Source organism: Drosophila mauritiana, chromosome 2L (assembly GCF_004382145.1).
Source record: "Drosophila mauritiana strain mau12 chromosome 2L, ASM438214v1, whole genome shotgun sequence".
NCBI lineage: Eukaryota > Metazoa > Arthropoda > Insecta > Diptera > Drosophilidae > Drosophila > Drosophila mauritiana.
Window position 1 is genome coordinate 9,389,663 of NC_046667.1, and position 548,829 is coordinate 9,938,491.

General features: G+C 43.4%; 75 protein-coding genes, 2 long non-coding RNA genes and 1 other non-coding gene across 118 annotated transcripts in view; 40 read left to right on the forward strand and 38 right to left on the reverse strand.

Annotated features, from left to right (window-relative positions):
* Nucleotides 1-2,660: 2,660 nt before the first annotated feature.
* Nucleotides 2,661-4,653, reverse strand: LOC117139382 (venom carboxylesterase-6). The gene is made up of 4 exons (XM_033301644.1): nt 3,753-4,653; nt 3,483-3,696; nt 2,971-3,424; nt 2,661-2,914 (listed from the first exon to the last, which is right to left on the reverse strand). The coding sequence occupies exons 1-4, from the start codon at nt 4,638-4,640 to the stop codon at nt 2,728-2,730; spliced, it is 1,743 nt and encodes a 580-aa protein (XP_033157535.1). The 5' UTR covers nt 4,641-4,653; the 3' UTR covers nt 2,661-2,727.
* A 7,509-nt stretch (nt 4,654-12,162) lies between these two features.
* Nucleotides 12,163-16,391, forward strand: LOC117150638 (transcription factor glial cells missing 2). Its single transcript, XM_033317611.1, has 4 exons — nt 12,163-12,516; nt 14,289-15,033; nt 15,096-15,186; nt 15,246-16,391. The coding sequence occupies exons 1-4, from the start codon at nt 12,506-12,508 to the stop codon at nt 16,214-16,216; spliced, it is 1,818 nt and encodes a 605-aa protein (XP_033173502.1). The 5' UTR covers nt 12,163-12,505; the 3' UTR covers nt 16,217-16,391.
* A 652-nt stretch (nt 16,392-17,043) lies between these two features.
* Nucleotides 17,044-19,630, forward strand: LOC117139116 (thioredoxin-2). Its single transcript, XM_033301263.1, has 3 exons — nt 17,044-17,183; nt 18,897-19,043; nt 19,101-19,630. Exons 1-3 carry the CDS (start codon nt 17,160-17,162, stop codon nt 19,248-19,250), a joined length of 321 nt encoding a protein of 106 aa, XP_033157154.1. The 5' UTR covers nt 17,044-17,159; the 3' UTR covers nt 19,251-19,630.
* Nucleotides 19,631-20,388: 758 nt separating this feature from the next.
* LOC117139104 (galactosylgalactosylxylosylprotein 3-beta-glucuronosyltransferase S) lies at nt 20,389-26,748 on the forward strand. 2 transcript variants are annotated; one of them, XM_033301241.1, is made up of 5 exons: nt 20,389-21,423; nt 24,769-25,041; nt 25,103-25,365; nt 25,583-25,934; nt 25,992-26,748. In XM_033301241.1, exons 1-5 carry the CDS (start codon nt 20,889-20,891, stop codon nt 26,051-26,053), a joined length of 1,485 nt encoding a protein of 494 aa, XP_033157132.1. In that variant the 5' UTR covers nt 20,389-20,888; the 3' UTR covers nt 26,054-26,748. The 2 variants fall into 2 exon arrangements, with proteins under 2 accessions (XP_033157132.1, XP_033157141.1); XM_033301250.1 differs by having other exon boundaries at nt 20,391-21,192.
* Nucleotides 26,749-28,158: 1,410 nt separating this feature from the next.
* Nucleotides 28,159-29,857, reverse strand: LOC117150862. 2 transcript variants are annotated; one of them, XM_033317959.1, is made up of 4 exons: nt 29,603-29,823; nt 29,187-29,306; nt 28,771-28,890; nt 28,159-28,695 (listed from the first exon to the last, which is right to left on the reverse strand). In XM_033317959.1, exons 1-4 carry the CDS (start codon nt 29,771-29,773, stop codon nt 28,576-28,578), a joined length of 531 nt encoding a protein of 176 aa, XP_033173850.1. In that variant the 5' UTR covers nt 29,774-29,823; the 3' UTR covers nt 28,159-28,575. The 2 variants fall into 2 exon arrangements, with proteins under 2 accessions (XP_033173850.1, XP_033173851.1); XM_033317960.1 differs by lacking the exons at nt 28,771-28,890; nt 29,187-29,306 and having other exon boundaries at nt 29,603-29,857.
* Nucleotides 29,858-46,314: 16,457 nt separating this feature from the next.
* LOC117147033 lies at nt 46,315-60,570 on the forward strand. Its single transcript, XM_033313731.1, has 19 exons — nt 46,315-46,402; nt 46,467-47,200; nt 47,282-47,441; nt 47,499-47,742; nt 47,814-50,355; nt 50,419-50,762; nt 50,823-51,033; nt 51,097-51,455; nt 51,514-53,476; nt 53,546-53,704; nt 53,760-55,306; nt 55,370-55,994; nt 56,051-58,319; nt 58,381-58,550; nt 58,604-58,690; nt 58,752-59,311; nt 59,368-59,568; nt 59,634-60,324; nt 60,392-60,570. The coding sequence occupies exons 1-19, from the start codon at nt 46,330-46,332 to the stop codon at nt 60,452-60,454; spliced, it is 13,002 nt and encodes a 4,333-aa protein (XP_033169622.1). The 5' UTR covers nt 46,315-46,329; the 3' UTR covers nt 60,455-60,570.
* Nucleotides 60,571-61,140: 570 nt separating this feature from the next.
* LOC117148397 (keratin, type I cytoskeletal 14) lies at nt 61,141-61,929 on the forward strand. The gene is made up of 2 exons (XM_033315766.1): nt 61,141-61,188; nt 61,252-61,929. Exons 1-2 carry the CDS (start codon nt 61,177-61,179, stop codon nt 61,756-61,758), a joined length of 519 nt encoding a protein of 172 aa, XP_033171657.1. The 5' UTR covers nt 61,141-61,176; the 3' UTR covers nt 61,759-61,929.
* Nucleotides 61,930-88,546: 26,617 nt separating this feature from the next.
* On the reverse strand, nt 88,547-102,496 carry LOC117150851 (cAMP-dependent protein kinase catalytic subunit 1). Its single transcript, XM_033317928.1, has 2 exons — nt 100,729-102,496; nt 88,547-89,694 (listed from the first exon to the last, which is right to left on the reverse strand). The coding sequence occupies exon 1, from the start codon at nt 102,110-102,112 to the stop codon at nt 101,051-101,053; it is 1,062 nt and encodes a 353-aa protein (XP_033173819.1). The 5' UTR covers nt 102,113-102,496; the 3' UTR covers nt 88,547-89,694; nt 100,729-101,050.
* A 1,897-nt stretch (nt 102,497-104,393) lies between these two features.
* On the forward strand, nt 104,394-105,034 carry LOC117148111 (NHP2-like protein 1 homolog). Its single transcript, XM_033315367.1, has 2 exons — nt 104,394-104,530; nt 104,593-105,034. Exons 1-2 carry the CDS (start codon nt 104,528-104,530, stop codon nt 104,971-104,973), a joined length of 384 nt encoding a protein of 127 aa, XP_033171258.1. The 5' UTR covers nt 104,394-104,527; the 3' UTR covers nt 104,974-105,034.
* A 362-nt stretch (nt 105,035-105,396) lies between these two features.
* Nucleotides 105,397-112,969, forward strand: LOC117148032 (protein pelota). The gene is made up of 5 exons (XM_033315248.1): nt 105,397-105,704; nt 105,764-106,485; nt 106,541-106,733; nt 111,251-111,357; nt 112,751-112,969. Exons 1-5 carry the CDS (start codon nt 105,664-105,666, stop codon nt 112,870-112,872), a joined length of 1,185 nt encoding a protein of 394 aa, XP_033171139.1. The 5' UTR covers nt 105,397-105,663; the 3' UTR covers nt 112,873-112,969.
* On the reverse strand, nt 107,541-110,586 carry LOC117148183. 3 transcript variants are annotated; one of them, XM_033315493.1, is made up of 3 exons: nt 110,382-110,586; nt 107,842-108,179; nt 107,541-107,761 (listed from the first exon to the last, which is right to left on the reverse strand). In XM_033315493.1, the coding sequence occupies exons 2-3, from the start codon at nt 108,111-108,113 to the stop codon at nt 107,671-107,673; spliced, it is 363 nt and encodes a 120-aa protein (XP_033171384.1). In that variant the 5' UTR covers nt 108,114-108,179; nt 110,382-110,586; the 3' UTR covers nt 107,541-107,670. The 3 variants fall into 3 exon arrangements, with proteins under 3 accessions (XP_033171384.1, XP_033171541.1, XP_033171461.1); XM_033315650.1 differs by having other exon boundaries at nt 107,541-107,758; nt 110,382-110,585; XM_033315570.1 differs by lacking the exon at nt 110,382-110,586 and adding an exon at nt 108,697-110,309.
* A 603-nt stretch (nt 112,970-113,572) lies between the features above and the next one.
* LOC117147944 (pescadillo homolog) lies at nt 113,573-115,882 on the reverse strand. The gene is made up of 4 exons (XM_033315125.1): nt 115,733-115,882; nt 115,396-115,629; nt 114,240-115,338; nt 113,573-114,177 (listed from the first exon to the last, which is right to left on the reverse strand). Exons 1-4 carry the CDS (start codon nt 115,748-115,750, stop codon nt 113,645-113,647), a joined length of 1,884 nt encoding a protein of 627 aa, XP_033171016.1. The 5' UTR covers nt 115,751-115,882; the 3' UTR covers nt 113,573-113,644.
* Nucleotides 115,883-120,507: 4,625 nt separating this feature from the next.
* Nucleotides 120,508-150,814, reverse strand: LOC117136274 (sodium/potassium/calcium exchanger Nckx30C). Of its 9 annotated transcripts, none has more exons than XM_033297133.1 (9): nt 150,773-150,814; nt 146,870-148,724; nt 137,351-137,928; nt 131,446-131,674; nt 127,204-127,397; nt 124,626-124,700; nt 122,889-123,143; nt 122,474-122,610; nt 120,508-122,370 (listed from the first exon to the last, which is right to left on the reverse strand). In XM_033297133.1, exons 2-9 carry the CDS (start codon nt 147,780-147,782, stop codon nt 122,130-122,132), a joined length of 2,622 nt encoding a protein of 873 aa, XP_033153024.1. In that variant the 5' UTR covers nt 147,783-148,724; nt 150,773-150,814; the 3' UTR covers nt 120,508-122,129. The 9 variants fall into 9 exon arrangements, with proteins under 9 accessions (XP_033153024.1, XP_033153049.1, XP_033153015.1 ...); XM_033297158.1 differs by having other exon boundaries at nt 131,554-131,674; nt 137,312-137,928; XM_033297124.1 differs by having other exon boundaries at nt 127,204-127,385; nt 137,312-137,928.
* LOC117136328 lies at nt 134,134-135,341 on the forward strand. Its single transcript, XM_033297186.1, has one exon. It carries the CDS (start codon nt 134,427-134,429, stop codon nt 135,054-135,056), a length of 630 nt encoding a protein of 209 aa, XP_033153077.1. The 5' UTR covers nt 134,134-134,426; the 3' UTR covers nt 135,057-135,341.
* On the forward strand, nt 141,212-141,872 carry LOC117136335. The gene has a single exon (XM_033297199.1). It carries the CDS (start codon nt 141,251-141,253, stop codon nt 141,581-141,583), a length of 333 nt encoding a protein of 110 aa, XP_033153090.1. The 5' UTR covers nt 141,212-141,250; the 3' UTR covers nt 141,584-141,872.
* Nucleotides 150,815-152,138: 1,324 nt separating the features above from the next.
* Nucleotides 152,139-154,364, reverse strand: LOC117150666 (cytochrome P450 4e3). Its single transcript, XM_033317663.1, has 6 exons — nt 154,142-154,364; nt 153,837-153,946; nt 153,427-153,776; nt 152,995-153,364; nt 152,766-152,937; nt 152,139-152,708 (listed from the first exon to the last, which is right to left on the reverse strand). The coding sequence occupies exons 1-6, from the start codon at nt 154,299-154,301 to the stop codon at nt 152,290-152,292; spliced, it is 1,581 nt and encodes a 526-aa protein (XP_033173554.1). The 5' UTR covers nt 154,302-154,364; the 3' UTR covers nt 152,139-152,289.
* Nucleotides 154,365-162,669: 8,305 nt separating this feature from the next.
* LOC117139972 (gastrula zinc finger protein xFG20-1) lies at nt 162,670-166,467 on the forward strand. Of its 2 annotated transcripts, none has more exons than XM_033302677.1 (4): nt 162,670-163,071; nt 163,929-164,305; nt 164,379-165,757; nt 165,823-166,467. In XM_033302677.1, the coding sequence occupies exons 1-4, from the start codon at nt 163,068-163,070 to the stop codon at nt 166,397-166,399; spliced, it is 2,337 nt and encodes a 778-aa protein (XP_033158568.1). In that variant the 5' UTR covers nt 162,670-163,067; the 3' UTR covers nt 166,400-166,467. The 2 variants fall into 2 exon arrangements, with proteins under 2 accessions (XP_033158568.1, XP_033158576.1); XM_033302685.1 differs by having other exon boundaries at nt 163,932-164,305.
* Nucleotides 166,468-166,680: 213 nt separating this feature from the next.
* LOC117139987 (transcription initiation factor TFIID subunit 11) lies at nt 166,681-167,503 on the reverse strand. Its single transcript, XM_033302697.1, has 2 exons — nt 167,164-167,503; nt 166,681-167,102 (listed from the first exon to the last, which is right to left on the reverse strand). Exons 1-2 carry the CDS (start codon nt 167,430-167,432, stop codon nt 166,781-166,783), a joined length of 591 nt encoding a protein of 196 aa, XP_033158588.1. The 5' UTR covers nt 167,433-167,503; the 3' UTR covers nt 166,681-166,780.
* A 258-nt stretch (nt 167,504-167,761) lies between these two features.
* On the forward strand, nt 167,762-169,623 carry LOC117151073 (methionine aminopeptidase 2). The gene is made up of 3 exons (XM_033318317.1): nt 167,762-167,997; nt 168,099-168,911; nt 169,034-169,623. Exons 1-3 carry the CDS (start codon nt 167,892-167,894, stop codon nt 169,459-169,461), a joined length of 1,347 nt encoding a protein of 448 aa, XP_033174208.1. The 5' UTR covers nt 167,762-167,891; the 3' UTR covers nt 169,462-169,623.
* LOC117151079 (pickpocket protein 28) lies at nt 169,621-175,234 on the reverse strand. Its single transcript, XM_033318324.1, is given in 8 exon segments — nt 169,621-169,832; nt 169,889-169,998; nt 170,052-170,378; nt 170,430-170,623; nt 170,682-170,832; nt 170,881-171,237; nt 174,644-174,850; nt 175,103-175,234. Coding segments are annotated over 8 exon segments (1,677 nt in total). The 5' UTR covers nt 175,222-175,234.
* Nucleotides 171,336-172,905, forward strand: LOC117151078 (zinc carboxypeptidase). The gene is made up of 2 exons (XM_033318322.1): nt 171,336-172,028; nt 172,086-172,905. Exons 1-2 carry the CDS (start codon nt 171,342-171,344, stop codon nt 172,671-172,673), a joined length of 1,275 nt encoding a protein of 424 aa, XP_033174213.1. The 5' UTR covers nt 171,336-171,341; the 3' UTR covers nt 172,674-172,905.
* On the forward strand, nt 173,312-174,665 carry LOC117151074 (zinc carboxypeptidase A 1). Its single transcript, XM_033318318.1, has one exon. It carries the CDS (start codon nt 173,329-173,331, stop codon nt 174,619-174,621), a length of 1,293 nt encoding a protein of 430 aa, XP_033174209.1. The 5' UTR covers nt 173,312-173,328; the 3' UTR covers nt 174,622-174,665.
* A 133-nt stretch (nt 175,235-175,367) lies between the features above and the next one.
* On the reverse strand, nt 175,368-177,512 carry LOC117151072 (sodium channel protein Nach). 2 transcript variants are annotated; one of them, XM_033318314.1, is made up of 6 exons: nt 176,826-177,508; nt 176,460-176,762; nt 175,938-176,401; nt 175,715-175,883; nt 175,555-175,652; nt 175,368-175,490 (listed from the first exon to the last, which is right to left on the reverse strand). In XM_033318314.1, the coding sequence occupies exons 1-6, from the start codon at nt 177,272-177,274 to the stop codon at nt 175,378-175,380; spliced, it is 1,596 nt and encodes a 531-aa protein (XP_033174205.1). In that variant the 5' UTR covers nt 177,275-177,508; the 3' UTR covers nt 175,368-175,377. The 2 variants fall into 2 exon arrangements, with proteins under 2 accessions (XP_033174205.1, XP_033174207.1); XM_033318316.1 differs by lacking the exons at nt 175,368-175,490; nt 175,555-175,652; nt 175,715-175,883 and having other exon boundaries at nt 176,241-176,401; nt 176,482-176,762; nt 176,826-177,512.
* LOC117151080 (pickpocket protein 11) lies at nt 177,340-186,493 on the reverse strand. The gene is made up of 5 exons (XM_033318325.1): nt 186,253-186,493; nt 178,067-179,206; nt 177,885-178,017; nt 177,600-177,703; nt 177,340-177,524 (listed from the first exon to the last, which is right to left on the reverse strand). The coding sequence occupies exons 1-5, from the start codon at nt 186,260-186,262 to the stop codon at nt 177,340-177,342; spliced, it is 1,572 nt and encodes a 523-aa protein (XP_033174216.1). The 5' UTR covers nt 186,263-186,493.
* A 399-nt stretch (nt 186,494-186,892) lies between these two features.
* Nucleotides 186,893-192,603, forward strand: LOC117151075 (inositol-trisphosphate 3-kinase homolog). Its single transcript, XM_033318319.1, has 4 exons — nt 186,893-187,165; nt 190,782-190,898; nt 191,244-191,353; nt 191,452-192,603. Exons 1-4 carry the CDS (start codon nt 186,893-186,895, stop codon nt 192,269-192,271), a joined length of 1,320 nt encoding a protein of 439 aa, XP_033174210.1. The 3' UTR covers nt 192,272-192,603.
* LOC117151081 lies at nt 192,380-194,504 on the reverse strand. 3 transcript variants are annotated; one of them, XR_004460805.1, is made up of 5 exons: nt 194,394-194,504; nt 193,767-194,251; nt 193,471-193,694; nt 192,905-193,414; nt 192,380-192,470 (listed from the first exon to the last, which is right to left on the reverse strand). It is a non-coding gene; the product is annotated as an uncharacterized LOC117151081 (long non-coding RNA). The 3 variants fall into 3 exon arrangements; XR_004460806.1 differs by having other exon boundaries at nt 193,471-193,713; XR_004460807.1 differs by having other exon boundaries at nt 193,767-194,248; nt 194,394-194,496.
* A 108-nt stretch (nt 194,505-194,612) lies between these two features.
* On the forward strand, nt 194,613-195,677 carry LOC117151077 (alpha-ketoglutarate-dependent dioxygenase alkB homolog 4). Its single transcript, XM_033318321.1, has 2 exons — nt 194,613-195,402; nt 195,462-195,677. The coding sequence occupies exons 1-2, from the start codon at nt 194,678-194,680 to the stop codon at nt 195,649-195,651; spliced, it is 915 nt and encodes a 304-aa protein (XP_033174212.1). The 5' UTR covers nt 194,613-194,677; the 3' UTR covers nt 195,652-195,677.
* Nucleotides 195,665-196,800, reverse strand: LOC117151076 (zinc finger protein 236). The gene is made up of 2 exons (XM_033318320.1): nt 196,582-196,800; nt 195,665-196,528 (listed from the first exon to the last, which is right to left on the reverse strand). Exons 1-2 carry the CDS (start codon nt 196,705-196,707, stop codon nt 195,689-195,691), a joined length of 966 nt encoding a protein of 321 aa, XP_033174211.1. The 5' UTR covers nt 196,708-196,800; the 3' UTR covers nt 195,665-195,688.
* A 294-nt stretch (nt 196,801-197,094) lies between these two features.
* LOC117145456 (acetylcholine receptor subunit alpha-type acr-16) lies at nt 197,095-273,562 on the reverse strand. 3 transcript variants are annotated; one of them, XM_033311143.1, is made up of 13 exons: nt 272,883-273,562; nt 228,719-228,858; nt 228,410-228,454; nt 219,130-219,239; nt 212,652-212,832; nt 211,345-211,420; nt 210,783-210,977; nt 209,925-210,011; nt 205,895-205,981; nt 201,800-201,909; nt 201,517-201,731; nt 201,280-201,453; nt 197,095-200,828 (listed from the first exon to the last, which is right to left on the reverse strand). In XM_033311143.1, exons 1-13 carry the CDS (start codon nt 272,947-272,949, stop codon nt 200,744-200,746), a joined length of 1,572 nt encoding a protein of 523 aa, XP_033167034.1. In that variant the 5' UTR covers nt 272,950-273,562; the 3' UTR covers nt 197,095-200,743. The 3 variants fall into 3 exon arrangements, with proteins under 3 accessions (XP_033167034.1, XP_033167026.1, XP_033167019.1); XM_033311135.1 differs by lacking the exon at nt 209,925-210,011; XM_033311128.1 differs by lacking the exon at nt 205,895-205,981.
* A 17,557-nt stretch (nt 273,563-291,119) lies between these two features.
* On the forward strand, nt 291,120-293,152 carry LOC117150218 (FK506-binding protein 59). Its single transcript, XM_033317017.1, has 8 exons — nt 291,120-291,369; nt 291,438-291,580; nt 291,697-291,817; nt 291,877-292,015; nt 292,073-292,430; nt 292,485-292,595; nt 292,664-292,801; nt 292,909-293,152. The coding sequence occupies exons 1-8, from the start codon at nt 291,174-291,176 to the stop codon at nt 293,020-293,022; spliced, it is 1,320 nt and encodes a 439-aa protein (XP_033172908.1). The 5' UTR covers nt 291,120-291,173; the 3' UTR covers nt 293,023-293,152.
* Nucleotides 293,092-293,846, reverse strand: LOC117150247 (putative RNA polymerase II subunit B1 CTD phosphatase RPAP2 homolog). Its single transcript, XM_033317048.1, has 4 exons — nt 293,747-293,846; nt 293,577-293,688; nt 293,421-293,518; nt 293,092-293,354 (listed from the first exon to the last, which is right to left on the reverse strand). Exons 1-4 carry the CDS (start codon nt 293,773-293,775, stop codon nt 293,162-293,164), a joined length of 432 nt encoding a protein of 143 aa, XP_033172939.1. The 5' UTR covers nt 293,776-293,846; the 3' UTR covers nt 293,092-293,161.
* A 39-nt stretch (nt 293,847-293,885) lies between these two features.
* On the forward strand, nt 293,886-294,380 carry LOC117150256 (cysteine-rich PDZ-binding protein). Its single transcript, XM_033317060.1, has 2 exons — nt 293,886-294,104; nt 294,163-294,380. The coding sequence occupies exons 1-2, from the start codon at nt 293,941-293,943 to the stop codon at nt 294,290-294,292; spliced, it is 294 nt and encodes a 97-aa protein (XP_033172951.1). The 5' UTR covers nt 293,886-293,940; the 3' UTR covers nt 294,293-294,380.
* On the reverse strand, nt 294,284-296,468 carry LOC117150208 (twinkle protein, mitochondrial). The gene is made up of 3 exons (XM_033317007.1): nt 296,152-296,468; nt 295,656-296,093; nt 294,284-295,489 (listed from the first exon to the last, which is right to left on the reverse strand). The coding sequence occupies exons 1-3, from the start codon at nt 296,441-296,443 to the stop codon at nt 294,378-294,380; spliced, it is 1,842 nt and encodes a 613-aa protein (XP_033172898.1). The 5' UTR covers nt 296,444-296,468; the 3' UTR covers nt 294,284-294,377.
* Nucleotides 296,469-296,843: 375 nt separating this feature from the next.
* LOC117150263 lies at nt 296,844-298,164 on the reverse strand. The gene is made up of 5 exons (XR_004460758.1): nt 298,079-298,164; nt 297,644-297,824; nt 297,399-297,466; nt 297,124-297,196; nt 296,844-296,929 (listed from the first exon to the last, which is right to left on the reverse strand). It is a non-coding gene; the product is annotated as an uncharacterized LOC117150263 (long non-coding RNA).
* Nucleotides 297,894-298,006, reverse strand: LOC117135363. Its single transcript, XR_004459017.1, has one exon. It is a non-coding gene; the product is annotated as a small nucleolar RNA Z5 (small nucleolar RNA).
* Nucleotides 298,165-298,401: 237 nt separating the features above from the next.
* Nucleotides 298,402-299,232, forward strand: LOC117150238 (rRNA-processing protein FCF1 homolog). Its single transcript, XM_033317036.1, has 2 exons — nt 298,402-298,511; nt 298,570-299,232. The coding sequence occupies exons 1-2, from the start codon at nt 298,509-298,511 to the stop codon at nt 299,167-299,169; spliced, it is 603 nt and encodes a 200-aa protein (XP_033172927.1). The 5' UTR covers nt 298,402-298,508; the 3' UTR covers nt 299,170-299,232.
* A 154-nt stretch (nt 299,233-299,386) lies between these two features.
* On the reverse strand, nt 299,387-300,678 carry LOC117150228 (40S ribosomal protein S2). Its single transcript, XM_033317027.1, has 2 exons — nt 300,586-300,678; nt 299,387-300,255 (listed from the first exon to the last, which is right to left on the reverse strand). Exon 2 carries the CDS (start codon nt 300,252-300,254, stop codon nt 299,451-299,453), a length of 804 nt encoding a protein of 267 aa, XP_033172918.1. The 5' UTR covers nt 300,255; nt 300,586-300,678; the 3' UTR covers nt 299,387-299,450.
* A 428-nt stretch (nt 300,679-301,106) lies between these two features.
* Nucleotides 301,107-307,705, reverse strand: LOC117137198 (mucin-3A). The gene is made up of 4 exons (XM_033298544.1): nt 307,637-307,705; nt 307,293-307,508; nt 307,026-307,175; nt 301,107-306,848 (listed from the first exon to the last, which is right to left on the reverse strand). Exons 1-4 carry the CDS (start codon nt 307,703-307,705, stop codon nt 301,188-301,190), a joined length of 6,096 nt encoding a protein of 2,031 aa, XP_033154435.1. The 3' UTR covers nt 301,107-301,187.
* Nucleotides 307,706-307,823: 118 nt separating this feature from the next.
* LOC117135301 lies at nt 307,824-312,143 on the reverse strand. 2 transcript variants are annotated; one of them, XM_033295478.1, is made up of 9 exons: nt 312,051-312,143; nt 311,505-311,990; nt 310,480-310,875; nt 310,324-310,420; nt 309,598-309,751; nt 309,293-309,512; nt 308,747-309,223; nt 308,473-308,685; nt 307,824-308,410 (listed from the first exon to the last, which is right to left on the reverse strand). In XM_033295478.1, exons 3-9 carry the CDS (start codon nt 310,615-310,617, stop codon nt 308,186-308,188), a joined length of 1,524 nt encoding a protein of 507 aa, XP_033151369.1. In that variant the 5' UTR covers nt 310,618-310,875; nt 311,505-311,990; nt 312,051-312,143; the 3' UTR covers nt 307,824-308,185. The 2 variants fall into 2 exon arrangements, with proteins under 2 accessions (XP_033151369.1, XP_033151370.1); XM_033295479.1 differs by lacking the exon at nt 309,598-309,751 and having other exon boundaries at nt 309,293-309,543.
* A 7-nt stretch (nt 312,144-312,150) lies between these two features.
* LOC117135299 (SWI/SNF-related matrix-associated actin-dependent regulator of chromatin subfamily A containing DEAD/H box 1 homolog) lies at nt 312,151-317,023 on the reverse strand. 2 transcript variants are annotated; one of them, XM_033295475.1, is made up of 9 exons: nt 316,770-317,023; nt 316,557-316,717; nt 315,649-316,220; nt 315,259-315,591; nt 314,931-315,198; nt 314,727-314,873; nt 314,363-314,665; nt 312,864-314,304; nt 312,151-312,225 (listed from the first exon to the last, which is right to left on the reverse strand). In XM_033295475.1, the coding sequence occupies exons 1-8, from the start codon at nt 316,900-316,902 to the stop codon at nt 313,678-313,680; spliced, it is 2,544 nt and encodes an 847-aa protein (XP_033151366.1). In that variant the 5' UTR covers nt 316,903-317,023; the 3' UTR covers nt 312,151-312,225; nt 312,864-313,677. The 2 variants fall into 2 exon arrangements, with proteins under 2 accessions (XP_033151366.1, XP_033151367.1); XM_033295476.1 differs by having other exon boundaries at nt 312,197-312,287.
* A 317-nt stretch (nt 317,024-317,340) lies between these two features.
* LOC117135300 (probable splicing factor, arginine/serine-rich 7) lies at nt 317,341-319,353 on the forward strand. The gene has a single exon (XM_033295477.1). It carries the CDS (start codon nt 317,467-317,469, stop codon nt 319,003-319,005), a length of 1,539 nt encoding a protein of 512 aa, XP_033151368.1. The 5' UTR covers nt 317,341-317,466; the 3' UTR covers nt 319,006-319,353.
* Nucleotides 319,354-319,659: 306 nt separating this feature from the next.
* Nucleotides 319,660-321,642, forward strand: LOC117145663 (3-ketoacyl-CoA thiolase, mitochondrial). The gene is made up of 4 exons (XM_033311399.1): nt 319,660-319,773; nt 320,036-320,202; nt 320,466-321,394; nt 321,455-321,642. Exons 1-4 carry the CDS (start codon nt 319,755-319,757, stop codon nt 321,534-321,536), a joined length of 1,197 nt encoding a protein of 398 aa, XP_033167290.1. The 5' UTR covers nt 319,660-319,754; the 3' UTR covers nt 321,537-321,642.
* Nucleotides 321,629-322,599, reverse strand: LOC117145672 (translocon-associated protein subunit gamma). The gene is made up of 2 exons (XM_033311408.1): nt 322,349-322,599; nt 321,629-322,282 (listed from the first exon to the last, which is right to left on the reverse strand). Exons 1-2 carry the CDS (start codon nt 322,494-322,496, stop codon nt 321,858-321,860), a joined length of 573 nt encoding a protein of 190 aa, XP_033167299.1. The 5' UTR covers nt 322,497-322,599; the 3' UTR covers nt 321,629-321,857.
* A 424-nt stretch (nt 322,600-323,023) lies between these two features.
* On the forward strand, nt 323,024-324,302 carry LOC117148603 (enoyl-CoA delta isomerase 1, mitochondrial). Its single transcript, XM_033316087.1, has 4 exons — nt 323,024-323,111; nt 323,277-323,510; nt 323,569-323,715; nt 323,775-324,302. The coding sequence occupies exons 2-4, from the start codon at nt 323,283-323,285 to the stop codon at nt 324,243-324,245; spliced, it is 846 nt and encodes a 281-aa protein (XP_033171978.1). The 5' UTR covers nt 323,024-323,111; nt 323,277-323,282; the 3' UTR covers nt 324,246-324,302.
* Nucleotides 324,303-324,491: 189 nt separating this feature from the next.
* On the forward strand, nt 324,492-325,721 carry LOC117148613 (enoyl-CoA delta isomerase 1, mitochondrial). Its single transcript, XM_033316098.1, has 4 exons — nt 324,492-324,598; nt 324,693-324,971; nt 325,024-325,170; nt 325,230-325,721. The coding sequence occupies exons 2-4, from the start codon at nt 324,744-324,746 to the stop codon at nt 325,695-325,697; spliced, it is 843 nt and encodes a 280-aa protein (XP_033171989.1). The 5' UTR covers nt 324,492-324,598; nt 324,693-324,743; the 3' UTR covers nt 325,698-325,721.
* Nucleotides 325,722-326,013: 292 nt separating this feature from the next.
* LOC117148673 (enoyl-CoA delta isomerase 1, mitochondrial) lies at nt 326,014-327,227 on the forward strand. Its single transcript, XM_033316203.1, has 3 exons — nt 326,014-326,365; nt 326,430-326,576; nt 326,632-327,227. Exons 1-3 carry the CDS (start codon nt 326,111-326,113, stop codon nt 327,091-327,093), a joined length of 864 nt encoding a protein of 287 aa, XP_033172094.1. The 5' UTR covers nt 326,014-326,110; the 3' UTR covers nt 327,094-327,227.
* On the reverse strand, nt 327,138-329,560 carry LOC117148663 (dynein regulatory complex subunit 3). Of its 2 annotated transcripts, none has more exons than XM_033316188.1 (6): nt 328,983-329,560; nt 328,654-328,927; nt 328,344-328,522; nt 327,728-328,280; nt 327,333-327,667; nt 327,138-327,277 (listed from the first exon to the last, which is right to left on the reverse strand). In XM_033316188.1, the coding sequence occupies exons 1-6, from the start codon at nt 329,228-329,230 to the stop codon at nt 327,160-327,162; spliced, it is 1,707 nt and encodes a 568-aa protein (XP_033172079.1). In that variant the 5' UTR covers nt 329,231-329,560; the 3' UTR covers nt 327,138-327,159. The 2 variants fall into 2 exon arrangements, with proteins under 2 accessions (XP_033172079.1, XP_033172071.1); XM_033316180.1 differs by having other exon boundaries at nt 328,654-328,937; nt 328,990-329,558.
* On the forward strand, nt 329,510-334,752 carry LOC117148654 (cyclin-dependent kinase F-4). The gene is made up of 8 exons (XM_033316167.1): nt 329,510-329,885; nt 330,995-331,195; nt 331,263-331,430; nt 331,490-331,828; nt 331,894-332,912; nt 333,259-333,546; nt 334,203-334,312; nt 334,499-334,752. The coding sequence occupies exons 2-8, from the start codon at nt 331,040-331,042 to the stop codon at nt 334,522-334,524; spliced, it is 2,106 nt and encodes a 701-aa protein (XP_033172058.1). The 5' UTR covers nt 329,510-329,885; nt 330,995-331,039; the 3' UTR covers nt 334,525-334,752.
* A 206-nt stretch (nt 334,753-334,958) lies between these two features.
* On the forward strand, nt 334,959-335,540 carry LOC117150448 (pupal cuticle protein Edg-84A). Its single transcript, XM_033317334.1, has 2 exons — nt 334,959-335,050; nt 335,107-335,540. The coding sequence occupies exons 1-2, from the start codon at nt 335,039-335,041 to the stop codon at nt 335,404-335,406; spliced, it is 312 nt and encodes a 103-aa protein (XP_033173225.1). The 5' UTR covers nt 334,959-335,038; the 3' UTR covers nt 335,407-335,540.
* Nucleotides 335,541-337,243: 1,703 nt separating this feature from the next.
* Nucleotides 337,244-337,975, reverse strand: LOC117147902 (larval cuticle protein A2B). Its single transcript, XM_033315012.1, has 2 exons — nt 337,907-337,975; nt 337,244-337,841 (listed from the first exon to the last, which is right to left on the reverse strand). Exons 1-2 carry the CDS (start codon nt 337,913-337,915, stop codon nt 337,410-337,412), a joined length of 441 nt encoding a protein of 146 aa, XP_033170903.1. The 5' UTR covers nt 337,916-337,975; the 3' UTR covers nt 337,244-337,409.
* A 1,602-nt stretch (nt 337,976-339,577) lies between these two features.
* LOC117135270 (UPF0430 protein CG31712) lies at nt 339,578-342,908 on the reverse strand. The gene is made up of 4 exons (XM_033295432.1): nt 342,429-342,908; nt 342,009-342,281; nt 340,280-340,363; nt 339,578-340,216 (listed from the first exon to the last, which is right to left on the reverse strand). Exons 1-4 carry the CDS (start codon nt 342,774-342,776, stop codon nt 340,049-340,051), a joined length of 873 nt encoding a protein of 290 aa, XP_033151323.1. The 5' UTR covers nt 342,777-342,908; the 3' UTR covers nt 339,578-340,048.
* Nucleotides 342,909-342,939: 31 nt separating this feature from the next.
* On the reverse strand, nt 342,940-343,559 carry LOC117135271 (bis(5'-nucleosyl)-tetraphosphatase [asymmetrical]). Its single transcript, XM_033295433.1, has 2 exons — nt 343,340-343,559; nt 342,940-343,281 (listed from the first exon to the last, which is right to left on the reverse strand). Exons 1-2 carry the CDS (start codon nt 343,507-343,509, stop codon nt 343,023-343,025), a joined length of 429 nt encoding a protein of 142 aa, XP_033151324.1. The 5' UTR covers nt 343,510-343,559; the 3' UTR covers nt 342,940-343,022.
* A 74-nt stretch (nt 343,560-343,633) lies between these two features.
* On the forward strand, nt 343,634-345,620 carry LOC117135269. Its single transcript, XM_033295430.1, has 2 exons — nt 343,634-345,333; nt 345,393-345,620. The coding sequence occupies exons 1-2, from the start codon at nt 343,729-343,731 to the stop codon at nt 345,426-345,428; spliced, it is 1,641 nt and encodes a 546-aa protein (XP_033151321.1). The 5' UTR covers nt 343,634-343,728; the 3' UTR covers nt 345,429-345,620.
* LOC117135268 (ATP-binding cassette sub-family G member 4) lies at nt 345,540-352,028 on the reverse strand. The gene is made up of 10 exons (XM_033295429.1): nt 351,937-352,028; nt 349,018-349,404; nt 347,645-347,815; nt 347,444-347,580; nt 347,238-347,383; nt 346,935-347,173; nt 346,465-346,875; nt 346,304-346,404; nt 345,883-346,244; nt 345,540-345,822 (listed from the first exon to the last, which is right to left on the reverse strand). Exons 2-10 carry the CDS (start codon nt 349,376-349,378, stop codon nt 345,681-345,683), a joined length of 2,070 nt encoding a protein of 689 aa, XP_033151320.1. The 5' UTR covers nt 349,379-349,404; nt 351,937-352,028; the 3' UTR covers nt 345,540-345,680.
* A 4,707-nt stretch (nt 352,029-356,735) lies between these two features.
* LOC117150382 (methyltransferase-like protein 17, mitochondrial) lies at nt 356,736-358,828 on the reverse strand. Its single transcript, XM_033317245.1, has 3 exons — nt 357,758-358,828; nt 357,410-357,699; nt 356,736-357,350 (listed from the first exon to the last, which is right to left on the reverse strand). The coding sequence occupies exons 1-3, from the start codon at nt 358,739-358,741 to the stop codon at nt 357,233-357,235; spliced, it is 1,392 nt and encodes a 463-aa protein (XP_033173136.1). The 5' UTR covers nt 358,742-358,828; the 3' UTR covers nt 356,736-357,232.
* Nucleotides 358,829-359,062: 234 nt separating this feature from the next.
* LOC117150531 (zinc finger CCCH-type with G patch domain-containing protein) lies at nt 359,063-360,883 on the forward strand. The gene is made up of 3 exons (XM_033317496.1): nt 359,063-359,171; nt 359,233-360,150; nt 360,210-360,883. Exons 1-3 carry the CDS (start codon nt 359,151-359,153, stop codon nt 360,810-360,812), a joined length of 1,542 nt encoding a protein of 513 aa, XP_033173387.1. The 5' UTR covers nt 359,063-359,150; the 3' UTR covers nt 360,813-360,883.
* On the reverse strand, nt 360,870-361,694 carry LOC117150609 (DNA-binding protein RFXANK). Its single transcript, XM_033317613.1, has one exon. It carries the CDS (start codon nt 361,659-361,661, stop codon nt 360,957-360,959), a length of 705 nt encoding a protein of 234 aa, XP_033173504.1. The 5' UTR covers nt 361,662-361,694; the 3' UTR covers nt 360,870-360,956.
* Nucleotides 361,695-361,961: 267 nt separating this feature from the next.
* Nucleotides 361,962-364,832, forward strand: LOC117150390. Of its 2 annotated transcripts, none has more exons than XM_033317291.1 (5): nt 361,962-361,997; nt 362,071-362,568; nt 362,628-363,553; nt 363,608-363,779; nt 364,216-364,832. In XM_033317291.1, exons 2-5 carry the CDS (start codon nt 362,257-362,259, stop codon nt 364,384-364,386), a joined length of 1,581 nt encoding a protein of 526 aa, XP_033173182.1. In that variant the 5' UTR covers nt 361,962-361,997; nt 362,071-362,256; the 3' UTR covers nt 364,387-364,832. The 2 variants fall into 2 exon arrangements, with proteins under 2 accessions (XP_033173182.1, XP_033173264.1); XM_033317373.1 differs by having other exon boundaries at nt 361,963-361,997; nt 362,097-362,568.
* Nucleotides 364,833-365,099: 267 nt separating this feature from the next.
* On the reverse strand, nt 365,100-368,403 carry LOC117150180 (transmembrane protein 184C). 3 transcript variants are annotated; one of them, XM_033317171.1, is made up of 6 exons: nt 367,749-368,403; nt 367,391-367,668; nt 367,127-367,333; nt 366,974-367,070; nt 366,377-366,707; nt 365,100-366,262 (listed from the first exon to the last, which is right to left on the reverse strand). In XM_033317171.1, exons 1-6 carry the CDS (start codon nt 368,046-368,048, stop codon nt 366,003-366,005), a joined length of 1,473 nt encoding a protein of 490 aa, XP_033173062.1. In that variant the 5' UTR covers nt 368,049-368,403; the 3' UTR covers nt 365,100-366,002. The 3 variants fall into 3 exon arrangements, with proteins under 3 accessions (XP_033173062.1, XP_033172978.1, XP_033172905.1); XM_033317087.1 differs by having other exon boundaries at nt 365,100-366,265; XM_033317014.1 differs by having other exon boundaries at nt 365,100-366,707.
* A 628-nt stretch (nt 368,404-369,031) lies between these two features.
* Nucleotides 369,032-372,025, reverse strand: LOC117139184. Its single transcript, XM_033301355.1, has 4 exons — nt 370,540-372,025; nt 370,128-370,420; nt 369,680-370,067; nt 369,032-369,623 (listed from the first exon to the last, which is right to left on the reverse strand). Exons 1-4 carry the CDS (start codon nt 371,663-371,665, stop codon nt 369,301-369,303), a joined length of 2,130 nt encoding a protein of 709 aa, XP_033157246.1. The 5' UTR covers nt 371,666-372,025; the 3' UTR covers nt 369,032-369,300.
* Nucleotides 372,026-372,067: 42 nt separating this feature from the next.
* LOC117139194 (60S ribosomal protein L13) lies at nt 372,068-373,277 on the forward strand. The gene is made up of 4 exons (XM_033301368.1): nt 372,068-372,144; nt 372,403-372,663; nt 372,723-373,031; nt 373,101-373,277. Exons 2-4 carry the CDS (start codon nt 372,421-372,423, stop codon nt 373,203-373,205), a joined length of 657 nt encoding a protein of 218 aa, XP_033157259.1. The 5' UTR covers nt 372,068-372,144; nt 372,403-372,420; the 3' UTR covers nt 373,206-373,277.
* A 9,014-nt stretch (nt 373,278-382,291) lies between these two features.
* Nucleotides 382,292-393,429, forward strand: LOC117150201 (neurogenic protein big brain). The gene is made up of 5 exons (XM_033316994.1): nt 382,292-382,810; nt 384,787-384,953; nt 385,590-385,716; nt 390,147-390,354; nt 391,166-393,429. The coding sequence occupies exons 1-5, from the start codon at nt 382,614-382,616 to the stop codon at nt 392,555-392,557; spliced, it is 2,091 nt and encodes a 696-aa protein (XP_033172885.1). The 5' UTR covers nt 382,292-382,613; the 3' UTR covers nt 392,558-393,429.
* A 358-nt stretch (nt 393,430-393,787) lies between these two features.
* On the reverse strand, nt 393,788-399,896 carry LOC117137201. Its single transcript, XM_033298557.1, is given in 2 exon segments — nt 393,788-394,253; nt 399,850-399,896. A coding segment is annotated over 1 exon segment (465 nt). The 5' UTR covers nt 394,253; nt 399,850-399,896.
* On the reverse strand, nt 394,473-400,312 carry LOC117150152 (putative ATP-dependent RNA helicase SoYb). 2 transcript variants are annotated; one of them, XM_033316982.1, is made up of 4 exons: nt 400,263-400,312; nt 399,850-399,929; nt 396,815-399,126; nt 394,473-396,748 (listed from the first exon to the last, which is right to left on the reverse strand). In XM_033316982.1, the coding sequence occupies exons 2-4, from the start codon at nt 399,881-399,883 to the stop codon at nt 394,655-394,657; spliced, it is 4,440 nt and encodes a 1,479-aa protein (XP_033172873.1). In that variant the 5' UTR covers nt 399,884-399,929; nt 400,263-400,312; the 3' UTR covers nt 394,473-394,654. The 2 variants fall into 2 exon arrangements, with proteins under 2 accessions (XP_033172873.1, XP_033172860.1); XM_033316969.1 differs by lacking the exon at nt 400,263-400,312 and adding an exon at nt 399,993-400,037.
* Nucleotides 400,313-401,640: 1,328 nt separating this feature from the next.
* LOC117141760 (putative oxidoreductase GLYR1 homolog) lies at nt 401,641-405,962 on the forward strand. 2 transcript variants are annotated; one of them, XM_033305388.1, is made up of 9 exons: nt 401,641-401,720; nt 402,120-402,156; nt 403,023-403,105; nt 403,166-404,015; nt 404,073-404,183; nt 404,484-404,754; nt 404,828-404,917; nt 404,986-405,075; nt 405,141-405,962. In XM_033305388.1, the coding sequence occupies exons 1-9, from the start codon at nt 401,641-401,643 to the stop codon at nt 405,338-405,340; spliced, it is 1,812 nt and encodes a 603-aa protein (XP_033161279.1). In that variant the 3' UTR covers nt 405,341-405,962. The 2 variants fall into 2 exon arrangements, with proteins under 2 accessions (XP_033161279.1, XP_033161287.1); XM_033305396.1 differs by having other exon boundaries at nt 404,831-404,917; nt 405,141-405,340.
* A 988-nt stretch (nt 405,963-406,950) lies between these two features.
* LOC117143913 (translocation protein SEC62) lies at nt 406,951-410,716 on the forward strand. 2 transcript variants are annotated; one of them, XM_033308837.1, is made up of 4 exons: nt 406,951-407,096; nt 408,295-409,116; nt 409,171-409,472; nt 410,010-410,716. In XM_033308837.1, the coding sequence occupies exons 1-4, from the start codon at nt 407,061-407,063 to the stop codon at nt 410,101-410,103; spliced, it is 1,254 nt and encodes a 417-aa protein (XP_033164728.1). In that variant the 5' UTR covers nt 406,951-407,060; the 3' UTR covers nt 410,104-410,716. The 2 variants fall into 2 exon arrangements, with proteins under 2 accessions (XP_033164728.1, XP_033164721.1); XM_033308830.1 differs by lacking the exon at nt 406,951-407,096 and adding an exon at nt 407,929-408,119.
* Nucleotides 410,717-410,718: 2 nt separating this feature from the next.
* Nucleotides 410,719-415,013, reverse strand: LOC117143884. 6 transcript variants are annotated; one of them, XM_033308804.1, is made up of 3 exons: nt 414,740-415,013; nt 411,243-414,148; nt 410,719-411,191 (listed from the first exon to the last, which is right to left on the reverse strand). In XM_033308804.1, the coding sequence occupies exons 1-3, from the start codon at nt 414,854-414,856 to the stop codon at nt 410,873-410,875; spliced, it is 3,342 nt and encodes a 1,113-aa protein (XP_033164695.1). In that variant the 5' UTR covers nt 414,857-415,013; the 3' UTR covers nt 410,719-410,872. The 6 variants fall into 6 exon arrangements, with proteins under 6 accessions (XP_033164695.1, XP_033164687.1, XP_033164677.1 ...); XM_033308796.1 differs by having other exon boundaries at nt 411,243-413,343; nt 413,401-415,013; XM_033308786.1 differs by having other exon boundaries at nt 410,719-411,182; nt 411,243-415,013.
* Nucleotides 415,014-424,114: 9,101 nt separating this feature from the next.
* On the forward strand, nt 424,115-427,246 carry LOC117150723. The gene has a single exon (XM_033317743.1). The coding sequence runs from the start codon at nt 424,224-424,226 to the stop codon at nt 426,381-426,383; it is 2,160 nt and encodes a 719-aa protein (XP_033173634.1). The 5' UTR covers nt 424,115-424,223; the 3' UTR covers nt 426,384-427,246.
* A 2,902-nt stretch (nt 427,247-430,148) lies between these two features.
* On the forward strand, nt 430,149-436,235 carry LOC117150284 (protein obstructor-E). Its single transcript, XM_033317102.1, has 6 exons — nt 430,149-430,202; nt 430,348-430,412; nt 434,147-434,402; nt 434,490-434,608; nt 435,517-435,913; nt 435,978-436,235. The coding sequence occupies exons 2-6, from the start codon at nt 430,352-430,354 to the stop codon at nt 436,144-436,146; spliced, it is 1,002 nt and encodes a 333-aa protein (XP_033172993.1). The 5' UTR covers nt 430,149-430,202; nt 430,348-430,351; the 3' UTR covers nt 436,147-436,235.
* Nucleotides 436,236-446,507: 10,272 nt separating this feature from the next.
* Nucleotides 446,508-447,790, forward strand: LOC117148685. The gene is made up of 2 exons (XM_033316228.1): nt 446,508-447,534; nt 447,594-447,790. Exons 1-2 carry the CDS (start codon nt 446,508-446,510, stop codon nt 447,788-447,790), a joined length of 1,224 nt encoding a protein of 407 aa, XP_033172119.1.
* Nucleotides 447,791-451,033: 3,243 nt separating this feature from the next.
* On the forward strand, nt 451,034-452,739 carry LOC117140352 (cuticle protein 19.8). Its single transcript, XM_033303208.1, has 2 exons — nt 451,034-451,164; nt 451,670-452,739. Exons 1-2 carry the CDS (start codon nt 451,153-451,155, stop codon nt 452,687-452,689), a joined length of 1,032 nt encoding a protein of 343 aa, XP_033159099.1. The 5' UTR covers nt 451,034-451,152; the 3' UTR covers nt 452,690-452,739.
* Nucleotides 452,740-453,766: 1,027 nt separating this feature from the next.
* On the forward strand, nt 453,767-456,329 carry LOC117143269 (importin subunit alpha). The gene is made up of 5 exons (XM_033307851.1): nt 453,767-454,004; nt 454,421-454,548; nt 454,619-454,932; nt 454,992-455,562; nt 455,622-456,329. Exons 2-5 carry the CDS (start codon nt 454,486-454,488, stop codon nt 456,240-456,242), a joined length of 1,569 nt encoding a protein of 522 aa, XP_033163742.1. The 5' UTR covers nt 453,767-454,004; nt 454,421-454,485; the 3' UTR covers nt 456,243-456,329.
* A 1,199-nt stretch (nt 456,330-457,528) lies between these two features.
* Nucleotides 457,529-460,860, forward strand: LOC117150690 (serine protease inhibitor 42Dd). Of its 3 annotated transcripts, none has more exons than XM_033317701.1 (4): nt 457,529-457,735; nt 459,495-460,386; nt 460,451-460,598; nt 460,672-460,796. In XM_033317701.1, the coding sequence occupies exons 2-4, from the start codon at nt 459,517-459,519 to the stop codon at nt 460,794-460,796; spliced, it is 1,143 nt and encodes a 380-aa protein (XP_033173592.1). In that variant the 5' UTR covers nt 457,529-457,735; nt 459,495-459,516. The 3 variants fall into 3 exon arrangements, with proteins under 3 accessions (XP_033173592.1, XP_033173591.1, XP_033173593.1); XM_033317700.1 differs by having other exon boundaries at nt 457,530-457,735; nt 459,510-460,386; nt 460,672-460,860; XM_033317702.1 differs by lacking the exon at nt 457,529-457,735 and having other exon boundaries at nt 459,485-460,386.
* Nucleotides 460,861-461,151: 291 nt separating this feature from the next.
* The window catches only part of LOC117147518, a 101,049-nt gene continuing 13,371 nt past the window's right edge, over nt 461,152-548,829 (reverse strand). Inside the window, exons 2-20 of the mRNA XM_033314437.1 lie at nt 533,084-533,993; nt 524,268-524,375; nt 524,035-524,126; nt 522,539-522,768; nt 494,460-494,687; nt 493,588-493,727; nt 482,963-483,068; nt 478,084-478,782; nt 477,200-477,316; nt 472,805-473,151; nt 472,117-472,266; nt 471,253-471,435; nt 471,048-471,186; nt 470,100-470,309; nt 465,516-466,555; nt 465,115-465,247; nt 463,149-463,338; nt 462,584-463,081; nt 461,152-462,284 (exon numbers count right to left, since the gene is read on the reverse strand). Of these exons, the coding sequence (XP_033170328.1) occupies nt 461,767-462,284; nt 462,584-463,081; nt 463,149-463,338; nt 465,115-465,247; nt 465,516-466,555; nt 470,100-470,309; nt 471,048-471,186; nt 471,253-471,435; nt 472,117-472,266; nt 472,805-473,151; nt 477,200-477,316; nt 478,084-478,782; nt 482,963-483,068; nt 493,588-493,727; nt 494,460-494,687; nt 522,539-522,768; nt 524,035-524,126; nt 524,268-524,375; nt 533,084-533,793 (5,838 nt within the window). The 5' untranslated portion in view covers nt 533,794-533,993 and the 3' untranslated portion in view covers nt 461,152-461,766. The remainder of the gene's footprint in view (nt 462,285-462,583; nt 463,082-463,148; nt 463,339-465,114; nt 465,248-465,515; nt 466,556-470,099; nt 470,310-471,047; nt 471,187-471,252; nt 471,436-472,116; nt 472,267-472,804; nt 473,152-477,199; nt 477,317-478,083; nt 478,783-482,962; nt 483,069-493,587; nt 493,728-494,459; nt 494,688-522,538; nt 522,769-524,034; nt 524,127-524,267; nt 524,376-533,083; nt 533,994-548,829) is intronic.
* On the reverse strand, nt 487,970-489,154 carry LOC117147585 (heat shock protein 22). Its single transcript, XM_033314534.1, has one exon. The coding sequence runs from the start codon at nt 488,979-488,981 to the stop codon at nt 488,328-488,330; it is 654 nt and encodes a 217-aa protein (XP_033170425.1). The 5' UTR covers nt 488,982-489,154; the 3' UTR covers nt 487,970-488,327.
* LOC117147559 lies at nt 490,793-522,175 on the forward strand. 2 transcript variants are annotated; one of them, XM_033314505.1, is made up of 13 exons: nt 490,793-490,813; nt 497,861-497,968; nt 500,298-500,707; nt 501,428-501,600; nt 502,779-502,844; nt 503,909-504,049; nt 504,324-504,453; nt 507,459-507,595; nt 511,246-511,390; nt 514,412-514,671; nt 517,232-517,372; nt 518,373-518,511; nt 521,508-522,113. In XM_033314505.1, exons 2-13 carry the CDS (start codon nt 497,905-497,907, stop codon nt 522,111-522,113), a joined length of 2,412 nt encoding a protein of 803 aa, XP_033170396.1. In that variant the 5' UTR covers nt 490,793-490,813; nt 497,861-497,904. The 2 variants fall into 2 exon arrangements, with proteins under 2 accessions (XP_033170396.1, XP_033170403.1); XM_033314512.1 differs by lacking the exon at nt 490,793-490,813 and having other exon boundaries at nt 497,905-497,968; nt 521,508-522,175.
* On the reverse strand, nt 518,705-519,206 carry LOC117147593. Its single transcript, XM_033314546.1, has one exon. The coding sequence runs from the start codon at nt 519,198-519,200 to the stop codon at nt 518,808-518,810; it is 393 nt and encodes a 130-aa protein (XP_033170437.1). The 5' UTR covers nt 519,201-519,206; the 3' UTR covers nt 518,705-518,807.
* On the forward strand, nt 536,070-546,503 carry LOC117147527 (cGMP-dependent protein kinase 1). 6 transcript variants are annotated; one of them, XM_033314451.1, is made up of 11 exons: nt 536,070-536,337; nt 537,945-538,396; nt 541,469-541,540; nt 541,836-542,780; nt 543,754-543,911; nt 544,014-544,297; nt 544,379-544,548; nt 544,615-544,853; nt 544,916-545,236; nt 545,306-545,537; nt 545,741-546,503. In XM_033314451.1, exons 2-11 carry the CDS (start codon nt 538,292-538,294, stop codon nt 546,254-546,256), a joined length of 3,042 nt encoding a protein of 1,013 aa, XP_033170342.1. In that variant the 5' UTR covers nt 536,070-536,337; nt 537,945-538,291; the 3' UTR covers nt 546,257-546,503. The 6 variants fall into 6 exon arrangements, with proteins under 6 accessions (XP_033170342.1, XP_033170351.1, XP_033170359.1 ...); XM_033314460.1 differs by having other exon boundaries at nt 538,035-538,396; XM_033314468.1 differs by having other exon boundaries at nt 538,177-538,396.

Consider the following 548,829-nt stretch of genomic DNA (forward strand, 5'->3'; position numbering starts at 1 on the left):
CCGCGATGACAACAGATATACTCGCAGATATTTGACATCCGAAAGATGCGATGCTGATGGGGGAGACTAACTGACTGACAGATCATCGGTACTAGCCCTCAGCATGGGATCCTGAAATGGCAGACGCAGCTTGCGATCGGCACGCGACTTTTCCAAGCTGCCACTTCAAATGGTTTCCAATAAGCAGCGCCGCAGGAGCAAGGCTGTTATTAAAAAAAAAAAACCCCGCCAGGATACTCCAATCTAGCCCACCTCCAGTTGCTAATGGCTTTCTCGCCAGCTTATCAGCATATTTTCATCAGCGACTGATGGATCGCCCACACGCCGCACGCAATTGTCTGTTAAATGTTTTTCACTCGTCATATTTTCCATTTTCCATTTCCCTACGGCTATGTTAATAATTCGAGGGAAAGTCGGTGAATGCGATAGTGACTGCCATGGCCCATAAACTCGGATAATTCCAGCACACGCCACATGACCCGAGTCTTCTTATCAGAAGCTCCTGGTGGTAATTACCCATGTGGGTGATTTCAAGTGGTGAGTGTTTTCGGGCACATGCCAATGCAGATTTTGGTAGTAAGTCGTCGGTTGTTTCTAATTTATAAATAAGTTAAACATATTGATAGTTACTAGCCCACTTCTACCTTCTCCACTTTCCATGGATCTCCCCACAGCCACTGGACCATGAAAATATGTCAATGCCTCCATCTCCAACTCCATCGGCTGAACTTAACCCAATAAATGCCTGGCATAGTTTTCGGTCCAGCACAGGCTGCCAAGTGAGTCATAAATTGTGGAGTGCAAGGCACATTATCCATTGCTGGATAAAAAACCAAACTAAAAGAGTGGAGGGCCAAGGAGTCAGTTGCACCTAGGTGGACACTTTCCGGCTGCAATAGTTGTAGTTGCAGTTGTGGCTGTTGCAGTTGCAACTTCAGCTGCTGCTGATGCTGTCGTTGTTGTTGTTATTTATGAGTTTTGTGATGTTTGTGCAAATTTTTCTATGTAAGAGAGGACAGCGCTGGAGCCTTGCGACCGAATCGCCTTTGTTTTGGCCAACTCGCGCCGTTTCGAACTGTGTCTCTGGCTTATCGCGCGTCAATTGCCAGACAACTTCATTGCCAACTTTGGCCGCAGCTCGGCGAGATTCCTGCGCACTGATGTTGACAGCAGGAGTTCCAAGCACGCGTCTTGGGCATTTTCTTGGGCATTGGGATGTGGCGAATAACCACAAGGAAGGTGTTAGCTCTTGCGGTTCCATGGGAGTCCGCCGCTTTGCCTGGCAATCTAATTACATTTTGTGGGCAAGCAAGCAAGCGCAGCGCAAAACCCAACTGCTCTCTGAGCGATTTCCATCAGTCAATAAAACCTGGCCGCCAAACACCAGGCCAACAATTCCTCGCGAGGATGGTGGAGTCGCAGCAGGAAACGCAGACACCTCATGGGACCTGGAACCATCTGATATGATTTGGACCCTGCGGGGCTTTGGGATTGCCAATGCAGCGCTCTCACAACTTTATTTGCGCTTTGGCAGTTCGCGGAAATCGAAATCTTCGGCGACGCTTGGCCTCTTGTCCAAAATATTTCGCTGGAAATTGGAATGCCATAGTCCATCGGAAACCCACTACGCCTCGAACTTTCCTCCTCTTTTATTCTTTCTTTTTTTTTTCCACTTTTGGTTTTTGCTTGCATCTAACAAATTATGGCACACAGACAGCATATGCTCCCATTGCCGATCTCGATTGCTGATCTCTTTCTGGCTCCGCTGACAAGCGAAACAATTAAAACTAAAGTGGAAACGATCAAAATGAGCAACCCCGACATGCATTGATCTATAGCCGGCGATACCGCACCGCATTCGGTTGCCTTGCAATTTGCATAAATTAATATATTACCATTTTCCAACTGGTGGCACCCCCGCAGGACCTTTTCGGGTGGAGTGACTCATGATGGACTTTTCAATTGCCAATTGGAAGGATGAGTGGATAGATGGATGGATGGTTGGATAGATAGATGGATGGTTGGGTGGTTGGATCGGGAGCGTCATGTGTTGGCCACTATGCTAATGAGCGGAGGGCAGGACACGAGCCACTCGAATTGGACGACTCCGGCTTTTGACATTGTCATGCTCTGGAGCGTAACCAAACTCCGATAAGAGCAATAAAAACGAAAATACATTGGTGAGCGACCCACTAACAGCAAAGTGGATGAGGCTACAACATCACAGATGTGCGGTGGCAGCAAGTCAGGCTACTGCGGCGGTGGTCTGCACTGGGAAAAATAAAGGAGCTAAATGTCATATATCATATGTTAATTTACCCATCTCTTTAAGGTATAATCATATAATCATTTATAGTTTTCCATGTTTATAAGGCTGCATATATGATGCATATGGATATGATCAACTATTTTCTGCCTGCAATTTCTCTCAGTGTCGAAGCATAGCACGCGATTGCCGACAACCCATAATGCACGACACGTAGAGCTGTTATCGGGTGCCGACTGTCGTATAATATATGCACCCACACAGCGATGACACGAAGACCCAAAACAAATTTCAGGAGGGGAAGACCATCAAATTGGAGAGTTGAAAATATGCCAATTGGCGTGTCACTTGGCAACTGTGCAACAGCAAAATAAAAAAAAACAAAGTTAAGCAATTTAAATAAATATGTATGCCTAGTGGCCTGTATTTGATAAGTACAGTTGTGCTCAAAGCATCGTCCTTTAAACCTCCTTCGTCTGACGTCGCCAGTTGAGGGGAAATAGTCGTTTCCAGATCTCGTAGTTCTCGGCGTTCAGATTCTCCTCCAGAGTTATGTGCTTTCCAATGTCAAGATAGTAGCGCTTTTTGAAGCTGAAAGGTCGCCAGCGTATATCCCTCAGCGCCAAATCGGTGGGTTTATTGGGATCGCTAAAAAAAGAATACCTATTAAGTTGATTATTTAACAACAAATATTTCGGTATTACCCCTTGTAAGCGAAGGCTGAGAACATGCGGACCATAATATCCACCATGCGAAATTCATCATCATCTTCCGTAAACATGCGACTTATCGAGGGTTCCACAAACAGATACATCAGATCATCGTGGTGGACGACACCATAGGGTGCATCTTCTGGGTAATAGATGTGACTCCTTGCACCCTGATACGAGAATCGATAGTAGTAGACCTTCGTAGACCTGGCAGCCAGATGGACAAAGCGATGGATTCCGAAACCGGTCAAGGCATCCGAGTAGAGATTAGATAAAGCCTCCAGCGAACGATTCGCATCGATGAGTTTCTCCGGGAAGTAGTGGTTCCTCAGCTCCTGACTTATGTTACATGATCGGGAATCACTAGTGTTGTACATGAAGAACACGGGAGCCAAGGATTCAAAGTTCTCATTAAGAGCACTCAGCAGAGTTGGACTTTGGAGGATGGCTAGGGATATTTATGAGTTATTACTTTTATTTGAAGCCTATAAGTTTATTACACTTACATAAAGCTGGGCCCACAAATTCATCCTTTGTCATTCCCGTGATGATGGGTACCTTCATGAAATCATCGTTTTGGTAACTTCTTATAGGTTCCTCAACCAGGAAGCGTTCCTGTCCAAAGTCTGGCTCAATAACAGGCTTCCACAATATCAAGGGATTGTTTCTGTCAAACTCAAACATTTTCGGCAAGGTGTTTGCGAATTCCAGGTAGTGTTTCTATAAATTAAATATGTTTACAAATGGTTAGGATAACTCCTTTCTCCTTTTCTAACCCCTTTAAGACAATCCATCATTTCGGTAACGTTCTCCGTGTGGCAGTGGAGCAAGGTGGCCTGCTTGGTGGCCACATCCATTTGGTGATCCGGTAGTGACCACTGACCTGTTACGGCTCCGCTCATTACGATGGCTTTATGAAAGAGACCCCTTGACATGGGTGAAACCATGTGCAGAGTTACTGCCATCGCTCCAGCTCCGTAACCCAAAAGGGTGATAGAGCTAGGATCTCCTCCGAAGCGAGAGATGTGCAGCTTGACCCATCGAAGGAGCTGCACCTGGTCCTTGAGTCCCATATTGCCCGGTGCTTCCCTTGTTCCTGTGGCCAGAAATCCTAGCGATCCCAGGCGATAATTGAAGGTGACCAGCACCAGCCGACGATTCATGAAGTACTGAGGACCGGCGAAGTTCTTACTCTGACCGGAAAGAGAGTAAAAGCCACCAGGATGGATGAACACGATCACGGGTCTTCTAACATTCGGTTGCGACTCGCTGGGCAGCTCCTTGGTGTATATATTAACGCGGAGGCAATCCTCGCTCACATCTCCACTAACAAGTCCCAGCTGTGGGCACTTGGGACCATCGAAAGTGGCATCCAGTGTATCAAACCACTGCTCCACAGGTTCTGGTGGCTGGAAACGAAGCCGATCCACTGGTGGTTTTGCATAGGGAATTCCACGAAAGGCATAGAAATTGCGACCTGATTGAGAGGGAAGAATAGTTCCACGAATCTTGCCCAAAGCTGTGGTGATGACCAGATCCGACAGCTCCTTGTTGCTTCCAATGGGATCATCCTCATCCGGTATAGCCTTGCTGAGATCTTCATCCACGTTTTGGCCAGAAGCAAGACCGCAAAGGAGCAGAACGAATCCGCAAAGACGCCACATTCTGGCAAGCTCCACGCGACACTGTGGAGGCTGGAGCATCAGATCCAGGCTTTTATAGCCGACGTTCTGACTGGGATTATGTCACATAAAGTGCAGAAATTGATGCGATTCCACTGCGCCACTGACATTGGGCGTCGGTTGTTCGCGATCTCTTCCCATATCCAATCGCCAACTGGGTTTGTGGCTAGCGGCAATCCATAAATTACCCACCGCCGACCACTTCCCACACACACCCATCTCAGCATAATCCCGACGGCCCACGCCAGTATCTCCTGGATCGGTTATTGGCCCGCTCCAATTTTCCCACGTGAACTTGTTTGCGTGCTTGCGGCTTATTAGATTAGGTGTGCGCCGGAACACCCTGCTAACCCCGACTTAACCTCGGCGACCTATCCCAAAAAAATTAGAGCCGAAAAGCGATCCTTAAATGCCCGCTAATGGCGTTTAATGGTGAGCACAAAAGGTGCGCAAGTCATAAACTTTGGCGAGGGCACATCCCTCGGCAGGAAAAGAAACCCCTGAGATATCGCCGAGAGCCCGAAACTGATGAACTGTGTGAAGAGATCCATTGTGCCCGTCTTCCTTTCGATCCGCTCGCTTCCTTTCTTCCGATCCTTCACTCTTCTTTCTGTACTGTGTGTTTTCTAGACCGGACAAAGGCGTGCTAATTGGATTTATATTGGTCTCTTGAAGGGAAAGGGAACTGGTAGCTGCTTCTGGCCAAGGGTATCTGCCCCGGGGCAGTGTGAAAATGCTTTGTTTTCCACTCTTTGACGAAGTAATCCAATAAATATGCTACGATCTTCAATGGGAACCGAATACTGCAGAGGGAAGTTATTACAATTTGATTAAAGGAAACTTTTAAGGGTTTCTATCTCAGCTCATCAGGGTTTACGATATTTAACAATAAATATCTATAAGTATGGTATCTCAAAAGGTACTTTTAAACAAGATAGATATAAAAGAACAGTGTACTTCAATTTTATATATATTTTTTAGATATTCTCTTCTATATTGGGTATAATGGTATAATGAGAGAGATTTCTTAAAATTTAATTATCACATATAAGTGCATCTCACTTTGTGCTTAACTTAAATTCTTTTTCTGTTGACTATATATTTTAATAAAATATTATTTTGACCGCAGGGGCTCAACACTCTCATAGACCACAAGTTACTCAGGTTGGAAACTGAAAATTGATTGCTCTACCAATTTGCAGCTGAAGAAGATTCCCTCTGGCTCTGCTCACGTAGAGGTGACATCTCCTCGGCTCCTTGGGTGTTGTTTGGTGATTCTGTGGTCGTCGTCATCGTGCCTCGCATTACCTGGTAATTGTAACGTCAGCCAAGGCACGGGCCCGGCAGGTGGCAGCCAAGACAGACGCCTCCGACGGCCTGACGCTAATGACACCAAACACCGACGACGATGACGTCTTGCCATGCGCCACAGGATGCGTCTGGCCATGGACCAGGTTCGGGGGCTTCCTCGGGCGGAGATGTGTGAGATGTGGCGTTTCGAGGTGTGAAGTGTGCAATTGCCCACGGGCCTTGCATCTCCTGCGGAGTTCTTCAGACGACCCGTGGTGATTTTGTGGGATTTTCCTTATAAAAATGTTAGAATCTTAATTTCCACTCTGATTTAATTACCAGACATTTAGCGAAGTGAGTTGTGTGTGGGCTTTAGTTTATGGTACCTGGAAAACTAGAGAAAACTAGAGAGCCGAGATAGCAATCAATATGGAAAACTGCGATGGCAATCAGCCAGGAATTCGATAGATGATATTGGCAAGCATGACTGTCAAAAGGTATAATTTATTAGCCCGAAATTAGCATCGAATTCTGTTTTGGGAGTGGTTCAATTCATCGGCCCAACCCTCACCTCCCCTCCGGAAAATGTCCTTTGACTAATGAAACGTTTGCCATGGTTGCAGTTGCATTTTTCGAGTGTCCTGCTGACGAGGTCGTTCTGGGCCAAATGATTCGAGTTATTTATGGGCCACAAAATCGCGGTGGTTGCTGCTCCCTTCATTGTTTTGTTGTTTTGGTTGTTTACCTACCGTTTTTGGGCCTAGAAATTCAACATAAAAATTTCCAAATATTTCGCCATGCATTTTGGGTGTCCCATTCGACTATTATTATTATTTGCCTGGTGTGTCCGCTGCTAATTTGAATGCGATAATACGCCCGCGATTCTGTTGTTAATTAGTGGGATTTGTTTAGGTGGTTTTTATGATTCCGATGGAGCCTCCGCTTCAGGCACGCGACAAAGTTGAAATGGCAAATGCGGGAAGGGAAAAGGAATAAAGTGCATCAAATCGTGTGTTAGTAATGGTTTGGCCAAAGAAACAAAAAAAATGTATAATGGTGTACATGGTAAACATACATATATGCGATTTTATTACTTGAAAAAGTTGTAGGGTATAATGAGAAGAATGTAGATACTTTTCTTTTTTTATTGTAGGTTTAGTTCTCATTTAATTTAAATATGCTACAAATCTCATATCTAGGCAAGCTAATATACACATATTTACATATATTATTAGGCAAAATAGACATTTATTAGGCATGATAAAATGTAATATTTAATTTGAAATATTTTTGGTGTTTTTCCCAGTATCTTGTTTGCTCACCTATAACAATATCCCCGAACAATGCAATTTAAATAACCATTAGGCAGCACTGCCTGCCAAAACAGCTGCCCCGACTGATGAGCTGATTGACTGGCTGACTGACTGACTGACTGGCGGTCCGATATCAATCACTCCCCTGAATGCCGAATCCCAAAATCCGCATATGCAAAAAGAGGCGCATGGAAATAATCGGCGCGACATAAACAGCAATCGAGGGAAACGGTAAAAACTGTCAAAGGCAATTGTCAGTGGCTTTGTTTGGACTTTAGGGGCAAATGCCAGCCGCTAGAATGATCGATCATCACGGGGAGGGATCAATGCATCAATCTCGTCGAGTGGGCCGGCTTGGATGGCCAAATGATCGTGGGAGTTTCTCGTTTTGTTGTATCTTCTAGTTTGCACCTTTCGAGGCTCGCGCTGAACTCCAAAACAGAATGCTGAGCACGTGCTGGCGTCGGAGACCCAGTGCCCGCAAGGCATTTAAATCTCCAAGTGTCGTCTAGTCGGAGCAACTGAAGCGGCAGAGGAAAACGGGGAAAATGATGAAGTAAAGGAGCGAAGGACCAGCATAACTCGGGGCCACAAGAAGTGCAGCTGTTGGACTGGCGGCTTGCCGCAGTCTTAGCCACTTCCTCTTCGTGGTCTGCTTGAAAAGTGCCGAGTGTGGAGTGGGGCCAACTGAAGTTAACCCGTGCCATCGCCATCGCCATCTCCATACTCATCCTCATTCCGATTTCCATTCTCATTCCATCTACGTGCCCTGCATCCACACGCCCATAATTTCCGAAACCAAATTAATTGTTGTTATTATTTACTTTGGTTCGTTCTGGGCCGCTTCGTTCTGTTAGCCGTACCACCTGTTATCCAGTTACACTAATTGAATATCAATATTCTGATTCCGCCGACTGAACGCAGCACTTTTCATTTCTATAATCCCCCATTGATGGCCTGATAAGTTAGGCTCAATCTGAAGCTCAATCGCAAGCTCAAGTCCATGTCATAATCATAATCGTAATCATAATCGTAATGAACTTAAACGGTTATGCGCACCGTTCACTTTGTGGCGTCTCCGATCTCCGATCCTCAATCCCGTCCAGCTGCTCTTGAGGCAGGTCAAGTCGTGCGTGCCGCTGTCGTCTGGTTTTTGGGTCTGGGATCGGGAATCTGGGATCTAGACGGGATGGGTTGGCATTCGTTTGGGATGACTTGATTACAGCCACATGCGGGATGTTGGTCAGAGATTTTTCACATCGCAATTGTAGGCCATCTGCTGCTTCCACGTTCTAGGTTGCTGAACGAAAGCGAAATCAGCAATCCAGTTAAGCTGGCTTGGTCATCTAGCCAGAAGCATCACCACCCAGTTAGTCTGGGCTTATCTTATCGCGTTATCAGAGACACAGAAGCACTGGCTTTTAATTAATGCGCTTTAGATAAGAAGTTTGGTCAAGACTAAAGGAAGGGCAAAAAGCCGGTCATTCGAGTATGTATCTGATAAATTTCGTTGGAAAAGGAGCCTATTGACAAAGATAGTATGTTTACTATTTTAAAATAATAATTTCAAAAATCTAATGTATCGCTTAAACTAGGCTTAAATTGCAAACAGCGTGAATTTTACTATTGCGATTGTTTTATTCAATTTCAAGATTTCCTTCTACATTTTATAAGGATTAATTTATAAATCAACAATATCAACATACACTTTTGGAACAGAAGAACCGCCAAGAGGCCCGAGGCATCTAACTGCAAATGGAAACACCCCAATTGTGTATCCACGAATTCCATCTTCGATTCCCCATTATGAGGGTCGAGTTCCTTGACATACCACTACGGTACTGTATGGGCAGTCCCCAAATCAAGCTGCTCATGAGCAAAGCACATTAAGCCCGGAATGGGATCCCGCCCCAAGCTCATTATGCAAACAATAAGTTGGAGGGAGTCGGTGGACGACGATGTCGGGAGCCAAGTGCGCCGGGTTGATTACGCCGCGAATGTGCCGAATTTTCAACAGTCCATTTAGCTGATTAAAGTGTAGGACAGCGCAACTGCGGCAGCGATGCGATTTCGGGTAATTTGGGTGATGAGGAAATGGCAGGGTCTTTAAGCACCTCCGGTGCGAAAATTACAGTTCGCGATCTGCGTAATATTGCCACCTTACCTGCCATATATTGGACCACTATCTGTACTCGCTACTTTTGATATCTTGTTCTGTTTTTTTTTTTTGCCCGAACCATGGGTTTTTGTGGCTTTTTGATTGTTCTGTTAGGCGAAAGAAGTCATAAAATTAAATTTATGGGTCATAATTTTACGATCAAAAGTAATTCGCCCGGGAAGATGGCCTGTCTTGGGGCCATCGAAGCAATCCACCCTTGTAATTGGGTTCTAATCGAGCTCATTTATGAGACCACGACTCCTCCAAGAGGGCCATTAGCATTGGCCTAACACGTCGAGGGCTCCACAGACATTTGTCAAAATTTCCGAGAAACTTTAAAAATCAATTCCTCTTGTTCACGTTATTGTTGTTGTTGTGCTGGTTTTTGTGGGTGATTTGAGTGGATATCAATCAGTCAATAGGCAAAACATTAATCCGATGAGCTTTGCTCTAGGCTCTGGGTCTCTGACTTCGTCTATTAGCGGACCGCCCAGCGTGACGGCCAATTAATTGCGTAAATGGAAAAATTGCCTTCGGTCTTTGTCTTTGCTGGGTGCCACAAAGTCACACTTCACTGTGGTCCGAGATTCGGCTACAGTCGAAGAAACAATTTGGTGGAATGTGTCAACAATCAAGTATCTGTGCAGTCCGCCATAGGGGTCATCAATATCTACGGATGGCTAGAAGATTTTTCTTAATTAGGATAGCCTCACCAAAGCTTTTCCCAGAGCTGTTTTCTATAAAACATATTTCAGAAAGTATAGAAAAAAATGTTAACATATACTTTTATAAGTGACCCCAACTTCAATCATTTCTCTTGGTGCAGTACAGCAATTAATTATGAATATTTTTGGGTCGAAAGCTTGAAAATCCATTACACCAGTTTTTATTTATTTTAACAGATCGATGATTAATTTGATGCGCCAAAAACGAAATTATGGAAATATTTTGGAACACAATGGCGTGGATGCCCCAATGACAGGCCCTTCTTGGAACAGCTGGAGCTTGGCGCTCTCGGAGCACGCGCTCATTAGAGATCGCTCCGATCCCAGCGTGACTCTGGATCTATGACTTCGAGGTGGGACCACACCGGGTGTCTGTGTGCCTACATTAAACTATCCATGCTTATAAAGTAATGTTAAGCAATTAATTGCGAAAACCCCAAGCAGCTGCAAGACAGAAAACCGAACGATAAGCCGGATCGAGATAGATACTGGGGTAAACTGTTTAGCTAGTTGTGAAGTTGTGCATTTTCTACCACTTTCTGGTTGGTTCGTAAATGGTAAATGTATTTGTCACCCGTATCATTTGCTGTGGAGCGTTAAAGCGACAACAGCAGCAGCGGCGGCAGCAGCAGCAGCAGCCATTTCCAGGCCATCCGCGTAGTTACGCGTCTCCAGGCCCAATCCCGTATATATCTGGCCAGAGTACAGAGAGGGCCCAATCCCCTCCTGCCCCTTTTTAATTACGGGTCACAGTGGATGAGCAGGGGCAGCAACAGTTGCCACTGGTCGGTCGCTGCCACTTTTGTTACCATTTACATTTCCTGTCAACGGCATTTTCAATTTTCACTTTAACGCCTATTTGCTCCTCCATTTCTTTTCCTCTCCCTGTTAAATTGCTCTTCTTGGTCTGTTAATTGTGAGTGTGTGCTACCAAGTGGACGCATAAATTGTATTTTATTTTTTGTGCCCTGTAACTTTGGCCCAAATGGCGATGCGGGCTGATCAGGTGAAAACAAAAGACGCAGCAAGCATTAGGCCCAGCCATGCCCCCGCCTCCCCAAAAAGTTCACCCTCTGGCTGATCTGGCCCTGATATTGTTGCCACTTGTGTATTCTCATGTTGTGGCTTTAAGAAAAATAATTTATTTGGCCAATAAGCAGAGGAAAGTTGGTGTTTTTGGGGGAAGAACATACTTAGTTATCATCAGAAATGTTTGAATGTTTTAGTAAATGCTTACTAATGAAAGCAAATTCAAAACTATATTTATTTCATAGTTTATATTGATTCCCATTTCAAAAGTATTGCAGTTCCTTTCTAAGGCGACCCATGAAACAGTACAAATATTTAAACATACAAGTGACTAAAAATAAAAAGCAAGCATGCTCAGTTATCGGAATGTTAAATGTACAATACGTATTAAGCATAGATCGGCATTACCGAGTCCATTAATCATCCCCCTAATCTGGCGAACATTCCAAACGATAAACCCCTGAATATCTATGCTCTGCCAAAGGTTTCCACTGCTTTTTGTTGGCATATCCTTAAACAGAACAATGGGGACTGATAAGCGGCATAATAAGTAATTAAATTTCTGTGATGCTTATCGAGTATGTGGCCCCCGACACAGAAATTCCTCCATCTCCATCGCCGGAACTTCAAAATCTCTCTCTCGAAAGAGAGAAAGCCTATGTGTGCGTGTTTATCCGACCAATCGGAGGCGAGAACTGACGACTGGAACTGGAAGCAACTGAGACTGCCTGGAAGGCAATGTATCTGACGGATACGTTTTACCACTCTGCCAGCTGCGTGGAGTTTTTTGGCAAATTATGCGGGTGGCTCGTCGCTGTATCGTCGCTTTCCCCGCTTTCCCGCTCCTCCGCCCACTTTTGGGTATTTTGTTGGTTTTTGTAGGTGGAGCCAGAGCCATAATACCATTCCTTTGTTGACAAAACTTGGCACTACTACTCGCTCGCTGAAGTTTGTTTTTGTCTGCTGCTGCCGCTGCTGCTCTTTTGTTTTTCGTATCTGCCAGATACGCGCGCACATCCCGCCCTGCAGGTTGTATTCGAGGTCCAGCGAAAAGGTCGTCATTCTCACGGTTGTTTCCCATCGTCGGCGTCGCGTGCGCAATTCAGTTCAATCCAATCCGTTCCGAGGAGCTTCAACTAGCGACGGCTATCCGCGAGATACAAGTGCCCAGTGGATACAAGTGTCGCCTAATTGGATTACAATGCTCAAGTGTTGCCTGTTCGCAGGGCTTTCGAATCGCGGAAAACTCATTTGAGAGCGTTTGAAGTTTTATTTGATATTTTTAATTATACCACCTAATACTTGGATTAAAGAAGCTGCTTCAATTGGAATATGGTTGTTATGTAAGTTGTAATAGTCCCTTTTTTTTTGAGATTTTTAAATGTAAATTAGAAATTTGATTGCCATTTATTGACTATAAACCAAAAAATAAAATGTTTTTTTGAACATACAATACTTTTAACAGGACAAAAATCAAATACTTTGTAATAAGTTTGTTTAAATTCTAAGAGGCATATTGAAAAAGAAGTTAAAACTAGCACAAATTTAGGAAGAATATAAGTCTCGAACCTTTTACCAAATATAATGGTAATTATTGAAATATGTTTCAAATAGCTTTCACTAAGTTTCAAAAATGTCCTGCTTGGAACATAAAGGAATATGGATTAAAAATTAAATAGCTTACATTACTCAAATCAAAGAGCTACCGAAGAATTAAAAAGCCCTCAGTACAAATGTTTCAAATTATTGCTAATCTGAACTGTGCCGACACGCGTTAAACCCAAGCATCTGCGTAAGTGTTGAGCTTCCAAACACCTCAGATCAATCTGGGATGAAGAATGGACCACAAATCAAACGCTAAAGAGGCAGCGGGGGAGGTCAGGGAAAATGTAAATGATTTCAAACGCTTTATTATCACGCTGAGCGCGTTCCACAGCTTAGTTAATGGCACTCCGCTCCAGTCCAATCCGCTCCAAAGAGCCGCGGGGTGTGCCTCGTATTTTGGATGTTGGATTTCGGAAGGGGGATCTCGAATCTCGAGAAACCGGCGGACCACACGCAGTCGTAGGCGGAGCGGCGCTCGAGTGAAAGGGTCAAAGAGCCGATGATGATGAGATGCCCCCGGCCCCTTCGATTTATAGAGACATATTTTCTAGGTGACAAACTTATTATGAGCCCTGGACAGAGGAGGCCCAAAAAAACAGATCTCGAACGAAGTGAGACGCTATCAGCATCAGATAAGCCCAACTAACGAGCGCCCCGAAGTGTCGAGCAGTCAATTTACGGACCCAAAACAAAGCGAGCCACTAACCACGAACAGGTTCAATCGGGGGAACCCAAAGACCACCAGGCGATCCGTAGCACAGGTATTTGGTGTGTGGCTCTTGGTGCTAGAGGCCGTGCAACCTGCTGACTTCCAAGTACACATAAAAACACTCAGGTGACCGAGGCGGATCGATCCATCGGCTCGAAGTCGATGGAAGACAAATTTATTGCTAATTGCAGAGCGAGTCTCTAATAACTCCCACACATGGAGAATCTCGGCTGAGGCCCTCCATCGAGTCTACCGATTCCCAGCTGACTCACGATCGGAGTGTCGGTTTAATATGCATCTCCGCCTCCTCAACTGGCGCTCGAATTACGATTCTGGCCAGCTTGGATTACCTGCTGCACAACATTTGGGGCTAACGGTACCAGCCCTCTAAACTGGGCCTAAATAACCATGCGTTTCATGACGCCCATAAACCTGGCAAACGTTTCATTTGATTGGCTTGGTTTGGGTTGGGACGGCCCCCTACGAAACAGTTTAGGGCGCAATTAAGATAGGATTTCAATTCCTTAAGCGATGCTTAGGCTTTAGCGATAAAGTCGCAGTTAAATGGATCACTTAACGTTTTTACTCGATGTAAAGAGTTTTAATGTAAATAAATGCAATTTAAAAGTTAATGCTGTGACTCACAGTTTTACCTTAACTTAGATTCCAAAAGGGCAGTGGTGTTTTCATTGTGTGGCTACTATAACTAATATAAAAATCTTAAATATAATATATAATATATAATATATAATATTAATATAATATAATATAACTATGAATTTAAAATGGAATCCTCTACAGAAATGGCTACAGCTTCAAGACGCAGCAACTTCTCACACAGCAACCCGATCATCCTCAGCTTTCCCAGTTCGCACAGCCCCAAAGTCAGGGTCCGCATCCGGTGCATCCGGGTCCAAGTCCTGGTCAGCAGCAGGCGGGTGGCTCCATGACCATGCCGTCGTCGTCGGCGGGCAAGGGAAAACGGGAGTGGGACATCAACGATGCCATTGTGCCACATGTGCCGGACCAGGAGTTCGACGAGTTCAACGAGTGGAGCGACGGGCATGTGAGGCACATCTATTCCCTGCACAACGAGGAGGCCAAGAAGCACATTTCCGGCTGGGCCATGCGCAACACGAACAACCACAACGTGAACATTCTGAAGAAGAGCTGCCTGGGCGTCCTGGTCTGCTCCCAGCACTGCACCCTGCCCAACGGATCCAAGATCAACCTGCGCCCAGCCATTTGCGACAAAGCCCGGCGGAAGCAGGAGGGCAAGGCGTGTCCCAACAAAAGTTGTCGAGGCGGCAGACTAGAGATTAAACCGTGCCGCGGTCACTGCGGCTATCCGGTCACCCACTTCTGGCGGCACTCCGGCAATGCCATCTTTTTTCAGGCCAAGGGAGTGCATGATCACCTGCGTCCGGATCCGAAGAACTCCAGTGTTTCCAAGAGGGCATTTGGGCGTGTGCCGCTGGGTGGAAAGTCCGGCAATGGATCAGTCGCCAAGAAGTCGGTCATTGCGGGTCTGGTCAAGCAGGCGAAGGTGAGCTTAGATAGACATTCATTCACCCGGGATGTACTTTACCTATACTTCTCTGACAACAGCAACAACACAGTCTGATCAGCAAGGTCCTTAAGCGTCCTGCTGTCAGCAATCCTCTGGCTCACACCGCATTGGATATATATCAGTACAATGGTAGGTCTATAAAACAAGAATATTTTAAGATTCCTTTTACAATTTGTATCCTCCATCAGCATGTGGCAAGTGCGCCGCTTATAGCCACTGCACTTGCAGCTACTTGGATGATAGCAACACGACGAGGAGCCACCAGTTGTCACAATCCTCGAATTACGGCACCAACTCTTGGCCGCTAAGTGGATCCGAGTCATCGGCGCCCTGCGAGACGGCAGCCAATGTGTTCACGGTCAACCACCAGCACATCACCTACAACTATCCCATCTACCACGCAACTCCAGCGGCGGCCACCGCGGCACCCAGTAAATCTCCCAGTTTGCCGTACACCTGCAGCATTTCGGAACTGGCCGCATACCAGCAATCCTCCAGCGGAAACAGCTTCGCGATGGGTGTTCCCGTGCACGGACACACCCAATGCCAAGCAGTAGCCTATGATTCCAGCCCGCAACTGGCCACTCCGGAGCCGGAGTTCATCAACTACTCGCAAATCAAGCATTTGGGTGGTGGCGTCGGTCAGGAGGAGATCAGCTGCAAGGCCGAACCGGGACCCACCATAAAGTACAATGCCACCGTGGAGACGCAGCCGTATGTGGAGGACAACTACGATTACTACTATAGTCCCAAGGCGGAGTACGAAATGCAACAGCACCACCACCAGCAGCAGAACCACCAACAGTTTGGTGGGAATCAGACAGCGGGACATCACTACTACGAGAGCAGTAGTGGCTATAATGGGGTCAGCTATTTCGATACCGGAACTACTACGGCACCAGGGAATACTGCAACCGGAAATGGCCTGGAAGCCGGATACGGCGGCTACTACGATCACTACACCAGCTATGAGCAACAAATGGCGGTAGCAGGTGGATTTGCCACTGCCGCAGGATCCACTGCGCCGGCAGTGGTCGCGCCACCTGGCCACCCACCGCCTCCACCACCACCGCCCACGCTGACCTACCACCATCACCACCACCACCACTTGCACCACCCAGCAGCAGCTACAGGCCTGGCCCCATCGGTCACCCATTGAAAAGTACTTAACCAATCCGGACACCGGAGGATTACTCATAGTCGATAGCTAAGCATAGTAACATAGTGTTTAGAATAGCGGTGAAATCTTAATTTCCATCTGTACGTGTAGTGTTAAACGGTTTACCAATTGTTTTTCTCGGCAAATAAATTATGAAAAGTGTTGATTTGTAAAAGTAAATGCATTTAATTTAACTGCGAAAATAGAACTTCTTTTTGTGACCAATTCAAATATATCAAATTTTCAGCGGTCACGATGGTGCGGTTCTTAAAATCAGAGATAGATGTCGCGCTGTGTAAAAATTTTGGTACCACCAATGTAAAATACTCACTAACGATAACCGTAGTACTTTTAGGGCGCATTTAATGATCTGTAGTTTAAAATCGATAGATAATAATATATATTTTAATGCGAATGATGATCTATAATTGGCAGAAACATTTAAAGAAAAACTCATTGGATGTCAATAATCAAAATATTTACGGTTTACTTGACTAACTGCTTTTAAAAGCCTCCTACCGGTTTGAAACTGAACTACTGCACAGTTGCTTTACGATAAACTCACAATAACATTACCAGACTAAAGTGAAGAGTACTACAAGCTTAAACCAGATATAACAGACTTTGTTTGTAGGCCCTTACCGTCGCTATCTTCAGCAAGAAAATTTAACATTTTAAGTAATGGCATAGTGGCCAGCAAAACCTATCGCATAGATGTGCCAATCGATCTATCGATTCCAAATTCACCTTCACCAAACGCGACATACACATATGTAAAAGAGAGTAGCATCAGAAGCGTGAGCGTGAGAAAAAATCTATAAAAGCAACTGCGACGCGCTCATTTTGGTAAAAAATTTAGCTGTGCTGCAAGGAGCTGCCCGAGTGGTAATTAAGTAACTTTTCTACATTTCTACCGGTTCCGTCTCCACATCTCCCAACCAACATGGTGTACCAGGTGAAAGATAAGGTGAGTCACTTCAACCGGATCTATGGACCCACCACATCCGTCATCTATTGGGTAACTCGATAGCGCTACCCTTTGACCCCTCAGTTCCAGTTACACGCGTTTTTTTTTTTCGCTCCGGACTTTGAAAATATGGCATTGGAAGCGGCATTCCAATTACCCACTCACTTTGAATGATTGGATTCGGTACGCTTTTCGCCATACGCTCGCCCGAGAATAGAAGGAACTCACGTTCGGTCTAGACGAGCGAGAAAGCGGATAGCAGACGAGAAAGTTCGAATAGCAGCACAGCGAAATGATAATGATATCATCCAACCCGTGGACCGCAAAACGAGTCTCAACGGAAACCGAATTTTGAAATTGAAATATTCCGGGCTGAGCTAATCCGGACATAGTGCCAAGATATACGTACTATAGAATCCACATATGTACGGATGTGTGTGCGACTGGCATGAGTTTGCAATTCATTATCGTGGTCGAGGCCTGGTTTTTTTGGTTAGAAATATTCGAATAGTTGCTAAAGCACAGGGTGTGCTCTCCACACAAAAGTTGCGCGCCATGTGAGTAGATCCAAAGCCAAGAAAATGACGCCAGTGCGCGGGGTGAAGAACCGGTTCCATTTCATGAATAAAAAGTTACGTCAGGAAATATGGGGAAGTAAATACGTAAAAGCATTCCTTCTTATTTAATTTCACAGTATTAGTTTATTTATATATGTATATAGTTTGATATATACAGCAAACCACACCACAATGAGCTCAAAAATCAAAAAGTGCTTAAGGAATCCACAAAAACATCATCGCATTTCTGCATACTGAATAAGACAATATTACAAATTAATTTAACTACTGATTTTAGTTGTTTATGTTTACTCAGATATTGTTTTGTAAAATGAGTCAGCCATACATGTTTTGAGTCACCTTCAAGTTGAATAGTCGCCAATAGTCATCGAGTACCATCACCATCTCCAGATTAATCATCCCATGTCGTATGTGTCTGCAATGGAAATGATCTCAGCCTGATTAAAATCTGTAATAGGGAAGATCAAGTGATTTTGTGAAAACAAGAATAGCGTGTATAAAGTTAAATTTCTTAGGCATACACTTATGCAAATTCCTCCAAACCGGTTGCCCATTCCATTTGAAATCGTCAATTTCATTAGAGCTCTGTGCTTGCATGTGTTCTGCGATTGGCATCGCCAGCAATTAATTAAAGGTCATTGGGAAAACGTGTCACGGGCAGAGAAATGGGTGGACGAAAGGGGCTGGAACTACCCACGACCGCCACACCTTTCGGCATACATATAATTTGGAAATTCTTTAAATATTGATTTGCTGCCCAGTGGGTGCAATACAGAAACTGAAACGGAATTGACCCGATTTCACAAGTTTATGAAGCACTCATACATATTTAACCCGTCAATCGGCGATTATTGGGGCTGATTACAGCTTGGCAACTTTGGGGATGTCTGACAACGTTGTGTTAGCAGAGAACAGCCTTATCGCGCGAGATAATAGTGGGGCCTCCCCAACAACATGTATATTTACAATAGCACCGGATCAATGATCCACAATCCGAAATCATAAAGTTTGAAAACATGACCACCACCTGCTAAAGGGAAAAATATTGAAACATGTCTCTGGAGTAGGAAATTATTAGCGCTAATGTATAATGATATTACTCAGAGATAGTACTAATTTACATTTTCATTTGCAGGCCGATCTCGATGGACAGCTGACCAAGGCATCCGGCAAGCTGGTGGTGCTGGACTTCTTCGCCACTTGGTGCGGACCCTGCAAGATGATCTCGCCCAAACTGGCTGAGCTCTCCACGCAGTACGCCGACAACGTCGTCGTCCTGAAGGTAAATCCTTTGTTAAACACATTATGGAAATCCTTACTGAATGCGGTTCTCCTACAGGTCGATGTGGACGAGTGCGAAGACATTGCAATGGAATACAACATCTCCAGCATGCCCACCTTCGTGTTCCTCAAGAACGGCGTCAAGGTCGAAGAGTTCGCCGGAGCCAACGCCAAGCGCCTGGAGGATGTCATCAAGGCCAACATCTAAGTGGGCAGCGCATAGACGTCTGGCCGTCCCCCTGATCCACCTATGAGTTCTCTTCATAACATTTAGTTAATTAATTAATTCCATAAGTGCAGGGTTTTGCTCCATTCCGTCTGCTCCGCCTTGTCCAGAATCCCTTAGAGCTGCAGTGCAGTTCGCAAGGTGAAGGTCAGCAGTGGCAGCAGCTGGAACAGCAACAAACGTGAGAAACTAAGTGGCTTTTAATCGTAAAATTTGCTTTGTTAACAAAATCAATAAATCACACAAAGATTGTTCATTTTTGTATGAAAAACAACATTAAAAAACGCAATTGTAGCCAGTTGTCCAAGAGAATACGCTAAACAATAAATGTATTACACACTCGCCGTTTGTAACCGATCAAATTGTTTCGCAAAATTCTGAAGGGTGAGGTGGGATCTAGGAATTGCAAATAAAGTTGTGAAATGGAAGCCAAGTCAAATATCAGTAGTCAACAAGCAGACAAACCTTGTTACGGTTAAGTAATAACGATTAAAACCAGGTAACTGCCGATTAGATAAGATACGGCAACAAATTTGTATACTCCAAAGGCATATGAGGTGCGTAATCAAAATGGCCATTTCAGAATTAAAATCCACCAGACTAATACTAATTTTAAAATTTTCCCTTCGAGAAGGCCCTTTTTATCTGTCATAGATAATATTCAAATATATTTGAAGATATGTATATTGACAACGAAATTCAAAAACAAATTTTATATTTCCTTGAATCCGTGATTGAACTAAAGAATGTCACTAGGCATTTTAAGAAAATTAAATAAATAAATGAGAACTCATTTGAAAATGAAAATAAGGTAGAGTACATTTCTTGCGATTAATAATATTAAAAGATTTAAATTTGTCCAAATTATGTTTGACAGCATATCGAAAATATGCATTGCCAAGTTGATTCTTGTCATAAATTTAAAGAACGAAAATAAATAGGAAACAAAATAAAAACAAAGTGTTTAATTAAGAAACTATTTTGATAAATTTAAACATTTGAAAAAAAAAGCCGTTAGGATGCACAATCGATACTTGGTCTAGTGAGGACACAAACCGAATGCAACCCTGCGCCAGCTGTGTTGGTGGTGGGAGCGAAAATTGCCCGATTTTTCAGTAGTGTTTTTTTTTCAGTAGTGTCAGACTCTCGGTGACAACAACACATCGTGAAGCCGCAGCGCTGTGGAAAACAATAAAATAGAGCGTGAGAGTGAGAGAGAGACGCGCGCGGGTGTCGGTCAGAAATAAGCAATATTTTCTGTGATTTTTGAGTGTGACGTCCTGTTTCGAGTGCTTCCGCTTCGTAATTCGCGGCAGTGCTGCGGCCAAAAGTTCGCCATTTGATGGTTTTTTATAGCAACCAGCGCGCACGGAAATAAATCGGAGCACGGCGAGCACCCAAAGTGCAGAGATGTCGGGGCAATTTGCATAATTTTCGGGTGGTCGCAGCTAGAAAGTTGTATAATAAGATTGCGAAATCCAGGAGGTACGCCCGGCTCACCACAAATGGACGGGGAATGCCGGGGCAGCTCCACCGCGTCCACCAACACCACAACCAGCGCCACCACCACCACCCCAGCTGAAAGCGCCTACACCATCGAATCCCAAAATATTTCAAAAAATGTCTAGTGCCCACTACCAGGCACTCGAGCCGCAGACTTCCGACGAGGATAACGAGGACATCGAGCGGCGGCACCACCAGAGCCATTCACGCAGCTGCACCACCAACACCACCGCCACCCATCCACCACATCCCATGGTCAGGAAGGGGGGCGTGGCCAGGAGGCGCTGCCTACTGCCCCTGCTGGGCGGGGCACTGTTCCTCGTCGCCTTCTGCTACCTCACCCTCAGCGGGGACACTCGCCTCGCCTTGGGACTGGGCGGTGGCTCCGAGGACTCGGAGGACGGATCTCACCATGGATTAGGTAAGCAGCGGATCCCAGTAATGGAATCCCGCCCGCCAGACTGGCTCTTGAGATATACTCGACCTGACAAGCACGAGGGGGATGACCGGAATCCAGGTGAAGAGGAGTTCCCGGGGAATCTTAGTCATAGAATGCAAGAAATCGAAGAATATGAATGGAATTTCAAGATAGAAGAGCAAACGACCAAGCAAATGCAAATCCGAAAAAGGCATCGTTTCAATCCCAGAATCCGTGAGTCACGCTGCTACTCTAAAGTTCCATCCCATAGGAGGGGGCAATGCAGTTGGCGCTCTTTCACGACTGCCGGCCGAAAGTGAATTGGCCGCTCTGCCAGCACTTTCACTTTTCATTTTGGCCCACTGCCAATCAAAGCCTAGTTCACCCTACGTTTTGTGGGGCACTTTAGTGCGCGCCCTACGTTTGTTTGAATTAGAACACAAATTGTACCTTAGGTACAAAACAAGTGGGTACTAAACTTAAAAATGTCTTTACTTATGCTATTTTTTTTAAAGATAAGAAGATACTGTTTCGAATAAGACCTAGGAACATCTGAGCAGTAAAAACGTTTTGCCAACTAAAAAAAAACTATAAGTTCCAAAAAAAGATTATTTATTATTTATATTAGTCACATGAAATCGAAGCATTATACATACATACATAAGTCGCTGTGACAGCACCACTTCACTTCTGAGAGTTATTGGATGCGGTAATTATCGCGTGAAACGCGTCGGCTCGTCGCTGTTCCCGTTGCGACTTTGGGTACTGGTTAGTCAGGTTGCTTTTTTATTATTTAACCGTAATTGGATCTATTTGGTAACTATTGTCTTCGCCTAACGCGATGTACATACATATATATATATATATGGAAGTAGTCACCCACCCGAACATGCAGCGGCAATTACATCGATTCGCCTGTTGGCCGTTTTTTATTGCAATGAGCGAAAGCCGGAACAAGGTCAAATTTTCTAGTTTACTTGGCATTTTCATTGAATGGCCCATAAAAGGGTTAATCTGTTTTGACCAATCTAAACCTACTGATTTACTCTATTCAGACAAACCTTTTCGATTTTTGGTAACAGATTGGTTTTAGTTATTTATTCACGGTTTATTGGCTAATAAAGTTCCCGAAATACAGCTGGACTTGCAGAACGAAAATATGGCAATCTAGATTCAAGGCTAACATGCAATAAGGTTACCATTCAAGTTTACGATCAATGATCAGGCCGAACGAAAAAACAAAAAAACAATCATGAATCTATCTTCATCTACGAACATGTGATCTGCAGTTAATTTAGTCAAGAAAATCCAAATCAAGTGCGCGATTTGAGTGGCACCAATTGTCTAATTACACATTTCCCCACAATTTCCTAGATTCTAGATTGCGCATAGAAAAAAGCTTTTAGCAGTTTTTTGCCTCTCATTTCATGAGTATAATTCACACATCGCCAGAATCTTATCAACATCTTGTATAGCTAGGGGAACAGGGGGTCTGTAGGTCTGGCAATCGCTTTTGTTGTACCATATTATGGCGAACCTGAAAAAAATGAATATATTTATAATTCGTCTAGCTCCCGTGCAATACAAATTCAGCTCATCTGTTTCGAGTCGATTTCAGTATCTTTTCAATTGCGCGTGTCGAGTGCTATGTGTCACCCCCCTCTTTTCTACCAGGTATTGTTGCTCGAATTGCACATTTGAATGTGCACCTTTAAGCATGCTACCGTAGCAAATTGCCATCGAATAGTCTACACAAATATTTACAATCTGCGAATTGCAGCCATATATCCAGAGTAATTTGAAATGCATGGCGTGAAAGGCAATTCAGCAGAATCTAAAACACATGTCCAATAAATATTTTAGTTCAATTATATTGGCTTGTGGCCTGCAATCTGCAAGGGAAGATAAGTGTATCGTCAGGTAAATAAAATGAGCTTCTTTCTTTTTAAAATTACTTTGGCTTGCAACCTGAGATTGACAATCAAAAGTTGCTCTACATATAGCTACATTCATAAAATAAGTTCATGGGATACAAAAGTCGCTTCATAGATAAGACGCAACGAAATATTTGTTGTATGTATGTACACATATTGGGGTAGATAGTATTGTGACTAATTATTTAATTAGTTGATTATATACCTGATAAAAACTTATACCGGCGGTGGCACACGATGCACCTTCTACTCAAGTTTTGAATTTATTCTAAGAATGTATTTTTAAAACGTCAACCATAGTTACATCTTTCTTTGTTATCATATTATAGATACCGCTCTATTACTTATATAACCTGAACTACTTCTCGTATCTTTTCGAGAACCCTTCTTAAATATCAATCAAGGGAAAGTAATATTGTCGATATGTGGTATTAACAGCCAATCGAATGTAACAGGGTGGGATTGCGAATGTAGAATTGCTGAACTTGTCATTTCTTTATTCTGCACTTTATTCGCCAGGTTTTACCAGGTTTTTGTTTCCTTGTTTTGAGTGTACAGCGAAAGAGTGAATGAATGATAAGGGCGGGCCGTAAAACAATTTGTGACTCACACTAGCTAGCCGTAGATCAGGTGTCTGGGGAATTCTCAATTGACTGTAATCAGGCTGCGGTCGCGGTTCTCCATCATCTACATAGATATAGCAACAATCAATCGTAGGCACGTATGTGAGGTTGTGATTATGGCCAAATTGGTGTCGCACCCCATCAAAAAGTACCTGTGCTATCTGATGTACTGGGGCAGCTAGCCCCGCCACTATCGTTTTTTATATCAACGAGTCTTAATAGTGTTTGTCATCTGGAATACCCGAAAACCATTAGGTTTTCGATTGGGGATGGTTGAACCCGCCGCCTTTGTGTGGAGCATTTCGATTGAAGGGGCTTGGTTTATATTTGCTTTGTCAATACTAAATAACTTATTAGGGAATACATTCGCCAGCCCCTTTATATTACCAATGCGGCTTTTGGGGTCCTGTCTGGTATTCCGGTTATCAGTCATATAAATCGGTAATGGGTATTCGTTCCCCCCAAAAGTTGCTCCAATTGCGTGCTTTTCACTTTCCGTTCTGGATAAATGATAAGGTGCTCTAATAGCATTCGAACACGCAATCGATCCGAACACTATATAGCTTGATAGGAGGCGAAAGATTTCTAGCACGTATTAACCCATTAGGTAATTACCTCCATTATTTTCGATCGTATGATCTTTGAAATGTGTGCATAAAACAAACATTTGTAGGCTCTTAAGCTATTTGGTTTGTTTAAATAGTTAAACAAACAATTTCAGGCCGGCTACAGCAAACTTTTCGTTGCGAAGCTCTTAAGAAAATCTGATTAACACATTTTACGAAATTAAGACACACCGCACAGATTATTTTTCATCACTTTTAAGCGTCAGATTGTGATCTCTCCACTACGTCACGTAGTTATGGCTGGCTGCTTCAACTGGCGGCCAGAGGTCAATGAGTTGGGCTATTTTAGTAATTGAGAATTGTGATTAATTCATCAAATCCACGGCACCAGGCGGTGGGATTTCATAAGTAATTGACCCACTGTAACCGCATTACGCTTGCTTTGCTCACCCACAGATAGTATGAATTTCCGGCCATTGAACGAAACCGTTCACATTTGCAGCGAGAGTTACGAGGATCGCCGGCAGTTCATGCAGGATAAGCCCCAATCTGACTACGGCCAGTTGCCCGTGATATACTTTGTTACTCCAACGTATCCGCGGCGCGAGCAGATCCCAGAACTAACCCGTCTGGCGCACACGCTGCTCCATGTTCCGCGATTGCACTGGCTGGTGGCCGATGATCAGGAGAAATGCAATGACTTTATGGACACGCTGCTCTATCGATTTGGTAAATATGATTAATATTATTAAGAAATTCAATTTGAGTAATTAACCATTGTTATTTACAGGTATGCCCTTTACCCACATGGTCAGCCCGATGCCGAGCAAATTCCGGAATGAAAAGCCAGCGCCGCGAGGTGTGGCAAATCGGAGGGCAGCCTTGCAGTGGATACGGCAGCATAATCTCACCAACGGAATACTTTACTTCGGAGACGACGACAACACCTACGATCTGCGTTTGTTCTCTGAAATCCGGAAAACGCAACGGGTTTCCATGTTTCCTGTAGGTCTTATTGCTGATTATGGCGTCAGCGGGCCAGTTGTACGCAAAGTAAGATTATTAATTACCCACTACCCACTGATACTAACAATGGGGTCAAAACTGAATTGATTATAAAATTTTAACTAAAATGTGTTACAAATTGATATGGTCCGATTTATAGCGTGCCATCAAACAGATTATTCAGTTTTTATTTATTTTCTTTTCATTAGGTATTTCAGTTTTTGCTTTTTTGAAAACTACTAATCTAATCTTTTGGATTTTTTAGGGCAAGGTTGTAGCATTTCTGGACTCCTGGGTTGCCGGTCGACGCTGGCCCGTTGACATGGCCGGCTTTGCAGTGAATTTGGAGTACATGGCGCAGTATCCCTATGTAAATATGCCGTACAAGCCCGGCTACGAAGAGGATCTCTTTCTGCGCAGCATTGGCCTACAAATGAATCTGATAGAGCCGCGCGGCAATAACTGCACCGAAATTCTGGTCTGGCACACACAGACGAAGTCAAAGAAGCTCGGAATGGTTCGCTTAGAAAGCAAATACCTGGACGATCGCTCTAATTTGGGCGCGCTGCTTCATAATCTTAAACTGATGGGCGTGACCAGTACAACGGAAAGTGAAGGTGCGTTAAAATTGAATCAATCTTAAACAATTGCTATAACATTTTACATTTTTATAGGACGCAATGCACTGATCAGCAAAAATGGCAGGGAAAAGCCACACTCCAAAATTCTTAGCTGAGTCCCATGATCCAACATACGAAGAAGAGCCCGAATAATACTCATAGACTTATAGAGCTAAATGTATAGTTATTCTGAAACAAAACTAATCTCGAATCCACTGCTCGCTGTATTTCCATGGAAATTTCCTGTTCCATTTATCAGTCGTTTTCGTACTGCACAATTATATTTTTTTTTTTACAAATTATTGCGTGGGTGCTGCCTCTCTGTTCTAGATTCTCATAATGAAAAGTTAATAAATTATGCATGTATTGTTAATTAGTTGTAGATAAGTTTGTTCGTGATAACAAGATAGGAAACACAGGGACGGCCACAAAGATAGGACTTATTTAAATATATCGTAATCACTGACAGTAGGTTGTAAAAGCAGCTAGGAATGTTTATTACTTGCTTATTGTACGTTCTAATTTGCTGAGCAAAACGAAGGCTTCGGTCTGTATGGTCTTTCGACCAAGCCCTTAGGGATCATTTTATCGTTGTTAATCACCTCATCGACTTGCAACACATATCATTAAGCTTGGTATAAATTATTTAGGCTTATGAAAAGTTATCGAATTCCCACAAGAGCAATGGTCATTAAGTAAGAAGGACTTGTGTCGTTTTTAATGTAAACTTTATGTATACTCTGTAAATCAGTCAATAAGATAGTGAGTCATAATGTAAAAGAATTAAACGCTAGTTTTATGAAGCTTTCCCGAATGGAATGAATTATTTTTCGATTATTTAATAAGGAAGTTAGGTAAGTATTCTGAAAATTGATTGACAGCGATGGCTCAGCAACATTCGTTTCCATCTGGTTAAAAGAAGTGTCATGGAAATGGTATGACAGAGAAAAAGCAAACAATACTTTTCAATTAACTTTACATTCCCTCGTCGTTTGCATCGAGCCCATCCCAAGTTCATTCCTCATCCTAAGACATGTTTTTACTTTGCAGTAGTTCACTTTGAATCTCCCATAGCATTCCGTGCTTGCTGCAAAAGTCGAACAGTCAAGGAAAAGTAGAAACTTATATAGTGCATGAATGGGAATGGATGATAGGACACAGCTTATACCCTTCCATGCCCTACAATATTATCAGAATTTGCTAAATGTTGTAAAGTTGCCCCAATGATGTTTGGAACATTTATATATAATAAAGACGAGATTTTAACATCTTTTTAATATATTTGTATTAAAATGCAGTGGTCCGACATTTAACTTTCTTCAGGCACTGGCTCTCGAATACAGAGGAGCACATCCAGATTAAAGAACACTGAAAACTGGGATCTGGTTACCGGGTACCTGAGTCATTGCAGCTGGGAATGGCATGAACGTGTTGCATATGCATCTTCCTCAATGCGAAGTTATGAGCCAAAGTTTCGTTTCAGGACGAGAAAAAGGAGTTGTGTGCTACGTGTGAATGGGTCTCCGCCGGAGCAGAGTTCCTCGCAATTGGGGGCAAATAAATAGTCGGGCCGGGTAACTTTTGTGCGCTTCACCGGAAATTTGTTTGGCAGGAAAATTGCTTTAAAGTGTCACAGGGCGGTTGGCAGCCATTAATACTCGAGTGGCACTCCTGGGGCTTTCTGCACTTTGCACTGGGCCATCGTGGAGGTGGCAAATCGAAAACAACTTAGCAACGGGATGGGATGGGTTGCGGCCTGTGGCCTGTGTCGCCTCCTGTCCGTTATGACCAGGACCTGGCCCAAACGGCGATGGCCCGCATTAAGCCATTAAAGCTAATTAAACCCAGCCGCCCTGGGGCCCAGGCTAACGCCATCAGTCCTCCCATTTAATGCCCGTTCCCATTCCAAGTCGGGCATGCCTCGGCTTTATTAAACGCAGCCAGTCGCTTCAGTTGCCATCGCCGTAATGAGTGCGGCTGCCAGCAGACAACTTGATGAGGTTGCGATTGATGTTGCAAATGAAGTCGTTCCATCCATGAGCAGCCAAGGGGGCAGCGGGGATCGGGATCTGGATGTCGTGGCTTGTTACACTTTGTGCACCACTTTCCTCTACACTTGCAAAAAACTTGATGAAGAGGAGTGCGTACGTGACATAGTCATTACTATATTTTAATTTTAAAGTTCCCTCTACATTTTATACAAAGAAAAATGAACTGCAATTTTTACATTTATTACAAGATTTGTTTGTGGATTTTATATACTTAAAAATTAGTAGTACAAAATATTTCTAGAAAATACATCACAAGTTATAATTTGGTACTTTATATTCGTTAGCTGAAAACTTGCACAGTTTCTTCCACTGCATGAGCGCTGATTTTGCGCCACTTAAACTTTAAACTCAAACCACAAGCCAGGCAAGCGGACATCAGAAAGACAGAGGACGGGGTACGGTACGGATTGGATGCAACTTGAATGCCACTTAGTGTCGTCATGGTGCGGGCTGCAATAGAAAAACGAGGTGGGCGGTAATAGGAGGTCCAAAGTGTTTCCGCCAGAGAGCCGATCCGGCGAATATCGACCGGCGCAAACTTTGATTTCAGCTGTCCCACTTCTATTAACACAAAGCGGACCCTATATCTATCTCCCGAATCGGAAATGATATCCTAAATAGGCTGCCGGGCTGGCCTGCCACGGAGGGATCTGCCGCGAATCCATCCTCGGCGGATGCTGGTTGCTTGGCTCGTTCGGATGTGTCATCTGGCGGGCAGAAGCAGTGGATTGATTGGATATACCCCAAAGTCGTGACCAGAGCGTAGAGCTCATCCTACGTACCATACGGCTCATCTGAGGATATAGTCCTTCCCCACTCGACGTTACGGGCTCGTCCTGGATTGGTTTTGCATCCAATCGGGCAGCAACCTTCTTGCGCCGCCTGTGGGTTCTCTTTTTATCCTGTTGATCATAAAATTTGGATCGATTTTTAATGTTCTTTAAATTTGGCATTGCTAAACAGTTCTTTATGTGATTCCGACACTTCAAAATTTATTTATAAAATGAGTTGTAGGCCCATAGGCATGTGACACAAGGAACTTAGGGTTAACAAGCTACTACGTTGAAATTCGAACTCAGCTTACTGCTACTCATCAGCCACAATAAAATGATACCAATTATACGTGTAGATATTCGATTTTGGGTTGATTGGATATACCCCAAAGTCGTGACCAGAGCGTAGAGCTCATCCTACGTACCATACGGCTCATCTGAGGATATAGTCCTTCCCCACTCGACGTTACGGGCTCGTCCTGGATTGGTTTTGCATCCAATCGGGCAGCAACCTTCTTGCGCCGCCTGTGGGTTCTCTTTTTATCCTGTTGATCATAAAATTTGGATCGATTTTTAGTTTTCTTTAAATTTGGCATTGCTAAACAGTTCTTTATGTGATTCCGACACTTCAAAATTTATTTATAAAATGAGTTGTAGGCCCATAGGCATGTGACACAAGGAACTTAGGGTTAACAAGCTACTACGTTGAAATTCGAACTCAGCTTACTGCTACTCATCAGCCACAATAAAATGATACCAATTATACGTGTAGATATTCGATTTTGGGTTGATTGGATATACCCCAAAGTCGTGACCAGAGCGTAGAGCTCATCCTACGTACCATACGGCTCATCTGAGGATATAGTCCTTCCCCACTCGACGTTACGGGCTCGTCCTGGATTGGTTTTGCATCCAATCGGGCAGCAACCTTCTTGCGCCGCCTGTGGGTTCTCTTTTTATCCTGTTGATCATAAAATTTGGATCGATTTTTAACGTTCTTTAAATTTGGCATTGCTAAACAGTTCTTTATGTGATTCCGACACTTCAAAATTTATTTATAAAATGAGTTGTTGGCCCATAGGCATGTGACACAAGGAACTTAAGGTTAACAAGCTACTACGTTGAAATTCGAACTCAGCTTACTGCTACTCATCAGCCACAATAAAATGATACCAATTATACGTGTAGATATTCGATTTGGGGTTCAACTTAAATTTATGGTTTGTCCTTGCCGACTGATGATTTAGTAAATGCAAACCAATTACCGCTATTTTCGAACCATTAGCAACCGAATGTCAATTACCACGGCAACCACGCCCCCTGCTTGACCGCCCCTTGCCCACCCCTTCCCCCCCCTGACAACCTGACACCCCCTGCCGTTTTGGCCCAGCCTGGCACATGGCTAACAAGTTAATTTCACAATGTTTGCGGCTTGAGTGCGAACAAACAAATTGCGTGGCATTTCCGGCACCCAGGGGGCATCGCTTCGAGTGGCGACAGCAAAGAGGCCAACAAATCAATTGGCCAAAGGGGGGTGCGGTGGTGGTGGCCTAAACAACCGCCAATCAAAGCACACCGACACACGCACAACTCGCATTCAAAAGTGACTATTGATTGAGCACCAACAACAACAGCAGCAGCAAGAACGAGAACCGAAATGTGTAAATTATTATTACTAATACGACATGTGGTGAGCGGTCAATGCAGTTAATGCAGAACGCGCCAACGAGGGAAGTTTCTATCGAAAGGAAAGGGTTGTATGGAATATGCGATAAAGCTAGCTGTTAAGTAAAGATCACTTTTCTTTGAATGTCCATAAATGTTGGCTGCTTCTTGATATGAGATCTCATACGAACTGATATGAGATGTTTTTCCCTTTTGAGCAAACTATACAACTGCCCTCGTTTGCCACCCGATACCCAATTAAATGTACGCCCCCACCCACCGAAAACTCACCCGGTGTTGACCAAATGTGCTTACATTTGCATAGTGCCAGTGTGTGGGTGAGTTCGGCGACTGGGGCTCTCCCAGCGTTAATGCAATAATAAATTTTATTTATACCAACATGCATGTAGCATGCAGACACGCACACTACTGCCTGCGCTTGTATATGGCTCACACAAAAACTAATTACACGCCACAATGATTACATTTTACAGCGCCATTGAGCTTTTGTTGAGCAAGTATGGCCGCAACAACAATAGCAACAATTGCAGCATCCGGAAGTGTTAAACAACAAACACTCTCACCCACACACACACACACACGAGCGCACTCACGCCGAAAAATGTTGAGCTTGCGAAAGGAGTTTCGCTCGTGGCCATTCTGAAATGTGGTAATAAAAAGTTTTCCCTCAATGAATGACACCTTGGGGCATTGCATCCCCAAAAATTATGCCAAAACTATGGAATAAACTAATGAAAGATGAGCAATATGGGATATATACACACTACTGGCGCTTCTATGCGTGGAGATCTTTCAACTGCAGTTCAGCAATTCCGTATTAAGTGTAACAGTTGGACTAGAAAGCAGTTGAAGAGTACTTTATCTTTTTAAGCTGAGCACATATGGAAAATATCACCGAAATAAATATCTTTTGTTCATTTTTGTATTAGTAGGGTATCTGCACAGCTGATATTCTCACAACTCACATATCTGCTGGAATCCAATTTGCCCTCGTTATGTTCGAGTACCGGATATGCATAGCAAACCGCAGAAAGTGGTGCGTTCCGCATTCTGTAGTCTGCTTTTCAGCGCACTTCTGCGGGATGCGAGTCAACAGGCAGAAAGTGCAGGAGCGTTCGTTCAACATGCGTTCCCGTGCATATTTTAATTACCACAACAATATCATCAGCGCAGCAGACAGACCATTGAAAACGTTGGCCGGATGTGCCCTAACTTGCACAGGGTATATCTGACTGAAAACCGCAAATAGCGCGATATAATTGGCCAGGTAACCGCCAGTCTGTGGACAATTATTATTGTGCTCTTATTCGCTTTTGCTCCATTGCCCTGAAATGAGATTATATTGCGCTACAAACATGTGGCAGTCACTCACGAGGTTTAATTTTAATTATAGCTGCAGGGGCAGTGAACAAACCAAACCGGAAATGCGCCCAACAGAAACCGATCCCTTCGCATTGAACTCTTTTTCAGGTGAAAGAGGGTCAGCGGGTGTTGAGCAGACAGAGTGTCTGCACTTTTATTATATTGAAATTCATTGAGGCATCGGAACGGTGATGAAAGCGACCCGAACACTGCGAATAATATTTGTTCTTCAGCGAGGACATATTTTATTCAAAACTGAATGGAACGCCATATTTACTTACTCTGCTTGCCTGTAAATAATTGCGAACAGAACCATGTTTTTTTTATTATGTAGATATTGCAAGTTAAATATAGGAAATCCGCTTCATTCCTTACCAATGTGTTTGCTTTCCCATCAGCTTTGGGCAACCTTTATCCCATTTTTGGTAGAGTGGACACCCATCAATGGCCAGAGTGGCAAGAAATTGCCGCTTCTGAGTAATGTGCGAAAATTTTATTTTAAAATTAAAATAAAATGGTTGCCTTCGCCCGCCGCCCGCCACTCGAGCCCATCTCCGGCAGCAATTAAAAGCGACCCCGGACCCACTCGTGGACTCCAAATGCATTTGCATTGGTAATGCTAACGTCGTTTCGAGACCCGGACTCTGGACGAGACCGGATTCGGTGCCGGAACCGTAGTCCCAGCCGGGCATTGGCATTGCGTTGCCAATTTAATTTCCATGGATGAGAGGGAGCGATGGATGGCAATGAAATATGGGGAAGACAAATTATTGGTTTTTCTTTGAGTGCGCTTAAAATGAGGCAAACTGTTTAATTAAAATGGAGTGGAACGATGCGGACGACTGGTCAGCTGCTAATTGCGGTCAACTGAAATGCGAAGTGTGCGGCGATCAAATTTCGATGCACACGTCGGTATCATTTAAGATTAATACCTAAACTGAGTCAATTATTCATTATCCGGGCGAGATAAATGTTTTAAATTAATTACATAAAATATGTTCGCTGGCGCATGGCACATGCCACTTGTTTACTCGTTTATTATGCAACACTTTCATCGCATTACACAAACAATCCCCACTTAATGCAGTTTAACATATCGCCCGCCCAGATTATGCATTAATGAAAATGCCAGCCGCAAATTGTTGAACGCTTTGGCGCCCCGAACCGGACATTAAATATTTGCAAAAAAATGTAAACGGTCTGTGAATGGGAAAAACTGTGGGCCAGTTTCCGATGGAGCCAAGAACTTTTTAATTTCCGTTTCAATTGCCTGGCAGAGACATGTTGTTGTTACCCGTAACAAAACATCAATTTTCGAAAGGAAAACAGGAAATAAAATAGGTCCTACCACAGCAGAGCCAACCAAATAAGCAAACACCCACCCACCCACTCGATGAGATATTCTACATGCGTGTGACAATCGAATCCGAAAAGTAGGCAAGAAAACATTTTGCCTGTGGAGAGTGACCGACCATTTGGATTAGAGGATATTAGCAGGCAACGCGTCGGATTTCGGTCTTTTCTGGCCATATCGCCACCATCGAATCGAGAACTGCACCATGTCCAGCGAGGGCTGAATGGTATCCAATAAATCTCGCTCGTATAACAATGGCTGTGATCCTGCGATGTGCGGCGTTTGCGGCATCCCGGCATGCAAGTGCCACTTTTTGCAGCATTTCCCATTGTTCGCCGCCCCTGCAGGGAAATGCCACTCCACATTCACTTTTATGATTATTTTTCATTATCAAAGCAAGCTCGGTTAATGCAACAACAACGTTCCCGGTCTCGTGCCACATGTGGACGAGGGAGTCCACTTGCCTCCTCCATAAAATAGACAACAAATTGTTGAGCTTGTTTGGTGTTTGGTTCGCTCTGCTGGGAATTTCAGTGCAAGTTTGGTTGGCAAAATTAATAAAAGGAAAATATTTAAGCATAGTCTATGAACGGTTGCGAGCGTGGTTGGTTTTATACTGCCACATGTACACACAGCCATGACATTGTCTGCGCTGCGATAACGTGTCGTATACGCAATGCTCGCCCACAAACATGCAACACATGAGCCGGGCAATTGTTGGGGCGAGGTACAATGGGGATTTGTTTTAATTAGTCGAGGGATTAAGTGCGGCAAATTGAAAAGAGTTGTCTTTATGGCGACGGTAATTGCTTGATCAAATATTCGTGACTATGCACTTGATGGATATGCAAATGCCAAATAATTTATAACTTGATTAGTAGGCCCAGTGAATGTTATGTGGATAAGGATCTCATGTTGCCTTAAGTACGCCGACCTAAGTTGAAGTCTCCAGTCCTAATCATACATTGAAAAAAATGAGAAGGTACATCTTATATCTTTTTGTATCCCAGCTCACTTTAAAATAAAAGGCTGGTATCTGTATTAGGTGAGAAGTGGCATTTATTATATATTTAGGTAATTGGAAATAGTTAGTTTCAGGGATTTTTTTTCTCTCTGTACTTGGAGTGGGTGCGTCCAATGCGGAGGCATTCTCGACTGATAGTTTATATTTATGACCCACGTATCGGACATAAATGGCTCATAACTGTCCCAAGGCAAGTGTGTTCGCCTTGTAGCAATTGTCTCCGATGGTTCCGGCTGCAATAAGGAATAACAATTTCATCCGGAGCTGGGGCCAATTGAGCTGGAATGCGAGAAATTGGCCTGCTGGCACAATTTAGCACTCCTCGTGCGAGATTATTGAACCTGGGCACATGTCACGCTCATCAGGACAAATATTTAAATAAGCTCGCATCTGTTGCCCCGGGCTAGAAATTGAATTTACACACTTCTGCAACATTGTAACTACTAAGGGTTTCCTCGGTAATTTTGCCAGCGGCTTTCTGGTAAACTTGTGCTTACCCTCAAAAATACAAGCTAGTTGAAAGTTTGTTTTTTTCGACAACATTATTTTGCTCGTACTGATACTGCATGATTATTATTATCACTACTAAACCAAGAATATTTAATATCCGTTGCTTCCTTCCTCTATTTATCATAGGGTAGTAGTATATTGACAACTGACTTTTTAAAGGACATAATTTTAATAGCTCCTCAGTCCTTTGCCCATAATTAGCGACCCTTCAACTTTATGGGCTTTTAATTGAAATGCCAAAATGGAAACAGCGACAAGGAGCAATACCTATACATATATATATATATTCAGCTACACATTCATTAAAAAACTTTCGGCGCAAGAGCAACACGTTCCGAGTTGCAAAAGTTTTGCGATTGTCAAAAACTATAAGAAAAGGCAAGCCAACCGCAAAAAAGAAAGCCGCACAAAAAGTTCCGGGGTCGTGGCTGTGACTCCGGCCCGGAAACTGCCTCTGCATTCATGTAGAAATAAACAGACTGGGCCAAAATAGAGTAAAATCAAAATAAGCCAAAGCAGCTGAATTAAACTGAAACTGGTTTGTGTAAAACTTTGACATTTGCTGCCAAAAGAGGGGCGCGAAGGGGCGGAGATTGCAAATTAAAACAATGTCTGCAGTGGAGATCCGGAGATCCGGCAGCAATTTGCAATGTCCGCGCTGATTAAACTCCGGCGCGGAGTGGGGGAGTTCGAGCGGGAAAATCCGCATGGTGGGTGTGGCTATCTACTTTTTGCTGCAATTCTTCGCGTTTGCCATCGCCGCCTGTCCAGTAAATCTTTCATCTGTCGAGGGGCTTCTCCGGCTCTTCGCTGGTCCACAGATGGCTGGCCAATTTGTACTCGCATCCACACACTTGTCATGCTATTTATGAGTTTATTATTTTTTGCGCTGCTCCATTATTTAGCCACCCCACATCCTTCTGGCCTGGTCCTGAGCCAAATCCTTTCGCTGGGCGCTTAAAACTTTCTTTCATTGCAAGTGCTGCAATTTTTCACAACTTTTTGAACAACATTTTTTTCACATTCCTCCGACTCCTGGTCCCCAGACTTCCCCTCGTGCGTTTATGGCCACGTTATTTATTCAGTGGCTTTATGTTTACTCCCTTCGAAAGGGTATTTTAGCTTTGAATACTTATTTTTAATGTTATCCAATTGCTATACATTTCGTGTGAAATTTATTAAAAGTCTGTAAAAACAGAGATTCTTTGGCTTAGTAATCAAGCTGTCAAGCACAGAATCATAAAGCGGTCTAATAAATAAGCAAACAAAATAACTATAACTGTCTTAATATGTCTAGTAATAAGCCTTTCACCGCAATATGAAAATACCAAATTTTGTATAAAAGTAAAATATTTATTTCAATTTTCTCTCACATTTGGATGACAGAGCATTTTCTGGCTTATGCTTTAAAAACCACTTTTTAATTTGTTCTTCTCCAGAGTTATTTTTTGTTGAAATCTCCTTTTTCACAGTTGCTTAAATTGTTTGTAATTTTTTGTCAGTGGCAGTTGTTTCTGGATGTTTCATTTTCATTATGACAGCAAACGACGAAGAACTGCCTTGCAGTTTTCCGAGTTTTCTTTTTGCTGGCGTTGTGTTATGTTGGCTAGATAAATAGTTTTTCGCCCCTTCGCAGCGGGTGGCTTTTAATTATGGTCGAGCTGCAACCGCAAAATGGAAAATTCCAAAAATTACGAGGAAATTGTTCCGAAATTAGTTGACTTTCATTGCAATTGGTCAGATACAGCATTTACCGACTTGGGTATTTACTTGTCCATGTCTTTCCCATATGGAAAGATAAAATCTCTGAACGTAATGCATATTTAATGCTATACTGTTCGATGTCTTTCTGTTTTTGCCGGGTCAAAGTTAAAACTTTCAGTAATAGCACAACAAATGTTGTTATTTATCATTCATGCCACATGCTGCATGCAATCGAAACACCGAAAAGCGCACCGACTACCAAAGAAAATCTTTAAATGAATTCAAGTTTACAAACTCTTCGGGCCATTTCAAGCTCTTCGAGATATTCGAGTTGGGGCTAAGTTTTCCCAACTTCACAAGACGCCCAAAGACACTGGCGAGATTTGCTCTCAAAGTATTTACCACTCATATGCAGAAAAGTGCAACAGACAGCAGCAAAATGGCGGAGCACTTATTTTATTGACACGCATGCAAAAATACCCAGGAGATACAGTTGCACATATAGTATAGTAGATATAGCTAGAAACGATTCCGACACCTGCAAAGCCCTCATTTCCCCAGTTGATAACTTCACAAGTTTTCTCTTTTACTTCGACTCGGTTGATTTGCATACCCGTGGTTTCCCGGGAAAGAAGGCAAAATAAACGATAAATGGTTCAAAAGGTTCCTCCCAGTACACACGAGCATTTGATTGGGATTGTTACGCAATTGGACAACTCCCCGCCTTTGTGTCCTGGGATAACAATTTTGCATTAATTTTGTTTGTGATTTCCGAGCTTTCGCCCTTCGTATCGCTGCGCCACCGAATTGTTCATAATATTTTTCATATTTCATTGGAAAATTAAATTCCTGGCATATTTTTTGGCCCAGCAAGCAGGCCATGGACCGCAACAGATGGAGCAGGCGGATCAGCTTGGATACCGAGCCCCAAAAATCGGACCCAACTAGACAACAACAGCTGCCAGGGGTCTGCTTTCGTTTGCCCCCTTATAAAAAAACACCAATGCCATTGAAGGCATTCACTTCCGATTTTAGCACGACAAGCGTTTGTGTTATTGAACAATCGCCGGTGAAATCACAAATAGCAAACCACACACAAGCCAAGTATTCTTAGACTTTCAAACATATTTTTTGCATATTACATTTTTTGCTTGCTAGCACTACACCTTATAGTTGTATTTTCTCAGATCTTATAGAGTATATTAACTTTTCCGTCTGCTGGTCATCGGATTTGCCCAGCTCTTGGCCCATATGTTATCCACTTTGAAAATATTACCATTCAGACCATGGAGCTGATAGCTTCGATCTCCCTAACAGCAATCCATAACCTTTCGCCTGACTCCTTATCACACATCTCCCATACGCCACTTATCAGAGCTGTCTCTGCGCCGCGCTTGTGTTATCTCTGCTCCTCCTGCAATCAATCAGCCACAATCGCATGAAGGGCAACTGGGACTCCGGTCCTCCGGTACTCCGTTCCTCCGGTTCTTCGCTTGTTTGGATTGGCCTCTCTTTATGGTTCGGCTGTTGATTTTACTACAAAATAAATACGCACTGCACAGCGTGAGGCATTCGGGGTGGCAGGGACCAGAGTCGATGGAATAAATAATATAAAGTCCAAACCGATAAGCAAAACATCAGTGGAAGCGGCATACAATTGACAGTATGAAATCGAAATCACATCAAAACAAAAAAGGGGGGGATATGGCAGAGTATTAACATGCCCAATAGCTTCTCCCGTTTTGGGCCAGGGCATTCACGGGGCACAGAGTGCCACGGCGAAATCCTTTGAAATATGGCATGACCAAAGGCATTTATGTGGGCGACAAGCCAGCGGGAAGCTTTTCGGCCAGTCCGGTTCCGATAACATGAGCTGACAGCCATTAGGATGGACTGCAGCGGTGACTTCGATTGTGTTGGCATGCGTCTGATATGCGCGCGACGATTTCATTCATGACCCGGCTTCAGCCTCGACTCCTGACTTCCCGATATTCCCGTTCCCAGTCCCATTCATTCACCACGCACTTTGAAACCCGAGGAGATGTTCCAGCGCGAAAAAAGACATGGTCTCTTATCTGCCAAAAGTGGGCCTGACATCAAGCACTCGAAAAAAGATTGGACTACAAATACGATTTTCTAGAATATTATATAGAAATAACATATTTTATTGTAAATTTTAAGTATTCAATTGACACTTTTATTTCTTTATCTTTAAAAGGGAATCAATTTTTTAGCTTTAATCAAACTTTTTTCTCAGTGCATCGCGGGGTTACAGGGCGAGTGCCCCAGTGTCTGTGCCGATAGTCGGCTCAGCCGAGAGCCTGCGAACGAACGAGCGGAAAACGAGTGGCGGCATCAGCATCAGAATCAGCATCAGCCAGAATCCATCGCCTCATTCGTGTTTGCCGCTTCGTGGGCAACGGACGCTTCCTCAGAACTCAAGTGGAGTGACGAGCTGTAAAACGGAACCGGAAACGAAAGCGAGAGAGAGAGAGAACCAGCCTGTTGACGGTTTGGCGGCGCGTTCGAACCGGAAGTAAGGATAAATTTACCGTTTGCTGCCTTCGGTGGCACTTGTACGCCATCCTGTTGCGCCGTCGCACTTAATTCCTTAGTCTCTGCGTTTGTGTGCGTGGGTTAGCTGGCCTGTGCAAGTTTGTGCCTAACGTACCGGAAATGAGCATGCAGCTCATTAATGTGTGCTCTTTTTTTACAATAAAGTGCAGTGAAATGCTGCAAATTCGAATGAGGAAAATGCCATTGCGGTGCAGAACCCAAATGTAGCGGAAAATGTGTAGAAGGAACGTGGAAAGTTTCCGAAAATAACCTCAAACTGTGAAAACCCGTGCGCCACATGTCGTTGAAATCGCTAGTTAACATCGCATACGTGTGGATTTGAAATCGGAATCAGTCTCGTTCCCAGATAAGTTGGGTCAAGAGTTCAATACAAAACAAGAGGGAATAGTCGCAGTTTAATCAATGTCGGGTCTTATAAATAAAGTGTGTGAAGTGATAAGCAACTGTCGAGGAAGAGCAGAGAAAGATCTCTCAGTTTCAGACTGTCATATTTACTCTTCTTGTGAAATGTTTTGCAGTGAAACTATGAATTGACATATTAAATATATATAAATGAGTAAATAAGCTATTATATTGATTTTAATAATATCAGATGAACTGATGAACACCGTAACTGGAGTACTTTTAATCATTCATTGTGTTTCATTTAAAAATGACATATGAGTGAATAATCTGATCAATAAAAAAATACAAAAACGTGCAAATACTTTGAACTGATTACTGTCAACTGATAAGGGATTCCAGAATGAAATCAGCTACTACTTTGAAAAAAATAGATCCGTTTCCGCAGCTAAGTAAAATAAAGATGAACTTTAAACTTAAAAAAAAACTCTATAAAAGCTTGGATTTTGGAGAAGATTTAAGCCCCTGAAAATGGAATGCTTACGACATATTTTATCCATAAAAAGAGCGAAAACAATATTCTTTTATATAACATTATATTGTTTATTCCTTTATACCGTATATAAATTAAAAAGTTTTATATACGTTCTTTATTGTTGTAGGAAGAACTGAATGATTATCCAAATAGCTGACTTTATATACTTCAATTTTTTCACGAATTATCTTTACATTTATTTATGATTAGTTAGATTGACACATTGCTTACTCAACGCATATCCTTTAGTCTACTTCATGTTGTAAAAGGAGACTGAAAAAAATTTTAACCCTTAACACCAGACAAAAGGAGCTCCGTAACTCTTGGCGCATTTATTGTTTTCCGCACAACATGGCGTATGCTCGTTGCTTTCACACTGAATCCCACACATGAAACATGCAGCACTTGCAGGTGACAGATTCAGATTGCGCAGGTGAAAGGATTATGGCTTTCCCAAAGCACTCAAATGTCACCATGCATGTCAGCAACTCACAAAGCGCATTAGCGGGGGCCCACTGTGCGGCTTTCCTTTAATTTCCTCAAGCGATCTGTCCACTTGTTGGTCAGACCACTTGGCCCGAAGTCAGCCCAAAAATGTCGCTGCAGCAGTTGACATCAATCCGACTTGGCAAGATTTGGAAAGGTTTGCAGGGCGGCAACTCCTGCATATGTCTCGACCTTAAACATGACAAAGCACCGGGATTAGTTGAGGTGAAGATGGATACGAAAGTAAACCAGTGGAAAGGAGGAGAGACTGCTAAAATGAAGTGCAAGAACTAGCTAGATATATGTGCGTAAATGTACTTATTTAAGGCTTCATTATGATCCACGTAAATTTCATCTATTCGGTTTATAGCCTCTCGCCAGACACTAGGCTTATTCACCCAAATAGCTCAAATGGTCGACAGCCTCAAGAGCAACACGTGCATTTAGCTTTCAATTAGAAACCCTATAAGCAGACCGGCCGGGAAACCGTTAAAAAGGACCTTAAACAGATGGCTAGTTTCCTCTTTGGTTTCCCTTCTTGCGCCACTTTGCCATAATTTTTTTTAATTACAAAGCCATAAAAATTAAACGAACCAAAAGTGCGGCCACGACTAGACCAACTAAGAACTAAGTAGCCCAACGACAGGAGCCACGATAGCAACAGGAAGGGATAAAAAGGCAGCTGGAGCAAGTGGAGGAACGGCAACGATTTAAGCCACATAAAACCAACAAACGGACAAACTGGCAGTGGGAGTGGGAGTCCTCCTGCTGAGGAGCACTATTTACAGCCAACTGCTTGGTAACACCTTCAGTGGGGAATGGCACTGAAACGCCTGCAGTTGACTACAAGTCAGCCAAACAAACGGCATGGGGATATTTTTTGTTCAACGTTTAAACCAAATTTGCATAATAGTTCTTCTTTCCGTTCACTGCAAATGTGCGAAAGAGCAACTGGCATCAAAATCTAAGTGAGCATTGCCAAATTATGCAAATGTTTGCCAAACTGAAAGCGAGCGACACTTGCTTTAAGAGCTGCAGCAGCCGTACAACGGTGCGTATGCGTATTGATTGTAGCAGTTGGCACGGATAAAATGAAAAACGGAATGGAAAGAAGGTGTGGTTTAAAGCCATAAACAAGTCCCTCCCATTCTAGATTTCCAGTGCACAGATTGGCAATACTGTTCCAAATTTGAGGGTTCTTTAAAATTTTAGAAGTTCTTAAATTTTTATTTAATTCTTGACTTTATAATTTTTCGTAACCTAAATCAAGAATAGTTTTTGTATTTGGTTTAAATTTCTTACGATGCCCTTTGATGATTCAGTTCTTCTCAATAAACTTTGTATATATATTTTCTAATTTCGGACATTTTCACCTCTCCATTATCCTTTTACAAGTGCCCACCTAAAGCAATTTACCGAGGACACATAGTATGAGTTTGTTCGCAGAGTTTTCCTCGATGCAATCCCAGGCCATTTCCTATTCGTTATACTCCTTTTTTACCCGCCTGCCATGGCGATTCTCAGTTTGCAGCTGAAAATCACGCCTCTGGCAATTTTAATCTCGTTTATTAGCCATTTTTCAAGTGATACACATAATTTTCAATTTTCCAATTTCTCACCCAGCACACGAACAATTTCCACCTGCCTTTCTCTGGCCCTTTTTCGTCCATTTCCACCACCTGTCCGCCCTTCTTACACCTATTGTCTTTATCGAACATGAAAAAATGCATTGCATATTGTATGCACGTTGGGATAGGCGAGCGATGAGTGGAGCAGTTGCAGGGGGTGGGGGAGGGCATAGCGCAAACACGACGCCCATTTGGAGGCCATTAGGGCCACGATGGTCCAGGCGGCTGGGTGCAAAAACAAAGGGGAACAACAATAACAAGGAGACCATGCCGAGCGGAGCGTGATGGCGCTAAAATGGCAGCCAGGTGGCGAGAAGGCAACAGAATCCAACGGGCTTTATTGTTCAGGCCCTCGACTATATGCTACCTGGTATCTCCAAAGCAAGTCTACTTTAAGGCCTTGAAGTATTAGTTAGTTAAGGCCATATTGTTAGTTAGATTTCTCATATCCTACTTTTCTCTCTCAAGTAGGTTCATTCATTTGATAAGAAAGCTATAATATGCTCAGAGGATACCCTGTTACATTTGCTACCCCAAATACCTTATACTTTTGAGGGGTATTAATGGCGTTTGTGAAAAAACTAATATAAGTCAGATCGCAGCGGCCTCAATGCCCTGCGCTCCCATCATTTTTTGCCTTTTAGTGGAAGTTGCAAATGGAGGAATGTGAGGCGGGAACAAACTGCCGCGTCTTTATGCAATGACTGCATGCTTCCGTTGTCATCGTTTCCTGTTCCTTTTGTCGCTTTTGTTGCCGCTGCTTCCGGTGGCGCTGCTGCATGCCACGCACTCAAAATTTTCGAATAAGCGCCATGGTCATGAAGGAGATCTGCTTCTCCTGCTCTTCTTTTCTGCTCGCAAATTTTTTCGCAGCCAGCTCCAATTTAGTTTGCAACTCCTCAGAGTTGGTGTTTCCTTCGCTGCATGGGTAACTTTCTTTTCGTACTTTGTTATTAGATTTGCATGCCAGCAGCGACGACGACGATGAGAATTTCCGCCTTACAATTCATGCGGAACATATGGATGCGAGTGCGTACACATATGTGCCACGCACGACCCCCCCCATCCAAACCCTTTTTCGAAGGTGTTCCTTTGCCACCCCGCTCCGGAAAATTGCTGCAGCAAACGTAATTGCATTTACTTTGGAATTTATGTTTGTGAAAATTTCCTTGCATTTTATTCCCCTTTGTTGAATTTAGTGCCACATTGGATCACAGGGCATGATGCCACCAGACAGACTCAGAAAACAAGGCATAATCAAAATCAACTTTGGAGTTGCTGTACTGTTTCCGGGATCGGTTGGTAATCAAAAAATTCGTATAAATTCTTTTATAAATACGCATGTTGCTCCATTTGTCACATGATTTGCTACAAAGCACAAACATTTGGTTGCTTGTTGTTTTAGAGTCAAGCAATTCATTTCGTTTATTTGTAAAGAATTTTTCTTTGTCAATTTTGTTTAACTAGTTCTTAAATTTCGATCTCTATGTACATATGTATGTGAAAGGCTTATGCATACCTCTACTACTTCAAATCGTCATTTCAGGTGTTCTTTTAACTCGCTAACAATCTGCTAAAGTTCTCCATGCGCCCTTTGGCCCCAGAGCCTTCGCAGTTCACTTTCTGCCAGTTTCTCGGCTGCAACTTCACCTTCACTTGAAAATTGCATTTTTACCAAAATGTTTGCCTGGGAAATGTTCTATGAGAGTTGCCCGGGGAGGTGTGAGTGTGTGAGGGGGAAATATGAAAACAAATGGCTCCTGAGTTTCTCTGGCTTTGGCCAAGTAATCGTAAGTTTTGTTTGCTTGGGGATCGGGCCACAGAGGTGGGGGAGCTTGAATTTATGTGCTCTTTGCCTTGTTATTGCACTTTTTTGGGCGTTTGATTTCGGGGTCGTGTCGGGTGTGTATACAAGCTCAAAGGCTTAGGCCAAAAGTGCAGCAAAAATCATCAAAGAGCACGCCGCAGAAATCCCATTTCCATTATTATTATTCTTGCAAATCGTTGTCAAATTATATATGTGCTGGTTAGCAAGCCACGATAGTTCTACTCCTATTCCGAATCTGGATTCACGTCCTCGTTCGTCCGAGCAGTCGCGGAAGTTAAGCCGCTTATCGCTTATCAGCTTTGTCTGCTTTGCGGATAAAAACGGCAGCAGTATTAGAGGCGTGCACTGAGAAAAAAACACTAATACAACAACATAATATTTTAATTTTTGCTCAAGGCAACCATTTTTAATTTGAATATGAAACAGATATTTTAAAATTGTAGTTTTCAAAAGCAAAAGGAAAATATTTTTATATTTCTGACGGAACAAAAACAACTATTTAAACAATTTTCCAGCCGGTTGAGATATTTGGACTTCCATTTGGACCAAATCAAAAAAGTTGCTATTTGTGTAGCACAGGAGTAGTCGAATGACCTGCAGGGTGGGGTGCAGATTTTAAGGGTCATGGGGTCATCGCTGAAAGGGAGATAATAATACTGAAGTGGGCGGGCTTGTGGGAGGAACCACTGACTCGCTGCAGTGCATTCAAGCTGGCATTGTTTTTTTTTTTTGGGTTTTTGTGGGGCGCTGACTCGCTAATCTCAATGCATCGTGCGTGGGAAATCTAAATTGATAAGCTGCAGCGCTGCTAAACCAATTTTGGTTGACGAAATTTGGTTTAAGCCCATAACTTCGTAGATTATGAGTTTTTTTTTAATTCATTTTCGCTAAGCTGCTTGTGTGTAATAGGAACCAGCTAACTCCAGCTTATGAATTTTAATTTCAAACTTAAATATTAAGCTGTGCTTTGTACTTTAAAATCCCTGATGAGCAGCCATATATCAATATGTTAACGGAAGTGATAGAACCTAGAACGAAAGGAGCCTGCTGAGAAAAGTAGCGATAAAACATAGTGGAAACTTCAATTTGGCCCGATTGGCGTCAGCAGCGTGATTTGCAATCATTATTTACCCGGGCAGCCACCAGCAAACGCAATTCAATCTGTGACAGCCGCACACAAGGATTCCGACAGTTATCCTGCGAGCGGGTGGACTGGGTGCTGCGCAGCAAGGGAGTCCTCGATGGAAATGAACGAATTGATGTACACGCCACGCTGGCCAAATCCGGAGCAGCATAAGTTGCAGCAGGAGTCGAAGTGCAAAAAAGTGTTAAGTGCTCTCACTGTTTCTTGCAGCAATCATTGTCAGCAAGCAGCCAGAACCGCAATCAGACCGCAGGAAGCGTAGGAGGATGGCCTTGTGGGACAGAGGTGTTCACATGGACGTATTTCGGAAAATTTTTAAATTCTGTTTCACACGTACAGGTTTTGGCATTTAATTAAATTGAAGAAGCATTTATATAAGGCTTTAAGTTTGTCCTTTTTTGAAGTTAAAGATAAGGGTGCTAGCCAAGTAAAATTCAATTGGTTTAAAGCATCTGAAAAGATCCCGAATATTCTTTGAGCCTTAAGCTCGGATTTTCGTCTGGTTAATCTTTTGAACTCTTTTACGTTATAGTTAATGCATATATATAATTCTGTTGACTTTCACCAACATCTTTTTTAAGTCAGCATTATGCCAGCACTGTTTGAAAGGATGCAGGATTTATATGCAGCTGTAAGGTTCAATACAGCAGAGTGCACGGAGGAAAACAAAAAAGGATTTACACTCTTCTCTTCTGATTTCTTTTTTGTTTTTTTTTTTTTTTTTGTGAGCTGCAGCTTTAAAATCAAATGCAAATGCAAACAACAGTTGGCATCAATCGAAGCTGTCGGGAACGCCTCGCAGGATTCCGCCTGGTGCCCCCACTTTATTGCTGGAATTAATGATGGCAGAGGGTTGGTGGATACTCCTTGGGTCTTGGTTTTGTGTGTTTTATGTGGAATCAAGTGGAAATTCAATTGATTTGCTTTGGCTTTGCATTCGGCTCCACAGGGGGCTGTGGCCAGGGGGCGTGGCGTGTTATAATAATGGACGGATGGCTCTGGACGGGATGTGTGCGGCTTCAAAGGAAATCGCACCCATTCCCAAGCAAAACGCACTTGAGTGAGAAATCATTTTGCGAATATTACAGAACTACACGGGCTGCTCATTTTGCCATTTCTGGAGTTCCTGCTGGTGTCAGCATGTCAAATACGAGCACTCCGAAGTTAACTCGGCTGTTTCTCCCCTTTGTCCAATCAGTTGCAAAATTTATTCAATTAAAGGCCCCGAGTAGTCGGTGCAGTCAGCTGGCAGTGATGATTCTTAATGAAGTCGCAGCTGAACAGGATTATCTACAACTTGCATGTCACATTCTTCTCTTGCAGGTTTCCACATGTAACCGGGTCCAATCTCATACGAAGAATCCTCGATAGCCAAGGAGAAGCCCATAATGGGTGGACTGAAGCCACAGGCGGCTATTTGGCTGCTTCTGCTTATCGCACACACTCAGGCAGTGAGAGAAAGTAATTATTTTCCAATTGTTTTTTATACCAAAGATTTATTCACACATTAACACCTTACTTATAGATCCACTCAAAGATCCGCGGATTTGCGGACGGCCTCAATGTGATTCGAAAAGTACTAAGTTCAATTATGGCGAACAACTCTACAAATATCAATACACGGTTGCTGTGCGCACCGAGTTCGCCGGATCCGGCGACAACAGTTCTGACCTCTTGCTGAAGTCCGACTTGGAAATTTTCTTCCCAAAGCCCTGCGAGGGCTACTTGAGGATCAACGATGCCAAGCTGTACGATACGTTGGACGAGCTCAATAACGACGAGAGCGATTCCTCCGAGAAGACCAAGGAGTACGACTACTATGACAATCTGGCTAACGAAGAATCTGAGTCGCAAAACTATGATAATATGCATCCTAAGAGCTCTGATTTCAATGTGGATCTTACCAAGAATCTTCTCCGATTTGCTTTCCACGACGGCCTCATCAGCGAGGTGTGTCCGCAGGAGCAGGAGACACCATGGGTGCTCAACATCAAGAAGGGCATCCTTTCGGCCTTCCAGAATACCATGATGCGTTTCGACGTCGATGCTAATACAACTGAAACCGATGTCTCCGGTCAATGTCAGGTGCAGTATGCACTGGAAGACACTGACAGTTCCTATGTCTTGATACGCAAGACCAAGGACATCAACTCCTGCCGACAGCGATATGCCACCCACTCCGTTCTCCAGACTACGCCTTACACATTCCGCGACGACAAGACCATTTGGCCAATCCTTAAATCCCAAAGTTACTGCAATGTAAGTACAATTTGTAAAACAATCAATGTACTCTTATTGTCTCAAACCTAATTATATAAATTTCTATACAATTTGATCTAGCTCACCATTGATAACAACGTTTATAAAGAAGTCAAATGTCTGGAGACACATCTTCTGGTGCCCTTCTCCAATGCCAGCTCAGGTGCCCTGACCACCAGTACCAGTCGGCTGAGGCTCGACGGGGTGGAGTCTTACAGCGCTGGAGAGTTCTTAGAACAAAGTAAATAATTCCTTATTAATTATATAATGCAATGTATAAACGATGGTTAATCCACAGATCCCGAGCTAGTCGATAGACGTGCCACTCTGGTATTTGATCATACACCTGCTGTAAAGCCTTCGCATGATGAAATTAAGGCTGCCAGGGAACTTTTGGTGGAGATGTGTAGAGTTGGCTTTCCCAATATCCAGCGTGAGTTCATCGATGTCTTCACCAACTTTCTGCAGACCTCCAAGAGCCTCGACTACAAGACACTATCCGTGCTGCTCCAGCGGTCTGCTAGTACCTGCGAACAGGGCAGGTAAGTAAGCTTAATTCAGAGGAACTAGTTAATATATACTTTAAATAATATTTCTAAATCGTCTACTGCAGAAATCACCTGTTGGAATCGCTTCCCTTCATTGGTAGCACCGCCTCATATAAAGTGATGCGGGATCAGATTATCAACGAAAAACTGACCAAGCAAATGGCTCACGACTGGATGACCGCATTATCCTTCATCACACGGCCCGACGAAGAGACCCTGGAAACATTCCATTCGATCCTTGAATACGCCAAGAATAGACTGGATGCGGAATACACCCTGGGAGCCACTGCAGTGGTGCACAGCTTTTGCAAACACCACGAAGCTTGCGAGGAGAACCTTCGAGTTCAGCAGATTATCAATCTTCTGGAGACCGAGTTTCTAAACTTGTATAACCTGTTTAAGGGAGAGCGTCGCACCCGTGAGCGTATGGTGATCTTGCTGAAGGGATTAGGTAACATTGGAGTGGTGTCATCTGCATTCGCCGAACAGCTACAGTGGATTATTCGTGAGGACGAAGCCCCTGTGGATATTCGCCTACACGGTATCTTGGCTTTCCGAAGGGTTGACTGTGCTCGACACCGAAGCTACTTCCTGGATAACTACGGCAACTATACTTTGAATTCGGAACTGCGTATATACAGCTACTTGCAGGCCATGAGGTGTCCCGACTACATATCAGTTGGGGTCATAAAATCGATCCTAGAACATGAGGAAATCAACCAGGTGGGCTCCTTCGTGTGGTCCCATCTGACCAACCTGGCGAAATCAAATTCACCAGTTCGCATCGAGGCTCAGGGTTTGCTGCTTAATGATGAGCTCTCTGAACGCTTTAAAATGGACATCCGCAAGTTCTCGAGGAACTACGAACACAGTTTATTCTTCGACGAGTACAATTTTGGAACAACCACGGATGCGAATATTATCTTTGGAACCGATTCCTACTTGCCACGCATTGCTAGTGTTAACTTTACTGCCGATCTCTTCGGCCAGTCAGTTAACTTCTTTGAGTTCACGGCCCGCGCTGAAGGATTGGAGGAGTTGGCGGCTAACGCTTTTGGTCCCAAAGGACCTTTGAGCGGTCAGTTGCTGCGCAAGAAGCTCTCCTTCCTCAATCGCTGGCTGGGCAATGAAAGCGCCGAGGAAGACGATACCCTCGAAAATCTGCTGAGTCTGGATAATCTGCGACTGAAGAGGAAGGCTCAGCAACAAGCTCGTGCATCTGAGGAGGAAGAGGACGAAGATTACGACTTTGAGGAGTCCTTGGAAGGTAATAAGCGACAAAAGCGAGATGTCAGTACCACACGTAAGCAGGAGATCGATCGCAACGTTGACAGTCTTGGTTATAAGCTGAAGTACGACTACAATAATCCACGGGCACAGTTTGGATTACGGGTCTTTGGCAACGATCTGCGCTACTTCAACGTAGAGTCTTTGGTGGAGGTGATGGCCCTGGCTGCCAAATTCAATCCCTTCCAGCAGGCAAAGAATATACTTTCCGGCAAGGAGTTTACGTATACGAAGTCCCGGGTATTTCTGGATGCCTCATATACAGTGCCCCTGGCAGTCGGACTTCCATTGGCGATTCATGCCTTTGGAGCTTCCTCCATAGACCTTCGAGTTAGTGGCAACCTGGATGAAATGGATCCGCCCACCGATTGGCACTTTGATGTCGAAGGTCAGTTTAAGCCCTCGGTGTCCGTGGATGTGATCACCACTATGCAGACGGACATGTTCTGGGAACAATCCGGCATCAAGGTGAAGAGCAACCTCTACTCTAACTCCGAGCTGGTGGCCAAGCTTAAGGTGCGTGGCCGCAATCTGGTCTCGTTCTCGTTTGATCTTCCCCGGGATAAAAACGAGATTTTCAGTGTGCGGTCCGAGTTGTTGGTACAGAAGCGGGAGGAGCAACTGCCCCAGGAGGGCATTGCCAAGCGAAGTGCCAATTCCACATGCACCTGGCCAGTTCTCGATCAGGCCATCGGATTGCAGATGTGCTCCCACTACAGTGTTCCAGATCTGAGCAATGCCACCGAAATTTACCCAAGCCTTTTGCTGGCAGGACCACTTAACTTTAGCTTGATTCTGAAGAAGTCTGATCTAAGTGCTAAGAAGTACGTGTTCGAGTACAAGTGGGATCAGCAGGAAGAGGACAACAACTTTTCGCTGGTGTTTACCACTCCGGGCTCAAAGGTTCCCCGGGTTCTGGTTGCAAATGTGACCAAGGTGCCCGATGCCTTCAATGCATCCGTGGCTTTTGTGAATGGACCTAATCGTGTCTCCGCTGGTTGCAGCTATGATGGAAACCCGGATTTCAGACGCTTGGATATCTACTTAGATACGAATGGAAATCGATCGTTGGACCTTGGAATGGAACTGCGAAGGCACCAGGACTTCACTGCCTGGATTTACAATCCTCGTATGCTGCTGGCCATTAATGGTGTCAACATTACTGGTCTGGCTGGCACCGTAAAAGTAAACGAGAAGAATGGTATCAAGCAACATGATGTGGATCTCTCATTTGAGACCAAAAAGCTGCAGGCTGTGATCAAGGGTAACGTCGTCCAAACCGAGATAACCACCTCAACCAACATGACCATTAAATACAGGGTTAGTATCTGCTTAATTAATTAATTAATCAATTAATTAACGTAATTTTTTGTTCTAATCTAGTTCCAAGCAAATAAGATTGAGGAGATTAACTTTGCCGGAAAGCTGGTTAATAATGGAGATAAGAGCAAGACGGAGTATCGCGGTAACATGAAGCTCCAGACCTCGGCATATCCCAAGCTAAACTTCGCATCGGAATCAACGTGGCTTAGTCTTCAAGGCCACACCGAAGGAATGATCAATTACAATAATGCGCCGGATTATGTTAATCCCAACTACACTAGTTTGGTTCGTTTGGTCTTTGCTCGCTCCCAAGCTGACGACACCTTCTTGGATGAAATGCAAACGCGAGCCAGTCTAGAACTGAAGCTTCCAAGGTCAAAGATTGACTACCGCATTTTAGTTAGGTAAGTATATTTTTAAATCTTATTTTTAAAGTTTTTTAAATGTGTTATCGTTACTTGAAGGCACAAAGAACACATGAAAAACGGAACCGAGCACAATGTCATCGTTGGTCTTAAGTACGCTCCTGAGAAGGAGATCACTGGACTGTTTTCCGTCCATTTGCCAAGACGGAACCTATTTGCCATTGATGCCTACATGAACGTAACCGTACCGGAGTTCAATTCGTGCACAGCCAGTCTTAAAGTGAACGAGAAAGCCACCAAGGATTATATCGTAAGAATGAAATCAATATTTTTAATGTGGGTACTAAGTTTATGTAATTTAAAATCTCTTTAGATCTTTATTAACGGTTCATGGTTTACTGGACACTCAGTCGCAGTCAAGGCAAACTACAAGGATCGCAGCTCGCGGGTTCAGGCTCTTCACCACCTTAAAATGATTGTGGAAAGTCCATCCTTCAATATAACCTCCCTCAACATTATCTATCGCCGAAAACAGTTGTTGATCTTTTATGATATTCAAGCCAAATATGACCAAGATCCATATGGCCTTACAATACAATATGCTTCCAATGACCATAATCGCAATACCAATGCGGAGGTGCGACTAAAGGTCAAGGAACGTGACTACTGGATTAATGCTAAATTGTTGTCAGAGCAGCCTAAACTCCTGCAGCTGGAAATTCACATGGATAAGTAAGTCTAAGTCACATTTTTAAAGCCAGGATCTTTAATACATGTCTTACACCCTTAGAATACGTGATGTACATATTCAAGTTGGCCTGCTAAATGTGGACAAGCGCAAGGAGCTTTCTCTAGAGCTGAAGTGGGATGCTAATCGCGATCCTAGCCAGAGACTGGGCCTACTTGCCGAATACAATAATCCTGGAACAAAGCACTACGATGGAAATCTGATGATCACCTATCCGGAGCGCACCATTAACTTTGGCTTTAACTCCTTTACCGGAGGACCCAAATACTTCGGAAAGCTCCACGCCTCCTGGAGCATCAACGAGGTGATCGAGTTCGAGTACGAAGCGGGTATTCTGCCTGGCCATACACTCCATAACTGGGTAAAAGCCGAGCTGCGGACGCCTTTCAAAGGCTGGCGAGTCAACAGCCTTGATGCTGGCATTTATAGTCTGCAAAACCTGATCCTAGTCAACTCTACGCTCTTCTGGGCAGGTGATCAGAAGCTGCAGGTGGGCTACAAGAGCGACTACGACGTCAACGATCAACTTATGAGTTTTGATGTTCGCTTCGGCATCAATAGCACCATCCGGGATATTCCCACGATCAATGTGAAGGTAAAGCATTGGATGGATGTTAAGAAGGTGGACACAGAGCTCTATCTTGGATACAGTGGACAGAATGATACATTTAACACCTACAGCATGGACTCCAGTTGGGAGATTGAGAAAAACCAACGATACAATAATTATTCTGGTTTAGTGCATCTGGTAAGTCCATTCAAGGGCTACGAGAAAGGTGGTCTGGTGGCACACTTCTCACTGAGCGATCAACGTGTGGTCAGTGGAGCAGCTTCCCTAAACTTCGATCTTCGGGAGTTCACTTTGACAATGAACGGCTATGTCAAAAAGTTTACGGACAACATGCTAACCGTTAACATCACCACTCCGTTGGAGAAATTCCGCACCATCAACGCCCGCTTTGGACTAAACGAAAAGAAACGTCATGCCGTGGCGGAGGTCAGGGCTCCCACGGCAGCTCTTGGAGTGGAGGTCCTGGCGGATGTTAAGAATCTCCTGAACTTCGACGTCAAGCTGAGTGTGGCCACGCCGATTGAAAGTTTCCAACAGGCGGCAATATTTGCACTGTTTAATCCGGAGCATGTTGACATGCGCGGGCTGTGGAACAATGTCACCCTGGGATTCACTGGCGTATGGCACATGCAGAATATAACCGATTTTGAGTACTCCTACCACGTATTCACCCCACTGGCTGGCTTCGAAGAGAACGGTTTCATTGTTCAGCTACTGAAGAGGAAGGAGTTTGTCTTTCAGTTGCACGGCAAGATGTCCAACTATAAGCTGGGTGTGAAAATCAATGGAAAACCGAAGTCTGACTTGGTAAATCAACTGGGCAGCAATAAAATGGAATTGGAGATGCTCTACGACGCGGACTTCAAACCACTTAATGCTGAGATGGATTACAAGCCAGATGCCGATGAGGAGTATTTCTCCTACTTCACGGACTTCCAGGTGGACACTCTTGTGTGGCCAACTATTGTGGGTAATGTGGATATTCAGGAGATCATAGATTTCTATCTGGTTGTAGGCCATGTGGAACTGCCACAGGGCAAGGTGGAGTTCAAGGATCGCCTCCACTACCCTGACTACATAAATGTCCACAATCTTTTGACCGTGACTACACCATTTGCGGTGGCCAAGAATATAAAGTCAATTGTGGAGTATCACGTTGACTTACACTTCAACGCGTTCTATGAGCGCGTCAAATTTGTAGTCAACGATGACAAGGACAACACACAAGAGCTGGGCTTTGTGTTTAATTACACCGCACTGCAGGATAATGTTAAGCCCAAGGCTCATGACGTACAGATCACGCTCCTCACACCCTACGAAATGCTTCACGAAATCTACGTTCACGGACACCTCGAACTGGATGAGAATGCCTATAAGGGCAACATCAGTGCGGTTACGGCCCACACACATCTTTCAATGGCTGCCTCCATAGAGGTTAGTACTCGTGTCTAAAACGAAGCTAATTTATTAACAATTATATTAAACAACAATCTCTGTACTCAGAACGAGGACAGCTTCTTGGAAACTTCCGTGGGCATCCTGTTGGAGACGGACGCCATTCCCCACTATGGATGCCAGGTGTACTTTAAGAAAGACTTCTCAGCCGTGGATAAAGCCATTGATATTCGATTCGAGGTCACCGACAATGGAACACTCAACCAGGTAATACGAAAAGTAATAGTATATTACAGCCTACTTATCCTATTTTCTTTATTAGCTTCACATTGCCACGGATTGGCACACTGACCCGTCTTATATTGTTAACGCCAATGGAAGGATTAAAACCACCATGCTGCCACTTCAGATGGCGTCCACTTCTGTTCTGGTCATCAAGGGTCAGAATCCCCAGCTCAATTTCGATCTTAACTTATTGAGCCAGAATGGCCAGAGCATTGGCTACGGAGCGCGTGCCAACAAGAAAAAAGATGTCTTCAACATTGAGGTGTGGACTCCAATGAAAAACTTCCGAAACATTTCCATGCACGGTACTGCGATTAGAAGCCCCAGCGATCCCGGCCGATATGATGTCTCAGGGTTCTTGTACAGAAATATGGCAACATATGGAGTCACAGGAGCCGTCCGCATGACCGATAGTCTGCCAATCGATGTCGTTTTGAGGGTACAGCCCAAAGCTGGAGGTCGAGATGGTGTGATTGAACTTAACATCCATGAGGCGGGACCGAAGAAGATTCGCTTTTCTTTTAGCGCCATTGAGGATGGCAAAATGTGCCAGATGTCAGGAGGTTACAGTGTCAGCGAGACCAACGGAGCTATGGATTTCTCAGTTCTAGTGGAGAGCACGGAGCCAGAAATCGCACGCATTAATTTCTACGGCAATCTTAGTCCCAACTCCGAGGGTTCCCTTGTGGGAGACTTGAACTTGGAGACCCCATGGAAGGAGCTCGGAATCGATACGGTGCACTTGCACTCGGACGTCGGTTTTGTGAATGAAAGAGGCCACATAGTGGGCGAGTATAAGATCGGTCAGTATATAGGCCGAGGTAGCTGCCTGTGGTCTTGGATTCTAGCCGAGGATATGCAGCTGGTACTGGAAAACTACCTGGAGAGACCAAATGCTAAGCCAAGAATTGTCCACGCTAGTGCCAAGTACCAGAACCCGGGACAAACATACGCCCAGTTGCAGGCGGGTGGACGACTGAGCGTCGATTCCAAATGGAATCTCGACGTAAATGGTAGTGCAGAATATAAGTCAGTTGATGATTTCAAGTTCAGAGTTATCACCGCGTTGCCTTTGCCTGTTGGAGATCGCCACCAGCTGAGTGCCAGCTATCAGGGCAACGTGATCAGCAAGCAGTTCAACAATCCTGATTTCGTCCTTGAGACCAGCTACGAGAGTGTGGAAGCACAAAATAAGCTTTTGTCACGAATTTCTTATAAAAATGACACCAATAACCAAAAGGGCTTGGGCCATGTCGAGTGGGGAAAGATTCAGAACTTGTCTGTAGTGGAGGGTGACTTTGAGTTGCTCCACAAGCTGGGAGCCCAAAAAGAGTTCTCTGCAAGGATAATCACGCCCAAATTTAAGAATGAACACACATTTGCCCTTACGGGAAGTTATGACTTGGAAAAGTCGGGTCACCACAACGTGGTGGGCGCCTTGGACTATCCTGCCAGTCGTCGCATTACCGATCTGGATGTGTCCTTTAGTTCGCTAAGCAACATGCATGGAATCTTCAACAGCACACTGCCAACCTTCCTCAATGTCAGTTGGCTAAAGACAGACTTTAACTTTACCACCAACAAGTGAGTTAGCGAACAATGGACTGTACTCTTAATTCATTTTATAAATTTTATTTCACCTTGCAGTGGAAAGAGCTACCGCTACTGTCGTTGCTTCTGGCCCCAGGATACTGCCTACTTCAAGTTGAACAGCAACTATGATAGCGACAGCAACAACTTTAACCACAACCTCAATGGCAATGTGGAAATAGAAGTTCCATTGGCAACACGGCATCGAGCGGATATGGTGTATGGCTTGCAAAAGCGGCGCAATCAGGATGCAGGAAATGTCAAGGTCGTCTACAATGAGAAGCAAGTGCTCGATGGCAAGTACAAGCGGGTGGAACAGGCGAAGGCCCCAATATATAAGGAGACAACGGACATCTCGCTGGAGAACGAAGTGAAACCGCTGGGAATTCACTTTGTCAGCACCAGGGATGCCAGCGACCCCGCCGGAACCCAGGACGTTAAGCACATCGAGGTCTACGAGCTAAGGAACACGCAGAACTTCAATCTCACCGGTGAGTTGCACTCAAGGGCCACTCTCAAGGCGCAGGACTTCAAGGTGGTGGCCATTCATCCGAATCGTGCCGTAGTGCTTAGCACTAAGTACGAGGACGTCAGCCCCGAAGTTGTCAGGCATCACTCAAAGTTGGAGTTGTCGGAAACAGCATGGATTGGATACAACTTAGAGCTGGGTAATTTCAGCAAGGTAAGCGAAACGATCGATCATATTTGAATGATAACCTAATAGGAATTTTCCCGTAGGTTGGCAATGAGTCCCAGAGCTTTGCCCTGGAAATTTTCTATCCGAAGCGCAATCTCTCCTCTTCAGGACAGTACTACATGACGGACACAAACTTTAATTCCGACCTGTCTTTCCAATGGCTGGGCGGCAACTACGACCAACAGCCCAAGACTATACACAGCAATCTGCAATGGAAAGCGGAACCCCTGCATCGTGGAGATCGGGAACATCGCACCATCGCGCTGACGGTGGCACATCCCCTCCTGGAGAAGGACATAAACTGCAAGGCGACGTACTACCGTGGGCTGCGTGATCTGTTAAGGACACACTTGACCATCGACTACTCGGAATATCCTGACCAACTTATTGAGCTGGGTGCTCAGCTGACGGATAGATACAGTGAACTGGGCCACACCAACTACACCTTTCACGTGTACGGCAAACATATTGCTTCCGAACTGGATGTCCAGTTAAATGGAACTTTGGCGGCCAGGAACTCTTACTATAAGACGGAGTCTACAGCCCACTACAAGCGTGACATCTTCCCGGCGAGATACGGTAAATTCCTGGCTCTGCTCGATGTGAATAAGCGGGAACTGGAATACGAACGTCAGTCGCCATTCCACGCAGTGCGACTACACCTGCTGCCAACCATTCGGTATCCGATTTACGGGTTGAATGCCACAATTTGGGACACTCCTGATACAAACCACTCAGGTTACATATACATTGACATGTTGGAGCGCTATGCTCGCATGGATTTCAACTTGACGGAGGATGCCAGCCAGAATCTTCAAATGGTGGGTTACATTCCGGACACACGCAGTGCATTCCTGGACATTTGGCGCAACTACGAGGAGATACGTGTGATCGATGTCAGTTCGTATCTAAAGATGAATCACTCACGTCTAATCACTGGCCGCTTCCACTGGCGTCCATCAATCCGGCAGGAAGTTCGCGAAAAAATTCAAGCCGTGGGCAAATCGGTGTACAGCTCATTCTCGGAAGGTATTGATTTTTGGATTAAGTCTATCTATACGGAAACCACCGAATCCATGGGCGTGGTGTGGAACACAGCCAAGGAGTACAATAAGGATTTCATCGACGATATTGGCCAGCTGAGCGTTTTGGAGGAGGATCTCGCTGATCTGCGATTGTTTGTAAATCAGTCGTACGAGGCAAATGATTTCTATATCAAGAACGTAGTCAATTTCACGCTAACTATCCTGGATGAACTCGCCATCAGAGATCACATCGAGTCACTGCCCAAGATCTTCTCTGAACTGTGGCAGGCAATGGGGGATTCTGGAAAGGCTTTACGGAACAGCATTGTGTGGCTAATCGATACCATTAAAAGCACGTACAACAATCTTCTGGATGCGGTGTCCCGATTCTTCCATGGCGAGAGTCTCGTCTATATATCCGCTCTGCTAGAGAAGGGCATCGCAAAGTACGACAGTTTTATTAAAGATCTGCACATCAAGTTTATAAAATACATTGAAAATCTTTGGCACAAGACTTGGACATTGGCGGAGAACCACTGGAAGGCAGTCCTAAAGCTATTCGAGCCTCATCTTTTCAAGATGATTAGCTTTATAGAGACTACAGCCTGGAACCTCAGCAAGGAGGTGTTTGATTTCATATACAAGCGCACCAATGAGTTGGCGGAGTCTCCGTACTTCAACAAGGTCTCCAGTTTTACGGCTGATGCAGAGCGACTTTACCGGGACTTCAAGGCTAACGATGCCATCACCAACATTAAGAAGTATTCAACGCTAGCCTGGAATTTTGTCAAGGAGAAGTACTTCAAACTGGTACCTTTCGGCGCTGAGTTGAACGAGGTCCTTACTGAAATCTGGCAGGAAATCAAAGAACTTGAGAAAATTGATCAGGTGCAGATAATGGTGCAGAAGTACTATGAAGTCATGGCCAAGGTCGATTGGGTGGCAGACGAACTGCAACTGGAACACCGCCTGCACCAGGTCTACGGTCTGGTGAGGAATAAGTTCCGTAACTACGCCATGAATGCCTTAGAAACAGCCGACATGTATAGGGAGGCCAAGACCAAGTTCGTCTTTGATCCGGAAGTGGGCATTATTGACCTTGAACAGAAGCTACCCATGTCCTGGCATGCTTTCAACGAGACGCCCAAGTTCGAGGAGATTCCCGAGTACCAGGTGCTCGCCAAGGCGCAGAGCTTCTTTAGTGAAACCAACTCATCGATCGTCATGAAGCTTTATAACATGCGCACCCATCTGGATCCCAAGACCTGGCTGCCACCGTACTACTGTGAGTTTATTGAGTTTATACTTATTTTTATATTTACTTTAATTATTACTTTATTTCGTAGCTCGCGCCTTGCTGATTGACTCGCGTCACTACATGACCTTCGATCAGCGTTATGTGGGTCTGAATCTTAACTTTGACGAATTAGGAACTGGACGTTCCACTTCCCAATGCAGCTATCTGCTAGCCCACGATTTCTTCAAACGAAACTTCACCTTGCTTTTGGAACCAGCGGTAGGTATATAGGGAATATGCCTTGCTTACTTAATTAAATATATTTCTTTCAGAGCAAATCACTGGCTGGCCAAGGACTAACACGCAAGTTGAGCTTTATTGCGAATGGTCAACTGATTGAAATCGACCTCGAAACAGATGTAAGTCAACTATAAAACAGGTGTTTTACAGTAGATATTAATCTATTGAACTTATACCCAGCACATAAGCATTAATGGCAATCCTCAACCCATCCTACCTCTTAAACTCGGAGATGTGAACATCCATCGTGATCTGGACGTACTCTCCATCACCTCAGATACCGAGTTTAGTCTGCACTGCAATGTTCAGTTTGATATCTGTTGGTTCGAGGTGAGTGGATGGTACTTTGGCAGGACAGCGGGATTACTGGGAACCCTGAACAACGAACCCTACGACGAGTACACCATGTCCAGTGGCGTGATCTCCAATGGGACGCAGCGGTTCACGGATTCGTGGAGCCTGAAGCAGTGCAGGCAGAACAAGCTGGCTCCGACCCAAGAGGTCAGCAAGGAGGTCAGTGATGCCTGTAGCAGCTTTTTCCGCACCGGTATACTGGCCACCTGTAGTGCAGTCCTCGATCCAACTCCTTTCTACGAAATGTGTATGGATTTGGGCATGAAGTCGCCGCCAATTCGAAAGGGACACCCGGCGGTGAAAGGAGCCTGTGCAGCAGCTTTGGCTTACATTGAGGCCTGTACGGCTCTAAAGGTACCCATGCGGGTGCCTTCTCAGTGTGTATTGTAAGTTGGTTAAGCTTCTAATAACCAAATTTGAGTATTAATCATTGCTTGTTTAGCTGTCAGCTCTCGAATGGCTCATACGTGCCAGAGGGTACTTTCATGGAGCTCTCAGGACCTGAGATTCCAAGGAGCAGCGATGTCGTCTTCATCGTTGAAGCTAAGGAATGCAATGCCAATCTCAAAACGTCCAAGAACATCATGACAGTGGTGAGCAGCATAGAAGAGCAGCTCCAGGCCGCTAAGCTAACGAACAATCGGTGAGTGTTTTCCAAAATGTCTTTCTTTCACCTGCATGACCTTATGCCAATCCTTAAAACCATAGGTACGCTGTGATGGCCTTCGGAGGAGTTTCTCCATATGACAAAGCCAGGAGTGTCATATACGAACACAACGAATTCACTTCCAAGCCGGAACAGCTGGCGGACTACTTTGGCCACATCAACACCGGAAATGGCAGCAGCAACGATATCCTAATGGCCATTTCTGCGGCTGCCAAGCTGAACTTCCGGCCGGGCGTATCGAAGACCTTCATCCTGCTCTCGTGCAGTAAATGTGCGGCCAGGGATATGCGCTTCGACTACACATCCATCCTGCAATATTTACTGGAGGAGGGCGTAAACCTCCACATCCTGGCCGACACGGAGTTCGACTTTGAGCGAAGCAAAAAGCTGCGTCACTTCTTTGGCTTGGACAGCAGGCTGGTCTACTCAAAGCGGTTCCCCGAAGGTGATGCGGAGACCCGCAACACGACCCACATCCCGAAGAGCAATCTGGGAATCTGTACAACGCTAGCGGTGGAGACACAGGGATCTGTGTTCAGTGCCCGCAAGCTGCAGCCGGAGAGAAAGTATCCGATCAAGCGATTCGCTACGATTTTCGCCAAGCGGGTCGCCCTCAGTGCCACGCCCATCCAGAGCCAGACCTGCGAGTGCTCCGCCCACAACACGGGTGTCTCCTACATGGCCTGCTCGCCACAGGCTCTGCCAGAGGAGAAGTACGATCTGGACGACTATGTAAGTAGCTATTTGACTTCATACTTCATCATTTCATTCTTTATATATTCTATATCTACATTTGCAGGACTCCTTCAATAACTGGGACTGGGGAGACGAGCCGGAGAGCGAGACAAATGTAACGTCGTAGTTTATAGTCCGCCACAATTAGTTAGCTAGTTCAGTTATGTCCCTGCAGAATATAAGGTTTTTCTAATGCATAACCGACAGGCATATTTTGTAAAAATAAATCAAACCATATATAAATGCATTTGGTGTCATAATTTCCAGGCCATAGTTGGCCAAAGTTAACAAGTGACACGCCCGACCAGTTTTCTGCTTCCTATTCATTGTCTGCGCCAATCGCGGCCGCTGATTAAAAGTTGCCCGACCGCCTGCAGCAGCAGCAACAAACGATTGCATGCGGCATGCTGCATGTTGCAAGTTGGTGGCAGCCACTTGCGGTGGACCAATTGGATGACTATCACTTTTGCAGCTGGTGCTGCCACGGCCACGGTTGACGGAAACGGCAGGCAGAACTCAAGTACGTGTAACAACCTTAACCCTAAAGCGAGGCGAGCCAAGGCGATCCGAGATGGAATGGACCATGTCCGCTCACTCGAACCACTTGATACCCAGTTGAACCCAATTTGTTGATATAACGTTTCCCTGGAAAAGCGCACAATGGAAATTATGCGAGCCGAGTGGTAATGCAATACTTTCTATTTCAATGCTATGGTTACATCAACCGGCCGTCCTAGGCCCAATTGCGAATCTTTCACTTTTGGGCAAGCTATAAAAACCAGCGGACAGATTGCAGCCATTCGCATTGCTGCACAGAGATCCGGCCAGGTAGCCACGGACATAGACAAAATGTGGAGATTCGTAAGTGCGGCCATGGGAATAGGGAATCATCGCATCCCATTTCAACGCTGGATTGTCTTCCAGCTTCTGATTTGTAGTATTCAGCTGATTTGCGCCTCGGAGCACAGTGGCGAAGGATATGGCGATGGTTACGGATACGGGGGAAGCGGAGGCGGCGGCAGCGGATCAGGAGGCAGCGGCGGAGGAGGCGATGGCCACTTCCACCACCACACACCCACCACGTACTCGGAGATCTCGAAGCACGTGCCGGTGCATGTGATCGAAAAGGTGCCACTGCCCATTCCCCATCCGGTCGCCGTTCAGGTGCCCAACGTAATTCGGCTGCAGATTCCGGAACCCTACGCCGTCCACGTGCCCGTCCAGCAGGAGATCCACGTGCCGGTGTACAAAATAGTACCCGAAATAACCGAAAAGAAGATCCCCTACACCGTGGAGAAGCCATACCCCGTCGAGGTGGAGAAACCCTATCCCGTCGAGGTGATCAAGCAGATCAAGATTCCGGTGCCTAAGCCCTATCCTGTTCCTTTTACCATCTACAAGCACGTCCTGCAAAAGGAGCACGGCTGGTGATGAAGACAGTCGTGGTTGGTTAGGTGTGTAAGTTTTGGAATGCCAGCTCTAAATCGAAGAGTATTATTTTACAAAGCTAATGAGTAAAAATAGTGTTTAAGATAAAGTACTGCGTTTTCAGAATATACTGAAAATAAAAGACGTTACTGAACTAATTGAAGTCTATAAACAAACGAAAAAATATAATTTTGTTCCATAAATTTTCGGCATATGCTTTTATCCATAGGTTTTAATCTTAGCTGGGTTCTTTCCGAAGCTTAAAAGTTCTTGATAAGAATGTGAAAGTAGAGCAATGTCACTTTACATGTAGACTCCAAACTTTCGAAATTTGTTATCGAAAATTAGAAAGCTTATGCTAACTTTTCCATTCAAAGCTACAAATCTCAGAATCTCGAGCAAAGCTTTTTTTGAGCAGTCCTTTTTTATGATGGCGGCAAAGTGCGTATACACACGCTGACAACTGACATATATACCTCGCAGGTTCGTTAAACTTTTCCGAATTGATTGACGCTGTGTGGGAAAGTGTGGGGCAGGTTTCCCTCAAACCGATGACGTGCGCACGCTCCACACCCCAAGCTCATCGCACACCCAACCGACCAACCACCCACAAACCAACGCCTTCTCATCCGGTAAGGTGTTGCCTGGTTTTATATCCCGTATGTCCTTGAAGGGGACGTGCGGCAACTTTTCCGCGATTGTCAATGATTTTCATTTGTTGCACGCCGCTAGTAAAGTCATTCCCATTCCCGTAATGCCTGTCATTCCGTAGGGCAGTCAGTCAGTCAGTTAGTCAATCAAGCGCAGCTGCCGCAAATTATTTATGCACAACTTGTAGCTCCACACGCACACGACTGGTGAGCTAAATGTATCCAAAGGATGTGCCTCATATGTATGTCTATGTATGTGTAGTGTACAATGTGTTTGCCTACGTGTCGGGAACTTTAATTTCATTTACATCCACAAACAGAAAGACACACATGCTGAAATAGTTCATCCATTTGCTCTTCAAATCTTATCTTTTCTCCATTTTTAGACAACTTGAAAAGCTTCGTTTAACAGAAATTGCTCGAATACATTATTCTACGCAAGAGCAGCAAAACTTTTTCGTAATTAAATTCTGACACACCCAGGAAACCATTGTTCATTACAATTTTCCAACAGGTCAGGTCCGGTTCAGGTTCAGGTGGTGATGGAATTTAATTAATTATGAAAATATTCCAAATGATTCATTCATCCGGCGGAATAAACATAGCTTTAATCACCACCAAACGACCGAAATTCAATTGTTGAGTTATGCTCTTTGTGTCCACCGTGCGATGCCATTTGCATCATTCATCAACTCATTTGGAAAATTTGGTAATTGCACATTCTGATTAAACGATAATTGAGTGATTCAGTGTGTTTGCTGTCGTGGTTTCGAATGGCCATTTGGCCAGGACCAAATGTGCGTATCGCAGATCAGCAGCCTGGGGGGTTGGCCTAATTACCATTTGTCTACTTTGACGGGCTCAATCGACGCCATTTAGGGGGAATTTTTATTTTTCAAAGGAAATACAATTGTGGCAATAGATTTTTTTTGCTATTTACAATATGACTTATGAAAGATATATATATTTGGATTGCTACAAGAGCTTAATCAACCATTTTGTTGCCACAAAAACAGGTGTAAGTGCATTGTGCCCCAAATAAATTGTCTTTGAGTAGTTACTGCGCCACAACCTTTGAACAACTTTTACATTACATGGGTTCATTTGAGGATGGGTTCACCTCCCACCAAGGTATCCACTTGCCTAGGCCATATGTGGCAATTGAATCTAGCTGGCCTAAGCCCCCAGCATATTATGCGAAAGCCAAGCGCCTGAATTCCGACATCCCAGTCTATCCAATCGATTGGCGCATAAAATGCAAATTAAATTGTCGGAACATTTGGTATTACAGCAGCCAAAGCTCTCAGCCAATGAGCTTAGCCAAAGTCTGGCAAACAAATTTACAATGCTAAGCTCATGTGAAGGCTGGCGAAGTGAGGTGATCTGGGGGGTGGCATACGTACAGATGGGCTGGCAAAAGGGGAAACTTTTGGATTCGTGGAATTAATTTAAGTTAATTGATTTTTCTGCCAGAAGCTGTACACGTGCAAGAGTTTTCCGCACTCAGAAGGACATAGAGACAGACAGCCAGGCAATCGATGAGGAAAAGGAAACTGCGAGGTGGCAAAAGGACGAGAGCGGAAATTGACAACAGCCTCGAGTGCTGAGTTGTAAGGGAAATACATTTCCATGGCCCATTCACATTATCGCCCTCCATTCCATTGAGACATCATATGTGTCCTCGTGCTTGACAGGCAGACGTGGCCCTCGATGGACTTTTAGGAGCAGCTCAGCTACATTTCCCATTTTCCAGCTGCCACATCTGAGATAAAAATAGCTGGAACATTAATAACGCCGAATTAATCAATTGCCCAACGATTCGAGTTGCCTTCATATTGTTATTTTTAAGCATTTCAAAGGCTGCATTCGCAGAAAAACAGAGTCGACTGCTTTCCCTGGAACCGACAGCTTTTCCTGTCTAATGAGCTGTGAAGTGGTGTGAATGCATCAGGGCCTTTGAAGGATGTGGTCCTAGATGAAACTGTGGGAAGTTCCTTTGGCAAAATTATTGACTAGCGGGTAAACACGTCAGTTTTGGCACACTCTTCGTTCTCAATTCTCGGTAATGAGCGTATGATATTATTAGCTTTTCCCGATTTCCTCAAGCAAATCTGTATGTCTTTAAGGGAAATTCACACGATCTGGTAGCTAAAAGTAGCCTTTATTGTTAGCACTTTACGTGCAGAGTCAAGAATACGCATTAAAAAGTGTATAAAAATATGAATCAATGGCGAATTACAAAGCCAAAAGCCAAAGTCAATTCCTCTTCCCTTTTTAATGATAAATCTCCTGCAGAAAGTGAAATTAAATGGCAAAGTGGGGCCGCACTAAAGTCATAAAAGTCGCGTGGACCAAATTAGGAGGAATTCTCTGCTGCTTGTGATGGAGGCAAAAGTAAGGAATGCTCCCCACTGCCCCTAATCCTGCCCCTCTCCTCGCACATTCTGTGCACAACAATTTTAAATGACTTTGAGGAGGCGACCCAGGACACACTTACATACAGCCAGATACACACACACGGACGCACGGGAGCGGCAGCCGAAAGTAACAGATAAGATTAGACACCCAAGCCAGTGACAACAGGCGTCGTCAAGATGGCGCTCCACGCCCACATTGCGTATGCGCGCTCTTCTACACTGTGAGAAAATATTTATCTCGCGCCAGACACAGTCTAAGTAGCTCCACCTGATTTAACAGATTTTGAATTTAATCCCGAAGGACCATCAATATTTATTATCAATTTTCGAGTGGTTTTATTAAGTTGTTAACGGGTATCGTATAGTCGAGCACTTTATTATAGAGTTTCTACTTGACACATTTGTTTACAGTTGCAATACAATCCAAATGCCATTTTTTTATACCCAAGTATAATTTACTGTTAAATGCATTTATTTCTCTCAGTGTCAGCCGTAAGCGAGTCAAGGCTAAGCTCCGAAATCGCTCGCAACGAAACGAACTTCAGCCATCGGAGGCAGCAATGTTTTTTCCTTATTTTCCTGCCAGCGCCATTTCCTTTTGCCTGATTTTTCCTTGCTCCTTTGAGTTCTTATTTTTCTTTTTTTGTAGCACTTTTTGTTTTGTTTCGGATGCTGCGCGTGGCAGGGAAAACAGCTGGCTGGCTCGTAATGATTACGAGACTTTTATGGCAGAGCGAACGCGGCACACAAAGCCCAAAAAGGGTCCCCAAGATGGCGAAGGAAGCAACCTTCTGTACCTGGAACCCAATCCAACCAATCCACCCACTCCGCCCACTCCACTCCATCATTCGCACATCGTTGGCCAAAGTTCGGAAGCGTTTATTGGAAGGCACCCGCAACGTCCCATACCATTTCTCGCAGATGGAATAAGTTAAGCGATTATGAGCACCGCCTAGAAGTAGGCAACTGTTTTCATCCGGCCGGGAAAAAAGTAAGGGTGGAATGTCTTAAAATAAATATGGGCCATTAAATGTAATGTGCCAAATGTAAAGTAAAACATTTAAGATTCAGTCGAAAATACTCAATTCCAGTCGAAACAAATCGCCTGCGGTTCAGGTGTTCGAAATTTAATGGGGTGAAGGTTTGCGAGTCCTTCGTCCTCATTGTGTTTCGTGCTAGATTTATGGCTACAACCCGTGCTCATGGTGTCGCAAAAGGTTTGCTTTCGCATACCATTGTATTTCACATTTTGTGTCCCTTAAATCTGGCGCCACCTTGATGTCCTGTCTATTACCCAAATTGTGTCCTATACATACTTAGATCCCCCCATTTTGGGTTGCGTGCAAAAATAGCCCAAAATAAAAACATGAATGAGAAAATATTTGTGCAGAAAGGCATAAATCACAAGAACGCAAACACGAGCACATTTCATACACCCCCTATATTGTTTGTGTGCTGGGTATATGGTATACAGTACTTGATGGCTTTGCATTTGCCAAACTATTTAAATATTATTCCAAATGAAGGGCACAGCAGAAGCTCGGCTTCATATCCGTTTCTCCATTTGCAAGCCAACCGCATCCCAAGGTCCTTCAGTTCGAAGTGCGTTATTATCATTCTGATATTTGCATAGGGCTTACCAACATTATCGTGCCCTGTATATGTATGAATATATATATATAGACATCGGCGCCTTTGGTGTGATGAGAAAGCATTAAAATCCAACCTTGTGAATGCCAGACACGTATTCCCATTTCCCCGACCACAGGAGATATATAGGCAACTCATAATGACAGATATCTGTGCTGGGGCTTTAAATTCGTTTATTTAAGGTTTGAAATGCTTGTGTGGCTTTTGCTTCTAAGGTGCAGACCCTTTTGCTCAAAGTTTCCTTCAATTTAACGTTTGAGCGGGTTTTCATTAGTTGGGATTAGCTGATCAATGTTCCGTATCCTGGATAACACTGCTCTATTTTTGGGCATATTTATGCCGTAACAAAAAGGGTAGTCAACCTTTTTTTTACAAATAATATCTATTGCCTATACATTTGGATTATGCCCAAAAAATAGATAAGAATTTTTAGATATACTAGAATGTAGTTTCAAGGGTATCATAATTTTATATAAAGAAAAATGTAGGGACCACAAAGGCCCGCAATTTGGAAGTAACTTTCATGTCTTTGAGATCTCAGATCCCAGAGCGTGGCTAATCAAACCTGAGAATAGGAGGAGGGATATCCTTTGAGGCGGGCTTGCTCTTTAAAGTATCCTCGTGAGCGGCGTCCTTGGCCAGAGTTGCCAGCTACTTTTCGGAGGCACTTCACCTTCGCATCGGCCCACGCCTTCACTTTTCACTTTCGCCGCTCTTTCTGCTTTCTCCGCTGCGGTGCCAACTATCAGTGGTGAGTGAAAATCGCTGATGCGTGGCGCGGAAAATGGACGGAGATGGAAGGCGAGGGCTGGGGGTAGGGAAAATGGGAGGGAGCCCCAAGCGAGCGAGGGAAAATAAATTTCTGCACTGAAATAGCAGCTAAAAGGTTGTGTTCGTGACCTTTGCCAGGCGTTTTATGGTTGTCTCCAGCGTTCAGTGCCTGCGATTGCTTTGCCTTGCTGATTTGGCAGCCTCGCACTTCCATACAAAGGATCCATGAGGGGCACGGACTCCTGCTAGTTAGAGCTCCCTGCGAAACGTGCCGCAGCTTAGACACCCGCTTGCCACGCACATTTCCTTTGTCAGCTCAGTTTCATCGAGCAGGTACAGTGGAGCTTCCTTGGAACCAGTCACATGAGCATAAATATTTTTAAAATCCGAAGGTGACTAGGATACTGAAACTATAACATATATAGTTGCAAATTTTATCAAATTACTTTTCTGAAATTGGTTTCTGTTTCATATTCTTTCATATTTTCGTGAGAAAAATCAATATTGTCGAAGTAACGAGTGAAATTCTACTGTACTCGTACATGCATGTAGAATTTTCTTGCCATTTCCACGCTGACTTGCCTCTGGCGGCTGCAGCTTCAACATTGCGTATACGCAACGCTAAAGCAAATATAAAGTGACAAATTCGCCCAGGTTGTCAGAAACAGCTTTTAGTACCCTGCACCTTTTGACCTTTCTTTAAAATCCAAAACAGAAAATTGCGAGACTAAAAAAAGGAAAAATCATAATATTAGAACACGAACCTTTAAAATAACAATTATAAGGATGTATGTAAGTAATGACAGGACAGATACGTGGAATTTAATCACTAATCCTTTTTTATCTCGAAGCAAATACATGCAAACACCAATTTAATTTGACCTATAGCCTTTATTTCGTAATACCCAACAATTTACAATTTCGGGAACGGAATTTTTCATTTGTCCTTTGTACATTTTATTTATTTTTGTGTGTCCTGCAATCGACTCAATAATTCATAGTCCTGTTCAAAGTTCCCTTCTGTTGGGTGACAAACTTTTTGCGACACAAAATTGGTTTTGTTTAAATTTATTGCCAGTTCAGGGTCCAGCGAGGACCACCGAAATCCTTGGCCCGCACACACACCCGAACAGTCATCGAAACCTGAAATTGCATTTCCTAATTGATGTCGAGCTCCGAGTGCCGAAAGGGCGACGCATGTTCACCAGCTCATCGTTGGCTCATGGTTGATGGCTGATTGATTCGGGCTCAATTGAGTCCGGACAAAACGAGAAATGCCCGGAGCATGGCCATGTGGCCCTGTATATCCCCGTCTCCAGCCCATCAGATTCTTCGCATTGTTCTATTAGCTGCTGGTGTCACCTAGGACTTAGCCACACATGATTGGCCCAGAAGTGAGGCGCCTCTTGGGCCATTAATGGCTTTTCTCCACCTCTTGCCACTGCTCCATCTCGGCAGCGGCTCCCGATGTCCTCTGTGCTCTGCTGCCCTCCAGTTTGTAGGCTCCTCTCCCTCTTTTTACGGCCTTCACGCGACGGGATCCTGGTTATGACTGGCTCCCGTCCTGGTAATTGATATTAGGACAAAACGAGCCTAATGGGATGCCACAAACAAACAAATTTACCAAGTGGATTTATTTTTAGCCAGCAAAACTTTCTGTGCCTTTAGTGTGGCAATAAGTTTTTATGATCTCGTGAAATTACAAAATATGAAAGCGAACGAAGAAGCTCTTGCTTAAGCAAAAGTAAGACTAAAGTCTGGCAAAAAAAATAAATGAACGAAATGGAGAGTGGCTTAGTTAGGTTTGGCATATGCCATAATTTAGAAAAGATACTTTGAGTCTGATTATCAGCCCATCGCATAAATATCCGTAGACCCATAGATTGCACGAAATCTTTGCGTAAATCAATCGCAGGGATCTTGGGAATGGAACTTTGCCTGGCAAGAACCCTAAAAAACCGAAGTAACCGTCATAACTTACAGAAATCAATTTGGTGGAAAACAAAACTCGGCCCAAATAAATCACACAGTCGCTGTAGAAAAATGCTTACATAAAAGGAAAAACTTAAAGCTTGCCAAAAGGAAAGTGGAGGCAGCGCCTAAAAGGAAACGGAAAAAGTTGCGAATAAATGGAATTATATCCTTGGCAATGGCTGCAGTCGAGCAGAAATGATCAACTGCTGCAGGCAGGACGACGAGGGCTCAAGGTAAGTCAAATGAGGATAGGGATGCGGGATGGGGCTAGGTCTGAAGGCAACTGACGTTGCAAGTTGCACTCCCAAAAATATAATATTACCAAAATAAATTACTATTCAAGTTGTTTGTGCTTTAACTACAATACATACCAGATATATATTATATATAGATATATAGATATATATTCTTTTTAAAATATTATTTATTATTATATCATAACCGATTTCAAAACTATATACACATATTTACTAATAGGAACTAGTTTCAATGACGTGTAATGCATTTTTCTGAGTGCATCGAAAACGGATATGCCAGTGAACCATGCGAACGCATGCCAGTCAGGATTGGAGCCTCCGGACTTGAAAAGCTGTCAGGAGAGCAAGGAGGCTGACTGGCTGGCTGGCTGGATGGCTCCATGACGATGCATCATTGGTAGCTGCGGTCTGTGCAGCCCTTAAGCCTTTTTAGTGACTGCTGGTCCGAGCCGATAAAACGCTTCGGTTCCTCCCCCCCATTCACTGGCCCATTGAAGGGTTAAAGTTGGGGCAAATTATGCGGGGCTGGGTTCAAGTCCCGATGGACACACGCTAATGAAGCAGACCCAGGGCAGCAGCAGTCCAGCCGCAGGCCAACCCCTAATCCTTGACACGTGTTGGCCAACAAACACAGACGGCTAAAAGGAACAGAGAAAAATCGGGTAGGAGCGCGGGGAAAAGTGCGAGCCACAAACAGACTGCGAGCCATTTCAAATGCGTTCCCACAATTATGGAAATGTTATAAATAAGCATTGAAGTACAAGAGGCGGCGATCAAATGCCCTTAAAAATTCACAAATCCATGTGATTAATGCAGGCAGAGATTGCATCGTTAATAGTACTCTTGAAAAGCAATCAATGAGTTGGTGAGTAAATGAATAAAGAAGAGCTATCATAGCTAGACAAATGTATAGGAGAAAGCACTTTTATTATAGTGCAATCGATTTAATTAAAAAGTAAATAAAACACAACAACTTAAGTTAAGTGTTAAGTGCGGATCCAAAAACCATTTTATACGAATTTCTTGTTGTGAAAAGCAAACTTCTTGTGCTTACCAAATAACAAGGATAAACTAAAGCTAAATATATAACAGAATAAAATCAATCCTTGAAAGTGTATAGAAAAGGACATGCTAAAGGGACCATAGTCGTCCCGTCATCATGAGGTTTTGAGAAATCACCTCGAACCCCGGGTTTGTAGAGGAAGGAAAATTTGGTCAGCAGACGCGACGCAAAAGGAAAACAGAGACAGGGAAGAAATGCCACAAAAATGTGGTGCAAACGCAGGGTCCATAAGGTTGGGGACAACTTTTTTGGCCCTCATACAACAAATAAAACAATGTTGGATGGAAAACCGCCAAAGGGAATGGTCTCGAATGACAAATGAAAGACAGCTAAGTCTTGGATGAGCAAAGAAACGAATATTGCGAAGGATCTCTGTGAGTTATGCAAATGTATGTACCCATTTCCTGTTCTGTATTAATTAATTGAATTTCCAATTCAATTTAAAGCAATGCCAGGACCAACTGGTATAATCTTATCTGCCGTGGAACGCTCTCCACTCAATTTGCCGAATCATTTGCAAACGGCCAATTGGTCAGCCAAGATGGCCATCCCGCTCACTGACCCTGTGCTGCCAACTGGCCATATATCTTGGCCATGATTGCTTTTCAATACGTTTGTGCGAATATTCCAAGGCTGCGAATATGGACAGCGAATAGTTTGAATGTTTGGCATTTGCCAAAAATCGTTTTTTTCCGCTTGTCCGTTGTCTGTGGAGGGGAATTCAAGGACAATTATGGCCTTGGCCCCTAAGCACACCCGCATCTACCATCCTGCTTCGATTCAAACCTTCGCCTCCATTTGTGGTTCCTTTTTTTCTGCTGAGCATGGTCATGACGTTTTATCAAAAAACGCTCAAATGCGTCGCAGCCCGAAAGCAGGCAACGTTTGTCAATGGTTTGGGGGAATTTGTTCGGTGCCAAAAATAAAAAGCAAATGAATGACGCATATTACGTGAAACGCGCGCTATAAATGGCCAAAATGAGGCTGCAGTCCCTAAAAAGCTGAGGGGGCGTGGCATAAACAAGCCAGCTCGTTTTCTGCGGAAATGCAGCTGCCATAGGAACAAAGATGGCCAACGGAATGGGAGGAGGACCAGTGAAATGCGCAGCTAATTGCGTACTCAAAGGATGCGAAAAAAACAGGGGAGGGTATTCCATTAGTACTTGGTAAGCGCGAGAGAAACCCAAAAATAAACCAAAAGTCCGATGGAGTGCGAATCTATTTTAGGTATTAGTTTAAAGTTTAATGTAGAATAAAGCTAGCTTTATCAAAACTAAATGTAAATATTTTGAATGTTTATTATTTTTGGAGGAAATAGTTGTGTTTATGTACCCAAAAATTTGTGTAACTCAGTAGAAAAGAATGTTTTGATGTAATGAAGCATTATGTAAATATTTATAATCAATATAAGTAGAAATTATTTCTTTTAATATATAGTCATAAATATTTTAAATTCCGCGGTACTTTAATCCACTTAAATCGTATGGCCATTTTGTTTAAGGGTTAACTCAACAAAAGGACGTGGACCGATGCACATAATCCGATTTCGACTCCATCGGCAGGATTTCCATTTTCTCTTCTGTTGAAAAAGCGGCGAAAGAGCGACTTTCGGTGCTGAAATGAAATTAATAAACTCATTCGCAAGAGGGAAAATTGTCTGCGGCAAAGTTGGCCCATTAAGCGTTGCAACAAGCCATCAGCCAGTCACTGGAGCACGAACATTTTGGGGCCAGCCAAAGGGAACAAGTTTTTACTTTCGGCTGACCTGCCCACCACCGACTGCACTCTTCCCTCTTCGCTGACCCTTAACCAGCAGCTGCATCAGAAACAGCAGCAGCATCAACAGCAGCAGCAGCAGCATCAACAATGCTGCCAACTATGTTGACGACGACGTCAACAGAAACTTTCAGCATGGCTGAATTTTTGCAGCTTCGGCTTTTTGTGTTGTTGAGCCCGCTTGTTGCATGTTGCAATGTGTCAGCAGCACGCCCCCTTAAACCCTTGTAAACCCACCCCCTCCCCTGAGTGCGTTTGACAAACGCCGCCGCCATTGACGTCATTGGAGTTAACCCTTGGCCAGGCCGAGGTATTTAGATGCTCAGGTGAAGGGCGTGGGCGTCCACACGGGAGGAGGGGGCGTACCCGGCAGCACCCAGCTCAGAAAAAGCTGCAGAAATGCTTTTGTGGCTTAACCAGCCGCCTCCGAGTGCGGTAATCGAAGCGTGCCACGAAAAAAGAGACGGAAACACAAGCGCTTTAAGCCGTAGTCACTACATCATGCCCCATATTCAGTCAGTACGCATTCATATTGATTCATAAAAAAGCTTTGTTAGCTGTATATAAAGTAACACAATTAAGATGAACAATATGTAAAGGCGAATGGAAAATATAGTCTGATATTATCAGCAAATATCTGAAGAACTCAATAAATGCACAAATAACAAATAAATCGGTTTCAACCAGAACCATACGTGTAAAGAGGTCTCTGTTCAGTTTCTTTCGCTTTTCAATGTTCCATTAACACGCCTGCCACCGACCGATAGAAATTACAAAGTGGCCATTCAGATACACAGATACGATGCGTCGGCACATGTGCTAGCTGTGCACTCGATTATGTCATCGCATCACAGGCAGCAACAGCTGTGAGCGTCAGATACATTTGCATCTTATGGCCTGGTCAGGCAATTATCGGAGAAATTAGTCGCCGCCAGCGTAAACGCATTGTGAGGAGAGCAGCTGAATTGTCCACTAACCGACGGATTTGGCCTCCATTTGCATCTAATGTGGAGGGGTAGCATTTAAATCCTCCGGTGCACTTAGTGCCAGGGTCCCAAAAACGAAACGAATTGGGCCGCAAAAATTAATTTCCCCATCGGATGGCCGGCAGGGTGGGGACAAGGGACAAGAAGTCATTTGCGTCAACCATCCATCCTGGCAGCTGACAGCAAATTCAATTTGTAAATTTTCATCTCATTGTTGCTCTTCGCCAGCCGAGAAATGGATGGTTGGCCAAAATGGTTGCAGCTGTTGGCCACATCACAGCATCAAAGGCAGCACCATAGAAGATACATGCAAAGTGCCCCAGCCGGCGCAACAACTCGGTTTCAGTTTAACGAAATCCAATTCAAATTAGTCCGTTAATTGAACTTTCTTTGCGGGGGTAGAATGTATTTTTTAAAATACAATACAGTTCTATGTGGTGAGCGGCGATTCCGGATCAGCTTGGTTTATCTCACATACTGATGTGTATGAAAAAAATATATATTGCTTGCGTTTTTTGTTCGCACATTTCGTTTAATGAATTGACCTTGTAACAAATATTCGCAAATTGCAATAACAACAACACCAACAACGGCTGCATTAAACAACAACAAAGCCAAAAGTTGCACAAAAAATAACAGCATGGCATGGCTACGTGTAGATACAAATGTATCTACACCATGCAGCTGTATTTGTGTCTTTGCGAATATCTAGCTGTCTTGTGCACGAAAAAAATACAAATATCATAATTTAAAAATCTTCTAAAATGTATTAGAATATAAAAAGCAATAAAAACTATTCTCCAGATGAAGATGTTTTATGCATAATTTTCAAAGTAGTTAATTATTTATTTATACAAGTATCCAACATTAGTATAACTTTATTTTTTTTTCTGTGTACCTTGTGTACTCGACAGGCGCTAGTTTTAATGCTTACATAAAGTGGCGTGCACAAAAATACAAGTATATATACATATATACCTGCCTACCGAACAGAACCTGAACGGAGTCAAGACCGAAACAAACTCCTAGGCGATTTCGGGGGGAGGATGATGATGATGGCGTGCCCAAGTCGGGGACTCCAGTTCAGACAACAGACAGTCTTATATATGTATCTTATTGCGAACCGAGTTTGATTGTTTGATTGAAAGCCACGACAGTTTGAGAACTGCCTGCTCCAGCGGCAGATTCATCGTGGGGGCAATTTCGCGAATAATGTGGTTCAAGGTGCTGCCGAATGGGAGCAGAAATCAGAATCAGAATCAAACAAAACGAAACGAAATCTAATAATAATTGCCATTGGATCGATTGGGGCAAATTAAAGTTATTATGGCGAAATTTCCATTTTCATTCGGTTGGTAACCAGACAATGCAATAAAAAAAAACCAAAGTAAAACACATCAATTCAAACTGAATTGAACTCTCGACAGTCATTCACCCTCCCGGCGTATGGGTAATTTGTCTCAATTAATTGAGTATACGCAATGGTTTGCATTTATATGTGCAACAGTTATGAAGAGCAGCAAACAAAACAAAAAGAACAAATAAATAGTCAGTGAAAGGAGGAAAATGCAGATGGGAAGCCCTTCTGAAAACGCTGTAACCCAGCACGACATCGCCGCTTTTCATATCGAATTTTCCCCCACGGCTGACCTTTGCGCTCTTTCACTTTCTTTTTGCAAACATCTCTTAAAGTGCAGTTCCGATGGGACCACAATCCGAGCTGCGCGATGCATCTTTACGACTTGTTCGGCAGCCAGAAATTCGTTATTAAGTGGCCGACACTTGAGTGCCATTTCGGCCACTAGTTATTACAGTGGGCACCCGCTGGCAGGAACCGTGCCAATCACGAACAGATAAGCTGCCTTGATTGGAGTGCAGCTAATCGGAAGGTGGCTCGATTAGAGATATCTGTGAAAGACGGAAGCCTTGTGACTAAAAGTAAGGGGTATGCTAGAAGTGACAGCTTATCGGGAATTTCAAAATATTTTTAGATCCAACTGACAGTTGTGTTCTGCGCTCACCTTTCAGTTATTACCCGGCCATTGTTAGCTGTCATTTGGCCAAAGTAATTTCCATTAGCAATTCACACTTCCAATTTGGAATGACAACAAGCGAGTGTACTCAACTCTTTACGCACATGGAATGGCGGGGGTTTCGAGAGGGCTCGGGGGAAACCCCCATTCATAAAGCATTTCCCCCGCAATTTAAATTTGATTTTCTGTACAAATTCATTTGACGCTCAATTTGATGTACGTACGATTAAGTTTTATTATTTCTACTTTTATGTGGCGCAGTAACAACCGAACTAGCTGCCGTTCCCTAATTACGAGCAATTTGTATTCACTTAGCATATGGGCACAATGGGCACGCAGATTAGATTGTTTATAGAGTGGGACGGAATCAGAGCTGGAATCGTTCTGTGGGTGGGCATCTCAACGCAAACATTCTTGTCATCCGCAGGGATGTTTGACTACATGCCCATTGTGCGTGCCAGCGCACAGCAGCAGCAACAGAAACAACTCAAACCCGAACAATAAAAAAAAAATATGTGATATATATCTATAGATATGGTGGTCGCTCATACAGTCGTACACGTCTCCCAAGCCAACGTGAGCGTCATATTAATTTATGAGCACCAAAAATATGCCAAAAACCCAGACAAAAAAGTTGAGTAAGTGCAAAAAAAGATCAAAAAAGCAAAGAAATTAAATAAAAATAATATTGAGTGAGGCAACAACAACAACGAGTCGTCATCGTAAATTTGTGCACAAAGCCAGTCTAAATGTATCTGGCGAATGCGAGAACGCGTAGCTGTAAGTCTGAGCTCAACGCCACGTCGCCATTTTTGGCAAGTTGCAAGTTACGCATTTCCAGTGTTGAAATATTCGAATCGGTTTTTGTGTCACTGCCCACAGAATTCAGCATTCGAAATATCAAAACTTCAGACACTCTCGATTTGGGTGATTCCAAATGGCAGCGAGAAGAAGTTGGCGAACTCAAGTGGGCGTTTTATCGGAATGTGGCAACAACTTTCAGAAAATGCAGCGCACTTTGGCTTTCAATTCGGCCAAATTAGGTTGGCGATACAATCGCTTTCCAAATAATGTCCGGGGATTAATGAAACTAGAGCAAGCTATCTAGACACTTTTAGATAAACACACACAGCCGGCCAAGTAATATACAAATAAGTACAGAGTTCTCGAGGCAAAATTTACCAAAATAAAGCAAAGGAAATCAGGGAGAGTCTCATTCAGTGTTAGACAATTAAGTGCTGAAAAAGTTTTTAGTAAGTCTTATTCACATCTCATAAAAAAAATTCAAAAATAAAGTTTTTAAGTGTTTTTAATCATTTTGATCAAAAATTCAAATAACATAAACAGTAATGATTTTGACATTGTTTTCGCAAATAAACTAAATTATTTATTTTATTTTTATGTGCTGGACATTGAAAATAATAAGTATAAGTCACTTTTGAAATGCGAACATTTTTCATGCTTCTTTGATGATATTCCAAATCGAGGCTGCCCAGTGTTGTTTTCCTTTCGCCTTTTTTAAGCAATTCTAAGCAGTAGACGGCGCTACATTTAATCTAATCTTGAGCAAACAAATGGCATCATACACCGGCACACAGACGAGCATATATGTAGATATGTATATTATATATTCGGCCCAAGATATGATTGTTTGTTGTGGGCGTCGCTGAATAGTTTGGCTACTCGGATTTCGAGCTGCGGGCGTTGAAAGTATTAAACTTGCTTTGCGGCTGCTGGTGACTGATTGAATTTTAATTGAGAATAATCACAAATTGATGGTATCTGCCGATAAAGACATATGGGTTTAATTACGGCCATGGAACCTTTGACATTCGGCGTAGTTGGTAATCGAATCCCATGTTTGCTTGCTTGCTGTGTAAATACGAAGAAGATGTAATAAATTCAGCCGTAGTTGGCCCTGAATGTAATTTCACCGCCCACCGGATTTGTTTTGAGCCGGTTAAGCCGTGACTGTGGCTCTGGTCCTTCAGTCATTTTACCACATTTCAATTTCCGTTTTTTGTTTTACGGCTGAAAGCATCAATTTTCGTTTTATTGATTTCGATTTTTACTGTCAACAACAACGGCAGTGGGGCAGCCAACGAAAGTGGAATTGGAAATGCAAATGGCAGCCGAATTACAGCAACAACAGCAACAACAGCAACAGCACTCAAACAAAAAGCACTCACCACTCACACACACTCGAATGGAAAACTTTTTGTTAAACAAAAAGAAATTTACGAATAAACCCAATTAACGCCTTGGGGTTTTCGGTTTTGAACCGAACTATGATGTGTGGTTCTGGTCCATGCTGAAAAACAATTTTCCTCTGGGTTTTCCCAGCAAACCGAATGCTTCACCTCATTTCCTTGCCGCTTTTCTTACGGTTTAGTTACATTTGCATTTTCGTTTCATTTGCTGCGCATTTTCACCAGTACACCCAGTAACGGAAATGCTTGTCTCCCGACCTTCCTATGGCTTGTGTTTTTCTTTTTTTGCAGCCCATTCATTCGGCGAGCGACCTTCCCCAACCGCCCCCTGAAAACCGCCACCCACATAAGCAGGCACCCTGTCGCGCTTGATATTCCGCCCCTTGGGGGTGGGAGTGATACTTTTGGGGCAGATTAGCGCAGCTGCCAAGCGCCAGCAGCAACGCCTACCGTTGTTGCTGCCCCACGGTGGGGTGATATGCAAATTTCGGATGTGCTTATTATCCGGCTATGGCCATTATATTGCTCTGAAGCTGATAAATTGCAGTCAAACGGAGAGGAGAGGAGAACCATTCTGCCTGCCGGAAAAATCAAAAGAAATCGGAGAATTTTCGGGTCCTCAAGCGGATAATTCGGTGCATCTCGGATCAATAAGGTGGATCCATGGCTGCCTCCTATTTTTCGGAGGCCATTTATTGTTCGATTTTATGGCTGAGCTTATAATTTTTTTTGCTAGCTCTGTTGGAGCGCACTCAGCGAACGCCATGTTGCGGCCCATAAAATGCGGTAGCAATAAATAATTGCAACATTATTATTTATGCGAGGCATATGCCGGAGAAAAAATGTGAGCAGCGGGGGAAAACATCAAAAACCGCAAAATGAGTTCCGAAACCATACATGTAGCAGGCATTTCATTAATACTTTTTAACGAACTAAATTATTTCAAAATTTTTTCATCAAATGAAGAGAAGATTAATTATATAATATTTATTGTGAAAACATAAATAATACAATACAATTTGAAGTTGCATGCGGAAAGGTAATATTTTTTAAAAGGAAATACACTTTAAACATATTTTCTTTCTTTTGAACCTTTTAACATCTTATCAACTTCTTTGTTTTGGCGTTCAGTTTGCGCAATTGTATTATGTTTCAAGGATATAGGACCCGCAATCGAACACAAAAGGGATAACAACGGTCGACTGGTCAAGGATTCAAAGGTGTGTCCTTTGGCGGATAGCTGACTGACAGTAACTGGCAAAAAGGCGTCAATGGTGGGGCCATATTACGCATACGCCCCGTGTTGCCAGGCGAAGCATATTGAAACGCCATTTTCGCATTTTACAGTGCAATCGCTTTAGAATAATTGACTTAATTAAGTATGCGCCAATGGTGGCACTCTCCATTCCTAGCGGATTCCCGCTCATTGATTTATCGTCCCCTCGACTGCCACGCCCCCTCGCCGCCCACGCACATTCGGAATGCCATTATTCATCCGGACACCTCCACGCCCACCTGTGCGTGAATCGAATAAAACTGCAGGCGGTCAAAGTTCAGCTTTCGCTTCATTTGTTAGCCAAGTTCTCGGCACGGAAAATTGAAGCAGCTGCGGATGTGGATGTGGATGCAGAATCCGAAGTCGAAATCGAAGACCACCGAAGCGGAAAGCAAGCCTCCCAGAAGGTTACAAAAAAGCGCAGGCCAAGGCAGCTTAAATCAACTCGGCCAACGAACCACCCACTCATCCATTCCGTTCTGGAGGCTTTTCAAGCCTGAATAGTAATCGAGTGGGCCACCCTTTGCCACCGAATTTCTCGAAGGGATCGCCTCAGTTAGCCCGGTTAGCTGGCAGGATAACAGCTTTCGAGTTTGGCTATGTGTAATTAGCAAACTTTACACAGTTTGATTCCGAACACGGTGGAAAGTTATTAAAATTCGCCCATAATGTAGGCAAAGTTCGAGCATATTGATTAAGGACTATGAATGAATGGGTTTAATCTGAAAACTAATTTCCAAAGGGCTTTAGTACGGGCAGAGGTAAAGTCTATCTAATTAATAAGCCTTGACAGGCACTAGTTTAAAATTAACAATTTATGTAAGGGAAAGTGCATAAAGTTTTAAAGTACTGCATAAATGAGGTAAGTAAAACTTTCTTGACAGAACATATATTACTAAAATGTAAACTTATAAATTGCTCAATTTGTCATTAGCTAATTATGCTTAGTTTAACTTATTTAACTTATACATTAAATGTCTTTGGTAACTATATATAACACAGTATATAAATAGAAAATTCACAAAAATAAATATGTATTGAGAAATCCGTTTTTATACATGTTTATAATCGGCCGATTATTAGCCTAGCCGAGCTGAAAGAGAAATCGTAAACAAACTGAATTTCAGCCATACATTTGCCACTAGAATGTCTGATTAGCAGGCTCTCCATATATCAATAGATGCTGGTGTATTTATAATTTCGTCTATTTCGGTGTGCTTCTTTTTTTGCCCGATTATTTATTTCATTTAAGTTCTACGCATATTTTGATGCCATTGACGCGTTTGGAGTGGCATGTTATTATTGTTATTATTATTATTATTATTGTTGTTGTGTTCAGCTTCCTTTTGCTGAACACAACAAAAGGTCTCTTTGCTGTCTCTGCTGTTGACGCTGTCAATATTAGTGGCTCTCATGCGGTTCAATGGGTTTAGGTCCTCTGACGTATGCAAATGCAATCGAAGGACGCTGATTGGATGGGTATGGTTTAGTAGTGAGAAAACTATTCCATCTATTTAGAAATTTAAAGCCACGCGCCACCATGGCCAATCAATCAAAAGTCGATTGTGTTCAGCTTCATCGGTCGGCTAATTAACGGACATTCGGAACATGTTTCCCCCGGCAATCGGTGGAACGCCATGAGCTCATCCGCCGAACGCCCGAAGTGAAGACGCATTCCGAGGTAACACAAATCCAAGTTGCTCAATTAAATCGAAGCAGCGCGCAAAGCCGAGCAAATCAAATTAGGGGCCAAACACGTTTACTGCTTTTTTTTTTTCTTTCTCCGCTCCGCAATTTCATGGAGCGATCTCGATGCCCGCGGCAATTATGGCGACATCCAACGGGGCGGGGTGTTAGTTCGCTGGCTGCGTACTCACTGAGAAAAAAAAAACACTCATACGCCGTGTGTGCCGGGCTTTTATCTCAATTTGCGAAATACGCAGATACAATTAGATATCCGGAGAATGTGTGGGCCTATCGCCGCACTCAGTCGCGTGTTAACATCGCTTCTAATTAAGCACGCTATCGCAGTTCAACGAAAATCTTAAGTTGTTTAGGGTACTCCATATCTGTTGTTTGATTTTCACGAGGTTAATAGACCCCACATCAATTTTATAAACTCCAAGTTCTCGATTCCCACAGGTTGACCACAGTTCACCCTGCTGACTTGATTGACCTTTTGATTGGACCAAAGCAATAGCAAATTATCCGCCTCGCCTGTCATATTCTATCATTAAAATCGATCCAAGAGCCGTCCCAAATCGTTTGGATTCCTCGGCTGTTGGCCCGACGGAGGGTAAACAATTGTAAATTGCTCTACGACATTTGTCTGCTTTCGCTTAGCTTGTTGCTATTGCTTTCGGCCACATTCCTTAATTACTCGATCATTGCCTACCTGGTAATTTTCCCCCTCGCTACCCAACTGCGAAAATAATTATTTGCATTTACATTAACGTTGAGCATGATTCAGCACTCTGCCCAGAGCCCACAAAACTCTGATGGATAAGACCTGTTAACTAAATTCGGAACGGACGAATGGATTGAAATTTTACAATTGATTGATGGATGGTCATGGTTATTTTAGACCGGAGAACTTTCAGATTACAACCGCAGTCACTTAATAAAAATAATTGAAACAAAGTGAAATCAAATTGAAATATCAAAGTGTATGAAAACATGTTCATCACTCACCGCAAAATGTCATTAGCAGAAAATACTATAATACCTTCTCATTCGCTAATATGTAAATGAATTAAAATTTGTTTTATTATTTAATGGCACTCAAAAGGAATGAAATATCTGTGTGGCATAACAACCAAAAGCCAATGCCACAAATGCCGTAACACTTAATATAGCCCACACGAGTTCACAAGTTTCCCACTTGGCCCCTCGATTTTTGACTGACATGCCACCCCCGCGCTGAAATCGGGGCAAAATAAACACACGTGTGAGCATGAATTGAATGGCTGGCCAAGAGATGCGCTGCAGATACAGATACAGATACATATACAGATACAGATACATAACGACACAACGGCACGGATACACACAAGCGGTTGAGATGTTTCCCACAGATACAGATAGATGAAGGAAAATCAACGCGAAATTGACGTAATTGTCACAAATTTTGACTGCTGTTTTGGTGTGAGAGGGAATATGGGAGAATTTGAGAGGCCAAGGGAAGGACTGTTATGACAGTAGAAACACCCCACATGAGCTGCAAATATTATTGTGGGTCTCACAAATCTTGGTCATTTTTTGGAAGGCATCTCTTTCCGAGTCGTACTCCTTTTCTTTTTTTTTTGGCTAACGCAGGCGCAGTGCGAGCAAAATATTTCGGCTAAGTGATTGAATATCCAACCGACAGACTGGCAACAAGTTTTGCCCATCAATTAAAAGCCATTCGCCAGACAAAAACAAACTTGACAAACCAGACAAAAGTTTACACAATAATTATCAAATCTCTATGACACAAACTCTGAAAATATAGTTTTATGTGCTCTCTAATCAGTATTTAGTCGAACTTTAAAGTACAACTCAAATAACTTAGCACCTTATATAGAATGGATAGAAAACTTTGAAGCCCCCATCCATTATTAGGTAAAACCAGCTAATGCGAACTTGCACTTAGAAAATTGCTATTATTAAATACATGAATTGCTAACAACAATGTAAGTTAATTCAATTCGATCAAAGCGTAACCTGATCAAATGAAATTATATCAACGGTCGAATTGAAATGAAATGTATGTATAATTTAAAATAAATTATCACACTAATTTCCACGCGTGAGAATACTTGAAAGCATTTTTTGCCTTCATTACCAGGCGCCCCGCTGACATGCTGGGTATACAATAGTTTGTACTCCATTGTCCATTGTTTGTTTGGCCCCTCGCCATCTAATTTGTTAATAACGTTTGGTCAATAAAATTTCAGTTTATGGAACTGATAATACAATTATGTGGAACTGGTAAAATAAACGATTTCAAGTGTATGTGTGTATATATATAAACATTGGGTATATGAGTCCCTGATCTTATTCGATTGCTTCAAATGTAGTTTTTTATATTCGGTAAATGTGGGATTAAATTTTAAAATTTATTTCTTTGTCCTTAACATTTTCTGGCCTCTTCATCTATATGCGCCATACCATTTTTTTAAATAAACAAAAATGTTAAGGAGAAATATTCTAGACAAAATATGCGGTTCATTTTATATTTTTCTGAGATATACGCCAAGTATTTTAAGCTGATTTTCTTGACTTTTATTTAGCATTTTATGAGTAATTTTATGTGTGTGTATACGTATACATATGCTGTACGTGTATGTCTGTATTCATTTGCTGGCTATTACTCACCGGGAATTAGCAGGGAACATCTATAATGATCGAAAGATACTCGATTCTATATCTAGATCCATGCACGCCGGGAGCAACTTTCGCATTAACTGAGAGCTCACTTGGTATGAATTTGCATATAATTAAATTACTCATTTGTACATACTTATCAGCTGGTCGACGGAGCTTTTGTTCATTTCTCGTGCTCCAGATCACTCCGCTTGTCCCGTCAACGTTTCATCCAATTACCAGTAAATTCACTGAAATAATTGCACATATTCGAATGCGAGGGGTCTCCAGTCTGGACCGCTGCATTCGAATGGCTCGTAAAAGTTGCGGCCACAAAAAGGTTTACGAACATCGAATGCATTCGCTGGAAAGTGGGTGGTTGGGGGGCATGGATTTTCGGGTGGGGTGGGCGGTGGGTGGTTCTGTCACTTTGTGTGTGCAGCCAGTCGGAAAATGAATTCAAAACTCGAGCTGACTCAGCTGCATCCAAATCGTGGGCCCAGACCGGCATTCAGAAACGAATGAGAACAGGAGAATCCGCTGGTGTTTATCAATATCCAATGCTAACAATGCCAATGTTAATAAATAATTAGAATTGCTCACCTGGTGCACGGGTACACTAAAAATTCGGAAATGTGGTTACACATACAATTCAATTAGCTAATGAAGAACATTTTCGAAACGGAAACAATTTATATTGGAATGAAGAAAAACATTCCAAACAAATATTTTGTTTTATTGTTTATTATTTAAGTACTATAAAAAAACAACAAAAAACACCAAATAAATTGGTGTCTTTAATATAAGTTTTTTAATGGATTGTTCGCCATAATGGTATACTCTATTGTTTTTGAGTCCCAAATTGGACCGAAATTTTTTGGAAATAGTACGAGGGCAATCAAGGTTTTTTTTTTAAGTGCACCGCCTGCGTTCTGTCTGATGATGCAACACAGCAATTGCAGTGGAGCCAAAGTGAATTGTAACAATTATCCACTGCGAACGGGCAGCAATTTCGACGGGTTCCACTCCGATCACTTTGGAGGGAGTTGCTCACATACAACATGGTTAATTTGAGAGGAACATTTCCAGAGGGGCATCGACGTAGTGAACTGGTAACGTAACAGGCCACAGATAAATCAATCTTTGCACACAGCCTGGCCACCCTCCTGTCACTTGGCAAAGTTGTCCCACTGGTGGTGGTGGTGGCTCACTTTAAAAGTTGGCTATACTCCGACTAGACTGATGAATAGACTTTTAATTAACGCGTGCCAGTGTCCAACCTCTGTCACCATTTCTACTCTATTTCCCCGAGTGTTCTGCCCACGGAATTTGTTTACACAGCTGCCAGCATTTTGCGGTAATATATATACATATATATCTGGTCCCTTATGCCCGATCGCCATCGGAATGCTGTGCTCGATTTATGGCAATTTTAAGGGTGCCCATCCGAAATATAGTTTCGTGATTAATATAGAATTTAAGTCTGAAAAATGCACAGATAAATTATTCGCAGCATTTCATATGTGCGCGCCGAAAACATTCGTGTGAATATTTTAAATAAATTATTTTGGCATATATGTACATTTTATGCAAGCATAGTCGAATTATATCCGTGGTTTTCCACAACACTAATAAACGTCAAGAAGTAGATTGGATTCCTTTGGTTCAAAGACCTAAGTGTCCTCCTTGTCTCGTTTACGTACGCATTTGCAACTTATTTTCCAATTACCAAATCCAATTGCTTGCCACCTTTTCGCTGGGCCAGCACAATTGGCAACAAAGACAAAAACAGGTTAGCCCAATCCGGAGCAGGCCACATGAATACATATATGTACATATATGTATATACCTAGATTTCCTTAACCACAAATGGTCGAAGAAATTGTTGGGGAGTAAACCCAATTGACCATTCCTTTCTTTTCTCGTTGGCTTTTTGGCAAGGCAAGTCAGAAAACCCATATCCCAATATAATTGAGAAGGTGAAAGGTAATATACATGTAGTGAAACCCATTCAAAAGCACTTTGTGCTCATGCATTATTTAATAATAAAAACAGAAATAAACGATATAGATATAATTATACGCTAGCGATACTATTAATTCGATGTCAAAGGTTACGTTAATGATATTCGTATTTAGCTGAAATCGATACTAAAGCTTTTTAAAGTCGGTAGATGGGTTAGTACTAAGCAATGCTTATAAAGAGTAACATATATAACCTAACTATAATTACACCATTATTCTAATTAAATTATTTAGTAAAATAAATTTAAGCGGGAAATTCCACGAATATCTTAAGCAAAAGCACTAAGCAAATAATTTTCTACGGAAATACTGGTTATTTCTGTATTATTAAACGCTATTCTCATGACACCATTATATAACTGAATTTATCAAGACCTGCCATGCCACACACCTGTCTTCAACTCTTGCATCAAATTTAAGCCGAATTTCCGCCAACTATTCATCGCATTTTCCGGACCAGTTTCAGAGTCAGATTCCCATTCCCATGGACGTTGGGAGCCCGTCTATTTATAGGGAAAATTCCTCTTTGATGTCTCGCACACAAAGCCCGTTCCGCTGTTCAGTTGGCCATGTCGGGAATTATTATTTTCCGTCGCTGGCCGCACACACAAATCATAAAAGCTGCTTAGCTGTCCCTTCGTGCATGTCCTGGCCAACTTAAGGACAAACTTGGCGAAAGGAGCAACCGCCGCAGAAGGAGCCATGGAGTCCAAGAGGCTAATGGGAGTGTGGCCGAAAAAGTGTTGCTATAAATAACCTGAGACATGCGGAACGACCGTCCACTTCTCGACTCCCTTCGCCCTCATATGGAATATGCATACAAGGAGTGTTTGGGTTACGTGGCATGTACACACGCCAACTTTTGTCTGCAGCCCAAAATCGAGGAAACAAAATCAAAGCAGTATTTTCCTTATTTCTTTTTTTCATGTATTTTCCCTTCGCTTTTGCCCTAAAATGTGTAATATAGTAGGAGCATATAAGCCGACGGCAAGTGTGTCATAGGTGTGTGTATGTGCTGGAAAATCGGAAGCAAACGGAAATACGAAACAAACCAAAAAATGATGCAGAACTTTTTGACAGTCCCGCAGTCCTTTCTTATTTGCCGTTTCCTTTGTTGTTCCTGTCGCTTGAAAGTTTCTGTTTTTGGTCTAAAACTTTCCCGATACGGAACAAGCAGAGCAACTTAAATTGATACGGATGAAAATTGCATGTGTGCATATATGGAAATTCAAAATACTACTGAAAACAATAATAATAACTTATCAAATGTGATAAGAAAAAGGTAATGTAAAATCTTGTATAAAATCTAGAAAATCTAGATATTGGTTCTATAATGCAGCATACATACTTGTAATACAAATATCCTTCAACAGCATCTGAACTTCAAGGACACTGCTGCGACAAGACCCCTGGCAATTGAGGCGAAAAATATTAAGAAGGAATGTGCAACGCAGATGTTTTCCTTTTAGAATTCGCTCTTCAATTCCACATGGCACACATGCTCGTCTCAAAAGAAGCTAACAAAGAGTGGTTAGAACTACCAATCTCCAGATTCCGTTCCCTTTCTGCCCCATCGAGTTGGTCCATCGAACAGCTTGAATAAGAACGCCCACGCTTTGTGTATATATTTTTTAAGGATTTCAAATTCATTTTATTGGTTTTTTTGTTTGTTTCTTTTCCTTTGTGTTTTGTTGTTTCTCATCTCCTCTCCTCTTTAAACCATCGATTTACTTATAATTCTTTTAATTTTTCGCAAATTTGTTTTTTATTGTATGCTTGTTTGTTGTTGTGTTTGTTTGGTTGTTTTTGTATGTTTTATTTTTTTTCAAGACTCTTCATCTTATTTGTTGGTTTTTAAATATATATATATATATATATATTTGTATATATATGCACTTGCTATATAAACTTAAATGTACAAACTAAATTAAATAACTTGAATTTTGCTTTCTCATTTTCTTGCGTTCTGGTTCTTGTCACACACATAATATTCATATATATGTACGTTTATTTAGTTAATATGTACCTCGCACGCACTCACATGAAACAACAACGAAAGGATTTCCTCTCTACTGGCTAACCTAACCGAACAAACTTTTTGACTCAGGAAAAGGGTTTTAGAGTACAAAAAAATAGACAGACGATAAAAGAAGTACAAATTAGTGCATAATGTATCTTTAATACAATAACATAAAGCATTCAAATCGTTAGTCAGATAGTAAAGCTCAGGTTGGGCTCCTCAGATACTCAGATACTGTATCTGCACATTCAAAGAGCTGGGCTAACAGCTATCGTAAAAAGTTAACTAACACAGGAGAAAAATTGCACAAAATTATAGATCGCCTTCTTGCCCTCTTACTGCACATATGTTTCGAATATATATATTTAGTTTTATATATCCACATTAAATTTGTATGCTCAGACTACCGTAGATTATTTTCAGAATATGCTTATGTGTGTGTGTGTGGTCCGTGTGTTTTTGTGGGTGTGGGGTGTGTGTGTGACTGTGGCTGACTGACAAAGGACACACAAATCAAAGGATCGGCGACGGGTTTCCACACAAACTGGTCGGAAACACATAAACATGTGTATGTTTCATATAAAGGGGAGACATTTTGGTTGTGATGTGAACATTTCGTGGCTACAAACATCGTCTTCTTAGTCGATTGATTTCGGTTTTTGCTTTGTTTACTTTTATTTACCATTAAATTTAGATGCTTAATTAATGCCTATTTATGACTTTTGTCTCGCAACTAGTTGAACAAATGATCATAGAAAACATAAAAAGTATCTATAAATTAAATTTATTTGTTATTTGTTACGATCCCGAGTTGCTCACGCTTTTTATATCTCTCTCTCTCTTCTCACAACAACATAATTTAAAAGTCTTCACTTTTAGAAATAAATAATAACAGGGCGGGGAATACGGAGAAGTGCCATTAAAATTGAAAGATAGTTTCGGAATCGATTTCGATGGATCCTAACGGCCAGTTAAAATGATTTCCACTCCACTCTCCGCATATAACGAAACAATAAATAACTCCGATCGATATTTACTTGAATATAACTGCTATAGTTGCCTTTTTCTATTCATTTTCCTCTTTGCTCCAAATAATTATACCTAGCACATGATATTCGCTTTCTGCTGTTCTGCTCCTGGTAAGTATAATGCTTCAATCTTTGTGTATATATAGACATGACTCCGTCGACATATTCGGCATCCGCTTCTCTTTAGTTTCATTAATGCTAAGTTTTATACGTTTTTTACACACAAATTTCAGTTGATTTTTTTGTTTGTTTTCTTTTCTTATGTTGCTTAAATGTAAACATTTAGATTTGTTTTTTTTTTTACTTTATATATTTCTTGCTGCGTTTCAAATGTTTCTCGTTACTTTTACTTTTACCTTTACTTGCTTTAGTGTTTTATACTTTTGAGTTTTGAGTAGTTGGTGTGGGTACCTTGCGAGTAGTGAGTGGATGGACAACTATTTATGAGTGAGTGCGCATACTTTTGGGTGCCACTGTTGAAATGGGTTATGGGCATAATGCTCTGATTCAGCTTTTAGTTGTGGTTCTGTTTCTTTTCTTGTTTTTTGATCCGGGGCGGGCGGTTGGGTTGGTTTATTGTTGCACGTCGTCGCTGATTGTACAACATTTATATACGCGAATATATATAAATATCTAGAGACATGTCTACGGTAAAGACGCCAAATTGTCGGGGCTACTTGTTGTGAAGCTCGCTTAGCGGGAAGGCGGGGGGCAGAAGAGCTTACAGTGGACTGATTTCACACACTGCTCACCTGGATGACCAGTGTCCTCATTTGGCGGCGACTTTTGCTTGTTTTTTTTTTCTTTTTTCTGAGGGCCTCAACTCGTTTCTGCTCTTCTCCCGTACTCAATCTCAATTACAACGTTAATTTATAGCAATATTTGCCTGCCTTCTTTGTTTGTTTGCTGATGCCGCTTGGTTTTTTTTTGTCAAGCACACTGAGTGCGCCATAATTTTTGTGTTACATTTAACCTTTTTGTATTTAATTTAAAAATTATTAAAGCGTTTTATACTCTCAACTTGATGTTTCTGCAGCTGACTGAGTGACCGACCTGAATCGTACGATCGATCGAAATGAAATGAAATTCTTTAGCCCTGGTTTAGATGACAATTCTCCTGGATTTCCTCTTATGATTTTCCTCTAATGTTTTCAGTGTCTTCCATTCACTTTCGCTTTGCACTTGCTTCTGTTGCTGGTTCTTTATCGGTTCCTCTTGTATTCTTTAGTTAAGACTAAGCTACGTTTACAACTAAATATCTGTAGTCTCGTGGTTAAATACGCTATATGTTATGAATGAATATTAATGTGTAAGTCATTATTTTATCGGTTTCTATATTCTGTTGCGGTATCCGGATTTCAAATCGTCTTCCAAGTCCTTCCACTCTTCTTCACACATTAGATGAAAAGCTTGTTCCGGCTGTGTCTTCGAACTGTTCCACATGAACACGGAGGGAAATGCTGAAAGATATTGAAGATCGGAAAAAAAGAGTTAGTTGTGTCTGCAAACTCAATCAAGCGTGCATTTGCATAATTCGCAATTTATTCAACTCGTATCGATCGGCTTTGACTTCTTCCGATCCGGTCCCATAGCCACCCAACCTTGACTTCAGCCCCGACTGTACTTCCTACTCGGGTTTCTTAACCTCTGCCGCATATCAAACTTTGATAATCAAAGTGAGCTAAAGCTCAACCCGATAACTCATTCAGCACACAAAACCACCAAAAGCGAATCGATTCTATTAATATGTTGAATTTGGCCAATGGCTATTTCTCGTTTCTCCATTAGCTCAGGGCATTCAGCTAGGTCAAGGTCGTTTCTATGAGTTCACTATGAGAGGGAACCACTGAACTAGAGTCAGAGAACATACCCATATGGGTGAAAGCACTTGTTTATTGTTTGTCATATTAAATAGTGTGCAAAATAAGAACATTTTCGCTAGTTCAAGCGGCTTAAAGTTTGTAATTCTACAATTTGCTTAATAGCTACTAAAAATACAGCTTAACCTTCTTATTTCATTATAAAAATGTGTTTAATGTTCTGAGGACAGCACTTGCATTCCTGACAGCTGAACGATAACTGCGCTATTGGCACTTGAACTGAACAGTTTATAAAGGACCACTCCCACAGGGAAAGTGATAAAACTCTCGCGGGCTGGAGAAATTTTCCCATGTCCCCGAGCATATTGGCATGTTAAAAGTTTTATAGATTTTTCGCCTTATCAGCCCGGCACATGCTTGGCTGCTCCCACCACCTACCTACCACCCACCCACACACCACCCCCCTTCATGGGCGTCCCATGACGTAAGCGAGCCACAGCAGCGTGCTATATTAAATCTCTTACACGAAACTCACACTCGCACACTCGAAATGTGTGGAACAAAAAAAAAAAGAAATAACAAGATAAAAAACATTTGCAGGCGGCGTTTTATCGCTGAAACAAAAAGCGTCACTGAATCGCTGCCGCTGCACCCACGCAAATGTAGCCCAAATACACATACATTAAGATACAGATACACACGTTCTGGTATCCGAAACCGGAGAGGTGCAGTGTGCTCAGGTATCGTATGCGAGTATGAGTTACTGGAGTTTGGCATTGAATTTACAAGAGATCTTTTGTCCGCCATTGTCTCGAATTACATAAGGTCGAAACCGAAATATTGTGGCCAACAAGCGATTGCAAGGGGAGGAGGCATTACGTGTACCAGCAAGTAACAAAACTATTGGAAGCAGACAGAAGAAACTTTCACCCATTCGGCGATCGACGCTGGCCTTGAGGTAAACGAAAAAACAAAAATTGCTGCCAGCCTTAAATGCAGAAAAAAGTAAACCCATTTAATTTTGATATCAAAACGCCAAAGGCTTGAAAAGTACCCGAAAGATGAGCCACTGAAATATTCATATAATCTCTTTGTTGCATAAAACATTCAAAGTTGCCTCGAACAAATCTGAAAACTCATTTGGTGAAACAAGTTCTACAAGAGCTTCAAACTTGTCTAAGAACTCGGTTAAATGGGTTTGAGCAGAGAAAAACTAGAAGGGGCAACCGAATGGTGGCAGGTGGAATCTTGGCAACACATTTGACCTACACGCAATGACAAAAATGTTGCCAAAAAGAACAATCAAAATATGTCTCGGCATGTATTTATTTCTAACAGACGGCGGAAAAAAAGGATACTTAAATCATATGAAAAATAAATTAATTTATATAAGATTTAATTTCTCTCTTGATACAGCCCCCTCTTCGCTGTTTGGCGCAAAAAGACGAAAAACATTTCAATAAATCAGCTAAAAACCAAGACAACCCGAGTGGACAAGCCGAAAATATCTTTAGATATATTCATATGCATATATAATCTATAAATGAACATATTTCACCGCGTTATATATCTACTCAAATATTACGAATATAATGTTCAACCCAGCTGCCGATTCCGTCGCTTCAATGTCTTGGCCTAACAAACTCCTGTGAAATACCGACATATACTCCCCAGACTTTTTATCATCTTTCCATTGTTATAAAGGTTATTTACATATGCCGAAGCTTATAAATATTGCAAGCCACCCACATGCAAATGGCGTATAAATAAATACACACCATTCACGATTTTTCACTTTATTTATAGTTAGCTCATTCATTTGCCACGGCCACTCGACCAACTCAACTCGATATTTCACTCACTCCCTTCGAGAAATCCACATTCCCCATTTGGTTAGTTGGCCAAGGAGTCAGTTGCCAGTTGCCGAGTTTCCCTAGTCGGTAATTACGCATTTTAAAATTCAGTCTGTGTTCGTAGTCATCAAATATTTAAAGGCAGGCAGGCAAGGGAACCAACACAGTCTTTCAGTCCGGGCAGCAACAAAAAAATTGAATATGTCGTTGTCCCAGTCCACTTTTCCTGCTTCCCTGATTCCCAGTTCGTCGTCGTTTGGCCTTTTCTAAAATGCACAAAACACTAAACACTCTGGGAAAAAGGTAGAGGCAACCGGGTACAAAGTCAAAAACTATGTTAGTAATCTTCAGTTGTCTTCCAAGCAAGTCGTCAACTACTTAACTCGGCATTAAAATATCACAAATTTGTGAGACAACCAAAGAGCCCCGTCGTACAAGTTCTCATGTAAGATAAGACAAGAAGGGATGGAGTTAATGAAAGTGGATTCCAAGGACTGTGAGGTATGGAATACTTCAGCTGAGGAGGGAATTTGTCAAGATTTCAAATTGAGAAAGTGATCGCAAGGATTGAAATACGAATTTTCCACATAGAATTTCATTAACTGCCGATCTGAAAGAATCCCACGACATAACTTAGATTAAAACAAGTCAAATAAGAGCACATTAAACGGATACCCATCAGTCAATTTCTTCTTGGTTAAATTCTCCGCAATATAAATTTCTTTTGAATACTTTCCCATACACTTGAGTAACCTCCGGCAGTTTCCTTTTGGACTTCGTCACGCTGGTCATTCAGCGGAGTGTTTTTCTTGCATTGACTTTGGGGTCAAGGAACGCCAAAAAAAAAGAAAAGGCTATGCAATTTGCAATTCACATTCGGCTCTTTTGTTGTTGTTCCCAATTCATTTCTGCTCAGTCTCACATCCAGACAGACAATCGCTTTGAACCCTCAACTTTGTTTAATAACAAAACAAATGCAAGACAAATGCAAAAGGCAAACAAAAAATTGGCCAATGAAAGAGCAAAGAATCGGAATGCGAGTGGGGATCGGCATGCCAATTATCGAGGCGCCCTCCCATCGATAAATATATATGTATATATATATATATTTCTGCCGCTGCTCGTAAATCAAAGTGTGGAAAAGTTTTGGGGCAGTGGAAAAGAAAAAATTCAAAAAAAATTGATAGAGGCTCTCGCGCCGTATCTAATGTCAATAAACTTCTTGGCTTTGAAATCAAATCAATTTTCATGCCAAACGAAAGCGGGCAGCCATCTTAATGGAGCAGGGAAAGCGGAAAAGCGGGTATGAGGTGCCACCAATGAAGGGAAAATCGATGCCGACCCTCAAGACAAATCAATTAAAAGAAAATTTCACGTATATTATTCTGTGTTAAATTTCACAATTTCACGTTTTCATCGAACCAATGGAAAATGTCAACGAAACGAACTGAAGTGCACAGAAATGAACAGGAAACGGAAACATGAGAAAGGGGGAGGGGATTCAGTGAACCAGGGACTCGATTGGAGACTACGAGGCTGGTGGGCCGCCAACACAGAAGCGCAAATTAAAAGCAAATTTCAATTTTTGCAATGACATTGTCACTGTTTTTGCTGCCGCCACTCTCGCTTTTTGTTGTAACAGAATTAACTACGAAAGTAATTAAAAACCAGGGGCAGGGCAGGGCAGGGCAAGATGGGCACGATGGCCAAGAGCTGGGCTGGGATGGGCAGATGGGATTGCCGGGGCCGTGCCGGGTCCGGGTCAACTGGTGCCCGCAGGGAAAGCGGCGGAGAGACAGGAGCCTTCCACGGATGAGAGGTGGCCATAAAAAGACTCAACTTGTCTTGCGCGCGCATGATGGCAATTAACATTACACACCAACGCAACTACAAACGTAAGGCGATCCAATAGTTTTAAGCGCAGATACTAAATACATATGAAACACCAACATATATAGATTAATCAATTTATATCGAATTATGAATCAAATATGCTGATTTATCGTTTTTAAATTTGTTAATTTCCAAGTACTTTTCCATCATACAAAAACAAGTCATCTTGGCTAATCAATTAAAATGACTAGGCCCTAAATGCGAACTCCGATTACGTTCAAATCGACCCTCGCCCATCGCTCACCCACTCACAGGCTGAAGAAGCCACTGAGGATAATGGACGAGGGTGGGCAGGGGGTGCTTACACGCAACAGCGCCGCCGGCGACATGGCACACAATTTGTGCGCTGCAATAAAATAAAATTAAAATTTTGAAACAACTAAGGCAGCAGCAACATTGAAACATTCATTCAAAGTGGCGATGCGGGGGGCAGGCAACAGAGAGTGGGTCGCAAGAATTCAGTGGGAAGCTGTTTGTATATATCTATCCATATATATATATATATATGTGTGTGCAGTGCACTGGGCGTATGAGCGATGAGCTAAACCATCGCCTTCCATCGACATCATTTTATGTTTTTTTCCTATCCTTTGGCTTGCTCTCGCATTATATGGTAATCTCTCTTTGCTGCGTTCATTTCACTCGTAATTATGATAAGACAGTAATTACATTTATCTGTTGCTAGCAGCATTCGACACCAGCAGCTGAGGACACAGCCAACACTTGGCGGCTTTAATCGCGACCACATTGCGTATGCGTAATATATGCAAACGTGTTGCGTATACGTCATGTTGTGCCAGCGTTTGTCCAAGGTGAGTGCATAGAATTAGTTAAATTATCAGCGGATGGCCTTCGAGTGCTAACTGCTGCGACTAACGCAGCATGAAATTGCCGCAGAGAGTTGAGAGAATATATAGCATTTAGCATAGGTCAAGGACATCTTGGCAATTGTTTAGAAGTGATTAGAAAAGGCTTGACAAGTGGCCTGATCGTACGCAAGTGACGTCAGCAGCCTGAAAAGCCTTTCCATGCGGAATAACCCAATTAAATTGAGCACATCGGAAAATGAAGAATATATTAAAGAAGCCAAGAACTGCGTAGGAAACCTTTATTATCGAGGCAGGGGGCAAAGTGTTTTGTCACCCAAGAGATTGATGATTCAATTAAGGCAAAAAGTGAAAAGAAAGGCAAAAGAAAGAAGGATGAAGTGCAGACCTTCTGCCCCCACCCCACCGTTTTGTTCAGTGTGTTTCTTATGTTTGAGGCAAAAGAAGAAAAAAAAGGCGTACAATAATTAATCAATAATTACGCTTTGCGTGAGCGAAGGGAGAACCAGAGACCTGGGTGGCAAATAAAACAATATTCATTTATTTGCGGCTGCCTAGAGCACCTGGCCCCACCTCCGCCGCCTCCTCCACCGCTCCACGCCCCCTCGAGAGCCGCCCTCTTTCAATGTCAGGCCAGCAAAAGTAACAACAACAACAATTATTATTGATTACATGTCAGTTGTATTGAGTTTGCGGGAAAGAGGCAGTAGTCCCTGCCTACCAACCACGTGTCCCCGCCGTCTATCTAATTGTATTCCTCTGCCTGTTTTTTATCAAATTCAATTAGACGCACGACTATAACTGTAATTGTGTGTTAGCCGTCAGATAGAAAATGTATATACACTTACGTATAAAAAGGGGTACAGATGTGGAGTCAATAAAGCGCGTTTGTTATTTTGTTGTCTTTGTTATCAGGACACATGAAAAATGGAAATGCACCGATGGCAATGGTGATGAGGATGATGTAACTGACAAAGAATTGGAACAAAACTCGTTTCCATGCTCAATCGAGGGTGCATATTCTTAACCCATTTTCACAGAAAACCAAACAAAACAAATTAAAAAGCAGTAAGCGAAAAAAAATAGGGCGAGAAACTTCTGGGGAAAAGTTGAAAAACTATGAGTCGTGTAGCCGCATAAATATGAATCTAATAACTGTCTTTGTTTGCTCTATCTCGTCTTGGCTCTTATCGCTTAGCATTCGCCAGCTGTGGTTAGGCTTTAGCCTGCGGCCAAGTTTTGTTTTAGTTTTCTAGCCCATTGTCAGCAGCAACAACCTCACTCTCGTATGACAACTGGCGTCAATAGGTTTTCTTTATTTTTATTTTTGTTTTTTTTTTTTTCTTAACGATTCCATGCTGATAAGCCCTCAAGGGGGCAGCACTCGTCGATGTCGGTTTGTTGTGCCGCCCATTTTAAAGTGTGTTATCATCGAAAGGCGCGGGGCACTACACACGTACAGACGTACATATCCCTAGATTAAATTGAATCAATGAATTTTAATTCGCAGAAATTCGATAGCAAACAAAAGGGAAGCATGTTTGATGCAATGTACATGGGCATATAAACTAGTTAACCTGCACTTTATTCGTTGATTTCGTTGTCGCGTCTGAAATTTTTGCATGAAGTCATTCCTCGCCGTCGAATGCATGTGTACATAACACCTGCCCATAAATAACGGGCGGTAAACAACGGGGAACGGAATAAAAACGAAAACTAAAACGGAAAATTTCAATTTTCATTGTGCAGCGTTTTTCCATGTTCAATTCTATTTTATTTGCCCATAAATACGGAATGAAAATTGCTGGTTACTGTGCGGGGCAGTCAGGCAGTTAGATAGATAGATAGATAGAATGGGGGTTGCTGGAAAAGTCAGCGTTTATCTCACAGATACACACCGCATAAGAACGTGAAATTGCATACACTTCGACCATTAGATGCGCTATGATCAAGTGGAAAGTTGTGATAAGGGAAACCAGTTTCGTACAGTATTATATGCACTTGAGCAAAGGCTTTAATGCACATTTTGTGTATTATCATACAAAGTATACTAATCTGCAACGCTGGAACTAATAAGTTAACGCCTATCGCAAACGTAAGGAAACGATGTTTCAAATTAGATAAAGCAACAAGTAAAAAACACAATACGCTATGGTATTTATTTATATAGTTTTGATTAGTTTGTCTTAGAGGAAACTGTTCCCATTTGATTCAAATGCACATCTAGAATAAAACAACTAGTGAGCAAATAAACAAACGATCGGTATAAGATACCAATAAAAGAAAATGAAAACAACTGCTTGGGCGGGAAAGATAATGGCGGGCAGCTAGTAAGATCGCCTGATCCCGATCGAGAACATATACTTTATGGGGTCGCGCGCGAACAAAATGCCCTCGCATTCCACTAGAACGCGTTCTAGGGAAAGAGTAGCGAAAATAAACAGCGACTACAATTTTGAAAGCAACAACACGACAACGAAAATAATTGCACAAATGAAACTGAGGGTAAAAAAAAGAGACGCGAAAAAGCAAAAAATTAAAACGAGCACAACATGGCGAGCAAAACGAAGCTGCCGCCGACGTGTGCGTTATTTAAATGATTTTGCCAGTTTGCCTCGCTGTGGCTGTCTCAATTTAAATGTTTTTTATAGCCTGCATTCGGCGACTGCCACTCCTAACATTTTCAGAGGGGCAGACTCAAAAGGGGTTCCAAGGGGGGGCGGCTAAAAGACTGAGACCCGTTTGCCAAACTGAGACGGAAAATCCAATCCAATCCAAACCAAACCGAACCCAACCAAAAACGAAATGAAACGAAGCGAAAAAGTTAACAAAATCAACAAACACAATTAAGGCAAAGGCAGAAATCGTTTAATTTATTCTTCATGCGTATGAAAACGAAAATACAATTTCGCTCTTTTATTTTTCATGAGCTCCTTTTGCATATTGCTCATACGACGCGTTGACTGAGTCAGATTTTTTTGGAGCTTACACGGAAAAAAAATACTAGAGAACATGGAAATCTTTGACATCATGATTTATCATAAAGCGTCATATTCACTATTTATATTATGAATAATTTTTATTTAATTACTTAAAAAATTTTGTAAATTTTTGCCAGTGAACTACATTTACTTCGCTGTCTCTTCTCTCGTTTAAATACGAAAATGGAATTGGTCACCAGGGGGAACCAGAACCATTTACCTTATTGAATTCTCGGAAAATTCCGGCTTTTCCCCCTCGACGGCGACTTAATTGTTTTCACTTCTCCACGACCATTGTCTTGGTATCTCTGTGTTTTTCTTACCATCGCCATCGCCATTTACTTGGCCGCAGTTGCAGCGCGTGCGTGCTGGCTAAAAAGCTCGATTTGAGGGCACTGTTACAAGGCTGCCCGGCCTAGTCGTTATGTCTCTGACTGTCTGAGATCTACCGCCCCCGTTGTGCCACGCCCCCGACCAAACCACCACCCCCCTCTGTTAGCCCGAAATTGGCCAGACAACGTCTCAGATTCACAAGCGCGTTGGCAGTTGCATTCTGTGTTGTTCGGCTGACTGCTAAACTTGGCTTGGTCTAGGTGTTTATTGGAGCACGACGAATGCGTGTTGAATCCATGTTGCTTGATATCTGAGTGCTTGTGCCGCGACTTCTGAGAACAAGTTTGCTCAGCGACATCCAGCTGGGAGCTGAACTTTGGCTCTTAGCTTGCTCCAAATCAGCAGAGTGCCAGAAACAAGGGAACTACTAACAGTACAATCAAGTTATTCGACTATGAGACTTTCTAGCAAAAAGAGCTTACCTATTTAATCACTTATATACCAAACAAATGTATAATTATTTAATTTAAATAGCATAAAAATACACTGAAACAGCATTGACTTTAACTCGTTGCCATAGGCCAGCGAAAAAGTTTAATTGGCTTATCAGGGTAAATCGAATACTAGGGCGTGCCTCCCAATCACCCCACTCCCACCCAGCTGGTTTCTTCGCGTGATAGCGCTTCCTTCGCCGCCTTTGCATTGATAAGCAATCAGTGAAGCCGTCGGGTTAATGTAAATAAGTAAACCTAATGCCCGACACTTAGTACCCATGACTACGGGTCTAATTGACTTGGCCCAAAACAAATGATTGATGGCCTTCTCAGGCAGCAGGCGACCGAAACAACCAAATGTTTATACATACATTTATACACATAATTGGTGCCAATAAAACTGTAGACAACACATGTCGCATGGAAATGCTTGTGTTCGTACATCAGGGAATCGAAGGAGAAACCAAAAAGAGCGATATTCGGATGGACAACTCTTTTGGGGCTAGGCCAAAGGTCGAGCAAGGTCACGGCCAACGATTACCGCACAACATTGGCGTGAATATTTCGGATTTTTCCCTTTGATCTGCTGCCCCGAAATAGTTGATGCAGTCAAGCTTTTCCCCAGAATTAACCACTCTTGATTGCGTTTCTGTTTTTAGTTTTTCGCATTTCCACAATTTCTAAACTTTATGCGGCATTCGCACGCAGCTCTGGCTTTTGTTTTGCTCATAATGTTTGGACATAAAACTTATTATAATTTATTAATTACCAGCAGCGTTTGGCTTTGATAAAAGAAACACAATTTCGGTAATGGCCAACGGGCACGCAATCTAGGTTGGGAGCTCTTTGTAGCTCGGCAAAGAAACGAGAAATAATTCATAAAATAGAAGATATACTTCTTTTACTTTACTGCCTTTTGGCTTTGACATTATTCATGGCTTTCTCTACCCTTTTTGTTGGCCTTTCAAATGGGTCAAGTGTGAATGACTGTATTTCTGTGTGGAAATTGTGGGAGTCCCAGGAAGTTAAAATGAAAAAGCATTTTGCTATTTAATTAAAGATGATGTATCACAGAAAGATTCGGAATATAAGTTAAATGGCTTTTTACTCTACTTCTGCTGAAGTGTAACTGAATACATTTCAGTTTCAGTTGAATTCGAATAATTATAGCTAGAAAGTTTCAAGATTTACAACCACCCACCACCAACTTTTGTGTAAATTTACTTTAAGCACCGAGAATTCCTTTGAACGTAATTGGCTTGCATTGTTACTATCAGCTGTCTAGTTTGTCTGTTGAGGAGATTAGACCCGTCTGAACTACGCCTGGCTGCTACAGTTAACGTTTACGACCGCATTCTGACGCTTATTGCAATTAATGATTCGATGTTTACGGGTATTACTGCCCCGGGGGTCTGGCTGCGAATAAGTGAGTGAGTAAGTGGTCATGCTCGAATATCTTTTTGGGAAAACATCACGTAGGTTTTGGGAGCCACAGGGGGGAAACATCCGCGTATCGCAACAAGCCAAGTCACCGACGGAAACTAATTAAAAGAATTCCGTGTACGGGGCAACTGTCGCGGGCAGAACAATTGACGGACGAGCTGAAATGCCTTTTGTCTCATAATCAACTCTCCGGCACTCACTCAACTCGCTCTCCCTAAAACAAGCAAAAACATTCCGCTGAAAGCAATCAATCAATCAAGCCACTCAAGTCCATCAATCTCCAGCTAAAGTCAAAACAAAAACAAACCTGCAATACCCTTGCCCTGAATACCCTTCGCTATCGCCAGCGAATCTCGTTGCCGAAGAAAGTAGGGAATACAGTCAATAGATTAATATCCCGTCCGGCAAATATGGTGAGAATTAGAAATAGCCTTCTGTGTGAATTTGCAGATTGATATATGGCATAATAAATTAGGAACTCGCCTTTCCCCGTATATCTCTGTAAGTCAATAGTAATTTCTCTTCATAAACCATTCCAAAGGTAGGCAGTAGAACAATTTTAATGTTGTCTTTCTAAATAAAGTAATAGTAATAGCCTAATGTTTATATTGTGGTTATTTACTGAAATCTCAAGTCTTGTTATCAGAAAGATTAAGCGTGAATAAGAATGTTGTTATTAGTAATAATTAAAGTGAATGAATTATGAAGTAAACAAATTTTGAAACCAAGACCTACGAATAGGAATGTCGAAATGTATTTGTTATTCTTTGCTGAGTAAACCAACTGAGTTTTCTAGGCTTGACTAACTTTTTTTAAGCCCTCAACATTTTTAAATTAGTTATATACTTACGCTGATGTAAATTGTTGTGTGTGGTGAGAAATCCAATGTTGGCAATAGTGTGGATGTGGAGTAGATGCGGATAGATAGGCAGACGAAGACGTGGCTGGGGGGCGTAGTTTTGGTGTTTTGTGGGGGGGTTGTTACAGTTGCTGTAGTTGTAAGTAGTAGACATATAGACAAGACGACGACAACGACGATGAGGACGTGGTCCGCGATGCCACGGCGGTGGCAACAGCAGGAGCAGTTGCAGATACAATCGCAGTAGCGGATACAATTGCAGTTGCAGACGCCTGCAGAACGAGGGGATTGGGCTGACTGGCGAAGAGCTCCTCTAGAATTCAGCAAACTCCTTGGCACACTTCTCGGTGCTGGAGATCCGCAGCGCCTCCTCCTCGTAGTCATCGAAATTGCTCGTGTCGCCGGGACCCTTACACCGCGGAATGAACGGCGCCTCGATTTTCTTTTGGAAGATCGCAATCCAGTCGGTGGAGGCGAACCACTTCTGGTTCTTAATATCATTGACGCCCGCCTTCAGATTGCCGTAGCGCTTGGTCAGATCCACCTGCAGCAGGTTGCGCAGTAGGTCCTTCAGATCGGAGCCAAAGTGCGATGGGAAGCGCACCTTGCCGGAGACGATCTTCTCGTAGATCTGGATCGGCTGATCCGCAAAGAACGGCGGATAGCCAGCGGCCATTTCGTAGACGAGTACGCCCAACGCCCACCAGTCGACGGCCTTGTTATAGCCCTTGGACAGAATGATCTCCGGGGCCAGGTATTCGGGCGTGCCGCACAGCGTCCAGGTGCGGCCCTTGACCCGCTTGGCAAAACCGAAGTCCGTCACCTTGAGGTAGCCCTGCGAGTCAATCAGCAGATTCTCCGGCTTCAGATCGCGGTAGATGAGGTCCAAGTAGTGCAGGTACTCGAAGGCCAGCACGATTTGCGCCGCGTAGAAGCGCGAGTGCGGCTCCGAGAAGCGGCCCACCTTGCGCAGGTGGGAGAACATCTCGCCACCGGGAACATACTCCAGCACCATGTAGAGGTTGGAGTTGTCCTTGAAGTGGTAGCGCAGCGAGACGAGGAAGGGGAACTGAATGGCCTGCAGGATTCGCTTCTCGTTCAGCGTGTGCTCCACCTGCTTCAGCTTGACCACCTTCTGCTTGTCGAGGATCTTCATGGCGTAATAGTCTTTCGTGGGCTTGTGCTGGACGATCATGACACGGCCAAAGGAGCCGGTGCCCAGGGTCTTGATTCGTTCGAAGTCATCGAGGGCGGCGGTGTTGGTCGGATTGCGTCGCCACTTGTCCTCGAACTCCTCCTTGGCCTGCTCGAGGAACTCCTTCACCGTCTCGGCGGCATCGACCTTCTTGTTTGACGTGGTGGCGTTATTGCCCATCTTGGAGATGGTGCCCGTTAGCGATGATAAACGGAACGTTGCGCTGGCCGACACTTGGGCCTGATCGTCGCCGGACGTGCTAGGTCCTCCTCCCCCTCCTCCTGTTCCTCCGCTGGCTCCTCCTGAATCCGCCCCTGAACCGGGCGTGGTCGTGGCGGCAGGGGGCGTGCTCTTGTGGGCGGCGGCTGCTGACGAAGGGCCGCTGCTGCTGCTGCTAGCCTGGTCCGCTGGAGGTCCCGCTGCCGCTCCCGCTCCTCCCGCTGCCGCTCCGCCCTCCTCCTCGCAACTGGACTGCGCCTGTAGCTTGCCCTCGCCGGATGTGGAACTATGATGGGACTTTTTCTTTTTGAGGAACTGCAAAATGGACTTAGCTATTTTGCCGAGTTACGGGTCAACGGTGCGGATGAAATAGTTGCTCCTTATGGGCCAAAGAGAGCTTCTCACTGGAGCTCTCTCACTCTCTTATTCGCTGAATATCCTTTTGAATTGGTGTTTAGGTTGCGTTTTAAAGGCGCTTGGTTTAGACGCGTTTAAATTCTGGTTTTAGCACGTATTGGTTTCTCTAATTTTTGAGGTCTTAAACTAGTTTTACACTTTAGGCTTAGACTAACATTTGGTTTCACACTTTAGGTTGCTTATGATCGCGATTTACTCTAATTTGAGAAGCTGCAAAGAGAAACGGGAGAGAAAACGGCACAAATTAGCGGGATTTTCGGTAAGGGGCTAAAAATAAGAGTCCAGTTTTCCGAGTTCTTTATGCACACATATGCCAGTATTTTAAGTATCTTATGTATTTTCGCTCTTTCGAATTTTTCACTTCATATTGTTTTTGTTCTCAGCGCTTTGCTGGCACTTTTATGGAGCTTAAAAAAGCTGGTTATAATCACTGAATAAATAAGCTTAACAAAATCGCACACAAACTCGAAATTCAGAAAATAATAAAAAGAAGAGAGCAGAGGAATGGCAAAGAGAGCGAGAGGAGGCGACTTTCGATCGTGTCAAGTGTCAAACAGCTGATGCCGTAGTGCCAGCTCACTCCCACTCACGCACTGTTACGCAGTGCTGCTTCCTCTTCCTCGCGCATTCCCTCTCATTTTCGCCTATTTTAATTATTAAATACTTTTTTGGCACCGTTTTGCTTTGGCTTCTGTTTTTTTATTTCCTTTGCCTTTGCTTCTTTGCGTTCACTGGTGTGCGTGTGTGTATGTGTGCGAGTTAATGTGCATATGTATGCGCTTCTGGTTTTACTTCTGCGATCTCTCTTCAGCGCTCTCTTTGCAGGCACTTTTCCACATTTCGCACACTTTAAATTAGTTAAATTGGCCTTTATTGCTCGGTGTGCTAAATTTTCGCCATTCGATTTGGGCATAAAAAAACCCGTGGTTTAAACAAACACAATCGCACACGCATACACACTCAGCGCTCACCTCTCACACACAAACACACACGCATACACCCGCACACAGATTGAATAATCGATTTTTACATTCATTTCCTTTTTCTGAGTTTGTTTGACTTTGCTTTTCAATTTTCGCTGCGCGAATTTACCTTTTTGCAATTAACGACTACGATGCCAGCGATTTGTAAACACTTTCAGAAATATTGCCTCGACTTTCCGATCGATTTGATGCACTGTAGCTGTGGATTGATGGCTTAGATTAAAAATACCCGCATAGCCGCCGAACCGAGTTTTCCCGTCCAAATCGTTCAAAGTTTTTATTTCGACTGACGCGACTCGCGGATGCGCCCCCGGACGCAGGTGTGAGTGGGCCAGCCATAGGCAGCTCGCTCTGCGTGAGCCGCGCGGCGCAATCATGAGTAATCCCTATTGCGCGGGTGCTATTCTAAGTGATCCAAAATAGCTAGCGGTTTCCCAAAAATCTTATAAATAATTATAATAATAGATAATTATTAAACTGTAAAGACTATGGATTTAGACCCAATTGTTTTATTGCTATGTTTAAAGAGTGCTAAGCTGCATGAAAGATTAATATTAAATAAAATAGAGCACTTGTTTGATAAAATGTTGTATTATGCAGTAAGTTTAGATTTTGGTTGTTTATTATAAGACATTTATTTATAATGCTAATGAAAATCTACGAAACATATTTAAATGAACTACTTATTATTTAAGTATGAAATTGTTATTGGGAATTCCCTTAAATTATTAGAAGTATATTTAATCTAGGGCTGCAGAGAACACATAATTTCCGTTACGATTAATATCGCCTAGATGGAAGTATGACCAGTCTTCTTTGGTATTTCCGAACCACCAGCGAACGGTTCTCTAACGCTAACGCACGTGTTTGAAATCGATTTCAATTATTCTGCAATTGCCCTCAGTGAAGCAACAAGCGGAGAGGTTGCATTTTGAAGCACGTTTTTCCAGTAAAAGTATACAATATACAAGCCAATATGGTGAGTGCATCCACGGCAGCATCGAGAAATGTAAATTTCAACAAGTATCCCAATCTTTGCAGACTGAGGAAGTGAATCCCAAGGCATTCCCGCTGGCCGATGCCCAGCTCACCGCCAAGATCATGAACTTGCTGCAACAGGCATTGAACTACAATCAACTGCGCAAGGGAGCCAACGAGGCCACCAAGACCCTCAATCGCGGACTGGCCGATATTGTGGTGCTGGCCGGTGATGCGGAGCCCATCGAGATTCTGCTCCATTTGCCGCTCCTGTGCGAGGACAAGAACGTGCCCTACGTCTTCGTTCGTTCCAAGCAGGCCTTGGGTCGTGCGTGCGGAGTTTCCCGTCCAATCGTCGCCTGCTCGGTGACCACCAACGAGGGCAGCCAGCTCAAGTCGCAGATCACCTCCATCCAGCAGGAGATCGAGCGACTGCTAGTCTAGTAACCCTTTAGATTTAAGTGAACAGTCGTACAAAATGGTAATTTCAAATTGAAATTTTGAATAAACATGTGTATTTTTTAATGCTAATTGGATTTTATTATATATTTGTTTGCAACGCACATGGTTGGCTTGGAGTGACCACCGGATACAAATACCAAAAAAAAATACCAGAAATTACTATGCCAAAGGGGTCAGCTGGTTTAGCCGGTAGTGCTGGCAAATAAATAAGCTAGTTTGATACAAGCTTATTTCATATAATAAAATACGTAAAATTTAAAATTCACAATTATATTCTACAATATTTATTTATAACTATAAGTTATCTATTCTTAGTTAATGAATTTTTGGATGATAAATCTGAATGGTAGCTTATGCAAGCTACTTTAAGAAAGCCAATCTTGGCGGCAAAATAGCCAGTCGCACAACACCGTTCGCCCCTGGTGAATGTCACTTGTCCGCCGATTCCACTGACCACCACCATCGCCACACCATCCTGCCGATTCGATCAGCGGTGTGAACTTAGCAACTGCGTGAACTCAATGACAACGATGCACCGCCGCCTTTGTGAACCGAGGGAATTACTGGAATCTGGGTGCAAGTGACAAGCGGCTAGTGGAATCAAAGCACTTGGCATAGAGGCAGTGCCTGCCAACGAATCGAAAACCAAATCCTGACCAGCAAAGAGACGGGATGAAGCTGCTGGGCAAATACGTGGACAAGGGCATGCAGGGGTGAGTGAATTCCATCGGAGTTTTAAAATATCTTTGTTATGCCTCGAAAATTCTTTTAGAAATGTGACCCTGATGCCGGAGGAGTCCGAGGACATGTGGCACGCCTACAATTTGATTGCGAAAGGCGACAGCGTGCGCAGCACCACCATTCGCAAGGTGCAGAATGAAACGGCCACTGGCTCCTCCACCAGCAGCCGGGTGCGCACCACACTAACCATCGCAGTGGAGAGCATAGATTTTGATACGCAGGCTTGTGTGCTCCGCCTGAAGGGCAGGAACATCGAGGAGAACCAGTATGTCAAGATGGGCGCCTATCACACCCTCGACCTGGAGCTCAATCGCAAGTTCGAGCTGCGTAAGCCGGAATGGGACACCATTGCCCTGGAGCGCATCGAAATGGCCTGCGATCCCACACAGTCTGCGGATGTGGCCGCCGTTGTGATGCAGGAGGGATTAGCACACGTCTGCCTAATCACCGCCAGTATGACCCTGGTGCGAAGCAAGATTGAGGTCTCCATACCGCGCAAACGCAAGGGCAGTGTCCAGCAACACGAGAAGGGACTGGCCAAGTTCTACGAGCAGGTTATGCAGAGCATCCTGCGGCACGTCAACTTCGATGTGGTCAAGTGTGTGTTGATTGCCTCGCCGGGATTCGTGCGCGATCAGTTCTACGACTACATGTTCCAGCAGGCGGTCAAGATGGATTACAAGCTGCTGCTGGACAACAAGAGCAAGTTCATGCTGGTGCACGCCTCCTCGGGATTTAAGCACTCCTTAAGAGGTAAGCCGTTTACCCTTATGATGAGATATGTTCTAAGTCCAATTCTTGCCTTCAGAGATTCTCCAGGATCCCGCCGTGCTAGCCAAGATGTCTGACACCAAGGCAGCTGGCGAGGTCAAGGCCCTGGAGCAATTCTACATGATGCTGCAATGCGAGCCCGCCAAGGCCTTCTATGGCAAGAAACACGTCCTGCAAGCCTCCGAGTCTCAGGCCATCGAAACGCTGCTCATCTCGGACAACCTCTTTAGGTGAGTTCCACTTGGTTGCGCTTATATATATATCTATGTATATTGAAGTAAATCCCAGCTGGGCGCACATTAAGCCCAATCAAGCGGGGAGATCAAGAGCACGATCGCGAGTATATGTAGAAACCTTCAACTTGGCAAAATTGAGTGAGAGTGCGATGGCAATTGGTGTGCTTGTGTCGCCATATGGAACGCATGTGCATATGTCACCATATTGCTCTGGGTGCCGGAAAAATACAGATATTGGGACAATTCAGAAAATCTGAAGAAGAGCAATCAATTTAATTACTGTATCGATTGTGCTTTAATTAATTTGCTATGCTTGCGACTGTGGTTTTTAATTTAATTCTGTTTGTGTATAGAATTTATGTGTAGAATTCAGCTGAGAATGCGGCTGTTATTCTTTATTAAGAATGTAGGATATTGAAGATATCTTCAGATTTTACTAAGAGAGCATATCCAATAGCAATAAGGTCTAGATTTCCTCGATCTGCCACTTTGGACTTCCATAACCACTAGAAGATCGCGAATTCTTCCGCTGCGAATACAGATCTTCTGCGATCGCACGCGTTTAGCCATTTAAAGAAAGCACGTTCGAGCATTAATTTGTTGGCCCCATGACGACGTGCTCATGATCAAGGTTGCCCCAATGTCTCCTCACCATTTTTGGCTGCCAGCCTGTTTAATTCTGTTTTGTTCTATTCACTACTCTTCTCCGCGATTTGTTTACACTTTAATGGGCCGATGAAATTCCATTCGAATGTGTTTTTGTATGCTAACTGCGTGGCTGGCAATTAAACGAAAATTAAGTGTTATAGCTTTTTCTTTACTTAACATTTAATGTACTTAATGATCTAGGCAAAAGGTGTTTTATTTTAGCACTTTTAGTCAGTCCGCTTAGGTTGCTTCCCTATAGGTATTCTTCCTCCTTCTTCTAATCTCAGAAATTGTTTAAATCGCAGCTCGCCGCTATCGTTGTCGTCGTCGTTGTTGCTCCGGACTGGGCTTTATCTCGACATTTTTGATTGCTGCTGATAGTTTTGCCATTGTGCAAATAGAAACAAGAAATGTTGTTATGAAATGCTTTGTTTAAGTTTTCCATTTACCTTACCGCTTTCGCTGCTGTTCATTGCACTGATTCTTCCTCAATTTCTGCTGGTATACGGGATCCTCTACGAAATCTTCTCTGCTTCTCATCGTCAAGCGCTTGAAACAATCGTCCAGCGTTTCCCTCAGTGGCAGCAGGCGATGTGGTGATGGCGGGGAACTGGGCATCTTTCTGTAGTCCAGCTTCTTGAGGGACTCGCACGTGGTCGAATCCGACCACTGGTGGATGGGATGGCCCAGCTCGGAGATGGTGTAGTCGGGCTGTCTGGTGAGCATCTTGGATCCGCCTGATTTGCCTCGATTTAATTCGACGGTGTTAAGTGGCCGGCACTTAAATAGGAACTGGAGTGGAAAGATATGTGCGTTAAGTACAGTCAAGTGGAGTTGAGGTTTGGACAGATAATCCCACGATTCGAGTTTCATTGCTTTTGTTTTATGATCATCAAATCGATAAATATATAAAAAACTAATATCAGTATTCAACCAATCGACATATATTTGACAGGAATGTGATCAAGTTTCTTAAAATGTACTACACTTATAAATAATTCGAATTAAAGTCACGTAAATGTATTTATTTTGTATTTTTATCAAAATATGTAAATATTTATTTAAGTCACATACAATGAAATCATGCAGTTAAAATTTTGTGACTACTATAAGCTGGAATTTTGCCGGCTACAACAAAAGTATTATCAGCAAATGATTGTGGAAAATATGTAGAGCATTTTTATAAATGTTTGTGATAAGCCAAGATAACTTTATAGTTAACAATATTGTTAAGAAGGTTATACTGTTTAGCTTTCTCCTTGTGTTTTTCGATCAGCTCCGCTAACTGAGACTTTGTTTCGTCCCTCACCCATTTAATCCGTATCCGTAAATATATTCGTATCTGCTCATGGACGAATTCCAAGCTGAATTTGCGTGCTCTGTTTCGGGTCTTATTTTATAGAGCTGTTTTCGCCAGACGAGTTTCGATTAGCAAATGACGGGGCCTGAACTAAACTGTGATGTAAATAAGCTGGGTACAGAATAAGCTTTATAACCATGTGGAAATGATTCCCTCAGTGAGCCAATTCTTGTGCTAATTATTAGAACCCGCTGTGGGCGAAAGAATATTGCGATTGAGGGAGCAGGAACGGCAGCGGGAGATCAGCAATAAACAAGAAAATAAAGAATTTTAATTTATTTAATCACTCCGTTTATGGATCACTTGGCTGGCAACTTTTTGAAGCGGACACTCGCTTCCACAACGCCGCTCCCCCTTTGGATTTTCTGGAAATAGATTCCACACCACATGATCCACTTCCAGCTAACTTATCAAGTTCTTTTGCTGCTCGAATGCACTTAGCATTTTCTTACCCCCTCCCCCCAACGATTCTCCCTGCCATCTTGTAGATTTTCTATTTTTTTCGTACGTATATTATTCATGTGTCCAACCAGTTTTTCTAGTCCCTCTTTGTTTTGCTTTGCAACATGTCTTGTGCATCAAAAACGTGCCCCCTTTAAGCGATTATTGTTGGTTTTTTTGTCGCAGCTGGCCACGCTTGTAAATATTGTCTCGAAAGGCAATTGTTTATATATTTCGTATTTGCATTGTGAAATATCGAAAAACCGAATGAAAGAGAGAGAGGAAAAGTTTAAGGCTGTTTCCATTAAAACTGAAGTGAAAGGGCTTGTCTGACTGAGCGATATTGATACCCTAAACGGGTATCCATGAATCACTTTAAATGAATCTTTGCTTTAAGGGTGATCGGGTTGGGTTTTGTTTGGTCAACTAATGGGGTAAGCAATGAATTGGCTGTTTTGGAATGATCGAAGCCATAAAGGCTTTGAAAACAAGGTGTTGCCTTTGAGGTTGGTCTCAAATGATCTCACAAAATTGGGCAATGAGGGCTAACCTTGCCTTTAATTGTATTGCACTTCTTCAAAATATTTAGTGCAGTACAATGTTTGTAGATTGTACGTTGAGTTGTCAAGTTCAGATAGTGCCGTCTTTGCTCGCACAGTTAATTACACATTTCTACTGATATCTGGGGCTGCCCATGGCCGCACTTTCCCCGCCACCATCTTTCTTTCCTATTTCTCCTTAAAAACGCTCTCTCTCTTTCTGGCTGACAATTCACGGCTGTGCCCAACCTCGCGCACGCTAATTCCATTATAACAATTGATTCCATTGTGCAATCGTTGTCACGCAGCAGCAGCAGCAGCAATTGCAGCTACATCAGCAACATGAGTAGCGGCCAAAATTGCAGGTACATCAGCAGCAGGCAGAAAGCAGCAGCATCTACAGCACAATGGCTCGCAGTTCATCGCGGATTGCGGTTAACGGATGAGCGAAAAAGTATCTGAACACAGGTAGCAGATACGTTTGTATCTGCATTGCCTTCTGCCGAGTCAGCGGGGATAAAACGTTGAACTAAACTGTCAGCGGGATTTGTTGAGAGTCTATTTGAGATTTCATCTGCACTGGGCAGCATTTTTGTTGATATATGTAGATATAAAACCTTTTTGCAACTTTCACTCTGCGAGGGGAAAACACACCTTTGTATCTTTTTATGCGTTGTGTTTTGTGCACTTTTCTTGCTTGCTGTTTCGATGGCGCTGTTTGTATTTTTTTTAGCGGGGTCTTAGCACCAATTTTTCTTTTCGCGTGGCAATCTTCTCCGGTTCGTTTCGGTTTTCGGTTTTCCGTCCCTCGAATCGCTCGATGTTCCCCGCAAGAAAGCCGCTTTGCAACTAATTCTTCGCTGCCAAGACAGCCGCTCTCTTCTCAGCCACACGTGTTGTGGATCGCATTCGGAATAAAGTCCACACTCCACATATGCCGATCCGTTCGCTCGCAATCTCTCCAAACAAACTGAAAGCGGTTTGTTGTCGTCAATAAAAATGATAATTGAAATTTCATTTTTTGTGTGGTTTTCATTCGAATTTCTGCTGCTTCTTATTCTAACTTTTTTTTTACCTGCACAAATAAATGCTGATTCTTATGGGGTTTTTGAACTGCACTTACTTTTTATGGCAGTCGCACTTTCATTGCTCGTCTAGTGACTTCATGCTCTCTGAGAATCTTAAGTGCAAATTATGGGATCCAAGTATAATGTGTGTGATGACCCCCTTTGGTGGGTTGAGCGACGAGGTGAACCCACTATTTCCAGTTAAACTTGACACCTTATTCAATGCGGATTATGCCCATCACGTGCCATGATCCAGCACTTTGCTATGCGCCATTTAAACGGGCCGTGGAATGCGAAAGTGCAATAGATACGGGCACCTACATCCGTAAATGGGTGAAAAATGGGCATGTTAATGACTGGAATCGATTGTCATGCGAGTTGGATATGATGTTAGAGGTTTCTGTTCTATAAATGATACTACAAAGATTTAAACATCAACATTTGTTCATTTTGCAGATGCCAAGACGTTGGTCTGAGGAAGGAATATGTTAATCTGGTCGAATCCGTTCGCGATGCTGGGGGAGAAGTCAAAATCTTTTCGAGCATGCACATCTCAGGAGAACGTAAGTATCAAACAAGAAACCACAACTTTTAATTGCAAAGGGAAGGATTGTAAGAGAAAGATAATATCTAGTGAGTCACTGTGTAGTACAAAGTGCAACTTCTTTACTACATTAATTAAATTCACTTATATGCAAGGCAATCACATGCCAAACTTAAATAGAACATCTAAGCAAATTTAACCTTGTGTTGATTTGAAACAACTCAAGAACTTCTGGTACATAAAAATGAATCTCTCAGTGACTCATGGAGCGAGAAGGAACTTCCCTTTCAGGCCGAGAATAGATCATCTCCAGCTGAATCTTCTCTTTGCATCACACTTGTTCCACCTTTGGCCATTTCTATGCTCAATTGGGATGGAATATTTATGTGCAGGCTGCCTTCCCCCGTCTAATGACCTCGTTAAAGATGCTATTTTTAAGTTCCCGCTATGCAATATTGAATACATGCGCGTGCATATATGAATATCTTGGAGGGGTCTCCCACATTACAAAGTCCGCTGCGAGATAAGCAAAAAACAGCACTATTGAATGGCTGCCAACTAGTTTTCGCTAGCTCATTCGGAAGGGAACTTTCGTTTTCATTTTCCTATGCAATTAAGTATTAATTAAAATTACACCTCACATATTGGCCATACTTTCGGGGTGTAAAGTGCTTAAATGCTTTAAATAGCCATTTGCAGGTGACTCACGAAATGGGATTCCTTCCACGAGTTTATTTTTTCAATTGTCTGAGGCCTGCGACTTGGCAAGAGTTTCGTTTTCGACTCGAAAATGGGTCGTTGGGGTTCCGAAATAGATCCCCCATGCCCTGAAGATTTTGCAACAAATGAGTTGTAACGATCCCTTTCGTATTTTTTCTTTTTATTCGCTAAGTACTGCCCATTCTTATCTCGTTGCAAGTATTTATTTCGCAATTCTACTCAGCCGAGCAGTTTAATCTGCTTTAAATTATATAAGCATATAAACATTGAGGCTACTTGTGTAAACAGAACCAAATTTAACAGATAAAGGGGCCTGGTACTTGAGAACACGAATTATATATTCTCTGGTACATAACCTGCATTAATCCCGCGCTAATTGGACAAACCCATGAATATGTAATGCTTACTCTGGCCGTGTTGAATGTGAAGTTCACTGGGGTGAGTCATGGCCTAGAATAACCGGTGGGCCTTGAGGTTGGACAGTAGGAACGCCCACAACCTGGGGAAAAAGTGAAAAACTTGCATTGGCTGCTGCAGTTCTGAGGCTCTGAGATTTCTTGCATCGAGTATTGATGCCTATGGTCTTTGTAGTTTACTTGATATTCAGGTTTTCAGCATGCAGATAGCAGTAATTAGCTGCAACCACTTATAAAGGTAACTCCATTGAATAACCCCAATCTTTTTGTCCTCAGAACTTGCTCAACTAACTGGAATTGCAGCCCTCCTGCGCTTCCCGATGCCCGAACTGGAGGACAGCGACGACGATGATGATGAGGATGGAGCGGCGGGCGGGGCAGATAGCGATAGCGACTAGGATCATAAATAGGAATAGCTTCATGGAATCTTGGCATTTGATAACGGAAATTTTTGACTTAGGAACTTAACTAGCGATCGATATACAAGTAGACTAATAGGAACCACGACAGACTTGGACGTCAGGGCATATACAATATACAAACATAGTGCTAATTCAATACGATATACACACAAATATCTGCTTAAGTTCACCCGTGGCTGGGCCTACAAACTAAACATTTGCTATTCATTGTGTTCAATTAAATGCCCACAATATTTTTAGGTTTCAACTATTGCTTCATTTAAGTCCCAAACAAAATTTGAATTGCGATATATATACTGCAAACTAAAGGCCTTTTCAGCGCACTTAAATTCATTGTTCATTCATATGTAAAATGGAAAACTGAGTTTACAAAATGATTGCAAGCGGCATATAAAATAGTTATTTATCCAGTTTTATTGTTTAAACCCGGATTTTATGCATCTTCAGAACGCTCTTAATGTTGCTTAACTTTATAAGATTGTAATTATCATTTTATGCTGTAAACATAACCTTTTGTTAAACCCTACTAGTTGATACAGAATGTAAGTAATTACCCATGCTGTAAAATATATTATTGTAAAATAAATCATTTTCAAGAATTCACCTAACTGAAATTTCTTCATTTTTCTTCTGTTCATCTGTACATATCTCGAATACGAAATAAAATAATATTTCATTCAGTTTCATTTACATTGTTTATTGTTTTAACCTAAATCAAGACACAGATCCCCCCGAGCGGATTGTTCGCTCACTTGCCCAGCTTGGAAGCCTTGGCAGCTGCGGCCGCCGCTTCCTTGCGTGCCTCCCGCTTGGCTGTCTTCCGGGCCTCCTTCTCGCTGGCCTCGATGGTTCGTCGCTTCTTGCGCAGCAGCCACTCCTCCTTTTCCTTGGTCTGCTTCTCGCGGATGAGTTTCCGGAACAGATTGCGATGACGGGGCTTCACCATACGCGCTTGCAGGCGGTGCTCATCGACCTCCGCCTTGTGCACCTGCCGCTTGTTGACCTTGTGCACCTTGCCAGACTGCACGGACATCTTCTGTTTCTCCTCCTGCAGACGCTTGGTCTTCTCGTCAAGCTCTTCCTCCTCTTCATCGTCGTCTTCATTATCATCCTCATCCTCCGGATCCTCCTCGTCTTCGTTGACGCCATCGGGACCGCCGTACTTCTTGTACTCTGCCGTTTCTTGTTGGTAGGCCAGTTGCAGTTGCGCGTCGAGCAGCTCCTGGTCCACAGTCTCCTCTTCCTCCTGAGCTTCGTCCTCGGAGTCGTCATCGCTTTGGGCTGCAGACAAAACGAGAGTTAAATGGCTTGTCCGAATTCTATTTAAAGATCCTGTAACTTACCATGTGTTTCGATCAGGGAGGGATCCAGCAGAGCCTTCTCTTCGGGCGGTATGTACGAGTCCCTCTTGGAGTCCACGAATGGCGACAAGTGTGGTGGCAGTGTCTCGCCGATGAAGTACTTGTTAGTGGGCAGCAGCTGGCGCTGATTGACGCAGTCGAAGACCCACTGTGGCTGAATATAGTCGCGCGAGATGTATTGCGTGGAAATGCTGGGCCTGTCCACGATCTGGTGGGTGATGGTCTCATCACCTTCGTCATAGGTTGAGCCAGCGAAGATAGACGAGTCCCAGGACACCTTGCCGCCAAAGGAGCGGATGAGGATGACTAGGGGCTCGCGCGGAACTTCGCGGTTGATAAAGAACTTCAAGCCCTTGAACAGGGTGCGTAGACGGCTCACTTCCTGCGCCTCCTGCTTCATCTTGATGATGCGCTTCGAGTCGCCATCCTGCTCCAAAAGCTCCATGTCAATGTCCAGCTCCTCCTCATCCTCCTGCACCTTGTCCGTGCGCAGTAGCTCGAAGTTCAAGGCTGCAATGCGGTCAGATACGAAGCTGGCCTCGTCCTTCAGGGACTCTTCGCTGTCCTGAAGCACGCTGCTTGGGAATTGTGGTGGATAGGCCAGATTCAGGCCATGGAATAGCCGGAAGTTGGTGAAGCCCAGCATAATGGTGTAGAACTCCACAAAGATGGACATCACCTTGAAGTCCACCTCCTGGCGTGACTGTGGCTTGAACGGATAGTAGTGCGGCACAATCCAGGTGACCTTCTGACCCTTGATCTCCGCCTGGAAGTAGTAGCCCTTGATGGAGATGAACACCTTGCGCAGCGACTTGGACGCGATCACGTAGTGCAGGAACTCAATAGTCAGACGGCGGCACAGATTCGACTGCTCCCTGGGAATTAAGTGCAGCGAGGGAAATGTGCTAAACAGAAAGAGCAGCGTCAGACAATCGTCCAGATCCTTGAGAGCATCGATGAAGGTGGGATAGCGCTCCTTGACAATGTGATCGAGTTTGATTTCGGGAAACAGGGCCAATCGACGCTTCAGGTTGCGGAAATCCTTGATGGCACGATCGCGATTGCTCTTCTTGGCAAAGATCTGTGGAGCATTTGGATTGGTTAAGGGTTCCGCGGGATCTATATGTAGCTAACATACCTTGTAATCACGCAGCGTCCACACAATCGACTCATGCAGTAGGAAGCGAATGTCCTTGGTGTGATATAGCACCTTGATCTCCGAAGATCCCTTTTGGGCTCTACGCCTATGCTTCGGTTCCCGGGGATAGACACCTTTCAGGATGCACAGCCTCCGGAAATCGTTCAGCGAGAGCTGGAGTTTCCTGAGCGCAGCCCGGCGACTAATGTACTGCGTAGCCTCACCGGATTCGTACTAAAAATGTTTAAAAACATTAATTTCCATATGGTTTAATGGGAGACTCAAAACACATAACCTTAAAGGGGAAAAAAGTACCCCGAAATCAACGCAAACCTACCTTCTTGGGTCGTCTCATTGTGCCGTTTTATGAAAATGCACGTTTTGTCAAGTCAAATCTGCTCTATACAGATTTATTTTAATAAAAACACGCTGTTGACCAAAACACACGTTTTTTGTGTTGTTGGTCTCGCGTGGAAAGGAAGTGTGACCAGTTCAATGTTTTCATTTAAAACACGAGGTGGTATTAAAAATAAACCTAAATTTGACCGAAGGTGTACAACTTTGCTGCAAATGGTAGAGAACTCTGCTAAAGGGGAACAACACATTTAGGATATCGATATAATAAACGCAAAAACGAGCAATAACAGTTTCGATATATCGGTAAGTAACAGCTATTTTGATTTAATTTCAAATTTAAATATTTGAACGAAACGTTAAATAAAAGTGAAATATTAAATTTAAGAACCCTAGTAAAGAAACTAAAGATAAACACGCGAATTTTGCCATTGGATAACTCATTTTATTGAATCTGTTTTTATTGTTTTTTATAGGTATTGTATTGAGAAAATAACATACAGTCTAAGTTTGTTGTATTATATAATATTCGTTATATATTAGTTAGTTTGAACATTAACTTCGTTTTTGTTTTCGCCACGTGCTTACTGCAGTCGCATTTCGTTATGCTGTCTTGCTTGATAACAAAAGTTTATTAAACGGCCCTTTCTCGTTTGCGGCGGCTCTTCTACAACTCTGCTTTTTTTTGAACATTCGTGTCCTTGTGTCGTGTTCTTGAGTGTCTGCTTGAGTGATTCTTCTGAGCTTTCAAAGCCTTGTTAACGGTTCGATGTAAATGTATCTGTATCTGCATTTGCATCTGCATCTCGCATCCTGCATCTGAGTGTGGTTTGTTGTATATTTCACCTAAATAACTAGTTAACATTTCGGTTTATTCGCTATAGCTTCGTTTTGATTTACATAAGGTTTTTGGGGCATTCGCCCCGCTCTACTCTGCGACTTCTCCAGTTTACGATCCTTAAAATGCTTTATATAACTTCATATACGTTTGGTTTATATATATGTATGTATATCTTGAGTGCCAGCCATATATGTTTGCATGTATCGTTAGAAATTGACTATATATTTGATTTGCCTTCACTCCATGCTTGATTTTGATGATCTCCATTAACTGATGGGTATACGGTATACTGGTGAATTTGGTTCGGTTGCTGGAGTCGGGAATCGAATGACTGCGTGTGTCTGGGTGTGTTTTGTATAAAATCTAATTGTCGTTAACTAGACGTACTTGTATAAAGTAAATAACTCGATGTATTACACCATACATACATTTGTAAGTATTTATCGTTCGAGCTCTCTATGTATGGTTCGTCACAGAGATAAAGTGAGTTCAGCATGGTAATGGAATCATTGGGTGTGGGGGGATCTACTCCTTTGATGAGTAAGAAGTGGGTTTCAATTATATTTTTAGATTGAACTGAACTGAATATCTGAACTGAACTGACTTTAGCTCTCGTTTTCTGTTTTTCTGTCATGGTTTATCGTATTATTCATATAAATCATTTGTACAATCTTATGTGCTAGAAGCGTATCAGTTGTTAAAATTAATGTCTGTTATTATAATACTCTCATTGTTCGCTATTAAAATTACACACCCGTCTGCACTAATTACATGCCAGTATCGTATCGATCGGTCCGCTTGTGTTTGTCCCGAAAAAATACACATTTGTAAGGTAAAATTCAAAATTACAACGATCGAAACTCAACAACGGAAAATATACGTATTTTGGTGGGTAATGATAATTGTATTACACACGACGGCTATATGTTCACGCGCTATATCTGCTGACATCCGATGTCGGTCGGCTGATCGCTGGCATTACAAATAATAAACGCATCCGGTTTATACACTTATAAATTTGAAAACGCTATAAAATCTTTAAATTAGTCTACCAATATGTTAACTATTACTTTTTACTGGATTCATACATATATCATATATTTGCTTCATGCTTGCATTTTCGTTTAATCGTTAATTGGTAATCGTTTGGTTTCCGCACATCGAACGAAATATCAAATCGAAATCAAATCGAAGCCGCTGAAAAGTTATTGTTTTCTGTGATTCTCTGCCTAAACAACGGACGCAACTTGAAACGTTCTCTAAATATTGTATAATTGAATATAAGTATTGCATACATTGCATTTCACGTGTTCTATTTGTTTTCGTAATCGTATTAAGTATTAAAAAAGTAATCCATTTGGGGCGTGTGATCGCACAAACCCGCTATGTTCTATTCGCTATATGGTATCTGGTATGTATGTATATGCTATATGGTACATATACTCGTATATAAAAGTTAATAAATATCCAAGTGTCCCATATACGGTTTAGGTCTAGTTCGTAGATTATTTAAAGCTGAAATCAATGATTATGTGCTCGTTCGTTTATTCTCGTAGACGTTACGTGGTATATCGGTTTTTCTGATCAAGACGATTGTATTTGGTGATTGACTCGAGGGCGTGATTAGTATTGGGCCAGATCAGATCAGATCTCTAGAAATGCATCCGAATGGTCTGTGCTTGTGTTTGCTAATTTTATTTGATATTGAAAACATTGAACATTGAATATCATCTAATCATGCCAATTACGTTTAAAACATAAACAATCAATTGGGTATACTTACGGTTGGATTTTCTGCAAACTCAAAATTTGTTTGTGGACACAAAATTAGCAAACACAAAATTTATTTTTTTTTGTTCTTTTTTTAAGTTTACTTTTTTCACTTTAATTTCAAACAATGATTTTTATTTTCATAGTTAAATATTTCATAAAGTATATATAGCATTACTATATCTTTCGATTCGATTTGGTTTGTTCGGTTTCGTTTTATCGTTATTATTATTACCTTCCTTACGCTTCGTTTATGTTTTATGAACGCTTTTGCTAATGTTTCAACAATTTTTTTGTGTTTTTGTTTCACTTTTACTTTTACGCAATTATTCAACTTGTTAAAAATCTATAACCATAACAATTTCATATATATATCTTTATATATATATGTTTCTTGTATATATTTCCTCTTATTTACGTTGCTTTAAAGCGAGACTTCAACGCCATTCGACAATTTTGTGTGGTGTGTGCGCTTTTTGATGATGATTTGGGATGAAAGGGAATTGGGGATTTTGTGGTTTATATTGGGTATTATAAATTTTCTAAACTTCCATTTGGAAGTGAAAGAAGTTTCTGGGAATAATCGTATTATCTTAGTTCTCAATTCTATACGGTTTTCCTCTCGGAATATTGGCTTTTGTAGATAGAAAATCGGCGCGATATGTTTAAATGCACGTGTATGGGTGTGATAGCTCAGATGTGAGTGGGTGTGTGTGTGTGTGTGAGGGAAATTTTCAGTACAAGTAATTGCTGGGTGTGCTTTTCCATTTTCTCGTTAGGTTCTAATAAGATGTAGTTAAGTGTGAGAGTGTTTCGTTCTCAAGTATTTTATTTTATATAATAAATATGACTTGGTTTTAAAGTTAATTTGGAAGATATTTTTTTAAAGGTTTTCTATTCGATTTAGTTTCTGCTATCCTTTGTTGTCTTTAGTTTAACATACAGCATGTATAAAAGTTTAAGTTAATTTGTTGTTTGTTCTTGGAAGTTGTCTCTGTTAAAGCCTGGCGACCAAGGCAATCTACTCGTGAGAAGTGAGCTTGCTAGTTGGGATACATATATCCAATATAGAAGGACTAAAGTCGACACTTTTGGAATTAAGAGCTACAGTGAGAAATGCTTGGAGTGGCTGAGATACACAAGTAGGAGGTTTACGAAGTGGTTAGGACAGAATAGGGCACTTCAATATATAGCTTCAAAAATTATATATAGTCAACGAAAATTAGGCTCCTAAGGGTAAATTTTTTTAGAAAGTAGTAAGATAGTTTTATAAAAGATTGAAAGATTGAAAGATTGAGAGTCAAAGTACGGTAGTAGGTACAAATACATTTTCCAAATGATCCGATATAGAGTAAATGAAAAGTATTCAAGGTCTTAGATGACCCTTAAGAAGTTCTCAGCCAACTTTCCGCTGGATTGGTACTGGGCTACTCTTTCGCTGATGAAGGGATGTTGTGTCTTCTATGTGGAGAGGGTGTGATGTAAGTCTCGTTCGAGTTTTATACAATGTCTCCACCTCGTTCCCTGTGACAATCGCGTCGCTCCTGCGCTCTTCCGGTTCTGCTGTTCTGCTGTGACCTCCGACCTGTCCATATCCTACATGCATATTTAATATTATCATTTATTTATATTTATATCTGTGTGCAATCGAATGCACTGCACCCATGGGGTGTAAGAGCAGCCACTTAGTTACGTTAATTCGGCATTCTGCATTTGCATCTGCACATCGCATTGTTCAGTAGATACAGCATATAATTCAGCGAATGTGAATGCATATATAATTATTTCCGATGCGTTACAACTGCTTGTGGGTCTTGATGTTCGCAATTTCGCAGTGAGATTCGCATGTCGTACATATAGGAGTATGCATATAGTGCCATGCCACTGCTGAATCCTCTAAGTTCACTGGTAATAAAAATTATTGCTTTCTGTTCTGAGTGTTTGTGTGTGTTTGTATCTGTATCTGTATCTGTGTCTGTATCTTGTATCTGTATCTTGTCTTGTCTTGTCGCTTCCTTAACTTGACTGCGAGCCATATGCAAACGTCTGGATATCCGTTAGATACATTGCCTACTTAAGTATAGTTGCATATATATATAGTAAGTTATCTTCTGGTATATATAAAATATATATATATTTATATATAAGTATGTTTATATTAAGGTGTATATATGTATGCGTTTTATGTTAAATTATTTGGGTTTCTTTTCCATTTGCATTTCAACGGTTTTGCGGCCACTTGGTTTTACGAGTTTAGGGTTTTAGTTTTAGTTTAGAAAAATGTTACGTACCTTCTAAATAAAGAGAGCAAGTTGATTTTGTTTTGTTTCGTTAAATATCGTCTTATATGTCGTTTATATATAAATACGTTAATATGCTCATATATATGTACTTGGGGGACTTCATTAAGCAAAAAGTATATGAAATTAGTTTCTTTTTTTTTTTGGTTTTTTTATCTTAGGCTTTTGGTTTTTGGTTTTGGTTTTGGATTTGAAGTAGTCTATAATAAATATGGCTTCAATTTAAAGTTAAATTTAAACTCTGCTCCTCCTACACGCCAACATGAATCAGAATTAGAATTAGGACTAGAAACGGGATCAGAACTAGAATCATAATCATAACTAGAATTAGAATTAGAATTAGAATTAGCATCGGACTGGAATCAGTGTAATCGATAATCATATCATAATGATCTGGTCTGGATGTATGGCAAGTGCTCGTAAGCAAATTGCTTAAAGCCCTACATTCGCTTCGATTTAGCGTTGAATTCGAGCACAACTGTAGCTAACTTTGAGAGTTTTCGATTTGTTCGCTTGCTTGCTTGTTCAATAAGTACGCAAATTATCACTTAATCAATACAGGTCAATATATAGTATGCCATGTAAGTGTGCGTGTGAGTTGATATATAAGTATTATGTATAAGTCGTAAACTAGATAGAGTTTAGATAGGCTCTGGATAAAGCTTTTAGGAGAAATCTTAGTTAGAGCACGCAAATGAAAGGCTTCTGCTCGATCGATCGAACCGAAAGAGCTCAACACAAATTTTGGAGGCTGCTTTTCTTTATCGTATCGTATCGTATCATATCATATCATACCGTATATAGGATATAGGTGCCTTGTGCCGAGATATTCATATATATTTGTTGATACATACGCCTGGTATGCTGGTTTCTTATGCTTGTAGTTAAAACCCAAACGTTAGGTAGATAGTTAGTAAGTGGTTGGGAAGCCATTAGCCATTGTCGTGTTTCCTTCTCGCTAGTTTTGGTATTAGGTCGCAGATAGATACGATAGTTGGGAGCAAAGATTCGTAGAGTTAAGGATAGGATAGGGGGCTGCTTGCGTTAAAAAGCTGCGCTAAACACTTTAAAGTAAATGTCTTTCGAAAAAGAAACGCTGGCACTAACTAACTCGCATTTTGTTAACGTTAAGTTTTCGATTTCGTTAATTCAGTATCGCTTTTACATGTGTGTGTGTTGTGGCTTGTGTGTATCTGTGAGTGAGTTTGTCTGCATGTCTGTTCGTCTGTCTGTTTAACAATTCGATTATTTAGCTTTAGTCCACTGTTAATTAATTTGTTTATCATCCATTAATTTGCTTGTATATAATTTAGCTAATTGGGTGTGAGGCTGACGGGGGTCCTCGTCTCGTCCTCGGCGGCATCCAGATATCCTTGGCAGGTATCCTTGCTGGCTCGGTAGCTCGATGGCGCGACAGCCGGGTAACTCGGTAACTATTGCCCGCTTTTGTCTTTGCCCCTGCCCCTTGTTTAAAAGGGGCACGTGATCACGTCGTATTCGAACATCAGCGACACGGCGACAAAGGCAAAATACAACAGAAACATGGTGAAGCCCAACCCCTTGTTCATGCGCCAGCGGAAGCAGGCGATCGACATCACCACGAACACCAGCATCATAAACAGGATGGTTATGGAGCAGACCATGCCCACCGAGTTCACCTCGACGGGCGCCCCATAGATGATGCCGTACAGCAGCCACGGTATCGGCAGTCTGGCGAGGAGTGGGGGATGGATGTATGGCAAAGGGTATTCAACATATCCGGTTAGTTTCGCTTCTAGTTCTCGTCCACTACGGCCGGATGCCCAATACTCACCCCACGGTCACGTCGAATATGTTGCTGCCCACCGAACTGGACACGGCCATGTCGCCGAATCCCTTGCGTGCCACAATCACCGAGGTAATCAAGTCCGGAATGGAGGTGCCCGCCGCCAGGAAGGTCAGACCCATGACCTATCGGGGAGGAGAGAACATAGGGTAGAGGGTTAATCAGCAGAAGGTACACGATTCATAGGCATTAAGCTTTTCGTACACTATAATGAATCACACAAATCATGGCTATGTTTTTTTCTAGTTATACTTCTAAAAATAAAGTATAAAGGATAAATGTTTTTGTATTTTTCTGGGAATAAAATTGGTCTGCCAATTGCTTAAATTTTGATAATTTGAAGGCACCGAGTTAAATGTAATATACTATATAGTATGGTGATTATTTTCTTTGGTGATTGTACCTCGGGCGGAATGCGCGCCGTGTCGCCGGCCACGTTGGCCCACCAGACCATCAGGTAGGAGAAGGCCGCTATCCACACGATGGAGCCAATGAAGGTGACCGGAAAGAAGCGCTTGCCGCGCGGCGTCCGCGTGTCGGGCAGTGTTAGCCACATGGGCACCAGGAGCGGGGCCACCAGGACGTAGGTGAGCCGCTTCCGCGCCGTGTCCGGCCAGGCCATGCTCAGTGGTTCCGGCTCATCCTCGATTTCGGGCGCCTTTTGGTCAAGGCAAAGGGAGAGATTGGCGATTAGCGACTTGGACCGAACTCGACTGAAGTCTGTTAGTATTTAGTATTAGCCGTAGTATATGGGTATATATATATATATTTATATTTATAATATTCAATATGTACGAGTAATACGGAATTTGTTGTATAAAATATATAGTAAAAATGTGGGTGGGAGTGTAGTTGTAGTAGTGAGTGATTCGAGCGAAACTCGGTGGCGTTTGATTGATATTTCGACGTCGGGTTCTGAGGTGAAATGCGTTCTGAGCCATGTTTACAGATGGTCATGAGTCGGTTACGGGAAACAGCTTTTGTCATAGTACAAATTTTGCTTCGCTTTCGGGCTTGCAATTAGATACGAAACGATGTTGTTTGACTTAGTTTGATTAAGTTTGGTTTGTTGGGTTCTTATTTCACTGGGTGGACAGGCGTTTAGAGCTTGCTTGGCGGTATCTAAGTGGGTTCGGTGTCGGTTCGATCGAGATACTTAGTGTGGTAGTACGAGTGTGGTAAGTTCAAGGGGTGCACTTACTTTCTAGCAGGTCTACAATTAGGTTACGATACTGATACTTGTGCTCAGAGAGATGGTAAGACTTAAAACGTGCAGAGTTCTACCAGCATCGCAAGTACAGTGGTACTACAGTGGTGCATTGGTACAGTGGACATGCTCAAGTTAGACTTGCAAGTGCAACAACACACAGGCACAGGTCTACAAGGTCGATCAATAGTGAACAAAAGTAGAAAGTAAAACTGGTTAAAAGAAGTGTCTAGAGGTCTAGGTTTCATATCACTAAGACTAATGCTACTCGAAATATACTTGTGTGTTTTTCACAAAAGCAACAATGTGTGTTTTTTTGGTTAAGTGGGTGAAGCTTTGCAAATGCATCAACTAAGTGGAAATTTAACTGCGGTCTACACCTCACGCTCCTGGCCAGTAACTCAAGTTTCCCAGCTGTTCCCAGTGTATTTTACTCTGTTTTATAAACTGATTGATATGGGTTAGTCATTGACCACCGTGCGGTTTTTGAACCTGACATTCTGGGCATTTAAAATTAATCATCACTCAACAAGAGCTGATTTCATTTACGATTTCTATACATAGAATGGACGGACTTATCGGTGAAACGATATAAATAAAACTATTTGACATATAAAAAAAATGAGTCAATAATGTTTTAAGCTGTTTCCCAAATACCTAAATATTTTTTAACAAATTCTGAATACGACTGTGCATATCCCCGATTTTTTTTCAAGAGGCCACTGCCAAGGAGCTTTTGTGTACGACTCGCGTGCAATTGTCAGATATTTTCTTTGTTATTGAGTAGAAAAAAAAAACATTTTCGTTTACTATAAATTTGTTGCAAAAAATATAAAAGTAAAGATTGTATGCAATATATAGAAGAGCGAAGTTAGATAGATATAGAGAGAGAGATAGATAAGAGAGATCAATAAAATTGTTTATGAAACTAACTTTGATGCTAAATTTGCGTGTCTGAATTTTGACCCTCTGCTCAATCCAGCTAGGACGTCGACCACTCAACGATGGCTTTAGTTGATTGTTCAAGATATTTTTATAAATTTATATGACAAGTTTTTGGGAGAAGAGTACACATTTATAAGTATATATAGCGATTTTCAAACATAAGGTTTTGGACCAAGTCCAGGGCCAAGTCCATAGAATCAGATCAGTTATGGAAATAAAACTTTGATTAAAACATAGGCTGTTAGAAAAGTAGAAGACTTTTTTGGGGGAGTAGACAGATAGATAGTTTTGGAAAGAAGGCTGTTCACAATGTTTAGTAGAAGTGTGGGTATTCGGGAATTACGTAACAAACACATACGGATCGGGAAAGAGTGGAAACACAAACACAATTTGCTGGTCGTGGGTAACACTGTGTTGTATATTTTTTATAAGGATATTCTTTTACTTTCTTCAAGACCAGAAGCCCAACTCGGAAAATTCGGTTTAAGCGGCCTTTGCGGCCAGCCATGTTGTCTAATTGTGAGTCGAATTTAAATGAGGTCGCAGTAATTGAGGCGAGTCAGCACCTCAGAATTTTGTTTGTTTGCTTTGTGATCTTTGCATAAATCAAATGAAAAGAATGTAATTAATAACCGACTAGGAAGCGGGATGCTTAACGGCAAGCCGAAGTCGAAACACCCTTGCAGATGGAGTTGTACTTTTGAAATTAGGTTAGGTTGTAAAGGATGCTGCGGTTATTGCTGATTTGGTCACTCTATGCTGAATATACAAAAATACTGCTTCATCGTATACAACCAACAAAGAGCTGAGTTTACACGGAGAATCAGCTACATGTTTAACATTTGATCGTATCAAACATGCATGTATTGCTGTTGCACCGTGTAAACTCAGCTTAGAGACACACTAGGATACAATTGTTCTTCGAACGGATGACGGAACTTGGTGACCCTCTGCTAGAGGTAGGGTATATTGTGCCCGCAATGAGCATCCGGAATGCAATGCTACTAAGGCTGCTGCTTTTGCTGATGGGGGGCCAAAGCCAAGTGCTTGCGCCTATGCATAAAAATGTTCGCGTTAACAAAATGCCAGCGATTACAATATGCGAGTTACGATATGCGGGCACACACGCTGTGTGGGTGGGTGTGGTGATCGGTGGTTTTTGGGCGCAGCTACTTTGCATTGAAATAATGACTGCATCGCGCATTAGTGAATTATGAATGGAAATTATAATATGCAAGGCACTGTAACGACTTTGGTACTCATCGGTTATTGTTATTTGTTGGGTATTACTGTTGATGTTTTTGTGGATGGTTCAACGCTAGGTACGATAAACGAAATTAGGTAAAGACACAAAGCAAATGAGTTCCAAATGGGTCATACGGTATAAGAGTATGCAAAAATTTCACTATTCCGAATTAGCTCTTCTTAATCTGGGCAAGACAAAACACACACAGAGATATAGATAGATAGATAGTTCGATAGAAATGGATGGAGGGTGGTCAGATGGGGGCATGAAGATACTCCGAAAGTAAGGGAGATAAACATACACAAACAGAACGAAAGAAAGTTGAGAGGCGGACAGGAGGAAAGTTGAGGCGTGTATGTATTGTGGTGTGTGTGGTGTGGGTGTGTGCGGTAGAGAAGTGTGTGTGTGTGTGTGGTGGGGATGGGTGGGTTGAACAGTTGTATGGAAAAGAATCGAGGCACAAATCGTTGATTAGTTTAAGTAAAGGTAAGGTTAAGGAGGAAATAAAAATCCATAAAAAGTCACACATAAACGTTGCATAAACACACTGACAGATCTTTTTGGTTTTTTGATTATTTTCGCTTGTCGGGCCTACACACTTAGGAATTTCACATTTTCGAACCGGCAAAACAGTAGGGAACGATCAAGGGAACACATAGGAAAGAATTGGGAAAGAGTATACATCAAAACATATATTTAGGTGGGGATTAAAAAACACACCATGGTTTAGCTTAGAATCAGTTCAAACGTTGCATCAATCAGTTAACCAATCAGTTGCTCAATCAATCAATCGATTAGCAATGTAAAGGAATCATGCCAACAGCTAGAATTGGAAAATGGTGTGTACATATATTTTTGTAGGTCGCTTGAACTGGTCGCTAAACTCTGTCTGGAAATATAATTAACGCTTCGAATTGAGAGGATTCCGATTTAAAACAATTAAGTATACGATATTGACCTATGATATTGGATAATATGATATCCAAATGAGTTATTCGTTAGCGATATTCGCTTTAACAGCGATTTTACCCTTTTACCGCGAAAGTTTTTAAAATTCCGCCTATTTTCCAAATTACGATATTCAGATGTCCGATTTATAATAAATTATCCGATTTGTTGCTTGTATGAAGAATGCAGCGCATTTTGTGTGACACAATCAATCAGTTTGTAACGAAAGCACAAGGAAACCGAAAACTCAAATCAAATCAATGGTTATTCGAAACGAAAAGACATGCCTAAGGAAAATCATGAGCATCATATCATTAGCACATCGTACGGATTACAATGGGGCCGAAACGGAAATGGTCATGGGGCACTTACCGAGTCGAGGGTGGTGTCGATGTTCCCATTGGGACGATCGGCGAGCGTGGTCTCCTTGAGATTGATCTTGACGTGGTTGGCCGCCGAGGTGGTGGCACCACCGCGCTGTGGTTTGGTGGCATCCAGCAACACCTTCAGCGAGGCGATGGCGTGCAGCTGCGTCGCCTTCTCGTCCACTTTGCCTGGAACATCATCTTTGTCATTGTAATTGTGTGTGGTTTTTTTTTTGCGGGTGTTTCGATAAATAATGCAGTGTTTTTGTTTATTGTTTATTGTTTGTTGGTACACAAAACACGAGTGAGGTGTTGGTGGTGTTGGTGTGTGGCGAGTAGCGAGTAGCGGTGTTGTCGTTGTAGTATTTGGTTGTTGTGTGTGCGGTTACGGTATTCGGTATTCGGAATTCGGTTTTCGATATTCGATATTCGGTTTTTTGTTGGCACACAACGAATTGAGTTTTGAACGCAAAATCCAAGTGTTTATTTTTATTTGATATATTTTTTTTTGGTTTGGTATTTTTATTTTTGCGAAAAATCAAAAGAAAAAAAGAAGAAAAAGAAAGAATAAAATTGCATCGATTAAAATCAGAAATAAACGAATTAACCCAGTTACGAGTTTCATTTTCAGATTTAGTTTCTTTCTTAGATCATTTAATTTACAATCAAATTCACTCATTTAGGGGGTTGGATTGGATCGTTCATATACGCAAATATATGTCTATATGTATATTGAAAATATTTTATACAAAATGTTGATGTCAGTTGCGAGACAGCATTTGGAGGTTGCTTGAGTAAGTTATTTAGCTAGGGGGTACAGTCTAGTCTATAGAGTAGAGTACGGGGTATGACAGAGTAGAGCGGAAGAGAGCGGGGAGAGCAGAGAGCGGAGAGCGGACAGCAGAGGGGAGGGGGTTCGTAAGCTGACTAGGACTACAACTAGGACTATAAGTAACTAGGATCTATACTAGAAAACACTACTAATATTTACCGTGTCAGATTCTCATGGGTTTTTGGTCTAACTTTTGTCTCTGAATCAATCCGATTCGATCTATTGAGTGTGAACTTGTGTTTTGCACTAGGAGCTGATTAAATATTCAAGATTTTGATCTGTTTTTCGATGATGCTTGGGGATCGGACGGGGTGTTCTGATGGGTATCAATTCAATTCATTTCAGTTCATTTCGATTCGATTCAATTCGGTTTTTTGTTGTCAATGCGGCGTGAAGTTCTCTTTTTTGGAATTTACACTTTCTCAGGGGACCATCTGACTAAATGGCTACATTTGAAAGACCCCTTTTTCTAGCATTTCTCTAGGTATATACATATACATATGTGTGTATATATGTTCACGATTCCGTCTGACTTACGACTAAGCTTAGCTTACTTATCTATGGGTCGTATGTATGTGTCGCGGTGGATGAATTTTTAAGGGGACTCTTAAAAGTATCGCTATGACTATCTTTGGTTTTAATACAGACCTAGAGAAGAACATGCTCATACTGATAACTGAGCAAAAGCATGTCTAACTAGTTCGCGATGGGACTTGCGATTTGGGTTGCTCTTAACTGAACTGGTAATTAAGCGAAGTGGCAGGGCCATTATACAGATTTATCGAGATCATTGCCATCGGAGGTTGGAAAATGATGATTTCCGCCCGTCTCTGCCGGATTTCCACCGAATGCAGGCCCAAAAACACAATTCCCATGCCACGAGCATATCGAGCCGAAAGAAACACACATATAAACAATATATGACGAACATTCCAGTGACAAAAAGCGATCCGACCTATGCAAAAACAACCTGAAACAAGCTCGACTAGTCGCACATGCAGTCGCAGCTCGTTAATAGTTTAAATAGTTTTCTATCTACTCGGGTGTGGAGTGTGGATGGGTGTATAGTATTAAATATGTACTATATGGTATGAGTCTGAGTCTGAATCTGAGCCCCTAGTCCAAGTCGAAGCCGATTTTGAGCTGCTTTGCTGCGAGCCAATTGAACTAGTTGCTAACCAATTACAATTTCAATTACAATTACGATAATGATTACATTTAACACATACAACACTAAAAACGCATAGTTAATATATGTACACTATAAATTGTTTTGTTTTTGTCACGCGTCAAACTCAACTCAATCCAGCATTCAATGGCATAGGTACTCGAACTATGGCATATATTAAACCTGCAATGTATCTTTGTATCTGCAGTGAATTTATCTAGTAAGTATGCCATTGAACTGCGCGAACAAACTCTAGGAATTTGCAACTATAAGTTCTCTATGCTAGATATATAACGCATATGTATATATATATATAGGTATATTGATATAAATGTAACTCCAAACTGACATTGAACAACATAAAATATTTTCGTTATTTTGGTTTCTTTTTTCTTGTTTGTTTTTCTGCTTTTATTGTTTTATATTTTGGTTTTCTTGTTTGCAACAAAATGAAAAACAAAGCCGAACGTAAGTAAGTAGCGTATTTGTGAAGCAATTGCAACTGAAGGCAAAGGATTAAACCCTTGTGGCCCGATCTAATAATATTTAACTGAGATCCGCATTAGCTTCCAACTGACTGAATCATCCAATCAATTTAAATGGGGAATTTTCGAATTGAAAACTCAGCTGTCAGTAAACAATGAGTTAATATATTCCAGACAATTTAATTGCATTAATTAGTTTAGCTCCTGCAAGCAATGTGTTAATATACCATGTATTTGCCCATCTACTACGAAGTTCTGTCTAAATGTATTTAGTAAACATCTCTTGATTTGAAACCAAATTGTTGTATCTGTAGCTTTAAAGACCCTGCAATAAATTAGCACATATCTAATGGTTGAGGTAGGCCCACTTGGAGCTACACGAATTCTAACACTTGGCACCTGCGAACCTTGGCGAACACGCCCCTGAGCTGCCTCATTTCGATTCGATTCGTTTAGTTTTCTGTGGGCCATTGCCGTGGCAACGACACTGACGACGCCTTTCCTACATATTCATGGTATTTTCAGTAGCCACACTCGATCCGAACCAGAATCAATGGTGGAAAGTGGTGCCGCTTCGATTGGAAACTTTTCAGAACTGCAGAATCTATTCAATGGTGGGGCAGTAACAATATCGCGATGACCTTTTCTCTTCCTGCCCCACCCGAAATCAAAGGGTTAGTGCTGTCAATCGCGCCGCTTTCCTATTTTCCCCCTATTTTTATTATTCTTCTTTTTTCTTGCTTTTGGTGCTAATTCTAGTCGACGGAACGTCTGGGCCTGGCGTGCTAATTAGGTAAGTGGCTCCAAGGTCGCCATTAAAAAAGTGAACCAAAGCCAACGAAAGCCAAAACCAAATTGAAAGAAAAACAAAACAAACCGAACCGAACTGAAAGGCAACAACGCAACGCAAATGTGAAATGGAAGTACGAGTGGAAATCGGAGCATAGACATAGATATAGATATAGATACAGATATAGATACAGAAACAGAAACAGTAATTGGGTAGAGCAGCAGAAGTGGAAGGATGAGCGAAAGTAACTTCTGGCTGGCAAGTCAAACATCCAATTAGAAGGAATACTGAATTTACACAGAATTTTAGGGTAACCCGAACACAAAACGGGAAACTGAATTTATAACAATTTTTACTTAAGAACAGATATAGATAACAGGTACAGGTAGTAAGTATATATAGTATAGTATATAGTATATAGAGTAGAGTTCTGGATGTTATTGCATTTGTATTTATCTTATTTTGGATGTAAGCGTGGCGGATTTGGAATGCACTGAGCCACAAATTGTAAATGGAGATTCATTGTTTAATTTTATCTATCGGAAACATATACAAATTTAATCATAGGAAAGCTATGAAACATTTTTTTATCGTTACATTTATTCAAAGGCTTTCATGACTATGAATATGACTTTAAATGGAACTTACAAGAATATTACTCATACGCCATGTATACCAAATTCATTGCTTAAGTGCGATGGTATTTACGAAGGCATCATAATGAATATAAAATAAGAGTCTTCTATTCAAAAATGTATTTCTTTTTGATTTGTACAATTTGTTTATCAGTGCTGGAGTAGCTTCGGATTCGGGATTGTGGTTGGGGAGCTCTGGGTGGTTAATGGTAAGCCGGGTATCGGGGTACTTCGTTATGGGGACTTTTAGTAGCATTCTTTTTTTTTTTGGTTCTTTGCATTTTTTTGGCATTTGGCTTGACTTGTGCAAAACACACTGTGGCAACTCAACGAACTTACCATCGTGTAGTGGATCTATCGTGTGTATCATTAGCTGTAACAGGCCGTGGCGGAACTTGGCACCGGTCTGAGTACTACCCGAGGTGCCGCCCCCGCCGCTGCTATTACCTGTGGCGCCCGCATTGCTCGATCCGGGCGGACCCGAGCGGGTTTCGCTGGCCGCCCGCGATGTTACGGAGCCGCCCGGCTGGGTGGCCATCGATGTTTCCGAGGAGTTGGCCGCATTACCCTGCAGGTGAAGGAACGGAGAGAACGGTGGGTGGCATGGGTTTGCGGTTACGGTATCGGTTTCGGTATCGGGTTTATCGGGTAACGGTTACGGTTTCGGATTGGGTTTTTTTTTGTTTTTGGTTTTTTTTTTTTGATTCGGTTGAGTTTTTCGAGTTGTGGTATTTTTCGAGAGAGCGGTGTAATGTTTAGTTATTTTATGGTAAGCATATTTCGAGAAAAAGGTGAAAAGAAGAAGAAGAAAAGTTTATTATTGCAATTTGTATAAATTTACAGTTGAGTGTAGCTTTTGGTTTCTTTTTCTATTGTCGCATGTATCTGTAGCTGTTGTTGTACTTGTTCTTGTTGGTGGTGTTTGTTTTGGTATTGGTGTTCTTGTTGTTGAAGTTGTTTGTGTGGCTTACGAACTAATCGAATCGGTAAGTGCAAGTTTGGAGCCAATATCTGAACAGAACTCAGGAAACATCAACTGATAATGTGAACGAAATAAGGAACTCAAGGTATGTCGAAACGGAAAACGGAAGGTAAAACAAACAATCGTTTACCACAACATCCAACAAAATACGTTACGATATACGGACCACTTGCGATCAAACTGTGCAGCTGATCTATGGAGTATAGTACAGTCTGAGGATTATATATCAGAGAGATCGACGACAGTCAGAAACTTGGGTTCGATTGGCTGTTTGACATACTGTCAAAAGTGGATGTTGAACAGTACAAAATATATAGAGTTTCTGAATGTTTTTGTGCAACAAAATAAACATATCATATCGATCGGTGCGGAAAACACTTTCATTATTTACAGAAGGAAAGTAGGTGCTATGGATCGATCTTGGAAGTATTCGGAAGAGACCCCAAAGACCTTGGGCTCTTTACAGAGGTGAAACACATGAGTCGTATATTACAAAATCAAAATGATAAGTTCGAAGATGAGGAAACAAAATACGTATAGATGAACACTTTTCGTTTTTGGTCGTTGGAAATTTTTTCTGTTTGTCTGTTGCAACAGTTTGGTTGGGTTTTATACATACAAGCTTTATATGACTTTCTTTTTGTTTTTCATATTTTTTTTTCAGTTGCTTTTGTAAAACAAAATGTACACATATTGTTGTATTTTTTTTATATCTGTATTGATATTTGTCAAAGCGCAGTGGGAAGTTTTGTTGTATTTCATTTTGCCTTCACTATAATCAAAAAGAAACAGATAAAACACAAAAACATTTGGAATAACTTTGTCGGAGAACTGAAACCGAAAAATACTTTCAATTGATGCGAATTAATAGTTGGCACATTAGCGAAGGAAGCGCAGGCAGATGAGGGGTATAAATTTGATTTTAGATCGAAATCGGTGGTTCTAACTAATGCAATGCAAGGCAGGCACTAAACGTATAGCTACGAATATCTAAAACGTGTACTGAATGAGGCGGTAGGTGACTAATGGGTACTCTAATGAATGAATGGAAACGAAACGATATGATAATTGGCCTGCTTATACTATATAGTATATACTATGTAGTGGTGTAAATGAGTCCGATCGCAGAACAAGTCTTTCGTAACAACTCCCATTCATAAGTCGACTGGACTGAAGCTGAAGCTGAAACTGGAACTGAAAGTGAAGCAGGTGTAGGGCAAGTCAAGTTCAGACCCCTCACCATCACCACCATCATCACCAACACCACCATCTCGTCGACTTAACAAGTGGCTCGTGCCCAGGTGAACTACCCCAGTGCGACTGATTATAATGCTAATTAATGCCCAGTCATGTTGTTGATCGGCCGAAGTAGCCTCTAGCTAATGGTCTGGGTTTTCTGACCAATCACACTCATTCACGATTCAAACTAATCGCATCCACTGACGCAAATTTTGAATACACCTGTGAAATGTGTTGAATATCTCACAAGTATTCATGCCCAAGAGAAAGAACTCTCTCCACGGGGATTATTCACCTTGAACCTGTTCCAAGATGCGGGCTGACAGATCGCACAGATTGATTTCGACAGTGCAATTAGACGCAATTAATGACGGACTATCTATATTAGCTGCAGTCGTGTATGAAATCACCCCAAAAGTATTTTATAATATCGAAAATTCATCACCGTTCGGAGACAAAGACGAGGGGCAATTTACCTTACCAAAGCGCTTAAATCACATAATGAATTATTTAAGTCCAGCATGAATCACACTACGTAACTGCAAAAAAAAAAACTCAAGATCAAAACTCAGCTCGAAATTTCGCCTGTCAACCTGAGTGGCTAACCAAATGATCTAAGAGATGCAAATCCGCAAGACAAACAACACGCTCAAATTGTCACTCAACCTGTTTGCACATTATAATGTAATTCGATTCCAACTACGAGTGGATATCTCGGAAGAGAAATCAAAATCGACATCGAAATCGGAATCGGAAGAAGTTGGCAACCAGCCAGGGTGACCCCCAAAGCCAGTTCCAAGAAATGGCGCAAATATTCCTGGGATCCACTTGTGACGTAGCGCCCATTTGTTTACGCTCCACTAGTGGAATGATAAAGCGTTATCCGACTGATAACCGGCTCAAAGGCCCCACGACGATGCACTCACTTGGGCACCCGAGAGCTTAAGTCTGAGCCCGACTTCGGATCTTGGCAGTTCGATTGCGGTCGGTGCTGTAATCCGAGGGTTTATATATAGCGCGATGAGGCGCGCGTCGTCATTTAGTCACGAAGCCTTAACCAAGCCGCATCGGAGCGCGAATAGATCGAAGCCTAGCCACCATGTTTCAGAAAAGGATTATCGAGCTGATCACGGTGCTGGTGTATTGGGTGATCATCACGCCCACCACCTACAAGTACTGCACGCAAAACGGAATAATCAGGATGAGCTTCGACACCCTGGTGGGCACTGTGGGCGACCACTGCACCCTGGCCCTCTGCCTGATGATCGGATACGTCGTCTTCTACCGCATCATAATCTTCATTTACATGAAGTTGAAGGTCTGTGACATTCGGATGTGGGATGAACTGCAGCGGGCCAAGGAGGATCCGGAGGCGCATCTGGACAAGAAGTCCTACTACCAGCCCGTCTCCACCGAGAACATCGATGTCGTGGACTCTGGCAAGAAGAAGAACAAGCCAACGACCCCGAAAATGATAAGGACCATCAGCAATCCGCTGCTCATCGAAAGCGATCTGGCGCGCATTCACATCAAGCACGAAACGCGGCCTTTGGAAAGTGCCACCCTACCCAGGCTGCAGCAGGCAATGGTCCACCCTAGTCCCAGTCCCAGCTTGAGGAGCGCACCACCAGTGCCACAAATGCAGAAAAGTGCCACTCTACCGAATCAGCACAGCAAAGGTGTGATCATGTCTCCCAAAGTTCTGATGCCCAGAACTCAACAGGTGTAGACAGCGAGTGATTAGTGCTTAAAAGTGTGCTCATGATTGCGATTACCAGTCTTAGTTTCTGTGAAATTCTGAGCTCAACTTAAGAGGACTACGTCCGCATCCAAGTATTAGCTACTGCCCAAAGATCTATAATCGAAATAAACCCGAAATTAGTCAATCATCACATTCCAGTGTACTCGTTCGCGCGAGCTAAATTATTAGTTTAGTTAGTGAATATATTTATTACTAGACGTAAGGCAGCTATTGTTATCCATGCGTAAATATGCGTGAGTTTATTAAAGATAAATAAATTAAATGCATCTCTTGTAAAACAAAATCTCAGTTTTTTTGTGGGAAATGAGGGCACGGAAAAATATATGTTTGAAATTATAAGAGTATTTGTGATTTGGATAATTGAGGCGTGATGAGCTTTAACACGATTTTATCATAAATCCTATTCATCAATGCTGTAACAATGTGAATATATATCCAACATTAGGGAAACCCACTACCAAGTTTATAATTTCTTACATAAATTAGTTGGAAATAATAATATTATTGAAAGGACCTTTTTTTGAGAAGACCACCCAACACCATAAACTTAGTTCGAGACTAAAAGACTCATACAAGATATTAGCCTGCAACTGTGTATGAAACGGTGTGCACATGAGTTGTGTTATACAGAGCAAGAAGCATTGGCAACGTTCTAAATAAAGGTGTTCTACGCATGCGCACAGATCTCGTTCTCCTCCCACCCTCAATCCGTCTCACTCGCTCTCGCGCAGCATGCAGCGGTCTGGGTTCGAGTCCCGGCTGAAGTCTAAGATCAACAACAAGATCAAGTTCAAATTCAAGCAGTGTGTGCAAGGTTTCTTTCTGGGATTCACTCGCATGCAGAGTACTCTTCGGGTCGTGTCAGGAGTGTATGCCCCGTGTCGATGTGTCTGTGGGTGTGTGTGAGTGAGTGGGCGTGTTCGGTGGGTGTGGGTGTGGGTGTGGATTTACACAAGTCGAAAGACGCATAGCAAATCAAACGGTTGGCTAACAAATGGAATCGAAGCTAAGTACTAAAAAGGAAATTAGAAGTTTAACTAGTGAGTAGAATTAAGATTACTTCGATAGCATGAAAGAATAGTTTAATAATAAGAGTAATGATAAAAGTTAGTAGAACTCGGAGGTGCAACGCAGCCGGATATAACCAGTTAGCCAAGTTCTTTTCAATATCGTAAACACAAAGCACTTTGTAAACTAGCTTTTGTAGGAAAGATCTATGCATTGATTGCAGCAATATTTTCAGAACTGCCTTAAGCCCGTGGATAGGCAGTCAAATCAGTTTCGTGTTCTTCCAGAAACCGGTAGAATTGAAATTTATTTCAGATACGTGATCTCAGTATTCAATTTATTCTGGAGGATCTAAAATGTTCAGTTGCAAATATAATTCCAACCAGTTAAGTTGTACCTTCTCAATGGGTATTTTTAATTAGACACTCCCCGTGGGACCGATAAACCGGTTTTGAGCAGGAAAAACCTTAAAGATGGGTCTAGAAATACCATATAGGTGAGTAGACCGATTTCGAGCTGTAATGAAACTTATAGTGGGTCAAGGCGATGAACGGAGATCGCTCTCATTCAGTATTTCCTGGACCTGATTTCGAATCGCAGGTGAAATTTGAGTGGAATTGGGAGATCCACTCTGAGTGACTGTCGTGCCGTTCAATGCCACAGCCGCAGATACATCTTAGTCACAGACGTTTCTTCGATGATTGCAACAACGATGGCCCTTAGTCATAACGACTTAGCACCTGCTAACTGGCTAACTGGTTAAAGTCCGGCACGCGCCAAATGCTCGCATGAAACTGAGATCGAGATTGAGATAGGGGATGGGGATACGGATACGGATGGATGGGTGGATTAATAGGTGGGAAAAACATACACAAAACGAAAATCAAAAACGAAATTTCGTTCCTGGCAAAGGATCTTTGTTTTCGTTTTAACTTTGATTCTTTTCTTTATTCATTTGGCACACAAAATTTTGGCTTTCAATTTCGCTTTCTCTTTTACGATCTTCTTGATTTACGTTTTTTGTAATGGTTTTTTTTCTCTTGGAATTTATTGCGATTTTAAAAATTTTCTGCTTTCGTTTTCAATTAAGAATTATTCGAGATAGAGAGAGAGAGATTTGTTGGAACTTTTGGTTTGATTTGATTTGATTTGAATTGATTGATTTGATTTGATCTGAATTTGATTTGTTGCAAAAAAACTTCCCAACTACTTACTGCTGGCATAAGTTGATCTGTACTTCTGACGCGAGTCACCTTGTTTTTGGTAATCATCTTCTTGACGCACGTCTCCACCTGGACGTTCCACTTCATGAAGGCCACGTAGCCGATGTAGATGGTGAACAGGATGAGGGCCTCCCACCAGAAGATGCGGTTGTCCCGGAAGAAGTAGATCAGCACCAGCAAACTGATGCTGTAGAACGAGCAGTCGCGGAACAAAGGCCACCAGGTGAGCGACAGGACCGTCTTGGAGAAGAGCGCGCACATCCCGATCACAAACAGGATGTTGAACACGGCGGAGCCAACGATCGTACCAATGCCCACATCATCGAACGACACGAAAACGCCAATCACACTGGTGAAGAGCTCGGGGGCACTGCCACCCGCCGCCATAAACGTCGCGCCGGCCACATCGTCCGTGATGCCGAGCTTTTCAATGATTACGTCAAGGGAAGGCACGAAGAATTCATCGCAGACAATGGCCAGCGCCACAAACATATAGATCACCCCAATGATGTGCAGGATGACAGCGCCGTTCTCAAGCTGTTCTTTCGTGAATAGATCTTTTGGGAATAGTGGCGTTTTCGTGGTGGTCGAGTTATCGTTGTGCGTGTCTGCAAGAACATAGGCGAACAAATGGATTAGACCTTGAATTGAAAAGTACTATAGTTAAGTCCTTGGCTTTGCTATACTTTCTTTGTTGTTCAAGAAACATTTTCATTTTATTCTCGAAAACAACAATTGAAAGAGATAATTGAATCAAAGAAATTCCAGTGAATTAATAGTAAAATAAAAACGAATCTGCGGAGAACCATGCAACGGTCTTGAATGCTACAAAACAGAATAATGTGTGGATTTCTGATTTCAACTGTAATTAAATCACAATAAAATAAATTAAATCAGTTGTGATTGCTGGAAATCTCTCTCTGGGGGGAAAGTGAATAAAAATAGTTGGGCTGGTAATGTTTTTTCGAGGAATTTTCCATCGCGGGGTTATGCAAAATAATCCGTTAGCTACTGCTGATGAATTTATATGAATAATAATGTGTGGTTTGAAACTGTGGCTTCAAATCAAACTAATAAATATTTTTTTCACGATTCTGTGATTATTAAAAGCTATGCGACTGACGAATTTGTCATTTTGTCGTCTGCCATTCTGACCTTTTCGATTGCTACCTGTCTATATAGTAAGTATCTCTATCTGCGATTCGATCTAGCCATCCCCAATTAGACATCCTCAATTAAGTGGCTCGACCTTTTGGAAATCGCTGGCAAAAGTCCCTTGTCGCATGCGGCGCCTTTGGTGTGCGATTTTCATGGCAATTATTTGCAAATTATGCAGCGCGCTTTGCAACAATTAACAAATTGCACTTATTCGCCGCCGACTTCAGCAATCCAACTTGCTCACTCTGATGATTATGATGATGTTGATGTTGATGGTAAATGTTTGCAATGTAAATGTTTAACAATCATTTGCACTGTGAGCAATCATTTTGGCGCGTGTGCCAAGTAAATAATTAACGCGACTTTAATCGCTCGTGGACTGATCACAGCTCCACTGATTCATGTCATTCACATAGTTCTAATAAGTCAGTGTCGGCATCTGTGTGTGGCTGCCACCAAAAGAGGCATAAATCATCTTGGGATTTGTATCTTGAATCGTACTTAGTAGTAAACCCATTCAAGGTTTTTCAGAGGGAAAGGGTTACAATGTCACAATGAACTATGTTAATAATGATATCTTAGATATGAGCAGACAATTATCTTGAGAACTTTTAAGTATTTCATTCATTTATATAAGGATATATATAATGAAATATATTTTTGCGCCAGAGAACCCTATTTCCTACGCCTCTGATGTAGAGTCGGGATTGACTCACTTTGTTTTCAGTTCGAGAAGACAGATTGAACGGTTAGACGGACAGCAAAGAAATTTGCTCTATAACCGGTTTCAGACAGACAGATAGTCGGCAATTTGCATGCAGTTAACGGGCCCCACCGCACCACACCCACTCGACCCACCCACTTTCTGTGGGGGCGGTGGGCGTTGGGCGGTACAACATCGAGCGTGAGCCACAAGTGAATGATTCTTATGAATCACTGGGCAAATGCTTAATGAGTGACGACGGTGTCTCTCGAATCTGATTTAATTCAATCGCCTGCGAAAAGGGTTGCGAACTTTTGGTAGCTTGTATGTACATATGTACTTATGTACATATATGTGGGTGGCTTTGGCCCACTCTTAACACCCGATTTGAAGTGGTTGCCCTGCATATCGAACTGGAACATCGGGACACTCGAAACATATAAATGAGCAGACTTTCTGATGGGTTACTCATGCAGTTATGAGTTGGTCAATGGGCTTGAGGCACTGCGAAAGCTATTGAGACCAATTGAAATCGGTAGAAATTGGCTCAGAAATGCAGAAATATGTACACAAATACCAAATATAGCTACGTGTCATTAAAGAAGTTACCTCACTGATTGTATAGTAATTAAGTAAGAAGATAAGCTAAAAAAATTCTCATACGTGATGCAGAGTGAATCTTTTCGGTGAGGTTGTGATAAATGTTTATCTTATCTGTCAAAAAAAGTACAATTGAATTAATTAAGTGCTGTTCAAACATGGCCCTATTAAAATGGTATTTATTATTATTAAAAAAATATGTCATTATCCTATCTCTTAAAAATGAATCAGAAATATAAATGTAATTCTATAAATAGATTAAAGAAAATAAAACTATCTTAAATTACTGTTGTAACTTTAAATTGGCATTGTGACGCTTTGTAAAGATATCATGCTATTAAAAATGAATCAGAATTATAAAAATACCAATACCCTGGAGTTGTAATTCTAAAAATGGATTGAAAAAATAAATTTATCTCTAATTACTGTTGGTAAATTATAAAAAAATGCCTGTTCCCTACAGATGTTCAGAAATCTTGAATAAATAATTCAAGAGTTTTGCAAAACAATGATTACGACATCGAATCATTATATATAAATGAAAATATTCCATCTATGGAACCAACACGAGCCCCTCGAAGTTGAGCTGGTCATCAAATTGTTATTGGTTCACTTGCTGAAGGTAACAAAATAATGACTATTAAATATTATTTATTATTTATTGTATCTGATTGTCTATTGTCCATGTGGGCGTCTGCCTCTCAGGCTGCCTGTTCGCCACATAAAATACTTCATCAGGGGGCGAAGGGAAACCAGTTCCGAGTGCCGCAAATGAAATGCCACAATTTTACTAAGCGATTGCAGTGGTCGTGAGCTCAGAAAGCACCAGACTTCAGACGGTAGAGATGGCATCGTGACCAATCTCGAAAGTAATTAGCATTCGAAATGAAACAAGTTTTGGTTCTACTGCCTGCACATTCAATCGTAGAAGTGGTAATCTCGTTAGAAAAGTTTTTTATTTTTATCACATTTTTATTTGAAGACTACATTTGATGATGTCATTCAACAGCTGAGCTCGAGTTTAGTCAAAACAAAGAAATATTCTCGAGTTTTGTTTACACATCCGATAAGAAAAGTTTAAGAAGATAAACATATATTCAAATGGGTTAAAATGGTTAAAAGTTTGAAGTTTGCAAATTGAAGCCATAGAAATGAAATTTATTGAGTATCTTGCTTTAAAGTTGGCTTAAAGGATTCCTTATAGCAGTTACTTTATGCTAACCTAAGGCTTCTTAGTGCAGCAACTCTACTGCTGGAACCTCACGACCCCATCCACATGTGGGATTCGAGCCCACTCACACACACTCACAGCGGATACGTGATATGCGTCATGCGAACGAGACGCGTTGTTTACGGAGCAACCGAAGTCGTAACCAGAGAACAAAGCCACATCAGAATGCTCTGCGGCTGTCGCCGCACTCGCAGTGCGAATTCGCAATCAGTTCGCGAGTGGGAACCGATCCATTCAGATGGCAGCCGCAGTAGTCCAAAGTTTCGGCCAGGAGGAGCTCTTCGTCAGCCGGGCCACAATCCAGTTGCAGTTGCCCCAGGGCGGAGCCAGTTCGCCCATCTTCGAGTGGCGCACACAGGTGGCCACGCCCACGACTGCGGCTGATCCCGCCCACGAGGAGAAGTGCATTAGTGGGCACCAGAGCACGGAAGCTGCCACGCCCAAGAGCAATATCTACACGTCCCCGCGAATCCTGGGCACGGAGGCGAAGCGCAAGAACCTGCCCCAAACGTTGAGCAACTTCTTCGAGGCGGAGCGCTACTCCAGCGCCTGGAATCGCGTGACCAAGTAGGCTGCTCTTCCAATCCCAATCCGAGTTCCAATCCCGAAAACCAACCGAAGGGAGGCCTAATCGATTAACCCATTAAGTAGCAAGAGCTGCAGGATAGTGAAATTCCATTCCGTTGCCAAAAATTCCAATTCATGCCCCAAAATTGCTTACCCGATTCGGGAGCGGGAGTGGGAGGATAGAAATGGCCGCCCAGGGCTGAACCAACTATGTATATAAGCATCCCATGAATATTTATGTGCCACCGTCTTGTACCCTGATAATGCAATAAAAGTATTATTTGATAGATAAAGCGGAATTCTCTGAGCAATGTCGTCCTCCCAAGGGGTTAAACTTCATTAGGGTCCGATAAGCAGGGGCCCAAATGACTTTGGGACTTGGTGGCGGATTTTCAGCTTTCTGCTACGTCATCAGTGTGCATAAATCACGGCTGAACAAACGCACGAAAATTACAGGGAGTCAAAGAAAAATCGCACGCCTGACCGGAAGTTCATTATGGTAGCTCAAAGCGGAAGTGCCAGCTACACACGAACACACTCTCAAACTAAGAAAACTGGTGTCCGCGCGCGTTTTCACGCTCTCTGACCCGCGGAAAAGCGGGCACCTGCCGTGAAAGCACCTGCTAATTTATCAGAGAGACAGCGCCCTGTGGCACGGGCCAAAAACGCTCCGCCGAGAGCGGCCAGAGTTTCAAGGTGGCTGGCGAATCGATTAGCCAGCCAAACAGCCAAGCAGCTAAACAGCCAAAATCAGAGCAAGCCAAACGTGCAATGCACATGCAAGCCATCGCCAGCGGCAAGAGCTGAGCCACACTGCGAGAAAATATCACTTGGATTAGTCACCACTGCGATAACAGCAGCTATTTGTTGTCATTGCCAAGAAAATAGCCTTATTATTAGGATGTGAATCATTTTTAAAACTCAATCATCCTATTAAATTCATTATTTGTATAATTGTATACTCTGATAACGATAAGATGACAATGGATTGTGCAACTATTGCTTACTATTATTGTAAATATCCAAGTTCTTATAGAAAATCAATGAAAGGTGTGCTTATATTTTACCCACCCAGTTTTAATTAACTGGGTCGTGTTTTTCCTTCAGTGCATGCAGGGTTGTCAAGTGGCTGTTGAATCAATGCAGGCTGAGAGAAGAGCCTCGTTCGTCCTGGCGCAGTGTGCCCAATACGCGGAGCGGGTGGAGGGGATTCTGATGTGAATGTGGATGTGGATGGGGGCTGAAGCTCTTAAGGATTGCCATAGAAGGTTTATCACGGCTATGAGCAGCTGTCAATGAAGGTTGCTCGGTGGCGTTTCTTGCCACCTTCAAAAGTTACGGCGAGGCGGCCATAACTTGGCACAGTTTCGGGCCCAAAGCAAACACACATACACATGCACGTACAGATACAGATAGGGATACACACCTACACACATGAGGGGGCCATGTTTTAGCTAATCAAAAGCGGCTCTATCCCCAGGGCAAACCCGATGTGGACCAAGCCCAAAGTGCCAACATTATAATGCTATGTGCTTGACCCAATTTCGCAGAGAGCTAGACCCCCGAAAATCGGACTGGGAAACCTTTAATTTAATGGGAAATGTTTCTTAAACTAATTTTCACATTTATGAATTTATAGCAGTTGCTTAAGTTTGTCGACGCTATAACATTAAAAAATCTTATGAGCAACTTCGTATTCTCTGCTTGTTACGACAAGTAGGTACTTGAAAGTTAAGAACCATTAAAAGCATGTGTTGAATATCAGCTTGGGTTATTAACTTTGGAGAATCCCATGAAAAACCCATATACATATAAAAAAGGTATTCCAGAAAGTTAACGTATAATTTGATGAGTCAACAAATGTTTTTCTTTGATCAAAATAGTTATTAAAAACAATTGGGGCTTGCACGTTTTGTGTATTTAATTACGACTGAACTAAACCCTTTTATTCATTATTCTTTTCTATTAAAACAAGTTAACTATTGACAATAATAAATAATAAATAACACAAATTTTGGGAATCAGAAAACATACATAATTAGCTTTCTCGACTAATCTTATTTGTAGGAGACATAATCTCTTTAGTATTATTCACTAGCCACCGATTCATATCTTTTACTAATTTGCGAATAATTTGTTTTCAGGCAGTTAAAACTAGTCATAAATATCTTGAAGTCGTTTCACCTTGCGATATTAACATAATGAAAACAAACAAAATTCGAGATCAACTATGTGTTTTCATAGTATTCGAGAAAGATTTGCTTACGCAGTTCGCTGTGAATGACACTCGATACCGTTGTGCGAGATTGCATTTGCTAACCGGTTTCTAAGACTAAGACTTCGACCACAAAACCCCGGATGGCATGAATCATGCGCGATAAGGGCGATTCATTGATATCCAAGTGGCAGTACGTGATTCATTCGTGACTTGGGTCCAAGGCGGGATACCCAATCCTGTGGGTTTAGCTCACCTGAGCTGACTCAGTTGCAGCTGGGACTGAAACGAATGCCGAATCAGAGCCGCCAGACAGGAGGGGGCAATTAGTGGCCACAAGGATGTTAAGAACACTGGCCATGGGTGGCGCTTGTGGCTGAAGGGGGGGATATGTCAATAATTAAAAAGGCGGCCAAATGTTGTCATTTCAGCTAGGACCGAAAAGCACAGCGACACAGAAAAATACACAGTAGTGGAAAAAAAAAAGAAATGGCTAGGAGGCAGGAAGGAAACAAACTTCCTGCCACCCACACTAGCGCGTTTGGTTGGGTTTTTCATCGTCTCTCTCGTGGCTTTTAGCATGCAACTCACACGTCCTTGCCAGGACGCTATTGTTGATGTTTTTGTTGCTGCTGTTGTTGGCATTTTGATTTATCGATTTAAATTTCTGTGTTTAAGGCGCTGTGCGTGCTCGTTCTGCTGCCTTCAATTTCGTGGCTTCTAGTCTCGGACTTTTCCGCTGCCGCCATTTCGTTTTCGTTTTTCGTGGGTTTTCCAGCTTTTCTGCTTGCTTCTTCTTCCGTTTCTGTTTCTGTTACTGTCTCTGTATTTTTGTATTTCTCAATCATTTTTCAAAATGTTTGCCTACACTCGAACACAAACAAGCGCACACACAGCCGCAAAAAGTTAAACCAAGTTTTTGGCCGCCTGCCGTTTAGGTCGAGGTCTTTACTTAACTTTATATTCTCCTTCCTTTTGCTTGTTTTTTATTTCCTTTTTTTTCAGGGTCTGCCCCGAGCCACCCACTCACCCACACACCCACAAAACGCCGACGTTGAGAGCCTGAAACGTCGTTAACAGCCACGTTTGCGTGTGCTGGCTCAAGCACTCACACACACACAAGCTCGCGCACTAGCTCACATACTTATACTATATTTCACCCAAGAGTGTGTGTATTTTTGTTGTTATTATACGGAGAGCGCGCTCGCAATTTGGGTCGATGGTAAAATAGAAAAGCCAAAAGCAAGGCAAATACACACACACACTCACCCATACACACTGTCAGGAATTTCTATATGTACGTATATATATATATATATATATATAAAATTTCGAACAAAGGTCGCTGAAGAGAAGACCAGTGCACATTTATATAGCGGTAAGTACATACGTACATATAAATAAACGTACATATATGTATGTATGTATGTGCGAGGGTGACCTGAGTTATGTGCCCGCTCTGTCTGCATTATTTTTCACTGTGTGTGTGTGCGTCCTCCGCCGCTTTTTTCGTGGACTTTTTCCCGCTAGTTTCATGTTAATTGCTCGTGGCCCGTCGCTTGTTCCAGCAATCTGCGTTAATTTTAAAGCCTGATTTACACACAACAAACGCTGTACTGAATGTAGTTGCACTTGTACTTGCGCAATTGCAGATTGCAGTTTTTTAATTCGCAGGACACGTCCCGCCTTCGAGTTGTTTTGTGTGTCACGAGTGCTCCGATTTGGTGGGTTTATTTGCTTGTGCGGATGGTGGGCAACTGGAACGGAATTAAATGGAATGGGTGGCCCAAAAGGCAAACAAAGCGCTGGATTGGATGGGATTTACCGCGTTGGCTTATCAAGGCTTGACATCATCAACATCCATACCCATCCGGAGATTTGCCCGTTGACATTGTGCCCTCCCCGTTTTATTTAAACAAAGGAGTCAACTCTAGTCGATCACAGCCTTTTTGCCCCCAAAACTTTTCCAGCAGCGGCAGCCACTTTGTGACAGGACTCGGCTCGGTTGAGTCATTAAAATGAGAAATGGCTCCGGGCTCCGTGTGCAATGTTGGGTTTAATTGTTGGCCAAAATGTGACTGCGCCGCTTACGGGAGCAGAAACACAGTCGCAGAGGACAGGCTGGCTGAATCAGGGGCATAAGGTAGAAAGGTTGCTGGGGCGTAAAAGGTTGCAAAGGTGCAAAATGTGGAGGCAAGAGCAGCAGCTTGACTTTCGCTGATGTGGCGCAGCAAGCTATATATATATATATATATATACACATATGTGAATGTTTGCTGGGCGCACATTAACACGCTCTGGGGCGCATACAGAAAAAATATATATTTCATCGTCCAACTGCAGACAGTTGTTCCATTATGTTCATTTGCAGTCGCTTATGCTGCGGCCAGGATAATTTATGTTCGCCATATTACGTATACGCAGCGTATACGAGTTTTGCGGAAATTACTGTGGTTCTTTCGCCTCAGTGGCGGGCACTTCATGCATTGCGTTACGTATACGAGATGTAAGCAGATAAATATCGCTCATACGCAGTGTGGTTGCAAAATAATTGCCATAGATCCGAATACCATCAACATCTTACTTCTTGTTTACAATGGCAAGGGAAAGTTTTTGCAAATACCATAAGAACTAACCTAACAAACATATTGTTGTCTTCATGTTGTTAAAGTAAGAAAGCTTTGTGAATGCCCGAATGTGCTTCGTTGTATATGTTAATTTTTACAATTTTTCAAATTGGGTATGTGGGCGAAACAAATATGTACCTGCATCCCCATTAAACATTTGTCTGATTCCGTGCCTTGAACTTTTACCCGCTATCATTTCTCAGCACTCACACTCGATTCCAAGTCATCGATGCCCCATGCAAGGCAAATTCAATTTGTCTTCGCTGAAAAGTTTGATGCTGGGATCCGCCCAGCTGAAAATTTCTCGCCCCCGAAATTGAAAGGCTCATTTAAATACGAATGCCATTAGTCAAGCAGCACCCACACACTCACGCGCGGATGCAAAATTCCACATATGCGCAGCAATGACTTGGGATGGGATTAAGTCCAGAGTGGGAAGGAGACTCACCATTGATACCACGTTGATTGGCCGCATTATCCTCGTCGGAGCCGGGCACTGCATTGGAATTGAGCTCCGGATCCTGTTCCTGGTCCTCCTCCAGGCCGAACATCTGCTCCCCGGACTGGAAGGGGTACATGATCTCGGCCTCGTCCTCGCCGGACGTTTGGGATGGGGCGCCCACTCCGCCCAGGACATCGTTGTGGTTCTGGTTCTGATTTGGGCTGTTGCTGTTGCCGCTGCTGCCACCGAAGTGCTGCTTGGCCGACTTGGGCTTGGCGGCATCTCCGAGGCCCAATCCCTGGGTGGTTAGGCAGAGCAGCAGGATGCTGTAGATCGGCAGGCGGAGGCAGCGGCGACTTCTGCAGCGGCTGCGGCTACTTGGGTGGAGCAACTGCTCCGCGGAGGCACCACGAGATGATGTTGCAGATGCTGCAGATGTTGCTGGTAGCGCTGCTGTTCTGCTTCTTGTCTTTGCTTTCGTTATTGTTGTTGCTGATATTGTTTTTAATGTTAATAATACTAAGCGCTTGAAAATATTTACACACTCGTCCAGTATCGTAGCTTGGTGTTGCTTGTTCATTGCCAGGTCAAAGGGGGCGTGGCCTCGTAGGCGCCCCCTCCGCCGGCGACTATTGAAGTCTATCGTTGTGCTGCTGCTGCGGCTGCGGCCCGCGGACAACATGTCGTCGCTGTGGCACCAAGTGTTGCTGCTGTTGCGGCTTGCTGTTGCTGCTGTTGCAGTTGTTGCAGTTGTTGCTGCTGCTGTTGCTGTTGCAGTTGCTGCTGCTAAGGCTCCATGATCTTTAGCTGCGGCTTTCCGAAGCAGCTCCTGGACCGCTGCTCCACCCACTGCTGCTGTTGCGATTGCTGGTTGCTGCCTCTGCTGTTGCTGTTTGCTGCATGTTGTTGGCTGCAACATTGGACCCGTTGGATTAATGTTGTTGGTTGGTTACTTGTTTTATCGGCTTGTTTGGTTTGTTGGCTTGGTGTTATGTCGTTTCACTTGCAAAACCGTTTGTTGTCGTTGTACGCTTTTGATTAGACTGAGTTTAGGTTACAGTTTCTCGCTTGCTGTCAGATCTAAGCGATTCATTTGTATCACACAACTTTATATATACACTATACATAAATAACAATTAACACGGAACGGAGAGAGCGGAGAAATTGGGAGCGGGCGCGGTTGCTGTTGCGGATGCGGATTCAGGTTGCTGTTTCCGCTGGTGTTGCTGCTACATCCGCTGCTGGCGAGGCTAACAGGAGCCTCGGCATTTCCATTTCCACGGGGCGCGCTATTCCCCTAGATTTTCACACACCCCCGCCTCTTGTGGTATTTTTCACGCCACCTTTTTTCAGGCTTTTCCGTTTCACTTCACGGCTCCCTCACGGCTACTGTGCCACTGCTGCTGCTGCTACTGCGCTCGCTGCTACTGCTGCTGCTGCTGCTGCTGCTGCTATTCCTGGCCATTTGTCTGAGGCTTTTCCGCTTTTCCGACGCGGTCTGCCCCTGTGTGCGTGCCCGAGTGTGGAAAAGTTTCCCTGAGTGGCCGCTGCGAAAGCTGGAGCTGAATCTCGGTATCGGTAGCAGTGTCGGTCTGCAGCTGGACTACATCACGCTGCGCACTCTGCTGGCGTTGTGAGCGCTGGCTGCCTGAGCCTCTTTTTGAGCCTGGCCAGGAGGTGGGCTGGAAAACCGACAGCCAACGACGGCCGAGGACCGACCAGGATGCGAGCCTGGAAGCTCGGCTTTCCGTTCCAAAACTGCTTGAGGAGTGAGGGAGAGAGTACTGCTGCGCCTGCGTCGCTTTTGTTTACATTTTCGAAGGCTTCGCTCGATGACTGTTAAGGCTCAAAGGATGCCTGTCTGTGGAAAGAAAGTGGCAGCGATATAGTTAACTTAGTTTAAAAAATATTTAATCTAATTTATGATTCTCACAAGCAAAATAGTGTGCTCTACAAACAGGTTTCTAAGATTATTCCCTTTCATTCACACAATGTTATCAAAAATCCATTATTATTTTTCCATATATCAAATGAAAATATGGTTTAAAAATAAAAAAATATTTATTATTCTAAGCATTTTATGATTTGATAAAATATTTATGGTTCTGTTACAACTAGTTTTATAGTATATGTTTTTTATGCTAGAAAATAAATTAAACCTTTTGCAAATTTGGTATAGTTTTAAGAGAAGCACTCTTACTACACAACTCGCTTCTTATGCTCGTAACCAAAAAGCGTAAGATTTCTTAACCAAATCATTGCAAGCTCTCTTGTTCAACTTTTCTCTTTGCCATTTTCCAGGCTCTCTCTGGAGCACAATTTTCCGCACTCTCTATCGCAATTTTCCTGTCCCTCTCTGGATGCCGCTTATCTGCTAGGCCTTATCGCTTTTCTCACGGCTTTTTCTTTTTTGCTTTCGCTTGCTGCTGTGTTTGTTGTTTTAGCTTACGCTTACAATTTTTACTTTCATTTAGGTTTAGTAGGTGACTCGCCACACACCCACCCCCGCCCACTTTCCCATTTCCCCGCCCACCGAGCGTTTTTTACTGCTTCTGGCTGAATGTGCGGTTATGTTCATTGTTATGCTTTGAGTAGCTCCCGCTGCTTCTAGTCCTAGTCCTTTCTTTCTCCTGCTAATCCTGCCCATCCCCGCTGGCCCATCCGCTGCTTTTTGTCCTTTTTCGACTGTTATTTTTAGCCGTAGGCCAGAGTTTGTCCAAGAATTCAACCGTGCGGCTTTGTTATTAATTATGTTTTTCCCCCGCTATGTTTTGTGCGTTGTTTTTTTTTAGAAAATTGCGTAACATTTTTGCGCTTTCTTTGCTTTACATAATTGCCCCATCAATTTAAAGAAAGCCACAGACTTTTGATATTTTCTCTATAGTTCATTTTTAGCGACTTGAAACTAACTACAATTTTTTTTTTTTTTGTATTTGTCTCGTGAACGTAGCAATAATATTACAAGTTTGTATAGCAGACTTTGAACGATTACTTTTATACCGCAGCCGTAAAATATGCAAGGGAATGCAGAAATCTATGCTCATTCATATGACCGTACTTTTTATTTTATTATAGCCAATAAAAGTTGTCATTTAATCCCAGAGAAGCAACGCTTTTATATAATTTGCACAAGCCATTTTACAAAAGGAGTCAGCTGGTAAGCATCGTAAAATCCACCGAGAGACCATTAGTCGCGGTTTAAGCCAGGCCAAAAGGAACAGGGGCCAATGGAAACTCCTGGCTAATTGTTATATCATTTGCTGGGCAACTTTAAAGGGGCGGGGTCGCTTTAAGAACGGGGTCGAATCCTCGTGACTGCCGAAAGTCTGACTGTTAAATTTTCTTCTTGACTTGACCAGTCGAAAAAAAGAAGGCAACCTGAAAGCATGAAGAAACTCTGCACACTCACACAACACACTCACAGATACACGCACACACACACAAGGCAGAGGCAACGTTTTGACCTCTTTATGAAAAAGGCCTCAAGCACGAGAAGGCTCAGACTCACACACACCAACGCACAACAAGCACGAACGGGGCTGCCATTAGTGTTTCTGCACTCACACAGACGACCGAAAAACGCTTTGCCTCGGCCGCCCCAGCCCCCCTCATTCGCCCCATCATTTTTGTGGCTTTTTATTGCTTGATTATATAAAAATTGGCTTTTGTATATCATATTTTGTTCACCGCTGCGCCAATTCGTTCATTCTGTCTCCCCTTGAGTGCGCCCGGATTAGGGCACTTTCGATTCTGAGGTGAGCTTTTTCGATTTGGCTTAAGTTTTCCCTTTGATTTCAAACTGCAATCAATTTGCCAACACCTCGCGCACCAACACACGCACACAGACAGCGCACACGGTTAAAAGTTTCTGCACACACATACACCGAGCAGGAGGACTATTGGACGCACCATCCGCTCCTTGGTCCTGCGAGGATGTTGTCAGCACAGCGCCCGAAAACGATTTGGGTTCCCTGGCAGGCGACCACGAGTCCGGAGGCCACACACGAAGTCCACGGCGGGCCGAATGTGCGCCGAGCTGAGCCGAAAGGATAACGACTTCCAGGCCGCTGGAGGATGGGGCGAATTCAGCTGGCCAGGATCGGGTTTTGTTTCACTCTCAGTTTCGATTTCATTTTCATCTGCTGGCTTCTAGCCACGAGCATCGCTTCGATTTGTAATTAATTAATTTACGATAACTTCCGTTCGCACATATTTGCATTAACAACCCATCAGGACGAGCATTTCCTGCTGTCGCTCTCGGGTTTCCAGTTTATAGCATACTTTCGGGGGTACGAGAGCCGCCAAAGAGAGCGAACGCGCAGCTGTTTTCTCCACTCTCGTTCTCCACCCATCCACCCACTCAAACAAACGCCAAAAGAAAGAAAGAAATAAACGTTTGTGCATGCGTTACAACCACTTATACAGACGCGAAACGAATACACACACACGCGGACACTCTCCACGCACAATTGTATTTTGATTATGCCCGGTTTTGGTACGCCGCATACCTCGGATACTTCTACGCACAACAATGCCAAATCCCCGACCCCAAATCCAGTAGCTCCGCGTATCTACCCAACGCCCCTTACACCGCAGGATCCCCTCGGAAAACCCAATCCAATCCAAGCCAACCCAACCCACACGCCCCATTGATAGCCGCCAAGTTTGCCGTCACATCAAATATTTATTGCGACAAGGGAGCGAAACAAGTTGGAACGAAATAGTCGAAAATTCGGAATTTAAAATTTAACTACGACTGCAGAACTTTTCGCGGTTGTAATACATTAAAGACGACAGCGCACACCTCAATGCTACTAAATTAATGGCTAGAAAAGCAGGAAGGAATCTAAAATTTTACTTAAATATTATGTAGACCGATAGTTAGTTAAAAATCAAATAATTTTTTATTTTTATTTATTATTATAATTATTTTTTTTTTAATTACAACTTTGGTTGAGTATTCGAAACTAAGCCAGCAGTTTTGTTCATTGGATACGTCGTAGTAACCTGACCAAATCTGACAGCCATACATTTTAATCTCGAATAAGCCATTCCTAATTTGATTATACTAACTTATGCAAGCCGTGGCAAGCGAAAAAACTCAATCAGCTATAAATATGCGTGGAAGGAAACAACATCAGCTTAAAACCAAAATGAATCTTAAACTGAGTGTGCTTCTTTTCTTAGTTTACAACTTTGGCGTGAGGTGGTCATTTGCAAGAACGGGAGAAAAGTAGCGTACTTTTCAGTTTGAATGCTAATAAAATTAATAAAATTATTTACTTGGAGTTTTATTAATATTACATAGTTGGAAAAATGTTTGTTATTATAAGGTTACACTCTAGTGCTATTGAAGATAATATTAATGCATAAACTTTGATCTGAAACTTAATAGAGGTATTTGAAGTATTGATATTCCTTATTTACTAGGATCTTCTTTCCCTGAGACGAAGGTGCAGACCATTATCCGATTTTAGGGTTAGGACCGCGGATAGAATGGGATCATATTTATGGCGCCCTGCCTCCCGTTTCAACTTTTCGCCTGGGGCGAGACCCAAGTAGGTATTTAGGCGACCATCCGTGGATACCAGTTCATCGACTGCTGGAAGGACCTCAAAGGATCGCACCACCTTTGATATAACAGTCTTAAGTTCTAGGAGCGCGAACTTTTGGCCAATGCAATTTCGTGGCCCGGCACTGAAAGGCAAATACTCAAAGGGAGCCGGTTTCTCCTCCTCAAATCGCTCCGGTCGAAAATGATGGGGATCCTTGAAGATTCGATCGTTGTAGCCCAGCAGGATGAGTGCCAAATTGAGAGTTGTACCCTTGGGCACTATACTGCCATCTAAACAGGATGAAATTTGGAATTATTATTATTTTTTAAAATATATAAGAAACTTACTGATATCATAATCCTTATCGCAATATCGCCCTATAAATGGAACGCTAGGATAGACGCGCTGCGCCTCCTTAATAAACAGATCCAGATATTTCATTTTGGCTATCTCCTGGAAACTGACACTTCTGTCCATATCATTACCCATGACTTCACATTGCTCCTGATACAATTTCTTCTGCAGATTCAGACAATGAGTACCCAAAATGAAAGTGGAATAAGTAAGCTAAAATACCTGTACATCAGGATGTCGCGAGAGAAGATATACGGAGAAGGATACTCCCGAGGTGGTGGTGTCGTGTCCTTCGAACATAAAGGTGGACACCTCCTCGTAGATCTCCTGTCGTGTGAGAGGACGACCGTCAATGGTGGAGGATAGCAGGGTGTCCAAAAATGCCATCTTCTTTCGTGGCAACGATGGATCGTGCTCCTCCTTAGATCCTCCATTCTGCAGAGCATCGACTCGTTTTTCGATGATGTCATACGTAAAATCTTGAAGTGTCTTCAGAGTTTTTTGATAGGCTGAAAACTCAGGTGTCAAACTAAAGACGCGGTTGGAACGCTTAAATGGATGAAATGCTCTCATATTTATATTGTAGCACATACTAGAAATAAATTTTGTTTAAGTAAATTTAAATGATATGTAAAGCTACTTTCGAGAACTCACTCTCTGAATGCCTGAACAATGGAGGAGTCGCGCTGCTCCATGGCATTGATGGGCACTCCCATCGCCGTGTCGCAGATGACATCCAAAGTAAGGTAGTTGGCATGCTCCTGGAAATCAATGATAGTGTCTCCGGCACTCGCCTTCTTCAGCTGAGTGATAAACTTGGCGGAGTTCTCGTTCATCACCTCGTGGAAGTCCTGCAGGATGTTGAAGTGGAAGGATGGAGTGATCATCTTGCGGTGTTTATGCCATTTGCTACCATAACTCGTTAGAAGACCATGACCCAGCCATGGATGCAGTAGATCGTAGATGGTGGATTTTTGTATCAGCTGCTGACTGTTCAAAATGTACTGGCAAAAGTTGCATTCGATAGGATTAGATTATCTTAAAGTAAATTATATTGTACTTACCTCCAATTGCTTGGGATTGGTCATCACAATGTGGGAACTGTATCCGATCCAGAAGAGAAAGTTATCTTTTCCGTAGTCGTACCACCAATCAAAGAATGTAGACAGTATTTCTGTGAAAATCAGTAAAGCAGTCTCGATTAGGATCAGACTGATCTTTGGCCATTCGACCTGCGCAATTTCGCCACACCAGATGTCGTTCTATCAGCCGGTTATAGTACAATTGATAACACCCACTAAATCATTATCAGTGCGACCGACGCGTAGACTGGGAGCCGAGCCTCCATGCCTGGATGTTTGGAACTGACCTGCCGGATTTTTGCCAATCCGATTGGCGTTGCCCAAAATGGGCACCGGAGTGGGTCCATTGAATTCCTTGAGCAGTTGGCGCCGTTGCGATGCCTTCCGTTCAAAGTACACCAATGTGATCAGTGGCAGCACCAGCAGAGCCAACACAGCGAGCCACATATTTATATAAACCTGTTCCGGTAGCACCAACGAAAACTGAACCGATCGCAGCTGGAGCAGATTGAAGAATCGCTTGCGCCGCTCGCTTTTATAGCCAAGCCAGGTTATTCAGCTCGCTCCGGATTGGTCCACTCACCGATTAGACAAGCGAAATCTCCCGGCTCTTCCTAGTCGCACTGCAATCGGTTCTAGCCTGCCCTCGGGAAGGTATCACTGTAGAATCAACACAGTCTGGGGGTCAAAGTCCACATTGCCCCGCACTTTTATCAGATTGCATCCACCATGAGATCGAAAACGCTTGAAAACGATGAGTGGTCAAAAATCTTACAGCGTTTTGGACCTTTGAACCCACTTTTGATATTCAATATTTCAATGGCAAAACCAGAATATATTTTTTGTTGACAAGGTGTGTTATTCTTTGAATAAGAGTATTGCAAAATTGGTGATGCCGAACATCAATGTCAGGTTTTTGAATTTTTTCATATTTTATATGTCTGGCCCAGTGGACTTTGTACTTATTTGTTTATCTATCAGACAGACGTACGGCAGACGGTATGAATTAGTAATCTGGTATCAGCGAGGGGCTCGGCATATACGAGAAGCTCAGCCAGAAGTTCCATCACATGCCAGGCCTCCAAAAATGGTCATTAGCGATTAATTTTTCGGCTAGTCAAGCATCCCAGATCTGGACACGACAGGGCAAAACAGAGTTGGGGGTGGCCCAAACAAATGGTCAGAAATCAGAAGCCACTAACAAAAGAGGTATAACTCTTATATGCATGACAATGGAATCGGCAGGCGATTTTCCCCAGTCCCATCGACATGGCCATATGTTTTTCGAAGGAGGCAGCTTAATAAAGCATATAATATGAGAATTAATCAAAGACCACGCATTGGCTTTTCGCCTGCGTGGGAGAACTGGACCCGTGACACGAATCCCCGGAGATGAACCATACAGAAATCCTTGCTGGGAACCCATGAGCCCATGAGTTTCGGGAAAAATTGCCCGCCAAACGCACGGCCCACCCAGAAACATTTGCCATTTCACGATTACATACCCATGGGCCGGCAATAAATCAAATTGGCAAACGAAAGGAAAAACAGAGAAAAGTTTTGCACACTGTGAATGGCTTTTATGGCATTTGTTTGGGGCCTGTAATTCGCTTGACATCTCAATGCTGCTGCTGCCGCTGCTTAATGCTTAATGCCCAAACTTATAACGGGCGAAAATTTTAATGAATGACGTCGTCATCATCAGCAGCTGAAGCCGAGAGTGGCAAGGCCGTTGGCCCACCACCACCAGCACCACCACCCCCCTTTCAAGGACATGTTTGGGCGAGCAGCAGCGGGCAAACAAACAATTTCAATGAACTTTGATAAATCGCTGCGAGGCGAAGGACGAGTCCGCATGTTCCGTATACATATAATGTACGGCCGGGCATTCTGCTTGACTGGGCTTCCTATTTCCGGTTCCCATTTCGGTTGCTATATTTGGTAGTGCCGTTGAATGCTCAGTGATTATGTAAATTGTTCGGCCCATTTGTAGCAGCTTCCTCTGGCGTTGGTTTTATGTTTATTTTTATTCATCGATTGCATCTATTAAAAGAATATTCCGCGCAATCCCAGTTGGCTTATGGCTTTCAACCATAACGAACCCTTGAAAACATCCAGATCCCCACAAAGTATGCCATCGAATTAGCCCGACAATCGCTTCCTCAAATATTAGTCGAATAAAACCAACTCTCATCCGGAGAGTCATTTTAGTTAATTATTCCTCGGCTTATCAAGTGGGGATCACACATGTCGTATACGCAATTAGCAAGCTGAGAACGAAATCGCTGTCTTTAAACGAACAGCAATTCCCCAAACTCGCTGCCTCATTATCCCACTACGCCGCACGTTGTCTGTTGTTATTGCCGCGTTGTCTTGTTTAATGCATTTTTGCCTTCATGCGGCGAAGAGGAAGTAAATATTGCGCATACGCCACGTTGTGAGCACGCAATGCTGCATAGCATGTTTGCCACGTTCGGAGGCAGAGAGAAATGGCTGGAAATAAAGAGCGATGGGTACGGTGGTGGCTAAATTGTACAAAAAGAATAAACAACAAATAAGTAAATAATCATAATAAAAAAAATTAATAATAATTAGTATTGTTAATAAATAATTATTTTAAATTGGTTTCAGATTTTAGAACCCAGAAGGAAAAAGTAGCTCTTTCTTGATTTCAGCACCTTGAGTTTCCACCGTACTTGGCCAAGCTAAAGAAACCGCATTTACTGGCCACTTAAAGGAGAGAACTCCCATGTGGCCAGCCCATTCCCATTTCCGACCCGCTTTTCGGGATTCGCAAAACTATGCAAAAGGCTGAGTAGCCACTGTACCCTCCTGCCGCCTCCTTATCGGGCCATAAAAAGCTGTATAGAATGTTGCAATCAGTTAATTTAAGTGCAGGCCAGGCCAGCACGAACAAAGAGAATGGGAAGCAGCAACAAAAGGAAAAATGGAAATTTCAATGCGAAAATATATACACAAACGAGTGTATTTGTGTGCGTGTGGCGGTGGGTGTGTATGTCTAAACAAACACGCACAGTGGGCCACGCACAGTGGGTCAAGTTCCGTTTCGAGTAGATTCATCCCCAAAACGAAATGAATTCGCATTGGACTGAGCCTCAGGAAAAGTTAGGGGAAAAATGGGAAGGCCGCATGGATGGCGAGGGGTGGGGGAATTTTCCTCGACCCGAGGCACACACTCACACACACACACACAAGCGCACAGCAAAGCACAAGTGGCTACTAATGCAAATAATTTACAAGTAGCAAATGTGGGCGGCAAACGCCAGCAGCAGATTCAGCAGCAGCCAACGTCAGCAGAGACACAGAAAGGACAAAACAAAAATGGGAAAGCGAAAAAATAAAGGAAAACACACACAAAATAAACGACAGTCGACGAGGCAAAATGTCGTCAACAAAAAGAAATATAACCAGAGAAGAAGACTAGCTTGGAAAACCAAGGCTTAGAATACCCTGTAAAGTCTATCATATGGTATACCCCTATATATGATATGATAATTGTTCTTATACAAATAAACTGTCTTTATATTGAAATTAAGGAATTGGAAGAATAAATGAGAATCCTACACTTATCTATCCCAATTAGGCATTCAATTACTGGCAATTTAAAACAGTTTATTAAAACATTTTGTATTGAGTAAAGAACATGCGTATTTGATGGCGTTAAAAGATGGTGTCCTTTGCAAGGGTATAACGCAGTAGTAACAAAAGGCAGGGAACTGTGGAGGGGGGAAGGAAACCAGGGGCAGGGCGGAAGGGAAGGGAAAGGAAAAGAGGGCAATGCTGGGGGCACCGAGGCTCAAGCCAGAAGAGAGGGCTGAACGGAAGAGAAGGGCGAGTAAAAAGGACATTATGCGTCTTTTCACATTTGAGAAAAGGACAAAATTTGTAAGGACAAGTGTAAGTGAAGGAAACCGAAACAAACACACAGGCACACACGCACACTCGCAGATACCAATACACGTGCACACGCACACACACACACATACAAAGCGACGACGAATGCCGCAAATGTTTGTGGCCCCGCCCCCTCCGCCCCTTTTTTGAGGCTGTTGAGAGAAAATCAATGCCAGACCATGAATCAAGATCAGGTTTTCAGAACGAATTAGGAGGTCTTTTCGGTTTTGCATTGAGCGATTGATCCGAAGAAGTTTCACAGGACGGCAAGTTTCAATGGGAAAACGAAGGTGCAAGCTGATTTTCCTGGCAACTCATTACAGGAACATTCGATTAGTTGCACTAAAAGGATGTGTTGTTGGTTGTGATATGAACTCGGCTTGCAAAAGATTTCATTAGAATTATAGTTGAGGGAGCTTCTGGGAAATCCTGCTGGTTGTTTTACTTTTAACTTTATTAAATCAATGCCCTTGGACCTTAATTTGACTTTCTTAATAAAGTTCTGCTTAACTTGTAAAATTTGTAGAAATGACAACAAAACCAAATGTAAGCGTTATCTGATACTAGTGGATTTAAATTTTAGAGTTGAACCATTTATAGCTTTGCTTTCGGGGTAATCTTTCCTTTGCTTCCTGAAGGAATCAATTTCAGTGGAAGAGCTATTTCTGTATCCTGTCTTGCAAAATTTTCCAAGAATGTTAAAATCAATAGGAAAATGAACTAAAATAGGGGCACAGAAAAAGCTTCTATATCACAGAAATATTCTTCAAAGAAAACCTACTAGCTTCAGCTTCAGTAATCATCCTGTTGCTTTTAGTTAGTTATACCATCGTTTCGGTGAATTTTTATTATTAAGTACCAATAAATCTGTTGACAGTTTTTCAATTGATGTGTTAGTGCTCGACACAATCTGCAAGTTCGCAAAATACTGAAAGTGCAGGAAATTCTTCGATGACTGAAACAAGAAAAAGAAAACTAGAGACCGGAAAAGTAGAAAGTGCTTTAATTTTTGGCTGACTGACTTTTCACAACTTTCGCGGTAAATGGGTGTCAGGCAACCGTGTGTGAGGAGAGCGGGTGGTGCATGGGGCAGGGTAAATTCCGGTCGGCGGAGGGGTGGGTGGATGAGGGGTCGGTTCGCCCAGGAATGAGGTGGCACAGTCACTGGCGTTGGCGCGTGGAGGTAATTGAAGTGACGTTTATGAATGTCATCCGTCAAGCACTCAAGGACATTTACATACAAACACGCACACATGGACAGCGTGGCACAAACGCGCACACACACACACACCCTGACAAACTCACGCACACATGCAGGGACGCGTGGAGCGCTCGGTGGCCCCACAGATGCGAGCTTACACAGATTTTTTTGTGTCTTACACCCAGTAGTCTTTCTCAACGAAGAGGTGTATTCAATTGACGTTGATTTTGTCAGCACCAAGCACTAGTTGGTAAATAGTAAGGATTTTTAGTTGGTTTTTGTACAGATCTAATAGTTTGGAAGGATCACCTGAAATTAGGAAATTCTGTGGAAAGTAAGTACTTATTTTTCAATACACTAACATCTGAATCGAAATTTTAGTTAGGTATTTAAGATAGCAAGAGGGTATCATTTAGTCGCAATCCCATTTGTATTTGCTTTTTCGCGTTTGTGTAGACAAACTCACACACTGCGAGAAATCGAAGGAGATGTGGGCAAGGGACGCTCACCGAACCAATACAAACATGAGTTGTCGTCCTGCACGGAAGATGTGAGTGCAGGACCGCCATGAAATTCGTGGTGCGACTGTGTGTGTGTGTGTGTGAGTCTATGTCCCTGCTGCTGTGTGTGTTTCTCTGCGGGTTTGTGTGAGTGAGACAATTTAAAAATAAATACAAGAAACTAGCACAGAACGTGATGGCGGTGGATGGGTGGTTGTGGGTGGCCAGTGGGTGGTGCAGGGCCATCAGCGAGGGCAGAATGATAGATTGAGAGGAGGCCCGCAGCTGAAGTCCGCACTTACAGCTCTGCGGACTGTCCCATCCTAGCGAAAGGACTCTGAGATATGGTCCACGGCCCGGCGGGCCATGTGCGAATCCAGCCGAACCGCTTGCTTATATAAATTGACAAAGGTTTACCCGGATCCATATATCATTGTCTTGTTTGTGACGCTGATGAGCCCAGATTTGTTTATGCACATGTCCTTTTTATCGCTGGAAAAGTATCTATGCCATCTAGTCTCAAACCGATGTCTTTCCATCTCGTACCCTTTATCCTTATGCCGCGTGAATAGTTCGCTTTCGCAAATTGACAGGGCTTTCCCAAAACCATATATCATTTGGCTTTCGTTAGATAAATTTGGCGAACATGTTTTTCGCGTCCTTATCCAAACAAAAGTTCTTATTCACACAGTTTATGCTTTTATCAATTATGTTGATTGCAATGTGTATACGTTTTGGTATTGTATAAGAAAATATTTGTAAAACAAGCATTCCTACTATTTTATCCTTTAAATCCTTGTTGTCCTTCAGATTTGAAACAATTTCCGTCCGACTTTTTCTGCAACATGCCTTTCCTTGAAACCGGTGGCATTTATGATTCAGAAATTCTGTGACAATCCTGTAACTTTTCAACGCAGCTTTCTTTTTAAATGAGCCCTAATGTTTCTTTTGCATTCAGATGTCCATTTTCAACTTGGATTGTTCGATTCTTCCGGAACTCATTGCCTTACCCATGGGGAGGCAATTCGGTCTTCTCTTAGAAATGCATCTACATATATGCGAGGATATGCCTATGTCGGGGCTATAAAGTAATATATGTGTATATACATGTATCGTGGCAACCCACTTGGCTTGTCTACTAATTAAAATGCATGCAATAACCTGAAGTCTTTGTTGCCACATTCTAGATGCTGTTGTTGCTTTTGTTGCCACCGAGGCTGTTGCTGATGTAGCTTTTTTTACCCATGTTGGCAGTAATGTTGTTGTTCTTGTTGTTGCCCGTGTGCGTAGAAGGACGCAGCAGCAACGTTAACAATTTGCACAAAGTGCTTAGACATGTGAGGATGAAAACTTTTCTTAAGGCTAACTTACGTGGCAGCGGCAGATGGGGTAAGGAAGTGAAGAGAAATCCCCACCTGGAGGGGAAAAGTATTGGGGCAGCTTAAAGGGGAGCTTCCGCCGTTCCTCGACATGCATGTAATCCCACCTATTGATAGACTTGTTCTTGCCGAAAGCAAGTTACATTTTTAATTGTCTATCAAAGGGGGCTATTTATAAAACAAAAGATTCCGAAATGTCCTTGCTGCTGACTAATCTCAAGGGAGGACATGGCTGGCGAACTGTGAGAGACATTGGCAGGGGTCAAAGGGCAGGAGAAGGAGAATAGGGGGCCTTCCCCACACAACGGTGTGTATGCATTTTTAATGAAATTTGCCGACGATTTGCGCTCGAAAGCAATTTTGAAGCCCAAAAACGGAGGCAGCAACAGTTGCAACTGCAGCACACACGCAAACACACACTCCACTGTTGTTGCCGCTCCTGCTGCAGGATCACGTGTGCGGCTTAAAAATTAATGCAAATTTGCATAATAAACAAACACAATAAGCGGCGAGGATGGCAGGGCCAGTGGCAGAATTGATTAAGTTGTTGGTGTGCAACTTGTGTGTTGATTTTGCTGGCACAATTTCAGCCACATCATATTCACCATCTCCTTCAGAGAATCAAAATGTACACTATGCTATACAGTTTATTGTTTTACATGCTGTTTATCAAATTGTGCATCTTCTTAAAGCCACTCTTTCAGCATTGACCTTCTGCATTTGTTTGCCCCCCATATGCATGCAAATAAACAACACATATCTCACACACACTCGCACACCCACTCGGGCTAACACCGACATTGACGTCACCTTTGCTTGCTCGTGGGCTGGGTTAAATTGCCGGCACAGAATTGTAATCAGCTTCGAGCCCAATAAACTGCATGAGTGTAAATTTCCTGAATGTAATCGCCCCCAAATCAAAATAGAGTACTCGATGGCCTTCGAGCACTTAGATGGCACAATCGGGTATTTGGGCGCTGTTCTGGGGATTTGGGTATCAATAGCAAACGGCTGGCAAAGGTCTAAATTGGGCACGGTCAGAGTTCAACACGGCAAAAATTCCAATTCCAATTAGAACACGAAGACAAGGTTTCATAGTTTTTTGTAAACATGATCGTTTTTAATTTGTTGGTTTAAACAAGATTACAATTTTTGGTAAACGTTTAAGCCTTTAAACATTTCTTCGATTAAACGTTAGCATCAATATATTATAGAATATATGGTTTAATTATTGACTTAGAAGACAAGTAGATACCAACCAAAAGAAATACAAATAAATTACTTCTTATACTCTAAGACTTATACTGAATATATTTTAATATTTACAAATCACCAAACCTCAACTGTAACGGCCAGCAATTATATAAATATAAATTATAATAAGAAGCAAATTTAAAATATAGTTTTAAAGACTGATTTATTAAAAGAAGAATATCCATGGCATCCGAAAAAATATCTGCTAAATAATTTGAAATCGCCCGCCGAGAATCGGTCAATGCAACCCTGCAGTGCGGGCTCTCTCGCTGTGCAGTGAACAAAATTTGTGTATCTAATCGGCGAGTAAAGAGTATAACAAGTTTGGCTCAAATCCGATTCCTTTCTCCATTATTATACAGCTGTATTTTCATTAACATTTTGTTATGCTGATGGAACTTAAAATTTATTTTTCAAAGTTTCAAACCGCGGAGGGGAAATGGCGCCACGACTTTAAGCGCAGAGAATCCAAAATAAACGAGAGGAGCCGTGCCGAACTGGTTCATGGAAATGCTGGGGGCGAACCAGTTCCGCTGCTCAAATGAGCGCTGCGACCAGGGCTGCATTGCCACCCTCGAGCTGCACAAAGAAAAATAATTTACTCGCCAGCAGCTCATTGGCGTTTTTTCATTTTTTAAAGTGTACTTAAGAGTTGTTAATATTTTTCGCAGTGCTCGGCCCGACCACAACAAACAATAATAGCCGAATAATAGTGTGAGTGAAAATGCGGCGAGCTGCATTCGGCGCAAAACCAAGTGTTCCGCAGCACCCAAAGCCCAAATCGAACAACTCGAAATCGGAATCAGGCGAAGCCATCATTAGCGAGACATTTGTATTTGTCTGACCCCTCAGCGGTGTCTGAGAATCTCGGAGAGTCGTCGTGGAGCGGAGTGGAGAGGAGAGAGCAGGAACAGAAAAGGGCCCACAATCCAAGTCCAAGGAATCACCACTCGACCGAACCGATATGGGTAGGTGTATACGGTCTTTACGGTGTATATGGTGTACATGGTGTGTGCTGTATGTAGGTGGTGCATGTAGATATGTAGTCGTGAATCGCCCGATATCGGGGGGCTAAGGTGGAGCCCCGTTTTGGGGTACAGCCGATGCAGGCCAACTAGGAGCATTTGTGCGTGATGCGCGCACTTCAAGTCGCTGTCCTGCCTACCTGCCCCGCCTCCTCCGTCACTTGCCTACCGACTCGGCGAACGCAACGCCACCAGGGCTGCAGCACAGCGTCGCTAATCGGCTGCCGTCGTCGGTGTTATTGTTGTTGTTGGAGGTGTCGGTGGTAGTGGTGGTGGTTGCAAGAACGAATTGAGTATCGAACAAAGGGCTCGTTGTCGATAGTTGAATTGAAAGGAGACATATGAATACATTCATTTTATGGCACTAAAATATGTTATGACCCTTGGAAGCCTGCTTTTAATATTTTCAGAACCAAATAGAAATTAATATAAATAGAACACATAATTAATATAATAAAAAATATTAATTTATAAACTTTAAATGGCAAATGTAATGTCAATTTATCAGAAAGAAAAGTAAAGCAACCAAAAGAATAATAATAAAATTTGAGATTTTGCTTAAAACGAAAAATAGAAAAAACGGGAGCCACTAGATCTAATTTGATTTATTATATTGTGCAAAATGCTTCTTCTTTACTAAACCCTATCATAAATATAAATACAATAATATTGCGACAAGTGCATTTAAAACAGAATTGAAAGACCCAGCCCTGGTACGCGCATACCAACCCAAACCAACCGAAAATCAAATTTGCATTTGTTTACGTTCGCCTCACCATGCTCTAATCTCAATTTCCTAGCAGAAACCGAGTCGATGGCTCCAAGCAGCAGTGCGGCGGCTGCAGCCAACAAGCTCATGGTGGAGATCACCACCGACGGAATACCCAAGCTGCACTGCCCGGTGTGCAACAAGGCGCTGGTCTCCCTAGCCGGATATGTGAAGCACGTAAAGAAGCACCAGCCGCCGGGCGGCTTCGAGTGCCGCCACTGCGATGCACGGTTTTGCCACGAGGAAGAGCTCACCCAGCATGCAAAGGATGAGCACGGAATCACTGGCCCGGTAGCTGGACAGGAGCGAAAGCCCTTCGTTTGCGAAAAGTGCGGCGCGGAGTACAAGTACCAGGAGGCATACCGTCGCCACTGCAGGACCAAGTGTGGCGAGGAAAAGCTACCGAGGGTGAATAGAACCGAAATAGTGGCACAGTTTGTAAAAATAATAATAATAATTATTATTACTCTCCCTTCACTAGGAGGAGTCCCGACCAATGGAGTGCAAGTGCTGCTACACCCGCTTCTCTAGCGCCTCCAACCTATCCAAGCATCGACGCAGTCGTCCCGACACCTGTGGCCAGCCGGAGTACGATTCGCCCGGTTCATCCGATGGGATGAAGAAACATAAGGCCTTCCGCAAGAAGGACAGAAACAGGGACTCTGATGATGAAGATACCACCAGCGAAGAATCGGAAGATAGCGATGATGACATTCCTCTGGCCAGTCGTCTGAAGACGAAGCTCAAGCAGGAGAGCCAGAACTCGGACTCGGGCGACGAGTGTCCCGACTTCGAACCCAATAACAGTGAGGACGATGCAGATGCATCGGGATTCCAGCTTCCTCCGCCGGCAATGGTCAAGGTGGAGGCCTTCGACGAAGAAGATTTCGAGTACCAGGACGCCAGCATGTATGTGAAGACCGAAAGCACCGATATCTTTAGCAACGAAAAGGATAAGCTGCTGGATGTGCTGCTCAATGAGGGTGATGGCTTAAAGCCCTTTGAGAGCTTAAAGGTGGAACAGGGCGCTGGTATACTAGACGAGATCGCGGCCGTGCCGCTAGTGGAGGTTGCGGAAGAAGATGTCTTAGAACTGAGGGGTCATCAAATGGAAAAACCTCCCGGACCAAGAAAGCGTGGCAGACCGCCGAAGGAAAAGATACCTGTGGTCAAGAGAAAGTATCGCAAACGAAACGCACCTAGATCGCCCTCGCCTGACGATTCATCGAGTACACCAAAACGCGTAGCTAAGATCAGCAAAAAGGAGCTAAAGGAGCGCCTTAAGATGATCAACAAGATGGAGAAATCCTGGAAGTGTCCTCACTGCGTGAAAATCTACCACATACGCAAGCCCTACGAAAAGCATTTGCGCGACGACCACAAGTTAAATGAGGCGGAAATGAAAGAGATCTTTAAGGACGTGGACGTTCATGCTAAGCTGGACGAGGAAGTCTTTAAGTGTCCCATATGCAGCAAGATCTATTTGGTGGAGAAGCGCTTGGTCACCCACATGAAGGTGCATGGCGAAGATGGCAAGCTAACCTTCAAGTGCCCATGCTACTGCAACCTGTTCTTCGCCACCAAGGAACAGGCCACTGAGCATGCTAGGGCCCAGCACAAGGAACTGCTCTACTGCGAAAAATGCGACAAGTACATGACCGGCCACGACAGCCTCAAGAACCACGAACGCAATTTCCACTCGAAGAAGGAGCCGCGCAGCCAGCAGCGCAACCTCATCTGCGACAAGTGCGGCAAGAAGTTTACCGGACGCACATCGCTCTCTGACCACGTTCGTTCTGACTGCGGCCGCCTACCGCTCTACGGCTGCAGTGTTTGCGGCAAGCATTTGTCCACCGCTGGGTAATAACAATTTGTGTTTGAATGTTTATTCTAAGAATGTTAATAACGTATCTTCCTTTCCGCAGTATTCTCAAGACGCACATGCTCCTTCACAAGGCAGACACTCCGTACCAGTGCGATAAGTGCGGCAAGACATTCAAGGTGAAGGCGCAATACAAGTCGCACTTGAAGACGCGGCACACAGACTACAAGCCGTACAAGTGCCACCTGTGTCCCAAGGAGTATCCATACAGGGAGAGTCTGCTCACCCACATGACCGTGCACACGGGCATCAAGCGTTTCCTGTGCAACAACTGCGGCAAGCGCTTCACTTGCATCTCCAACTTGCAGGCACATCGCAAGGTGCATGCCGATACCTGCGGTCAGTTGCCTTTGAATGCCAAGGCCACCCAGTACATGGGCGTGCAGCGCGGAAAACTCTTGATGGGCGCCAAGCCGGAGGCGGGCATGGAGTACGAGGAGACCAAGACCTTGATCGCCCAGGATGTCATCGACAGGGACATGCCCATGGCCCAGGAGCTCAACTTCCCATCCGACGGCTCAGCGCCATTGGCCACTGTGCCCCTGAACTACGCCTCCACACACCTGGTGCCACACATCGTACTGCAGACCATGCAAGCCGAGGCCCGGCGTTTGGAGTAACTTCGGAACACATTCATTTAGCGATCCCACTCAATAAAGATGCTTTTGTAAACGGATGCGTATTCTACTGTACAACAAATGGGATGACAACTACATAATAATATCTACTTAATGACTGGATTAATTAAATAACATTGAAAGTAAATAAGCTACATAAAATTGATGTAGATGAAGGTTTAACGCCATACGGACCTGTCAAAAAACATTTAAGAAAAATAAATTTCCTTATAAAAAAACGTTTTGAAATTTATTCGTGGGAGAGAAAATTAATTTTATGGGACTTGTTGAAAAAATCTTTATATTTATTTACCTTTTACTTGTTTATGTATTTTTACATTGACTAACAGTCTTACAAACTATATTTCTTAATGCCTCGACTCGCTAGTTCAGTCTGAAATAGGGCTGCTGGTATCGGCCTATGGGCATCCGATCCTTGGTCCTCAGTCGTCGCACTGCCTCTCGTATGAATTTGGGCTGCAGGGCACCGGACTCTCCCTGGGCCTCCATCACGTCGAGGGCTTCCTCCACTACCTCGCCGACGAAGACTTTCGCAATGCCGGACATGGCTATCACAACATTCTGGGACACGGAGCAGCCGGTGATAGTTTGCATTAGACGCTTGACGGCGGCCTTCGGAAAGGCTGAGCGACGATACATTTCGTAGCGATCCAGCTGTTCCTCCGTAAAGTTGGAAACGAGAACCCTGGAGGGGAAAAATTTGTTTTTAGAGGATTACCCCCTCGAATCCCTTTAAGCTAACGTACTGCATTCGTTCGCGCTCCTCCTCCTCCAGTTCCTTCTTGGTCTTGAGCTTTTTGTGCGCCGGCTCGCCAGAGTCACCATCTCCGTCCGTGTTCTTGTTGTCGTTGTCCGCATCCGCATCTTTGCCATCACGATCTGCATCGTTTCCCGGATCCGAGGTCTCGCTGTCCTTACGCTCGCCGGAGGCCGACTGGAAGAACTTCAAGTCGACATCGTCGCCGTCGCTCAAGGAGTTGCTCTTCTGCTGTGTGGGAAAGAGGATTTCGTCCATTTAAATGGAATTAGGAAAGCACTAGCGAATAATAAACAAAATCAACCAGGGATGGAGTTGCACCATATTCGCGTTTTGCAACACTTAAATGAGTCGCGCTACAAACTAGGTGAATATAATTCAAAGTATCGGATAAAACATATTGAAGGTATATCAGATTCTGAGGTGCCTTTGACATTTTAATAAATAATAAATATATAAATATACAATATTCAATAAACTTTTATTTTTCTAGTGATTTTTTCCAAATTACTGCTCAAAGTCAGAACAAGAAAAACAAAATTATGTAAATTTCAAATTGAACATTCACTGGTTCCGATAGTCCACAGCTCGTTTTACAGCACTGGCCTCTGACACCTCGTGTTTTTGTTCTTTTCTCCGCATCGCCATCGCCAGGCAAGAGTGCGCGCTACATTTTCGTTTATTTCATCGTTCAGCCAGCAACCAAGGCACTGCGAAATGTCTGCAACCGAGACTCTGAATGTGGAGGCGGCAACGCCCGAGATCGGAGAGGAGGTCAAGAAACAAAAGAAGCCCAAGCCGAACAACAAGAAACTCCGCCAAGGTGAGTGACCTCATGCGAGCAGTGCACTGTGGTAATTGCATTTGCACGACCCTCTCTGCCTCAACCACCCACCACCCACTGACCTACCCACTCGCCCACAGAAGCGGCAGCCAAAATAGCCTCCGGAGAAGGCGGCGACGAGGAGCTGACCACAAACGGAGATGCCAAACCGGCAACACCGGCCGCTCAGCCGGCAAAGAAGAAGGGGAACAAGGGCAAGAAAAGCGGTCAGACCGATCCGCCCACCATACCCATTGCCAAGCTTTATCCGGACGGCAACTTCCCCGAGGGCGAGATCGTGGAGCACCCCACGCCCAAGGATATGCCCGACGATCGTACGGCCAAGGACCGCTTTACATCGGAGGAGAAGCGTGCTCTGGACCGTATCAACACGGACATCTACCAGGAATTGCGCCAGGCGGCTGAGGCCCATCGTCAGACGCGCCAGTATATGCAGCGCTACATTAAGCCGGGCATGACCATGATCCAAATCTGCGAGGAGCTGGAGAACACTGCTCGCCGCCTGATCGGCGAAAATGGTCTGGAGGCTGGATTGGCCTTCCCGACTGGTTGCTCTCTTAACCATTGCGCCGCCCACTACACGCCCAATGCCGGAGACCCCACTGTACTGCAGTACGACGATGTGTGCAAGATTGATTTTGGCACCCACATCAAGGGGCGGATCATTGATTGCGCATTCACGCTGACCTTCAACAACAAGTACGACAAGTTGCTGCAGGCCGTCAAGGAGGCCACCAACACGGGCATCAGAGAGGCGGGCATTGATGTGCGTCTATGCGACATCGGCGCCGCTATCCAGGAAGTCATGGAGTCGTACGAGATCGAACTGGACGGCAAAACATATCCCATCAAGGCCATTCGCAACTTAAATGGACACTCCATCAGCCCGTACCGTAAGCAAAAATCTATATATTATAAATATTTAAAATATTATGCTCATAGTAATTTCGTTATTATTTTGTGTTTAAATTGTGATTTGTGCAAACACTAATGAAGTTTAAAATTCAATTCTCAGGCATTCATGCTGGAAAAACGGTGCCAATTGTGAAAGGCGGCGAGTCCACTCGCATGGAGGAGGATGAATTCTACGCCATTGAGACGTTCGGCTCGACGGGTCGCGGTCTGGTCCATGACGACATGGACTGCTCGCATTACATGAAGAACTTTGATCTGCCGTTCGTGCCGTTGCGCCTGCAGTCATCCAAGCAGCTGCTGGGTACCATCAACAAAAACTTCGGCACCCTGGCCTTCTGCAAGCGTTGGCTGGACCGCGCTGGTGCCACGAAGTACCAGATGGCTCTCAAGGATCTGTGCGACAAGGGCATTGTGGAGGCCTATCCGCCGTTGTGCGACATTAAGGGCTGCTACACGGCTCAGTACGAACACACCATTATGCTGCGACCCACCTGCAAAGAAGTCGTTTCCCGTGGCGACGACTACTAGTGGGATGAGGAACTGGACAGTGACCGATTTTCGGCGATGTATTGCTTGCATTATATACGGTTTTTGATATAAGTTCATTCTATTGTTGATTTTCTGTGAGCATGCGCGAACCGAATTATATATACAGTGTATTATGCTCAGAATATAAGCGGAGTGAGATTATTTTCGAAGTTATTCTTGTCTGGGCAGATTACTACGGATCTTGGGCATAAGCTCACGCCAGTAAAGCGAATGGTTGTGATTGATAGGCTCCTTATCTAAGAATGACCTGTATATGTAGACAAATCCTTTGCCTGTAAGATAGTACATGATCTCTATGTAACTGACTATGCTGAAACCGTACATGAGCGAGAGAATACCTCCAAAGCGATCTAAAGGGTTAGTTAATATTTTTTAACTACTTCTCTTAGTTATTTACTGTACTCACTTAGAAGAACAACCCAACTGCTCACCATTTCGGATTTTGTGGCTTGTGCAAAGCGCAGTTTAAAGAAAAGCTTTATAATGGCCAATGGTCGCTCGTTGGTCAATCCTTTTCTAAAATATTCAATAATCATTATTTACCAAAGAAATTGTGGTACATCACTTACAGCAACCCGGTAAAGTAACCTGTGCTATTATAAGTCCGTCTCAAAGGAGCCACGTTGGTTGTGATACTCATGCTAACTCCGTTGCAGGTGGGCAAACATTGCTCGCATTGCCTCTGAGCAATGTTCTCCTCCTTGTTCTGCAGATAGGCGAAGTCACTGTAGCCATACCAAATGCTCTTCCATCTCATTAGGCATGGAAGATCGGGTAGCATACAGTAGTCGAGATCCATGGAACTGCCGACCATGGGCGGAGATACACAGCCGCAGTGATCGATCATGCTCTTCATGCGGCATACCAAAAGGCACTCGTCCAGGGAGTAGTATGATCTGTAGGAACGAGGTTTACCAGGGACTCCGTGGATTAGTTAGAATACCTACTGGTTCAGCAACCGCATGCCTTCTTCGGGATAGTAACATCGTCGTATATGTGGCGGGACTCCGCGAACCTCTTCGCCTGAACTAAAAAACATCGGCTGGATGGGAATCTCCACTATGCTGTAGTGATCCACCAGCACCTCTCCCAAAGTCGTTGACTGAATGGTGGCATAGTCCTCTTGGGGAAAAATTGTGAGCTAAAGATAAAAGCAATAAAAGGATAACAGACTTAAATTTGCAACCCTCTCCGCTCACTTGAAAAGCGCTATTGGAGTGAAAGGTGTTTGTGATATCTTCCTTTGGAGTATCCTGCAGCACAAATTGGACGCTGTTCAAAATGGAATTCGATTCAAAGACAACCCTTGGAACAGCTTTCATTTCGGAGTCATCCTCAGCTCGCTTGGTCCTTAAAACCTTGAATATTAGATAGCAAAAGAACGTAGGATGCACTTACAGAAATTGGGAATAGCTGGGCCGTCGATAGTTAAATATGCAGCACACATTCGACGATGTTGGTCTTTTGAGGAACAGTTGACTGGTGTTGACGGGCGCCCCGAAGACAATGCCCCTGATCACCAGATCCCCGCAACCGGGCGACAAGTCCCTCAGTATATCGCGCACCGAGTAACCAGCGCCGTTGTGGTAAGCGACGAGCAGCCGATGCAGTCGATCCAGCTCCGTGGCATTCCAACGTTCATGATCGGATTCGAGGGGGTTCAGGTAGAACTCAGCCAGCACCAGCAGGCGATCGGCCATATCGTCCAGATCTAGGGCCACCGCCTGCAGGGAGGAGTTGCCCTGGTGATGGAATCTATTGGAGTCGTGGAGTGTTGCAATCAGAAATTAGTATGCCTCACTGCACTCGGGTGGGGTATAAAAGGCCCGGGGCGAGACTAACCCTGGACTAGTGCCAATATGAAGCTTCTGCTGGTGCTACTGTCGGTTAATATTCTTACTTTTTGCTTGGCTGAACGCCGGAGGTTCGACAACTACAAGGTTTATAGAGTGAGTCCAGTGAAGGCGAATCAACTGGAGGGACTGCGATCTTTGGAGGCAAATAGCGAGGATGCTCTGGTCCTAAACAATCTGCATCTTGGGCCCACGGATTTTCTGGTGGCGCCCGGCTTCGATGGAGCCTTTCTGAAACTCGTCAAAGATTTGGATCTCCCTCCTGAACTCATCGACGCGAATGCCCAAACGAGTCTTTCGCTGGACATAGAGCCCGTTGCGGATGCCAATCGGCGAAGTGATGACTACTCTTGGAGTGAATACCACGAACTTAACGACACGCATCGCTGGATGCAGAATCTGGTGGGGAAGTATCCGGATGTCGTCAGTGTATTTGTGGCGGGTCGGAGTTACGAGGGTCGTGAGCTGCTCGGCCTAAGGATTAATCATAACGATGGGAGAGCGGGAAAGCAATCCATATTCTTGGAGGCCGGAATGCATGCTAGGGAATGGATTGGTCCTGCCACGGCCACCTACTTTGCCAACGAGCTACTCTCCTCTCAGCAGCAGGAGATCATGAGTTTAGCCCGGTCCTATGTTTGGTACATACTGCCCCATGCCAATCCAGATGGTTATGTCTACACCCACAAAACGGTAAGCTGGTGGTACTGCAACAGATGTCCAATAAGGTAGTAACCATTTTCCATATAGAATCGCATGTGGCGCAAGACAAGGAGTCCGCAGGACAAGAACTGCGTGGGAACGGATCCCAATCGTAACTGGGGGTTCCACTGGCGCGAGGTGGGAGCCAGTTCTGACCCCTGCTCGGAGTCATATGCTGGACCCAAGGCGTTCTCCGAACCCGAGGCTGAGAATCTTTCTCAGTTTTTGAAATCGGTGCCGGAACCCATGTTCATGTACCTCTCGCTGCACTCCTTCTCCCAGTTGTTGCTATATCCCTATGGACACACCTCCGCACTGCCGGAAAATCATCGGCAGTTGGAGAAGATCTTCAATGTAGCCGTGGGTGCAATGAAGCGTCGTTATGGAACTCGGTATACTGGAGGAAATGTCTACGATGCCATTTATCCGGCAGCTGGTTCCAGCATGGATTGGGCTTATGGGGTGCTCAACGTAAAGTACTCCTTTACCTACGAGCTACGACCATCGGGGTACAGTTTCTGGACAGGATTTAGACTGCCTGCCGCCCAAATTATACCAACGGGTCAGGAGACCACGGATTCGTTGGTGGAAATGATTAAGGCTGCTGCTCAAATTGAGGGTTACAAAATTGAGTAGTTGATAAGATATGCAAGAAAATATCTGTTACTTCTGAAAAAACTAAACGTAAGCATGTTTTGATTAAAAAGATAACAAGCTGATAAGATGAAAGGTCCAAATTGGCTTAAAAAGTTTTCGGTAAAAAAAAAATTGATTTGATTAAAAATTATCAATTTTGCAGCTTGAAGTGATAGTTTGCTGAACAGAATGACTTTTCAAAGAAAGAATATAAACAAAAGCTAAAGCTTATAAATTTGCGCGTATTAATGATGAGTAGTAATACTAAAAATTTAATTTATAAATAGTAAATATTAAGACAACGTTTTTTTGAAACTCTTTTAAATAGTTGGTATAATTAAACTTAACCACTATCACACACACTTTACATTTCACTGCCCGTCTTCGGGATTATTTTCTGACGAAATGTGAGTTCCTGAAGAGCTCAAGATGTCATGAACGGAGAGCAGGTCGGGAATTATAGTGATTTAAAAGGTGCAGCCGTTAAGACGGCGATAATGTTGTACACCGATTACTCCAATATTTACTGCCCAAGAAATTGTCAAAGGCTGTCGCGGGCTGTAAATTAGATTCGGATAGTGAGTTGTGGAAGCTCTTATCGGAGGCCTATAAAAGGATGTGGCTAGCCGAGTGTTGGCTCAAACCAACGACAACCATGTCGCTGACCAAGTGCCTTCTATTCGCCCTCCTGGCCATCGTGGCCAGCGCATCCGTGAGCGCGGAACGTGTTCGTTATGACAACTACCGCATGTACAAGGTCAACTCGGAGAATGCCAAGCAACTGGAGGTGCTGAAGGATCTCGAGGGATCCAGCGACTCAATCATGTTCTTGGATGGAGTTCATCTGCTCGGTGCCGATATCCAGATCGTCGTGGCTCCCCACAAGGTGCCCGACTTCCTGGAGATCCTGGGCAAGTCGGAAATCAAGTACGAGCTGCAGTCGCGCGATGTGCAGAAGTCTCTGGACGAGATCGACGAGAAGGTCGCTATCAAGGGACGTGCCACCACCGCCTACAACTGGGCCCAGTACTACGAACTGGACGACACCTATGCCTGGCTCCAGACCCTGGCCCAGAAGAATCCCGGAGTGGTCACCCTCATTGAGGGCGGCAAGACCTACCAGGGACGCTCCATCCTCGGTGTTAAGATCACCAAGGGAGGTGAGACCATAAACGGCAAGGCCAAGCCCGGCATCTTCCTGGAGGCCGGTATCCATGCCCGCGAGTGGATTGCTCCTGCTGCCGCCACCTATATCATCAACCAGCTGCTGACCTCCGAGGTGGAGTCCATCAAGGAACTGGCCGAGAACTACACCTGGTACGTCCTGCCCCACGCCAATCCCGATGGCTATGTCTACACCCACACCACGGATCGCTTGTGGCGCAAGACCCGTACTCCCTACGGCAGCTGCTTCGGCGCCGATCCCAACAGGAACTGGGGCTTCCACTGGAACGAGGTGGGTGCCAGCAGCAGTGCCTGCTCCGATACCTACGCCGGACCGTCCGCTTTCTCCGAGATCGAGACACTGTCACTGTCCAAGTTCATTGAAGGACTGAAGGGCAAGGTCCAGCTGTACCTCTCGCTGCATGCCTACTCCCAGTACCTGCTGTATCCCTATGGACACACCGCCGATCTGCCCGACAATGTGGCCGACTTTAAGAAGGTCTTCGATGCCTCCATTGCCGCCGTGAACAAGCGTTACGGTACCAAGTACACTGGAGGCAACATTTACGATGCCATCTACCCAGCGGCTGGTGCCAGTGTGGACTGGGCCTACGGAACCCAGGATGTGCGCATGGCCTTCTGCTATGAACTGCGTCCCTCGTCGAGCTCCTACTTCACCGGATTTAAGCTTCCCGCCGAGCAGATCGTTCCCGCCAGCGAGGAGCTGCTTGACTCCATCGTGGCCATGGCCACCGAGGTCAAGAGCCTGGGCTACTTCGACTAAGCGACACTAATAAAGTACTCACAGCTTTTCGGCATAACTACGAAGCAGGCGTCCATTGATTTTGTTTGAGGTGCATACCCCAACTGCCGGGAAGGGGCTATTGGCTACATGCACCAGGTCGGGGGCCATGTGGATCTCGGTGGGCTGCACCAGGTACTCCAGGATGAGGTCAGCAATCACGATGTGGGTGTAAATCATAATGCCGGTGAGCAGAGCCAGCCAGATAGCTCTGCAAGTGGGAGATAGGTAGCTAAATGGTAATGGTATAAGGCCAACTTTTTTAAACAGGTATCTTTATGTTAGGTTCTTCTTGAATGAAAAGATACATTCCATGAAGAGATATCCACGACATCACAAATAATATACACATTATTGCTTAGTTTATCAAGTTTGTTTAGTTAATCTCAGTCTACATATACAACCTAATAACCTCTTCACTGGTGCTCTAGGCCTACAGTATACTGCTCTCCTTTTAACTCACTTGGCATATCGAACGGGTGTCTGATAGAGAAACGGATGCAGGCCATTGATGTAACTCTGACGCAGAAACTCTCGGAACAGGCGCCGATAGTGGGACTCCTCCACTCGAGCCCGAGCCATTGTGTTTGAAGAGTGCTCGATTTCAGGCGATTTATATAGTGCTAGCTACTTCTGTAGTGCTACTGTGAGCTACTCATCAATCATAGCTCTAATGAAAGTGTGTCAAGTGGAGTGCAATGATGGGGGTGTGTGCTGAGATGGCTGGGTACTGCCACTCTACTCCCGGTTGATGTAGTTGAAAACTGGCCGGAAGGTAAGGAAGTATATGAACTCGAATGCCGTCACTATGCTGAATCCCATAATTAGTCCCAGCAAGCCGCCAAATGAAGCTGTCAAAGAAAGTATGCTAATCATTATTCTAATAATTATTTAAATATATAAGCAATTATATACCCAAGGCGGACAGCCAGTTCTGAAATATGTCCGTTCGATATCTGGTGCTCATTAGATCGCTGAAAAACACATGCAGTAGTATCCTATCTGTGGCATTGCTGTTCAGGAATTTGCGATTCATTAAATAAATAGATAAGTAGATAATAGATGGGTTAAATACTTGAACGTTGGTCGGTTGGCAAAGTAGCTCATGTCCAGTCGGCCAGTGGTACTCTCAGAAACATAATGATTCGACTGGCAGTCCGGCAGACATCCACAGGGAAAACTATCCGTCTCCCGGACAATTGAGAGCGAGAAATTCAAATTGGCCAGGGCATGGGAAAAGAGTCCTGGCAATACAATATATATAACTAACTAGCAAATCACTTGAAATTTCTACCCACTTTTGCTGTGAATTATGCAATTGGTTTGCAGCACACCACAAACTTTGTAGCTGCCGTTGTTGTAGACGTACGGTGGTAGACAACCACAAAGGTCCACCGTCATCCGGACACGGCACTCGAACATGCAGTTGATAAAGGAGTAGCGTCTGAGGCCATGCATGGCCATCTCGCTTCCAAAGAGGCAGTTCCTCAGTGACAGATCCATGCGGCGAATATCGTTGGTGGCGTAGGTGGACTCCGGATTTATTCTCACAAAACTCTCCCTCGTCGTGGTGACCACTTTGGTCTCCGAGTTCTCATCCGGAAAGTTGTAGGCGTCGTGGAGGAGCAGTCGAAAGCCAAAGCCACTAAAGAAGGTGCCATAGTAGTCCGATATCATGGGGTTAAGCAGAACCGAGAGACCCGTGGGATAGCCGCATCCCGTAACGCGATATGGTCGCTTTGGAACCTGGTACGCAATTTTCCTGCACAGTGGCAGGTGTTACTTATAGTCATTAAAATGGTTCCATTATTCAATCTTACTCTGGAAAATTGTTGCTGATACCGCCAAAATAATTGAAAGTACAGCACTGCCCCTCCATGGTATCTATGCGTTGGAAGAGACTATCGCACCGCGTATTGATGCCCTTCCAAATGCAGTTGGAGATCATTTCGATGCAGTCCGGCGACAATTGCTGGGTGAGTCTGTTCAGTGTAAGGTTGTTAAGGCTCAAAATCCGATCGTATATCTGCAGCGAATCATTGCTAATCATGGTATCCACGGGCAAAAGTGTCAGATTGAAGAGGTTATGCAGCTCGGATCTATTGATTCCAACTGGAACTTGCCTGCAAAGGATTAGGAGCAGTTTCACATAAGCTTAAGCATTCGATTCCTATAAGTATATTCACATCTGGTCCAAAAAGCTAAGGGCTTTGGTCTTCGATATCTTATTGAAGTTGCATATGGTGACAGCCGGAAAGGGAATATTCCATGTGGGAAAGTGCGAGCTTTCGATAACGGTGACCGTTGGAGTTTCCTGGCTCCAGTACCAGGACACCACCACCAGCACAATGGAGGTGATGATGGCCAGGATCACCACCACTAGCCAAAACCAACGCTCGTTGCGACTGATGTCCTGCCGCGTGATGTAACTGAATCCGTGGAGGGACGTGGTCTGGCAGTAGTTGCGCATGTTCTCGGTGAACCATTCTCCGATCTGGCGAAATCGATGTTGGGGCTGAATGGGATTGTGTGAATAGTTGTGGGTAGGATGACTGCGTCTGTGACTGGCGGTGGTGGCCATTTGTTGGGCCTGAACATGGCGCAAGTCGAAGATGCGCCGCTTCTTGAAAGCCATCTTCACAGGCTGACCACCTTAGTTCAACTGTGACTTGGGCGATGTCAAGGTAATTAGGACAGCTCCTAATTAGCCGGCCCTAATGACCTCGCCTCCGTGATTCCCACCCTCTGATTCCTTCGACGTCGCCAAAGTATCTGTTGTCTGGTCAGCCAGTTGCATGTGGGTCGCACACAAGAAAAGAAAATCAGTTCGAAGACCGAAACGAAACTGCAGCCCATAAATAGTCCGGTTATGCCGCCAAAGGTTCCTGCCCACAAAATGGGTTCCTTTATGAGTGCCACTTTCAGGAGCAACCATGTAGGTCATTAGTTAGTACACTTGCCTATGAATGTCAACCAGTTTTCGTACACGTCCAGGAGCAGCTCCTCCGCAATCGCTGAGTCGTAGTAGACACGGACACGGACCTCATTTGTGGACTCTTCATTGCTAAGGTATTAATTAGAAAGAATATTTTTTAAAATTAATATTAATTAATTCAAAAAGTTATTTGAAAACTTATCAAATATTTCTTAAGCTTAAAATCGTAATAATAACACCATATGTATTATTTCCTATTAATGCTTAATCATTTGTATGGTGCACATTCAAATAAACAAATAAGGATTACCTTGTGTTAACAATACTATTATTAATCATTCCCTTTATAAATCGTATATCACTTTGAAATTCATAGCGATTGAATTCACATGGCGGAAGGCAATCGCAATTCCTTTGTTCTCCACTAATGATCTCATCATGATCTGTAAACATCGAGATATCGTTATAGTTCCGTAAATATACAGTTCTTACCAAAATCTATTACACACTGCATTTGCTTTAGATCGCAAATTGGCCAACTTTTTTCCATAGGTGATTTTGGCGGTGCACAGCCACATGATTTTAAGATACTTTTGCTGCGACATTCAGCCAGGCAGTTTATTTGGTTATATACATCAGATAATATTAGACGACGTTCTGTTGGAAAATAGCATGTTCTTTTCTGCAGAGATAAACCCTTCAGATTTTTCGTGAATCGATTAATATATGGTCTAAGCATTATGTGTATATCTGATTCGCCTGGCACAAATATCCTTGGTGTTGCTCCATTGGGTATTTCATGGGATTCGTGTATAAGCACTTCAAAACCAACTAATTTTGAACTTTGAAGGAGCTCATCATTGGATCTTAAAACAAAACTAACACCCAAATGTAAGCTGAAGAGCTGCTGATTGTAATTAAAAGTGCAGCACAGCCTTTGGTCCAGAGTCCAAATGGGCTGTAGTTTATCTAGACAGTTTACCATTCGATTGTCCCACTGACAGATTTTTATTTGTGGGCAGATTGGTAAGGACAAATCCTCCAGAAGTTCTAACCAACTTGCATTTCCTTTGGTTACTTTTCTTATTAATGAAGAGTTCATCCATTCCTTTGTGTTTAATCCGCAAATGGTGACAGCGGGAAAAGGCACTTCCGCCGTGGGTTTCATCATGGTGTCTATGAAGCGAATGGTAGGTGTTTCCTTCGACATGGAAAGGGACATGATCACTAGGATAAATGAAAGGAGGACAGCATTACAAATGAGAAGCCACCAGAGTATCCTTTGCCATGTTTTTGCTCCCACAAAAATGTGAAAGCCATGTATGCTGGCCATCTCGCAGTAGATCTCAAATCCTGTCTTCCGCTTACATAGACCATCATCATTACGGGCTCGCAGAAAACCAAGAAATTTAGGCAGTGGAAGCTCTTCAAATCGTTTCGACACACTATGATACCATCGGAGAATATTTAATCGTTTTAGGTTCCTGTATAGATTGGTGGTTCTTCCAGTTGGCTTCTTAAAACGCTGAAGAGGCTGGCATTTAATCGCTTTTTTAGGTCTCAGGTAATTCTCAAAGTTAACTAGATAAAAGCGAGTTGGTGAATCCTCTCCTGAAACGGCGGACATGACTACTTGGAAAGTAATCAATGAAGAACCTGTGTTGAACTAGTCCATTAAGCTGTTTTACACATTATTTATATCAAAGCTAGAAGCCATTAGCAGTCTGAGTTACATCGTCTTATCAGTCCGTATCACGCCTTTAATCTGTCCTATACCCAATCAGCCTTATCATAATCAATAATTATTAGCGCCTTCAATTATCAAAGGTCATTGGAAGTGGGCGGATGACTTTCACCTCGATAGTCGTGTGTACTTAGACGTAATCGAGGCAATGAATCAGTATCAATTGTTCGGTTACCTTCACACCCCCAACTGAAAAAACAATTATCCACATATTTATTTGTCTATGCGCAACTAACTGGCTACTGAACTACACAGCCGATAAGCTCGGCAAATTTGAATAGGAAATTGTTTGCGGCAAATATATTATTATGTGAACTTCCTACTCGCTCCTCCCCATTATTGTTATTGTTTTTCAGTTTGCATTGGCTTGCTAATGAGCGTATTATTATTTACCCAACCACCACCCACAATTACGGTGTTCAAATATTCCGCTCGTGTCACCTGGTCGAATTTCAAGTGTCATTGTGGCTCCAATTTTGAAATGTACCATTTGCCTTGATTTGGTTTCCAAATATGTATCAACTTTAAGGGTTTTCCCAAATCTATAATCGTAAGTTTGTCAGCTGATTGGCAATCTGTTAGATTTGGATTTTCACGATTCGTAATCGCATAGTCACAGCGTTTTTTAAAGCCATTAATGTGTCAGATTGAAAGCTATCTCAAATGGTGATAAGCCCATTCAGATTTGAAGATCGAAAGTTCAGAAAGTACGCGGTTGTTATCATAAAGATAAGGGGCGTGTGTCTCCTAGGTGGGTATACCCAAATGAAAAATGTATTAAAACAAATATTAGGAAAATAAGAAGTATACCAATACAAAATAAATTAAATAAATTCACCTTTGATGGCGCATTATTTTAATTTCAGTCTTGCCCTACTAGGATGTTTGTTTTTTACACAAGTTCTACCTAAAACACAAACATATGTGCCACATACTTTTGGGGATTTTAGGGATATCAAGACATGAGATTGACTTAGGATCGATTCGTAATATAAAACTTATTGCTAAGTGGAAAACCCCTAATAAATAACTCACAGAATAACCGGAATAGTCGAAATTTCCCACCGTAACGCAGCAAAAGCGGATGATAAATATTTTCTCTGCAAATATTTACGAGAAAATATGGACAAATATTTGAATTCAATGGAAATGTGAGCGCCATAAATTTTTCCCAGAATTGGGATTCGCATGGTTTTAATTATCTGCGGTTGGGTTTTTGTTTTCGGCCTTTTGCCCGTTTCGAAACCAAGGTTGCCAAATCTCTCTAATGATATTCCGCCGGCATTTCGCCGCTCATTTGCATGCCACGTGCCCGGCAGGCGATGTCTCCCAATATATTACTCAGTTATTGCTCCGATGTCGGGGCCTGATAAGGTAGGTTACCCGACTTCGGCGGAATCACTTGCTGGGCTTAAACGATCCGGGACAGATGCACTCGCCTCCAGCTGGAAGTTCTGGGAGTTCTGGCCTGGGTTATTTCGATCCATATATATATGTACGTACATGTATATATACAAAAGGTGACTGTGGCTCATTTCGAGCGATTTGCGTCACGCAACGGTAAAGACAAGTGTGACTGCAACTGTATCTGCGGTTTGGATGCACACCTCTCTCGTATCTGAATCTGTATGAATCTGTATCTCCATTTTGACCGACTGACGTGGCCCTGAAGGAAGCAGGCGGGCTATTTTGCGAGGTGCCGCCTAAGTAAACTCAATTTGTTTGCGATAAGCCGGAGCGGAGGGGAGTGATCCACCATCCATCCATCCACCCATCCAGCGGATCCATTCATCCGTCGGGTTCTTGTTTCCAGGCAGGCCCCCCCGGAGAGCTGTTGTCTCGTATTGGACCGTATTTATTATCATCTGGCGCTGATTTATGTGGTCGTTAGCTTGCGACTTTTTTCTTAGCAAAACTAGAGCGAGGCTAATCTCTTGCAATTGACGCAAATTGATTTTGCACTCGAAATCGAAATGGAAATCGAACGTTCTGCCTTGGCTTCGATTCATGTTTATTCGCACTTTCGATGAGCTGTTCCAAAAATGGGTAAGGAACGTGCCGGGTTCTACGATGCAGAAAACGTGATCGCTTCAAAGTCACAATTCCCGCGGAGGTCACTGGTTAGATTGCATCTAACTTTTGGGTAGACCACTCACAAGCCATGTGTTCAAATATGATTCAATTGAAACCCATGGTTTGTCACTCCAAGATCATGTGCTAACCATACTTTGAAGCAATGATTGGGAATGACATAATGCGATGGAAAAGAAAAGAAAGCCTACACAGTTCAAGATCTCTATTTAATTGCGAATTCTCCAACACGATCGACTGGCTAAAACACAAGGCAGCCGTTGTTTACTGCTTTCCTTGTCGATTCAAATCGATTCGAATCGTTTGGCTCGAATCAATCAAATTGTTTACACGCCCATAAATAATTATTCTTTTGTTTGTTTGTTGTTGCTCCACGGCCGCCCTGTTGGTCAGGTTCTAAATTTATTTTCACCAGCAATTGCCTTCTGGCATCGTTTTTTGTGGGCTCTGATCCCAGATTATCAGGGATGGAGGAGCAGCTTTATCAGTGGCTCGCGCCATTCACATGTTGCGACACTATTTTTAGACAGTGTTTTGCGAAAAAATCATTCACAAAACAAATGACAATCAGCACAAATTAGCAGGTTGATAGCCCCCAGAGGAATTTTATTGTATGTCTCTGGGCAACATAAACTAAACTAAAATCGGAAACGGCAGCACTTGGGTTATGTTGAGAAATGGTTGCCAAGTCAGGATATTTCAATTCCGTTTGAGTGGTTTCCATAGAAATACCACTTCGGGGGCTTTCCACTCCAATTAAATTCCCATTGTGCAGAATAAATTGTGTCAAGCCTTTGTTTTGTAAAGTGTTTCATTGTTTGGGGGAAATCTTTCATGAATCTGTAGTTCCCAATAATTCTTATCAGCCGATGAGTTCATCTTTGCGAATTTGTGACGTTTGTCGGTCAGGCCATGCTCACTATTATCAGTATTTAAATCTGTTAGAATTACGAGGAAAGTTTTCAAACATTTTGATGACTGTCATTTCCTGTCGGTTTTTATTGTTCCACATCGTTAATAAAAGCTTATTCTATGAAAATGTTGGTTTCGTACCGAAAGATATATTCCACACGCAATTAACAACGAAATCTATAAAATGTATTTATACCACGTTTTGAGATCAAAAGGTTTCCGAGAATCGTTTACTGTATGATATGTAGGTTATTTGGTACTTTCCCAACAATTGGCCACTGTACTGTTGGTATCTTTATAATTATATTTCAGCAGGAAAACCTCAAAGTGACATATTGTACAGCTGGGAATGAATACAACTGGTTAAACACTTGGCTTACACGTTTTTTGAGTTTTCAAAGAAAGTCGAATTTCCCGACTATCAGATACCCGTTACCGTTTGTCTGGGATATCGATAGATATTGTTCAAAAGTGATGGCAGTTTGGGCAGTTTTTTGGGACAGACGGACATGGCCAGATCGACTCGACTATTGATCCTGATTAATAATATATATATTTTCCATATTGAAACGCTTTCCTTTTACATACTTTTCAACGAATTTAGCCCTCTTAATATACGAGTTAACGGGTATAAATACAATGGGAAACGCGTGAAACTTATAAAACATTCTGCAATGATATCGAGGTACGGTTAACACACACTTCACTTTTGAGTACCGATAAATTGAAGGACACTTCAGAAAGTCAAAAATCGAGTTCGAAACTTTGAAAATGAAGAAAAGCAAGTTCGTTGCTCTCACAAAGAATTAAATTCTGTAGACGTTTTGATTACCAGATCGATTTGTTTGAAATTCCCAAGGCAATACTTGGAAGTACTACAGGTAGGTGAGCGGGTGATTGATCTTGAGAAAACCTTATAAACTAGCCACTCAGTAATAGTAGCTCACAGCTGGACTTTTCTAATTATACCCGTTAATTGTAGAGTAAGAGGGTATGCTAGATTCGTTGAAAAGTATGTAACTGGTAGAAAGAAGGGTTTTCGACTCTATATGGGACATGATGGAATTTGTTTTTAATTTTATAATACTTTTCCCCACTTTCTACCGGTATTTCAGAAAATGTTGAAATTTCTCTGATCTGATTGTCAAGGAACTCGACTATAGCATTCTCTCTTGTCTCAAACTTATTTTTAAACTTATTTCCCAGCTGAGCAATTAAATTGTTTGAGCGGCGCCAAGCTGGCGTCTGTGTTTCCCTCTATCCGCACACATATAGAAATATTGAAAATATAATACGAGTATGCCCAGATCGGCGACTACCAGTGCAAACACTCCCACATGGAGAACATGTTAATGAGGAACGCTTTTTTCGGCGCTTCGTTGGTTTTGTTGGCCGAGCTTAATACTGTGACGTCAGGAAAGTCATTGAGCTATAATTTAATAGCCAGCGACTGCTATGTCTGGCCAAAAAGAGCAAAAAAGTGGTAACGAAAGCAGAAAAAAAATAATAAATAAAGTAAGAAAAAGCCATAGCAAACATTCTGTGGAGTGCGAGTATGATTGAAATCCAAACACTAGGAAGAGAAGTCGACGGAGCTACCTGAGCGCAATATTAAGTTACACTTATGTATGACGAACGATGCCGCTGTCGATTCCGATTCCGAATCCGATGCCGAATCTGAATTCGAATCCGATCTGAGCGCTGAGCTGAGCTGAGCCAGTCCAGTCAGCTACGATAAAGTCGCGAGATTAAAAAAGTCAAGTGACAAGACAACCAAGTGCGTCAATCGCTGGGGCTAAATGCGAAACAACACACTCCCGGTGACGGAGTACAAAAGTCCGTCTGCATTGGTGGCATCTTGGCTTTACTTCTTTTTTGTTCCCTCCCTGAGCTGGGTTGGGTGCATCAGCCATCGGGATGGGTTCTTTGTCCAGACTGGTGCGTGCAGATGGCCCATCCGCATCGTTGGATCTCGGATCGTGACAAAGAAAATTCACGCAAATATTGCGTTTGACGTCAGGCCTACGATCATGATCAGGGTCTGGAACCGGGGCTGGGCTTTCCAGATGGACTGCCTTTAAGTTGGGAACTCTGAGATTATTCACTCAAGTGGGAAGTGCCATTTGAATCGAGATGCGAGGCACTTAATTGAAGTGCAGCCCCGGCAATTCAATGCAGTGGTAGCGATGGGTTGGGATTCCAAAGGGGTGTAGAATAACCTTGGTGTGCCCAGTATTATGATCCTCTACTCTGGATCAATTAGTTATGCTTCATTTATGATAGAGCCAAGTTAAGCTGAAAGTTGCATTTGATACTATGAACTGGATTTTCACGTTTCATTTGGTCTAAGCCATAGGATTATATCTTAACCAAAACCTATGGTGGTTTCTCTACAATTTTGTTAATAATATATTATTCATTTTGTTGTTCTCATTCTTGATGTCCAGCCTTGATCATTATGGACTTTCCTGCTTTTTATCGATCACTTTAATTGTAAAGTGCGGCCAGCCAGTTGCTCGACTTAGTTTTAATCACTTCGACTGCGCCGGAATAGCAATTGTAGCCAGAATGGTTTTTGCTGGGAAATGGCTCGTGGCCGTTTGATCACGTGCCCGGGAAACTATTGTTACTCATACGCCACGTTGCCGCCTGCAGACGAAAGGTTCAATGCATTTCGCGGCAGTTTCCCAAGCAATTAGCATATGATGGCTTTGCATTACAATGACGAGGCCTGCGACAACTGACGACTGCTGTCCGTCCACTGACGCAGTTGCCATGTGAGCCGCAGGAGGAGGATTCCGGGAGGGGAGAAGAAATGCAACTCGAACTCGGGGTTTGTATGTCACTCAGACCCAGACTGACGTACGCATCTCGCTGGGATTGCCGACTGGTATTGGGCATTGGATCTGTACCGAAAATCGGATCGAATCCACGATAAATATGCGCATATGGCATGGCGTTGGCCATGAACTCAATGGTTCTGCACAAAATTGGCGCAGATTTCGACGAGAGTTTGCATAATCCCCGATCCCGAGGCATTGCGCAGTTGGTCGGATTTGCATTGCAGATGGGTCCGGGAATTTCGCCAAGTTCAACAACAGCTCAGATAAAAGAAGTTGAGACGGTTCAATGTCTGACCTTAGATGGCGCCATCTGTCTGTTCCTTGGGGTCCAAGATCACTCTTTTGCGCATCGCAAAAGCACAAATCTGATGTTGTTTTTCTGGCCTAGGATCCTACGATCTCCGCCAGCTCAAATTTATTCGCTTTCGGTTGTTTTCCCTTTCTATTCCATGTGAAATTCTTGGTAAACAATAGTCGCGTTCGCACCACTTCGGCGAGCCCTCTGGAATAGAAATGTGTTGGAATGACGATCGAGGCACTTGAAATTCCTTGTTTACTATATAGTAAACTATGGATTAATCTCAAAATAGGCTTGGCAAAATCATCATGACATTTACATTCAAGCGATTTCGATGTGATGATTTCAATGTGACGAAGGTAGGGGTAGGTTTGGGATTCTACCAATAATTTAGTAATTTGTTTACTGATGGTTAAAGGTTGACAACATTTAGTTGAAATAAACAGCTATTGGTTTCAAAGATCGTTTCAGTAGGGTAATAAAAATTCTGCTTGATCGCTTATTATGAAATTACTAATTACTCAACAGTATAACAAATAAATTAAATTAAAACAAATTACTATTAATAGCTCTATAGGCATTAATGTATTCTAAAATGAATTTCGTGAAGAATTCTCGAGTAATTAAAATGTAGCCAGCATGTATGTATTCACAAAAAGAGTTTTTATCGCCTTATTATTATCATTTGTATTTTAATGCGAATATAAATGTGGCTTTGTGATCTTGTTATAATTGCGCTGTGATTATTGCTTTATATACATATTCGTACACAAGATATAACCCCTCCTACTTTTCAACATCGCTCATCCAGAGATATCCAGACACGACTAATTCGATCAACTCCGCCTGGTGTAGCCCCACCCTCTCTGGGCTCTCTCCACCGCTCGCGATCAGTGCTCCCCAGAGAGGAAGCCCCTCGTAACTCTCCGGCACTCCAATTCCCAGAGAGCACTTCGTGAAACTGCCGAGAGCCGAACGAGCGGCGACGATTGCCGAGCCGTTGATCACAAAACTGGCTGCCATATGGCGAAACCAGTTAGTCGCCATCCAGAGCCGCCAGACCACGTAACGCCACGACGATTCTCGCCGGATACACCGATTCAATTCGATTCGCCGCGATCGTCAGTGCTATATATACCGTTCCCAACGGAGCAGAGCGATAAAGATAAATGTGCAAAAACAAAGCGCACTTAGATAAAGATAGCGAAGTTCCCATGTGGAAGGCACAGTGCAAGTGAAGTGAAACGAGAACGCAGTTTTGAATAGGAAATACGAAGTACTCACATATATAGAGAACCAGAGACTTGGAGTCAGAATGCAAATGTGGCGAGCATAAAGTCGCAAAGCGTGAAGATCTACGATATATACGAGTATAGTCGATTCCAAGTGCCAGCCAAGTGAAACCCAGTGTGCAGCCGAACCCAAACCGAATGACTATGACTTCTACGGTGCTCCAACGGCCCATTCAAGCCAAGCCAGAGAAGAAGGCCTCCTCCAAGTCGACCAGCTCCTCGAGAAGCCGCTCCACGATGGCCTGGTCCAATGAGAAGCTGCGCTTCTCCTGCATCGACAACATCGGACTCAAGCAGCTATGGAAGCTGATTGCCCTGGACACGAGTGCGCCATCCAAGCAGCGCAGTGCCATGATGTTGGAAGTGGAGCAACAGCAGCAGCAGCAGCAGCAATCGAACAACAATAACGAGGTAAGTGGCCGAAAGAAAAGAAAGCTTGTAAGCGATTGTGACGTCAATGAGGATTGGGGCAACGCATCCACATCCGCGTAGAAAGCCAACTTGCAGAGAAAGTGACCAAAAAAATATAAGTAAGACAGTCGAAAAAAGCATACGGGGTGCTGGTAAACTCCGACTCCGGGTCGTGAATGACGTCTGTTTGTTGTGGACACATTGTTGAAACATCTGTGGGTCCCACCCAGTCACCACCCCAAATATGCGAATGGCAAACAGAGTGCGGGGGGAGCTCGGAGAAGGGGCGGCCTGGAATTCCAATAATCCACGTAACGCCAATTTGCATACTACTACGAGTCTGCGCTAATTAAAGCCGCCGCAAATGAGACCCGTGAGCGTAACTCAGCCGGACATGGCCAGTTATGAACACACATCGCCAGCAGATTGAGATGTGGACACTTGGCTTGTCCGCCAGTGGGGACAATCGAATCGATTCATTTCGATTCCGTTTCATTAAAGACAATTGATTCGTTGACAAAGACGAGAGAGATTCATCTCCCTTTTTAGACAGTCAAGTCCTTATTTCACTCAGTGATTGAATCGCTCTGGGGTTTATTGACTTCGTTTCTCTCAGTGTGATCACTTGGAGCACTCTTGATCGCTTCAAGTGTCAAGTGCAGCGGCCCACACTCTTAACGACCTCAGCTATTATCCGTTTATTTCGGCCATTTTAATTTTGAGGTGCTTTAAGATCAAGGCTTGCGAGCGGAGCGAAGGTTATTAGAAGCACGGAGATCGGGTTTGGGGCTACTAAATTAGTAGTACTAATCTAGTTTCTAAATGTAAATCCACGGTTATTCCCCCTATTCGATCCGTTGTCATCTTAATTATGTAGCCAATTTCGTTGATTCGAATTCCCGCTGAATGTCGAACTTTCGCAGAGTGATTCACGTGGATTTTCGTGTAAGCCGCGATGAGTGCAGTAAAGGGAACAAGACGTTATTCATATTGACGCACTTCGGATCCGGTTCTCCTCCGGCTAACGGTTACTCATGACCAATGTGCCAGCCCCTAGAACTGCGACTTAGAATGGTGCTTGGTGGTGCTAAAAGAGTCGGATAGTTTCTGGCCCTGGGACACGGATCTCTAACCCTCTGCTGATGGGCTGGGTATTGCGATATTGATACTTTTTTTTGAAGCCAACTGGTTTGAACCCCCTTCGGGCCCCATCTGCCACCCTTCCCTTGAGCAGGGGAGCCCCTGGTCGCCCCTTTCGTTGGATTGACGTCAATGCAAATAAACTCCCCGACGGACCGAGACTATCGATATATCAAAGAAACCCCCCCAGACGGTCTGGGCCAATTTCTTCTCCTCGCCTCGGTGTTGTATTATAATGTCAGGGTTGTGTTCTAGAAAACCTGCGAAGGCTGCTGCACCTGAGTCACGCCCACCGCGTTGGGCATCCTGAAAAACCGGCTTTATGTTGCATGTTGCATGTTGCAGGTTCAGGGTCAAAAGCAACCAGCCCTCATCGGGGTTAGGGTGGACCCAAAACTAAGGTGAACCAAGAATCCTACATTTAGACAGAAAAAAAAAAAAAAAAAAAAAAATTAATTCGGCAGGTTCGGCTCAGCCAAAGCGCTCTGACGTCACGCGCATAAATTTATTTGAGCAATGGTTTAAGCTTTTTTTATATTTTTTTTTTTTTCTATTTGCCTCTTTGGTGTGCTTTAATTTTTTCGTTGTTTCTGTCGGTTAACACGTTCGTCCGGCGGCTATAGAAAATGTTAAGTAGTCATAAATAAACACTACTAAACTGTGGGCTTAGTTAAACGCAGGAATATCGCAACAAAATGAAAATAAAAAACAGTCTAAAAATAACGATGTGGCTGAAATCGCGGCCAAAACGCACTCAGAACCCGAACTCGATCTCGAATTTGAACTCAAATGAATGCGAATCGAATCGCTCAAGCGAAAAGTGCTGTAATTTTTTGTTGTTACCCGATGTCAGAGTTAAAGTTAATTATTGTTTTGTTCACATTGCGGTTTTAACTTTTCATCTGTCAGAAGTGATTTCCTTTGGCGAGATTTCTCTGAAATACATCACACACGAGCGAACATCATCCAAGTGATGAGATAATAAAACATGTAATAGCATATAAAAGTGAAGTAATAGGGGTGGCGCGATTCTCCCACAGTATGACGTACTTAATCCTAATCCAAATGAATGCCCATGTGCTAATTTCAACCAGGTGGGGTGGCGTACGTGCAAAAATGTGCGAGTATGGACTATTTAATGGGCTCGCTGCCAATCTGTAGTATAGTAAATGCAGTTGTAAAACAAGTAGTCAATGAATACAAGCCGCTGACGTCGATTATTCCGATCGAAGCTATAATTAAGTCCCCGTTAACTCCGAAGCGTAACATGTAACTCTCGATAAAGGTCAGTGCTGACGACACGATCCAACGAACCTCGAATATTGATTATTGGAATCTGATAGGCGGTGTGCGCTCCACCTCAAACGAATGTGACATCTTATTAGCGCCTAATTAATACATATAATGGGGGGTCTTTTTGGTTAACCATCCATATGGAAATGCGAGCCGAGAGGCCAATAGAATGCGATCAAAACAGGTCTTAGGAATTACAATTTTAGGCGCCGTTAGCCAAATTTCACATTCCAAGCGATTCTGAAGTCAGAATCATCGTGTTGGTCGCCCATTCATTATCTCTAACCCATATCTATGGGGATTTCGCAGTTAAGCCAGTGTATTTGCACCCTCAAATCAAACATTTGCCCACCGCTAACTGCCGCAAAATGATAAGCCCAAGATCATACCATACCCCACTGATAAGGAGCGATGACCCTGGCAACGGGTGTTCACTGTGCTGCAATCCACCACCATCCAACCCTTTTCCATCCCTCCAGCCCAATGAAATGGAACGCGTGACGAATTTGTGCCACATATGCAAATTTTCCGTCTTACGTAAAGACCGCTCGCCATCGGAGCAATGCTATTAGCCCAAGATTACGGCCGTTGGTAGGGAATTGCTTAAGAATACGCAGTGTTATCTGGCCAGTTAAGATACGATAATAGTGGGGAGATAGCGCAAGAAAACAAGAGCAGAAGCAGATAGGCGGCCATATAAGATGGGGGGCTCAAACAAGTTCCGCGGCATTTACCTTAATTAGTCAATTAATCAACAGCAGCGGAGTGAGGAGGATCGTTTCGGTTTGTATCGGATTGGTTTTGATCAGTTCGTCGTATTGGTTCGGATCGCCTTCTACGCTGACAGGTCGTTATTTGTTATGGCCAATGCTTATGGCTCAATTCGCATAGGCAGCGCAAACAAAAACAAACGCCAACTTTGCATACTAAGTGCCTCATTAGGGACACGGCAGTGCCGGGGATCTCGGTCGTAAACCACACACGACGACCCATCAAGTGGCTCCGCATTTTTATATAAGCACAAACAAAAACGGGCCGCCTAGAATTTTTCGCCATTTGCCCATGCATTCGGCTTGAATAATTAATTAACGCCTTCGTGAGTCACAAAATGCAATGCACTGCTAAATATTTTGTATCACCTTCTTGCACTAACTAACTAATTTATGCATTTCCTTTGTTACAGCGGATACCCAACGAGAACTGCGACTATTTGGGTCTACAGAGAGCGGGCCAGGCGCCGAAGAGTCACATCCAGTCGCAGGATCCGGCTCAGATGTCCCTGCTCAAGTTCTTGGCCATTGTAAGTACCCCATGTTGTTAGCACACTCGTCTCGTGCCAATTGGCCAGAAACTTTCCACCGGAGCGCTTCCTGGTCAGGAGCCTCGGACAATGTGCGATCGGTTGGCCTGGCGAGCTGCCTGCATAAATTTCACGTTTACGAGGCTGTGAGTTGGGCGTGGCTGCCCGCCGGCTGGCAAATAAAATTCGTTTGATTATTTATAATCGCTGCCGGCGGACAGTAATGTTTCCCTCTGGCGAAAAAGATCGAGGCAAACCCGTTCGCAGCCGCGATAACTGCAATTTATCAATGAATGCGTATTTCATGTTCTCCTTTACTAAGTTCATTTTTCCCTTTGTTTCCAGAATGCCCTAGAGCTGAGTGCCCCAGCAACGCCACATCTCCTCCAGCATCAGCAGGCCCACCAGCAGGCGAAGCCACAGGGCTGGATGCAGCTTTCCGGTCACCCAGAGAGGTAAGAATCTTACAAATAAATTACATTTTTTAGAAAACAATTTAATAAACATTTTATTAGTCAAATTACTAACTGCTACTATTATTCTTATTTTGCAGCATTGTTCCCACATCGACTGGAATAGTGCGCAAGCGGATATCAGGACTGGAGGATAGCGAAGTACATGCCTACCGACTGATCTGCAAGGAACCGCAGACCGCTCAGATAGTGCCCGCCTTCTTTGGAATACAGGAGATGCAATCACAGCACTTTATTGAGCTGCAGGATCTGCTGGCTGGCTTTCGGGATCCGTGTGTGATGGACATCAAGATGGGCAGCCGCACCTTCCTCGAATCGGAGGTCAGCAATGCCACGCTCAGACCGGACCTCTACCAGAAGATGATCGCCGTGGATGCGGCAGCTCCCACGCCTGCGGAGCACGAGGCACGAGCGATCACCAAGCTGCGGTACATGACTTTCCGGGAGTCCCTGTCCTCCTCCCACTCCAAGGGTTTCCGGATCGAAGCACTGCGTCTGCGCGGACGACCGCCTGTCAAGGATTTGAAGACCTGCCGAAGCAGTGAGCAGATTGCCCAGACGATCGAACAGTTTCTGGCTGCTCGGCGATCCGTGCAAAAGGAGCTGCTGAAGCGACTGAAGCACATGCGCCTGGTCATCGAGCAGTCGTCCTTCTTCGCTCGCCACGAGATCATTGGCTCCAGCATCTTTATCGTCTACGATGACGATCGCGTTGGCGTTTGGCTAATTGACTTCGCCAAGTGCCGGGAGCTGCCACCTCAGGTGAGGGTTGACCATCGAAGTGCTTGGGCGCCTGGAAACCGAGAGGAGGGTCTGCTCCGCGGAATGGATGAGCTCATCCGCTCCTTCGAGGAGGTCTACGCCCGCTGTGGCTCCCATCGCAGCTGCCTTAAAATCTAATGGATAGACACGGATCGATTGCACCGGCAGCTGGATCTGCACCAAAAGACTGATCACCCAAGCTCCATTTGTACAGATAGAAAGTTAGATAAGAGAAGAGGATTCACCGCATCGCCCGGGCTGAGCTCCACCCTATATTAGCCCCTTGTTCCATATTGGAAATATCGGGATTCAGCTCGGTTAGAAAGTTTAAGAGTAGCTGAAAAAAAAAAATTACGATTAGTATTGATCACCAAGCAGCATTTGTTTGATTGAAACAGGTTTAAACTAAGTATTTGTGCAAAGCAATCCAAATCTGAACACAAAAAATAAAATATCTTAAGAAAGTGAAACTTTGCGTTTGAATTCTTATAAGTGGGAAATCGGGAGTAAATCAATCTGTGAATTCATTTTGGGCCCTTTATATTGGGTAATAGACACGTTTACGCTATCCATGAGTTCATTGCAAACAGGGCAATTATTGTCTGCAGCATTTAAAGATTGGACTGGAATAGTAAAATTAGAAAGTTTAAATAGAAGCGAAAATCTATTCTACGTAACAATTAAGACTGCCTGTCTAAATTCAAAATATGTATCAATAATATCGACTAAACATTTATAATTTTAAAACATCACGATGAGAAACTTTCTTACCTTATCCAAAAACTTCTCAACTCGAACGTTGCAGCTAAAGTGCGCCGAATGTGTAGATGGCCAAGGGACGTGGTCGACCGACCGCCGGCACCAAGCAGCCAACGCTTCAACCGACCCAGAGAAGGTGAGGAGGTGAAAAAAATTATTGATCATATAGCCACCAAGGAGGGTGAAATGATCAAGATCAGATGGAAAACTATGGATCAAAGGATCATTCCTGAGAACCAAGCAAGAATCTGGCTTGCAATGCACTAATCAAAAAGTAACCCAGCACAACGTTCATGTCAAGAACCTGCGCGAATTGACTAAGAACGCCGAGATCAGGAACACCGACACATTGACCACCAATAATGGGAGAAATATCGTTGAAGATGATTCTGATGAGGACGATAGTGATTCCAATGTGGACACTGGGGTGAGGGCTAGTCAAACGGTAGAAAATAGCGATGACCTGCCCTCCACATCTAATGCTTGGCTCACGCTGGTCCATACAAAACTATCAGGAAGAGGCTGAAAAGCAGGGATAGTAAATTTACGCGGAAGGGACAATAAATAAGTCAACTTACTTTGGCATAGGTATGCGTAGCACCTTTCCTTCAAAAGTAGCAAGTTGGTCATTTATACGAAGCAGGGGAACGTCTTAGAAGCGCCGTTGCACATATTCAGTTGTTTGCGCCTTTTAAAGTTGGTCTTGGGTCCGAAGTTCTGGAGAAGATCGCACTGGATACAGTAGCGTGGTCTTTGCATCCTGAAAGTCATGTTCGCAGCTCAAGGACGAATTGTATTCATCCTAAAATTGCGCAGAAACACTGCGGGTTCAATATCTAATTGGGTGCTTTGATTTTTCGAATTTATGTCTCACCTGGGGTTGTGCTGACTTGTCATCCTCTATTTCTGCATCGTCATCGGACTCCGAATTTATTTCAGCTGCATTCTTGCCATTTTTGAGTCCGAGCCGTGCTCAGCTTTGCGCTTTGGCACTAGCGTTCACTTCGGAGAACCAGCATTAATACCTGAATCCACTACAAGTTCCACTGACGTTCCTGGTCTCTGCGGTCTTCCTCGATTCGTGCAGCTCCTTGACATCAACCTTCTGCTATGTTACATTTTTATTAGGCGTCGCAAGCCAGATTCTTGCTTGAATCACAGGAACCATCATTTCGTCCATACTTTCCGTCTGATTTTGAACATTCCGCCCTCCTTGGTGGCTACGTGATCAATAAGTTTTTCCACTTCCCCTTGTTTTTTCTGGTTCGGTTGACGAGTCGACTTTCTTGGTAAGGTCGGTCGACCACATATCTTGGCCACCTTTACATTTAGAGCGGCCTTCGATTTAGCTGCAACCTGCTGCAAAGTAGCGAAAATGAAAAAGTTGGAGTTTATTGAGTCCCTCCCGTGGAGCCCAGTGGCAGCCAGGCCATCTTCAGCACATGGTCTTAAACTCCCGGTAGTAAATTATCGCGGAATAGTGGGAAATAATTCAACTTACTTTGGATTAGGTGTGCACAGCACCTTTCCCGCAAGCTCAAAGGAATTCGGAGTCCGATGACAATGCAGAAATACAGGATGACAAGTCAGTTCAACCAGAGGTGAGATGTAAATGTGAAAAATCCAAACATACCAGACGGAATTAAATATTAACTCCGAAATTCTGGTCAGTATTTACCAAACATATGATTGGTATTTTATTACGATACCAAAGCCGGTATAGCATAAACATCCGGTCACACTGGCAGTCTGTTTGTTATTAACGTGTTTTTGCGCAACTTCAGGATGAATACAATTCGTCCTTGCGGTTGTAAGGGCGTGCGCACCTGCTTGAGCTGCGAACAGGACTTTCAGATAGCGAAGACCTCGCTACAGGAGCAATTCCAGCAACTGGAAGCTTTGTCCTACTGTATCCAGTGCGATCTTCTGCAGCCCGGTTGGGATACCAATCAAGTCCAAAAGGATCATGAAAATCACAAAAAAGATGAGGGCCTCCCACTGCCGGGCATCCTGGTGCAGGAGGAATTTCTTAGCGTGGATGAGGGCGCCCAACTTATAGCCGACTTGGATGACCTGCCATGGGACATCTCGCAGAGCGGCAGGCGAAAACAGAACTTCGGACCCAAGACCAACTTTAAAAAGCGCAAACTGCGGTTGGGTTCCTTTGCAGGATTCCCCAGGACTACGGAATATGTGCAACGGCGCTTTGAAGACGTTCCCCTTCTTCGTGGCTTCCAGACCATTGAACAGTGCTCCCTGGAGTACGAGCCCAGCAAAGGAGCCAGCATAGATCCGCACGTGGACGATTGCTGGATCTGGGGCGAGCGTGTGGTCACTGTAAACTGCCTCGGCGACTCAGTGCTCACTCTGACGCCGTACGAAGTCCAACAACAGGGCAAGTACAACTTGGACCTGGTGGCTAGCTACGAAGATGAACTATTGGCGCCTCTGCTGACAGATGACCAACTTGCAACTTTTGAGGGAAAGGTGCTGCGCATACCTATGCCAAAGTAAGTTGACCTGTTTATTGTCCACTCTTCTACGTAAATTTACTATCCTTCCTTTGCAGCCTCTCCCTGATAGTTTTGTATGGACCAGCGAGGTACCAGTTTGAGCATTCTGTACTACGCGAGGATGTCCAAGAGCGCCGCGTTTGTGTAGCCTACCGGGAGTTTACGCCCATGTACATCAATGGAGCAGACATCCAGAAGGGAGATCCTGTCCGAGAGAAGTCTCAGATATTCTGGCAAATAAACTAGCAAACAAGATCAATGTAACTATGTAATATAATCTTTATTAGGAGCGCGGATTATCACGATCCTGACTGGCTGGCCTGTAATCCAGCAGTGCCACCTGCGCGGGCAGCTGAACTCCATGAATTTTCTTTAAGTGAGCCCTTAGATTGCTGCTGGTACTAAAGTGATTGGAGCAGACGACGCACTGGTGATGCGGATGCTTCTGCCGAATATGCTCATTGAGATCGCGAACCTTGGCGAAGGCGGTGGTGCAGTACTTGCAGACGTGCGAATTGCGCACATGAGTTTTCAGATACTGAGGCGAGGCGTAAGCCAGTGGACAGTACTGGCACTTGTAGATGGCCTGGCTGCCACTGGGCTCCACGTCTAGCAGGCGATTGGCCTCGTTGTACTCGTCCAGGTTATAGTGTTTCAGTTCGACGGCAGCATAGTCCACGGTGCGGATTTCGTATGCTGGGGATTCCAGCTGCTCCAGCTGAGAGTCGGATAGATCCAGTCTTGGTTGGGCTGTGGTGGCAGGTAAAAACTCGGAGACAATCAGCGAGTCTTGGTTGGCCAGCCTTTGAGAGGGTTTCGGACCGCTATCCGTCCTTCTCCTCGATTGTCTTGTTTCCGTTGGACGATCGGGTTCTAGAACCACATAATCCAGTGGTACAAATTCCTCCAGCATCTCGAATTCCTCATCAGCCTGGTTTTCGGGCTCTTCCTCCGCTGCGTCCATCTTAACTTGGCACATTTCTACCTCCGCCTCGTTGTAGAGCTGCAGTAGCTGCTGATTCGCGAAAGTTAGCTTCCTGAAGAAGGCGTACTGCTGCAGGCAATCCTCCAGGCAATCATTACAGATCATGGGCAGCTCCTCAGTAAGATTAAGTGCTATGTTCTGTTGAATATTAAACGTATTTAGTAATGTTTGAGCCATTTCGAGAGTCTTACCCAGCCGAACATGGCTTCTATCAGCTGGAGGACTGTCTGATCCGAACTGCCGCTGCTCCTGTGCTCCCGTATATCCACCGAAGCGCTGTCCACGAAGCAAATGCGGCACAGTTTGCGCAGGTCCATGGGTTTTATTATTTAATTAATGTGAATAAATTGTAATGTAAATATAAATACATTCAATGAAATACAAACATGTAAACAACAGTGTGACTGAATACTGTTAGGTTCACGTTCTTCAGAAGTTATTGCGATGAATATAATTTAGTATGTTTCAGTATTAGTATTAGTATTTAGTATTGTGGCAGTCCAATTACGGTCGTACTGCATTTTAAAATCGATGACAAGCTGTTACTTTTCAAATCTTCAAAAAGAGAGAATAAAGAATAATGTTCTTAAACATATATCTCCCCAAAGTTTGTAATTAAAAAAACCACTGGTCGTTTCAATTCTCTTTTCAAAATAAATATTTATTCAGTTTTTTGTGTTTTTGTTGCAATCATGTCTCTCGATTTTTAATATTAATTTGTTTATTATTTAAATCAATTAATTCCTTGGTTTTTCACTTAAAATTATTTATTATCGTCAATGTGACGAAAGTTATTTGTCTGCCAATAATTCTTATCGACAACAGACTTTTTGCTAATTTTTTTGGTTTTTGACTTAGCCATTTCCTTTTTTACATGCATAATATTCGGGAAGATTTTATGGTTTTCTTTTTCGCGATTGGCAATCGACAGAAATTCAGTAACGGTTTAATAATTATGCAATTAGCTATTTAAATTGATGTGGTAGTTAGACTTGGGACACAGGCGGAGTCTTGGATTTGGATTCGGGTTGGCTGGCAGATTTCTGCTCGGGTCAGTTTAGTGCTAAACATTCGCGGTTTATAGACTAAGTTTTTGTTGTCGTTTAGTTAAATGCTAATTTTAAATATATTTGCCTTGTTTAAAAAAGTATTTCTCGAATCGGTTTTTAATGCGCTATTTATTGTGGAACTCTGTTTAATTGCCCTGGGGGGTTTGAGAACATGCGGAGTGCAATTGAAACGAAACTCGAACTCTTCGGTTTGCTGATTTCTTTATTTTTTATTTTTTGTTTGTAATACGAACAATTCGAATGCTTTCATTTTTCATTTTCCATGTCTGACTGTGTGTGTTTTGGGCGTGTACCAACCGTTTTGTAATTAGCTTTTTGCATTTCGCGATTGCGTGTAACTCTGATCAGAGGAAATTAGTTAATACTTGCAAAGTAGGTAAGTCGTAAGTGAGTAGTAGAGTTTTCAAATGAAAAAGCTCTTGGCCTTGCTACAAGTTTGGTTTAGTGGTAATTTCATTTTCATTATCAATTTTAAATTCGTTTATCGTTTTAGTTTTCGCCTTCCCTCTCGCAACTGCACTATCGCATTAACTTTATCTCTGGTAATCGCTGAGGTCGAAGGTCGACCTCTCCTAATGTAGGACGCTTAGTTTATGGCTCCTTTTGCAGGTCACCGCATTTTATAATTGCCTAGTTAACGCTAAATTATTATTACTTGTATTATACATAATCTCGTACATGTAGAGTTCAATCTTTTAAAGAGTGTAGAAAATGGTTTGCTTCTTAAAACAGCTTCTTTTTATCAAAAAGACATCCATACACATATACGTAGTTCTAATTATGCGCCTAGCTGCTCAAAGATTAGCACTAAATTAATTATAAAAAAATTAAATTTAAAATGCACACACCCTCCGCAACTCTCTCTATCTCTCCACATCTTATTCTTATTCTGATTCTGATTGTGAAACTTCAACTCAAGATCTCAATTTCAACTGGAATTCGCACCTCGAAAAACAACAACCTCATGGGGACAGAGCAGTTTTCGGTAGGATTACCCATCGCTCTGGGCGCAAGTAAAAGTCGTCTCATATCAAATCTAAATTTAAATGTACCTAAATGCAAATAAACCATACAAAGTGAGTGTATACACATTAAACGCTTAAATCTGATCTGCAGTTCCTTCAGTTGATTTAAGCACTCGATTGGATTCCTTCTGACAATCTGACATTCTGAAATTTTGACATCGGGCATAGTGGCTATGTATAGGGCCGATCTGGTTTATCCGTTAAGTAAACTTTACGTCTGGCTATCAAAAGTGGTTGCTCGTCACACAATTCTGTTAGAAATTCTCTTTGGCAGGACGAAAATAAGAAAATGGGTTCGTTTTTTTTTTTGACGAGGGGAGTGGGGAGTGCGATTAACTCGGCAGTGTTTCTATGCTTCATCGTCCTTCGATCATTATCGTTCTCATTCGACAAGGAGGTAGGTTTTTCATTGATTTTGGTTTTTGTGTAGAAAACATTCACGTTTCAAGGTTTCTTAGGTGGGTTCCGGAAAGAGTGTTTGAGTTCGTCTTTTTGGGGGCTATACCGTAAATATCACTGTTTTGCTTTGTGTTTCTTTTTTTGGGGGGAGAGCAGAGTAAAGTAGACAAAATTCGAAGCTCGTTTCTAGGAATACACAGGGGTATACGTGAGTACATAGATATAGACAAAGAGAACTCATCCGAAAACTATGCGAAATTTCCAACAAAATTGTGATTTTATCTTGTGATTTCGAGTGGCATTTTGTTAGGATCGGTTGGTTGGTTTTTATGGGTTTTGCTTAGTGGGTTTCTGTTCTTGCGCTGCTTAGCTTCTTTTGCTTAGTGTCTTTAGTTTTGCTCGATTCCGTATTGTTTTATTAAAAATATATCCATATATATATATTTATATATATGTGTATGTATATATGCGGTGATATATGTGTCATAAAATATATATACACCTGTTGTTCTTGTATTGCTAGTTCGGTTTTGGGATCTCTGGTTTTCAATTTCCGTTTATTATTACTTTGACTAATTAATTGGTGACCATAACTCGGTTTCATTCGCCCTTAATGCTTACTCAATTCGCTACAATATTTCAACAATAAATTTTCTAAAAACATGATGTTCAACGAACATGCTTCCCCTTCCCCGTGTTCGTGAATGCGTCTTTTAAAAATTAATTCAATTCACTATGAGTATATGTATGTATATATAGACCTTTGTTTATATCCATTATTATGTGTCAGTTTGTTACCATTTACAATCAGCTATCTTGCAAATATCTCTCCAAAAGCGTTCCAAAAGATGTAAAAGTAAAACCGAAGTGAGTATGTAATCAAATGGGATTTCGCAAGGGTTTCTTCACTGGGATCATATTTTGTTTGCAAACTGGAATGAAGGAAATCAAACAAAATAGTGTTGGTCCACGTGATCCCGAAATGAAAACCGAAAGCGAAAATATTAGAGCTCAAAAATGCAGACAACAAAGGGTCATCAGACCGTAACTTTTACCCCTCAATCCCTCAACTGTCCTTATGTGCCTATCCTGTTTTCGTCCTTTCCTGCGAATAAATGGTTTCATTCCCTTGTTTTTGCATTTGTCAATTAAGTGCTTCAGTGTCGGTGTGTCTCATCTGTACGTGAGTGTGTTGCCATTTTAAATACATATCTAATGTCTCATAGGAACAATATCTTATACATATATCATATATCTTAGGTGTAGCTGTGTCTGTGTGTTTGTGTGTCGTCTGCTCACCTTACATAAATTATAACAACTGAGCATATTAATTAACTTATAACTCTGTTATTGTACATACAATTACCTAGATGTATGTGAGTGTGTCTGTGTCATGTAACTTTTGAGTGTCCTGTCCCGCGATGTTTCCTTGTTGTCCTTTTCGTCCTGCTGCTTCTTTTTTTACGCTATCCCTAACCGAATTGTTGTTTGCTTAACTCTTATAATTTTGTGTGTGTGTGTGTAGCTTACTTAACACTTTTTCGGTTCTTGTACGGCAGTAATTTTTGCTTTTTTGTTTGGTTTGTCCATAAAATATTTTTTAGTACATGATTTTGTTTGGTTTCTTTTTTGTTTTTTTTTTCTTGCAACATTTTCGTTTTGCTCTTTGTCTTTACTTAAAAATGTAATTAACAATTTTTTGGTTTTATTTTTTTTTTGTAGTTTTCTTTGTTGTTTGTTTGCTTTGTTTTGAAGCAGCTTTGCTAGTTTTTGGTTTTTGAAAAAGAACTTAACTAGGCATCTCCCGTCTGCCGATGCTTCCGACGTATCCGTAGCTTAATGGCCTAATTCGAGCGTCCTTATTGCACGATTATGTGCGGAGCGGAGAGCAGCACCGTAACCGTTGCAATAATCGTGAAGAGCGTGAAAACAATTAAACAAAATCTGTGGAGTAGAAGAGCAAGCAAAGCGCTGGGTTAGCAAACAAATCAGCAGGGCTGCCAAACAAAATGGCGGCCGGCAGTCGGCCATCTTTCAATATTTGCGCCACGTGCACGGGTGAGTGTGTGTGTGTGTGTGTATGCTGTTGTATGCGTGCGTGCGTGAGGCACTGCGTCTGTGTGCGTTTATCCCGCCGGAAGTCGTGTGGCCTTATTGTTTGACGTGCACAGCAGGCGCCTGTCAAATGCTGCCGGTTTTGGTTCAATAAATTCACACCCATTCGCGAGTACATATCTTAAAGTCCATTAGTGTGTGGGTGAGTGCGGATGGATAGTGGTATAGTGGTTGGAAATATTACAAAGCAGTGCTCTATCAGATATTATTTCTAAAAGTAACTTCATTCTGATAGTTAAATGTTTGTTTTAACAAACCGAGGGCATTTTTACATTCTTACCTATCCACAACCATTGCCGCGAACTTCCAATCGCCGATCAATTCCGCTTCGTCGTCAGCTTTGCGCATCCGCGCCGTAATAAATTGCAATTCTTTGAGAATTAGATGAAGATCTTTGTGATTGCAGCCGATGGCCGTGTGGTGCTCCTCCACCGTTGTGGGCCGACCGAAGCTGCTGCAGATTTCAATTTACATTTTAATAAGGAACACTTAACTCTTAATTAAGAGTAGAACTTACGCCGACGAGCCAATGGCGGTCTGGGAGCCAGATATTGTGTGCCGGAAGTCGTCGTCGATGTCGAGGACATTGGCCAGCAGCGACTTGGAGGAGCGCTCCTTCAGTTCCAGCTCCTTCATGCGATTGCTTAATAGTATTGTTTTGCGTGTGATCTTGCGGCCGGGTCGACCCATTCGCAAGATCCAGGGCAGCCATTGTAGGAAAACGGACTTGATCTGGTTATGGAGGAAGTACGGCAATCAAACGGGGGAACAGTGAGTGGCATAAGTGATGGGGGACTCACCCACGGTGGCATCTCGTGAATGTCCGCTGTGCGATGGTGGTAGTTGAGCACCACTACTGTCAGCACCACCGACGATGCGACCATGAACATGATGCAATTGAAGTAGGTGCCTAAGGATTCAGGTGCGGAATTTTGGGTTTGCGGATGGCAGTTTGTGGGGTGAACAGAGAGCAGAGAAAATGCCTATATTAGAGTGGTGCTCTGGGGTCTCTCAAAATCATCAAAACACTAAGAACAGAAGCTCGAAATAATAATTTACAAAAATAGTACAACATTACTTTAGTTTAGCTTCATTTCATGAAAGACTTTGGTTAGATTTACGATTAGAGAAAGTAGCGTAATCAAAATTACTGTGTTGTTACAATGCTGTGACTACGTTACGTTACGCACGTTACTTTACGTTGCGGATGCTACTAAGTAATGCCTAGTGAAAGCCACTACGTTTGGATTATTACTAAATACTTTTAGGTTTCATTCTCTGCATGCACTTTAGTGTGAATTGTTTTGATTAAGAGTCATGCGCTAGTATGGCTTTAGGAATTGAAGACAAACTCGAAACAGAGGACAGTAAAATCCCTCTATATTGGTTATTTTGAAATGTGATCTTTTAAATCTATTAAATCTATTTTATTGATAATACTCAATTTAGGCTATGCCAATATGTTATTTTTGAGACTTTACTGTCCTTGCTCCTTCTACTCTAAGAAAAGCAAGCAATTTGTTTGTGGACTGGGGTCATTGGTTTTCTGTGTCGGGGTATGTTAATTTTAAATTGTTCTAGAGAATGCTGGGAATCGATATTTTAATTGCTTCGGCGAACGGTTTATGTGTTTGCAATTGATTTAGCGTTTCTGCAGTTTACTGTATGCTCTCTGAATAGGTAATTATGATTGAGTAATCGGTTTCATTAGTTCATTGCTTTTAGTGGGCTTTTGATACTTGGGTTTGAGGAACAACGCCTAATTGCGGTTACCTTAAGCGAAGAATTAAATATGTACATAGCGATTCCGATTTGCGGACGGGTGGACTAGCGAAGCTATAGCACCCTCATTCGCAAAGTCGGATAAAGAATCGGGATAGAATCGAGTGTGGTTATCGTGTTAGTTGGAGTCTCTCGCAGAGTCAAAGAGGTTCAGCCAAAAGTCTAAAGAAGCGGAGGTTGTTCAGTTGGGTTCGGGTTAGTTTTCGGGTTTGGGGTTTTGGGTTCCAAAAATACTCTTGGTGGTTCATCATCTGCATCTCGTGTTTATCCAGTTGGAGTTGGATCATGCTCTTCATCGCTTAACATTCGTTTACCTACTTTAGTCGGTCTAGTTGGGTTTTTACAAGATTCACTTTTGATTTTTAGCGCAAACTTTCGTTATGTCTAATAAGTACTTTGTACAATCGTTTTTGGTTTTCATATTCATTTGTTTTTGATTTAGCAGCTAAAAGAGAGAAGAGTTTTGGTAGTTGTTTTTTTTTTTTAAAGCTCTAGAATTTTAATTTAGTTTGATTGGATGTTGATTGTTTTTGTTTTGAAATGATAAACTCAAAGTTACAAACGAGTCAATTGAAAGTTCGAATACCTAAGAGCGGTACAGCCTCGCTGGTTTTCGTTATGACATTGCCGACCAGCAGGGAGAAAACTGTTTGCGACAGTAGTATAGTGACACCTGCAAAATATTTGGTCAAATTTGGTCAGTTTCCGTGTGCAAGTGGATCGAGTGCAGGAAGTCTCGAAGATCGCAGTGGTTCTTCAGTCTCGCAGTTCGGTCCCAGTGTCATTGGTTTCTAATTGGGTTTTGGGGAGAACAGGATGGGGATACAGAGGCGAGTCCTTGATCAAATCGATCACAGAGGGTTAATATTAAATGATATTTTTTGGCTGAACCTTCTCGCAGAGAACACAACACACAAGTTAGCACACAAGAATATGGAGTGCCCGGTCTTCAAGCATATAAATATTTGATTAATTCGTTGTTTGTTGGTGGGGATGGTGGGTGCATTCCAAGTGGACAGTGGTTATCTGTTATCTGTAAGCAAACGAATCCGCGACCCATTTCAACAAACGAACACAATAAGCGGATATCAGCGAAATGATATTTTTGCAATACCAGTTGTGCAATCGAGCGATCAGTATATGAGTATATGTACATTATAAGGCATTATTCAATTTAATATTTAAAAGATTTCGTTCGCAGTTTGAGTTCTCAAAAGGTTCTCAAGCAAAAAATATCATTCCGAGAAATGGGTCAAAAAGTTTATCGAAGGTGAGGTCGCATAGGGTGGGGGTGGATTGGATATACGTATGTGATCGGTGGACTTGCGTGGGGTTGGGTGGCACAGACAATAGCTAAGATAGTTGAAGTAGCGTGTGTGGGTGGCTTCTTGTGGGTGGTTCGTGGGTGGTTGGGTGGTTGGTGGCTGGGTGGTCGTGGTCATGACTGAGAGTTTCCTGTGTGACGGGTGAGCGAGCGATAACGATAACGATAACGAGAACGAGCTTCAAGATGGTGACAGTAATCATGGACAAACTGAGGGTGAAAAATATATCTTCTTATTGTGACTGTGATGGTGGAGCAATGCAAAACTCGATTATCTATTCATGAGCGAGTGAGTTGGGTGGCGGTGATGGTGAGAGTGAGAGTGATAGAACCAAATCAAACACAAATCAAAGCTGTTAGCAAAAAAGTCAAATCATACAATACAAGACATAAAACTTCTTTCTTTCTTTTTTTGTAATAGATTTCTTTCTATTTATTTCTTGTGTCTTCAACGACGACATCATTTAGCATAGTATTTCATTTCTTTTCACAAGTATTATCCCAAACTCACTTGCATTGAAATCTGTCTCATAAGTATCTTTTGTAATTACATATGGGTTGAAATTGAGGGAGTGACGTTTTGAACGAAGCGAAAAGAGTACAAGCAAGGTGTACTGCAATACATAACAGTTATATTATATAGTTCGGATATATATTGAATACATAATCGTTTATTTAGTTTTGCACGAGTAGAATATTTGTAGAAGGAACTTGGCAAAACGACGCATCGATGAAATAGATTATTATTAAATTGGAATTTTTGAGTATATGCAAATTGGACTGGAATGAAAGGATAGTTAGTGTATCTATTACATCATCAACGCAATGTCGCTGTAGTTCAGGGAATTCAGTATATATATTGAAGGGAATTTGATCGATCATTTGTGCGGCTTCGTCGATTTTCGATAAGTCGAACTTCAACGAGGCTTTGAGGAAGAAGTTGAAGAGAAAGTGGAAACGGAAGTGAAGGAAGCATAGATCGGAAGTACATATAGATAACGATAGCATTTAAAAGACTGCCCTAACCTGTGTTCATTGCTGGCTAGCTGGGGACTTGTTGTTAATCTAAGCTGACTTGAATAAGAAGCAAACCAAAAAGATTGTCGATTGTTCAAATGAATATATTAGGATATAGGCGGAGTGATAGAGAGAGACAGAGAGAGACGTAGAGGCAACAGAAGATAGTATGATCAACTAAGAAACTGCTTCGATATATATTGTATTTGATATTATAACTTCAAGTTCAGAACGATTCAGAAGATATGGTGGGACAGAGAGAACGAGTTGGAATTAGAATTAGAATTGATTTGGTTTAGTTTGGTTTGGTTTAGTTAAGTTAAGTTAGTAAGTACTTAGCAAAGTTGCTGTAATTAGTAAACATAGTACGACGTACACAAATAACATTTAACAACTTTGTCACTTTAGAGTTGGATACTGTTTGACTTGGTTGGTTGGTTAGACTAATACTTTATTTAAGTTTAAATTCGGTTTGGTTTCTTTTTGGCTTTGGTTTGTTTGGGGATTATATATGCGAACAATTTAGCAATGTGTGTGAGTAATATAATCGTAATAGATATGTATATATATAGGTAACAACAATAACAATAATATTCATGAATATATATATGTAGTTACATATATATGTATATATACGGCTATATATACACATATATTTAGGCGTGTACGTGTAAATCATATTAAGTACTTTGTTAATTATTCTTTGGTTTTGTTTTGACAAATTTGAATATATATTTGCATTTGGTAAGTATGTTTTAAATGCAATCGCTACCTAACAAGGGGATTGCATCAGATACTTGGGGCAATGTCTCAGCTACAAGGTTGAGAAACACTGTGAGCGATAGAAGAATTGTAACTCCTGAAACAAAAGAATTTCGTTTTTGTTTTGAAAAATACAATAACAACCACACAAAAACAAATGACACAATCAAAATGGAAATCAAAAAGCGTACGTTTATGTATGTTCCAGTGTATCTGTATCTGTGTTTCGTGTATTCGTAGGCATATCGAGGACTTTGGCTGGACTTAGTTACACATGTATGTATGTAGGCTCAGTAGTGGGGCAGTATAGGTTCCGTGTCTTTGTATCTGTTCGAGGTTTGGGTTCTTTTCGCAGCGCCTTTCGGGCCGAACAAATTGGAGATTGACTTTTTGGATCTTTGGCTATTTAGAATTAGCATTTATAGGTATCATTGATCTTGATCTCTGAATGGAGGTGTGCTTGAGTGTGGATATGAGTATATGCCTGAGTATGCTGCGAACTCAAAATTGGAAACGGGGTCCAACAGAAACCGGGACCTGGAGGGGAAGTGGGTACATAAATGTATATATATAATAAGCTGGGGGAGCTCTTTCAAAGTTGACCCCAATGGTGTTTGGCTTGAATCTCTGAAGTAATTCCCTCTTTTACGTCAGATACAACTGACAGAATGGGCACACAATGTGCACAACATCTCAAAGTATTAATTTTTGCAAAAAAAAAGAAAGTAAACTCAACTTTTCAAGAGCTTAGTGGTTTTTAGGGGGCGGGGATGGTACCATCCTTCCAACTTTGACCCATTAGTACAGCAAAGGAGGGACTGCAAAAACTTTGAAAGTAGCGCAAGTTTTTCTTGGCCTGCGAATATTTGTAAATTGAACTCCAAGTCGACTCAAGGTGGCAAGATGGCAAGATGGCAAGATGGCACCCCCCTTTACACTTGCGCTACGTGTTGCCAATTTGCCACGCCCACGTGCGCGCCTCATTTAATTTGCTACGTGCCGCGGCGAAAGAGACGGCACGAGTGTGGAAGCGAGAGCGAAGACCATTATAAAGGGGCAAAACTCGCACATCGCATGCAAATCATTTTCCCAATGCCCCTCGGCCGCTGCTCCTCCTTGGAGGTTGGGAAGGTGGTTTCGGATTCGGATTCGGTTTCGGAACGGTTTAATATATTGATACATGACATAATATGAACGCATGATGGGCTCGACATCATGAACGATACGATATTATGTGGAGTTGCAACTCTACCATCTGATCAAATGGATCTGCATAAATGCAAGTTCAAATGTTGCTTCGATTTTGGTTTCGTTTAGGGTTTATCGTTTATCTGGAGATTCGTTTAGCTCTACGGTTCTATGTGGTTCGAGGGTTCGGTTTAGATGCCAGGAGTTTACGGGTTGCAAATGACTGGTGTTTGCTTTTTAAATATTGATATAGATACATTTCCAGGTTGTTGAGCAAGAAGACTAGATTAGTTTGGTGTTGTTAGTGGCTGGGTGGTTGGGTGGTTGGCTGGTAGTTAGTTGGTAGTTGTTGGTTGTGAGAATTCGATTCGTTTCTTGCGAATAAGTGGGTGCAAGCTCAAATAGTTCTTGCCGGAACAAGATGGAGAGATATAGTAGCTATTTGGGTATTGGCAAACTGATATATATATATATACTGAAGGAGCAAGAGCGAAATAGGGATAAGACAGAGTGTTGAGAAGGTGTTAAGCATCGGATTGCTTTCGTTTCTAGCCTCATTTTGTATTTTATTTTTTTTTGAGTTGCATGCTGCTGCGTTCGACAAAAGTTCTGGTTGTTCTTTTAGTGGTTGTTGGTGGTTCGGTGGTGTTTTTGTATTTTTGTGGTTCGGTGTACTTACGTCTGTTCATCGTGTTGTCTATTTACAGTGTTCGGTTTTTGTGGGTGATCGGTGTCGAAATATATATTTATATATATATAGGTATATAGTCATATGGTTAACATAGATGCTTAGTTTCGAGGGCAGCCCTGCACTGCCCCTAAGGCGCATTTGTACAGCTCTAGGGTTACAAACTGGTAAAGCTATACCTACCGCGATGCCTCTACAGTAACGGCTTTGATTCGTGTGCCCAGTGATTCGGGTTCTCTGGCCTAACTAGCTTAGCTATTCCTCTCTACCAAGCCAAGTATCAAAGTTTCGCTTTAACCGCCATACAAAATTCTATTATATCTGTCTAAACACTAACTTGTACACGGTTAACGCATTACGGAATCAGGGTATCAACTCTACGTGGCAGCATTCAGAGTTCTCTGGTGTTGGGTATTGCAATTGAATTTGAATTTTGGGCCAGAAGGCCGTTGGGATTGCGGAGGACTGACAGCAGCAACAGTGCCGGACATAAGTGTAAGTGCAACTGCGGCTGCCTGCCCTCGAGCCGAATCACACTGCAATCCTTCCACCACTTTCACTCTTGTTTCGTTTATGGTTTGTTGATGTTTTTGTCTGACCGGACCAAGAAAAATACCAAACAAAAAAATGGGAAACTGGTTAACTCAGCTGTTGGGCTTTTTTGTAAGTTGGTTAGTTGGTTTTCGTTTCTGGTTTGCTGTTTCCTTTTGGCTTTGGTTTTCCTTCAGCTATTTGTATATATATTTTTTTTTATAACTTTTTTTTGGTAGCGAAAAAAGGTGGTTCGTTGGATTTTTTAGAGTTTCTCATTTTAGATATTTGTGTATATATACAGTTGTGGCTAGATTTAAAATACATTTTCTTTAATTGCATTTCTGTCTACGTTTTTGATGCGGTTTTTGAAATGCTGCTATGCTTTCAGAGTAAGGATGATTTGGGGCGGGAAAGTGTGGTAGGAGGACTCGTCCCAGCGTGATGATGAGGCGAGGTCACACTAAAGACAAGCTTATTTACAGGATGATCGGGGTATGCTCGTTTTAACATTGGGTTGGGGTTGGCAGGCTAAGAACTGAAGAGACCAACGAAACGATACGATCGAAACAAAGGGATCAGCTAAAGGCACACGTAGATAAGCAAACGAATCCAACAAACAATCGAACAAACAAAGCAACAACAAAACGACAATAATAACTTAGGAACCGATTATATAGGACGGTTTTCGTTCCTTATTTGTTTTTATTTTTTTTGGGCAAACACAGCAAAATCGAACCGAAAAACTCTCTTAATTGTATTTGTACTTGTAGCTGGGCTGTTGTTGTGGCAGTAGTTGTGATTGTGGCTTTTGATTGGAGTGGTGATGGGTGTTTGTCGTGTGTTCGTATACCGATTATGTCAAAGCTAGCGGAGGGTGACCCCGATTAACCAGATGGGGATCGAGTAGTTATCAAAAAGTATATAGCAAAAGACTTTACAAGACCATGAGCTAAGGTTAGTAGGAGAAGCGAGAGAAAAGCTTATGAAAGACGGAAAGAAAGTGTTCCTCGGGCTCGACTTGAGTACTTTACATGGCACACGGTACTTGGCTACTTGGAAGGGTTCTGAGTTCTGTGGTGGTTGTTCAGTGTTGGCAGTGGTTTCAGTGGTGTTCGGGGCTAACATATATAGTTCGTGTGGCTAGTCTATCCAACATCCAGTGGCTCGGTGGTGGCACTCGAGGTGTGAGTCCAGAGATTACAGAAAGATTAGGACAGATCTATGGCAAACATACGGAGAGTTAGGAGTTGTTGATCATTCCTCATTCGTGTGGAGGTGTTCCGGATATCCGGAGTGTGGGTTTCCGGGCTTTCGGGACAGTGTGTGTGTGGGTGTGAGACAGAAAACAGTTACAGTTACAGAAGTGTTGAGAGCTAAGTTAATTGGTATTGGTATATCGTATTCGTTTCTGATCGGTTTCATTTGTTAGTATTCGTGAGAGGTTTTTGGTTTTGGTTTTAGTTTCTTTTTCGTTTCTCAGTTCATTGCACTACTGTAGCAAAACTAATGATTAACTAAAAACAGCATTAGCACAGCACGACTTTCTGCTCGCCACTGGTAGTAGTGGTCGATAGTCCGACCGATCGGTCCGTACTTTAAGCTATAGCGTTTTAATATCGTGTGTGTGTACCTATAAGAGGAACAGCATCCGACGTTGTCGGCATGGACTCGGCGACAAGGTTTAGAAATACTGTTAATGATAGTAGTATAGTTACGCCTGCAACAAGAGATACAATAAATATAAAACGCAATTTAAATCAAAGTCGAACGCAAAACACATCGGAAAACTGAAAGATCAAGTTTACGGAATAAGTTTTATCATTAGTAAGTATTTATCGAAAAATTAGAAGTACTGTTATACATTTTACTCATCGGCATTAGGTTTAAGTTTAACTCCTTTATCGGGATGGGTGGTTCATGGAGTTTATAGAGGTGGTATTTATTTAATCTTTGCACGGGACAGCAGGGACTTTTAGTTCATTTTAAAAGCACAAAAAAAGTGTTTCCCTTTTATATCTTTTTGAAAATACCATATAAAACTGGCGGTGGATTTTGGTTCTATAAAGTTTCAAAAAGGAAACACTTGTTGATTTTTAAGAGTATTTATACTTTAGTTAAAAACTGAACAGAGAACATGCATAGACTGACTATCGTTAGAAGCAGCGTGGAATACGTAGATTTTAAAAGGGGTTTAGGGGTTTATCTTTATTTGATAATTAAATCCAGCTTAGCCTCATTTCGCTACCCTTGCTGCTTGACCTCTAGATAACTCGATTTAACTCGACCTGCCGGATAACCTAACTCTGTAACTAACTCATATATCTATGCATATGGGGATTCGAACTGGTAATTTCGGAATGGGATAATCACCGCTGAAAAACTCACAAAATGCATTTAGAAAGTTGAATAATACAATTCAGATCGATTGGTACATATGTTCTGAGGTGGTTCTGTGTTTGGACTAACGCGACTCGGTTGGCATACTCACCCAGCGTCAGTTTCTCGCCCGAATCCGGCGGCAATGTGAAGCCCAGTAGGGCCATCGATGAGATTAGCACACATGGCACGATTAAATTGAAAAAATAATATAATGTACGGCGACGAATTTGTATAGTAAAGGTGATATCGACATATGGTTCTGGGCAGCAGGCGTAGACTATCGTATTCTTCTTTCCCGGCATGGCTGAACGATAAAATTGGATTAGTGAGCTTCGGGCAAGGATATCGTGGATCGAGACAAAGACACAAACATGGATACACATACAGACACAAGGACACAGGTATGTACAACAGATTTTTACAGATTAGACTTCCGATCGAGATCGCAAGGATATGTACATACACTTAATCGTAAAACTAGTTCGAAGAAATCAGGAGCTAAGCAAATCATAATGGTCTATGAAGCAATTTTTCGGCAAGCAATGTGTGAAATAAATAGGTTTTGCGGTTTCTTTTGCAATTGCGATTATGCTGATAAGACATTTACAAATGACAACGATCAAACGAAATAACAGTTAGAGAAATAAGCGTAATGAGGTTTGTTTACTAACCAAGCAAGTACCACTCGCCATTTGTTATGAAATCGGAAAGATCCCCTCCATCTTCGGAATTCAAAACCAAATCCAACTGATTTTCAAACAATATTTTGTATTGTTTTTTCATGGGTATTCACAGGGAATGGAAATCAATTTGCAATTAGCAAATTAATTTTTACATTTTTTGTTTTGTTTTTTTGGAGGTTGGTCATTGAGTTTTGAGTTTGAGTTTTGTATTTTTTTTAATTGGAGAAAGAGAACATTTAAGAGTTTAGTTTGTTGTTGAATTTTGTTAAGAGTTTTTACAATAAGCCACATTGAAACAACATTTATGTACAGATATAGCATGTGTTCGAGGTGTACGAAAGAGAGAGAGATAGAGAGAGCGAGCAAAATATATAATTTTTTATTCTTTTCATTTGTTTTGAGATTGGTTTGTAAATTCTTGTGGGTGCAAAATACGTGGGAAATAAAAGCGCTGTAAATCAAAGACGTTCTCAAAACATCCTTTACTTTTGGTATAAATATATATTTTTCTTTGTTGACTTTCATTAAGAGTCTTTACGTCGTCCAAAATTTCGCCTGTTGCTGATTAATTTGGGCGTGGTTTTTGCCTGCTACCATGCAAAATAGTTGAAACTTCAGAAGTTCTCTGCGGTGAAAGAATCTACCGTTTCCACACATGATTCCATTTTGGAAGACTTTCTTTAATAACTCAACCTGATCTTATCAACACTGAATAAAGCTGACCAGTGTTGAGAGCGGTTGCTTTTTAAGCTAAGCTTATTGTCGGCGTGTGGGCATAAAATATTCAAACATCTCAGTTGAATATTTCAGCCGACACACAGTACCTCGTACAGTTCAGTGTTGTTAATAACACTGCGATCTTTTGGTTTTGTAATTCGCAAAAACGCAAAGAATTGTTCGACATGAGATAAACTATAAGAAAGTTTGGGTGGATAGAGATAGACGGTGAGAGAAATAGATAGAAGTTTGGAAAAGCATATAAACGAAATTACAAATCCGTCCTAACCCTACACATTAAATCATCCTACGCTCTTTATATTTTGTAATTGCTTTGGCTACAGTCAACTCTCGGCATGTTGGACTTCCCTCGCGCTTCCTCGTGCGTGAGTCTCGTGATTGGCAAAAGCGTGATCGTGCTCGGGTTGGAATGTGTTGAAGTTCGGGTGTTTGTGTGTTCGTGTGGATTATGTGATGTGTTGCCTAGTGTAGCCAGCGTTCACTGTACTATTGGAACTAGTTGCTGTTAGTTACTGTTTGCTGTTTTTTGCTGTGTATTTTGTCGTTTGCCACTTTACCTGATTTCCATCGTAAGTCCAACTACCGAATTTCATTTCGCAATGTTGGTCATCAAATGGGAACCACGTGATGTCTATCTTGCATGTGCTCTTGAAGATACCAGGGGGCACGTACAGACAACTGCCGTTATGTTTGACCACAATGTTGGTGTGATACGTGCCATCGAATCCCTCATCCGCGCTAGATTATTGTACAATTTGTTTTAATGGATTATTGTCTCGATCGATTGCTTTGTTATTCGCTTATCAAGTTAATAATCAGTTCGATTCATCGGTTATCCCATTGTATTTTTATTATTTAGTGACTTTTTGATCGATTTTTTGTTTGGTTATATGTGACTTGCGCTTTAGTTTGTCATTCTCTTGTTTCATAACTACTAAAAATGTTTTTTGTTTTCTGTGGACTATGCTCCAGATAACTAGAGCTGGGAGTTTTCGGGGAATATATATATCTATTCTGGGAATTCTTGGGGGATTTTGTGTGTGGGCTGTTGTTCTGGTTGTGTGGTGGTCTTAAAGTCCATGTGTTCTCAAAACTCTACTGGGGGCAGACTTACATACATATGTTACTTAAAGCTAATGGGGCTCACTTTGGTCTGTTTCGTGGGGTGTTTACTGTAATGGATCACAAACAGCGCTTGTCGACCCCAACGGAATTTCTATTGCCACATAACACTTGAAGCAGGACCGGAAAATGGCAAAGGCAATCTGCGGCTGCCCGGATACAAATATCTTTCTAGCTATGTGCGTATCTTTGTATCTCTGTACCCACTATCCAGTATCCAGTCAGTAGCAATATGCGCATATGCAAATGAACCTAAGCAGACACTCAAAAAATGTGGGCAAAGCATGCTATAGATATAAACCCATCATTGAATATATACTATATATATGTATGTATATATTTGCGTGCATTATGTATGAGTATCTCTTGACTTTGCTGCTGCCCTCGAAAGCTGCAATAAAATGCAATTACTGCTCTGATTTCGACTGGAGTGCCGAGAATGTTGCGTAAACATTTTGTGGACAATTTTGTTTTGCATTTTTCGGTCACCGCAAAGAGGCTATGACATGGGGCCGATGATGTCCCAATGTTGGGATGGGTTATGCTGTATGATGTGGGTGGTTACTCTGAGGGCTTGTTGGGGCGTGTTTCCCGTAGTAACGAGGCTTACATGCAACTGCTGTGGCATTTAGGGGGTATTTGTGCGCTGATTAGCGGCAGGTCGAGCTGAAAACCGAAACGCATATGTGGTCCACTTGGGCTTAAGAGATTGCGGCTTGGGTGGCGCTTAACCCAAACCGAGAATGTATATGTGAGTCACACCTAATTGATATGACAACCAGGTGTGAGCATTCCGACCAAGCAAACTTGTTAGAAGCGAAGGTGCTGCAGCACATTTAAATTTTCACACCTAATTGGCACGTCAATCCTTTTCGGACATCGCAACCTTCATCACTTTGCCCGCATTCAAAATCATTTTAATTTCAAAAGTGAAAGATTCGCCTGCTTTTTTTCGTTCTCTTTCGCTTTCTGGGCCTTATTAATATTGACGTGGCTTCCGACTCGGATTCGGTTTTGGGCCACGGATCACTGTCAGTTTTCAGTTTTCGGTTTTTCTTTTCGGGCTGCGGCTTACTTTCAACTGCTGTGCGACTTGTGGTGCTTTGAAAAATATACAGATAATGTTGCAATTAGAGTGAAAGCTTCTGGCATCGGTGGTTAAAGGTACAGCATCTCAATTAATCAGCCGTGAAAGGAATCTCAATCCGCGACCGAAATCAGCATAAGCTGAAGGAAGGAGATGTAGTCGATTGATTCGCCCCAATAATGAGGCAGAAGCAATCCTCGCCAGCAGCTTGGAAACTTTTTGTGTATCCATATCCGTGTCTGTGAATGCCTGGCTATTGATCTAAATGATGGCCGCACATTAGCAGCGCTGGCGACGCATACAAATTAGGTCCAAATGTTAGTCGAGTTTGGGGGGGAGGAATTAATAAATTAAACGAAGTGAAGGTCTGTCGGAGCCCATTTGGCAGAAATCCTTTGCAAACTGCCTGGGCAATGGGGCGGGGCTTCTATCGCTTGCCGGGACACGAATCCTGGACGAAGTCCTGGCAAGTTCATTAGCAAACAAAGTTGACAGCCGCTTCCATGGCCGCTCGGCTCCATCTACTGATTTCCCCTGACTATCCCCCCAGCCAGCAGTCAGCTAATCAATATGATTTTTATTTCCAGCCTCGTCCTTTGTCTTGGCCTCTGGTCCTGCCAACGATTCGATGCCCTTTTTTTTCCGGCGAAATCAACGCCGGATGCTGCGTGCCATGGAAATTAAACCTGCAGCTGGGCGTACGTGTTCTGATTCATTGTTTCCCGTCGGGCTCTTTTTTGTTTCGCCGGCTCTCGGGTGACATGTAAATTCCATTTCGCAGCCGGGGAATAACACGCCCCGTGCGTCAATCAAGCGTAAACCGTGTGTGGGTGTGTGTGTGACCACCGGAACCACCTGCTCCGCCATTAGGTTAAATAAGCTGCAGTGCTGCAGTGGCAAATATAAATTGCAATTAGTTCTGCAAATGCCACGAGCTGACACTCCGCCAGGTGCATTTATATCCGGCCCAAAGTCTCCGCAGCAGTTTGTCTTCATTTGAGCCAAGTTTGGAGCCGGACTAAATGCGTGTATGGGTCCGCTTTTTGCGGCTTTCAGTTCGCAGATCTCAGTTTTTGTGCTTTCGGGGCTTGTGGCATTTAAGTTGTTTTTAGTCACACGGGGATGTGGCAACAAATTTTGACGTTTAAGTTATGGCTTAAAATGTTTAAGCCCTCCCGGGTGGACACGGATTTGTGTGGCTCTCTCTATGAATTTTTTTTTTCCGCCTTGTGCACCAAAAAGGATTCACTGCAATAGCAGTGCAGTTGGCCCAACGCAGCTAGGAAAATCTGACCAAAAAAAATATGCAAATATCATAATGAAGTTTTTTAGCTTACGAGCACGTGGAGATGGCAACCGTTTTTTGTCTCGGCCTGAATGCATTTCGTATATGGGATATCTGGCAGATAATTCCGTGGGTAAGGAAAAACGCTGAATGCGATATAAATCTAGAGAAATAGAGTTATACCCTCGCAGTCATTTGTCCCAGGACAAAGTAGCACCGCAATCATCATCTGCAGCCACAGCTGCTACTTCATTAGGTGTCCCCGAAGTTGTGGTCCGAAAATGTATGAGGTTTCTGGCGGGGATCGGGTGCATGCAGTCGGTTTGGGGCTTACACTGCTACTTAGGCTAACTTACGCAGACTTAATGGGTATGCCATATGATTCCTCGACGCCTGTCTGTTAACACATCGAAGCACACGCACACACACAGACGGCAAAAGATATAGGTATATATTTGGTTATATATAGGTGGGTTATATAGGTGGTTGGGTAGTTAGACGATTAAACACAGATATAAAGTTATGGGTAAGTATACAGCAATAGCTGGGGTGGGTATATAGAGATGATTATAATTGGACATCGAACAAGAACCGAGAAACATGAGCTTATTATCATTTATTGTTGTTTAGGAACATACACAAGTGAACAAATAGCTAAGATGAACGATATATAGCACACCGATAACAATTGATTACTTTGGTGATTGCAGTACGCACACACACACTCGCACACCGCCGCAGCAGAGCACACACACACACACACAGACTCGCTGAAGCGGACATTTTAAAAGCCAACCGAATGGGAAATGGAAAATGGGAAATGGAAAATGGCGAAATGAGAAATGAAAGGGCAATTATTCAAGGCACTTCAATGAGTGATGCGGGCATCTAACACTCGTTAGGAGACCAAAAACATTTGTAATTTGAACTCCCATCGCAATTGTTGTTGAAATGTTTTTGCACCGGCGTACGGGGCGTATGATGAATGCATGACTGTGAACATAGTAACCGGACTAGTGGAAATCCACCGATGTTATGCTTAAATTGGCACGCACACATTCACACTTCTAGACTAACTAGTTGGACATATAGACTAACATTTAGTGAAAGCGATTGCAAATTAATTTATTAGATTGGCTTTCTTTTAGGTATTTGCTTTAAGGATTATAAAATACACAGATGCGCCTTCCAAAATATTTCACTTTCTAAAAATGTGTAAAAACAATTATCGATAAAAGCCTTGAACTTATTTAAGCTTCTTAAAAATGTTATTTCATTGGAAAGAAAAAGTTTCAGACAAGTCTTTTTTAATCCAAAAGAAGTTATCTCACTTAAAAGCTGATATTTAAATTTTATTTATATTCGGATTAAATGCTTTCAAATGTACAATATAATTTATTATACTGGAAGGTGCATCGTAATTTCGGTCATCCGAGAGTTTTTAGTTTATAATAATGTTTTCTTGATATTTCATGATTTTTGTTAGTTTAAAATGCTGAGATGACACGATCGATATATATATATATATATTGTGGTGGAAAATATCTGTTGGTGCTTCGGTTTAATATTAACTTGATTGGTTTGCTTAGCTAGCCTAGCTAAGTTTTCGAGTTAGGAGCATGTAATTAGCTTTAGCTTATATGTAGGTTAATATGGGATGGACTCTCTATTTAGATACTTTTAACATTTAATTTAATCGTGTTTGTTGTAAAGTCTTTTGTGTATGTGTGTGTGTATGGAATGTGGGTGGGTTAGTTGGTGTTGGGTGGTGGCAGCTGGTGTCCAGACAAAGTGAAGGTTCTCTTTGCCACCTGGCTGGATCGCAGCTGTTTTAGTTGTGGGATGAGGTGGGGATTTAGGTTAAATATATTTTTTGCATTTGGTTTTATTTTTATGCGGCTTTATTTAGTCTTTTGTTTAGTAAGAGGGATTTGATTTCTCATGCACAATACTTGAAAATCTATTTTGCCTTTTTTGTGATGGTCTGGATGGTTTCTGGTTTTGTTTTTTGCAAGCTACGTATGAGTATGACAAAAAACATTTTTCTCCATTTTCGGTTTTAATTAATGCTTTACAGTATTTGTAGTCGGCCAAATAAATTCAAGTACTGAACGTCTAACCAGAAATATTACACCAGCATATTGTTGAACAATCTCTGAGGTGGTTATTGTCTTTCGGAAATGGAGCGAGAGGACTTTGACTTGAGCTCGAGTTAAGGTGGATTCTACGCAAAGGTGTGAGTCCTTGACTCCTGGAAAGCAGACCACAGACCGCTGTCCTCGATACCTCGAGGAATTTGAACCGGGCTGTTTCGAACAAAATACTTGCGCAATATTCTGGTTAAACAATGTTAAAGTTAAGGTTTAATTGTCTGGAGTTTAGTCTGGGCGATTATTTAGCTTGTTTTGCGGTTACTTCGCATTTGGTTTAGTTCGCTTTTATGGCTTGATGTTTGGTTTAGTTAATGCTGGATAATTCAGGCATTTCATGTGTTATACAACGTTCGGTTAGCATTACGAATCCAATTACAATGTGAGGCCCACATCAACGGCAAGCTGACAATGTACAGTCCCACTAGACAACCACTGCGTGTAAACTACTCTTATTGAAGTAAACAAATTGAAATTATTCTGTTTTTCTTTTTTTTTCCTTATTTTTTGGTTAAGTCACTTTTCGAAACGTAAACATTGAAAGCAAATCATAAGTGGATAACATCGAAACACAAATATCGTAATTATACGGGTGGGAAAAGTCGATTTAGCCACCGAATCAAAAACACAATTTCATGTTTGATTTGCGGCTTACTTCGATTTTCGTATTTGTTTCTTTTTTTTATACTGCTCTATTACTGTTTACATATATATAGACACACAAACAATAGCGAGTGGGTTATAATGCGATAATAATAATAGTTATATAATTATGAATATGGACATGGGGTCATACATAACTAAAGTGTATGCAAACGTATTAAATATGCTGGGGATTATGGTTTTCAATTAGAAAACCAACTCAAATCGAACCATACAAACAATATTATAAACTAAGAGGCAACAAAAACTTCACTGGCTTTGTTGAAAGTACAGTCCTCAGATGGAGTTTTGTATCTCTATCTGGAAACCTATTCAACAGATCCTTCAAGTTACCAAAACTCTAATGGTTAGCTAGTAATCTATTTAAATCAAACTAAAGTGCAACTACATAATACGTATTTACTAAGTTTAACTATAGCTATAATTGAACGCAAAACGAAACGATAACAAAATGTCTTTGGGGACTTCATCTCCGATGGTTGTGGGTTTTTACTTTGGTCAGCCTAACTTACCATTGTTTGAGTATTACAGTGATTGGATTATATATATTGGGTCTATACGATCCTATGCCTAGACTTAAGATAGCTCTATGTAGCTGATTATGTATTGCGCAAACACTTTTATACTGATTCTCAGATTAGTTTCATTGGTTCATCTTGGGCTGCGATAGCCTTTCTATTCGGTTACGGGTACATCGAGTCCGGTCGGAGTGGACACAGATCACTTACCTGTTGTACATGAGCACGTCGGGCTTCCACAGCTTGTTGGGCGTGATTCGCAGGTCCTTGACCCCGCCGTATTCCGTTTCATTCCAGCGCAGATTGTAGTCGTTCCACTCCTGCGTTGACAGTTTTTTATTAGTTTTAATATAGATTGCTCGGGGCTCTCAAGTGGTTTCAATATACATATATGTATTGCTATCAAATAAAACGACTAAAAATTCAAACAAAAATGCGACGTGATGTTTGGAAAAGAAAACGGATATCTTTGGCTAAGTTCATTTGGACGGTATAGAATGAAAAGTAAGTTGGAGGAAAAGCAAGGACTCTGAAATGAAATCTACTCAACTGCTGAGCACATGCACATACGTACAAACATACACACATGCAACTACTACTACCATACGCACTAGGACTAGGACTAAGACTAAAAGATGGTCGACTCTGCTAACTGATTGGCAAGCTGTTGCTCTCGAAAGCATGCCAACGTACGCACACACTCGCACAGCGTCACGTACGCTCACACACAGGGGGTATTACACACACAGGCACACATAGTTGCTGCATTATACAACAATGTGCAACTTGACAACAATTTCTGGCTAAGTCAACCCCCCTGCACTGCCACCCGTCGACGGAACCGCACATGAGACAAGTTTTATCAACGTTCCTCGTTTGCTCTTTTCTGATCCTGTTCATTGATGCACAGCGATAAAAAAGTGATACAAATACGATACTTAGAAACCTATGTCTGGGTTTTCTAGTGTTGAAAAGCTGAATATTCAGCTGAATATTTAGTAGAGTAATAATAATAGTTCTAACTAAAGAAAAATGTATAAAATATTATAATTTTTTTTCGTCTGTATTCAAACAGTTGTTCAGTGCTTTGTGTCACTCTGCGGTTCCTGCAACGCGATTCTGTCCCGCGTCCTGCGCCCCTCCCCCCTCCCCCTTCACATCACGCTACGTTTTGTGGCTTTCCTACAAGTGGTTCATGTTCGTGTCATAAAAGCGGCAAAGTTTCCCTTCTACTAAGTTTCGCCTTTGCCGTGGCTTGATGTTGGCCCTATTGCTGTTGTTGCCGCTGTTATGTTTATAATTTAACACATTTGTGGCATTTTTAGAGCAAGCAATTGTCCTCGACGACCCCTCGGACCGACGTCTCAGTGCGGGGGAAGAGCGGGAAAAACAGAAAAGCAGCACAGTCCTTTTTAAATCACAAAATTTTAATTAAATGCCATGACTCCCCGTGTGCTGCATTAAATTGTAACAGTGGTTGCCTACGTATGTGCTATCTGCATCTGCTTTAAAACTCTTTCAACTTTATTGTGTGCGGTTTTTATGGCAGCTGTAAAAACAGATGCCTCGTTTCCAGGCATCCCATTCGCAGGTGGCAAGGATGTGCTCTGTGCTCCTAAAAACATTTCGCCACTTTGTGCGCCGGCGGAAGGACACAGATTTTGATGCGCGAGTGAGGCAATTATTTTGCGAAATAGTTACCGCGAAGCTCACATTCAGTGATGCGTGGCTAAACGCTGGGGTCTAAATCCAATCCTCTTATGGCAAGTTTTAGTTTGAAATTAACTATTACCATTTGGTTGAAGTGTTGTAGCTATAGGGAGTTTATAGCACTGTCATTAAGTTGGTACAAAATTTAAGGTAAAGCACATCTGTATTTTTAATGGAACTCCTTCATTATTTTAACATTAACTCAGTTATTAGCTGTAGTTTTTAATTAACAGCTTGAGTATATCAAAATCCATTCCTAAATTGACATGAAATAATAAACCATATCCCTATCAAGCAATTTAAGCTTAGAATGCAGTGCTGCTCCGCCCACAAAAATTGTTTGATAGTCATCGATTTTGTTGGGCCATTTTCTGGTCGCGCTTTTGTTCCTGTTGGCCTTTGCGTTCATTTGCCGCTTTTAATTGCTATTTGACGGCATAATTGGGCCGTCGAGCAGAACAACAATCGGTTAACTGGCATTATCGACAGCTGGAAGGACTGGCATTTTGAATTCCAGCTGCTTGTCTGCGGTTGCGAGTGCCGAATTGACACACATTCGAACACACCACTCAAATGGCTAGTACCGACAGTTTATAAACGCCTCGATTCGACCATGCATCAATCATAAATACTGAAATTTTGCCGATTGGCGAATGCACCAGGCGAGATGCGGCATTTCATGTGTATTTTGTGTTTGATTGCAATTGCGAAATTACTAAAATTTCTGGACGCCATGCCGGTGTGTATTCGGTCACTGCAAACGACTTGTGTGCTAAATAAATAATTTAATTAATTTCGTAAATTAACCGGGTCTAACCGGAAATGAAAGGAAAAGTGCGAAAAAATAGCGGAAATACACCGGTCCATTTCCGCAGGCATATATCACCTTTTTACGCTCACACACACGAGATAAGCACTCACACAAAGGTAAATGCAAGGCATGCAGGACGAACCAACACAGATACAGATAGGACATTACGAACCAACACAGATACAGATAGGACTCATTACACGATGCGATCTCCTGGCATGCAAATGTGTGTGTGTGTGTGGTGGCTTGTGTATTTTTTGTGCCGGGTTAGGTTCTGCTTAGAGTTATGTTTTTCTGGTCGATTCGGTTTATGTGTTTGATTTTTAGTTGCTCTTAGTAGAAAAGAAACAGAAGCCAACTCGCATTGAGTTCTAAATAAAAATGTCAAAAAAGGATTTATTCGCTGCAGAAAAAAAACTAATTGCCTTTGTAGATCTCTAGTTAGAAAAGTTATAAATTCAAAGAGAATAAAAGGAAATGTCGGAAATCAAGGTATCTTTTTTTAATATATTTAGCTGTGTCTGTGAGTATGTGGGTTTGTATTTAAATAAGCGATTTATTACAGTATTTAAGCTTGTATTTAATGGTACTTATTTAAGTGATGATGTTTAAATAATTTAACGCACACACGAACTAAGCCAACGCAATCTCAACGAGAGATAGAGGGAGAAAAGAGATAGAGAATCGGAAAAAATAGTCCTTACATTAAGCGTTTTTTACAACAGAGCTTTGGGGAGCAGGATTTCAGATGAATCTTTCAACGAGGAACAAAAACTCGATTAACTCTTAGGACCGTGTGTGCTTAAATTATAATCAGAACGGACTCCATCTGGCCCGAATCCAGCGTACAGTACTACCAACTAGAAGGATACGCATTCGGCAGATTGAATATGAATATATAAAATATATATACTTTCTGCTGGACGGAGACAGAAAGAGTCCTTGATGTTCGATTTATGGTTAAGTAGGTTTAAAGCGAATACACATTATTTAAAATACGATTTAGGCTATAAGTAAGTATTTAAATTGGGGGTTTAGGTTTATGATTTATGATGGCGAGTTTTAGTTGAGACTTACCAACGAAAGCCAAAGATTCGTTATGAGAAGCTGATTCTTCTCGTCCTACAAACGCATTTGGAACGAATTTTGGTTGTTTTGTTGTTAACGCCAAAAAACAAAAGTGAATGAAATCAAGTTCAACGCAAGACAAAACAACAATAGTAAGTAAGACGCAAGGAAAGCCAAAAAGTTAATTTAAGTCAAAAGTTTAAAAAGAGCAGAGCATGGTAAAAGAAAGTTTTGGTTTATACATTTGTTTTATGAGTTTTATAAGGAGGTTTGTTCTTTCTTTTTGAGCTTTTTTCTACTTTTTCTTTTATTTATAGCATCTTTTTTTATGACGTTTATGAATACGATTTTTTTTGATGTTTTTTAGTTTAATCTCCACTAGCTCTGCACGCGATGAAGTGTGACTTTAATCTGCTTTAGTTTCCGTAAATTAGACTTGGTTCTTGAGTTTTAATCGGAGCACATTCATCGCTCTCCTTGGTGCTGTTGCAGTTTACTCGCCTCAATCTCCCATCATCACTCAATTTGCAACGAAACGTACCGAATAAGCCAAATGGAATGCTATCAAAAACTTTGTTGGCCCAGAGCAGCTTTGAGCCGTTCGCCTTGAAGCCTAATCTCAATCTCAATCCGAATCCAAATCCGAATCTCTGCCCCGTACAAATTTAATCTGCTGGTCGGTCGGCCTTCAGATCCTTTGTTCATTGCGCCAATTTACATTGGAATCCCGCCTAACTGGGTGGAATATGTATGTGTATACTTATACATTTCCATTCAACTGCTCCGCCATTCGGGCGGCAGTGTGGGTTGGCAATAAAAACTTTGAACTAGGTATCAAAACCCATTTATCTTTATACAAAATTTTAATTAAAGATATTTCATGCTGGCGCATTGTCAGTCACTCGACCGCCAACTATCCAAACAGTCTAGTCCAATCCCAGCGGATGAGAATGGCGCGATGGATTCAAGGCGTCCTTTCTACCGGTGCCGTTTGAAATGCAGATGAACAGCTCAACGAATCCGGCAGATCTGCATGTGAAAGCCCCCTCTAAGGTGACTGTCATTAATAACTTGCTGGGTTAAAGAACAAAAATGGTTACAACCCACAGCCGCAAAATGCAAAAAAAAAAAAAAATGGAGAAAACAACACCCAAAAAAAAGGTGGAAAACCCAAAAAAAGGATGCGGTTGAATTTGGTAGCAGCTGCAGTAACGACTTGGGCCATTAAAAAATACAGCAGTTTGGTGATGGAAGGGGAAACTTAATGATATGCAGGAGGGTGGGCACAGCCGCATCCTTGGACATGAGTTTGCTCTGGTGACCTGGATGATTTCTGAATCGCGAAAGAGCTCCCCCACTCGGTTGGCGTTTTCGTTTAAGCCAATATGCAGGCACTTCCTCTTCACGTCAAATGCCACAACAACACCAAGGCAACATTTGAATATGTGAGCATGGTATGGATATGGATATGGGTATGGGTATGGGTATGAGTTGAATTTGTGCCGTTGACACCTTATAAAAATGGCGGTTTTGTGCAAATTTCATGTTTATGACAACCGGGATGCGAGGATGCGAGGAGTCGAGGGGGCGAGAATGTCGGGATGTGAGCCCCTGACATTGACGCATACTAATGACACTTTGGTGGCAAACTTAAAGCCCCATTTGCAGCAGACTCCACATCTGCATTAAGCATTAAGCGTTCGCTTTCCCCAGACACAGATACTCCAGCATTTATGTACGTGGCTGCATAAGCTTATAGATTTATTTTGCATTAACGTGCCAAATTGTTTTTAAATGAGTTTCTAATGAGCCAACAATTGCCGTTGTCGTCTGTAGTGGCAACAATCCAGATTTCAGATTTTCAGACTCTGGCCACGGGCACTCGATTCGGGGATATATCCAGGATTCAGCCCAGGATCTCGCACTCCCGTGATGAATGAATGTTTTTGTGCAAACTTTGTTGCTGGCTTCACTGTTTGCCTTACAAATGGGTTATGCACATGAGCCAAAAACGAGAGTAGACTAACACCAAACGGGGGCTCAAGGACGAAGTTTGTTGGCCTTGGCAGCACTCAAAGTGCTCAAGTGTGTGTGTTTTTCGAGGCGAGACAAATGAGTGGGTGATAAGTGAACGAGGCAGTTTGTACAACGCTGCCAAATGACTTTGTCGAACTCTGGCTGATACTCGCGGGCCACAATTTGGGCGAAAGTATGTTTATAATGGATTCCAGGCGTGCTTGCAAAGTATCAATGGATGACGCTAATAGATTCGACACCAGCTTAACTTTTCATCTTTGCCCTTTTGAGCCAAAGTCGTTGACTGCGACTCATAATGGCTAGATTACACCGAATATTTTGGAGTTCAGTTTAAGCGCATTCAAGGATTTAACTCTGTTACCTATCTTTAAATAAAGTATTTACATTGAAATGCCACAGCTAAACAATTTATTTAATGCATAAAAACTTGAACTCTATTGTCAAGCTAAAACAATTACCTAACAGCTTGAATGGCTTTTGTTGGTGTCTTAACGAGGCAAACTTTTCAATCCAATCGTTAACTTAATCTTCATTACTTTTTGCTAGCTATTAACTGAATGTTTCCTCTTCAGATAAAAGATACTTTGGAAAAAAAGCCGAACTTTCGACACAGATTGCCAAATAATGTGCATTAGACTTCGATTTCTGGCTTTTGGCTTGAGCCACGCCCAGAACAACAGATTAAACACCATCAAAAGCTTGTTCGCTTCACACCCTCGCAAATTTGCAGTGTTCTCATCCGTTTTTTTAGGAAGTTGGGGTAAGCGCTAGAGTGGGTGGCCTTTGGCCATTTCCTTTTGACACATATTTCTAAAGCCCCAGTCATTTGGGGGGCTTTGTGGTGGCTGCAACCTGGCAAGTCATTAGACGAGAGGTTACATCCACTGAAAGTGATGCTGTGGTGCTTTGGTGTTAGCCGAAAAATGCTAATGACTTTATTTTTCTTAACTTGCATGCTGATGGTGGCCGTTGGCCCAACCACAATGTGCATTTTAATGTCGTGCCCAAGGAGCCTTCGACCTGACCTTTCGTCCTGTTCCTCCAGCTCAGTGGCATTCGGTTGCAACTGGCTGTCATGACGGGCTATCATCATCATTATCATCATCATCAGCTAGATGGAAATCAGCAGGACGAAAGGAGGAACGAGGACATGCTGAAGGAGTAACCTTTGGTTAGCCACGACTACGTGGTGACCTCTAGATGCTTGACGGCAATTGCAAAACTTTGCCAATTGTCACTTTTGGGCTGTACGTAATCCCCAAAATCAGGGGGAATTTTCGAAGGACATTCATTATCGGTAGCTGCAATTTGAGTAATTGCGCAAACTGTGACCAGGAGCCGCTGAAAATGTCAGGGCTGGCGAATTCATAAATCTCCATTCGGATCGATTTATAATTTATGCCACTGAAAATCAAAGCGATGCGGTTTCAATTCCCTTTAATTTGATCCCTTCCCCGCCCAATCCCATTCCATCCCATCAATCTGTCCGAATGGCGAGTGCATAAATCAAATTATATCATACATATTTAATCGTGTAAATTAAAATGCATTTGGTTTGCCAGCGCATAGATGTCCTGGCTTTAATTGTATAATTTATTCGTGAGGATGTGCGGAGGGTTGAGAGGGAGGGCGGCGGGGGCGAGCAGATTAAAGTCATAACTTCATCGATATCTTTTGGTTTTTAGTAGGTTTGGCTGTTTAGGTTGTTAGTTGTGTTGCGCAATATGCAGATACATTTATATGCCATTATATATATATATATTTATACGTATAGATATAGATACAAAGAATACACCGAGCTGGAATTTGCAGTTTATCTTTCACTTTTTAAATGCACTTCGTTTAAACAACATGCAAGACACGACTTTAGTTCTTGTTGCTTGTTTTTTGGTTTTTTGGTTTTTGTTTTGTATTTGTTTTTGGTTGCGTTTTAATTGCAGCTTTTGCCTTTTACTCAGATATGTATAATCAGAGAACGCTTTATGACATGTACCCAGCAAAAATATATGGTAAGTATATGTACGTATATCAAACATAATCCGTAAAAAACACATGTACACTAGCTCTCAATCACACACGCATACAAACACAACGATGGCGACTTAAATGCAAGTAAAACATAATTGAAATCGGGCGGTGTATGGGTGGCTAACGGTAATAGTCTTGTAAATCATTTTGTCAATCGATTAATGCACTTAATGGAGCATACTAATTGGGGTCGAAGGTTACTTTCCACTGGAAGGGGTTACGCATATCCATGCCACATTTGTGATTTACCAAACGAGTGTTTCTCATTTAGTTGTTGGCTTAAAACTGACTTGCAAACTAGGCGTTTGCATCAATTAAATTGCATGGATTCGGATTCCCTTGGCACTCGACTGTGATTATCCATTCCCCCTAGAATTCTACTTTAATTGGGATTTATGGAGGGTTAGCAATGGCAACTGTGGCCATCGGACATAGAATTTCCCGACTAAGCACATTTGTTCACACGGCATGCCGCACGTTTTCGTTGAATAATGCATAAAATGTTGTCATTTCACGTTTGCACAAATAGAAAACAACAGAATGTATGCAAAAAAGTTACAAAATAATTATAACAAAATCGAAAATCGAAAATGTATCAATATGTACGAGAGCATGTAAATCACACAAAACCAAACACGACGAAATAAAAGCAACTAAACACGTGGCTGATCAACAAAAACTGTTTTCATAAAAGGCAATTAATTGAAAACGCTGCGATGCAGCTTAAAGTTTGCGTTCGCATTTCATAAATGGAACGACAATTAGTTGGTTACAAAAGTTGTTAGGCGGAAAAAGCTGTGTTTTTTCGAAGGAAATTGAAAATTGACGGGCAATCATAAATCCGCCTCTGGACATATGTATCTACATACAAACATATACGCCATATATATATATGGCTGGAAGGTTGGGGTTGTGCTATTAATTTTTTTTGAAAAGGGTTTCCTGTCTGCAGCTCGTTGGATGGTTTTCGCTTTATGGTTCTGGCCAAAACGATTGCAATTCGAGTTTTCAGGTGAGACCGGGCACAAACAATGCGCAGCAAAAAAAAAAAAAAATGGCTGTCGCTTTACAAATATAAATTTTATTTATGTCCTCTTGGGTCGCTTGTTTTGATTTATTTGTTTATGTTTATGGTCTGCCCGGCCTTTCTGCCAATTTAGCAATGCCATTTCGGCCATCCCTTGTCCAGTAGAAGGCTATTTCCCCTCCATCACGTCCATTTCAAGTGAAATTTGTGTAAATCAGAAGTTTCGGATAAGCCAAAAGGACTAGCGCAGCTAGCATAAAGTATTTTTTAATGGCTGGAAAAAAAAGGATATCAAGCCAAGGAGGCTCTGCCACCAAATCGTCTTCAAAGCCTTTCCAGTTATTTAAAAACATTTTCGCTTTATAATTGGATTTTATTTGTGCTGTATTTTTAACGTTCGTTTAATTGAAATGTGTTTAAATGGTAAATAAAATGTCAAAAGAACAAACAAAAGTAAAAATGTTCAGGCTTTCACACTCACACATATACACGCACACACACACACGCACGCAGACGCACACACAGACATATTGGGACAACACATATGCAAATATGTATTTATTTATTGATAAAGAAGCCCCTGTGGGGCAATAATTATTGAATGCCAAAAACAAATTCAGAGAAAACGAAACGAAAAAAAAAACTTGTGGTTTTGGTGTTGGAACAAGTTATATAAAAATGTGTCGCTTTTCGCCTGGCAAAACGGAAACCTCAAAAAGCAAACAAAAAACGCAAACTGTAAGTCACAATCACAAAAGAATAGTTGTGATATTGTGTTGTCACAAAAACGACGGGTACATGTCACTTACCAAATTTAACCACGCATTTGTGGTCAGAATCTGATTCTTTTCATCCTATAAGAGACGCAATCAATAAGTGTTAATTCTTTGCCTGTTCACGTTACATAAGTCCTATGCATCGATTCGATTCAATTCATTTCAATTCAATTCAATCTGTTTTCAACAATTGTTTCGATTCGGATGCAGATCCGACAGCCAGGGGCACACGTCTGATTACTCTCAGTTATTCTTGCTTATTTTTTGATGCTTTTCGAAAATGTTAGCTGGACCAAAGGCCAAAGGCCAAAGGGATTAGGTCCATCCCCGGCGACCACTTACCACGTCGATGATCTGCTGCAGCGTCAGTCCGAACTTGACCTCCAGGGGCTCCGATTCGTTGGCCACGGGTCGCTCCAGCGTGTTGTAGGTGGACAGCAGGTGGTTCAGCAGGCGCTTTTCATGGGGTCCTTGACAGCTTTCTGCAAGGAGTGAAATGGGAAACAAAATGGGCGAAAAATTAATGGAAAGCGTGTGGCAATTAAGTGGGGGGCGATCATGTTCGACGCTGATTTATGGCCAAATTCTGCCAAATTAAACTAATAACCGGGCTCACTTATTGGCAGTTGGTCGACGGAGCAGTTGCGTTGCCTCATTACGAACAAAAACCATTATAAAAATGGCATGTTCTCTGGCAGCGTGATGAGTTTGTGGGCGACCAATTAATGGGTCGAAATCATATCGCAACTCTGAATGAAACCAATTTTCGCATTTTGCTGTGGCGGCCAGTTAAATGCATTTAATGCGCCAGCGAGAAAGCCTTTCAATTGTAGTAGTTAATGCGCTCATTTTCACAAAGCTCTTTTTTCTCTAAGACTCTATTAGCAGATTTTTTTCACCATTTATTTGCTTTATGTAAAATCAACTAAATGCTCAATTGATTTCAATACTTCCAACTTTAGCAAATGAAATAAAGCCCATCGGATACGAATATTTAAGCCCAAGACCTTGCATTATATTTCCAGCCCGGTGCTTCTACAAAGTTGCTTTCCTGGCCTCCGGAAAATGGCTTTGGCTCCCACACAATTTGGCCAGACCACCCCGCAATTCTCTGGTTTTTGGACTGGCCTAGGTGGCAGCCATAAAATGTCATTAAGTGCCACTGTGTAAGAGCTACTCCACTCGAATGCGGAGAATGTAGGTGGGCCATGAGACGGAAGGAAGTGTCCTAGAACCTGGTGGTACATTGTGCTAAAACAAACCGTAAAATGGGCAATGGCAAATATTTGAGATGAGCGACAAAAAGTTTGGCGAAGCTAGCGAAGCTGGCGATGTTTCGCCTCGCAGGAGTGCTGATAAATTGACAACTCAATTGTGAAAACTATTTGCACGCCATTAGAGGCGAAAAGACAGCAACAAGAGGTGTGACCAGTTGGGCCAGGGGACAAATATTGGCAGGCCATCCGCAAAATTTGAGCCCAACAGTGTGTCAACTCATTCATGAATGCATCGGGTCTCCTCCATCCTTCAGTCCGGAGCAGCAGTGGTTTTTGGCCCTGGTCCAAGCTGCTCGCATTCATGGTGGCAATCGAATCCATGTCGGAATTTCGTTTAAATTATGCAATCGGGACAGGAGCTGAATCCGAATCCGAATCAGAATCGAAATCAGCATCACAGGAGGAGCAGGCCATGAATTTGGCATGGCAGGGCAACCACTTGGAACTGACCGCCGACCAATGACGAACTGGCGTACTGACCAAACCCACAGGCTGTCAAGGTGAGCGAATGTGTTTATTACATGAGCATTAATATGCAGGAGCAGAGGCGAAACCAGGTGCAGTGCAGCCAACAGGCGGGCGGGAAATGGGAACTCATGTAAACGTTATGGGATGCAAGTGTGCGACAATGAAGGACGAGCTCCAAAATGTCCTTTGTTCTGGCGACAAGTGACACTGATAAGCAACTAAGTCGCTTGTCGGCTGCACTTAACACCAGTTCTAGGTGTATATAGTATAAGAAAGTACTACAATCAACACCTTAAATATTGTTTAAGTATAATAAATTACAGCCCTCTGAACTTATGAAATTTAGTTTTATCCAAAAACAAGCTGCAAGTAACCACCAGCATAAGAATCTTGTATCTTTGCTATATGATGACATTGAGCATATCGCTTAATTAAAATTGATCCATCGTTCTATTATTCTTAAATGAAATCACCTTATTAAATATCTCATCACATTTTACATCTAATTGTTGAAGAACTTCATATCCAGGGCTTTGGCTCAAATCAGGCATAATTGAAACCGAATTTCGATTTAATTGAATGAAGTATGAGCTCGAACAATTCCTTGAAGGACGCCAAAATTAATCTGCCATACACTGCATACTTCTAGGAGCAGTGTGTTTGTATGTGTGCGTGTGTGTGCTCTTCGCTGTGTGGGTGAGTTACTGCGAACTTATTTGTGCGGTGTGTTGACCCAGTTTCACTAGCTCGCTGGCTCTCGGGCCTGATCAATTTGGCCTTGAGCGTCGGTTACAACTTCTCCAGCTGCAGTTGTCCTTGCACTAAGTTGACATTTGATTGCCCCCGCCCACCATTGTTGCCTTTGCCACCACTCCACCCCATTTCCCCGGGCTTCCCTGGCGCTTTTGTCTCTGGGGTCGTCGTTTGCATGATTTAAAACTATTTAATTTGGTCTTCGTCGTGGGCAGCTCCTTTTGTTTGGCGACAATTTCAGTCGTTTCGCATTTGGCACCTTGAATGCAGAGTGCTTTCTTTTTTTTTTTTTTTGTTGCTTGCCCCCACTTTCCACTGAATCGTTTGGATTCGCTCTGCTCGCTTTCAGTTGTTTTTTAAAAATTTACGAGCAGGTACTTTAACCTTGGTGCAAATGGGTAGCACTCTGGCAAAGGCAGCGGAAGGGCGCAAAATACATCACACAGAAACTCTTTTGGCCATTGTGTGGGTGGGTTTTTGGTAAATTGTTAATTACTATTGTGATGCATTGTGTGCTCCTTGTGCGCTGCGCAACTGCGCCACTGTGGCGTATACGTGATTTCTGTGGGTAATTCAACATCAAGTGCACCAGAAGCGTGCTGCGATTGCTTCGTTCTTGTGGTCAGAAGGCGAAAATGAGCTCGTTTTGCTGACAGACAGCAACCACAGTCGACGGGACAAGCTGATCAACTTATTCAATAAGGCTCGGGAAAAGTTTTGCAAATGTTTAGCAATTCAAATGCTGAAAATCCGTCAATTGTTGTTCAAGCCAGCCAGTCAGGCAGTCTGCCGCTCAACGGCGCTTACCTAAGCAATGCAATTTATTAAACTAACTACTTAGGCATGCGAAAATAAGCACATAAAAATAATCTAACACATCCTCAAGGCAACTCAGGCACTCTCCTGCCAAGAAGTGAACGAGGGCCAAATGCGGAGGAAGTGGAAGTGGAAGTGGAAATGGAAGTGGATGGGGAGCAGGCGGAGGAGAGCTGGTAGTGGAAGTGGATGGCAAGAGCTGCGAGAAGTAGCAGCTGGAGAACTCAAGTGGCAACACACACTTCAAGGCCCGACTCGACTTGGCTGCCAAAGAGATACTTTCGACAGCATCGCAGGCAGCAGCAACAAAGGCAACAACAACAACCAAATCAGTCACAATGGAAGATGCACTGGGCGAAAAACTAACTTCATTTCTCAAAGAGCTGCCATGTAGTTGTATGTGTATCTAGCAATATTCGGTTTTAGAATTATGAGATATTTTCAATTTTTAAAATATTCATTCACTAATCATTCTAGTGTTATGAGCATGCCATATTTGGTTTACCCACTCCACTTTTTCTCCCAGTGCATGCCGCCTTTCGCGACTTAATTGCAATGTGTGGGCCACGCTCGGCCTTTGCATTATGCATGAACTGAAACACGGCTCGTTATTATCGCTTTGGAGACGCTGCCTGCCCGGCACTAATTGCAATTAAACAATAATGTTGGCCAGCCGAAGGAAGAGATTCTTCTCGAAGAGATTTGGCACTGCCAGCGAGTTTTGAACGGAAATTCGCTTAAAAAAATGTGTGTAACTGGCTTGTAATTATGTCGCCTTTTTCGCTCTTTTGACGGCGAAAGGCGTTTAATTAAATGTTAATAGCCAGCCCGGCGGCAGAAACGAAATCAACAACAGCAACAACGAAGGCAGGGCAATTAACTTTCGCAGTCTTTGTTTATATGTATTTGCATATCATTAAGGCGGGAAAATAAATGTAAACGCCTTCTTAGCGAGTGCATTATCAACATGCTGACATCCTGGAAGGATGCCAAGATGCTGGAGTGTTTAATTGCCAACAGAAAATGGCTTACAACGAAGTTTACTCTAGCATAATGAGGTCTCTCTTTCCGCCAAGCGAACATCTCTCTTTTTGTTGCTTCTGAGCCAAAAGCTGGAGATCAGATCAACGGAATTTCAATTGGTATTGCGATTCCTGGCCTTGCCCACTTAAGAGCCGTAAAAAATCAACACCCAAAAAGAGCCCCAATTTCATTACGCATAACATTTCGACCATCTTCATCGCCATTTCCGCATATTAAGACCTATTCCCATTTAGCGCTCAATGAGCTTGATGTGTTTTTCAATTTTTCGGGCATTTTGAGAACGAATCCCAACTGGATAGCCAGCCAGCCAGTCCATGCCCCACGATTCGCTCTCTCATATTAAATGCATATCGCAATGCGAATGTGTAAATTTTTGTGGGCTGCTGTGGGTGGATGGATGGTTGGGTGGCAAGTTGGTCGGCAAAAGGGCATGCCGCATCGCCATGCAGCATGTTTGTGTCACGTTCGCGACTTCATTTGAAATTCATGCATAATAAGCAGTCAAGTACAGGCATCCACACACACACACACACACACACATGAGCTCCCACACTCACATTCACCCAGGGTTGTGCATCACGAGGGTCGTCGGGTCGCCATGGGAGTGGGTGGAGCAGGCGGAGTGGAGTTCCAGCACCCACTCCAACCCCCTTGCTAGGCGGCTGCTGCATAAACAAGCATCCAATGTCGGAGCTAATTTTATTAAAAAGCATCGCCAGCAGCAAACTGCTAAGCTAAAAGGCAAGCAGCCAGAGCTGGGAGAGAGTTTTCCAGCACAGTGGATGCAGAACAACTATTACATATATTACATATATATATATACATATATTTCAAATGGTTTCATATACTTATTTGGAAAAGATAATACATTTTGAAATGTATATGGGTCTTAAGAAATTTTCAAAGAAAGAAAATATTCTGCTCTTCTTATTGGATTATTAAGTTAAACAGAAGCAAAAGCAATTTTTAAAGGCAAAATAAGTGGAATTGTTCTAGGCCAAGACTTATGGCTCAATTCAGCCTCCACTTTGACCTATGACACTGTCTTTGATTTGTGGACTACAGAGAAGTGAAATATCGTGGTCCGTCATCGCATTCGCAATGTTGAAGCTTCTCAATCCGACTTTCACCGTGGCCTCGAATTGTTCCAATGTACTAAGGATTGCCGCTTTTCCTCAAAGTCGAGCGTTTCGAAGAGACCGAATCTGGCAACAAATGTGGCCAGGCAAAAGGAGCAAAAATGTGGCTTTCATCGACTAGGATGCACGTCGAACGGAATTCATCTGAAACCGGCTGGAAATTTCACAGATTTCATGGTTCATCAGCCGCAGCAAAAGCGATTTTCGACCACTGTAGCGAACCACTAGCTTTTGGACCATTCAGCCTAGTTGAGTGCGGACATCCCGCTGTTGTGTAGTGCAGTGTACTGGTTGGGTCTCCACCCAACCGACTGCGTCGACTGATGGAGTGGCCGCAGTTGTAGTCCATGGCTCCGCATCCCCAACTCGCCGACAGGACATAAAAATGCAGCTCTCGAGCATAAACAAACATAATGCGTGCCCATCCCCACTGGGTATCTCGCTGAAATTTATGCGAAACGAAGTTAGGCGAAGCGCTTAGCATATAGTACACAGGCCTCTTTTTCCTTTCTTTCGATTCAGGACCCTCGACTTTTTTCCGCCCCCGACTTCCATTTTAATTAGATACATAAATTTCGAGGGGATGCTGCTGGTTTGGTGCGGGTAAAAAGGTAGGCAGCCTTTTTTTCAAGAGGATTTCCCGGAGTTAGTGACTTCTCATCGGCCAGGAAGTCTTAAATGGAAAATGCTGAGTTTTATTCGACAATTGTGTTGGAAGGGATTGCTAACTAAAGTTGGAAAAAATGCATTTATAACTGCTACATTTGCTTATTCATTTTAACTTTTGTTTAGGAAACTTTTGTTAATTCGTGGTTCGAAACAAAACAAGAAGTTTAAAAATAAACAAAAAGGGTATACACATATAAAAAACCAAATGCAATGCGTTATTTTTCCAACTGAATGTGAGATTTTCCCTTTATGAAACTGAATGTTTTGTGTTATAGTTTTTGTTCCATTTGCCAGGCATAATTTTTAATTAGAGATACAACTTGTGAATTACGAATTAATCCCATGGTTCGGCAAGAGGTGTCAACCCTGGTCAGCGGCTTAAACCATCACAATTCTCGGTGCTAGAAATCAAGGATGTGCAGATGAAGGGACTCCTCTTCGAAAAACAAACAGCAGCCGCACAGGCACTTTAAAATTAATCGCACGATTTATGACGCACAATCTAACCGCTAATTTATAAGGCTTAAACCCCGTAGCAAGTTACCAAAAGCCGTGTATGAATGTGAGAACTGTACTGTGTGACTACGCAAAACACTTTGCGCATTTCAAATGAATTTTCCAGCTCTCCCCACTCGTGCTCGTGCAGATTTTTGAAATCGCTCCAATAGACAGGGCAAAAGCGCCAGGATGTAGATGTCCTGCGAGGGGTTGTGCCAGCCGGTGGTGCGTCGTGCTTCCTTTATGAATTCGTGCGACTGTATGCGTGGCTAGATTTTGATCGCGGTTTCAGCGTTTGCGGCTCAGTCGCTGGCAAATTCAATTTCAGCGCCAAAGCCGCCGACGACGATGATGTTGGAGCCTTGGCGACTTGGCTATTAATTCAGCTGCGTGGTAACCGCAGAATTTAATGTGCAAAATAATTTAAATTTTCAGCTGGCAATTGCACAACACCCCAACCACAACCACCAGGCATTTTAAGTTAATTTAATGGGCAAATTTACTTTTAAATTTTCCCCGCTGTGTAAGCGAATGCTAATTAACAATTGTTACGCCATTGTGCAGTGCCTAATCTGGCTAAGTGCTACACTTTTATTAATCGCATTCCGGGTTTCCGGAAATTTTTGATTTACTTTTGTGTTTTCCTACACTGCTCTCCTCCGCGTTCAACTCTTAAATAATTTGGCACGAAGTCTCATTATCGTTTGCCAAAGGGGCTGCCCCGCCATCCCCTCGTCGAGGGGAAACTGCTACTCGGCTGGGAAAAGTTATAAATTGCTACATAGTTTTCTGGTGCGCCCTAGCTATCCTTTTTCCTTTTCCATTTCCCTTTCCCACTCGCACTCTCGCTTTCTCCGCTTTCACGCAGTGCTGCTGTGCTTGTGTGTGTGCGTAACAAAATTAAATGTGCGCTAAGTAACGAGATGTGTATATGTGTGTGTGTACGTGGGTGGGAGGTCCTGTCTAGTCCTTACATTTGGTAGGACAAATTAAAAGCACTCGGAGATTCCATTTTATGGCCCGGCACCAATGCGACGACGATGCTCTTGAAAAATTATGCATATGTTAGGAGTCAACGAGAAGGTCTATAAATTTACTAAAAAGATCCTGGAGAGAGAGTCGCAAAATGGGTATTTACATATATATACGCATATATGTAGGTGTCTTTGTGTGGGTCTTGGAATGTCAGTAATGCTGGAAATTGATTTCACTTTAGTTTTGCTACCACGGTTGAATGGCTCTTTGATGTGAAACTTTATTCAGCTATTCTGTAGAATAGATAAGTGAGCTGAAATCTATATGCTATTGTACGAAAGAGTTCTTTTTCTTTAAATTTATAGCCAGAGAGTCCTTCTTGAGTGTAGTGTAAAATTGAATATTTTTTAATAAAGCACATTTAAAACAACCAAAAAAAATAGTGCAAATGTGTTTATAAATTGCAAATACGATTAGCTAATAAACTGTGGGATTAGCGCATAGATCCCCGATCCGATTAAATTTTAATTAATTTTCCGGTTTTTCCAATTGGCTTACCTAAAATTTTTACACTTTAATTAAAGTCCTTCAGCCTTTTGCCAAGCTTTTTTTTAAGGTCGTTTAAGTGGAAATCTGTTGAATGGGCCGGGCATTGAAGACATAGTCAAAGCAATACGAGCACGGGGCAAACCCAATCACATCCAATTGAGCACAATTTGTGCCCCATTCATGTTCGTTCAGTTCCACATCGCCATTATCATCATCATCAACCTCATCAGTGCCCTCCATCGCATCCTCTTAACAACCAGGCACTACGCACTAGGCAACTCATTAACGTTAGACCCACGCGAGTCCTTTCAACCCGAGTGAAATGAGAAAGTGCCCCCACCATCGCGATAGAACAAAAGATAGCACCTGCAAGCACTCCTTTTTATTTTCGGAAAGGAAGAGATTATAATCTGGTACAAATGGGGAAATCCCAGCAAACCGACACAGATTAAATTTGAATTTGTATGCCAAAGCGGTTGTAACCATGTGTGCAAAATGGAGTTTCCTCCCCATGGATGTCCTTTTCTTTTTGTTTTGTTGAGATGGGCGCAACCATAGTTGGGAAATCTGATGCTGCTGTTGGTTGCTCTAACGAAAAGGAGCCTTTCATTATTAATGAGAAGACAACGCAAATTAAACACACACGCAATGGCGAAATGGTTAGTTACATGTGGGGGTCGTAAAGTTAGCATCAAGGATTCATTGATATTGTAGGTCTTTGAACAAGTTTCTACCACCCGACCTTTGGACTACGCCCATGTGCGGGTGGGCGGGGCAAATGGTGGAATTTGTCCGAGTAATTTACGGAAAATGCCTGCCTTTTGGTCGGTCGGGTTGGCTCGACTTTTCGACTGCCAGTTAGTTAGCCGTGGGGCCCGGCAAATGTAATTTTGTGTAAAAATTTTCATGAATGGAATCGCTTTTCCCAACCTCCCCCTCCCCACCGAGGAAAAAGCAAGCTGTGTGTAACAATTGTGTGGCATATTTTTGGAGGTCACTCGAGTAAGTAGTAGTTGGTAGCTTAAATCCGAGAATTGTTCTCGTTTAGAGAACACAACTCAGTTGGGAGGCAATAAATGTGCAGTACTCTGTAAATTCCTGTGCGTCGTGTTCTTGAAGCGAAATTTGGCATTTTCATTCCGCAGTGCGAATAAATTTTCCATGGCCTCCGACCACAAAAGTCGTTTGTGTGTGTGTGTGTGATGGTGTATAGGGACACACGGAAACAGGTAGTAAATCTAACTTTTGCGGCTGACAGCTTAACGCCTTCAAATCATATTTCATTGGGCCAGATCATTCGCATGGCAATCTTCCCAGTCATTTGTCTGCTCATCCAAATTGCGAACAGATTCCTCGGGATGGAAGAGTGCAGTTTTCTGGGTGCGGGGAAAATCGCTTTCGTAGTTGCAACTTGATTAATGACGCTGCCGCAGCGCTTTCAATTGCACTCTCTGCGCTGCATGCCACAAATCTGAGATGAATTGCTCGATGTGGCACAGTGGTTCGTCACTGGAAATGTGGCAACATTAGGCTGACTTCTGGCTTTCCAATTCACAACTGCTGTAGTTGGAAAAGAAAATCCAGGCTGGCTCTAAATTCGTTAAAATATTCCGCATATATTTGCCACTTCCGGCCGTTGAAACTTCATTTGAATTACGCTTTCCCCATTGGCAGCTCGAATGCAACTGTGGCACCTTGTGGCGTTGCAACTGCGCTGAAATTGCATATATTTTCTATAAATTATATGGCCCAGCAGCAGTGCAGCAAGCGCCAGAAGTGGGCTAAGAAAATGTTTCGACAAACTTTGCATTCTCACCCATAAATTTGCGTCGTTCCGGGCCAAATGAAATTGCAAAGATTTGCACACAGGTCGCCCCGAAAGGTTTGCTCACTTTAATATTTATGAAAACAATGGGCGTGTCACCTACGCCCCCCGGTGTACGCGTCTATGTATGTGTGTGTGTGAGTGAGTGTGTCATCCATTTATGCATGTTGTGTGCCTAAATATTTGATGGATGTCATCGAGTCCGGGCGCCTTAAGTGCCCTTCATCATATTTTATGTGGCCTGCTTTTTATGTCCTTCTGCTTGTGAGTAAGGCCGAAAGTATCTCATTTGTCAGGGGTAATTTCCACGTTACAGGAAATTAACACAAGTAAAAATCGGCCATAAGACCCAGTGAGCATTCGAAACCGAAAATCGAAACAGAAATACCAAAATACCGACCTACAGGCCGTTTGTGTCACCAATAAATGTTTGAAATGAGCAAAGTTATTTACAGTTGTTGCCGAGCAGGAGCCACACAATTGTAGATCGTAAAACAGCTTAAATGATTGCCGGAATGGCCGAAGGGGTGAAAAAAGGATGGGGGGGTCCTTCACTGCGTAGGCTGTCCAAAAATTCATCGTAAATAAGTGGGCAGAAATTCTAGGGAAATTACGAGCTACCCACTTTTTTCCCGAGGCGCTATTCAACGCTTCGTGGCAGCTTTGCATATGACGATGGACGGAACTCTATGGGCAACCCTCGCACAGCATACGATTGCTTTCATTCTGTTTGCTCTCGTTGACGCTCGGCAATTACCGCCAAATGAGTCCGAAAAATAAATTCACATTAATTGTTGTTCTTGTTCTTGTCGATGTTGTTGTTGTGCTCGTTGTTCAGGCTATTTGTTTAAAGTTTCGCCGCATCCTCCGCATCCGGCAAAGCGTTTAATTGCCCATCCAGGCGGCACCCGGTGTTCCATTCCACTCACCGCAAAAGCTGGGCAGGATTAAGGAGCCGCACTGATGGACTAAAGGATGCCCAGTACCAAAAGATAACAGGCTGGGCTAAAAGGCTCGTTACTGATGGATGGGTTGCTAAGACTTTAAAGTATAACTTTATGTTTAAAGTAATACACCTATTAAAATGATTTAATAACATAAATGAACTCAATATTTCATATAACCGTTTTCAATTATGTTTTTAGTTAAATATGCGATTTATCATGCATTGTTTGAAGTGTGTTTCTATCTATCTATCTAATTTAAGAGACTTCGTGGCAATTTATTTGGGGTCTCGATCCTCTGGAAACCATCTTAAATGTGCCCAGTCGAATTTGGGCTGCAAAACCGGCAATCTCAGTACCATTCGGAGCCCGCATTCCGTGCTGGGTAGCCAAATGGCAGCAGGAACATTTGCGCGGCTTGTTGATTGTCGCGACACATTGCCCAAAAACGTGAGCCGACTGCCAGGCCAGGCAGGAAGTAGGTGAAGCTGCAAAGGAAACAGGAAACCGAATCGCAGAGAGGGCGACATTTTTAGGGGGCGAAGTGGGAGGTGGCGGATCCTTGGTAGAGCGTCGAGCGAATCACAGAGTCCTAGTCCCCGGCGAAGCAGAGGTGGCTGCATTTAAGTATTTCACTTACAGCTTTTATGGCAATTGGCGTGAAAATTGTAAAAATGCATTTTGCTGGCTCATTTTTCTTTTAGATTCCCCCCAGGCCAGGCCCCATTGTTTTTGCCAGTTGACTAAATTGAGTTTCAATTGCCGACACATGGCACGACGGCACGTGGGGAATTCTCTCAATTGTTTTCTGTTTTGGGACACACTGGCTGGCTTTGCCATTATTTATGCATGGCCAGCTGCATGGGCCAGGACACGCTCTAAATAATTGAGTAAACAGTACTCCAGTGCTCCATTCCTGGCCATTTGTTGAATCCTTCTCCGATCGGTGCCAAAATGAGGACAACGACGTCGCCATCACTGTGCTGGTCAAGCACAAGTTTGAGTCGAACGTAGGCCTAATTCCAATTAACTAATTGCAGTCCATGTGCACACAATGTTCGGGACTTCGTAGGCATTTTCGTTTAATTGCTGACAGCTCGAAATTCCTACAAATTCCCAAACTAATATCCTGGAATTTATGACCTGTCTTCGATATTCTAGTTTATTAATGCCCGTAAAGTCGAATGAACTTGGAGTGATTCTGTTTCTCATATAATAGCTTTTGCAAGAGCTCTCTTAAAACTTTGATTGTATTTTCCGCGATGCACTTAATGCGCACATATGAAACATAATAAACAAACAAAATTTATAATATTTTGATTAGCCACTGAACAGCTTTTATATTCCCAAATAGTATAGTATTTTTTTAAACCAATTGGCTGACTTGATTTTTAAAATTTCAATAAATAAAACTAAAAATAGCACGTTTTGATGGAATTAAATTGACAGTAAATTATACAATTTTCATTTTATTAGAAGCCCGTCTGGTTTAACATTCATGCATGTGAGTGTAATTTTTAGTTTCTGAACTAAGCACTGTGCTGTGGTTTGGAACGGCATCTGGTTTTGATCTTACTGCGTGACACACCCACTTTACTTCATAATGGCCAACGCTGCGTATGCGCATTTTGCCAGCACATGCAGTGCCACATTTATGACACCGAAGCATACGAAATAAAATAAAACAAGGCAAGGCAAGGCCATCAAACAAATGACTGCAGGAAAATGATTAACTCTCCAGAGCACAGCTCCAGTGCCCCGTCGAATTTTCCTATTTTCCCATTTTCCCCAGCACACTACCACAAACAGACACGCAGCAGATGCCATTTGGAAAATGCCGGAGATGGGGGACGCAACAACTTTTTGCTGTCATTTCGAGTATATTTTTCATTTTTATGACGAAGAGATGAGTATTGTGCACTGGACTGGCCATTCATTCATTCATTCTGGCCAGCGTACTGAGTTTGCTCCCCATCTGGGAGACAGAGATTAATGAGAAGCCCCGCGTTTTGTTAATTTTGACAACTTCTGCACTGACTCCGTGGGCATTGAGTTGTACCCAGGGGCGGAATGGTGAATTAGGGGGCGTGGCAGCTAAGCAAAATTTAATTGCCAAACCCACACCCTTATACGCAACACAGTGGACGCTCATTATGCTCGACGGCAGTCGGCATTTTGCCACTGTTTCTGTGGTTCATTAAACTTTTCAGTTTCATTTATCATCAGAGCCGGCTGGCTGGGGCATGCCGACAATTGAAATGTATTTGTCAGATAAAACTTTTGTGATGGCCGCGCTTCTAATTTAGTTGCAGATTACTCAAAGGTGGCAAATGACACAAACTTCAAGCGCCATCAAATCTGTCAAAATGTCAGACGAACGAGTTGCCCCAGGACATGAATGGGTAAAGCCAAGACCTAAATGTGCCGATTGTATTGTTAAAGGATTTAGGATTCCATGACTTTGATTGTTTTAAAAACGTGGCGCTCTTAAGGAACTTTAAAGGTTCCTTTAATGTTATATATGCCCATATACAGCTATTAAGTAACTTTTAATATGCAAATGAAGCTTAAAGTAACTTTCAGCTATAAAATTCTTTCTTGGATCCCCAATTTCTTTTGAATTCCATCCTTTTGCCTTATTTCGACTTACTTTTACTTCTTTACCACTATTATTATCTTCCTCTCTTCTGCTTTTTCTGCGCTTAATTTCTTGTTTTTTGCACCTCATTACCAAGGCAATGCCAATTACCAACACTACGCGATTCCGAGTACTGAGTATCGAGTATCGTGTTCGAGACTCGACAGGAGTATAATATCAGCACATTACCTGGTATTTTTCTTAATTAAATTGATTGCCCGTCGCTTGAATCACTTTAATTCGGGAAGGCGACCAGCACACCTTGCCCTTTCACTAGCTACTTCAGTTTTCATTACTGGCGCGCTTTTATGCATTTTAATTAAAGTTTATTATGCGCACGTACCCACATCCGATCACAATGGCCAGCTACAGCCGTCACTTCAAGAGGGTTAAACTGGTAAAAACTGTTAAAAAAAAAACAAAAAAAAGGTAAAAGGTAAAAGAGAAATAATAGCAGCTGGAGCTGAATAAGAGGAGGAATATAACTATTGTCCCGGAAATGCAAAGTTGCCCATTTTACCACCCATCGCCATCCTGGGCAGCGTGACGAGTGCGAAAAGCGCCGCCCAAGTTGAACTTTTGTTAATGAAAATAATGCAATTACGGCTGAAATGGCAGAAAGGATTTGGAGGGGGTATGGTGAAACCCAGTTGCAGCTCATGTGTGAACGTGTTTGTGGTTAAACCCCACCGACTGACTGGCGGCCAAGAGGGGCAAAGACGGCATCCCAAAAAAGCGGGGCAAAACGGAGAACTTTCCAACTTGCCTGTCTGTCTGTCTATCTTGGCTCAACCGATCCGTTCCCATTCTATAGAATGAGAATCCCCCAACGCTGTTTGTTTAATGCTATTAAGCGGGCCGGAAGTAATTTTGCTCCTGACTGACGACTGCCAGGATAGTTGGGTTTTTCCTCTCAACACGCGAAGTACTCAATTTCCATGAAAGAAGCTTTGGAAAATCATTTTCTAGCAGCGAGCCATAGGAAAAAAGTATTGTTGATCGTGAGAATTAATGAAAATGTATGAAGTATAAATAAAAAATAAAAAAACATGAAACAGCTTAAATAAAGATAAATATTTTCCATTCATATGCAAATGAATATGCGAATAGGGACAAGTCTTACAAATTCTACAAATTTATATTTATGCCAGTTAAACATCAGTCAACACACATTTCATAGCTTAATTCAAAATTTCTCTGATTTTGAGTTCTATATTGCATCTCTGCCTTTTCGGCCGTTAAACTCTCATAAGAGTATAAGTAATGGAAAGGCGGAAAAGTTGTTCCTGTGCCCTCTGCAAACAATTTTCCTTTTTGCCTTATTTATTTAACAGTGCTCAAGTTTTAATTTCTTTTTTCTTCGGCTCGACATTGTTTCCGCTCTTCAGAGGGCTAAGACCACCGCGCAGCATCCACCAGCCCACTTGCCTCAAGTTGCTGTTGCGGTTTTGTTGCCACTTCCTTTTGTTCTTTCCCCAGTCGGCGCATGTTAAAGTGGAACTGCAGCTGGAGATGGCGGTGAATTTGATTACCGCCTTCATAATTATTGTCACGCTGATTCAGTTGACGCCTGGCTTTGGCCTTTTGCCATGCCCCATACTTGACACATGTGGCAAGGCAAACAGGCGGCTCCGGGCCAGATTGCACTTGGTTGCAAGTGGTAAAAGTGCTAAAAGTTGTCCCCATCGCAGCACAAACAAATAAACAAACAAATGGAGCGGAAAGGGGAGTGACAGTTGGGTTGAGCAGAGAAAAAGTAAAGGCCATATGTTAACAAAGTTTATGCAACTTTGTTGCTGCCACCAGCAGTTGCACTTCCAGCTGCAAGTTGCTTCCACGAAGGGAGCAAGGACCTGACCAAAGGTAAGGCTTTACGAGCCAAGGAGTATACGTCCATAGATGCACATGGATCCATTGAGCCCCCGATTAACTGCGGGATTAACCGACGGCTTCTTTGTGGCTACATTATGCCTTTCTAGGTTATTTGCCCCATAATTTAAATGGGCAAGCCGTGCAATAATCCTTAATTGCTCATTTTGCTTAAACATCTCCTCGTCTCGCTCGTCATGCTTTCGCCATTTAAAATGCCCAGCGCAAACAAAGTTTTCCGGCGGGGAAAAGCGTGTGAAACTTACTTAGCCCTGGAGGAGGAGGAGGAGGAGGAACCTCGGCCAGGTTTTCCATTATGCATGTGCCTGGTACACACAATTTTAGGCCTTTCAGCGACCGCCGCGTGTGTATTTACTTTGCCTACATCTAAGCGAGGTAGGTACAGGGCTTGCACGAAAAAGGCGGGGGAAAAACTAAGCGGAGCGGGAAAACTGGGCTGCAAAGTGGGGTACTGCTGCAGGGGAAGGAAACTCAGCACAAAAGACGACAACGATGTCGACGGTCGACGGATGCTCACTTGCAATTCACGTGCAACGTGGCGTATGCAAAATATTTGCATTGATAAACAGCCACAGCCAATACGTGAGTGTGTGTGTGTGTGTTTGTGTGTGACAGAGTGTGCTAGTGTGCGAAAGTGTGTGCCTAGGGCCATTACCTTTTCATGGAAATACTCATAGTGGTTACTTCGTGGGTGGAAATATGAAAATTCCAAATAACATTCCATCAACGTCATTAAATAAATAATATAATTTAGGGAAAACCCTGGCATAAAATCAAAACTTTTACTCTGGTTTAAGTTTTCTGAAATATAATATTCTTGACTTTACACTATTAATTGAATTGTGCAGTCGTAAACGAGTATAGATTAATTCATATTAAATTTCCACCCATTCGTAGATTCGAAATATTACATTATTTATGAAAATATATTAATTAGGTCAGAAGACCTAAATCCAATATCAAATTCATCCTTAAGGAAATTTAATGCAAAAGTGAAATGCATAGCTTAATTGTATATAAAATTTCAATTAATGATTTCTGCGTTTCTGAAGCTCCAATTTAATGGTCCGTGGACTTGTCTTAGATTACAGATTCCAATGCCCACAACAACACCTGTTTTATTGCACTTCAGCACGTTCCATCGACTGAAAGGCAACCACTGTGCACGCCGACACTCACAAACGTGGGGCAGGTGGAGCTGGTGAGTCAGGTGAGTCAGGTGGGTGGAGAGGGACTCACATGCCTCAGAGCACTTAAAGTTTTTCATTTAAAGTTTTGAAAGGTAGTAGTTCTCACCGGCTACCAGCTACACCCCTATGCAAAATCGATTGGCATAGCGACACAGGCAGCAAGGACCTCAGCGTATGCAACGGAATTTTTATTATATCCTTTCAATGGCAGTTGCCATTGAGCGAGTTCTCAGGCATCCAATGCCCCTGTCCCTGTCCCCGATGCCCCCGTCGCCGAACTAAAGGTTAGGGCCAACCACAGTTTATTGATTAATATTAACTGCCCTCGACGAGCAGAATTTGTGCTAATAAAAAGCAAGCGCGACCTTGCCACAATTGTGGAGATGGCGTCGAAGGATCCTAGAAGGATATGCTCTTTAATTGCGCAATTGGGCGTAAACTGTCAGATTGACTCATTGAAACAAAAAAAAAGAAGAAATCGAGGGAGAACCGAGGGATTGCCGGTGCCAATTTTTGTCTTTATGGTAAGTGAGTTCGAGACGATGACGATGATGCACTTCATTGAGCAAAAATGCAAACAGCCAGCGCGAAAAAGGAATAAACAGGGAAAAACGAAACAGGATAAACGTAGTTTCGATGGAGGTGCACTCAAGCCTGAGCAAACATATTTGGCTCAGTCTATTTGTGTATTCCGAAGATGCACAAAGAGATATGCCACAGTCACGAATATTCTATTGGAGAAAAAACGAACTGACAGGGCAAATCGACAGGAACCCTAGCACTTGAAACCAATTAACAAAATATTTCAGGCACTGAAAGCGACTTGTTTTTGCTCTTATTTCAAATATCCTCTACGAAGCGATTGCAAGTTTTGATATCGCCGACGGCGGCTATGTTGTGTCAGCACTTTTGACAGCTTCCTGGCTTTTATGGCATCTTGAAAACTGCATCTTGTTTGCCATCCGAGGCAGCCAACCCCTCGTAGTGATACATTGGATATTTCGATTATTGAGGTAGTGAAGGTAGTGAAGGTATCAAGTTAAAAGTTGCTTTCAATAACAGAAATTTCTGGGAAAAATAAAAGTTTTTTCAATTAAGCTGAAAAGACCAAATAGAAGAAATATGTATCCAATTTACATTGAAAAGAAAAATTAGTTTAAGTTGTAAGGTTTCATGAATTTCTATAAATTAAAAATTTTAAAGGTTTCATACTTTCATTTAATAAGACAGCAAAGTTTAAAAGTTAAACATTTCCTATGACATTTAGTATATGGCTTGCTTTTGGAGAAAGTTAAACATTTCCTATGACATTAGATACATTGCTGTCTATTTGAAAACTCACAAATACATGTATATTTTTAAGTTCTCTGCTCATATGTATCTTAATGCACATTCTCAACTGCGACCAGATGGAAAACGCAACATTTTTGGGAAAAACATGCGGCGTGGGAAAACAATTTAATGATGCTGTCGAACGCTTTGTCCTCCGCCCTCTTGGCCAAGTGTCCGTGCGGAGCAGCTGCACTTAACTGATTTTGTGAGCCGGTCAACAGAGCTTGGACTTAATTATGACAGCAGATGATGCGGGGATGGGTGGAGTGGAATGGAGTGGAAAAAAGTGTAGCATAACTTTCAGCGCTCTGCCTATTTACTCAACTTTGCAGAGCCAACGGGCTGACATCTGGCTGGAGCTATTGTTGCTGGTCAGTCTTAATTAAACGTAATTAAAAAGTTAGCCACGACACGCATTTGTTAACCTAGTGCAGAAACATTTTCGCCTGCATCGCCAGCGCCACTCGCCTTGGCTTTGATGGCCAAAAAGTTTTGGCCAAGTCGAAACCTTTTTGCGCTCCTCTTTTTATGACTTGTCTGCTTTTGCCCCTTTTACGGTCACTTCGAAGCAAAATTTTTGCGCATAATTAGACAAAGTTTTGAGCTTTCGGCCGCAAAGTTTTCGTGGCCGCAAATGTGCGAGAAAAAGTTGCGCAGCAAAGTCATACAAGGGCCGTCCGGCTAACAGATTTTTGGCCACATAGTGGGCGGTTTTGAGCCCGTAAGCGTTGGAAAAGGTACTTAAAGTAGACTAAAAGTAACTAAAATATAAGACAAAACTGCTATTAAAGAGGCTCGGGGTAAAGGAAATATGTTTCAGTTGTTTATGGATACATGTATCCTATTAGATTTTACATTTTAAGAATATGCAGTTCAGTATTCTGTGGCCACAAGTTAAGTTGGCCATTCTAGATTTAAGTGTTTTCATTGTATCGCAATTTGCTTGGCCAGCTCTTCGGTGGATGCCACTCCTAGTTGATTGGGCATTAGGAATTGATCTCAACTTTTATGGCCTTGTTTACTCGCCCGGTCCGGTGTTAGTTTATGGCAAATGAAAATATATAGAGGGGCACATGAGCGCATATAGATTTATATGGTTATTCCCCTATCACAACACCGCCATCCACACCTGACACTCCACCCACCTCGCCAACGGATGGGGTCCCGTTTATTGCTTTCATTTTTCTCGATTTCATTTTTGTTATGGCTCGTAAATATTTTATGTTCTCACATTTTTTTCGCACTGCCAGTCGCAGGCTAGGTTGGGTTTTTTTTTTCTTCGCCGGCTTCTGCCATCTCTCAACTGTGCTGTTGCTGACTTTGATGCCTTCACTTAGCATCAAGCCAAGTGTCAACACAATTTGGCTTCAGCCTTAATTGATGGCCATAATGCACACACAACTCTTCCTCAGCGAAGGCCCCTTGCTGACAATGAATTTAATGACAGGCAACGTGTTCGTGGGAAAAATTCAGCCAGCCGTTGGTACATTCCGCTGTCATTTTTAACACCTTTCCTAGTCTTTGCCAGTCCCCCGTGCTCCGCACTTCAATTACTTTAATGAGGAGGGGGTTTTCAGGGGGCGATGGACGCCGTGTGCTGGGTGTAGCGTGCAACATGCCGCAAATGTCTTAAGTGCCTCGGGCGGCAGCTTCGTTGTCGACACTTTGATGGCACTCGACTGCCAAGGGCTTCACCCTCCTCCTCCCCTCCCAGAAAAACACACACACACACATGCACTTTGCCATGTAGTATACACTAAACCAACAGACGCGGTAAAATTAGTATCACCCAAGTATCTAAATATTAAATCAGGTTTATTTTGAGCCTACTGCTCTATGCTAAACCAGCAAAACCAGACTGTTACGGTAAATAAATGAATAAAAAGAACCAGGTAAAGTATAAATTTTATAAGCTGCCATAAAGTTCCAGGAAATGTTTTATAAAATTAAATGTTTATTCGTTTATATTTTTTTTTTATTTAAATTCAAGAATTCTGACAAATGGAGAGTACTAGTACTGCATGAAAGTGTACGTTTTCTCGGTTGAAATTTTGTATCTCGTACTTTTCTGAGCCGCACACGTGCTAAGATATTTTTCGTGAGTCGTCGACACTTGACGCCCGTTTTGGGTGAAGGTCATTTTAATTTGTTTTCAGCCGGAACCCTTTCCCTTGAAATGGCGCCTTCAAAGGAGAAGGCCTTTAAAGCCTTGCCAAACTGTTTGCCCAAGAAATTAAAACAATCAGCCAACCAACCAATGTCAGAGCAATGTCTTTGCCTGCGCCCGCAACTCGTCCCTTTTGTATGGTCCTAATCCTTTGAAAGGCTGCCGAATGCCAAATGGCGAGGGTGAATGCTAAAAGCAAAATGCGAATCCAAGCTGAAAATGTGTCAAGGTCCGCGGATTTGAATTTAAAAGCGAGCACTCGCCCAACGTCCTTATCCCGGGTTAAGTAAGTGTGCGCCGGAGCCTCCACTTCACCCGTAAAACAGACATAAAACGAGCGAAAGTCAGGGCGCGAAGTGGAAATGGGTAGGCGGCTGAGCCCGCGAATTGCAGCGCGGACGTATTTAATTTTATTCCCAGGTCCCACTGGGATCTCAGCTGCAAAAAGAAAAGGGTCAAATGACGAAAATGTTGTTGATCTTGGGGCACGTTCAAAGTCCAAGTGGACAGAGGGAACACTAATACATTTAGCGCTTGGACTGGGTAGGTTTCAAATTCACACCCGAGTAAATCCAAATAATGATTTAGCCCAACTTCTAGATACTTCCGATTATAGGGAGAAAAGGTGGAGAAAACTGGCTAAGAACTGCCAGCCTCATGCCCTGCAACCTCATGAATTTTGATTCGTTTTCGGTTGGAGTTTGACGTACACATGACGTATGAGCAATGTGCATTCACTTGCAGCTGAATTGCTCATACGCCACGTGGTGATTGCGTGTCGGCAAATCACACGTCAACTGCTTGCCGACTCCGGCATTGGCTTCATTCCAATGGGTTAATATATTTGGGCTAATTTATGCATTTGTCCCGAAACAACTTACACATTACGTATACGTCACGTGGCCATCAGACATTCTCGCCTGTTTCGGTTACAGCCTGCTCATAAATCCCTCACGTTAGCAACTCCCGAGCCGTCTTATGGTCACTTTATTGCTGTAATAACACATCTTTACTTGGGCCACGTAGTTACATTTAAAAGGGTTGCAATTGCGGTAGTTGTGCCTTGGGCTGTTCATGATTTATGCGTGTGTGCGTGTCGCTGTGTGCAATAAAATGTCTTGTCAACATTTCATAACTCACTTTGTATGCCTCTGCTTCTCGCAGGACATCCCACCACCTCCGCCTCCTGCTCCACCTCCTGCTCCACCTTTTCCTCCTTCTGTTTGTGCATGACCAACACAATGGCGAATGGGCCAGACTTTTGCGCTGGTGTGGGTACACGTGCGTTGGTGTGTGTGTGTATGAATGGCGGTAAACAGACACGCACAACTCTCAGTCGTGTCGGATTGTCTGTTTGCCAGCCTCTTTCTCACTCATTTGTTACTGCAAATGTACAGCGTGTTGTAATAAAGCATTTTTCTTATAGTTTCACACCGATTATATGCTACCTCCGACTTTCACCCCGCTCATCATGATACCGGGATAATGATAATGTTGATGATGACTCTGGCTTTGTAGATGATAAATAACTCGATTCTGAGTAGTCAGAATAAGGATATGTGTCAATCAAAGACATTCCAAATATGCATTAGATAGCAGTGTATTCCAATTCGATTTCAAATTGAACTCAGTGCCATTCCAGCTGAAGGAAATAAGAAATTGATTTTTGGAAACACTTCCATTTCCTTCCGTTGAGCGCTTTCAAATTAGCTTCAACTTTGTGTGTTTTCAATTATTTCAAGTACCCAAGAGGCAAGGCAAAAAAAAAAAAAAAAAGGAAATAGAAGAGCAGAATAAAACTGGAGACACAGAGAGGAAATCGACACAATTGATTAAATTTTACTGCCGTCAGGAGCTTGCCTTGCTTTGTGCCCCGATTTCGGCCATAACTTTTTACCTTTCACCATGTTTTGCTATTTTCCGGTCCCCCATTTCGTCCTGTTTCGTTGTCTTGTTTTATGCTTTGTTGCATGTAATTTTACACCGAGCACCATCAAATGGCAATTTTTACGTTTATCTCAAATGACATTTATGTTTCCCAATGGTTACATTTTATATCAAATTGAAATTGCACAAACAAACACTTTTGCCCGCCTCCGAGCCTCTCGATCCTTGTTTTCCATTTTCGGGGCCTTTGAATCCGAGAGACGGTCTGGCAATGGCAAAGTGAATTTTTAATGGCATTTTGATAAGTGTCTAGGCCGTTCTCTCTGTTTGCCGAACAACCCAAATGAGAATGGCAAAAATGTTGATTAAAGTTGTCGACGGCAAAATCTCTGATTGTTTACCTTTTGCCGTTTCGAATGCAATTGGTGAGGCAATAATCGTACGGAATTACGCAATGAATGCTGAAATTTTATCAATCTAGCCATCACGGAAAGTATCGTGGTTTTATTTTGAAAAATATAAAGCGAAAATACAACAGAGTTTGGGAAAAGTAATAGATACTCTGCATTAAAAGATAACTTATTTCAAAATAATAATCTTGCATATCTGTTACGTAACTATTAATCCTATAATTGCATATTTGAATTTCTAGAATACACAAATGATTCACTTTTTTATGGCTTAATCATCAGCATTTATAACGATATTTTCACAGCACCCCATAAATGCTATCAGATATTTCTTTACAGTAACTGTCAAACTGCTTTTTTATGCCACTAATAGAATGCAAATAACATTCTAACGGCTTTTGGTGGCAAGAACATATAAAAAAAAAAACCGAACAAAATTGAAAACGTATTTCATTTTTTAGACGATTCGATGTAAGTGGTATGAATATATATGCAAATAGATACATTTCATATACCACCATGGCAGTGCCATATATCATCTGGCATATTTGTACTTTCGAAAATAAATATAACCTAAGGCTGGCGACGGTCAACAATGCCGCAATGCAAACAATGTCACTTCAAAATGTCACACAAATCAACGGACCTCCACCCCCAAAGGATGGGCGATGTGCCATCGATCAAAGCGCATTCGCTTTGGGCCTCCCTTAGCCAGAAACGCATTTGGTAGGGCGGTATATATACATATATGTACGTAAAAATATCATTCAATTGTCAGCACTATAAATGTGTGATCATAAATCATGCAGGCACACGCACCCCACCGCAAACGAAGGGAATATAACTAAAAATAATACAAAACAATAAAGGCAAACTGGGGGGAAGTAAGTAAAAAGGTAAGGCCAAAAGCAATAAGAAAGCGAAGGGCTAAAGCGAAGGCGGTGGCGAAAACCTGCGAGATGCCTTTGGTCCTTGGCGCCAACGAGGACGTCGCCAGGACCCATCCAGGATTCACACATACACGCACGCACGCCAGCATGCGTATGGGTGTGTGCGGTGAGTTAATAATTTATATATTTATGCCGCTGAAGCGTAAAACGAAGTTGAAAAACCAAAGCCAAAACCAACAAAGGAATAATACAATAAAAAATACACATAATAAAAGAGCTGCGAATGGTGGAAGGAGCCGTGGAACACCAATCCCTCCATAAGCCACACTTCACTTTTCTTCTGGAAAACATAAGCATAAGAAATTGGCGACAGAAACCGAATCGAGTTTTCCCCACTCAGGAGTTTCCCACACCTCAGTGCCGGAATTTCAAGGTTTCAGCGAAGGCATAAAAACCACAATGGGATGTGAGTTGTCTTTTTTTAATACATTATTAAGTCAAAGTCATTATTAAGATGTTGGTAAATAGCTAAAAAAATATGTACAACATTTTGTGGGTAAATAAGTGCTTAAGTTCGACAAAGAATTGAAAATAAAGTGTAAGAACTTTTTTAGATTCCAACTATTGAAGACACAGTTACAACTGCTTGGAAATAAGAAAACCAAGGGAATTACTTAGCATTTTTAAATAAATTAGAGCAATTTCCCAGTACATCAAATTATTCAGGGTGTGCTCACCACAATTTGTATTCCGCTGCTCGCTGACCTTTTCCCTTTCGTGTGGATTCGGTGGCATTGGGGCAGTGGCAAAAGCAACACTGTGCATGGCACTTACTCCCAAGCCCAATGCATAATTAATGTTGACACACACTGGAGGAGTGCAACGCCAAGGCTAATTTGGCGTAGGCGCATGCATTTGGCGCAAAAATCACCTTGAAGGACTCCCGAGGACTCGAGAACGAGATGACCAACTAAGAGATGAAGCTCCCATTGTTTTGAGGCAACTTTCTAATTGCCACTTTAGCTGGCAACACGAGGCGGTGCGAGGATGTGCATGTTTAGCTGCTCATTCATTAAATACAAACTGCCAGCAGGCTGGAAAGGAGCAGCCGGCAACATCCTTTTCTTTTCCTTGCTTGCCTCCGACGGCAAACAATGAAAGCAAACGGCATGGCAAAACAAGAACATCAACAACAAGGGGTTGGCAAAGTAGGATACAAAAGTGCAGAATTGTGAAAATTCCCGGCACGCAGACGGGGGTACTCTGCCAAGGATCCAGATAGGATAATGGCCAGCCTGGCCATCTGTCAACAGTAATTTTAATCGAAATTATAATAATCTACTCCCTTAATGCATGAGGTTACGCCCATCCCTTACACACCGGAAGCGACCGAGTCCCGAGAGGAAAACGTGTGCGAAGTGCGAGAAGACACTTAAAAATTTCTCAAGTATACCTAACGGACATCATTTCGCATAACTCATTATATATGTACAACAACCCCACACATGCTGGCCCCACGCCTGTCTCACAAATACACGACTGTTGGCTCACATCTATTGTTTTTCGTAGTCTGCAGCCCTATGCCTACCCACGGGCATTTCCCGCCCCTCGTCCTTCGTCCTTCCGCTGACAGCAGCGACGGGTTGTCGTTGTCCTTCCTGTGCTGCTTTCCCCTGCAGCTACTACATCCAAACAACAACAAAGGGAGCAACAACGAGAGCAGCAACAATTGCAACTAAATAGCCCACTGCTGCCGCTCATTGTTGTTTCTGTTTGTCTTTTCGGCCCAAGTTGCCAAAGTTGAGCGTGAACATTTTATTAATATATATATATATATACCATACTATATACGGTGAAAAGCGGGGAGGTGGGCTGAGAATTTTTCATTTCGAAAATGCTTCAAACTAGCGAAATGCTCGCACTTTGCTACTTGCCGGGTCCAAGGGCAGCTTTATCATATTTTCTGAGATGAGAGCGTGGGCGCGTGGCAGTGGGCGTGGCCTGCCTGCCTGACCTGAGCCCGGCCGAAAGCTGAAGCACTTTCACTCTTACGCAAAAAGTTCAAGGACTTTTTAGCATTTATAAAGCAATTAAAATTTAAATGAACAATTTTCGGGCGCAAACAAATTGTGACATAAAAGTCGTAAAATATTTATGAATCATGTAAAGAACCCAGTTAAATAATTGTTGGCATTTTGTGCAAGTCTAGAGGTAGTGCAATTTTAGCCTCGTGCTCTCTGTCCTCTGAAAGCGTCAAGCAATTAGTTTAATGTGAACAAGTATCTGCTTGGCCCAAATAAGTAGGCAATGCATTTTTATTGCAGCCACCTGATGAGTTAGCCCCTGGAGGTATGCAATCATTTGTGCACTTCCGGTTGCGCTCAAAAGAAGAACAAGAAGCAACAAGTGGACAAGCATGCTGAGAGTTGTTAGGGGATTTATGCATGCGATTTTGAATTAATTTAATGCTTTTAGTTGGGAACGTATGTGTGCGGACTCTGCAAACTTTCCACTTAAACCATTAAGAGTTTTTATTTGAATACAACCGTTCATTAATTAAGAAAGGATATTAAAACTTTAAAGTGCACATCAGCGCTAAGCATTCCAGCATTTTGTTACCCCTTTTTGTGCTCCAAAAATACAATACGAAAATGTTGTGAACCGCACTACCGTTCTCCAAATACAAATTCATATGGTAATTTATCATGTACATAATCCAAATGAAATGAAAGTGGATGTTGTGATACAGCTTTTGTATCGATTCCGAACCAACAAAATGGCCAAACGGACAGCGGATGTCCCTATTCCATTATAAAGTTTTGGCAGCATTTTGTTTTTAGAGCCATTCAATTATGATGAGGGTCCAGATCGAAACGCTTGGTTTTCAGCTTCGTTTTGGGACTGAGCGCATTAACTTTACTGCCGACTTCCTCAGCTGCCGGGGCCATAAATTACTTGCCTCGGACAAATGCGAGCGGGGCATGCAACAAGCATTCGAAGTGCTGCCCCTGATCAGCCCGCTTATAGCCGACTTGTTTGCTTGCAGCACGCGAGCATTAAAGTTAAATTGAAAATAAATATGGCCACGCAGCCACGGCAAACGATGAAAATGTCAATATCAACTATCCAGGTGGAATTTGTAGGGGTGTGCACTCTGCACACATGTTGTGTGTTGGTTGGTTAAAGGGAAAACATCATATGTTATTTTAATAATTTAAAATAAAAACTGTATGATATATCCGAAAGCTTGCGAAACAAATAATTACCTGATTTTTACTTTAAATTGTTTTGAAATATTTTTGTCCAAGTGCCTATGCCGCAGCTGCAAGATGTTAAGCTCTTTCGCTCAGACTTCACCCACCCAAAAAATGATATAAAAAACACTCCGAACCAACTATAAAGTATGCGCTTTATTCGCTCGAAACCTGTTGTCTCGTTTACTGTGACAACTTCGGCATTCGGGCGAAACAACAACTGCTACAACAATTATGGCCTTTTGTCGACATTTAGACTTAATTTAAATGCAGGACTAAGGCACAGAACTGAAACCGAAATGAAAACAGGTAACAAAAGCCGCTCGACGTAACGTAGCGTAACGTAATGGCTGACAACAAAACCAGCGACAGCACGAAATGTATATAATTTATGTGAATTTTATTTGTTGTTGCCGCTGTTCCCGGGCACTCATACGCACGCATACATACAGAAAAGTTGCTCATTTCGGCGTTTAAGTTTGGGACAAGGGCACGAGCTACATCCAATTGAGTTTCAGTTAGCCCGGGATAAGAACGCACACAAACAGATATGTACATGTACACGAAAGCTGGCTAACCCACACACACACACATCTACATACATACACCACATGCCGCTCAACCCAATTCGGTGTCGAGAAAAAAGTCAAACTGAAAGCTAAAATCGCAAGTGTCTTAGGCAGTTGTTGTTCTTGTTTAGCTTTAACATGGTGGATGGCGTCCACCGGAAGTTGGGGGCACGGATGTCGGAGGTTAGTCTGCGTTTGGCAGCCAGGCAGCCATTTGCCAAGAAATGATTTTCAAAAATGCGGCACCCAAGTTGCGAGAGGGTTGTTCAAGCAAATTAGCTTTCAATTAAAGACCATGTACAAGGCACCAATTTACTTATCTTAATTTGCCAATCAATCAACTTTCTAACCGCGGGCGAACTTTCCCCAATTCTGACTTTCCCAAGTCCACTTTTGAGTAATTCATTTAGTTGCAAGATATATTTAAAAGTAGCTTTTAGCCACAACTTCTGAGAGATTAGCTGAATTAATTGATGTGTTCACTTCGCTTTAAGATTCTAATTTATATTAAAGCATTTATGTTGAGTAAACAAAGCAGAACCACACTCAGATGAACAATTTGTACTCACGCAGTAGATTAGTCAACTTGTTTGCAAGTTAAGTTTCGAAATTCACTTCACTTCTATGAACTACTCTACACTTGTTTAAGTTTAAAGCTTTTTGAAACAAGACGATTACGATAACGACGCGATTAAAGGGTTGAACAAGACAAGGCTCATTGCCCCATTGTTTCCGATTCAGGCAAACAAGCCCGTGCGTGCGTTAAATTGATTCTCGACCAGGGGCAAAAACCGAATCCAAGCCAAAAGCCATTCTTAACCCAGCTGTGCTTCCTTGTCCAGCGTTCTTCCCTTTTATGACACGAAACGAGGCGAACTTAAAGCTCATTTCGATAGTGGAGGACCAGGATACACATGTGCGATGTGGGAGTCTGTACTTTGCAGCGGATCATCCCCTTTGTCACGGTTCCGTTTGCCGATTCTCGTGGATAACCCGAGGCTTTTGTCCTGGCCTCCAGTTGGGGCAGAATCCATTGTGTCGAGTGTGTCGCCCTCGATGAATATGAATCTTTCTTTCGCCCGCCTTCGTCTTCATCTTTATAATCAACTAAAAGCCAAATAATCAAAAAGTCAACACAATACCCAAAAAGAATCCCCTGGCAAAGGGGTTAAGCACATTGTTTGTGAGTCGGTGAGTCTGGGGGATTTTCTCGAAACGTATCCATGATTGAAAGTTCTGGAAACCTCTCAAGATATTTCATATTCCTAACCATTGTCTTTAAAAAACAACTATGAATTACATCCGGCTTGGCTGATTAAAGTTTTCCATAATAAATATCAAAACAAAAGATATGAATATGAATTCACAAATTTACTTTGATATTGATTATCATGATTGCTTAGAAATCAAATTGAAATTTAATATCTTATGATATGAATTCAAACGTTCCTTTGCTTCTGATAATAATGATTATTAAGAGATCAAATTGAAATTTAACACGGCTATCAACGCATTCATAATGACTAATCATCGATAAGGGGAATCCCCATAAAAACTCTATGATTCAGCTCCTTTCAACCCACCGAAGTAGTACAAGAAACGATTATCTGCGGACTGACAGGATCATGAAGCTTGTCGCTTGTCACTTGGCAGGCGTTGGCTATAAAAATCAATGAACGCTCGCTTTTTGCCCCCAAATAGTTGGCAGCTGACAACGGAACACAGCGAAAAAAAAGAATAAATATATATATATATGCATGTACGTGTGTATAAATAAAACGGTGGCAAGATGTGAAGAATTTTTTAAAGCATTCTTGCGACCTTAGTGCCCTGCCTTTTTAGGCCATGTGTGTGTCTCAAGCGGACTGCTTGCCTGTTAGTGTGTGTGTGTGTTTTGTAGTAAACTTATAAAAATATCTAAATACAATAAGGCAGCGGGTGGCAAAGGGGGCGTGGCAGGCGGGCAGGCTTTCCACACAACACGTTGCCTACTTTTTGACATTTTCAACATGTGTCCAACGCCTCTTCGCCAACATGCCTCGCCATTCTTGTTTGTGTGGGTCGCTTTTTGTTTGCTGCTTTTTAGCGTTGACGTTTGCGTTGATTTTTGACAGCTGCCTTCACACACAGTCGCAGGAAGGCACACACACACACACACACACACTGGCGCAGGGAAAAACAATAACAAAAACTTGTTACCAAAGTTAAGGCAGATTGCTTCTGCCTCATTCCTTCCTGTTCGCCCACTTTCTCTATCCGTCTCCGCTCAGTTATTGTTAGATGTGCATACTTTTTGCCCATATCTCTAAGGTTTATGTCAAGGTTCCCTTTTTATTACTTTCACATATAGAGGAGCGTGCGTGGGGACTCTTTTTAGAGCTCATACCTGCGACCTGCTTCTTTTTTTTTACTTCCCTTCCGCCTTGTGCCGCAAATTGCAGTTTAAAGTTGACAGCGAAAGGATATGAGCACTTACCTGTAAGTAAAGGAAAGGTAAAACGAAAGCTGATTAAATACAAGGGCAAGTGAACTCTACTTTTGAGTGCATGTGTATGGGTATGTGAGAGTGAGTGTGTGTGTTCGGGTAATACAGTTAACATTTATGGGGCAATATCGCAGTGTGAATGGGCGAATGGAATGGCAGATAAAGAGACAGCGGCACAGAGGAGTCTACCAGATGGTTCACTTCCCAAATGGTAAATGCTCGATTATCCGGCAGAGAGCTCGGAAATCGGACATGGAGAATATGCTCATGCAATTGTCTGGAAAATAGCTTTGCATCGAAGTTGGTAGGGCTTTACTCCTTTGCGAAAGGCAATATCTCTTAATTAAATTAGAAAAATAGCTTCAACAATCATAACTGTGTGTGAGTTTCAAAATTCAATTATTTGGTTACTTTAAAGGTGAAGGTGAAATGTTAAACTTTCGCTTACATCTGAAATGTAATTATAAAAATTCTCAGTTTTGCATTTTCAATTTATTGACTATTTTTATAAAGTTCCATTCAAAGTTTAAATATTATAAACTAATTAATTATTCCGTTTTTTATAACATAATTATTAAAATGTCTGAACCTCAAGGCTTTTTCAAAAATTGACTATTTTGGCAAAATAAATCCAACAAAATTATTTATTTATTGACTAATTTGGACGACGTTCCTTTCAATAATCGAAACATTATACGCTCGAATAAACGGCGTTCGATTCGATTACTTAGTTATTCAGTTTAAAAACGAAGCAGCACATCAGTGATTCCATTATTTATAAAACCTTTCAAATTATTGCCAATCGAGAGCTTGCCACACTTGGACTATCACATTACTTTGCATACCAAATTCCATTTGTCAACTGTTCGACTCTCAGTTGCTGGCCCCTTTACTGTGCAGTTGCAATCAATTAAATGGTAGCTATTTTAAGCCTGGTCAACAGAAGAATTGAAATTATATTCGATTTTCGGGGCAATCAAAGCACAATATGCAAATAAACTGAGCATATTTTTGAGGCGTCATTTAAATGCGTTTCACAATTGCTCTCTGTTTGTGCTGGCAAATTGGAAATACAAAAGCCACAGAGCATAGATTCGGATATGGGTATCTGTACCTGTATCTGTGTTAGTTTGCCAGTGCATAGATACACACGCATACATAGATAGACCCGTAGAAAATGGAGCATGGAAAAACATTTAACGCTTGACTTAAATGCCGAACTGAGACCAAACGAAATACAATAAAATGCGAAAATTCGACGCTTTCAAACGGCAATACAACAAGTCAAATATTGGTACTAGATGAGGGGTGGGACGAAGCGAGGGACGTGAGGCCAGGGGGCGTGGCATTGTAAGCACACCCACATATATACATATATATGTATGTATATACCTTCGCACAAAGACCCCGAAAGCAAAGAGACCTACAGAAAACGACAGCCAAAACCCGAAAACTCCGAAAAAAGTGCACGCGCCGAACAACAAAACAAACAATTTGGCCCAAAAACTTGGCAAAAGCAATTGCAATTGCAAGATGGGGATTTGGGATTGGGTTTGGTTTTGGGGATGGAAAAGGAAATGGGGGACTGGGATTGAGTGGTGCATGGCACCACAACAAAGTTGTTGACAATGGCAAACACGTTAACCAAAAACTTTGGCACAAAGATAAACGCAAATAAATTTGGCAACTTGTTCTCGTTTGACTCACAGTTTGTCTTGCTGTGGGTGCCTTAAGTTTTCGGATGCAAAGACTGCTGAAAATGCATTACAAAGCAAGGAGAACTTAACTGGCCCGCATGATCGTTGGCTGGGCAAATACAAGCCCGCATTCAAATCACATAAATATTGTAAATTCCTTGGACTTTGATCGGCTATCGGCCATAAGCGATTTTCACGGTTTCAACCGAGAAGCCGAGGGGAAATGAATAAATGGGTAGAAATCCGGATAAAGGAACCACAAATTGACATGCATTGAGCAGGACACTACACCACCCAAAAGTCCACCCAATCCTGCCAACCAGGAACTTTATCGGCGTTCAGTTTTGTGTGCATGTGTGTGTGTCGAGGAAAAAATATATATATCTCTTGTGTATCTTGTATCTTTCAATCCCTGTTTGCTGTGCCCGTTCCCGTGTATCTGTGTATCTGTATTTGTCCGACTGCTCGGCAATGTATCTTGCGAGTTGAGCAGAGATTTGCGACGCATGACACTCATAAGTAAAATGCCTTTGGACCGACTACGTGAATCGGAGCCACGAGCAGGACAGGAGCAGGGCAGGACCAAGGAGAAATCAAACCGAATGTATCCCAGAGCTTACGGCCGGACAGCAGGCGTAAAACGAGCCGTACAAAGTGGCCAGGAAAATGACACTGAGCGCAAATGGCACTGAAAATAAAATGGCCTTGAATCAAGCAAACGATCAAATATCTAGACCCAATTAATGTTTAAATCTGACATGTGCGTATAAATATCTTGATTCCATTTACAATTTTATGTTGTAAAATAATACATTTTAAAACTAGTAAATAAATTGTTAAATATTCCGTGAACATCACAATGCGAGGATTCAATTACAATTAAGTATTGTATTTGCAACTTTTTTGCACATGTTTTTATATACGAATTAATTAGACTCTTTTCCTTGTTAACCGTTGTTGTCAGTGTACTGGAGCATAAATCGTTTTGCCGTTGACCATGTTCCTAGTTCCCCCACTCAGCATGTCCATTTCTGTATCTTAGCTCCGAAAACGGCAGCCACAACCGTTTTTCTAACATCTAACAAGTTGTCGATGGATTTTTTTTCTGATGAGACGTCTCAAAAGGACCAGCAAAAACTAAGCAATAACGAACTAAGCAAGCACAACATCAAGTGCGGCAATGGATGCTGAATGGAAAATGTGATGGAAAGGATAAAGTTTCTAAAAACCTTTTAAAAAAAATAAAATAAAAAGCACATCACATGGTAATATGATTTGATAAATAGCAGCATTAAGTAATCAAAGATTTCGAAGTAGTTTTATAAAGAAAAAAGCAATCAGCTGTCATCAATACATAAGTAAGTATTTCAAATACTCTTGTGTAGCTTGAGTTTAAACACATAATCAGGCCCTCCAAATTGTTGCTCCAGTTTGGGCATCTTCAGAAGCATATTGGCCACACTTGTTATTGACAGCTTTGTTGCCTCGACTTCGTTGTCCGCATTGTCCATCGATGGTCCAAAACTACAAGGAATAGCCAAGAGCTGTCGCAACAGTCCGGCAGTTAGTCACCCGTCTACAAAGGACCACACAACAAGGATGAAAGTGGAGGGCAGGGAAAACTCATGAGTGACAGGGCAATCGCTAAATCGTTGCAAAAAGAGGAAAAATCTCCGAGGAAACGTTAAAGGATATTACGGCGCTAGTTAGGTTCAGATGCCAATAAGGCAAGTTTTCGGTCATTTTTATTGGCTGCGAAGGCTGTCAGAAAATGCTGAAGCCCATTGCCCGCAATATTCAACCCATTCGATCGGGCCACATATGCGTATACGTAATGCGGAGCGGAGCGCGCGCGGAGGAAATGAAAAATGTAATTAAAAAAGTTTTTTCGGCCAAGTCTTTTGTCATGAGCTAAGGGGTTTTATTTCGGGTAACGAGAAGGGCAAAATGGCATGGCTGTATTTCAGTGGCAAGTGAGCAAGCCTAAGTTGCAAGCCAGCAATTTGCAGGGGAGCTTCATTCGGAGGCAGAGTGGCGCCCTTTAAATGCACGATGAGTGTCATTCAGTTGGTTGGGCATGTTGCAAGCTTTTTAGTTCCCCACACAGACACACACTCACACAAATACAAACACATGCACACGGTGAGAGCGATTCATGTGCATGTAAAAAGTGCTCATTAAAACATATCAACAAGCTTTATGACTGCTCTACCTCGTACCCTTTTTTCGGTCCCCTTCAGCTCATGTCGCCGTCATCGGCACCACCGACAGCAGTTAAATTCATTCATAAACTACGTGACAAAACGAACGGAAATGTAGGAGCGGAAATTGCCAACAAACACACACACGCACACAAACAGAGGGGCCTTAACGCCTACCCACACACACACACACCTACAAGTATGCAGCTAGACATTGAGACTCTGACAGGGGGCGGAGTGGGCGCGGGCTGGGCCAAGTTGGGCGAAAAGTATTTTACCACACGCCGCCGCAGTGTTTCCCTGGTATATGCAACTATTATCAAAGGAATTACACAGGAAAATACCCTGTCCTTAAAGTCCATTAAGTGAAGGGGTCTTTAAAAAGTTTCAAGGCATCAGAAATTTCATTATTAATAGTATATGTATATTATTAAAAATTTAGAAAATAATAATTTAAAAAGATATATTATAAAATAAAAAGATAGAAGCATTTGTAATGCAAATATTAACTTCAATTAGTAAGGCATTATTTAGTAAGCATAAAAATAAATTTAAATTAATATTTGTTTTTTCATAGAGTATTCTTGATTCGATCTTAGCACATTCCGCAATTGTACCCAGTTTTTTATTTCCACTTTGTATGCTGTCGAATCCAGTTTTCATGGGAGCTGCGAAAACGTCGAATTGCTGTTCCGCCTTCCACTTTCCTCCCACTACCACCCACTCTCTCTCTTGCAAACAGAAGACCCCCTTTTGCCGTTTTTCCAGCACCATCACCAATCATATTACATTTGCAATATTTTCCTTCACTTTCGCTCGAAGTAAGTCATCAGCTTGTGTGACGGATGCGCGGGAGGTGGTAAAACTATCTTATAGGCAGGCGAAATCTCATAATATTGATGGTATTTCACCGGTGGGCATAAGGACACAAAAAACTAAAAGGGAAAACCCCAACCAGGTGGGCGTAGCACAGAACAAGCGTTTTTCTCTCTGTCCTGATTATAATTGAAATGGAATAGTGGAGGGTATAATTTTGTTTGTGCCTCGGCTTTTGACGACAAACAGTTGTGCGAACCTTTGCACGGAAACCCCGCCAAGAATATCAGTAAATAAAAATGCAATTTTCCAGAGCTCGCTTGAGCTCGTCTGAGTCCTTCAAAGAACTAATTTTCCCAGCCATTAAATTCACGTTCTCTCTCTTCAACATTTTTTGCACACTCCGACGCTCGCTCCTTTTAACCGACTTAAAAAGAGCTTTTAGTTGTAAGCTAACAAACTAACGGTAAGCGCAGTTGCAACGGCAGCTGTAACTGTAAAAGTGAATGTAACTGTCATTGGCCCGGCTGAAGGACACTGAAAGGATAAGGAGCGAGAGCGCAAGAGTGCAACAGATAGACACACTTAAAATAGCAAACAACCCAATGGGGCAGGCTCTTTTAGTTGACCCAATTCGACCTTGACCCATTTTCCCACCCTTGCCATTCATTCGACCACCGGGGGGTTGAACTACTATAATTAAATGTTAATTAGCAGAACCCCGCCACTTTTTGTTCAGCTCGCAGCCATTCGAAGTCCCTCCACTTGTCCGAATCCCCTCAAGCTTTGCGTTTCCATTCCATTCGATTCGATTCCGCAGGCCCATTCATCTCATCGTAGATTACAATCAATTCCAATCTGTCAATATCGCTTCACCTGCCCCACGTTTGTTCCACACGCACAGCATACAGACACAGTGCACCACCCACAGGCACCCACTCTTGGCCAAATCCTGCGGTCCACACCCACACCCATCCTTGGACATTGGAGGTTTCTCCGATCCGGGACGATAAATGTCAAAGTCAATGCGGTTAGGGCGGAATATTCTCATCGTTTCCAACTACTTTTTCAGCGTTCAGTCAAGGTCCCATCGCCATGGTAACGTACAGTGGAACATCAATTTGTTGAACTAGAGCATATATTATGGTTTGCTATTTTAAATACTTTATATATTATTATTAATCGTGGGTAATTTGTATAGTGGATTGAATATCCTCTTCCTTATTCATTTGTCTTGGGATTTTTAGAAAAAAATTTCCTAAAATCTATATATTGCGTACAGTTGATCATACCGATGCTCGACTGTATGCAAATTATTCAAATGGGTCAACTCTATTTGTCTCACTTTGGCCGCCACCTGTCCCCATTTCTTCCCAATTACCGACCTCAGCTTTTTTCGTTAAATAATCGAAACGATAAATTGTACACACAATAAAATGCTTGCAATTCAATAAAGTTCACAATTTTACAGGACACCACACATTCGGGGCGTGGCATTGACATGCCATACGAGGCATGTAGCATGTAGCACATAGCTTGTAACTGTAACTTGTTGCTATTCCCCGCCAGAGCGAGACAGGGCACGAGTGGGACATGCATAAACATGATTTTATGTGCACACAACACGACAATAAAAATCACGCATGAATTTCATGGATCCCCAAACTCACAGTCCCTTCGCCTAACCCCCTCCACGTGTCACTTGCATAAACAACTAGGAATAGAGAAAGCGGAGAAAGGCCGAGGGCGAGGTAGAGATAGAGAGAGAGAGGGAGCGAGGAGTCGAATAAAAAGGTCGTCGTGAGAGTACAAAAAACCTCAACACGAGTAAAACAAAACGTAATTACAACAAGGACTTTTCAACAGCAGCATTTTGCACATTGCAACAGCTTTGTTTAGTGAAAGAGAGAGAGGAGAAGGTGAAAACAACAATGCCACGTACGTGAAATGCAACAATGTGCCACGCACGTATGTGTGCGTGCGTGTGAGAGTGAAAGTGAAGGTTAGTCACACTGGAAGAAACTGGGGACATTCTAATGCACATAACAGTTCCATTTATAAATATGGGTTTTTTTTTTTAATATAACAGTATTATGAAAAGAAGCTGTGCTTTTTATATTTTAAATGTATTTTTAGAGATTATGATCGATAAATATTCTTGAATTCTTTAGTCTGTTATTTTGCATTAACATATGCATGTGTTTTTTTAAATTAAAATACTCCTTGTGTTTCCTCGATGGATATCCCATACATTTTGCTTTTGTGTTGCGAAAAACTCGGGCTTAGCCGGACCAAAACCGAAAGGAACGAGAAGAGCAGCCCGTTGGGGGGCAGGGAACACTGGATAGTGAATTGTGGGCGGTGGGTGGTGGTGGGATTAAGGACGGTCTACACTTGAGCTTTATTGCATACATTAAGGGGCCAAGGTGCGCCGCAGAGCAACACATGCATGCAGCGCGTGTTGAAATGCGTGCGTGGGTGAGTTTCTGTGTGAACTGACTGTTCCAACGTCTATTTTCCTAATGGACAATGTCGCTATCTATTGCCACGAAGAAGTACACAAAGGCAGCGGAGACCCACATATCTCAGTGGAAAACTATAAATCAAGCCACAAATCCAGACAGCGGGCGCAGGAATAGTGCAAAACATATATGTTCCATATATATATCTTCCAGCCTTATAGGAAGACTGATGGCCAAAGTCAGGAGCAGGCAGCTCGTTTGTTAAGATGTGACACAGTTTGGAAAAAGAAGTGCGATAAAATAAACGTTGGAGTGCACAAGCAATTAAAAAATAAGCTATCTGAAACAAATACAAATTAAATGGATAAATATTAAGTACATATAAAGTCCTTTTTGAGTCCTGGTTAATTGATATAGATATGTTATATAGATAGATATCTCTAGATCTGATGGAGGGGATATCTGCCTCAAAAGTGACTCCTATCTGCATATTCTAAAATATGTACTGATCAGCTGGTGCCCGATATCACTTACTGCCTTGGTGGCCCTTTTATTTCGGCGATGAGTGAAGGAGAGAACCCATCCTGAATCCTTGCAGGCTCCCTTATGAATGCCAAGTAGGCGTCATGGCGGAGGAACAATGCAACCTGGGAGTGGGCACATTCTGGGGGGGGGGAGGGGCTCATTGTTCGGCACTTAGTCAGGACGATGTCGGCAGCAGAGGCTCCTGCTGCTGCTCCTGCATCTGCGCTGCCACGTCAATGTCGATTAGATGATGCTCCTATAAGCTGCCGGCAATCCCCGCCTGACTAACGAGCGGCTGATGCGACAAGCGCCATTTGGCTTTTAGCTGGGGCGGAAGGGCGAAGGATGAAGTGCGGCGGGGCTGCTAACTGCTGGATGCACCTGCAATAACAACCTGAGGACACGGCCAGCGATGAGATGGCGTCGACATCCTTGACATGCTTGCGGGATGCCATGACAATTGTGCCACGAATCTCGACCTTTATCGTTGTCTACTATGTGCCCCGCACCCGTCACAATACCCAAAATTTTCCCAATTTATGCACAGCGAAAAACTGGCTCTAGTTCAAAAGGCTTGGCTAAAAATGGAATTTGCAAATAGAATCTTTTATGAATAATCGGAGCCAGATAAAACTGGCGACGATTTTCGCACAGTGCATTTGTGTCTCTCCTAATTAAAAGACCACCGTTTTGATCTCAATAGTTCCTCCGTGCCGCAACACAGTTAAGCACTTTATGGCATCGGCTTGCATCTGTTGACAGGCGTGTGTGTGTGTGAGAATGGGAAATGGATTTTGGGCGCACTTCCTGCGCCTTTCTATCACGCCTCCACTTACTGCAGACAGGACTCGCATCAAAAATTCAACTGTCTGTCAATTATGGGTTAAAAAAGAAAATACACACTTGATGCTGTCTGCCAACGAGGACACACCGATACATATGGATATTTTCACATATACGGTCAGGATAATTGGTACATGTGTATATGTAAAGAGATAAATCTATTGAATGAAACTGGCTGTGACTTGGACTTTGAGTGAAAGAGCCAGGCACCCACGCAATCGCTTTCCCTTTCGCTCTCTCTCAGTCCGTCTCTCTCTCTCGGGAGTTTTCCGCTCTCGCATTTTCCAGGAATTGAGTGGAAAAAGAAACGGGAACAAACATGCGCATCCCCGAATATCCTTGAAATTGCGAGTCTCGATTCCAGATTTTAATTCATTATGCTCGGGAATAACTCAACTCAATGCCAGCTTAGGTGGGCAAAAGGGAGGAGTCCAGCGAAAAGGGATTTTTGGACGAGCAGCAGCAGGACCCACCTGGCTGTCCCACCCACTACGCCCGCCCACACCCATGGAAACCTCAGCTCACGTTGCTAATGTCACCATGGAGACAACGGCTGCTGAAAACTGGGTGTCCTGGGGATCCTGGGCGCCCTAGCGTAGGCTATGCAAATATCTCGACGAACAACAAAGTAAAATTCGCTCTGGGCCAGCCAACTTCCATACCGCCCCCCGCCAATGGCCCCTTCGCACACAAACCATGAAAATTTGCATGTTTTTCTTTCTGTTCTGTCTGTTTTCCCGACAGACTTTTGCCGCTCCTGCCGGCGGGTTGGCAACTAGAGAAGCCCGCCCAGCCAAGTCAGTCAATTGGGCCCCACGTTCCCTACTCCCTGACCCCCTGACCCCTGACTCCCATATATATTCACATTCACTTTCATTTTGGCCGCCGTTTCGCCCCTGTCGCCCCAGAGGCGCACGCAGGGGTGCATTTTGGGGCTTCAGCTTCCGCTGAAGGATGTGTTGGCTCGGTATTTGGAAAAATGCATATTCCTGGGCACGGAAACCATTATTGCGTTCAGCCATGTTTTGTTTTTGAATAATTTCTGCCGTAGCCTAAGAACAAGCCCTTAACTAAAAGAAGTAGGTGACATAAGTGACATAAAATCATTTCTAGCTGTCAAAAATTTGGCAGATCACTGATTCGCGAATTTGAGGTTAAGGTATTGAGGTTAGGTATTTGATTATACCTTTAAAGCCCCCTTTGTGACAAACTTACGCCTACGCCACTGTTTTGCATACATTACGCTGTTCGCGGGGGCGTGAAATAATAGGTGGACGGGGGGGGGGGGGGGGTTGGGATTGGGAGCTGGGCTTTCGAACGTCGAGCCTTCGGGTGGCCTGTTTGTAATTCGCTTTGCAGTCGCCATGGGCACAATTATTTTTTACCTTTTATGGGGCATCGTGCGAACGGCGGCGCCCCATCAAAACGCCCAGACTTTCTCTTTTGTCGTTTTTTCTTCGTCTTTTTTTTTGCATCGTTTAAACGCTTTTAGTGGAGGAAAGTATTGGAGCAGCGAGGCATTCAAGTGTCTGGCAAACAGCCGCGGAAAACTCTCGCCAGCGATTTTAATTTCGCCACCGCTGCTCTGCGGCAAGGAGATACACCAAAAGATACTTTAGTTGCCCCTCAGCGGATTGCGAACTATTTCCGGAATCATTCCCATCAGCATTACGCTTGCCTTTTCGGCTCAAAACAGCTAGTTTGACGTAATCCGATTATTGCCAAATTAGTTGATTCATTTTGTAGCTTGACTATATTTATGAGGTATTAAATAAGTCCACACTTTGTGCGCACCATTGAAAAACTATTAAATGAGGTTCTGAAATGAACCCATAAATAGACAAACAAGCAGTTTATCTGCAAATAAGAAGTATGCCAAATTTATGGCCAGTTGTTAAAAAAAATCAATGTCTTATTTTGAGAGCTTTCAAAAAAGGCAGTTAAAAATGTTCCAAGAGTAGTGTGTATGCTAATAAAAGTTTGCGAATAAAAATACAAATAAAAAAAATAAAATAATGCCTATTCCAAAGTTTAAAATCGGAAAAAAAGTGCGCCTGTATAAGTGATTCGAAAACATATCAGCAGCTGATTGAAATTAAGTAAGGAATTTCCCCGTTATCACAAAGTCGTTGGAAGCCAATACACGGTCGTAAAGGGAATGGAATGGAAATTCCTGCGTGGAATTGCCAGCGGAGTTATGCTAAGGTGCGTCCTCATCCTGTCCTTCTGCCTTCCGGCCGTTCGTCCTTTTTGAGTCCTCTCCAGCTACTTGTTTCCTTTTTATGACATTTTTAAGTAAGTCGCCGCGCGCAGCTTGCAAGTCTCGAGCTTCAAATCTGGAAAAAAAAAGCCCCTCCCCCTCGCCATTTCATCTTCCTGTTTTCCCAGCATCAACTTCCCATGAGTTTGTACTTCTTTTTTTACTTGCCTTTTTGTTTTTGTAATTGAATGCGCTAAGTTACAGCGAATTTATGCTTATCAAGTTTTGTTTCTGCTCAGCTCTGCTCAGCTTCGATCCCCTGCCACCGATATTATCTACCCTCCGGTTTTCCGGGTGGCCCACGAGTGCTGTTTACGGTTATTTAGGCGCAGGCACTAAGTTCCCTGCCTGCTCTCGTATTTTTTTACGATTCCAAGGGGCTGGAGGGGCGGAGATGCCGGGATTGGCGGTATAAAAAATACTTATTTGCAAACTTTTGTGGCGGCACCGCTGACTCATTCAAGGATGACAATGAGGAGCAACCGGATCCGGGAGTGGGCGGAGCTGTTGCCTACAGGTGCCCCACGGGTGGGCGGGGATTTGTGCCAGACCCACCCACCACAGCGATTTGGTCGTGAGTCACGAGTGCACTGCGCGAAACATCTAGACATTTAGCTATATAGTATATAGATACAGTATAAAGATAGCCCTTTGCCATATATGAAATATCTACGAGTCCACCTCTAATCCACCAGAAGGAAGCCATAAGCGGAGCAAGGTTAGTCCATCGATGGCGCCACGGAAGTGCAGAGCGCGTAACTGAAACTTGTTTTCCTTGCACTGCAACTTGCATCGCCTTTGTCCTGCCTAACAGATACCACAGATACAAATACATATACGGTTGCAGATACAGATACACATACTGTTTGAGTTATAGATACAGCTACAACCTTGAAAGTTTTATCCTGCGCGCGGTGAGCGGGTAACAATTGAAACCGGAAGCCCTAACCAGAACCAAAGTCACAGTCAGATTCAGATTCAGATTCAAATTCAAATTCAGAGTCACAGAAGGGGAAGTCTGGTTTCGAGTCTGAGTTATCCGATTTACCTGGCAGAACGAAACTGAACTGAAGAGTAGGGAACAGCTGGTGGCAAGTTTGTAAGTTGGCTTAGGAGAATGCCAATGGAAGATGAAAGAAGTTTGCTCATTGCCAGAACTTCTGCGGCAGTTCTCAGGATATTAACAGGGATATTAACAAAGACATTGTGGCCGACTAATGCCACAGTCTCACAAAACCATGAAGAAGGGAGTGAAATGGGCGCAAAGCCTGAGCAATTTCAAGCTGAAATTGCTCGTCCAAGCTTTGCCACGCAAATCCTACAGAAATTTATTTCATTTAAATGTACGAAAATGCGTAAATGTCTTAAAATAAAATATATGACCGGCCATATATATGGCCAGGAACGGCTGACAGTGTCAAGGTGCTGGTCCTGGACTCGAATTTCCGCACAATTTATGCGTTTGCCAACTGGCAGCCGAAAAGCAACGAAAGCAATAAGGCTGAAATGCTGAAAAATTGCGTATTTCGGTCCCGTTGTTCGTCGCTCGGCAATTTTCAACTGCTGATTTTCCAATCAGTGCACACTCTGGATATCAGCTTATTGAAAATATTTGTCTTTGGCCGAACAATCTCCCCACCCCAATCCCCGAACAGCGAACTGTAAACTGCCGTCTTCATTAGTCTCTGTCGGAGTATCTCAAACGAAATCGGGAATGTGGGCTGATGGGAGTTGGGTGGGTGGACAAATAAAGCACAGATATCGCAAAAGTCAAAGATGTTTTCCCACGCCCCCCAACATCCCCGGCGATGCTTAAGTAATAACTTTTCGGCGCAAAGAAGACAATGGTCCTTCAAAAGGATACCGAACACAAGAGTGCGGAAAATGGAAGAGGTTGCCGGAGGTCGGTGGCGAGTTTCATCCGTTTTTAATGGCCTGCAACAGGAAGCAATCAAAAGCTGGAATCAACAGAGCTTCATCTATTGTGATGTCTTTTCAATAACACATAATATGATGTTAATTCGAAATATTTTGTATATTTCACATGGGCTTTAAAGAGCTCATGTGGCTGGAAAATTGTTCGTATCGTCAACAAACTAAAAGCCACTCAAGTGTTAAGTCTCTCTAATTGAAGGGAAAATGTTTGCTAATGAACTTTAGCTTCATTTTGACATTAATAACACTACGAATTTAAAAAAGATTTTGAAAATGTTTGAGATTATAATAACACGTTTCAATTAAATTGATAAAATACTTTTTAAATATCTATTCAACTTCAAGTTCAAGCAACCAAACTACCAGAACTGTAGAAGTGCTTTTAGAAACTCGAAAATTTGAAAACCAAGTGCAATAGAAATCGAGTTTCTTGTGATGGGTATTCAAAAATCCTTCAGAACCGGATGTGAACTTAATTCCGTGCATTCAGAACGCAGTGGCAGTGGAGCACTTGAAGCAAACAACGTGAATTAAGTTGAATCGCGACGACCCGAGCCGCACGATGATATTTTTGTCAAAAGGGGCACATGAGACTTCATCGGACCGAGGAGCCAAAAAGACGAAAAAAAAAGCACTAAAACACAGACTTCTCAACTCTCGATGCAACTTAAAAAAAATAAAAAAGAAAAAGAGACAGATATTGTGTATAACGTTTGGGAAGCGGGTGAGGGCTTTGTTTTCCCAGTTCTGCACTCTTTTGGTGTGTATTTTCCAGCGAGTGCTCGAGTGACTCCGGGGAAAAGATGGTGGATTTGAAGTGCGACCTCCTGGGGCTTCTCTGCATGACAATTCTATTTTTTTTTCTACTTGAATATTTGTCTCTTTGCTGCTCCAGCCCCACAACTCCACCCACTGCCCCCGCCACGTCTGATTCTTTGTTTTTACAACTTTTTTTTTCCGTCCCGCTTTTCTGGCAATTGCGGAGCTCAGCGAGCAGTGAAAACTAAAAATATGGCCAAGTTTGGCTCAGGGCGATCTCCATGTGAATTTATGGTCCGCTGCCTGGGAATTTCCCGCATGTACGGCATACACACAGATACAGATACCATACCACATAATAGATAGGACCATGGATGTAGCCGAGTGTTCCTTTGAATAGGAGGTAGGTGGTTGGCTTTTACTTTTACATTCCGCTGCCATTTCTTGGCCTGCTTAAAGCGCCGTGAAAACGCTCGCAAGGAAATTGAAAAATCGGATGCGGAATTGAATAATGTGTCGGATGGGCAAATGGGCGAATGGGCGATTTTGTGTGTCGGGCGCCATTCAGTTGGCAAGGCCACGCAGTGTCACCTTGCCACAAGATTTGTGCGCGGTGCAAGTGGAAGAAGGTCGATGGAGTGGAGTGGCGTGGAGTCGAGTCGAGGAGATTTCGCATTTGAAATTGATAGTGCGACATGAGTGGGATTTGTTCGAGTTTCGCCGCTCTCAGCGAAATGCGAAAAAATCTCGAGCACTTGTTAACGCAAATGTTAGTCTGTGGTAAGGAGAGACGTTCAACAACTGCCAGAGTCAACAGTATAAATGGGGCAATCAGACTTTGAGACCAGGGATAAGTTTTGACCTTTCACATCATAGACTTGTGAGGTTAAATTTTAAATTTATTGTGCCAAAAAATAGTGTTTTATAGTAATCAAATCTAATGGTGAAAAATGCAGATATAGAAAGTTAAAAAGTACGCATTTAATGTCTAAATATTTCAAGGTTTTCTCTTTCTAGATTCCAATTAGGCTAAGGAAATGCTCAAAATGTTTTCTTTACACTGGGTAAGTATCAAAAACTGCAAAGGTTTCCCTTTTTTATAAGACCATTTGCCCCTTAAGCATAAACCAAGTTTAACCGCATGCTTTAATATTTACAATTATTTAATTAGTGCCCACCTAAGCAAACCGGGGCCAAAAAGGGAAAGTTGTTGGCCAAGGTAAATGGCGCTGGAGGACAAACAAAGACGGCACAAGGATTCCAGATGTGATGGGAGCGATGGAGCCCGAGACTGAGCCAGAGCTAGAGCCCGGGTGAACAGTTGTCTTGGAGCACTCACCTTTAATTATCGCCAGAAAGATCAACAGGACAAACAGCGACAGCGACGCTGGCAGCGGGGAGTCCATGTCCTTGGCTTGTTTGTATCGCGTGGCTCTCGGGTTGAATGGCTACCCCGCCCCTGCTACACCTTCTGCTCCTGCTCCTGCTCCTGCTCCGACTGCGGCTCCTGGTCCTCCGCCCGATCCGCCGCCTCCTTTCACAGTGGGCGTTGGTGTGGTTGAGCTGCCTTGAAGTGGTTGGCCGTCCCCGCCTCGTCACCTTGGCTAAATAGTTGGCCAGGGCACCAGCGCCCGGTGCTCCCAACTGGCGATGATTAGCACAATAGACCGAGACAATGCGCCGCCGTGTGGGTCAGAGCTCAACAATGGACGACGATGGTCTCCCAGAAGTCCGTACTCCTTCACCCACACCTTCTCAGTGCAATGCAGCAGCTTTCATGGGACGCTTTAAACTATCTCCAAAGAGACTAGAATCTCTCAATTTGACTCTTTTCTTGTTTTCTTGTTTTTTGTGGAAGCGCCTTTGATTATTATTTTATTCTGGTATTTTGCGAGCAAATATTTGGCACGCGCTTTCCGTCGACTTTCTTCGGATTTTGCTGCGGTTGTGGTTGTGGCTCTGCTTCCTCTTCCACTTTGGTTCCGCGTTGCAGATTTAATTTCCGGTTTTCGCCTGGTCACAGATATTTTTTTTCAGAATTTCGTTTTCCGTCGCTTTTATTTGACTAATTCTCTTTCGCGTGCTCTTCGGTTTTCCCTTTGCGTTTTTCCTTTGAAATAATTTACATAATTTGCACTTTTTCTGGGTCGCTTATATGGTTTTCATTTTCTATTTGAGTTTGTTTTTTTTTTATTTGTTTTATTTGGTTTTTGTTGGATTTTGAGAAACCTTAGGTAGCAGTTGTTGTTTTTGTGGTTGATTTTATTTTTGTTTGTTGATCCTTATATTTTGTAGTACAGCTTAGTATCGTTGTTTCGTTCAGTTGTAAGATGTTAGCTGTAGGATAAAAAAAACATATTTATTTGAAAGAGTTTTACTTAAGTAAGGAGCTTAAATATATACAGTGATATAGAATTTCATTTCTTGTAAATTTCCCCTTGTTTTTGAATGTATAATTAAGCCAATTTCGTTTTCCTTCTCATTATAGTTCGCTTTCATGTGCTGAAGCCAAGTGCTAAGTCCCCTTTCAATTGATGAAGATACCCCTTTTCTCATTTAACGCGATTTGCGTTAACCCCCTTTGGACGTAATCTCTTCTGCCTTTGAGGTTTCCCTATACACACAATCCTGGCTCAGTTAAGTCCTTTGATATCAGATCCCTTGCCACAACTTAGCGAAGCGAACTGCTTACCGCAAAGCAGAGGACCACAAAGGACAAATACCTGAAAATCAGACTGAAACACTGCGAGTACGAAAAAAAAAATGGCTACAAAAAGCTTAGCTAAGTTAATGTTTAATTAAAAAATATACACTGTGGCACTCATTAGGGGTTTTTCTAACCCATTTCCAGTGTGGGAAGAGATGCAGCTGCTCCGTCACCTCGGAGACCTCCGATAACCCGCCAGAAACCACCAAACCACCGAACCACTGAGCCACCCATTGCGAGCCCAGTCATTGATTAGTTTTTGTTTTCGGTCAACAAACTTGAGTAAATTAAAACAATGAATTTGCGTAAAAACGCGAGTCGAACAAAAACAAGAAGGGAGAAACCGAAGCAGAAAAATAACAAAAGCAGGCGATGCGCAAATTAAAACACTGGCTACTGGGTTCCCAGGCGAGCAACGGAAGAGGGCAGAAGTGGGGGGATGTATCGAAGGGCGGGGCTGTTGGGGGCGTGGCAGGGCATTGGGCCGAGAAATGCAGTAATTGAAATACATGCGGCGATGGCGGCATCGTGGCTGCGTGTGGCATGAGCTGCTATGCCGCGATGCCGCAAAACAACGAAAAATAAATAAGAACGTAGAATCACAGCACCACTCTATACCCCTTAGGGTCCTGCTTCATTACATAATTCGTTATGAATATTATAATTAAAATAAATCGATATCTAAAATATTAGAGTGTAAAAGTTGGTAGTGAAATTTAAAAGAGAGTTTTTTGTTGCAAACTTTTAAACAGCTTTTTTCGAAACTGCAGTTACTAAACTGCAAACTATAAAATCTAGAATCTTATTCAGATCATGGAAGTTAAAGTTTACCAAAGATTTGATAGACCCCAAAACGTTTCCTTTCACAAGTTACATATTGCACCAGGAACACAGCACACCCTTGCTATCCTCAACTACTGGGTGCGAATATCGCATTCAGGCGCCGGCCATCAGTGCCGTAGAAAGCCACAATAATTTACACGTGCTCGATGGCCGCAGAGGGAGAAGGTGGCGGTATGGGATGGGATGCTTTAGGAACCGCATCATCTGGGATAAACTAAGTCCCGGGGTTTGGAAGGTTGAACAGGGCATTAATTATGATGGAAAATTAAAATATTCAACTTATTTGATTCCCCCCGCGGAGCTGGGAGTCAAGATGGAGCCCGGCTCCATCCGAAGTAAAAGGAAGTGTTCCAGTGCTCCAGCGCCACCCCGCACGTTCTATGTCTTTGTCTATGGCTGCGTCAGCTGTTTGTGTAATTAGAGGTTTTATGAGTTATGTTCGTGTGCGTGAGTGGGGCAGCGAGAGAGCAGGGTTGAGGTGTATAAATGCTGGGGCGCAGAGGGTCCTTCGTCCTTGTCGCGGTTAATTAATTTCAAGTTTAGTTTCAGCCCGCTCCCACTGGTCGTTTGTGCGCGGTTTTTGGCACAAAGCTGGCAGGTAAAAAGTTTCAAGGTCAATTTAATGCTTCGCCAATGATGAGAGGCAGCCGTCGTGCACAATGAGCCCTGAAATTGAAGGAGTAAGTCCTGCTCGGTAGACCTCCTCCTTCCCCACCCGATTTGCCGATAAAGTTGTTGCAGCCACATAGGCGCGACAAAAAACGAGGTAGAACAGAAAAAAAAATTTGAATCTGGCTTTGGTTGTCGCTCCCTCGTCGACTGGAGCTTTGCACATGTGGTAGCTGCATTTTTTAGCACACTCCACAAGGCCTCAAATTACCTAGTGGCCCCGATGTGTGCCACAAGTGCCTCACTATATCCGCTTTGAGGTTTCAACTTTTTGCGGTCGTTGGTTCATAATTGAACCCTTTGGTGGCCACACGCCACACACACGCACACACACACTGTTCGCGTGGCAGGAGATTGCTGCACAAATTTGCTTTAGCCCGCTGCAAATTATGCTCAAGGGAATCCTCTTAGCGGCTTAGTTGCCAGGGATTAAAACAATGTAAGCCCTAATACACACGTGAAAAATTTAGCCCATTTTCAGTACATATTCTTGGTACATTCAATCTAACACCTATATATATTATTAATAAACCATTGAAGTCACAATAAAAATGGGCTTTTCAACATTCAGATTCTCGCACCAATTCAAGATGTCGATTTGTAGCAATATCTTTGCCATTTTGCTCGGTGTTGCAACTCAAACCTTGATTGAATGCGTAATGTTCGTTCAGCAGGCTAATCAAGCGACTAAGTGCGATTCAAAAGCCAATCAAAGTAAAACTGCATGGAAAATGAGCTTTCAGCATAGAGTTTAGAGTGTTTTCGATTTTAGAACGCTGACTGACAAGTTGACAGAATGACAGACTGACAGACTGACGCACTCAGACGCCTCTGCATGTGCTCTGCGGCCATCCATTCATTCATTCATTCATTCATTCGGTTGCTAACATGGCGATAAGCGTACACATTCAATATGCACGCCCACCAACACCCACTGTGAGCATAACACACACTCACACACACACACACACAAGCGCGCACTCGTATGGACGCTGCAAATATTGCCATTGAGCGTCAAAAGTCATTTCGACAAAATACTGCTTCATACTTTGCTGCGCTGCGTTTCGAGTGAGGTTATTGGCGCCTCTTCTCCCCTTTTGAGAGCGCATTTCGCTGAAGTGGGGTGGGGGGGGTGTAGTCAAGGCTTTTGTTAGCACAAAGCCAAAACAACAAGTGCTATATAATTACAGCAACAACCACAACAACAACATGCACAGCCCAAGCAACAAGGGAAATGCAAAAGGGCATTGAAGAGAAAACTGGCGAACGCAAAGAAGCTTATTTATTGTTTTGGAGCTGCCAAATGGACTCGTGAGTGCTCACGAAGCTGAAACTATAATAAGATTTGTTCCACATCGGATTTATTGGGTTAATTAATGAAAACCGTTGTGACAGAAAAGTCAAGTTTGCATGGTATTTTAGGCAAATTTTGAGGAGGGACAAAAGATTAATGGATGTTGGCTTTGGCAAGCCATGTTCTATCCATAATCTATTCACGGGAATTAAAATATCTTTCTTTCTTTAATTAATGTAGAGAAATAACAAATTTGAAGTTCCCATTATCTCTGAGAACTGTCTGCCTAATGGTAAATCGAATCCGATTCGAAAACGCTTAAAAGGCGGCCTAAATCGTGACCTTTGCACCCGAAAGTAAAGCCACGATCCCATCCCCAGTCGCCTGTGGCCGCTCAACTGGGTCAGACATCGCATCGGTAATGAGACTGCCAATGCTGCCGATGGATATGGTGATGTTAATGGTGATGATGAGCGGATGAACGGATGAGGATGACAACGACTACGAGGAGCAGCGGAATGGAGATGCCGATGATGGAGACGATGATGGGGATGATGTGCAGCTGACATTACAAACAATTTCGCAGCCATTGGCGCAGTTTAATTAAAACGGCGACCAAAAATATTCAACTATAATCTATTGCAGGCAGATAAGGGCGGGCGGAGCGGAGAGCCGAGTTAATTTCATGGCGCAAAAAGGAAATGGCACAGCAAACAAAGGCAAAGACAATGGCCACGGCCAGGAGTCTGCCACGATATGGGATGCGGCCAAGGAGGGCCGAGGGGCCACTGAGACAGAAATTAAATTGGAAATGTTGTACTTCGTGCAGCAGACAGGCTAAAAGGAAATACACCAAAGGCATCCTGCAAATGCAAAACAAAACAAAAAGTGGGCTTCGTACGAGTATGGATGGTCTGTTGGTGTGTCTAGCTAGCGTATCTGTGTGCGTGTGTCTGTGACTGTCTCTCTCTCGCTCTCTCTCTCTATCTATCTGTGCATCTGTGTGGGTAGGGGCCACAACAAGTGGCCAGGACACGGCACGGCAAGCGGAAGCTGTTGCTGCAGGATGCAGGACCCTGTGCCATTATACAAATGGAGGCGGCCTCTTATAAGTTGGAAATTGTCTCAGATTTAACAGGAAGAAAAACGAGGCAAAAATAAGCATCAGCAAAGCGGCAGAGGAAGAGGAAAAGGAAAAAAAGCCATACACGAATACGGGGGCGCATGAATTCTGCCGGAAACGACGGACAAATGCCCTCGAAACGAGTGCCCGTTGAGAGAAATTTAATAAACAATAATTCTGCAAGCAAATCCGCACTTCAAACCATAGTAAATAAAACTGCAGCAAAGCCAAAAGTGTAAATATAAATCCGAATCGCATTGCTAAGTCGCATCTGTATCCAAGTTCTATGCAAACTTGTTCAACTTTAGGTGCATGGCGCACTACTCGTACCATCTTTCAAAGCGACAGACAAGACAATGTGGGAGTGCAACTGCAGAGCTGGAGATCCTGGCAAGCCAAGGGACACCCGGCTATCCAGGAAAAAGGAGCCGCAGCAAAGAAAGGCTCCATAGCAGAGGCAACATTATTTAGGTTTAATCAGCAAAGCAGATTTGCATACGACAGTTTGGCTGCAATGAAATAAACCAACTGGAATTCAAAGGAGCCATCCCAGAGATATCCAGAGCACTGGACTAAAAGCGGAAAATACATCAAACAAATGAGGCGGTGGGTAGTAGTAGTAGTTGTATGGAAAACTATTATAAGCCCTTGACAACTGGGGAAATGGACTTTTCAGCCAAAATGTCACATGGCCAGCAGGTCCTGTTTAAAATCCACGAATTAACAGCATGATTCAAGTCGATGGGGTTCCACTCTGAAATGCGCCGGAAAATGTATTTGCACATAGAAAAACAGCACTGCCATTATAATTTAAGGGTAAAACTCGTGGAATTTTTAATTGATGCTGAGCCAGCGAATTACAATTCGTAATTACCCACCGAAACAAATTTGTTTCATCCACTTATTTTTTTTCCTGGCGGTGCCAATTTTCTGTTCCCGTCGTGAATTAAAATCAAATTAAGCAACTTTTGGCACTGCACTACGACAGAAACACAGAAATACAAAATGTGTACTCTTTTAAGGCAACAAAATGCATCGTGTTCAGCATGCTTGGAAAAAAGTTGTTGACACGAAAAAAAAGAAGTAAAACACACACATTTTTTGGCCAGCAACGTGTGTGGCAGCAATTTAACAAAACGGCTAAAAAGCGCCAGTCAAAATGCAGCTGATGGTAAGAAATTCGACAAAAAACGTGCACTCGCCAGTAATTCTACTTTCCGTTGCACTGAAAATTGCTTTCGGTGATTTTTATTGGATTTTCGTGTGTAATATGAAATTCATAACAAGCAACTGCGAACGGTCAGCATCAGTCCCAAAAGGCACACTAAATTGAAGGAGGACAGACAGTCGACTTCAATTGCATCGGCGACGATTTGCAGTTTTTCATCCGGCTGCCTTGATGCCATTTTAAATTTTCCAGCTAGTTTCATTTTTTTTTTTATTCTTTTCCAGTCCCGACAACGCTGAGCTCGACACTATTTGATTGCCGGCTGACCGAGGCGTCACGCTGACAAGTTGCAAGTTTTTCCATTGCCCTAACTAATCTGGGAAATCGGGGAATATCAGCAGCAAAAAGTCATGCGTATACGTAATATTTGGTATAAAAAATAAACGTTCTATAAAACCAACTACAATGTAGTATTTTTTTAAAAACAGATTTTAATGAAATTGTTATCTTTGAATTTTAATTTGCTGAATTTAAAAATAAAATAAGTTTGCCATTTCATTTTTCGAACAATCAGCTAAATATATTCAAATTGAATATAATTGAAAATTTGCGTATAAATATTTTACACTACCAACTCGCAAATCCCGCTGTCCAATTTAGTACCTTCTTTGAGTAAATGAACTTAATTGAATTTACTTGCCATTTACACCGCTCTTTTTACTCTTCTTAAAATCCCACACTAGCACTTTTTCTTCGACTCTTCCTGCTTCTCGTATCCTAGCAATTATCCTTTATCCACACTTTTTCCTCGCAGGCGAGGAGCCCTATTGGCTCTGAATCAATTCTAAACGGATCAAGTACTTCCCCTTTTTTTTGCCTACATATGTATCTATGAGTATTTGCGAGTTAGCTCAACTAGTGGAAGTTAAATTTCTGCATTTCCTAATTCGTCGAATTTATTGTCCGTTTCGATTCACTTAAAAATTGTATCTCCACATTCCACTTACCCAGCAATTTTGTCGAAATGAAGCTTGAAGTTGCTGCTGCGTTGCTGATGCTGCTGCCGATTTTGCTGCTGCGGTTGTTGTTGGTCTTCTGGTTGATTTTGTTGCTGCTGCTGCTGCTGGAGTTGTTGCGGTTTCTTGCAGTGGTCGTTGTTGCTGCAGCTGCAAAGTATCGGCGACCTTTTGGCTTTTACAAGGGAACAAACACAACAAAATTGTTGATGAATGTTCCATAATTAATATGAAAATTGTATTGAACTCGCTCTTTTCGTTCGCCTTCGAGTGGTGCTTTTGGTTATTTTCTTTTTTATTTAGGCTTATTGTTTAGAGTTATCTAAGTTTACTTGCTTTAGTTGGATGCATTTAGTTAGTGGCATTTAAGTTGGGACAGTTGTTGCAGTGCTGGTTGCATTTGTTATTGTTGATGAGTTGATGGCAGTTGCGAGATTGATGATGGAATTGCTTGATTGCTTGCTGGCCAGACTGATTGAAGTATTGATTCTGGGCTTTTGGATTGGAATTTAGCTGGCATGTTTGCTGCATCGTCTCATTCGCTCAGCAGATGCAACGATACTGATTCGGATACAGATACAGGTGCGGATTCGAATGCGAATGCGGATACGGGTGCGGATGCAGAAACATGGATGCGAGAGTAGAGATTCAGATGAGGTTGGTTTCGATTTACCATAATGCATTAATTAAAGCCACTGCTTTTTTGTTTTAATTTTCCGTTTTTAATAGTTATGAACACATTGTTGCTGTTGTTATTTGTTTTGGCTTTTCCTCGTGCTTTTTAATTTGCATTTATTTATTTTTGTTTAACATTTTGTGAGTGTTTTTTTGTTTAATATTTGCATATTGCCTTTATGTGGTGAGTATAACGAAAAAACTTTTATTTAAATTGGATTTTTATCTGTATGGCAGGCCAAAAAGAGATAGAAAAGAGCAAGAGAGAGAGAAAGATCGAAAGAGAGTGATGTGAATATTTAAGTACGTAAATGTTTATTGATATTAACTATGAGGGGCATATGGTATTATCGTTTAATTTGCTACAAGTCAATCAATCTGCCGCTTTTCCACTTTGCCGTCTAGATTGTGAATGCCCACTATTTTGATTGATTTTCTCCCAAATTCCCAAGCACAATAGACAACTTAATCAGAATACGCAATGTAATCAGCTTAATAAGGTCTTGCCTATCCATTTCGAATACAATTGTATCTGTTCATGGCCTGTTGCACGAGACTCTGTGGAGTAGATTATAGAAATTTGGCTCTTTGTAAGTCACAACCCATTAAAATTAAATTCAGTACCAAGTGACCCCAGAACAATCATGGCGCGGCACTTTCTGATATGACCCACCATTGCGATTCATTCGACATCATCCCATTCCATTGCAAAGGCCCATCACGTGCCACAATTTACGGTCAAAGTTTCGAGGGTCGCAACACTCGCAAAACTGTTGCGACTGCCAACTAAACATTAGTTTAATGTAAGTGTCTTCCTGGCAATCCCTCGTGCTCCGCAGGACCTCCTCACCACCATCGCAGGACCTCTTATAGACCCCTTCGATAACTATAAGTACTGGTGTTTGGATGGCCGAGCGCACAAAGTTTGACAAAAGTCACTTAAAGCCGCCGCAGCAGCCATTTCGAATATCCGTTATGAGAACACAGGGCAAACTAAAAAAAAATGTAATAAAGGAGAAAAAAAATGAAAAGAAAGCAACTAAAATAAAGTGAAACGGAGATGGGGAAACTCGGTAAGGAATATAGATCCAATGTACAGAGCAGTTCCAACTGAAGCTACTCCAATGAGGAGAGTCCCTCGAGTGATTTCCTAGGCAAAAGTTTGTTTTCTTTTTTACTTTTTCCATAAATCAAACAGTTATCGATGGATAAATTAGATAACTTTAGATTCCAAGAAAACATGTTTTCCAATGTGAATTTTTAAAGGTTTGATATTAATCCAATTTATTTTAAAGTTTAAGGCAGAAAAGTGATATAAAAACAAATATATCCTGTGTCCTATTGAATATTTTCTAATTTTCCCAACATTCGAAAAAATCGACACCTAATCCCTTTTAACCGCTTTCACTTTCTCCACTTCTCGGCTTCCCTCATAAAATACACCTTAGAGCTCCGAATCCTTCTCGGCGAGTTCCATCAACTTAATCTACCCAAATAATACCCTGGGGACGGGGGCCCGGTATAAATGATAAAAAGAGTTGAGCCACTGACCAAGAGACACCGAAAAAGAAGCAACAACGACAGCCGAAAAAAAGAAACCCAGTCACTCAGCTAGTTGGGCCTTTGTTGTTGGTTGTCCTGTCGATGTTGTTGTTGTTGTTGGTGTTGCTGCTCTTTGCCTGTTGTTGGTAGACAACGTTGTTATTTATGACAATTTCATTGTCTTGTCCACTTGCTGCCCTTTTTCTTTCCGTCTTTGCCTTTTGCTTATTTACTACCACCACCCATACCAATGCACAGTCAAACAGCCGTGCACACCAATACACAGGAAGCTCACACAGACACGGGGAGTGGGTGAGCGGGAGTTAGAGAGAGCGAGCTGGCTTTTGTGTAGCATACTTTTGTGCGCGCGGCGTTATCAAACGTTTTCCGCGCTGTTACTCTAGGAATCGGTGTATTTTTCTTCCTTTTTTTTGTGCTAGGACATCTTTTTAAACAGCTCTATCCGTGTGTGCCGTCTGGTGTGGGTGAGTGCGAGTGTGTGTGTGTGGCTGTTATCAGTGGAACAGGACTCCGGACTCAGGACTCATCGGTCCATTGATGGAACGTTTGAGTGAGTTTTCCCCAAAACTCATTTTGAGCAAAAGAGAGAAAGGGACTCGACCAACTCAACTTCTGTTTACACTTGGAAGAGCACGGCAAACGGAGTCCTGCCAATTGTTGCAAGCCCTTTGTTGTTGTCTTGCGGGTGAAAGCTTGCTGAAAACCCCTGCATACACACGCACACCAATATTTATGTATAACCAATTCGTTTTGCTTCCATTTTATTTCTTTCTTTTTTTTGGCAGTATTTGTTCAAAAATTTATGAAGCTTCTGCTCGGGCAAAAGTGGCTTAGGAATTTATTTAATTAACCCCAAGTTCCTGCCAAGGAAAAGCGCCAGCAAAAGCAGCTTTCCCCCTTTTTTCTCTGTATGACAGCAAAATTGTCCTTTAAGTGTTTTATGAGTGCGGCATGATTTCAAATGATTTCTATTTCTGTGTGGTGTCTCTGCTCGTTTTTTCTTCATTTTTTTTCTGTTACGTGCTCCAATTCCCACGCACACATACACACAAGTAAGGAGAAAAAAATATGGACATGTTTAAATTGTTATTTCATTTGAAAAGGCCGCTGATTGAAAAGAAAAAAGCTGTGAAATCTGTTGATTTAGCTAGCAGAATAAAACGCATGATCCACTGCTTTTGGATTCGTAAAATGTAATCAAATGGATGAATATTTTTCTCTGTGTACATAGTCATACATACGCAAACGTAACAATGGCTGGCAAAAAAAAAATTGAGGGAAAAGGGGAAAGGCAGGATAAGTAAACTTGCAACTTGTTTGCGCTTTCACCACACACACACACACAGACACACATATTGTTTGTTGCTGTTGTTGTTTCTGCCGACTGCCTGCTGATTAGAAATGCTTTTGATGTACGTTTGATGAAAATCTGCGGCTTTTCCACTGCGGCAAGTGCAGCAACCTGATTCAGACGTAATGAACAATTAAAAAAACTTTTCCCCTTTGTTTGCCAATTGAAACTTGGACAACGGGTGAAATTTCCGAGATCTAAAGTTAGGAATAAAATAACTGCTTCTAAATTAAGTTAAATTTTTGACATATTCAAACAACACGTGCGTCGATAAAACTTTCAAGCGAAGTTCTTAACTGTTTGAAGTTAAGTATTATTATCTTACTAACAATCTTATTTCTTTATGAAAACTTCTATTGGATAAACTAAAGCTAAAGTATGGCAAAACTTTCAAAATTTTAAATAGCTAGGAATATAATTGATTGTACGAGTTTTTTAAAATATACATAGGAAATATTCTTTATAAGGTTTTCCCTGTACAATACATATCTAAAAATTTAATTCGTCTGCCACAAGTTCAAGTTATTAAAAGTTTATTAAACTGCATGTTGGCTTTTTTGAAATTAATTCCGCATGCTTTATTAACTTTACTTGCACTCTAGCCAGAGAAGTTTAACTACAATACAACTCCAAGCTCCATGAAATTTAATAAGTAACTTGAGACTTTTCAGCAGCTGGATTCGTAAAAATGTAATTACCCGACCGAAAGTTGTTCATATTGTTGTGCAGCATTTTCGGGGGTCTACTAACAATTTAAAGCTTACACCTGTAGGTATTTTCCTGGCCATCGTAAACTATTTGCTGACCCCCAAAGCAATTCCGCCTCTTGCTAATTACTTAAGCCTCATATTTCAGGCCAATAAAATAGAGGAAACAAAAAGTGCGTACTATATGCATAATAACTTTTCCTTTAAGGATAAGTTTACAGCAGCAAGGATACCTCGCACTCCGCATCGTGATGAGGTTTATACTTTGTGCATTCCCTTGGGGCTTCGTGTAGTGTTTTTCTTCTTTCTTTTTTTTTGTGCAATTTCTGTGAGTCCTCTTGCGTGGCCTTCACCCCCAACTGTCTGTCTATCCGTAAGCCTACCCCACTTTTCCGGAACCTGCCCCTGCCCCTGCCCCTTTCCACATTGCATGTGTTAAACCAAAAAGTTGTAAATCTTCCAACTTACGTTTAGTGCAACAAAGTCGCGCTTTCGTATGATGAACATAAAAGAGTGAGCAACGCAAAAAAAATATAAACTTTACTCACACATGCACAAGGGCCGGAGAAATGGGAGAGAGCGGGCGGCGGAGAAAGTGGAGAAAGTGAGAGATGGCGAGAGGCTGGGATTGAGATGGGTAGCGGTTAAGTTGGTGCTGAGGAAAAGCGCCGAGCTCGACAGAATTCCGTGCTGGCGACGAAGATGTTGTTAAAATAAAATAGAAACGAAGGCAAACGCAGGACGAGCAATAAAAAGTGCGTAAGGAGAAAAATAGAAAATGACGGAGAGCAGAGAAGGATGAGGGGTGCAAAAGCTGAGGGCAGAGAGGAGAAAGGGGAGGGCAAAGGACAGGAGGCAGGAGCAACAACGATGACGATGTCGAAATTAATACGAAGGAATCACATTAAAACTTCCACAAGGATCCAGAAACAAGGAGCAAGGACTCAGGACTCCTTCAAGCTCTCGTCAGACGAAGCTTTCGGTTGGGTTAAAGACGAAACATATTGTGCGTAGACGCCAGTAAAAAGGACGAACAGGACGACGACTCACCAATACACACGAACACCACCACCAACACAGACAACGTGTTTGGGTTTAAGTGTTTCGGTGCAGGTTGATGACGGGGGTTGGATTCGGGATTTGGGATTCTCGCAGACAGATAGACACGCACCCACACACACACACACACGCACACCAGTGTATACATACGCAAAGTGGAGCAATTCCGACAACTCCATTTGCATCGGTATGTGTGCCAGTGGGTATGTATTTGTTTCCCATTTATCTGTGTCGGTGTGTCCTCACCGTTTAGAATAAAGGTACCTCCACGCACACAAACGCACAGCGCATTTTTTCATTTTGGCTCTTTATTATGTCTGCTCAGCTTCTAAATCGAACAGGACAAAAAGGTGGGAAAAGTGGCAGAAGCCAACTCAAAAAGGACAAAGATATCCGGAGCAGAACGTCTTGAAATCATCATAAAGAATCCTGAGGCAGGTCAAACTTGGAACGGATTTCATGAAGAGATAGTCAGATGATTTTAAGAACTTTCCACCCTTTACAGATAAATAAAAAGGATACTTTTACGATATCATATTAATCACAATTAATCAATTTAAAAATGAAATGAACATTTAAATGTCTAAAAAAGTTACGGTAATAAGACCAATTATAATTTATTAACTTCGAACTTTTAAAGTTTTACTTTCCTACAAAACAATCTATAATATCCCAGTTTATTGTTCTTAACCATCAATATTTATATTATATTTAATATTCAAGACCGTAGGGTGAAAACGTCGATCGAAAATAATGCATTGGTTTGCTGAAAATTTTAGCATTTGAATGAATTAGTTTGTTTGGGTAAAAAATGTTGCCTAAAGCTGGCCATGGTGCACATTTGATTTGATTTTATCACAATAGCACGCAGGTAAAAACCAAAAATAAGACTATAAAAACCAATTCAATTGTCAAGTGCTTTTCAATCTATTTGAAAATCAGCTGTGGTGAGCCAAATTTAGTATAAAAAAATTATTTAGACAGAAGTATACAAAATGCTTAAAATATTTTTCATACTTCATTTGCAATCTATAAACTGCAATTTTTGACCGACATATACATATATCTCAATCAAAGGGAATATTAAGCCACACGCAAAACATAAATTGGATTTATATTTCACTACATGAGAGACAAAGGCGATTACGTTAATATGCCATGGGCGTATAATAAATAAGGTAATAAATTTGATTCGTTAACTGACTTACGTTAATGAAGTTATTAGCTCAACACTTGAGCGAATAAACAGTGACTGTTTGAACACAAATCGAACAGCAACAAAACTAGGCTATTTCGAAATAATAAATAACACTTAAGTAAGGTAAAACTTATATCTCGAAACTGAAAACAAAATATATTTTAAAGAAAATTTATAAAACCTATTTTATAAAAATGGAATCAAAGGCGCTTGGAAAACTTTCTTGTGCTTCTGTTTAAAGGACCTCTAAGGGTCTTAAAGCAGTAAACTCTGGGGGGGCGCCATTTCTCGCTTCAGGCGCCATTCGAGATGCCTCATTCGTTTCATGTTTCCGAGTGCCACCATCCCAATCCCCCATGTGGCACCACGCGCTCCGCACGCCTCCCGCGGCCCAGCAAACCAACTATCGATGGGCTGCGGCCCAATTTTTAAACTACATGCCCTAAAATGTGAACTAGGCGTAGTCAAGCAAAATGATTGATGAAAAATCTGCGTGTGTACACAACTTGCCACTCAACACAACGCACACACATACAGCTGGCCACATATGAACACATTCGCATGTGCTCACTCACACAGCGACGCTCACACACATGTACATGACCACTTACGCCCACTTAGACACGCCGCGTTCTGGTTGCTTTTTTGTTGTTCTTTCCTCGCCTCTCTCCTCCTACGTGAGTGTATGTGTGTGTGTGGCTGCCGCTTTCGCCAGTTGTTAGTTTGGCAGAAAAGTTTTCTTCCCTTTTTGGCCAAATTGAATGATAAGAAGACGGCACGGGGGTAAGGAGTCATGAAGGATGTGACGGGAAATGACTAAAAGAAAAGTTTTGTTCTTGGCCAACTGATTGATAACAGTGCAAATGTTAATTGCATAAGGACGGCAAGGACAACAAGGAATGCGAGAGCAGGAAGTTTGGGGGAAAACCCGTACCGAAAACCGCAAAACTGCAATTTCGTGTGAGAGCCACTGGCAACAATCTCGGCACAATGGTTTCGCAATTTGAGTTGCTCACAATTAAATTTTAATTATCGCCGCAGCAGTCGAAAGCCAAAGCCAAAAACGCACTCAAACAATCCTGCCACAAAAATGTGCGTTTTAAATCGCAATAAAAGCGCGCTTAAGTCGCAACGATTTCGATTGCGATTCTCCAATAAAACAATCAGTCAAAGCACAACCGAAAAGCGGAGAAGGATAAAAAGCCAAGCCAAGGAAAAAGTGCGCAAGCGAGTGGAACTAAGGGAATGGAAGGAAATCGCCTGGGATTTCCCTCCGCCAGCCTGGGAAAATTGCTCCGATTCGTGGAGATAACTGTCAGAAGCAACAGTTTATAAGCCAAAATACGAGCTCAACACAGAAAAAACAGCACTGCACTTCGGGTAACTCGCTGGGAAACTTTATGATTTGGCCTTGTGTACAGAATGTTTACACAATTCTATCATTCTGCAAATTCGGATATTTTTCTTGTGGCTTGCCGCAAATCAAACAAATTTTCGCCAGCAAATGAAATTGTTTCCGAAAGCTAACCAAATCGTAGGCAAACGTAAAATATTTCGCAAATAACAAAACCAACTTTTCAGCCAGTTTGCGGTGCTTCAGCATGGTACTTCATTTCGAAGTATGTTCACATATTTAATTTTCAGCTCTTTTCGCAAAAACGGAAGGCCAAAAACAATTCTCCAGGACATTGCAGGACATGCAGCACAGCAGCAGGCGCAACAATTACACGAAATATTGAGTGGGAAAATCGTAGCATACTTTTAAGCTGTTGCACCGTAGCGAGTGCATTGGTTTTTGTGGGGAAATCGGGGAGGGGAAAGCGGAAAAGTGGAAAAGCGCTTGGGGAGCGAGCAACAATTTTTGCTCGTTCTGTTTACCTTGGTTCGTTTAAGCAAACATTTTTAATTGGCTATGATTTAATGCGACTTTCTTCTACTTGTCGCTTGTATACGTTTCGTATTTTATTCAATATTATTTGAATTTTGTATCTTATTTGTTGTTGATGAACACACTCGATCTGAAGTTTTTGGGGAAACGCACGCACACACGCACAGACGACACTTACACACACTTGGACGCGCGGGAGCTGCCACAGAGGGAATTGGAGTATTTATTTTCTTATTTTCTTTTACTTTTCTTGTTTTGACAGTTTCTTCACGCACTAGCCAGCAAGTTTTTTGTGCACCTCGATGGTCAGCGATTCGGTGACTTTGACTTTGGCTATGATTCGATGTCGGGGCTTCCCCGCTAATTTCCCTCTCTGCACGGGACAGCTGAACTAACGGTACACACACGCCAAGGCAGACGAATGGCGGCAGCTCGGAGTAAGTGCGTCCTGTCTGGTTGTACCCTAACGACTTAATGCGCTCAACGCAGCTTTTCACACGGCCATGGACCACGAGCCACGCAGCATCCACAATCTGACTCAATCCGAAACGGAAAACCGAAAACGAAGCTTCCAGCCGAGCGCAGCCGAACGTTTGAGTCACCGCGGTAGTGAGTCCTTTCGGATATGTGTCCTGTGTATTCTGTGACTCGAGTGAAAGCTGCCCTGGAATGTTTACAGTCGAGTAACGAGCGAGCAACAGCAGGACCTCTGCCAGCGGAGACGCCAGCAGCAGCCGAGGCAGCGTGATTGTGGGCGTCCGTCGCTGGTCAATGTCTCTATACTATACCTGAAAAAATAATGGGCCTGGACAGGGACACGGCTCAGAGCACTCAAAAAAATATATAAATATGCTGCTTTCGGGGGAGTCACTGGAATCTCTGGAGATCTGTATTCTCATATGCTGACATACTTTAAGCCCAGAAGAAGTACGACTATTGCATACTATGGTAAGCCCTGTGGCACCATTTATAATAGCATTTTAATGGACTTCTAAACGTTTCAGTTGACAGTTCTCCCAATTAAGTGAGGAATCTTTATTTTTTATAATATACGTTTCTAATACTTTCAACGTATACTTAATATTATTGCGTATACGTTATTCATATATAAGCCCTTCAGTTAGTTCTGTTATATTGATTACTTTTGTTCAATTTATTTTTCACGCAAAATGTATTTATTGAATGAACTACGTTTTCTGGAGATCCAAAGTTCCCAAATGAACTTTAGAATATTGTAATATATTTTTCCAGCGTAGTCATCCCTGTAGACGAACCCTAATTAATGAGCGACAAGTGCGCCAGACTCTGGGCCTTTAAGAAGTTGGTGCCGAAGCTCGGATGAAACGCTGCTTGATGACTGGCTAATATTTTAGTAGGCAGGAGACAGCGACAGCTGCAGCGATTTATAAAGACGCAAGCGGAATTCAAAGGAAATAATGTCACAGCTGGCTGGTAGGAGGGGGCATGAATCCAGCAACACGAACACACTTATCATTTTTATCATTCCAGTTGACCTTGAAAAAATCGTTGAATGTACACTGCGATAATCCCCCAATTGGCCTACTGTGCAGAGCTTATAGCAGACGAGCTTACGAGCATGAATTATAGAAACCAATAAAATTAAGTGCATTAATTTATTTTGTTGCTCTTGCTGGCATGCGAAATTGGAAGTTGGCACTGCCAAAAGCCAAGGGCAAAATAATCAAATATAACAAAAACGATAACAGGATTATATTTGATGCATACAGCGCACACTTATAGGGATGCACATGCATTCAAAAGCCCCTGGGCAGATTACATTTGGAGAGCACTGTGTGTGTGTTGTTGGAGCCAACACAATGAAATGAACAACAGACATCCTTTAATATCATTAATTGCGACCGAAATGGATTAATCAAGAAAATGGCTTATAAAACTAAAATCGAGATTATGTTGGTACAAAATAGACAATGGTATAAGCATTTTAGCTACTATTATTCATAGTGCCAAACTTAATATATACCCAATAATAACAAAATTATTTCTATTAGTAATTTTGAAACATATGTGAACTAAGTAATGTTTTTATTGCTAATGGCATTTCTCAAGTTTCTATTGTTAATTAGCTCAAGAAATTTCAATATTCTAGCTAATATACCATTTTAATAGGTATGTGATTGGGTTTGAGTCTGAGCTAGTTATCTGTGTTTTGTAACCACTGCTTTTACTGTCATAATACTATAGATGTCGCCTTAGTTAGCGCTGACTGTTAACTCAGTTCTGTTAAGCGACTGAAAAACGCACGAGCCCAATAATCAATACGGTCTTTCCAACGTGCTTGAGCTTGGTCACTCTACCATTATCGTGCGAATTAAAGTTGAGCAGCCAAAATGCCGGAAGATAATAAAATCGACTTGTCCGGGGACGGTGGCGTCCTAAAGGAAATCCTGAAAGAGGGCACGGGCACAGAGACGCCGCACAGCGGTTGCACTGTGTCCCTGCACTACACGGGTCGCCTGGTCGATGGCACCGAATTCGATTCCAGCCTCACCCGCAATGAGCCCTTCGAATTTCCGCTCGGCAAAGGTAAGTGTGTTGCCGGCGAATTCGCGAAACTTCTATTTAATTTACTCCTGGCCATCGGACACCTGCAGGCAATGTGATCAAGGCCTTCGACATGGGAGTGGCCACCATGAAGCTCGGCGAGCGCTGCTTCCTAACATGTGCTCCAAACTACGCTTACGGAGCTGCCGGCAGCCCGCCCGCCATTCCGCCGGATGCTACTCTGATTTTTGAGGTAGGTAATGCAATTTTATTGGTTAACTAAATATGGAAAATTCCAGATTTTATGCGTTACATTTTTTATTTAAGAATTTCGCATTTATATTAGTAACTTCTAACTCTTCCTCTTAGCTGGAGATGCTCGGCTGGAAGGGCGAGGATTTGAGTCCCAACCAGGACGGAAGTATTGATCGCACCATTTTGGAAGCCAGCGATAAGAAGCGCACTCCCAGCGATGGCGCCTTTGTCAAGGGTAGGTTTATCACAATCTTGCGGCGACTATGTATATCTCATGCGGTTATCCAAATACAGCTCACATTTCTGGTAGTTTCGAGGGCCACGTTTTCGAGGATCGCGACGTGGAGTTTGATTATGGCGAGGGTAAGGCCATCGGCATTATCGATGGTGTCGAGATTGCCCTGGAGAAGATGAACGTAGGCGAGACCTCCAGGTAGATCCCTTTGACCATTATAAGCTTTTCAGACTAACTTATAAACGCGCGTAATAGAATCAAGATCCAGGCCAAGTATGCATTTGGAGCAGAGGGCAATGATGAGTTCAAGATTCCACCAAATGCCACAGTGGAGTACACAGTAAAGCTCGTCGACTGCGGCAAAGGACTGGAGGAGTGGAAACTGAGTGACGAAGAGCGCCTGGCTGAGGCCAAGGTGTACAAGGAGAAGGGCACCAACTACTTCAAGAAGGAGAACTGGGCTCTAGCCATCAAGATGTACACCAAGTGCAAGAACATTTTGCCCACCACTGTCCATACCAATGAGGAGGTAAAGAAGATCAAGGTGGCCACGCACAGCAACATTGCTCTGTGCCACCAAAAGTCCAACGATCACTTCGAAGCCAAGCAGGAGGTGAGTACACGCGCTCAAATCGGATAATTTATACATCTGACTATTTTAATTTAGTGTAATGCCGTTTTGGATTTGGATAAGAACAATGTAAAGGCTCTCTACCGTCGTGGCCAATGCAACTTGACTATCAATGAGCTGGAAGATGCACTAGAGGATTTCCAAAAGGTAACCAATATAAACGTATATTTACGTTTACGTTTATTAACCACATGTATTTCTATTTATTCGATTAGGTCATCCAATTGGAGCCTGGCAACAAAGCGGCTGCCAACCAAGTGATCATCTGCAAGCAGAAACTCAAAGAGAGCAAGGACAAGGAGAAGAAGCTCTATGCCAACATGTTCACCAAACTGGCTGCCAACGACAAAGAGGTATTGCCTACAACTGAATAAATTTGAATAAAGTACAACATTTTTATATCGTCTCCTCGCGTGTTTTCTGCGCTCTTTGAAACCTCCAATTTTTCACCAATTGTTAGACCGAACCTCCGCGGGAAACCGACGTGCTGAGCAAGTGCGGCGAGTGGTCTGAAGAGGATGCCAAGCGCGAAGCTGAATTGACGCTAGAGCGCGACAATATAATCATGATCTAATTTAGATCGACTAGTGCTTTAAGAAATATTCCCCAGGGTTTATAATCCCACATCGAAAATCCAGTAATGTAATGAACAAATGGTCTTAATGCTTATACGAAATAAATATAAACGCTTTGAGAGCTATGTATATCGATGGTCAAGTATTTCGTGGTAGCAGCTGAAAGCTGGGCCTCGTCTCCCTATCTCGCAGCCACAATGGCGATGTGGGCACCTGTGACTTTATATATTCGGAGGCCTTAAAACAGTATCCGGAACAGAATTTCTTACGTTCTGTTATGTCGTAGACTTTGTTTTTGGCAGCGGAGATACTATACTTTTGCTTGGGAACGCTAAAAGAGTAGTTATGAAGAATAGTTATAAGAAGAACCTCTAGATTCTGTTGGAATTGGACTTACTTTTCTAGAACTGTCGAACACAGTGGATATCCACAAAGTTTGTTTATTTCCCGCTCGTCCACTATGTCTGAATAATTTGGGGGGCCAATCTCACAGAGCTGCGTGTACAGGAAATGCTTAGTGTACCCGTCAAGATTTTAATTAGCATTATTTTACCAGGGACAGGAACTCAGGCTCCGGTATTCCGGGCTCCAAAAGACGCACCACGATTTCATGGGCTCGCGCAATCGCCGCTCGTTTCTTCACCACCGCCGCTATAAGTTGTTGTCTGGAAAACAGTGAGTACTTCACCCAGTGCTACTGAATATGTATTTATTTTAATTTACCTCAACTGCTCGCCTTTTTCTGTTGTCATTTTACGCTTCTAAAATTTGCAATTGAGATGGTCGATAACAAAATTCGATAGACAGTTGGAAAATATGCAGTCATTCGATAGGAAAACATCGATATTAATATCAATGGAATGGTCACTCTGTTTTCGCAAAACGTAAATAAAAAACAAATTGAATTGATAACAAAAATGGTGTGCGAGAAGTGTGAGGCCAAGCTGTCCAAAGTTTCAGCGCCCAATCCCTGGAGAACCAGCACAGCTCCTGCGGGAGGACGTAAAATCAACGAGAACAAGGCTTTATCCTCGGCGCGGGATCGATACAATCCCATAGGGACTGCTTTACCTCCTTGTCGGTAGGGAAATCTCCTCAAGCATTCATTTGCATATCTTAATCTGATCTTATTTATCCAGAATCTGCCGACAGAAAGTGCACCAGATGGGATCGCACTATTGCCAGGCGTGCGCCTACAAAAAGGCCATATGCGCCATGTGCGGCAAGAAGATCATGAACACAAAGAACTACAAGCAGAGCTCAACGTGATGCAGTTTATCCAAGGATTCACTTAAGACTAAACTAGCCATAGACAACAGAATAATTATATCGTATAGTACAAATGCCTTAATAATCAGTTCTCGGATGGTGTCTTTTCCCGCTTTCGCTTGGCATTTTGAATCTGGGTTGAGTAGCTCAAGCCGTCTTTGTCGAATTCCAGTGGCATGATGCCCAGGTCGCCGGAATAACGATTCTTGGCAATCTGAAGATACTTCTTGCCCCGCACAGAAGTCAGCCTCTTGTCTTGAATGATCAGAACGTTGTCTGCTTCTTGAGTGGCCTTTGCTGTTCCAAAAACCGAGCTGGTGGTCAGGTCGTCCTCTTGTCGCTCCTTGCGTGGATGCATTACGAGTGTCACGTGTACATTGTGCTTGGTGGCAAAGGAGCGAAAGGCAGCTATGATAGAGTCCTGCTCAAAGAACTTGTCGCCTCGAAATGAAGACACGCCCATCATAAACTGCAGATTGTCGATGATCACGTGCATCACATCATGCACATAAGACGCATGCTCAATGGCTTCCAGAACCGGCTTAAGGGGCTGCTGTCCGTGGAAGGTCATAAAGTATAGCGGCAAACGCTCAAACTCCGCTGCCCAGTGGTTAAACTCCTGCAACCGGTCGTCCAACGGGTAGCCCACATACTGGCGAAGCAAGGTGGCCGCCAACCGGGTGTTTCGAATCTCGAAAGAGCCCCACAGCGTGTTTACGCCCTGCATAGCCAGATCCAGAGAGTACTCACTCATAAAGGTTGTCTTTCCACTACCCGTAGGTCCAGTTAGGATGGTCAACTCTCCCCTCCGATGGCCTTTGAGCAGCTTGTTCAGAACTGGAAAGCGCTTCCACTTTACTCCATTGACCTTATCGATGTTTTGCAACTCGCTGAGAATGTCATTTCGCATTGCTCCGAACGTTGTGATGGCCTTGTGCTGCACAGGTGTGGCTTTGGCCAATATGTGGCGCAGATTGAGGCGTCGGCGCAGAGCCAAATGTGGGGCAGGTTCAGTTTCAGTAGGCCGGATCAACAGGCATCGCCTTTCGTCCAACTTTAACGCAAAAGCTCTAGCTGCATCCCAGCTGTGGCTGGCATCGTAGTGCAACCAAAAGATGAGCTCCTTGAAGCGTTCCAAGGCGGGCAGAGACTCTTGTGGTAGTGTCTTCAATTCGTAGGGCAGGCATACAACGCAATCTAGGAGAAAATTTAATTTTTAAATTAAATTATATCTTAAATGTGTACTAGCTGAGACAAACTGGTTTCCAAATTATTTTCAATTGATATCTTAAATATCTCAGGCCAGATATTGTTCACTACTCTACAAAAAATGAAAAATATTCCTAAAACATAGCTCACTTACGCGTTTCAATGTTCTGTGTTGCAAGGACAATAAAGTCAATTAGATTACTGACTAGAACCGCTTTGGTTTTGTTCATCGCACCGTGGATCAGCAGCCCGGAGCTGGAGCTGCTCTGGAAGATCTCCTCACGTCGATCGCCCAAATATAACACCTTTTCGCCCACCACCACTTGTGCGGCATTGCGTAACTTGAAGTGGAGCAGCTGTTGCTGCGGCTCCCACTGTGCTCCTATGGCATTTAGTTGGTCCTCCTTCAATCCCTTTATCCCCAGAGCTGCACAGGCCTCGGAAGTAACAACGGCCAGGTGGGGAAATCGGGATTCATAGAGCGGCTGCCTCTGCAGCGGTTGCTTATAGCCAACCGGCTTGGGCAACTGATAGGATAATAAAGCGCTGGTCAGTGAGGTTTTTACGTCGCAGTTGGGGCAGATAAAAGCTCCTAAAGGAATATCGGATATACTACGGCTCTTGTTGCGAAATGTAATTGGTGCTCTCACCCGTCCGCTTGTTTACGTAAGCCAGCAGCCCATGATCGGTGCCCTTTTGGGCGTTTGTCACCGGCTGCCTATTGCGATCGCATAGGCGACACTCCAGCTGCAAGCACGTGTGTCCGTCTTTGTGTGGCAAGTTGAGCTGCCGCAGCTGCCGCTTGAAGTCCACATACTCCTTGGGGTCTAGTGAGCACTCCGCCAAGCCGGAATCCACTTGGGTCGCGTAGTTTTTTCTCCAAACACGTTGTTTTTCGGTATTTATACGCAACAGCGGTTTGATTAAACCGGCGCGTCTCATTTTCCATGTTATCGATATCGAAAGTGGGGGTGGAAAATAGGGATGACAATTGGGCGCGCAATTTCGAATATTTGTTTACCCACTATTAATCATTTAAATAAGTTAGTACTCTCTCACTGCTCTGAGAAGAGTTCTATATTATTTATTACTGGTAAGGTATTTAATAATCAACTTATTGACTTATGAGACTCAATCTCATTAACTTACTTTCGTAAAGTGCGCTTACAATTGTGCTAAATTGTTTGATAAATACCAAATTAGTTAAGCAATATAACTTCAAATTATAAAGCATTATCTATCTATAAGTTTGTCCTAAGGTCAAAACTTTATTTGTACAACTGATAAAACTTATTTTGGTCATTCTGCGGCCCTTCCCAAAAACAACAAAAAAGGTATATAATTCGTGATTATTTGATTTTATTAATTTATTTATTTAAGTATTTGAAGATATCGATTTCTTTTTATACAAGGCTGGTCAACGTCACTCTGCAATTAAAGTAAAATATAAAATATATTAAATCCATCATCTCAAGACAGCCAAAATATATATATTTATTTGCATTAGTCAGACGCCTTAGACCATCCTTAAGCCGAAGCTTTCTGGTGGAAACCGCAAAAGGTGTTTAAGGTAATCATCATTTTATTTAATAATTTTAAAAATAATATCTCGGAAATATTACCTTATGAATGCAGTCGAAAAAACGAACTCATTTAGTTATATTTGTCTTCGATAAACCACATTTCTGAGTTGATCTGCAAACAAGAGATAAAATAGGTAAGTAAAAGGCTAGTTTAAGTATAATAAAGTTTTTATTGAAACTTTTTAGTCAGACGCCTTAGACCATCATTAAGCCGAAGCTTTCTGGTGGAAACCGCAAAAGGTGTTGAAGTTAATCATCAGTAAAACGTATGTATATTGCATTCAAACATAAAAATCTAAGTGTGAATAAATTACCTTTATCGGTTAATCCATGTGCGCGCTGCAGCTGCACCCATACATAACCTCAAACCGGAATGTAAAATCTGGAAATAAAAGAAAATGGCATTAATATGGTGTGTACAAACAGTATTTCCAAATATTTTGTATATTTGGTTAGGTTTCAGTTTACAATTTTCTGCACGGTTCTGAGCTCAGTACAGGTCTGTGTAAAAGATCATCAGAGAAGCATAAAGAAGCAACCAAAAGTATTAATATCTTACCTCCAGTGTGGCAATGGCGTCCCCAGAGGGCTCACTGCCCAAGGTGTCTCAACGGGCTCACATGTTGTCCTGAGGTGTCTCAACGGGCTCACATGTTGTCCCGAGGTGTCTCACATGCACCATGCACATGGAGTGCACAGATTTTGATTTAGCCAAATGCTTAGGGTTTCAATATCGTTCACTGCAAGAAATACATAACTTTTAGAACATATTCTTGCCCAATCCAAAGAAAGTTCTTAAAGTTATATGCCATCAGATCGCCGAATCATCTTAAATGAACAAATAAATAACGAGGCACTGAAAAATACAGCGCCAAGTCGAGAATTTGTTCCTTCAGTCTCGTCATCTGTTTCATCATTTGAGGCATACCACTTTTCCATTTAAGCACTTTAATTTACTTGATTTAAAACTATTTAAGAAGAGCACACAACTTACCATTTCGAGTCTGGAAATAAAATGAACGAGTTTCGTCATCGCACGCGGAAGGAAAAATTCTGTGAAAAGATGGCGGACAACTATGGATGTCTCTGAATGCAACCATGGTAGTATCGTATCAGAAAAATTGTTGGTTTGATATATATTGTATAAGAATGTGCAATATTTAACTTAACCGATTAACTAATATTCTATTTAATTTCCATTAAATCATTCATAAAATACTTAATATATAAAAAACAACGTAATAGCCTATTCAAACTTTAAAGCGGAAGAAATGTAAAATATTTATATGTTCAATCGATGTATCGATTGCCTATCGCTATCATCGTTGCTCTGGGCGAAACAGCTGATTTTACCAAAATACTTACCACACGTGTGCCACTTTTTAAGTTATATTGTTTACACTTTTTGCGAATTACAGCTTACAATGGTATATAACTCATTGACATTTAATTAAACCCGACCTAACGTTTTCAGTTCTTTTACAGGGCAAACACAAGAAAACGCAGAAGGTGAAGAAACAACGCAATGCACAGCTTAAGCGCATCATGAAACCCACAGACGCCCGTCTAAAGGATCAGATTCGAGTGAAAAGAAAGAAGGCTGAGGATCCACACCAGATCAAGGTGCACGAGGCCACCCAGCAGAGCTCCGCCCTGTTCTTCCAGTACAACACCCAGCTGGGACCGCCGTACCACATCGTTCTGGACACGAACTTCATTAACTTTAGCATTAAGAACAAACTGGATATTGTGCAGGGTATGATGGACTGTCTGTATGCCAAATGCATACCCTACATTTCCGACTGCGTGCGTGCCGAGCTGGAGAAGCTGGGCAACAAGTACAAGTTGGCCCTGCGCATCATCTCCGATCCCAGATTCGAGCGACTGCCGTGCCTGCACAAGGGCACCTATGCGGACGACTGCCTCGTGGAGCGGGTGCGCCAGCACAAGTGCTACATTGTGGCCACCAACGACAAGGACCTCAAGAATCGCATCCGCAAGATTCCCGGTGTGCCCATCATGTACGTGGCTGCACATAAGTACGCGATTGAGCGTATGCCAGAAGCGTATGGAGTCAAGGCGTAGAACCTTTTTTACTTATTTTCCTAAGTGTAAATTTTTAAATATATTCTTATATGTAAGCAGCAAGCAATGCGTTTCGTATTTACTGATGTTTTTTACTAGCATGCTTTTATTGCATTGTCTGGATTAGCAAAGGAGACATAAGCTATGTCCTGCTTAACTCCCAACAACAGAATCTTCAAATCGACCAATTCCCACAACAATAACAAATAACAAGCGATTATATTTAAAGGTTTATGACTTTATTCAAAAACTCTGGATTGATTGGCCTCGAAAGTGTCCACTTAGGCATCGGCGTGCAGACGAGGAGTGGGCTTGGACAGGAAGTCCGAGTATGCCTGGTAAGGAGTGGAGCCCAGAGGCATCTCCTTCCACAGATCGGGGGTCAAGTAGGCGTACGTCTTGGCGATGGCGGCATATGTAGCCTTGGCGAAGTTGCCGAGGGTTCCAGTGGAGCCACGGGCCGAGGTGTAGCAATCCTCAATACCGGCCATGGTCAGCAGCTTCTTGGGCACAGGGGCCGAGACGATGCCAGTACCACGGGGAGCGGGGATGAGGCGCACGGAGACGGAACCGCACTTGCCGGTGACCTTACAGGGCACGGTGTGAGGCTTGCCGATCTTGTTGCCCCAGTAGCCACGGCGCACGGGCACCACGGAGAGCTTGGCCAGAATGATGGCGCCACGGATGGCGGTGGCCACTTCCTTGCTGCACTTAACACCCAGACCAATGTGGCCGTTGTTGTCGCCGATGGCAACGAAGGCCTTGAAACGGGTACGCTGACCAGCACGGGTCTGCTTCTGGACGGGCATGATCTTCAGCACCTCATCCTTCAGCGCGAATCCCAGGAAGAAGTCGATGATCTCGAACTCTTTGATGGGAAGCGAGTACAGGTAGATCTCCTCCAAAGACTTGATCTTGCCCTCGCGCACCAGACGTCCCAGCTTGGTCACTGGCACCCACTCCTTGGAGTCCTCCTTTCCACGTCCGCGGGCGCCGCGTCCACGGCCACGACCGCGTCCACCACGACCACCACGAGAGCCAAATCCGCCACGGAATCCACTACGGGCTGGAGCTGCGTCCGCCATTCTGAAAGAGCAGAGTTACAAAAAAAGGTTAGGTTCACGTCTTTTATTGTAAATCTTCAGATTTTCTGCTCCCAAGCCAGAGACTAATCTTTAGCCACAAGTCTTTTGGTGACTACCGCCAAATAAAGTAAAAGTGTTCACCATTCTACATATAGTCGCCATTTTGGAACACGTGGTGTGCGAAAGGGGCAATTGATTTTTACGAAAGATGCATCCCATCACTTGGATTTTTACACTTTTAGCTTATTTCAAAACCCTGCCTGTGCTATTGCGCATGCTGATTAAATTAAAAACAATTTAATTCCCACATAATCTAACCAAAAATGCTTACTTGTAGGTCTATCAACTTTATTGGGGTGAAGACAAAAACGAAATGGCCGAGCCATCCGCTTAGAGCTGGGTCAACCACCCACGATAGTGCCGATACCATCGATAAGTATAATATCGTATGAGAAATCGATATATATAACTCAATGTTTAAATGCTGAATGTCGAATTACGCCCAGTTACTAAAAGTTACTGTAAAATTTTCAGAATTTAAACATATATATTTTTTTAATAAATTAAATTGCGTTCTCAAAAATTTTTTTTTTTTATGGTTTCGACAAAATGAACTCGATATATGAGTTCAAGGCTTTTAAACTGAAGCGATTTTATTCTTAAGCCCAATTTTTGGTTTTGCTTCGGAAGACGAAGATCCATTTTGCTCTTCTTGAAGATAAGTTGAAAAATATAATAAAAGTTTTTATTATTTCCAAAAATAACAGTTGCTTTATTTAATGGGTATATTTATAAATTATAATATATAATTATATATCATATAAATATATATTAAATGACACATTTATAATATGTAAGTACATACAAAATTAATGGCTTTTCCAATTAATTTGTATATTTTTACATATTGGAGACTAACTTATTTTTTAGTGTTTAACGACCCCAAAAGAAGTTTGGAAAAGGATTCGGCAATTGTGGTAGTGGTGGCAGATTAGGAAGGGAAATTTCTGGTAAGGATATTGATGTTAAATTTACTTCTGGCAAAGGAGGTAGTGCGGGTAGGGGGGGTAGTGGGGGCAGCGGGGGCAACGCTGGTGGTAAGGGAGGCAAAGGTAGAGGGAATTCAGGAAGTGGCAGTGGTGGCCAGGGCAGCGGCAACGGCAGAGGAGGAAGATCAGGAAGTGGAAGAAATGATGGACCGGGATCAGCGGGCTTGTGATAATGAATATGGTGATGGTGGTGGTGATCATGTTGCTTTTCGGTGGTGGTTAATTCTGTGGTCGTATTGTTCTGATTCGAAGAATCGGTAGTAGTTTCTACGGATGTTGGTTCCTGAGTTGTTGTAATCATTTCAGCAGTCGTCCTTTTTGTTGTTTGTTCTGCTGTTGTCTTTACTGATGTGGTTGGCTCCCGAGTGGTTGGCTCTCTGGTAGTCTTTGTGGTAGATGTCTTGCGAGAAGTTGGTTCTTCGGTAGTTTTAAATGTAGTTGATTTCTTAGTTGTGGGTTTATGCGTCGTCTTCTTAGTTGTTGTCTTCTTGGTCGTTGGTTCTGTTGTTGTCTTATGGGTTGTTGTCTTGCGAGTGGTTGGCTCCCGAGTTGTCCTTTCAGTTGTTACCCTCTTTGTAGTTGGCTCTCTAGTAGTCTTTATGGTTGATGTTTTGCGAGTAGTTGGTTCTTCGGTAGTCCTTACAGTTGTTGATTTCTGAGTTGTGGGTTCATGCGTCGTCTTCTTGGTTGTTGGTTCTGCTGTTGTCTTATGGCTTGTTGTCTTGCGAGTGGTTGGCTCCCGAGTTGTCCTTTCAGTTGTTACCCTCTCTGTAGTTGGCTCTCTAGTAGTCTTTGTGGTAGATGTTTTGCGAGTAGTTGGTTCTTCGGTAGTCTTAAATGTAGTTGATTTCTTAGTTGTGGGTTTATGCGTCGTCTTCTTAGTTGTTGTCTTCTTGGTCGTTGGTTCTGTTGTTGTCTTATGGGTTGTTGTCTTGCGAGTGGTTGGCTCCCGAGTTGTCCTTTCAGTTGTTACCCTCTTTGTAGTTGGCTCTCTAGTAGTCTTTATGGTTGATGTTTTGCGAGTAGTTGGTTCTTCGGTTGTCCTTACAGTTGTTGATTTCTGAGTTGTGGGTTCATGCGTCGTCTTCTTAGTTGTTATCTTCTTGGTTGTTGGTTCTGCTGTTGTCTTATGGCTTGTTGTCTTGCGAGTGGTTGGCTCCCGAGTTGTCATTTCAGTTGTTACTCTCTTTGTAGTTGGCTCTCTAGTAGTCTTTGTGGTAGATGTCTTGCGAGTAGTTGGTTCTTCGGTAGTCCTTAAAGTTGTTGATTTCTGAGTTGTGGGTTCATGCGTCGTCTTCTTAGTAGTTGTCTTCTTGGTCGTTGGTTCTGCTGTTGTCTTATGGGTTGTTGTCTTGCGAGTGGTTGGCTCCCGAGTTGTCCTTTCAGTTGTTACCCTCTTTGTAGTTGGCTCTCTAGAAGTCTTTGTGGTAGATGTCTTGCGAGTAGTTGGTTCTTCAGTAGTCTTTAAAGTTGTTGATTTTTGAGTTGTGGGTTCATGCGTCGTCTTTTTTGTCTCTGCAGTCGATTTAATGGTGGTTGTCTCCAGGGTTGTTATTGGCTCAGATGTCGATTTAATCGTGGTGGTCCTCAAAGTTGTTTGCTCAGTTTTTGGTTCTTTCGTTGCCCTTGCAGTAGTTGGCTTATGGGTTGTTGGCTCTGCTGTCGATTTAATAGTGGTTGCCTTTGGAGTTGTTATTTTCTCAGTGGTTGGCTCGTTAGTAGTCTTTTCGGTAGTTGTCTTTTGGGTTGTTGGCTCTGCTGTTGACTTATTTGTGGTGGTCTTCAGCGTTGTTGTTTTCTCAGTTGTTGGCTCTGTTTTTGCCTTTTCAGTCGTTGTCTTTTGGGTTGTTGGCTCTGCTGTCGATTTATTTGTGGTGGTCTTCAGCGTTGTTGTTTTCTTAGTTGTTGGCTCTTTTGTGGCCTTTTCAGTCGTTGCCTTTTGGGTTGTTGTCTGTGCTGTCGATTTATTTGTGGTGGTCTTCAGCGTTGTTGTTTTTTCAGTTGTTGGCTCTTTTGTTGTGGTTGTCTTAAGAGTGGTTGGCTCCCGAGTTGTCCTTTCAGTTGTTACACTCTTTGTAGTTGGCTCTCTAGTAGTCTTTGTGGTAGATGTCTTGCGAGTAGTTGGTTCTTCAGTAGTCTTTAAAGTTGTTGATTTCTGAGTTGTGAGTTCATGCGTCGTCTTTTTTGTCTCTGCAGTCGATTTAATGGTGGTTGTCTTCAGAGTTGTTATTGGCTCAGATGTCGATTTAATCGTGGTGGTCTTCAGCGTTGTTGTTTTCTCAGTTGTTGGCTCGTTCGTAGTCTTTTCGGTAGTTGTCTTTTGGGTTGTTGTCTGTGCTGTCGATTTAATAGTGGTTGCCTTTGGAGTTGTTATTTTCTCAGTGGTTGGCTCGTTAGTAGTCTTTTCGGTAGTTGTCTTTTGGGTTGTTGGCTCTGCTGTTGATTTATTTGTTGTGGTCTTCAGCGTTGTTGTTTTCTCAGTTGTTGGCTCAGTTTTTGCCTTTTCAGTCGTTGTCTTTTGGGTTGTTGGCTCTGCTGTCGATTTATTTGTGGTGGTCTTCACCGTTGTTGTTTTCTCAGTTGTTGGCTCGTTAGTAGTCTTTTCGGTAGTTGTCTTTTGGGTTGTTGGCTCTGCTGTTGACTTATTTGTGGTGGTCTTCAGCGTTGTTGTTTTCTCAGTTGTTGGCTCTGTTTTTGCCTTTTCAGTCGTTGTCTTTTGGGTTGTTGGCTCTGCTGTCGATTTATTTGTGGTAGTCTTCAGCGTTGTTGTTTTCTCAGTTTTTGGCTCGTTAGTAGTCTTTTCGGTAGTTGTCTTTTGGGTTGTTGTCTGTGCTGTCGATTTAATAGTGGTTGCCTTTGGAGTTGTTATTTTCTCAGTGGTTGGCTCGTTAGTAGTCATTTCGGTAGTTGTCTTTTGGGTTGTTGGCTCTGCTGTTGACTTATTTGTGGTGGTCTTCAGCGTTGTTGTTTTCTCAGTTGTTGGCTCAGTTTTTGCCTTTTCAGTCGTTGTCTTTTGGGTTGTTGGCTCTGCTGTCGATTTATTTGTGGTGGTCTTCACCGTTGTTGTTTTCTCAGTTGTTGGCTCGTTAGTACTCTTTTCGGTAGTTGTCTTTTGGGTTGTTGTCTGTGCTGTCGATTTAATAGTGGTTGCCTTTGGAGTTGTTATTTTCTCAGTGGTTGGCTCGTTAGTAGTCTTTTCGGTAGTTGTCTTTTGGGTTGTTGGCTCTGCTGTTGATTTATTTGTGGTGGTCTTCAGCGTTGTTGTTTTCTCAGTTATTGGCTCTGTTTTTGCCTTTTCAGTCGTTGTCTTTTGGGTTGTTGGCTCTGCTGTCGATTTATTTGTGGTAGTCTTCAGCGTTGTTGTTTTCTCAGTTGTTGGCTCGTTAGTAGTCTTTTCGGTAGTTGTCTTTTGGGTTGTTGTCTGTGCTGTTGATTTAATAGTGGTTGCCTTTGGAGTTGTTATTTTCTCAGTGGTTGGCTCGTTAGTAGTCTTTTCGGTAGTTGTCTTTTGGGTTGTTGGCTCTGCTGTTGATTTATTTGTGGTGGTCTTCAGCGTTGTTGTTTTCTCAGTTGTTGGCTCTGTTTTTGCCTTTTCAGTCGTTGTCTTTTGGGTTGTTGGCTGTGCTGTCGATTTAATAGTGGTTGCCTTTGGAGTTGTTATTTTCTCAGTGGTTGTCTTTTGGGGTGTTGTCTGTGCTGTCGATTTAATAGTGGTTGCCTTTGGAGTTGTTATTTTCTCAGTGGTTGGCTCGTTAGTAGTCTTTTCGGTAGTTGTCTTTTGGGTTGTTGGCTCTGCTGTTGACTTATTTGTGGTGGTCTTCAGCGTTGTTGTTTTCTCAGTTGTTGGCTCTGTTTTTGCCTTTTCAGTCGTTGTCTTTTGGGTTGTTGGCTCTGCTGTCGATTTATTTGTGGTGGTCTTCAGCGTTGTTGTTTTCTCAGTTCTTGGCTCGTTAGTAGTCTTTTCGGTAGTTGTCTTTTGGGTTGTTGTCTGTGCTGTCGATTTAATAGTGGTTGCCTTTGGAGTTGTTATTTTCTCAGTGGTTGGCTCGTTAGTAGTCTTTTCGGTACTTGTCTTTTGGGTTGTTGGCTCTGCTGTTGATTTATTTGTGGTGGTCTTCAGCGTTGTTGTTTTCTCAGTTGTTGGCTCTGTTTTTGCCTTTTCAGTCGTTGTCTTTTTGGTTGTTGGCCCTGCTGTCGATTTATTTGTGGTGGTCTTCACCGTTGTTGTTTTCTCAGTTGTTGGCTCGTTAGTAGTCTTTTCGGTAGTTGTCTTTTGGGTTGTTGGCTCTGCTGTTGACTTATTTGTGGTGGTCTTCAGCGTTGTTGTTTTCTCAGTTGTTGGCTCTGTTTTTGCCTTTTCAGTCGTTGTCTTTTGGGTTGTTGGCTCTGCTGTCGATTTATTTGTGGTGGTCTTCAGCGTTGTTGTTTTCTCAGTTGTTTGCTCGTTAGTAGTCTTTTCGGTAGTTGTCTTTTGGGTTTTTGTCTGTGCTGTCGATTTAATAGTGGTTGCCTTTGGAGTTGTTATTTTCTCAGTGGTTGGCTCGTTAGTAGTCTTTTCGGTAGTTGTCTTTTGGGTTGTTGGCTTTGCTGTTGATTTATTTGTGGTGGTCTTCAGCGTTGTTGTTTTCTCAGTTGTTGGCTCTGTTTTTGCCTTTTCAGTCGTTGCCTTTTGGGTTGTTGGCTGTGCTGTCGATTTAATAGTGGTTGCCTTCGGAGTTGTTATTTTCTCAGTGGTTGTCTTTTGGGGTGTTGTCTGTGCTGTCGATTTAATAGTGGTTGCCTTTGGAGTTGTTATTTTCTCAGTGGTTGGCTCGTTAGTAGTCTTTTCGGTACTTGTCTTTTGGGTTGTTGGCTCTGCTGTTGACTTATTTGTGGTGGTCTTCAGCGTTGTTGTTTTCTCAGTTGTTGGCTCTGTTTTTGCCTTTTCAGTCGTTGTCTTTTGGGTTGTTGGCTCTGCTGTCGATTTATTTGTGGTGGTCTTCAGCGTTGTTGTTTTCTCAGTTGTTGGCTCGTTAGTAGTCTTTTCGGTAGTTGTCTTTTGGGTTTTTGTCTGTGCTGTCGATTTAATAGTGGTTGCCTTTGGAGTTGTTATTTTCTCAGTGGTTGGCTCGTTAGTAGTCTTTTCGGTAGTTGTCTTTTGGGTTGTTGGCTCTGCTGTTGATTTATTTGTGGTAGTCTTCAGCGTTGTTGTTTTCTCAGTTGTTGGCTCTGTGTTTGCCTTTTCAGTCGTTGTCTTTTGGGTTGTTGGCTCTGCTGTCGATTTATTTGTGGTGGTCTTCACCGTTGTTGTTTTTTCAGTTGTTGGCTCTGTTGTTGTGGCTTTAGTCGTTGTCTTTTGGGTTGTTGGCTGTGCTGTCGATTTAATAGTGGTTGCCTTCGGAGTTGTTATTTTCTCAGTGGTTGTCTTTTGGGGTGTTGTCTGTGCTGTCGATTTAATAGTGGTTGCCTTTGGAGTTGTTATTTTCTCAGTGGTTGGCTCGTTAGTAGTCTTTTCGGTAGTTGTCTTTTGGGTTGTTGGCTCTGCTGTTGACTTATTTGTGGTGGTCTTTAGCGTTGTTGTTTTCTCAGTTGTTGGATCTGTTTTTGCCTTTTCAGTCGTTGTCTTTTGGGTTGTTGGCTCTGCTGTTGATTTATTTGTGGTGGTCTTCAGCGTTGTTGTTTTCTCAGTTGTTGGCTCTGTTGTGGCCTTTTCAGTCGTTGTCTTTTGGGTTATTGTCTGTGCTGTCGATTTAATAGTGGTTGCCTTTGGAGTTGTAATTTTCTCAGTGGTTGGCTCGTTAGTAGTCTTTTCGGTAGTTGTCTTTTGAGTTGTTGGCTCTGCTGTCGATTTATTTGTGGTGGTCTTCAGAGTTGTTGTTTTATCAGTGGCTGGCTCTGCTGTTGATTTAATAGTGGTTGTCTTTGGAGTTTTTGTATTTTCAGTGGTTGGCTCGTTAGTAGTCCTTGCAGTAGTTGTCTGTTGGGTTGTGGATTTAATTGTGGTTGTGACGGTTGTTGACTTTGTTGTTGCCGGCGCTGAAGTCCTAGTGGTGCTATCACCCGGACCAAATGGACAGCCCGGGAGAAAAGGATCTATGAGGCAGTAATCAGGATATTTTTCCGCCGATTCTGTAGCTGATTCGTCCCCAAACTTAATTTCACTACCCTCCAGCGCTGCACTTGCAGATTGGTAAAGGGCAAGCCAAATAAAACAACTTAAAACGACCTGTAAATGAGAACAATATTGGTATGCGGTAACTAATCGTATGTCCGACTTACCATTGCAACTTTTCGAGCAAGACTCTGGATTTTTGAGCCTTAGTTGGTGCTTAAATAGGGAGCAGAACAAATGACATAGCAGGCTGCTGATAAGGTCAGCCAGGGTCGTAGTTCATCAAAGTTCAACAGGTACGCGGGGGTCATTATTACAAAACAAAAAGATAAGCTTTTAAAATGTTTATGCAGTTTAAGCATACTGTTTTGTTGTCTTTTTGTTTTCATGACCAATATTGCAGTGCCCCGCATAAAATAAACTTGCACCCTCGTTTGACTAGCTGTGATTTATTACACATAAATATATGGATTCACATAAATGTTGAGCCTTAGATTATAGCAGAGTCCGAAGATATCGAATCCAAGAGTTCGATCTTATTTGGTACTGTGCTTGGTGTGTAGTGTGCAAGTCTCGGGTTAGTTTCTCTCTATAGCTGGTGCCGAAATAAATATTGCTTATGCCTAGGTAAGAATACAATAAGATAAATAGAACAGAAGTTTTCCAGGCCCTAAATGCAATGCGACAACAGAATCTATTGCTCATGGTGTCCTGATGCTTGCACAGTGCCCTTATCCCCGCCATGTCACCAGCTCCAGATCTCGTTCCAAATATTTTCTCATAATCATCAACTAATTGTTAGTGTGCGTGTAGTAGAGAACCGTGTTGCCTGGTAGCTGCCAGTGGGAGGCCTTCAGCTCGATGAGTTGGAGAAGAGTGCGCCGAATGGAGGCCGCAGATTCGCCGGCATTCAAGAATGCATCGCGAACCAGACTCATGAGTAACTCCAGTTGCTGGGGCAGCTGCTGCTCCATGTCCTGGCCAATACAGGTCAGTACATAGAACAGGCACTCAATCTGAATGTTAAGAATAGTAATCATATGTATTATTCCAACCACTTGATCATTCAAAAACGTACCTCTGAGAGTGATCTAATGGGTGGACGCACGCAATCCCCGCAACATTTGGACAGCAGACTAAGCAGTACCAGTGGCGGAGGAGTGCCCTCGTGGTGGGTGCGTAGCTGGAGCTGCCGACGTTTCAGCTGACAAAACATCTCCGTGAGGAAGGCCATAAAGGCGGTGAATCGGACACGTGATGGCGACTTCATGCCCTGGATGGCAAACAACAGCTGGATGGCAAAAGATTTTTAAAAATCAAGTGATCATGGAAATTTATGCTGAATCGTCTACCTTCTCACGCTCCTGGTACCACTGACGGCATGTGTTGAGGAGCGCCTCGAGGAACGTTTCCTTCTGCTCCCGGGCGATGATATTCAGACACAGCCGTGATATGGGCAGGGCAAAGCGGCGACTCTCCACCGCGCGTTTGATGAACTGCGATGTCAGTTCCATGAGAGAGCGAGAGTTCAGTTTATTGGGATCCTCCAGGGCCGTGTCAATAAGCGCCTGGATCTCTGGCGTGAACTGTCCTATGTCGGCCACCTCGTTGCCCAAGCCTAGTCCCAATCCGGCCATTCCACGAGTAAGGGCATCCGCCGACGACAACGACTTGGAGCGTTGCAGTGCATTTCCATTCATGTAAGGATCTACTCCATTAATATTCGCCTGATAAGGCTGAGCATAGTTGTTGTTTAGCTGACCAAACTGATTTTGAGAAGCCACTTTGTGACCTCGGGGCTCAGGTGCAAACTTTACACGATTTGTTGTCTGGAATTTAAGTGTTTAGTGATCAAAATATTGTTTTTCTTTTACCAATATATTTAAATTAGAGCTCACGTGAAGTATATTTCCACTGGATGGCGAGTTCATGAGCTGCAGCTGACCGCTGAGGGCACTGGTATTGATTGGATACGTCACCAGGATCGAGCGGTGGTTGGCCTTCAAGCCCTGCATGTTGCCGAGGGAGTGTCCGGCCTGGCGGCGATTCACGTTTCCGTACGGACCCAAAACCGGTGCAACTCCGGTTCCATTGCTGAGCGGATAGATTAACGACGAACTGGAAGAATGTTGTAGACTGTAGTTTAGCTCTGCAAGGAGACGGGAAGAGGGGTAAACAATGGAATTAAAAGACTTTGCATTACCGATTGCCGAGTGCCTCGGCCGGTGCCCCGGAGCTGGTTGTCATTGTGAACTCCTGGGCATTGACGTTCAGCTTGTTGGCGACACCACCGATAGCACCATTCGGACCATCACCACCGACACCACCGGCTGGAGCGGCCAGCTCTCCGCGCACATCTGAGACAGAGTCAAGTGGGGATTTTTGTTGGGGAAGGGTCGGTATACCCAAGAGTGTATGTGATGATGTTGGGGGTAGGACAACATTGTGTGGAGGGAAGGAATGTACAGGGTATGAAACAGAGATATGAAAAGAATCAAAAGAAAAATGTGGTCTCAGTAAGTATCAATTGGAACTGATAAGCTGGCAGCAAAGAATAGAGCATCTTAAGCTGGGCTTGCTGAAGTACATATGTGACTAAGATAGGTTCCTATTGAAATTAAATATTTAAATTTCTAAATATGCTCAATCTCACTTTTTGAGGGCTAAGATGAAAAAAAAAGGAAATAGTGCCTATAAAATATGCCTATAATAAATATCGTTATATGTATGTATGTTTCTGATTATTCAGTACCTTTCTCGTCTAAATGCATTTATCTACACTTGATGTGTTTGTATATCTAAATCACCACTAAAATAATACCGATTAAATATCCTCGAAATATAAAAGTTCTCTATTATATTGAGTTCTATAACTTCTTTAGCACCAAGCACCCAAGCGAATTTATAACGAATGACTAAAACAACTCACTGGGAGGCCTGTAGATATCCATGGCTGGTTTGCCCCTCATCTGTCCCGTCTGATTGCCAGGTACGTTGAAAGCCAGACTTCGCCGTTTGTTGATATTCTGAATGAACACAAACAATTATATAAATATGCTACTCGACATCGATATGGCATACACACCTGTTGATTCGTGGTGCGCACAAAGCTGCGTTCGCGGGAGATAACGCCGGGCTGAAATTCCGGAGACTTGCGCACCTTCCGCGGATCATTCTGTTGGCCATTCACGCTGGCCTGGGCCAGTTCCACCTTTTCGGCCATCCTGCGATTTTCCTTCTGCTCTATTTGAAGTAAACTTAATTGAAGATGAAAGCCTAATCTTTGGTAGATTATTCTCCGGTTAATCGATTCACAACTGGGATTCCGTCGAATAAACGTCTAAATGTGTGGCTTCAGTATTTGAGTAAATTTGTACATATCACAATAGTTGGTTTCCTTTCCTCCTTTGTCGAGTTGAGTTCTCTTCTTAATACGATGTTGAGGGATATCTTCCCCTTTTGCAGATTCAGATTGCTGGGTCTGGAATGCAATTAAAATTAATTGTGAACATCCAAATACGTAACCCAACTAAGCCTACTCATATATTGTTGAAAATGCAAGTCACAGATATACTACTTATATTTATTTTCTAGAGTTTTTCACATTATTTTTTACTATTATATCGCATTATATTATTTTCAACATATATGTATCAAGTAAAGATACACAAAAACTCTTTAACCCAGATGCGAGAGGGAGGCGCAAACTACTTGATCTCGTCGAGCAACCGGCTTTATGGCTGAGCGTAGGAGTTGCATCTGGTTTGCGGCCTCTGGCTAGAGCACTTCATCTCCGAACATGACATCAGCCCCCGAGTAATTCTTATTCTGCGGCCCACAAGAAGTCCGGAGTGAGTCGCCGCGAAAGATACATACATCATTGTACAGTCAAGCCTCTCAGACTGTGCACTACTACTACTAATTAACGAAGAATGAATTACTTAGAAAGTATCTTACATAGACTAACTGCCCTGTGAGTGACTACTATCATAGCAATGTGAACTTGCCGCGTTAATTGCCCGACAGTCCATTCCCAGATTGGCAAACAGAGTGCTCGCAATAAGCTGGGCTGGTATTATGAATCAGCGTCGGATGGACGGATATACTCACCTTTTAGTGCAAAAATATTTCCTCCAAATTGTTTCGTTGTTGCTGCTGCTGCTGCTGCTGCTTAAGCTTTTGTTTATCTCTGTCTATAGAGTATATAGATGGGTTTGTTTGTGCGTTGTTGCTATTCGTCGATTCGATTGTTGCTTGGTGCCGCAGCTTAGTTGTTCGTATAAAGATATATATCTACTTCGTAGATACGCTCTTTCGTGTCTCGTTTAATCATGCTTGGCATGCGCCAAGTCAAGCCGTAAACAGTGTCAGAAATAATTAATATTTCGAAGCGTCCCTCCACGCCCAAATAGTCCGCATATGGGGTAATACTAGATGGTTATGGATTGCGGGCCTCTCTAGACACAGGCACAGATGCAGATACAGCGGCAAATGCAAAAAGGCACAGATACGCATACGCACTCACACAAACGCACTGTGATCACAATTGATTTTAGTGCCTGTTGTTGTTGCTTTTGCTCTGATGACTGGTGGCTGCTGTGCGAGCGAGAGGGCGAGATGAGTGATATGAGCGGGTGGCTCGTTAAGTATACGCACCGTGGGTATCGTCTATTTTCGGTTTGTCGCTTTGTGCTGCTTGTTCTCGGCTCGTTGTCTGCTCGTCGTCAATTATTACCGATTCCGTTTTGGTTTCTTAATTTTTGTTCGCGTTGTTGTGTTCGTTCGTTTTTCTTTTTATGTGATTTTTCTCTCATTTAATGCAGATCGCTCGCTATTTATGTATATAATATAGTTATTGTTCGGATTACTCACACGTACACATACGAGCGGTCACTACACGCATACAGGCGCGGCCAAAATGAGGGGATTATTAATTGTTATTTATATTTTCCTATACTACTTTTCATGTTTAGCCTGCACGCGCTGTTTGTTTTCGCCCGACTTTGTGCGCCGTATTCTTTGGCAATTGCCAAAAACTGCTCACATGTGCCGCCGCATCTATATTTATAGTATATGACAGCGCTGCGAATGATGACTGTATCGCAGCACTATGTAGATACATCTATAAACCTATATGCATTTGGCGTTGCTTCCGTTTCCGTTGGTCAAAAACAATAATATCAGCGGGCTGGCAGCAAGACAAATAAAAAAAAATACAGACTATTTCAAATTATTGGCCCGATTTATTTAGCGTTTTAGTCGCCGCCGCGGCACAATATGATTTCCGCTCGCAAACAGTTTGTCTATTTTTAAATAGAATTCAAGAAAGTATTCGGGGAGGAAACGTATGTACTTATGCATGAATCACATAATCCCGATTCGTAAGAGCAAAATATAAAGGATCGGGATGTAATTGGATTTTAACACATTTAACTACGGGACAATGGAACTTTGGGGTTTCGGTTTTACTTTAGGTTTCCATGGGTTCGTTGCTGTCGATCGAGACACTATATCTGCGGGGTATATCTATTTATCGATGTACGCCGTATTATGTGGGCATGTATGTATATTCGCACGTATGTATGTATGGATGTGAGTAACGCTGCTGGCTGCTACACTGGGCGCAGGCTTTAACTTAAAAATTAAATCATCGGCGCGAGCGATCAGTTGAAGACTAAAGACTTGATGAATCGCCGCGCCAGCCGAAAGCTCTTCAAAACAGTTGGGCTCTCTGGAAAGCGATTCTCCGAGTCTCTTTGCACCACACAACCAAAAGAATCTCGTGGGAAAATGCGAGAGCGATCCGTTAAGGGTTGTCGAGATGCTCGAACTATAGAGAAAATATGTAGAAATAAATGAACATGATCGCATTCGTACACAAAATGATCTTTATCCTTATAACAATAGCTTCAATTCGATACATAAACGCTTACAGGAAGGAAAACTAATCAAGATGACAAATCAATATAACAAGAATATAAACTTGTCTGCTTGGTTTATCGTGGAAATGTTGCTGTTACTAGTGAAGAAGAACTAATGTCGCCTTAACGGTGAAAAATTGCTAACTCGATTTATGATCCACTTTTGGCTTACCATACATCAAATCTCTCCTTGCATACAAGTTTAAAAAATATATAAATACAATATTGATTGGTGTAAAACAATTCAAAAGATGTTGACAGGATTTGACAGCGGTAGGACGATTAGACCAAGTTGATCCAATGCTTGCGCAGAATAAATACGGTGGTGGGGACAAGGACGAGAACGACGACAACGAGGATGCCTATTTGGCGGGCGAGGCTATGGAGTTGTTTAGTGAATTGTTTAGCTGCTCCTCCTGATCCTTGTCCAAGCCAAGGGCTGTGGTCAACAGCTTGACCACACATCGCTGCTCGTGCACCTCGCCCTTCTCGTTGGAAGTAATGTCCTTTTCTAGTTTTAGCTTCTCTTCGGCGGCCATCAGGATGCCCTCCTCGATGGTACTCTCGGAAATGAGACGGTAAATGGTCACCGGACGCTGCTGTCCCATGCGATGACACCGATCCTCGGCCTGTTTATCGTTGTACGGGTTGAAGTCGATATCGTGAATGACACAGGTGTCGGCAGCCGTCAGGTTGATGCCAACGCCACCGGCTTTGGTGGATAGTAGAAACACAAAGATGCTATCGTCCCCATTGAAGTCGGTGATCAAGTCCTGGCGGACATTTACGGCGGTCGCACCGTCCAGGCGACAGAAACCAAACTTTCGTATTCGCAGATACTCCTCCACAATGTCTAGCATCATGGTGAACTGGCTGAAAAGCAGCACACGGTGTCCTTCTTCCTTTAGTTTTGGAAGCAACGTATCCAGGTAGCGGAATTTTCCAGAATCGCATATCAAATTATCAGGTATTTTCACATCGTAAAACTCCTGAAAGATGCACAAATTTAGTCATTGTCATTGGACAACCTCTTTGATAGTCACTTACATGCTTGTTCATCATCTGGTAGACCTGAAAGTCGGACATAACGGCTAGCTCTTCAAAGATGTATTGCTCGTTGGTCTTTTTAAAGGAACTGGCATTAGCCAGGCGCTTAGAGAATCCACGTAGATTGGCGTCGGTGAAGTAGTGACGCATCAGCAACGGATGATTTGCAATGCGCCGCATCTCCATCATGATCGCTATGCCGGCCCTTTCGCTGCTGCTGCACACCTCGCCCTTGTTGTTGGAATAATAATCGACCAGCTCATGATAGTATATTTTCTGTTGACTGCTCATGGGCACTTTTTCCTTTAAAAGAAATAACGATTTAATTTGTTGTATAATATTGATTTTCGCCTGGCGTACTTACCACCAGGCTTAGCTTCTTGGGCAGGTTCTTGAGGACATCTTTTTTAAGGCGTCTGAGTACAAATGGCTTCATGATACGCTTTGCTCTCTGGATTTGTGTTTCCTGGAACTGTGACACCTCATCCTGATCTCCATCGCTTTTTCCCTTCTGCAAGGAACATGATGTTTATATATAGTTTTGTGTTGAACAAGTCTTTGTTTTTACCTTAGCAAACAACGATTTTATGTCCTCGATGCTCTTGGCAAAGAATTTGGGCATCACGAAGCAGAGCAGAGAGATAAGCTCCAGCAGATTGTTCTGCAGCGGAGTTCCAGTGAGCAGGATTCGCATCCTAGCGTTTATGGTTATAAGGTTAGCATAGCGTTGCGTGGTCATGTTCTTCAGCATATGGGCTTCATCAAAAATGACGTAGTCCAACTTGCAAACCCGGAACATTTTCCTCTCCTCCGGTGTGGATCCCACAATGTGATATCTGTCCGAAAAGTACAAGAAATTTTAGCTTAGATTCTTTTATGACTTTGTGGTTATTTACGTGGTCAGAAGAACATCAAAGCCGGTAAATCCATCCTTGGCAAAGCGGCCTCGCATTCTCCTCCGCTCGTCCTGCGAGCCATGGTACTTCTCCACCACCAGTTCGGGACACCAGCGGCTAATCTCCGCCTCCCAATTATCCAGCGTGGACGAGGGCACCACAATTAAATGTGCAGCCTGGCTAAGACCATTCTCCTTTAGATAGGCCAGAAATGCAATAACCTGAATTGTCTTGCCCAGACCCATTTCATCTGCCAAAATGCCATTCATTTCTTGTTTGTGCATTACGGTGAGCCAATTAAGGCCAATTATCTGATAATCAGCCAGCTGTAGACTGCAAGAGGAACGAAAATAGAAACACAAATGGGACAGCATGCTGGTTAAGGCTCACCCGCTGCTAAGAAGCTTAGGCTGCTCCACAATGCCAGCACCATTGGAAATCGCCTTCTCCAGGCGCGACACCATGTTATTGCACTTGCTTAGAATGGCGGCCACCGTGTTCTGTTTGTTAATCAGCTCTTGAGCGTAATTCAAAAGATCACCCGACATTCTGATGCTCTCCAGCTTTTGGCGCAAATCAGCCCAATCACTAAATGGCCGCACATCAATGATGGCTAATGCCTTCTTCTCGGACAGCGTTTTAACTGACTGCAGTTCAATTAGCGAAGCCTCGTTCATAAACTGGAAAACTTTTTTGCGCTGCCCCGTCATCTTGGTGGACATCTCGCTATCGCTGTCATCGCTGTCGTACACCTGGTCCTTGGACTGCTTCACATCATCGTCGTCTGAGTGGTCGTTATCCGAGAAGTTGCCTTGTGAAGTTCCACTTATTCCGTTTGACCTGGGCTTTAGCTTGGACTTGGCCAGTGGTCCATTGTGGCCCTTGGGCTTGCAGTTCTCCCTTAGGTATCGCACTGAGGCGGCCACATCCCAATTGGTTCGGGAAAGGGACTCCTGGATGGCCTACGGAACACATTTAAAATTTATTTCAGTTAAAATCGTTAATAAAAAAAAATAATTTAAAGCTACTATACATTCTGATTAATTTTAAAATTAAAATAATAACGGTGATAATGTCCGGAAATATTTCATATGAGGCACACCAAAGTAGTGAGAACAGTTTACACGCGAGGGTTATTACTGTTCCCAACCCCGTCAGCGACACCCCTGGCTAACGACAGCTGTTCGCAACGCCGGGCCGAACCGAATCGCCATGTTCCCCGAACTCAGATGCAGAGACGCGCGTTTCCCCGCTAATCGCCCCATTTTACCTTGGTGGCATTTCGGCCGGAAACCTACCATTGTGTCGAAGTGGGGCGAAATCTTGGCGGCTGCCATGTAGCGCTCCTCCTTTTCCTTAACGGTCAGCTCCAGTTTGGTTTTCTTGGGCGTCTGGGAGTCGTTGCCATCGCTGTCACTGTCGGCCATCACCTGGATGCGCTTCTTCCCAGGCACACGCTCTGAAATCAGGCAGTTAGTGTCAATCGCTTAGAATTTTAGCTCATCAAGTACCAGTTTTCGAAAGACTAGCGACGGCAGAGGAAGCATTCTTGTTGATGCGGAACTGACGCAGATCGCTGAGGCTCGACTTGGCGGACGAGGAGGCGGAGGCCGACGCAGATGCGGCCACTGTGCTGTCCGACATCGTGGGACAAGGCGAAACGCTTCCTGGCAATCTGTCAGTCCTTATTCACAAATTCTGTTTGCAACTCCTACAATCTTGTGGTGGTATTTGTGAATATTCGCATGCTAGTGCGGCCGTTTGATTATCCCGATAAAACCTATTTCTATTTTTCCAACGGAATGCGGTCACACTGAGCGCCCATTTAAGTATTTGATTAATGGTTATTATTATTTTTTCATTTATTCTTATCAAACTGTAACGCAGTGTTGTAAGCTTCTTTCGGAGTATCTAACGATTTAATTTTGTATATATCGTATTTAATTTCGTCAACTTAACCGTAAAACCGATGCCAAAATGATTAGTTTCATTTAAAAAAAGAACTTAAAAAAAACTGAACTGGCGGTTAATTAAGAAAGGAGTTGCCAGATGTTATCGGCTTACCGCAAGCAATCGGCCGACAATCGAAACATTGGGACGCGTTGCAACCCTCTCTTTTTTTCGCTTGCTCTTGTAGGTTAATTGAAAACACTTTTATTGCAAATAAACCGCTTGCCGAGCCGAGGGCAAACCGATAAACTGGCAAACATGGCTGGCGGCAACACCCCGCGTGTGATCCAGGTGACCAACATAGCGCCGCAGGCCACCAAGGACCAGATGCAGACGCTGTTCGGGAACATTGGCAAGATTGAGGAGATCCGCCTGTACCCGACAATCCGTGATGTCTCCTGTCCGGTGCAGTCGCGCATCTGCTATGTGAAATACACGGACACGACCAGTGTGCCGGTGGCGCAGCACCTGACCAACACGGTGTTTATCGATCGCGCCCTGATCGTCATACCCGTTCTGGCCATACCCGAGGAGTATCGGGCCCTAGAGATGCTCAAGAACGGAACCATTGTGCCGGGACTCCAGAAGCCGGACTCCAAGCTACCGCCCGAAGTCATTAACCGCATCGAGGGACAGCTGCCGCAGCAGGTCATCAAGACGTACGACCCCAAGTTGGTGGAGTTCAATCTGCCGGAGTACCCGGCCTTACCCTCGTTCTACGATGCGCGCAAAATCGAGGAGATTCGGCGCACCATTATTGTGTGCGATGTTAAGAACGAGTGGCGCCTAGACGATCTGATGGAGTGCTTCCAGCGCGCCGGGGAGGTGAAGTATGCCCGATGGGCCGAGAAGGATAACAAGACGTACTGCATGATTGAGTTCTGCGAACAGACCAGCATTATTCACGCTCTGCGCATGCAGGGCCAGGAGTTCAAGGGTGGCCATCTGAGCGTCTACCACTCCACGTACTCCATAACCAAGCCGGAGGCCAAGTCGAATGAGGCAGCCCAGGCTGAGATTGAGGAGGCCATGACCATTGTGAAGGAGGCCCAGAGTATGATCTCAGCGGCCATTGATCCGGTAATTGGAATGCTCGCCAAGGACAAGCGCCGCAGGTCGAGATCACGGTCCCGTTCCCGGGAACGTCGCACCAGTCGATCCCGCTCGCATCGTTCCACATCAAGGCGCCGTTCCAGGCGTTCCGGTTCCAGAGAGCGACGCAGCGTGTCCCGATCACGCCGCTCTAGGTCGCGTGGCAAGCACTCGTCCCGTTCTCGCAGCAAGCGCTCAAGATCCCGACACCGTCGCAGCTCCTCGCGTTCCAGGAGATCGCGTTCCCGTGGCGGCAAGCACTCTCGCTCCTCAAGGTCGCGTGGCAAGCGCTCCAGGTCCCGCCATCGCCGCAGCACCTCACGCTCACGTAGCTCCCGGTCCCACGGCACCGGTGGAGGCAGTGGCAACGGCAAACGTTCCCGATCCCGCGAGCGCAGCAAGAAATCACACCGCAGCGAGAAGCACTCTTCGCGTTCTCCTCGCTCTAGAAGCAAGCGCAGCTCTCCCTCGCCGCCGCCAGCGACCGGCAGTAAGTCACGGTCCAGTCGCAGCAAGGATCCGGTCATCGTCTCCGCCAAGTCATCCCGGCGGCGCGACCGCTCCCGTACTCCCGAAACTCGCAAACTCAAATCCATCTCTGAGGACACCGAGGTTAAGAGCTCACGTTCCAGCGCCGATTCGAAGTCACGCAAATCGGTTAGTGTCGAGAAGTCGGACAACATGGACATCTCCAACTCGCCCTAGACAAAGAGAGATTGCATACTACTTTATAATAAATACAGAACTTAAGCAACCCCGTCTCCAGTACAACCCGACACCCATTGTCCTCAATGAGATTTGTATTTCACTCAACTCTGTCATAGTTTTCAAGTATAAAGTCTAATTAAAACTGAAGCATTTTCCTTCTTAATGAAAAAAACTTAGTACATACACAAATATACATTATGTGTTGATATCAGTATCATCGCAATTGAGATCTTTTAATTTTTTGCCAAGTACGAATTGCTTATTTGGAAACTAAAACAATCTTATTGTCTTCTTACTAGGAAAACCCAAGAGAAATCCAAGTTTAATTAATAAAAAACTTTCTAATGAAGACCGACTTTATAACTTTGTATGATCAACATTCTGTAAAGAGTACTTAAGTATGCTAATTTGCTTTGATAAATATACATTAAGAACGCATTAAAGACATGTATTTAAAGGATTGAAGAGGATTGGTTTTCATCAGTAATCGAAATTCAACGATGGTGACTAATGGAAAGGAACGAGCTGCAGCTATTTTCGCACAGTGTATTCTACAGCTGTAATCGGTGGGCTTGTCTCACTTTGTTTGCCAGAGAGCCGGGAAAAGCTTTCCGAGCTTTCATCCAATAATATGTCGGCGATGGCGGCGAATCGCGACCAGAAGTCGAAAGTTATTGCAGTGCGATAGTCGCCTTTACTTGTATTAATTTATTTGTTGTTTTATTTAGAGTGAACCACCTTAGAAAATGTCTGCCGCAACCAAAGGTAACAATGTGAATCCTTTAGGATATGCCTATGCTGTTGGAAGTCTAGATCAGAGATCATCTCGCTTGAGAGATCTGAACTTTGGACTCCTTGGTGTCTTATCTGATGCTATATCCCCCCCCGCGCCCAGCCGGTTGCACTTTGGACCTGTTGAATCGAAAACAAAAATCCGCCTTCGTTCGAGCTAAATTTGTGCTATCACTCTGCCTACGCACATTATATATGTTGTACATATGTTCATATGTATCTTCTCCCTTGTAAGGTATCTATATTGTGGCTGCCAAGCGTACGGCCTTTGGAACCTTCGGTGGATCCTTGAAGGGCATCAACCAGACCCAGTTGCAGACCACGGCGGCCAAGGCTGCTCTGGATGCTGCCGGTCTTAAGGGTGAGCAGGTGGACACCGTCATCGTGGGAAATGTGATCGCGGTAAGTTGGGGTACTGAAGATCCTAAAACAGGAACACTTAAGGCGTCGGTTTAAAACAATATTGAGTTGTGAATACACTAAAATAAATATGTAAATGTGATAAAATACTTTATTACCCGGTTATGTAGATCAATTAACTTGATATTTAATTGTTATTAAAGTTTAAGTGTAACTCATGAGTTTAAAAAATGAATGTAACATGCACAGTTAATGTTTTTTGGAACTTAAAAATCTTAAAATTGTCTTTCTCTTTCACCTCGCAGTCCTCCTCCACGGATGGTATTTATGTGCCCCGTCATGTGGGTCTCAACTGCGGTGTGCCCATCGAGAAGCCCGCCCTTGGAATCAACCGACTTTGCGGTTCCGGCTTCCAGTCGATCGTCAACGGAGCCCAGGACATCCTGGTCGGTGGTGCCAAGATAGCCCTTACCGGCGGCGTGGAGAACATGTCACAGAGCCCTTTCATTGCCCGTAATGTCAGATTCGGAACCACCTTAGGTGTCAACTACAATCTGGAGGATGCTCTGTGGGCTGGCCTCACCGATACCTACTGCAAGCTGCCCATGGCTCTGACCGCAGAGAACCTGGCCGATCAGTACAAGATCAGTAGGGAGCGTGTGGATGAGTTCTCTCTGCTCTCGCAGAAGAACTGGGAGAAGGGCCAGAAGGAGGGAGCATTCAATGCCGAGATCACACCCATCAAACTTAAGGTCAAGGGAAAGGAAGTGGACTTTGTTGTGGACGAGCACCCACGTCCCAAGACCACCATCGAGGGTCTGAACAAGTTGCCTTCGCTGTTTAAAAAGAACGGCGTTGTGACTGCCGGAACAGCATCCGGAATCTGTGATGGTGCCTCCGCAGTGATCGTGGCCTCGGAGGAGGCGCTTAAGGAGTACAACCTGAAGCCCCTGGCCCGTCTAGTGGCCTTCTCCTTTGTCGGAGTCAAGCCTGAGATCATGGGCATTGGCCCAGTACCCGCCATTCAGAACGTCCTGAAGGTTTCCGGCAAGAAACTGGAGGATATTGATCTGATTGAGATCAACGAAGCCTTTGCTGCCCAGACATTGGCCTGTGCCGATGCCCTAAAGTTGGATCCCTCCAAACTGAATGTAAACGGAGGCGCCATTGCCTTGGGCCATCCTCTGGGTGCCAGTGGCTCTCGCATCACTGGTCATCTGGTTCATGAGTTGCAGTAAGTTTCCAAGGCAATTTACAACCTATCATAAATTCATAATTATATACTTTTTTCCAGGCGCAAGAAGCTGAAGTACGGCATTGGATCCGCCTGCATTGGTGGTGGTCAGGGCATCGCCCTTCTCCTCGAGGCTGTCTAATCCTACACCTCACTGTAATAGGTGCCCTGCATTTACACTTAAATTAGTGCTGAAAATTCCGTTTTAAAAGTACCCCGATAGAAATAAAGAAATTATTTTAACTTTACAATTTATTCAATCATCAGCGAATGGAAGTTGATCAGCTTTCTACAAGAAAGACAAGTTGGTGTTTATACTATAAAATTTCTATGCTCGCACTGCTGGAAACGCCAATGGGACGGGTGTTGGCGGATGAAGGACCAGCCCGATGTACCAGGAAATCTCTTGAAGGGCCTTACATTACGAGTACATGAACATGGGATGACATGGCTGCACTTTCGCTCAGTTCGTCTGGGCGCTGGTGGAGAAGAGCGCCAGGGCGCCGCTGGCGATGCCCACGGAAAAGATGTAGTTGATGAACGGCGTCGAGTTCTTCAGGATGAAGAAGCTGATGAAAATTATAACGGCCAGGTAGATGGCGTTGTTGTAGAAGATGGAGAAGGTGGTGGCCTCGTAGTCGGCCACCTCGTTCTTCTTCCACAGGATGCGCTCGTCCTTTTCCTTGCGCGTGACCTTCTTGTCATCGCCCACCTGACGGTTGACCTCGCGGGTCACCGCCTCCTCCCGCCGTCCGGCGATCTTGTGCTTCAGCTGGAACTTGATGTTCTTGTAGGCGGTGGCCATCAGATAAGTGCTAGCGGCAGTGACCAGGACGAACAGGATGGAGCTGGGCCACAGGTCCATGTTGTGGATGCGCCAGAAGAGCCCTGCAAGGAGCACACTCCATTCATTCACAAAGTGTCCCAAAACATACAACGTGTCACTTTACTCACAGATTGGAAGCGCCGACACGATAAAGGCATTGCCGTAGAACAGCGCCGACGACTTGGTGCTCACGTTGCGGCTAAAGTCCTGAAGCAGCAGCTCCTCTTCCTTGGTGAAGCCAGAGGACTGGACTTTCTGCTGTTTGCCGGATCCCATTTTCGGTTCGATTTTCGTAGAGAAAGTAGCGAAGAGTGCGGTAAAGTGTACACGAATGCAAACGCAAGTCGGCTCGGACGAATTGTGACGTGTAAACGTCAAGAACCAGGGCTGGAGGCTGCAGTGCGGCTGTCAGTGGCTGTCGATTGGCGATGACAGCGCTGTCGCCTATCGATGCTTGCCAGGGTTTTTAGCATTTTGTGGCGGTTATGGGTATTTATTTGAATTTTATATGACGATAATTTGTATAATAAATAATATTGCTAAGGAGATGATTCACATTTACTATGTTTAATTGTAATACAGTCCTTCATAAATATTTTAAGCTATACTACTACTTAAAACATATTTGTTTGTTTACTTCTTATCAGTGTAATTTATCATAGAATTTATTAGCTAAAACGCTCTTTTTTCTTATTAATGAATGTAATATAATAGATATAACTTTATACATTTAAGCATTATGTATATCACTAAGAAAGAGTATTAACCATTAAACGGATTTTAATAAGATCCCCATTCTACGCCACTGGATTTCGGACTATCGATAGCGCAACAGGTTCTTCGGCAGCTGAGTTTAGTTGTTAAAACTGCACCGCTTAATAATATTCATTGGTAAAAACAGAAACTGCTTTAGTTTTGAGAAGTTTATTTTGTCGCTCTTAAAATAAATCCGTATTTAAAATTGAGCTAATAAAGAAGATTAGGGACATAGAAAATTAGAAACCGGCGTCCGTCCAAAGGTCACTCTCAGTTGTTTACGTATTTTGTGCTCTTCAGATCAAAATGATGCGATCGAAAGTCTTGAGCTTGGTGGCCCGTGTTGGCTCCAACCGTATGATGTCCACCGCCACCAAGTTGACCACAGTGGAGGTCAACGACAAGACCGGCATCGCCACCCTCACGATGAACCGGCCACCCGTAAATGGTCTTAACTTGGAACTGCTGCAGGACCTGAAGAGGTCCATTGATGAAATCGAGGGCAATAAGAGTCGCGGACTCATTTTGACTTCGGTAGGAAGGATAATAAATCATTGGACTATAATACATTAAATACATATCTCACCCGTAGTCTAGCTCCACAATATTCTCAGCTGGTTTGGATATTCTGGAGATGTACAAGCCGGATAAGGACAGGATTCGCGCTTTTTGGACGCAACTGCAGGATACTTGGCTGGCCCTTTACGGCAGCAGTGTTCCCACAGCGGCAGCCATCAATGTGAGTTCCTTCAAAGATTGGAAGCAGCATGCATTAATAGCGTTTCTTCTTATCCCTAGGGACACTCCCCTGCCGGTGGATGCTTGCTAGCCACTTCCTGCGAGTATCGAGTCATGGTGCCAAACTTTACTATCGGACTGAACGAAACACAGCTGGGTATTGTGGCGCCCCAGTGGTTTATGGCCTCTTTTCTGAGCGTCTTGCCACAGCGGGATGCGGAACGCGCCCTCAACCAGGGTCGCATGTTTACCACGGAGGAGGCCCTGAAGGTGGGCCTCATCGACGAGACTGCCAATAACAAAGAGGAGGCAATTGAAAAGTGCGTCGCCTTCATTGGCACCTTTGCCAAAGTCAATCCGCTGGCCAGGTCACTGACCAAGCAGCAATTTCGAGCTGCCGATCTACAGCAACTGCAGAACGGACGAAAGGAGGATCTTGAGAAATTCCTGTTCTTTGTCAACCAGCCGGCGGTACAGAAGGGTCTGGGCTTTTATCTAGAGGGTCTAAAGAAGAAGGCCAAGAAGCAATAATGATTTTAAACGTTTTTATATAGTAATAAAGTTGTTTTGAACCCATTTTATAACGAATTCATATAACATATTCTTATACTACAAAAACCAATTGATTGGTTTTTATTAAGTCTGATTGCAGAAATTAAAATTAGTAATAGTTCTTCTAAATACATGTATAATTTAAATTACTGGTAACCAGAATATTGGCATGTTAGTTAATAATAGCTGCTTCGGAAATTTAAAGTTGATTGTATTCGATAATTAAACGGCGGCCGATAACAGTTGGCTGGAAACTTTCCATCGAAGATCAGTTGCACTTACCAGCTGTGTAGATAAGAATTTTAAAAACTTTCGGTGAAATTATCCCAGAGGTATGTACATAAATAAATATGAATATTCTTCAGAATTGCATATCAAATGGAAAACATTTTAGATATAAATATATAATGAAATTCTCCTTTGCAGGTTGAAATTAACATTCGAACAAAGGTCATCGTGCGTACTTATCAAAGAAAGATGCTGCACTCAAATCTCTTAAGATTGATGGCCCGCGGGGCTCCAAGTAGAATGATGTCCACCGCCACCAAGTTGACTACCGTGGAAGTAAACGATAAGACAGGAATCGCCACTCTCACGATGAACCGGCCTCCGGTGAATAGCCAAAATGTCCAACTACTGTTGGACCTGCAGACTTCCATCAGAGAAATCGAGAACAACAAAAGTCGGGGTCTCATTTTAACCTCTGTGAGTTTGGTCCTTTATATAACCATGCAAATAACACTTAAATGGCTTATAGGCCAACTCCAATGTGTTCTCAGCTGGCCTGGACATCTTCGAAATGTATAACACGGACGTGGAGCGGCTCCGAACCGTTTGGACCGAACTGCAGAATGTATGGATTGCCCTCTATGGAACCACTTTGCCCACGGCAGCAGCCATCAATGTAAGTATCTTATCTATTTGATTGTAGATAATTATATGTATTAATTCATAATCTATCAGGGCCACGCCCCCGCTGGCGGTTGCCTGCTGGCCACTGCCTGTGAGTATCGAGTGATGCGGCCCAATTTTTTGATTGGATTAAACGAAGCCCAACTAGGAATCATTGCACCCAAGTGGCTGATGTCCGGCTTCGCTAATATACTGCCCAAACGTATGGCAGAGCGAGCTCTCACACAAGGCCGCATGTTCACCACGCAGGAGGCTTTTGAAGCTGGCCTGGTCGATGAGATCGTCAACACCAAGGAAGAGGCCTTGGAGAAATGCGCTGCCTTCATCGGCACCTTTGCTAAGGTGAATCCTTTGGCCCGTGGACTGACCAAGCTCCAGTTCCGTGCCGACAACATTAAGGAGTTTGAGAAAATTCGCGAAAAAGATGTTGCTGACTTTGCAGCTCTAGCTTCTAGCCCGGGAGTGCAGAAGGTTATGGGCATTTATCTTGAAAACCTAAAGAACAAGGGCAAGAAGTAATAAACCTAACTTTATAATCCGTAATGTTGATCTTTTTCCGTGCATTTAAACTGGAACAATTTCGTCCAAAGTCCCTTAATTTGGTAATTTAAGAAATTGTTTATATGTAAAGCTAAAAATAAATAAAATTCCTGATGATAAAATTATAAAGTGCAACAGATAAGATAAGATAGTGAGAATTAGTAGTTTCAAAATTCACAAAGTATCCAAAGTTTGCGGTAAGCACTTGTTGATCTTGATTTGCTGCTGCCGTGTAAACTTCGACTGGAAACCCCGACCAGCTGATCGTTTCGGCTTGAGTGTTTGTTTTTATTTGGTTTGCAACTCGACTTAATATATGATAAACAGGTTAATTTGTTTAAATTCCTGCCCGTCGCTCAGTGCGTGATTGCTGCTCAAAAGTCGTCCAAGTCATGTTGCGTAACAGGCTGATAGATGGAGTCAGGCGAATAAAACCCATACTTTGCGGGGGGCAATCCCTGCGATCCCTTAGCAATGGAGCGACTTCAAAGCTGACCACCATAGAGGTCGATGATAGGAGTGGGATTGCCACCCTGTCAATGAACCTGCCACCGGTGAACACTTTGACCATGGAGCTGATGCACGACCTCATCGATTCAATCAATCAGATCGAGAGCAACAAGAGCCGCGGTCTCATCCTGACTTCAGTGGGTTTGGGCTACCCAAAGTACAGATTCCAATCCTATTTATATGTTTATATATGTATTACAGAGCAATGACAAGGTCTTCTCCGCTGGCCTCGATCTCAAAGAGATGCTGAACCCAGAAGTGGAGCGACTGCGGTTATTCTGGACCCGGTTCCAAGATTTGTGGCTGGCCCTCCATCTTTGTGGCCTTCCCACAGCAGCGGCAATCAATGTAATTTAAATTATTCATTGATCATAAGATCTCTAAACTGGAACCATAATTTCAGGGACACTCTCCTGCCGCGGGCTGTGTCCTTGCCACCGCCTGTGAATATCGCGTCATGTTGCCGAATCTCTTCATCGGTATACATGCCACCCGGTTTAGCTTCGTCATCTCGAAGTGGATGATGAACTCGTACCAGAGCGTCCTACCCCGCAGAATTGTGGAGCGGGCGCTGAATCAAGGTAAGCTCTTCGCCACCCAGGAGGCCCTGGATGTGGGCCTCGTGGACGAGATCGCGTGTAGCAAAGATGAAGCGCTCTCCAAGTGCGCAGCCTTCATAGCCACCTTTGACAAGACCAATCCCGTGGCCAGGTGCCTAACCAAGCGAATGTGTCGGGAGCCAGATGTGCGGGAGCTGCTCCAGGACAGAGCTGCGGATCTGAAGGAATGCGTCGACTATGTCACTACTCCGCTTTTCCAGGAGGGACTCTGCGCTCACTTGGAGGGCCTCAAGAAGAGAAAATAGCGGCCTTTTATAGGAATGTGATCAAATTGCATTTATTGTATATGTATGTAAATTTGTATTAAAATGTTAATCCGATGGGGCTTCCTGGTGCAATTCATCCGGCAGATTGGCCAAAGCCTCTGTCATCATTTCCATAAAAGAGTTAATCTCTAGAATCTTGGCGCGATGGCGATCCACCTCATTGCTGTAACGATATATAATAAGCTTAGCTCACCATATAGATATAACCAAAAACATACTTGTTAAGATTCATGATCATGTCATCTATAAACTGCCTGCTGCGTTGAGCCAGGCGATCTTCACGCTTATCCACTCGCGATGTGTGGGAAGTCCTCATGCCCTCCACCAGCTGGAGGACCGCTTCTCGATCATCCACACACTGCTGTAGCTCTTCGGGAATGGCATTCAGTTCATTGCGAGTCAGTTTGGTGGACAGAAACTGGTTTACGATGTCCGTCATGTTGTCAGCAAAGTAGCTACAAACATCGCGCAGCTGCTGGAAGATCACCTGGGCCTGCTCCACGAAGTTGGACATAAGATCGGAGATCTTGCGGTTAAAGTTTAGGGTAGATTCCTGGCAAGAACAATATATAAATATTTATTTAGTTTCTTTGCAGTACTATACTTATTTCACCTCAACTGCTTCGTGCAAATGCAGCTCCTGGGCCATCAGACTTTCCCACAGATCGTTCAGGGAATCCTCAAAGTTGGCCGTTAGTGTGTCCAACTGGGCCTGCAACTGCTCCAAATCTTCGTCCCGCTGATCCAGCTCTCTCCACTTCAGGCGCATCTCGTCGAAGGTTCGCTCCTTGTACTCCAGGAACTCTTCGATCTGCCTTTGTCCCTGGGCCTGCAGCTCCTCCTGCCCCTCATGCAGGTTGGCATTGAAGTCGCGAATCTCCTCGTCGCGTTCACCGAAGCGCTCCAAGCCCAGGCGGTAGATCTGCTGCGTAAGCTCGTACACATCCTTGGAATACTCCTCGCACAGCTCCTGAGCCGGTGCACCCACCAACATCAGGATGCGCCCATCCTCGTCGTCTCGCCACAGGGAGTCGTACAGCTGCATTCCATCCAGGTGCTCCACAAAACTGGAGGCCAGCCGATCCGCCTCGGCCATTTCACGAGCCTCCGTTTCCAGGCCCTGAATCTCGCGCTCCTGCTTGTCCTCGATTTCGCGCAGCTCGCGGCTGTGGGCAGATGAAAATGAATCCCTGCGCTTGGCAGCGTCTTGGAACCGGGGCACCACTTACTAAAAACGTTTTTGGGCCTCCTCCCGCGTCTCCGTCTTGATGAAAACGTATTCGTAGTAGTTCAGCTGGGGCAGGATGGCAATCACATAGAGGGACAATGGGAAATCTGGCTGCTTAGCTATGGGATTACCCTCTAGATTAAGGACTTTCAGGCTGCTCACAAAACGTAATCGCTCGATCTGGGAGAACAACAATACTTTAATTTATAAACTTTTAATTTCGACAAAATCTAAAAAGGGCCATTTTCAATTTAGTGTTTCCGAAAAAGATATTTATAGTATTATTAAAATGAAAAAGAAAGAAACCTTACGCCTTCTACCGTATCGATGAGATTGTTTCCAATGCTAAGGATAACAAGATTCTGCAAAGTATGTATGTTTTCGATTTTCCTGATGCGATTGCTAAACAGAGATAGCTTCTCCAGCTTGACCAGTTTTTCTAGATTCTCAATCCGTGTGATGTAGTTAAAGCTCAGGTTCAGATCCTTGAGAGCAGTTAGCATTTCCAGGTGCTCAATCACCTCGATTTTGTTGCAGTTCAAACAGAGCTTTGTTAGATTCGGCATCATCCAGAGATGGTCGATCCTAAGGATGTCTGAAATAAGCTACCTGAGTTCATCCTACATTTTACTTAGCTAACCTCTTACTCTTGAATTCCAATCGCATGGTGGTAATGCGATCATAGACCACTGGTTCCAGTTGATGGAGTCTCCTCGCCTCGCCCTTCTGGCCCTCCTCCAAATAGGCGGTTTCGATCATCTGACGATCTATGATGCCCGGTTCCGGGCAGTTGATCTCCTCCAGGAAACCCATAAGGGGCTCCTCCTCCGCCTCCTCCTCCTTTTCCGTAACACTCTCACCTGGCTGACTGCTGACCGGCTCGTCCATTCTTGCTGGCTCTCGCAGAACATATCCCTAATCCGCGTGGTCGGTCACCAAAAATTGGACTCGAGCGAGGTTGCCATGGGCAACCCATAAAACATTGCCCTGCCTAGTTACCTTCGTTCGTGTGCCACCCTTAAAGGACTTCGGGATCCAGTGGAACCGGAGACCCAGTCAACCGGCTCGGGGACCTTCGGCTCTCTAGCTTTCTCTCCCGGATTCGGAGGGTGGTCTAGTTAGGGCTGCGGTTGCTTGGGCCGTTCCGTTGTTGTGGATATCGGGTCCGTCAGTTGTTAGTGTTTGCTTCTTAAATAAACTTCTGTTCGCAGAGGATTTCCGCATCGGGAGTAGCCATAAATCTTATTTAATTCGGACCACCTCGTTGTATCTAACCATCTAGCGGATTCAAATGCAATTACGTCTGAGGTACGAGTGATGTGACGGGTCTTGCACCTAAATCCTTTGGTGTGAATGGGGTGTGCACTGGAAGGGGAATCCTTTGTGTCAACCCCCAGTGTTCAATCGATAAAGTGACCCCGAACATTTAGCTTTGTTTATTTGCTTGTAAGCGGTGCAAAAAGTCTCATAGTTGCTTATCGGATATAGTGGTGCATATAGTAATCGGCTAATCGGTCGTCGGATGTGCGTGCCCAGAGTTTAAGTGAGTCAAATGTGAGTGGTTCAAGGCTGTGACTCAGGATCCAAGCAAGTGCCAGGTCGAAACGTGGCTCCAAATGTCCCGGGTCCTCCAACCCCACACCCGAAATCGCAAACCAAAACAATCCGTATACATATATACATATAAGTACACCCAAATGGGATACTGAAGGTGGTAGCGGTTCGTATGCCATGAATAAATTATCGCCCAAGGAACCAAATTCGCCAAGTGACCGCAAACCAATTACGACACATGACCATACCGATTTGAGAACTAAATAAAGTTGGCAGCTTAATAAACTTGGTTTGTTAAAAAAGTGGAAAAAGCGATACAAAAGTGGCAGGTGCGATCGAATTAGTTCTAATCGGATTAAAGTAACCTACAAGAACACGTATCTTATGGATTTCTGATTATAGTTGCCCTTTAAAGGGCTAGAGCTCTGGGGTAGAAAACCGAAAAAACCCTTAATGAGAATTTCTTGGGGGTTACTACGGTTTTATACAGGTTGTCATAGTCGAAAGAAGTATCTTCCACCGCAGGCCAAATTAAAAGGTGTCTCAATCTTCAGTGCTTTCTGGTTGTAACCAGTCCAAGAAACTGTTTTCATGTGGTTATTTCACTAACATGATGTAAAATATCATTTGAGTTTTAATTGGAAACCCAGATCAGCAATACCAGAATAAAACTCTACCATCTTCTTGATTCCCAATCCATGTCTTTTACGTCCAAATGGACTCCATTTAACAAACATTGTTAGGTCTATCATAAATCATGACAGGACATAGTTTCGCCTCCTTCTATTTTCTGTCACTGATGACCCTGATGATGAATTTGTATTTGGGTTAAATAAATTTGGTCAAGTTCTGAGCCGGCCTCCGTGATCGATATATTGATTTTAATTACCGTAGCTCCCCCGAAGCTAGGCATCCGAAAATGGAGACTCACGACATGGCCAAGTTTGATTCGATTTGATGTTAAGTGCCAGTCATTTAATTCAACTGTGATTCCTCGAAGTCCACATTTGTGGGCGGAACTCATAAGTTATTGAAGACACCTCCTTGAGTCGCGTGTTGATGATGGTGGTTTACACTCACCTTCGCTATTCCGTCTAGTTGCAACCGGAGAATGTGTGAAGAGCTGCCTCCATCTGCCTAAGCATGAACCGCTATATCACGCTGACCCAACTGGGAGATGGAACCTACGGCACCGTGGTCCTGGGCCAGCGCAAGGACACCGGCGAGAAGGTGGCCATCAAGCGCATGAAACGCAAGTACTACTCCTGGGAAGAGGCCATGAATCTGCGGGAGGTTAAGGTATGTCCGGACTAAGCTCCTCGAATCGCTGCATCTTGCATAACGCTCCTCCTTTCCTCCCCCTTAGTCCCTAAAAAAGTTGTCCCATCCGAACATAGTCAAGCTGAAGGAGGTGATACGAGAGAACGATACCCTGTACTTTGTGTTTGAGTACATGAAGGAAAACCTCTATCAGATGATAAAAGACAGAGATACTCATTTACCCGAACCGGAACTGAAGAGTATTCTCTTCCAGGTGAGCTGCACGAAATATATCCTCATAATCCATTAAGATAACAACTGACTTTTGTCCAGGTCCTAACTGGTCTAGCCTTCATGCATCGTCATGGATTTTTCCACCGCGACCTGAAGCCGGAGAACTTGCTCTGCTCCGGCCCAGATCTCATCAAGATAGCTGATTTTGGCCTGGCCAGGGAGATCCGATCAAGGCCTCCGTTTACGGACTACGTATCGACGCGTTGGTACCGCGCACCGGAGGTACTCCTGCACTCCACCAACTACGGCAGTACCATCGACCTGTGGGCCATGGGCTGCATCATGGCCGAGCTCTACACCTTTCGTCCGCTCTTCCCGGGTAGTAGCGAGGTGGACCAGCTCTTCAAGATCTGCTCCGTACTGGGCACTCCAGAGAAGGTAATAGCTCCACCTTTTACTGAACGTCAGTTTTAAGTCTTAAATCTTATCCATCTCGTTCTCAGGACGATTGGCCGGATGGTTATCGCCTGGCGAGCATGATCCACTTCCGCTACCCGGACTGCATCAAAGTGCCACTGAGCAGCGTCGTCAGTCGCTGCAGCCAAAATGGATTGGATCTGCTGGAGGATATGCTGGCCTACGATCCCGACAAGCGTCCGACGGCGCAGCAGAGTCTGAAGTATCCATACTTTCACGCCCTCAAGCGGATATCGCCCACGGCGGCCACCAAGGCGAATGTACGGCTGAGCTCCAAGTATGCGGCCTCCAATGGGCATCCGGTTCAGAGTGTCTCCAACAACGTGCTTCCGGTGCAGGAGAAGCTGCAGGCGGTCACAGAGTTGCTGCACCAGACCAACAACAACATGAATAGCCACTCCAATCTGGGCAAGAATAATAACCTGGCGCCAAAGAATGGCGGAGTGCCCAGAAAGTACCAACCGAAGTTGAGCTTCCTGACCACCAGTGAAATGGGTGCGGGTTCACATGCGGACTCTTCCAGTTTGGGCGGAGGAGCCACAGTGGACGGACTACCGGTGCCACAGCATCAGAACGGCGGAGAGTCCATCAACGACATCTACCTGAACCGCAATATCTCGCAGCTCTTCGGATTGCCAGCGGGTCCGCAGCACCACCAGCAGCAGGTGCACCACCCAAACGTCTCCTTCAGCACCACCTCGTCCCGAAATGCCGGCGCCATCTACGTGAATGGCAGCCACCTCAGCTACGACACGGCCAACATGAATGCCAAGAACAATGCCAAGTTTGTGGTGGGCGCTTCCAATGGTGGCTACTACGTGCCCGTGGCCAGACCATCTGTCCTGGCTGCCGATGCCAAGGTCTACAACGTGTTCTCCAAGGTCAGTGCCAGCCAGGCTCCGCCAAGCCTCATCGTGCGTCAGCCGCAACTGCAGCCGGAGGTGGCTCCTCCGCCTATGAGACTCTCGGGAAGATCGCGAGCGGCGGCTGCCCAGGACCCAAAGATGGGTGCTCTCAAGTCTGACGATCTGGACCTGATACTGGGGTAAGTGTGGACAGCAGACTTGTTGGTATTAGCAACTTATTTTTTAAAAATTTAGAACGTGATTTATTTCAATACGGAAGAATTTTTTATAAGATTCTGTCTTTAAGTTTTAAAAATATGTTTAAATGTTTATACTTTGAGGTTTTTAAATTTTTCGATTGACCTGTTTATTTTACTAATTCAATGAGAAGGAAATTTTTAAAACAATTAATGGATTCATTAGTAGATGTTAAATATCTGTGAGTCGTAGACACTCCTGGCACCACAGAATGTTTTGTTCTGGCACTGCACCACAGTTGATCCTGCGCCACCTCACCGTGTGTCTCTCCGTATCTCCCCCGTGCAGTTCCAAGCTGAAAACCTCCGCCAAGCGACAGCGCAATGCCAAGGCCAACATCCTGCTGGAGGATCTCTTCGGACAGCTGTCCATGGACTCGGACAGCGATGGCAAGTATCCGCACACGGTGCCGCCCACGCAGCAGGCGAAGAGCGGGAAGACGTCGACCGGAGGGCACGGTGCCGGCGCCCGGGAGCGGGATCTCTTCGGGGAGAGCTTTCTGCCCAGGCCTGGATTGCGGAAGAAGGCCACCCAGAGCAGTCTGGAGGTGAACAACGGCAGCCACGCGGACTCGCTGTAAGTGGGGGGGCATGTCCTTGGACATCCTCGCTGGCCTGCATGCCCTGTAATCATTGACCCGTGCTTCACTGCATCCTCATGATCATGATCCCTGCATCCCATCTCTCTCTCTTTCTCTCTACATTGTACTCTGTCTCTCTCCCTCTCTCTCTTGCTGTCTCTGTCATCGTTTTGCGTGTGTTTTCGTTTGCTTGTCATTGAACATTGAACACTTTGTGTGGGTGACCCAAGTGATAACTCCTCCTCGTCCTCCCCCTCAATTGATGAAGAATGTCGCTTTTGGCCCATAAGGTAAAAACCAACATTCGCCATTGAGCTGTAAATACGTAATGTTAGAAGTAGAGACTCTCTAGTTCACCATATCATATCATATATCCATATCATTCACGTACATAGGGGAATTTGAGCTGCGATTTCCCCTCTTGTTCTCGAGCACTTTTAATTTGCCTGTCTTTTAAAGTAACTAATGTATATACAAGTAACAATATGGTTTTCATATCTGCAACAAACACACTTCTAACTAGCATAGTCTTAGGAAACTGGTTTCTTAAAGCAGTTCTAGTTTAAATTGATTCTAGTTTTCTTTGACCCTTAGCCAGATACATGCATAAGGAACAAAGAAAAAGTATTAATTATATAAACTCAATTTTCAGAGCTCCAAACGCACAAAAGGAAAAGTCCGCTGTGGCGTCCAGTTTCCCCTGGGATGAGTCCAACAGGACGGAGGACGAGAAGCTAACGGCTTGGATGGTGGCCGAGAATGGTAACTTGATTTTGGGTAGTCACCAGCAAGCGTAGAAGTCGAGAGCACTCCCACATCCAGCCACAAAATGTAGTTACTTAGCGATCACCCAATTGGAGCTATCAACTTGGTAGTGCTAGTTTGAAAAGCACATCTAGAATGTGGAGGATTTGTAATTTCCAATATCACACTATATCCTTTTCCCAGGATCGCTGCTGGAGAACAAATTCTGAGAAGATCGACTTGCAAGATGCCGTTGTACCTGAAACAGAATGGAACTACTTTAAGTGCCTGTTGATCTGCGTAATCCCGAACTGAATCTAAATCCATATCACCATCATTGAATCGCCGTAAAGAGCTAGTCTAGTTTCGATATAATGTTAATGCTGTGATACAACTAAGCTAAACTATTGTGTAAAATTAGCCTACGATCTTGAGTCTCGAGTGTAAGTTGTACTTTAAGCTACTCTATACGATAATATAATCCGAGTGAGTTTTGAATCGATTGCAACAGTTGGTGGCAAGTGCAGGGATTTGGTTTCATTTCCCCCACGGGCGACGTATTTATGGTATATGGGTTGCATAAGGCATGGGATTCGAGTGGGGTATTCGATTTCAGCTACCATAAGTTGGCCACTGCGACAATGGGCCAAGATTCGTCTTATAAAAGAGGTCTGAACCAAGCACTTGCACATCAGTCGAGTGTACCTACTTCATCGCTCCAGTTACAACTCCAACTTGTTCGCCATGAATGTCCTGGTAAGTCGGGATACTGTCTATTATTGTATATACATCTGTGACTATCTTCGGTTCAGCATTCCAGCATTGTCATCTGCCTAATCCTAAGCGCCGTCGTCGCTGCTCAGGCTGGAATCATCGCCAGCCATCCGGATGAGCTGATTGGTAGTCCTGCCCAGTACGAGTTCCACTACTCCGTCCACGACAGCCACACCGGCGATGTTAAGGATCAGTTCGAGCACCGACGTGGCGAGTACGTAACTGGTCGCTACTCCCTCGTGGATCCCGATGGTCACCGTCGCATTGTGGACTACACCGCCGATCCTCTGCTGGGCTTCAATGCTCAGGTTCGTCGAGAACCGATTTCTCGCTACTGAAATGGGTTGCCACTGGATGTGATAAAGGACTTGCCTAAATGACCCGATTAAGATTTGGCTACCTTAATAATAGGAACCAATGGAAGGTTATAGACTTGTATTTTTAGAATAAATCTAAAGGCTGTTCAATTCAATTTTCAAGTGGGCTACGAATCTATTGGAAAGTTCATTCAAACCAAACGAAGAGTTGTAGAATTTTGAGAAATTTTTAAATCAATAATTGTTGGCTAAAACTTCTCATATCGATGAGAGAATTATTGTTTTGAGCAGCTATTTACCAGTACTAACGATCTTTATCACTTTTTAAAGGATTTAGGAAAATTAATTTTTGGGTCAATTTTCGCATTTTTTGTAAGGGGTAACATCATCAAAATTTGCAAAAAATGTCAAAAAATTAGAATTGTCCTTTTTAAATACAGTTGGATTAAGAATTTAATTACGAGTTCGACGATGTATAACATTACATATTCAGACGATTATTTTTAAAGTTATGGCTAAAAAGCGGATTATATGATGACCGAAATTCGGAAAAACGGTTTTTGCCAAAAACTTAATATTTACAAACGGAATTTTGATCATAACATCGATAAAATTTCTCATATAGATGAGAGAATTACTGTTTTGAGCAGCTATTTACCAGTACTAACGATCCCTATCACTTTTTGAAGGATTTAGGGAAATTAATTTTTAGGTAAATTTTCGCATTTTTTGTAAGGGGTAACATCATCAAAATTTTCAAAAAATGTCAAAAAATTAGAATTGTTCTTTTTAACTACATTTGGATTAGGAATTTAATTACGAGTTCAACGAGGTATAACATTTCATATTCAGACGAATATTTCAAAAGTTATAGCAAAAAAATCGATTATTAGATGACTGAAATTCGGAAAAACGGTTTTTGCCAAAAACTTAATATTTACAAACGGAATTTTGGTCATAACTTCGCTAAAACTTCTCATATAGATGAAAGAATAACTGTTTTGAGCAGCTATTTACCAGTACTAACGATCCCTATCTTTTTTGAAGGATTTAGGAAAATTATTTTTTGGGTAAATTTTTGCATTTTTTGTAAGGGGTAACATCATCAAAATTTGCAAAAAATGTCAAAAAATTAGAATTGTCCTTTTTAACTACAGTTGGATTTGGAATTTAATTACGAGTTCAACGAGGTATAACATTTCATATTCAGACGAATATTTCAAAAGTTATAGCAAAAAAATCGATTATTTGATGACCGAAATTCGGAAAAACGGTTTTTGCCAAAAACTTAATATTTACAAACGGAATTTTGATCATAACATCGATAAAATTTCTCATATAGATGAGAGAATTACTGTATTGAGCAGCTATTTACCAGTACTAACGATCTTTATCACTTTTTAAAGGATTTAGGAAAATTATTTTTTGGGTAAATTTTTGCATTTTTTGTAAGGGGTAACATCATCAAAATTTTCAAAAAAAGGCAAAAAATTAGAATTGTCCTTTTTAACTACAGTTGGATTAGGAATTTAATTACGAGTTCAACGAGGTATAACATTTCATATTCAGACGAATATTTTTAAAGTTATGGTAAAAAACTGATTATGGTACTTGATGGCTGAAATTCGGAAAATCAATACATTTTTCTCCATATTCTGCCAAATTTAATATTATCCCACATTAAAAACCATTATATTAGTTCATTGAAAACAACTTATTTTTGTGTTTTCTAAACATGCATTTATTGCCTTCTATTTACACATAGTATTACATACACAGATGAGATAGAGACCCCCAGTCATCGGGTTATGGCGATTTCGATGACCTGGAGCCGAAAAATCTTAGTAGAGATATCAGAGAATAGGATCAGAAGATAGGAAGGAAGATCAGAGTAAGCTGGATATGATACGAGGTGTTTGGGTAGTAATAGTAATGGTTCAGATACAGATGCGGATGCGGATGGGTCGTCGTCGATGCGATGAAGTCAGTGTTTGCTATCTCTCTCGATCAATCCTGCCCAGAACCTAATGGTAAAGGCCGAGGGGCAGTTTGGCGGGCGCGAGGAGCTTGGGTGCCGCATAGGCCAGTGGCAGTGGTGCGGGAGCCAGGAGCTTGGCAATCGGCGCAGCCTTGATCACCTTCTGGCCCAGGGGATCGCGACGCACCACCGCATTGAACCCGTTGTGGGCATCCGAAGTGTAGTCCACGGTGCGCAGATAGCCATCGGCGTCGACCAGCGTGTACTGACCCTGGACCTGGTCACCCTTCCGCGACTCCGTCTGGCTCTTGATGTCGCCGGTGTGCTCGTCGTGCACCGAGTAGGCGAAGTCGTAGTGGGCAGGTGCCTCCACCTCCACGGTCTTCAGCAGTGGCTTCACAATGGCCGCGGGTGAGTGGTAGATGGGAAGCTCGATGGCGGCGGCGGCTCCAACGCCCAGGATGAAAAGCGATACGAGCTGGAAATATTTATAGGTGGGGTGGTTCAGTATGGTTCATCCATATCCATATCCTTTTCACTTACAGCGAACATTTTGGCTTGGACTTGGATTTGGTGGATTTGCTGACTTGGTGGCTGCTGCTGCGGCTCCTGCACTGAACTATGTCTCCAAGTGTCGCGATCGCAACTTTTATAGTCAAAGCATTGCTCTCTGGCCACACCACCACCTCCATCCCCATCCCGATCTCTTGATGGGTGCCACGCTCCAAGCACACGCACCACACACTCTCGATAACCCACACCGAGCACCACACACTCCCCAAAACCAAAAACCGATCTGCGAACACCTCAGCCAGCGAACCGGAATCCAGCTAATGCAAAATTGTTATTACCATATATTTCTATATCATTTTTTTGGCCATGTTTCTCGCTGCGGCAATAAAACATTTACCCTGCTCCACTTTGGGCAACAATGTAGCCACGCTAAGCTCTTGTCTCTGGATTGTCAATGGGTTCCTATGGATATTTCAATACCCAAAGCCAAGTGAAAGTCAAGGAAGGTAATTAAACTGAGTAAAAAAAGGGCTTATTATTATTAATGCATTGTCATTAGTTAGCAATATTTTTACTTATTAACAGACAAAATTGAGTTTCAAAACTAATAGCTTTTAATTGGTATAAATAATACGAGAACTTAAAAGATACTTATTGAATTAATACTTTTAAAGTTTATTAATTTGTAAACATAAGTAATAAAACATGTAAAAACATTTACATTTTTAGCACCTCTCTAACTTATTATATATATTGGTTTTACCCCTTTTAATCCTCTCACCAGCTAATCTCCGGCTTCTTCTATCAATGGCACCTCAAATTAGACACCTTAAACCACCAGACAAGTTGGCTGACTTATTGAATGGTCACAGGAGGAGGGGTGTATATGGACATATGGGTTTATCGCCGTCACATCAAACAAATTGCACGTTGACATTCGCAGATCGACAGAAATGCGGCTAAGAGCTTTGCCGATTTTCCACTTAATTAATTAATCAAATTGCAACATCCGCCCAAGATCGCCGCTATGTCTGAATCTCGATCTGGATGTGGGTCTGGGCTGGTCAGGTGGCGGCGCCGTTGCCTTCGCCTTTCACGCGACAAAGGCTCGCTGGCAAACACGTTGCCAAATTCGATATGGAGTAATAAGCTGGTCAAGTCGGGGTGGGGGTCAGTTGGAGTTTCGATGGAGCGGAGTACCTTGGTGCGTATGCATATCAGGCATATCTTGCGCCACATTCGCTTAGAACCACATTACGACTCTGAGTGGAGTCGCGTACCAATTTGGCATCCAAGCCTTCTGCGCACGCACTTGGACAGATCGGTTCCACCACCGCGCCGCCTCTCCACCTGATCCCAGGCTCCAGTTCCATGCTCCGCGCGGGCGTGCCGGCTGTAGCTCGCTGTCCAGCGTCGCCCAACCCAATCAGCAAACAAGACATATAAATTGAAGTAGTCTCTATAAATAATAAGTTGTGTCTACTTAGCGACATGTACACTAGCGTAGATCGTGTCCGATACCAGGACGGGATCGGGGGATTAGGGTATGGAGGAGCTGAAAAGCGCACGTATGTTTTGGCCAAACTGTCAAATTCACTAAGCAAATGCTGCTTAATTCGCTCACTAATGCACTTGTGGTTCTTGCATTTCAAATCTGAAACACTTAAGCTTGTACAGGTTATATAAAAATAATATTAAACGTTTGGCATTTCTAAAGTTTTTATTATCGATTTCAGCTGATTTCTATGTTTTCTTGAAATATCAAAAAATTGCAAATGGATTACATATGTATTTCACTGACATCTTTTTGGTTTTTTTTTTTTTTCGTTCAGCTGTGACAACAATACGACGCACTACACATAATCATTTGTCTCACATATGAATTCTTTATGTAGAAAAGGTTAAGTAAATCGCTAGCGTATTGTACTATATAGAGCCGTATGTGTTCAGTAATTGGCAATTTTGAAAACGTTGAATCTATTGGCTGCGCTTTGCCTGCGCCCAGCACCACAGCTCGTCCTTAAAATAATAAAAATAATATAGAACACAATTACAACAATATAAACGAGTGCATGGTCTGTGGCGCAGGCAAATAGCCACTGAGGTAAAAAAAAAAGCAAAAGCTGTTAACAAGAAAAGGTGCTGCGGTCACCAGACTGATGCCTACGCTCCTCATAATGCGCCCGGTTTCAGGGAGAACGATAGCTTGGGCCTGGAATTGTTTTTGCCTAATATGACCTTCTGCTCCTCCTTGACGCGCTTCTCCTGCTCCTTGCGCATCCGTTGCCGCTCCTCGTCCATGAGGCGCTGCTCCTCGATTATTGCTAACCGTTCTTCGGCCTACGGAAATAAAATATAAGTTACGATCATACCAATAAAGTTTGTTAGTTATGAATTTCTTACCAGTTTTCTTTGCGCCTCTTCGATTTTGCGATTGTTTTCGGCCAAAATTTCTTCGAGCTCTTCGCGTTTTTGTTTTTCATCCTCCTATAAAACCCAAACAAGAAGACGATTAATAACAAAAATCGATCCTTTAGCGAGAAGCTTAATGCTAATATAGAAATAAACAGTCTCTTGACATCAGCGATGCAAACTGTGCGACGAATTCGACGCACGTTTGTGGTTGCAGTTTTTTGCTTGATGAGCTGCAAAGGCAGTTAAAATCTAGTTTTATGTTTAACAATAAGTTACAAAGAATATTTTCGGTAGAAAGTAAAACATTTAGTAGTGTCTAATAAGAATGTTTAAAGTAGGTTGTTCTTTTAGTTTATTACAATAAAGGAGCACACAACATAAACAAATGTACTAGTATTTGCTAAATGGTTGGTCTTCATTTGGTTTTTTTTTTATTGTTGCTACTTACTATTTAAATAGGTCATTATTCCAGTAAATAGGCTAAATTTGTGTTAATTTATAGATTTCTTTTTTTTTTTTTTGCAGATTTTCAATTTGGGATTATTTTTGTGGAGTTTTTCGCTATTCCAGACGTACATATGTAATTTGCTCGCAAAAACAAAAAGCTTAAACACAAATCAGTGGCAATCCAATGCGTATCCGGTTTCAAAAATTCTTACAGACAGAGTTCTATAGAGCTAAACACCGGGGGAGTCTTTGAGTCATTGGGTCTGTGCGTCGTCCTTTCGCCTGTTATCCTTACGGCTGCTGGGCAACATCACACATCGCTGGCGTCGGAAACTCACCCGATATCATAAGTGGCACTGATTTGATTTGCATGCAGCGTACTGTTGGGACTAAACTCAGTCGGCCCGCCCACAACTAGAGTGCCTAACTACCCGGACTAACTTAGGGACACCACACCACTTCGTTGGGCTTTGGTATTTCGTTCTTTCATTTATTATTTGGTGTGGAGGAAATGCGTCCGTGGACCAATCGCTTGGCAGCAGGCTTGCTCAACTTCCGGCATGGCGGCACAACGTTAAGTGCACGCGAGTGTTTTGCGGGTAAAGATCACAAAACAGCCACACACACCCACTTGCATACGGGACAAGAGCAGCACGTTCGTTGTACGGGCCTACTGAAGCGGAATTTGCGCGCAATAACAACAACAACGAGTTACGAGAACCAATACCAAAAATTAAAATGATACAGTATGTGGGTAGGAACGAACAAAAGATGAAGCTAAGAGTATGCAATAGGTCTGCAATAATGGGCATCAAAACTTTGACACATGCGACACTTGGCAATGTCGTCATTTTGGCTTTTTTGGTAGGAAAAATAAAAAGTTACAAAATTATTGGCAAGAAGAAAAAAGGGGCAAAACGAGCCGTGGCGTTCTCATCTCGGCTCACTGCATGTAGCTTGCTGCATCATGTGGGTTGGGCTCTGAAAAGGTGCGACTGGTTAGTGATGTAGCCGGTTAGTGGGCGCCCTTGGCCCAGGGTTATGCAAGCAATCTAGTACGGGGAGGCTGATGGGACATGGGTTGATGGATGAACAGCCAGTGAGCCGCGACCGAGAGCGCCGCCGGATCGATTTCGCGTGACGTGGTGGAGACGACTGTTTGAACTGCTGTTTTGGATTTATTCAAGTGTACGGTAAATGTGGCATTGTGTACGTGTTTCTGACAGTGATAGCAGCAGTCGTCCAGCGGAATCTGAATACGAGCACCTACCTCGCGCCGGCGTTCTTCTTCGCGTATCTGCTCGCGCCGCCGCTCCAGCTCCAGCATCATTTCGCGCTCCATCTCAGCCTTGGCGGTCTCAACGCGTCGATTGACCTCCTGTTCGATTTCGTCGCGACGCTTCTCTAGCTCCTCCTCGACGCGCTTTTTTACCAGCATCTCTATGCGCTTGGCGGCTTCCTCTTCGATTGTCTTTTGCTCGAGCTCCTTCGCCCGACGCTGCCGCTCCATCTCGGCCAGGCGTTCGACTTGCATCTGGTTTTGCTGTAATGGTAGATCCTAGTTTAGTTGATTTCATCGAAACAGTTGTATCATAAGCGCAGCATGAGTGTTATTCCCGGAAAAATGTATGCATGGAATGCGTACTCATGGAGTGCTCAAGATGACACACTATGAACACTATCCACTTACCTCATCCAGCTTCTTAAAGCGGCTGCGCTTCTGTTTGCTCCGTTGCGACTCCTGCTCGGAGTACTGACTGTCGCTGCTCGACGAACTGGAGCGTTTTCGGGATTTCAGGATCGAGGGGGAGTGACGGTAGTCGCGCTCAGTGTGTCGGTCGCTGCGGTGTCTGTCCCGCTCGCGGTCCCTGTCCCGTTCGCGATGTCGTCCATGGTTGTTCACCTCCGAGGATTTGTCTCTATCCGTTCTTGTGCTGGGCCGCTCGTGGTCGTGGTGGGACTTACTGCGTTTTTTGTGCTTGCTCTTGTGGTGGCGTCGCTTGCCCGACGGACTGGGTGTACGTGAACGGGAGCCCATGGCGCTGGATTGTGTGACTGTATAAGATCTTGAGCTAGTCGAAAGGCTTAACTTGGCTGCCACAACAAATCAATGAAAGCGAATTTAATTTCTCGAGCAATTTTCACAGATGCCTTAAAAACAGTGTGCACAACGTTGGCAGACTGGCCTGACATAATTCTGGTATTTTACGATACGGTATTTTCCGTGTTTTTCTTTATTTACATTTCAGTGTTGCGAAACATTAGACCGTCAATTGTTTTCAGTTCACATTGGTTTGTTTTGATCTAAAATCATTTGGTGGAACTTGTCGATCATGACTTGGTTATCCTTAAAGCCGACGCACTGCTTGGCCTCCTCCTTGGGCAGCCACTTGAGGTCGGTGTGCTCCTCGGAGAGAATGGGCTCCTGGCAGGGATTCCGCAGCTCCGCCAGCCAGTAAATAACAATTTTGGGCTTGCCTTTCACCTCATAATTCAGGGTCAGCGGAGTGTCCTTGTATATGATCAGATCCTTCTCGTCGTACCTAAGAGAGCAGTTCTGAAATTAAGCATGTTTTGAAAGATATATCGTTGAGCACTTGCCCGGCTTCCTCTTTTGTTTCCCGCAGGGCAGTGGTAAAATCATCCTCGCCTGGGTCGACATGTCCCTTGGGGGAACTCCAGTGGAAGGAGCCATAGGAAGCCTTCAGCAATAGGTATTGTATTTCCCCACAAAGGCGGCGAAAAATAACAAAACCAGCTGCCTTTTTCATGTTGCTATCAATTAACCGAAACAGGTGTTTGGCCAGTGCTCGAAAGTGTCCAATAACAGTGGTGCTTTTCTAGCTGTTTCCCTCTTTTGGTTATAAGTTCACTTTGTGTAAAAGGAAATTTATCAGTGTTGAAAACCGATTGCAGATTTAACGTATGTTTGCGGACTTGCACGTTGTTTTGTAAATTCATTACATAAATTGAGAAGAAGTGCATCCGATATGTACGCCCTGCTCCGACGCTTTGCCGGCGTCACCAACTTGGGCTGTCCCATCAGAAGCTACGCCTCCTTTACGCCCAGAGATATATTGCGGAGCAGCGATGAGACCGGCACACTGCTCACCCGCTTCGCCAAGCACATTGCAATGGAGCGCTACAGGGATTCGGATCACGTGCTACCCAAGACGACAGTCCGGTACTCTGACTTCTTTCCCATCACGGACGACCGGTACTTTCAGCGGACGGTGCAGAAAACGGATGCCGCCCAATTGCCCGCCCTGATCATCCAGGCTTCCAGCTATCGCTCCAATGCCGCTGTGCCCATGTATGTGACGGCGCTTAACACGTTGGATAACCATGCAGCCAAACAGCTGGACAAGATGGATACTTCCACCGTGCTGGAGACTCTCTACTCCTTTCTATTCCTCATACCTAGTTGGATAAAGCGAATGAATTTTTACCAAGCAGCCATGCAACGACTGGTAAAGGAGGACTTTCGCGGAAACAAGGAGCGATTCGTTCAGGTGTGCTTCTATCTGGGATTGCAAAAGAAGCAGGCCCAATCTTCTGAGGACTTCCAGAAGCTCCTGGAAGAGCATCTACCATCGCATCTGCCCGCCCTAAATGAAATGGACCTTGCTGTGGTAAGCAATGCGGCGTACAAAACTTCAACCTTGGTAACCGGTGAGGCGAAATCAGCATATGAAGCAAGCCTCGTTAATGCCATATTAAATCTGGAGCTCAACACCGGAAGCGATGCCTTGCTGGTTTCGTTTGTCAAGGCATTGCGGTTGCAGCAAGTCAAAGACGAACGAGTGTGCCAGCACCTGCAAGATATCTGTCTGGATCCTGTAAAGATAACCCATATTGAACCCCGAGGACTTGCCCATATCTTTGCATTCTTTGCCGAGCAGCTTTGGGATCAGAATGAATGCCTAACTGTCGTCGTAGAACGACTTATGACTCTGCTCAAACCTGGAGACCTACGCTCCAAGGACTTGGCCACATTCCTGTGGGCCAGCGCCCAACTGAATTGTGCATTGACTCCTGAGCAAATCAGACAACTGGAACTGGCCGCTCTACGCATGCTGGATCATGGGGAGTACGACTATTTTGCTGACAACCTTGTTGACACCTGCCTCTCTCTGTGCACTTTGGGTCACTACTCCAAGGACCTGATTAATGCAGCTGAAGAACTAAAAGCAGCCCAAAAACGCCAGCGAGCCCAACCCAAGGTGGATAGTCGCTTGAATGTGCTGCGATCTGCTGTAGCCATTGAGCAGCCTTCAATTGCTAAAGTTAAAAAAGAACGAGCTTTTAAAGAGTTTGATGGTGCTCCAGCTTATTTGCTAAAAGATCGCCCAGACTTAAAGAAATACGCCAAGGAGCTAAGTGGCGACGCGGATGTGGAGGGCGTAGATGTGGTGTGTCCCATTGTCGGAATAAATTTGCCAAGCTTACGAGTGCAGACAATGGGTGCCCAGGAGAGTGTGTACTTTGTTGAACTACTCACCGCAGAACAGACGCTGAAATTCAGCAAGAAACCGACTTCATTAATACGTCTTAAGAAAAGACTTTTGGAATCCCTTGGCCGAAAAGTTGTAGTAGTAAGCATTATAGAGAGTTGAAAATATATAAACACAGTTTAACAATCGTTTTGTTTCAGCTGAACTCAACAAAAATGGCCACCAATGCAAAGTAACTCCACCAACTCTTGGAACCGACAGCTAATGCAGGAGAAGAATCCAAGGTTGCCCAAGGCGTGGGCAACTGAATTGTGTGATATAATATGGGGCCATATCGGCCTTCTAGGCTAGTTACAAATCGTAGCTTTATTTAACATTGTTTTATGTACTTGTACATATTATTTAAATATTAATAGCACTAAACATAATGGTCAACAATTAATGTATAATACAAGGAATGGGCTACAGGTGTGTCTCCCCCAACTCTCCTATCGAATCGACTTGATCTTGGCCTTCAGCACCACGTAGGACACAAATCGGAAAAGAAGGATCATGACTCCCAGCGCGATCACATCGTTCCAGAACTGATCACCCCTCATGGTGATTTCCTCTAAGAATTTCTTTGGATACCTGTGAGCACAAAGCATACTTAGCGCTTGAGAAATAGGAAAGGTAACAGAATCTAATTACCTGTAATGGCAGTACGGCGCCTCCTCGCAGGCCAAGGTACCTCGATCCAAGCCATAAATGGCTGATATGAAGCCCTCAAGTCCATATCTTAAGTATGATATGTGACTGCCCCACCTTAAGTAGCTTGGCAGATCGCGCAGGGTCACTCCAAAGCCGGCGAACATCATCATGGGAATCGTTAGCACTGGGGCCAAGAACGTTCCGTTGACCACATCGAACCAGGCACCAATCATCAAACCGAAACTATGGCCCACAAAGACGGTCAGTAAACTAATGGAGAAGAACATAAAGAATCTGATCCACTCCATCGGCTGATAACTCCAAAGATAAACGATGACTGTGAAGAAGAAACAACTTATGATCTGCAACCAAAGAAGTCAGTTAACAATGGAAATCCGGCATATTTAAGATGGCTACTCACAGATATTGGCAGGTCCACGAGTGTCATGGCAGTGTAATAGGCTTTCAGCGAGTACCAGCGGTTGAAGTGCTCCTTGATCAATATGGAGATGTCCATGGGGACTGGTCAAATTATATTCAAATAAGTTAATATGTCTACGAAATCGACTAGAGCAAGCTTACAAGTCAGAACAGTCAACATCATCGTGGTCATGGAATGGTGCATCAGTATGGCAAACAGCAGATTGTAGTTGTCGAGTACTCGTGATCCCTCACGTCCCGTGTGATCGTACATAGCTCCGAACAGAGCGGCCACTGCTATGTTGACTCCGAGCCTCAAGTGCGTCATGGTCGTGTCTCGTTTGGCTTTGATGAAACCCCGTCGCAAAAGCACGGAGCACTGGTTTGAGTAGCTGGTGTCCTCCAGGGATCGGCTTTTGGTTTTCTTAGGTATGGGATACTTTCTCATCAAGACCTCAGCGCGCAACACCGCACTGGGATTATCGAACCAAGTCAGGCAGCTTCCGTTCTCGGTGGCGAGCTTAAGGGTGTCGACTTTATCGTATCCATATTCTCCGCATGCGAGCTCGATAACTGGATTGCATAATGATTGCATTAGTGTAAATTCTCTTAGAGATCTGTGCTGGACTCACTGTAATCCGCTGGATTGTGGTACATGGGACAGGGCAGATCCACCGAGTGCAGGAACGGCACCAATTTCTGGGTGCTGCCCTGGTAGACGCAGTTGCCAGCGGACAGGACGTAGACCTGATCGAAGATCTGGAACAGCTTGGCCGTGGGCTGGTGGATGGTGCAGATAATGGTGCGTCCTTGGCTGGTCAACTTCTTGAGCAGCTCCAGGACCTTTGTGCACGAGCTACTGTCCAAGCCACTGAAAAAATGAAAGCAAGATGTAAACATTCCTCAGTTTGATAAATGGATATATTTGCTCATACGTCGTGGGCTCGTCCAGGAACATCACAGTGGGATTATTGATCAACTCCATGGCAATGGATAGCCTCTTCTTCTGACCACCGGACAGGCGCATCGTAAGGGTCTGATCGTGATTGTACAGACCTAGAAGCAGCAGGATGTCCTCGATCTGCAAGGATGAATTCGCGATTTATGACTATGATCTTAAAGTGGAGATCACCCCACTCACCCTGCTCTCCTTCTCCTCGTAGCTGACGGTCTGACCCAGCTTAAGATCGGCGGCTATATGCATGTTCTCGTTCACCGTCAGCAGCGGCTGCAGGCGATCATCCTGGGTGATGTAGCAGGACATCCGACGGAAGGAAGCTGCAGGGAGGGATTACCATGAATTCTTCATACATATAAGTAATGAATTCTGCGATATACTCACGCAAATCACGTCGCCGACCATTGAGCAAGATGGAGCCATCCACTCCGGTCGTCTTGAAACCTGACAGGGCATCCAGCAGAGTGGACTTTCCTGCACCCGAAGGTCCCATAATGGCGATCAGCTGGCTGCCGGGGAACTTTCCGCACACATTGTGCAAGATTTCCTTGGATCCTAAGAAATTGCGAAATTACTTAAATGCCATCGTAAATATGATCGTAAAAACTTAATAGACATTCAGCGTGTTTTTTTATACGGTCGTTGGTATCAAGGTTCAGGGAACCAATGGAGAACCCACGTGCAACGAGCGACGATTTTCATGAATCAACTGCAGGCTATAACTTAGCTGAATTAAACGGCTAGTGAGGTAAGATCTTAAGTAATAATTAAGCCCTATATCCACTTCAGTGAATAACCTGTTAACTACACAACTTGGCAACAATTCTAGATGATCTAGGGATTAAGGCATAGAAAAGAGTTTCAGACATAAAGCTTAATTAACACAGTAATCGTATTGTATTGTTAACAATATTACACATTTTAGCACTCCTAGTAACCTATTAAACATCCCGATAGCACTGGCAATATATCCATCTACCAAAACGTTGACCACTCATATTATCTTTATTTTGAGTATAATTACCGCCACGGGTTGAAAATATGTGTAGTTCTAATCAAGTTAACAGGGGCTAAACAATGTCGATATCTTTTGAACTTTGAAATTAGCAAAATGCTCTAAAACCAAACCCAGCATATCGAATTACAAATACTCTACTAACTATCGTATAGGCAAGTCATTTCTTATCATTTTGTGGACTCGGCGGAAAGGGAATTTATGAATGACTAACTGGCATTGAATATATACAACCGGGAAGGGGGTGTGATCGGAATGAGCGGAGTGATCGGCGCTTATCTAATCAATGGAAAACCAAGTTGGTTAAAGAACTAGCAAGCAAGTGTTTATGGCTGATTGGTATGTGAGGCAGTGCCGAAAAGAATAACCTTGAAGAAAACTTTGTTCGGATCTAATAATCTCGTGGAACTTAAGAAACATTTGAAAAATAGTATCTGAAGGATTTGTCTAACTGTATCCCTTAGACTATTAATGAAATGAATCCTAGCATATGTATTATCTTCTATTATCACTAATTGTGTCTAGTCATACTTTAGATATTATTTATGGGACTATATTGGTAAGATATAAAGAATTAAAGGTCATTCCCTAAGAACCCCGTTCAAAGAGTAGCCGCTGATCGTAAAACATATATAACTGCCCAGCTAATTTTAAGTTCTCCGCTGCCCCAATCTTATCGAGCCATATCTTAGATCATGCGATCGCAATGGTTAGTTAGCAACGACTTCCTTCGGTAGCTCACCTCGATTGAAGCCCAATTTGACGGTGAGGGACAGCTCCTTGAACTCCATGTCCACGGGCTCCCGGGCTGGCAGGTTGTTGAGGGCATCGGTGTCGAAGTGCACCTCCTCCTCCACGACAGGTTCCAGTGGCGGCTGCTTGCTGGCCGCATTCCCATTGGTGTAGTTCACCTGCGGCGGTGTGGGTATGGGTGGTGGCGTAACACTGGACTGGGCATTCCGCCATCCGCCACTGTTGCCAACTGGCACTGTGGTGCTGTTATAGACGCGACTGGAGGTCACCTCGCCGATCTCGATGCCCAGACCGAGGCCGGCCACTCCGTTGTCGCTGCCGAACAAGAATTGCTCCCGCGGTGTCGCCATTCTGGGATTCTAGGGTAGCCTGTCAACTGTAATATAAACATAAATGTAATATAAAACTATATATATAGTTTAGATTCACTGAAAGTTTCCTATGGCATCCTAAAATCATGATGATTGGCCAGTTGGATCTTTGTCTGCAGATTTGATGGATTGTGCAAGGTGCGCGGCTAAAACTGGGAATCAGTGTGCAACCAGTTGCTAGTCGATACAAAATATTTAGCTTAGCTTATTGAAACGGGTTCCATGCCAGCTGAGCGTGCACTTTGATCGAAAGCTGGAGGAGATCGATCAACCTTTGTCGTCTTACCCCGTCAGTCAGATTCAGTGCGAGATTGTTCATTTAAAGGGCTCGTGAAGTAAGGGGGATTGGGGGGATAGCAACTAATCCAGCGCAGATGATGCTCCCGATTAACCAAAGACCTGCTGTCGAATGGGATGGGTGTCGAAACCGTGCAATTATCATCCACCGTTCGCATTAAGTGCCAGTTTACATAAGCGAAATGTAGCACGCAGTTTACTCCACATTTCGCACTGCTGCCAAAGACAATTAAATGCGAGTACATTTAATGCACAGATTTGCGAAAAGATCAAGGTACAATTGCTCAGGCGGAGGCGGAGGCAAACAATAAAGCGGCACAATTGAGTGGAAATGGAATGGCGATGGCGAGTGCCGTCATATATGCACATCTGCCATTGATCCGTCCATCCAATCGATCCACTCGATTCTCTCTAGATCCGATCCCATCCCATACCATCCCATCTGATCCGCTCCGATCCGAGCTGATCAAAACAAAAGCATTGTTCCAAGCGGCGAGTTAACAACAAATGTAGTAAATGCAATACATATTGATGGGCTGCAGCTTATCAAAGTGGAATTGAAATGAAAATTGTTTAAAGAGTAAATCATTGTTTCTGCAATCAATTATGCATAATTAACTGTATGACCAGAATGCAATCCTTTTGCTTGGAAAGTAGATACTGTAGTTACACGAACGTATAGATTGTATCTTATAGGTTGTGAACCTATGCATCTGAAAGTTCATATTATAATCTTATACCTGTGACGAATGCCTATATAATATAAACCGAGCTGTCTTATCAGGAGCTGGGCAAATTCCTCGACCGGGAGATTTCCCTTTCCGTTTTCGAGTAGTTGGAAAGGTAGTGGCTACGCCAGTGGGAACTGCTCCGCAGCCATGCACCTAATTTAGTTATAACACAGCTACCTATGGTCAATGCCCCATATTTCCCGATGATGACCTGGATGTCACGAAGGGAGTGACATTGATGGGTCTTAATCGGCTGGCTGTACATCATTGTTGCCTGACGCCGGAGGAGATCCCCCCGTGGTCACGTTTTGCCGGGCTTGCTGTTTTCTTGGACTCCTTTGTTCGAGCCCGGCTTTACATTTCGTGTTTGCCTGCGACTTTCGGGGACTTAGATCGGCCTTTAACACCACAGCACTTATGTACACACAGCACATATATACCATGTATAGCATGTGTGTGCTGATGCTGCGCTGAAACATTGTTTTGTATAGCTTGTATACCTCGCAAACCGGTTCACCGGATCCCCTTCTCCGCCAGATTTTATGCGGCAGTGCAGCTGGGAGGAGATGGAAGCGAAAGCAGCAGCTGTTTGATTCCAGATCGGAGTAGCGGGGAAACGGGGAAACGGGAGCAAATCCCTACCGATTCAAAGCCATTCGATGGCTGGGTACAGATTTCTGTTTATACTCTCTGATAATGCCTGATAATTCGGAAATAACACCCGCATCCCATCTTTGGACTTCGATTATTGTCATATTGATTTTGATCGCGATTGCCGCATTCTGTGACAACACTTTGTGTCAACTAATCGATTTTATTCATTTCACATAATACAAATCTGGAGCTCAGAGCGCGAAAAGCGAACTTGGCAGTTTCGCATTGGGGGTCATCCAATCGGATGTGACCCACAAGTGATCAGGTCTAGAGTCTCCAAAAGATACATTTCACTTGTATCTATTCCATGGCATATATCGTAGCATGAATCATTCAGTCATTTAACACTTGCCTTCATGCGATTCGAATGGGTTTTATGTGTTAACAAAGACTGGCGTTTGTATCGAAGTTCACTGATAAGCTCTTGGCCAATAAATTTCTGTCTTAAAAATGTCAATTCATTTTACTGCGACTGGCGAAGTAGGTATTACATCAGTACTACATTCATTACTGAAATCCTTGAAAAGGTTTCTTTCTTAAATTTGCAGTCACTTAGCTGAGACTCTAATTTCCAAAATTAAGCTCTTTATAAATTCATAAATTTTATATTAATTTATTACGCTGCTCTAGTTTTTTTCAGCCACTTATTGTTTCTGGTAAATTTATAAAATTTGTCTTGCTTTTGTTTGCGATTGTCACAGATTAATTGATGGTGCGTTTTATTTAAAACTTAACACATAATTACACCAATTATTTTTATTTTTTATACATTAATTTTTGTATCCTTTTCTTTGGATTCACTTCATCCCCTTGCATGAGCACAGCTGTTCGTGTGCACTCAAGTGGAGTCCTTACCCTTAGGAGAGTCAGGATTATCGCACTCTGGACGGGATTTGCAGGGAAACTACTACTTCGCACGGACTTAACTCGCGATCCGCACAACCGAGTAACAGCTTCTTCGAAGCGACGTGCGCGACTGGCGTCCAGTAAACAAACAGTGATCCCAGCTAGCTCTGGTGCTGCAGCGCAGAATGGCTATATGGCGGTAGCAGTTCCCGTTCCCATACCCATACTCATACCCATACCCATTCCCGATCCCAAAACCGATCGTCCAGAAGTCGGAGAGTCGCTTCGTCGGCCCAGCTGACGACTCACTCACTGGCCACAAAGAACACGATCGGCTGTCTCAGCGGGTGTGTGTCGTGTATCTCAGCTCCCAAGTGGATGTGGGTGTGGATGTGTGTGGAGCGCGGGCTTTATCGAAGGCGCTCAGTGGTGGCAGCTCTACATCTTTGGCGGGAAATAAATCACTTGTATGCATTTGAATTCAGTAAATAACTTTATTTACCTATGAGTAGTACATATCTTTTGATTATCAATCAATCACAAACCTGTTTTTAAAGTTGTTATTACTTAAGCTACTGCAGCTACTGATGTAGTAATAAATTGTAGTAATTTATGCATAAGATACATAATCTTTTAGTTACAGATGTTTGCAAACTGAACTACAAACATCTTATGTTTGACATCTTATCATAATATCTGCTATTAAATGGCTTTGGTATCTTAAGAGTTAGAAAGAAAATATAAAAACAAGTTCTTTACTTTAGCATTAATGTTATTACAAAAGCCTAAGCTAAACATTGTAAAATTATTTAAGAAACTGCCTTATAAACTATGAAACGTAACAGGTGAGTAGATTGCAAATCAATTAGTATGAATGCAGTATTTAATTACTTTTTTACTGCAGGTGAAAATAGCTAGTTTCGCAACACTGAATCCCAAACCAAGATCGTTCGGCAGTCGCTGCTCGCGTATATTTCGCTTTGGTTATTAGTGTGTTTAGCCGTTGTTATATTGTCGTTTTCCTTCGCTGATAAGAGCCGCTCACGCACACCAACGCACACGGAGCACACACACACGCACACAGATATTCTCACCTGTGCTTAATGGCTGATTGAGTTTTGGCTTTTTGGCGGCACACGATCACGATCTCGGCCCGATTGCTCCGGTTGACAACGGATCGTGCTCTGGGGTCACAAGTCCACCTATCGAATTTCTTCGACACTCCATAATTGGCGTATACGTAATACGTAATAAACATTCCCGCGTCGCTTTCTTCGTTCCATTCTGTGGCAATAACAACGAACGCGTTCTGAAACAAAAGCGAGCTCTATTCCACGGACTGCATATCATCGGGCCAGTTAACAATGACTATATGTTCACCAATAGGCTGGTTTGCTTGCTAAGGCTCTTTGTGCCTCTCGTGAATCAGAGTTACTTCACCGATTAGCTTCCTTGTTCGCTGCTCATCCGATCCCTTGTGGTTAATTAACATTCGCGGAGCAAGGTTATCGCCACTCATTCCCATTTCCCCGTGAATTTATGGAGCGAAGAGGTTGGATTTGGAATTCTAGGGGTATCCGTCAAATACTAATCATATCATATAATACTTTAATCATATCTATACAAGAAACACTAAACTTCCATTTATTTAAGTCTAGATTTTGTCCGCAAAGTTTGATACTATACTTAATACTTAATACTTAATACTTTATACTTAATCTTTAATTTAAATAGAATGTATTGCATTGCAGATCAATTAACTAAACTTTGCTGACCTTTAAATGCATTATTAAATAATAATAATTAAACTGGATTATTTAATAACCATGTCATAACCACTCCATGCCGACACTTTCCATTTCCGAGTTCTAAACTATTCCACTTCCCATTCCCTTTCCATTTCATTCAACTTCATTGATAAGTGCTTATTTAGTTATTATCGTATTAATTACACCATCAAACGAACCCCGATCCCACTCTACTAGTATATGATTCAATCCTCCGGCGGACTTTGGCCCTCCTCGTCGCGTACTAAACAATAGCCGAGCCGATTGATATAGTAAGTAATGCATTGTTTTGTATATTCCTAAGCTAATAATGGAGAACGGAGCAAAGTGTAGCAAATGTACAAAACGTCATGGCTTTATCAAGTGCCACTGGTGACCAATGAACTTCGGTCTAAGCTGGTTCCGGGGATTGGAAGAGTAGCGAGTAACATGCCCGATGACATGGTGAAGTGCGATCCGGCACTATAAATAACAATTTACATAAGTACTCGATAAGTTTAAATATTGACCACATCCACAATCTGCACGCACTCGTACACCAAGTAAACGATAAGATTGCGATTTATGATCGTTCGCGCCATATAAAAGCTATAGGAAATCGTAAATAAGACGCATGAAGCTCATCACTCCTCGGACTACAAAATCAAGGCAGTCGCTCAATTTCCTTGTTTCAACTAATCGTACTCGGAGTATCTGGATTATTTGCTGGTATCATACCACTAAGCTGGTCAAAATTTAGACGCTTCTATGTGATACCACTTATCATGCAATGCAATGCCCATTTATTTGTAGCTCAACGAATCCCAAACAAGAAGATAGTCTACCAAAGCAAAGTCCAAGTTGCGGGGGCTTCTTGAAAGGTCTTTTCGTGGGTGATTTCGTCCAGTTTTGGTGCCATAAATCTCCATAGCGCCCGCATCCGGACAACTGATAACCTGGGTAATGCGCGTGCCACGGAGCGATTAGGCATGATCTTTGGCAAAATCTCAGGAATCTCATCGGAAGTTGTTTATTCCGCTGTTTTGATGATACGCCATTTTTTACTCTTTTTATGGTTTGTCAGTTTTTCAATTCTATTAATTGATTGATTACATTTTTAAACACCCTCTTCGGGATTTTTGGGAATAACAAAATATCTAAAGTAAAGCCATAATCAAGTTTTCTAAATTACTAGGATTCTTTCAGAGGAAGTCTTTTAACAACCCACTTAAACAGCTTCTAGTTGTAGGTGAGAAAACCACTATATAATTGGGGTGCTTTAACTTTTAGATACCTAGTCTTCCGAAAGTATTTTCGAAAATTTGAAGATCCACCTGAATACTCACCGGAAATGATCTCCATTCAAGCCGCATCACTTTACCAGATTGGAAAATCCTCCGATGAATGCTAAACACATTTCTCACACACCTGAAATTTTGCTCAACCGGATCGTTGGCCATGATGGCAGCGGTTCAGCAAGATACAGGCGCGAATGAAATGTGCCGCCAAAGCCAGGACGAAATGAATCACCATTTCAGTAGCAACTAACACTGAATCAGCACTTGGTCACTGGAACCGGGACCGCAACTTTTCCTGGCCACGCTCGGATTCGAACTGATGGACAGAAGTCAGCGCCAGTCTGTAGGTAGCCACTTGTGATCAACCCGGACCCGGGCGACCCATCTATGTGAACTATTAGAACTGGGGAATCGACTCGGCGCGGAACAAAAGGAAGCGCTGACAATGCCGGCTGCCTGGTTGGCTGAGTGCCTCGGTTGGGGTTGGCCGGTTGGACTGCTGGACAGACGGACCGGACCGGCTGACTGGCTGAATGGGTGGGTGGGTCACTAGCACCACTTGCAACAGCGGCGCATGCTTTCTAACAGCCACCATTATCTAGTCGCTGTTGTTGTTGTGGGACGCACCTTACTAATACTTACTAATACAAATAGCCAAGTGGAAGCGGAGCGACAGCTGACACCATCGGCGAACGCGCCTTTTTAACGAGCAAGCGACCAGCTCGACCCCACCTAGTATCACACGGAGTGATTACATAGCGCCCAGATGGAATTGGATTTGGAATCGGCAGTGGAGACGGAGATGCCACTGCCCTCGGAGTCCTCATGACGTGTGCCCGCCCAGAACCGGGACTCGCACCTATAGCAACCGTGGGAGCCTGGCATATATCCTGCCATTTATACGCACCTCTAAATAAATGGGTTAATGACTTGGCAAATGCATTTCCTAATTAAATTTGGGTCCCACGAGCAGGTTGGAGTTAAAAAAAGCTATTAGAATAACCTACTTTTAGAAGCAGCAAACACCATCTCTCAGCCAAAAGCTAAAAATATGGCTAGTTAGTTTAGAATTATTTAACTAGGATCAGCTTATAAGCATGCAGAGTAATTAACTTTTTAGATATAAAAACATTATACGGTAGATTATTATTATTATATCTTAAAAATTACTATACTTCAAACTAAAGAGTGACATTAATTATTAAAAGGGAATTCATAATTATTTAATTTAATTAATTATTTAATTAAATTTAGGTATATACCTATAAAAATGCATTATAGTAAAAGATTAGATGAATGAGTTGCTCTAAATTAAATTTAATAGAAGAGTATAAGCTCTATTAAACAAAGTCTCACAGGATAGTACGTTCCTTGTCCCTTGTTATGTATCCACGACTCGTTGCTCTGAAACACACCTTGTTTCAAAGCCAATCCCTAAAACCCGATGTACATGGAAGTAGTCCTTCCGCACCCACTCCCCTTTCCATCGGCGAGCCACTTTTCGCGCCCCACATGTTGCCCTTTTCCAACCACATAATGTCCTTTGATGGCACACAGGACTTCGAGGTGCGATGAATGGCTGCGGGGATGATCCGCGGTCGTTAAAAGGGCGCGTCTCCCATTAAGACTTGGAAACTCGCATAACTAAATGTCAGCCAAACTGGGTTTGGCCTACGAAACGTAGATATAGTCCAGACATTTCGACTAAGAAGTCTATTATCCCTAATTAAAAGACAGGAGACTCTTTGATTTGCCAAAACTAGTATTTGGGGTTTAAATATATATTTAACAACATTATTGATCAAATGAAATACGTTTTTAAATTAAAGACTTAAACTCAAAACGCTTAATGAAGGCACCTATATGTGTGGACACTGGGCGTGCTGAAATAGCCAACCAATGGTCAGCCCAAGACTCCTATATACAGGTGACATTATATAACACAACGATCCAAACCCGCGGGGCCAACCCATCCGCAGTCGCATCCGCCTTTTGTCTTGCCATACATTAAAATCTAGGTGAGGGTGTGTTGGCCGTTGAACAAAATTTAGTATCAATGAGCATGCTCGCTTGCCATTTGGATTGTATGGTTAATTTAAATGCAACTGTTTAATTAAATTCAGCTCCACCCGCAACGATTTGTTTGCACATAATTAAGCCAGCTAATTGGATGCCAGTTTCAGTATCAATTAACTTCAGGTCGTGACTTTATGCCTAATATAATTGGTTCAACATCTTAGGCTACGCCAAAACAGGTGGTTCCTCTGATTCGTTTGATTCTGGTTTGATTTGCGGCTGTCCCAGCGACATAGGTAAACGATCACCCCATCGACTCACTTTTGCACAGGAATAGGCTGACCTGCAGAGAAAATACAATTGCTTAGAAGGAATTCAAAAGGCGTCTGTAGTTTCACTTACTTTCCGTGCTTGGACTTCGTGAAGATGACCTCTTGGAGATTGCCCTTTTCTGTGCAGAGCCGACAGATGGCATGCTTTGACCTTACCAAGGTAGGGCGCACAATGCGCGGCCAGGATCTCGAGCTATCGGATTGGGAACCCTTCTTTAGGATGGCATAACTGTAGAGGGATGTGTGGCGGTCCGCCAATGAGTCGCTACCCAAACGCAGGGGAGCGTAGGAGATGGGAAAATTGCAGGGCGTTCGATCAGCCAGATCCCGAAGTCGAGGACAGACCATGTCATGCGGACACTTAAGGTATAAATAAGTTAGATTACTGCCCTTACATCGCGATTACGTTAAAACTTACTGGTGCCACAGTGTGACCTTCTTGTTCCTGTTCCAACAAAAATTGCCTAGCCTCGTTGACTAACTCGCTGCCACGGCGCGTTCCCTCCTCCACAATGACCAGGTAGCCATCGCACTTCCGCCACAGATTCCGCAGCACATCCTCCCGCTGCTCTTTGTTCTCCAACTCAAAAAGTGTATGAGATATTATGACCAGATCATAATTGGTTTCGATGGCGGGCAGGAACTGTCGATAAAATACATTGCGCAGGGCTATTTGCTTGTTCTCATTGCCATCGCGTAGTATGAGCTCAGATATCTCATTCATCTCCCTGGACCTGTCCACGTTGTAGTACTCGAAAATGTCTTCGCGCCACAGTTCGCTGGCCACCCACATGCCGGTTCCAACGCCGGATCCGAAGTCAAAGAAGCTTCGTGGCCGAAACTGTTCATCCCGCTGCGCCAGCTCCGTGAGGACGCGCTTCAACACGGCGTACTCCTGGGCACCACGAGCTATGGCGTACACAAGCGACTCGTATGCTCCATATTCTATTCGCTTCCAGGCGTAGATACGCTGGCCCAGCCTTTTGTTGATCTCCAGCTCCCGCTTGCGCCTCCAGCGCTCCGCCTCGTCTTCGTCGAGTGTAGCTAGGCGATCCAGAGGCATCTTTGTGTTGACCTCTTCGATAACGATGCGTTTCTTGTTCTCAATCTCTTCCAGAGTGGGTGGTGGATGACGGGATTTAATGTATGAGTTGAGCTGCTGGCCATCATGAATTAGTTTCTTGACGGGGTGATCCCCCACGATGCGCTTTAGCGTATCATTCAATTGTTTTGGTAGCTCCACATGATTGGGTCTCACTACTCCGGGATGTTTCCTGGGCTTCAGGGTGGCATGTTCCAGGGCAGAGACCACAGCTGGCTCCACATCCACGGCAATCTTACTGGTGAATCGATGCAGTCGTGGCACTAGATTTTTCGTTGTGAATTTCAATGAAAAATTCATATTAACTTCTAATTAGCTTAGTAATATGTAACCGAGAAATCAAAACAAATGAGAGCCACATGAGCTTACCGGCGATTTGCCAGTGCTGTAAAAGTTCCATTCCCATCAGCTGACGGTGCTGCCAGACGTTTTGCTTCAATTACAGATGCGGTTATATTAATAGAATCTTTTTTCTGTTTAAACTAACATTTAATAGTCTTAAAATAATTATATGTATTATTCGAAATAATTGTACTTACGTTATCTGTATAAATTTATTGAATAAAAATAGCAATTTGTCAAGAAAATATAACAATTAAACAAAAAGAGTACTAGAATCGTGACCTCTACTGTGTGCCTGCCTCTTCTTGAAAATCTGAAAACAAACTTGGCATCCGCAAAATGTTGTAAATACTAAATTTAATAAATAATGGAAGAATACGAAGCACAAGTGAGCAAAGGTGATAACATGAGGTCCCAACTATTTTTATGAAAATATTTGCATCAAATAGTTGCTCGTTGTGGAGCAGGCATTGGAAAATGCCGCGGATGATGCGCAACGCCAGGAACTTTTGGCCTTAAAGAACAATCTGCAGGAGCTGTTGGACCTCACTCGGGACACAGGAGATGAAGCACCAACCGATGAATTACCTCAGCAAGACAACGATCTGGACGACGAGCTGCAGCGGCTCAAAAGCGAACTTAGCGACCTAGAGGCGGCAGGCTCCTCGCAAACCGCGTTGGATGAAGAACGCCAGCTGGCTGACTTGCGAACCAAGTACACTGCCATGGTGGGCGAGAAGTGCTCCGCTCCACACGAGCACAGTTGGGGCACCTGCTACCACAATGCCCTCATCTGCGGTGTGGACGACGAGGTGGTTATAAACAGGGAAGGCGTCTTGGATGCTCGACTAAGGGTTCTTTTTACAAATCCCACGCATCGAGAAATGCTGCCCTGTTCGTATTACCTCGAAGGAGAGTGCCGTTTTGATGAGGCCAAGTGTCGCTTTTCCCATGGCGCCCTTGTCACCGGTAGCTCCATTAGGAAATACAATCCACCCGATTTCCACAAACTCTCCCGCAGTCGTCCAGTTTTTGCCCTGCTACCGGATCGATTGTGGCACCGAGGTCGTGTCCTTTGCGTTAATTTCGTCGAGCAGGTATGCCGCGTCCGATTGGATGGGCAGGATCACAAGGAGCGGGAAAGAGACTTCAAGTTCGAAGAACTGTATCCACTGACCACCGATCAGGATGAGGATGACGAGCTCTCCAGTGAGGAGAGCACCTCCAGCATGAGAGACGCCAGCAGTGACGAGGCGGAGTCCGATATGGATGATCTGGAGGAAGCTAGAAGAGCCCGCATGGTCGAGTTAAGTTTGTTTACCTTTAAACCGACAGATCGGCTGGGAGCCTGGGAGGAGTTCACACGGGTAAGATAAGTAGAGTAAAATTCAGAACTTTAAATGCCTATAAATACTATCCCCAATAGGGCATTGGCTCTAAGCTTATGGAGAAAATGGGTTACATCCATGGTACGGGTCTCGGCTCAGATGGAAGGGGAATCGTCACCCCGGTAAGCGCCCAGATACTTCCCCAGGGTCGATCTCTAGACGCCTGCATGGAGCTGCGTGAAGCCGCTAACGGGGACAAGGATTATTTTAGCGTGGAACGAAAGCTAAAGCGCGCCCAGCGACGACAGCGAAAGGCTGATGAGAAGGCCTACGTCCGTGAATCGCAACGTGTGGATGTCTTTACATTCCTAAACGACAGGGTTTTGGGGCCTGGAGAAAGCACTCAGCAGAGCGAGCAAGTGGCCAAGAAAGCTAAGACCAACGAGTTACAGCAGCACTCAACCAAAACTCTTAACGTGGAAACAGTGCGTATTGCTGATGAAATCCGCCGAAAGCAAAGAGATATGGCCAAGGTTAAACAGTCTCTGGAGCGGAATTCTGGAGATGCGCAGCTCCAGAAGCGACTACAAGTGCAGATGCAAAGCCACAAACAGGAGCTAGCCACGCTGCAGGCACAGGAACGAAGTTTGAGCAAGGAACAGCAGACGCGTAAGAGCAAGAATAAAATGTTTGAGTTTTAATAATGAGTGTTTCAAGAAATTTTTGGAGGTAACGCGGGTCAAAAAAATGCATATTCCTAAATTCCAACATTTATTATTGAAAAGTATTCTACACACATACAAAATGTAAAAACGATTAAGAAAATCTTATTTATCTATGTACAATTAAATACTACCGAAGGCTCCCGCCGTAATTATGGCCGTCATGTACTGCTCCAGTAGCGCCTGCGCCAGATGAGCCCCGTGCTCTACGGCCAGCGAGTAGGCCGTGTCTCCGTCCTCGTTGGTGGCACTTAGATCCAAATCTTTGGCCAGAAGCTCGTTGCACGTATGCGGATGATTGCCGGCCGCTGCGTACATAAGCGCCGTGCTCCCAACGATGTCCATGTGACCCGAATCAGCGCCGTGTTCCAGCAAGAAGCGGACGATCTCGTTATGCCCACCGGCGGCAGCTAGGAGTAGAGGACTAATCAAATCTGGAGCCATAGTGTTTACATTGGCACCAGCCGCGACGAGGAGCTGGACGGAAACCAGTTGACCGTAGGATGCTGCCCAATGTAGAGCCGTGAAGCCATGTGCATCCTTGAAATCAATGTCCTGCTGACGCGCTCTTTCAGCTGCCACTTGCTCCTCCGTGATCTCGCCTTGGCCAGCGCGTTCGTGAAAGGAGAGCGAAACTTCAACGGGGCAAAAGGTTGCCTCTGTGTTGCCGCGCTGCAAATTGGTCAGCACGGTGGACTGGGGGCGGTACGGCAGGAAGGCGCTCTTCCGCTTGGCGTCCAGTACCAGCATGGAGGTGGGCGCCGACCGCACGCCCTCATCGTCGTCGGAATTCGCGTTATTTTGGATTGTGTTTGCTGGTGCCACCATTTGTTTTGGTTATATTTCCGTTTAACACCCTGTATTGGAAGCCCGAAAGGGTATAACATGTCGAACTAAATGATATAAAAGTTTATAAAATGCCTTCTTAATATAAATTCTTTCAATATCCAGTTTAAAATTGATTTACTGCTAAAATGTCTCGTATTTTAAACAAATAAAAAATTATTTATGTCAAACGCTAACAACATCATATAACTAGAATATGACTGGGTATCCAACAGTCGGTACACCCATCTTCTAGTTGCTGTAGTTTTGTCTGTGGTGTGGTAAAGCCACATTGTAATCGGCATTAATTTGCAACTCCAGCACGGTCACACTCGATTGGTTTGTTTTTATTTTCTCGTTTCAAAGCTTAATTTGCGTTTAATTATGTAAATATATTTACCCGATTTGTTAGCACTGTGTTTGTGTGTTTCATAACAGGTTTTGCGACGCGGCGCAGTTGTTTCTTTGGCCAAAACTTCCCTGCACCTGTTGCGCCTCGCCAATTTGTTTTCAGTGCAAACCTGCGTTTGGTCTTTTTTATGCCCTTTCGTTGTACGTTTCCACTGCCCCGAATTAATTGCGTCGAAACATCACCAAGATGGGCAACACGAGTTCCAAGGGCGAGTCGGACGCCAGTGAGCCACCCCTGGAGGGGGGCAAGCCGCACAAGCAGCATCAGCAGCACAAGTCCAGTGATGCCTCCCACAACGGAGTCCCTGACGTGGGCGGCAGCCACAACAATCTAATGGTGACGCAGGCGCAGGGCTCGATGACCAGGTCGGCATCTGGCGCGGATGTCACCGAGAAGTACCTCACCCAGCTGGTGCCGGTGGAGAAGCTAGCCGAGATTCTCAGGGAGCAGACGTCGTCCAAACTGGGCATTAATGGCATTGTGGCAGATGTCTTTGTGGTGAGTAATTAACTGATAACACCGAGCCCACTCATAAAAAACAACACCTCTTTCGCCAGTCACAAGTCTTTCCGCAGTACGCCGACCTGGGACAGCGGCTGTTCAACCTGATGCACTCCAACTCCAAGGCCACAACGAAACATCTGGGCGCCGTTGCTTTCCGACAGCAGTGCGAACGCTTTTTGGGCATCATGGATGATTCGAAGACGCTGGAGTGTTACATTAAGATGTACGCCCAGGAGGAGAATCCGGACCAAATTGACAAGACGGGAGTGACGCGGTTGCTCCACATCTGCTACACCATTGCCATGCAGCACTCGGGCAACGCCGTGCTGTGCCCGGCCATCAACCGCACGTTCGGTTCGGTGACCAAATCCATTTTCCTGTGCCACGACAGTATGAGTCTGGGCTACGTTTGCCGCTGGTTCGAGCAGAACCTGATGCGGCTGGTGCTTCTCGTGCACAAGTACTGTGTGCACACTTTGTCAACCGCTTATCGTGGTCTAGAGCAGCAGAACCAGTCCTGCGGCATTGAGTTACAGACTCCGGTGCTTGAGCAACGTAATCCATTCACAGATACCACCGACTTTAGTGGTGGTAGCACGAGGGACATGGATTCGCTGATGCCGCTCTCGCAAGCTTGGCTGCTGGCTGGAGCTCTGCCGCCACTCTACTCCAAGCCCCAAACCGTGACTCCGCCGGCCACAAAGGGAAACAACAATGTCAGCGCGTCCACAGCGGTACAGATTTTCAAGGACAAGTTGTCGATGATGCCGTCACACTGGACACTGCTGTACAACTCCAATGAGCATGGCGTGGGTGCCAACCGGTTTCTGCACCACGTCCTCGGCTATCGGGGTCCAACACTGGTCCTGCTGCACACCAAGGATGAACAGACGTATTGCGTGGCCTCACCCAGTGAGTGGAAGGAAACGCATCTGTTCGTGGGCGGCGAGGGCAGCTGTGTTATCCAGCTGCTGCCCAAGTGGGTAGCGAAATGTTGGAGATTTACAATCCTTACTAATGGAATTTTTTAAAGGTTTGTGATACTGGAAAAAAAGCCCAACATTCTTTACCTTAACACCAGCATACGCGGCTATCCGAAGGGCTTACGTGCCGGCGCCGATCCGCGAAAACCCATTATAGCAGTCGACGAGCATTTCGAGAATATTGACTGCAAGGGACTGGCGGCTGGGCTCATGTCCATCGAGGTAAAAAGAACATGCACCTTCATCCTTCCAACACATTTAGAGATTAGCTATTGACAAAATCAAATAGAAACCCTGATTTCATGAACCTCATTTGAAAAGTGAATCAATCATTCGAACCAAACCAGTCAACACGTCTAATATTTTTCTGTACTTTAATCGCATTCATGTACAATAAGCCTTATTCAACAGGGTATATGTTATATATGTGTATATGCATATATGGTATATAGTGTAAAATTCATAGACGTATATCGTAATAAACGGCATAATCTCCAGTCTAAGCTGTTAAAAACAGCACACGTATGGCTCCAAATGGCCAGGTGTGTGCTCTAGCGATGCATTTAAACTAAGTCTACGATTCTCCATACCCAACAACAGTCAACCAACAACAAGAACTACACGTTGCTCGCCATCTTTTCTTCGATCTCATCCGCAGGTGTGGGGCTGCGGCGACAAATCATCACGTGAAGTGCAATTGGACATCAAGAAGTGGCAGATCAAGGAGGCCGAACGGCAGAGGACAGTGAAGCTCACGGCCGCCGACTGGATGGACCATCCGGATCGATATCTCCTCGAGCTGGGCGGCAGGCAGAACTATAACAATTGATCGCGACTGCTGCGCATATATGTATTCTAAAAGCAATGGGTGGGGAATGCCATTCGAAATGAGGGGCATGCCACGTCGAAATTTACTGGGATTTGCTATAGTTATGCACTCGCAGCACGAGAAGTAATCACTGGACTGAATTTGTTTTTAATTGATGTTGATTGATATTCGGTTTACTTGTTTTTCTTTCTATTATCAATGTTTAGTATTCGATTTGATTTATGTTCGTAACGTGAATTCCGTGAATGCCTTTAAATGTACTTCGGTCTACTTGTGTATCCATGTATATGTCACACACTGTCTTCGTTTTCGTCAACTTTTTCCTTTAGGTCTTCTGTTTTGTTCCGTATCTTTGTTCAAAAATGTAAAAAAGCAAGTATTATGAAAAGACATAGGATTCGAAGTGCTTAAACAAATATTTCAATAAATGTTACAAATGAAATGAAGTCGTATTCTCTACTTGCAAGCGTGGAATGCAGTTCTCATCATTGTTTAATCTCATATCACCAAACTATATGATTCTAAAACAATGTTAGTGGAGTTAAATGACCAACAAAATTGAAATTTCTTATCACATATCAACAATAGCAAGAAATACGTAAACAAAAGCATTAGGGTCAAAAATCTGAATGATATGCAATGTTAGTAGACAAATGGGTGCAGTAGCTTATGAAAATAATACGAATTGTACGAGATAAAAACATAAAAGGCGGTTTCGAATATTTTCCAATATTATATTATTTATGTGTGTATATTAGTTTTACAATAAGAATTTCTATTTAAATACAAGTCACGCCCTTTTCTGACCGGCGGCAGTCACAAAAATTCACAATCGGTTCAGGCATGTTTTTAATTAACTACTTCGCCACACAAAAAGTTGGAGACCTAACTATGCGGGGTCACCTAGCAGGGATGTATAGAGTAAAATATCGTTTCGGGAAAGTCTGTTTACACAATCAGCACATAAAAAGTACTTACAAAATATCTGACCCCTCTATTCAATGATGATTCTTTGGGATGCTAAGGGTTGTGTGGATTCACTTGTGCGCGCTATCAGGAGAAGCGATTACAGTGAATGACGATCTAAAATAAGTTGCTTTCGCTATGAAAACTAAGGCCACAATTCAAATGCCCCATTTGATGGGCCGCTAGAAAGTGTTCGTTTCATGAGTATTCTATGCCTAGCACAAATCAAGATATGGGGTGGAAAAACAATAAATATAAGCATAGCATATAACTGATAAGGGGCTTTAAGGTCAGCGCGTCTAGGTGATGTACTCTCGATCGCGGCGTCGCCGCGTCGTGGAGGCAATAAAGACCACGGGTTGTACACCAGCGCCGTCATCTTCAACGTCTCCATCCTCTCCGTCCACGTCCAAGTCACCGTCGTCAGCGTCATTATCCCCGCCCGTTGAGTTCGACCACTCGGACGCCGACTGGTTGCTGCCAGTGGCACTAAACTTGAGGCTGCTTGACATGCCAAACGATACGGATAGCGAGGCGCTGAGTGACGAGGCATTCAACTGCTGGCTCACGTCCACGCCATCTTCGTCCTCGAAAGCGTCGTCAATGTGCGGGTGCTGATGGTGCTGGTAGTGATATTGTTGGTAGCGGTGTCACCTGCCTGCGCCCGCACCCAACAGCAGGGCATAATCATCGTTGGACTCGGGAATTGGCGCCGCTGCCGACGCGGCACCAGGGGGCAGGCGCAGGAAACTGCCACCGCCGCCAGCACCCGCACCCGGATCCCTTTCGCGCTCGCGAAGATGCAATGTGTCGCGTTGGCGGGTCGACGGCTGTGAGCCTGCCGCTCCCGGCAAGTGTAGTTGTTGTTGTTGGTAGTTGCTATTGCTACTGTTCCCATCGTCGGCCACGCCTGCTAAAGGAAATCGAGATTGGGAGTGAGTAGATTGACTTTCGGGCAGTGTATTCAGCTTGCCATCATACACAGGCACGATCAGGCGACTGGACGTTGCACCATACATGTTACCTGATTGCGACGAGTTGCCCGGCAGCTGCTGATCTTGCCGCTTGCTGATCAGATACTCGGACTCACTGCTGGACCGGCGAGGACTGCGCGCCAGCGGCTGGTATGTGGTGCGTCCCTGGAAGCGACGACTCAGTGAACTGCCCACGACGCCCAGATGCTCGGTGACATCCTCCTGCATGTCGGATATGTCCATCATGGAGAGGAAGGCGCGACACCAGCTATGGTTCGGGTTGTTCCAGTACTGCGGCGAGTTGATGTGGAACGGGTGGTGCGGGAAGCTGTAGATGTGAGCCACGGCCGCGATAAACATTTCGATGCAGATGAGGAAATTCTGGTGGGCGATAACAAATACATACATATTTGAATTGGTTTTTGGAAACTTTCACTTTGGTTTCATTGGTTGTGTTTGCAAATTTGGGAGGGAGAAAAGCAAGATAAAAACTCTTCGTCATCAGCATTAAACGAACGTAGGACTGTTTTTGTTTTTATGATTAGGATGGTATGAGAAAATCCTTTCAAATTTAAATATTAGCTAGCTCTTTACTTATAGAAATAAATTATTGGCAGATCCGTTCGGCTTTTAAATAGGTCACTCACCTGAAGCAGGGAAGCCAGGTTGGTGTCTCCCACATCCGATCCAAAGATGTCCTTAATAATATTATAATATACCAGTACGTTGAGTAGCACTCCTTGGCTATGGTGGAGTAAAATATTCTTAGCCAATCTTAGAAGCTTTCATGTGGTACTTACAAAAACGAGAAGAACACCACAGCCTTGATGCACAGAAATTTGGGAATTGGCTTCATTGGTTTGAGATCCTCCTTGTTTGCACGGTAAAATAGCACCAGGCAGTACATGGCCACGAACTGGGATATATTGTTGACCACCACAATGTAGGGGAAGGCCACGTTGCCCGCAAACTCGCCCTCGCCGTAGACGCCGCATAGCTCGCAGATACTACGAAATTCCGATTAGAGTTGGCTGTTAAGCGGAAAAGCACATCCCGACACTCACACAGAGATAAAGGTGGTAATGGGGCGCACGACCGTGTACTGGAGGATGCCGTGCTTGCAGTTGTGGATGAATTCACGACCCATCACCCACGGCCGCATGCAGCATAGCGGAAAGAAGTGCGGCACCTGCGGCTTGTACTCCATTGTGGCCTCAAGGTCCATGCCGAGATTCAAGTAGTTGAGCAGGTACACCATGAAGTTGTAGATAACATACGCCTCGTAACACTCGCGCAGTGAGTCCACGTAGATGGAGTGCTTCGGAAAGAAAAGGCCGATCCACTGCAAGTGAATAGAGAGTATTAGGTTTCTTGTGGTCTCCAATTCCGCAATATCGAATATGACAACGATGGCCCACTTACCGCGTTCAAGGCGTAGATAGGCACCATCCACAATATGCGGATTATGTGCTTCTGCAGTATGGGCTTGGTAAAATGAATGACGTGTTGGATGATATGCCAAATGGACACGGGCACTGCGGACAGCACAAACAGACCGCCGATGAGAATGAGCTGGTCATTGCGCTGGAAGCCATCCTTCACGGAGTTCACAATGAGCAGCGGCACCACGATGATGGCAAAGATGACATAGGTGACAATGAGCAGCGGACGTATCCAGATGCGCCACTCCTCGAAGAAGCGTCTTACGTCCAAGCTGCACATCTTGGCCTCTGGTGCGCTCCTTGAAATGTGCTGTTCACCGGAGTACCTAATATCCGGGTTGATATCGTTGATTCGTTGACGTCGACGCCGCCGCCCCGATTCTGTTTTCACTTGGCTTTCCGCTTTCCTCCGCTCCGATCCGCTCTTCTCCGCCAGAAATTCTCTCACAGAAGATTACAGGACTCGGCGGTGGCACCCACGCTGGAGGCGCATTTTCAGAGATCTCCTGCTAGCACAGCAAGTTCTTGGATCCACTGGTTTCGGTCCTATTGGCACTAATATCACGGCTTTCGTGCCCTTCTTTTGTGAGGAATCCAATTCGTGGGTCGGGTGCCTACGTCTAATTGGTGTGACCAGCCTATGCGAAATCTGAAATGACTAAAATACAGACTTACTCCCGGTTTTATATTATTTAAAAATTTTACTATTACTTGTTTTATTTTAAAGTTTAAAAGCTATCAGTAAAAAAAATAACCCTAATTGAAAAACAAATGTCAGAAATTATTTAGATTTTCATGTCGCAGCCGAAAATAAATCAAAATTTTCCCATGATTTAAGAAAGGGAAATTTTAAGGGTTGCAGAGTAAAAAAACATATTTTGAAAATTAAATATGGCAAATTAATAATGTAGGTAACTCCAAACCGACTAATAATTGTTTCGTAGTTCAAAAATTTTTTTAATAATGAATTAATTTTAAAATAGCTAATTTTAGTTAGCTCAATAAATCAAGAAAGTTAAATGCAGTTTATTTATTTATTAGATTAAAATATCAATTATGTACAATTAAGATAAGTATTAATTAGTGATCTTGAAATGAATTAATTTTAAAATAGCTAATTTTAGTTAGCTCAATAAATCAAGAAAGTTAAATGCATTTTATTTATTTATTAGATTAAAATATCAATTATGTACAATTAAGATAAGTATTAATTAGTGATCTTGAAATGGATAGAAAGGGATTTACAAGTGATCAGCGTGATATTTTTTCGTTATGGATTTATTAAACAAATATTCTTAGATTATCTGTTTGATTTGAATTTATGATGTCAGAATGTTCCCTTAACATTTATTCGTCGATAACTTAAGATTTTCCGTGTACGTCCAAGGCTGTCTTTTGGTTTAAAGTACTGCGGAATCGCTATTACTATTTGCCTTGCCCCTGGTAGTCATTTTCATATACACAAGATCGGATTACGTTAAAAGTAATTAAAAAGTATTTGTATTATAAGAAACAGAAGTCGCCAGTGCAGGCTAATTGTTGTGATGATGCAGAAAGAGGATAGCGTCGATGTGACTACCGGTGAGCATGAATCGCTTGTTGAAGTCGTATATTTGGTCTCTCAGCGTCTTCTTGAAGCTGAGCGTCACTACGCCGGGCACACTGTGGTACAGGCTGGCCAAATCGCGCAGCGTTCCATAAATGTGACCCATCTTGAGCCACCAATCGATGGGCGACTCATCCAGCTGGACAACCACCTCGTTGCGATATCGCTTAAGATCGGACTCCACGCTGCTGTCCCCATCTCGCTTCGGAGGATTTGGTATCTCGTTACTGTCAAACAACAGTTTCAGACCTACGGGGATTTTCGTTTAGTCCATGGTTTATGATAATCGATTTAGTTGCACTTACCCAACTTCTTCGGTGGACTGCCGTCTACTACTCTTGGTTCTGACTTAATGGCCACCACGCTGGAGGTGGCTGCCACTTCGTTGGATTCCCCATCGCCCGCCCCACCAAAGTTAATGTTATACTTATGGGTCAGCATACGAACTGTTCGGTCTAGGTTGTCAATGGTGGTCAGGCGGTGGAAGCGTGGGTCCAGCAATGCAGCAGCGGTCAGATTGTCATTGGATATAACGTGTGCCTGGAGGACACTGGAAATGGTCCGCTTCAAATTCATCATTAGGGGATCGTCCTGCTCGGCAATGCCCAACTTCTTGATAAGAATCTTCGAAGTTATTGGCGAGAGCATGCTGCACAAGGGAATGTCTTCGCCACGCAGCGTGTCCAAAGCAATCTAAAAGATTTCACACAATAAGAAAACTGCTTAAGCGTCTCAATCAGCCTGATGGCTTACCACCAGAGCACTCAGGGCCTCCGTCACCGTCTTGGCTGATATAACCAGGTGATCCATGTCCTCGGACCAAGATATGGACTCGGCAAAGAACTTCAATGTTTCGTACAGTGTCCAGGGGAAGTGCTCGTTATACGTGGGCATGGGCACCTCGGACACCTTGGAGGCGATCTCCGATGAATGACGCTGCATTAGGTCTTTCACCTGCTCCATTAAAGTGGCCACCTCTTCGATCTCAAACACACGACGCAAACATTTGTCAATTACCGAAACGTAGCACAGCGAAATGGGGATATCTGCAAAAGAAGACACATATTCATTTAGAGTTGGAATATTTTATATATTTCTAAAAGCCATGTGTCTAAACAGCTTTCTGTAGGTTAGGTAAATAATTCTGGCTTGCTGATGCACTCACTTTTCTCTCGCAGATAGGTGTGCAAAAGGTCCTCTTCCTCGTCGTAGTTTATAATGGCCAGTGTGCAGTTGGCCAAGTAGAAGTCGGTCAGGAGATCGTCAAAGGCGATGTAGTCGTTGTACTCCACGGTGGCGTACAGCATACCGCGAACTGACTGAGTCTCCTCGTCCAGAAAGTGATGGAAGATGCTGAGGAAGCGCCGCTGCTCGACATTCACCCACATCTCAAAGGCGAGTGAGAAGGGCTTCTCGGATGTGAAATCGCGCGTGATTTCGCCAATCTCCAGGAACTTGGAGGCGTGCATCTCATTGATCAACGAGTCGATCTTGTGTGGCTCGGGCATGGGTGCCGAACTGCCTAGGACTTGACGCAGGAATTCGCTGAAACCGGCATCGTACAGAGAGTCGACATTGCGCAAATCCTTAATCACAATGTCCGTAAGGGCTTCGGCCAGATTGGCGATGTTCGCCACGGGCGCATAGCTGCCTTCCTCGTGCTTGATGACCCGCCCGTGCATCAGGGCGCTCGATGGAGTGGCCACTTTGCGTTTGCGTCCGTATTTTGGTTCCACAACCAGGCGCTCCTCTTCCTCTACCAGATTTTCGGCCTCATCGTAGGTGAACGGCACCATGGTCTCGTACAGCATGGTTTGCGAGGAGGCGTCCTCCTCCGCCTGCATGGCCGCAGTTGCCACGGCTGCTTCGTCCAGTTCATCATCGGAAGCGTTATCGTGGTTCCGGTTATTGATGAACTCCAGCTTGACCCGCCGCGAGGAAACATTCCGCTTGGACAGCGGTGGATGGGATACATTACGCGGCGTCTTGCGCGGCGGCACATGAATGTCGTGCTCCTGGCACAGCTCCTTGAACAGATCTTTGTGCCGGTGCTGGAGATGCGCACGCAAATTGGTGGTGTTGCCATGGTTGGTCAGCACCTTGTGACACTTAATGCAGACCACATTCTGTTTTGTAATGACCTCATTGTTGTCGTTCGAGGGGAATCCAAAGTAGCGCCAGTATACGCTTTTCATCTTGGGCGAGTACAGTTTGGAAAAATTCAGCTGCGACACATCCTCGTACTTGAGTTCGCCAATGGCCACCGGCGACGCTGGTACCCCTTCGCTCATCTTGTCTTCTGTGGGGGATTGCGAACGGGATCTTCTTGTTTGTTTTGAATTAGATTCGACAACGATTGCTGTGTCCAATGCGTGTATTAGCGCGCAATTTCTCGATTATAGATAGACGGTTCAATAGTCAATAGTTTTTTATCTGTATCAGAAGTACAGTTCAGAGTTGCCACGCGACACGCCGTCAATCGATAAGGCAATAAAACGTTGCTAAATGCTCCAAATGCACTCACAATTAGTTGAGATTATTTTTACAGACTGCTGAAATATGAGAGTCACTTCTTTTAATTTTTAATACGTCTGACTGTCGTGAAAAATGCGATTTGTTGAGTATTCTCGCTAACACTGATTGCATCACCAATCGATAGCTGGGGAAATTTCTCGCTCGGCCGGGGGAATTTCTCTAGGGAAATTTTCGCTTGGGCTACGACGTGAAGTTGGTTGCGATTTCCTTTTTAATTCGTTGTTGGGAAGAAAAGGTGTGTAAATTTCGTGAGCGTCCCGAAATTCAATGAAAATAAAAGATAAACGAAATGCAAATCGAGCCATCGAGTGTGCCAAGTGTAGAGGACACAAGTGGGCATCATTGACACCCGTAGGCAGGGAAAAGTGCTCGGAATTACGGCTTAAACAAAACGAAATGCGCCAGCCACGTGGGCCTGCAGCTTGGTTATCCCATATAAACGAGTTTACAGACAGACATTAATGTTATTATTGTGTTTTCGCCCTCGTTGCAGCCAATCTAAACCGCCAAGATGGGTAAGGGTAACAATATGATTCCGAATCAGCACTACCACAAGTGGTGGCAGCGGCATGTGAAGACCTGGTTCAACCAGCCGGCCCGCAAGGTCCGCAGGCATGCGAACCGCGTCAAGAAGGCTAAGGCCGTCTTCCCCCGCCCAGCCAGCGGTGCCCTGCGCCCTGTGGTCCGCTGCCCCACCATCCGCTACCACACCAAGCTGCGTGCCGGCCGTGGTTTCACCCTGGAGGAGCTGAAGGTGAGTGAAGCCGAAAACATTGTTTGAATCCATTGGCCACTAACCAAATCTGTTTACAGGGTGCCGGCATTGGCGCCAACTTCGCCAAGACCATCGGCATTGCCGTCGACAGGAGGCGCAAGAACAAATCCCTGGAGTCCCGCCAGCGCAACATCCAGCGCCTCAAGGAGTACCGCAGCAAGTTGATCCTGTTCCCCATCAACGAGAAGAAGATTCGCGCCGGCGAGTCCTCTCTGGAGGAGTGCAAGCTGGCTACTCAGCTTAAGGGACCTGTCCTGCCCATCACCAATGAGCAGCCCGCCGTGGTCGAGTTCCGTGAGGTGACCAAGGATGAGAAGAAGTTCAAGGCCTTCGCCACGCTGCGCAAGGTAAGTTTTTCGGTTTTGTGATCCGTCTGGAGCTCGTGATTCTTATTCGCCGCCAAACTATATTTGCAGGCTCGCACTGATGCCCGTTTGGTCGGAATCCGCGCCAAGCGCGCCAAGGAGGCCGCTGAGAGCGAGGACGCCGCCAAGGGAGACCCCAAGAAGGCCAAGAAGTAAACCACATCTTAACCTGATCGTTCTGTCTACAACATCAACCAGAATAAAATCTTAGTTTTTCTTAAACGTGAATATTTGTGCACTTTGTTGTTATTGTCGCGTCTGACGTGAGACTTATCGATACTCCGTGTAGCTATCGATAAATAGCGGCTTTGGCGCGTTGTATTCAAATTGGCATGTTTCTGGCTGCTGCAAACAAAAATCAAGATTCGTATGTTGCTTGCCATTACTTTTATTTGGGGTAAATTATTAAAAAGTAAAATCTGTGGTGCCATATAGAAGCGTTTTTCAATATATGCATCTTGAGTCCTTTTCGCTTGCAAAAGCTACGTTTCTTATTTTTTTGAATAACTTTTGTTGAAATGTTAATTATATGGAATATTTCATTAGAATTTTGTAGGGTAAAGATTAAATTAAACAGGCGCCAACTGTTTTATCCTCTACAATTCGAAATACCTTTTTAGGTATTTATGTATATGGATTTATGTGTGTAGAAAATCACTTTTAAAATTGATAAGCTGAGTGATTGAAGGGTTTGACTATAGCTTTACATCTTATTCAGAGTCCTTTTCAGTTAAGCTTGTTTTCAGAAATACAATTTTTGTTTTAATTTCCGTAGCACAAATTCAGAAACTAACCACAAAACTATGAAAAATAAATGAACATTAGGGTGTTGACCCAAATATTATCGCATTTGCACTTCAACCGCAAATATTAATTGAGGCCGCCACCCCGAAACTCGTATTCCATATGTTGGTAATAAGGGCAGACCACAACCCACATCCCAAGCAAAGCCAAAAAACACCGTGTTCATAAATACAAATGTACATATGCAAAAACATAACTCCTCTGGTGCTCGAAAAAAAAGGGTTGTGCTTCCTCAACCAAATGCGACAAGCCAATTCAATTATCGGGTGGTGCAGGCAGCATCCACATTCAGATTTAGGTCCCGAACCAGATGCAGATACATTTACAGATACAGATACAAATCCCAATTCCAGTCCGACCCGCACCTTGAACCTTGTTTATGCACTTCACTGATTTTTATTTCACTTAACCTTGTTTGCTGCTCTTGTGTGCGGAGGGGAAAAAAAGAGGGCGGGGCTGCTTGTTTCGGTGTCGTGTCAACTGCATTCAAATTTTTATTATTGAAATTTATGAGCGCAAAAGTGATTTTCCACCTAGTTTTTCCCGCTGCCCATTTGCACCACCCCTCAAATGTTTTTTTTCCCGCTGAGTTTTCCTTCTTTTTGATTGTTTCTCTGTGGGTTTTTGCTTTGTTTCGACGGTTGTTTATGGACGACCATGCTGGTGACTATGGCTACCGGGGTGGGTTACTGCCTGCTTCCGGGTGCTCCTGACTCGCATCCGTGGTGAGGGGGGCAGTGGCTCGGCTGAAGCGGCAAACAAGGATACGTAATTGGCAATTGTTTTTCTATTTTTGTGTGTGCCACCTTTCGCGGCGACAGTTGCCGGCAAAAGTTTTTCGGAACATGTGCGCCGGGTGACAAATCAAATGCAGATTTACTTTGCGGTTCATTTGAATGCAGGATGCTGCTCAGCAAGGTGGAGTACACAGGGAAAATCAGCATTTATTTGCACTTCTTGCTTATTGAATTCCAAGTCAAGAAATCCGATATAGGATGGCTGCTTTATTTTTAGATATGAAAGTAATCAAATCAAAGATACTTTTTGCACTAGAATATCTATTCTATCTATTCTATCTATATCTATGGTATATATATCTAAATATCTAATATCTATATATCTAAATATCTATTAAATTTCTCTCAGAGCTTAGTCCTAATAAATAAATTTCATTAACTTTGTTTTTTTGTTTCACTGCACAAAGCTCTGCTGACTGCAACTAATTTGGTTATGCCAATGATGTGAATTTAATTTAACACTTTCCTCCTCGCAAATGCATTTATGTTGGATTCCTTCTCTTTTTATCGCAAAATCGATTTGCTGTTAAATCTAAATCGTCGAATTTCGAACATAATTGATGGCATGGCACCCCATTTCAATTCACTGGCTGTGTGGGTTAATCTGCATATGCGAGTGAAGTGTCCTTGCGCTGCATATGAGCATATTCACATCTGTATGTATATATGTACCTATGCCCGAGGTCCTGTCTGCACCATAAAACGCAATCAGTGCTTAATGATCCATAGAGCAATTGGATTAGTGCCTGCCAGTCTGAAGGGACAACTAATGCTCGCCTGCCGAAGGACCAAATCAGGACCAGAAGCAGCCGCAACTTTCAGACCGATTTGCATTTGAACGGGGCGTGGCTTAAGCTGATGATGCGGCTCATGTCCAATCGATTAAATACTTAAGAAAATCTCTTGCCAAAAAACAAATTTACCTATACATCTAATTTATAGCTTCTTATGTTTCGAGTTTAGTGTTTTATGCTAAGCAATCTAGCTTGGTACTTATGTGTGTGTTCTTAGTACATATGCATAATATTTTAGTATATAATATATATATTCTTCTAACTAAATATTTATATATATATATTTTTTTGCGATCGTTTTTCCAGCACATGTTACTTTCGTATCGCAGATTTATCAGTCCATCCCTATAAGAAACAATGAATGTTTTATGCCCCATCAATTTTGTGCCGCTCTAATCCGCATCCTTGCTCTTTGATGAGCTATAGAAATTGGCCCATATACCTCACTCCCCCAGCCCACAGCACACAATAAAATGCTTATTATTTTTCCATAAAAAACCACCCAAAAAACCAAACAAATTAATCAAATATGCAAATATGCAGAGGTCGCCCCCTTGCCACGTTCCACATTTTCACGCATCATCTATCAAAAATTGGCAAGCCATAAAAAAAAAAGAGCACAAGGATGCAAATGAGGGACGTTGCGTTTTTTTTTAGCCCACTTGGCTCGATTATGAGATCAATAGAGGCGGCACACGATCCTGGCAAAACAAATCGTAAAAAAGGCAAATTGCAAATGGCAATGGGCGCGAAATATCAAAATCGAATTAGAATCACAATGGCCGGGAAATTTTCGCATATGCAAATAATAATTGCCGGAAAATATGCAAATGAGATGGGAAAGCGGCTCAAGTGGGCTGGCGTGAAATTGAAAATTGCACACACCAAAGTGTTTTGCTGCAAAAGTGAGCACTTAAAGCGATTCGCAATTGTTCTCCCCCAGCGAGTTGAATGTCCTTTTAGCTGGCCACGTGCTTTTGGAGGTCCTTCGTGTGTGTGCCACCAGCACGAACGAACACATTTAACTATATATATATATATATATTTATATTTGTGTACATAAACCGAAAACCTTTGGGCTTCAGGCCAAAATCAATTATCATTTTGGGGGCGATGGGCGTGGCTTTTAACAATAACACAACAAGCATTATGAGAATAACGCTGGAGTGGGAAACCACAAAACTGCTAAATGTTGCATGCCACCAAACTTTAAACGGGAAAGGGTAGATTGGCTTGAGTTATTTACGTGACTATAAATTTTCATGTTTTCGTATTTAAGTGTACGAAAGATGCTTAAACTGTGTTAAGTGCCTTAAAATAAACAGCAAGTCCTTTAATTATCCAAAATTTGATTAGTTAAAAGAGCGCTGTAACCTAGCATGTTGGTTTAGGTGTCTAAATAATTGAATCATTTTAGGTTAAAATTGTTAGATGTTGCATGAATAAATTAAAACAAATATTGGTGCTATTAAAAGCGGCCACTTTCTAGTTGCAATTTTCGTATTTTGTGATTTTTATGATTTCATTTCATTACTATTTGGAAGCCACAACTTTTGGCAGTGAGACTGAAAAGCCTAAAAACGAGAAAATGTGTTCAAGTGGCTGGCAGATGATGTCCGGTGCAGGTTGGCAGGCATCTCCACAGCAGACAACGCCTTAACCCTTGACGACCAACGACCCATTGAGAAGCCCTCCAAGCGACAAAACAATTACGCAACTGTCCAAAAGCAAGTGAAACCGAGAGTTTGCAGCGAGCAATGGGCTAAATAAACCACAGCCCAGTTTATCGCATAATCAAGTGCAGACAACAGATTTAAAGTTTCGAATGAAAAACACATGTTAGGAAATTGCCCAGGGAGTCCTGTGCAACCTGTACAGTGAAGCAACCACCCGGACCACAAGTGAAACACATTCAAATGCGGTCGGCTGGGCTTCAAAATCAAGTGTCTGTGTGTAATGCGATATTTAAATTTTTGGCCAAAAAAAAGCGAGTGCCGAAAAAAAACGGTCAGATAGGAAATAGATACGCCCTGGGGGTTGGATAAGTCCACTAATGTGAATACAATAGAGCCACTTGAAACGACCGGAGATCGTTTACTCACGCCACCAGAGCACCCTCCTCTTCATACTCCTCATCCGCTCCTGGAACCACCAACCAATCAGTTCGGATACGGAACAACCCCTTCCCGGAGACCGCAAAAAAAAAGGTCGTCTGACTTTCAATTAATCAAATTATCGCGCGCCCCGAGGGTTGGTGGAAAATTCAGGCGGTTGGGGGCGACGAGGTCCTGGCACTCGAAAGTCGCCGCAGATGGGAGGACAAACATTTGTCCACTTTTTGCAATTTGTACAGGTCAACTGTAGGTTTTGGCCCGATTGTTTGCGTTTTGCCGCGTGTTTTGTGCAACATCAATAAATTGTCAAAATCTGTCAAAATTTTTAATGACTGTGTGACGGCTAATAACCGAAAATCGATTTGTTCAAGGCGGTCTATTGATTGCAATTTTAAATTGAGTTTGTTTCACTTCGGGGCACTATTTTTTTTTTTTCGAATCCTGCGGACGTTTTTATGGATTGCTGTTCCTGGACAAACAATCGTATCTGTGCGTTTAATGTTCAGGGAACATTTTAGAGTTTTTAACGTCAGGCGGTTATTTTTCATCCATCTACAATTTTAAAGAAATCCGAACATGTGGGCGATGGTGTTCCTTCAGTGAGGGGTTCAATCGAAAAATGTTGAAAAATCATTGAACGGGCTTGTTTTGTTTATTTATAACAAAAAAAAAAATATAACAAAAAAAATATTTATAATAAACTACGTTTATTTCACTTAATATTTTGTTTAATTTTTTATTTTATATTATTTTATTTTATTTTTTCCAGTGCCTTGCCCTTTTGTTGTCTCGTTTTCACTTTGCCGAAACCGCAAGCCGGGAAACTTTCGCACCTGTGTCGAATGACCAAAAACCAGAGGAGAGCAGCCTGCAACTTCCTCGTCGCAGGACGATGTGAAAAAGCCGATGTCTAACCCTTTTTTTGGCTTAATTGCGATGCCAGATCATAGCCATCAGTCCGTTGGTGAAACAAAGTAACCGACAGGAGTCCTGCAATCCGGATCCTGTGAATTCGAGCCGAGTCAATGGTTGTATATCGCATGCATAAATTATCACAACTGTAACAGTCGCGCATGTTTCAGTTCATTAGGGGACACTTTGCGACCTTAACCCTTCTATTCCATGGACTGAGCTACGAGCTACATGTTCCTCTGTCCATATGCAAAATAATGCCGCATCATTAGTGCGTTGGCCGACAATGGGAAAGGGTTGCAAGTGGGGCACGTGTCGAGCACCGGCTGCATGTCCTCCGGACTCCGAACTTTTTTTGCGCCTCAGTAAAACCCAGAAATCGTGTTTTTCGCCGGATTTGCATATGCTGATGTTCACAGCATCATGTGAATTAGATTTTAGTGTTTTTCATTGTGGCAGGTCAAAGGGTTTAAGGGCACGAGCAAAGCTGTCTAGTCATGTGGGTTTGCGATATTCGAAGGATAATGGGGTACTTTGTATTTTATACTCTATATCAATCAACCATCAGACGGGAGGATTTGGATTAGTTGCTCAGATTGTTTATAATTCTTGAGGATTTTGCTAAGTTGTTTTTAGAGAACTTGTTTCATTCCAAATCCTTATGTCCTCCCAAAATCGGTTCTATTTGTTATGCCTCCAATTTCTTACGCCTGTTACGCCTCCAATTTCTTGCATAACGCCTCCTCTTCTCAGCCAGTGATCTTTTCCCACAGAGCATGGAAACCACACAAATCTGTTGACCTTGTTAAGTTTTGGTAAAATAACCCGCAGAATTGGCGATCCGTCTGAGCAAGGCCGGTTACCTGTCGACGGAGGATGAGGAGCTTGGAGGGCCAAAAGTTTGGACAGATACTCACGCTTTATCCACTCATAAGTCACGGCTTCGTTTTGCAGCCAAAGAAGTGGCTGGCCAGCCATAAATCAGCTCCTCATATGGCGAACACGATCAACAGTTCATCGGTTCGACTCGCATATCTCTAATAATGATATCAGGGCATCCTCCCCGGGGGATTCAGCATTCTGATTGCCTCATCGACAGCTTCCCGAAAAGCAGGAGGCTTTTCCCAGGCCCCTTTCCCTTTTTTTTCGGCCCCAGCAGGCGAGGCATCGTGACACCATCTCCACATCCATTTGCAACTGCGGCAACCTGCACTAAAGAGAATTCCCGAAGGTTCCTTGGCATCCTCATCTGCACCCACGACGTGGTCATTACACTCAAAAGCAAAAGGAATGAAAAAATCCAGATACTTTTGTAAATTGAACTTCGTTGTATTTGAAATTTGAATGTAAATAATGTTTTTTTATTTAAGGGTTTGAATAAATCATTTAATTTAAATATCCTTTTCATTATATAATGTAATATTATACCTCTTTGTAGCTGTGTAAGCAAAAACAATTACGAAAAGCGTAAAATTCACGCTTATGGAAATATTTCGAATGAATATTTTCCATTACTGACTTCATCAAAATATGCTACATACAATAATGAAATTTGTTTAATTTTTTGAAACTTCAATAATTTCTAACATTCTCTATACTTTTGTTACACAGTTAGAGGATACAAAGTTACGAATTGAGTATACTCCGGAACTTGAGTAGTAATGGGTATATTAAATGCGTGGCATTATCAAGCTCAGCTTAATGTAACCAAAGGAAAAGAATGAAAAGAATAAGAGCTTCGTCTCCAATTCCTTTCTGCTCTCCCACAAAAAAAGAGTAAACACCGCCAACAACAACACGCGAGCATATCTCCAAAATGAGATGAGCATATTCGGTTACTCTCGTTGTCTTTCTCCCACGATAAGTACGCACATGGGTGTATCCAGAGGGGGTCTTATTAATAGTGATGAATGTGATAGAATAACTTATGTAAGTCTTTGATATTTATATATTCCCAAAAATGACTTAAACAAAGTGTAATATTGTTTGTAAAATAACTAAAAAAAACTAACTTGAGCTACCTCCATGGCTGCAGGAAGGGGATCTTGTATGCACACGAGCAGAAAACCGGCAACGATGATTACGGTGATGATGATGATGACGACGATGTGATTGAAACAAAACATCTTATTATTACCTTACCTTCGACCGGCCAAAGGAACGACCCCGTGCGACCTCGACGTAAAAACGAGCGAAAAATACGAAATAAAAAGTGAAAAAGTGAAAAACAAAAAGTCAGACACACACACACACAGAGAATGTGTGCAAAATAATTCCCACGCTCAGAGGTCCAGAGCCAGAGCCTTTTGTCGTCTCGTCTCCTTCGGCGTCTCCTCCGCATCATCATCCCCATTATCATCATCATCATCGTGGTGCTCCATCGTGCCATATATGGCAACGTCCTTCCGACGGCCCCCTGCCTTCCTCCGCCCCTTTTTTATTTTTTTTGCGAAGTTTGCAAAAAATGTTGGAAAAAAATAATGTACAAAATCGCAAACAGTGACGAAATTTCTGAGGCCTCCTCGCTTTCTTCGAGCCCCTCTTTTCTGTGGCCAGGCAAAGAAGTCTGCGTGATTGATTTCACTTCGTCCACGGAGTGACGAACCTAATTTCTTAACTTTCACAGCTCATTGGGCTTGAAGAATCACTCGACTCACACGAGGACAGCTTGACAATTGACAGGTAAGGGTATCAAGTGGTTAGGGCTCATAATTATAGTTTTTAGTGATGCGGAAAATGTGAACCGGTGAGAATGGCCCCTTTTCGGCAGTTCCCTTTGGAGTTTCTGACCCGAAAGTGCACTCAGGAAAATGGTCAATCTTAAAGTGCTTAAATCTCTACATAAAGAATTTAATGTCATACATATTAAATCACAAAAAGGATGGTAAAGGATGTAATTGATAATGGACGTATTTTAATTTAATTATCTTTCTCACGATATGTATTCTATATATACTAATTATTATACGGACTATATCATAACTATAATTTTCCCTTGGTGAATTCAAGTGCGCTGGTCCTGGGATCGAAATCAGTTTCATTTTAAAACACCGAGATAACCACAAGAGTGGCATGCCCATCTCATCTAATGAAAGTTTTTGCCCATTCAGGCAGATTATTTTACATTTCATTAATGTGTCGAAAAAGGAAAATGCTTTCAATGAAAGCTGCTCCCAGACCCAGCTGCCTGTGTTCCCCATCATCATCATCATCGTCGGAACCATCATCATCATCTTTGGGTTCCGGGAATCTGGAATCTGTGTTATTGATCAGTGCTGCGCAATTAACTTGCCAACTTATGATTATGATTATGCTGCCGAATGGGTGGTGAGTACGAGGCATCACTCATGTTATGGCGGTAAAACCAACAGGTTGACAGGACCTCTGTTTCGTTTCCATTTCGTTCCAATGCACTGAGCATATTTTGGAAACTCTGGAATCAATATATTTGATACTTGATATTATCTTATGAGTTTATTTAATGTGTAAAATGTGGAATATAATTAAGAGTGGAAAACTAAAAAATGATTTATATATATATAAATTTAATTTGAATTTACTGATTTATATGTGTACAGGAAAGTTAATAATATTAAGATTATAATTGTGAGTTATTAAAATGTTGTTGCTTGCAGATTTCTACCGTTAAGTGCGTGACAAATGCAGCTTATTTATTTCTCAGTGCAGGGGTTGCTTATCCACCACTGCGTCGGTGGAGTGGGCAGCTGTTTCGCTGCCGCCGCCGAGCGATAGTGGTGGTGGTGTTGGTGGTGAGTTGAGTTGCAACTTCAACTTGTTCCTGAGGGCCGTGGACGTCGATGTCGGCGAGCAGAAGCAACCTGACTCTGACTCGACTTGGTTATTCGCTCACCACTCGCGCTTGAATACGGACGTGTTTTCGGTTCGAAGTCAAAGTCGAAGTAGAAGGCGAATCACAACGGATCGGGCGACTCGCATCGGTTGAAAGTTCAGAAACTCGTCAATTGACACAAATTGAGTGCAATTTGCAGTGTGCGAAATGTGTGTCTAAGTGAAGTCATCGACCAGCCAACAATTCGCCAGCTTCGCCGCCTCTTGTCGCGTGTTTCGCTTAATTCAACTACTTAATTAGTAGACATAAACAAATCGTGCTTTGAGTCCAACATGGCCGACGAAAGTCTGCACACCGTGCCCCTGGAGCACAACATAGACTACCACATCGTGACGCTCTTCGAGCGCCTGGAGGCGATGCGTAAGGACTCGCACGGCGGTGGCCATGGGGTCAACAATCGCCTGTCCAGCACCCTGCAGGCTCCCAAGCGGAGCATGCAGGCCGAGATTCGCACGCTGGAGTTCTGGAGGTAAATAAATGGGGGGGATTAACTATGTTATTTAGTGACCGAAATTGGGAAAAACGGCTTTTGCCAAAAACTTGATATTTACAAACGGAATTTTCATCATAACTTCGCTAAAACTTCTCATATGGATGAGAGAATTACTGTTTTGAGCAGCTAATTACCAGTACTAACGATCCCTATCACATTTTGAAGGATTTAGGAAAATTAATTTTTAGGTTAATTTCGCATTTTTTGTAAGGGGTAACATCATCAAAATTTGCAAAAAATGTCAAAAAATTAGAATTTTCTTTTTTAAATACAGTTGGATTAGAAATTTAATAACGAGTTCAACGAGGTATAACATTTCATATTCAGACGATTATTTTAAAAGTTATGGCAAAAAAACGATTATTTGATGACCGAAATTCGGAAAAACGTCTTTTGTCAAAAACTTGATATTTACAAACGGAATTTTGGTCATAACTTCGCTAAAACATCGCATATAAATGAAAGAATAACTGTTTTGAGCAGCTTATTACCAGTACTAACGATCCCTGTCATTATTTGAAGGATTTAGGAAAATTAATTTTTAGGTCAATTTTCGCATTTTTTGTAAGGGGTAACATCATCAAAATTTGAAAAAAATTGCGAAAAAATAAAATTCCCATTTTTGAACACAGTTTGATTGGAAATTGAATTACGAGCTCAGCGAGGTATAACATTCCATATTCAGACAATTATTTTTAAAGTTCTGATAAAAAAAAACTGATAATTTTTTGCAGCAAGTTGGGGGAATGATTTTTAGGGATTATAAAATCCCAATCTGTTGTGTATGATCACAAATGGGTCAATTACTTTCCATTAGAGAGAGTAAAGCATAATTGTATCTTGTATTCACTTACCCTTTATTATGCTAATCTAAATCTTCAATCTAAATGGCTTGGTTTTTTTCGCGTGTATGCCATCTTCGAACCTTTTGTTTTTGTAGTCATTATCTGCACTTGCTTTCAATTTGCTCAACTTTAGATGGCAATTGTTGGATGTCAGCTGGCTTTGTCTGAACTCTAAGTAATTGAAATCCAAGTGTTCACCAGACGCACATCATCAAGATAATCGCCTAACTAAACACGGCCAAAGTTTCGAGCACTTTGTGGCCCATACAAGGACCTTTTGCTCAGGGAACTGGCAAATAGCAAACATTTCATCACGAGCTGATGGAGTAATTAAATCTTAGCCAGCAGCATGTCGAACGCTTAAATTGCAGCTAAACTGCGGGATACTTTGGCCTCAAGTCCTCCGACTGACCATTTAAAATGAAAAACTTGAACTTAGTGGGAAGCAGGGCAGAAGTTGAGATACATATTTAGTTCCAATTAAAGAGAGGCGCCACTGCCAAATCAAACAGCTGAATGTATGATTTTATGGAAATCCATAAATCCCCCGATTTGTTTGCATTTTCGTTATCGTGCAGCGGACTTTGCGTTTTTAGCTTAATGTGAATCAACTGGATTCGGCGGAATTGCAGCTGCTCATCAGACCGCTTCCCCTAGAGCTCCCCCATTCGCTCCAGAACCCACTCCCAGTCCCTCCTATCCCTTTAGCTCCTCCTCAGCCTGCCGACCCGCCCCCTGCTTAATTGTCACTCCACGACTTGAGGGCAACAAAAAAGAGCTTTGTGTGCAACTTGATTTGTGCAGTACAGTAGAGACCAGCTAAGTTGGAAAAGTCTTTAGCTGCACAACAACAACTTTTGGAATAATATGCGGATTTTTTTTAATCTTTAATCTTAGATTTTCTGGTTTAATCTTTTTACTAACACTCCTTGAATCCTTTGGCTTAACACGCTTAGCTTTCCTATATTTAAACCTTAAATATATTTATGCAACCAATATTCACTGTACTGTACACACTCCACATGCAGTCGGTGGTGCCACATGCAAACCAAACCCAGTTGCGGAACCATGCTAACCCCGGGCTCGTTGCCTCCTCCTCCATTCCAGATCCATCATCAGCGAGTGTCTGGCCTCCTTCATGTACGTGTTCATCGTCTGCGGTGCCGCCGCGGGCGTCGGAGTGGGGGCCAGTGTGTCGTCCGTGCTTTTGGCCACGGCTCTGGCCTCCGGCCTGGCGATGGCTACACTGACGCAGTGCTTCCTCCACATCTCGGGTAAGTCGAAGTAGACAATAAACAAGCGCAAAAACATCAACAGAATGGGGCGACAAGTGTCTCTTTTCGGGTTGCCCATTGGAATTGCGTGGGAAACTGCCGTTTTCAAGGGAGCCCCATGACCATAACCAGCCAGAACACGGAACCCCCTTCTTTGTTTGCTATATTTTCGAGAAGGCAATGCACTCGGTGCGGCTCCACCTACTCCACCTCCTTGGAATCTTATCGCTGCCGGGCCAAGTTCCCCACTTCTTTATTTTTCCCTTATTCCCTTGCATTTATTCTGGTATTTATGTATTTGTTCATTTGCGTTGACATTCAAGGCAATTAAATGTCTTCACAAGTAAAAAATGAAAAGAAGGAAAACAGACCAAAGACCAGGGTAATGTAGTTGGGACCCCATCCTGAAAAGCGTCTTGAGACATGTGTTCTTGATTTTCCTGCAACTCCCCCATTTTGTGTGTGTTTTGCAATTCCCCGCCTTTTCACAGCCAATTGGTTGTGCATTAAGTTATGATGTTGTTCTATATGGAATGCCTTCCGAAGAAGTGTCAAAGTGATATTAAATGGTGCTCCCCTCTGGGTGGCCACCAGAGATTGTATCCAGTATCTAAAGCTATGCTTTCCCCTTCATAGGCGCCCACATCAATCCCGCCGTCACCCTGGCTCTCTGCGTAGTGCGATCCATATCTCCGATCCGAGCTGCCATGTACATAACCGCACAATGTGGCGGAGGAATCGCCGGAGCTGCTCTGCTTTATGGGTAAGTTTTCTTTTGGAATTTATTAAGTTACACGTATCTCAAGTACAAAAATCATTGGTCTAAAAACAAGTAAACTAATATCATAAATAAAAGTTGCCCAATAAATGGAGTTTAAAGCAGCTGAATTAAATACGATATCCTTTGGAAAAGCCTCACATGAATAATTTAACCAATTGACTGAGGAAAGCCATTGATAGTCGAGGCTATCTATTATGCACATCAAATCCCCGCATTAAAAGCATTATGTTGACGAGTACAGCACGCCAAACTCAATTGAACAGGAATTCATTTTAAATTTTCGGTGTGCAACAGTGTATTTAAATCTGTGTGTATTTGCACGCCCGACCACAGCAATTGCTGCATTATGCGAAGGACATCCTGCATCCTGCGTGTGGAATTGCCCAAATGCAAACTGAAGAGTCTCAAATTAAATCCAACAGGCTGTCCAAAGAACCAAGTCGTAAATCAAGGCGCAAAAGGTTGTGGGACAGGACAGAGGGATACTAGGATAAATCAGATAGAGACAGATGAAACGCGATGACTGTACAACAAGGACTCTCGACAGGAAGCGTGAAATGCGTAGAAATGGGAAATCCTACAAAAGGAATGTGCAGGTAACCTAGGACGAACACACACACATGCACAGTCACCTGCAGGAAAAAGGACGCAGGTAGGCTAGGATTCCCTATCTGGCGAAGAAAAATCTGCCCCTATGCTCAGATGTTTGCGCAGTGATTTCCCGCTTCGAAAATGAAATTTCTTTGTGATGCCTAGATAAAGGACCCGTAGCCGTAGCCCAAGGATCTACACGCACACCAGCTAGCCAAAAATCTGTCTGCCTGTCACGGTTTTTCCTTTGTAACCAGAAATCGCAGGACGAAGGACGATGGAAACGGGAAAAAGAGTATATATATATCTGCGCATGCGCACCATTTTTCAAATGTCGCTCCAGTTTTTTGTTGTGCGTTGAACTCCTTTTGGCAGCAATGTTAATGTTAATGCCTCTTCCCGATTGTCTGCTCGACATCTGTTTCGACCCTCGAAGAGAAGCCTCTTTTTAAGTGCGTTGGCATCTTTACTTTCTACAGATCCGATCCAAGAATCAGGAGGCGGAGAAAGGGACGAGGAGAAACATGTTTCAGCTGCTGCCAGTGCGATCAGGTTCGGGGTTTTTTTTTTTCCTTCTACTCCTCCGATATGGATTTCTTAGGGTCCAACGAGTTTATCGAGTGTTTTAGTCGGAACATATGTTTACCTAAAAAGAGGAGACTGGGGAAGCGATGAGCTCCATCCCCACAGCTGCCTGTGTGTGCTGATTAATTGGTTTAGATTCGGCTCATATATATATATATATATATGTAGGTTATAGCTGCGCCTGGTGATTTCTCCGAAATCGTCGTGATTTTATGATGGGTGTTAAACTTAATTTGTTCGTGGTTTTGTTAAGCTTAACCCTTATAACCATATTAGCTAGGGATTTATAGCTTATATAGATTAAAACATAAGTAAAGATAAAATATTCTTTGTAGCATCTTTGGAATGCTGTTTTGAGCAGGAAAACGATTAGTTCCCTCGCTGACAACAATGTGTGACAAACGGCATTTTTAGAAAATCTAGGGGCAAGACACCCACTCTCCAAGGACCTGCCACTTCAGCTGCTCCTTCTGGCATCCTCGCTTTTCCGCTGTCACATGTCACTTGGCACTTACCCTAATTGCGATGCAAATGCCACATGTGGCCAAGTAGCTAAAAAAGTACCAGAGTATGAACTTCATTATATTTTGTGAAACAAAAAGCGATTGAAGAAACATTTGGGCACTTGGAATGGGAGGGAAATACGCGAGGGCGGGGAAAGGAACCTGAGTATCGATATCCGGCTCAGGAATATTTGAATAGTCTTTAGCTGCTCCTCGAATTTCAATGATTTCTTCCCGTTCTCAATTCATATTATTATTATTATGGCCTTTTTTTTTGTGGTACGGAGAACGCACGCCGAGCACGTTCCAAAAATGCGAGTAGCCTTTGAAAATGTGGAAAGATAAAAATCAGGTAGAGGCCGCCGCCAAAGGCAGCAATGCAAAGAAACCAGAAAGCAGAAGAACATAATTAACATTTCCCTTTCGGATGGGCCTTTGTCCCCAGGTTCTCCTGGCAGTGCCGGCTAACCAGGCTACTGCGCCTGCGCAGGATGCGTGGTGCGGAAACTTGAAATCAAACACGTGTCCGCTTCTGCGATCTGGTTGGTCATTCGAGGAGCAGCTGGAAAAAAGGTGATCGGTGGTGCACACCTGCTGCCCGAAAACAGAAAATTACTGTTGCCGAGGATGCACGACGAATGGAACGGAGAACAGGATTTCAAAACGAACAAATTTAAATTTCAAGCAGCCAACAAAGCAAACTGGACAACTCAGAAAAAAAGAGAGAGATCTGTACCTGCACTGAGAGAAAATCAATGGTCATTACTCAGTGTCAATGAATAGCCTTCATATTATTTAAAGTCGCTTTGCTTAGGTTTTAATCACATTTATAATGGCTGATTTATATTCTATAATAATATCTGATTAATATTTATTTATTTTCTCAAGAAAAAATCAGAAACCCCAACTTTCTATTCTCCTTGTGTGCCTATCGATTTGTATCTAGCATGGAAATGCACTTCCTGTCGTTGAAGGGTTGGTTTTTAGAAATCGAAATCGTAATCAATTCGTGTCACATGGGCAATTCAATTACTAAATCCGTTCGCCAGTGGATTCCGTTCCCTTTCTTTATTTGCTACTCCTCCGGCAGGCTTATCGCACTTGGAAATAGCATCCTGCCAGTGTTTCCGGTTGCCTGCACTTGGTGGCCCCCGGATCCTCATCCCCATCCCCAATGCTGCACAGGTGGTCCAGTTATAGAGTTATGTTGCCGGCAGTCATAAAAGAACTGGAAAGCGGGGTCAAAATTAGTGCATTTAAAATGAACATTTATATTCGATGAACTCGAGGAAGCAGGATCAATGCTTATTGTTTCTACAAATCGAAAGTTATAGGGATAATGAGTTTCAGATTATTGTTTAATTTCAAGAGGTGTAAAAATGAAATATCTCTAGTTTACCAAGATTTAAGTCAAGTGCGAAGCTACTACATGCAGTAACATCATTTGGCGGTCGCATCGGGCATTCAAGTGCTCCATACCCAGTCCCTAGCATCCCAATGAGCATGGAAGCCAGCCACAAGCCAAAAAAGACCGAAAAGCAAACGAAAGCAAACCAGGAGCGTTGCAAATGGCACATGGCAATCCGCAGCTCACAGTTTGCAGTTCGCAATCCGCAATCCGCAATTCGCCTTTCACCCGGATACGCGGTGGCCATCAGTGCGAGAAAATGGGCTATGAGTCGACTTCGCTTGGGGATAGGGATAAGGATAACGATTCCGGTTCACAGTTCAAGTTTGCAGTTCGGCTGCCACTTGTTTCTTTTGGCATTTTTTTTATTCCGCAAACAATTTGCGCAGGAAGAGCTGCTGAAAGCCGCCCAACATTCTGCCATTTCCGGCTACTAAGTTGCTTCCTCCCCAGCGCTTCCAGCTGAGTGTTTGTTTATCCCCGTGGATGAGTGCCTGTTGGCCACTCGTGTGCCCTGTGAAATTAGCACTCTATGGATTTATGAGCAAACAAGGGTCACTTTCTATTCCAAACCAACCGAACATGTCTTTTCGAAGCGATCAAACTTTAATCAAGATTCGGAAGCAGCTGTGCCCAGGAATTTCGAAAGGCAGTCGAGGATTAGGACCTACCAATGGCCACTAATCCGTTGCACAGAGTTGGTGAACCTTACGCCCACCACAACTCACCTCAATCCGCAGTGCAGCCGGAACTTGCAGCAATTTCCTATTTGCTGAAGTACTTTTAAGTGCATTCCGAAAGCACTTATTTCCGGATTTTCAAAGTGGGCGGATTCGGTGTGGTAAAGGATTGCGGTATGGCAATATAAATACCCACTCTGCTCCGCATTGCAAAATGTTATCTCACGGAGATTCCTGTGACAACAATCAACTTCTGGAACGCCATAATATATGGAGCCTCGAGGAACTTTGCATTCGGGAAACAAATTATCCGGCAGTTGAATCGCAAGGATTCAAACTCATCTGGCCCAAAAGGTGCTCAACAACTTTGGTAATTGAAACTTTGACAAGCTAAATGATGTTGAGGCAGTTGATGTTGGGAGCAGATTAATGGAATTGACTTTGGCGGGGTGCGGATGGATTGGAGGGTTGATTGCCGAACTGTCAGGACGATAAATAATAAATTAAACAAATTGTCATCGGCTTTTATCGAAATGGTGCGATTTTTGCGCAAGGAACTTGCAACTCAAAATATATTTATATATTCTATATACTATATACATATACTTTATACTTATAGCTCCTTTCCTTTCTTTTATTTTACAGCGTAACTGTGCCCGGTTACCAGGGGAATCTGCAGGCCGCCATCTCACATAGCGCTGCTCTGGCCGCCTGGGAAAGATTCGGTGTGGAATTCATCCTAACCTTTCTGGTGGTTCTGTGCTATTTCGTATCCACGGATCCCATGAAGAAGTTCATGGGCAACTCGGCCGCCTCGATTGGATGTGCCTACAGCGCCTGCTGCTTTGTGTCGGTAAGTTGACTACCCCGCCCAACTCCAATCGCGCGATCCAGGAATGCCGGTCAGAAATCAGAAATCAGCTAAATGAAAACCAGAACCCGCCAAAACCGAAAACGAGCCGAAAACAAACAACTGAAACGCACCTGCCGACGACAGTGACGCTGTCATTTTGATTGTTGGTGCAAAATCGCAGCATGACAACGGACGAGCTGGGATCAACTGGGTAAACTCAGGTAGAGACTATCCCACAATCGTGGGACGCTGGAAGGTCGAGCTGCAGGATTGCAGGGGATAATTAATTTAGCGAAGGAACTCCCTGGACTGAGCTGCATTGCTGGCATAACGGACAGACAGACGGTGGCGGCATCCAAAGAAGATGCCATCACACGGCCAAGTTTTCCGATGGGGGAACCGATTAAAGTCAAGTTAATATCGACGCAGGATTGAATTACGATTAAGGCAAATCGCGGATAAAGCGGAGTTTAGGCACTATCTTAATGTCCTTAGGGTATGCGAGTATGCTACACAATTCCCACTTTAAATTCCTTTGAACTCCTCAAGGATCATTTAAATTAAGTTATTTCATACTTAGCTCTTCGACTTAGGAACTGCTGCGAACTTCCTAAACTCTTCAAATTGTTTAAACAGTTTACTCTCGGCTTTGTTTGCCAACTTCTTTCACAAGTATCCTTTGATGCAGAATATACCCAGCTAGAAGTTGACACAAACGACATTGACTGGCCGACTTGTGCAGACCGTGAAGTACTTTCCTTGCTTGGCAGACGTCTAACCAAATCATTTCTCCTCCCTGTTCTCCTTGCAGATGCCATACCTGAATCCAGCCCGCTCCCTGGGTCCTTCGTTTGTGCTCAACAAATGGGACAGCCATTGGGTGTACTGGTTCGGACCACTGGTGGGCGGCATGGCCTCTGGCCTGGTGTACGAGTACATCTTCAACTCGCGCAACCGCAACCTGCGCCACACCAAGGGCAGCATCGACAACGACTCCAGTTCGATCCACTCGGAGGACGAGCTGAACTACGACATGGACATGGAGAAGCCCAACAAGTATCAGCAGTCGCAGGGCACCTACCCGCGTGGCCAGTCCAATGGCAATGGCGGAGGTCAGGCGGCCGGAAATGGTCAGCACCAAGCTGCCAACATGGGCCAGATGCCGGGCGTGGTGGCCAACGCCGGTCAGGGCAACTACTGCCAGAATCTGTACACGGCTCCGCCGCTCTCCTCAAAGTATGATCAGCAGCAGGAACCCCTGTACGGAGGAACTCGCTCCCTGTACTGCCGTTCGCCCACCCTGACCAGGAGCAACCTGAATCGCTCGCAATCTGTGTACGCCAAGAGCAACACGGCCATTAATCGAGACATTGTGCCCCGTCCAGGTCCTCTGGTGCCCGCCCAGAGTCTTTATCCCATGCGCACCCAGCAGCAGCAGCAGCAACAGCAACAACAGCAGCAACAACAGGTGGCACCCGCACCTCAATCCTCCCACTTGCAGAACCAAAATGTCCAGAATCAGATGCAGCAGCGCAGCGAGAGCATCTACGGAATGAGGGGCTCCATGCGAGGACAGCAGCAGCCAATCCAGCAGCAACAACAGCAGCAGCAGCAGCTTCAGCAACAACAGCCCAACATGGGAGTGCAGCAGCAACAGATGCAGCCTCCGCCACAGATGATGCCCGATCCTCAGCAGCAGCCGCAGGGCTTCCAGCCGGTCTACGGCACACGCACAAATCCCACGCCGATGGACGGAAATCACAAGTATGACCGACGTGACCCGCAGCAATTGTACAGCGTGACGGGGCCAAGGAATCGCGGACAGTCGGCGCAGTCGGACGACAGCTCCTATGGCTCATATCACGGCTCGGCTGTCACGCCGCCAGCTCGTCATCCCAGCGTGGAGCCATCACCTCCGCCACCGCCCATGCTGATGTATGCCCCGCCCCCACAGCCGAATGCAGCCCACCCGCAACCCATTCGCACGCAGTCGGAGCGGAAAGTGAGTGCTCCAGTTGTGGTATCCCAGCCGGCAGCGTGTGCTGTGACCTACACAACCTCGCAAGGATCAGCGGTGACAGCCCAACAGCAGCAACAGCAGCAGCAGCAGCAGCAACAACAGCAGCAACAACAGCAGCAGCAACAGATGATGATGCAACAACAGCAGCAACATTATGGAATGCTGCCGCTGAGGCCCAACTGAAAGCGGCTGTCATGGGGTCCGGTGACCACGCCGCCGCCAGGGATCCACGCCCTCGCCCTCCAGCCCGGAGGCACCATGACCCTGCACCGCTGCAGCCTAGCCAAGCAGAGCAGTTTGTTTTAGTCGTAGTCGTAGTAGCACTCGGGCATCGCATCCAAAGGAAATGTACGCAAGTCTCAGCCCCATATAGTCTAGCATAGTCCTAGTTTAGATAGACGCAGCATAGCCACATTGTATTAATTCAGAGTCAACGCGACGAGGAACTCACACCTAGCAGCAGACAACGACGATGCGATCTAGCAAAGATCATGTACGCTTAAGGAACTAACCGAAAGCTAGACTAAGCGATCTAGGTGATCTAGACTGAAAGACAGGTGCATTTAACTAAGCTACTTCCCTTAAGTTTTGTTCTACTCTTCCAATTGCAAAGAATCTTGGTTACATACTCATTTTGTCAAAAGAAACCTAATTTTTTAATAACAGCCTTTTGTTACAAGTCTTATTTGTTTTAACAAATCATTTGGTTATTTATGTTTCTTGTGAATGCAAAACTAGACTGAACTTACCTAAAGCATTTTGTACGTTATATTTCAAAGTTCATGCATATATATGTACACTTCCCATTTTCCGAGGACATTCAAAGATTTTCGTTTATTTTTCGATTTTAATTTGTATATAGTCCATATAGACGTAAGCTAATCCTGTAAATCTTACGACCCTAGGCTCGGAAGTCGATACCAATATATATGCTTACTTATTAAAATAGTTGTATTTTCTTAGTGATAAACCCGTTTGCTAATAGTTGTTAGAGCCTAAGAGATCAACGCAAATATATTGTGTATCAAAATAAAGACAAGTTCATTCAAGAAAGAGTTCACATTCTTATATTATTCTACCAAAAAGCTGTAAAATGTGTATATTTTATTATATATATGTTTTTAGCTGGCATCAACAGTTATTATAATTTGTATCTAATCATTCAAATATGAATACTGAGAATCCTACCTACTATTCAAGGCCTTCCATGTGAAGTTGCTAGTCTTCAATATGACCTTGACTACACTTAAATTACTATTACTTTTTGTGGTTTTTTTAACACGTGAATACTTAGAAAAAATACAAATAACACTTAAAGCATATTACGTTGATTAGATAGTGATTAATATCATAATCCAAATAACCATGCGTTTGGAAGATACCGTTCGGTGGGTCAGTCCATGTGGGATTAATTCACGAAGTCTCCTAGGCCGAGGACATGAAGGAGAAGTACAGCCGAAGTTCGGCCAGAGGAAATTGGGGTAGCTCCTTTCGGATCTTCGCGAAGTCGGTGCCGTATTGCTCGAAGGCCTTGGTAAGACGGATGAGATCCTCGGCCTTCCAGCGATGGTAGCGACATCCTCGAGCTGTCTCGGTCTTCTCCAGGCGTCGATGAGCCAGGGGCAGGTCGTATCCGTGACGCCGCAGGATGAACAGCGCCTGCTCCTCCTCGATATCATAGCGACTGGACGCATAGTCGAGGTATTCGCGAACAGCCTTGTCATCTTGATCCTGCAGCTGCGGCGACCACAGGATCGAGGCTCGATGTTGCAGCTGCTGCAAGTCCTGTTCCCGCTTCCGAGGCGGCACATAATCCGGCAAGGCGGCTGCCTGTTTTCGCCAGTAATGTATGTCTCGTTTCTCCTTGCGTGCCGACATCCTTCGTTTAAAACCAAAAGAAACAAAAACAATCTGCGTCAAGATAGCACCGAGGGCAAAAAAATCCAGTGTTGTGTTTTGACGTCTAGTTTCAGTGTTGGCTAAACTTACTAAGAAAATCACCCATGGAATATAAGAAATGTAATACATGGATCGGGTCACTCTCTAAACATAATAACTAATTCAAAAAAAGAAACATAATATTTTGTTGTATGTTGAATTTTAATTTATCTGAAAATAGCATAGAACTTTAATTGTTACATATTACAATGGGTAAAACCCAATCCTGGGTTTACCTAAGATGAAATTGTCAATACAAACTAAAATAATAACTAAAAATTAGCTCACTGGTTTTTACAGTGATCTTCGAAATCAAAGTAATTGACAACCCTAAAAATGCTGTTAATCTTCATAAAAGGTCGAGTCCATTTCGCAGTATTCCACCCCTGGCTCGATGAAGTCCTCTGGGGTGGAACTGAACTCACTTCCCTCAGAATCGGAGTTGCTCTTTGTTTTCTTGTGCGCCAAGTACCCTTCCCAAAGGACCAAACCAAATGATGGTGGAGGTCCATGAGAACGCTCCGTATCGTAGATCAGCCAGTGGGCATGTTTTTGAACATAGAGCGAGTTGAGAAGAGTTGGCCAGTGGAAGAGTAGACCCACCTTGGTCAACTTGATATGTAGGTAATAACCGTGTTGCTTCACCGAGTCGATCCTCACCTCTCCCAGCAGATTAAGGATAAATCGTTGCGGAGGTGTCGTCTCATTCACCTTGTATTCTAATGTATTTCCCTCTAGAACAAGCTTATACTCCAGCACCTGTTGTTCAACAACCAGTTCGATATGGGTTAGTGTCTGGTGCCATTTTACCATGGGATACACTGATTCTCTAGATTTCGTAGTGCAGTTTAAGTACTGTGGAAGAAATTCCTTTGGAGGATCTTGGGGAGCAACCACTATCGTTTTATCTTGTTTTAAAGAATTGATAGAGGATATTTCATGTTGGATTGACTGAGTCTCTTCTTCATGTACTACGTTTTTTAGGAATTCTTGTGTATTCTTTTTCTTTGTCGGACTTGTAGTGTTTAAATCGCGAATCAAAGCGTTTATTAAGGCAGTGGAACTGTCTAGTGGTGAAGCGTCTTGGACTTGTTCCATCTTCAATGGTTTGTTAGGATCATTTAATTCCACAATTTCATTTTTAACTTTTTCTGACACGTCCTTTCTTTCCTCCAGAGTTTCATTGGGTGAAGCTATCATTAAGGGGGTTTCAACCGGATTGAGGTCTTCTTCCTTTCCTGAAGAACAAGTTGCTTGTTTGTTTTGCAGAACAGTTATTTCGCTGTCACGATTATCCAAGCTACATACAATGTTTTCCTTGTTGGCTCTCAGTTCTTCCATTTCTTGTTTCCATTGTTCATGGATTGCACGGAGCTCTAGGATGCTTGTGTTGTCAATTTTGGCGAATCCTTGTCGGAGCAGTTCCTTGCGCAAAAACGTTTTGTAGACACTCGTCAGCATTGTTGGGCACTCCTCTATCAAAGCGATTTCCTTGACGTAGGCCACATCCAGAACACCAAAGTCGACGGTTACCTGCATGATCTCTTCGTTGATGTCAGCAAACCTCTCCTCCACCCATTGAATGGAATCCGTTGACCACATTCCATCTTGTCCTGATCCTGCCAATCCCGACAAACGAATATCCATGGCCAGATGTGGCAGGTCTCGAAACTGCTCCGGACACTCCAGCAGCTGACTAGCCTTGACCTGCAGTAACTCAGTTCCATAATCCATCAACTGAACAGTGACTTGAGTTCTGACAGGATTGTCAACAATCCTAACCCGGCTTAAGAGTTCCTTATATTGCACAAAGCACACATCGTTTATTATGCACGGGTTGTGTACCTTTCGTGGCACACCGAAGCTCATCTTGAAGGCTAATGTCGATGGATGTGAAGGATAAGGCACATCCATCCAACTGATCGAGTCTTTGGACTTATACTTCATGGGCATGACAGCCATATGAGCGGCATCATAGGCTTTGAGGAACTTGCAACGAATCAGGGTACCCGGTTGTAGGAGAGGATTTCCAATTTTAGGAAGATCAGTCTTAAGGAAGTGATGCCGCTTGTTGCACTGGTTCCGATTGCAATCACCATTACTTAGTTTGTATGGGCAGTAGGGAAGACTGTTATCCATATGCTGCTGACTTTCGGGCATAGATTGGGTGGCCAAACCGTGATCCTGTAAGAACTTCATGATGCGCGGCCATTCCTTGGCGTTATTCTCGTCCATCAATATGTAAGTAATTAAATGTGGCACTCTTTCCATTGGCGTTGTGAATAAATTCCGTATGTTGTCTGCCATTGTGTGGAATCGCCTCGAAAATCTTAACCACGACTCCGGCAGACTGAAATGGATAAGCAGCTGAATGTTTCTCACTGGCAACTGTTCCCGGACCTGGCTATCGTCGACAAGCATCAACTGATTAGGGCTCTGCAAGAGTTTGTTCGAGTTTATGGATTAATATGTTAGCCAATATGTTCTGTATTGATATTGTACCTGATTTTGTGCCTTTGAAATATCCACACATTGATGTCCGGCTTCTATTAAGATCGCACTTAGTTCTTCCAGCTCCATCTGATTTTTGCAGTAGATCAATGTGCGCTTTTTCGAAACATCCTGTGCTGCTAGGATATCAAGAAGCTGCCGTCCCTTCAAGGCGGAACTGCGAAGAGTTACATGAAATTTGAGACCTCCGTAAAGGGCGGCCTCTAAGAAGTCCCCAAATAGTATCAATGGCTTCGTTGTACGATTTAAAAGCTTCTGAAATCTCTCGGAGTGCCATTGTTGAGCTACGAGAACTAACTGCTTTGATAGGCAACCGATGCTATTAACTTTCTGAAACACTTCCTTCAGGAGCTCCGCGTTCTCTAGTCGCTTGCGATCGTAATCATCGAAGATTAGGAACTCTAATCTAGTCGGATTTACCACTGGCAATTCATTGGACAATATATCGTTTAAATGCCCCAATGTTGTCACTAAAACACCGCACGAATTGAGTAGCATCAGGTGCACATCCGTCATGGAATGATCATGTGTATTGACCACCTTAAGATTTTGGGTGTTAAAATCTCTCATTAGGAATTCGCAATGGGAAGCCAGCTTTTTGGCATTCTCTACAGAATCTACTATCAGTATGGCCAGTGGCCCCGGTGCAATCCGAGTATCGAGGTTTGAAGTTACATTTTCCAAGGAGCTCAAAACTGAAGAGCAAATCACAGGAAGATAGCTCCAAGAGCGACCCGTTCCGGAGGGATTGACCAGCACCAGGGATCCGCGGTTCACGAGATGCGGCCACGCGTAAATTTGAGTGGGCAGAGGTGTTTGGAAGTTCAAGTCATCCATGGCGTCCAGGATAGTATTGCCCAAAGGTAATTCCTTGTAACTAGTGACAGGATTCACTGGCTCGGAACTATGGGCCAGCACTAGATGCTTCAAACAAACACTTGGCTTTCTATCACCCATGTTTTCTGAGCGGGATACGTGCACCTTTTCTACACATCTTTTTGTTGTTAAAACATTAGGATTAGGCATCTGGCTTCGATTTCTTTGTACAATTCTTTCGGATGGACTTTTACCAAGCATGTCATTAAATATTTGTTCCATTCTATCCATTGAAAATAGTACTGTTCGATTATTCGACTGGTTAGTACTATTCTCGGTTAAAGGTACGGATAACGAAGGAGTTAAGTGTGCTCCATGTGATTTAAATATTGGCATCGATTTGCGAACATTGGAGTTTGAATTTGTAGATGGATTACTTGGTCTACTCACGGCTGATGAATCGGTATTCTTTTGCTGATATGATGAAAGCTTGACTTTTGATAAACATTCTGATAAATTTTCAGATTCTATGTATTTTACCTCCGTTTTTCCATTTTCTTCTGATTGATTCGCTTTATGCGGTATTTCTTTGCTAATTTGTTCTATTTCTAATCTATTAGCCAGAGCCGTTTGTACCGAACTTTCGCTGATACTTTGAACCTTGCTCAGGAGTTTTCCGGAGTTTGGTATAAGATAGGATTTAAGATTCTGAAGCGGGCCATCTAGCTTCTGCTGTTGAATTGCAAAAGGAATTGGAGTCGATTCTTTAGCATTCTCCGACAATAGTTCAATTATCCTTCTTAGACGCGGGCGTGTATCGATCGCCATGTCGTTGATCTCAGCCTTTTCAAAGCTTATATCCTCGTAAGGGATGTCCATGGTCGAGGACTCGTTGCAGCGCCCTTGGTCCTGCTTCATCAGAAAGTATGCAGCATCCTCAGTCTGGCATGATGATCTGAACTTAAGCAGCCCGAAATTTCGATTCGATTTGCCACGATGTAAGACTTGAAATGTGAGCTGATTAGCTTCCTCTAGCTGCTTGTCTAAGGACTCAATGGCGGATCGGGTCCAGGCACTGCCAGAATGGGGAGTAATCAAGGCCACACCACCCTCTTTAAAGTCGCATAAACTGCGGCTCAAATGGTCAGGCAGCGGCCACAAGTCCCGCACAGAACAGCAGAGGTTAAATCCGTAATCCAGGATCCAGACCAGGTACTCCTCGTCCTGCCGCCTGCGCACCACACCCCTCACGAGCTTGGGTGGACTCCATCGCTGGTAGCGCACAATAACTCCCTCATTCGTCACGTAAACCTGCTTAGTCCTTTCACTGGTGCAGTAATCCTTCAAATTCTGCTCTATTTGGCGAACCAACATTGCTGAGTTCTCCACATCTATGCACCTCACATAGCTGAATTGGTGGGGATTTACGAAATGCGTTATCAAAATGGATTCTTCCTGGACAGGATCCTGTTGCTGTTTCATCTTTTCTACGTTTGCAATGGATGAGAATTGGTTTTAATTATAAGTTTTTAAAATGTTGGAAAACTTGATTCAAATACATTTTTTGGTAAATTGAGCAGCAAAAATTAACGGTTTAAATACACACACATAGTTGAGTTTAAAGTCCGCCTAACTTTTCCCTGTTCACTCATGTGGAAATTTCTGCGCGTCAGAAAACTTTGCCCAAAGCGAGCCAAAAATTGTGAAGCCAGCCACAGGATTAAATTTGCGGATTGGGATTGTGATTTAGTAGGGAGTGAATTAGCTAATTTAAGTTGGGCAAAAGCGAAAGCAAGTGCGGCAATTGCGACGGCATCTGCAGCTTTCAAATGGGAAAACAAAGCAACTGGCTAAGCCGCAAGTAAGGAGGTCCTTGTGCCTATTTGCTGTTTGTTTGCGCTGCACTAGATCCTGCTGCATTGCCTCCACCCCACACCCTCCTTGTGGTGTGGCAAGTGGTGCTCCACAAACGGCAGTGGAGCGTGCTGCTAGTTGTTGTTCTATCAACACTTTAATTGCCCGAGATGTTCTCTAAGGCCTCTAAAAAGTAAATGCTCTGCATTATTTGAGTAGGGTATCAATTATCGAAACAATTGGATCGATGCGATCCACCCCATATTATCCCTTGATAAAGTGAGTGGTATTCATAAAAAAATCTAGGATAATGCAGGAAAATAATATGATAATCGGATCACTTGGAATCTACTCACTTGAATCGGAATTGGATGAAGCGCCGTTGTACATCGCTTGAGTTAAGGGTCTTCCAAAATGCAATCCAGTGCAATATTTTCTGAAAGGCAAATCAAATGTAAATTAGCAAACATAGTTTTAGTCAGAAATAAATACATATTACTAAAATCCTAGGCTTCAACTTCCAATATGCGCAAGACCAACTGAATTCCATTCACAATCACTTCCAATTTTCCAACCAATTCCAGCTTGCTCACACACGCATACATGTACATACCCACTTGTAAACAGAGAAGCGGCTTTTTTCAAAGTGTCAGCACAATTGGAAGATCGTAAACAAGAAACCAACTTGAGATTCAAGAAACTTTCGGTTGGAAGTCAGAAAAAAAGAGTAAGTTACGATCAACAGTTCACATATAAATCTATTATATACCTCACTTGAGTAAAAACAATGTAATATTTCCTATTTTATATCGACAGAACCGACTTAATTTGCACAGCTAGAATAACGAAGAGCGGAAAACTAATGAATTCCTTTCAAATTAATCGATGTTTTAAGCTTCGATATCATCTTTTATCGGAATTGATCCATCGACCAGTTCGGAATTAAAAAAAAACTATTTAATATTTTCCGCAATTCAAATTGAAACACACAAACAAATGAATGTACTTAAACCCTTTTTTGTCTAGCGAGAATGCGATCAAAACTAGAGGAACATATGTACGTTTTTTCCCCTATAATTGATGGCAATCTGGTCCCAATAAATCCTTCTCACCCATTTCGCGCCTGCTAATTGCCAAACAAAATGCAATAATTCAACCCAAAAACACGGTTTCTTTTCCTAGCACAAATGCAATACCCCTTTGACGGCCACAATTTCCCTTTTTCACCCTTTTGTTTGCCAGGTCACCCGAAAAAGTTTTACCGAGCAGGGTTGTCGCATGACCCCCCGCAACCCACAACCGCAGCAGCAATCGCTTTTTATTCTCTTTTTATTTGATTGTTTCATATTAATGAGGATTATATGGCTGATGCTGAGTGCTGAGAATCAGAGAAAAATTGAGTTGGACGTGTGGTAATTTATTTCTCGGCTAAGGGGACGGACTTGTGGTTAACTGTTAGTTTTCCGAGCTCAAGTCGCACAGATTATAAAGAATGTTCTATGCAATATTAATTTTGCTATATACGTTATCATTATTTTATTTAAATAGAATTTGTATAAGCCATATGACAAAATTTATTAATAATTCCAACTAAACATTTTTATTATATATTATTTACGGAATTAAATTTCAATAGTTTCCCGCCTTATTAAATAAATAAATAAGAAATAGAATTAAATAAAATAGTTAAGAACGTTAAAAAAATATCGAGGGTATAAAAAGTATCGATTGATTCCAATTACATTTTACGAATTTGCAATGAATGACGAAAATATTATTCACTTGCAATAATTAATTAAATAATATAAATTAAAACGTATATATAATTTCCGAGTTCGAGGCGGGTTGGCAGTCCGGTTGCGTGACGTAGCTGCGCCGCCACTTTCCAGCACTAGCCGATTGCCAGCCAAAATGGCGCCCGCCTGCTATCGCATTGCTCCAGCAAATACTATCGGTTCGGCAGCGCATCACACACACAACGCGAAAAAAAAAAGAAAAATACGGGTGGCCAGCAAGCGAATATCTCCGAACTTCATTGAGTCCCGACGCCGAGATTTGTGCTCCGATCCGAGAAAACCATTAGCTTCCGTGCACCGTCCGCCCAAGCCAGCAAAATAACCAAGTTCAACATACGCCTGGACAACATAATGTCGAAGAATAAAAAACTGTCGCTGTCGGGCGGCGATACGACGGAGAAATTTATTTACAAACCCAAGGATCTGATATGGTAAGCCCGGACCGTGGACCCATCAATATATTCGCTGTATTCCCAGCTGCGCTGTGCCGCGAAATAAAAGAAAACTAGAGATGAAAATCAAAGCAAACACCTAACCTCAATTGCGCACCGTTGGCGCTCCGAAAAAAAATATGAAGAAAAAAAAGAGCCAGTGAAGTGTGCATAAAAAAGCAATTAGCGCTGCCTTTTAGACAGCCACGCAGCCCAGTATGTAGCTCCATCCGAATGACGACCATAATTCCGGAGCTACGTGCGTGGATTCCGGGCGCGAGACGTCGACTTCTCTGCGTTGGCGCTTTTTTCGCGCGCGCGCCCTTTTTTTTCTCCTACTTGCGGCCAATATAAGTTTTCCCTGTTCTAATAGCGCATTTTCCTTCATTTTCCTTGCAGGGCCAAAATGAAGGGCTTCACTCCGTGGCCAGGAATGGTAAGCATTGCATTTGCCGATCGGAATGTTTACGCCGCGTCGACGTCGCGTCGCTGCCGCCTTCTCTGCTGCCATGTTGTTGTGTTTGTTTTCGACTGTACTTTTCGATTCAACGCTGCCGGCTTCGCTGCCGCCGCTCTGCCCGCAGCCACGCACTTGCACACATTGCCCCGTTGCCGTTGTTGTTGTTGCCGCTGAGGAAATGGTCTCTTCCATGGAGCCGCTATCGGGGGCCACGAGCTGCAGCTTTCGATCGTGTGTACAGCCGCTGGAAAGCAGCATGTGCACTCGGAGGAGGGGGAGTGACGCGCGGCAGGCGTGGAGTTTGAACACAGACGTTGCCAAGGATATCAGTTCCCAGTTTTGTTATTCTATGACGCTCAAAAGGAGTTTTGTTAATATATTAACTTTTGTTTGACATTAGCATTTTCATCGGTAATCTTGTGATACCAATGGGTTCTTTAGAGTTTTGTGAAATGTGCTAATGATAGTGAATCACCTCAACTTAGGTTTTATCAAATTGGTTTTGTGCAAGTTGCTGGAAAAATGAGGATATATTATTTAATATGTTTTATATTTTCAAATCCTTATAATTCCTAGATCAAATGTAAAGTTAAAGAGTGGTTTTCGATTGAAATGGGAAATGAAAAGGCAACATTTTGGATATGTTTTGTTTCGTGCGAGATAACGCTTTGTAAATGGGCTATCACAAAATAGATTGGTGCGAGGGCATTCATAGGCACATCTTTATAGAGTGAAATGCATTAGATAATTCATTGTCTGCTAAAAATGTTACAAATTCTGCAGGCTTGTATAGACTTTAAAGATATGCTGTGGTGGAAGCTAATTTTGATTTCTCTTCTTAGATTGTCGATCCTCCACTTGATCTGCTCAGCCAGCAGCGTCGGGCGAATACCAAATGCGTGTTCTTCTTTGGATCTAGGAATTTGTAAGTAAAATGCACGCCAACCCCAAAAGAGCCTGTACTAACACGGGTAATATTTAACAGTGCCTGGATTGAGGAGAACAACATCAAGCCCTTCGAAGGACCCTGGAAGGAGGAACTGGCCAAGGTGAGCAAGCCCGCTGCTTTCCGACACGCCATGACGGATATCGAAAAGTACATTGACGACCCCGCCGAGGTGGACGAGCAGGTGAACAAAAGCTGCGGTGCGCCGAATCACGCAACCGAGGCTGATTTTGACAAGATCCGGGATGGCCTGGACAGCGAGGAGATTGCGGGAGAGGAAGCAACTGCCGATGGCAACAATGGAGTGGTGGCCCATGTGGTGGGCAGCCCCGATGAGGGCGATGGCTTGGATGTGGAAATCAATGCAGATTCATCAGCGTCACCAGTCCCGACGCCGGCGGTCACAACGAAGGTAGCTGGCAAGCGGACGCCGAAAGCAAAGTCTGTGGCCGCTACATCGGTCAAGTCGACAAAAGGATTGGCAAAATCTGCACAGAAACGGCGTACATCTGCCCAACACTCGCCCAGTGGGCCATCGAATGCCAAGCGAGGCAAGCGGGAAGTTTCCCGGGAGGCATTGCAGGACGCGGATGAAGCCAGCTCCACGCCCACTGGCCGACGTCGGGTCGAGACTGACGCACTCTTGGCCTCAATCGCTGCCAAGCGTGCACCGAATGCAATTGCTCTGCTTGACCGACCGGTTGTCACGCGGCCAGAGGCCCAAGTTATCGACATGACCTCGCGCTCCAACACATTGGCCGATCGCGAAATCGTGCCTTCAGAGCAGACCTTCGGCTTCCTGGGTCTTGGCATGATGGGATCCACCATAGTCAAGGATTTGATCTACACGGGTCACAAGGTTGTGGTCTGGAACCGCACCATTGACAAGGTAAAGCTTCACGATAGCAAGTTCACACATAAATCCTACAACAATCTCGTTTTGTAGTGCCAACCGTTTGCCGAGGCCGGCGCTGAGGTTAAGGACACACCCATGGATGTTGTGGAAGCTGCCGACATTATCTTTTGCTGTGTGTCCGATCCAAAGGGCGCCAAGGATGTAAGTTTAAACGTTTTCATGTATATACATATTTTATTTTTGTTAACAAAAATTAGATTTTGGCCTTGGGGCTTCTATTGAATTCACATGACTAATCCGCGCTTTTTACCTTAAAAAGTACATATGAATGAAAGCAAACAGTTAAAAATATCTCGACGATTTTCTGACGCTCTCTTTGCAAAGCAAAGTTCCTTAGACTGTATAAAATTAAAAAATATTAGAAGACAAAATAATTGTGCAACTGGGATGGCGTAATTTGGCATTCTTCTTATTTATACATTCTTTTTATTCGCTGTTTAGCTCGTATTTGGCAACTGCGGCGTTCTGCAGTTGAAGGACTTGAACAATAAGGCCTACGTTGAAATGTCTACAATTGATCCGGACACTTCGTTGGACATTGGCGAGGGCATCAAGCAGTGCAACGGTCGCTATCTTGAGGCACAAATTCACGGCTCGCGCCAGGAGGCTGCCGATGGCATGCTCATCATTCTCGCCGGTGGAGATCGTTCAGTGTTCGAGGAGTGCCACTCGTGCTTCAAGACCATTGCCAAGAACACCTTCTTCTTGGGGAGTAAGTACAGCCTGCACTGATAACCATTTCCTGTGAAACAATTTATTAAAATATGTCGTTTGTTCACATCTAGCAGATATCGGTAACGCCTGCAAAGTAAACCTAATTTTGCAAACCATTTTGGGAGTGAGTCTGGTCGGATTGGCTGAGGCGTTAGCACTTGGTAGGTTTTGTTTATTGTAAGCAGTAAGCAGCCTGAACTAATAGATCTTTTTATTTTTGCTCTTGCAGCTGATCGTTTCTCGATCTCTCTGAACGACATCATAGACATTTTGGATTTGACTTCAATGAAATCAACAATGCTGCTGGCTAAGGGCAAAGGTATGGATAGCACCTTGGCTATCTCCTAGTGTTTATCTGATCCTATTTATTAAATTCATTTGCAGAAATGGCCAAGGGTGACTTCAATCCCCAGCAGCCTTTGAGCCACATGCAACGCGACTTGCGCTTGGTGCTAAACATGGCTGAGAATCTGGACCAGTCCATGCCCGTCACCAGCATCACCAACGAGGTGTTCAAGCACACCAAGCGCTTGGGCTACAGTGAACACGACTCGAGCGCCGTATTCGTAAGATCCAGATTTTAACATTTAGTTAACACGACTAACGTTTAAACTATGTTTTATCAATTAGTTTAAAGCGTACACCGAACAGAACGACAGAACCGACAAACGACTGACTAAAAAAAAACCAAACAGGACCGTAATAGAAACGCATAACCCTCACTTATCCACCCACCAATCCAAACTGACAGAGGCGTTCGTTCGCAAGGAGTTCTCCTACCCTTGCGATTTGCGGCGCCACCCCAACCTTCTGCATCTTCCCCAATCGCCCCATATACAAAGCGTTTATTGCAATATGGCTCCGATTCGCTGGGAATCGCAGAACCGTGTCGTCCTGCTTTGGACGCAGGAGCCACTGAAGTGTGCGCTTGGGTGAGATGTGTTCAACAGCTGGCGGATGAAGAGCACAGTCTTTCCGGGATCACTTCAATCAAGTTTAGAGTTTATTGTATCGTATTCTTGACGGGTGAAACGTAATCCCCAGAGAGGAGGGAGGAGGCCAGGGCGCCGTGTTTCCGATTTTATATGTGTAAGGTCTTGCTTTCCAAATATCATTTTTACGCATGTGCATACGTAACTTGTAATTGTATAGAATACTACATCCGAATAAAATGTACAAAGCATACTTGTGAAAGACAACGCCGATTTTGCGAAACCGAGCGAAGCATTGACCCCCCAAAGTGTGTCGATCCAACCTCCCAGCCTCCCACTTTTTGTGCATTTACTCCAGTCCTATATTATCCTGTATACATTTAACACCCCCTTTTTTTCTAAGAGTTAACAGTAGGTAGTAATCGATCATACTGCGTAGAAGGGCGAACCTATTTGGAGTGACGGTAACGACAGATTGGTTTAGTTTTAGCCATCTCTCCCCATCATCTGTCACTGCAACAAACGAGACAAAACCTGAAACGGAAAAAAACGGTACAGAACGCACCACAACCGATACACAACCGATACGAAAACGTAAACTACAACAACCGGAAGAAAACAAAATAGAGTAAACTTTGATCGACCCCTTTGCGTGGGTCGCTATTAATAATAATAATAAGAATATATAATAAATAATATATTTTACTTATTATTTAGTCTGTATTTTGTTGTAAAACAAAGATTAATAAAAAGATAATTTTAATAGAGGATGTAAGGAAATGAAATTGAGTTCGCATTGCAATATGATTAGTAGTTCATATATTTTGGATAATACAGTATTAAAATGTGAGTGCAATTGTAACTTTATTTAAATTGACATGCATAAGGGAAATGTGTGTTTGGGAATTTAATAATATTAAGTTTTTATACTTCTTTTTAACCTTTTCGATTAGTATGAAAGGTATATTTTTACTTATCTTTATTGGAAAGTTTTCTTCGCGGCACAGTTCTATCATTTGTATTATTTAAGAAAATTCAATACATTCTAGAAATATTGATTCCATATTTTTTTAGTTGCTAAATTCTCTTTTTAACCAAAATATAAATATAATTTTCATAGAGGTGAATATGAAACATCGAAATAAACTTATTAAAAATAATTTAAAAACAACTAGTTCCCATTTTTAGTGGTTCCAGCGATAGGAAATAATCGCTTCACGGAGTTGCTGGAAACATCGATAGCATCGCGTGAGCATCGACTTTTGTTCCATCCCTATCGTGGATGTTTATGTGGTGCGTGTGTGGCAGAATTATTATCAAAATTATTGAAAGAATCAATTTTGAGCCCGCAGATCGTCACACTTGCTAGAAAATGTCGGAAAAGAAGCGAACCCGTCGCCGCAAGGATGTAAGTGCTACCGTTTCCAATTAGATGCTCCCAACGGGGCTGCGCGTGTGTGGGTGCCACAGTCCAATTGGCATGCCGAAAGTGTTTGTTTTTTGTTTTGATAAAAAATGAGAAAAAAACGTGTGCATGCAGAAAAAAAAAATGTAAAATCGACTCGAAGCGAAACGAAACGCTGAATTGCGAGATCAGATGGGCCATTCAATATATTAATATTATTTGTGGGGGGCGAGTTCAGTGCAGGTTGCGCTGCTCTTTGGAGAAACCCCGTGGAATGCCCCCCGCCCGCAGAAGGTCTATAATTAGCTTTGTGGAAAATGTCTTGGCTGCGTATTTAGCTGTATCTGGAATTTGAGTTCTTTTTTTTTTACTTTTCAGTCAATTAAGTTTTGGGGTCTACAATACAAACAGCTGAGCTTACAAGCTTTTGCCTGTCTGGCAACGCCGTAAGTCTGTCTTGTAAGCCGATCTCTCTCATTCGCTCGCTCGCTCTCTCCCGCTCTCCCTCTCGCTCATTACCCACACATGTCAGGTGCAGGCCCACTTATCAGCTGCTCACGTTGTTGTTGTTGTTGTTATTCGTGTTGTTGTTGGGGAAAGTTTGAGTACGCGTGTAAGTTGGGCAGAGGCGGCGTTCAAGAGGGCTTTGTTTACCATTGGCCCCACACATACCTGGGAAATTCTCACTAATATTATTTCACTCATTAAACAGCTATGAGTAGCTATACAACTTCAAACCCCCTTGCTTATTTTCCAACTGCGCCCCTGTTTAGTATCCATGTGTTTGTTTGTTGTGGTGATCGCCAGCTCGTTTGACCAGAGTCAAGATTCAATACTTTCTAGACTCTCCGAGCGAATGCAACACGTCACGGCCAAGAAAAACTACAACCGCTTCTGGACTAGTTGTTTCCATTTATTTAGTTCGCAGTTTTTAAGTTACGCATATAAATTCTCGTAATGAGTGTAGAGGAGGAGTACTTCCAGGAGGAGGAGGAAGAGGAGACGGATATATACGACGATGGCACGGTACTAAGGAAAAAATAAAACCCACGTATAATAAAGCCATCTCAACGGCTTTAGGGTGACGAATACAAAATTGGTGTCGTGGCCTATATTCGCCTGTAGTCCCCCCATTGAACCGATCGATCGTGAAAGTGAGTTTCTGACCTGGTTTTCGGACCTTTTTCTTTTTTTCTTATAGGAGTACACTGAACCGGGTGCCCAGAAGGTGGACAAGCCATCAAAGGACGAGAAGAACGTGGCCAAGTGGCTGAAGAAAAACGTTAAGACGAAGAAGACCAAGTTCCTGAGCCACATCGTCGAGTACTTCACCTCCAGCAAGGCCATCGATGCTCTGATGAAATCCAAATTCACCGAGGGCAGCAATCCGCTTTTCACCACCCGGGAGCAGGTAATCGAGTTTCTAGACGTGATGCTGGAGCACAAGTTCTTCCATCGCGCCAAGAAGGTGCCCGTCACTCTGGAGGAGATCAGAGGAAAGTCTGGAGGCGACAAGAAGGCGGACAAGGAGAAGAGCCAAGACAAGGAAAAGGAAAAGGACAAGGCAAAGGATGACAAGAAGGATACCGATCCGGAAGGCGATAATGGCCAAGGAGACGGAGGTGCGTCTGGCAATGAAAAAGAGAAGGAGAAAAAGGAGAAGAAAAAGCGCAAGATCCGCCTGGACATGCATCCCGAGCAGATCTTCGTGGACGGCTCCGAGGCATACGTCTGGATTTACGATCCCATTCCGCTCCACTACTGGATCTTCGGTTTCATCCTGCTACTTGGCGCCGTTGGCATTTGCCTATTCCCTCTGTGGCCTCCACTGCTACGCAAGGGTGTCTACTACTTGTCCATTACGGGTGCAGGCTTCCTTGTTTTCATCCTGGCTCTGACCATTGTACGTCTTATTGTGTTCATCATCATGTGGGCAATAACCGGCGGCAAGTTGCACTTCTGGATCTTCCCCAACCTAACCGAGGATGTGAGCTTCTTCGCCTCCTTCTGGCCACTATATGAGGTTTGTTTCGAATTATCCATTTATGTTAGTTTACTAAATTAACTTTTTTTCCAGAGCAACTATAACAGTGACCAAAATAATTCGTCCGCCAAGACCGACAAGAAATCGAAATCGAAGGACAAGAAGAAGGAAAAAGATAGCGATGCCGAGGACACAGCCGTGGATGCGGATGGAGATGCTGACGGTGATGTGGATGCGGAGGTTTCCACGCTTGAACCAGAGAAAATCGAGCTTATCAAAGAACATGACACAGACTTGGAGATCCGCAAACGTCGCAAAGTGGGTGCCGACGAATACGAGGAAGACGATGTGGATGAAGAAGAACCGAAGACGCAGCCCAAGGATTCCAAAGCTGGGTAAGACGGAACCGCTCAGTAATGACAAGGATTCCTGCTTTATTGCTCGAATTTGTATTTATAATTTCTTTTATTTCCGTCGAAATTTTGGTTGTATGTTTTTCATACACTAAACCATATTGGATAGCACAAAAGACATACATTAACTCTAGCTATTAATTGTAAATCCTTTGTTCCTTAATAAATATTATTGTATAATTCAAATGCATTAATCCGATTCTTGGTTTGCGTTTCATAACATTTTTATTTCGTTTACGGAGCATGTCATTTGTAAATACATTTGTTTCGTGATTTGTGGTGGCTCATTTTATTGGTTGCTGGTTTTTGTTTTCTGGTGATACTTGAGGTATTCCAAAGGTGATGTTCCAATTCGTTACAATGTAAATTTAAAATCTCGTAAGTTATCACAACAAAGCAGAGTAAGTTTTGCATCCCATTCATTTGATATTCATTTTACTTAAAGTCCTGTATTTACTTTTGATGAATGCACTAACATAACATTTTTAGTAATTTCCCACTTATTTTCTTTGCTTTCAGAACGCCACGCAACTCGGGATCGGATTCGGAGAGCTCGAGTAAAGATTACGAGATAATCAGTTCAAGTGAAGTCCAAAACGTTGCTGGCAACTAAGATGAAGAAACCACAATATATATATTATTATTTAATGATCCACATCTAGCTAATTGATAAGACATAGAACAAGAATCACACATCAAGTACATCAGCAAACACACACGATTCCAAGTACAGCGAATTATTGTCCCACAAGAAATGCGATCGGTGTCGTTATTTTCGATTGATGATTTCCCAATCCGCTTTAAATTGAGCTTAGTTTTGAGGTTTTCCAATATTTTTTTGTGTTGGAAGTAGGCTTGCATGTGAAACACGATATTTTTAAACGGAATATTATGTGACATTTGGTTTTCCACCATGCAGTTGGACCTCGTTTTTCCGCAAAAGTTCTCAAGCCGTTAAACAAAATACAAATATATTACTTATTTCTATTCCTATGTTTGTAAATGTATACAGCAGAGCGCACTAGGCAGGTGCAAGAAACGATTGCAATTGATAATAATCATAGCGAGTACGTACGTAGATGTGAGCGCATACGTTTCTATGTGCAAAAATATTTACTCTACATGTAATTAAAGAAAAACTAACAACTTAATGAAATTAGTAGTGTAACACGCAATTAACTATTATATAAATAAAGCTAGGCAATTCTGATCTGATGTGAGAGATATTTGAGCGTTTTTTAGTTCTTGCTCGAACGTTTTATTAAAAAATATACAACATACAATTTGTCTTTAAAATTAAACTCGTGGTTTTAAAGGGATTAAAAACGAAAATTAACAACGTCTATAAATTTTAGTTTTAAGTAACTAGATATCCTTTATAACTAAGTTTGCGGCTCATCTATGACCACAGTTATTTGAAAAGTTCTTTGCTTGTGTGGAACGGTTATAAGCAAATGATCCTTCGAATTGGCGACGAATTCTCGAGGGTCTTGGTTCTGAGATAAATCACGTGGTCTTATGATCATACTCCGTCCAATTTGATCGAATGGATCGTAGACTGTGAGCTTGGCAAGAAGTTGGGCACACGATGGACAACCGAGCAGCCAGAAGAAAACGCCGGCTAATGTATCATCCTTTGCCATTTTTGGAGCAGCTAGCATGGTCAGTGGATGATTCCGCATTCGATGTGATCTAAGGGTGCTGTATTAGGATTAGTAAATGGATATATCTTTTTAGTTTTCAGTAGCTAACCTTTCCTTCGCTAAGCTGGTGTAAAAGAGAAGGGCCACAAAAGTGTTTCCTTTGGTGAGGAGAGCGCCATCGAAGGAGAACTGCTTTGGTAAACCTTCCACTAATTGATGGTAATCTTCCTGTGGTGAAGCACCTTTGGTTTTCCCAACTCTATGATCTTGCAGGATATGGGAAGAAAATGTGTTCGTCTTTATAAGGCTTCCGCACATGTGAATGGGACAGTAATACTCTTCTCCCAGAGATGTTTCCGAATCATCCTGCACAATATTATTTGGATGAGCTGAGCCCATTGAGATTACTTGCCAGTTCAGAGGAGGCAATCCTTCATACTCGGTGGTTCTACAGGTCATCATCGGTTCCGATGCTCCATCAGAATCAGTTTCTACCTTAGATTCTTTAGCTAGACACTTTGGTTCACTTGAGGAGCACCGGTTGGCTATAAGACGTAGTGGCTTTTGACTTGAACTTAATTCCGTGAAGGAATTTGAAAAAGCTGTATCCGTTTCTTTATTCAAAATGGCATTTGGTCCAAGTTTCAAGTTTTCTTGTGTAGAGTTTGCATTATATTCTTCGAAAACACTTAATTTGTTTGTAAATGGTTCCACAAATTTGTCAACTGAATCTGAATCATTTGATTTTAGCAACTTTATCGGTTTACTCATAATTTTTTTGATCTTCTGTTGCAAGGATTTGTCGATTTGTTTTCTAATCGCATTGCTCAATTTTGAGTGACTGTACTTTTGTAACGTAATGCGGTTTTCCTGGTACAATGTATCCTTCGAATTTTCTTTATTTTCTTTTGATCTCGCAAACGTATTACCAACTGCCGTAATGTCAGTCTTTGGATTGGATTCTTTTAATGGATTCTCTTCCTTTCTTAAACTTTTTAAATCTGCATTTGATGTTTGGCTCATATTGTTGTCACTTAAGGAACTAAAATTAGCATTTATGCATTTCTCATTCATATCTACCAATTGGTTTTCATAATCAGTTAATTTGTCATTGGGATGGTTAAAACTATCTGCTTTTTGTGTGGTGAACGACAATTCAAGATTTTCGTATATAGTCTTTCGACTTTCCGATTTTTCTGGCTGGGTTGGATCAACCGGAAGACACGGGTTTTTGTGGCTTATAGGTTGCTCCTTTGGACTCGCTGTATGAGGTATTGGAGTACAGCTTCCGCTAATGTCATCCGAACTTCGATAGGATAGCAGCTCGTTGGGACTAATGTCAGGGATACGAAACTCAAAGAGGGACGAAGACGGATAGTCCGGAAGAATATTTTCCTTGATATAGCAATTCGTGGCTTGACCGATATGCACCAACTCACCAACATAAGTGGGAACCAGTGTTTTGGGGATTACTAGACTCCTATGAGATACAGTCTCGCAGATTTGCATCACTCCCCAGTTGAACGATGGCTCCTTATGTCTACGTAATTGAAAGTTATTATCCGGTATTTGAGATTGGTTTAAATTCACATCTTTAAGTGCGATTCTGGGTCGTTTTTGAAGACATTCGTGGTGTATCTTGGAAAGAGTGATCTTTGGTTGATCATATATTTTGGCTGGATTGTTATCCCTCCGTAGGATTTTATCTATTTTTGCTTGTATATTTAAACAATTTGAAGTGCTATGATCTTTTATGGGAGTCTGTGATGCCAAAGAATCCTCCTTCCTTTGAATGCTTGTACTTATGGATTGCCGTCTTATATTTTCCTCTTTTGCGATGTCATCCGTAGCTTTTCGCTTTTGCATACTTCGGTTTTCTCTAAAAAGCTCTGGGATTACCCCTTGATCTCCTAGTGTCTTCCTTTCGTGTTCGAGTTTTTTACATTCTTGTGCTCCTGAAAAGGATCTTAAGTTATTTAGCCTTTGCTTTATTGCGCATCCTATCTTTTTATTCAGCCTGATTTGATTCGCATCGGGTTTTCCTGGAACTTTACTATCCTTTATTTTAATTTTGGCAAATATATCTTCACGATGCTTATGCTGTCCGCAGCGAGCACACTTATATAATGTCGATTTGGGTTTGGTTTCGCAAATTCGTTCCCAGGTTGAATTGCTTATGCTTAGTGTTTTTGAAACGGGCTGGGAATAATCTTCGTAGTGGTTTGTTTTATTTGAAGAAAATACACTGTGCTCATTTGATACATTACTTTTCAAAGAAACGCGTTCAGGGTCCTCGACAAACATGTCGTTGATCGTCTTATTAATATCCTCCAATTCTGGTATCTTGTCATCCACGCAGTTTGAGCTTTTCGATTCCTGTGAGCTGAATACTTTGTCCATGATTGAGCTTAAAATGGAAGATCTCTCGAGGTCTTCCGACTCTTTGGCCTTAATTTCCCGATTGCTCTGCTGAGTAACTGCCGGTTTGGGGTCCGAGCTGTTGGTTGGTCTGGCTTTACCTGAAATATGACATTCGTTTCCAATGTTATCAATGGTTTTCTTAAGGTTTTTACGAACTGAATGCGTCATGAATAGGATGCCCGATAGATTGTCAGCGTTTGGACTCGGGGTGTTCTTGGTAGTGTTGAACTGAAAGTTCAAAGATTCAATGCGATTGTTGTGCACATCCTGTCGTGGTTCGATGTGCAGTGATTTCGGTCGATGGAGCATATATCGAGCGCTATTCACGACAAGAGCATCTTCGGATGGACCTTCATACTGATCAAATGGACAGAACTGGCTAGCCAGCTCGGAATCGGTCGATTGCGAGTCCTTACAGTTGCAGCTACTCAATCCACCACCCATCTCTCTGTCATCCTTCGAGTTTTGGCTGCTCAAGATATTGGTTAAGACTTTGGAAAGTGGTGGCAATGGGCGACTCCTGTGGATGCGTGGGCGAATGCTGTTCCTGCTCCTCTTGGAGATAGCTCCTCCAAAAGTATCCGTAATGGGACTCTGTAAGGGTATAAAGTTACTGACAAATAGATTGTTGTAGTTCTGTAGCAGGTTGTTTTTTGGATTGGAAACGGTATGGGCCGTGGCCACCAGGCTTGGCATCTCCGACCGTGCTGACTCCGGTTCTTGATGAGCTGGTGGTGGTGGTGCTGTGGGCGATGGCGGTGATGAAGGCAATGGCGATAGCGCAAGAGATGATGACGGCGTCGAAGGTGGCGGTGCTTTGGCCACCTGTCGACGACTCATCATCCCCTTCGGTTTCGAGTACAAGCCATGACGCCCCGGGTACCGCTTGCACTTCATCTCTTTGGGTGCTTCAGTACCTTCCTGGCCAACTTCTGCTTTGGCCAAGCCACCACACTTGAGGCAGTTCGTCCGGCAACAATTCTTGGCTTTCGGCTTCTTGCCCCTAATGGCTACCTTTACCCGAGTCTTTAGGCTTTTTTTGGGCTCCTCCACTTGGCTTTGCTCAGGGATAATCGTCTTCTGCTCCTCGGTGCCCTGATCTACATCCTTGTCGCTGGAGGAATCGGGTCCAGCCTGGGGGCGCCTGGCCAATCCGCACACCTGGCAGATCTGACGATGGTTTACCGGAATGTGGAGCACCGCCCGCGGCAGTTTCTCGCACAGGCACCACTCCCGCTGCCCTGCAGGTCCACTGGCCATGTTGTTCATGTACAATGAGTACAACTTGTAGAAGCGGAACATCAAAAGCTAGCTATTTTGATTTTTAGGCGGCCAATCAGGTCGAGATACTTTACAAGCAACGAAATGGCACATAGATTCCGGCAATTTTCGACAAATAAGGTTTTCTTAAATATATAGTCTATATGTTTGTTGTTATCGGGTACTTAAAATATTTAGACATATTTGTCAACTCTAGGTCGAGCTTAGGTTTCAAAAAATAGTTTTTTTATGTGAGATGGTAAAATGGTAAAAAGTGCTAAAAGGATAAAACTTGATACATTTGTACCATCGGTTTTGCGGCCTTTAAAGTAACTTGTTGTTAAACAAGTTAAACAAGAGTTCTTTCAGAACTCGCAATCAACTATTTTCTTAATTAATTTCATTGAAGCTGTATGTTCTGGAATTATTAAAATTTCTATTGTCTTTGTCTGCGGCTTCTGTAATTTGCAATAGAAGTTTGTGTGGCCGAATGGCTCTGATTGTACGTGTTTCTAGCCACTCACTCAGTTGGGAAATTTAATTAAGTTTCTGCTGCATTTTTAATGTACGCATTCAATGGAGTATTATTGCATTTTTTGCACTGTTGTCCGAATAAAGTAGATTTTGCTGAATGCCAGGCAGCGTCCTTCGAGAACAACAGTTCGCAAAATACTATTAAATATAGTATGCATACCCGCCCACTTCCTGCAAAAAGGAGATTAGTTGCATGCCATTCTAAGTGAAAATGCATGTTTCATATGCAATTACTGCTCGGGGAAAAGGATTACAGCACACACACACATATATATCTACAAATATATGTATTAACACTTATAATTGACAAACACACTTCACTTTGCCATTCAATCGTAGTTGGAATTTATTTCAATTTTTACTGCAATAAATATGCAAAATGCAACTAGCAAGCTCAAGGTGCAGGCAGCTTGACCCAATTTCTCGGCTCCTTCGGCAGCATCTTGTTTAATTAACTTTATAGCATTTGATGGATTGGTCAATCCCCCGCCCATCATTTAGCCAACCGGTTGGCCGGGCCAAGTCAATAAACACATTAAAAGCGCATCGCCTTACAAAACGCTCTGCATCTTCGGCTCATTGAGCAGATTTTGAGGAGCAAACTCGAGAGTTTGAGGCCAAGGCGTTTGGCAGAGAATTTATGCACTCAAATCAAGCAGGACGATAAATTATGCATCCAGTCGATATCCTGCCGGGAATTACCAAGTTCTCCAGTCGCACGTTCCTCTGTCCATTTTGAATTACACGCCGGCTGGACGGGATTTATGCGCGCCACTGGCCATAAAAATATTATTCCCAGACTACGGACTATAGTCCCTCCGAATCGGCGCCTAATTGTTCAGCATCGATTGTATTTCAATACATTCGACTACGAGGGACACTTAAAAAAAAAAAAGAACTTATTGCATTTTAAAATTGTTGAAATAAACTTCCAAAAATACTTGAAAAGATGTTTCCAATTGTGCTTTACTTTATTTCGAATAAATTTTAGCATGCTTTACGACACCTTTAACCACAAAATTCTTGGAAATATCTGAGATAAAAACTTCCTTAACTATAGTTTGGAATTACAATCTCATATGGCATGTTGCGAGTATTTCATCCTTGATCTTGGAAAATGTTTCTTACCCTGTACATGACGACAAAGTCAAATCGATGTCTGCGATTGGAGCAACAGAAATTATTTACTCCCTGGTGAGGCATTTTAATGCGTTTTTATTGCGATACTTTTAGCGTCATTTCATTTTCGGCATTTTTCTTTGGCCATGATGGCATTTTCCATGCCCCATTCCGTGGCATGGACCCGCCCATTATGCCCCTTTTGCTTTGGCTTCGCCAGCCGTAATTTTTGTAAATTTTTGGCGTGGCTTTTAGTTTGGCGTTTATTGCATTTCCTTCTGCATTTAAGGAACGGACGACCGACCGGAAATTTAATGTGTGGTGCAACTATTTGAGGCATGCACATACGCAAAATGGGGCGAATGTCGAGGGTCAAAGGGCAGCAGCTGCCGGGTGCGGAAAATCCGGGGTGCCAACGGTGGGGATTGCTGCTGGCCAAAGGCGGGGGGGAGGGAATATTTTCTGCAATAGGAGGAAAGTGGAAAGTTGTTCGGAAAATGCAACGCATACGTTGAATGCGATGGTCTTTGTTTTTTTTCACTGCGCCACAGATCAAAGGTAAAAAAAATAGCATATATAATTATCCGCAATCGCAGCTATTCCACCTCAACTTTAATTACGAAAGCGATTCTCGAGCAGTTCCACATGCTATTTGCCACATTCCTGGGCGGCAGCCATCGTTTTGGCAAATTCCAATTGTATATTAAATACTTGCCATTAAGTTTTAAGCAAATTTTAATTACAATGCCGACGCTTCCGCCATTTAACACAAAAACAATTTCCGCCCGAGCATACATATTTTAGATCAAATATTGCAACTGCTGCACGAAGTTCTGCTGGAATGGGGCGTGGACTGTGGACTTGAGCATCGAAAAGTGGAGCTGGGATGTGGGTGTGGGTGTGGATGGTTGCCTAAATGGTCTTTTTTTTCCACTCGGCTGGGCGGCTGGGCTGCCCCATGAAATATGAAATTCAGTTCGTGGCTACGTGACTTGGCAGTGTCTATTTTTCAGCAGGACTTGTGCTGCACAAACGCATCCCCTGTTTACTTATTTAACACAATTTTCACATTTCATAATTCAATGCTGGAGTTGGAGTTGGGGTGTTCCTGCCACAAAATGCTGGCAGCGAGGCAAGGTGGGCGTGGCTGTTGTGATACGCATGCGTAACCCCGCTTTGGGGCATTCAGTGCAGTGTGGTCCCATCACAACGTATTTTCCGTTTAATGTTTCTCATCTTGCAACTGGTGATTGCATGCAACTCTTTTCCACATTTTTTTTGGGGGGGAAAGTACCCTTATAAGTGGAAAGCGCTGTCTGGGATCTCAAAGCGAGACGACAACCTTGAAAGGCACTCAACAAATAAAAGCGAGCACTTCTTGCTAAACTCCGTGTGTCCTTCGCTCACAATTATTATACATAGTTCCTGTTTGTTGCACAGGCACATAACGTATCCGCCATGGTGGCCCACTCACGAACCTGACTCCTGATGCCGCTGGAGGGAGGGGGGTGGGGTGCGAAGTTTGCCTTTGAACAACGTGTGCCTTGCACCACAAAACTTGCGCTTGATTTGCAAGTGCAGCTCACACGGCGAAAATGCTTTAAAGTAACATATTCACGAATCAATGGATATGTGATAGGCGCAACCATTTTCAAAACTAACTTTAATGGCAGTTTTAGAACGTATGATCTCCATATATCTTATTATCCTTTGATATTTATGAACATGACCCACTTTTGCCTGCTTTCTTTCAGTGGACAAGATGATCATCTGGTCAGGATGTGGCTGAAGTGAAGGTGTGCTCCTGATTGCTCCCCTATGTGACGGAATGTGTGCCTAGATGGGATTTGATTGATTGTGGTATGGGACAGGATCTGTTGGCTCGACAGGCATTTGCCCAGGAATGTAAATCCTATCCGTTCCGCTTTAATGGCTGTGAATCGAGACGTCTCTGGAGAATCCTTAATACACACCTCAGGGAACTGCATAATTCCATCGACTATGTGAAAGGATGTTTCGTGGTGCAGCTACTTTCCGGGTTGGCCAGCAACTTCCGCTGAAATGAAAGCACTTCTAAAGGTAATTGTTTAAAAATGGACTTTATTCAGTTATGGCGCAGCAATGTCCTCTGTGGCCACACACATGCATATGCATATGCAGCCGCATCCGCATCCTCGCCCTTCGCCGACTGCACATACTCCATATAGTAGTCCATATAGTCCATAGATCGGCTGTCTAGTCATGTGTGCGCGCTGTCCATGTAAATTTTAAGCAACTCTCCCAACTAACAACCGACGCAAATTGCTGCTGTTGCGGTTTATTTTGTGTTGCAAAAATATGCAGTACCCTGCCCTTACCGTCTGTCTCCGTACGCCGTTCGCTGCTCCCGGTTGCTGAATCCTGAATCCCGACTCGTGGTGCCCGTCTCCAGTCCTCTGCGTCTGCATCTGCAACTCCCCTCTAGTTTCCCAAGGCCATGCGAGATCTGGGGGATGCAGATTGGACGGGTGCTTCTAGTGGCGCATTGTTGGGCCTGACTTTTTGCTGCCCGGAATGTGCGAAGTTTGTTTGTTGTGATGTGTGTGTGCTAGTTGGTTGGTTGGTTGGCTGGTTGGCTTGGCGGGCTTGTTATTTTACCCAAAAGCTGTTAAATTGCTTGAAACAAAACAGTGGAGCTTCATGGGAAGGAACGGCTGTTTGCGGAATCAGGAGTGGCTACGGGTGTTCCGCCTGCGTCCATGGCCATAAATATTAAAGTGGGTGTCAAAAGGAATATGTGGTGCGAAATGCTTTGAATGCTGCTGTTTCCAGCATCCAATGAACGTGCGATTCGGCAATGAAATAAATGCTAGGAGCCCTATGGAAAATCCAAGAACGTGCCAACGATCCCATTTCCAGATAGTCCGTGAAAAGCTACAACCACATTAATCAGAAAAACGACCAAATGCGTAGATACATGACCCCACCGGAAATCCCTGGACAACCATACTTTATGGCCCAATGAAAGTTTCCACTTAAACGGGGATTAATTAAAAGTAAAAACTTGGCAATGCACCTTGAATGAAGACTTTGCCATGCATGAATATTTTAATCAAAAATCTTCTGCTCAAGAGAATGTTTCTTTCCTTTTTTTTTGGCTGCACTGGCCATAAGGATTTGCCTTTAGCTGCGAAACTTTGCTTAAAAAATTAAAATTATGCAAGACCAAGTTTTCTCGTTTATAAAGCAGGGAGCAAAAAGCATAAAAGGAAGCGAATTGCTCCTTATTATTTATTGTGTGCCCAAGCCTTTTCTGGCGATGTGTTAAGAAATTATGCGGATCCTCTGACATTGAACTCGCTACTAACTACTGGTGGATCCGGGATTTTTATTAAGTTTCAAACGCGCTCAAGAGCTTTGCATTTTATCTGGCTGCCAGCCCTTTGAGCGGGCTTAACTTTTCGACTACTCAAGCCATCGAGCCCTTCTTATTTGTTATGAAAACTTCGGCTTGGTGGCCTTCCCAGGGGGTTGGGGTGGGGCTACGACAAGTGCAGCCTGGGGGCTTAACGTCTATGAAAGGCCCGTTTCCGCTTGCGAGGAGTACTCCTTTGTGGGCGACCCCAGGTCCTGGGATGGTGGCAAAAACGAGCGGTGCGTACGGCCTCGAAACAAGTTTACTCCTTAGTCCTTGCTCCTTACGGGGAACTATAGTACTACTTGTTTCCTGCCACTTCGTGTGTGGGTATGGCTATGTGTTCTTGCCACCACTCACTTGGCTTGGGCATGGGAGATGCTGTTGGCTTCCTAAACGGATATACCGACTTCAAATAGTTTTTTCCTCTGTGAGCCCCATTCTTGTATGCTTCTTTACGAGTATTTCGCTTTTTCCAGTTGTTGCGGTTGCACTTTTTGTTTGTTGCCAGCATGGAGCAGGGTTTGGGATTGGGTTCCTTTTGCCGGAACCGCCCAGAAATTGCGGACGGAATCGGGATGCAACAGCACGTGCCAGAGGTGTTCCAGCTTCGGCTGCTGCTCCGTAACTCGTGCCCCGGCAATGATGAGTTGTGGAATATTCCCGGGGAGTCGGACTGGGTGCGGGCCACAGCCAAAGGACTTCTCGACTTTGCGACCCTGCCTGCTGATACGGCGATGTGCGGTGAAAACTCAAGTCTACAGCTGCACTTGGAGAAATTAACGAAAATATGGCGCCACAATATCATGGTTTTATTATATGTAGCTAATGTAAAGTTTAATAAGGCCATAGTACCATGCGCACACTTGCAAAGGATATATTTAAGGATAATATATAGATAAGTTTACCGTTTCTAATACAGAAAATGTCTGTCTCCCTCCTGTGACTTCAAACTAAACTGTTGCAGTGCATCCTTTGCTGTTATCTGGTCCAGTGTTCTCCACTCGCCAACTTGGACTATCCACACAGGGCTTGGAGCTACCCAGGAGGCGGTCGAAGATGCTCGGACTCGCAGGACTCTGTGTTTGGTGTTTGGTGCTCGCTTCACTTGCTGCTTTATATTTACTAACAGGCACTTGAAGTTCATCGCTTACAAACATATTTTCACTTCGTCCTTCCCCGGATCCCCCGCATCCACATCCACAGCCCCAACGTCCTTGGTGAAAGTGCTTATCGCTTTATGATGGGTTCTGTTCAGTTCACTTCGGTTTAGCACTGTTATCCTTTGGAGCCTTCGGAGGGAATTTAATACCTGGGTGTGTGTGTGAGCAGAAAAAGGTAAATGCGGTAATTATGATCTTAAATTTCTGTTCACATCGTTCGACAGCCATTAGGCCAAGCTATCTGGGTTAATTGTTTAAGTCCAGCTATCAGGCATCAGCCAGAGAATCAGCTCGAACTTAAATAATCCTCAAACTTTGGCTGATCATTTTAACAATAACCTGCTGGCCGCTTTTTCTGCATAATTACGAAGCAGTTGGAGAAAATGAGCTAGTTGGTAAATTTTATGAGCTGCATAAATTCATGCGGCATTTTAAGCCACCGCCAACACGCAAGACAATGCCCCACAATGGGTGGAATAACTGGACCAGGGACTGGGTGAGGATTGGGTGGGGTTCCAGCGATGGGGTTGTTCCAGCATAATCACACCTTGACCACCTGTCCGCGCTGACGGTTGGTTGGTCGCCCCCTCTATTCGGCCCCATGGTCGTTGCAGTGCATTTAATCTCGACAACATTTCCTTTGCCGTCGAGGACGAGGACGCAGCCCATGACATTTCCTCTACCTGCAGTCTCTTCTCGCTTCCTTCCGGCCTCCCCCCCCTGCCCCGTTTTTTGCTTCAAGCCCTTACTGTTGGCGACGTTGTCGAAAACAAAAATTAGTCCTGCCGTAAAATGGGCAAAGGAAGTGGTAAGTACCTGACCATCCACCCGACCAACCGATCCGCCCGTCCACGCCATCGGCCACCGACTGCAGTTAACCGACTTTGGCAGTAAAAATTCGTAATGTGCTGCTAATTAAGTTCAAAGCATAGTTCCAGGCGCTGTTCCCGGCCAGTCTAGTCCTTCTGCATTTAGTCCTGCGCCGTCCGCAACCGCCAAAAGGTCCTTGCAGTGGAGCGCCGGATGGCGGAAGGGTTGGATACGTAGGTTGGTGAGTTTGGTTCTGGTTCTCCACGCCGTTGACAGTCGCAATCCTCGGTGAATTTTCGTATGATTGCCCCGGAAAATCCACCGGCCTCGAGCTCGGAGTTGTCCGCTTTGTGGCCGGCACATCCTTTATCCTTTATTTCACGCAAATAAAGTACAAAAATTGATTCCGCCCCTCAAAGGAGAGCCAGTCGCCATGGCATTACCGGCTATCCTTCGACCTCAAAGCGTATCCAAATCCTTTACTGTGGCAGCTTTGCCCAGCACTTCACCAATTCGTCGGGTAATAAGTTAGATAAAAAATATTGATTTAATTAAAAAATGTTATGTAATAAAAAATATAAGTAATCTTTTCATTATATATGCTTATAGGAATCTATAGTTTAATGTGTGGAAGTAATTGTATGGATCTAATGGTTTAAATATTTTGTTTAGTAACTGCTATATACTTGCTTGCTTATTGTAAGAGTAATTTAATTTGCAATTAATGTTTTAATAATTTTGATTTTATATTTAAAAAAAATATTAATTTCGTTCTGTGTGCTTGACTTTGATTGTGAAGCTTATAGTAAGCCGAAAATTGCGGTCCGAGGAGCCAGGGACTTAACTGGCGTGTAAATATTTTGCTTTAGCGCAGCCTTGGTCATCATCAAAATTTAAGGACCCTCGTGAAAAGCGGCGGACACTTTTGACAGGTTGCCCAGTGGGGGAGGGGGGAGGGGTAAGGTGTGCGACACTTCATTTAACGCCACTTAGAAGCGAATACACTCCATCGTGCACATTAAATTTCTAATTGAATAGATTTAGTCGGCATTAAAAATGCAAAATGCGTCTCGTGCGGCAGATGGAAAGCGGAAAATGGGGTATGAAAAGTGGAAAATGACGAATGGGAAATGGAAAATGGATAGCTGCTTGCTGCTTCGTAACTTCATCGGGCGCATTTGTAAAGTTTCGTCGCCTTATTTATATGCAAACAGCACTGGCCACAATGCAACTAATTGCCACCGAGTTGAAATCCGGCTAAAGAGCCTTTTTGCCACTCGTTTTTGATGCGGCCAACGTTGCCGTCCAGTGTTGATTAAATACTTGCCAACTGCTCTGTGGCATCAAGGGCCATTTTGATATAGGGGCTTGCGGCCAGTGATATCGGGGCTGTCATTTTTGCCCACTGTCATCTAGCCCACTTGTTGTCACTGAACAAGCGGGCAAACATGGAGCAGTTTTGGCCAGCCGTTTTGCATGGCAGTGCGAATGCGGCCAGGACCAAGCTGGAAAGCACAACGCAACTGTTACGAGTTTAGAGCCACGCCTTATTGCGCCCGGGGGGCATGCAACAATATTTGTCGTGCAGTTGATAAAACTGTCCTTAACTGCCCTGCCGTTATCCTGTGGATACCCGATGGTGGCGACGATTCCACTCGCAGGACCCAAGCGTCCTGCCGCATTGTCGTTGTGTCTGATGAGTTTTTAAGTACAGACAATTACAAACGACAACCGAGGAGCAACAAATGCAACAAACGCAATCAGCCCGCCGCTCGCTTACTTAGCCAAGTCAGTGCCACGCCCCATTTCCTTGTCCTTGGTCCTTGGGGGCCCGAACAGTAAAACCCACCCCCGCAATCGCATTTCTGGGCAATGGTAACCATCTCAGGGACCTGCGTTTGCGGTTATCACATTCTGCTGGGCAGTTTAGCTGCGTAATTGAATTAAATTTCGTTTTAAAATGTAAAAGGCTTTTGATTTGGCTTGCAGTCCTTGATGTTGTTTCGTACTCCATAAAGTAATTAACATTTGTTTCAATTCCTGAGCACCAACTTCGGACCACGAGCTGGCGAATGCCACAAAATGGGAGTAAATCAACGATAATTCCTCTTTGACTGGAATTTAGATTGGGTTTCTGGTGCAATAAAAACTACAACACATCCAACATCTTTGAGGGCTATTTGTGGCGTGAAGCTGGGTATAAAGTGAATATAATTTATACAAATCAAATCACTTTCGGTAACTTGTCTCTTTTGCTTTGGACAATTCGTAATGCAATTGTATAACTAAAAACCATATTGCGTTGACTCAAAATTCACAGTAAACATTACAAAAAACGTAATTAAAAAAGAAAAAATATTTTTAAGGTTGTCAGAGAATTAGCTTTGAAATGTCCGGAAAATCCTTGGGCTTCCGCCACAATATCGATAGTGTGCGTTGGTATCGTGGCATGTCCGACGTGCAGATGAAAGCCTGTGATGAATTGCTCCACGCTTTGCGAGATGACATGGAGCAGGGATCTACGTACCGGGTGCGTCACTGCATCACCCAGATGGGCATCTATCCGCCGGTGGGAGCTGCGCAAATCAAGGATATCATAGCCATGAGTCAGGGCAGCGATCTGGCATTTCTGTGGTTCCTGTGGGAGTTCGCCTACAAGAGCCCCCCAAAGTGCGGGAACTCGGATGCGGAGCACTTTACGGTGAACGAACAGTTGCTGTTGTCCGGTATTGCCCACTTGGATATGCCTTCCACACTGAGAGCCTTGGATGCTTTGCTGCCACCTGCCACGCAATCGAAAAAGCTGAACTCGCACGTTAAAACGGAGCAGAGTTCTTCGATTAAAAAACGCCCAAAACCAAAAAACTATGATCTGCCATATTTTGCTCCTCTGGTTCGACCTCGTGAATATATACCGAAATCCAAATATCGGCCACCCGAGACCAAGCTGCTCTTTCCGGAATATTCTCATTATATAGATCGAATGAAGAAGATCCCAAATGAGGCGTCCCGTTGGTTTGCCCAATACCAATTGTGTCCGGCCAAAAGAGTGGTGAACAAGTTGCTCAGAGATCAGCTCAACCGGATCTCCTTGAAATGGGATGATAGTTTGAAAGACAATGATCCTCTATGTGAGACACATCGATTCTTGAAGAAGGTAGAGCATTTGCAAAAAAAGGAGAAAATCTTAAAACAGCCATGTGTAACCATGCTGGATGTGGCAGGAGATGAGGTGAAAGCCCGGCGGAAGCACATCCTAAACGATATAGAAAACAATGTTAAATGTGCAAGGATGAATAGGCAATTGGGAATTACTTCAGGCCCAGTCAAACATGCCAACGGATCATGCACTGCGAGAAAAAGGAAGGAACATACCATATTGATGGGTCTGGGTAACGAAGAGAATCCCAGGGTGCATTTGTACGCCCATTCATTGAATAACTCGATCAAGGTTATGCTCATGAAGGGAAATGAGTCCCATCGCTGTGGAGCAGGTGACTGTAAAGTCCTGGATGTGGACTGCGAGATGAAACCACAAAAATCAAAGTCCTTTATCGAGAGGAAACCGAGTTTGCCAACTTCCAGTTTCAAGAAACTCGCCGATCTTATTCCCGCCTGCAGTCGAACTTTGCGTTCGTTGAAGAGGTCACCCCCAAAGGCTCCTGCAGAGGAGTCCTTCACAAACCGGTCTATTGGTGGCTTTCAGTTGGACTACCATAAGATATTCGACATACCATCGACTCCTGCTGAGCCCTTGCCATGGGAGGATGAGGTCCTGGACTTGGAGGACAAGAAACCTGTGATCGAAAGGCTCTGCATCGATGCCCTTGGCCATGGCGACAAGTCCAAGAAGGAGATGCATGGGAATAATTCCAATCCGGTAGTTTCAAGAGCAGCTGCCAATTGTGCAGTGAATATGTTTCGTTCGAAGGTTGCAGAAAACGCAGAAAATCAAGACGACAAACATACTAAACAAAATAGGGGTAAATTCATCGATCCGGATGACGACGAGCAGATTGAGAGTCTACTGAAGGAAGCTCTTCGGGTTCTCCGTGGCAATCGCAAGTACGTGCTAGCCACCCTTTCTAATGCCCACAAGATGCCCGTGCTCCTTGATTGGGTGGCGGATCGCTATGGCAAGTCTTACTGCCGAGCTGGGATGAACTCCATTGTGAAGACCTCGTTCCGGATATACGAGAAGGTGTATGAGAAGGAGAGGCGGAACAAGCGGAATATGTTGGAACTGAAGAGATCCGTGACGGGTCTGGGTAGTTCCATCAGCTATGCCAGCCACAAGAAGTTCATGTCCCAAGTCGTCCAGCGGAAGGCCGAGTACAACAACAAGCTGAATGAACTGGCTCTGGAGCAGTCGCGTCTCACCTGGTTGGCCCTGCGAGGATATTCCCATCTGGGTGGCAGCATCAAGGACACCTTCTTTGCCTATATGCCAGTCAGGCCGCAGGATATCAAGCGTCAGCATATTTGGAAATCCTATCATTTCCTGGATATGGTGAATTTTCGGCTGAGAAACCGACGAATACACGTTTGAAAATGGTGACTTTAAATTGTAGACGTCGTGTATTTCGTTCTGCCATTTGGAAACCACATCCTCAAGGACTGGTTCCCCATGACAGATCGAAAAACATGCATGTCCATGGTTTTCGTTCTGCCATTTGGAAACAGCATATACCATTCTGTATATGTATCTCGTGATCTGCTTAGTGGCTGGTGGTACACTCGGAAAAACATGCAATGATATTTTCCATTCGCCATTGCGGCCAACTACTTATGTAAACCAAACTATGTATAATCCCAATTAAAAATGCTGATGCCCAACTAAAACGCCACGGACGGCAAATGAATAGCAAACACGGTCGAGTCGAGGCTTAGTTTCAGATTTTCAGCTATCGCCTGGTCGCCAGATTGCCGATGGGCCGTTGTTGCTCATTAATTAAAAACGGGGTGGTGAAACAGTGGGTGGGGTGTGGCATGCCCCATGCCCCATGCCCCATGCCGCCCATACCCAGCCCGCACTGAATGGCGGAAAAGTGGAAAAGCGGAAAGGGGGAAAAACAACAGACTGGCAAGCTGCTGCTGCTGCTGCTGCTGGCCATGTAATGGCGCTCCAATGACGCACGTGACACGTGTGGCATGGCGCTGACAATTCAAAATCGACTCGCTGACAGCGGGCAGATGACGCCGCCAGGAGCACAGGAGGATATTTTTGGGCGGCGATGGCAGTGTCCTGGCTGATGGCAGCGGTCTGCCCGCAGCACTTTGTGTATTGAATCGGTTGAGCATGTGACAGGATTATGATATAAATCATTGCATACTTTACGGCGATCGATTTAAGGGCGCCTGGCATTTTTATTTTGATAAACTGAAACAATGGACGGGCTGCCCTGCCATTGATGAGAGCTTAATTATTTATATACTTCATTATTTATATATTTCATTTGCAAACAGTAAATCAGAAGTCACGAAAGCCATATAATTGGGTTAGCAAATTAATACACAAACGACTTGCAGAAAGTAGTTGTTGCAATAGAATTTCTTGCTTTGGTTAAAACTTTAAAAGAGTAATATTAAATCCAATGAGTTGCATGCAAATTTTAAATTTGGCAAGGAAATTTAATACGTTTCCCTAATATAAAATATTTATCTCCTTTTAGTATAGTTATATATATGATAGTTACATACCTAATTACTTTATAAAAAGTTTTGTTAATTGCATTTTACAGCTTAATACATTTAATCTTCTTAATTTATACAAAATGTAAAATACCTTTAACTTAATCGCATTTGAAACATTTTTATATTTGTAAACACCCCATTAAAGATGTATCAATAGCACGTCACAGATTATAACCAGGTCAGTTACAATTTGTATGATTTTTCCCCTTTTTGGGAAACCATGGAAGGACAAACATGGTTTTTTAGGTGTCCAAGTAAGACCCAATCACACACAGGTCCCCGGGCGGATGTTTTGTTGCGGACCCTGCAGGAGGAGCTGTCCGATAATCGCCGGCTAATGCAATGAGCTTGGTGCGGCAGAAATCCGGACAATGCCCCCCGGAGACGGATCCCCCATTGGCAGTGCCATTTCCATGGCCATTATATTCAATTATACGACAATAACGTGGCGCTTAGGGCGCTGCGGTTCACGGGAATTGAAAATAATAATAAAATGGGGGGTTGTTTCAATGTGGTGGGAGTGTGCTAGCCTGAATAGATAAAAAGTGCAAGCTGGCTTTTCGGTGTGCGGGGTTCGATGGTCCGTGCACAAGGACTTGGCCAAACTATCAGCAAGAAATTATGATTAGCTTTTGGTAAAGTTTTCGACCGCAGTCAGCAGTGGTGGGGCACTTACGAGCTGCCATCGCATACTTTGCGCCACTAATCCGCCGGACGGACCAAGGACTACGGACAACAGACAGCGGACAACGGACAGCGGACAGCGGATTCCGGACGGACAGCGCATCAGTGGAGCGTGAAGCCTGGGACCTGAGAACAAAAAAACGGGAATTTCCGCAAGCGCAACGTTTTAATTTGACTCTTGATTGTTATGCCATTGTTGCCTAGCATTGTGCATTCCGCATTCTACACTCGACATTCTGCGCCCTTAACTCTGTGTGGGCTCTTTGTGTAATCGCCGCTAATGCGCCCGAAATTGTGCTAAACGATTTTCATTCTGAGGGCCTCCAACCCAGCAACCTCCACCCATTTCCGCCCACAAATTTTCGAGGCTCCCGGACCGCGGGCTATTAAGCAACTGTGGGCTGTGCGTTACAATAACCATGTTTTAAAGCCCCCCGGGGAAATGGGGATGCTATTTTTCTGACTTATCGCAGGATTATGAATCGTGGGACATTTGCCTTGACTGGCCATTGTGATTTGCATTTGCACGCAACATTTGTTACATTTCTATCGTCATGTATGTCATTTCACTTAATTATGCCATTTACTTTGCATACAAAGCTGCCATAAGTTTGCTCCCAAATTCTTGGACAAATTTTCAGGAAAAGGGCGAGGCATTTTTCCAGCACAGGACAATTTGTCACAATTATTGCACACGAAATGACAGGCAGATGAAAACCAAGCAGCTGGAAAACAAGCTCCGGCTCCGGAAAAGTCGACTCCAAGTAGGCGAGCCGCACTTTGACAAGTTAAATGTGTTCTGGGCCTGCACAATGATGCAGCAAATGCTCGCCGGAATATTCAGGAGCAGGAGTAGGAACAGGAGGAGTAGGAGCAGGAGTAGGAGCAGGAGTAGGAGCAGGAGTAGGAACAGGAGGAGTAGGAGCAGGACGAGCGAGCCACCTGCATGGGCAAACGTGTCCGACATTTTGTCATATTTTTTGGTTAATTTCAGAAATGCAAATCATCGATGTCCTGGCCGACATCGGAGCACGTCCTGTCGCCTTTTTGACAAATTTGCCAGCACTGCTCGTGCGGCCATGTGCTCGTTACAACATTCTGTGGTGTAGAATATCATGGATCCGGTGGGCTTTTCAGTTTGCATTGCTGCAAAACCCGTGCCAGCCGATGTCGATCGTTATGTTTTCCCTGGACCAGAGGAGGCCGCTCATTTGTTTGCAGCTTATTCGCATAGTTGATGTTGGTTTGCTGCATGGTTCAGAGGGCCATGGCTCCACTGGGCCATGTTATGCAAAGTTGGCATTTTCCATTTCCTGCCTTTGTTTGCCCATCCCTTGGTTAGTTTAGGTCCCAATAGTCCTTCCTATGCAACAAAAATTTGATTATTTTTACAAGCTAATTAGGACGGGTTAAGCCGTTTATTTACCTTTCATTAAAGTTCTGAGAGCCTTTCGTGTTGTATTGATTAAGATAGAGCTTCTTAAGCAAGATAGTAACATATTTAAACTATCTACAGAGGTGGTCAAAAGTATTTACACAACGAGCTTTTTTTTCAATTGTCAACTAATTGAAAAAAAAGCTCGTTGTGTAAATACTTTTGACCACCTCTGTATTAACATTGATTTTGTTAGGTTTCGAGTACTTAAAATATTAAGTGTTCCTTAAGTTGCTCCTTTATTTTCATAGTTTTTAAATTGTTAAAAAGTTTAGGCGTTTTTGAAAATCCACATTGGAAATCCATTTCGGACAACCAATCGATCTCGAAAAGTACGTCTTTAACCATCTGACATTAAGAGTCTGGAGCTTTCGAAAAAGCTCGGACCGGTTTCTCTCCAAACTGCGCATGCGCAGCCGTCTCACTGCAGTTCCAACGGAGCAGGGCGAAAGCAGCCAAGGTGATGGAGACTTCTGGGCGTTAAAACTCATTGACGAGACGATCCGATCGCACAGTTGAGAGCGAGACGTAGACGCGTGCGCACGTACGAGTTTGGTGAGTTCCGATTTCTGCGAGTGTAGTGCGGATGAGGTGGTGGTGAATTAAGTGAATGTGGAATGCGGAATGCTCTTGAATGCCGTTTAAAGTGCCGGAAAGCATATAAATTTGCAATATTAAAATAATCTATCTGTCCGTGCAGGTTTATGTCGGCTAACGAAATGGCGTTTGTGAAAATATGCATATTTGCTTTGGCTTTGGCCGTGGGTAAGTGTGGAAAAAGCTCTTAATTGCATTTGCCAATTAATGATACGTCAATACCATGGCGTGCAAAATGTCCCTGTGCAAACTCTATTTGAATAATGTGCCGTGACTTTAATGCTCTTCTGCTCTCGGCGAAAACAATCGCCTCTAATTGTTGGCCGCACCCAAACAAACAGGAACAAACCCACAGGCCGACCTACAAACAACCCAACAAACAAACGAACGAACAAATAAACGAACCAACACCAGCATAATAGCGACAAACAGCCATATGCAAATGCAGAATGCACAGTGCAGGAGCAACTAAGCTGAAAAATATTGTTGTTAACATTATTGGCGCCCATGTTTATGCATATCTGCAGTGTTTGCAGTGTTTGCCCTCTCATCATGTCAACTGTTGTCCGATTTCGATGGCATAGAACACGTGTAAATGCCACATGTAGCATATACGGCATATATACCACGCTGTTGTTGCTGCCAATTTGCACGACTTTTGTTTTTCGGTTTTCATACCCGTTACTCGTTGAGGAAAAGGGTATACCAGATTCGAGTCTCTCGGGAAATATAAAAGCTGGAAAGTTATATTAAGATATAAAGATAGTAGAGACTTAAGAAGCGATTATGTTACTGCCGCTAGGTGGAGCTAGTGTGAGCTAGAACGATAGGTACCTGATAGTCGAGGTACTCAGCTATAGCGTTCTTTCGTGATTGGATCGGAATTACAGCTGCAAGCCCATTGGCATTCCAATTGCAATTGGAAATTCGGCAATTTAATTTGCTGGCAAATTTTCTGCTCATTTATTGTGTGAAAGCTCATTAAAAATTTATTTGTCTCCAATGTGCGGGGGCATTAAAAATGCACATTGTTAACTCGCCAGCATAAAACATACATATTAAACAAATTGATAGGCGAGCAACTGTTGCACTCGGGGGGAATAAGCTGAATTTGGTAATTATATTAAAATGGCTATGGCAAAAATATGGCAACAGCTCATAATTAAATGTATTGCAATTCGGGGCCGCCGGGTGAAAGCTAATTAAATTGCCAGTTAATTGAGGGAAAACTCACCGCGTTGAGACAAAGGAAAAGTTTTAATTTGATTGTAAACATGTTTGTACGAAAAGTTCATAATGTGTGTTTGCCTATCTAGACGAACACCTTTTCCCCCATATGCATATAAAAATCTCTTACATCCAATTTAACAAACCGGTCGGTTCTATTGTCAATCTCGCATCAGTTCAGTGAATGACATGAAAAAGTGTTTCCAATCTGTTTATTTTTAATCTATTTAATGTTCATTGAACCTAACGCGCTGCCTGCACGCACTTTCCCAAGATGACAGCCACGACACCCACGACGTGTGTGACTGGAATCGAAAATCCAAAGATCCAAAGCTCCCAAAAACCGTATTGTAGCCACCACTCCACTCACTCCTCCGTCTGCTTCGCAATCGGCAGTCAATTAATCTAGTCTAACCGGACTGGGAATCGAGTCAAACGGTCCAGGACCGGGTTGAACCGGGTCTGTTGACAACGGCTGACTCCAACTCCAACTCCAATTCCAACAACAATTCCAATTCCAATTCCAATTCCTACTGCGACTGCGAACTCCGTGGCAAACTTGTTGACAGACTGTCAGAGCGACGCGACGGCCCCCAACCAAGTCGACCATGTTGACGAGTCGAAAAAAGCCAGGCCCAAACCGCATAGGCCACGCTCCGCTTGACGTGCTGCGAAATAAAAAAAAGGGGGGCCATAAAAATGAAAGGACAATACCTATTCAGGAGCAGGTCGTAAGGGAAATGCCCTTGGGGGAAAAGCCATTTGAGGCAATTATTAAAGAAAGGGGGGAAAAGTGAATAATATTTGCAGGGATAAATGTTATTTTCCGTTTCATAAGGTACAAATATTGTGGCACATTTTATTCGACACTAAATTTAGTCAGCTTTGCTATTTAAAGGCTTCAAGTTTAAATTTCGTTGAAATTTTAAACAGTTAAAACATTTTAAGCCAACGCAACTAACTGAATTAGCTGAAAATAATGTCAGTTAAAATCTACAATTATTTAATTAATTAGGACTTCGATTTTCATTTTACAATAATGCAATTATGCATTTGGTTTGGTTTAACTTTAGTTTAAATTCGTTAAAAAAAACGATGTTTTCAATTTGAAAGCTCGCGAATAAGTGTGAATTAAAAAAATTAAAAATCAATTAATAATATTAGAGGCATGTTCATTTTTAGCCGAACTCCTCCTGCGCAAGAGTATTTGCCAACTGAACTATGAAGTTTTTGCTACTTTTTCTTTCCCAGCTTCTTGTTTGGGTTGGGTATATATATTTTTTTGGGTTTTTCACCAGATCCCGGTTCGTGAACGAAACATGTTTCAATGACAAGCGACAGCTGCAACACCAACACTTGCAGCAGCGGCAGCAGCAGCAGCAACTTGGTGTTGTTGGCTTAAATGTTGGCCGACACTTCACGCACTAATTGCTGTGTGGAATTGTTTCTTTATTAACGTTTAATCGAATGTCAGCCGAGCGACGTCAGCATCAGCAACTTGCTGGCATTGTTGATGTTCACTGCGGCTGCCAAACGAAAATTGAAATCGTCTTTTCTTGTTTCTCCGCTCGCTTGGCTTTTTACTGAAGTACTACGTATCTCCATATATACACTATATATATATCTATATATATTTTTTGCAATTTTTGCTGTGTCTGATTGAAGTGGTTTACCTTGAGGAGAGCTCCATCGTTAACTGGATGCATTTGTTGCATGTCGCATATCTTGAAAAATTATTGCAACTTGCAGGAAACGCTGACTGCCACCCAGTTTTCAAGGCTGTGGCTTGGCATCAGCTGCTCAGCGGCGGATTAGATCAGCTGTTTGTGGTTCCAAAACCGGGCTTTGTAATCCCCGAGAGACTTTCACTTTTAAGGTCGCTCCAATCCAGTGGCCTGTGTCGCAATCGAAGTGCCAACTCATATACATATCGGTTGCTATTTGTTGAGTAGCCGCAAACGGGTTTTCACGCAAACATAGTGGAAACGTTGGGCAAAAAACAAAAGGCAAAAACGTGCAAGATACACTGGGAAAAAAATGCTAAGAAGTATAACCACTTTAAAGAAGGTAAACTGCAAGAACCAGTGGCTTGGGAATTTCTAATTTAAATTGCCAAATTGTTACAGTATCAAAATCAAGGATTCAAAATATGAGTTGACTTTCAAAAGTTTACCATTACTTTGCTGCAATTGCTAATATGCAAAATCAATCTAAAAATCTATTTCCCTTTTGAAACAATCAACAGAGTAGTATTGTCAAAAGCTTCAACTAGATTAGATCCTGCAAATAAATTCACAAGCTTAGCAAAGTGTTTGCACTTGTGACAAATGAACATAGAAAATGTTGTTAAAATTCACACTCGATTAGGCGCAATTTGTTTAATAGATTAGCTTAGCATTTTATGGCCGCATAGTTTAAGAATAATTGTGCGAAACTGAGATTCTTTGTTGCAATTTAATAACTAAACTATCGAATTAAATATAGTAAAAGGTTAAATACAGTTTAAAGTTTAATTTATGTTGGAGTTGATAAATATCACTTACTATTTCATAAACTGGCCATTGCAGAGAGTTTCCATCAACAAAGTAGATTGAAGCTACAAGCAAGGACATTTTGTGCGTTATTTATGAATGGACTGAGTTCACATGTGTATATCTCAACTATCTTCTGTACAGGTCTGACCGCAACCAAGGCGCAGGAGTCGAGAGGCGGCTTCCGTGGCAGTAACAGCCAGTTCCGCGTGGGTCCTGGCCATCCGCCCTCGCAGCGCCACCTGCCGCCCCGTAACCGCGATCCTGTCCAGGAGGCATCGGTGGTGCCGAAGAGCAAACAGACGGCGGCGGAGAAGGAGTACGAGCCCACCGAGGAGTGCCCGGAGCCCAATGGCTTCTATCCGGACAGCAAGCAGTGCGACAAGTACTACGCCTGCCTGTAAGTGACCAAAAGGAGTAGACACACCCGGCCACGGGGCGTATGAGTAATGGCCGTTGCTTAATGCCACACTGACCACTTTTGCAGGGATGGCGTGCCCACGGAGCGACTGTGCGCCGATGGCATGGTCTTCAATGACTACTCACCCATCGAGGAGAAGTGCGATCTGCCCTACAACATTGACTGCATGAAGCGGAGCAAGCTACGTGAGTATAAAACTCCTTAATTTGCAAGAACCGCTTTACGTATGCACCGCACAAATCCCAAGACCCCACCTATATAGTATACATATATATATATGCATATAATCCCCCATCTTCTGGGCCAGAAATCGGGCAATAAACGCGCTCCGTGCCCGCACTTATTTGCTCGTTACTTCTTGGCTGCGCTTTTTGTTAACTTATTTATTATGCAAACGGCATGCGCAGCGGTTAACCCAAATTGTTGTCGTCAATAGGTCTTTGGTCTTGGCGGTGCTTTGTTTTTATTTCTCGCCTCCTCAGTAGACTTGTTTTATTCGTGATTTTATTATTTCCCCAACGCCAGAGTCGCGCCACCAAAAATTTTTAAGCCCAATGCCATGGCAATTGGCTTCCCGCGTCTTTAAACTTGCCGCAAATTCGGTCTGCCACGTGTGTGTGTGGGAGTAGAGCATCCTTCAAACTTCTCGACAAAGGACTTTTATTAAAGTTCTCGCGATGAGAGTTTCTTGCACTAGTTCCATTTAATGTGGCTTTAAGAAAATTCGCTATTCACACATTTTGTGGGGCCATTTTTAATATGAAATATTGCTGCACGTTTTAGTTTTTAAATAAATTATTTGCCACCCATCAAGGCAATTAGTACACATTGTGCAGGCCCATTAGCAATTTCAATTACCTTTGTCTCCTGTTGACATACATATAACGTTGCCATGGCATATATGCATATAGTTCGCAGAGCATACAGCACCTGAATAAATGTGTGTCTAGCACATTGTGCTGGCGCAGTAATGTATTTACGGATGTGCAAAAAGGGTTCTACGAGCATACAGATAGATACCTTTGGCGAGGGAAGCTCAAGGATGCACAGAGGGAATATTCCATTTGAAAGTTTCCGCATTGTTCAATCCCAGAAACACCTCAGCCATCGCTTCACTGTCCCCGGAAGAATGGATACTTTGGCCACGAGAAGCCAGGCATCTGCGACAAGTTCTACTTCTGCGTGGATGGTCAGTTCAATATGATTACCTGTCCGGCTGGACTGGTCTTCAATCCCAAGACGGGCATTTGCGGCTGGCCGGACCAGGTGGGCGTCACTGGCTGCAAGTCGGAGGACGTCTTCGACTTTGAGTGCCCCAAAGTGAACGAGAGCATCGCCGTGACCCATCCCCGCTATGCCGATCCCAACGATTGCCAGTTCTTCTACGTGTGCGTCAACGGAGATCTGCCCAGGCGAAACGGATGCAAGCTGGGCCAGGTATTCGACGAGGAGAAGGAGACCTGCGACTGGGCACGCAAGGTTCCAGATTGGTAAGCTATAGTTACACCATTCCATTCATTCCTGAATCATTCCAATATCTCTGTCCCATTTCAGTGCCGACTGGTACAAGGATCGTCTGACCGACAAGGAACTGGATGAGCTGGAGAACCCGAAGCCCAAGACCACGACCACCAAGAGGCCACCACGTATCCGCGGTCAGTCGAGGCGCAAGCCACAGCCGAAGCGAGTGGAACCGGAGCAGGATAAGGAGGAGGAGGAGTAGTAGGCCTGATCCCCCCGACTGTGTTTAGTCTTAAGTGAGCCCCCCGCTGATTGTCGCCATTAAAAGCGTGCAGAAGGTGTACCTAACCATTGATCGCCTTGCTCAAACTGGATGGTGCCATGGGGGCCAACCGTATCACTTGATACTGATGGGCAATCCGCGGATGCCAGGGGAATTAGCCCCATCCTCGTAGCTTCGTTCTCGATTCCCAAAGCCCCGGCGAATGTAATATGCATGGGAATTTGTGTGAGGAGCAGTTGATGTGGTGCCAAAACGACAGGATTTTATGCGCATCCAGTGTGCACAATCCGTGCACTCTGCGATGTCCTCGTGCCCTGTCCCCTCGTCCTGTTACTCCTCCCCGTGACATGACGAAATCAATGCAGCTCCCTGCCCAACTCTTTGCGAGAGTTTTACCCATTGCCTGCAGCGCATAAATTCAATTTGCCGATGAGCGTGCACAAAAGTATGCAACAAAATGGCAACAACTCGATACAGAACACACTCACACTCACACACACACACAGGGGAACAAGGATATTGTGTGTGTTTGTGGGGAAAAGGATGACGGAGCGAGGGACTCGGAGGATGGGGCAACATGTGTATGACGTTTGGCAGACAAGAAGCATTCGATAAAACGCATTGAAATTGCATTGTGGAAATTGTGAGCAGTTGAATGGTGAGATTTACAGTGGCCATTGCCAATGGAGGGAATGAAAACTTCTGGGGGGGAGAAAAACCCAGCAAGTAGTTGGGGAAAATGCCGTTGAGGGCATCAATTCTTATTGTTTAAGCACTGACGTAAAATCTGAGCAAACGATGACATTTCTACTTGGCATTGCTCGAACGTTTGCTTAAATTTATTTATTCATTCGAATTGGGGTAGTTATAAACGGATTTTCTATTCAACTTGGTAAAAGAACAATGAAATGATGACGTGTCTGGTTGGCTGATATCCATGGAACAGGTTAAGTGACCCACATTTATGGGTCTAGTTAAGTGGCGATTCACTTGAAATGCATATAAATATTCAGAGGAAAACTAACTATTTTAAATACACATTTTATGTACAGAATATGTCATGACAATATCACAATATTTAAGATAAGCATGAAACTTATATTTACTATTAGGAGTTGGATTTAGATAACATTTTGATTCCTTTAGATATATGCATATTTGCGAAACCCACTCTAGCAATATGTGGGTCAAATTAGCTTCGATCCAATCTCTTTTTGGGAACTTAGTTGGCCAGCGATGGACCAGCTATTTCGGTGTTAATTAGCCACAGCTACGGGTCATCTACCCTGGACTTATGGCGGCTGGCAAAGGACATGGGGACAATCGCCTGTCGAGCAGCTGCCTCTAATTAATCAACAAACACATGCACGCGCGCACAAGGACCAAGGTACACACACACACACTTGTAAAGCGACTCGGAAGAGAAGCGCCTTCTGCTGCCCTGCTGTCAATAATTTGGCACGTCCTGTGACCCCGGGCGCCACCTGCTCGTCCTTGTCCTTGTGCCATCCATCGTGTCAACTCGACAATGAACCGCAGCCAGACCCACCCCCAACCCATGTACATGCCATGCCCTTGCTATCCTCACCTTTCCGGTTCAGAGGAGGTCCATCTAAAAAGCATTTCGTCGAACTCAGCGCCTACTTAATCAAGTGTAACATGGACATGTCCTGGCTCACCTGCCGTTTGACATATTGCGCGATGTCCAGCCCGCCACCCGTCCTCCTCCGCCGTGACCTTCACTTGTTCCGTGTCCTGTGGGCGACGCACGGCGTCTCCCCTTCCATGTCCTTCGGTCAGCGTGCGCTGCTATCAAATGTCAAATTTGACATAAACAAGTGTTTACATAATGACAACCACAATTTGCGTAATTGTCACAAGCATCGGAGGCAACAGACGATGGATACGGACGCACCAAGGGTTCCGCCATATCGCTGGGGTTCCAAAAACCCCCTTTGGAAATGTTCAAACAGAGAGGGGAATCCTGGCACTCGTTGTCCCTTGTCGAAGAGGTGTTTGCATGCCCCTAACATACGGTTTCACCCTTCCAAAGTTGCCGTATGCCAAACTAGAATTGTTTGCCAGCACTGATTAATTGATGGGCATGTGCGAGTCCTTGCCAAGATCAAGATGGGAAAATCATTGTTTGGCAACTGGGGAAAGTCGGCTAACTTTTTAATTTCATATTCAAGTTTGTGTGGAATGTCTAGAAGTTCGTTATTGTTGTTACGCAGCAAACTAAAGTCGTCTCATCCTTGTTATCCTAGCATATTTGACATAGGTTTCTGTATTGGTTAATCCTTGGGCATTTACCCATCAATTTGAATTAAGTTTAACATGTTATATGAAAAGTTTTATTATGGGTTTATAATATAGCATAAGCTGAGCTCATCAATCAGTTATTTTTCTTTTTTTTTAATGTTATCATTTAAAAATATAGCCGCTTTTTTATCTGACTGTGTGACCTTTAAGCACTTGACATTTATTCGTTAATTTGATCTCGATTGTCAGTCCAGCAAAACCAGCATCTCCAGCCCGTTTACCCCACCAACCAGCACAACATTATTAACAAAAAATATACACAAAGAAAAAAAATAAGAAGAAAAGTAGCAAAAGCAGAGGATTTCATGCCTTACGCTGGCGAAAAGTTGATTGTTTGGCCCTTGGGTTATTTGCTTTCTTGATGAAATAATTAAATGTCATTCATTGAGGTCGTTTGCCGCTTATTCTTGGAGCGCCATCGCAGGACCTCTTCTGCTTCTTCTGCCTGCTTTCCTGATTTCCGGCCGGGCCTTGTGTAATTGCTGACCGCTTTGGCATATCCTTTTTGCGCCTTTCGCCGGCTAATTTGTGCAGACACCGCCTTTGGGGAAAGGGTCCTTGCTCGAGTGCGGGTCCTTCCGCTTTTGATTTCGGTTATTGTGAACATAAGTTCATTAAACTTTTCGGCCAGGCTGCGCCATCGGTTCTGGCCTAATTAAATGCTGCACATCCTGGCCGGGCCAAGTTTAATGAACTACTGCCCAAATCTGACGTCACACCTGACGCATCCCGTCTGCAAATTAGCATATTCATAAGTGCCGCGTCAGTTACAGCCGTCGCATCGGCTGGCCGTGTCTACTCTACAGATAGATATACTATATAGATGGAGAAGAGATAGGAAGATGGATAGACAGACAGATAGACAGCCAGCCAGACACAAGCAGCTCGACAAGCAATTTGCTGCGCAAACTTTTGGGTCTTGGCCAGTTTTCAATTTGATGTAAGCCAACAGCCGAAGTTTGAGCCGAGTTTATTGCCTTGCCAGGCAAGTGGCAAGTAGTCGAAAGTGGCAAGTGGCAAGTGGCAGCATGGAAATCAATTCTAGACCAAGTCGCGCCTTTGGCCACTAAACTGCAGGTGGTGCCACCCCCTGCCTGCCTGGGGAATCCCACTTTTCCCCAAGGCGGTATACAAAAGTCGGCGTAATGCTCTGCCAACTTTAAAACTGTCAAATGGACAAGCCAAATGCCAACCCAAAACTGTCAAAAGTTATGAATTTCCCAGGCTCACACACACACAGAGAGAGAGAGAGAGAGGGACAGGATAGTCGGTGTCCTCTGGATCGCAATTAATGTGAAAAAGCAATTTGAACGGGTTGCCATAGTTTGTTATAGTATTATATCTAGTAGCTGGTGGTAACTAGTGCGGCTACCGCAGCTAAACATTGGAATTGGGCTGGCCAGGACGCCTTAGGCAGCACGTATAAATCATATGAATTTATTATGATGATGGCATAAATCATAGGGCCATGCAATATATAAAATTGCACCATTTTTTTAGAGGGGGCTTTTTGTTTTCTGTTGGGGGCATCAACTTGGGGCATTGTGTTCGTTGTTTAAGCGCCGCAAAATATGCAATTCAAGCGATACCAGTTGACAACAAGGAGCAAAGTGCCAGGATGCAGCAGCTCAAACAGTGTTGTCCTTTTAGCTGGCGCACATAATTTAAAAATGTTTATTTTAATCACTATAAAAAGGTAAGAATTCGGACACTTTCTTATATTTAATAACTTAGAAAAAGAATAATGATTTTAACAAAATATATGAAAGTGTCTGAAATAATGCTGCAAAGATAACTTTATTGTTCGAATTAAATTTAACCAACTTTCTAATCTAAATATATTTGTTCCATGCTTTTAGGCACCGTTCTGTGCCAATCGCTATTTATTTAGTTTATGAACAAAATACAATACAATATTTTCAAGCAAAAATTGTATTTACAATTTCAGAGCGTAAACAAAACGTCAGTCCTTTGGCTGCAAATAAATGCATTCATTTTTAAACGTAAACTGAAATTTAAATGTCTGTTCTGGACAAAGTCCAAACTGTGTGCAAAAGTTTTTGCCACTTTTAATTACCTAGAAAGGAATTATTTCATGTTGCTTGTTTTGGCCAGCTCTTGGTAGTAGTTTAGTAGCCATTTTATTGTTTATTAACTACTTGCCGTAACTTTATTCTGGCGAATCTAGACGTTCTCCTTGCTGATATGGCGGCACCACTCGAGAGCAGGGCAACTCAGGTCAGCTCCTGTCAACGGATGGCGCTGGTCGACGAGCACAGGATCAGGAGTTGGGAGCAGGAGCAGAGTGCACCGCTGCGGCGAAATGTTCCGACAGCTCGGCACATGTACCCCTCGGTACTTTTGGCCAAGCCCATACGAAACGGGCCAGAAACGTTTTGGCCAGGATCCCCATTGAAATGGGTAGCCTTCTTTGTTTTTGTGTGCCGGGCCTAAGCTTGGGGCAACTGGACACAGGATGGAGCTCCACCACCTCACTTGCAATTTGTTTTTAGTGGCCTGTTAATGTTGTGAGTATCGCCGCAGTGGTTGCCGGTTGCATGGCAGTAGTTTGGGTTAGCAGTTTTGTAGTCTTTCGGCGGCTGTCACTTTTCATTGCCCCAGCTTGTTCATAATTTCCATGTTAATATTGCCCTTGAGTCGCGCAATTCAGCAATGAAATTAACTCGGCTGTGAGCTGTGCTGTTTTGTCCTGCGGTTCCTGCCCCAGCCCCATCGCCATTTCATTCGTGGGCCAACAAAAACATGTCCATTGCAATTAGCATATGAGCAACATACCATGTGTGGCACGGAATTGTGGAGTTTGCGGTCGAATTGTGGGCGTGGCGAAGCCAGTAATTTATGAATTTTATGGCAATCCTGTTTAGGGACTTGCGGCGGCTGCCAATGATGAGGGCGGTCAACAACTACTAACTAGTCGCACTTTTAATTTGACGAATAATCATCTTTGGGGAATGAAGTTGGGCTGCGGAAAAACGGACTGAAAGTACCCAGCGGATACGGAAATTGCTTCCCACTGGGAGCGTAAATAACGCTTTTTGCGATTTTAGATTTCAAATAAATTTAATTGTTGTTATATATATTTATTTAAAATCGATTGATCCTTTGGCAACCAAAAAATGGCAATCAGAAAAACATGCATTCAGTATGCAGTCATAGAAAACACTTATCTTTAATCGCTTTAATGAAATTTTTAGATTATTGTTAAATAAATTTATAAATTTATTTGTGAATTGTAAAAAGACTTCTTAGTTAATGAGAACTTTTATTACAATATTCCTTTCAATTAAAAAAGAAGATTGAGTATAAAATGCGAGTAGTTGTAGATAGATAGATAGATATTTATCCTTCAAAATTTAAACTATCTAGAATGGCTAATGGATAATATAATAATATTTATAGTATATAATATTTATATATGGTTAAGAATGTTTTAAAGTGTTTCCAGTTGGTTTGTCGACCGTCCCCTTTCAATTCAATGGCCAACTTTCATTCAATGTGGTTAGGCTTGGTGCACTGTGTGTATTATTCAAATGCCAACAAATTATGCATATAAATTTTCATTTTCACTTTTGCCAGTGCAGACATCACAACCAACAACTTTTGTTCGGCCAGCAACAATAAAATCTAAAGCTGAACCTATATGAAACACGGAGTTTTTGGGAGCGCGCGGTGGCATCCACAACTTTAAACCAAGCCGAAAAAACACAGGCAAACAATTTGCAAACACTAAATACAAATTCTGCAGCATACTTTGGGGGCGTTTAAAAAATGTATGTGGTCATGACCCCCTTCGCACGACGCCTCTGTCTTGGCCATATGGCTTGACCGGGCTTAAAGACGGATCCAATGCGAGCAGTAATGGAGTCTGGTTTGTTTCGGAAAGTTCCATTCGAGATAAGCAAATGAATTTCAGCACTTATCATATACAAATTGGTAATCTTTTTTGCTTCGGTTGTCGTTGGTGGGGAGAAGTTGGGGGGTGGCAAGTTTTATTGTTTTGTTTTCGGAAAACACGACCATAAGTCCTGGGGAATTTTAAAGTGCGAGCAGCAATCCACGGCGGGCGATGTGGCAACTTGCAGTGCCAGTTTTCCGCATTCGACTGACAGGATGAGCAGGAGCAGGAGCAGAACGAGGATGAGGTGGTGGCTTAAACTATGCATCAGCAATCTGGGCTAACAACAAACTTGGCCGAGAGTGTGTCTGCGCTTGGCTGTGCTGCATATTTAAAGGCGCTTAAGTGCCGGCAAAAAGTGCAACCTGAGCACCCGAGAGTGCCGGGCGAAGGGATCTGGGGCCTGCAGTCGGAAGGGGGTTCCAGGGGGCAGACAGACCCCCGACATGCGTCGTCATCCGACACATCACTCATGCTGTTTTTGAGTCCTGATTGTTTTGAGTGTCTGGCAGCGACAGCAGCAGTGGCACCACCAACAATGGGCTACACGGCGAAACAAAAAGTCGGATAATGCCATGATAATATACTCTTTATTCCCAACAATTGCGTTTTTTAAATCTTTTACTTTTAGATGCACTTATAAAGCTCGAGAAAATATAACAAGTTTGCAGGATTCCAGTTCTTAAAACCTTTCTCTAATCCAGGACAAAATTACTAGAATGTAAGTAAGCTTATTTAGAACAAGTTACTGCTAAAAATTTAAGTGAAATTTAATCAAAACATATTAATCTGTTAAAATATTCTTACTTATCAAATCTTTATATATGTTTTTTACCTTTGTCCTTTGTACCTTGACTCTACTGTGGCAGGAACTCGAATCGAAAGCAATTTGTTACTCTGTACAGTAAAAACAGATTGCATTTGCGTCTGCCGCCAGGAGTCAGTGAATCAGAGACAATGTCGTTGGCTTGGCAAGTGCAGACTCCGCCGGGCGAAGTCCTTGTTTATGCCTAAAAAGGTACGGAGCAGAAGAGAGTCCTTGGACTTGGCTTTCGGCACACTGTAGTGAGTACTCGAAAAATCAACGCCCAGTCATCCCAGCGCAAATAGTCAAACAATGAGTGTTTAGAGGAGGACCTGCAGCCAGGACAATTGGATCGAGTGTGGGCGATAATCACTAGTGCGTCGGCACAGCACAGACACCTTTGGTCGCTCCGAATGTTGACTGCTTTGCATATTGATTGGCCTTTGTCTCCGGCCGCCGGCTCCCCTTTTGTAAGTCTGCGTCCTTTCGTCCTTTGGCAGTCAACATGCCAGCGACACCTACATCATCAACTTGTTGACACTTTGGCATCATCAGCGAAAGGGAAACGGGAAGCGGGATGCGCGATGCGGGATGCAGGATTTGCAGGATCGGCAGGACGTGGAGCTGGTGGCGCTGGTGGAGCAGCTCACGCGACATCCGCTCCTCTACAGCCAGTTGAGCCCGCCGTATCCGTTCTTTATGGCTGTGAAAAACACTTTATGGAGCCCGAACGCCGCTGTGCGTTGACGTTGTTTGACATTGTAGAAATTGCTTTTAATTAAAATATTCAGCGCGGCAAATATCAGCGCACATGCAGTGCATTTCAGCGAGGGCGAGAAAAAAGGAGAAAGGGAAAAGGGAAATGGGAAATGGAAAAAGGGATATAAACTATATGGCGCTGCCTTAGAGACCTTCTTTCTTTTTACTTTCTTTTTTCCTTTTTTTTGCATAACAAAAGCGAAAGAGTGCGTGAACATTGTACCCACACTTGAAGAAAACGGCATTGTCTTGGCCTTAAAGGGTTTTAAGGATGTAACCTTTAATTAGTGCATACTTATAAAAGAAATGTGATGCTAAAATGAGATGTGTCCTTAAAGAAAAGGGTTAAATTACATTGAAAGGAAAGAGCTTATTAAACACATATTATATTGCAAGCTTTAAAAGGTTAAAAGAATATAAACATTTAAGAATGAAGTTTTTACTACTTCATTAGTTGATTCCAAACATATTTACTGATTTCTGAACTGATTGAAACCCGTACTTTCTTTAAGTGTACTCTACAAAGGAGCGTCTCTGTTTGTTTGAAGACTTTATTAGTTTAATTTGGCTCAGAGCCTTCTTCGCATGGTTCGAATTGAATTTGAATTTGCTTGAAGCGTATATTAGCCGGATCTAAGCCAGCCCTCGAGTTCCCTTTGATCGCCCGAGTATCTCTTTTTTTTTGGAGTTCGAGCAAATTAGCTGGGAGCGGGACTCCCCTTGGCTCGTTGCAATGCAATTTATGCTGATTAGCTTGCATCTTCTTGCAGTTGACTGCCACTTAATGAATGGATTGTGCTGGCTAAAAAGGCAGCGGGGAATCTAAAGATTGCATCTGTATCGTTGGGCGGCCTGTAGTGTAAGTTGTCACACAATCTGGATTTCTTTGTGCCGTTCTCGAGCCAAATCCGCTTAGCAACTTTATAATTAGCCAGCGTTTTCGTTGTAGGCGTCGCATTGTTCAGCCGTCGTCAATGGGCCACCAACCGATTGACTTGGTAGGTTCTTTTCGGCGTGATTGCATAATCTCTAAGCCAGTTCGGCCAGTTAAGCGAAATCGAGGAGGTGGAGCTGATGGAGCTCGAGTAAAAAATCAATGGAAATAAATCACCGAAAAGCGTGCGGCAGACTAGAGTCTCTATTTTTTTTCATCTTGCCCCTGGCCAGACAAATGCCACGTCGGTTGAAGGCACACTCGCCCAATGAAATCTGCTCCTTGCCAGGGGCGTCGCAAGGGGGCTGCTAACTAAACTGTTTGTCGATAGTTGTTGGGTAGCTAAAGTCCAGTTAAAATTAATTGCAATCCTTTGTTCTATATAACACTTTTGCTATCAATTTATAAACTAATAATAATAGTATTATTAAGTGACAGAAGTCGTTTTAAAGATGAAATCAAACATAAAATGGTATTACTCTTATGGTAAACATATTTTTTCGTTAGTAATAGGTTAATTACTTCTAAGCTTTGGCTTTATAGGAACATGTTTTTTATTTTGATCTTGAGATATTCACATTTATTCAGTTATTTTTTATATATTTTTGTTTATTTTACCCCCTAACCTTTCTGAGTTTCCTGGCTACGTTCCTGCGCCTGAATTTCCTGTAATCGTATCGTTAAATTGATTAATTTCTTTATTTGCGCACCCGCTGAAAATTGCGGTCGTCTTGTCGTTTCGAGATTGAGTGAATCACTGCGATGAGGAGGAGGAGGTTAGTTTGGTACCCGAAGCAATCAAATTTGGGATTAGACGGCGTTGCGTTTTAAAGGGAATACTAGATTTGCATTAATACTTTGAGCGGCGGAACAGCTGTGTTAAATAGTCAGTTTTGCAAAGAATAGTGCGAATTTTTTGTTATTTATTTAGCATACTTTATAATTGAGCTATGTATGTTATTGTGGCTTTCATCAGAATTGTGTAACCCCTCCCTTCCCCCGCATCCACCCACTCAAGTTCAGCGCATATTTTGATTTTAGCTTCAACGCCGAATTTTGATGGATTAATGGGGCTGGGCGGCATTTGTTGTCAGTGTCGGCATCTTGGCGTCAAACAAAGGCGTGGTCATAGCTAATGGCCAGGGAAAGAGGGGGTTGGGGGGGCGTGGACGTGGATGACGGCGATTTGCTCCGGGTCGTTTGTCTTATCCGCCGGGCTGCAAGGCTGGCAATTACGTATCCGCCCCGTGTGCGCAGCAATGTGTGCGTACTCCATTCACAGAATGCGGAAAGGTGATTATTCGCTCGGGGTTCTCTAATGTTGATCGATAGGTCAGCACAAATATTAACGCCAAATTTGCCAACAATTCGTATGGAGTTCCTGTTCGCAAAATAAAGGCAAGAATAATGCCATAACTGCAATTTATGGTCGAATAATTAACATTTAAATATTGAAATCCAACACACTGTAAATACAATAAAAATTTATACAAGAAAGACAATATAAACGTTTGTCCAGATACTGTTTAAATGTACTGTATTCATGGTAAGCAGCTTTAATCAATTCATAAACGATTATCAATATCACGATTGCAGCAACAACAATGCTACCCACCTGGCTAACCGCTGAGTATTTGCAGCCCAGACTTAGGGCTTACTGCCAGGATGACTGGCTGCAGGTCCTTAGAATCTGGGCCAAGCCAGCGACGGGGAAAGGAGAGAACTTCGCGGGCGTGATGACCCGCATCTATGTGGACTATCAGCTGGGCGATGGATCGGTTGTGAATAAGACCTACATAGTGAAACAGGCTCTTTCCGCCGACGTTCCCCAGGCGGAGGTCTTCTTCGAGTATGATCTGTACACCCGGGAAATGGACATGTACGAGTTCATACTGCCCAAGTTGAAGGAACTGCTGCAGGAAGCTGGGCTTGACGGAAAGCTAACTGCAGATGCCATCGCCGCGGATCGCGAGTACAACACCATGATTCTGGAGGATTTGGCGCCGTACAAGTTCGTCAATGCGGACCGCGTGAAGCAGCTGGACATGGCACACACCAAGCTGACACTGGATATGCTGGCCAAGTTCCATGCCGCCTCTATAGTCCTGCAGGAGCGCCATCCGAACCTGCTAACCAAGTGCTTCTTCACCCACTTCTTTTCGCGTGACAAGAAGGCGTATTCGGAAGTCTTCGCCGGTTTGTTCAGGGCGTTCCTGAGGTTCATAGATGGCCAGCCGAATCTGAAGGCTGCCTATGGTGACAAACTGCACAAGCTGCGTACCCACATCATGGAGTATGGAGCCCGGGCCTACGATGTGGGCGAAAGTGATTTGAAGACATTGAACCATGGCGATTGCTGGACCACCAACATCATGTTCCAGTACGATGATGCGGGTGAACCTCGTTCAGTCGTAGCCATCGATTTTCAGTTCAGCAACTGCACATCGCCCACCATTGACTTGCACTACTTCTTCACCACTTCTCTGCGGGAAGAGGTCAGGGACAAGGAAACGGAGCTCGTTGAGCATCACTATAAGGCTTTAAAAGCGAACCTGGAGAAGTTCTCCTTTAAGGGTTCCTTTCCCACCCTTCAGGAATATGAGCTTCAATTTGAACGACGCCGTTTCATGAGTAAGTACTATGAAACTAAACAATGCATCGAATTGTTCCTAAGACTTACCATTTTACAGGTCTTTTGGCTCACATGTTTAAGCCTTGCATGATTTATAATGGATCTGAAGAGACCTCAGACTTCTCCAGTCTGTATACGGACAGTCCTGAAGGACTTCGCTACCAGGAGTCGGTTTATGCCAGCGAAGCGGTGATCAGGAGTGCAACCAAACTGCTGGCCATTCTTGATGCCAAGGGTCTTTTGGATCTACAGTAGGCCAAAACTTACATTACTTTAATTGTTTTAAATAAATTAAGATTTTAAGTCGTAAAGGATAATCTGAGTACGGAAGAGGGTATCTGATAGTCAAGGAACTCTATCGACTTTAGTTTTCCCTCTTTTTTTTGTTATATATTCAGTGCAGATAGATAGCAAGTTATTGTTTGTATACCAAATCACTTTTTATAGAGCACTTAAATAGATAAGCTATCAGCAAAAACTTAATTGCTTTAAAATATCACATGTATACTTTCGTTTCGTCATTTTCGCTTCACTTTCGGTGGAAATGATTAAGTACAATGGCCTTTAGTCTGAACTAACTAAAATCTTCATTTCCTTATATGATATTCATTTCATTATATTTAAATATATTTTTATAAATCTAGACCGTGCCTTTGAACTTCTTAAACTTTTAAATTTAATAAGAATTTTTCGAAAATTGTATAAATGTCCGTACTGCACTTATATCTCCGATATCTGATTTCTCTGTAGCTGCCAAAAAGTGCGCCAACTTGGAGCTTAAATACGGGTGGGAAAGCGTTTGCACCTGGACGGGCTTTCCGTGCGAATGGTTTGCTCAATGACCAAGCTTCAGCCTCGCACAAAATGTTTACGTACTCGTATTTGGGTGATTCTTGTGTAAATTGTCTGTGAAAACGGCCATGGAGTGCCTCGGCTCAGACTGAGACTCAGTTCAGATTCAGGTTCAGGTTCGGCTTTTGCATTTGCATTTGTCTGTTTTCAATTCCTTTCCATTTTCCCACTAGCTGTGATTTCGCTTTGCATACGTACATCTTCCGCTTCCTCCGCATCCGGACGCACCCCATCCTGCACAATCCCCTGCCATCCTATGCTATCCTATATCCTTTTTCCCGCACCCACACCCACACACACACCCTTTTTCCGGGCAGCACACACCGATGCTCATTTCGCCAGCGCCAACTAAAAATGCATTTCCTGTCAAGTGTAAAAAGGAAATGATGTGATGCTCTTCGGCTTTAACGTGCAATCAATCATTGCCGTGCCCGTTGCCACCCAAAAGGACTCTCCGTGTCCTTCCACACCCCGCACCCCTTCCACTTCCATGTCCTTTTGCGGCTGCAAAGTCAACGAAGGCGGGTTTATTAAGTCGGGCAAATAGTGTTAAGTATTTGTCAAATGCCAAATGCCAAATGCCACATGCCAGGCGCTCCCTTTTGCCGGGCTTAATGGATACCCTCGCATCCTGGCCAGCCACACACTGGCTTTTAATTGCCACGCCGATAGGCAAGTGATTCTCCTGTCCCTGACCCACCTGGCCCACCTGGCTCACCTGGCATTGAGCTGCAGCTTCCGCCTCCTCAATTAGAGGGTCGTTGCCAGAAGTGTTGACTATTAACCCACCGACAGCCGACGCACCTGTCTAAATTAATTAAAAAGTCGAGTGCAGATAGTGTTCTCAGCGCGCTGCAAAAATGTAATTAATTTAGAGCAATTAAATAAAATGCTATTATGTAAGTAATCAATAAATTTGGTATATTATATTTCTTAGACATATTCTTTAGTTACCTTGTGCCTCAAAGGGATTTATTTATTTATATAAAATCAAGAAATGCAAACGCCTTATTTTTTGAGGTAAATGTATCATATATACAAAAAATGAACTGAAAACGAGGCATAAAAGAATCCACTGAACAACATCGATTTCCCGGTACTTTCTATTCAGCCGGTCTGCCATTTGTACGAGTATATTCCATGCAAACACATGAGTGGGCAGAAAGCGAAGTAAAGGATTCACTCAATGGAAATCCGAGCTCCTTTGAGGCGTGTCCTTAGGCACTTTGGTGTGTTTTTGGGCGACTAAGTCAGGTGGTTTGTATCTCTATATCCAGCGTGTGCCATTCACCGATACCCCAAGACTTTTCAAGTTCAAGTATGTGATATATGCATATATGTTTATATATATATGTTGGATTCCCTGCTGGGACGATAAGTGTGCCCTGTCTGCCCACGCATCTCGATGGCTTGGGGCTACGTGTTTGGACGCTGTAATCGGATGTTTATGGCCCACAGAATGCTCACGGACGCTCCACGCACTTTCAATTTTTTGTGTGTGCCTCCAGAAAGGGGGAGTCATTGAACGGCGATCTCTCGATGGCTCATTGTTCACAGCCATCCGGAGACAATTGTGGCCATAATGGAGCGGCTGGTTCCTTGAAGCCGCTTAATTACAGCGCTCAAATGAGTTGACACATTTTTTCTAAGAAAAGCCTTTTGGGTCAACCTTCGGTTCTTGGTTGTTATTATCAATTAAGACCCATTTTCGGTGACCCAATGCGCATTTGGTTCCTGGTTGGCAACCTTTGATGGTTACCAACTCATTCAATATAAATAAAAGAAAAAAGTGAGTAAAGGTGCCTGCAATTAGTAATCCGATTTGGCAATTTCCAAGCCTCTGTTCCCAAGTGCAAAACTACGTGAAACTGTGCCAATGTCTGTAAGTACGGACACCAAATAAACACCAAATGGAGCAATAATAAATTTTCTAAAAGACAGAAATAACCAAAAAAAAAAAAAACTGAAAATCATGCGCTCAATGAAGCAAACGCCACTGACACACAAAAGCGCCCAAGTCGAAATATAAATATATATATATGTATGTATGTATAGTGGGGGATATTGAGGTGTTGACAAGTCACCTGTATTTTCGTGGGAGGTGGAGAAATAGTTGGCTTTAGGGACAACTTGACAGCAAATTTGGCGCTCCATTGGCGTGCGCATGTCGCCAAGAAAAAGAAAAAAACGAAGTGCGTTGTGCTCCGACAGAGGGCGCTGCAAGGTGGCGAGCTGACAATTGAAAAGTTAATTGAACGGCACTCAAATCGCAATTAATTACCAACTCGCCGACGCTGAGTAGGCCTACAAGGAAGCGCTGAACTTGACATCGACAATGGAGCGGAAAGCCAAAACGAAACTGAAACCGAAACCGAAACTCAATCGGATAGCAGTACCGAAACCGTGGACAAAAAGACAAATTACCCGAAACCAGTTTTGGCCCACAATTGTCAAATTGTCAACCAAGATGCCGAGACACTTTTGTACTTGTTACCGGTTTGCTCTTCGGATTTTTATTTTTATTTTTTTCATTTTTTTCTTTTCTTGAGGGCGCCACTTCTTTTTTTGGGGGGGGACGGCTAATTCTGACGCCCCATATAAAGTGGTGTGCGTCGGGAGTGGTCGACATCATTAAGTCGACGTCTCTGCAAGAGTCGGACGGATATATACAGTCGTCAGTCTGAAAGTCATCGCATCCTGTGCGGCACGTGCCACTTCATCCTCGAGCAAGCCCAGTAGTCCAGTGCAAAGGAAGTGATTCCACAATGGCAGGCAAAGTGAGTTTAATAAAGTGGAACTCTAACCAGCTCGATTTAAAAGGCATTTCAATGGCCAACAAAATGGCGAACTTACAAGGCAATTCCTCAACTCGTGTGTTACTACATCCTTTTTCAAAAAAAAAAAAAAAAATCCAGGCAACATGTATTTTTCTATAAATCCGCAAAAATTTAATATCGATTAAATGTTTAAATTCGGCGTTGGCCAAAAAATAGGAAGCAAATTCAATTTAAGTGCCACTGAATTCATAACTTGTGATTTGCATAATCACGAAAATTAAACCAATCCAATCGGTATTGCTTCGATTATAAATTAATATTGGATTTGAAAAAATGTATAATGTAATTTGATTTTCGTATTGGATTTGCACGTATGAAATCAAACCATAGTTTTTGGCTAAAAGTCGCATCTTTCAGCAAAACTAGTTTAAATTATTAATAAAATGGAGTGAATGAAAAATGTTGAAATAATTTAAATCACTCATTAAACCCTTTTTCCATGCAGCTCCTGACTGTTTTCTCCCTTCTGGCCATCGCCGCATCCTGTCGCGCAGGATTCGCGGCCACCTATGCCGGCTACCATCCCGCCTATGCCACCTACCAGGCGCCGGCTGCCGTCTACCATGCGGCTCCAGTGGCCCAGGCTGCTGTCTACCACCAGGCGGCTCCAGTTTACGCCAAGACCTTTGTGCCAGCTGCTCCTGTATACACCAGATCCTATGCCCTGCCCACTCCTGTTGTCAAGGCGGTGGCTCCTGCTCCTCTCGCTCTGCCCGTCGCTGCGCCGGTGGTGAAGACCCTGGCTGCTGCTCCCGTGGTCGCTGCTCCAGTGGTCAAGACTGTGGCTGCTGCTCCCGCGGTTCTAAAGCAGGTAGAGTTGGAATCCTCTCCGCGCTACGACTTCTCCTACGGCGTCCACGACAGCATCACCGGCGACATCAAGAGCCAGGTGGAGACCCGTGACGGCGGCAATGTGGTGGGATCCTACTCCGTCCTGGATGCCGATGGTTTCAAGCGCACAGTGACCTACACCGCCGACGACATCAACGGATTCAATGCGGTGGTCCAGCGGGAACCGGTTGTGGCTGCCCGCGCAGTGGCTGCTCCAGTGGTTTCCGTCGCTGCTCCTGCTCCAGTTCCCGTTCATGTTTCCTCCGCTCCCGTCGCCTCGCTGCCCGCTCCCATCTACTATCCCCACCAGCAGGTGTTCGCCCCACAGCAGATTCAACAGGTTGCCGAGCAGCAGGGTGAGGTGGTGGAGGCTCCTGCGGCCCAACAGCCCGAGCTGGAACCCACTCCCATTGACTACAACGAGGTTCAGCAGCAGCAGGAACAGCAGCAGCAGGAGCAGCAGCAGACCTATCCCCAGGATCAGCAGTTCCCACCCTACTCGCCAGCCGGTCAATCCTCCCCAGCTCCCGACAGCGATGATTCCGATGTGGTGGAGGCGCGATCTGCCCCGGAGGCCAGCAGCACCACCACCACCGCTGCTCCAGTTACGGAGGAGAACAAGAAGACGGCCTAGATTGGATTATGAACGGAAATATTGTTGAAACTAAAAAGAAAATGAATAAAATACTTCGAGAATACATAAAAAATTGTGTACTAATTCAAATAAGGAAACTAAACTACATTTATTTGTTTGAGCTGATACACTGATAATTCAAAAGCCTAAATGCTGGCGATTTAAATAATTGATTTCCCACATTAATTTATCGGATTACTTCTCAAAGAATCGAAAAACAAACAATTGAAAAAGGGACTAAGTCGATTGGCAGCAATCACAACAAAAAAAAGTTGTTTATTTCTGACAGCCACATATCAACAAAATGAAAAGAGCATTAACCGGAAATATCTGCGCATTTATTGCATTATTACTGATAATCGAGAGATTAAATGGCATTAGTGCAATGATAACATATTTGCAAGCAGAAAAAAGAAACAATCAAATTCTATATTTATAGGTAGACAGATAAAATCTGTACCTTTCATTATCGAATTAAATATTGATTTAGGTGGCTATTTTTGCCTTATTAAATATGGATAGAACTTTACATTTTAATACATATTCGATGAACAAATTAAAAGCAAAGATTGAGCAAAAAAATTAATGGAATTTGTAATTGAAGCTTTTAAACGTATAGCCATAAAAATAAACATTATTATTATTAAATTATTTTAAGATGAAGATTTTCCTTACAAAAGTAAAGTCAAGAAAGTAATGCATAGCAATGTGCGTCATAAACGTTTAAATTAGCCCGCGTGGTGTGCAGATTCAGCCAACTTATATTCAGCTGTTGGCTGAACTTGGCTTGCATGCGCACACGTTCCACGTTCCACAACAACATATTGAAATCCAAAAGCAGCTTCACCACTAGGCAAACGATCGTTAACACGACTGTGGACCCCAGAAATTTTTTACTTATAAAATGTAGTAATATTATGTGGATTATAAAAACGATCATAATTTTTCTCTCCACGCCATAGTCCGAAGTTAACAGCAAGATAACATGCGATATTAGGCACTTATGTTCACACTGGCACCAAATATCGATAACTGACAAAGATCGATAGCCATCTGCGTTTTGTTCGCCACTAAGGCTTGCTTTTCAAATCAAACGGTAAATTCTGGCGGCGCCAAGTAGGCATTGACTCCAATTTCGCATCGATTACGAGACTGTCTACGTTTGTCTACAGTTTCACCAGCTCATTCAGCGTGCTAACACGCTCGACAAATTCTCGTGCTCGCCTTTCGTTAGGGGGCGATCAAAATTTTTGAAAAATTTAGTGAAGTGAATTTCCATCCAAAAAAACCAGCACACGCATACAAAAGGGCAAAGGTAAGTGCGTGTACACTCGTTTGTTCCTTTCTGCGGTTTTCCCCATTGCTTATTATTTGCGTTCATCACTTTGTCCGTCCCTTCCTGTTCTCCTCGCGTTCCCCTCTCTTCCGCGAATCGGCAAATGGCGGATGCTGCAGCTGTTGCCTTGTTGCCAACCAAAGGCGTAGTTCTTAATTCGCAGGGGCTTGAGCGATTGTATCACGATAAAAAAGTGATCTTGTGAATTAGTTGGCTTATGTTGGCTAGTTGGCTTAGCGAGTTGCTGGCCACAAAGAAACCCCCTTTCTTGAACTCATGGCTACGCCCATGTTGCATGCCGAAAGGAACAGGAAAATAAAAGAAAGAGATAAAAAAATCCCAAGCCGCCCTTTATTCTGCTTCTTCTTGACATTAACTCACATTTTCTTTTTCAGTTTTACATATTTCATCGCAGCAGCAACACCTAAACTTTTAAAGGAAAAACAAAAACTCGACAAAAATGAGTAAGGCGGATTCTAACTCACGACAGGGCTCCTACAAGGCCAACAGCATTAACACGCAGGTAATGTACCCAAGATGCTGCGCATCCTCCGCAGAACTGCGTTCGGAGCTAACCTCACTTTTTGCCCTAGGACTCGCGCATGCGCCGCCATGAGGTGACCATCGAGCTGCGCAAGTCCAAGAAGGAGGACCAGATGTTCAAGCGGCGCAACATCAACGACGAGGATCTAACGTCGCCGCTCAAAGAGCTCAATGGCCAGTCGCCGGTGCAGCTGTCCGTGGACGAGATAGTGGCGGCCATGAACAGCGAGGATCAGGAGCGCCAGTTCCTGGGCATGCAGTCTGCCCGCAAGATGCTCAGTCGGGAGCGCAATCCACCCATCGACCTGATGATCGGCCATGGCATTGTGCCCATTTGCATACGCTTCCTGCAGAATACCAACAAGTGAGTAGTGGCTATGGAATGTCGATAAGAGCATTATTGAATCTCCTGATTCGCTACAGCTCAATGCTGCAGTTCGAGGCCGCCTGGGCGCTTACCAACATCGCCTCTGGCACCTCCGACCAAACGCGCTGCGTTATCGAACACAATGCTGTGCCGCATTTCGTGGCTCTGCTCCAGTCCAAGTCCATCAACCTGGCCGAGCAGGCAGTCTGGGCTCTGGGCAACATTGCCGGCGACGGAGCCGCCGCTCGCGACATTGTCATCCACCACAACGTAATTGACGGAATCTTGCCACTGATCAACAATGAGACACCGCTCTCTTTTCTGCGTAACATCGTCTGGCTGATGTCCAACCTGTGCAGGAATAAGAATCCATCGCCGCCATTCGAGCAGGTGAAGCGGCTGTTGCCCGTTCTTTCGCAACTTCTGCTTAGTCAGGACATCCAGGTGCTGGCCGATGCCTGCTGGGCTTTGTCCTACGTCACGGACGACGATAACACCAAGATTCAGGCTGTGGTCGACTCCGACGCAGTGCCGCGCCTGGTCAAACTGCTGCAAATGGATGAGCCGAGCATTATTGTGCCCGCCCTGCGCAGCGTTGGTAACATTGTGACTGGCACAGATCAACAGGTAAGAAAACAAACTATTTTATTCTTTTTTTTATATAACATGCCTGTTTTTTGTATTAGACTGACGTTGTAATTGCATCTGGAGGTTTACCTAGGCTGGGACTTCTTCTACAACACAACAAAAGCAACATTGTGAAGGAGGCTGCCTGGACGGTCAGCAACATCACGGCAGGTAACCAGAAGCAGATCCAGGCTGTGATTCAGGCCGGCATTTTCCAGCAGCTGCGCACCGTGCTGGAGAAGGGTGATTTCAAGGCACAAAAAGAGGCTGCCTGGGCGGTAACAAACACCACGACCTCTGGCACTCCCGAACAGATCGTGGATCTAATTGAGAAGTACAAAATATTGAAGCCTTTTATCGATTTGCTGGACGCAAAGGATCCGCGTACCATCAAGGTGGTGCAGACGGGCCTATCCAATCTGTTTGCCCTGGCGGAGAAACTTGGTGGCACCGAGAACCTATGCTTGATGGTCGAGGAGATGGGCGGTCTAGACAAGCTGGAAACTCTGCAGCAGCACGAGAACGAGGAGGTCTACAAGAAGGCCTACGCCATCATCGACACTTACTTCAGCAACGCCGACGACGAGGCCGAGCAAGAGCTCGCACCTCAGGAGGTCAACGGAGCCCTCGAGTTCAATGCCACCCAGCCCAAGGCTCCCGAGGGTGGCTACACGTTCTAGAGTAATCGCCCACCCCCCCACACATTCCAAACGCCGTTCACACGCCTTACAAACTACACCTCTACTTGAAACCTTCGACCGCGCTTTCACGTTATTTTTTGTCACACGCTATGCCATTGTCAAACATACGCATCAACACATCTTACGAACATTCCCAAACACTTTGGAGGTATGCATGGAAACGCAGGCGAATGCATTTGCTTAAAATCATAATTGGCAAAATCCACTCGCATGAATCCCATTTTAACATACCCGTATTCCTCGCGTTAGACTAGAATTCACAGATTGCAGCATGGATCTTCGTGGCAGTGTTCCTCGTTTACAATGCAACCGCTCGGGCAGCTGCGCTGGCTGGGATCATGGATCATTGTATTCCCAGAATCCGTCTGTACAGGGGGCCCCTTATGTTTGCGTGTGCTCGGCTTTTTATTGGATACGTTTCGAGCTCATTTCGGATATATTTTAGGCTGTTTAGTATTTATTTATGTATACAGGAAACGCTTTTAATCCTCCACCTTCGCGCAAGCATTACAACAACTACTCATTCCCTTCACACTAGTGTCCTCATCCCCGAATCGCATGTTTATATTCACAGTTGTCAATAAATAATGAATTGTTTGAATGATTAATAAGATTTCGTGTGTATTTAAGCTGTATCTGAGCATTGCGAAAATTGGAGCCTATTTTTGGGCCTTGGATTTTCTTTTTGTATATTATTTGAGGAATACTCCGATGCAGGCAATCGAATTTAAAATGTTATCCCTTCTGCGCTGGAATCCGCGATAAAAAGTCATGCAGTCAATTCATGTTTTGTTTTTTTCTTGTGCATTTAAATCGCATTTGTTCCGTAAGCGGATAGCCGGAAGATTAAGAGCTATCTACCGCAGCCACGCCCACTCGAGCAGAGTGGCCCGCAGCGGCGTACAGCGACCCCAAAACCGTTCCAGATTAGATATAATGATTAAACAACCGGCGAGTGAGTAGTAGTCGTCCACTACTGGCACAGAACGCGCCCCACACACAACTCAATCAAGATGAGTCGTGGTAATTGCAGTGGTCCAGGGGCTAAGCTAAACAAGTGGAGCGACGACGTCACATCAACAACCATGTTCCCATCGGATGCAGTGCGTCGGATTCGGCGAATCGTGAGTGGGTATAAACTACATAGTGGCAAACAAATTATAAAAATAGATTAAAAATTCAGCATGGGCCAAGTAGTTGCCGAAAATTCGAACTGAGTTGTGGAAGCATTGGCCGCCATCCGGAGCTTTTGCCCAAGTTGTCGTCACCGATGCTAGCGGGCGGATGGATCGGATCTATGTATCCAATTGGTTCTTTCTCGAGCTATTTCATTATTTCCGAGCACAAGCGTTTAGTCGACATTTGGCCGAAGCTGCGTGCGGGCGTGAATCTCTAAGGGCAACTAATTTATATAATTGCAAGACGATCAACATTTCGCATTTTAAACTTAAATTCTTACTATTTTCACAAAGGTAAAAAATAGAATAGTGCAAGTGATGTGAAACCAATGTGTAGATTCGTAAATTTCCTCGTGTAAATCAATTCGCATTTTCACTGAATTTGTGTCGAAATTTTCACAACTATTGTTGTTGATGATGCCACTTCGAAAACGATTCTGTGATCTCATATGCCCCACTGAAAATCCAGTGGGGATTCACCATATGCCACTTGGTGTGCATTTAAACGTTTACAAAATACAAGAAAAAAAGTCTCCAAAAAATCGAAAGCACTTTTGACAAACTCATGATGCAGTTAATTTCGTTGAATAAAACAAAAAAAAAAAAAAAATTGGCACACCAAAAATAAACAATAAACATCTAGCACTAGAAACAGCGCTACTTTATAGCGAACATGGTGTGGCTATACACAGCAAGAAATTTGCAATTATTATAAAAGGTTAAGGCTTAAATTAATGTGACAAATTATAAATTGCCCTTATGTGAACTTTAAAAATATTCTTTAAACGGTTCTAAAAGAATATTTACTGTAGAATTAACAATTTTCAAATATGAATATTTTTGAGTACAGACTTAAAAATAATAATAGGGAAAAAATTAATTCTGCTCTTTTTTTCAAGTGAATTTTAGAAAACTGAACTACAGTTTTGTAAATTATAAATTTCAAATTGGAATTTGAAATTAAAAAGCTCGTGAAAAAATATTTAAAATGCATTTTAAAGATACTTATGTGTTGAAATCTGAGAAAACAGAATGAGTATGCGTGACATGATTTTCTGCTAGATTTTTCTTTCAGTGTGGGCAGCGTGGCTCTCGCGATTTTGAAGCGGAAAACGGTTTTTCGTTTCGTTCCGTTTTTATTTTCCGATTGGGGTGGGTGGGCGCGTATTTTGTTTGTTGATGTGGCAATTAAGCGCGCAAGTGTGCGCGTCGCCTAGAAATCGGCGTGCAGAGCTGCAGCTTCGGATCGGCAAACTACATAGTACATACATATATAGCGAGTGGGGGCGTTGAAGTGGGCGTGGGAGTGGTAGGGGGCGGGATTGGGGTTGGGGTGTTTGCCATAGAACGGCGGCGGCTGCCGAAATTCGCGTGAAATTAAAAGTTGCCGCAAATATATAGCCGCAGCACTGTCACAAAGTTTTCCGCCTCGGCGTTTCCGCTTTGTTTACTCGCCGAAAATAGTGTCAAGTTTGGCCTAGTGTGCTCCCTTTTTCAGTTGACTTTATTTGTTCAAGGCGGCGCTTCTTTTGTATTCGCGTGGGCCAGGCCAAATGAAATGGAAGACAATTTACATTTTCATTACACTTGTGCACTTCAAGAGCCAAGGTGAATTCAAAATGGGATTCAATGTAGTATCTTTCATTTTATTTAAAGCATCTCATGGCCCTAATAAATTTGGCCAAGTTTACTTACATATATGTATCTGTGTACATACATTGTACATCCTCGTCGCTGGCACATGTGTTTTGCATTATGCCGAAGGGCGCATTTATGCTAAACAATTACTTTTGATAGAATCAATCATGTGGAAGCGATAAATTCACGCCTTTATACTATTAATAAGACTTCATCTGCATACGAAAACTCTGCCCAAGGCTCCTCAGGAGATTCAGATTTCATTAGATTCCGGGAAAAAGTGGGCAAGACAATAATACTCATTCCAAAGTTGAAAGTTAAGTAATTTATCATGTAATATATATGTGTTAGTTTTTTATAGCTTTCTTAAGTAAACCATTTTGCATACAAAGATTTCCTAACTAGAATTTTCTAGGATTTTTTTTTGAAGCCACACAATGAGTGAAGCTGCCAATCCAACACCCTATGACTGCCACATAGGTGCTGGTATTTACCACAGCATAGCAACGAGTTTTTCGGATCAAAATGTGGTGGTTTCACCACTACTGCTGGAAGCCACTCTGTCCCTGCTCTTCCTGGGCTCGGATGGAGCCACCGCCGAGGAGCTGCAGAAACAACTGCGACTGAAGCAACGTTTTCCCAGCAATGCCAAAATGGCCAATTTCTATGCCGCCGAACTGGCCAACATCACAGCAGATGCAGATACCTTCCTGCAGCTGCAGAACCGTTTGATGCTGGGATCTGATTCTGGAGTGGCCGATGATTTCCAGAAGATTGCCCAAACCTATTTCCATGCCACTGCCGAGTGTGTTGATCTGGAGCAAACGGAGAAGCTGCGTCGCCACATCAGCGAACAGATCCTGGCCAGCGTTGGAGGCGGCAATTGGAAGGATATTCACGTGGCAGGTGGTTCGCCATCTAAGACCCTACTCCTTCTGCTGGCGGCCAATCTGCAGAGCAAGTGGTTCCTGCCATTCAGTGCCTACAGAACCGGACTCTATGAGTTCCACAGTGGCAGCCAGGTGAAATCGGTGCCCATGCTCTTCGACGACGACATGTTCGTGAAGTTTGCCGAGCTGAGGGATCTGGATGCCCGTGCCATTGAGCTGCCCTACGAGCACGCCGAGGAGCTGTCCATGCTGCTCATCCTGCCCAATCAGCGTGGTGGCCTGCAGGAACTGGAGAAGCAGCTGCATGACCTGGATTTGGGTGCACTGCAGCAGCGAATGCAGATGGAGGGCGTGCAGGTGCTGCTGCCCAAATTCAGCATCGATTTCGAGTGCAGTCTGCGGCAGCCGATGAAACAGGTACGTAAAATCAATAAATGTATCCTATTTACCAAATTTGATTTTAAAATATGTTATCTTATAGCTTGGCTTTGAGGAGATATTTGCTGCATCCGCGAACTTCAAGCACCTGCATGCATCTGCGAATCTGCCCATTGCCGATGTTCTCCAAAAGCTGCGCATAAATCTGAATGAGTCTGGATCCGGACCAGAGTTGCCAAAGAATGCCACAGGTATTTTATTTATATTCTATTTAAAATCCTCGCAGATAAATATACCCTTTTTGATAAATATAACCTTTTTTAGAATATAAACCCATTGTGATCAGCAATTCCTCCCGCCAGAAATTCTTCCGAGCTGACCATCCATTCTTCTTCGCCATTCGCAGTGAGAATGTGACCTATCTAATGGGTCATGTGGTGGAATTTTAATAATTCCGTTTAAAATTTAGATACACGGAAGGGTTGTGCAATATGTTAACTTATATAAAACTAAGTAAAATAAAACTAATATTTACTAAACAAGTAAATTCGAGTTGTCAGATTGATGCTTCGGTAATAGATTTTTTGTATTTTTTGGAGGACAATATTTAAATATTTATTGGATATATAGTATAGTATAAAATTGTTAAAAAAATCGATCCACAAACTTACCTTGCATTTACTGCTTGTCATTTTGCTCTTTATTTAATATCATTCCATTTCAAAATTCAAACACACACTTTTCATAGATTTTCTAACAAGAGTCTCGAGTTTATTTAAAGATATATCTGTATAATTTGTTTTGTTCCAGAAATAGTCCTGTTATGTTTATTAGTTTTACAATTATTGTATTTTGTATTTAATCTCTGCTTCTTAATAGGGCTTAATTTTGCTTTAATTCTAGGAAACTTTAAATGGAATCAAAAACATGTTCACACCTCATCGTGTTCTCGCTCATTTATTTTTTTTCAATTTCGTTCTCATTGTATTCTCTTCAATAGGCTTTTTGTAAATCTAGCTAAAAAGTTATCTTTAGTTTAAATTCATTCAATTCTTTTTCCATATGCCATATGACGTAAACTTTAAATTGTTTTCTAAATATGAGTCTAGGTTGATTGATGCCTAAATCACTTTGAAGGACAGTAACTTTGAACATTTCATGGATTGATAGAACTGAAGATTGGATGGGCTTATTTGATTAGGAATTGGTAAAACCAGGAGCTAAACTGATTGTTATCCATATTTGGTATCTATATCCGATGCATACTTAGATGAAATATTCACAGAGAGTTTTTACTGTAGTTTAGTTTCGAAATTTGATTTACACATATGTACATCTGTTGATAGAAAAACGAAGCCTCTTAAATGCATCTTAGTGTGGGCATTTGGCCTACAAATGCCTTCCAACTCACGGATATTGCTATTGTTTCTGCTGTCCATCATCACTGGTGGGCGGTGGGGCCACGCCACCTGCGTCGCCAACATCCGCGGCTCCCCTGTTCAGCAAGTAGTCCAGATCGAGGGTGATCCGATCCAGCGTTGCATCATTGCCCCCACTGCAGCCGCTCTGCGTGGGTGTGGGCGTGGCTGGCGTCGTGGTCGCCGTGCTGGTGACAGTCGATGTGGAGACCACCGCTGCCACCATGGTGGGCAGCAGGGGGTCGAACGTTGTGCGGGACGTCGGCTCCAAGATGGTCACTCGCTTCTGCGTCTTCGGCGTCTGGGTGGGCAGCGACATGGTCGGAATCGTCGGAATCGCCGGCATTGTCTGCATCGCCGGCCCACTCAGGTTGCCGCTTATGGTCGGAGGCGGGGCCATGCTCAGGATTAGGGAGCTGGGCACAAAGTCCACGTAGGGATTATGCTGCAGCGGAACATAATGAGAAGTGCTTGTGGCAGTGGGCATTATGGCACTGGTGTGGATGCCAATTATACTGTCTGTGGGTTGAAGAGCAGAGGGGAGAGCAGGGTTGGTAATCAGACACTGGATCGTTAATAATGCATGCCCATTTGGCTATATCCAGCCAGTATGTATATATATATATATTACTTTTGCACTCAAGATAAAATAGGTTACTAAATACTATTAAAATAAAAATGTTTAATTGTGGGAAAATGATTCTAACATTTGTATTTACTTTAAGTTACTCTTTAAAGTGCTCTCAGTTTCTTAATATTCACATCTAATTTGGAGAATTCATTCTATTATTGGACACTTTTTGTCTCTGTGTACTTACCAGCTGCCACGCCCTGCAGTATATCCAGCGTCTCGACGCCCACAAACTCGCCACAGGCTCCTTGGCGAAAGTGCGTCGGTTGCTGATGCAAGGTGCGCCTTCCCAGGCTGCCCGTGAGTCCGCCCATGCCCATGCCCATACCCATGCCCATGCTGTACGCATCGTAGGCAGTTCCGCCGCCCAAAATGGCACAGCACCGGGTGTCCGGCGAGGGGGCCACCGAGAGGGTCTGTCGGTCGCCCAGGAAGGACTCGGCAGTTCCATCTGCGGCGACCTGACAGCGCGGCGCCGTCGAGATGATTGTTAACGGCAGTGGGACACCGGATCCCTGTGCTCCGGACATGTCCAGGCCAACCTTCGATTGCAGGGGCGGAGCACCACCGACCACGCCGGCTGACGAGGCCAAGGATCCGACTGCTGCGGCGGACACGCCTGCATTGGACATTGACAAGGACACGGCGCAGTCGTTCTCCTTCTCCTTGTCGTGGTTGGTGTAGACTGCAGAGGAAGAGGGTTGGGATTAGTTTGGCCGAAGCTGGTTGAGATCCATGGGGCAAGAACCTACAGCTCAGCGGACTATTCACATTCGCCGTCGTCGTGGTGGTGCAGTAGTTCTCGTCCAGGCTGCTCCTGCTCGTATTGAATTTGGCCTGCTTGAGGGAGCTGTTCTGGCTGCTCCCGTTGCTGGAGAGGAAGGGTGGTCCACGCAGCTGGCTCTCGGCCTTGATGACGAAGCAGATGAGGATGGCCGAGCCCTGGAAAGGCGATTGAATCATGGCCGTGATTGTGGGCATGGCATAAACTTCCAGCCCATCTGGGCTGACCCTAATAAAATTGGTTTTGTCAACGGGATGGAATGGGATGGGATGTCGCCTGAATGGAGTCATTAAGTCACGGATGACCCTTCGATTACGGGCAAGGTGGTGGCCCCGTTCGCCGTGAAATCAAACCAAGCGTTTGGGGAATTAAATGCATGACCAAAAGGCGGTCATAAATCGAGGCCAAAGCATATGGCCCATATATGGCTATTATATCCTTTTTTCATGAGCGCAATTTATGGAAGGCATGCTCCAAATTCCAGGACAGGATTTTCGAACAAAATTAATTGCGAATTTGGCGTAAGAGCCTTAAGCTCAATCGACTGAATTGCTCTAATTATATAGATTCGCTTAGGATGCTCCAAAGAGGATATTCAAATACATATTAGAGGGACTAATACACGGAGAAAAGGGATTATAGTCATATGATAATATACCTTTAATAAGAAAAAGAATATGTCTGATCTTAAATTATGCTTTGCAGCTTAACCAATTGCACTATCCAATAAAAGTTTCTCTAGTTGGTTACTTTTGTAATAAATTCCTTAATTTGGATTTAGCGATCTAAGTGGGTTATATATTTTTCTGCGTGTGCCTTGTACGACTTGGCCACTGTTTAAATAATTAAATAGCAAGACAGACGCACCATTGAAAACGCCCACAATCAAAGTGATTTTGGTGCACATTAATGGTCCTGGACCAGCAGGACCATTGAGCACTGAAAGAGGGTTGTAGACATTGTGGTTTTGGATTCAAGGAGGCGGCGGCGGCGGCTCGACCTAATTTGTTTGTGTTTGTGTTTGAATTTGAATGTGCCATGTGCGCATTACGCATACGCCGAGTGGTACATCGGTGCACACACGCGCGCTCACTTGCCGGCTTCCCACATCAAAGTGTGTGCGTGTAATTATGTGATTAGTTTTGCCCGGATACGGCAGGAGGATACACTTCGCCGTGCAGATAATTGTTTATTTAATTGGATTGAGCTGATTGCTGGGCGTGCTGCGCGCAGAGCATAAAACCGGATGGCTAAATGCCATTCCGTTGGCTAGAAAAATGAAATGGTGCCTGCGTCCTCTGACTGATATAAAATTGAAACACAAGGAGATGACGCCACTCAAGTGGCAGGTGGGTAAGTCGAGCGCACTTATTTCATTTGCACAGCAAATCACCGAGAAGTGGAATAAAAAGCAAACAATAACAGATGCTGCCGATGGAAGTGGATGTGCTGGTGGAAACCCCCAAGTCAAGTGTCAAAGCCAAGGGCAGAATAAACACGAAAAAGGCTTCTTTTTCAGCTCTTTGATCAGGCAGTTAATGCAGTCGATGGAGTCCTGGCTGCCACGCCCACTCTCGCTTTCAGCCCATATTCCGGGCTGATTTTGCATGCATAATTTGCACGGCATGGCAGGTGTAAAAATATGCAGGCTTTACACTTTGATAAAATATGCAACTTAAATAAGTCGTCGGAAATAAAAACGAAATGCGATTTGCATAAGCCGGCGCGGCAAGTGAGTGCAAGTGGTCCTAATAGTTGGAGCGGCAAATGGGATTGCTACCGCATCAAACATTCGACCTTAATCCCGTCCAGTGATCTATGTATGTATCGGCGTACGTATGTATATATTGATTGTATGTTGCGCCTAATTGAATTTCAATTGCCGGTCGAACTGACGTGGTCGTAAGTGGATGTAAACGGTTCCCCGCACTCACCAGCAGTATGCACGATATGCCGAACGGATATGCCCACAAAGTATCCGGTGATGAATTAACATAAGCGATAAAGAGCCCGTCGCTGCAGATTTTGGCCAGGAGCAGTCCGCCCGCCCGGTAGAGCAATCCAAATCTGTGAGAATACATTAAATTAGACGGAAGAGGAGATTACACTTTTCAGTCTAACATTGTGGCAGCAATTGTTTCTTTTCCGCTCTTTTATTTGATCGGATTAGACGTGGCGAGACGGGACGAAATGGATGGATAGCAGAAGAAACCGATGGCAAGTACTGGTCGGTCATTAAAATCTAAGTATTTCCCTCGAGTCTTATCTGTCAAGCCCGTTTCCATTTTCCATTTACCATCTACCATTTCGTCCATTCGAGCCTTTCTCGACTTACCGCCTGCTCAAAGCCAGATTGAATTTATCCAACGGATGCGTATGCACATTGCGATTCTTGTGCCACAACCACAAAAGTTTCTTCATTAAAATGGCAAACAGGGCAAAGAAGAGCAGGATGAAGAGCAAATCGATGCAGACGAACAGGATGAAGCTGAGAGACGGCGATGGCGCCGCGGAGGAGTCACCCGGACCGGAAGTTAAAGGCGCAGCTAGCGCGGCAACGGAAGTGGAGGTGGAGCTGGTACTGGTGCTGGTGCTGAAGCTAGAGCTGGAGCTGGAGGTGCCACTCCAAGAGGCACTGAATCCACTGTTACTTGCACTTCCAATGCTTGTGATTGATGACGTTGACGTGGCCACATCATCATCGACCGCCCGACCAGTGGATGATGATGACGATGACGCAGATGATGTCTCTGTTGGCGGGCTGCTCGTTCCATTTCCCATCACTGCCTCCGATTCGAGCAGTAAATTATCGCCGTTGAGCAGCGAGTGGGCTGAATAGAAGGCGCCAGAATCCGAATCCCCGGCCTCGTCTTTGCCCGCGCCAGCTTCCGGGGACGCAGATCCCGTCCGGAGGACCTCAAGCCACCAGTGGCGCGGCCACTGGCCAATGATGCTGCAGATAAGCGGGGCGGCGACGGCGAAGAGCAGCGGTAGCAGCCAACTGATGCCGATGGCGCCACGCATTCCCGCCGTCGAACTGGGCGGCGGGCGTCGCTGGCCGGGATTGCTCGAGCTGGTGGTGGTGGTGATGGTGGTGGAGCCCGCGCTGGCCCCCAAAGGCGACTGAGCCCGGATCTGCGTGATGTTGCTCAAACTATCCAGTTCGCGGTCTCGATCCCGCTCCCTGTCCCGTTCCCGCTCCCGCTCCTGTTCCCGCTTGAGGCGGCGCTTAGTTGGCGTCGCGGGCTTGCTGCCAATTTGCAGATACTTCTTCGGCATCAGCTCCGTGTGGATGGCCAAGGCAATCGCAATCAGCGTGGAGATGCCCAGCAACAACAGCGAGGCCAGCGAGCTGCTAATGATGCCGTGCCAGCTCTGCAAGAGGAACGGAAATTATGAACGGCCGTTAATAAGGAAATGGAGTGCTTTGACGGCTGAGCTGCAACATCGTTATTTTTAATTAAATATAAAAAGTTGTCATCGTGTCGCATCAGCAGCAGCAGCAGCAGGAGCAGCAGCAGCAGCAGCAGCAGCAACAACAGCAGGAGCAACACCCATCCAAAGAAGCCATTTGGTGGGATTTTTTGCAACACCCTAATGGTGACAATTTGGCATAAATTTTTTACTGCACTTTTGCGGACGTCGGTGACTGGACATTGACATTATTACAAAGTTGTAAACAATTTTGGGGAACATCACTTTTTTGTGACCGGCTTTCATAACCAATTAGGAATCTGTGTCCACAGTATATAGCGTAATAAAAGTGCATCTAAAACTGACTTATAGCTATATCTTACGGCAAATTGCTACTAAGCTTCTAAGTACATTATAAAAATAAGCAAATTAAACGTATCTAATTGCATAGCAGCTTTATTCAGGGAATTCTCCCTTAATAATACAACAGTTATCTTTATATCTCGTAGCACAACCAATTAAATCTACAATGAAATACTTAATAAACTTAGTAAACTTAACCAACTCAACCAACTGGCTTTAAGTTACGACTGCTGTGATGGGAACTTATCATCTTTAGTAGCCTTGGAGCCAAATGCGATGAAAACATTTTGTCAACTTTTTAATTTTCAATTTACAATACGAAAGGAAATATGAATATTTCCGCCCCGACAGTTTGCCAGGGAAAATTATGAGTTAAGTGCGCTTAAAAGCTTTCGCCTTTCACATGTCCTGCTTGAGGGCGGGCGTACGGGTCGTATGCGTAATTTATGTTTTCTTATTTATTTATTGTTATTTTTGTTGTTTCCCCTCCCCCCTCTCGGCCCGTTTAACTGTCGCACTGAAACTGTATTTTATTTATGCTCGCAAATATATGCAATAAGTAAAATGAATATTTTAATTGTATTTATTGTGGCATTGCGTGGGCGTGGTCGTGGTGGTCGTGGCCTGATGGTGGCTGCGGTTGACGTCCGACGCCGTTGGCAGCCGCGTCTTCGTTGCTCCTCCTGTGACCCCGGATCCTGCTCCCGCTCCTGCTCCCGCTGCTGCTCCTCCTGCTCCGGCTGCTGTGATCCTGCCGCCGTGACACGTGTTTCAAACCATAAAATTTGCATGTGTGCTACGAGTTCGGCTGTGGTACTTTTTAATAAAGTTGCTCTGGCCGCGTGTGCTCGCAATTAATGTGCAATAATAATAATAACAATAATGACATGTTGTGCGTATGGTCGTGTGTGTGTGTGTTATCAAGACAAAGTTTTCCCCCGGCGCTTTCTGCCAGCCTGAAAATGCCGCGAATTGTGCATTGTGCAACGCATCCCACTGACGTAAGTTGCTCATTAACTTGGCCAAGAGTCCGCATTGTGCTGCGATTCGCAGTGCCAAAGGCCAGCAGCAGTCTATGCCTGGTTTATTTTATTATCCGGACTAACGTGTATGTACGTTGGGGGCCACCAATCCGCATCCGTCCACAAGGAGCTTCTAGCACAAACGTTCATTATTCAAAAATTTCCTCCATTCGAATCCTTTGAGACACAGCCCGTATTGCGTGCGGCAAAAATGTCGATGCAGATAGCGATACATGCTCCTTGCTCCTCCGAATGTGGTGTCCATGCTCGGATTCACAGGCATCCACATCTTTGTGCCTAGCCTTCGTCGTAGCCATCGTTTGTCCTTGCAGCCAGCATTGCGAGGATGCGAATTTTCCCAGGAGCCGCACACGGAGAAAATGTCCTTGTAATTGGTCGCCTCACAAAGATTCTAATGCATCCTGGGGCCAACATCTTGTGCCACAATAATGAAGACCTAATTGTTGTCTCATTTGGATCATTATAATTAATAACTATTTTGGGTGGGAGCACACTTGATACTAACTAACTTAGTTTAGTAATGTTGTTCACTTTAAACTAATCATGAAAAACAGTCAATTTGCTACTTTCCTTTTTTAGAGATTCTACAGAAGATGCTACCTAGTTTTTTTTCCAGTGTGCCTGCTGGCACCACTTCTCTTGCCCAAGCCTTTGCATATTGCGTCCTCGCTTCCTGTGCCATGCTGAATCCTTATCTGCAAGTGTCCGCGCCTTTGTCCTCGTCCTCGTCGTCGTCCACAATGTTTTATTTGTTTTTCATTCGTTTATTGAGCCGTTGCCTCCACGGCGGACCAGTTTATTACTAATTCAAAAATGTTATTTCTTGTTAGAGCTTTGCAGTTGCTTCTCCTTTTTTTTTTGCTCCAGGACCCCCGGGGATTAGGCATCGCCAGTTTATTCGCTTATGCTTTTCCCGTTTTACGTTTATAATTTAGACGGCTTGCGGGCGCTTTGGGGACTTCCACGGATCCGGAACCTTGGCCAATGGGTTGGAGATGGGGTTCGGGATGGGTCTTGGATGGTGGTGGCCTCCATGTATTCCTTCAACGCACTCGGGTTAGCGTCTTTCGCATTAACATTTTCCCACTTCAAACGTCTGAGAGTGTGCGTTTATAAATATTAATTTCGATTCCAGGAGGAGCACCTTCTCCTCCAGGCACCTGACCTCTTGCTCCTCGGCTCTGGAATTGGAGTCGGAGACGGAGTGGTCGTCGTGCATTGTTGACTTTTAATTTCCTTCCCAAGAAGGCGGTGGTTGGGAGGAGGTTGCCAACAGGTTTGGGAATTGTTTTCCATGAATTTTCCGTTTGGCTGCCACGAAAACTAAATGTAAATTATTTGCTTTGTTGTCCACCGAACTCGGAGCAGTTTGGTTTGAGGTACATAATATGGAATGGTAACGACTTGCAGACGACACGCTAATTTGTTTTGATGATGATTACGGATTTTTGCCCTGGCCGTGATTATTATTTGAAAAGTCAGCTGGAAAATGATTGCCACCGCATATAATTACAACTTAAGGGTTTTCCTTCGCTAGTTTAAGCCGCTGGGATTTCGCATCCTTTAAATTGGAGCGGTATGATGGTGGGTGGCATGGATTGTGGACTGTGGGTGTGGCAAACTCGTTTGTGCTTCGATTGCCAGGCGCCGTTTTCCCATTTTCCTTATATCGTGCAACACTCTTTGTTATTACTTTTCCGAGCAACTGGGGCTCTGTATGTTTGGTTTTGGTTTTCGGGTTGCTTTGCTTTCAGCTTGGCTTTCCTCCATTTTACTTGTTTATTTATTTTGGCGTAATTAAATTTCACGCTTTGGTTCCCATTTCGCTTGTTTCCTTACGCCCTTTTTTCATTTCTCCCAGTGTAGCCTTCTCTCAAAGGCTTTGTTTTAAAGGGCCGCAAAACACTGATGTATTCAAATGCACCACAGCTCGCTTTTTCGTGGCCATTTAAATATATAATTGTTATTCTGCATTTAGAATATTTTTACTTCTTTTTTCCATAGGCATTTGGTATAAATAAAAGACGCGGCTCTTACATAGATGGAATTCCAGTTTTTTTCATGCTGTTTAATATTTAATTATAATTGGTGTTACTTACCGCCGGCAGCATTTTCATGAATCCCAGCAAGTAGATGAGCATCACACTGGACGTGGACACGCAGAACTGCATCTTGAGGAACGTGACCGCGCACTTGCGATTGCACCAGATGGGCACCAGGATGAGCAGGGCGGATCCGCACTGGAGGAGGCAGCAGGCGCAGCTGGCTATCACGAAGATGGGGCGCCGGGGCGCGTGGTGGGGCGTGGCCTGGAAATGCAATTGTCGAAAGGCGGAAAACAATTAGCAATTCAAACGAGCAGCGAAACGAAACGAAACGATGGCCAAAGTCGGTCAAAAAAAGCGACCGAATACTAATCCAAACAGGATAGCAGCTACAATGGGCTGAAAAGCTTTAATTCGAAGATTTAGATCTTCCTAGATATATTGCTTTAATTTCCCAACATCATCACAGTACCTATATTTATATTATTTAAATATACAACATAGCTTAAACCTACGCAGCTGAAAAATGGCACCGAAATATGAATGGAAAATCCCCCCAGTTTAAGGACCAAGTGTGTCCACAAATGAAAACTCCTCGGTTATTCAAACCCTGTGCATCCCCGATTTAAAGTATTTCCGCCATGACTGACTGAATACAAGCAGCACAATACAGAATACTGAATTCAGAAGCGGGCACCAGAAAACCCGAGTGCATTTGGAGCAAGTTCATGGCAGCAAAGGCCAAGTTGTTGATTGCGAGCCAGGGAAGCGGAAATGCGGAAATGCTGGGTCTCTGCTGACTGGTGTACAGCACAAAGGGTGAGCCGGCTGCCCAGGTGGAGGCCACTAAATGGCAGGTACTAAAAGTGCCATAAATCAAAGCGGGGCTCTTCCACTTTGGTACACGTGAATCGCATGAATTGGGCAGCTGGATGCCATGGCAATCCATGGCAATCCATGGCATGCCGAATGGCCTTGGCGACCTTGGTGACCCTGGCTTACATTTGGCTGGCGCTTGGTGAGCATCACCACGTAGGTTCCGGACAGCGGGCAGATGCACCTGGTGATGTTCGCCATCAGGTGCTTGGTGATGCACAGATCCGATCGCCACGTCGAGTCGAAGGAGGCCTTGTAGTCGTGGCTGTGCGTAAAGTGGAAGCAATTAAATAAATACTGCGTTATTAACTGGAAAACCAAAAAAACTCACCCACAAACCGCCACCCAGTCGCCTTTCTTCGGCACACTCTCGTGCTGGAAGATTATCTCCACGTGACCCGCCTCGAAGGGCAGGTCCAGTGGCTCCCGGAAGTTGTCGTTGGAGCGATTCGACTGAAACAGCCACGTTTGGATGATCCTGGAGGCTAGCACGTAGTCCGAGTCACGGGGATCGCTGTTAGCAAAGTTAAGATATATATATTAAAAATAAATGTTTATTCTACTTATATTTGCAATTTGAGACTTCTAAAAGTTTATTGAAATCTAAATGAAATTTATACAATCTCAGCTAATCAAATGCAGCATTTGTGCCATCTCTTATGGGCAATAATCAAGATTAGATGGCATTTCCATGTAACTCGAAACACACTTTTGGCCATTTTAGTTCCTTTTTTTCTTCTCATTGTGCTGGCAGCTGCATATTTGCATTTTGTTTACAGTTGGGGAATTACACTGGTAGCTGTGGTATTGTTGCCAGTGTTTTCCAGCTGCTTGTAATACGCTTAAGCCAAGGAGCCATCCTGTCCTCCTGCCATCCTGCCATCCTGCCATCTTGTTGGCACAACCGAAAGGACTACGGAGGCTCGGAGTGACAGCAGTTGGCATTACACATATTTGAGGAGCAGGCAAACATGGCTTACGAATTATACATCGGTGGCCATAAGCCGGGCTTTAGCCAAGACAACTTTCTTGGTCGGAATGCACTAAATCGGGAAATTAAACATGTGCACTGGCACATTCATCTAGCGAGATTGTTTAAACTCGGCAACTTTCTTAAACTTTCGCCAGACTTTTGCAACTAATTAGCGGCCATTGAACGAAGATTCTCGCCAGGATTGCAGCTCCTTTTACTCACCTGCCACGCGTGTAGTACGTTTTGGGTAGGAAACTTTTCAGATTCTTGTACGAGATGACCGAGGCGAATATCGTTGAGTTGGCCATGATGTGCAGCAGACGGCTGGATAGGCCAATGTCCATGTACAGCTGGTCGGAAAACAAATCCTCCCTGAAAACAAAGGGGGAAAAATGCGGAAAAATGGAGGTAAGGAAACTGCATGAGCCGCCGTAAATCAGGAAAATTGTAGCCGCCTGCACTTAAGGCTATTAATTAGCTAAATTAGACACTTGAAAGCCGTGGAGCAGCGCATAAGATGGAAATACCTGTCCTGAAACGACAAGGTCGCCTTGCCTCCCAGTCCTGGAAGTCCTGCTCCACTTTTATGAGCCATTCTTCATGCCGGCAGCTCGCCAGTTTTATGCATTTTTTATTTATGTTTGCTCATAAAATAAATTTTCCATTAGGCGCCCCTCCGGGCAGTGGGAGTGGGTTGGAAATCGCTTTTCCTTCGTCGCATATATTAATCAAGGGGCCGTAAAATGAAGTCTACTGTTTACTCGGGTTGCAAATTTGCATCCACACCCCCAACCCCCCGCTCGTAATTAGAAATTATAGCCCCAGTGGCTCGGTGCGTTTGAAAATCAGACGTGTGTCTGATTTCATTTAAAAGCTCATTTATCTGTTTTTGTTTGGCAGTGCAACTCACCCGTAAATGCGTAAATTAAACGGCAGAGTTTTCACCGACGTCATGTAAATGCGCAGCGAGTTGAGTCTGTCCAGTGAAAGGGTGTCCTCATCGACTGTCAAAATGCTGGAGGCTCCTCCACCTCCACCACCTCCTCCTCCGGCTCTGGTTGCCTGCAGGCTGCCCGCTGGAGCGGCGGACATCTCACCTGTCGTGACCCCTGACCCGCTGCCATCGTCACCACGGGTCGAACTGTCACCTGGCAACGGCTGACTGCTCCCGCTGGTCGAGGTGGCCAATTGGGAGGCCGCGATGGTCTCCCGGTTCAACGCCGCCGACTGCGTTAGCTGCTGCAGCTTTTTAATTTGCTGGAAGGATAAATAAAAGGACCCCATCACATCGCACACGGTTAAATGATGACATTCGTCGATTCATTGGGCACAAATTTGGCCATTTAGGTGCCAGCCAGATATCATGGTTTACGAACAAGAAATAATGCTTAAGTCTTATATTCGAATCTAGCTTATTTAATTATTTTAATGGGCCACACTTGTATTGTACTCCATAAATACATCCATTATAAAATTATTTTATGGCACATATTTTATTTCATTTTTAAAGTTCAAAGCTTTTATTTTAAAATTCTTTGGCTAAGGCAAATGCCATTTGATTTGCCAATCGTTTATCTTTATTTAAAGCAATATAAAAGTCATAGGCTTAGCCCGGAAATTTAATGTAAATTCCTCCGGCAATTCTATGGGAAAATCAAAATATAACTATTTTTGAGGTAAAAATAATAATAACTTTGGCCTCCAGTCCAGCAAAAATATTCCAATAAAATTAAGATTTTCCTGCAGCTCAAAAGTCGTCACTTGTTTATTTTTAATTGACCAAATGATGAGGACCATTTTTGCAAGTGCTGGTGAAATTCAATATGAAGGATAGGTAATGCAGATAATACCCCAATGGCCCCCATATGCCATGTTTACATTTACTCCACACACGGCCACAGCATCCGAGTCGAACAACAGGGAGGAATGGGATGGAATTGGAGTCCGGCGATGAACTTTGGGCGAAATCAATGCCACAGAGGGATGCGATGGATGGCAGTGGCTCGATGTGAGAGAGAGGAGCGAGGGTATGACCAGGACGAAACCAGGACGAAGCCGTCCTGCCGCCGGCCATGTGGCATATTTTCAGGATGCCAGAGCATCGGGAGCAGAAAGCGCAGTCAATGAACCCGGCCATAAAAATCATAAATTGCAACGTTCTCGAGTGCAGTTACAAAAGCCATAAACCGAGGCCAATAAGCAGGCGGACCCAACTATAATGTTCGATTTTCACAATTCGTAATCCGAAAGCCATGTTGGGCCACTACATCGATGCCTCCTCGCTCTGTGCGAAGGGATTTTCGGTCATTTCTAATTCAAAGCCGGTTGGTGCACGGATTTTTGGCCAGCAGAAATGGGCAAGGAGTTTCGGCACAAATCAAAAATATCATCATTCGATTTTTACATAAGATACACAAGCATTCTGTGTGTTTCCAGCATAAATGTTTCGGGCCAACTAATCGAAAGCGAAAACAATTCGAATTGAAAAAGTTTGTGTAATGGAACTTTTTTTTTGTTTTTTTTTTTTCGAGCACAAAACGAAAAACTTCAGCATCATCAGAACATTAAGCTTTGCCGCCATAAGTACCAGTGCCACGCCCACGATGGCGTCCACGCCCCCAGCCTCGATGCAAAGCCTATTCAAATGTGTGGCATTCGTATGATTTCTTTAAAAGCAGCTGAAAAGAAACTCTCGAAATTGTGTGGGAGGGAGAAGGGAGATGAAGAGCGAGAAGAAAAGCGGAAAGCACAAAGTTTTCCATGTGCAAATTTCACTTGACTTTCGACCTAGCCACGTTTAGCAGTTTACCGGCAAATCACTTGGCCAGCCCTAAACCCCCCCCCGGAAAAGGGGCGTGGCCATGTGTGAGATAAACTTTGGGGCAAAAAAGTTGGGCCGTTGGACTTAGGGTCACGTTTGCAGCGAATACTTTTTGGCTAAGTGATTCGTCGTGATTTGATTTGAATGGCAAGCGCTTTTGGCCCACTTTTTAGCGTCCTGCGATCGGAAACTTGCAGCCTGGTCAAAGAAAGAAAAGTGGGTCAGTTCCGAGTTAACTTTGCTGGTCAATAGCGAACTCAATCCCCACTCCGTGTGTAGAAGTGTTTTAATCAACTTTTTTGGGGTTCGTCCCGTTTCAGTTTTCAGTTATCCAAAAATGAGCATGAGCACTTTTCCATGCGCAAAAACTTTTTCAATTGCCATTTCCACAGAGGAAAACCACAAATGGAGGCGATCTGTCCACTGGGCGTGAATGGATATTGGTTTTTGGCAAATGAAATAATGCAATGGCATCGTATGAATTTCCATGAAATTATTATTATCTATCAACATATTGATGAGGCTTAGTTAGGCTAGCCGCATATTAAAATAGATATATGATATATATATATTTGTTCGATGAATTTAAGTGGCATTATGTCAGCAATGCATTGCAATGCGCTGAACTTTAACTTTTAAACTCACTCTGCAGTTCGCTTTTGGGCCGTAAATGTGGATGGCCTTGGACATTGGGGCGGTATTGGCTGATTACTTTGGCGGATTTCCTCGGACCGCCTCGATACTCACTAATTAAACTTGATTGCGCGCAAAAAATTCGATCAACTTGCCGGCGGTGCGGATTCGGTCTCAGTCCATTAAACTTTTTGCTCAGTCAATAACAACGATGCAAAACTATTTGTGCAACTTGGGGAAAGTTCTTCGAATGGCGAATGCCAACGCTTTTTAATCGACCCAATTATGCTGCCAAGTTTTTCCGACTGCGTCAGCTAATAAAAATTTAACATAAATTGTTCTTTCGTTTCGGCCAGCGACTTTCGGGCTCACATGGCGCACTCCATTGAAATGCCATAGCTCAGCCGAACTCTTGCGAAACTAAATTAATTTATGCGCATTAAAAAGTTCGCTCATCCAACTCCGCGTTAACTATGAGCTTAGCGGATATACCTTGTTCGTTGCGCCAGGAGCAACTTGGGCGATCTTAAAGGTTGAATATTTGGGATTTAAGCCACTGGAGCTGGCTAATAGATTATGCTGGCGGTGTCCAAAGAGGCAGTCTTCCAATTATCCTCACGTCATGACGGGTCGTCCCGTTTCGAGGAAGTGCCGTATTCAAACAGTTGCAATCAACACTCTCATAAATTTGCATACCAAAAAAGCCAGCCTCATCCTGCCAGTGTCCTTTTCCTTCGCTCTTATGCCGAGTACGCAAAATTTGCCCACGGAATAATGCATGAGCAGTGGAGTGTCTCCGCCCCCCACAAAAAACAAGTCCCCTTTGAAATCCTCAGTTGAGCCGGAAACAATGGAAACCACAATCTCGAGTGGGAGATGTACACAAGCATGCTACCACAGAAAAATAAGGATACCCACTTTTCAGCGCCATTTGGAGGCTCGAGATTGGCCAAAAGTGTCTGCCTTTTTGCCAGGTGATAAGGAAGTGGTTATCCTTATTGTCCTGCGTTGGGTCGCGGGCAAATTGTTTGATTGCGCCTCATTAGCGGCACCTTTTGAGGTCCTTCTCTATTAGCTTTTCTGCCAAATGGAGCGTAGATACACAAAGAACATTTGGAAGCGGAACAAAGAGAGATCAGATGTCTCGTTTGGAGCATTCCTCGTATTCCAAAAATCTAGAGTACACTGTCAAAAACAGGGAACTAGATTTTTGCAATATTCAGAAATAACTAAAAGGGGATATATATGAACGTTTTAAAAGCGATTTAAATTACGAAAACGTGATTTTTAATCTGCGAGATATTCTCATAGCCATCCAATTATCACTGCAGTAAAATCGGCACGTGTAGGACGAAGCTATCCGATCAGGATATCACATAATTCAGCACACACAGGACATGGGGGAAAAGCCACAGACAAACCAGAAAAATGCACAAGCTCATGCATATCGAAAAAGGTATTCATTACCAGGCCGGCCGGCTCATCAATTCTCCGGCTGCTTTGGAAATCCGTACACGGTTTGGGGAACGGGTAGACAAATGTCCGTATGCAAATTGCAGGAGCCCAGTGACAGGCCAACTACAAGCTAAATAAAAGCTGGAATGTGCCCACCTTTTGGCCCACTTCGATGTATTCGGTGTGCTCGATGTTTCGGGCGTAATAAATAAACGGCCGGGATGGGTAGGAAACCCGTGCTGGCAAATATTGAATATGGCTGCAGGATATAAATTATGGCGCTCTGCCTTTTCAGTACATGGGAGTATGGAGTACACTGCGCATAATTTATGCGGGATTGCAGGGAGAGCATCCCAGCAACCCGGCATCCCGGCATCCTGGCAAACTGGCACTTACCTGTTGACTGTTCAAGGATTGGGCATTCTGCATGACTTTATCCAGGATGCGCAGTATAATCTCCGCGGCCATCTCGCGCTCCAGTTGTGTGCCTTTCAATTGCAGGTAGGTGTCGAGCTGTGAAGTGGCCAGGGAAACAGAGTTGAGACAACATAATACAAGTGGCAAGGATTCCCCGCCCGATGCCGCTCCTCCCCTCGCCTTTTAAGGGCCCCCAAGATGGAGGAAGCTGCTCCTCAAAGCAATTCGGTAGTCGGGAAATTTGTGTGCGCATTAAAATGAAAAATTGTTGCTAGGAGACCCAAAAAAAAAAAATAAAAGAAAAGAGGCGAAGGAGACGGCTGGAACTTTTCTTTGACTGCAGTTGGGCAACCGAAAATTGTGTGAAAAATGGCAAGCCGCCCGGCTCAGCAGCTTTTTGCATTCATTTGTGTGTAAAAATAGTTTCTGCCCATCTTCTCAAGTGGACGGCAGCCAGGGATCCAAGGAGCCAGGTGGAGCTTAAATGTGTTAAGGGTTTTGCGGACGGAGCAGACGGACCGGATAAATGCCCCCGCAAACGGAGTTCCCAATCGGAATCTGACTGTCTGCGGCAACAGGATATTTTGGAGCAATGGGAATTGCAATTCCGATTTTGATTAGGCCAATTTAACCAAATCTGTCACAATTCGGGAATGCTATTGCCATTCCCCTGATGGCTTTTACACTTTAATCTCGGATGAGTACGATATCTGTTTTAGCCTGATTGGCAGTCATCAGTTGGGTACATTCTTTGGTTCAACATGAAAATTGATGTGCAAGTTTAAGTCTTTAAGCGGAATTAATAATGGAAACTTTGATATCCTGGATACCACTGCAAGAATTTATATCATCTGCATCCTTACCTCATGCAGCATATCGATGAGGAAGCTGGCCTCGCCCGGCAGGAAGCTGTGCCTTCTCTGGAGTGTGAATTCGAAGCAGGCCTTCAGAATGTTGGAGGAGTTCGTTTGCTGGAATCCCGCACTCAGGGCCAGGAAACGGTTGTAGATGAGCAGCAGTTCGTCCCTGACGCAGCCCGAGAAATCCGGCAGCAGCCAGGTTGAGTTGCCCGTATCCCTCTGTTCGCATATGCGTTTGAGGTGTCCCTCGAATCCACGCGGGCAGTCGGTGATGATGGGCGAGCCGGGGGCACTGGTTGGCCAATGGACGCCGTAAGTGGACTCCGCCGGGCAGACGTGGACGGCATTCCGTTCGATGACATTGATGTAAACGCTGCGGGAGACGGGACGTACGCTATTGGAGACCAGGCAGGCGTACTCCGCTGACTTCTGGATGTTGTTGATCTTCAGGATGCTGCCGTCGGGATAGAGGTCCTCCCACATGGCGGTGGCCGCGTCCGACTGGAAGAGCACGCCGTTGCGGGTCCAGCTGTAGCCCAGTTGGGCATACCGCTTGATGTCATCGTTACCGGGTGACAGACATCTCACCCGCAGGGAGTCACCACGCTGCAGGGTTACACTCGCCGGATCCACCCGCAGACGGGGCGGGGACTTGATGTGGATGTGCAGGGAGCGGCATTGCTCCACGCCCCAGTCGGTCACCTGGCGGAGGAGGAGAAGGAGGAGGAGAATATGAGTTGGTGGTTAGTCGAGCTCATTTAACAAAGTCCCGTCAAAGGAAGAGGCCACAAGGAGCGCCTGTCAGCGGCATACCATAATGCCATCGGTTTTGGTTACTCATATCAACAGAAAGACACAGTCGCGGTCAGAAAAAGTGTGTGCTAGTTATAACCACGACTGTTAATGGAAATAATATCTACAGTAGCTATTTAGTTACTCTGTATTGCTTATAGTTGAATTTAGTTATACATTACTAGTTAAATACATATGTATATATGTACTTTAAACTATTATTATAGACGATATTGTAATTGGATTGAAAGCCAAGCTCAATGGCCGAGGACCAACTGGCCACACATCAGCAGCCTTGCCGAAGAGCATGGCACACATCCTGCTCGATGGACAGGGGGCATGGTCATGTCCTTTTCACGCATGTCGGCATGGACAAGGGAAACAGTTGTGGCCAGCTACTGTTCCTCGAACTGGGACGGCTGTCAGCCGTCGCCGGGGCTTCCAAGGATTTGTTTAATAGACTTATTTGCTAGTCAGCAGGACCTCATTGTGTGCTGATTGGATATGACGAGTCCTGATTTGCCTGAGTTTGCCATTCGGCTTTGTGGAAATGTGATATGTGCTGCTGGGCAGTCACAATCAAACGGCCAATGGACGACGGGCATCGTATATTAGTTTATGAAATGTAATTTAAAGGCTTAACAGACCGAACGGAATGCAAATCATATTTGTCGTTGCAAAATAGGGAATTGAGATGGGGATTAGTATTTGCCCAGGCACTCGAACGGTAAGTCAGACGATGTCCAGCCAGCTAGCACTCTGCCGGCTTCCAAGGACACTTGAAGTTCCACACGAGCCAAAGTATTTACGAGCACTTGCTTGGCCAAGATGGCTACTTAAGGCCTTAGCAGGATTGTGTGGGTTCGAGCCAACCTTCTGCATTTATTTATTTATTTCCACGCGGATGGCAAGCAAACGAATTGTAAACTTGCTTTGTTGCACATTCCTTCCTTTGGGAAAGCATCGAGTGCTACACTCGGCAAAAATGTTGTAATATATATTTGCATTTAAGAAATACCCCTATGGATAAATAGTTCTATATACCTGCTACTTTAAGTTACAAAAAAGGGAATAAATAGATCTATTTTAACTCAAGTTAAGTTATTCTTCCAGCAAGGATATTAACATTATTACTTTGTGCCCCTTACATAGTTATTTCAAGTGGGAAAACCTAGACGTCGCCACGCGTCAACGATGATGATGATGATAGGCAGATGCTCAGCCCACTTCCGTTTCAAATTTAAAAGAAAAAAAGAAAAGGAGAAATGTGAATAAAACGATACAGCTAACGAGGAGGCGGCATCATTGTCACCGAGGTGAAGGTATCGCGCACTTGTCTGGCCCGGTTTTCCTGCATCCTCGTCTGATATCTGGGCCCTCGGGCACTTGGATTCAGCCGATCCGGAAATATTTAATAGACAGCGAGACACTCTTGGCGTAAGCCAAAGGTTAGTTGGTTTTTTTTATGGCCACGGAGGCTTTAAATTCTGTGCTGCTTTTTGTTGTGCTCTCAATCGGGAAATGTCGTTGGGATTTGCAGTGGCATTTACGACTCTGCAGCGTCAACAAATCCTGGCCAGGCCACAAAATCCAAATGCCAATTAACTCATTAAGTTGCGACGCTGTCCGACTGCAAAACTTGGCCAACGCCAGTAGCGAGTAGCGCCTTTATGGCTAAATGGTATTTTATTGGCCCGGATAAGTCGCGTCTCATTAACAGGCCAAGTCGTTAAACAACACATTGTGCCCCGTGAATGGCTAAACATTTGGCCAGGACACTTTGGGCCGATCAATGAACAACACTCCAGCGGAATTAATAGTTCATAAAATGGGTTATTACCGAACCACCAGCATTTATTTGGCTAATGGCTATTGGCATTGAGGCACATTGAGGTTTACAAATTTAACCGTGATAACTACAAACCATATTGACTTTTATTGCTTTAATATTGTGGCAAAATGAGAGAGAAAAGGACCTTTCCCAATTCAAACCGAGTTAATTCATACTTCATAGGTCGACATCCTTCACTTCAGTACACTTATAATCCAGAGCACACTTAAGCTCCAGTCGTGTCCTGTGAAATCTGAAATGGCTTAGACGGTGGGGCTAATGCAGCTGGCTTAAGGACAGCACCGCTTGGGGCCATTGTGCACGTAATGGACCCGAGACGCCCGAGTTCCCCCAGGGCAGATGAATTAATTGCAACAAGGCGTATACTTAATATCAATACATAAATAATAAATGCGCAAAGGCACACGCCCCCAAATAGAAGTGTACGGTTGCTGTTTGGCCTTTCGTGTGTATTCCGTATTCTTGTGTTTTGCCGTGTACGACTTATGGACGTGGACATGCATCCAAGTCCCCAAGTTCTCATAATGGGCCGTGGTGGCGGCATTGGCAAGGCGCTTTATTGACTTGGACCCCAAGGCGGTGTTATTGAAAAGGATTCATGCGCTCGAGTTTTCAGCAAACAGCTGCGAGACGTGGGCACAATCGACCTTCGGGGACCCAGTTCGGAGCACTCAGCTCCGGTCCGGCCCTCCTCGTGATTATCGTTCAGTTGTTGCTGCAGCTGCCGAGCGTTTCGCCTCGTCCCGCCATCCTGGCATCCTGCCTTTGATCTGGCTGGTGCGTCATTACGGGGAAGCCAGGACAATAATAAGTGAGCGGCACGAGGCGCGCCAAAGGCACAAAGCGGCCAAAGCGGAGGCTCCCCCATAAAGAACTTAGCGGAATCCCCCTCGGGCTGGAGCTGGAGCTGGAGAGCCTCGGACCAGGCACTAAATACAATGGGTCCTCGGCCCCCAAGAAATGCCAGCTGGGTGGTGCAACAGATGCTGACGCTTTTTGTGGTTGCACTTCCCCTCTTGGTTACGCTGCGGACTTAAAGTAATCCGGCGCCCTTTTTAAATCTGGGTAAATTACTATAGAATGTTTCGTATTAAATCAAGAGCCATTATGCTAATGTCGAAGTTCAATTGAGTTGGCAACAATTCCAAATTTGATTTATACACATGAAACGGGAAACATTTCATTACAATCTCCCGTGAGCAGGCAATCAAATTACCATTTGATTTATAACTAACTTGGCATCCAAGTGAATTGGTCATGTGTCCACGTACTTTTCTTGGGAAACTTTTCACGTGGCTTCCTTTACGGTGGGCCAATATTTTTTTACAAGCCATTTGCGTAATATGTTATTACCTAAGCCATAAAGAAGGGTCCTGCAGGATTTGGGGTCCCAGGAAGCAGGGCAGTTTTGGGTCTAATCGTCCGGAACAATTTAAAACTCTTATTTAGTGCTGGGCTGTAAGCCAAAAGAGAGAGAGCGAGAGTGAATCCGGAACCTAAAATCATCTTCGGGCACCCGTAAAATTCATCCCCGGAAACCGCAGTCAAAAGAATGTTTAATACCATAGATTAAAATTTAATTGGCCCCCGAGAAAGAGCATTCAAGTGCAATGGATGGCCACATTGCTCTTCGTCACACTCCTTTCTATCTCGCCGCTCCCACATATTTTAATTAGTCTAATTAAAAGTAACGTTATAGCGAAAATGAAGAACACAGCCGTGAACAGAACGCAGCAAAGCCAAATGTAATTATGTGGCCTTCTGGGCGGGCTTGGATTTTTCCAGACGGGCTAAATACAGTCGGAACAGCTCTGCGCTGTTATGATATGGCAATTAGACTGATTAGTCAGCTGAAAATACTACCAGGCCTGAAAGTGCCCGGGGAACCGTAATCGCTGTAAAAAAAACCAAAGGACCAAGTGGCATTTTCAGATCATCAGACCGGATTGACATGGATATTTTAAACGCTTTGGTGCGGACGTGATGGCCAGAATCAATGTTGGCCTAGTTACGAATTCTATGCAAGTTTTACATAAATGAAAGTAGTATCTAATTAATTAATGTTTAAATGTCACAGAGAGAATTTAATTAGCTACACCAGTGGTAGAAAGAAGGAAATAAATTGTCTGTAGTATTTATACAATTTTTAAAAAATATGTGTTAAAGTACGAATACAGACAGCGCTACCGTACAATAAGTATCTCTGAGATATAAGATATATATGATATGATAACTTACCTTGCAGCTATAGACGCCCTCGTCGATCCGACTCGCCTTGGTCACGCCCAGAATGGCGGTGTAGACATCTTTGGTCTCGGGCGGCAGGACCGTGGTCCAGATTTCCCTGCAAGGAGCAAGGAGATGAAAGCGTTAGTTAGTCATGCTAATTAGCACTCCTCCACTTTCGGTTTCCGCGAGTGAAAGTACTTGATACAGATTCGCACACCGCCAGTCGTGCATTAATTCTCACGCCGCGTGACAGCCAAATGCCAAATGCGAAATGGCGAATGCCAAATACCGAATACAATATGCCCCATATGCTGCATGCTGTATTCCATGGAGCACGGGCCAAGTGAACTGGATCATATGCAGCAAACCCGCTAATTGACACACTAATAGCAGCTCACTTATCACGGCCCCATATCCACATAGCCCCCCCATATTCCCCCATACCATAGCCCATGGCTTCCTGGGCGAAAGAAATCATAGCTAATGGGGAAACAATCGCGGATGCTGCGGTTCGAAGTCAATTAGCGGGAACATGTTTCATTTTCAAATGTTTTTCCAAATGCCCTGGATGCGGGTGCAGCGACGCATTGTTGCTAAAATTGTTAATAGTTTTTGGTTTCGTGGATAAATGGGTCGGTTTACAGACTCGTACTCTCGCATGTGCGAATGCGTCTGGCTGGTGTAAATCTGGCTCAAGCGTTGGGGGAATTTGTTTGCCAGCGGGAATCAATCAATGGGTTAGATGACTTCTACTCTCACTTACGTACTTACATGACTTTCTATATAATCTGGGATTCAATTTAGCGAGAAACGCTGTGCTCGTGTCTGTGACAAGCGATGTGGAATCGGGTAATTGCGAATTTAAATTCAGCGGCTTGAGCAAAAGTTCTGCAAACTGTCGAAAATGCACGGTAAGCCTATTAGACTCCTCCCGGGCACGGCTCATAATCCTCCGGAGAGCTGGAAATCGCAGATTGCACCTGGTTGCAGTGGTGATGGCAGCACAGCACTGCGTTCCATGAGCACTAAGCAAAGTAAACCGAAAGCCGAAAACCGAAAACCTTCCAGCTGGCAACAACTTAAGTGCTGTTTGAGGTTTTCGTGGCCAACAAACATCAGCAGTTTCCGCCTCCCTCCATCCCTTCACCTTCTCCTCTTCTTCTTGCGCCTTTCTTCCGCCGGCTGAGTGCATTTCACTAATAACTTTTACGCATGGATAGCGCTGACGTCACGGCGGCAAAAAGTGCCCAAAAACCGCATCCTTAACCACACACCCACTGGCGTACCTAGTGCCTTTGGCCCAGCTATTTACAGGTGTAGAGGCGTGTAAAAATGCGTTTTCAATGGGAATGGGAATGGGAATGGGCCTTGGGTTTTTGGGCATTCAGAGCACTTAACCTACAATTTACTAATGGCACCGGGCGGAAGAAGTCCTTTGCGGCCCCTCATGGGTAAACGCCAAACACGCACCTTCAAAATCAATTAAATGGCAACGGAAGTAATAACACTCCCAACCGGAAGTGCGTAACGCTTAAATGCAATGCAGCAGCCACAGCGAAGCAGTGGCGACTATAATGTCCTCGCAGGACTCGCTAACTACAACCGCAAAAACAGCAACGCGGCCACAGGTCCTGTTTGGCGTCGCTTACTGCAAATGGGCCCAGGCAGGATTGACATCGACTTTGGCACAATAGCACATTGACGTCCTGGATGTCCTGCATTGTCCTGGTCGCCCTGGACGTCCTGGTCGCCCAGGAAGCTGGCTAAGCCGCAGCAGCTCCACTAATGCCACTGCATTGCCCGCCGAAAGTGGAACTGCAGTTGCAGCAACTGCAACGCAGGACGAAGGATTAGGACCTCAGCGATGCGTACGTGATGTCCAAAGGAGCTGGTGGTTTTCTCTCTTTTGAATTGGTTGCTATCTAATATCGCTGCGAAACAGCTGAACGTTATTCGTTTTGGGTCGTTGGTGGCTGGAGCCCATTCGATTCGCTTCATGGTGTGTGCTCAATTCGATTCCCTGCCAAGGATATACGCATGCTGTGTGAAAGGCCCCCAAACAAAGGAAGCATATCCGAGTCCTTAATGCATGTATTTATCTGGATCTGGGCAGGATTATCTGCACAATAGCCCATAAGCTGTGTGCCAAATAATCTTAAAGTTCGAATGCCATTCGATGGGATTTGTTTGAAGATATTTATTTTTATGCCAGGCTGGCAGGAATAGCAAAAGTTGCAAAAGTAATATAAATTTATAGTGTGGCTAAGTAACTCTTATTATTATTCTTTTATTATTATTCATAAGCCTACAAGCATATACCATATGGCATTTTCAGTTAGGGTATTTCGTGCTTCGGTCCCCCAGAGATCGGTGCGCCATTCCTGTTAATGATGCATTTTCCCAATGCGATTTGCCTCACGTAACCATCTCCGGCAACTGAATTTGCTCCCGGTGCAGAAACGTTTCGTTCCGTTGTCGGCTGCGGTTGCAAAATGCATTTGCCACTCCTCCGCAATCCCCGCCCAAATCCTCGCTCCCTTTTCCGCTTCCCGGAATCGCAAGCGCTACAAATGGCCCGCAAAATGCCTTTGCGTAGGCGTGTGCGTGTCTGTGTGCGTGTCCTGTAAATACAAGTGCAGCTTGGCGGCTGGCAGGATGCGAGTCCGCAGAATGCTAGTCCGTGACCGGGGAATCCCCAATCTGCGCTTCATTTGAGCTGATGTGCTTTGGTTGCTGGTCAAACAACTCATAACAACGCATTGGCTGTACGGTTCAGTGGACCAATTACGTCGGCATTGGTGGCGAAGTCTTACGATGTCAGCAAACTCTGTTGTACATGCTCCAAAATCACGGATTTTCCAGCCAGTAATGCCCACTTAGCACTAATCACGAACAGTTCGATACAGGGGCAAATGATGGAAACAAAGGTAGGTGCTACTTGAAACCACTTTATGGGCATTCTGTTAGTAAAATAGTAAGCTATTTTATTTACTACTAAGTTAGCTAGCTTTTAAAACATGTTTAAAACAACTTTAAGTTTCCATTACGACGCTCAATCAGCAAATTGCAATTTGAAACAAGGATAGAAAAGGACACCTTTAAATGTTTAAGCTTCAAATTTCCATTAAATCAACTCGTCATGCGAATGTTTGTTTATATATTCCTACATGTCAATACAGTCGGTGTCTAAGATCCCCTGGCGGAAACAGGTCCTTCAGCATACCATTCCCCCCAGAGAGCTCCAGTTTCCAGCTCCGTTACCGTCTGATGTCGCATCAATTTGCGTAATTAGGTGTCGCGTCCTTCACGCACACCGTCACTCATCTGCAAGTTGGCTAATCCCCGGGGATATTTGATTAGCAGTAGTGTGTGATTGAAAACTTGCCAGCAGAACATTCAATCGGCGGCGCCCGCAGTGGATCAAAGGCCATAGAAAATAAAAATTAGTTGTGAGCCGCATACCGATATCTGCGGAGTCGCGACCCGGGAAACATAAAAACCATGAAACAACAATGGAAATGGCCCATGGCGATGGTCAATGTTTTTTCTAGATCCTGGGAGCGGAAGAGGTGCATAAGCACGGACACACGCACTTGGCCTCCATGTATATATATAAAATATACGATTCCGATTCCATCGGAGTGTTTTATGAGTTCATAAAATGGGTGTGTAGGTGTTTATTATCGTTGTGTTATTTTGGTTTGTCCCATGCCGTCACCAATGTGGCATGGGAAATTGAAATTGTGAAGTTGCTTTTCTGCTGAATATTTTATCGCCTTCCCTCGCCATACTCGTAAATATATGAATATCCTACGGCCCGGGAAGTGAGTCCCCATCCGTCCAATATCTTAAAGCTGCAGGCATCGTAACTAGATTAGAAAGAGCAGGCAGTCCGTCCGGAGATCTGATGGGCACTCCGTCCGTGGATTCCCCCTTAGTCGAGGGCGCCATATAAAAACTTTATTAAACGCAACTACGCATAAAAACAAAACGATGACAAAGTACGCGACCTCCGCGTCTCCTCGTTGGCAATTTTTTCAGCTGCCACGCTGCGGCCTGCAACAATTCACTTCAAGATGTAGCAAATTTCATTAGAATCGTAACGGGAAAACGTGTCTCAACGGCTAAATTGCAAGGCACCAAGACCAAATCAAAAAACGGAGCAGTAGCCCACGATTTGGGAGAAGGCCGACGGCCTGATTGGACTCCTATGAAGTGGGTCACATGGCCCCAAAGTTCCCAGCCTTTTATTTTTGGGGCAAAATATGTTGGAGCTTAAGATTGCCACCGAACATTTACACAACTATTTTTAAACTAATTCTGTAGATACTGAATCTTCACATCTCAGACTTAATTGCAAATCTTTACATATGTATCTCATAGTTTTTGAAAAGAGCTATGTAGCTATGTTTATCCCCTTTTTATAGAATTTTCTTGGGTCGATAGCCAAACTACATATGTACGTATGCCTACGTCTTTTATACACTGACTAGCTGGGTGTCCTGATTGCCTTTTTATGGGCCATGTGCCCGAGGATACGAACACAGACAAGCAAAACACAAAAGGTGTTAGTGAATTTTATTCAAATTTGACGCTAATCAAAAGCTGCGTGACAGGAAAGTTAAGAGCAGCGAAAAATCCAATTCGCTTGGGTTTTGAATTCGAGCTGGCGTATTCCCAAAGGCATGATTTATCCCTGATTTTGGGATTGTTTTCCCGATTAGCTGGAGGATATTTTCATTCGGATTGTACTTGAAATAACAACTCGGTAGAATGAAGCTTTGTTATCTTTAAATTCCCTAATCCGTTTTGATTTAGAATTCATTAAATGTAAGTATATTTTCTAGTAAAATGTTCATCTCTATAATATTTAATAATTAAGCTCGAAGAAAATGAACAGCCAGTGCAAAATATAGTAATTACTAAAACAATAACCTTTGAATAAATAATAAGATGAAAGCTGTTAGATCATTTCTTCGGAAAATCTGGAAATATTTAAAGCTCTCTCCCAATTTTTGATAAAGTCCTTTATTGGCGTAAAACAAAATCACAAGCGGATATCAACTCTTAAACGTTAAATTGAAGCTATCTTAAGAAAACTCTACAAAATGTTGACTTCGCCATATTTGCTCACGTTTCGAACGAAGGACTACGTGCTATCTAAGTTGGAACCCAGGAACAATCCGAGTGACTATGGTTTTCGTGCATGTGCGCCAGGTGACTGGAATGTGCTCCGCCATCCTCTCCGCCTGAAATACTCCAACTGCCCTCCGGCCGATCGACTGCCTCTGGCGGCCTAAACGCATTTGGGCTTCCGCCTCCACTTTGGGATGAGGAAGCGGAACCGCCGCGCAACCGCCAGACGTCGCCGGCTTCATTTGTCCATCGCCGTGCCAGCAGGATTAGCCTCTCCACCATCGCCGTCCACATCCGCCTGCTCGATGGCCTTGGGCGCCGTGGGATCGGACACGCTGCCAAAGTAATTGCCCGTGGGCTCAATCTCGATCTCGCGCTCCACGTCGTCCAGTTTCGGTGGTGCTGGCACCGTAATCATCAGTATTCCGTCCGCAGAGAAGGTGGCCCGTGCCTGGGTGGCATCGTAGTGTCGTGGTAGCTTGTAGGATCGCGTGAACTCGCGAGTGATGCACAACTGACCCTTCTCCGCCCGGTCATCCGCCTGCTTGCCCTCCACGCACACAGTGTCGCTGTTCCTGGCCTTCACCGTGAGCTCGGAGATCTGGAAGTGGTGCACGTCCAGCACCACCTTGAAGGTGCCCCGGCCCAGGGAGTCCGGCTCGGTGCCGGTCTCTATGACTACTCGCCCAACCAGACAGGATCCATGGCACCAGGCACTGTCGTCCATCCGCAAGTGGAAGTCCCGCGCACATACGTCCAGGTCGTGGGAGAGATAGTAGTGCCTCTGCCGGCACTTGGACTCCCCGGTGGACCAGTGGCGACGCGGCGGCTGCCAGTGGTGGTGACCATGCTCGTGATCATGCTCCCAATCCCAGTCCCAGTGGATGGGCATGACTGCGCCTCCGGTTCCCGATGCACGGTCTCCGGTTCGTTGGACACACGGAGCAAGCGTGTTAATTTTTGGCTTATGTGGCCAAAAAAACCGTTGCCCTCCGCCCGGTTCGACTCTTACAAGCTAACTGAGTGGATGAGGTTATGGTAATCGCCGGAACTTGGAGCTGCACAACTGTACCTGGCACCAAAGCCACTCTAACTGAGCATATTTCTGTTCCACCTTCAATGGCGTTTTTAAGTACAGTGAGTCTTCTGTAGGTGTAACTGCAATGCGATGCAGGAAAGGTTGATTTTAAGACAATAAATAAATATTTCATGTAAACTAAAAGATATTCTTGTAATTAAGCTAGCTTAGGCCAAATGGTTTCTTATTAAGTTATGTGCTAACTCTCAATCAGTAACATATATCAGGGTTTTACTGTATCGCGTTCCTTCAGTGGGACACGCGTTCCCGGGAAAGTGGGTCTCAGCCTTGTCCGACAACCCGAACTGTTTGATCAATACCCGTCCCACCAGCAGTCCAATCAGCCGCGGAGCTTCGTCCTTTTATTGCACAAGTGGCGCCAAGGAGCCGGAATTGGAAGACGGGACAAGGAAAACACAGTGCACAGCGCGTTGAGCCAGTTATGAGATAATGCCAAAATTTTGAAGCAACCGAGTGCTGGAGGAATGGCAAATGGTGTCACTAATTGTGCCATTGTCACCCCGCCACGGGAAAAGCAAAGCAAATCCGAGCAACTGAACTCGGCAGACGAGTATGGCAGACGCATTGTGGCAAATGAAACTAATGAAAATCGTGACCCCCCACCAACATGGGATATTGATGCACTGAGAGAAATTACATGGAAATCTTAGAAAATCTAAAGCTACTGCATGAAAAGTTGCAAAGTTTCTTCCTAAAATTGTATGCTTAGTTTATAATTTGATATACATATTTTACTAGTTCGTTTCTTTCAGTGTGACTGCAACACTAACCAAACAGCTGTGAACAGGGTGCTAGCTTTTACGAAAAATGTGGCAAAAGTTAGCAACCAAAATTTCTGATTGGCTGGAGATAATGAAAGCTGTGTCGGATTAAATTTCTCGCTAAATCCATACGGCTCGTGGTACCAAATTACAACCTCCTCCTCTCGATTTGCACCCTGTATCCGATAGCTGCATTCCATTGTCCTTAGACGACGACGACATCGCCGCGTTGTCAAGACAGTTGTTGCCTCTGTGTTGCTGCCATTTTTGTAGCACTGCTGCCCCGGGTTGAGCCAATTTGTAAAATATATACGATATATATTTTACTTATGTCTGGTGCTGCTGGGGTCAGGCAATTTGGCTGCTCGCTGCATGGCTGCTGAAATTGAATTTTTGCTTTGGCTTTTAAGCAAGTTTGACAAATTTTCAGAGCACGGCCAAAAGTGACTGCAACAGTTTCGTTAGCTTCCAAGCCAAACTCGATGTTTTCTTGGCCAAGGGAAAAGCAAAAGGCGAAAAGGGGATGGGTTAGATGGGTTTGAAATTGCATTGACAGGCAGTCAAGCCCTTCCACTTCATGGCGCTGGGACAAATATAGATTACGCAAGTGCTTAGGGTTAAGCTAATATTAGCAGGAATCTCAATTCCCTCCTCAAAAGGTCAATTGGTTTGCTGGCTACAAATTGTGCACCGCTTTTACATAACACATCGATGCCAAAGACGTCAGAGAAACGTGCGCTTAGTTTTTAGCAAGCTCCTGTTGATGGAATTAGCTGGAATTTGTTAGGCAAATAAAATGTGGTAAAAATGGATCTTTCTTGGCTGCTTTTCAGTCTTGAACTCAGTACAATTCGGACTTTAAAGGTGCTCGCAAGCTTTAAGTTAGCAAAGAGTGGTGTCGTTCGCACAATAAAAGGACCTCGATTATTTCAAGCGATTAAGGATATTTTTGAAAAGTGAAAACCAGTAATTAAGCTCAACTTGCGACCAATCAGACAATCGAAGTATTTGCTTAGCCGCTGCTCCCATAATTGTATTACTGCTGTTGTGGCACTTAATCAGCCCAACGGCCTTGTAGTCCGGCAAATCCTCGTCCCAGATTGCAAAGGACACAGGATTAGGGGCGCAATTAATGACCGTGGCCATTGATTATTTTACACACATGTGTGTGTGTACCTACGCCTTCAAATGGCAATTGGAACACCAAGGCATGTTAATCAAAGCCACCCCTGTTTCGGGAGTTTGGGCCCAGTTAGCCATGGTTGCGGGCTTCTTGGCAGCCAGCTTTGGATGCCTTAGTGCCGTGATTGGAAAATAATTGCATTCATTAAGTGGGTTATTGCCTACGCCGCTCCCGATAAACATCTGCTAACTGGGTCACAATATCGGCGACTGGCAATCCAATAGATTAACGGCCGAACGCCTCAGTTTGCGGACTTAAAGGTATCTGTATCTGAACATAAGGTTCTTTACACTTGGCCAAAACGGATTGGTTGATAGTGTTGATAGATAGATACTACATATGTATACTTATTATATTTATTGTCCTTAATCCAAGCAATTTGCATTTGTAAATCAGACTCAACAAAATTACTTTCTACGTGCCTTAAGCTAAATTTCTAAATGTGCCAATTGTTTGCAAATAGCCATCAGTGGGAACTAATCAGTAGATAGACAGTATTGGCCGTATTTCGATAATAAATAGCATTTGCCCAAGTGAACAGCTCCCTGTGGTGAAATCAAGCATTAAAAATTCACTTACTTCCGGTTATTTTAGTACGCAAAAGTAAAGTCATCGGACGGATTTAATGTGTAGTCGTTTGTATAATGCAAAGTTGGTAAATGTCCAAATGAATGACTTCACTCACTTCACTTTAGTTAAAATATTTACTAATACTTGCCCCTCCATTTGCGGGATGGGGGGAGGAAAACACATGTTTGCGGCTTTGTACGGCAGTCATTTTTTACACATCAATGCGTCCAAGTGGGCCACGCAAACTGGGCGAACTGAAACTGATGGAAGGGCTGCCAGCCACGTGGAGGTCCTGCAGCAAACAAGTATACCACGTACATGTGGGGGATCCGTACAAATATGCATAAAAGTAATCATAAGTCCGGATCCCCACCACCACCACCAGCTCCTCCTCCTGTTTCACCATCATTGGATGGGGCTAGCTGGCGGAATGGCCATGGAAGGGTCCGAATTGTTCCATGTAGCAGTTGGCATTTGGAAAACGCATAGTTGGCTTCACTGGATAACAAAAACTGAACTCCGAGAATAGATTTGGTTATCGATTTGCGGGAATGGGGGCCATACATTTATTTATTTGAAAGGTAATATTCGGATGAATAATCCTTTATTCGAATACCGCATAAAAATAGAACACATCGTTATCAGTTTGATGGCTATCTGCCGATTGAATAACAAGTAATACATTTTCCGTATAAGGGAACTAAATTTAGTTAAATTATTGAAATTATAAAAACATATAGTAGTTATATTCCTAAAAAGTTCGATCCTTTTAAAACAAACAGCTATACGCATTCTCTTGGAATTTTAGATCGTTTCAAGAGGCAGGAAATTTAAATTTCTGGTCAGATAAAAACAACTTTTGGCAGCGTTTCGTGACATGTAGTTGCCAAAAATGGGTTGTCCCAGAATGGCGAAAGTCTGCCTGCCAAGGCTTAAAATTTTGTTAATGAATTGCGAATTCTATCGGCATCTGCACCGCCCTGCGTGCCCCGCTCATTTAAGCAATCCTTTCCAAGGACCTCCGCCTCGCTCGTTTGCCATTCACGCAACACATTTAAAGTTTGAGCTTTGTGGTGGTGGTGCTTTCGGCTGCAAGGCGAATTGTCAAGGCAACATGGCGGGCGGAAAGTGGGTGGTGTTGCTCCTGGAAGGGCTAAGCTGCTCATAACCCCTGCCTAGTCGCCCAAGTAACAGCCCCTCGTTAGTTACGGCCATATGCTTTTTATGTAATACACCCACACTCTCCGCCAGCCAAGTGGATCCAAAAGGATCTGGACTGCGGGGTTGTGGAGCCTGAATTCGCAAGTCTGAGGCATTCCGGAATGGAATGGGCATGCCATTCGTATACGTTGGCCACACATGTGTTCCGGCTGGCCCACTCTGTTGGATTTATGATCAATCATTCGGCTAGGCTTACTGCGGTTAGGTTTCGGCCTGGTCCAGGTCCAGAACTCGCATCTCCCAGCTACCAACTTACCAACTTGTCCCTCGACCTTCGTCCGTGGCCACTGACAAATCTTTATCTTTGCCCTGACTTATTTATCCTTTTTGGCCGTTTCATTTTTATTCCGCCTGGCGTTTTTATGTCATGTTTATTGATGTGTAAAAGTCATAAAGTCAAATTGAACACTTGTGACGAGAGTCATCCCTCGCGACTTCCACCCGTCTTCAGACTTTCTGACTTTCCGAGTGTGACATTGATTTTTGCCATATTCTTCGATTCTATACTATTTTATTAAAACTCCAGACTCCGTTTCACAGTTTTCTAGGCACTCCTCATTCCATATTCCATTACGGGGCACCAAGTTTATGGCATTTCGAGCTGGTTGTGGGAGATAAGCAGCTGCGACTATCCCACCCACATACAAGTATATAGTTCACTCACCTCGTCGCCTTGCTGGCATTAACCACAGCGCCATCCTTGAACCACTGGAACTGCATCCGGGATGAGCCCTGGGCCGTGCAGGATATGATGAACTCGCTGGCCTCGCGGACTCCTGATTGCGGCTGATTGACGGTCAGCTCCTGCGAAAGGGAGACAATGTCACACTAATTAGACACAGGATGGCTGTGGTTCGGTTTTCGGTTCGGGGTTTTGAGCTCATCGGTTTGGGATTGCGTGGGTTCCTTTGGGTGCCAGTCCGTCAAACATCTGGGAGAGGTGGGATATGGTGGAAGGAGGTGTATGCCACTGAGGTTTGGCGGCTTGTTCGTCATGTTAATGCCACTTAAATGTCGGCCGACTCTGATGAGCCCAATTGTTCGGGCGAGCTGGCCGCAATTAATAAATAATTATTTTCGTTGCCGTTTTCGGTTCGAGTGTCAAGTGCCACACTGTTGACATATTTATGTGCATATTTATTAACACGGCACTTTGCTACATTGGCTATTATGTTTTTATTCCGGAACACGCCTCAATAGTTAATAAATTATTGTTTAATATGTATCGGAAATGGGTGGCAGTGACCCATGTGGGTAGGTGGCCCTGTATATTTATTACGCTTTTAATAGCCGAGATGGTCCGGCTCGGATGCGAATTAATGAAAATACCATTCGGCGAAAATCAATGATGGAATGCCTCCGATTGATGGATGTGCCCAGAGTGCAAAGTGAAATATAAAATTTATTTGTGCGCAAATTTCAATAGATAGCGTAGCTCTTCAAATAAAACGCCACGGATGTCTGGCTCTGACGTAGAATTCCGTAGGATTAAATTGGTAAAAGAGATGGATTAATGCTTTTTTACTAGCCACTCACCAGCAAGCCGAGCGGAGGATTCTCGTCGAAGTGATGGAAATTCGCCACCAGGGTGAAGTTTCCTATCCTGCCGCGCTCCACCATCCGGGTGATGGCATCCCGGATACGCTGCGAGTCTCCTTTCACGCCAAAGAAGTGAAAGGTGATGTCCAGGCGATCGGTGGAGTTTGATATCAGCTCCAGATCGCTTATCTTTGTGATGTTGAAGTTGCGCAGGACACGACCAAGCTAAAAGAGGAGAACATTTCATTTAGTTTAGGTGCTTAACACTTCTTTGTATTAAAGGGATACAACATTAGCAACATATTAACCCTAATGCCAGTACCTTAACCAATTTTTGTTCGTAGCTAGCGTACCTAGCAAAGCCCCAAACTCGTTGACTGCGTCGCCACTTTTTCATAATTCGAAATTAATGATAATATATTCCTGCGAATAGCACCACTGGGCATTGGGCCCGCATCGGAATACAGGCACACATTGGCCGAAAAGATACCAAACTGTTCGAGGAAAAAAACTAGGGTTCACCTGGCGTGCCAGGATGACGCAGGAGAGCGCTTAAAGTGTCCTTGGATGCTCACCTCTTCGGCTGCTTTGTTCTTATCGCCTGGCTTTAAGCTGCGGGCCAAGCTTTCCCCGCTTAAATTGGCCATAAAAGGCATTTTTCCGGACTCGCTTGCACCGGGGTGTGTCATAATGCCTCGCCGGCTGCAGGACTCAGCTCAACTCAAGGCATATCCTTGTTTAAATGATTGTGCATTATGCTAAAGTCGTTTTCCTTAGAAAAGTCGGTGGGTCGGTTGGTCGGTGGGTCGTTGTTCCACCTAAGTCCTAGTACGGTTTTTAGTTTCGTTGTCCGAAAGTTTTAGCAACTTTATCTGTGTTAGTCCGGCTTTTTGTTGCATGCTTAAATATTCATACTATTGAGTCACATCTTCTCTGTGCCCCAGGAGCTTGAAGTCAATGGGTGTTTTTTTTTTAAAAGAGCCAAAGCCACAAGGTTCTTAAATTCCCAATTTGATTGTGATAAAGGAGTGGACTTTACCTTTAATTGGGAATTATTTAGTGGCCCACAAAGGGGTGTTAAACTTGCAGAGTTCGCCTTTTTGTTCGACCCTCAGACATAACCAATTAGAGCGTTTTAATTAAGATGCCACTGGACGCTCACAATAGTGCGGGAAATGGGGGAAACTTCGCGGAAAATGTGGCAAACCATGAAATCAAAGCTGACAGGGAAAGTCTCCTCGAGCCCAACGGTCACTATGGTTTGTGTGGCGAGAAACTTATTGAAAGTAATTATGGGACCACATCGCGCCTTTTAAAAACCTTGGACTACTTCAATTGGCTTTTTGATGCCTGGGCTTCCCTACTTTTTTTTTCGGTGCCCCACTGCAATTTGTAATTATTTGTGCCGAATGCGAAAAACTAATGCAATTCTGGTGGCCTAATTAGTGCGACGACGGTGGGTACTCATACAAATTACTGGCAGGCGGCTTCATTGTTGATGGCACACAAACACTTGGATCGACAATACCAAATTGCTAGAATGCCAGATGAAATCCGGCTGGAGAAGTGGAAAGCAAAGCTCGGAAGGATGGAGTCGCCGGCTTTGCACTCTTCACAAGTGGTCGCGGCGAAAACTTCACCCAAGTTGTGCAAATATATAGTTACGGAATTAATCAGAAAAGTGCGCACACAAAATAAGAAAAAAATAAAAAATAAATGGGTAAGGGAAAAAAGGCAGCAAGTAAGCAAGAAAATAAATATTTTCGGTTAATATAAAAGAATTTACCCCCATCCACGATTTTTGCCTTGGCTCATTTTTTGCGCTTCTTGCTTTTTAATAAATATGCCGCAAAATGAAAGATGGCAAGTGGTAAGAAAAAAAGTGCAACAGTGAACGTGCTGCAAAGTGGCTTCGGTTGTTTGGCTTGAAAGTTCCTAAGAGGCTTGTGGAAACCGGGTGAATGGGTCCACCCACCAAAAAAAAAGAAAGGAATAACCCCCCCGGAACGGGACAGGAGTACGCCCATGGTAGCCGGGGATGGGATTGGGCTCTAGGCCCTGCTGTCCCTTCACTTCATGAGTATGAGTAGGCCGTTTGTTTTGGGTACTGCTGTGAAAAGTTTTTAAGTAAAGTGTTGCAAACAGAAAAAGAAGCAAGAAAATGCCAACAGTTTGTGGAAAAGTTGTGCTGGGGTTGTGGGGAAACCGGAAAATGTCAACCGGTCGCAGGACTGGCTGCTCATAAGGTGTATTCAAATATTGATTTACTTGAAAACCTTTTTATTGTTTACCTCCTCATTCGGCAAGGCAATGTGCACTCAGAAAATTATAGTTAAACAGAACACGATTGCTGATTGTGTTTGCACAAATTGAAGATGAAATTATACGTTTTCCTCTATAATTTCAAGATAATAATTTACTTATTGGCTAGCAGAAAAGCTCTGGAATTTTTGTATTTCGAAATAAACTCTGATCTTAAGTAAAGCCCGAGTGAAAAAATGCATTTCCAGCTTGCTGGCACGGCTCGATTATCTCGAGTACCGCACTGATTTCATTGGAGAGTAAAAATCGCAGCTCCATTAAATCTCAGGTCCTTATTCGTCTCTCTCTGTGTGTGTGTGGGTTGCTCCTGGCGGCAAATGGGGCACTTGGAGCAGATCCAGCAAGGAGTTAACCCACGGCAGTAATATTCCAGAGCCGGTGTCCTTGTCGGCTCCTCTGTTTAATCGCACTCGCATCGTACTTTCGCCAGCTCGGTGCTAATGGCATTTTAATTTCGAGAAGTCGGAACACTGCTGGTGCAAATATCCTCGAAGGACTTCCCATTTTCTCCTTTGGCAGCAAGCAAGCATTTTACCTTTTATTGATACGGCAGAATTACGCCTGCCAACGAGTTTGCCTGCAGTTTGATTAAGAAATTGTTGCGATAATCTGGCAGCCATCAGCATGCCAGAACTTCAAAAAGTGCAAGTGCAAGTGCTGCTGCTGCTGCTGCTGCTGTTGCAACACTGCAAAAACACAAAACACAAACAAAACGCAAACTACTTAGAGCAGCAACCTTCGGAGCCCATTAACGCTGCGAAGTTGCTAACTCGAAAAAGTTGGAGGCGGCCAGGACGAAAATGAAACCGGACAGAGATGCTAATGCAGTTACCGGGTATAAAAGTCGGCATAATGGCGATGGCGATGGCGATGGCGATGGTTCTTATGCAAAACGAGGCTCGGCTCTGTGTTTTCAGCTGCACGAAAGTGTTGCATACATCTGGGCGCCCGCGTATCTCAACTTCTTGGGGCTGTCGGCTGCCAAGTCTTTGTGCCGCATTTTAATTTGAAATTAATGTCTTAGTTTCAGCCAAGCTGGCAAATTTAGCAACTAAACGGTGTATATCCTTTTGCAGAGTCCAAGTGAAGCGCTGACAGGATCTGCGGCTTGCGAATCAGGATGCCGGGCGTGGTCTTCCTAATCGTTGTGCCTACGGCGAATTTTGAACGTGAGCTGATTTACGGTAAGTGGCCAGACCCCCAAAAATGAGGCGGCAAATTGAATAAGCGCCCGTGCCTAATTAAATACAAAGTTGCAATTTTGTTTACACGAAAACTGTAGCATTTATCTAGGCGTCGGCAACCGCATAATCTGCCCCACTCACCAACACATGCAAACGCCGCACCCTTACACATGTAGACACACACTCACACACACACACACCTGTATGCATTGGGCTTAGGCGCGTAATTACGTTGTTTAGTGGCGTTATTAATTATTTTATGACATCGTAAAAGTGTTCTCCGGGCCTAAGAGCTGGCCATAAATGTTGTATGAACCCCGGCGGACAGAGCCGGAGCAGCTAACTGAAACACACGTGGGAGTAGAGTAGATTTTTGGTTTCGCATTTTCGAGGTTTTCCCAGCGTTGGGGAAACTTTGCCAAGATAATTTCACAAGCGGATGCCGAGCGTACGTAGCACATTTCGCAGCCGAAAAATGTAATATTAAAATTTAATTAGCCACGATGAGATTGGTCCAAGGAATGCGCAGCCAACTGGTTGAGTAAATAGAGGAGTTGTTGGTGGAAACCTTCAAAGCACAGACTTCAGAATATACATAGATGTCTATATATATATATTAGACAGTATAGAATTAATTGCTGGAACTCAACTTTCAGCACTAGCTCCTAAGCAGCTACCATTTATCAAAATCAGCGACGATAAAAAGCCCACAATAAAAACCCATAAAACAATATAATTTATGAAATAAACGGCATCGGGAAAATATGGCATCTTGTGCAATACGGCGACAAAAACAGGCGTGCAGGAATCGTTTTTCGGGCGAAAAAGCATTAATCAAATATTTATTTAAATACGAAACAAGGCAATGCCAAAAGCCATCAAAGGGAATCATCATTAATTTAGTTTGTCACCATGGCACCGCCGTTCTGATAATGACAATGGAGCACAAACCGGATTGATGAGCAAAGTGGTTGGTAGATGGTGGATGGTGGGTGGTCTTGGCCTTGGGCCTCCAAGTGGGGCGTGAACGAAGTTGCTCCTTGAAAGAATAAATCACCTTTGCACCCTGGCCACAAGTTGATCGAATAAAGACAGATCACAGTCAATAGAAGAATTATTAAAGCTAAATAGTATCCTTGAAATAGAATCGATTAAGTAGCCTATAGCAAAAGTTTAAAGTCCAAGGAATCGTGAGTGAAATGCAATACCAAATGGAAACATAGGGTATACCAAGTTCGTTGCTCAGCTTTCAGTGACTTTTTAATGCAGAAGGACTAAAAAAAAACAACTCTGGCCGTGGCAAGAGCTTAAAGACAACAAAAAGCCTTGGCAGGAAACCAACAAAAATAACATGCACTTCGGTTGAAATTCCACAGAATTCGGCTCATAGGTGTCAGACATAAATCATGGATACCTCAATTCCATGGCGACCTGAAACGGAGAATGCCTCCGAATTAAATAGACAAAGGAGCCCATCGAGGAGGAGCATCGATGGCCGCCAGGTTGGATGCTGCGGAAAGTGCTGACTTTGTGGAACTTTTGCCACTAGAGAAACTATGCGAAACACACACACATACACATATATAGAAGGGTCCTGGGTCCTGGGCCACGAAAGTCCTGGGCTAAGCGCATTTAAGCCTTATTTTGGCATTTGTCAATGTGGCGGGATTTATATTACATTTCGATGTCTGCCGTCTGGCCCCGCTTGTTGGCATAATAAATTGTGATCCTTTGTGTGGTTTTTATGTAGACTTTGATTTGATTTTTCGCCCTCCACTTTATTTATATATATATATTTATTTATTTATTTAGCACAAGTGGAGCTTAGGCCTCGTCGATTTTTACAGGGCCACAAACTTTAATTTAAGCATAAGTCATCCGATTAATTGCGTAACAACACGCATTATTTGTTCACGATGGCCGGGCCATTTAATTAGCGTAATTTGAAGCAAAAATGAGCTTAGCGGTCGAAAAGGTACACACACACACATGCACACTGGCAGCAAAACCAAATATTTGTTAAGCGCTTAACTGGATCCAAAAATATCACTACAATTTACGCTAATTACATTATAAATAGTGCGATTGCCGTGAATTAACTAATTAGAGTCGAATTAAGCCGGCATTCCAAAACAATGCCGAATAGCTGAATTCAATTTTGTTATTCCGAGTATCCTAGCACCCTGATCATCGCCTGCCACCTGCCACCCATTCAAGCCATCGATCCTCTCCATTTCCATGGTCCATACACCCGACGAGTCCAGCTTAATGGCAAATCAGCTTACGTTTATGTACACGGCCACATCACCTTTTCATTAACCCGTGCCAGGCACTTCAAATAATGCCCTGCTGGAGACGTCTGCCGTTGGCATTGGCAGCCATCCGGGACACCTCACTGGTGGCCATGGTGGCCATCCTGCGGTCGCTGCAGCCGCCCATGATGGTGGTAACAATAATCTGAACATCAATCTTCCGGAGAATAACAACGCAATACTACGACTCGAAGTTGAATTACGTGACAAGAATGTGCCCAAGTATCGTCGTGGCGGAGGCGGTGGGCGTGGCGGTGGCCCAGGCATCGGACAAGTGGGCGGCGGAGTAGGCAAGCGAACTGCAGGAGGCGCAGGAGGAGCAGGTAGTGCCGGAGGAACGGGCACCGGAGTCCAGATTTTGCCAGCTGACACCTCCACGGTGGGTGCTCCCATGGACAAACGTAATTTAGTGGTGCCGCTCGAAAAGGTAAGTCGTCGAATGGTCAGTTACGAGTTAGGAGCAGGTTCGGTCAAGTGGGCAGAGCTTTATGCCTTCCCCGAGCACTTAAAGTTGATTTTCGTGTGCGTTGTGTGAAGGAGTAGTGGTAGGAGTGGACATGGGTTCACTGCCAGCTTTGAGTGCGATTTATGCACTGAGAAGACAAATGTAACAATTCAAGAAAGGGGCTTAAGTGACAGCTTAAAACCTGTTCTATAGCCATTTAGTGGAGTTATTTGGAAAGTATCGTTAAAAATATGTTGACAGTTCATAAGTACCAGTTAGAATGAATCCAAAAGTGTATATATCATTTCGAAAGACTATCCCATTTTGCTCAGTGCCTGGCTGCGATTGCGGTGGCGATTGGAACTGCGACAACGATTGTTGCTCCGCTTGTAAGGATGCACTTAACTGGACGAGAACGTGACTCGAGCGGTGTGCTGCGTAAGAGGTTACCCAAATCGTATCTTGGGGCAGATTATACTGATGAATGAGGTGGCTTAGCCGCAGAAGATTGATGAATGCTGGTGCATCTTGGCCAGCGAAGGCCGGGACAAATCGTGCCATCAGTCAGGGAGCAATGAATTCTAGGACTATACACACTTATAATCACATTCAGTCGATCCAATTAAATGCCAAGGCCATGAGCCATAAGCCATAAGCCTGCGAAAATGCCAACCTAAGCTGTTGCTTCTCTCGTTTGTCCAGGTGCTGGAGGAGCTGCTTGTCAAGCTGGAAATTGAGCACGTTACTTGGACGACCAGCAAGAAGGGATATTTCCATCACGTCGTTTTTCCGCTGCAGGCGGGATCCCCCTGCGAGACGACGCTGCACTGCCTCACGGAACTGGGCATTGGCACTAAATTGAATTCCAGTGTCAGGTAAGTTGAGACATTCAAGGGGTGGCAACAAATGGCGGGCTTCAAACGCCAAACTCCGAACGTGTCCGGGAAACTCAACTAGGAACCCCAGCAAGGAGCAACAGCTGGTCGAGCTCATCCGGGGTCTCTGCTCCTCCATGGAGGTGCAATAAAATGGCAGAAAGATGAGGAGTCCGGCCGGCTGACCGAAGGACTCCCACGTTGCCAAGGTCCTTGAGTTCTGCATTTTGATTGCTTGTAGCAGCTGCAGTGCTGCTGCTTACCAAATTCCGAATACCTTTCGATAATGTAAATGCAATTTTGCACCGACTACAACGAATCCAATTAAAACCCTTTTGCAAAAATGTTTAACAACCGGTATATATATGTACCTCGCCTTCGAACTGTGGAATTCGCCCAGTAATTAAATTAAGCAAAACACAATAGAGCTGAACAATGAACAATGAACCCGACTAAGTAGTAAGGCTACTGCTGAATTTAATATGAACGAGCAAAAGAGCAGGAGTGCCAGCAGAAGTATCTGCAACCCAATGGATTGTTGGGGAGGAGGCAGTCGGGAAAAGTAGGTGTGATAATCATTTAATGGCATTAAGCAGGGGGATTAAAATGCAGTTGAAGGTGTGACCCGATGAAAGGGAGATTCTTGAGTCAGTCCGAGTCGGTGGGCAAAGGGCAGATGGCAAAGGGCAGAGGGCAAACAGAAGATGTTTCCATGACCTCAAGGAGCCGAGTGGCCAGACAAAGTGCGACTTAAGCTTATTAATATGCGCTGAAATTCAATTAAGAACGGAGCTGCTGGAATGCACCTTGCCGTTGATTGAGTGCCACCAGTGTAATCTATAATTCAGGCTTCGCCCGCCCAGAGCATCTCGAGATCTCGATGTCAGCAGCCATGTGCCATGTTGCACTGCATCCTTTGACGGCCCCACGAAATGCGCACGACTTGTTTTACAGATATGCAGCTTGCATATATCAATTTCAAACGTATCTACACTGGGGAAAATTTTCTGACCCTATGCTATGAAATAAATGCATTGGCAAGCTTTGGAATGCACTTACAACTAACTAAATTACTGAGATTTAATTCAGTGCGTAGAAAGACTTTCGGAGCATATGCAAGTTTATTTTGTAACCCCATTAACATATTATATTTTTTTCTCCGTGTACTTTCACCGCAGTGTGCTGCCGTGCAGCGTTAGTTATGATGCCATCACAGATGCGGCCAACATGCGAGATGACTACAGGTGAGTGGGCCACACGCATAGATGCACTATGCGTTTGGCTGGGGCACGGGTGGCATTGTGTTACTGGTGGCATTGTATTTACTGGCTTTGTGCGGACCCGTTAGCGGAGAAGATGGGGCTTTTGTGAGGATTCCGCAGCTGTCGCTTTGTTAAAAACTAATTTCAGGTGTCCCCTTCAACGTGTCAAAGGCGCGCCAGTCATTTCATTAACTTTCACTCGCACAATTCTTTCACTTTCGTTGGAAACGTGACATTTGACTGCCGGCGCGAGATATCGCAACTTGGCCTCTTTCCCATTACGACTAGGTTTTGGCCTGGCCAAAAAAGGGGGAGGTCCTTGGAGGCCTTGGCCCAGGTCCCAGTTTATTACAGCCTTGGGCCAGAGTTACGACGAGCCACTTGGAATGGGTTTTGTCAGTGGATTCGCCTTGGTCGTCGGGCTGGAAAGTGAAAATGGTGAAATTTGCATGGGCCATAGGGTATGGGTTAGCTATCTCCGGTTTTTGGCTGACGGCAACGGGTTAAATGCATCCATTTTATGTGCCTGTGCTGGGGCGAAAATGGCAGAAGTCGTCAGGAAATATACAAATATACACACCCGATGACTTCTTGGCAAGCAATTGTCACAGGGCACCGAAGGAAACACCTGTGTGCATACCTGATGAGCTCGTAATTGAGGTTGGCTTGTGGTTTATTTTTGGGCGATGATTGAGGCGATGTTTCGGTTGGGTTATTAGAGCCGCACTCTAATCAGTAGCAGACTGCAGACAGAATGGGGATTATGTGGGTGGGTTTTCTTGGGTTTTGTGGCAGGGAGGCAAGGTAAATAAAAATGGAATCAATTTAGCAAAATTATACACTTGAAACTGACACACGAAGATGGAAGTTCAGATTATCTCCTAATCACACATGCTCAATTGGACCTTTTGTTTAAGTAATATCCTTTTTCCTGCATAACCACAAATACAAATATATTTTCAATACAAGCACAGCTGGCACATTTTCTTGGCCATTTTAAAAAACCATTTCATTTTATTGCCTGCATTTGTTTCCTTCCAAAACAGCGAGGAAGCGGAGGATGCCTCGAAATGGAACAATTTTGTGGAATCAATTAAGTCGAAATTAACAGTCAAACAGGTGGTGGATGGAGTTCGAGCCGGAGGATCCTTGTCCTTTGACTACTTGCTGCTAATCGTTACAGCCGAGTGAGTACACTGAACAAAATTCGAAATGGAATTAATAGTAACTAAGTATTATTATAATATGTAATAATAATATATATAATTATATTAATATTTTATATTATATCACTTGATCGAAACGTAGATACTTAAATGGTATATGAAATCTTTAGCATTATCACCTTCATAGTTTTCAGTGTAGCTAGTGAAAGGGTTGGCAGTATTAATTTCGCAAATTCCACCAGCTGACGGTGGGTCAGCAGTAAAAGTAATCATTATGGGGCTCTACTTTTTCCAGCTCTTTGGCCGCCCTGGGCCTCGTGGAGAATAATGCCCCCAATATAGTGGCTGCCATGTTAGTTTCGCCGCTTATGGGTCCCGTAATGTCGATAACATTCGGCGCAATTATCTCCGACAAAGAACTAATGGTAAGTGCAGTTTCCCCTTATGTCAGTGGCTTTTTTTCGCCCAACAGCAAATTGTGTAGCTCCGCGAAATAGCCATTCAAAACCAGCGACCAACAAAAAGAAAAGCATACATTTGGAACATATATGAGTGTATGGGAAACTACACACACACTACAGTGAAAAATGGAATAGTGAAAATAGTTGTCAGCGGGGTTTGCTGAGTGGGGGGGACTGCCAAAAATCCATTTCACAGCGCGTTAAATGAAATCGTCAACACTCTTGCCCAACGCGACTCTTCGACTGCTTCTATGTGGTACTTTTGAGTGATTTATGAGCAAATGACATTTGGAAAATAATAAAAAATTGCACCGAAAATTGCTATGCCAGTCCGCCGTGGTGTTCTATGTCCTGTTTTCCAGCTGTCAAAATTCGCATGCAGCCAACAGAAATATGAGCGTGGGGTTTTTTTTTCTCTTTTTTTGGTTTTGGGTTATTCCAGTCAAATGCATAGCGACATAGCGCTGATGTTTTGCAAATTTGCATCGCTTTTGTGGTAAATGGCAAAGTTGCTGAATTGTTTATTGACAGCGTTGGCCTGAAGTGGGCGTGGCCCTATGAAATATATATAAAAATGTTTTTGTCCGCCCAAAATTGGATGAAGTTGCGATGCCAGCGAGTGTTTGTGATATACATACAACACCTGGCGCATTTCTTTACAGGCCTGCTGAATAGCAAAATATTTCTATCCCGTCCGTTTATGGGGAATTAATAAAATGGAAACGAGAACTTTGAAGCTTGCGCTGCTGAAGGAGATAATACAAAGCCTTGTGCTGTAAATTACTGGGCTTAAAACCACACCCTGCGGCCGGCAATCACTTTGTTCACTCTTCCAGCTGACAGTCGGAAAACTAAGTTAAGCTCTACTTAGAATTAAAGGACGCAGCACTTGGGATCGCATTCAGCGCAAAGCCAATAAAACTGAACTTTAACTGCAGTCGCCAGACGGCAGCTGCTCTCCAAAGTGTCATAATTGTCACCGCCAGGTGGCGGGGTGGTGGTGGTACAAAAGTAAGGGCTTATGCTGCGAGTTAAGAACGTCTGTGTCTATAGTTTAGCCGGCATCAAAGACGGCGGCTTGTGCTTCAGGAAGCCCAGATACATAGCTTAATGTGCAAGCTGAGTGGTAAATGGATGGTGGATGCTACAAATAGCGTGCACCAAAAAGGACCACAACAAATAAAATAAGTGAAATAAAAATATAAGGTTTAGATCTATATAATCATCATTTCTACCATTTCTAATGAAGAGACAGCTCTGTGCTTCGGCCCCAGAGGCAACTTGTTGTCTGCTGACACAATTTTCACCGCACTCCTGGCCACAAACACAGATACGCACACACACACACACATGCAGGCACAGAGACTGGATTCAGGATTCCAGGTGTCTTGCCGGCTGTTGACACCTGCGTCGTGTACTTCAATTAAATTTTAATTGAAATGAATATATTCGTGTGCGAACACATGCTAGTGTGCATCTTTTTTGTCGCCTCCTTCCTTTGTGAAGTGGCTCCAGCTGCGTCATCATAATCTTTGATAAAGCCGGCAAGGAAGTTGAATCTGCAGGCAGCATTTGCCATACATTGCGGTCACAAAAATGTCCAGGCAACCAGATATTATCGCAATGCCAGCTTTATTAAATTTACTTGCTTAATGCCAAATAATCAATACACATGTATGCATGCCCTTTACAATTTGTGACTTTGGGCTTTAAATTTGAGCTGATAAAATATTATATGAATTATTAAAAGTTCACTGTTAACTTCATAAAACTTCAGATCCTTGAGTGGTTTTGATTCCATTACATCTCCATGGGCAGGAAAAAATGTTTTTAAAATACGCAAAAAGCATGCGAACCGTTTGCGGCCAAAATTCATATGCAAAAGTGTTTAAACAATTTCACACAAAAATGCCAATTACAAACGATGACAAAAACGGAAACATCGAATGGGGCCAGTCAAAATTGATGGCAAACTATTAAAAATAATTGGCAGGGAAAAAACTGCACCGGAATCCCCATAATATAGTGAAAACGAGTTGGCTTTGCACATATTGCCGGCCGAGTTATTGAATAGCGATTTTTGCAAATATTTGCACGCCATTTAAAGTTGATTCGGACATGAATGTAATTTGTTTGCGCATTACGCATACGCAGTGTGGGTGCAACTGCATTGGGGTGGCTCACATTTGTATGCTAATTTTAAAGCAGCCATTTTCAAATGCTTATGAGGAGCACTTATTTTTTTTAATGAAAAGGATCTTATGGTCAGTTCATTGGCTTTATACTTTTTCAGTCATATTCAATTTTCCATTTCAACTTATAAACTTATATAAATTATAATTATAGTGTGTGAAAGTAGAGTCATATCTTTCGAACACCCTAATATGCATATGCAAAAACTGCAAGTAGAAGAGCGAGCAATAAACAAGAAATTAGCTAAAGTTTTCGCACCCCACTTAAATTGTTGTGCAAACTCTTTAAAGAGCATTTACTTCTGGAAAGTGCGAACTTTCCATCCCGCAATACACGCACATATTTTCAGCATTCTTGCGAGTTGTTAGCCGTGTGCTTTAAGCCTCAAGACAAGTTACTTTATATGTGCCGCAGTTGTGTTTGACTCGTAAAATGAGGGAAATGAGGGGAGAAGACACCACCCACACAAAAAGCACCCAACTTGGAGTAGCAAGACGACATCATGTGGCTGACATTAGAGCGTTTTTCTTTTGTGTGTGCAGCTGCCAACAACAGTTTGCAGTTGCGTGGCTGCAAATTTGGGTTAACATGTCACGAATCTACTCGCAGTTCCTTGGCGCTTCAAAGTATGCAGCATTATCGCTTAAAGTGTCGTTGGCTGGGGTCCTTTGGCATTTAACTCGCTGTCTCGCCCCTAATTTTGGCTCTGCATTCTCAACTTTCCATTTTCCATTTAACGTTCTCCATTTTCCATTTTCCGTTTTGTATCCTTCCAGAGAGTTGGCTTCCTTTCCCTCGGCTTGGGCATGTTTATCTCGCTGCTATTTGGCTTCATCTTCGGCCTAATCCTGGGCACCACCGAGATGCCCTGGGGCCAGAACTCCGACTGGCCGACGCAGGAGATGCGCGGCAGGTAAGGTCATTTGAGTTGTAAGAGAAAATGGGTCCCAAATCAATGTCAATCAGGCCGAACAATTGGGTTAGATTGCGCAAAATGCCGCACGTTCGAATCAAATAGCTAAACCGCCAGGAAGCATAAATTAATTCCCTTACAGGCCCATCGACCTATTGATTATAATCAAATATGAACGAGATTGCACCAGATGCGGTGAACGATAACGTTAAAATTTCCAATTTCGGTGTAGAATTTAATTAAGACATATTTTCAATATGCGTTCGCCATAGTTCTGTGAACTCACAGGCATTCCAGTGAGTCGGACGACTGCTGTCTGTTTATTTAAATTCATCAAAGGAACGGCTGAGCAGAAGGTATGCAAGTGACACTCTAATAGAGAATTACCCTGGAAATCTACAAATATCCTTTAATGCGCCAATCACTAAAACTGACATGAGCAAAAAACTTAAATTCTGACAACGATGTGAGTAACTCTTTGGATCTCTGATTAATGCAGGAAAAAGACAGACGTTTAAATCAATAACGCTAAGCGACATAAGAGGCATTACATCACAAGTCATTCATTTCACTGAGTCATGAGTTGGGCGCACTCTCGAATCCCTCGACTTTCGAAAGTGAATTAAGAGTTTGTCGAGAATCCAAAATCCATTAAGTATGTTAATTAACCAGTGTCTCGCACAGCCACTTGCTTCACAGTAAGTCGGCTGCTAAATCTATGAGTGCGAATGTAACAAATTACTTGCAAATAATTCAAATAATCTAGGGCCCCGCAGAAATGTGAGGCGTGTGCTCATTAGAGGGCCTGCAAGGCTTTCTAGGACACTCTTCCACACCCCACTCCCCCAAGGAAAACCCCATTTTCCACCATTTCCCAGCCTCGCAGTCACTTGAGTCTATATATATGGGCATACATTTATTACGGCATCGTTTTTTGCCAAACAAATCTTTAAGTCGCCACGCGCCGTCTGTGTAAATCTCCTCCAGCATTGGCATTGGGTTTGGTTTTGGTTTTAGGCCAACAATGGGGAGCTTAGGAGGAGGACACAACACATACACGCCCCCTGGCGGCTGAAAGAGCGGCAGCACAATAAATTAAGCTCAGCCACAGAATTTGCCGGAAGTTGCGTGAAATGCATGTGTGTCGGCAATTGTGTTAATTGCACAAAATAAATTGTTAAAATAATAATACACAATGCCAGTTGTTCGCCTGGTCGGCTGTTCAGGCCTGACATCTAAATATACTTATATACACATGTATATATCTCTCGGCCAATCTCTATAATTAAGTGCCTTGGGTACATTCTGATGCTTTGTTGTTGGCCATGGCCAGTCAAGTGGCTCTGTCCAGACGCCACTCCATCTCCATCGCTCCATCTTCATTTCCATCTCCATCTCTATCATAATAATAGGCACACATAATGAATTTCTCCAGATTGCGTGTGCCTATCACCGGTCGACCATGCAATCAACGTGGATTTCCAATGGTCATCCCAAAATTTCATCCGCCTCGTTGTCATCGCTGACTGGCCTCAATAATTGTGTCACGTGGCGCGTGAAAATACGGCCTTGTCATTCGGTCCATTGGATTCGTGATGACCGAGTGATCCGCCCACATAAGTAGAAGCTCCTTCAAGGACCTCTAACCTGCATATATGCATCTCATTGGGCTCAAATTAATTTCATATTTTAGTTAAGTTTGCCTGGGTATCGTTACTTGTTACTAAATATAGACTGAAATGCTTTCAGCGATAAGCTTTCGTTTCAATTTGCTGATGAAAGCCTTAATTACATTAAAATTGATACACCAAACCGGACAGAGTAATGCTATTTTAACTAGACAACCAACTGCCCACACATTTGGCCCACTCTATTCGCCATAAATAACCGCACCGGGCCAAATTAAATGTATGCTACTTTACTGCGGGGGCGTGTCGACACGCCCACATAGTTGCACATGCCACACAGTCGGCACATGCCACATGCAAACCGGCGAAAATAATCAGTGCAAATGTCGTCGTGGGATGTTGCAAGGATATACAAAAGGTGGATTGGGCTTGTCTAGCTTGCAGTAGCTAAATATATTTAACTACTATTTTGCACGTAGAATGGGGAATTTCAGCACATTTTACGGCTGCCAACGAGCTCTGTTGATTATTACATTTTGAATGCAGAGCAAACCGAATTCCCATGGCCAGCTTAGTTAAATAAATCGCAATTAAAAGCAGAGCGTCTGTTCTGGGCGTTTTCCATTTGCCCCGGATGTGGACAGCAAGTGGCAGAAGCCGAAGGGGTTTAAACGATTTTTTATCCAACGCTAGAATCTGGCCCGCTGCGACCCACATCATGGCAATCTAGATGCTGTTTTGGCCTCATTTGCATTGTTTTCAATCCACGAATTTCCCACCATAAACAATTTGCTGCAACAAATTTATGTATACGACTTGGCTAATGTTCGGGTCTATAATTGAGCGTAAATTGGCCGACGTATAATAAAGTTGTTTTATGCATAAAAGTTAAATACTTGTATAACTCAAACTGCGGCGTTCATAAATAAAACTCACACTTTCGTTGGTGGAAAAACCCACGGAAGCAAAGTAAAAGCGCCATTAATCAGTGAAAAGTTGGTCCCAGGTAAAAATCCCCGCATTTCATATATGTATGTAGGCAAAAGGCAGGGTCACAAATGAGGCGAATGAATCAAAAAACGAGAGAGTTACGCAACGTGGAAAAGCCAAAGTCGAAAATACCCTTGCAACCCTGTTTAGATTTAGGAATTTCAAGATTAGGCAAATTTGTCGCTGAAGAGATGTTCACTAGAGTGAACATGGTTATTAATTAAATTTTCAAAATATTTGTATATATCTAGGAGAGTGCTTAAGCATTTAAACATTTAACATAACAGCTATATTTATGGTTATCCAACTCAGCTTGTGTTTGCTAGCCAAACAAAGTTGAATAGATCAAATATGGAAAATCAACACTGCGTATGAGTGATAAATTTCCGATGCAGGCTCAGTAAAAGTTGGGAATTATGTCTAATCAGGGACTCAAAACTTCGTGCTGAGGAATGGAGTCAACTTATCGGACCAATTTGTAATACCCCCAAAAGAAGGGTATAAGGGCCGGGCGCAGTGAAAAGTTTGCCAACATTTCTCACCATTAAAGGACTCTAACTCCTGGCTCGTAAATGCCATGGGCGACCAGGCCGGTTTGGCGGAAGCGATAACAAAGCCGCTGACACTTGACAAACTTGCGCGAGTGTCAAAAAAAATCTCCGCGAAATGGTCGCCAGATGAGGCAAAGGGGAAGGTTCCGAAGGAATGAGAAAAAAAGAAATGAAAAGATGCCATCACCTGGCGGCTTCCACGAAGTGAAGCATTTGGCCCACCTGCTGACCCTGACACCAAACGCCAGATAAGCGGTGTCTGCCACAGTTTCAGTCGCCTGGCTGGCCAAACATCCATCTTGATGTGACTTAATTTGGCGCCATTGTGGGTAGCATTTAGCTGCTGGGCGGGCATTTGTCATCCGCCGGCTGTTGTGTTTTTTAATTAATTTTTTAACATTTCTACACTTTGTACCCACTGTTTCGATGGCCATTTCAGAGTTTATTTTTCAATAATTTCCACCCCCTCTTCGATTTGCAGGGGCAATGTGCGCGCCCTTTGGATGGGCGTTTTGTGGGCGTTAACATCTGGCACGGGCGTGGCCGTGGCCTTGCTCCAGGGCTCCGCCGGTCCGCTGATCGGGGTCGCCATATCCGCCTCCCTGCTCCCGCCCGTCGTCAATTGCGTAAGTACCCCACAGGGCTGAAAAATTATACTGAATTAAATCAAATATCTAAAGGACCGAAAATAAATCATCTTAGAGGCCTAAGAATGGGATTTATTAAAAGAAAGTTACCAGAACAAAGCAGTTTTAAAGTAAGTTAGAGAACTGGATCCTTAAAACCAATTTTATTATATTGTTTACATAGTAAATATAGCTTAATTTAAGCAAGCAAGTTCTTTAAATACTTCACTTAATGACTAAAATGTTAGTAAAGCTTTAAAGATACATCTAATTTAAATTTAAATAAGTAGTCCTTCACTTTGAACTTAACTAAGCCCATTAACATACTATTTTGGTAATATGTGTAACAATGAGTGTAGAAAGCTAAAACTTGTTTGCCTAATTACGAAATTGATTCTGCCGACAAACGTGAAAGTCCTTAACCACACCATAGCATCTCTTCATCAAAATATTAATTATATAAAGTGTACATTTGGATTTACCTTAATTGATAATCCGTTACCTCCAGCAAAGAAAACAGTACGAGTGTTCATCATTTGTGAGTATACTCATACTCATATTTACTCATAATGCCTCACATACTCGTATGGCGACGCAGAAGCCCATTTAATAAGTGATTTTCCTTGGCCTTGAAAGCGGCTTCTCCATGGCAATTTTCCTCCCATTAGCATGCTATTAACAAATGCTTCGATTCTGGCAACGATTGCGCAGTGGATGTTTCATCATGAGTGAGCAGGTGCCGGAAATGACTTTGCCAGCAATATTTATGGCCATGCAGAGGCCCAAAAGCATTCCTCAAAATGCGAATAGAACGGGCTTCTACAATTCCAATCGAATATCCAATATATATACACACTTCGGTCAGTCGCATGGAAAATTGCGCAATTCCCATTTATATTATGCTCCGTTTATATTTTGATTCCACTCGAATTTTCTACCATCGATGATCGTCGCTCCAGGCCAAATTGATATATACATACATATATATTATATCCTTGAACAGCCGCAAACATCGTCGAAAGTTCCAAGTGGCCAGAGTACCCGGATTCTATGTAACGCACTTAAAGACCAAAATGCAAAACGTGGCTAGAAGTTTTTGGGCTTGGCTAATATTTTTGGGGGCCCTTCGAGTGAGTTTCACCATAAATTAGGCCCAAATACAATTTGCTGATTAATCTGAAGTGCATTGCCCAAAAACTTTCGCCCATAAATCTGTCCTGCAGGCAGGGCAATCGCAGTCTGGCTATGAAGAAGGTTCTCAGCTGTTTTGCCACTTGGTGTGGCGCAACCGCAACGAGTGCATAAATTTCGACCCAATTTTCAAGTGCAAATTGCGAATCCGAATCTGAAGCTGTAGCTGTAGCTGAAACTGAATCCCCAAGCTGCTGGCGGATGTTGCGTAAAATTATAAAGCAAGTGCGAGGCCGAGTTGTCGACTCCACCCAAAAGGGAAGTGCATGCAAAAACTAGGAAAAAGCACAGGAACCGGCAGGCCAAGTGCCACACAAACTGGCAGACAAACAGCCCGGCTGGATGACATTTATCAATGGTGACAGTGGGACAAAGGCGCCGCCGGGAGGCGTGTTCCACAACCATGACAAAATGATGCAAAGGGCGAATTATGGACAGCGGGTAGGGGGCATCTCCGCCCAACTTTAACCGGCCAAAACAATGGCGCTGAAATCGCTTAATCATGCCGGCCGAGCTGCGGTCGAGCATGTGTGCAAGTGTCGCTCCAACTTCGCGTCCTTATCCTGCGAAAAGTATACGATACCATAGCATACCATACATATGAGCTGCATAAATCAGTGGCACGCACTGAGGCCGAAGGAGCAACCTTTGTTGTCCATGTTTTCTCAGCTCCTTTGCCTTTATTTTACTCCAGCAGCGTGGAGCGTGTTACAATTAATTGCCAGCTGTCTGGCCCTAAGGCAGTGTCGCGGCCAACAGAGCGTATGAGTAATTTCCACTGCCCGCCAACTGCTCGCATTTCAAATGCCGAGGTGCCTCGCACATTCCAGCTGCGAAAGTAAACTGCAGCACAGCGGCGCAATAATTGCAACTCTTAATTTTGGCTTATTAAATTGCCAGCGAGCTTATTTATGTGGCATGTACATGAACTCCACAATGCCATAAAGCGGTCTGCAACGCCTTTACTTTCAAATCCGAGCACGCAATAATTTACCCAGAAACGGTCGTAAATTCGAATAATAGCGAAAATAGAAAGTAAGTCGGGCAAAGAAAAGTCATGAGCTCGCACACAAATGGAAAAACAAACACTCTCCACAGATTTGTGGATTTCACAGCACAGGTTGGGTTATTAGCAGCACAATGATATGAATTTCAGGAATTCTAGGTTTTAGATAAGAAATTATCGCTTTAAAAAATCGTATATTTTTTCATTATGAAAGCTTAACTTCTTTTTTACTGTATAATTTTATTAAACTTATTTTATTATTATTTTAATTAATACAAAATTATATCTTTTTAGTACACACATGTAATAAGCTTTAATAGCACAGCGATAAAGTCAGCCGTTCCTAAGTTTATAGGATTATTTTCTTAAGATATTATAATGATGAGCTGACCGCAATAGTACGTGGGTTTATATAGAAAAGGCACGCACTTCCGGACTTGCTGAGCAATGTGCTGAGTCATTATAATTTATAATAGCAGAGAGAAGGATACAGAGTGAAATCGCAAAAAAAATATACCGAAGAGCGAATGGCAGAAGGAGGAGAACGAACTGAAAATGCGACAATGGAGTTCTATCTACGAGTGGGCGGTGGTGGGTGTTCTCGGGACGATTGTGTGGCGCCCATGCCCACACACATGCTGCAATGTTATAGCATTTCAAGGCCGGCTGCCACTGTTTGGTATGCCAGCGGGAACGCCATCTAACCGGAACTGGGCACGCGGCGACCTTATGACCTCGAACCGAACCACACACACCACATGACCATGGGAATGGAACTTCAAAGTCACCATATATATTTTTTTTTTTGCGCCTGTGTATTGCAGGGTCTCTTCTGGTCACTGGCTTGCATTTGGCTCATCTATCCGGAAAAGCGGATTCCGCACTTGAAGAACGAGGCGATGAACTCGACTAGCGCATACCCCTTCCTCTACACCAACTATCTGCCCACCGAGTTCCTGATCAACGGCATCGTGTCCGCCTGCCTGACCATCGTGAATGTCATTTGCATATTTATCACGGCCATAATCGTATTGAAAATTAAAGAGGTCTCGGCGCCATATACCGCCAGTCCGGACTTAAAACGGTGAGTAGACAATTCTGTCGCATATTTTCAACACTTTGCAGGCGTATTTTAGTCGATGACGACATGTAGTCGATGTTCGTCTGGGAAAACTCTAGGGTGGACCTTGCTGAGGCTGTAGTAAATATTTTTTATGAAGTCCTGCAGGTTATTGGTACTAAAATGTTATGATCATATTGTGTATTGTATTGTATTGCGAGACATCAAGAAGAAAAATAATTTAATTACAAAATAGAAAACTATCAAATAATAGGTAACTTTTAATAGTCGATGATGAAATGGTGAATATCCTTTTAAATTTTTATAAATTGGTAAAGTGATCCATCTTGCATTTCTACATTAAAATTGCACACCTTCAGCTCGAAAACAAGGTCCACCCTAGAAAACATAATATGTATGAATAGCAGCAAATTAAAAATGTGCACAGCGAGATGCGCTGGAGTGTGTTTAATGATGGCGGAGCAAGTGCTTTTGAGCTTATCATTTCCGTAATGTGCGCTTGGTCAGTTGGCCATTAGTAAGTGTAATTAATAACGACAACAGAGACAGAGACAAAATCACAATAGCCAACAAAATGGGTTGTCCGGCTGTTCGGCGAGAATTCCCAGTTAATACCCATTTAAAATGCACATCTATTAGCATGCGAATTATATATTACGTCAACATTGCCATTGACTTAATCTACGTTGGGTTAATAAATCAGATCTTGTCTGCATTGTGTATTAAGTCCATCTTAGATTTCTTCAAACAATGAGTAAACACACATATGACCAACTGGTTTTGGGGGAAATTAACCCACATAGCTCAACACTTGCCATCCTGCACAAATCTTTAAAGGAGCTGAGTGATGTGGGGAATTTGGAAAATGGTTTGATTCACTAGGATTCGAAAGTTGTGATGTTGGGAAAAGCATTTCCCTCTTGACTTTGTATACCAACGATTTGTAGCCAATGCTTTTGGACTCGCTCTTCTTCCGAGAATCCCAAGAAATGTCTGTCTGCACAAGTGTTTCGCTCAAAAAATGATATATTGCATAATTAACTGACTGATTTCGCGTTCTTATTCCTCCCGCGCCTCTTGACCGAGTGGCAATCCAAATGAAAACAAATGCGCCTCATCGCCAGTTCGGATGACAAATGGGGATCTAAGCTCCAAGTCTGCGTCTCAGTCCGCTCCAGAAATGTGTCTTTAATTTCCCCAAAAGGGAGGCGCATTAAATTGCTTTAAGCGAGGACTACTCGTAGGCTTTCGTCAACAACACAGCATACATGCATACATACATATACATGTACTTATACACACACACACACACACTCGGCCCGCATAAACGGAATGGCCCGCGAAAGTGTGCTACAATTTTATTTCGCTGCCGCCGTTTGCGGCATCCTTTTTATTATTATAGTGCACATACATATGTATGAATGTCCTGTGACTGTTTCAACGTTTATTTAAGCACGCTCACGCTCGTTTGCCCATTTGTTTGACTTGTTTGTGTAGCTTTTAGAAATTGTGTGTATTTTGTGCATACCCTTCGCCAAGGATACCAGCACTTTGATCTGAATCCTGCACTACAGCCAGTCGAATATTGACCATTTGCTGTTCACAGAAAAACAAAGCCACTCGAATCGGATTTCAATATAAGCTGGCCACTAGAAGGAACGGCTATCCCCAGCAATCCGATCCCATTTATTGGGCTCACTCGCTGCCACTCTTAGCCGAGAGTCCTGGTTCTGGAAAAACATGCCCAGGGAACAGGACCAAAAACAAAAGCAGAAAGGAGCAAAAGGAGAGAAGGGGACTCCCATGGTCGGGCTCTTTCCGCAGGCTGTTGCATTACGCATAAAGTGCATGATTTCATATTTATTTGTTGTTGCTCGTCGTGTACTAGGGACCCATCCAGTTTGCTCGACTCTGGCGAATTGGTTTTGTTTTCATTGCTGCGGTTTTTCTTTTGACAGCGGTTTATGGTTGCGAATTTCTTGTCTCCGCCAATTCAAAATGATTTTTATGGGTTTCTGTCCGACGAGAGAGCAACTCCTATGCCAACATAAATGGGGACAGTTTCTGCGGGGAGCCCGAAGGTTATTTCCTATAATAGAAAAAGTTTTCCGACGGGCACCGAGCAAAATTGAACTAAAAGTTTTCCAAAAAAAAAAAGAATCGTGCATTGCCAATCATTCGAAATATAATTTTACAGCTCTTTTACAGTGCAATTTTATCAGCGAAAGTGGAAAATTACTATACTTAATTAAATGAGTCATATTTTACAGGCAGCTTAATGTGAAAACATAGGTAATATGATCTTAGAAACATAGGATCCATATCGTTATTTTGTATTTAAAACGCATTTTGTAAGACTTCTAAGAATTTCTAAATTTATACACCAATATATCAATACTTAAGTACCATTATTATTATTTGAACACATCATTAGGAGATATATAATTGTTTAAACAAAAAGTATAAACATTCAAAGCACAGGGAATGGTTAACATATGTTAAATCATATTCCACACAACGAAAGTACATCGATTTTACAATAAATTTCCCACTTTTCTCGCAGATTTTGGGAAACAGATCTTCGCACCGTTCGCAAAACGAATCGCTCAACAATGCGGCATCCTCGCAGCCGCAGCTCGATGGCCGGAGGTCCTGGAGGACATGGAGGGATGGGAACCGTCAGGGGCATGGACAAGTTCAGCGGGTGAGTTCGCGGGGCACACATTCACATGCATCAAGATGGGGAGAAAAGAGCTCTTTGGGGACCGGCCGACCCTGAACCAATTCTCATATTTCGCATATCCTTTACAATTCCGTTTTTGTTGAATAATTGAGCCCGGCCGTGTGTGCAAACTCATACTCATTCACATACTCATTCCTATACCCAGACTCATACTCATACTCATACTCATCCTTATGAAAACACGTCCTGGGGGCAAGTCAATTTACTCCCAACATTTGTCTGCGCAAAATGCTTGAACGCAATCTGAAAAGGTAAATAATGAAGGTATTTATGTCGTCAGAGTGCGAATGTTGCGCCCACGCCGCCTAGAGTCCATAAATAAATATGTGCAGCACATTCTGTGAAATATTTATCGCATAATTGAAATCATTGCCGAGTATTTATGGCCGTCTTAGGCAAACGCAAATGCGAAAAAAAATAAAGGAACAAATGGCTATAAAATATGAAAGAAAAAATGCAACTCAAAGTTGGAAGCCACCCAAGTGGCTGAATATTCTGCAAAAATCTGCTACAAATGCCCCATACAATTTGTATGCTTTTTCAACTTTTAAATGCAACGCATACTACTGAATTAATTAAAAGCAACCAAATCGATATGTATATATACAGGCAGCTCTAATTTGGATTGACCTTAGGGCGGATTGAAAACGCGCATTCTCTGTAAATGACTCTAAAATAAATAAGTTAATGCCTGAAAATGCGATGCATAAAAGTTGCACATTCTGTTGGACACTATAACAATGCAAATGCATGCAACAAATTAACACACGGCTGTAAGCTTTTCAATTTAGCACAAAATGCCACCATTTGTTTACACGAAACTAACAAAAAGCCGTAAATGTTTTGCTGCACGCCGGGCGGATCCATTTCCACTCCGACGCGTCATTCAAAGTTCGTGGCATTGTTGCACAAAAATTAACACTTGTTTGCCACGCCCCTCTCCCATTCTGCCCACCCACAGTGGCGCCCTCTATCACGGCCTGGACGAGCGGGATGCCCAGATGGACAATGCGCTGGAAAGGGCACTGGCCCAGGCGGAGAACGATGCCACGTTCAGGAAGGTCAAGCGGATGAGCTACTCCAGCAATGCGGCTGGCGAGGTGAGGAATGTTCTATCCAGGTGGCAGTAGTTCGCTGATTACCAAATTAGTTTGGTGCTAATCTATAAGTACTTTATAAATATCCCTTTTCAGTTAATATATATTATATATATCAGTTATAATATATTTAGTATTTATCAACATTTTTATTGTAATTTTCTTTAAAATAATAATATATTATTTGTGGGCCCAGTTAGAAATTTATTTGTTTACTTAAAACTAAAGCTGTTTAGGAGCATAGGGTAGCATTGCCGTGTCATGGTTGTTATCATCCTTGAGCGATTGTCGTCCAGTGCTTAGCCCGAGTTTTGGTTCCTCCTGTTGTTCCTGCGTCGGTTGCTCCTCCTCCTCCTGATCTTCCTAGGGCGGCTCACCTTCCGCTTGAAGGTCCTCTTCACACGCTTCTTGCCACCGGATGAGGCTTTGGTCGTGTCGGTGCCTGAAGCGGCTGCGGTGGTGGTTTCTCCATCGGTACTGGCAGCTGTGGTTGCCTCTGCGGCAGCTGTGGTGGCCTCCGGAGCCGCCGTGGTTGTAACACAATCGGCTTCAGCTGCATTCGCGGCATCCGTGCAATCGACGCAGGCCGTATCGGTGGGATCATCGGCACAGGAGACGGCTAGACCAACTGGCAGATGGGCCAGGAAGATGGTCACCAGGAGGGAGCCAACGATCAGTAGAGATTTCCTCATGTTGCTGATGGTTGCTGCAGATGGCGAATGATAATCTTTCCCTGTCAGATCCAATGCTTTTATAGCAACTACCCCACCGATTGATTCCCATTCGCAAGTGTGCACAGGTGTGCTTTCTGTTTCCAGCCAGTTTTCGCACTATATCAGTGTTTGATTAGACATTGTGCCTAAGATTGGGCCTAACATTCGGTTCAATCAAAATATTTGACAAGTTTTATTCATCAATGGGTGGATGGGCTTATGCCGTTGTGATATAATAGCCATATATTTACACAGTTGCTACAACACTCTGTTTGCCAGGCATCCATCGATTTTTGAAATTTAAATGTCAAGCACATCTGTTTATCTGTGTGTTCATCTGCTGCCGAAACAAAGGGTCCCCTCTTAAAGAATTTATTTAAATAAACTAGTTTTCAATCGATTCAAGTTTGGCCAAGTTTCGGGGCCAGGAATATCTCTTCAAATTGCATTTCTCATTGCCCCAAGGAAGGGAAGGCCAACCAGCATTTAAGCTTAATTGCCGGCAATTATTTGGCGGATGGGCAGAGAGCAGACGTTGGCCAACTGACCTCAATCATTAGTTGATAAGCCCTGCGAGGCGGACAAGAAAATGCACGGCGACCGGGAGAAAAAGTGCCGACCAAACGATGCGACAATAAACCAAGTTGGGTAGATCATAAATCAAGGCAGCCCAGGATGGGAAAGCAAAAGAAGGGGTCACTTGGGGCAGTTGCAAGGAAAAAAAACGGGGCAGCAGAGCAACAACTGAGTAGTTGAAAATCATGTAAGATTTATGGTTAAGCCAGATGAACCTGTTGCAAGACGAAAATAAACTCCTTTCCTTTCGGTTTTTATGCACTAGATGAAAGTAGATCCACTGGGCAAAATCTGTCATTTTGTAGCATAAGAACCGAAGCTCGGTGCATGCAACTCTGTGTTGCAGAGACCTAGCCATTGGGTTTTGGTTCAGTGTGGTGCTTTTTTCAACAGGAAAATCATGCTTAACCAAGATCTGCATATCCCATCACCTTGATGTATTCGCTAATGACACTTTATCTGACTTTCACTCGTCCGGATCCATAATCATGGAACTTGGGTAGGAGAAACTTTCTTAATTTCCTGTTTAAGAGGCAGACGAGCGCCTCAATTAAAACTCGCTGGCAAGCAGCATTCAAAAGCCATCCAAGCGTCGATTGCCACAAATCAACTTCTACATTAATTCGTTTCCAGGCGGCGAAAAAAAGTGGGTGGTGGATGGTGGGTGGTCCTGGGCCAAGAAACTCGAGTGGCTGGCAAACTGACATGCTCCAAATATTTCGAGAGACAGCCACCAAATAGCCGAGTGGCATGCAAAACAAACTTGCAAAGCCTACGACCGTCGCCACCACCACCACGCCCTCTGGCGGCAGCTTGTAATCAGTTTAAAGTGAGTCCTGGCCACTAAAACTCAATTAACCCCATTTGAATGGAGCACGAGGCAATTGAAAAAACACAGAAAACATGAAATGAAAACGAAAACGAAGCGAAGAGCGAGCAAATCAAGGCAAAAGATTAAAAACGGAAATGGTCGGCCATTGAGATAGGGTGGATGGTTGGTTGGTTGGTTGGTTGGATGGATGGATGGGTGAATGGCTGGGTGGCTGGATGGGTGGGTGGCTCAGATGGTTGCCAAAGGTTGGCAGCATTTTTCACTTAAAACCGCATTGATACTCAATTACCAGGTCGGCGGCAGTCGACTCCCCCGCAAGTTGGACAAAACAAACGGCGGACGTGGAGCTCAGGAAAACGGAAGCACTTTGCAACGGAAATGAAACATCAATTAAAGTCGCACACCGAGCAGCGAATCCTTCGAAGGCGAAGTGTGGCAGGCTGCAAAACTGTTGGCCTCCCGTCAACCAGTCAGCCAGTTTGCCTTCTCTTCGTCCTTTCGTCCTTGGTTGCAACGAGGCACTTGGAAGCCGCTCCAGAGCGAACACTTGTTCGGTTGCCACAGGGCCTAAGGGCACATTTCGTTAGTTTTTATTGCTTAATTGTAATTTCGCATATGGGAAAACGGAAAGTTTAATTGGCTCCGCTGAAGTATCAGTCCTGAAGTCTCACAGGCGATTTATTAGGCAGAGTTGGCAGTTGGGAAACAGGGCCAGAATGGCAATCTAATTGGGTAGAGCGGAAATAAGCAGCTATTTTTCTTTCAAAGTGTTGCGCTATAAAAGCATTAATATAAACATGATTTTGATCATTTAAAATCAGAAACACATGAACGACTATTTGGTACTCTTTACTTTAATAACTTCTTGATTTTTTCAGTTAACCGAGCGACTAGCAAAGATAGCCGGCTTAAACCGCCTGAAGACAGATGGTGATCCAGGACAAACGGGATCGGGCAGTCTGTCTGGCAGTCGAATGAACTCCATACCGAACTCCCAGCTAAATGTGGATCTGAAGGCACTGGACAAGCTGGTCAGCACTCTTCTGGATCAGCACACTTCGGGTGCCAAGGGAGCCACCTCCTTTAAGCCGGAAACGGGCACACGCACTCCGCCGTTGCAACGAATGGCCTCCAAGAAGCTGAACCGCTGGCGACCACTCTCCCGATCCGCTCACAGCTACAAGCGCCACGAGAGCAGTGATCTCATCGGCGGTAGCTTCACCCAGCTCATGGAGCGCGTTGATCCGCCGGCGACTTCTGCACAGCATCCACCCAACATGCCTACGATCATGGAGAGCAGTGCCGGCAGTCCAGTTAGCCCCACTCCGAACAATGCCCAGCAGCAGGCGGGTCATCCGCCCATGTGGAATGCATCCTTGGACGCCACGCCAGGTGCAGTGAGAAATGTCCTGCACGGAGCAGCTAGCGGAGCCAGAAATGAGGCCGAGGATCAGCTCAATTTGACTCAAAACTATGTGGACTGAGCTTTCTCTTTATTATTATAAACAATATTTTTCAAAGTATTGTTTTCAAAAATTATATTTATTTGAAGATGTTATTGATAGAAATAAAAATATTTGTGCTATAAATTTATTTATTTATTTTATATGATAAAATGGGGGTAAAATGATAGATTTCCCTGAAATTTTATATTATTATTATACTTTGCATGTAACAAGCCCAAATATTTAATTTAAAGTAAGTACTGTGGGTTTCGAATTCTATACCAACATATTTTTTCACGCTATTCAAACATTCAATGACCTACATACATTCTGAAAAGTATCATTTGAGTAAATAAATAATATCAACATATTGTATGCAAATATTTGTGCTTCTCCCACAATTATCCGCGCTAAGAGCCATATATTGGTATGAGTTTAAAGTCTTAAGAGTATCTTGAGCTCACCTGTCGTTCCATAACGCCCGACAACTGCTCCCGGTCGGCATGGCGATAGTATCCTGTAAGATTGGCGCCCAGTCGCATGGTCACCTCGTATCGTGTTTTTCCACTGCGTGCCGCATTCCGATTGCCTTTGGGGGTGGAATAGCTCTGGCCAGGAGGGGAGATGGAGCGGCCGAAATTGTCAAAGTCGCAGGCCTGGTGGCATTCGATGGAGCTGGAGTTGCTGGTGCAGCCTGAAAGGATGGAAAACATTTGGTAATTGCTTCCATAAAAGGTCGAAGCTAAGACATGGATGTGGATGAGTACCGATGTGGACCGACACCTGTGGCAACATTACCCCCGCCCAGTGGGTGGATGGAGGTGCTTTTGCATTTGCCACAAGAAGAATCCTTTAAATCTTCTTGGGGCATGGAGCTGAATAAAGGACATAACATCATGCAGCAAAAATATGAGAGGCATGTGCCAGGTATTCGTTTGGATAATCTCTCCGTTCTTAACCATCCCATCAAGCTGCTGTTATTCATTTTTGCTTTAGCCGAAAAAGGTATGGAGTCTCTAAATCGATTAAATTGGAATTTTTCAGTAGACATCCGCTTTGGGTGAACATTTCTCGGTCCACATTTTTTGAAACTAGTTGCTTTAACATTTTTCGTCAGCTCTTTGAAGTGTTTATTCCATGAACATTTATTTAAGACCCAGCCGATAAAATATTAAACGCTTACCAACTGATACACACATTCAAAGATTTCACTGTACTGTGAAAGGCTTTGTAGCACATTTTTGGGAAATGCCAAAAGACCGAAAAAAAGGAACATCTCGCAATCCTCTTGCAGGATTCAGGACCTGTTCTCCTCTTACCATTTCTCATTACCATTGCACCATTGCAGGCACTTTGCGATTCAATGAACTGCACAACTTAAAGCTTAAACATTGTTGCCGCTGGCTGGTGACATGTTCGCAGTTGTTCATGTCCTGGGTTTTCCACCGCGGAAAGCGGCAGCCGTATGGAAATTGGCACGGAGCCCGGGCAGTGACAACCTGAGGTTTTCCACCGTGCTGCCGTTGCTCCCTTTTAATGCTCTCCATTGCAGTTGTTATGCATTTTTATTGTTTTCCCACGCACTTGCCGATTAAATGGGGCGCGAGAATTTTCCAGATGGGTGGGAAAAGCGAGTTGGGGGTGGAGTAAGGCCACCACCCGCCCGTCGCCTTTCCCTTCAATTTGTCTGCACAGTGTCTGCGCGGGTACCTCAGCTGGCAATGAGTGCATTTTTAATGCTAATTATTTCCTTAATTACATTTTCACTTTAACAGCAGCGCCCCTTTGTTACGCTTTTCCATACAATTTTTCCAGCTTTTTATGTTTCCCTCTCCGCGCTCAGCCCCTTCCTTTCTTTTTTTGAGGGTGTCCTGGCGCCTATTAGCCTGCATGTAACCCAGACTGAACCCGACTGTGTGTGGGGATGTATCTCGGAAATAACATTTATTATAGCACTTACCCTGCGTAGTCTCGTTTATTTCGGGTATTTCGCATCTGGTCCCCTTGAAGCCCTTCGGGCAATGGCAAGTTATGGCGGCGTCGCCGATGTGCCTGCAATTGATGATATGGGTACAGAAAGGCTAAACATCATCAAGTCATATGTGCAAGTATAGTCCAAGTAGAGTATAGTTCGATTTCACCCAATTAGCGATACAATTATCCCATATTCCGAGGCCTATGTGAGCTACTTACTTGCAAGTGCCGCCGTTCTGGCAAACGTTGGTATGCAGGTCCTTGCACAAGGGTCCATGACCACAGTCACTGCCGCTGAAGCCGGGAAAACAGGAGCAGCCATACGAGCTGCAAAGAAGGAGCGAACGAATGGAGGATGTGAGCACGTTCCGAGTTCTGTTTGCAATCTGGAAGGGATGGATGTGGATGGTCGCGGCGATGGTCGAGTTGTTTGTCAGGAACTGCAAACTTGGCACCCGCCGGTCAAAGTGGACAAGTTATCACAGCGCCGGTCGCAGGATTCGCATTTATCTGGACCCGAGATTGCGGCTGACTCATAAAACTTTTATTGGACCCACTTGATGGGGAAGTTTTTTTTTTCTTTCTTTTTTTAAGTACGTGCCTAAGCTGAATTTGTAGTTATTTGGAATTCCTCCACGTTGGTGAGGACACGACCGCGTCATCATCAGATACGAACACTTTGGGTCAGGCTCTTGGCCTCGGACAATAATTTAAATATGTCAGTCGGAGAAATCGAGAAAAATGTCCCTGTCGCCAGAGAAAAAAGATTTTCTCACGCATTGAGTTCGCTTGCTAAACCAATTTATAAGTTTGGCCATGGCTTCTACTTTAACTTTTTTATTAAATGTATTGGATTTCATTATTTATTCCAAGAATCGTTCAATGAAATTGGATTTGTATATGCTTCTACTCTATATGAATAAATAAATAACAGAAATCTGACATCCGTTCAATGCCAAACCAGTAATTAAAGACACGTGCGCTTACCTTTCATTCAAATATTTTTTATATCACTACCTTTTTTATTTAAATCCATTTTAAATGTCATTTTCCACCAGAACATTTACCGACATTTTAATTCTCAGCATATTATTTATGCTCACAGCATTTTTGACAATTTAATTGGGCTACCCTCCGTTTGACCAATTTTTTTATGAGAAAAACAAAATGTGTAACCATTTGTTGAAAGTAATTGGGCATCCTTTGCCATTTGTTTCGCCCCATGTCGCTCGTTTTTCAGCTGGAGAAACAATTGTTATCCTTGCCCAGTTGTTCGTAAGTCATGCGTTGTTGACACACGCCAACCCGAATTAATTCCCCGTTTTGTTCTTTCATTGTAAAAAAGAAAAAAATGGTTGAAAGTGCTCAAAAGCGTGAAAATCTTACAGAAAAGCGTAACTTTTCCCTTCTTTTCCTCGACACTTCTTCGGAATCCTCAGCCTAATGGGCATTCGATGAAGGAGATATTCTAATTGATCTATTAGTGCCATCTGCAGCTTCCAGCCTTCACTATTATCATCAAACTCGAATCATATTGGGCATATGGCCCTCTTTTGTTGGGCGGCCAAAAAAATAAAGGAAAAGTTTCACGCCGCTTAGAGTCGGGAAATAATCAAATCTTCTCCTTGACAAAAAGTGACAGCAAAACTTTTGATGCTCATAAAAGTTGTACTTTTATGCGAAATCTTTGTGTTTCTTTGGCCAAAATAAGGAATCACTTTTAAGTTCGGCGTTTGGGGAAAGTTGAATTGGAGGCCGCAATTATGCAAAATATTTATTTATTTTTGCTTCAGCTACTTGAGACAAAATTCCTGTTGAGTTTCCAGGTCAAGTTGTTGCTTCTGTTGACCAGCACACATAAATTAAGCCACTATATATTTTGAAAATTAAGCAGTTTATCATTCGAACATGAATACGAGTATATGGTGAAGTATGTTTGCTCCTGGGCAGGCCGCCTCTTTGTTCAACTTACACACTGACCTAGACTACTGCCTTGTTACATAAGAATTTTGTGGTCTTGTATGCCTGCCATTGTATGGCGGAAATTAATTGCCCTGTGTCCTGACATCTGCGGTGCCCGAAAGTCCTTGCTGCCTACTTATCGCCAAAGTTCCTTGTTTCGCCTTCTGTGGCGGAAGCGTTTTTCTCGGAAAACATGAGATATTTTACACAGTTTGAGCTACAAAACTTGACTTCCTGTATGAGCAAGTACATTCCATTTTATAACATATATATGCCTAAAATTCAGGATCTTTTTCACTCATAGAGATGATGTGTAAAACACACCGCCTAACTTGAAATTCCTCGCCTATCTTACTCATCGACAGCTATTCGTAGGGATAAGCTGGTCGAGAGAAAAAAGGAACAAGGACAATTCCGCCGCCGATTCCTTCTTCATTTCAATGAAACGGGCTTTGCATTTTTTACGAATCCCCGAAAATCACCTGCAGCTGTTTTTTGACCGTGTGTTTGCAAGTTTTGGCTTACTTTTTCTCTGCTTTTTTATTTGCTGTTTTTGCATAATTCTGTGTATTTTGCGACATGTGCACTTGGAAACCTATTTTTTTTTTTAAACTCAAAAAAAGTATTTGGCACACCGGGCTCGATTTTATTTTTCCTTTATTTGTGCGCTGCCGGGCCTTTGTTTTAAATAAAAATTAAATGTGCTGCGCATATGGCAAGTGTGTTACGTTTCGCTGGAAATGGTGGGCAAATAGATTTTTGGGCGAATCTCAGGGGTAGCGGCATTGTTTTGACTGCTCGTGGCAATCCAATTTTTGGCATTTTAAATTCATTCAGATTTCCAGAGCCGAACAATTAAAATCGCTTGCCAAAAATCTGCAGCAACTTTATGGCACTGCACTCAAAAACTGCTGACAACGCTGCCGAAATGCTTGACTGCATTTAGGAATATGACGACGCGAATACGAATATACGAATATAAATACGAATACGAATACGAGTTAGAATGGGAGTAGCTAGTTGCTACAATGGCTAACCCAAAATACACATATGGCTATATGGTTGCCATGAATATGTCATATGAGACGCCAGCATTGTTACTTAGTTGCGAGACTCTGGCCAGGATTTTGGCACATTTTTGACAAAAAGCCAAAGTGCATTGGAAAATATGAAGAAGCGAATAGTTATGCAGCACAGACACTCATACAAACAAATCGCGTAATGGGCCAGCAAGGACTTTAATGTGAAACTGCTGCTTTGTACTCACTGTAAAAAATTGGGTTTATATTTTATTATACAGGGTATAATGGGTTATAATATATAGCCAATAAAATAGTCAAAAATCATATTAAGTGCAGCCTAAAAGCATGCAGCATAAAGGGCATGGTCTCATTCAGACAGCACAGCGAGCTTCCGTTTTAAAAATTTATTGTTGCATACTTTTACACAGGTTTTTTTAAAAAATGTAATTAAGATGTGGAGTATCAACCATTTTTGCGACATGTGCTAGGCAGATTTATTCTAAGAAATCCATAGATAAAATTGCTTTCATCATGAAAATTCAATCATTTATACCATTTCCGCCTTCAAAATATATTGTTGCATACTTTTAGCAGCATTTATAGCGAATTTCAATAGACTTCTGCGACTGCTGCTCCTTTCCACGAAATTAATTGTTTTTATTGAGCAGAATCAATAATTAAAACATGAAGCAATCGAATCAAAGCTCAATGAATTTGTGCTCCGCATTTAATTCCACTTTAAATGACGGTATATACGAATGTGGCATTGAATGACTGTTGGCCTGGCCAGCGTGCGATGAAAATGAAAACGCAATGAAATTACAACAAATTGCTTTTTTCTTGGCGATGGCACGTGTAACCCGTAAAAGGAAAAAAAGGAAGAAAAGGCTGAAATGCTGGCAATTACTTTTTCACCCATTCGCCTAATGCAATAAAATTTAATTTGATGGTCGTATGTAGCATGTGAAAAGGTGACCTGCGAATAGGGATTGTAAAATGGTTTGCGGCTTCGCAGTCGTAAAACACAAAGGATGTTTAATATGAGAAATATACAGATATGTGTTATTCTATTTGCATTTTAATGGTTTTGTTTTTCTGCATTTGAATTATATTTATTTTCGCTGTGCCAACATATTTAGATCGAGCTGGATGCGCCGAAAGGCATTTTTTATGATTGCAAAATATTTCATAACTGCGCAGGTGGTAATTTAATTAGAAAACAAAAATTACGAACTTAAATCAGTAGTAGCTGGTATAAAAGCAGATTTTTCTTTATATTTTCACTATGACCTCTGCCCTTCTTATGTTTTGCCAACTTTCGAAAGAAGTAATAACATCTCTCGCTCAAGCGAGGAGCCCAATTTGTGGTCAAGGTGCCTGAATCTCGTTGGCCGACAGGAAAATTAAAAGCACCGAATTGCCACAATATTGGGAGCAAAAAGTTTTAATTGAGCGCCACATGCCGGAGATCGGTGCTGGGTTCCAATGTGCGAATTTCGGGGCCAAACAAAACTTAATTGCAATATGCAAAGCCCGGACTCCAACTGCATCCCTCCCGCATCCCAGCATCCCTGCATCCCTCAATAAGCGGTTCCCTGGGTGCTCGACTTTGGATAAATGACAATGTTTGACATGGCAAACAATGCACGAGGCGCAGGCAGGCGAATCGGAATGACACTGACACAGTTGCCATGTGGCGAGCCCACTGGCATGTGCATCGGCCACAAGGATGCACCTCCGCAGGACCTTCCACCCATGTGCCCATCCGCCCACATCCCGTCGACCTGATCTCATTTGGTGCTGACATTCTGTTTGCTCAGCACCAGCAACGCTTTTTGTTATTAAAGCTGAAACGGACGCAGATCCACAGCCAATGGCCACGCATATTCATTGCCAGCCATGTTCATATGCCTCCACCTCCAAACTGCAGGATTCGGGCCGGGTCAGGCTCTCGAAAAATATGGCAATGGGTTTTCCACTTTCCTCACTTTATGCGGAACATTTGTATTTAAATTTGAGAGACCTTGCATTGATGGTTAATATTTAAGAAACATGATTTTCGCCATGTCTCGCTTTTCCAAATCTCTAGGATGTTCTTGCAGGATAACAAATGTGCAAGCATTTATCAAAAATTGCTGGCGGGCTATAGAACATAAGGTAAGTGGAATGTACACTCTACTGCTTTTCATATTGATGTTTTAGAATTTTATATTTCCAATCATAAGTTTTCTATTTTATAGTACATAGTTATTTTCAATTGCTTAATGAAGGAATTTATTTCCTACCCCAGGTTTATATATCCCAAGTTTTAATGAGATGGATTTTATAATGAATAAACCCCTGAAGGCTTGAACAAAACCATTCTTTTGTGCAGCAAAATGTAATTTTTTTAAATTCGGAAATAGAACGCTCGATAAGATCGTCACTGGAAGTGAACCCAATTTGGGGAGCCACCCAACTTGCCGCCTGGATGTGGCCTAATTCCAAGGCGATGTCCTTGTCGATGGTGCAAGTCCTTCGGCTTGTTTACCGATGGTCGCACAAAAAGGTTGCCAGTCAGTCGGTTGGGCATTGGGTTTTACGGCCTCTTTTACATTTTGGGGCCACTCGAATATACAATGTTGTGTTTAGAGTGAAAATGTCTGCTGGAAATATATGCGTAACGGATGGAATTCTTTCACTGTGTCTGCTCATCAACTGTGAATACATTTGGCCACTTTTCTTCACTGTTGCGAACTTAAGGGAAAATAGATTAAATTACAGCGAATCGGTTTGGTTCAATAGAAGCGGGCCTCGGCCCATCTGACGACCCTCAAAGCGAAAAAGTTTTTCAATTAAGCGTTTGTTAATGAAAATATAGAGATGCGTCGGAAACCAAACGAAAAGTGAAGGAAACGCAAAGGAAAGCAAAAAGTAAGGGCCCGGCTTAAAAGCGAAAAAGTATTTAAAAAATATAAATTGGTTACTGCTGTGCTGAGTTTTGCGGTGAAGTGCAACAGATTTTCACTGGCCAGCGGCAAATTGATGAACACGACCCAAATAAATGCATAAAAATGCAAGCAGAAACGCATCCAGTCAGTCGAAATAAATGCAGGACGCGAATGGAAAAAGGAGCGAAGGGTTCGAAATGGAAACCAGCATTTTCTGGCTGGGACAGCAACTGCTCGCTGGCTTTTGGCCAATTGTTTATGGCTTATTGTTTCAGCTCTCCGGCTTTTTCGCCGGCAACTTGGAATCGCTTTTCCAAAACTTTCTGCCAGCAGTTCGCAGCTCAACAGCATTTTGAATATTTTATGCAAAGTTTATTGGCAATCAAATGGGGTTAGTGGTCGCCGCCATTAATGAGCTGGGGTCACTATTGCGGATAAATGAACAAAAAGGGCTACAGTTCTATACAGTTCCATACTTATATTTATGATTTATAGAATGTTAAAAAGGATTCATTTAAAATTCTGCGATTTAACAACATTTCATTAGCTTTAAGCTGCGCAACACTTGACACTTTTACTTCACGCGTATGAAAGCGCTTATTAAAAATGCTAACACATATATGTATATGTACATATCTGTATAAAAACACCCAAGTTCAAAATAATAGTCGCAGAACATATTTTTGTATGTGTGATTTATTCATTTATAATCCTATCTAAAACTTCGAATTTAATGAATAATAATCAAAGCTAACACCGCAAGTACGCCAGTCTAACTATTTTTAGTTTTTTTTTAAGTACACATTTAGAACAATTGCTCCATCGCATAAATGATTTTCCTTCATTTTTTGTTTTTTGTTTTGCATAATATTGCCACCAAACGCTCTATTTCCTTGCCCCAATCTGTGGATACATGTTGTAGCATATGCAAAGTCAACGAGCTGCCACTCCACGAACATAACAGAGGCGGCACAAAAAATTAATAAACGGGGGGCGGACTAGGCGTATACGCATTCTGGGCGACACATAAAGATTCGGGCGAGAAGTTACCCGCTTTCTTTTTTATCATCTTTTTAGCTTTCTCCGATGCCATGCATTTTTCGCACATTAACCTAACAAAGGAGCTGCTGAAAACGAGTGCCATAAACGAGGATGCAGTGCGAGATTGAGCCAAAAAGCAGGGGGTGGTGGGGCTAAAGATGGCTACGGGGGTTACTGGATATTCCCCTTTATCCTGCCGTATCCTTCGAGTTGGAGAGCTGACAACATGAGCATGACTGTTTGCTTGTTTATACGAGTACGCAGCATCTGTGATGCTGATGCTGATGCTGATGCTGAAGCTGATGCCTGTGCTCCTGACACAAGTCACTTGACAGCCCCCCACACAGCTCGCTTCATCGTGCACTGCGAGAAAAGGGGGGGACTACCTCCTTTGCATGGGAGCGATACGCAACATGCTTATCTGAGGCACGTAGGGTGCGCGACTTGGCCGCTCCTCATTTGCCTTTGGCTGGTAATTAAGTTACGGGCTGCTACGTGGCAGGCGCGAAATTATGTTTCCAGCTCCAGGACACCGACTTTAATAAGGCGAAAAGAGAAAAGATGGTGATGCAACTTAGTTCAGCTGTCACTTTTATATTAATTTTGCACCCACCCCCGGGCAGGAGCATTTCACTCGCACTTCGACACTGATATTAATATTCAATTAGCTGGGCGGATGCGCGGCCTTGGGCCAGCCAATTAATAATAATTATGTTAAGTAGGCGTGGGAGTTGCAGCTTTCTTTGGCAAACTTTCGCCAGAAGTTGGTAGCAAATGCTCGTAAATAGCCAAGTCCCCCAGCAAATCGGGCAATTAATTTGATTTGTTTAACGTTCTCTGGGGGTCATTGTGCGCTGTTCTATTTACATGTTAATTGCCTACAAATTTGACTTTATAATTGATTCTATAATTGAAAATATCGTATTTGTTTGCCACTGTTTTTGGGCGGATTCCCATTGAAATATTCGCTGCATCGCACAGCTCTTCAATTAATCAAGAAGCAGCACGAGTTGTCAAGGCTTTGTACCACAAACCCTCTCACGTCAAACTCAATTGCTGAGCTTATTCATAAAACCCACTACCTGGATTTTTGTCAGGGAAAATGCATCAAGCTTTCCCGCTTTTCTTTTGACTTTTGGCTGACTAGCGTGTGTATGTGCACACGTATGTATGCTGTGTACTTTTCTTTTCACTGACATGGGTTGCCTGCCGTCCATTGTTTCGGTTGTTCAGCCGTCCTCCGCTTTTCCGCCGGGGGAAATCCGGCCGGGTTTTTCGCTTGCTTTCGGGCTCCACTTATTGAAACATTACAAATGTATGGCTCCCACTTGGTTTTAGAATGGAGCCAGAGCGGCAGCCTTGAACCGATCCCGAATCCGAATCCAAAACCAAACCCAAAGCCAAAGCGAAAAGTACGAAAGATTGATGTGCGAGCAGTTAACAATTTCAACGGCTACCTGTCGGTGATTTCCATTGCCATGTATATGGATTTGTCTGAACAGAAGGGAGACTGAATTTTAAACCCATCTGAATCGGGCTCTCTGCCTTCCAACATTTTCACTTTCCCTTCGCCGTATTTTGAGTGTCCACATGGAGGAAGGTCGATGGGAGAGGAAAAAGTTTTGCCTTCGCTTAAATATGCTACATGTTCCGGACGCAGGTGCTCATGTCCACGGGGAAACCGGGCTGGATTGCTCGCGGAGTTCACATATATTTCAATTGCTTCAATCGTTTTTTTTTTTTAAGGAAAAACTGACTTTTGGCTGGCTGTAATCGGAATGTTTAAGATTGGTTGCAAATAAACTCAATGCAAGATTTATAAATTAAATTTGTATGAGTACCAATCAAGGCATATACATATATAAAAAAATTTTAAAAAAATTTAAAAAATTTCCAAATATTACTCATCCGCCATGTGGACCATCTTCAGTAAAAAGTAACAACTATCATTAAATTAGAATGGTTTTGAACCGTTTCTTGCTATTTAACTTCTACTACTTTTTTGAGTAAATTTTCAGATCTATTTAATAACTATACTTAAAAATGTTTAATTTTAAAACAAATTTGGAAACGAACTCACCTGTAATCTTCACTTGCGTAGCAATCTCCAAGGAATCTGCACTGCAGAGTGTTGCACTGGGTTGTCTTCACATCGTTCTGCACCTCGTAGGTAATGTTGAATCCATAGACATCCAGGAGGCGATCCAGGGCACGCAGGTGTGTACCATCCAGGGTGGCCATGGTGAAACGGATCTCCAGGTACTGGCTGTGGAACTGCACCCACGTGACCTGCGTGACGTCGTCCTCGGTGAGCGTGAAGACGCGGTGCGCTGGTACCTTAAAGTCATCCGAGTAGTACATGTACTCCGTGAACTTCAGCCCGCTGAGCACGTACAACTGGGTCAGGTACACAACAATGGACACATTCGCCTGGCCCTGCGGCGGCATATCGGACGCATCGATTATCCACACGCATTCGATGGGCGTGGCGAATCGGTGCGGGAAATTGGGCGTCTGAATGTTGCCATGGCGTGCCTTCAGCATTCCACCGCATCCTGGGCTGGACGAGGAATAGGAGGAGTGGCTGTGTCCGCCGGCGGCATGCTCTCCGCCGGCGAATGCGTTCAGCGCAAAGTGATTCTTGCCGGGCTGAAAGGGCGGCGGTGGCGGGAGCGGCACGGCGGGCAGTGAGAACTTCTGGTCTGCATCTGGAGGCATCTGGTGTGGCAGGACCGCCGGCAGCAGGAGCGTCAGCAGCCATATGGTCGCCGATGGCCGGACGAGGGTCATTGACTTGGCTTTGGCAGTTGGGGACCCGCTCTTAAGGATTTCCTTTACTTTTTTCCGTTCGGTCTCGGTTTTTTACGCCGCCAGCTAGCTTATCATTCGGCGAGGACATGAATTGGAATCCTGGCGGCTGCCACGGCCCAGTCACTCATTGACATTTGGCCCATTTTTCTGCCTTTTTTTTGGTTCCAACTGCGGCCCAGCTGCAAGCAGACAAAAAAAAGAGAGAGAGGGAAAAGATAAAGTCGAATTTTTAGTTAAAACCATTTTGACAGCTGTCGTTTGCATTTGAATAACTGCCGCTGGCTTTTCACGTTGACTCTCCGCTGTCAGCGTGAAAAAAGCAATTTGGAAATCCACTAAAACGCGAAGGAGCTCGAGAAGCGCATCAATCATGGCCTTCATGGGTGTCGTCGAGCGTGGCTGGTCATAAAACAAAAACACAAAGGGCGCCGCCTCTCCAAATTGTTTTCCCATATTTCAAGAGCCCACTTTCTTGCAGCCCCCACATATATTTTTTTCTTGAACAAAGCCATGCCCCAAAATCCGACGGGTTAATAAATGTATTCGGCACTCACAAGTGGTGGCTAGAAATGCAATCAAATCTAATCAAATTTAGAGTCTAATTCAAATGTATGTGCATGCAGCATGTGGCAGGGCAATGCAAACACAGACGGTTGTAATTAGGATGGGCTAATCGGATAAGTAAAAACTTGGCAGGCCAAATCAAAATGCGAATTGCCACAGAGCCACAGGCAAGTTGTCAACAATTCTGGCCAAATGCCGCTGCCTGGGAATTGGGATGCATAAATTATTCAGCATTCATAGAGTGCCATCTCAGTTTGGTTGTGCGAGTGTGTGTGTGTGTTTGTGTGGTTAATAAGATTATGCAATAGAACTTCCTGCGGGGACAGGAAATACCCGGGCAGATATATATTTTGGAATTTGTGCTCGAGTTTCGTTCGCTTCCTTCGACCAAATGAGTTTGCAGCGCTGACTTTAAAGCGATGCTCCTGCCAGGCTGACAAACTTCGACATCCGCATTCGCATCCGCGGCCACATCCGCAGTCTGCTGCGCGGCCTTCAAGATGAGGCTGGTGTGGGTGTGTGTGTGTGTATCTATGTGTGTTAACAAGTTTAATCAAACGACAATGTCGCCAGATACGTGCATACTTTTAGGCATATGGGCACGTAGAATCGCGGGCGCGCGGCAAAAATGTATTTTAGCACGAGTGGCAAGTCAAGTCGAGGGTGAAAATGAGTTCTACTTTCAAATTGCTTTAGTTACGCATTTAAGGCATAATGAATAAAAACTCCGCGAACTTTTCGCCCATCTCGAACGCCTCGAGAATTCTAATTTGTGACGCCAACTCTTGCCGCTTGTCACCACATTTGATTTACATATTTTTCGAAAGGTGAGAGCGTGACATCTCGTTTACCCTTTCGCCAAACTTTTGAGCGGCATTCTATTTAATATAAAGTTTGACTTCCGAGTGCCAAAACTTTTGTATGGCATACGAAATGGATTTATAATGACCACTTACTAATGAAAATGTTCAGAAATACCATTTTAATCAAAATAAAATTAATGCGGCAAAATAAATATAGTAAAAAACAAAACACATTAACTTTTATATTTGTAAACACAAATGCTGAAAATGAAAAGTATAAAAGTGGGTCATAAGGAATAAATATTTATAAAAAACACGTATTATTTTACTAAAGAAAATATAAAATTGGAAAACATGTTAAAACAGCACTGTTTAATACGCCAGATGTACAATGGAATACAAAGTGTAAATAGCATTGTTTAGTGATATATGGAAGTTTGATTAAATAGGTATTAAAGTGATTTTGCTGTAAAAATGTATGGCAATTTTTAAATATTTACTGCACTTCTTGCAGCCCCCATAAACGAATGGCAATGTTTAACTTTCGCCATAGGAAGCAGCTCGTTTGGGCCAGATAAGTTCGCTGGTATTTGCTTATTCCAATTACTCTTGGCCCTAAGCCCCCTTTTGGCCCACTTCCATGCGTGGGGCGGTGGGCCCGAAAAGAACGTCTCGCGTTAACAGTGACGCCTGGCATGCCCAACACTTCTCCATAGATAAGGCCACTAGGCAGGCACTTGAACTGAACTGATACCGATAAACATAAAGCCAGTTGGCCGATTCGGTCGCAGTCACCGTTGGCATCGCAGTCGCAGTCGCAGTTGGGGCGTCGAGCAAATTGCCAATTTAAATTGGCCGCGTTAAATTAGTCGAGTTATCAGCCTCCACGGCGGCAGGTGTGCGGAAGGTTTACGAATCCGGGCGGCAGTATTCACAATATCGCGTATACGCCAAGTGATTCAGCCGATGAATGGCCCTCGTGGAGCGGAAATTGTTACGTGCGAATTGTGTAAAATGAGCTGACCCCATCGGAAATGGAGTTTTTTGGGAAGTGAAGAGCCACGATTGGTCTTAAAAGCCCCTCCCCGCCCCACATTTCTATTACTGTGGTCATTTGACATGCCCGTTTTGCGTGCTCCACTCAAGTGGTTCGTTGGTTGGTTTTGAAAAGTGAAAAGATGTAGAATTTGTTGAGTTCTTATGGTGAATAAAAGTGAATGCGCAAGTTTGTGAATTTCACTTCCATGCTATTTGACAAATTGACAGTCAACAAATGTATCAATCATCTTGAAGTTCTTGATATTGATATCTAATCAAAAGATATGGCTGACAACTTCGTGGAAACATTTGAGTGTTTTATTCGCGAAAAAGTGTCTCGTGCGTCAGTCCATTTTAAACAATTTTAAAAAAATTACTGTGTTGGTCAGTTTTGGGTTTTTTTCTACTTCAAGTGACACACTTTTCGAAATGCCTTGTAAAGCTGACCAATTATGTGAACTTTACTCTGGCCATTAAATCTTATCGCAGCGCCGAAAATTCGTGGCTAACGTGCTAGCGAGCTATAAACCAAATCAAAACTGAAAAATAACAGAATCAGGCAATAGCTTCATTATAAAATGCAATGAAATGGCAACATTTAAGCCAGCAAAGAACAACAAATAAAGAAGCGAAGAGAAGTGTGCTGATAACTGCAAACGAAATGTCAATAAATTAATATAAATGAGTGACTCGTGACTGGCGGCTCCGCCGATTCATTCCGGCCTTTCTCTTGTCGCTATTGTTGATATAGCTGTTGCCATTACTTTGGCCAATGTTTCAGCGCGTTCTATGTACTATTTTGTACCATTTTGTACAATTTGATTTGTATTTCCCAAGCAAATCATGTGGAAACGAGCGCGCAACGGGCAGTTCTTTATTTTTCCAATGTTGTTCGGCGTTATCGACAAATCGTATAAGGAAATATAGCACAATTATTGGTTGATAAAACGCAGCTAGCTATAGGAGTGCTCGTATGTAAGGGGTATGTGATTTTTAAGGCACTGGCCTGAACTTGGTTAGTACCCCGAAGTTGGGGCTGTGATAATGGCGAAGCCCCCAAGCCAAGTATTGTTGGCATTCTTTGGGGCATTTGCCTTAGAGCTCTTGGCCAAACAATGAAATCCCCCCGCATAAATAGAAAACAATTAGGCATTTGGAGACGATAAGACCAAGAATGATAAAAGCCAGCAAGCATACTGTGTGACTCACAGCGTTTCTTGTTGGCCGTGAAACAAAAACCGACAAAATTGGTAGCAATTCGCTGTGAGCGGTAATTAAAGCAGCCAGTTGACGATGCGCATAATTTTTGAACTTTGAAACTTTTGTTCCACAAACAAATTTATCAGATGCAAAGCAAATGCTTCTCCCGGTTTTCTGGGACATTTGATAAACCGATGTGGTCAACTGGCATTCTGCGAGGTCCTTTGTTTTTGATGGCCAACTGAAAGCTGCGGATGGCTAACACAGTATCTGGCTCGTTGTCTTTTCACTGCGTACTTCGAGTTTTTGGCAATAGCATCCTAGATACTACTGGATTTAGTGCACTGCAAATAAAATCGGGTTTTATTGAGCTAGCTTGTCGAATCGGTATTACAGTCTTAGCCAAGTAGCTACAATGCGTTATTGCCTAATACATGTATTTAATCAAATGTAAAATCAAATTAAGTTTCCCGACATATCAGCGCACTTCTTTTAAGTTTCCTTAACCATTCGAAATGCGATAAGATAATTTGTGGAATAAAAAAGATATCGAACATTGGGCTTATCAATTTAAAGCCAATAAGTGTTATACTGACGAAGTAAATCGATTCGTAGACCAATCACAATCGAAGCATACATAATCCGCCACAATTGCAACCGAACACAACAAATTTATAGCCGCAATTAAATCCTTGGCCATAAATCAGGGAATATGGCCGGGGTAATGGTAATCAAAGTGTTTAACCCACACACGCAGCGAACGAGTTGAGATAAAAACCAAGTTGACAACGAATGCGACTAAGAGATTGGCCCGTATTAAAGATATTATTTAGACGGATACGGATACGGATACCTGGTGATTCCAGTGCAATATGGCCTGCTTTCCACGACTTTTCCATCATCGCAGCAAAAACAAATTCACGCCCGCCGAAGATGAGAACACCGATACGATACTCAACACACATGATAGTCCCGTGGTGAGTTCCGCTTTAGTACTTAGTATTTAGTATTACACTTGTCTGATAAGTCGACTGATAAGTTCATCAAGTGCTTAATTGAGTTAATCGGGGCGGCGAGAGAAAACCATAAATAACAGTGAATAAAATGGGACCATTTCGACGAAAGAGATACCCAATGCAGAGACTAGTCCAATAATTAAATATTATTTATTTGCTCTTAAAATTAGTTATTGCATTATATTACTAATTACTGCTCCTGTTCAAGCTGTACGTTAATCTATTATATATAGAAATTATTTGGAAACCCCTGATAACTCACTTTTATGGCACGTACCTTTATTATATGCAGTAAACAAATAAGAAATAAGGTAAACCCATGATATCACTTCCATTTCTGACCGATTGGAACATCCAAATCGAAGTATTAGTGCTTCATTATCTGATGATTTCATTTGCACTTTTATGATCGGAAATGACCTTGCGCTCCCTGAATAAACAGGGTATTGAATCACGATGAAATGTGTTTGGAGCGAAACCTAGTTTTGGTCTTATCGCGAATTTTGTGTCCATGACGTTCACTTTTTAACTGGCTTATCTTAAAAGCGGAAAAAAGTACAAACACCTGAGGGAAAAACACGAGTGCCGATGGCTGATTTCCCATTGGCTTTTGCATTGGGGAAGATAGTTTCAAAGCTCATTGAGGATTTTAATAGATATACAAGGAACTTTTTTTTTGTATAATCCAACCACTTTTGCAAAAACACTATATAAACAAATAACCTTTTTAATGAATGAATGATTTGGGATAGTATTCACGAGCTGGTCACATGCTACCCCACTACTTGTGCTAATACATCTATCTGCTAGGTACTCGACTATCTGCAATCTTGGCTTTTCATCAATAACAAACATTCTGCGACGAGTTGGCATTAGGTATGCAAAAATATGATAAGCATGCATATAAATAGATGTGGTTGGGATGCTGGATCCATCGCTGGAAGGATGGAGCTCATGCATAAATCCAGCAACCAGAGCATCTTGCAGCCGGAGCTTCAAATGACGTATAAATATGCAGGATCCGTCGGATGCGTAGCTATCTATGGAAACATCTGTATCTGTCGTATTTTTGTCACAGGAGGTGGATGAGCAGGAGGAGCAGGCGGAGGTGGAGCACTGACATGGTTCTAGGCTGAAATGAACGTGATTGCACGCACAACTTACACGTCACAGTAATTCTAAATAACTGCGAAATGTTTTTGGGGCCCTTGAACGGGGAGAGGGGCCAAGTGCCCCCGGGGAGGAATTCGTGAAATGACGCAGACTTTGGAGCCAGCGAGAAGAATCCTTTCAAGGCAGCCAGCGAAAAAAAAAAAAAAGAAAACTTCCCCTGCGAGTGCAGAAGCTACGTTATCGGGTGACTTTATCGGCTGAAAAGCAAAATTCGGGGCTTCCGTGGGAAAACGGAAAACCTGTCAAAATGCCGTCGTTTAGGTCGATTAGCATATCAAAGCAGATTCAACCAGGCGACTGGCAAATTGACACGAGTTTATTTATGCCCACACCAGGCCAAAACACGGGCTTGAATATTTCATTACACCCGTGCCAATTAAAGATGAGATGGATTTTCAGCTGAGTTAAGTTGGCAAACATTTCAGATACACTTAAAAAACACACCAAGAAAAAAGTGAGCAAAATAGTTTCATCATATAGTATAGATTACATCTATAGAAACAACTACTTTATTATATGATGAGCATTAAAAGTTGCTTACCATAGTTGTAATGACTTTGGAAAGGGTATACTAAGTATTTCGAGACTACCCCAATGTGAGCATAAAAAACCTTTTGAACTTCAACTTAAAATGAAACTGCAGTTCCCTATTTTACTACCCTTTAGTCACTTTCAATTAAAAATGCTAAAAAGCTGCAATAAATTCTAGGTAGCATTTTCAAAATAGAAATACTCAAAACGCGTAATAAATTCAACGAAATTATGACAGGCACAAGTCATAGCTGTCTGATCTATTTTCATTTCCAACATTTGTTGCGCAACAAAACAAAACAAAAAAAGCGAACATAAAATTACTTTTACGACACACAAGCAACCAACACCAGCAGTCGTGTCAAAAGTTTTCCATTTTTGAAGAGGTCACATGTCTGAAGTCGAAATGGAATAATAAGTTTGTAAATAAGAAATGGAAGCTCGTGAGATTCGCTCAAAAGCCCAGTTCATCGGCATCGTAAGCCGATCAATCTGGGCCAATTCACGGTGAATCCCTAACTGACGTGTTGAAAGGTCGAAAGGTCGAAAGGGGAACACAATGGACAGCTTTAGTGCGCACCGAGTGTAAAATGCCCCTTATGGAAAGCGGAAAATCACAATGGAATTGGCTATTATCGGCCTATTTGGGGGGCTTTAGCTGACAGCCCAGAAGTGGTCAGTTCGAAAGTACAAAATTATGTTCGGCATCAGATTGCTATTACGTAAACCGATATACGATCAAAATAAACAAGACACAAACACGAGGGCCAATAAATTTGGCCAGAGGGACAGGCGAGTTAATGAAAATTTAACATTGGTCATTAAAAACAAATAGATTAATTAATACTAAGTTCAAAAAATATATATTTCGTTTATGTGGAGAACGAAAACTAACGAAGAAAACTGTACTCAAAATATTGATATTTTTTAAAGTATTTTTTAAGTTTATAAAACAGAACTCAAAATATTGATATTTTTTAAAGTATTTTTGAGTTTATAAAACAGAACTCAACATTTTGATATTTTTTTAAGTATTTTGGACAGCCAAGCATATTTTTGTTAGCTAATTTAACTTGTATTTGTGCTGATTAAAATAAACAGATAGACAAATGCAGTTGTATTCAGGAGCATTTGTCACAGCAATATAACTATGAATATGTCATGAAAAGTAAATATTAGTGATAAGTGAGGCCAATCAAAAGGCTTTTGTTGATGATTTCAATGTTTGCATGGAACCAATAAAGCGTGTTCCAAAAACGTGGTTTGTTTAATATTAGTTTGTGCTTAAATTTGTTATAAATAAATTAGAAATGTATTGTTTTTTTTCAGCAAATTGGACAGTACATTCGTCGCGAGGAGAAGCCACTGTACTCGCCCATCGTTACTCCGAGTGCCAGTGAGGTGAGTATCCCAGTAACCAAAAACCAGAGCCCAGAGCCCAGAAACCTCGCACCTGCACTTTATGTACCTTCTCCACCTGTTTATTGGGACTCGACTAATATTTGCACACATGCTTGTATGTTTCTTATACTTTCAAACGATTCAAACGGTGGTGTACACAATAATATCGGCACAAAACACTTGTAAATATATATGTACACCCAACACACGACCACTTGGCAACACCTCCACCGAACTTTTGCACCGCTGTGTTTGTCTTGTTTGGCTGTTTTGGTGGATGCCATTGGTGCTTTAGGCCAAACTTCAGCGCCTCAGACAGCAGCCGCCCGGCTCACCGCCCGCACCCACCAGGTGGACCCTGCAGTCGGTTGCCGAAAATGGCAGCGCAAACAATGGCGTCCAGGAGCGGAAGTTCCGCTCCAACAAGGACAAACTGCAGGCGCAGGATGCATGCCCATCCGGCGGCAGTGCAATTAATGTCACACGCTCAAGTTCGAAATTAAAACCAGTCAAAGAGCGTCGGCCCACCGCCTTGCCCACCGAGGTGCCCAGCATCGAGATCGAGGATGTGCGGGATGCTGGAGATGGCAAGGATTCACTGGGGGAGCGGGTGGCGCTGCAGCCGGGTGCTAATGCACATGTCGATGTCGTCGATGGCGGCGGCAAGTCAAAACTCAAAGTGAATGTGAATGGCATAATTGATGAGGGCGTCGCCCACGACGATGACGATGACACACCCTCGAGCACCTCCATAGCCACAACACCTGTGACCGAGGGTCCTGTAAAGTTTTTCATTGGTCACACGCAGGAACTAAGCGCCCAGCAAACGGATGACACCTTGTCCTGCCAGAGTAGCGATGCCAACAACAACAACAGCAGCAGCAGCAGTGCCGCCAAACTGACAAATGGCGTCCTGCCACAGGAGCAACCGGAACGGGAACAGGACAGGAAACAGGATTCCAGGGGGAACCAGCTAGCACTCCAGGCTCCGCCCCGCGCCAAGAGCTCCAGCAACGTGTCACTCAATTATCTGGCCAAGAGCCAGACGGACAGCCAGCGTCGCCGACGTGTGTCCACGATGCCCGATATTAACATACCGCCAGCACCGCCGTTGCCTCCGGAACTCCTCGTCCCCGGAACGCCGCTCCATCTGCGCAAGAAACGGAGCGTGGAGCGACCGCAGCAGCAGGAGCAGGAGCAGCAGCAGCAGGAGATCCAGCAGGATGCTACGAATAGTCAAGTAAGTAATGAGGTGGCTTGCCAAATGACATCACCGGCAAACTGGCCAGAACTCTGCGGTTCTTCCGGAATAGAAGTGCTCGAGGTTGTGCCACATCTATAGACTAGATGGGGGGGAGTGGTAGGGAAGTAGGAAGTGACCTTTTCCACCTACTTGATCCTTGATAGATGCATCATTTCTGAATAATATTGGCTTGCATACGAATGGTTAGACTGAATAGATATACTAATTAATCACAATTATTATTAAATAGACACAAATTTTGAATAATTGCGTTAATTGAGGGAAAAAGTTAACGAGCTTAGCTGCAGATTTTGTTTAATAATAATTTGTAAAATTGTCACTAAAGTAAAAACTTCGCAGTTACCTTCAATTGTAGCTAGTTATGCAAACTGGGAAAACCAATAACTGCGTTTGGCATTGAGTACATTCAAACTTGCATTCACTGACATCCTGTGAGTGTGTCTAACTGTCGGAAAGCTACACTCCATTTACTGTTTGATGCAACTTTCGTGTGGGGGTTCCACACACATCCCCTCCCCTCCTCCCCCTGACCTTTTATTGCCCCAGGACTCAAGTGGGGGAGACCGAAACATGGAACAGCTGCTTGCAATTGAGCCGTGCACAGCCCAGCACACTTGTGAAAACAAGTTAAACGTTAATTGTTCGCCAACAGACACGAATCGCAAACTTTTTGGCCACCGAAAGAGCCGTTCCCTCGGCTTCCAGGGAGCCGTTCCATGGACAGCCTGTGGCTAATAGGTGCTTAGATAGCTCCATTCCGAAGGAGTATGTTGCTCCAGTACCGCAATAACGCTGCTTAACGTTTACATTCAGGAGTACCTTTGTTTCCAGCCCTCCAAACATCTTCTACCTATTTTTATTCAAGCAAATGCCATTTCTTACGTTACTCTTATCATTTGCACTATCTAATTCCTTTTTTTTCGGCAATTTCACACACAAACACCAAAAGGATCAAATGGCAGGAGCAGAGGAGGGCGGCGAGAGTCACAAGTCCAGCGATTCCTCGACACCGAAAACCCATCGCGTGGAAGGTGGCCTCATCTATGTCCGTCCCAATTTTCCCATTCAGGGCGACATTGAAATCGAATCTATTGCAAAGGACGAAGGGTGAGTAACATCACCACAGCAGGATGGTGTCCAATGCCGAATTAGAGACAAGCAAACAAACAAACAATCCGCTGATTATTACCCAATGTATCCGATCCACAGCACACGCAATCTCATACGAACGGCCATTGAGCGCAATGATTTCCTCAATAATCTAATGGACAAGGAGCGCAAGGAGATGGTTATCAATGCAATGGCCCCGGCCAGCTACAGGAAGCACAGCCTCATCATCCGGGAGCACGAGGAGGGTTCGGAGATATATGTCTCAGCCGAGGGCCAGTACGATGTCATCCGTGGTGGCCAACTGGTGGCCAGCTTTGGACCGGCCACCGTGTTCGGCGAGCTGGCCATTCTCTACAATGCTCCACGTCAGGCGTCCGTAGAGGGTAAGTACTCAAGTTTGGGAAAACCAAAACCAAAAGCAAAAAAAAAGGATGGTATATAAATCAGAGTGTCCTTATTCTCAGCTGCCACCGATGCACGCGTTTGGAAAATCGCACGCGAAACCTTCCGGGCCATCATGCAAATCTCGGGGTCCAGGGAGCGCGAGGAGAACCTTCAGTTCCTGCGCTCCGCTCCATTCCTGCAGGAGTTCGACCAGAGTTTGCTGCTCAAAGTCGTGGATCTTCTGCAGCGGGTAATCCATTATCATAGCTATCGCTTCCATGCCACCACCAACTTAGTTGCTCCTATTGTATTGCAGAAATTCTACGAGACCGACAGCTGTATTGTCCGCGAAGGTGAGCTGGGCAACGAGTTCTACATCATCCGTTGCGGAACTGTGACCATAAAGAAGCGGGACGACCAGCAGCAGGAGCAGATTGTGGCGAATCGAAAGCGAGGTGACTACTTCGGGGAGCAGGCACTGCTCAATGCGGATGTGCGACAGGCCAGTGTCTATGCGGATGCACCGGGCACCGAGGTCCTCATGCTGGACAGAGAGTGAGTTAGAAACAGGATACCCTGTCTCATATACGTTCTATATTACTTTCCTTAATTTTCAGAGCCTTCATTAGCTATTTGGGAACCATAAAGCAGCTGCGCGAGAAGCCCAGTAGTCAACGCAACGATACGAGTGGTCGATCCAGCAACAAATCCCTGGAGTTCGACAACGAGTACTCCCAGGTGGCCATCTCGGAGCTGAAGAAGATAGCCACGCTGGGCTGCGGCGCCTTTGGACGTGTGGATCTGGTGGCCTACAACCAGCAGGCGTTGGCCCTGAAGATCATCAAGAAAATCGAGGTGGTCAAGCAAGATCAAATAGAGCACGTTTACAACGAGAAGAACGTTATGATCAAGTGCCGCCAATCGCCCTTCATAGTACAGTGCGTCGTAACTCAAGCTCTTGACTCCGTCGAGATATAAATAAAGTAATTTGTTATATTTTATTTCAGACTGTATCGCACGTACCGCAATGACAAATACGTTTACTTCCTAATGGAGGCCTGCATGGGCGGTGATGTATGGACGGTGATGTCAAAGCGCCAGTACTTCGATGAGAAGACCGCCAAATTTATAGCGGGCTGTGTCGTCGAGGCCTTCGACTATTTGCACTCCCACCACTTCATCTACAGGGACTTGAAGCCAGAGAATCTGATGCTGGGCACCGATGGCTATTGCAAACTGGTATTTATGTGCTTACTAGTAGTAAAATAACTACCAATTTAGTTTAAAACTAAAAGTAACGTTTGAAATAGTGTATAAAAGTATGAAACCCTTGGCAAACCTTAAGAAATAAAGTGGAGCTTTATACTCAACTTTATATGGATTTTACAACCTTTAAAGATCTAAAAGTATTAGAAATAACACAAATATTTATTCTCTTCCAGGTCGATTTTGGATTCGCCAAATTTGTGCGACAAAATGAGAAGACCAACACATTTGCTGGTACACCGGAGTACGTGGCACCTGAGATAATCCTGGATCGAGGACACGATCGTGCCGTCGACTATTGGGCACTGGGAATTCTGGTATATGAACTTCTGGTTGGCAAAACGCCCTTCAGGGGCGTTAACCAGATCAAGATCTATCAGCAAATCCTCAGCGGCATCGATGTCATCCACATGCCATCGCGCATACCCAAATCCGCACAGCACCTAGTGCGGCATCTCTGCAAGCAACTTCCGGCGGAAAGACTGGGATATCAGCGCAAGGGAATCGCGGATATCAAGCGGCATAGTTGGTTCGAAAGTCTCGACTGGCAGAGACTGAAACTGAAGCAATTGCCATCGCCCATCAAAAGACCTTTGAAGAGTTGGACCGACTTGCAATATTTTGGTCCTTCGGGCGTTGAGAACGACTATGAGCCACCGGAGGAACTGAGCGGATGGGATAAAGACTTTTAAAGGCTTCAGCAGAAGTGGATTTTGTAAAGTTTCGGATATTAGTTAGTAGGATAAGAGATATTGTTCCTGAATGTTGGAACTCTTACCACGCAGCAGCCATTACAAACTCGTTTTAATTACTAGCTTCGAAAATACTTAAGTCTGTACCCCCAATTGTTACTTATTCTTTACTAGAGTTGTACGTTTTTTAGATAAAATACTTTATAAGTAGACAGTAAACATGAACAATTATATCAACCATTTATATAAGGACCCTAAAGAGAATTCTTTGGCTAATTCTTTCTTTCTTTTCATACATTTGACAACATGTTTGCCCTGAAACTCAAAATTGAATGCTCGGGTAGCTGTGCAAAGAGGTTTATTTGTATTCGTAGTATCAATTAGAACCACAAACTAGTTTTCTTTCCCTTTAACCAAAGCAAACAAATTCAATTTAACCGCTTCACTCGATTCTTTGCTTGCCAAATGCAATTCCCGGAAAGTAAGGATATATGAGGCCACTTTGTCTCTAACAGGTGAAAACTGGAGGACAAACTGTGGGTCCCTCAGTTGGCCAACATAACTTATTACGACATCCCTGTCTTGTTTTGTAACATAATAGTCGTTATCATCGCCATCAATATCAATGTGGCTCCATTCCGTTGTCCTGGATACATCATCATTTGTGTGGGGTTTCCATCACGCAAAATGCGCTTATTGTTTTCCCGGTGACCTATTAGAGTCTTTAGTTATATTTAAGGACCTTTCACAAGGATTGCTTATGAGTGCTATATGGATCGAAGTCAAATACATTTGTGTACGAAAGCCCTGTAGATACCACTACTATTAGACACCTAATGAAAAGCTTTCTGTACAACTAATGAGCTAATAAGAAAACACTTTCTTTAATCTTAATAGACCATGTTTAATCAATGGTTACCCAGAAACTCCTTTTAAGAAAATCGATTGAAATCCGAACGAGCGGATGCCAAGCAATTCAATTTGAGCTACGAGTATGGAAAGTTGAAATAAGCTAAGAAGCAATCGTGCATGGCGACCAACATGGTTAATCAATAATTTAGTATGCTGCGAAATGGTCAAAGGACGAAAAGTTGGGATCCTTGGAGCGCCGGCTCCTTTTTCGCCGTAGACATTCGCACTCATTTAACAATTTTACGCTTCGTTTAAGAGCCGTAAGAGGGATTGGCTGGGACCAGTAAAGAGTTCTTTGATTCCCGGGAATTCTCTATATTATCATTTTTTCCCCACTTTTTTTTTCTTCTGTGGGCCCAAAGTTTGTGGGCAAATAAAAAGGCATTTGCATGGCTTTCTTAGTTAACCTTTCTGCACCTTTCTCGACAGTCGGCAGCGCCATCATTTGATGCTGTGGAAAAACTAAGCGGCGGTTTTCCCTACCATTTTCCACGGCGCTGCCGGCTGAGCGCGCACAGTTTTCCCAACGGAAATGATGACATTTCGTCTAACTTTGTCGCCGCGCTGTGCAGTCGCATAGAAATTGTGCGGAGGTGTCGAAGAAATGGCACATTCCATAATGGGGACAGTTGCGAAAATGAAAATTTTCACTTTTCCACGCGATGGCAGGCGGAAATTGTTGAAATGTTTCCCACTTCCTGGCGCTTCTTATTCGACTCTCCGCTTTTTCGTGCCACAAAATTGAAATTGTGGCCAAATGTTTTCGCCAACGGTTTTATTGATTTCCCCTTCACATACATATATACGAATTTTATTCGACGGAAGGAAGGTAGCAAAATGTTATTATCAATTATCGTTTATTATTGCGGGGCATTTTTTCGCTTCGTCGATTATATTTTCTTTCATTTCCTTAAAGTTGTTTGTGTCTTATTTATTTAATGGGGCCATGTACATCTCAGATCAATGGTGTTTTTCAACAGAAGATTCGGTGGAATATTGTATGGAATTGTGCAATTGAAATCTGTTATGTCTAGCCAATGGATTATTTTTGTAAGCCCTTAAAATAGCTGCGCAGTCTGCCATTTTAATGCATTGTTTATTATCGGATTTTTCAAATGACTTCAACCATCCGAGCAAATTGCCAAAACCGTTGCTACCAAAATAAATAAACATATGACATGTTTTGCCCATCTTGCGTAATGTTGTTTAGTCAACTTTTTTTTACAAGCTAAAGATTGTGTATATAAAAGGAAAAGTTTAAGCCCTTAAAAAAACAAAGGGGTTTGGGTATCTAATATATATGCATGGCAATACAAGTCGACAGCTGCCGAGCAAATTTATATTGCTCAAACAGGAGCGAATTTATGAAAGTCCCTCCAGAATCCGTCCATACAAATGCAAATTGTACGGGCTTTAAGGAAAAATTAGACCCTAATGAATGTAACTATTGCTTACTTTTTACACACCATCTGCCCAGAAAGGACTATCTCGAGTCTAGCTGCAGGCGAGGCATATCTTGTGTACTTTTTTTTGAAAAGGGATATCTGATAATCAAATCGGATAGGGGTAATGCTTATTATGATAAGGCTGCTGCTTCAAGGTCAACAGAGAACATAAACTCCAGTTGGGTTGACCAAAAATCATGCAAGAGACAACACTCA

What these genes read in the sequence shown, in the direction of transcription:
- LOC117135301 (XM_033295478.1), bottom strand. Translation starts at nt 310,617, where the DNA reads ATGGCCGAAAAGGTGGAACTGGCCCAGGCCAGCGTGAATGGCCAACAG. An exon ending in CCAGTGGAAATATACTTCAC is followed by an intron (nt 309,224 to 309,292) that starts GTGAGCTCTAAT and finishes CTTAAATTCCAG; the next exon opens with ACAACAAATCGTGTAAAGTT. An exon ending in GGTACCAGGAGCGTGAGAAG is followed by an intron (nt 308,686 to 308,746) that starts GTAGACGATTCA and finishes TTTGCCATCCAG; the next exon opens with CTGTTGTTTGCCATCCAGGG.
- LOC117151072 (XM_033318314.1), bottom strand. Translation starts at nt 177,274, where the DNA reads ATGGCTTTCAAGAAGCGGCGCATCTTCGACTTGCGCCATGTTCAGGCC. An exon ending in CTTAGCTTTTTGGACCAGAT is followed by an intron (nt 176,763 to 176,825) that starts GTGAATATACTT and finishes AATCCTTTGCAG; the next exon opens with GCAAGTTCCAGTTGGAATCA. An exon ending in TTGCATAATTCACAGCAAAA is followed by an intron (nt 175,884 to 175,937) that starts GTGGGTAGAAAT and finishes TTGTATTGCCAG; the next exon opens with GACTCTTTTCCCATGCCCTG.
- LOC117136335 (XM_033297199.1), top strand. Translation starts at nt 141,251, where the DNA reads ATGGCAGCCGCAGTAGTCCAAAGTTTCGGCCAGGAGGAGCTCTTCGTC.
- LOC117135270 (XM_033295432.1), bottom strand. Translation starts at nt 342,776, where the DNA reads ATGGGCTCCCGTTCACGTACACCCAGTCCGTCGGGCAAGCGACGCCAC. An exon ending in AAGAAGAACGCCGGCGCGAG is followed by an intron (nt 340,364 to 342,008) that starts GTAGGTGCTCGT and finishes TGGGTTTTATAG; the next exon opens with GAGGATGAAAAACAAAAACG. An exon ending in AAGAGGCGCAAAGAAAACTG is followed by an intron (nt 340,217 to 340,279) that starts GTAAGAAATTCA and finishes TTATTTCCGTAG; the next exon opens with GCCGAAGAACGGTTAGCAAT.
- LOC117150390 (XM_033317291.1), top strand. Translation starts at nt 362,257, where the DNA reads ATGGGCAACACGAGTTCCAAGGGCGAGTCGGACGCCAGTGAGCCACCC. An exon ending in TTGTGGCAGATGTCTTTGTG is followed by an intron (nt 362,569 to 362,627) that starts GTGAGTAATTAA and finishes CTCTTTCGCCAG; the next exon opens with TCACAAGTCTTTCCGCAGTA. An exon ending in CTGGGCTCATGTCCATCGAG is followed by an intron (nt 363,780 to 364,215) that starts GTAAAAAGAACA and finishes TCTCATCCGCAG; the next exon opens with GTGTGGGGCTGCGGCGACAA.
- LOC117150851 (XM_033317928.1), bottom strand. Translation starts at nt 102,112, where the DNA reads ATGGGCAATAACGCCACCACGTCAAACAAGAAGGTCGATGCCGCCGAG.
- LOC117150690 (XM_033317700.1), top strand. Translation starts at nt 457,548, where the DNA reads ATGGATCGGATCTATGTATCCAATTGGTTCTTTCTCGAGCTATTTCAT. An exon ending in TTCTTACTATTTTCACAAAG is followed by an intron (nt 457,736 to 459,509) that starts GTAAAAAATAGA and finishes TTTTTTTTGAAG; the next exon opens with CCACACAATGAGTGAAGCTG. An exon ending in TGCGGCAGCCGATGAAACAG is followed by an intron (nt 460,387 to 460,450) that starts GTACGTAAAATC and finishes GTTATCTTATAG; the next exon opens with CTTGGCTTTGAGGAGATATT.
- LOC117148663 (XM_033316180.1), bottom strand. Translation starts at nt 329,230, where the DNA reads ATGGACGAGCCGGTCAGCAGTCAGCCAGGTGAGAGTGTTACGGAAAAG. An exon ending in CATGCGATTGGAATTCAAGA is followed by an intron (nt 328,938 to 328,989) that starts GTAAGAGGTTAG and finishes AGCTTATTTCAG; the next exon opens with ACATCCTTAGGATCGACCAT. An exon ending in GAGGCCCAAAAACGTTTTTA is followed by an intron (nt 328,281 to 328,343) that starts GTAAGTGGTGCC and finishes ATCTGCCCACAG; the next exon opens with CCGCGAGCTGCGCGAAATCG.
- LOC117148685 (XM_033316228.1), top strand. Translation starts at nt 446,508, where the DNA reads ATGCTACCCACCTGGCTAACCGCTGAGTATTTGCAGCCCAGACTTAGG. An exon ending in TGAACGACGCCGTTTCATGA is followed by an intron (nt 447,535 to 447,593) that starts GTAAGTACTATG and finishes ACCATTTTACAG; the next exon opens with GTCTTTTGGCTCACATGTTT.
- LOC117141760 (XM_033305388.1), top strand. Translation starts at nt 401,641, where the DNA reads ATGTCGAAGAATAAAAAACTGTCGCTGTCGGGCGGCGATACGACGGAG. An exon ending in TCACTCCGTGGCCAGGAATG is followed by an intron (nt 402,157 to 403,022) that starts GTAAGCATTGCA and finishes TTCTCTTCTTAG; the next exon opens with ATTGTCGATCCTCCACTTGA. An exon ending in ATCCAAAGGGCGCCAAGGAT is followed by an intron (nt 404,184 to 404,483) that starts GTAAGTTTAAAC and finishes TTCGCTGTTTAG; the next exon opens with CTCGTATTTGGCAACTGCGG.
- LOC117148183 (XM_033315493.1), bottom strand. Translation starts at nt 108,113, where the DNA reads ATGCTCACCAGACAGCCCGACTACACCATCTCCGAGCTGGGCCATCCC. An exon ending in AATGAACAGCAGCGAAAGCG is followed by an intron (nt 107,762 to 107,841) that starts GTAAGGTAAATG and finishes CAAAACTATCAG; the next exon opens with CAGCAATCAAAAATGTCGAG.
- LOC117147559 (XM_033314505.1), top strand. Translation starts at nt 497,905, where the DNA reads ATGCCGGGCGTGGTCTTCCTAATCGTTGTGCCTACGGCGAATTTTGAA. An exon ending in AACATGCGAGATGACTACAG is followed by an intron (nt 502,845 to 503,908) that starts GTGAGTGGGCCA and finishes CTTCCAAAACAG; the next exon opens with CGAGGAAGCGGAGGATGCCT. An exon ending in TCCCGCCCGTCGTCAATTGC is followed by an intron (nt 511,391 to 514,411) that starts GTAAGTACCCCA and finishes TGTGTATTGCAG; the next exon opens with GGTCTCTTCTGGTCACTGGC.
- LOC117150201 (XM_033316994.1), top strand. Translation starts at nt 382,614, where the DNA reads ATGGCCGACGAAAGTCTGCACACCGTGCCCCTGGAGCACAACATAGAC. An exon ending in GTGCTTCCTCCACATCTCGG is followed by an intron (nt 384,954 to 385,589) that starts GTAAGTCGAAGT and finishes TCCCCTTCATAG; the next exon opens with GCGCCCACATCAATCCCGCC. An exon ending in GGAGCTGCTCTGCTTTATGG is followed by an intron (nt 385,717 to 390,146) that starts GTAAGTTTTCTT and finishes TTTATTTTACAG; the next exon opens with CGTAACTGTGCCCGGTTACC.
- LOC117147033 (XM_033313731.1), top strand. Translation starts at nt 46,330, where the DNA reads ATGGGTGGACTGAAGCCACAGGCGGCTATTTGGCTGCTTCTGCTTATC. An exon ending in CAATGGCTGCCTCCATAGAG is followed by an intron (nt 53,477 to 53,545) that starts GTTAGTACTCGT and finishes CTCTGTACTCAG; the next exon opens with AACGAGGACAGCTTCTTGGA. An exon ending in CCTTGCTTTTGGAACCAGCG is followed by an intron (nt 58,551 to 58,603) that starts GTAGGTATATAG and finishes TATTTCTTTCAG; the next exon opens with AGCAAATCACTGGCTGGCCA.
- LOC117148613 (XM_033316098.1), top strand. Translation starts at nt 324,744, where the DNA reads ATGCTGCACTCAAATCTCTTAAGATTGATGGCCCGCGGGGCTCCAAGT. An exon ending in GGGGTCTCATTTTAACCTCT is followed by an intron (nt 324,972 to 325,023) that starts GTGAGTTTGGTC and finishes AATGGCTTATAG; the next exon opens with GCCAACTCCAATGTGTTCTC. An exon ending in CCACGGCAGCAGCCATCAAT is followed by an intron (nt 325,171 to 325,229) that starts GTAAGTATCTTA and finishes ATAATCTATCAG; the next exon opens with GGCCACGCCCCCGCTGGCGG.
- LOC117150723 (XM_033317743.1), top strand. Translation starts at nt 424,224, where the DNA reads ATGTCCGGAAAATCCTTGGGCTTCCGCCACAATATCGATAGTGTGCGT.
- LOC117151075 (XM_033318319.1), top strand. Translation starts at nt 186,893, where the DNA reads ATGACTATGACTTCTACGGTGCTCCAACGGCCCATTCAAGCCAAGCCA. An exon ending in AATCGAACAACAATAACGAG is followed by an intron (nt 187,166 to 190,781) that starts GTAAGTGGCCGA and finishes CCTTTGTTACAG; the next exon opens with CGGATACCCAACGAGAACTG. An exon ending in CTTTCCGGTCACCCAGAGAG is followed by an intron (nt 191,354 to 191,451) that starts GTAAGAATCTTA and finishes CTTATTTTGCAG; the next exon opens with CATTGTTCCCACATCGACTG.
- LOC117145663 (XM_033311399.1), top strand. An exon ending in TCGTGGGAAATGTGATCGCG is followed by an intron (nt 320,203 to 320,465) that starts GTAAGTTGGGGT and finishes TTCACCTCGCAG; the next exon opens with TCCTCCTCCACGGATGGTAT. An exon ending in CATCTGGTTCATGAGTTGCA is followed by an intron (nt 321,395 to 321,454) that starts GTAAGTTTCCAA and finishes ACTTTTTTCCAG; the next exon opens with GCGCAAGAAGCTGAAGTACG.
- LOC117139184 (XM_033301355.1), bottom strand. Translation starts at nt 371,665, where the DNA reads ATGAGCGAAGGGGTACCAGCGTCGCCGGTGGCCATTGGCGAACTCAAG. An exon ending in AGGCCCTGAGTGCTCTGGTG is followed by an intron (nt 370,068 to 370,127) that starts GTAAGCCATCAG and finishes GAAATCTTTTAG; the next exon opens with ATTGCTTTGGACACGCTGCG. An exon ending in CAGTCCACCGAAGAAGTTGG is followed by an intron (nt 369,624 to 369,679) that starts GTAAGTGCAACT and finishes AAATCCCCGTAG; the next exon opens with GTCTGAAACTGTTGTTTGAC.
- LOC117151080 (XM_033318325.1), bottom strand. An exon ending in AATAGTATTGTTAACACAAG is followed by an intron (nt 177,704 to 177,884) that starts GTAATCCTTATT and finishes TTAATACCTTAG; the next exon opens with CAATGAAGAGTCCACAAATG. An exon ending in AAACTGGTTGACATTCATAG is followed by an intron (nt 177,525 to 177,599) that starts GCAAGTGTACTA and finishes TTTTGTGGGCAG; the next exon opens with GAACCTTTGGCGGCATAACC.
- LOC117150180 (XM_033317014.1), bottom strand. Translation starts at nt 368,048, where the DNA reads ATGTGCAGCTTGGACGTAAGACGCTTCTTCGAGGAGTGGCGCATCTGG. An exon ending in GTGGTGTTCTTCTCGTTTTT is followed by an intron (nt 367,071 to 367,126) that starts GTAAGTACCACA and finishes ACTCCACCATAG; the next exon opens with CCAAGGAGTGCTACTCAACG. An exon ending in ACCTGGCTTCCCTGCTTCAG is followed by an intron (nt 366,708 to 366,973) that starts GTGAGTGACCTA and finishes ATCGCCCACCAG; the next exon opens with AATTTCCTCATCTGCATCGA.
- LOC117139104 (XM_033301241.1), top strand. Translation starts at nt 20,889, where the DNA reads ATGTCTAGTGCCCACTACCAGGCACTCGAGCCGCAGACTTCCGACGAG. An exon ending in CACGCTGCTCTATCGATTTG is followed by an intron (nt 25,042 to 25,102) that starts GTAAATATGATT and finishes TGTTATTTACAG; the next exon opens with GTATGCCCTTTACCCACATG. An exon ending in GCGGGCCAGTTGTACGCAAA is followed by an intron (nt 25,366 to 25,582) that starts GTAAGATTATTA and finishes TGGATTTTTTAG; the next exon opens with GGCAAGGTTGTAGCATTTCT.
- LOC117147593 (XM_033314546.1), bottom strand. Translation starts at nt 519,200, where the DNA reads ATGAGGAAATCTCTACTGATCGTTGGCTCCCTCCTGGTGACCATCTTC.
- LOC117150256 (XM_033317060.1), top strand. Translation starts at nt 293,941, where the DNA reads ATGGTGTGCGAGAAGTGTGAGGCCAAGCTGTCCAAAGTTTCAGCGCCC. An exon ending in ACTGCTTTACCTCCTTGTCG is followed by an intron (nt 294,105 to 294,162) that starts GTAGGGAAATCT and finishes TTATTTATCCAG; the next exon opens with AATCTGCCGACAGAAAGTGC.
- LOC117147944 (XM_033315125.1), bottom strand. An exon ending in GGACGCTGCGTGATTACAAG is followed by an intron (nt 115,339 to 115,395) that starts GTATGTTAGCTA and finishes AATGCTCCACAG; the next exon opens with ATCTTTGCCAAGAAGAGCAA. An exon ending in CTCCCTGATCGAAACACATG is followed by an intron (nt 114,178 to 114,239) that starts GTAAGTTACAGG and finishes TTTTGTCTGCAG; the next exon opens with CCCAAAGCGATGACGACTCC.
- LOC117150284 (XM_033317102.1), top strand. Translation starts at nt 430,352, where the DNA reads ATGTCGGCTAACGAAATGGCGTTTGTGAAAATATGCATATTTGCTTTG. An exon ending in CATGAAGCGGAGCAAGCTAC is followed by an intron (nt 434,609 to 435,516) that starts GTGAGTATAAAA and finishes GTTCAATCCCAG; the next exon opens with AAACACCTCAGCCATCGCTT. An exon ending in GCACGCAAGGTTCCAGATTG is followed by an intron (nt 435,914 to 435,977) that starts GTAAGCTATAGT and finishes GTCCCATTTCAG; the next exon opens with TGCCGACTGGTACAAGGATC.
- LOC117150666 (XM_033317663.1), bottom strand. Translation starts at nt 154,301, where the DNA reads ATGTGGCTCGCTGTGTTGGCTCTGCTGGTGCTGCCACTGATCACATTG. An exon ending in GATTGGCAAAAATCCGGCAG is followed by an intron (nt 153,947 to 154,141) that starts GTCAGTTCCAAA and finishes TGATTTTCACAG; the next exon opens with AAATACTGTCTACATTCTTT. An exon ending in CCAATCCCAAGCAATTGGAG is followed by an intron (nt 153,777 to 153,836) that starts GTAAGTACAATA and finishes AACTTTTGCCAG; the next exon opens with TACATTTTGAACAGTCAGCA.
- LOC117150382 (XM_033317245.1), bottom strand. Translation starts at nt 358,741, where the DNA reads ATGAATTTTTCATTGAAATTCACAACGAAAAATCTAGTGCCACGACTG. An exon ending in AAGGTCACACTGTGGCACCA is followed by an intron (nt 357,700 to 357,757) that starts GTAAGTTTTAAC and finishes TTATACCTTAAG; the next exon opens with TGTCCGCATGACATGGTCTG. An exon ending in ACGAAGTCCAAGCACGGAAA is followed by an intron (nt 357,351 to 357,409) that starts GTAAGTGAAACT and finishes TTTTCTCTGCAG; the next exon opens with GTCAGCCTATTCCTGTGCAA.
- LOC117148654 (XM_033316167.1), top strand. Translation starts at nt 331,040, where the DNA reads ATGAACCGCTATATCACGCTGACCCAACTGGGAGATGGAACCTACGGC. An exon ending in TGAATCTGCGGGAGGTTAAG is followed by an intron (nt 331,196 to 331,262) that starts GTATGTCCGGAC and finishes CCTCCCCCTTAG; the next exon opens with TCCCTAAAAAAGTTGTCCCA. An exon ending in TACTGGGCACTCCAGAGAAG is followed by an intron (nt 331,829 to 331,893) that starts GTAATAGCTCCA and finishes TCTCGTTCTCAG; the next exon opens with GACGATTGGCCGGATGGTTA.
- LOC117148603 (XM_033316087.1), top strand. Translation starts at nt 323,283, where the DNA reads ATGATGCGATCGAAAGTCTTGAGCTTGGTGGCCCGTGTTGGCTCCAAC. An exon ending in GCGGACTCATTTTGACTTCG is followed by an intron (nt 323,511 to 323,568) that starts GTAGGAAGGATA and finishes TCTCACCCGTAG; the next exon opens with TCTAGCTCCACAATATTCTC. An exon ending in CCACAGCGGCAGCCATCAAT is followed by an intron (nt 323,716 to 323,774) that starts GTGAGTTCCTTC and finishes TCTTATCCCTAG; the next exon opens with GGACACTCCCCTGCCGGTGG.
- LOC117139972 (XM_033302677.1), top strand. An exon ending in GCGAGGAAAAGCTACCGAGG is followed by an intron (nt 164,306 to 164,378) that starts GTGAATAGAACC and finishes TCCCTTCACTAG; the next exon opens with GAGGAGTCCCGACCAATGGA. An exon ending in AAGCATTTGTCCACCGCTGG is followed by an intron (nt 165,758 to 165,822) that starts GTAATAACAATT and finishes TCCTTTCCGCAG; the next exon opens with TATTCTCAAGACGCACATGC.
- LOC117137198 (XM_033298544.1), bottom strand. Translation starts at nt 307,705, where the DNA reads ATGACCCCCGCGTACCTGTTGAACTTTGATGAACTACGACCCTGGCTG. An exon ending in CAACAACAAAGTCAACAACC is followed by an intron (nt 307,176 to 307,292) that starts GTCACAACCACA and finishes TCAACAGCAGAG; the next exon opens with CCAGCCACTGATAAAACAAC. An exon ending in CAACCACTATTAAATCGACA is followed by an intron (nt 306,849 to 307,025) that starts GCACAGACAATA and finishes ACAACGCTAAAG; the next exon opens with ACCACCACAAATAAGTCAAC.
- LOC117150609 (XM_033317613.1), bottom strand. Translation starts at nt 361,661, where the DNA reads ATGGTGGCACCAGCAAACACAATCCAAAATAACGCGAATTCCGACGAC.
- LOC117147585 (XM_033314534.1), bottom strand. Translation starts at nt 488,981, where the DNA reads ATGCCCATCCACTGGGACTGGGATTGGGAGCATGATCACGAGCATGGT.
- LOC117139382 (XM_033301644.1), bottom strand. Translation starts at nt 4,640, where the DNA reads ATGTGGCGTCTTTGCGGATTCGTTCTGCTCCTTTGCGGTCTTGCTTCT. An exon ending in TGATGGATTGTCTTAAAGGG is followed by an intron (nt 3,697 to 3,752) that starts GTTAGAAAAGGA and finishes TTTAATTTATAG; the next exon opens with AAACACTACCTGGAATTCGC. An exon ending in ATTTGTGGGCCCAGCTTTAT is followed by an intron (nt 3,425 to 3,482) that starts GTAAGTGTAATA and finishes AAATATCCCTAG; the next exon opens with CCATCCTCCAAAGTCCAACT.
- LOC117150208 (XM_033317007.1), bottom strand. Translation starts at nt 296,443, where the DNA reads ATGAGACGCGCCGGTTTAATCAAACCGCTGTTGCGTATAAATACCGAA. An exon ending in TTACGTAAACAAGCGGACGG is followed by an intron (nt 296,094 to 296,151) that starts GTGAGAGCACCA and finishes ATATTCCTTTAG; the next exon opens with GAGCTTTTATCTGCCCCAAC. An exon ending in AACACAGAACATTGAAACGC is followed by an intron (nt 295,490 to 295,655) that starts GTAAGTGAGCTA and finishes ATTTTCTCCTAG; the next exon opens with ATTGCGTTGTATGCCTGCCC.
- LOC117135269 (XM_033295430.1), top strand. Translation starts at nt 343,729, where the DNA reads ATGTACGCCCTGCTCCGACGCTTTGCCGGCGTCACCAACTTGGGCTGT. An exon ending in TTGGCCGAAAAGTTGTAGTA is followed by an intron (nt 345,334 to 345,392) that starts GTAAGCATTATA and finishes GTTTTGTTTCAG; the next exon opens with CTGAACTCAACAAAAATGGC.
- LOC117148673 (XM_033316203.1), top strand. Translation starts at nt 326,111, where the DNA reads ATGTTGCGTAACAGGCTGATAGATGGAGTCAGGCGAATAAAACCCATA. An exon ending in GCGGTCTCATCCTGACTTCA is followed by an intron (nt 326,366 to 326,429) that starts GTGGGTTTGGGC and finishes TATGTATTACAG; the next exon opens with AGCAATGACAAGGTCTTCTC. An exon ending in CCACAGCAGCGGCAATCAAT is followed by an intron (nt 326,577 to 326,631) that starts GTAATTTAAATT and finishes CCATAATTTCAG; the next exon opens with GGACACTCTCCTGCCGCGGG.
- LOC117150228 (XM_033317027.1), bottom strand. Translation starts at nt 300,254, where the DNA reads ATGGCGGACGCAGCTCCAGCCCGTAGTGGATTCCGTGGCGGATTTGGC.
- LOC117151078 (XM_033318322.1), top strand. Translation starts at nt 171,342, where the DNA reads ATGAAGCTTCTGCTGGTGCTACTGTCGGTTAATATTCTTACTTTTTGC. An exon ending in ATGTCTACACCCACAAAACG is followed by an intron (nt 172,029 to 172,085) that starts GTAAGCTGGTGG and finishes TTTTCCATATAG; the next exon opens with AATCGCATGTGGCGCAAGAC.
- LOC117143913 (XM_033308830.1), top strand. Translation starts at nt 408,051, where the DNA reads ATGAGTGTAGAGGAGGAGTACTTCCAGGAGGAGGAGGAAGAGGAGACG. An exon ending in ATATATACGACGATGGCACG is followed by an intron (nt 408,120 to 408,294) that starts GTACTAAGGAAA and finishes TTTTTCTTATAG; the next exon opens with GAGTACACTGAACCGGGTGC. An exon ending in CCCAAGGATTCCAAAGCTGG is followed by an intron (nt 409,473 to 410,009) that starts GTAAGACGGAAC and finishes CTTTGCTTTCAG; the next exon opens with AACGCCACGCAACTCGGGAT.
- LOC117139987 (XM_033302697.1), bottom strand. Translation starts at nt 167,432, where the DNA reads ATGGACGAAATCCTCTTTCCCACACAGCAGAAGAGCAACTCCTTGAGC. An exon ending in GAGGAGCGCGAACGAATGCA is followed by an intron (nt 167,103 to 167,163) that starts GTACGTTAGCTT and finishes TTTCCCCTCCAG; the next exon opens with GGTTCTCGTTTCCAACTTTA.
- LOC117139194 (XM_033301368.1), top strand. Translation starts at nt 372,421, where the DNA reads ATGGGTAAGGGTAACAATATGATTCCGAATCAGCACTACCACAAGTGG. An exon ending in TCACCCTGGAGGAGCTGAAG is followed by an intron (nt 372,664 to 372,722) that starts GTGAGTGAAGCC and finishes ATCTGTTTACAG; the next exon opens with GGTGCCGGCATTGGCGCCAA. An exon ending in CCTTCGCCACGCTGCGCAAG is followed by an intron (nt 373,032 to 373,100) that starts GTAAGTTTTTCG and finishes CTATATTTGCAG; the next exon opens with GCTCGCACTGATGCCCGTTT.
- LOC117135300 (XM_033295477.1), top strand. Translation starts at nt 317,467, where the DNA reads ATGGCTGGCGGCAACACCCCGCGTGTGATCCAGGTGACCAACATAGCG.
- LOC117148032 (XM_033315248.1), top strand. Translation starts at nt 105,664, where the DNA reads ATGAAGCTGCTGGGCAAATACGTGGACAAGGGCATGCAGGG. An exon ending in GTGGACAAGGGCATGCAGGG is followed by an intron (nt 105,705 to 105,763) that starts GTGAGTGAATTC and finishes AAATTCTTTTAG; the next exon opens with AAATGTGACCCTGATGCCGG. An exon ending in CATGCACATCTCAGGAGAAC is followed by an intron (nt 111,358 to 112,750) that starts GTAAGTATCAAA and finishes TTTTGTCCTCAG; the next exon opens with AACTTGCTCAACTAACTGGA.
- LOC117136274 (XM_033297108.1), bottom strand. Translation starts at nt 147,782, where the DNA reads ATGTTGCAGCCAACAACATGCAGCAAACAGCAACAGCAGAGGCAGCAA. An exon ending in GATAGATCCACTACACGATG is followed by an intron (nt 127,398 to 131,445) that starts GTAAGTTCGTTG and finishes ACAATGACAAAG; the next exon opens with ATGATGTTCCAGGCAAAGTG. An exon ending in CACGCAAATTTAGCATCAAA is followed by an intron (nt 123,144 to 124,625) that starts GTTAGTTTCATA and finishes CTTGACCAAAAG; the next exon opens with GCGCCCGAAATCGAGGATGA.
- LOC117139116 (XM_033301263.1), top strand. Translation starts at nt 17,160, where the DNA reads ATGGTGTACCAGGTGAAAGATAAG. An exon ending in TGTACCAGGTGAAAGATAAG is followed by an intron (nt 17,184 to 18,896) that starts GTGAGTCACTTC and finishes TTTCATTTGCAG; the next exon opens with GCCGATCTCGATGGACAGCT. An exon ending in ACAACGTCGTCGTCCTGAAG is followed by an intron (nt 19,044 to 19,100) that starts GTAAATCCTTTG and finishes GTTCTCCTACAG; the next exon opens with GTCGATGTGGACGAGTGCGA.
- LOC117150152 (XM_033316982.1), bottom strand. Translation starts at nt 399,883, where the DNA reads ATGTACAACGGCGCTTCATCCAATTCCGATTCAA. An exon ending in TTCATCCAATTCCGATTCAA is followed by an intron (nt 399,127 to 399,849) that starts GTGAGTAGATTC and finishes TTGCAAACGTAG; the next exon opens with AAAAGATGAAACAGCAACAG. An exon ending in TTTCAAAGGCACAAAATCAG is followed by an intron (nt 396,749 to 396,814) that starts GTACAATATCAA and finishes AAACTCTTGCAG; the next exon opens with AGCCCTAATCAGTTGATGCT.
- LOC117145456 (XM_033311143.1), bottom strand. Translation starts at nt 272,949, where the DNA reads ATGGACTCCCCGCTGCCAGCGTCGCTGTCGCTGTTTGTCCTGTTGATC. An exon ending in CTTTCTGGCGATAATTAAAG is followed by an intron (nt 228,859 to 272,882) that starts GTGAGTGCTCCA and finishes CACTCCTTGCAG; the next exon opens with AAAGCTGTCAAGGACCCCAT. An exon ending in GACGTGCTCATGTACAACAG is followed by an intron (nt 212,833 to 219,129) that starts GTAAGTGATCTG and finishes ACAATAATCTAG; the next exon opens with CGCGGATGAGGGATTCGATG.
- LOC117147527 (XM_033314451.1), top strand. Translation starts at nt 538,292, where the DNA reads ATGGCCTGCTTTCCACGACTTTTCCATCATCGCAGCAAAAACAAATTC. An exon ending in TTACTCCGAGTGCCAGTGAG is followed by an intron (nt 541,541 to 541,835) that starts GTGAGTATCCCA and finishes TTGGTGCTTTAG; the next exon opens with GCCAAACTTCAGCGCCTCAG. An exon ending in CAATCGCCCTTCATAGTACA is followed by an intron (nt 545,237 to 545,305) that starts GTGCGTCGTAAC and finishes ATTTTATTTCAG; the next exon opens with ACTGTATCGCACGTACCGCA.
- LOC117145672 (XM_033311408.1), bottom strand. Translation starts at nt 322,496, where the DNA reads ATGGGATCCGGCAAACAGCAGAAAGTCCAGTCCTCTGGCTTCACCAAG. An exon ending in CGTGTCGGCGCTTCCAATCT is followed by an intron (nt 322,283 to 322,348) that starts GTGAGTAAAGTG and finishes TGCTCCTTGCAG; the next exon opens with GGCTCTTCTGGCGCATCCAC.
- LOC117151074 (XM_033318318.1), top strand. Translation starts at nt 173,329, where the DNA reads ATGTCGCTGACCAAGTGCCTTCTATTCGCCCTCCTGGCCATCGTGGCC.
- LOC117143884 (XM_033308777.1), bottom strand. Translation starts at nt 414,856, where the DNA reads ATGTTCCGCTTCTACAAGTTGTACTCATTGTACATGAACAACATGGCC. An exon ending in ACCAGCTTAGCGAAGGAAAG is followed by an intron (nt 411,192 to 411,242) that starts GTTAGCTACTGA and finishes ATCCTAATACAG; the next exon opens with CACCCTTAGATCACATCGAA.
- LOC117151076 (XM_033318320.1), bottom strand. Translation starts at nt 196,707, where the DNA reads ATGGACCTGCGCAAACTGTGCCGCATTTGCTTCGTGGACAGCGCTTCG. An exon ending in TAGAAGCCATGTTCGGCTGG is followed by an intron (nt 196,529 to 196,581) that starts GTAAGACTCTCG and finishes AATATTCAACAG; the next exon opens with AACATAGCACTTAATCTTAC.
- LOC117150638 (XM_033317611.1), top strand. An exon ending in GTCTGGTCAAGCAGGCGAAG is followed by an intron (nt 15,034 to 15,095) that starts GTGAGCTTAGAT and finishes CTCTGACAACAG; the next exon opens with CAACAACACAGTCTGATCAG. An exon ending in GGATATATATCAGTACAATG is followed by an intron (nt 15,187 to 15,245) that starts GTAGGTCTATAA and finishes ATCCTCCATCAG; the next exon opens with CATGTGGCAAGTGCGCCGCT.
- LOC117150531 (XM_033317496.1), top strand. Translation starts at nt 359,151, where the DNA reads ATGGAAGAATACGAAGCACAA. An exon ending in TGGAAGAATACGAAGCACAA is followed by an intron (nt 359,172 to 359,232) that starts GTGAGCAAAGGT and finishes TGCATCAAATAG; the next exon opens with TTGCTCGTTGTGGAGCAGGC. An exon ending in CCTGGGAGGAGTTCACACGG is followed by an intron (nt 360,151 to 360,209) that starts GTAAGATAAGTA and finishes TATCCCCAATAG; the next exon opens with GGCATTGGCTCTAAGCTTAT.
- LOC117135268 (XM_033295429.1), bottom strand. Translation starts at nt 349,378, where the DNA reads ATGGCGACACCGCGGGAGCAATTCTTGTTCGGCAGCGACAACGGAGTG. An exon ending in ACGAGGAGAAGGAGAGCAGG is followed by an intron (nt 347,384 to 347,443) that starts GTGAGTGGGGTG and finishes TCATCCTTGCAG; the next exon opens with ATCGAGGACATCCTGCTGCT. An exon ending in GCGCCGTACTGCCATTACAG is followed by an intron (nt 345,823 to 345,882) that starts GTAATTAGATTC and finishes TTGTGCTCACAG; the next exon opens with GTATCCAAAGAAATTCTTAG.
- LOC117151073 (XM_033318317.1), top strand. Translation starts at nt 167,892, where the DNA reads ATGTCTGCAACCGAGACTCTGAATGTGGAGGCGGCAACGCCCGAGATC. An exon ending in CAACAAGAAACTCCGCCAAG is followed by an intron (nt 167,998 to 168,098) that starts GTGAGTGACCTC and finishes ACTCGCCCACAG; the next exon opens with AAGCGGCAGCCAAAATAGCC. An exon ending in ACACTCCATCAGCCCGTACC is followed by an intron (nt 168,912 to 169,033) that starts GTAAGCAAAAAT and finishes TTCAATTCTCAG; the next exon opens with GCATTCATGCTGGAAAAACG.
- LOC117150218 (XM_033317017.1), top strand. Translation starts at nt 291,174, where the DNA reads ATGCCGGAAGATAATAAAATCGACTTGTCCGGGGACGGTGGCGTCCTA. An exon ending in CGAATTTCCGCTCGGCAAAG is followed by an intron (nt 291,370 to 291,437) that starts GTAAGTGTGTTG and finishes GGACACCTGCAG; the next exon opens with GCAATGTGATCAAGGCCTTC. An exon ending in ACTTCGAAGCCAAGCAGGAG is followed by an intron (nt 292,431 to 292,484) that starts GTGAGTACACGC and finishes ATTTTAATTTAG; the next exon opens with TGTAATGCCGTTTTGGATTT.
- LOC117143269 (XM_033307851.1), top strand. Translation starts at nt 454,486, where the DNA reads ATGAGTAAGGCGGATTCTAACTCACGACAGGGCTCCTACAAGGCCAAC. An exon ending in CCAACAGCATTAACACGCAG is followed by an intron (nt 454,549 to 454,618) that starts GTAATGTACCCA and finishes TTTTTGCCCTAG; the next exon opens with GACTCGCGCATGCGCCGCCA. An exon ending in TGACTGGCACAGATCAACAG is followed by an intron (nt 455,563 to 455,621) that starts GTAAGAAAACAA and finishes TTTTTGTATTAG; the next exon opens with ACTGACGTTGTAATTGCATC.
- LOC117135271 (XM_033295433.1), bottom strand. Translation starts at nt 343,509, where the DNA reads ATGAAAAAGGCAGCTGGTTTTGTTATTTTTCGCCGCCTTTGTGGGGAA. An exon ending in GAAACAAAAGAGGAAGCCGG is followed by an intron (nt 343,282 to 343,339) that starts GCAAGTGCTCAA and finishes CTGCTCTCTTAG; the next exon opens with GTACGACGAGAAGGATCTGA.
- LOC117135299 (XM_033295475.1), bottom strand. Translation starts at nt 316,902, where the DNA reads ATGTCGGACAGCACAGTGGCCGCATCTGCGTCGGCCTCCGCCTCCTCG. An exon ending in CGCTAGTCTTTCGAAAACTG is followed by an intron (nt 316,718 to 316,769) that starts GTACTTGATGAG and finishes GCCTGATTTCAG; the next exon opens with AGCGTGTGCCTGGGAAGAAG. An exon ending in TTTGATGTTCTTCTGACCAC is followed by an intron (nt 315,199 to 315,258) that starts GTAAATAACCAC and finishes CTTTTCGGACAG; the next exon opens with ATATCACATTGTGGGATCCA.
- LOC117150862 (XM_033317959.1), bottom strand. Translation starts at nt 29,773, where the DNA reads ATGCCAAATTTAAAGAACGTTAAAAATCGATCCAAATTTTATGATCAA. An exon ending in ATCCTCAGATGAGCCGTATG is followed by an intron (nt 29,307 to 29,602) that starts GTACGTAGGATG and finishes TATGATCAACAG; the next exon opens with GATAAAAAGAGAACCCACAG. An exon ending in ATCCTCAGATGAGCCGTATG is followed by an intron (nt 28,696 to 28,770) that starts GTACGTAGGATG and finishes TCTGCCCGCCAG; the next exon opens with ATGACACATCCGAACGAGCC.
- LOC117151077 (XM_033318321.1), top strand. Translation starts at nt 194,678, where the DNA reads ATGAATACAATTCGTCCTTGCGGTTGTAAGGGCGTGCGCACCTGCTTG. An exon ending in CTGCGCATACCTATGCCAAA is followed by an intron (nt 195,403 to 195,461) that starts GTAAGTTGACCT and finishes CTTCCTTTGCAG; the next exon opens with CCTCTCCCTGATAGTTTTGT.
- LOC117136328 (XM_033297186.1), top strand. Translation starts at nt 134,427, where the DNA reads ATGTTTCAGAAAAGGATTATCGAGCTGATCACGGTGCTGGTGTATTGG.
- LOC117150247 (XM_033317048.1), bottom strand. Translation starts at nt 293,775, where the DNA reads ATGACAACAGAAAAAGGCGAGCAGTTGAG. An exon ending in GAAAAAGGCGAGCAGTTGAG is followed by an intron (nt 293,689 to 293,746) that starts GTAAATTAAAAT and finishes ACTGTTTTCCAG; the next exon opens with ACAACAACTTATAGCGGCGG. An exon ending in TGTTCGACAGTTCTAGAAAA is followed by an intron (nt 293,355 to 293,420) that starts GTAAGTCCAATT and finishes CTACTCTTTTAG; the next exon opens with CGTTCCCAAGCAAAAGTATA.